The sequence below is a fragment of the Temnothorax nylanderi genome, unplaced genomic scaffold, assembly GCF_030848795.1.
Source record: "Temnothorax nylanderi isolate EJ_2023f unplaced genomic scaffold, tnyl_v1.0 TNYL_tig0036_pilon, whole genome shotgun sequence".
NCBI classification, from domain to species: domain Eukaryota; kingdom Metazoa; phylum Arthropoda; class Insecta; order Hymenoptera; family Formicidae; genus Temnothorax; species Temnothorax nylanderi.
Genome location: NW_027249098.1, coordinates 188,128 through 669,406, shown reverse-complemented (window position 1 = coordinate 669,406; position 481,279 = coordinate 188,128). Strand labels below are relative to the sequence as shown.

General features: G+C 43.7%; 15 protein-coding genes and 3 long non-coding RNA genes across 40 annotated transcripts; 10 read left to right on the top strand and 8 right to left on the bottom strand.

The window, feature by feature from the left end:
• Positions 1 to 2,764: 2,764 nt before the first annotated feature.
• LOC139771190 (uncharacterized) lies at positions 2,765 to 11,737 on the bottom strand. Its single transcript, XR_011717884.1, has 9 exons — positions 11,665 to 11,737; positions 11,182 to 11,258; positions 10,674 to 10,733; positions 10,234 to 10,321; positions 8,997 to 9,121; positions 8,690 to 8,733; positions 5,146 to 5,202; positions 4,098 to 4,973; positions 2,765 to 3,819 (listed from the first exon to the last, which is right to left on the bottom strand). It is a non-coding gene; the product is annotated as an uncharacterized lncRNA (long non-coding RNA).
• An 828-nt stretch (positions 11,738 to 12,565) lies between these two features.
• Positions 12,566 to 14,406, top strand: Aptx (aprataxin). Of its 2 annotated transcripts, XM_071703712.1 has the most exons (5): positions 12,566 to 12,729; positions 12,813 to 13,342; positions 13,775 to 13,908; positions 13,975 to 14,157; positions 14,234 to 14,406. In XM_071703712.1, the coding sequence occupies exons 2-4, from the start codon at positions 13,044 to 13,046 to the stop codon at positions 14,133 to 14,135; spliced, it is 594 nt and encodes a 197-aa protein (XP_071559813.1). In that variant the 5' UTR covers positions 12,566 to 12,729; positions 12,813 to 13,043; the 3' UTR covers positions 14,136 to 14,157; positions 14,234 to 14,406. The 2 variants fall into 2 exon arrangements, with proteins under 2 accessions (XP_071559813.1, XP_071559812.1); XM_071703711.1 differs by lacking the exon at positions 14,234 to 14,406 and having other exon boundaries at positions 13,975 to 14,209.
• A 35-nt stretch (positions 14,407 to 14,441) lies between these two features.
• Pdk1 (Phosphoinositide-dependent kinase 1) lies at positions 14,442 to 30,288 on the bottom strand. The gene is made up of 4 exons (XM_071703710.1): positions 29,732 to 30,288; positions 19,987 to 20,226; positions 18,490 to 19,854; positions 14,442 to 18,301 (listed from the first exon to the last, which is right to left on the bottom strand). The coding sequence occupies exons 2-4, from the start codon at positions 20,155 to 20,157 to the stop codon at positions 18,188 to 18,190; spliced, it is 1,650 nt and encodes a 549-aa protein (XP_071559811.1). The 5' UTR covers positions 20,158 to 20,226; positions 29,732 to 30,288; the 3' UTR covers positions 14,442 to 18,187.
• A 7,174-nt stretch (positions 30,289 to 37,462) lies between these two features.
• Positions 37,463 to 303,105, bottom strand: LOC139771160 (uncharacterized). Its single transcript, XR_011717876.1, has 4 exons — positions 302,968 to 303,105; positions 211,904 to 211,945; positions 119,096 to 119,245; positions 37,463 to 37,864 (listed from the first exon to the last, which is right to left on the bottom strand). It is a non-coding gene; the product is annotated as an uncharacterized lncRNA (long non-coding RNA).
• Positions 201,456 to 203,790, top strand: LOC139771189 (uncharacterized). The gene is made up of 2 exons (XR_011717883.1): positions 201,456 to 202,777; positions 203,160 to 203,790. It is a non-coding gene; the product is annotated as an uncharacterized lncRNA (long non-coding RNA).
• On the top strand, positions 286,298 to 295,516 carry LOC139771188 (uncharacterized). 4 transcript variants are annotated; one of them, XR_011717881.1, is made up of 4 exons: positions 286,298 to 286,510; positions 286,796 to 286,895; positions 293,730 to 294,134; positions 294,550 to 294,573. XR_011717881.1 is itself a non-coding variant. In XM_071703769.1 (4 exons), exons 1-4 carry the CDS (start codon positions 293,507 to 293,509, stop codon positions 295,363 to 295,365), a joined length of 747 nt encoding a protein of 248 aa, XP_071559870.1. In that variant the 5' UTR covers positions 293,489 to 293,506; the 3' UTR covers positions 295,366 to 295,516. The 4 variants fall into 4 exon arrangements, 1 of the variants encoding a protein (XP_071559870.1); XM_071703769.1 differs by lacking the exons at positions 286,298 to 286,510; positions 286,796 to 286,895; positions 294,550 to 294,573 and adding exons at positions 293,489 to 293,628; positions 295,033 to 295,516 and having other exon boundaries at positions 293,730 to 293,931; positions 294,045 to 294,134; XR_011717880.1 differs by lacking the exon at positions 294,550 to 294,573 and having other exon boundaries at positions 293,730 to 294,540.
• Positions 303,106 to 304,953: 1,848 nt separating the features above from the next.
• On the top strand, positions 304,954 to 306,459 carry LOC139771157 (lysophospholipase-like protein 1). The gene is made up of 4 exons (XM_071703709.1): positions 304,954 to 305,205; positions 305,363 to 305,487; positions 305,691 to 305,951; positions 306,098 to 306,459. Exons 1-4 carry the CDS (start codon positions 305,118 to 305,120, stop codon positions 306,320 to 306,322), a joined length of 699 nt encoding a protein of 232 aa, XP_071559810.1. The 5' UTR covers positions 304,954 to 305,117; the 3' UTR covers positions 306,323 to 306,459.
• A 1,828-nt stretch (positions 306,460 to 308,287) lies between these two features.
• On the top strand, positions 308,288 to 316,560 carry LOC139771155 (uncharacterized). Of its 5 annotated transcripts, none has more exons than XM_071703705.1 (5): positions 308,288 to 308,491; positions 310,430 to 310,893; positions 312,191 to 312,532; positions 312,954 to 313,188; positions 313,251 to 316,560. In XM_071703705.1, exons 2-5 carry the CDS (start codon positions 310,815 to 310,817, stop codon positions 314,065 to 314,067), a joined length of 1,473 nt encoding a protein of 490 aa, XP_071559806.1. In that variant the 5' UTR covers positions 308,288 to 308,491; positions 310,430 to 310,814; the 3' UTR covers positions 314,068 to 316,560. The 5 variants fall into 5 exon arrangements, with proteins under 5 accessions (XP_071559806.1, XP_071559802.1, XP_071559805.1 ...); XM_071703701.1 differs by having other exon boundaries at positions 308,699 to 310,893; XM_071703704.1 differs by having other exon boundaries at positions 308,288 to 308,884.
• LOC139771156 (RRP15-like protein) lies at positions 316,154 to 318,381 on the bottom strand. Of its 2 annotated transcripts, none has more exons than XM_071703707.1 (4): positions 318,252 to 318,381; positions 316,972 to 317,443; positions 316,687 to 316,906; positions 316,154 to 316,458 (listed from the first exon to the last, which is right to left on the bottom strand). In XM_071703707.1, coding segments are annotated over exons 1-4 (825 nt in total). In that variant the 5' UTR covers positions 318,253 to 318,381; the 3' UTR covers positions 316,154 to 316,326. The 2 variants fall into 2 exon arrangements, with proteins under 2 accessions (XP_071559808.1, XP_071559807.1); XM_071703706.1 differs by lacking the exon at positions 318,252 to 318,381 and adding an exon at positions 318,082 to 318,211.
• Positions 318,382 to 320,228: 1,847 nt separating this feature from the next.
• LOC139771154 (uncharacterized) lies at positions 320,229 to 325,745 on the top strand. The gene is made up of 3 exons (XM_071703700.1): positions 320,229 to 320,614; positions 322,062 to 324,405; positions 324,789 to 325,745. The coding sequence occupies exons 1-3, from the start codon at positions 320,411 to 320,413 to the stop codon at positions 324,935 to 324,937; spliced, it is 2,697 nt and encodes an 898-aa protein (XP_071559801.1). The 5' UTR covers positions 320,229 to 320,410; the 3' UTR covers positions 324,938 to 325,745.
• Prp39 (pre-mRNA processing factor 39) lies at positions 324,488 to 333,785 on the bottom strand. 2 transcript variants are annotated; one of them, XM_071703697.1, is made up of 13 exons: positions 333,627 to 333,785; positions 333,315 to 333,439; positions 332,418 to 332,627; positions 331,797 to 332,315; positions 331,522 to 331,696; positions 331,196 to 331,443; positions 330,885 to 331,010; positions 329,924 to 330,072; positions 329,273 to 329,678; positions 328,755 to 328,919; positions 328,144 to 328,530; positions 327,760 to 328,046; positions 324,488 to 327,455 (listed from the first exon to the last, which is right to left on the bottom strand). In XM_071703697.1, the coding sequence occupies exons 1-13, from the start codon at positions 333,673 to 333,675 to the stop codon at positions 327,164 to 327,166; spliced, it is 3,138 nt and encodes a 1,045-aa protein (XP_071559798.1). In that variant the 5' UTR covers positions 333,676 to 333,785; the 3' UTR covers positions 324,488 to 327,163. The 2 variants fall into 2 exon arrangements, with proteins under 2 accessions (XP_071559798.1, XP_071559799.1); XM_071703698.1 differs by having other exon boundaries at positions 331,806 to 332,315.
• A 340-nt stretch (positions 333,786 to 334,125) lies between these two features.
• Cog4 (conserved oligomeric Golgi complex subunit 4) lies at positions 334,126 to 337,600 on the bottom strand. Its single transcript, XM_071703696.1, has 10 exons — positions 337,377 to 337,600; positions 336,952 to 337,149; positions 336,487 to 336,861; positions 336,201 to 336,409; positions 335,931 to 336,126; positions 335,619 to 335,866; positions 335,327 to 335,549; positions 334,949 to 335,215; positions 334,697 to 334,882; positions 334,126 to 334,523 (listed from the first exon to the last, which is right to left on the bottom strand). Exons 1-10 carry the CDS (start codon positions 337,437 to 337,439, stop codon positions 334,266 to 334,268), a joined length of 2,223 nt encoding a protein of 740 aa, XP_071559797.1. The 5' UTR covers positions 337,440 to 337,600; the 3' UTR covers positions 334,126 to 334,265.
• Positions 337,601 to 338,077: 477 nt separating this feature from the next.
• On the top strand, positions 338,078 to 375,408 carry LOC139771147 (uncharacterized). Of its 8 annotated transcripts, none has more exons than XM_071703690.1 (6): positions 338,078 to 338,715; positions 339,158 to 339,352; positions 339,436 to 339,630; positions 340,090 to 340,594; positions 340,719 to 340,778; positions 373,674 to 375,408. In XM_071703690.1, exons 2-6 carry the CDS (start codon positions 339,167 to 339,169, stop codon positions 373,886 to 373,888), a joined length of 1,161 nt encoding a protein of 386 aa, XP_071559791.1. In that variant the 5' UTR covers positions 338,078 to 338,715; positions 339,158 to 339,166; the 3' UTR covers positions 373,889 to 375,408. The 8 variants fall into 8 exon arrangements, with proteins under 8 accessions (XP_071559791.1, XP_071559789.1, XP_071559788.1 ...); XM_071703688.1 differs by lacking the exon at positions 373,674 to 375,408 and adding an exon at positions 371,890 to 373,082; XM_071703687.1 differs by lacking the exon at positions 373,674 to 375,408 and adding an exon at positions 365,370 to 370,930.
• Positions 373,073 to 375,207, bottom strand: Nedd8 (Nedd8 ubiquitin like modifier). Its single transcript, XM_071703695.1, has 4 exons — positions 375,072 to 375,207; positions 374,955 to 374,972; positions 374,384 to 374,496; positions 373,073 to 373,383 (listed from the first exon to the last, which is right to left on the bottom strand). Exons 1-4 carry the CDS (start codon positions 375,087 to 375,089, stop codon positions 373,278 to 373,280), a joined length of 255 nt encoding a protein of 84 aa, XP_071559796.1. The 5' UTR covers positions 375,090 to 375,207; the 3' UTR covers positions 373,073 to 373,277.
• E(y)2 (enhancer of yellow 2) lies at positions 375,345 to 376,359 on the bottom strand. Its single transcript, XM_071703694.1, has 2 exons — positions 376,149 to 376,359; positions 375,345 to 375,917 (listed from the first exon to the last, which is right to left on the bottom strand). Exons 1-2 carry the CDS (start codon positions 376,193 to 376,195, stop codon positions 375,677 to 375,679), a joined length of 288 nt encoding a protein of 95 aa, XP_071559795.1. The 5' UTR covers positions 376,196 to 376,359; the 3' UTR covers positions 375,345 to 375,676.
• A 38-nt stretch (positions 376,360 to 376,397) lies between these two features.
• On the top strand, positions 376,398 to 378,035 carry LOC139771148 (mitochondrial import inner membrane translocase subunit Tim21). Of its 3 annotated transcripts, none has more exons than XM_071703691.1 (5): positions 376,398 to 376,557; positions 376,783 to 376,972; positions 377,048 to 377,282; positions 377,475 to 377,574; positions 377,653 to 378,035. In XM_071703691.1, exons 2-5 carry the CDS (start codon positions 376,786 to 376,788, stop codon positions 377,800 to 377,802), a joined length of 672 nt encoding a protein of 223 aa, XP_071559792.1. In that variant the 5' UTR covers positions 376,398 to 376,557; positions 376,783 to 376,785; the 3' UTR covers positions 377,803 to 378,035. The 3 variants fall into 3 exon arrangements, with proteins under 3 accessions (XP_071559792.1, XP_071559793.1, XP_071559794.1); XM_071703692.1 differs by having other exon boundaries at positions 376,409 to 376,561; XM_071703693.1 differs by lacking the exon at positions 376,398 to 376,557 and adding an exon at positions 376,568 to 376,663.
• An 846-nt stretch (positions 378,036 to 378,881) lies between these two features.
• Positions 378,882 to 391,712, top strand: Tg (transglutaminase). 4 transcript variants are annotated; one of them, XM_071703679.1, is made up of 12 exons: positions 378,882 to 379,152; positions 379,903 to 379,942; positions 380,074 to 380,203; positions 387,115 to 387,464; positions 387,785 to 387,917; positions 388,342 to 388,571; positions 388,702 to 389,015; positions 389,221 to 389,490; positions 389,583 to 389,662; positions 389,930 to 390,074; positions 390,339 to 390,645; positions 390,750 to 391,712. In XM_071703679.1, the coding sequence occupies exons 2-12, from the start codon at positions 379,937 to 379,939 to the stop codon at positions 391,056 to 391,058; spliced, it is 2,274 nt and encodes a 757-aa protein (XP_071559780.1). In that variant the 5' UTR covers positions 378,882 to 379,152; positions 379,903 to 379,936; the 3' UTR covers positions 391,059 to 391,712. The 4 variants fall into 4 exon arrangements, with proteins under 4 accessions (XP_071559780.1, XP_071559782.1, XP_071559779.1 ...); XM_071703681.1 differs by lacking the exons at positions 378,882 to 379,152; positions 379,903 to 379,942; positions 380,074 to 380,203 and adding an exon at positions 380,240 to 382,751; XM_071703678.1 differs by lacking the exons at positions 378,882 to 379,152; positions 379,903 to 379,942; positions 380,074 to 380,203 and adding an exon at positions 385,808 to 386,305.
• A 19,333-nt stretch (positions 391,713 to 411,045) lies between these two features.
• LOC139771145 (uncharacterized) lies at positions 411,046 to 466,036 on the top strand. Its single transcript, XM_071703677.1, has 6 exons — positions 411,046 to 411,829; positions 423,433 to 423,835; positions 434,487 to 434,760; positions 446,284 to 446,451; positions 446,842 to 446,918; positions 463,002 to 466,036. Exons 1-6 carry the CDS (start codon positions 411,646 to 411,648, stop codon positions 463,495 to 463,497), a joined length of 1,602 nt encoding a protein of 533 aa, XP_071559778.1. The 5' UTR covers positions 411,046 to 411,645; the 3' UTR covers positions 463,498 to 466,036.
• Positions 466,037 to 481,279: the final 15,243 nt, after the last annotated feature.

The window sequence follows — 481,279 nt, the reverse complement described above, 5'->3', positions numbered from 1 at the left end:
AGGATTTACACTAGCTCTATTAGCGCTATAAAGCTTTATCTTTTAAAATCTTATAGATCTTAAAAGATTACGACAATGACCTCGTTATTGCCACGTTCAAGGGAGAATAACTGACTCAACAATTTGGATTTACATCAAAGCCTCTCCGCCGAGTGGCACCCTGGTTAGCAATCAACGTAGAGAAGAACGATCTTTATGATGACCGAGCGACCTGAGTCTTGCTTTTTATCAGGCTCTCTGTGATCGATCTGCAAAGAAAAGTTAAGCGATCCGTCAACTAACGGAGACCCCGCTGCAGGAGAAAGCGAATTCCGTATTTTCCAGACTGCTTCAGATAGTAGTGATTTCGGCAAAGAGTCAATAACATTTACTGTTTTTTAACAACACAATTACACAATATTTATTTTATTCGATATTCATCATTCTACAATGTGCGAAAGAAAAATTCGTCCGAGAAAATATGTTCTCCCATTATTACGAGATATATACATCACTTTCTATCAAAAAATGCATGGATAGAATAGTTATTACAAAAAAATGATTACAAACGAGTACATTTAAAAATAATAAAATACATGCGACCTTATCTTAACTTTAATATATGCGGGTACAAATAATTCTGGGGTACCAACTGAATTCGAGACGAGTCGAACCCAATAATAGATTCTGAAAAATTTTATATACAAATATTTTACAAAATAAATCTTATCATTTATAAATTTTTTTATATCGTTTAAATTTAAGTTATCAATATTTCATAATCTAATATCAGGGTACCCATTCGACTTGTATCGAATTTTTTGAGTATCCGCATATTTTTTATTACATTCATGGATGTGCGACAAAGAAGAACTTTAAATCTTTTTGATAAAAAAAAAGTAATAAAAATTAAAATTTATTAATTAAAATGTCTCCATGTATTTTATTATAGACATAGTATCTAAACTAATTAATTTAAAAATTAATATCTATGATTTAATGTCAGCTGACTCCCATGTATCTGGAAATGGTCTCTAAAAAGAGACCAAAAATTAAAAAGAGAAATATACACGTTTGTAATTACATTCTTAAGAATGATTCAAATATATCGACAAAATGTGCAAACTGATTCTTGATTTGAATTAATTTTCTTAATGTCTAAATTTATCGTTCTATCCATGCATATGTTACTTTTAATAAGTTTCATTATTGCAAAAATAATATTAATACTGCTGTTAACGAGAAAACATTTAATGAGAAGAATCTTCTCAAAATACAATAATTAATTCGTCGATTATAAAACATAATAGTCGTTATGGACTCATTGCCAAAACTACTGCTTCCGGAAACCGTCAGGAAAAAGCGGGCTTAATTTCGCCCCTGCAACGAAAGCCCCCAATTTTCAACGAGGCACCTAACTAGGCGTCGTGAATAGATCCCACAAAAACCGACAAGAAATAACTCTTCACGATAAAAATCATTTTGACTCTACGCTGATACGAACCACGCATTTGCTGGCGTTCACCTAACGCGAGAGACAGCGATAGGGCCTCATCGCCGAGACAGCGATCGTGACCAGGAATGTGGTAAAAACGCGATATTCGCAATAGCATTTCACAAATATTTACCGAAAGAAATTTAGGAAATTAATTTAAAACTATAAATTAGTTTCCTAAATTTAGAACTAAATTAATTTTAGAACTAAGTCGTTTTGTTTCGAATTTTTTATTTCTAACTAGCAATAATGCCTGACTCTCGGAACTATTTTCTCGAACAACATTCGCGATTCTGTAAAATATACAAGTCAAATCTCACGAGTGAGAAGTTAATATTCGATCACTAGCTTAGTATGAAATCTTTATATTTTTATTTTAAAAATTTCTTGAATTTATTAACGGAAAGAGATTTTTTGGTATATTAAAAGTTAAAACCTCGGAAAAAAAATGAAAGAATATAAAATAAGAAATTTCAAACGAAAATGTATATTAATATAGTTTTAATTTAAGAAATTTTATGTTATACGCATTTTCGATTTCGTGTAATCCAGTTTACACAAGTTAGGTATATACAATTTCATTACATATATTATACATATACAATTTTATACAATTAACAATATTTGCGACAGAATAAATATATATTTCGTACATAACTCTTAACGTTATATTAATACATTTTTACACAAATATATTTAAATTTCTTAAAATTATAAAAAAGTTAATTTTTGTTTATTGTTAAATTATACCCTCCCGCTTTATCCCTACCTGCCCGTATGTTTATTTATTTTTACCTAAACTTACAATTATTAATAAAGTTTCTTTCTATTGTCGAAAATCACACCCCCATATTCCTACCTACTCGTGTCCTTACTTATTTGTTTTCCTACCTACCCGATTTTTATCTAATTTTTATCCGTATTCCTACCTACCCTTATCTTTATCTAGTATACCTATAATTACGCTTGCGGTTACCCGCAAAAAGCGTGCGCGAATTTGGTTTTAAATTGAGATTGTTTAGAAGTTTTATTAGGAGTTTACGCGGGATAGAGATTTAATTAGATAAAATAGAGACGACATTTTTTCCGTCTAATTATGTGCACTGAAAAAAATTTATTATTTGCAAGAAAATAGATTTCTTTGAATTTAATTTCCTTAATTCAAAGAAGTATATTAGATAGATTCGAGAAAATGTTTTAAACTCAGAAAAATGTTTTTATAAATCTACCTAATAATTCTTTGAATTAAGGAAACTAAATTCAAAGAAATCTATTTTCTTACAAATAATAAATTCTTTTTTTCAATGTGGAATTGCACGTATACAAAAAAAAACTTTATAGGGTTACCGTTATGTATTTTTTAAACTTTGATTGGTGTTGCACACCAACCTACCTAGTACGATCCTCTTCGTCTTCTTTCTTCTAGCCAGAATGGACTCACCTTTTGTAGCATCTGGCTGTATCTTGGCTTTATACAGAAATCGACAACAAGGAGAAATACTCCTTTTGCTGCCGGCTAATCATCGCCGGCAATGAGCGTAAGATTTTACGCTTTTGTATGATGCGCGAAACACGAACGCGTCGCGAAGGGGCCATCACATTAATTAAATCAATAAAATACGAAATTAACAATTAACAATAATAATAATAATAATATTAGTATACAAATATTAATTGTGCATTTATACTTTATGCGCGTTTGTTCATATTAAAATATGAGTAATCCAGTAATTAAAAAACGTATCCGATTGGAAACAATTTGAAAGAAACTTCTATGTCGACTTGCGTTTCGATTCAAAGAAATTCTATCCATGATTATGAAATTTATGTTTAACTTTCAAATATAAACTTTACATAAACAATGAAACTGTAATTTAAAAATAAATAAATAAAAATTACTAGACACGCGCCATTCGTTAGAATCTAAGGCCCATATGCGTATTTTCATCGATTCGAACGGTTTGTTGCTGAATTCTCATCTCAAAAGCATGCAGAGATGAGAAATTCAGATGAATGACACAAGATCCGAAAGGGATAATAAATTTCCCACACAATTAGAATTAATAAAAATATCTCTTTGTACTTTGCATATTATTAAAATTATTTTTCATACAATACATTAATTTAAAATTAATTTTAAACGAAGTAAAACCGATTGATTCTAAAATAATTACTTAAGTAATTAACTTAAAAAAATCTTGTATTTTATAACAATAAATATGTTGGATCTCACGTCATATTATTACTTTAACTGGTAAAATCCAGTTATCAATTAGATATGTTTATCACTCACCGACCCCGATGCGCAAAAGCGGAATTATATCTGCCACGTAGCTACGTTGATTCTGTAATAAACAAATACAAAATTCATATTAAAACAGTGTTCAAAAAACCTAATGTTTTGAAACATAATTCTTATGCGCATTGAACGTTTATTCATTATTCAATTAAATATTTATTTAAATACTTATATATATTTTTTCCGAAAATAATCTTTACAAGAATCAATTTTTATAAAATACTACTTTTCTTCTAACTATTATTTCTAAATCACGGGGAAATAAAACGACTCGAGAATAAACAGAAAAAATTATTTTTATACAAAATAAAAAATAATATTTACCGCAAAGTTGTTCCGCTGACGCCCGATACCTCTCCCAGGCCCCCTCCTCCTCTCAGACTGTCCTCTCGGGTTGTCAGCTCCCTCGATGCCCGACACAACTCCACCGGCACCATGCGTAAACGCGGATAACAGTAATGGCGCGATAATTAATACATCACTCCCGAAAACGTCAAGTAACGCCCGATTTTGTCCGTGGAAAAATCGTCCGCGATAACCACGTTATCTCGACGCGTTCAGAGCCGGACAACTGATTCGATTTGCCCGATTAAGGACTTAGCCCCGCGTGGCCAGTTGAATAGTGTTCGACAGAGAGAAGAGAGATCCTCGAAAAGTAGAAAGCGAGCTCTCTACAATGAGGATCATCTCCCCTCGCCACCGACACGTCTGGTAGCCACCCTTCCACGCACAGTGAAGTCAAATGATCTGGGCAGTTCTTGTTATGCGATCCCGGCACCTTTCCGCTCAAGGACCACGCACGAGACAGCCGTCACGTCTGAGAACGTGGAAATTGACGCAGTTATATGCTAATTATTAAAAACCGATATTTTACGCGACGATCCCGAAACGCGAATTAACGCCCGATTATTTCCGCGATAACCGCGTTATCTCGACGCGTTCAGAGCCGGACAACTGACTCGATTTGCCCGATTAAGGACTTAGCCCCGCGTGGCCAGTTGAATAGTGTTCGACAGAGAGAAGAGAGATCCTCGAAAAGTAGAAAGCGAGCTCTCTACAATGAGGATCATCTCCCCTCGCCACCGACACGTCTGGTAGCCACCCTTCCACGCACAGTGAAGTCAAATGATCTGGGCAGTTCTTGTTATGCGATCCCGGCACCTTTCCGCTCAAGGACCACGCACGAGACAGCCGTCACGTCTGAGAACGTGGAAATTGACGCGGTTATATGCTAATTATTAAAATCGCGCAACGGAATTCCGGATAATCCGACGTTTTCAAACGGCACTCCCGAAAATGCGACGATTTTATTTGTCATATTCGAAAATGTAACAATTTCGAGCGGCACTCCCGAAAATGCGACGCAACGAACCGTTTATACAATCGGCGGCGATTGTGTTTAGTTGTACTTCGGTAAAAGCGGAACAGCCTGTAAAAGATAAGATTACGTCTACGTTTAGGTCGGTACTCTACTTTGAAATAGATAGGGATACAAGTATGCGAGAATAGAAATATGCGAGAATAATGCTATAGTTGAAAGGGTTATAGAAAACGGATGAAGTACGCGTCGCGTGTGATTAATTTCGAGAGTATCGTACAAGGTATGACAAAGCCGCACGATCATTATATCTAGTGATTACTTGTAATCACGTTTAATTGTAATTAATATTTTGTTTGTTTTAGGAAACATATGTGAGTGCCATGAAAAAAATAGCAATGCGGAAAGAAAAAAAAAGCCGAAGCCGAGGAAGCAGCCAGATGTAACAGATCGCGAGGTGAGCATTTCATAATCTATTTTATTAATTGTTACTAGAAATAATTATTCATTTGCGCAGTAGTATATCGTTTTCAGATCACTGTATAATGTAATAGTGTATTGAAAATTTAATACATTGTCTAATAAATAAAATATTTTTAGATTGTATTTTGAGACTTTTTAAATATTTAATAAATTATTTATGACATGATTAATATTAACAAATATACAGGGTATCCTATTGTAATCGATCACTCCCAAAAACTGTTTTATTTGTGATTCTAGAAGGAAATGCTTCAGACGAAAGTTGTTTGGTTTGAAGGAAGTCATATGATTCCAATGTGAGTCGTGTCATACACGTTAGGTATCTTCAAGAAATTTTATGGGGGTGGAATGAGAGAATATGCGGCAGTAGAAAGATGTCAGGATAAATATATAAAATGGTCGTTAGATTGGAATACACCGGGATATATAGTTAGGGAAGAAACAAAAACGAAGATACTGCGAATAGAGTCAGGGAAAAGAGCGGTAAAATTTGAGGAAAAGATCAGGGAAAGCATATCTAACAGAATATTTAAAGAATATATGATTGAAATAGAAAAGACCACGCAAAATAAGACCAGATGGGAGATAGACGGAGAAATGTACTTTCGTAGGAACGGTATGTCCGGGAAGGAAATAAAAAGAATAAGAGAAGGAGGAGATGTTACAGTTAGGTTAATCGAAAGAGATATAGAAATTCAGAAACAGATACAATTTAATAGAATACAAGAGTCTAGATTTGGGAAAAGATATAAAGAACTTTATTCAATAGAGATACCAGAGTATTTAAGAAAACCAGAAAAGAGAAGGACCATCAGAAAATTATAGCGAGGTTTAGATGCGGGAACAAAGAGCTAAGTAGTAATTTTTGGCGGGATCAGGAGGAAATACTTTGTAGAATATGCCAAAAGGAAGTTGAGACAATAGAGCATCTATCAAAGAGATGTAGGGAAGAGATATAAGAAGTAACATGAGCATGGTGCAATTACTGACGGGGAAGGGAAAAGGAATTAGCTGGATGAAAAAGATTATTAAAATAAGAACAGAAAATAGAACTAAAGACCAAAGAGCGTTTTAGAGTAAAAACCATATTAGGGAAGAAAAGAACAGGCGTAGTAACAGGCGTTAAAGTACGTATAATCTTTATATAATTCTGTGCATTCGCAGCGTCTTTTTTGTTTTTTTGTTAAATGCGGACTGTGATAGCGATATGGCATTATTGTAAAATTGTATTGTAATACCCTCTTTCACACACACACACAATGCCGAAAGGCAAGAAATAAACAGTTTATCTATCTTCAAGAAATTTTAAAAGAGATTAATTTTTTAAATGGGACTTAATTTTTTTCTTGAGATAAAAGTTATAGATCTCGTTGAGACGTTTTTACAACACTGTAATAAAACTCTCTTTTGTTAAGAATTTCCTGAGATATTTTAAATTTTGTCATATTTTTAATATAAAATATGAAATATCTCGTAAAGTATTAATTTACTTTTCAATGACTTTACCTTGATACTTTAATACGTAGAATAATGAAAGAAACCGATTGTTGCAAAAAAAAAGAACAGAAAAAATTATTCTAAAAATTTCGATTGCATTTTGTAAAAGCATTCAATTGTGTAAAATTGCAAATGTAAAAATTAATTTTATTGCTCGCTTTCTTTCATTATTTTATGTACAAAAGTGTCCAGGTAAAGTCATCAAAAAGAAAATATTTTACAAGATATTTCATATTTTATATTAAAAATATGACAAAATTTAAAATATCTCAGAAAATTCTTAACGAAAAAGAGCTTTATTATAGTGTAGAAAACGTCTTGGCGAAAGCTAAAAGAATATGCAATAAAAAATAGGGGGTCCATTTTAAAAAATTTAAAGTGATCCTGACTTGACCTAAAGTCAAACTGATAAGGCCAATAAATAGATCTTTTTAAGCCTTGCAACTTTTGTCTGAAACTTTTCTTTCTATTTTTCTCTATTTTTTAGATAATTAGGCTTCTTAATTTAAATGCCCCACCCTGTATATTGTATATATAAATTTATAATTTTAAATATATTTATTGACAGGGAAATTTTAATATGAACAATGATAATTATATTTGAAAAATTCCTTTGTTCCACGACAAATTATTTGTAAGATCTCACATTATATTATTTAGTTTTATTTGTTATAACCAGTTTTCCAATTATTAGATGGATAAGCTATAAAATATTATGTATAAATTGGTGCTTTGTAAAAATTGTTTTAATTATATATAATATTGTTATATATATATATATGTATATATTGTATATGTATATATTTATATAATAAATGCAATACACTGTGTTACTAAAATATATTTTTTGTTATTCTATGACAATACTTCTATTTTTTATAATATATATACATGTACATATTCGAAAAAATATTTATGGATATACGTACTACATATATATATATTGCTTGCTTGCACCAATTTATAAAATATTTAAACTCGGACAAATATTTGGGGGAGGGATTAAAGGAAACAAAGGCCTAACTCATTTAATAACTTATCCCTATCTAAAGACAATTTTTTATTTTTATTTTGCATATACGTATAAATATCCTGTACTAATTCTTTTTGCGAAAAAGAAATCTGAAGAAAAACTTTATATTTTTAAAATATCAATATTTTGTTCTCAATACGACTATTTTTTCTTATCTTCATATTTTAGCAACTTTAGTGCAACCAAGAATTAAGTGTTTCTATAATTGTTTCTTATATCTATGAAACTATTTATCTGTATTAAGATAAATCTGTATAGATCTATACAACTATATAGATATAAGTATTTTTTTATTTTTATTATCTAAGTTAATTTCTATTTATCGTATCCTCTGTGTACCTATGCGAGTGTAGCCTCGAGCATATTAGCACACCAAATTAATAAATAACGCAAAATGAGATAAAATATCTATCATAATTCTTTATAGCTCATCCATTCTAAGATAACGGATCCATGAGGTTCTATATTTATTTTTAACATAATTATAATGATACGTAAATATATTGTATAATACGTAAATATATATCTCATTCAATTTTCAGATCCGTTACCTCATTAATATGTATAATGCTTTTTGTCACTCACCGATCAACAGTGGAGTTGTCAGACACGTATCAACTACGATGATTCTGTAATGTACAAATATAAGATTCAAATTAAAATGGCGTTCAAAATAATCAATAATTCAAAAGATAATTCTTACATGTATAGAATTTCTTAATGACTTTTTATTAAATATCTAAAAATAATTATACATTTTTCAAAAAGGATCTGCATAAGAATAAATTTTTATAATTTCGTATTAATTTTTTTCTGTAAATATTATTTTTAAATCATCAAAATAAAATACTTAATCGAAAATTTTACGCAAGTAATAAGCAATAATGCTTACCGCAAAATTGCTCCAACGGCGCCCGATACCTTTCCTAGGCCTTCTCATCCTCCTCGCGGATTCTTCCATTTAAATCCTTTCTTTTATTCACATCACATAACTGAGGAGTTATATACAAGATTGATCTGTAACATGCGAAAATATTCAAATAAAAATAATGCTTCTATTTTACTATATATCTATAAACATATTCGAAAAATATTTATAGATATACATAAATACATATTGCTTGCTTGCACCAATTTATAAAATATTTAAAAGAAAACACATGCCTAAAATAAAAATGGAAGAATAACTTTTGCACACAAATAAGTACCATTTTATTTGTAATTTTAACAAATATTTAATAAAAGAATAACGTCTTAATAAAAATGCTTTTTTAGATATCAACTATATAGATTTTATTATCAAATTGTATAATCAAATTGTATAAAATTTTGATTAAAAAATCTAATCCTGATATAATTTGAACTATTATAAATTTTAATTATTTAGAAATTTAATTATTTATATTATCTATATATTAATGAGCAATATTTTATATATATCTGCTAATATTAATCAAATCATAAATAATTTATTAAACACACTTAAAAAATCTTAAAATATAATCTAAAATATTTTAAACAATAAGTAAGTGCAATAAATTAGTGGATACGACCGTATCAGATATACACACAGAAAAATAATCATTCTACAGCCAAGAAAAGCACTTACTTATTTTATTTTTTCTTTTAAGTAAGTTTTCTTTTAACCAAAAATATTTTCTTACTAATAGTTTTCAAATATCTTGACACAAGTCAAGAATATTGTTTTGAGTAAATGTAATTCTTACAATAATTTTATAATAGATTTGCGGATATACAAGCTGACCATTTACTTAATCCGCAAATCTACCATAAATAAGTCATTGTAAGAATTATATTTACTCAAAACAATATTCTTGACTTGTGTGTCAAGATATTTAAAAATTATTAGTAAAAAAATATTTTTGGTTGAAAGAAAACTTACTTAAAAGAAGTAAAATAAAATAAATAAAGTGCTTTTCTTGGCCGTAGAATGATTATTTTTCTGTGTGTACAATCAAATTACGAAAAAGTCGTTAAAATATTGTATTTATTAGACAATAATGTATTAAATATTCAACTATCACATTATACGGTGAAAACGATATATTGCGCAAATGAATAATTATTTCCATCGGTAACAATTAAGAAATAGATTATGAAATGCTCACCTCATCTGTCACACCTGGCCGCCTCATCGGCTTCTCCTTGTTTCATCTTTCTCCGTTACTGTTTCTTCGTAGCACTCATATCTGTTTCCTAAAACAAACAAAATATTGATTACAATTAAACGCAATTACAAGCAATCACTAGAATACAATGATCGTGTGGCTTTATCATACTTTGTTACAGTTATGGCACGTTTGATATCAACGATATTTCACAAAAATGCAACGTATCTAAGATGACGGTAAAAAGTTTCTCGCGCGATCACGTAAAAAGCAACGCGACGTCACTACATTCATACTTAATTCATGCGATAGATCTTCCCGAACAAGGCTTTCGAAAAATGCGTCCGAACGAATTATTAATATTCGAGCGTCGAATCTATACTTCGCGATAGGTACCGTAGTAAATATATTAAATGCAAAGTTAATACATGTATACTCACCAATTAAGTAAGTTGCGACGCCAGTCGTTCCTCAGCCGATCGTCCCATGTCCGTCGCGTTCTGGAAAAGGAAGAAGAACGTATTAACGTAATTGACATGGCGAAGGTGCTTCGTCTCGCACGATCAACTTCTCGCGTTAAAAGCGACGCGGCGCGGCGCGACGGCGGCGGGCGACGTCACTACGCATCTCGCTCTGGACTTCGCGATTATGCATTTGTCGTACTTCGAATAGGATATACTATGTCCGCCTATTACTACGATTATTATTTTGCATTCGAGCGAATAGGCGTATCAATCTTGGCAGACATCCGCGATTTCGCGACATTAGAAAATACGATCGTTACACACCACTCTCGCGCGACTGCCCGCGCGACACACCATCGGCCGAACAAGCGCCACGAAACACGTATTTTCCAGAATTATTAAGACCCGAGCGCCGAATCTCCATACCACGCGACAGATACCGCAATAAATATTAAACGAAAATATTAATACATGTTATACTCACCAATTAAATAAGTCGCGACGCCAGTCGTTCCGCAGCCGATCCGTCCCGTGTCCGCCGGCCGCCCGGTCCGCCGCGCTCTGAAAAGGGAAGGAAAACGTCATCAAGATGGCGGAGGCGTTTCGTTTCCCGCGCGGACAACTTCTCGCGCCAAGAGCGCCACTGCGTCGCTACGCGTCGCGCTCTCAACTCCGCGATCATGATTTTTCCGACTTCGAAAGTCAAATACTATATAAGCTCACCTATTATTACGATCGTTATTTTGCAGCGAATAGATGTACTAATATTTTTAACAGATCATATCCGCGATATTCGCGACACTGGAAAATGCAATCGTCACTTGCCCGCTCGACGTGCCTCCGACCGAACAAGTATCGCGAAATGTGTATTTTCCCAAATCATTATAATACCCGAACGTTAAATCGATACTACGCGATAGATACCGCAGTAAATAATGCATGCAAGATTAATGAAAGTTACTCTTACCTTAATTAAATGAGTCGCGACGCCACTCGTCCCGGAGCCGATCCGTACCGTGTCCGCCCGCCGCCGTGTAGCCTGCAGCCGTGTTCTGGAAATGATTGAAATGAACGCAGGAGAACGTCATCAATATGGCGGAAGCACTTCGTCTCCCGCGCGGTCAACTTCACGTTCGATAAGGGGTCCGTTCCGTTTCACGCATATGCGCGCATTTATCTATAGCATACGGAACGGACCCAAGAGCGGCATCGCTACGCGTCCCGTTCTTATATTCGCGTTCATGCATTTTTCTTATTCTAGCAATAAATGCTGTACTCTTGTCTTATATAGCGGTCGCTCTTCCGCATTAGGCCGGTTCTACAATCAGTCGTATGTCGAAGTCGGATGTCGGAACGTAATCGATGGTCCAATGAGAAAAATTCGTTTTCGAAAAAGAAGTTCTCTCATTGGACTATCGGCTGCGTTCCAACTACAACTACGACATACGACTTATTGTAGAACCGGCTTTATTATATATGATGCAAATTAAATATGCATGTTGAAATTGTAGATTGATATCCGCAATACTTTAATATTGAAAAATGTAATCATTTTATCGAATATTCGCGCGATACATTTTCGGCCAAATACTTAAATCTTACATGCGAACCATCCCGTGTCTATCACATTTCGTTATAATAATGACGAAATGTTCGAAGATGCATTTTCGCTCCGGTATCATGTGACTACGCGAGTCAAATGGTTAATAAAAGCGTTGATTAACCGAAAATACGCAATTAAATTTTAATATTGCACAGTATACAATAATTGAGTTTATTAATGTCGCAATAATAGATTATGTAAAATTACATTTTCAATAAATAATATATCATACTTTTCAGGTATAACATCGGGTATATTTGATACAGCTGGCAACACTGCAGTCAGCTGTTTTCGGAGCTGCCGTTTGTCGGCTAACTCATATATATATTGGTTTCTTAAATTCTTCATTGTACTTAATTCGGGTGTTGTGTTTTTATTAATATAATCCAAGGACACGCTAGGCATCGTTATCAGAAGTCAAAGTGCAAAGTATGTAATTTGTCAAACAATGATACGTATTGTAGGTTAGAAGAACTAACCTCGTAACTAACCTCGGTATTCTGACATTTCAGCTATCAGATATGACAAGTATTAATCATTTTCCGAGGCAATAACGTTTTTGTCATTAATTAGCGATGATTAGTCGCGCCGAGAACAAACTTTCTGAAACTGGGCTCATTGGTGTTCCAAGTACTGTACTATTATATATCTGTACATACAATATACGTATATAGTTAGATTCACAATAAGTTTAGATGGGTTTCTGACATTATTTAACAAGACAAAGACTTAGAATTGTGATAATGAAACGTAAAGCCACAAGTTTTACAAGTGAAACCAGCAAACCAGCAACTGCGGGAAAACATCATTGGTCGACTGGTTTACTTAAATCAATAGAGGATCCTGAATGTAAAGTCAAAGAAGACGATAAAATAATTGCCATCAAAGATAAGTACCCTAAAGCGCAATTTCACTACTTGGTTCTACCGAAAGAGGATATTCTCTCTATATGGCATGTCAAAAAGGATCACCAAGATTTGCTCACGCATATGCACAATATTGCATATGACCTGGTAAAAGTCCAAGCGGATCATGAATTCATGTGAGTCTCAAAATAGAACAGTATTAATAGTAATGATAATAAATAAATAAATAGCAACCAATTATATAGTGTACACACGTGATTATAAAATAAAATGTATACATGGAAAAAAAAATGATGTATCAACAGCATCAGTGTTGTCGAGATAAAATTTATTGATGCAACATCAATATTAATGAACAAAAAACATCAGATAATTGTTTCAATAATTTAAATATTTGGTCCAATAATATCCAATTGAATTAACTATTTATTGGCAGCCCGTGACGTTGATGTTTAATTGAAGCAACTTCATTTTTTTTCCGTGTAGGCTGTGCCTCAAATATATGAAAATAATACTATAATACTATAAAATAATACTATGTACATAGTATTATTTTTATATATTTGAGATAGTATACATAAATAACAGATAATTTTTAATTCTTGCAGCATAGGTTATCACGCGAGACCAACTATGCAGAGGCTGCATCTGCACGTAATAAGCACGGATTTTAATAGTCCTTGCCTTAAAACAAAGTACCATTGGAATTCTTTTACAACACCATTTTTCTTATATTCGTCAGGTTTGTATCAATATCTTTATTCAAATGTATAGTCCTAGATACAGAGGCAAATATATTGAATTTTAGATGTATGTCGTCAATTGCGCGAAGAGGGCGAAATCAAAAAGGTTTCTCCGCAGAAGTGTACAGACTATCTGCAGACAAAACTGAAGTGTCACAAATGCTCAACGCAGCCGAAAAATATGCCAGATTTGAAAAGGCATTTACTAACACACATCGATAAATGAAAACAAAATATAGAATGTACAGGTAATTTAAGACTTTTATGTAATAAATAATATGAATTATCTCTCAAAAATAATTCTTTCTCAATATCTTTAAACAGCTTGCAACCCTGAAATATTTAGTATAACGCAATCGACAAGCAAAAAAAGTATGTTACATTATTATACATATATATAAAACACGAAATTTTTACATTGCATAGGTAAAATAAATTGTTTCTCATAATTATAATGTAATATATGTATCGCATTAAAGAAACTTTTTGGAATAGGACATGTTTGGAATAGGACAAAATTAATACAGGCCCATTTATGCGATATTTCGGAAGATTTATTCTGAATAAATTTGATGTTATCCTTAATACATCTTGGCGCCTATAATATCAATTATATCCTAACTATTTACAAAGTCTTCTCGTAGGTTGCGCGAGTGTATATTGACGGTATTTGTATGTACGTGTATGTGTGTGTTGTGTATTAGAGTGTGTGTCACATTTAATCTGATACATTTAGTAATACTGCAATCAATAGTTTGAAACGTTTCTGCTGCATCGAAACAGTAGGCATCTGAACATTCGCAAGGCCCTGCTGTTATTTACTTGCGTGTTTCGCAGATCGTAAAAGATTTCGTAACGGTGTAAGAGTTTCGATTTAAGTATACGTCTCCTCTGACAAACTTCTAGCCTAGTTAAATTAGTTGTCTCTTCTCGTAGTGTCACGTAGCGCCTGGGCGTTTCTCCTTTACGAAGTCACGTCCAAATCCGATTATTTCGCTATGATATAGTATAGTGAGAGGGGAAGGTCCGAAGCGCACGGACCGAAGGGCGGCAGGAATCTCAAGAATAGTGCCGGACGAACGAACGAGCGTCCGACAACGCTCCTTTGCCCCTTTTTCGGAAAATCGAAACGCGCCGTTGTGTATCCCTAAGACGCGCGCACGTTTCCATCTGAAAGTTTGCAAAGCCTGCACAAAACATAGGGATCTGCAAAGTTTCTCCACGATGGAAACGACGCGCGCGATCCGTTCTCCCTATCTCGTATACAGAAAAAAAAAAACAAAGTCTTCGACGTGTGATACGAGATCGGCGATCGGAACTTGAAACGCGTACTCTCTCTCTCCCCGGAAATGAAGCACAACGTCGACGTATGATATATTTACACATGCACGGAAATATATTATTTGTTCCTATATCGAAAAATATATTTTTTTAATGTATGACTTCACGCGCGATTAATGATACGAGATATATGTATACATATATATACATATATATATATACATACATATATATATATATATACCAAAATTTCACGACACATGTGCTTCGTTCACGGTAGACAGATTACGTTGCGAAATTGAGGCGCGATTCGCCTGAAGCGGAACTTCGAACTAAGGGGGTAATTTTCGCTCTCTCTCTCTCCCGCGATCGGTTCTCACTAGAAAAAGAAAAAAGTGGAGTCTGGCCGGGACGCCGACGGTGGTTGCTCGCCCGCTCTTCGTTTCTCGTCCGCCCGCACCGTACGCGGCCCGCCAAAAGCGGTCATTTTGAGCAAAGCCACTGGGCAAGCGAGGAACAATGCCGATCCGTAAAAGAACGGATCACCATTTTTTCGAACATTGCACGACGAAACACGCGCCAACCACCGACTGCCGCGACCATCCCCCGAATACCCTGTTTATGTCTGCGCCATGCGAGAGAAAGAGAGAGAGAGAGAGAAATATATAAAGAGAACAATAAAGCTTTTCGTCGACGGAATCGCGAACGAGCCGTACCGAGAATCAACGAGAATTTAAACCTAAACGCGATTTTTACCCTATGAACATTTATACACAGTTTCTTTCCCCTAACTAACGCACTATTCACATTATATAAATATTTTATATATATATACCGCAGAATATACCTATATAAATATTCTCATATGTTTAGTAATGTACAGTTTTATATACAAGATCGGACTACGGCTCGGTCGCGGTATCACGGGTCGAATCGCGCCTCGATTCTTTCTTTTCCTCCCTTATCAACGCGGTAGTACGTATTCGCAGTAAACGTGTATACCTAAAAAACAGCTAAGTCTAACGACAATAGTTGACGTATAATATAGAATATATATAATATATATATATGTACGCAGTAACGTAGCAACAACGCAGTGGTGACGGTAGTAATAGTAATAGTAGTAATAGCCCTATACTCTCTAATAATATATAGTAAATACATAGTCGCAGAGCGGGTGTAGCGAGATAGTTAACTAGTCTGTAATCTCTATGTACGAACGTTGCGGTCCTCGACGCGCGATATTTAAAAAGAGAGAAAAAAAAACAAGAGAAAAAACGAAGAATAAATAATTCGAGAGGCAAGTAACAGTAGAAATAAATTAACGAAGCGCGAGGCCGTGTTTAATTAAATACCTAATTTATACATATGCGAGGAAAATAGAATACTCGTAGCCGCGTCGCCTGTCGCGGCAATAATTACGCGGGCGATAATAATTTTCGCTTGAACGCTATATAAATCATACCGTAAATAATAATAATCGCACTAATGACAACGACTTTAACGAATTGGCGAAAACGCTCTAAGCGAATTTTACTATAGCGCCTCTTAAAGCTATCAAACGAGTCTATATTAGTCTAGAGTCCTTTCTCAGGCGTGTAAAAGTCTTTTGTCAGAAGGGAAAACGAAGCTCTCCTCGTTTCCTATGCCCCTTTTCTCCACCGCTTCCTCTTCGTGTGAACGTGCGGGGATGGAGTGCGATCTCTCCCCTTTCCTTCGATATTTCCCACCTAATCACTGGATCGCACGCTCGAGTCCGCGAGGGCCAGATGACGAGAAGCGTTAATTAACGGCGAGACGAAAAACGCTGTGGTAAGACAACGGATACTTTCCTTTTACTTACGTATCTACTATGTTACAAAGTGTGCTTTTACGCGGCCTGCTCTTCGTAGAAACGCATTATGATATTTACAGAGAATATTTACGCGAAAGGGGAACGAGAATACGAACGCGGGGGGGAAGGGGGATCAACGACGTGACGAGGAATACTGTCTGTACACCGCGAAGAGGGCAAAGATCGCCCAGAATGTCGCGATATTCCGGGGATCCTTTACAGGCGACGTAAAACGGTTTCGTTAAAGCTGCGTAGTGTATCTCGTTATCCTCCACTGCATATTTCGTGTTCCTTTTTTTCCCTTTTATTTTTGGCTAACCACGGACTAAATTGACGTCTAAACTGGCGCGGCCACGTTACACGGCTGTGGCCGCGCGCGGCTTTTAATTTTAATTTCACCTAGATACGCATCGCGTTTTCATCGCGTGTGTAAATTGGACTATACTTAGAAATAAAGTACTATAATAGCGCCGTGCGAAGCGTGTTTTGCGCGACCAAGGGCGCCTCCGGACGGGAAGATCCTTCCTGGGACACGATCCGGTCTCTTATTTTTGTTTTGTTTTGTTTTCGTTTCTTTTTTTCCCCCAAAAGCCGATTCGTGTGAAAATTTGTGCTTGTGCGTGGGATCCGGATTATGCATATCGCGAGAATTGTAAACATCGAAATTTACGGGTGCGTGAACTTTGTTTTCCTTTGCTTCACAGAGGCGACCTCGATCTCACGCGAGTTACGTCACACGGCAACAGGCGCTGCGAATACACAGCCGAAGCCTTGGCTAAAAATTTTTCTAATCCTCCGTCTTTACTTTTTTTTTCGCGCACACATTGTGCGGTTGTCGCGCGGATGAATGCGATCTCTCTCCAAAGGATCGTCAATAAATAGCGAACGTAAGTGATAATGGAGACCGCGCGACCGTGATTCTCGCGACGACGGAGGTCGCGTTTCGGAATTTTTGCCTAATAAATTTCTGCCTATACTGTACAAGGCGCGCGATTCGGAGCGCGCGAATAAGTCTACTAGTCTACTTTTTACAATGGGCTAATACGTGAACAATCGATTTGCAATCTCTTCTCGTCGGGAATAGATTCGGCCTTAGCGATCGCCACTCGCGGACTTTACCACTCGTTACATGTTCTGTCTTTTGGATCTCTCCCATTGTCATTTTAAGCGGTGGTCATCTCCTGCAGGCCGTAACAGTGGACTCGCGTCTCTTCGATTGCTCTGCACCACTCCAACGCGAATCCCTCGGGATCTTCGAGGTAGTACGTCCTGTTTGGCTGTAAACAGAAATATAAAAACTTAGATATATGTATTTTTAATTTTTTCGTTCTTATATGTATATAGAAATTGAATAGAAACATAAAAGGATACTATTTTAATCCATCTATCCTTTTACTTGAGAAGCGTAAAAGTATCAAATGCCTAATAATTTATTTTGATTTAAAGGTATTCTAAAACCGCTTACCGTGTGGACGAAGAAGATTTTGAAATTCTTTGGCTCGACCCTCAGTTCTGGACTCCAGGGTATCTCGCCCTTGAGCACATTATTGAAAGGATCGACGTAGTATAGGTGTGGTCCGGTGGTAAGAAGGAGCATTCTCCGCCTGGCGAACAGGCCCTTCCTCTTATTAACAAATCCCTGTTTCAGTATGAGATTGCCCTCGACGAAAGGATGCCACTGATTCGTGGTGCGCTGCTTCTCTAGCCGCATCCTGATCTGTTCCGGGGTCAAATTGGCGATGTTGGTGCCGCTGTCGAGTCTGTTATTGGTACACCTCCTCAGTGGCTTGTCTGTGGCCGCGATGATCTCGTTGAAAAACGCGTTGACAGCGCGTTTCTCCGCGCCGGTGGTGTCGTTGTCGTCATCGATGTCTTCGGTGCCCAACCAGAGGAGCCTGGTGAGTTGTTTCTGGTCTAGACCGGGCTCGAGATTATCGGGCACCCTGTACTGCGACCTCAGCTCCTCGTGTTCCGACGTGCCGGGTAGATACGGATAAATCGGCGGCGGTGTCTGCTCGTGAAGGGTCTCGAAATCAACGCCCTCGAAGAAGGGATGCGCCCGGATGCTGGGGTAACCAGCGCCGTGCTCGTCCAGGGCGCCCAGTCGTTGCGTCGGCTCCAGAACGAGAAGCTGATTGACGAACGACCTGGCCAGCTCGCAGAAACCGTCCGGTATATCGTACTCGAGTTTCAGGATCTTCTGGAACATCAGATACTCGCTTCTCGAGCGGAAGGGCGGCAGGCCGGCGACCATCTGGTAGACGAGACAGCCCAGGGCCCAGAGATCGGACGCTCTGCTCACCCTGTTGTTGGTCAGTAGCTCCGGTGACACATACTGAGCGGTACCGACGAAGGAGCCGCTGCGATCCCTGAAACGCGGCTGCTGCTGAGCGTCCGCGGGCGTCTCCGGATCGTCCTTAAGGATCTTGGCGCAGCCGAAGTCGGTGATGAGCACGTGCATCTTCTCGTCCAGCAGGATGTTCTCCGGTTTGAGGTCACGGTGAATGATACCGAGCCCGTGCAAATACTCGAGACCGCGTAGGATCTCGGCCGAGTAGAACTTGGTGCATTCGATGTCGAAAGAGCCCACCTTGTTGATATGTGGCAGGAGCTCGCCGTTCTTAGCGTACGACATGACAAAGTATAGTCTCTCCGCGTCTTGGAAGGTGCAAAACAGGCGCACGAACGAGTGCTTGGCGTCCGCGAGCATGTTCAGCACCTCCTTCTCGCGCTTCACGTACTCGGTCTTCTTCTGCTTGATTATGTGACTCTTATCGCACACCTTGATCGCGTACTCCTTGCTGGTATGGATATCCTTGGCAAGGTAAACCTATCGGGGTCAAAAAATCAAGGGTTCGTTATTCTTTTCCCGCATTTATCGTATTGTTAAAATTTTGAAATTTATGCTCCTTATTTTCTTTTTAGTAAATTCGTAAAAAAAAACGAGGAGGAAGAGACTTACGGTGGAGAAGCTTCCTTCGCCGATCACTTTGCCGAAGATGAAGTCCTTCGGGGTACGCTTGTGCGTCGGTGGGTTGGTGAGGGACGGGTTCGTGGTCGGTGGAACCCGAGGCGCCAGGGTGCTGGGAGACGCTACCACACCGTTGTTCACGTCGTTCGTCGGTGGAGACATTTTGGACACCGGCCCCTCCACCGTTACTGCCGGCTGTGGCGAAACGGTAAGCGCCTGGTTCGCCACACGCTGCAAAAGAGAAGATGCACGACTTGTCAGGCACACTGTCCGTGATCGTCTGATCCATTTTATTACTCCTCCCGCCGATAACGAATATGCTAAACAGAATCTACAGCCTTGTCGCCTCACAATTTTCTACAGATAGCAGAATTGTAAACTTGATAAAGTGTCGAGTCAGAAGTCACGGGAGACCGAGAATAAATGTCGCCTCACATCTAACCGCGATATTAATCTGAAATTGAGGTAGGTCTAAAATTCCCCGATTATTTTCTAACTTAATTCTAACTTAATAATTAAAAAAAAAAGCAACCGCGGAGTTCGAGACGTTAGAATTGACCGCCGCCCTTCCGCTAGCGAAAATATTTGCGCTCGCGGGGCACTCATTATCCTTTCCGCTCCGGAAGACGCGAGAGACGCTCGCGCAGAGGAGGCGGAGGAGGAGGAGGCACGGAGCTCCCGTGTCCGGCACTTAACTCCTCTCATCCGCCAACGGTCGTCCGGTACCAGGAAATCACGTACCGGAAGCATGACGTCACCGACTGGCACGTGGTCATGTCGTGCGGGTCAGAGGATGACGACGACGACGGAGAGAAAGAGAGAGAGAGAGAGAGAAACAGACATCGGTTCACGCGCGTTCTCGCGCCACGCAGAAAAGCAGAAACGCATTCACGCGGGCACGAGCGACCCACACGCGCTGGAAGATCAAGGCTGCACGCGGCCGAAGTCCAAAGTTTACGGAGTTAATCACGCGCGCTTTCATAAGCCGCGCGCGTTTCGCCATTTACATTTACGATTTTATGGAAGCACATCCTCTTTCGATATGCAAATATATATATGTATACAAGAGAAAAAAAAAATATATATATATATGGAGCAATATTGTAGTCGCTAGTTAGACAAGTTGCTGCTTGACATCTCCTGAATACAGAACGGCCTTGATTGTGAGAATTCGAAGGGCCAGCGGGGCCCGAAGACGTATTCGTACGTCCGTTAACAAGGTTGCAATGCAAAACTGAGTTTTGCATTGCAACCTTGTTAACGGACGTACGAATACGAACAGGAACGACGATTCGGGTGAGAAGGGCAAGAACGTTTTTCCCGCCGGATTTCCCTCGTTACAACGGAAGAGATCATTGTTGGCTACCTCTCTACGAGATGTAGTGCTTAATTGCGACCCGTTTGTGAGATGCTTTTTATAATGCGCCAAACGACTGGGTGTGCTCTCTCACGCGCGCTCTGGTTCCTCCTATTCACGTAATAGAAAAAGAATCGCAAAGGGATCGGTACTGGAGCGTAAAAGGCATTATAGCCGCGATACAGGTTGAGCAACAGATGTTCCACCTCTGGTACCTGCTCGGTAATCTTGCCGGGGGGTTGAAGACGATTAAATACTGCGTTTAGAAAGAGGTATGAAATTCAATGGCCGAAGGGGTGAAGCCGAAAACCGGCCCGGCGAGAAAGTACCCGGAGGAGCACTCGGAGTATTTCCGCTCCGCGGAGAGGAAGATAATCATGATCACGCGGGGGTCCCCGTGAAGAAAGATAAATGTCTTTCTTTCGTGCGGTCCTAATCGTCCCTCGTTTCCGGCTCGAAAGACGATCGAGCTCTCTTCTTTCCGCCTGTCATTATCCTTGCACTTCCGTCAGAAAACGCAGAAGACGCTTTGTATACGAAGGATCGCAACAGGTTTCCCGCCGCCCGCGATCGACGGGATCCCTTCGTCGTATTCTCTTTCGAGAGTCTTCATTGAAGATATTGAAGATATTAAGACGACGAAGAGATAAGAAGATAAGATTTAAAAAAAATGTAAAATCTAATCTTCATGCTTTGAAGGCAAGATAGGCGAAGCCACTCCAGGAACCCCAAAGCGAATTTTAATCAGTCTCTTTAATTATTTTATAATCAGTTCTCACGATTTCTATTTAATAGCGTCCAAATTAATGTGTCGACAGTGAAATTTGCAATTATTAAAATTTCATTATTTAGTTGCGCGAGATTTTTATACCGGAAGTTTTTCAATTCAAAAGCCACTAGCTGCTCGACATATTAATTAAGGGAAAAATTCCATCAGCTCGGCTTCCGTCGTTACTCGACAAACATCTGTCGTACAATAAACATAAAAGACCCAAACATCACGCAAACTCGTGTACGTAATTCTTGGCTGTTGTTCATGTCATTAATCTTCGCGGATATCTTATCGGGACCAAATAATGATTGAATAATTATGTCTACTCTACTGGAAATCATGGCGTGATGGATGACGTAAAGCCGCGACTGGCGACAACGTTATGCGCGGCTCATTGAATCCAGCTTTACGATTATTTGCGACAGATGGTCGACAACTGAGAAACACTTTCCCCGCGGAATCTTCTTAAGCCCGTGGCGGCGACGTCGATGGGTCGATACGCAATAATAATAATCGCGGATGACCGGGACGACCGAGTCGCGCGGGAGGGAAGTGGTATAACGAGGCAGGATACGATCGGTAATTAACTGCTCGCGAGCGGAGATAATCTCGATATACCGTATGATGTTTTTGTAACTGTTTTCCCAAGCCGGGCCGGGGAATGATTTTAGGCGAGAATTGCATAAAGTCGACGGTGATAAACGCGGGCGGCCTCGAACGCGGACGGTTCCTCTTGTTTTATAGCGGGATTTTCTTGCGGCCCGTCGTAATTTCGGGCCGCCGCGCCTCCGCTGGCGCGGGTAACACTGCCAATAAAAAGGAACCCCCCGCCCCCATAAAATCCCCACAAAAATCGTAAAACCAGGACGGACGAACGGTCGTTTCGTGAAAAACACGAGCGAGCGTTGTTTGTACAACGGCCGTGCAGGCGAATTAAGTTTTATCACTTCATCGAGCATTCTCGGCTTTTATGATTTTCCCGAGCCGCGGTAATGAAGCGCTTCGCATTTGTTGGGGACGGAACGAGGACGACAATGACCAACGGCAACGAATACCGTATTATTCTGGTGTCAAATTTTTTCTCACAAGCAAGAGAAAAAGAGAGAGAGAGACGGTTCTTTAATTTTAAGCGTGTTAAAAGCTCCTCCTAAATATTAGGTTATAAATATATAGGATGTACAATATACAAAAGAGAAAAAAATGATGAGGTAAACTAAAGAGATAAATACTGTAATTAAAGAAATTGTAGAAGTAGACAAAAGAAGTAAAATTTATGTATTTTATTTTTTATAGAGTGAAACATTCGTGAACAATTAAAATATATGCTTAAAAATAAGAGCAAATAAATATGACAAATATCTGAAAGCTAAGATAAGAAAAACGGAGCTCTTGCTGATCGAGTTCAAATAAACGTGGCGCCACGCGCCTCTTAAAGGTATTAATTAATTCCCGTAGAATCAATAATAAAGGGAGTAAGAGTGAAACATTGAGGGAAGGATAAATTGCGACGCGAGGAAGCGTCGGATTAGCGGCGGCAAGCGAAAGAAATCTAATAAAAAATATCCGGTCGTGTTGTACAAGTTATAACGGTGTGTGAGCACGGGGAAAATAGAATGAGCGAACGATAAAAGCGGACCGGCGGCGAAAAGCCGCAGGTACGGTAAATAGCGGCGAGATAGGAGCAATAAATACGCAACGCCCCAATTTCGTGCCATTCGTCCCGTCTCTGTCGTCTATCGATCACACTTTTACCAGAGAAAAAAAGGGCACGGTGTAATCTGGGACACTCGCGGGGTACTCAATGGAGAACTAATAAGAGCTATCGACATCACGGAAAATCCACTCGAAATTGGTCGAAAACTTCACGCCCCCCTAAACGTCTTCGTTTTCATCTTCAAGACTACTTTATAGGCTCAAAGAGCGATCTATATGCTCTACTATTATTCCGATCCTTCTCCTATAATCTAGAAAGGGAGAATGAGTGCCGAGGTAGGGGAATTGCCGGCTGACCCAGACCGATCAGCGAGCCGGGGGGTACCAGCGATCTATCGTCTTCGCGGAGGGCGAAAACGCGTCGTTGCTCCACAGCGGTGGGCCCTTTCCTCTCTCTTTTCTCTCTTTATCTACCTTTTCTCGTTCTTCTTCCCAGGCCGGTTACGAGGCGGGCCCCACGGCGTCAACCATCCGTGTCAGGCCGTCGACCTCGCCGACGAACGTTCGCCCGAGTATCACCGGTCCTCCTCGGCCTCTCTTTCTCTCTCTGTCTCTCTTTCTCACACGTTCGCCTCGAACTCGCCTTGCCCCGCTAGTTTATTTATTTGCTTATCTATTTCTCGTCGTTCCCTATACCTCCGCGTGCCGCCGCCGACGACGACGACGACGGAGGTATAACTCAAGCAGCGGCACCAGATACCGGACACTTCGCAAACGCGAGGCGCCTCGGCTCGCCTCGATCCTCAGGTATCGAGAGACGAGGTGGGGAATTCCGCAGAAATAATCGATACGCGAGCGACAGTCCGCCGTGGAATGACCTGGGAAAGATTTGCTTAGATGGCAGATAGCGTGCGATCCCGCGCGGGGAAAGAGAGAGGAGGGTCTCGCTCTTGAAGTATTTGAAAAGCAATCGGTGGTATTTGAATTTCGGTCGTGAGCAAAGGCCTCCTCCCGGCCCCGAGAGAACGTGACCGGCGGCCCAGGGTCCCACAAAATTGGTGCCTGTTATTTATAGAACGAATTCGCAGGGAAACCGTCGGTGAAGGACTTAGAGCCCGGCCGCTCTAAGCAAGCTAACATTGAAATTCTACAATTAAAAAATTCGAACTCTTTAATTGTAGAGAATACAAATATTTTTCGTACTATTAATGAAAATCGGAGAAGTGTCACACTGATAATAATAAATTTCGAGCGTACGAGAGTGGAACGTCTGAATCTATAAATTTCAATAATTGAGTCGTTCGTAAGTACGAAAGCAGTACATGACGAAAATAATGTCCCATTTGAAAATAGCACCGTTGAATCACATGGTACTACTACTCCTGCTGCTACTACTACTATTCTTCTACTATCATCCGCCTCGTGAAATCTCGCGATGAAAAAAAGTTGAGGACTATTCTCGGAGCACGTCGATACGCGAATCTATTTCCGGCGACGCGAATATAAAAGGCGCGCGAGAAAGGAGCAGCGGGAGACAAGAGAGAGCGAAAGAGAAAAGAGAGGACCCCATAGCGCAAGATCGACCGCGCTTTCCGGTGTCCCTCGCACGCGAGTATTCGCGCGGGTATCCGCTACGCGTCCTTAGGGGCTTCGTCGCAGGACGGAATAAACTCCGCGCATATCTACTCTCCTCCGTCTCTATCCCCCCTCCCCTCTCTCTCTCTCTCTCTCTCTCTCTCTCTCTCTCTCTCTCTCTCTCTCTCTCATCTCTCTCTCTCTCTCTCTCTCTCTCTCTCTCTCTCTCTCTCTCTCTCTCTCTCTCTCTCTCTCTCTCTCTCTCTCTCTCTCTCTCTCTCTCGCTGAATCATCCTGTACACACCATCACTACCAGCGGCATTCCAACGGACATTCTAATTTTAGCCCCGCGCGCGTCTTCTCCCCCTCTCTCTCTCGTTCTCCCGCGCGCATTCTCCAGTCTTCTCTACCCTCTCTCTCTCTCTCTCTTTCTCTTTCTCTTTCTCCTCCATCTTATGGCGTTCCGCGTTCTCTCCCGGTACGCGGGCTTTACTCTTCCCTCCTTTCCCTTTCCCTCCGCGCGGACGGAGGACGAAGGGAGGCAAAGGAGAGTGCGACGCTCTCTATATACTCGCCGCCGCCGTCGTCGTCGCCGTCGTCTGCCTCCTTCCTTCTCTCCTCCCGCGTTTCTCGGACCTCTCTCTCTTACTCGCGCGCGCGCGCCACTACTCTTGTTTTTGCCGCTCTCGCAGGTAAGGGACTACGCCTATTGGCGCAGGCGGCCAGCACTTTTGCTCGTGAATGAGATGTTTTGCATTCGCAGACGCTGAGAAACATGTCGCGAGCGCGAGCGGGCGAGCCGAGCGAGCGTGGTTAAATTGGATCACGCGCCGCCAATGCCGACGAATAAAAGTGTTCGTTCGACGAGGAGAGAACGAGAGGCGAATGGAATTGAATAGAATACAGTTTGCCCGCGCGACATACCGTTCTAGCGCGGCATAAACCCCCGTGTCTCGTCGGAGGCTACGAGACGAAGGTAGTCTTAAAAATAAACATATCGATAGAACAGAAACGAATTATTAACAGGAGGGAAGGATATAAGCGTCGGGATATGTAATATTCCTCGCTCGCAAGGCTCGTTAATTAAAAACTCGATTACAAGCGAGCGAGAGAGAGAGCGAGAGAAAATACTTGTTAGACTGAGCGATAAATATTTTTCCAAGCGTGTAAACGAAAGTACGAAGTGCGCGAGTGGTGATATAATAGATAATAAAAAAAAAGCGAGGGAGCTGTTAAGCCGTCGAGTAAAAATTGCCGATAAGTACAGAGTATAGATCGGCAATATCACGTTCGTAGGAAGGAATGCGATAACGCCACGCGGCATTGTGTCAAGTGTTTGTATCGATCGTAACCTTTTTTTTATATTTATCCCGGAGGGGGGAACAGGGAAGAGGAAAGGTCTGTCTCCCGTGAAACGTTACTTGTGAAAACAAAGGTGGTGTTAAAGCTTTGCCCCCGATTCTCCTCAGGTAACGAAATCATTCTCCAATATACATTTCGTTCCGTCGGCTCTTCTTTTAATTAAGGGTCTACGAGGATGAGGAAAACATGTTTTCTGTTCAATGGATCTAAAGCGTGAGACTAGATGCTGCCAAGGGTAAGCGAGCTACAGTCTGTCTCACTCTTTCGCTGCATGGAAAAGCCGTGTGTATGTGCTGGAGCTTAGAATTCGGGGGATTCTTTGACAGGGCAACAGTCGACCTTAAACACATTTCGACTTTGTTGCGATCCACCTCGAGGGCGGACAATGGTTAGTCTGAGGGTGAGCTTTTCTGTCGAATCGAGGAATGTGCACGCACTCGGTCGGTGGCGTCCTCCGATTCGCAGGGGGAGGGTGGAGAAAGTCAAAAGGCGCGGCAATAACGTTTCTAATGCACTTATGTATCGTTATTGCCGTGGCTGCGTGCATCGTGTGTATAGCGTTGTGGATATTTACGTGTTAACGTAACTGCGACATGCGACACGATATGTGAAACAACAAAATATGTTACAAAACTAAACAGGGGTATATTAATTGATTTCTAATTGCGTTAATTCTATTTCTATCATTATGATACAGGAAGGATGAGAAGTATGATCAGAAATAAATATAACGTACATAATGACGTTGGCGAAAGCTAGTGGCGCTCGATAACGCGTGGTTCCGTTAGCTTACGCGAGTATACCCTGAATTGTTTTTCAATTAGCATATGCAGCACCCGACGTGAAGGCTGGCGCCCGGAGTTTCCCCGCGTTCCTTGCATCACGGAGCCGAGAGAGCAAAGTTCCGAGAATTATGCGCTATACCCAATAACACGGAGGCGAAGGCTGGGTGGTCTAATCCGAAGGTGCCACGGGCACGGATCATAATTTCGCCCCGCGTTGGTATTTGCGTTACGATACATTAGCGGGAGACTATTATCCGTAAACGCGCGGATATTTGTCACGCAGTCTTATTTGGATGTTTGCGCCGAGGCGTCCGAGGAGTTACGTAGCGGACAGGAATAATTACGAGAGACGCCAAATACGTTTCGCAAGTTCGATACCCCAGAGGGGAAAAAAATCTCTCCTTTAACCGCGCTTCCTTCTTCCTCTCTCTCGCCCCGTTCTCTATCTTTTTATTCGCCCCTTTTTATTCGCGCGCCGCGCGACCGTCACCGAAGATAACGCCGCCTCGCCGGGACGAAGATCGGAGCTCGCCCGCTTCGGAAACCTTTAAAGTGTTTGCTTTCATATGGTATATATCGTATAAACAGCCGGCCGCGGACCAAACATGTTTTTTCGATCGGGATACATCACCACGGACGCGCTTATACAGCGACATTCTCTCCTCGTATGCGGGCGTGACGGAATCTCGCTCGATCATCCACGGTTCACGTGTCACGATCGCCACGACCTTACGGCCTTCGGTCGGTTTCCATAATCGCGCTCCGGCCTCTCTTTTACCCTTTTTCTCCTTCACTTTTATTTTCGGCCACGAGAGAGAAAGAGAGAGAAAGAGGATGTCGCACGCGCGCCAACTGATACTCGGTCACGACATTCCGCTATCAGACTCGTCAAACGCGCCGAAAACAAGGACGGCGTTGCCGAGCAAAGTTAGAAGGCTCCCCGATCGATTATCGGTATCGGCAAACAACTCGAGAGCGTCCTGACGAATCTTTTTTCTTCTTTTTTTTTTCTTTTCTTTGATTCCTCGGACATCGAATAATGTTTTGCCAGCCGCGAATATTATCGTCTCGTTCGTCGTGTGCGTCCCTCGATATTTGCTGGTAATGCCGCGTTATGTCTCCCAGCTTACGTCACACGTGTTTACGACGCGCTGCATCGGTTGGAGACCTAATTGACGGGCTTCTAAGTAATTTCACGGAATAACATAAATAACCGGGCGATAACGAACGAGACGAGATACCAGGCGGTGATATCCGGCGAATTCGTTTAAAATTAACTGCGCGCAGCGCGCGACCGTAAACAACCTTCGGGGCCGAGTCGAGATTACGCGCTTACAGTTTTCCGAGCCGACGACGACGACAACGACGACGGTGGCGGTGGCAGGCGAATTTATTTAAATCCGAGCGAGTGTAAATTATTCATGCTGCGAGGCAGTATATAACAACCTCCTCTCTTTCTCTCCTTCTCGCGTCCTCGTCCCCCGTTATTTATTTCAGCCGCCCGTTCCCCTTTGTCCCGAAACGGACAAGTTTCCGCTTCTTCCTCGGACTCTCGCATACTTCACGAGCCTGCCATAATCCGCCGCGTAAACACCGCGGAGACGGTCTATACACATTTATCTGTCGATCGATCCGCGCGCATATACGGGTGTTATCCATCGTTCCGATTGTCGCGATAATTGACATTGTTATTTGTTCGCCGACGTTCGCGATGATTCTCGGTGGGCGTCGCGGACGCGCGTCTGTCTCCTCCCGATCGCGAGATATATATCTATCGCAGAGTTTTCCCGCCAATCTTCCGGAGTGCAGGAAGTCGCGGACACTGATCTTCGTGTACCCCCGCGCTTAGCTAAACAGCCTCGTCATCCTCGTCGCCTGCCAACTTATCACGCGCGTTCTCTCCCGCACTAGCTAAAGCGTCCGAGCCAAGTCGGAGGAGCGCCTCTTCTCCCTCGGCGCGTCGCGAGTGACAGACGAGCGAGTCTGTCGCGCGGAATCTATCGGGGCACAATTTACGTCGTTCACCACATATCCTTCGCTCTTCCGCCGAAAACACACTCGAGATCTCGCGCACTATCAACTACATCCCTCCGTTGTGTCGGATAGGCGCGCACGCGAAAATCTATCGCGCGGTCCCTTCGAGGAAAAAGAAAAAAAAAAGAGAGCGAAAGGGGTGGAAATCGAAGAGGTCGATTATACCCGATACTCGAGAAGGGAGATGGATTCTCTTACCTTGAATAATTTCTTAAGCCTCCGGTAGCCGCGAAGTAATCGCGACACGTACTGCTTGTTGGAATCCAGTTTGATTGATTGAAGCCACAGTTGCGGAAACGAAGATGAAGGACCGAAACCGAAAAGACGGGGGGGGGGTAGTTTTGTAGAGCGGGATGAAAGAACTTTTTTTTCCTTATTTTCTTTTTTATGCTGCTTTTTTTAGTCGCGGGGATGGATGCGATGTAGACGGATGTAGTTTAAATACTTCGAAAAGCGGATCTGTGTCGCGGTAGCTGATGTTGTCGCTACTGTTGTTGCTGCTGTTGTTGTTAACGATCTGACTACTGTTGGTCGTCACGTCGTCGCGGTCGCCGATCACCGACTGCGTACTCCCGACGACGAGTGTGTTGTTTCTCGCGGGTCAGTCTCGGATAGTTACATATATATATGTCGCCCGTATATTCTCACGTATATATATATGTATGCGCGGGAACCGAAGAACGAAAAACACGTTCGTGGCCGTTGAGAGCCGTTCGCTTACTGAATCCGACGGTTGGCGTGTCCGGGCTGCTAACCCGCGCTTTCTCCCCACCACGGGGATTCGCCCGAGTTGGCGGCAAGCTTCTCCGTCATGGCCCCCCCACCACTTCGTAGGGCACCGACGGCGAGGATCCCACCACCGACGCGAGGGTCTGCATCCGGGAACGATGGTGGGGCACGACGTGAGGGGTAACGCGCGCGCTCCCTCTGCTTCCCCTCTGCTCCTTCTCTGCCGCCGCCGCCGCCGCCGTCGCAACGCGTCGCGCCGCGCCGCGCCGCGCCGGTAATCTTACCGCGAATCGTAAAGCACACTTAGCCCTGCGGTCAAGTGCGAAAATTGCAACGAAAGCATCGAGAGCGCCCGTTTCTCCGACGAAGGGTCGGAATGCGCGTCGCCCCGGAGTTTCGGGAGAGCCCCGCTCGAATTTACAAGTGGTCTCGCGTTAGCGCGAGATTAATGACCCCGACGCGCGCGGCGCAGCTGCCGCGGATGGAAGCGCAGCGGCATCCCGAAACCAAACCCTCCCCCGTGCCCCGAATTTCGAGCCGCGACGACGGGCGAACGCCGTAGGGCGTTAAAAGCGAGGCCTCGCTCGCCCCGATACCTTCGCATTATCGATGGTAAACAGCGTCGACTGTTTGTCACCGTCGCCGTTTCGCTCGCGACGACTTTACGTTGCGATTTCGAACGGGCGAGCGCCGGAGGGGAAGCGCGTGTGTGCGCGCCTATCGTGGACGGTGGTGGGGCCCGCCGACGGTTTTCGCGCCCGGCGGATGCGGCGGGGAGGGGAGAAACCAGGGAAACCCCACGCACGGCGCATGCACCGGTCGCGCAATTGGCGAAGAAGAGGGGGAGGGCGAGCAGGGGGGGTTCCCTCAACCGACGGCGCCAGGATCAAGCTCCCCGTCCCCGCGTGTTCCCTTTTCCACCGCGTCCGGCAACGCGCGGCGGCTGCCTCCTCGTCGGTGCACTCTCCCGCGTTGGAAGGGAGTGCACTGATCACACGCGCGGCGGTACCCTCTCTCCCTGCCGCCCTCCTTCCTCTGCTCACCCCACCCTTCTTTCGCGCTATCTCTCTCTCTCTCTCTCCCTCTCTCTGTCTATCTCTCGCTCTCTCCTTATCCCGCCAACTCGATGTGTTTGTTTGTTTATAGTCGCGTTCTGGGAAATACCCGATACGCGAGTAACGGAGTCTCATACACGCGCCGCGCAGCGCGCGGCCGCCTGCATTCCCATTCTGGACTTGCATCCGGTCGGTTCTCGGATTCCTCCGAGACTTCGGAAAGCGGCCGGTTGGCGGTATACGCGCGTCTCCGGGTCGGAGACTCGAGTCTCGGGGAACGGACGCTTCCCTTTCTTTTCTCAGCTACCTGTGTGCCGGCGCCTTTCAACTTTTCCGCAGCGACGGAAAAGCTTTTGAATAATAAAAAGTGGAAATCGTAGTCCCTAGGGAAGCAGGTATATTCTCGCAATGACATTCCAGATTTTTTGACCGCGCCTAAGAATAGAAACGGTTCCGAAAGCAGCAGGGGGTAAACTTACGATACTTTACGCTTTTACCGCCGCATCCTGTGCTGCCTGACGTTCTACGGTTCCACACGGTTCCCCGATATCCCGTATTCCGATACCGCGCAGTCCAGTTACTCCGGATACGAGCGCGTCCGCTTATAATTTATTAATATAGACGGAGCGCGATCGGGCGCGCGGTCGCAATCGTCAATCATCGTCGATGCTGGCTGCCGCGCGCGCGTTCCCTTCCGTAAATCTTCCTGACGCGCCGATAGATAATCCTCTCGCAGCGGAGTCGTGCGGTCGACGCGCGCGGCGCGGGCGGGCGGGCGGGAGGAGTCGCGCGCGTACGAGATCGATAGCGGAGAACGCGCGCCGTGGCCGCTTATCGGCTGGCGTTTCTGAAAAGTAGTCCACCTATAATCTCAGGAATGCACTACGTCAACGGCAATCCACAATGTACATACGCGCGCGCGCGCCTGTCTCCGCAGATCGCACGGCAAATATTGTACAATGATGTTGCGTAATGATGCGTAATGGCGATGCCGCGTGACCTATACGAGAGTACATAGCGGGGCCCACATGACGCGACGATAACGTCGAAGATGACGGTTAATTAGGAGCCGCACGATGAGATGCCGAGAACACGGAAGCCTTACGGAAGGCACGCTTTGTGAGGAAAATCTCTCGGAATTCGTAAATAGGAGAATTCTTTCTATTTTTCAAGTTTTCTTTCATTTTTACGGATACTTATATATGTGTGAAAAACATAAAAATAAATAAATATTATTAAGATATTATATTGACATATATATAAAGATAATTTAGATATATATACAATTAGATTATAAATTATATATTTGTAAATGAACTTTGGAACGTAAAATCCTATTCCGAGATCCTACGTGTTCTTTTCGTAACGTCACACTCTCGTGCTCCTAAACAAATATGTACAAGTATGAAGGAGATTTTAGATAATGTCAAACAAAACTCTTGAACTGCGCAGCCGATCTATCGGTTTTCCTGCGGCCGTGGACGCCAGCTGTTCCTCGCTGTTTTTCCACTTTTTATCTAGTTTTTAGACCTGCGGGGAAGGTCCCGCTGTCAGGGGGAACGTCCACGCAACGCGATATATCGAGTCGAACGTTTCCACAGCGGGAAAAAGGGAGAGGGAGTGAGAAGGAGAGGGAAAAAAAGAGAAGAAATCTTCGGGATGCTGCGGCGCGTGCATAACAACGATATATAAACGGCCGGCAATTATTCACCGAACGGTATGATAATGCTTGGTGATTCGCGGAAGAGTCAACAACAACGCCGACGGATCCTCTCTTGGACTTTGTCGCGCGCTTGTTGCGTAAATAAGATATCGACGTGCAAATTCCACGTGCCGGGGCAATACTATTATTAAATGAGCGGGTCTCGACGACAGATATTAATAATCGTGAGAAATGCAAAGTCATTGAGAAACGCACATCAATCGACGGTTGCCGTAGCTGACAAACTCAGCGATTTCCCTACGTTCGCCATTCGTGCGGATGTAAACGCGTATTGCGCTTCCCTAGGTTCAAAGGGCCCGGAGCCCGCATAGCGTTCGCTTTCTGACCACTGACACGTGATAATGAGCGAAAAATATGTACGCCATGTGCCTCGGGTCTGCCTTAAAACCATTTAAGAAAGACCGGAAATAACAGAGCAAACACAAAAGAAGAAAGTCCTTTGGATGCTTTTCCTTTCCTTCTGGAATAATCTCTCGGGAGGTCTCTTTGCCAAAGGTATAAGGCTGTAACGCGGAGTAAAGCGGTCAAAAGTTTTCTAAAAATAGTTCCACTGTTTTTATTATGGAGTTGAGGCAAGCCAAGGAAATCAATGCTGACAAGGTCCGTCAGCACGATATCAAGATGTTTTGAAAACAAGAATACGATAAAATATGCTTTGCAAATAACACCATCATGATCTCTCTTTTTCTCTTCCTCTTTCTTTCTTTCTCTCTCTATAATATATATATATATTATAGATATATATTATAGATATAGATATAGATAGATATATATATATATATATATTAAAAAGATTTCGTGTTTGGGAAAATATTATTGATGATATAATAATATTTTCCCCCGCGTCGCCTTTAAATTCAAAATATTTTTACGTCGAGGGTGAAATTCCCATGTGCGAGGCGTCAACAACTAAATACACTCTCTCGGGAGGTTTCCGCAGAAATTTGTCGCGAAGTCATCGAACTTCACGCTATCGTCATCGTCGTATACTTTGGCCCGCGCCGTCGCGAGCCAGGAACAACCGCGGACTGTTGTCGTAGTCCCGTAAACGGGGACGGAGAATTATCTCTCCCTCTTTCTATCTTTCTCTCTCTCCGTACAAATTAGCGCGTGAAAATACACTTTTGCGAAATCGGCAATGGCCGGGGCCGCCGTTCTGGTATGTCAATGAACAGAAATCCTTGTTCCCCTTCGGACGATCCCCCGCGATCGCCGTCACATCTCATCCCTTCTCCCCGCCACCCTTTCTCTTTCTCTCGATCACGGCTCTCTCGCGACGACGAAGGCCGCTCGCGACTTTCAAATACGCGCTGTGCGCAGTGAGAACAGTCGAATCATTGTTTGCATGATCGCGTCATTATCGTCGTCGTCGTCGTCGTCGATCCCCACCTTAATGGGATGATGATAATGCAGACTCCGAAATTCGATCGCGGAATATTTTCAGATGGGGCGCGCGACGCGCGCGGCGGAGAGAGTCGGTGTCTCGAGATTGTTGCCCCGGCGACGACAATAGGCGGGATTAGCGAAAGGCGACAGTTCGTAATTATCTGATAAAAAAAGATGATGCCCGCGCGCACACACAAAACACACACACACACACAATAACGTAATATTCCTTCTTATTGTGTACCCGTGCATCGATGCAAGATGCTTCGCTGCAACGAATGCGAATGCAAGGCGCAAATAATTAGTGAATCATACAATATCAATCTTTTAATTAATAATATACTATTAATTAATATTGACAATACACATTCTAACAATATTTGATCGCTGGTTTTTTAATCAGATGTGATAATAACACGGGAAAAACGACAAGAGAGATCATCATGGAGAAATTTACGAGCAAGTAAAAAATAGGTCACGAAATTTCAGTCGTAGACGACTTTCCTTCGGTTCCGGAAAGAGAGAGAGAAAGAGACAGGCAAACTGTATACGCGAGCATCCGCTGGATATGACGCGTAATTAAGGATGTGCGGAATCGGGGTCGTGACTCTATCCTCGGCGGCATCACAATGCGGAAGCGCGTATTTAGCGCACCCGGTATACGCGCGAGCGGACGTCTTCTATAGCGGCTCACTCGTACTCGCGCGTATACATATATACGTCGGTGCCAGAAAATCTGCTGGAAAATCGGTCACGAGTGACTAATCCGGCCGGAATTCACGCTCGTGGGTTCGCGATTGTTCGGCGGCTCCGAGTCGTGGGAATCGAATCGTCATCGGCGGGGAAACGACGGGAGGCGAAAATGCATAGACGAGAAACGGCCGTGTTTCTTTCTTCCTTCCCTGATCTGCAATTTCTCTGGAATGGATTCCGCGTAAGACGCGCGGATAGATCGCGGAATAGAGTTTTTCGGGGCGGATCTAAAGAGATTCCGATATCCCGTTTTCTGTAGGATGAACAATTACGGGGCCGGCAATTAAGAGGAATAAATACCTTGACTTACCGAAGAGCGAAATTGGACGTTAATACTCTTTAAACATCGCACAGAGGATATTCCATATTTAAAAAGATAGCCCCCCCCCTCCCGCTCCCCCCTTAATTGCCACGAGCAACGCACGAAGGTAACTACAGCTCTTCGCGGAGGTCTAGTTGCATCGGTGATTTATTGATGATAATTGTACGGTAATTTAATTCAGATTTGTACGAATTCCCGACGAAACGGGCCAGAATTGAAGTGGTCGAAGAAGCGCCCATAATTCTTTCAACCCCCCACATTAAACTGCTACGCGGATGTACGCGCGGCCGCCGCGCTGTGCGTGAGCGCGTCATTATTCATTTATCAAGACTGTTTATTACGAGCGGGCGAGCGACTACCGCTTCGCGAAAGAGGAATAACGTGCCGCGCGCACTTTCTTGACCGCAACGTAATTCGAACGTGTAGCGGTCGATCGCCGTAAGGGAGACGTAGGCGAAGAAGGCGGCAAGGTGCACCGTCACACGACGCTCGTGTGTCACAAGTCATAATGATACGCGATAAAATTATCGTAACAATAACTACCTCGCCTTTGTTTGGATCGTCGGCCCCGAAAGAGCGCATTCGAATAGCGCTAAACAAATGCCCGGCTAATTAATGAATGCGCGCGCGCATGCGAGGGAACCTGCACACGCGGAAAAGAAAAGGGGGCCAACCGGCACGCGGCGCAAATAAAGGCGCGTCCGCAAACACACGGTCGTGCGCAATTGTCATAATAATCGAAATTACGCCGATTGCGACGCACACCGCGCGATCCCGTAGCGGCGATATCACTTCCGCTTCATTCCTCTCTTCCCCGCCAAGTTTACGACCGCCATTAACTCCCGCGGTAATTAAAGGGTAATCTCTTTCTTTCTCTCCCTCGCTCGGTCTCTTATAAAAAGTCCTCAAATTCTTCAAAAAACACATCAGATAACAGTCGATCTCTCGACTCTCCGTATATAATAAATTGTGTATACACAGTGCGAATGAAAGTTTGTATCAATTTGAATAAAGTGGCACTTTGGATTGTGCAAGAGAAAATGCCGCGCTTTTCTCTCGCGCGTAACAACGGGACTCGTCATCGACGCGGTTAATCCCGATGCTACGTTGCTGTTTTAGCGTTGGACGCTAAAATTTCACACGTTCGAGTGACATCTACGCGAATCGACATCCGCGGGCGTAAAATTCCGCCGTCCCAATCATCGAATTCCAGAGCGCCGATTGCTCCGGGCACGGTATCCAGGCGTTTACGTGACTAATTAATCGGGAATTCGAGGGAAATCGGTCGCGTTACCATGTGTCCTGATAAACATTCTCTCTCGGACTCGGGGACTCGGCGATTTATCGATCACAAATCGTGCAACGAAGGAGGAACAAAACCGGTCGCGGCTAATTACCGCGACCGCCGCGACGAGTACGGTACGGGTTCGTTGCGTGACCGCGTTAATTCGCGCGTTAATCGCGAGAGAAATGCGACGTGGGGTGGCCGTAGATCCTGATCCTCTTCGGACGATAGTGTCAAATTTGTGCAAGTGCGTCAGTATAAGCTAACATGAGGACCGCTAATCTAAAGTCCATATATTTCCATGGTCATGCACGTTGATGATCTCGTCGATCTTCTAATGTATTTATTTGACTAATGTCCATTTCTACCAACGTAGATTAACTTTAATCTCGGTTTAACTTGTTTTTTTATCTTTCTCTGGTTCTAAAAATTAGAAAAAGATAAAAGTAAGTTAAACCGAAATTAAACTTAATTTACGTTAGTAGATAAGGACATAATAGTTTTAAAGCAAATAGTTTTGGTACACTTCTAGAAAAACTCTCTTTCCTGATATTCGAAAATACACACCTTGGAAAACGTGATACAATGTAATAATTCTTTGCGATCGAAAAATACGACCATCAACCGTATCGAGACCGTCATGTCATGCGTGATCGGCGTGACCAAGGAGTGAGAACGACGTAAAACAGATCAATCGCCGGCAAAGCCGGTTGTTTGTGATAAACAAGCGGCTGTTTGCAGCCGGTCTATCGATTGTTTATGACGGGCGGGCGAACTCTCACTTACAGCAGCGTAGTAAATTGCGTAGGCAGCGTGAATCATTCTCGTGGGCAGGCGACGATCTTCGGACCTCATTCACTAGTCTCTGATACTCGACGGCGTTGATTACAGTGGCGGTGGTGGCGATGGCGATGGCGACGGGCGACGGGCGACGGTGGCAGCGGCACAGCGGCGACGTTGGCGGCGGTGGTGGCGGCGGCGGCGGCGTCGGAATTGCAGAAATCACGCTTCTTAATTAATCCCCCGAGCGAGCGAACTTCGTCCGGTCGATGGGTCCGATAAGGCGCACGTGAACGAGCTTGAGGGCAGAGAGGGGGGAAGCTGAATCGGCAACGAAATAACGTCTACCGAGTTTGCTGCGCGTTTGCTCGCGCATTACGGCACACACACGCCGGCTGCGGGGGAAATGTCTTCATCTCTCGTCTACCTTTCTCCCTCTTCCTCTCCTTCCTTCTCCCTCCCCGCGCGAATTAAAAATACGCCGTGCATGTATTTATAGCTGTTGCAATTAAACGTTGCAGCGTTGGCGCGCGCGTTACGTCACCGTGAAAATAATCGACACGCACGCACGCACGGTATGTCGATGTTATTTACAGGTGCACGTTGCGCGTGTGTGCGTGCCCATTTAAAAAAATCGCGGCGATTCACTCCATGGCGGATAAACATCAATTAGTAAACTGCGTCGAATTGACGCGCGCGGATCACGAAGGAGGAAAAGAAGAATATGGATTTTACGCCGGCGTAAAAATATACGTAGTGTGTTATTTGCGCGTTAATCGCGTTAAAAACAACTTGCCGGACTAAAATAAGCGCGATTATTGCGCGAACGGGTATCGAACGGGGAGAGAGAGAGGAAGAGAGCGAGAGAGAGACATGGCCGGGATTATCCGGGATCTTTCGCGGAATTAATCCGGTTGATCAATCACCCCTGAGATTTATCGCGACGGACGGGGCTCATCACTTCGCTTGGAACGCCATTTTGACGCGGAAACGCGACTTTGACGGTCGTAGATTGTGACGTTTCTCCCAAAGAGAAGTTGCCGCGAAACGGAACGGCCGCTAACGAAACCGTCACTGCGTGTCGACTGTAGTCTCGATCCTTGATTCGACCCTCCGCGGCGCCGACCCCTCAATGGCGCGACTATTTATTGCCGAATCGCCAACGGAAATTTGGCAGCAACTTACTGGGACAATGATGCCACGCCGCGTCGCGCTCGTAACGATCGGCAGGAGTGTGAATAAGAGCGGCAATTAGCTATGTAATTTTTCTAAGTAATTAGCGGGTCAATCTTCTTAAGGGATCAACAGAGTTATCACCGGGTTCGGTTAATCAATAGGTTCTCTTGAAGAACATACACTCTCCTACACTGCAAATCCAACTCTAGGTCTGAAGCTCTTCTTACACATTTCTTGCCGTTTTAAATCGCGTGATTTGACGTATTTATTTATGTAGTGTCATGAATTTCGGACAAGATTCGCACAACCAATTCGTATGGTGCACGTCGGTCTTAGCTTACCTCTTTCTTTTACCGCACGACGACGACTGACCTTTCCGCGATCGTTATGATTTAACTTTAACGTAATAAATAAAGAAGGGCATAGACAATAGATATCGCTAACTCGACAACTATACATGTAAACAGCTGGCATACGTTTAGCCAACCTCTGGTCTAGAATTAAATATCCTACATTTACGTCATTAACGTATCGTCATTTAAATCACGATTGAACGTATTAACTTTTAATTGAGTACGATTAAACGTTAAATGACGCAAGAAACATGTATAAAGAGCTTCGGTCAAATGTGTCATTTTTAGATGTAAAAATAACACACTTGGATTTGCAGAGCATTTTTATACGCCGGATGACATTTAGATTTGTAGCGGCTACGTATAGATTCATTAAGACGTCTCCTTGCTTATCAATTAAGATCTGTAACGGGATACGTTCGTTACTTCTGTTAATAATGGCAAGTTGTTAAGACCCTGACGAAGGGAGATCAAATTGGCGCCTTCTTATTGGCGGTTGCGACCTAATTTCCGCATCCGCGGATTCACGGGCCCTGAATCGCTTTAATGATGCAGGGGGTTTGAGCGAGATCAGGTCGCTCGAAATCCGGCCGAATCTTCCTCGCAATTAAGCCCGATAATTTGGCGGACGTGAAAGGCGGAGGAGAGACTCTGCGCGGCGATGGGGCAATTGCAGATCGTTATCGTCGTGACGGCAAAGACATATACGCAAGATACACGGGAGGGATAGATTCGTCGAAACTTGGGCTTGGAGCTTCCGAACACTTCTCGAGGGGAAAAGTATCGGTCTCGGTTTTTTCATAAAAAATGGACCACTGACGTTGTTTCTCGCGAAAGAGCGAAACGGAGTAAACGATCCCGTCGCGTCGAAGGAGATCCTCGATCGATCGTGGGTGGCCGCACATTCGTTGCGGTGACTTCCGGTACGTCGCGGTCGGTAGCGGGTGGACAGAAACGGACAGGTACACCGGGGCGAAGAGTGCAAGAGGGAAAGGCGGGTGGGAGGAAGCCGAGGTGTGTGTACGTACACATAGGTATACGGCGGCGGCCGCATATAGGATGACCTGATTTGTATTCGCCGGCGGAACGCCGCGTTCGCTAACTCCGACGAAAACCCACATCTTACGGAGTTCCGGCGCCTCTCGCTAGCTATTGGTCACGCTTTGAATGCGAAAGCGACTGAATTGTCTTGCATAGACAAAGGAGCGTGTAATTTTCTGCAAGTCCCCGCGGCCGCGCGGCGACGACGCCGAACCAGGCTGGAAATATCGCTCCGAGCTTTCGACTATCCGCCTCCGGGAGTCGGGGACAGACACGCGCGCATAAAAATAAAGGACGCCGAGTACTAGCCCCCGCGCTTCCGCTCGACGTTACGTCGACGAAATATTCGATGAGCTATCAGCGACACAAATAACGCGAATTATTCGGTACCCTACTTTTCGAAAGGTCTCGGGACGTCCCTTCCCGAACTAATTCGATTTAACCCTTTAAATATATCAAGACGTGAAACGAAAGACAAATAACTTTGGTTGCAGAACACACATGATGTACTCACAGTTTTATTTTAATCTTAACCCTCGATCTTATTCGATTTATCATAAAACAAAAATGTTATTTAAACATTAAGCGTTTGTATTTTGTATTATATTTTATCGAAATGAAAATATTGTAGGACAACAGGATGAGAAAATTTGGATTTAAGATATAAGTTTTGTAAGTTTTAAAATTCGAGGGATGTTATTTTTAGAGACAAAGCAAGGTATTTGTTCTTTTTGTGTTTAAAGGATAGAATTAAGAGGAAATATGGAAAAGTATGGAATGATGAACAGGATAATGTTAACATTCTTACATTGTAAGTAAGGAAGGTATGAGTGTGTTTAAGGTATATTTGTAAATCAAGTCCACTCCTTGGCTTTTGTTGCTGAAGTGGATTAGGCTTCGAGTTTAGCGCGCAAATAATAAGTTTCGTTGTATAAGGATTGTGTTATTTATTTGTATTTAAAGGATATAATTAAGAAGAAATATAGAAAAATAGCACGCAGTAAGTAAGGAAGGTATGAGTGTGTTTATATTTGTAAACCAAGCTCACTTAATGGCTTTTGTAGCTGAAGTTAAATAAAATCTATCTATCTACTAACAATGCTGACTTTGACACTTAGCGTATGACTCTTCGCGACGCAGTTTATTCATTTCATGCGCATGATTTTTATCAGGTATAACCCGATAACGTCGCGTTTCGCGTTCGTCTGGCGCGGCGATGTCGAAAATGCGAGTTTCGAGTTGGTTTATAGACCACTCGTCGGCCAGTATAACCGATGCGTTCAGCGCACCGGCGGGCCAGACGGCCTGGAAAGAGAGCGAGAAAATATTTTTTTTCTCCCCTCCCAACCCGCTCGCGATATATTTTCTTTCCTGGTCGTTCGGGATCACGCGCGCGACATGGGACTCGCGCGGTTTATTCGAGCACCGTGCGTCATCGCGCGCATCTTGTAGCAATAACACAGCCCGCGATCGAAGAATCGGCGGTGAACGATACTCCCAGTGGCAAACAATATGATTGAGCAACGAGTTACAAAGATCGATACGATACACGCGCTACATGCCACACGCGTGAATCGCAATTATTGATGATTTTTCGCGCGCGCCATCGATCACCGTGTCACCGATTCGGACAAACGCTTAATAAATATCTACCTTGACATATTTTGCGAATAAGTTGATTTTGAGGCGTTGATTTACAGTCTAAAACAGGAGATAAAGAAAAAAATGTAAATAAGAATGTAAAATAATGATACACAGGCGATTCGTTACTGCGCTCTCTCGAAATGAACCTCCTGGTGTCGTCTGAGCAATTAACTTGAGAAGAAAAATATATAAATCGGATAAATTCATATATCTAGTCATTGTCCTTTGTGTTTTCTATAGTCTTGTTGTTCGACGAACATCGGGGAAGAACAGAATGCATTTTCGAAGGTCGGGTATCGGGGAGCGAAGTGGAAGGTGCCGAGTAAACAGAGAAAAGAAAAATATTCGAAAAATGTTTTCAAAGAATCCGTCGTACTGCTCCTTCTAGTCAATATGTCCACTTTCGGACAGCAATTATCGGGGTCGCCACGCCTGCAAGGATATCCAACGGGACATACCTTTGGGCTTATGCGAGCGGGGCGTGCAAAGCCGATTGCCCTTGTCGCTTGTTTTCCATGAGCAGGTATAAAATTCGGGAGGTTGAATGTGTGCGCTCCGCTGGACGGAATTTTCGGACGGACGGCGAAAATATTTTTCAATGTAAATGCCGGTCAGGTGGGCGCCGTAAATCAAAAGGGAACAAATAGAGAAAAGTATCGCCTATGCGTCCTGGCGTCTCCGCCTCTTGGTAACGAAATTAAGTCGTAGGCGTGCAAACAAAGGGCAGCGAGGAACGGCTCGTGGACGAGGATTATCGTCGAAGGCTCAGATGCTCGAAGGTGCAAATAATCGTCGAGCGAATAACAGTACTAACCGTTTAAAATTTAATTTTACTGTCAACCAGTTTATCGTCGGACCGAAATGAACGAATCGAGCGCCGTTCTCGTCGTCCGCGCGATATATCTGAATGAATCCGCGTTTCAGCGGATTATCGTGAAAAGAAGTCCCTCCGCAGTTACTTATTATTAACGCCGTAAGAATTACGAGTAAGAACGCAAACAACAGGTTCAATGTTTAATCATTATCTATTTCCAAATTTGATATGCAATACCTGCCGGTATAATGAATAATAACTTATCTTTCTGAGTCACGCGCATTCGTATAAGGCATAACAACGCAGCTGACTCATACCTCTTCTGCAATAATCGATTTATTTATAAAGCCACTCGAAATTATTTAAGACTCCGCGAGAACCGTAGTTTCGGGAAAAGAAACTAGACGGTAACTTCATTATTAAAAAGCGAGGCGTGTACAAGATGCCTTTGGCTTGACTCTGATACCTTATTTATAATGCCGTTACATTAGCTGCAGGGTTGCCATTGCGTATTTACGCCGCTCAGCCTCGACGTTGCATCTTTAATGTGTGGCTGCGAGAGCGCGTAAATTCATAACGCTAATCGATGTTTAGAGATCTATATTTTCCGTTTGTTAAGGCGGCTCTCGCGCGGCGCCGCGCCGCCTCGACGCTGAGTGGCCCTTGAAATTTTCAGTCTAACACGTAGACACGCACTCGCGCACGTCGTAATACTTTAAAGCGAGATGGAGCGCGACGAGGTGCAAAGAGTGGATCTCGAATGCTGGAATCGCACAACCGCGTAGGAATCGTAATACCGGGCCAACGGTACGCGTCCACCGCCACCCGGCGCGGCGGCCGTCCGTATTATCCTTCATTTCTCCCCGGTCGGTCACGTATTATACATTCTTAGACGTTTAATACGCGGAATGACGTGTGCGGCGCGCGATCTTCATTAATTAAATTCGTCGCGCGTCATTCAGCGAGTGCGTCGAACGATAATGCGCGAGAGACGCGCGGCTTCCGCCCGTCCGCGTCCCGCTTTTCGATGCGCTCCGACTATTTCATCGGCGGACTTCTCTCCTTCGAGGAGCGCGCGTCCCGGGGGCTCTCCGTCCTCCCTCTTCCTTCCTTACCTTCCTTTCCCCCGCCTTCCCTCCCCGTCGCTTTAATAATACCATGTATGCAGTCGGCGGAATTATACGCCTGGGAATATAAAAAAATGCGGCATCGCGCTCCAAGTACCGCCAGACACTTTGCATACCGCCGAGAATTCAAGCTCTCGTTTCTAACGTTATATTATCCCATAAAGCATGGTGGTGCATTATGTGCACGCACATACGAAAGTCGCGCGCATGCAACTCGACGCCCCGGCTAAAGAGGCCCCGGCTAATGGCCAACCATAAACAATGACTTCGGTTGTACACGTCTTACAACGGCGCGGTGCGCGCGACGATTGGGTTAAAGGAGCGCATTTCCGGTGTTTGTATGTACGTCGCGTAGTGGCCAAGATTGGAGCTAGGCAGGGACCCGGGTATACAGGGTCGACCCGAGACACACAAGAACACTTGATATCGATCCTCTCGGCACACACACACGGTTCGTCTCTCTTCATAATAATATATTGCTTCGTCTGTCGAAACACGTACAGTTCTCGAGAAACGCCTTTTGAATGTTTCGCTGAATGTTTGTGCTCCGCCGAGTTTAATCGTAATGATAAGCAAATTGGCGGTTGAGCGCTTTCCGAAGGTATCGACAAAAAGCAACGGCTAGCTCGAACTACGAGAAATTTTATTCGAGAGATTGCCAAAGACATTTGTTTTATTTTTTTTTGCACGCTCAAAAGACTTAATTATACTACTACGTCAACGGAGGATCTTTTTACTCTGTAATAACACTCTATTCACCGTCGCGACACGCATAATCGCTCGGGCAGAATGAATCGATACGCTGCCGAGAGTCAATAAGAATCTAATTAACGAGGCGGCGATATGTCATGTCGACTTTTTCGACGTCGCGCCGCCCGAAAATGGACGTTTCTAAATTCCATTCGTTATCTCCAGAGTCGACCCAGGGTTTCTCACGAAAAAACGTGTTTGTTCCACTTAGGATTTTCGGTAAATACCGATTTGCGTTTCGTAACTCGCCGTCGCGCCGGTAGCCCGGCGGCCGATTAGTCCCCACTATACGGATGCAAATATTTACGTTTTTCTAATCGCGATGTCGCCATGACGCGCGCGATAACGAGCTTGTGTCGATCGACGGGGCCCACGGTGTCCAACGCGCACGCGGCCACGAAATCCGTTGTTGCTCGATAAAGCCGAATAATTTACGACGACGCGCGCACACACATGCGCCTTGCTGCCAACCGGGCAGTTTCCAATTCGTAATCCGAGAATTACCAGAAGAATGTTTAAGCAGCGCAGTTTCCGCCCAAGGATCTCTCGGGTTTCTTCCATTTCTCGGATGAAATCAGAAGCGTATCAGCCATAGCTCTCTGTCTTTCCCTCTCCAACTTTCTTCGCTTATCTGTATTTTTTGCCTGTTTTTCCTTAGGTATTTTTTTTTCCAGAAAGAAGATATATTACATAAGTCGTAGCACATTCATCAATATTAATTTTACGTAAATTTATATAACGTTTTCCAGCGGAGAAGAGCGTTATAATAAATAATAAATAATAATAATAATAATAATAATAATGTAAATTTATGGCTGTAAAAAATGATAAATTGGATATTAATAAAAATCAAGGAGGGCGAGAGTCTCTCATTAACGAATTTTGCATAAGAGGTCATGAATTCCCGACTACGTCGTCGGAACGAGGAAAAACGCTGTTTTTTCCATGAGTAAGCCGCGGCGAATCGGTACGCGCTTTATTTCCTGACGCGGTTTTACTTCGCGCTTCTTTCCGCCGCGCGCGATAATCTTCTCGGATCAACCGTGCGGCCACTTGCATCCGCGCGATTATACTTTGGCGGTCGGGGCATCTGGCGCGCGCGGACCAACATCCATCACTTCTAGCTTTCTGGCGCTTTCGAAGCAATTAATCACGCGGCCATTGTTCAGCGCGACCCTCACCCCTCCCTCCCCCACACGGATCGTCGCGCGCGGGGTCGTGATAACGCGTTATCGCGATCCAAGGGTGCGTCGCGGAGACGCGTGTATAAATATGTGTCGATAGTATCGCGTTAGAGTTCACTTTTCACGCGATCGATTGCTCTCTCTCTCTCTCTCTCTTTCCTCCCTTTCTCTCGTCCTCGTTGAAACTACCCTACCTACCCTACTACTGGGCTGATCCGAGTCCCGGTCCTGCCCGTTACTGAATTATTTATCGCGTTTTCGGGGCACGAATACGCAGCGATTCGCGCAGTTTCTCACTCGACGACGATGGCACTCGGTGCAGACTACAGGTGCATGCGGTCTGCAGCGTGCATCTTGCGACCGCGGATATTTAATGCGCTCACACACGGAACACACTTTAAGCGCACGATGCGCTGCGCGTTACCGTGTTACGTGCATCGTGAACCGGTGCATCGTTGTGCACGTGCAACTACCACGTGGGATTCGATATTGGCCTCTCGACCGCGCGGGGAGAGAAAGGGGAGAGGGTGGAGGAAAACGTTTCTCTCCTATCCACCGGCAGCCTGCATTCACGACGTTTACCCGGGGCAAACGTTCGACAGCCACGTGTAAACATGCAAATTGTGTAACTGCCCGCGCGCGTGCACGGCCGGGCTTATAAATTTATACGAGCCTACATAGAGGTCGAAGATGGTTAAATTATATTCGCGTCCATTGGCGCCACGACCCGGGAGCGTAAAGTCGGGTTTTGTTACAAAATCGCGCTGTTAATGATGCAAGCCGGCGCGATTAATGCGACGCGGAATATCAAATTATAACGCAATATTGAGTCATACTGCGACGCGAAATATCGAATTTTCCGTGAGAGAGAGAGAGAGAGAGAGAGAGAGAGAGAGAGAGAGAGAGAGAGAGAGAGAGAGAGAGAGAGAGAGAGAGAGAGAGAGAGAGACACAAACAAATATTTTTTAGAAGGTTATTGCCGCTAAAATATTCGGAACATTAAGAAATTCACTTTTTCATGATTGACATAAACCGAATAAGTAACATTTACTTCGCCAGTCAATAATTAACCTAATTAAGAGTAAAGACTTTAATAGACTCTACTGGCTATCATTATAATCGTCATGATAATACAATTTTCTAAATTGATGTCATTTCGATGCTTATAATTTGATGCTATAAATATTAAAATCCGTAATTTTTATTCCATACTGTCTTTCAGATAATAATATAGTTATTGATTTTATGTGTTCTCTGTATAAATTTGACCTATTACATTTCTTGTAACTTGATAATTTGCATAACACTTTTCATAAACATTTTGGTAGCACATTCATCGTAATAAATTACTGCTATCAGTAGATACTAATTTTGAAGTATTAATAAATGCTCGTGCGCGATTCTAGCTTCGCGATAATAAAATATCTCCAAAACTCTTCCACTGGTGAAAGATTTACTCACAAGTGTCCCGCGCGATTTACGTCAATCTTTCACGTAAACACGTTTATCGACTCGTGATTAATCGATCGCCGTATACTCAATTAACTTTAACGTTATCCGACCACCGGTTTTACGCGCCGCGACAAACGACGTTAACCAACCCGTTCCTCGATTCGACAATCTCGCTCTCGAGGGATCTGGCGCTAGGCGGCGATCTATATAGGTTCTCGATTTTGGAGTACGGAGCTTAACACGATTCGGCAATTATTTTATTTTTGGCCGATCGGTCTAAGTATAGAGATACACGTGAACTCGTAGTACAGATCCATAATACGACTGTACACGAGTGTGAGCGACAAGCCAAATGGGTTTCGAGCTCACCTGAGAACACACACCGGCATTCATGTTTACACCCGCGAGTTGTTGAGCGTTTTCATAAAAGTTTCGACTGGGCGAGAACGCGCGTCACTTCGAGCATATGGATTTAATGAAGCTTAATGAAACCGAGTGTTTGCAAAATATTATTGGGTCCTCTGGCTGATCGTCGCAAACATGCGCGCGCGCGCGCGTGTGCCTCTTATTAATGAGCGGAAAAGTGTTTATCGCACGTGTACACGACGAAAAGACGTCATCGCGCCGATATCTATCACGACGCAGGCCTGCACCTGTGGATTGCATAATTTTTGCTTATTCCGCCGAACAATTATCAGATACATTTATTTTTTTCCACACATGCGAGAGATAGCACATTGTGTTATCGTTCGCGTCGCGTCGTGCGCGAATGACTGACGCGATGGCTCGATAAGTAAACGCCGGTTAATATAATTTTTAACCGTCGAACTCGACGTTATCTCGAGCGCTATTATCTCGCGTTTTATTTTATCGCGCTCCTGATTTAATTCTAATTCGCCAATTCTCGGTCTTGTCTCAGCGAAATGAAATTTCACATCTACGTGGAGAAACGTTTCATTAAGTATACCGTGCGTCTCGCCCCCGACGTGACGTCGCGTGTCGTGTTGTCACATGAGCGCGTAAAATACTCGTGAATGTATATATTGGTAACCGGGCTGATCGCCAAAAAACCGAGCGCGTGCGAGTCTGACGGGTGATCTTTAGAAAAATCATATTTGTCAACAGAAAGTTAAAATTATCGTACCTCGTGATTATCCATCAATATAGTCATCATTTCGGGAATAAGTCTGGATCATTGACGATTCTCTGTTCATATGGTTTTCTAATTCGTAAGGATATACGTGAAATGACATAGATTTAACCCGATAACTACGAACACACAGTCACATACCTACTTTCATTCACAGCTGACGAAGACGTTCGAAGCGCGGCGCGAAAGAAACGCAATAACTTCGTGACTTTTATGACTCACCGAGAACAGTCTGCGCGACGTCTTCCTGAAGTACGAGGACACATTATGGCACTTCTTGCAGGCCATTGATGGAGCGACGAAGGATATTATACGGCGCGAAATTTTTTTCGTCGGAAACCGCGGATTCGCTGACTCTATGTCTCATCCATCGGTCCTTACGGGAGAGATCGCGTCGTCGTACGTTACACACTCACGATCAAGATGTAATCGCGGACACCTTTTTCTCGATGACCGACGATCGCACGTGGACGCGACGCGCGCCGGCGGGTATCTAGGACTCCGTCCGAGAGATTAAGAAATTTACGCGAGAGCATATACGGGATTTCGGTACACACTCTGGCCTAGTTCCAGGATCCAATTTACAAAACGGGACGAGCCAGGATGTCGCGAGGAACTACGTGACGGCGGCGGTCGGGATCTCGCGAGTTCGATTTCTCGGCGGCCGAGCCGAATTGCTCGGAGATTCGCGGTGCATCTAACGATACTCTTGCACTATCGTCAAACTAAGCGCCGCCGTCATCGACGGGGACTGATAGTCGTAGCGGCAAGCCGGGCAATTAAATATGCCGTTGGCATAGGAAGTTTCGGCGACGTCATCGCGCGCGAACTTACACGTCACACATTTCCGTCATATTTTTATCGCCCGCGATTGTCGCGGGTAACACAATGGGACGTAAAAGTCCCACAGTCGCCGCGACGTATACAGCCGCAAATTTATGATCCCAGGAACGTTCGTTCGAAGCTCGCCGTAACGATCCATAATCGATTATTTCAGTAACAACGGCGCGGCAACAATTTTTATGACAATAACAAATTTTCTACTCTGACAATAACGATAATAACAACAATCTCAGTAATAATAACAAATTTGGAGAGAATTGTACGCTCGCGAGAGGAAATATTTTAGATATCCCGCGGAGATCGATGTTACAGATCGCTTATCAATGAATCCGCCACTGGGCGTAGCATCGCGTTGCAAATTGCAATTCTGCGTGCGCGATTATGCACCGTGCGACTCACGGTCGTCCGTCCGTCGGTGACGATATCCGCGTCATGCGGTTGTCGTGACGAAAGAGCGGCGTCGCCGTTCACGTAAGCGAGAGCTTTGACGGCATCGGCTTCCTCCCACGTCGATTTCTCCTACGAGTGTGCAACGCGAGAGTCTCTTATCGCTTCTCGATTGGTGGCAGGCTGTCTTCCCGTGGGTGGATATAGGTGCCGATGGGTTCTGACAAGAAGGGCCGTGGCAAACGCGTCACAGGCTCCCCGCGATAAGGAGAATTAAGGATAGGGTGGGATCGATTTATTGCTCCGGAGCCTCGACGGTATGCAGGGCGTATAAAGCAACGCGCGAACGAAAAAGCAAAGCTGGTAGAACACTAGATTGTACAGTCTCGGATATAAAGATAATAAAGCGAGAAATAAACAAAAATAAGATAAATAGCGAAAATAATTTACAGTTATACCAGGGTAACCGAAAACTATATAATGCTCGGAATAATTGAGGGATTACGTCATTGAAAATTCTATATGACACGACTTGTTTACGAAAAATTAAGATTAGATATATTAGCGTTTCAAAATACCAGAGATATATCTGTTAGATAAGAGGTGGATCATTTCAAAAGGTGGACCCCAAATTGTTTCGGACAGCCATCTAATCGCGTGGGTAGAGAAAGAAAGAGCGTGTTTGTTATGCGCTGAAGTAACACCGAGAGCGTGTTTACTTTGACAACAGAAAATTCCATTAGCTTCCTGAATATTTCCGGCAGCGGAAATCGTGTAACGCAGATACGTCGTATTCACGAACAGCGCCGCTGAAATAAATTTGTGGGCGGATAGATAGGATTCGATTATTATGCCGCCAACGACGTCAACGGTGTCTACGGCGTATTGGATAATGTTGCGGAGAAAAAAATCTGTGACGTCAGTCGCCGTACAATCGATGAAACTTTGTTACTCCCTCACGAGTTAAACGACGATAACGGACCCTACGTGTATCTAATCTCGCGCGAGAATTAGAAAAATGTCGGATTTTTGTCTTCGGAGGAAAAACGTGCATGTGAAGCACAACGGAGTACCCTCTAACACGGGTTCTTGACTCTGCTCGGCCGCAATTCGCGATACGATTCGCGAATGAACGCGCGGCATCATTGTCAGGGCGAAGAGGCGATATCGCCTGCGAAAACAGGATGTTATTCGCCTTTGAAAGTGGAGAGACGTACCGAATCTCTCTCTCTCTTTCTCTTTCTCTCTCTCGGAAATCGCCAATTGAAAAATAAACAGCGTCTCGCGGCTCTCCAGCGCGGCAGGCACCTATCACGCGCGGCTATCTCCGCAGTGGAAAACTCCCTGCATTCTCCGTGCGTTATCACCCGATTCCGGTCGATTGGTACACTGGCCGGTCGGTCGCTCGGTTATAAGACGCTCCAATTAATTTTCTTGTTTGCCCCACGGACGAATTCGCGAATCGACATCGCGCAGATGCAGAGTAGATTAGATGTACTAGAAAACTTGTGAGTGTGCTCCGATACATCTTAATTAAGTCTTAATTTTTTCGTCCAAAGAAACAAGAGCAAATTAAAACTTGCCGTCTAATATGACGGTCGTTCTTATGAATTTCAAAACATCTAAAATATTCGAGGATACTTCTTTAATTAGATATTGAAATTCGAATGTTTAAATTTGAATAGTCAAATGGATTCAAATTTACCTTTAAATTTAATGAAATTGTTAATTTGAATAAAGTTGGGATATAAGTTATATATAATAATAATATAAAGTTACATATGCGACGATAATCGAATAATACGGCTATTGAAGTGTTCAGGTCGCATAATCAAACGTGAAAGTCGAGATTAAAATGCTAATTGGCGAGCACGTAGGTGTGCGTGAAGCAGGCTTACATATAATAGAATAAAAATTAAATTGTGCGGCGATATTATGAAATAGTATCGAGCGACGTGTTGCAACATTTAATCAACGCGCTGCATTATTTGCGCACGTACGTACATTGAATGCGGCTGAAAATTGCCGCGTTACGCTGCAAAATCCGGCAATCCCGGCAAAGTCGCACGATCGGAGTCGCGTAAAATTGAAAATTAATTAACAATCTTGCCGCGGTGCCGCGCGCCCGCTTAAGCGTGGCAAGAAGTCCGCCGGGGTCCGACGGAAAAAACCACCCGGTTACGGTGCATCATGCCGGTTTGCAATTTTGCTGGAAGGATAGAATAAAAAGGCGGGGTGCAGCGCTCGCGCAAGTATCTCGGGGCCCGTCCGTTCGGTGGACTTTCTTTTCCAGGGGGGGTTTCTTGCGCGCATAATTAAATTTCTCACGGACAGATCGACTGCGAACAAAGACTCCCCGAGTCTCGCGGGGATGCGGCGGAATATGGGAGGGAAAAATGAAAAACCGTATATAATACGCAGACGTTTGAGGGGGGAAAAAGTAGGAGGTGGAGGCGGACGGAAAAGCCCGCTGGCGTGTTGGTGCGACCGTTCGGCGGGAAATTATGTGTCACCGTGTAGGAACGCTCGGCACGGCTTAGACGACAGATAAAGAGATAAGGCCTACTGGAAAATCTATTTCGTGTACTCGGTCCCTAGTGAGTACGACTCGCTCTCGAAACGCCAGCCAGACAGCGATATTTCCTGGTCCATTTCGTATGAAAGCTAACCGAGAGAGAAAAAGGGAGAGAAAAAGAGAGAGGAAAATATTCGTTAAAGTAATAATTTCGTGTATCATCGATTGCGTACCATATTTCGTGTCAAAATATCAAAAGTACAAAAAGATTTAAAATTATAAAAATAAATATATATTTATATATAGTTAAAAAAATGTTAATTATATAATTAATATATAAAATATTTACAAAAAAAATTCGATAAGGTTAAAGGAGAAGATCGAATTTGAAAATGTGGAAGCAGAACCGATGCCGGAAACAATTCGGGTAAGAGGACGCGCGCGAAAGGAACACGAATGTATGATTTTCAATTTTCCTCGGTCGCGCACGAAATATGAAAGTTCTCGCCGATATGGAAATGTCAATCCTTTAAGGAGCAACCCCGCCGATTACTGTCCCCTTTCCCGCATATTAACGACGCCGTCGCGCCGCCGCCGCCGTCGTCGTGCGTGTGTGTTGGCATCGGCTGCCGAACGGCGTGAGTGTACCGCGGCGCGGTCGCTATATTTATCGTAGGAAAAGTCGTCTTGCCAAGTCGAGTAAAGTGTCGCGCGAGAGTATAGCAGCCGATGCACCACCAAGTCGAGAGTGCCGCCGGATAAATCCGGTTCGATGCCAGAGGACGACGACGCGGGGCATAAACATAGCCGAGACAAACGCGGAGAGGCGACCTCCACAACGGCGCGGAACAGTCGGCCCCGCGCGACGGATCGATTTCGATGATCTCCGCGAAGACCGGATTAGCCCTCGCGGATTAATAGACCCGCAAAATGTCGGGGCCGAAAATATCGGCGATTGATTCCGTGGAAGACGCGACCCGACGACGACGTCGACGACGATGACAACTCGCGTCGTCGCGCGCCTCGCCCGGGAATATTTCTGGCGCTTGCGATCGCTCACGATTGCGTCAATTCTCTCGTGTTATGTCTGGCGGACATAACACGGGAATTAATAACCATTAGTCAAGCCCGATGTCCCTCGTATACATATATCGCCGCGAGTGATACGGAATTGGAGTGGGCTCTTAAATTTTACGGTCAATGCGGCACGTGTGTGTATTCGTGTTATTGTGCCGTCGCGATAATATATATGAAGCGCGTTTCTAGCGGCGATCTGAAAATAGACGGCGACAATGCATTAGCGGGCTAACAGCGGATTCTATTCACCGATTTCCGGTCCGTTAATGCCCGAGCGGGTTTCGAATGATGCAAGCGAGCGAGCGCGCGATCAGAAAACACTCCGGTCTCCGGGTGTGGATGAGACCTTAAAACGCATTCGTAGACCCAGTGAGGGGAAAAAGAGTAAAGATAGCATCGCGGGGTACAACTCTAGAGTTAGTCCCTCGCGGTGCTAAGAGAGTTAGATCGGCTATTTCCGTCAGGTCTCTCTCTCGCGGGGTTCACAAAAGCTGCCCTAAGGCTCTCTCTCTCTCTCTCTCTCTCTCTCTCTCTCTCTCGTGACGTAATACGTCGCCGTGACAAGCAGGTGAAGTCGAGCTTGGAGAACGCCGGGGAATTGTGCTTGGCCAGATTTAAACGGATTCTAGCAGTTATAACAATTATAGATAGACAACTCCTTTCGGCGAGGAAGCCTCTCTCGCAAGAGCACCCCCTCCTCGAGCCGTTAATCTCCCAAATATATTCCGTCCGATTCGAGTTGGTCGAAAAAGGTCAAACGTTAAAAGTATTATCTCGTAATTAAATTATTCTTAAAGTGTTTATATAACTATCGAATGATTTATCGTTAAAGAATGTAAGCGCTTAATATATATATATATATACACCTTACCTTACACGTGCAGAAACGAAGAATGGATACACGGAGAGAATTTTTTGTTATATTTTACCCTTAAATTCACTACAAACTTGGGACAACTTGGCAACCAAGGAATTTTTAAAATATACAAAAGACATTTTACAAACAACGTGATAAAAATTACCAAGCAGATTGGTAAATTTTGAAAAATTATTGAAATTTCCTAGATATATTTTAGTAAAATTAATCAAACATATTTTATATTTTAATGTAATGGATATTAATATTTTTTATTATGGTAGATATTAATCAGAATAGCTCGCATAAAATTCTTGGTGGTACGTGTTGTCCTACAACTATGATGATTTCAGGGTAAATTTTAAGAGAAAATTCTCTCCGTGTAGAAATAAGTATAAAAGCTGCAGACGATATGGATGCCATAATTGTAAATCAAGTCCACTTCTTGGCAATGTGTGTAAGCTGAAGTTAATAAATTATTATTATTATATTACGTGCAGATATACTGCAAGAGAATATCGAAATCAAGAGAAAGGCTCGATAAAGCTCCGACGTCAACAAACTTGCGAGGAGCATTTCGTGAGCTGCAATTCGCGATTTCAACGAGATTAACAACACGGACGCGCGATAATTAACTGAGAAATCGGGCGAAAGTCGGGAAAGCGCATGCTAATCCGTCGTTCACCCAGGTATCGGGATAATTTCAAGCCGAGAGTCGAGAATATCTCGGCGCGATTTGTTTACTTCCGTTTGGGACGAGAGAGCGTCCGGATGTTCGAGCTGTCGTCACACACGAACCTTGCGATCTACACGGCGATGTATGTGTATGTGTGCCTGTGTGTCGCGTGTATGTTAAAATTATACGAGAGCGGATCCCTTCGTGTGAACGCGTCTTTTCGTTCCCGCGTAAGGAAGGGAAATTCGAGGACAGACAACGGCAGAGGATACGGCGAACCTTTCGGCGAAGAATTTCCGCATTTTCGATCTCCCTCCCCGCCGCCCCCCGTTCCTGAGGTCCATCCCAAGGTCTGAGACCTGTCGAATAAACGGTGTCTTCGAACGGCATTCCCGGGGGCCAAGTGGCGGTTAAATTAAACTTCGTCCCGTTGTCGCCGACCATTTCAAACGCGGGCGTACAGCAATTTTGCATCGTATCGTGATGTCATCGTGAAGTCACGGATAAATTCGAGAAGCAACATTCTTTCCTCAGCCTTCGAATTCGATTAACTTCGATTTAACAAATGTGCTAAGATCGAAAGTTATCGTTCTTCATGGACTTCACGGTTAACCTTTTGAGATCCCTTGACATTCTACATAGTTTACACGTGGCTTTATTAATTTTTCACCGTTCGTCAAGAGATATTTCGAAAATTGTGTCACCGATATCTCGCGATGCTACTTTTTAAGAATGTTTATTCCTTACCACTCGACAACTCTCGAAAAGCCAGCTCGATAACGAGATGCATCCGTGATCCTGACGAGGAAGCGCGCGCGAGGCAAATCGCCCGTTCAATTTCGCGCAACCATTACGCTGGAAACTACATCGGCGCGCGATCATTTAATAGCTCCGATACGTGAGCGCGCCCGCGTCGAGCTCTGCTCCCGCGAGAGACGACGCTGGATATTCGCGGGAAATCAGATCCCCCGGTCTTTCCAACGATTTAACGAGCGCCGCATCGCGCTTAGGAGATGCGGGCTAACGCCGCAGGAGTGAACGGACACAAACGCCGGTCGTAATAAATACGCTCGCTCTTTTTTCCTCCCCGGAATTCCCCTTCCACCCCCTTCTCTCTCTCTCTCTCTCTTTCTCTCTTTTTCTTTCTTTCTCGCTCTCTCGCTCTTTCTCCCGCGTGCGGGCGCGTTCGTCAACCTCGCAATTTCTACCACCTCTCGCTGCATGTGCTCGCTGCCGGGCTATTTTCCACTCGTCACGTCATCTGGCTGCTGCACACGTCAGGGGAGCGTGTGGTACAACCAACAATGTCCGCGAGCACAGGAACCAGTATACATACCGCCATACAGTCGGTGACAGTACAGTCAGATGGTCGTTCACCACGAGGACTCACTATGTAGTACGTTTATACGAGAGCCCGTAAGCCACATCCGGTACACGGTGCATTTCTGCCGCACCGCGCCGTCGCCGTCGCCGTCGTCGCCGCCACCGCCACCGCCGCTACCACCGCCGCTGCTGCTGCGTTCCAGATAAATAATATACCCGCATACGGTGGCCGCCATCGACGGTATCAGCGGTTTCTCGTACTACAACCAAATGCCCCGACAAATCAGCCTCGTTATACGCGACGTCTTTTATTGGAACCCTATCCGCGGTCGGCGGACGATGGGGCGGTCGGTTTTTCTCCCATGTCCTCATCGAGACGAGATCCCAGCGATGCGTTAAAACCGCCGCGGTTTATATCGATATCACTCGTAAGATCCGCGATGTGCGACGAGGCGCACGTACGAAGCGCGCTTTGACCGTGACGGCATTCGCGAAATTGTGCTCTCCGCAAGTCAATTTTCTCCCTCGCGGCGCAACGTCGCGCTCTTTGCCTCGCTTGGTAAATTTTGATGAGGTACGTGGATGAGTTCTCGATATCGTCAAGATACGGCAACTAGTTAGATACCCCGTTAAATCTGCGTATCGTTAACATTATTAATTTAAAATGCTACCTACGCCCGTGACGTTGTAGACGTAGCTTCGAATTTGCAGAGGTGCGCCGCTCGCATTCTTAGATAAGTATTCCTCATTGTGGCGCGATCACGGTTCGCACTTCTGACGACGCGGGGCCGAGGTGCTGAACGGTATCGGTTGTCGCCGGTGTCGTCGCGGAACGGCAAATAATTAGCCAGCAACGCCGGGAAGAGAGGAGCCCGGCTCTCTGCATCGCTTATAGCGCGCGTGGAATGCCTCGCGGGCCTTCTGCGGCATTCTCGGACAGTTATTCGAGGCCAACGTTCGAGAGCGCGGCTAGGGAGCCCCGTAGAGAGCGCCGGACGACATCGCCGTTTCCGCCGAGCGAGAAGTCGACGATGGCGACGACGACGACGGACGACGACGTGGTCGAGGATGAAGGAGAATAGGGTTCGTTCGCAACGGAGCCCGGTGTACTCGAGTCCGGTATGCGGCGGTATTCTGTAGTTTTCTGACGCGCGGCTAATATGCGCGCGCGCATCGATGCGTGCTCGCTAAATAACAAGGTGCTAGGGTAAACGCCAATCAGCAGCCGGGGTAATCGTGCCTTTCATGATACCGCAGGTCCACCTCCGGCCCGGAGTCCGCTCTCGTCACCCCCTCCTCATTCAGCCTGCCGTCAAAACGATCGCACCGGACGTGTAATCAAACGCGGTGCCGACGTTGTGGGAATACATTTTCGCAAGGGGGCCCTATCGCGGCGGCAAGGAGAGCACGCTGTGAGAGCACACTGTGCGATACGAGACTATACAATCTGAGAGAGACTAGTCGTTAACTCGCGAAATTTTAATCAACCTTCTAAGAGATTGCGCGGAATGGACGTTGGCAAAAAGTTGACCACTGCCTGATGCGATAACACGGACATAAAACAGCCTCTACTTTAAATTTAATTGATGCCAAGTTGAAAAATTGCAGATTAACTCGATATATGTCTTTAAAAAAATCCTGTGCAAAATTTTTTAATCAATTATATTAATAAAAAATATCCTGTATAAATTCTTAGAAATATTTGCTCTTTCAGAACAACTATGTACTTCTAATTTTTACTTAGCATTCCGTATTCGTCTTTTTAATGCGACGAGTCCTTAACGTTGGATTTAGAGTCCGATTTATGAATCAGCGTAAAAATGTCGAGATAAAATTCACCTTCTTTTTCTGAGCGTGATTCACCGTTCGCCTTATCCCACGGTGACCTCGATCCCTCGAAAGCGTTAGCGGGAGCGATCGGCCTCGTCGTAGTTAAATTCCGAGCAAACTCAAAGTGGCTTCGTTTGCATCGCGGTAATTAGTACGGGCCGCGCCGCGCCTCGGCCTTTGGCGCACACCGTTTCACACTCGCACGCGCGGCCCCGAGAACGCGGGTGCGCGTGCACCTGCGCTGTAACACGGCGCTAATTGACACGAATAGCACAGATTGTTCCCCGAGGATGTTTTTCGCGAGACACTTATTGAAATTATCCCCGTGCCGCCGTGGCCGCCGCCGCTGCCTCGCGCGTTCCGGCGGAGTAAACAGGAAAATTTCGAAGTTGCGAAAGATGCAGTCGGACGATTAAGCGAGCGCTTCGTTTTTAAGCACGTCACGTGCTTTTCGCGTATTACAATTATCCCCGCATCGCGTGTCGCTACGACGGAGTAAACAGGAAACTTTCGAGTGTTGCGAAAGATGTATGCGCGAGTGACAGGAGGAAGTACTCTCCATCCTTTGTGTTTGAGAAGGCGAGGAATCTGGAGCGGAAACGGAGAGCGTGGGCATCTGTTTTGCTCCAATTTGGACATATCTCGTTTAAATCTTATTAATCTTTATTAAGCATCTAATATCAAATTGTCCCATTTTTTCTCAAAAAGATCGATTTAGCTTCTTTGACAAATTGCCCCGCGTACATCCTGCAGGACGTACTCGATGCAAACGATATCGCATACACACACATTCGCCCGAGAGCATTATATAAATATCTTCGTTGCTCGCGCAGCGCAATGCCGTGCTGAGACAGCGATCTCTCGGAAGTCTCTCTTGCGAAAGATATGCCACGACCACGTTATCTTTTTTCTCCCTGAGTTTACACGTATCGCTTCCTATTCACGCTGCAACCGAAGCTACGAAACGGCACGCGATGCGTTCGACCTCCCCTCCACGCTTTACTCTTCCGGTTCTAATATTCAGTCGCGAAAGCGTAATATTTTTTTTTATCCTGGCGAAAGACGACTGACCGTTCGCTATCCGATTCGGATTCGAGAAGGAGCGAACGTTATATCGCGCAAAATCATACGATCATACGATAAACCGATTCCGTCTGCAATGTACCGCGCGAAGAAGCGGATTACGAGCCGGTTGTAGCATCGCGCGGCTGCAAATCGCGCATTCCAGCGAGGATGAAGGAGAAGAGAGATCCCGCGTCGAGCGTTCGCTCGCGCACTCAAATAGCGATCCCGATTCGCGCTGACTTCTATACGTCCTTAGTTCTCCGTTTCCGATGGCTCCGAGGGAGGAGAGCCAGCCGGGCGATTTCTCCTTCTTCTCCTCCTCCTCGTTCGGGATTAGAACGCGGATGACATCGGCTCCCCCGTTTGCTTTTGCGGATATTTAAATGCAGTTACGGCATTTACGTGCTTCCTCCGCGCGGCGCGTCTCCGATTGCATCGGTATTTTCTCGAGGCACATCCGCGCGCGCGCGCGGACGTCGAGGACGTTTCGCGTCACGACGATTTGCGCGACGTAAGCGATTCCGCCGTAAGCGAGCGGCGCGGCGCGCGGTTTCGCCTTCCGCATACGCCGTATTCTCGAATGCCGTCGCATTGCGGTGTTTTAGGTAGTGGATAAGGTCGGAATATTACGAGGTGCTCATTACGCGCGTTTTCTCTAATCCCAACAGTTTCCGCGACAATCATAACTTGGGCTCACGGCTACGGATAGGAATGTTACGTTCCGCATGAGCGGTACAAACACGAGTATCGGATGCTTTCGAAGGTTTTATACGGTACATTTTTTACGGAAGACGTGTAATTCAAATCACACGTCCGTACCACAACGTTTTCTCGAATCTTTCTATGATATTTTTACTTTTTCCCTGCACGTATAGCGTGCCTCGGAAGGAGAGAACTCTCCGTTTCCATTTGAGTGAAACTCACGTTTTAAGAGCGAGATTGAAAGTCGTGTACATTTACGAACAATAGCTTTTTGTACAGAAAACGTTTTACCTGTGTGACGCATCTGCGGCGCGTTACTTACATACATGTCCCATACGCGAGCGACTGCTTGACTTGATCGCCTTCACAGCCGCCGTGTTCTCGTACGTTTTCGCTGAGAATTCAGAGTCACTCGATATCACGCGCGTGGCTGACATTCAATCGCCGTCGCCGATTCTAGTCGCTGTCGCTCTCCGCTGTTTTCTCCGCGGGCATTTCGGAGAAGAAGCCGGCCCGAACTCGAACGTCCCATTTGATCGCGTCGCTCGTACACGGGACGTGACCTGCGCGAGTAATATGTGTCCGCCGCTCTTTCTCTCAATCTTTTTCTCTCTCCCATCCCCTTCTCTCTCTTTCTCTCTCTTTCTCTCTCTTTCTCTCTCTCTTGGAGAACGATTTTTCCTCGTTTCCCCGTTTTAATCGCACGAGGAAAACGCCGAGGCGCCACGCGCGCGGATTTAGCATCACCCGCTTGGCGCGCGCGGATGCGGTTTCGCATATCCGAATGCTGTTTTTCCTCGTGACGCCGCGGCGAATCTCGGTCAACGCTAACTCTCCAACGTTGGCGCGGGTGACACATGTCCCGCGCCATTAACCGCGTCATGGCCAACGCGGCTGTTATTCGTACTCGCTAATTTAAGGTTCCCCGAGAGGACCTTCTCTTACATCAGGAGGTTTATTTATATCCCTCGCGTAGAGTCTCTCGCGGAATCCCCGACCATTATTTCGTTATTTTCATAATTTCACGTAGATATATATATCCATATGTGCATTTTCATAATTATTAACCAACTGTAAACATATTTTTATCATACTTTCGCGTGTGAGGAATCATTCAAATACATGTTTGCTGAAATCTTGAAGTAAATACTGCACACCGTTAGAGTTAAAAATAGTGGCTTCGTCAACAGTTCCCCGATTTACCAAATTATTATTTACATCTCGCTCCCAACGCACGCACACACACACAGAAGGACACGTGTTTCGTTCCGAAAATGCATTCAAGATGCTCGGCAAGATGCTGCGCCGCTGTCTCTTCGGGAGGCAGGAACGCGAGGTTCGCTGCACTTGCCGCGCGCGAGCGCATATCTCGCGTGCACTTTCGTCATCGATGTGCCCCCACACGCGAAAGCCACGGTTTTGCTCGGAGCAAAAGCGAAGAAAACGCCTGGTATCCCGAGAATGCTGTCTAGGTAGGAGCGGCCCTTGCCAGCCAGGACACGCGAAGATCCTCTTAGCCGAGGAGTTAGTCGCTCCGAGCTAGATTCGAATTAAAGTTACACAGTCTGGGCGATCAACAAATTTCCCAGCAGCAAAATCGCGGTAATTATTTTAATTGTTATTTCATTTAAAAAAATATTAATCAATGGTCAATCAATCGTAGAAAATGTTAGGAGGCCTCTATTATGATGTCATCGATGTCATGACACAAGATTATGTCATCGACATAATATTAATATTTATAATCGCATTTGTATATCCTGAATATCTATGTTAATGTATTTTATGCTAAAATCACGATTCGTGATATATGTAAATTAATTTGAGAAGATAAAAAATGATTTTTTAGAGATATGTAAATCTGGTTTCTCAAAAAAATCGCAGATTTTCTCCAAAAAAGTCGTCTTGCAATATCTTTTTGAGGATAGAGATAAATAGAAACTGCGCCGAGAGAGAATATCAGTCTTTTCTTGAAATGATAATCCATAAATAATTCATAAATCGAGTATCTTAGATCTCCACGTGTTTCCTTAAACAACGTAAAATTCTACATTTGCGATTCCGATATGAGTGGACGATATGATCGATACCGCGCTGGCTGTCAAGCGGAATAAGTCAAAATGAGAATGATGAGGATATTGTTCACGCGAGCCGAGCGATAATGACCGTAAATCAAATTGGGACGGTAAAAAGGCAACTATTTCGAGTAGGCGGCCGTTATAATCGATACCGATAACATAATAAAATCGCTGAATTATCCTTTTCCCGCGATATAATGATTCATTAAACGTGCCCGATCGAGAGCTTAGTCACGCGTCGCTAAATACATCGTCGTGAGTGATTGTTTATCAGCGAAGGCAGTTGGTAGACGCGCGGCTGCCATCGATTGCCACACATTGATGGATGATGATGGCAATGAAGTCGTTAAAGGTGCATACTCGTCACGGAGGAACGTAAAGAGGAAGGACGAACGGCTCTCGGAGAAGTCGGGAAGTCTCTTTGCGAGAGGCGAAGTCGTTCGACTTCGGCCTTTGATCGGCGCGCCACGCGGGGTCGCGTCTTCGTTCCTCCGCGACCCCGGCACCTTTAACGGCGGCGGCGAAGTCGTTAAGCGCACTTACACTCACGGGCGAAACTTCGCGCCGTAAACTCCGCGATTTTTGCGGCCGCGTGCAAAACACGGCAACGGGACGCTAATCGACTTCGCGAGACTTCGCCGTGAGTTATCAATTAGCGGTCGGGAGAGCTTATTATTACTGAATACTGGCTTTCCTGTGTGTGTGTGTGTGTGTGAAAGTCGTCGGTTGGAAGCTCTTCGGAAGAGAAAAAAAAATTGCGCGCCAGATTCATCGCGGCGTTCATCAATTGAGCTATTAATCGATGATGATAGTAATAACGCCCGTTAAAAACGTTTTCTGCCGAGTTTATGATCGTCCGGACAAAGTGGCCTTAAAACGCCCTCGCCGGACCGTTCGTCCGTCGGTATCGCCGGCCATTACGGATGCACAATATCCAGCAATTTATATATTGATAGTTGATGATAGTAATAAAGTCGCTAGACTGCCCTAACCGTGCGCCTAGCGAGCGCCGATGAGAGAGACTGATCCGGGGAACGGGATTGCACGGAGGGGGAGGGGGGAGATCGCGCGTACTTTCGCGGGGCGCCCTTTGATCAACAATCATGGGCAACCACAATCTCGCGCAATATAGATTCACGGTTTCCACGAATTTCGCGCATTGATATATAGCGGTGGTGAAGGAAATTGCTAGGTTCTCCGTCCGGCTTTGAGTCTGCGGAACCGTCGAAGATGGAGGCGCCAGGTAAATTTCGCAGAAAATTAAGCGCCCCGGTCGAAAAGCGAAGCCTTTCGCCCGTGGTAGTAGGCAACGAGGCAAGGAGGCAAGGGTGCGGTGTCCGGATCGACTTGATCGATCCGATCAATAATGATAGTGATAAAGCGCCTTAGAATCCTCGTCGAGTTTAAGACGGCTAAGTGGCGTGCCGGACGAATCTAATATAAAATCGCGACGTTGTATCGATGATCGTCGTCAACCTATTCGGCACACAACGAAGGATAACAGTAGCGTTAAAATCCGAGGTATCAATTATCGCGGGGATTATCGTCATAAAGTCCTTCCCACCTGAGATTCAATATATCTGATGTGAATATCAGGGAATGGCCAGTTGTGGCCAGCATCAGTTAACTCCGACCGCACTTTAATCCGCAATCTAACTACAAATTCAAGACCGTAATTTAATTAAGCTTAAATTAATCGACATTGGCGAAACTGGCGTTTAACAATAACGAGGCTGTCGATAGCACGCTTCTGGGCGCATCCGAGGATTCACTCTGAAGACGGTGCGAAGACGCTCCGCGAGGGATCGCACGAGAAATTAAACTTCGCGGCGCAAAGTTTGAGACCCGCGGAATTTCCCTTCGGCCGCACAAAGTAGAGACACGATCGTCGCTGTTTGATGCATCGGCGGATAATAATAGTAATAAAGTTGCGCCGGGTCATCGCGTGGGATTCCTCCGGTCATCGCGATGAGTGGCACAAATCCTCGGCGATTGAAACGAGATTTTCACGCCTCAACCGTTGGAGAGCGTCTTTTCCGACAACAATACAAAGCGGTAGACCGTCGCTGCTGATATATTGATCGGTAATGATCAGTAATAAAGCAGTTAGGTCATCACTGAAGAAGAAGAACGTGTCTCCCTGTAGCAGTACTCAGTTTCCATATCGATCAGAAAAAGCAGAAAATCGACGATACTCGCGAATTTATTTCAGTCCCCTACTCTTAAATTTACGTTTATGTATTGATTGATAATTATAATTATTAATTATGACAGCTAGATGCTGCTGATCAATAACCCTTGAGAAGAGAAGAGATTGTTTGATGCTTAGAATTTATTTAAAATCTTTAAGGACGTAAATATATGAGTCTTGCAGCAGGAATGATAAGAGGCGATTAAACTATCTGAAGAAACTGAATTCAAATTGGCTCTGTGTAGGAACCGGTAGATAGAAGGCGGCCAACAGCTGTGCACAACAAGAATTTCGCTCGCGTTATCGGCAACAAATGCGAGTGTATCGCTTGAAAGCGCTGGAAGCGAGTAGATAAAAAAGAAAAATGCATCCGCGTTGCAATCACCTTTCACACCGGCTTACCTTGTACGTCCGACGAGAATGTACAACGGAATATTATTAAACAATCATTTCTAGAATGCGTTTCCTACACTTGCAAGGTCCGGCACGGCGCGGCGCGGGGCAATCCTTGCCGATAACAGGCGCATAAATTCCGATTAAACGTACGCTATGGTTTGCGCTCGCTCACTTTTACTTTCCGCTGGCCGCAGGAAGAGAAACCGAGTTGCGTGCGAGTTGCCAACGACGACGACGACGACGACGAGGATGAGGACGAGGACAACAACGACGAAGCGTGTCTCCCCTGCACGTTCGTTCCGTTCTGCGAGAGGAACGACGTACGCGTCCGCTCGCGGAATTCGTCGAATCATCGTCGGCTAAATATAGAATCTCCCGCCATCTCGGGTGTCACTCATAAAAAGAGCAGCGAAAAGCCATAAACGCGCGCGTCTCTCGCGCTGCTGACGGGTGATGCACCTTAAGCGAAGATCCATCTCGAGGACGATCGAGGAGCGCCTCTTTGAACTCGCTCGCTCGCTCGCTCGCGAAAAACCATCGCGGAAGATGCGGTTCTATCCTTCTCTTTCTCTCTCTCTCTCCCTTTCCGTCTATCCTTCGCAGAAGACTTCGCACAAGAGCGCGACGATACCTTTCATCGCCAACGAGGTAAGAAGTATCTGCGCTGCTGGAGGAGAAGTGAGGAGATCGGTACGGCGACGACGTCGGGGAAAGGTGTGACGGGAGGGGAAGGGAGGAGGGGGAGGTAGATAGATCGCAGATAGAGGCAGAAGTGAGTGGAAAAAGGTGAGGAGAGCGGCGAGCATTTGCTCGACGCGGCCTTAGAAGGTCGCTAGCTCGAGCTAGCCTTCTTTAGCATCCTGCATGGCGCGCGTTCTCTCTCCTCCCTCTTCTCTCCTTTTCTCTCTGTTTGCCTTCTCTCTCTCTCTCTCTTTCTCCTTTTCTCGTGATCGTCCGCTCTTCGCTCCTTCTCCGTTTTTCTCGGCGCGCACAGCCGCAAGATCAGACCGCCGCCTATGTATCTACATTGAACTGCAGCCGGCCGTGCATTCGATATACACATATACACGTGTGAACTGACCTCGAGGCTGCCACGGCCTGAACTCGCTCGGTCGTCTCCACTTCATGGAGATACGACCGCGAGCGAGCGAGTAAACGCCGGAGGAGGATGCACCTGCGCCCGAGTATCCGGATGCAAGGTGCACCGGTCGGTCAGAGGCTCCTTTCTTCTCCTTCTTCTTCTTCTTCTTCTACTTCGTGTGGCTTAGGCGTATCTAGCTTTACATGGGCCGTACCCGTGCCGGGGACCGGTCGCGAGAATCGCGCTCGATCAGCTTGGCGTCGCGCTAAGGAAAGGCACGCGTCTCATTCGAGATTAATTCATAGTTGGACCCCGGCTCCGCTGCTTCGCTAATCGATACGGATAACCATAATAAAAACATTTGTAAATAAATAAGAAAGGAGAAAAAAGGAAGAAGAGATCATAGCCAAGGGGCACAAAAGTAGAAGATTAATCTTCATAGGGTGGTTACACCCTCCGAATAAATAAATAAGGCAATTAGTTCGAGTAACAGCGCGGCGTTATCCTTCCGAGCGAAAATAGGCCACTATAAGTATATAGACGTGAGTTACGAAAATACATGGCGCAATATTTTACACTTAATTCCGTATTGCAGGGCTTAATTTAGCTAAGAGCAATTAGCGTGTCATAGACAGCGCGATAAGGACCAGATAAAGGTTAAATACAGCTTACCGTATGCAAAATTACATTCGCGTATACGTTAATTACGCTCGTGCCGCGCTAATTATGAACCGAACTCAACGAGCGATCCTTCGCGTGCGCGAATTAAGAGTGCAAATTAATTAAGAACATCGCGGCGAATGGCGTCGGTTAACGCGAGCGGGATAGACGCGTCGTCGCGAGAATTGCGTACAAAACCATTGGCTTCCTCAGCGATCTGTCCGACTCTAAGTCCTAAAAAGCCACCTCGACAAGTCGCGGAACATCGCAAAAGGTGGAAAAAATTGACAAAAGATATAACATGGAGAGCAGAAGCAAACGATAATTCGCATATGGTGCTAATATTACATAATAATTATCCAACGACACGCTTGGTGGGTCCAGCTGCTAGCATCAGTACGCTAAATCAGTAATGTCGGTCGTTGAACCGACCCTGGCATTAAAATTGAAACAGCCGCCAGTAGAATCCATCCGCATTTCCTTTACTTGCGCAATTTCGTCCATGATAATTCGAGATTGCGCAAGGCAGTGTTTGGCAGAGCGAAACAATTTTCTTTCAATAAGATAATTTTCCAACGATAGCAAATTTAGAATATTTAAATCATACAATTTCTATGTTTCCTTACAGACACAATGAATAAGTAATAAAATCTAATTAATAATATATAAGTGTAATCCAGGTTTCCGCATCTTTTCCGAGGACGGCGGATGTAGAGCAAGGAAGTGAAGATAAATAGATCAGGGAGAAAAGAAGGGACGGATTCCGAATCTGGCAATTAGGCAGGTGATCACTGCCGCAAGGTCGTCGAACTGTAGCAAACATACACACGCGGGGGATGATTCCGTGAATCACACCAGATTTCGCTGTGTGGAACCCATGCGTCACCGATTAACGGATCACGAAGAGGTAGAAAGAGAGAGAGAGAGGGAGAAAGAGACGGGGAGAGAATTTCGTGCGGCAGGGACGCCTGCCGGTTCTTTGATGGCCGCCCCGGGAACCCGAGGACCGCGCTTGATCCAATCGACGGAAGTGAATTAAGATATCGGGGATGACCGCACTTGCCTCAGCTTTCGGATACAGGATGAATCGGTCGACGCTTACCGTGCGCCTCGTAATTAAGAATCACGAGCTGGGAGCCGGGATAGGCCACGAGACACGGCTCAAAGTACATATGGGGTATCCCTGGGGACCATCGATAAGAGGACAAATTAAGAAAAATGAGACTGTTTCAATAGCAAAGCATAGGTAGTTACGGAATTATTCAACACTGAAGATTAAGACTAATTTCGATTAACTGACAATGAGCACACATTAGATAGAGAAATAAATCGTTTCTTTTCAGAAATAAAAAAATATTATAAATATATCTAATAATCTCAATGTGTTCAGGAATAAAAAAAATTTACAAAAATATGTATTGTCAATTATTGTCAATTATTTTATCGCAACGTTTTGTTACGGTTGTAAAAAGGGAAAAATATATAATCTTTTGTAATGTGCTAAGGTACGTAGCTATGCGTGAAAAGTGACGTATGTCTAGCGATTTTTACGGCGCTACTATCAGCATCGTATTTTAAAATACGATCTCGTTGATAGATCCGTCAGATATTGTCGATCGACAACGTTGTGTTGCGATCGCGCGAGTCGTCGGGCTTGTTTCTCTTATAAGAGAATAACATGGCGAAACCGGCGGGCGAAATAATACTACCGCGCTCAAAGGAAGCCGATGTTTGCCGATTCATCCACTTTCGCCGACCGGTGATTGGTCATCCGCGAGCGGCACGATCCAATTATCCGTCGATCAATACGGATTCGCGATCCGTATCGGCTCCGATAAGATCGTCTCTTTTCTTGCCTCTTTCCCGTGCGACCAGCAAACGGCCGCGGTCGCCGTTGTTTCCTCGCGCCTCGATCGCGCCTCGATACACATCCGATCCAGTTTCGTGGATCGTGCGAACCGCCTCCTATCGAGTTTCGCACAAATCGCGCACGTAAGCCAGCTTTATGCTCTATTACACGGTGGCCGACTGTGTGCTTTCTATTATAAACGCGGCTGCCTCTTACGGCGCGCGGCTCTTATCGCAAACTGCCAACGTGACTTCCTCCCGCGCAGGTAGATCTACCCGCTATCGCAACGGCGATTAACATCCCGGTGTTTGGCGTATTTTTAAAGGGACGCTGTGCTTTCGAGCGCCTCTTCGTATCGCTTCACCGGAATGAACTTTGGTATTAAATATGCAAGCAGCTTATGAATAAATGTAGATAACAAATAAACGGGGTAATGTAAGATATAAGTGGAATTTATATAATGTAAAATATAATAAGACGAGAAGAACCAGATTATTAAATATAATAAATGCTGCAATAAATCATATATTTAATGCCGGAAACTAATTCTTGAAATAATTGTAATTTTATCTTTTTGCGATATACCATTAGTATCGAATTCGATTTGAATCGCCAGAGTCAAATGAAAGAAGTCTCAGAGGAACGTGGGATTAATGGCCGCGCAAAAAGTACAATGGCCCTTTCGATGTTAACGAACGTGTGTGTGAAATCTCCGCGAATTCTTTGGATTATCGTTTTCGATGACGTGTCGCCGAGGTTTGATGACCCACGCCGGAATGCAACACGTGCCACAAAATCGTGCATTATCGCTGAACACGGCAGAACGATGAACGAGGTGAGGAGGAAGGGGCGATAAAACACAAAAGATGTCCACTAACTTGCCTCTGAATTCTCTTTTTGCCTCGTTACCGAGTGCCACTTTAATATGCACACACGGAAAGCCGCGGTCGGGCGTTTAAATGCGAATCGCAGTTGTAAATTCTCAGTTTATAGCGCTAAGAAAAGGATCCGTCGTCATTCACGGGATCAACCGAAATAATCGGACGTGACAAACATGCAAAAAAAGGCCAGAGGACAATAAATAAGCCGGCTCGAACATCAGTCATGAAATAATAATTGTCAAAGCGACACCTTTATAACACATGACCATTAACGACACTTGAATAATTTTACCATGGATCTTCGAATACATGAATAATGGCGTATCCATTATACGGAAATTCCGTGAGATTTATCGAAGTTTGTGCGAGAAAGCGTCATGTGTCGCATATCATGTGGCGATTAATCTTTGCATCGCGTTACGTTGTTAAACAGTCGAAATATTTTTCTCTATACATCATTATGTTTATACACCATTCCTCGGGATACGATTGCGACGTCTTAATTATCATTTCGCTGTGAGAAAGCTTTGTAAATATTTAAAAGGACAGACTTCGTGGTTGCAACAGACGGTCCAATGACAAATGTAAAATAAATAGGAAATTTAATACTTTCCTCTAGCATATACCGTTTTCTTAACGTGCACTGTCAGGTCATTTTTTTCCTACAGATTCTAGGACAGAAGAGGAGGTCGACGTATTTTATCTTTCGATATATTAGATATTTAAAATTTTAAGCTTCTGGTTAATCTTTAGTACATTTTATTCAAGTTCCATCAAATTTCTAGAAGAAAACAAATTATAGAAAGAAGAAAGTTCTGAAATCTATTGTAATCCCAATAATTAACTAGCCGAAATCCTTTAATGATCGGTTCAATGTAATAATTCTATAAACAATCTGTTTTTTTTTAAATAATTCTTACAAGATATCAAACTCTGGCAAATTTCGCTTTATCTGTAATGCAATTGTTACGAACAGCTCTGTGTTCAGGAACCGCGCATTGCCCGAGCTTTTAAGAGTCTCCTCGTGAAAGTCACCGTTCACCGTTCAAGGGAGGCGACTGACATCGCGATTGCACGCGTATACACACTTGTTTTCCGTCCGACTAAATGACCTTAACACGGCGACGAGTACTTTCCTCGGTAATCTTTCCCCGCCGTCCACACAGCCGCCCGTCATTTGGATCGGCATCGAGAAAGCCTCGAGAAAGTCACCCACGAGGCGAGCCGAGCCATCGCCGATCATATTTATTCTCGGGGGAGAAACGCCGTTTAGCTGCCGGGTACAGGATCTTTTTTTAGTCACCTAATGTCGCCTCCTTTTCCTGGTCATCGGCTCGACCAGAAAGTCGAAGGGAGAAGAAGAGTTCCACCACCGAGTCGCACTCGAGTCTAATGTTTAATCGCGAGCGCACTCGCTGCGGCTACCTTCTCCCAGCTACCATCGCATTGTCTACGTAGTGAAAGGAAGTCTGGGAGGTGTGTATTGCCGCGGCGCGCGGCGCCGTCTACGGATTTACATAGGAATGAAGCACTTCCTGCTTTTATTCTTGACTCCGGCGATTACGTTCCTGGCTATATATCCGCTTTTTCGAATGTATCTACGCGAGGCTGCGGCGCGGCGTCGCACACGCGCGCGATATTGCAATGCCGTAAATAGAACGGCGCGGTAATAAACCGTGCAGCGCGCTTAACGGGAGAAACGAGCTTCTTACGCGTCGAGTCATCGGACTCGGACTCGGCGGTTTTTGTTGGACCCTCGCGCGGACTTCGGGCGTCGGAACTGTCGTTAACTCGCCTCGACGCCCAACCCTTTCGGTAACGGCGAAAAGACGAGGAGGCGGCTCGCGAGCGACCGGTCGAGAAGTAACTGGTCGATCCGTTAGTCCGTCTCGGCGTGGAACCGCGAAGGACTAAGCCACGGCCTTCGGCAAAATACCCGCGAAAAGAGAACCGCGATGAACGAGAAAATAATTTCAGCGATATTAAAATTGGGTCGCGTCTATACCGGTTACACAAGCTCTTCGGCAATCTGTTCGGTCAATCGGTCCGATCCTAAGCGGTATCGTTAGCTATCGTCCGGGTTATCGTTAACATCGGGAGTGGCGCGTGCATGCAATCGGATAGATACGTAGCGTAGGTGCGTAGAATTTCCGCGGGACGTGCGATCGTATCTGCCGTGGTATTTAGATCGAGTCAGCCAGCCTCCGGACTCAGTCTGCCGCGCCAACGAGTCAAAGACCTTCTCTTCCACTCGTCCCTCGCCGCCGGAATCCGATCGGAGAAACAGTGGAGGCGTTCATGCGCTCATTCAGCCCTTTCCATTGTTCGACTCGCGCGCCAGGCCCAGCAGCTCCGGCCAGACCTGTCTGACGCGAATTATCGGGGGACCCGATTTAAGTCTGGTTAACGAACGCACCGACCGGGGTCGACCATCCCCCCGGCCTGTTGAGCCGGGCAGAGATGAATTTAGGGCATTCGCACTGAACTGTAACTTGATCCTACAGTCTATCAAAAATTTTAACGTATCGGAAATAAAAACGTATGTATATATAAGAGTATAAGTGCGAGATAAAAAATTATAATTTTGAATACGCATTTATGTTGTTCGATGAAATTCATCATCCTAGAAAACTACACGCGAATACGGCTGTACGGCGGAAGGTGCAGATGCGCGAAAGAGGCGATCGCTATTACACCATCGGACTCTATCGCGGTCGAAAAATCTCTTATCGGAGAGCAGTCCGGCCGAGACTGCGTTTGATCTCTTCGAAAAGCCGGTGTTTACGTCCTCGTTTAACCGTCCATTGTTCCCGTACCAGCGCGGTATAACTGTCTACCGAGAGAAGGCCCCCGTCTAACGGCCGATGTAGGTTATCGCGAAACAGGATTTAAATCTGACAATGTGCAACCCACTTTCGGGTACGTATGCAACAACGCCGTATTTCAGATTCGCGGGATGGAAATGCGCCCTGACTCCTTCACGCCGGCGAATAATAATCACGCGTAATCTCCGAACGAGATCATAACTTTTGTTTAATCTCCGAGCGAATAGCGGCCAGCTGGTTTGACCAAACGACCCGCTATGCCTACCCCCCCGTGTAACGCCGCCTAGAATTTTGTTTTATTTTGCGGCCGTATCTCGCGAAAACTGGTCGACGGCGGCGGTCTGTCGAACAACTGCAGCGGGCCTCCCGGCCGATGACCGAGCTGTGCCGGCATTATTTAACTAATGAATCGCAGTATAGGCTAGGATAGTTCTGCCCTGCCTTGCCCTGCCCTGCCGCCAGCTGACGTTGCTTAATGCCTTTACGATCGACGATCGCTTTTCGATTCAACTCCTTCGTTCGAAAAAATTCAAATAGTCCAAATTACCTCCTATTTACCTATGGGGTTTCCTCGTCTTTGTCGCCCGACCTTCGAGCATATTTCGTGTGCTTTCTCGGCGCGGCATGTCGTTAGTGCCGCACGAATAATTTTCGTCCAATCTTGCATAATATATAAGACATCGACAAACAAAGTAGATATATGTAGCTATAAATTATTAAAGGAAATGAATAGTCAAAGAGGAAAGTTTCTCAAATATCGTGCTGGCCTAAATTGCGTAGGCCATATGATTAGAACCTTTTAGAATTTAGAATAGAACTTTTATATACTATACATGAAATTTTTGAAATATTTTTTGTTGTAATTTAAGAGAGCGAGAGAGGGAGAGAAATCTTTTTATAAATTTTACCGTTAGCTAATGGTTAACTAACATTCTTTGATTTTTTATTATAACTTGACCTGACCACACGCCTTTGCTTCTTCGGATTTCACAAGTATCGAGCGGATTAAACAGAAAGATGCCATGTAACTTAGAAGAAAATATTGTTCGCATATTTTGTTGCAAAATGAGCTACGTCACGGCATGGGCGGCGTGGACAGCCACCTCTTTTGTGTCTGCAACGGAGTTGGCACTTTCCTCGTTGCACAGTCTGCGACTTCTCGGAACGCAGGGACGAGGGTCCAGTAGGAACCTGGGTCCGACCGGGCCGGTTGGCCGGCCGGCCGGGGCCATATCAAGGTGTACACGGTGTATTTTCTTCTCTCTCTTTCTCTCGTTCTTTCTCCTTCTTCCACACCGATGTATCCGTACGTACGTATGACCCGCCGCGGGGCCGGAGGGTGATGCGGGAAGGATGGGGACCAGTATAGGGTGAGACAGGAGGGGCCCACGGAGGCGAGACAGGCCTTATACGAGCGTGGTGGCCATCGGAGGCCCCCTCTAATGTTTGATAGTTGTGTGTGGGCCGCCGGCCCTGGCTGGCCGGCCGGCCGGCCACCGCCGCCGCCGCAGCGTGAGAGAGGAATGCGAGGATGCATAGCCGACTCGTGTTGCCGTTCCTCGAGTGCAACGCGCCCGAACGCGCGACCGTCGTCGCTCACCATTTCGGACAATCGACAGCGCTCTTCCAGAGCGCCGCGCCGGGTCTCAGAACCCGAGACGCGTGCTCACGAGATACACGCGTGCACGCAATGAGTCACACCTCGCTCTCTGCTGTTGACCTCGGGGCAGCGTTCATCGATTTCGTAATCCAGCGCGAATAAAGGATATATATACAGCCGTTCCGTCTTGTTTTTTCCTTTTTCCATTTTTTTTGTTCCACGAACGTATCGAAATCACTCGCGCGATCGCACGTGCGCGCGCGAATTTTTTTTCGCAATTTCTCACACGCCGAGAGAGAGAGAGAGAGAGAGAGAGAGAGAGAGAGAGAGAGAGAGAGAGAGAGAGAGAGAGAGAGAGAGCTTTGAGTAACGAAACAAATTGATTTTTGATACTGTAAAAGAAAGAGTCGTAATAGCGTGCCGTTTATCCTTCGAAGACGCTCGTTCGTGCGCAAACGGTAATATACGACCCTCGGTTTATTCGGTGGAAAAGGGAACAACACGCGATTTATCTCTCTATCGCACTCGTTAGCACGCCGATGATTTATTCGGACAATAGGGGGGAGCTCTAACGGAGCGTTCGGCGATTGAGAAGAATACATTTGGACCTCTCCCGGTCGATGACCGACATTTGGAAAGGGTATATATGATCGATCTCGCGCCTCAAAGGCAAACGAGGCGGACTCCGTGGGCACGATTGTGCTTCCTTACGTTGTCGGCGGTTGTTTCCCACTGGCCGCGTTCGGTTTCCTTTTCTTCATTTAACGAGCGATAAGATTATAAAGGCCGTTAAAGCCGTTCGATATACAGCATACGCGCCGCACCAAAGTGGCCTAATTGAGCGAGAGACTCTTGTAAAATCGTGGAAGCGGGTGGGCGCAGTTTGAAGCGCGCTACGTCGATGACTCACCGCGCACCGGGGCTTGCCGAGTCGAATTTATCGTCCACGCAGAAAATTCCCGGTTCACGTGAATCTATTTCGCGCATAATAACAACGGCTATCGACTTGCAGATAAGCTATTTCGGAATATTGATAGAGCATTCCCAACGAAAGAAACGCGCGCGTGTGCGTGTCGAACATCCAGATGTTAAATAAATCTGTTTTTCATTAGACAAGCGTGCTCACGGTTGTAGATCAGATAAAGTTATTTATCATATAAAGTATCACATTATATAGCATGTGTTGTTTACGAATTAATTTTTTCTTTCTTTTTTTGTTTGCAAAACACACACATATTAACATCCGGACACGTTCACTATCAAGGCCGATAGGAAATCGGTTTTTTCTGGCACAATCTTATATTTTTTTCTCAGACTTTATATATGTGTTGCACGTGACACTGATTTATTAGATGGGAAGCACACGCCACATGTACGAGACAGTTGGCAGCGCGAATGTGTTAATCAAAAAGTGCATGGAAATGTGATGATAATTAAGTACAATCAGCGGGAAAAAATTCCTATTGCGGACGATCGCGGATTTTTACATACCGTCGACTTCACCAAGGTAAATGGAGATAAGCGAGCGTGGATACTGGCGGCGCGCGGCGCGGCGCGACGTTTAACTCTCGGCGGTTATCATCGATCGGAAACGCGAAATTGATATACGGTCGCCCCTTCCGCATTCGTTAATAGCTCGATTAGCATAACCGCATAACGCAATTGAATTAGTTTGCGGGCGACTGTTTACTCCGGAGAGCTGCGTATCCGCATTCTCAATCGAGCCAAACGGGAATACCTGATGTCTCCCGCGGCCGTGCCAAGAGCGGGTTTTTTTTTCTCTCTCTCTTTCCTTACGCCGGATGTATTATTGCGTCCACGAGAGGAGCCGGGCTCCTTTCCATGGAGAGCAGCAATCTTGAAACGTTAGGAATTATGATATCGCTTCTCCCTCTCTGTCTTTCTCTTTCCTTCTTCTCCTCCTTTCTCTTTCTTTCTCTATCTCTCTTTTCCCTCCGCTGCGAGAAGAGGGCGATATCGTCCTGCTTCTTGAGCCCCGCACGACTCGGACTCTGCCAACTTGGCTTATCGGCACTCGGCTTTTTACTCTCACGCTACGACACCTTTGTGCACTGGTCCAAGAACGATAATTCTTCCTCATTCGCCAGAGGCGTCCTCGCTCTTTCCTTTCAGATCTTACGTAACCGGTGCGAGACGTCGCGGCGGCGCGGCGGTGGCGGTGGCGGTGGCGGCAGCGATGGCGACGGTTTCGCTGCCAATTCCATTATCGCTAAATATGTATGCTTCATTATTGTCCCGACGGATAAAATTTCAACGTCCACCGCGCACTGCCTCACCGGGACATCGTATTCCCGGTAGTAGGTGACGTAGATAGGATATTCATCTTAATTTCGTGCTTGAAAGTCGTGATTAAGAATTTGAGGGGTATCTCATTCCGTCGGGGGTAATAATTTGTCTCATTTCGGTGTAGAGTTATCATACTTACGCTAATTAAATCTAGATTATTAATTATCATGAGATTGAGAGACTAATTATTGGAAAAGCAATGAATAGTAAAATTAAAGCAATTTAACAAGTTAAATCTCCATTGTAACTGTTTTTATTTATATTAATATTTTCGTTTTTCTTTTAAATAAAAAATGTATCGGAGAATTCTCGGTCAATTAATCGTCCGTACGACCGTCGAATCGAATGAGTAAACAAACCTCTCGATCGGAGATTTTGATATATCTCTCTCTCCGTGAATAGAAAGCGTGATAGAAAGCTATGCCGCAAGCATAATAGGCGGTACAAGCAAACTAAGCGTTTCTTTATCCGGTTGTCATTATAATTAGTTGAGATCGTGAGATGCAGGTGACTATCGCCGACGCGATGTACAGAGGATCAGATCACTTGTGGCTCAAAGGAAACTCAACGGAAAGGACTATCGCAAAAGATCGACGCGATTGTAGACCACTTTTAGTATAACACGACATAATTAATACGACAGAAATTATATTAATTTAGATCCGTCTGTAAATATCAGAATTAACGTTCGCGCGATCGATAATTATTTACAGTATATATCGTTGCGCACGAGAAGTCTTCAAATATGGACTTCATTAGATCGACGATTCGATAAAGATCCATACGGCGGACAGGTCGAATCGTCATCGTCTCGTTTTGATATTTCTTGTCCCCGGTATTGGGAGAGATCAAGGATACGAAGATCCGCTAGCTCGACTTGGTAACAAACATAACGTGCTTCGCGGGACATAACGTCCCGATGCTTTTGAAGTCGTCCTTGGCGGACGGCATAATAACACGTGTCTTCGTTCATTAACAAAGCTGACTAAATGCCATCGAATTAACGACGGGTCCGCCTCATTCGAATTCCGCCCGAACTTCAACGTATACATAATCATTTTCGTGCACTCGCCGGTAGATAAATTATTCGAGTTAACGCATTCGGGGAATGTCGTTTCGGCATCTCCGTCGGCGCGGCGTCCCGTCACAGCCGTCCTTCCTCGTTCACGTTAAGTTTTCGATTCTGCAAACATAAACTACCTTGTGAACGCGGGCAGATGATCGGCCCGCAGGAATTCGGGACGATCTCGACTTCCATCGGCACGACAACTGGTTCCGCACATAATTATCGTGGGATAAATAACGCGAGAATAATGCGAGAAACCGGTTTCGCGATATACAAAGTTTCCATCACGTGCTACAAATGAATTATTTACGTCAATGTGTGATTTTTGCAATGCCATTTAAATCTGACTTCTTATTTTTTTTGTCCAGTTATCCCCAACAGGGTTGCTAATAATAGTCCTAGTACAAACACCGTAGATGAATTTGCAAAAATGCAACAAATTTTTTTTCTATATCGTTTTATGAATGAGTTTGCAAACCGAGTCTACGAATTTTTAGTCTCTAAAAAAATCAGATTTGCTAATTATCGGTCCGCGCACGTTTTCCCTTGTACATGTCTTCATTCGTGCATCGGCTACGAATATCGCGCGCTTCGATATTGATAAATTCACGGTGGTATCCTAATAATCCGCTTGGCCATTAGCTCCGCTAACGAACCGCTGCTGGAGATCAAGGCTGCCGGCAGTACCAAGGCTGATGCCTCCTCGTGCCGATGCACTTCGCGTATATATACGCGTATAAACGCGCGTGCCGCCCGCCGTCGCGGGCCCGCGCGTGTACGCCGTTCTGCGACGCAGGGCACGCATACGTAGGTGGCGATCGCACATGAAATATTTCAAGGCCAAGTGGTAGCGCGATTTTTCACAGCCGATGGTCTTTGACCGGCCGGCCCGCGAAAGATTAGCGGGTAGTAACTCAATTTCACTTCAACTTCGTTGCCACGTCGCGGATATTGTTGTTCTTTCCGCACAAAGAAATCTTCGTTCTTCTTCATTTACAAGACGACTTCGGCGAAGCCGTGTCGCGGCTAATTAGGAAATTCCCTGAACTATTTTTAAGACTCCCGGCGCGGCGCTAATTCCAAGCAACCTTGGGCGACGTATCTCGTTTCTCTCTCCTGTTACCCTGGCCTACGGGAGCTCTCTATGCATCGTAATCTTAATATATGCGGTTTAAATAAATTGTGAAAAATTTTACAACTTCCTCGCTTCACCCGCCTGGCATTGGCCAGGCGAATATAAATGTAATGGCGCATCTTTGCTTGTTGTTCAAGGAAATTTGTTTACTTCGATTTCACTTGCGTAAAAATTTCTTTATCTACTTCCTCGTGATATCTTTCGTGACGCGCGCACGTAAAACGGACGGCTTCGAAAATGCACCGATAAGCGTTTCCTCCTCGTCTCTTGTCCACCACGGGTGATATATGTATATGTCATTATCGCTATCGTATGTCGGTTATGACATTTCGATGCATGTGCCTATGTACGCGACCAAGGAAACTATTGACGTAAATGAAGATCGACAAGAATGGAATTCCCGTTAGTTATCACTGAGACTATTGACTTGTTCGTTTACACATAATAGACCACTCCTGTGTTGAAATTTGTTTTAGAAATGAATTATATGCTCTTTTGTTATAAATGAATCTTAAGATAATATTAAAAAACAATCAAATTTAATGATAAACGATTTAGAGATAATTTCATGCACGTTCAATTATTCGTTGCACTAATATATTCAAGATAAAATAGCCCGATAGGTAAATCTCCCTTTCTCAGCATTGCATTAAAACTCTGTTGTAAAAAATTAAATTCCTAGAACTTTGAAATAAAATTAAGTAAGACATTAATATTAATGGCCGTGTCATAGATTAATGGCTAATTAGGATGTTAATCTAGTAGATTAGCGAGACTAACGATTAGCAATCCAGAGTTAATTACCATTTAAAAGCTTAAGTGACTAAAGAGGAGTTTGCTTTCAACTGTTTTCGACTTGTAATTGTAACCTATGTACTATTTATGCCTCACGTTGGCTAAGAGGACATCCGCGCGAAATTACTCAGAGAATCTGTCGATAAAATGGAAAAGTGTTTGGAAAACTGAGATGCATCCTGACACAAAGCGGTAGTTTGCGGGCTTGCCCAAGCGGACAAGAGCGAATTCACGACGCTTCATCGCTTCATGAAGTCAATGCTCTTCTTTCTCCCCTTTCTTTTTCTTATTTCTTATTTTATCGCGACTCGACGCTGCTGACACCGCAGGCACAATCCGCACGTAGAGATAGCTCTAGCGTAGCGTACGATTCGCGACGCCGCGCCGGTAACAATACTCCGGGGGATAAGGTACGACCGCGCGTACCCGTGTTGCACTTGCAACACATACACACGTACATACGAACGCACGTCCGCATGTACGAGGTGACTCGCGGGTACCGCGAGTACGACACGTGTCACTGACATGATAAAGTTCCGCCGACTTGCCGACGAAGTCACGGGCGAGCCGTTGCGCGATTGAGAGAGTAAACTTATACTACAGAGAAAGAATGCTCGTTAGGATCAGCGAGAGGCTAACACCGTGGGAAATGCCAATTACTGGCTGATCGGAAGGAAGTCTTCGAGCTGGGGATGCTTAGGATCCGCCAGACGTCTTGATTACCGTAAATACGTATTCTTCCTTTGAAGTATCCTCGGATGTTTCCGCGGACTTTTGAAATTCCTTTTAATTTGTTGCAATTTTAGTATCTAATTCTTTCTGACTTATTCTCACAATACACATTAATCATAACAATCATAATCTAATTTTAGTTTCTATTTTTCTTGACTTATAATAACAATAATAATATATATATAAATATAAAAAATGTAATATGTATAGAAAAAATATCAAAACCACTTCTCAAACCACACATATTTATAAAAATTGATGCAAGCATAATTAATGCGTATTATAAAACCGTGTGTATATTTGGCTTGTGAGCTCTCAGAGACATACGAGCAATGTGCGCCGAAAGGACGGCAACGCACGAACAAATTACGGCGGTACTCGCGAAAACCTGCGTCGGACCAATGACCGGGAATGACGTCGCATACCCGAAAGACGACGCGTCTGGATCGTCGAGGTGGTCCCGCGAAGCGAAGCGAAGCCGATGACCGGCGCAGGCAAGCAAGCAAGCAAGCAGGCAGGCAGGCAGGCAGGCAGGTAGGCAAGGTAGGCAGGCAGGCAAGCAGGCAAGCAGACCGGCGGGCAGGCAGGCAGCGTGCGGATGTCGCGAAGAAGGAGCAATAGGGACCCCATAGGCCGTAGTGGATCCTTGGATTAATGGCCAAGGATCGTCTAAACTCTAGGTGAAAGATGCTGCGTAGCTTCGCGAAAGGAACGCGGAGAGAGAGAGAGAGGGGGGGGGGGAGAGACGCGAAGCAAAACGGCGAGACAGAGAGAAAAGAAGACAGATAGAGAGAAAGAGAGGGGGATGGGAAGGAGGAAGATGCTTGGAGTGGGCAAGACAGGAGAGCGAACGGAGGACATCGAACTGAAATGGCCTCTGGGAGCGCATTCCAGTATTCCACTCTCGCTACCTTAGGCCATCCCACCTCCTCTGTCTCCCCTCCTTCCTCTTCTTCTTGTTCTTCAGCATCCTCGGCGTTTCTCTCCTTCTTATACCCGCACCTCATCCTTTTGCGCTCTCTCATCTCTCTTTCTTTCTTCCTTTCTTTTCTGTCTCTCTACCTTTCCCCTTCTGTCTTTTCTCTCTGTCTCTCCTGCGCCGCTCTTTCTCTCGTCCCGATCGCCGTCCTCCTTCTCCGCCGCGATCTCATCCCTCTCGGACCGAAGCTCAGCATCCTCCTTTGGACTTAGAGTCCTTTTATTTCGCTCCTCCGCATTCTTGAGTTTCCGCTCGCTCGCCGACTCGAGCGACGAACTTTCCTCCTTACGGCGACACTGCGGACGAATCCATTCCGCGGACTTTATCGAACGTCCCTCTTTCTCTCTCTTCCTTTCTCTCCTCTTTCTCCCAGATTCCCCGCGTCCTCTTATGGATCTCTCGATCTTACGCTTACTTTTCGATTAAACCCGGAGATTAAAAATCTCCCGAGGAAAATCTTTTATAAATTTCATGTCGCGAGCGCGGCAGAAACCGGACGCTGAGCATCCGTAACGAGATTCGTGGCTGGCGATGTCGCGGAGATCCTCGTTGGATAACTCGGTTTAAATCGGTCTATTGTTTAAGTTGCCTCCTTTTTTTTTATTCACAGTTTCTTACGCATCCCGCCTACAAAGGATTCGCTTTTTCTCGGCCGCGATACGTTTTTAATTCGCGGTATTGTGGAGCCTCCTCGCGCGCGATTGTCCTGCTCTGTTTGCGTGGATTACTCTTTCGTTACCTGCGGATTCTTCAGGACGCGGCTTAGCACCGTTTGATAAGCTTCGAATTCTTTTGTCTGTGACTTCGCATACTCCGAATTCCGTTCTCTACATGTGCGAATTATCTAGCGATCTTTAATCAACATATTTTGGATTTATACATTTATTGAATAACATCTGTATAGTTTTTAACTATATCTGTCGCCCAAAAAACATGAATTTATAATTTATTTCTATTATATAATTGTAAATTTATCCATTTGTTATACATTATTCGTATATTGATTTAAATTCTCTTATCCTTTCCCTTTAATCATCAAATTATTATTTTTATTGACAACTAAATTAGCATTCGAGATATTTCTTTTATACCTTTTTTTATTACGGTCCTTCTCATCCTTGCCTTTTTCCCAGAAATCGAATTTTCGCTCCCGATGCCGTAGATAAACCTATTGCGTAACTTCTATCGAATAGAAGCCAAGTTTCTGCCTCCGACCTGACGATTCTAAATTTTCATTTTCGATTTCATTCTTCGCTCTCTTTCTCCATGCAGTTCAGCATATTATATTCCTTTGACGTCGAAATCGTCTTATTTCGTCCCCACATACTCCAGTGTCCTACCGCTGACGCCGACGATTCTTATCCCTCACCGTCCTCTTTCTCCAGTGATTTTCCGCGACTGTGTAATCCGCTGATCTCCTTTACAGAGTCGTTGTATTTCAACGAGGTACGATCCGCAAACATTTCTTACGATATGTTACAAATTGTTTCTCGTTCGCATCGATATCATCGTGCGCGAATATTTATCCTCGGAGTACTTCTGTTCTTGTAATTCGTAAAAAGTCAATATCATTCAGAATCGTCTTTCGAAATGCACTCGCTGACGTTCGTTACTTTAGCCTTAGAATGAGAATTGACGTTTGTTTTAGAATGGCAGTTTCCTGCCTTGTACGAGGAAAAAAAGGAAATTGATTTTCAATCAGTGAATAAATATTCATACTGTTTTCCTATCGCTGACATTAATTTATTAATGAGAGTCCTACTTGCTGCGGATAACTATTCTGCAATACAATGTATGGTTCGGATGCGTTAATACAAGGATGATTCGCACTTCTCGTATATTTTCTTTTATATAAATGAATTCTCTGCGAATCTCTCGTGATTAGTTAAACAAGAGGAAAATTTACAAAAATGTGCGGATTTCGCAGCTGATACAAAAAAGTGTTTAACAGTCAAAATGACCAAATCATCGGCCTGTTAAAAGATACATGCAGCGAACGCGTCGCTGATAGCATTCTAGCGACTCGCGCCTGGTTGACGCGGACGTAAAATAACTTTTATTACTCCGCCGTTAGTTCGTGAGTTACCGACAACCTTGGCACGTGGAGTAATACCCGCGTGGAGTGAGGAACTCCGAACAATGTTCCGTGCAGCGAAATTAAACTCGACGTCCCTGACTTGGCTAATGCGTGTCCAACTAATACTTCGCTCTGGGAAAACGTTCGCGCACGATCATATGCGCGACTTCGGCAGCTTGGCGACACCCTGTATATTTATCGTCCAATACAATCGTATGATTAACTGGTATTTCCGGTCTGAGATATTCCGAACTTTCAAACTCGCGCAACGATGAATTGAAAGCACATTTCACGCTGAAATTCGTTAGAAATACCGTTCCGTGTGGTTCGAGCTTAACGTGTTGCCTCGAGCCACGTTTCAAGCATCGTAAATTTGATTTAGGGGGGATAACCGGGAACAATGTCGATCGGGACGTCGATTAACAATAAAATATCATCCCGCGCTCCCCGCGCGTCAAAACGAAGATTCCGCGGCGGAGGTTGTTCCCAAGCTAATATCTTTACCGGGCACCGAGGGTGTGCGCGCGGAATTTAATGGTCCCGCCAGAAGTTCTCTCCTCGGCGAGATCCTCGCGCGACTTGGCCGGAAGATAAATCGAAGCCGGGACGCTTTTGTCCCCCCCCCCTTCCCGCCCCCCTCGCAACTTTCAACGGCAATGCCGCCTGAGCGTGGCTTCTGGCTTCGGTTGGCGTTATAAGCCGCGTATTGACCCGCGTGGAAACCCCTTAACAAAAGTCACGAAATAACACCTTCGAATCCGAATGGCGTCGGTGTTTCAACGGAGCTCACCGGATTTCGCAATAATTCCGCAAACAAAGCCTAAAAAACGTAGAACGCGTAAAGATCGAAACGTATTAAAACACTTTGCATAAACGCGAGATTATCTCTCGGCTTTATCTCATTTCGCGAATGAGATAATGGATCGCTTTTATCTCTAAATTTTGTCCGGGATATATATCCTTTGTCGTCTCTCATATAGGCAAATGTTGAATCAACAATGCGCAAATAAAACTAGACTCGGCGGCAATTGGCCGTTTGGTTTTTGTTGGTACATGGTGCCGCGCAACGTGACTTTGACGTCATTCCGTGACTGTTATTGCAAAGTCTCTTTGGACTCACGCGTACCAACGTGCCCTTTGCTCCCGTAATATTAAATCAATTTTTTCATTTTTTTTTTTATAAACAACACACCAATTGCCATCTGTCCAAAAATCGCCGATGCAATCTAGATAATGGATGGTTCAGTGATTACATCATAATTCGAAAACGATCGTTTAAAATTCAATTTTCCAAAATGTACTAAAACAGCGATGTGAAATGTGAGGGCGGTCGTTCCTGCGTTTCGTCGTAACGTGCGTTTTCTATCACGAGCGAAGACACAAAAATCGCGTCCCGGCTATGGCACACGGAGCGCAGATTGCCCGCAAAGTTTGTAATTAAATTTCGCGAGAGGCGCGTACCGAGGAAGGTTCGCGGCGTCGGTTCGACTATGGTCGTCGCGTTGGGAAATGGTGTTATATAATCATAGGCAATAATTCTCGGTACTTCAATTTAACGGAAACTTTGCGAGAGATAAACGCCGCGCGCGCGCGGAGTGAAACCTTCGGGCGAGCCGCGACATTTGCCCCGTTTCTTACGCGTATGCTCTTGTAATAGTTGCGATCTTATCTCCTCACCCTTTCATTTACCTCTGAAATATCTCCGAGTATTGAAGAAGAATGTTTTAATAATACTTGGCGTGTAGCAGAATTTGTTTGTTTCGTGTGCATACTAAAAAATTAATTCTGTCAAAAAGTATCAAAAATTCACGTAACTCTTGGATCGATAAATTTTCAACATTTTATTACATAGCTATTATTCAGCGAGACTAAAATGCTTCGAAGAAATTTAATTTCAATTATGTTATCTCAGCACTTAGAAATCTAATAAACTGCAGATACCGCGCATAAAGTAACGAATATACATTGACTTTCGCCTCGGGTTGAAGTTTTAACGCGCATTTTGACCCGGAGCAAAAATTTCTGAAGGAATACTCGAAGTAACACACGCGATTGACGTTGCTCGCACGTCATTTCGTGGGAAGTCGGGGAACGTCACGAACCCTTTTCCATCTCTCGTGAAAAGGGCCTCGTTCCGTGCGACTTTCGCGATACGTTCGAGGAGGAGCGGCATCTATCTCTCTTTCTCTCTCTCTCTCTCGAGCCAGCGGCGTGCACTTCGAAGAATTCCACCGTTAGTTCAGTCATTACCATTCGCTACATGTCGACGGCGGTCAGTCCGCGAGCGCATTTTAGCGTGTTTACGGCACTTTTCGAAGAAACGGTTAGCCTGCTCTGTCCCTCGCCAGCCCGATCGGGAACGGCAACGTGCAACATCGTTTCATTATTGCGATTACTTTGCGAGAGCGGGAAGACACGGTCGAGGATCGCCGCCGACGCGACACGGGGACGAAATACCGTTTCACTTAAAGGCCGAATAATCTGTTATCGTCAGAAAGACACGACCGGAATGTGTCACGCGTACCTTTTCAGCAAACTCGCGATATATACCCGATAATGAGCTCATTGAGTAAAAACAGTAATTAGGATAATGATATGCAGCTACTTAGATCCCAAGATTTCAAGACAATCTTGGAGTTGACAGATATATTTCCCACCCAATGCTGAAAAAGATATAGATATCTACGAAAAAATAGATACATTTTTAAGCTCTAAATTTTATAGAAGCGTATAAAAATTTTATAAAATGTCACGTTACTTTTATCTGTGATAAATAAATTAATTATCCTAGATACTATTTACATAATTAAAAGTATATAACATTTTATCATTGTAGATTTATGTATAGTAAATTATTAGGTGGATTTTAGCCCGAATGCAAAATGGAAGATAATACTGACTCGATATTAATCCTTTAATGTCGAGATCAAGTATCGTTTGAAACATGATTTCTTGTTATGGGTATCGAGACATATAAGCGATATTTACTCGAATGCACCGTATTGACTTGACAAGAGTGAAAGCGTGAAATCTGCAAGAATGTTCATGCTCCTTCACAAAGTTGATATCAACGGAAGTCATGAGAATAGAGGCGTCGATATTTACCTTCAAGCGAGACTGCAATTAGTCGATGAGCTAATCGCAATCAATATCCCTAATCGATAATTGCAATCTCTCGCGTTTTGGCGAAAAATGTATATTTATTTGTGGCTGGGAACAAACGCTCGATCGTGTCTGATAAATCGATCATAATTTTAATCATATTATAGTTTAACTCTCTGTGTACTTTCTGCTTGCAATTCTGAAGAGAGCCAATGAATCAGATTAAATTAAAGTTAATGTCGGCAAAAATGATTAATGTTCAACATGATTGTGGTAAAAAATACGACACACAGTTATTACACAAACCGATACGATTTCCCGTAACGTTGATGATCGCCGCGCGTCAAGTCGACGATATCGAGTTTCTCCGGCGTGTCACCATCGAAAATTTCAGCCCGGAGGAGCTAAAAGCACCGGGTTACGTTGCGAAACAGGAAATTCCGATTGCGAATCGCGACGCGATGCGTCAATGGTCCCAACGATCGAGAACCACTCTCGAGGGCCCCTCCCGTCGAAACACATGGCCTCGCAGCCGCGCCGTGTCGGCCATCGAGAAATTTATAACGAGCTCATTCGTATACATCTCGCGATGTGGAGTAAATAAGGAGAGACGGGGAACGTCGGCGAGTCTCGAGCCGGGTTTCTCGAAAAACACTCCGAGAGATCACCATCGATTCGCGGCTCCAATCGAGCGCGGCGAGAAGAGCCGGGCCCCCGATAATCCGACGGTGCCCCGGTGATGATGGGTTCGCATTCCTGCTGCTGATCCCCGAGTCAATTTGATAGCGACGCGATGTTTTTCGAGGCGATTCTATTGATGGGCTTCTTCAGAATACTTGGCAACTTCTGTCGACGGGACGATGCTTCTCCCCGATAAAATTCAACGCGCGCTGTATCGAAAAACACACGCTGATAAAACGCGACGCGACGTGCAAATATTCAACAGGTTACTTTGTACAGCGTCGGAGATGGGAATTCGGACTCTCGGAGAGAGAGAGAGAGAGAGAGAGAGAGAGAGAGAGAGAGAGAGAGAGAGAGAGAGAGAGAGAGAGAGAGAGAGAGAGAGAGAATCTCTGATAAAGGAACTCTTCGAGATATATGATAGCCGGTAAATGGATCGCGCGTATCCAATCCGCGGTTCCGCGTCGATCCTTTTATGTTAAGTGACGTCGGTCGCCAAGTCACTCCGTGAGAAGTATAATTATCATAACACGTTCCGTGCGACGTGTGAAACCGCGATTTTTTAAATTCAACCCCCTTCGAACCCGGTAGTGTACCCGGTTTAAGACTGCACGGAACGTCACGGAACATAAAATACCAACACAGTCACGGCCTCTCTTACATTTAAAAGGTCATTCATTCGCGCTTAAAATCGTCTAACGCTAAACCGTAAATTCCAGCCAAAATTAATGAGGAATGCAGATTGCGCGACGTGAAAAGGCATCGAAACGACTCTTCGCGAATTGTCCTTCTTGCCGGAGTTGTCCGACAGATCCGTGAAATTAAGCTCTTCGGCGAACATTTGGGAAGAAACGCAAACGGAAGAAACGGATCGGCAGCTGCGGCGCGGCGGCGAGTGACAATCATGCGACGGTGGGCATTGTGCGAGAGGCCCTTAAAACTTGTCGATGCACCGTCGGTCGGCGGGAGAGGCGGAGAGGCGGATTGCGCGCAATAAGGCCCCGCGTTTCGTGGCAGACGCCGTGGTTAACGGATGTGCCGTTACGGGGCCGCATTCCACGGAGCCACGCATGCGCGACGCGACACATTCCATTGTCTTTTACATTCTTCCCGGCCGTTTCTCTCCTCGTCGGTATTCTTAGCACGCTCGCAGCCGCCGTCAGCCGCCCCTAACGCAGAGGCATGCAGGGTCCCCCTGCATCACCCTCTCCCTTCCCCGTCCGGCCCTTATCGAGGTATCGGACCTGCATCGTCTCTTTGCATCGTCTGGCGGACTCTTTCTCTCGCGAGATTCGCGTCCAGAATCGTCTCGGGAGCGAGCGACACACGAGTTCGCGAAAGGGCGACTTTTTTCGAGACATGTTTCGGATTTAGCTCTTTCGCTGAGAAACGATAAATAACGACGACCGACAGCGAATAAATCGCGATTAAATTTTCACTAAGAAGAAGCAGATGATCTCATATTTGTCGAAAAATTTTAAAATATCGCTTATAATGACGCGTGACTCCAGCTCTCAACCCTTCCTATTCGATGTAGCATCGCGGCGCGAGTTATGGTCCTTCTCACTCGCCGGAAGTACGAACGAACGGTTTCCGTGGCCGCTGGGCAGGCGAGGGAAGGCGGCCTAGAAAGAAAGACGAGTCCTCCAGGATTCCGAAGGCGGCGGAATTCCGTTCGGCTACATTATGTGCGATTCGCAACAGTGCGTGCAGGTCTCTCCCGTGTTGCTCGCCTTCACGGTTATACAACGCATCCGGGATACGTAAACTTAACGTTACGTATAAGCGACGCGTTTGTATAATACAATAATATACGTATATAATAATCATAGTAGTTATATAATACAAAGTAAAAAAGTAAAGATGGTGAAAAAAAACGCAGCGGGGCAGTACCTACTCACAATGCGCAATCTTTGCGTAACTCGTCGGCGAGGCACTTTGATTGCTAATCGAAATAATCGGCTCGCTGAGAACCAGGATATGCTAATGGTCGACGTCGTGCGTGCGTGCGTTCGTGCGCGCCTTTGCCTGTGCGTGCTCGTACGTGCCTCTCGCATAACTGATACCGACGGATACCGCGCGGCAAAAACCGGAAATGGCTGAGATAGCTGGGTAACGCCGAGCCACGAAATCAAGAGATCCGCTCGATGACCTTAACGAAGCGAGCGAGCGAAACGCGCGTCGCTGCAATTTTCGGCCCTCCTTCGTTCATCCTCGATGAGAGGGAATATACACGATGAGAGGGCCGGGAATTGGGGAAGTCTTCGGCCTGCCAAACGAGGCTCTTAAGTTTTTAGTGCCTCCGGAGAATCGGGCAGTTCGCGAAATAACGCGAGCCGTTTCTTCTTCCTCCAGCGATTTCCTGATATTCAGGGTCGGAGGTACACACGAGAGAATATGGGGTTTCCACGTCGCTAAACGTACGCGAAAGAGGGGGACGAGGAAGACACGCTGTTAAAAGCAAATATAACCCTTATATCGACGGTACGGCGCGCAGAAAAGTCGGAGATAATTCCCCGCTTCGCTCGTTGCGTCGAATCGACTTCGGTTTATATAACAGAAGTTCGTTTATGTAACGTAAGTTGGACAGGAAGATACGCAGCGGTCGAGAAAAGTTAATAAGCAAACCCGTAAAAGTAATTCGCGCCAAGTGCTCGGGGGACCAACAACAACAAGGTGAGACGGAGGTTCCCACGAAGTGGACCACTCCTTTCGAGGATCACGATCTTTATCTCTCTTCTCTCGTACCTACGAAGGCGACCTTCGTGTTCTCACGTGTCGTCAACGTCGATATTCGGCGTCTCGCGCGGCTGATGCTTGATTTATAAGGGAAGATGTGTCAAAAGTCGAGGGACGAGTTTTGACAGCGATGGCCTTCTATGGCGACGATCGACCCCCGGGTGACTGTCCCTCGTATATTGCGGGACAAGGATTCGGTGATTCCCCCCTCCCACCCCGCTACAACATGCGGGTCATCGTATATGCCCGCTTTATTAGGCGTTATTTAAAAGACAACCTCTCTCTCTCTCCCGGTCGGGCTCCTTTTCTGAGTCAGCGTGATCTCGATTAGCCAAGCGATTGCGGGCGCGCGGCGCGGCGTGGCATGCCGCGCGCTTTACTTGGGGCACAGCACCACGTCCGGGGGCACCGTGTGTGACTCACGTCGGAATCCTGGAGTGGCACAATGGCCTTTGACTACGTAGCACGCGCGTGTACCGTGCCCGCGCGCGCGGAGAGGCCAACACACGGCCGCGCGGGTCCGAGACTACGTCCGAGGACTCCGTGCGCCGCGCCGTGCGGAACGGGGATTTCTCTCGAAAGTATGGGTAATATATCCTCCTTATGTAACGGATTTCGTTAAATATGTCAGTAATTTGCCGCGGCGGCGTACGTGGGCGTTCATACTTCGACCGCGAGTTTCTCAGGCGCATTGTTTCGCGGCGCTTCCGCTCTGCACATTGTTGCAAACGCCGAATTTTCGCGACGCGGCAGCGAGAGCGGGAGAACGCGGGACAGCCGCACGGTGATCCACATGCGCACCTACACAAAATACCGAGATCCAATGCGAGATCCCGTCCATCGCGGCATACGTGGACAGGTACACGGTACACGGACCGCGGTATACAAGTCCACGGAGTGCAGGATCTCCGTTCGCTGGAACGAGAAACTCCGGAGCGCGCGAGCGGCGCGGTGAAATGTTTTTGTTTTCTGCGTGCGAGTCGTGTCGCGGCCGCATAAGCGGCGTGCTCCTTTCTAGAGAAACGGCTGGCCCGAATACCACCGTTGAAACGGCCTTGCGCGACTCGCGGTAAGAGCTCGGCAAGGCTCTCCGGATTTCTGCAAAGGCAGCGCGTCGCCGCGACTATCTCCCTCCCCTCCCGGCTCCCCTCCCCCCCGCGCGAATTTCAGAGCCGAATACCGATCCGCTAGGAATTGCGCGGCACAGGCTCGGGGACGCGATCGTTTCACTTCGTCGACGGGGTATTGTCGAAAGTAGGAGCAATCACCGATAATTTAAAACTGAAATTAGTAATGATATTTTTCTTTTAACATATTTTATGTGTAAATATGCATTTATGCCACGATTTTTATTGATAAATAATATTCTGGTATTAAACACAGATCTTTTTACTGTTTTAAATTAAATATTGACTTAAAATTGTAAATAAGCGTATAAATAAATAAATAAATATAAACATAAACAGTGTCGGCTTAGCCCCGGTCTCCCCTATCGTTTATTTATTTTTTTTTCTGCCTCCTGAAATACGTTGTTAATTTGTACAATGAACTTTCCATGTTTTTATTAGTTAAGATATTAAGTATAATTAGAACATAATTGTTCTTTTTTCATATTATATGATATTACAATAATATAAAAAAAAATAGCTGCACCTTTTATCCCAATTCATTTTTATTCCTACTCGGTCATAACAGCGAGACATTTAATAAATATTTCCTCGGAGCAAGAGTGGAATATTTGACCATACACTATCGATATTTCGATGAATAAAGTGATATCTATTTTAAAATAGCTATATTAGTTCTTTTCCAATAATGTTCAACAAAATTCAAACTAACACAATCTGTCCCACTTTCGGCAGATCAAATTTCAAAATATTTTCGTCAAAATGTTCTCCGACAAACTTTAAAAAAGAAACTGATTCGTATCCCGGTAACATGCTTGTGGACAATGTGATTTTACATGTAATATCGTATCCTCTCCGATCTTATTATCTATCGATTCTGCAGGCGCAATTGCGGCGAAAGAGGAAGAATGAAATTCTCCACGATTTCGTCATTCTCGCTTCGATCGTCACCTAATCTCGGGAGGACCGTTATCCTCCGCCGCTCCGGAAAATACCGGGAGAGTAAACGCGATATTTTTCACCGACTAAAGATCCGTCGAGAAATTTGACGGAAAATTTCGCGATCGCGTTGCACGGCCATTTGGCTGTCGCGCCCCGGCGAGCACGAACTCGCTGGGAATTCAGAAACGTCAAAGGATTACAGCGACTGGCAGAATCCTGGGGGATTCTCTTCCTCTCTGCCGTAAGCACAATTATCCTCGGATATTAAACGCCATATCCTCGCGATACGGAGATCTAGGTCAGTTGGGGCAAACGTGCGTGACTTGGATCTTAGATCACTTTTTACGACGAACGACCGGCCGGATTGTGATGTCTTTCATGTTTCCAAGTTGCAAGAAAACTCGCTGGAAGGATTTCCCGGGGAGCTGAGCGGAATATTCGCGCGCGTGAATAATCGATAGAGACCGAAAGACACCTCTCGGTGGAAAAGAGGCACTATTCGAGATTTAGGTCAGCTGGAGTATGTGATGCATCGCTTTGAAACATTTTCGGACCGCGAAGATGCTGCCGAGTTTATCGCCGCAAAACAACGCGGCGATCTGTCGAATCCCTCGTGCGAGACACGTGCCGTCGTGGAATCGACTCTCGAAATAAAATGATAGCTCGATCGAACGATAATCCGCCCGTAGCTGCTTTTTGATTGCTTTTTCGCGCTTTCAAGTTGCTGCATGTCGAGATCTATCTCTGCGGCAACATTTCGCTAATAAAATCACGTGATTAAGAGCTACCTGTCACGCGTTTCGCGTTCGGGTTTTCAACTCTTTCCGATCCATTAATTTTAATAAATTTGCAACGACATTTGCAAACGCATCCGTATACACGAAGAATTCAAAAAGTTGTCCTCAATTTCTACAAGATCTCATTTCTGTTTTAAGAGTCTCTCATAGTAAATAGAAGTAAAAAGCACTTAAAGTTTTCTCCGTTTTACGTAAACTCAATACTAAATTAATTTTATGTTTTCATTGAAAAAGCAATAAAAGCAATTGATTATTATAAAAATTGAAGCTAAAATATTAATAGAAAATATACGAATCGAAAGAAAATATTTTAATTATTTATGGATAATATATTTTGTATAAAAACACATATTTTAATGCGTCGACCGGAAGAAATCCAGATCCAATTATCACTGGCCGCGCGGTGGCGCATTTTAAAATCCGGCGCTGCAATTACGCGCAAGATATTTATCTCGCTTAGAGAAGAAAGTGTATCATATACAGCGCAACGTGTGGCGGCGAATAGATTTCTGTAGTTTCATAACTTAGCGGCCGACATTCCGCGGAATTGCACCACTAATAATGGCTATGACATCATCGCGCCCCCCCCCTCTCTCTCTCTCTCTCTCCCCTCTTCCCCATAATTGGCTTCATAAATTAGAAATATTAGATTTCCCTCCGAGCATAGATCCCCTTTGTCATCCGCCGATCTAATGGCCCGTCGATTTACGCCGGTCGGTGTGCTTTCTAAATTGCGTAAAAACCCGACAAACGGTATCATTACGCTCGCGAATTTATTACGGGCGCAGGAATTCTCGCGAGAGTTTCTGTCGCGAGCCAGGAAGATCTATTCGCCGAGATTCACCTCGCAGACACTCCGCGGTGTGCGCAGTAGGATTTATCCCGCATCTAGCACATGAGATTGCGAAGTGGGTTGAATTTATTTATCTCTATCCGTAGAAATTGCCGCGGATCCTGCACGTATATCGCCGCCGTCGACTCATCATTCATCGCAGATATGATAAACGCATTATTCTGAAATACGTTACTTTAGGTTTTGTCGCTTTAAAATAATTTATCGCATAATCGTTTACTTCTCAAACCGGATTCTAGCGCTCCTTATCCAGTATCGTCTCTGTTGAACTTTTACAAGTTAATTTCTTTGGTATAATTATTGAATTTTACATTACACGTGTTCAATTATACATGCTTTCCATTAATCGAGTGGACTCGGATAATAATGTTAATAGCACGAATTCTATCGCTTCTCCTTAGGGCTTAGGGCTACTAATTTTCACGTGTATCGCACGGGAAACGATCACGTCGTGATGGACAGGTACCGTTAGAATTTCGAGGGTAACGAGTCCGCGCTGCTAGCGCGATAGATACGAATCTGGCCGCGATGGACCAATCTGTACTATTAGAGGTCGCCTAATAGCCTTTCTATCCCGCGTCTCGCCGATCGCTATTGGAAGGGGAAAAAAAAGAAACTGAAAAAGAAAAAAAGAACGGCGCAGTACCGAAGACGTTTGATCGACGCGGTATGGAACGGTCTCGGTGCCCCCGGGGCTGATTTCTTTCGACAATGCCGCGCAATAAATCGCGCACGTACGTACGTACGCGCGTGCGTGCGCGAGAGGCGCACAAGGTGAGCTGTCTGTCGCTCTTTTGAAAGTCGAAACTGAGACGGAATTCACTTTCGCCGCGTCGGTTCGCACGCTCGACGCCCTCTTTTTGTCAACCGCGTCGTATCTCGTTCTCGAAACTCGAACGGAGACCCGCCGCGGACGCGGCGTGGCCGCGCGAGGCCTCCGGCGTTTGAATTCCGCCAAGTCTCAACCGCCGGCTTATTTAGGACTTCGGGAAATTGAGGAGATCCCGGCTGCACACGCCGGTCGTCGCGAGATCAGGGAAGAAGACGACAACGCGGCGCGTCTCGTCGCTGACCTCGTAAACAACCGGGGGCCTTAAGTGAGCATCGCCCGTAGTCGATAAGTCGGGGGATTTAGCTTCTCTTTCTCCTCCTAAATTTACACGCGGCTGTTTACAACGCGTTTCTAAATGCGGCCTCCGCTCGCGACGACCCTCGCAAATCGTAGACGGTTTTACTCTCCGGCTGGAAGTCGACCTACCCGTTCCGGGATTGGGACACGTCCCCTTGACCCGCGGCGCTCTCTCGCGTCACGGGAACGAGGGTAAATTAGGAAGGCTCGAAATAGAGCGGCGCGGCATGAATATCTAGCGTATATCCCGGGACACTCCCGTTTGAATATTCAAAAATGACGTCGTTGGCAGGTATTTTTCAACAGCGTCGTTATTCGTTACTCTCACCATTATGGTAATGTTAAAAAAAGACCTTCGCGATCTATTTAAAATTTTATCGTCAACTTTGTAATAACGAAGGCATATTTGTCGAAGGCATTATTACTGGTTCGAAAATTTGTTTTACATGGAAAACGAGAGATGTTTTTCTACAATTCGTTGTTCTTAAAATAATCGCGGCATCCTACGAATAGTGGATTAACTAACGTTTTCTAACAATTGTCCGTTAAAGCATTTATTCGAAATAATCAGTTTCACAAATTACACCGTTAAGACGTTTTTGTAATTGTATTCTTCAAATGAAATTAAAGATCCACACTTCAAATCAGCGATAAAAAGGAGAAATGCAAATTTTATAACTTTGCGAATCGAAGTTGCCCTTTAATTTTTGCTGAAGAGTGTATTTGTACAGACGACAAATATATTACATTACGTGACACCTCAAACTTGTCACGAAAGTCTAGACGCTAGACGGTCACTCCCGCGTCTGTTTCCTTAAGAATTAGCGCGTGTCCATAAATAAGTCGGAGTTTCCTGTTATTTGAGTCTTGTTATTCACGTATATGTATGCCGACGCAGTGGCTCTCAATAGCGATCATAACTCGTTTTAATGATGATTTTAGGATTTTTTACGAGCTTCTACTAGATTGTAAATAACTTTCTGCAATGTCGGAGATAACGCGCTTGTCCCTCCACTGCGAATCTTCAATTCCGCAAGACGCTAAATCAGACGATATCGGGAATTCGGATAAACACGTCCGTCGCTCGACGCGTTTCCGCAAAGTAGCAGCGGCGCAGAACCGCACCGTCGTCGGGGGATCTCTCGCCGATTTCGACGGCGATCGTAAATCTCGATATCGCGTCGCGGGCGCGAGCGACACGTGGTCCCGCATGAGCGGCGACGAAACATGCACTTTCCCGGGGTGCAGGTTTGCGTGAGGGCTTGGGCCGATGCGACGGGCGCTACCAAGCAACCCAACTGGTAAGATTAATGATCCAATATGGGTACCGCGGCGGGGTTACAGACGGCGCACGGCGCACGGCGCGGCGCGGTGCGGCGCGGCCGTTCGTGGAAGAGATGAGCCTCGGCCTTGCATCTTGCGCGAAGATCTGCCTCCGCTAATTGACTGCGACCTCTTTCACCGCGCCTCTTCCATCCGAATGGACCGAGAGTCGAATAGCGTGACGCGTGTGTAACCGCAAAAATCGCGCGTGCACGCGAAGCCGATCAACGACGGTGGAACGTCGATCTCCACAGGGAGTATACGCGTACGGAATACGCTTCCCAAGCTCGGCATCGAAATCCGGAATCGAATCGCGAAATTTAAGATTTCTCCACGTAACGCTGCTGCCAGTCGCAAACCTTGTTGCACGTCGCGCGATAGTTTCGATATGAGCGATCCAATCGTACAATCTAATACGAGATTGCAATCTGTTTGTTCGGTTCGAGTTCTGATGAGATTCGAAAAGCGAAAGATGAACGATAAGGTGGCCTCGAATAAATTTAAGAGATTACTTTTACATTAGTTCATTCTCGTTGAATAATATTCGCGTGACTGCTGCTATTATTGAACCATGTAAAACACGAAAATAACTCTACATTTCGTCGCGATATTATTTTCGGTCGTTCCTCAGTTCACGCCAACTGTCTAAAATTACTTTTATCGTGTTTTCTTGAATTATTAAAAATAAATTTAATATAGAGTATCTACGTGTAAGGTGAAAATATATCGCGATCATTTAACGGGATCGAGAAAAATATTACTCTCAAGAAAATCTCGTCGATTTAAAGATATTCTATTTTTAATAGACATATAGAAAATGTAATAAATGTATATTTAATTGTTACTATTCGAGAAATGTTGAAAAATATAAAGTCTTTAAAAGTGTTTATAATTAACTGCACCAAAATATAAAAAAAAAATAGATATTTCTCACACATCATCATTTTTCAGAAACATTATCATGCACAATCTATAGTAGTGATAAAGTCGTTGTCTTTTAATTGGCTAATACTACGAGAAGCGCGACTGGCATCAACTTTTAAAAATAACAAATCGGAGTACGAAGGAGCGTAGCTAGATTTTCTCTAATTGTCACATTTCCTCGCTCCTCGTCCAAGAACGAGTTGCGAAAGGCTGGTGCCAGGCAGTCAAGCCTGGCCAGACAATCGCCTGGTATGCGTGAAAAGAAAAAGAGCCGAGTACTCGGTGGCGGCAATCTATTTATGTAACGCGCAAATCCTGATCTGCATAAATAGCCGGACGTATTATGCAACGTCATATGTAGCGCAGAATTGCCTGGCGCTATACGATGGCTCGTATATAATCGCGGCGTGCAACCCCTCAATAAACCTTTGAGCGCGCTGCGGAAGAAAAACGCCGTCTCGTTTCTCGTCGTCGACCCATTCGCATCCGTCCGCTCCGCGAGATGTTATAAATTTATCCGCGTACGACACCTCCGCAATAAAACCCGGCAATATTTAACGCAACGGCGGGGCGTCGTTGCCGCCGATCGTAAAATCATTGTGAATCATCGTAAATGACGTGTCTGCCGATTCGAGCATTCCTCATCATTCGAAGCGATTGAGGCATTTTCAAGCGCGGTCTTTATATTTACGTATTGTGTTGTTTGAAATCGATGAGAATGCAAATTAAATGCTTACCTAATGAACTGTAAATTAAAAATTGTACATGTAATGTTTCTCGTTCGTTATACAATTGGTTAAACAAAATTTATGTACTTCTTTACGTACGAAGGTTATGTACTTTCTTACGTACATTACATCTAATAGGTGAATTATCTTATCTTTAGGTGAATTACCATATTGTATTACGTTATACCGTTTATATCGGTCTATTTCAATGGACAGGACGAGAGACAATTATTGTTATTAAAAACATTGAAAACGAATTCATTATTTATTTTTTATATTATTTCGGCACACGGGTGATTAAGTGCACATTTATGCGCTCGTCATAAATATTGTCCCGTCATCGCGAAGCCAACGCATGAGTCATCGTCACTGACACACTAACTGACTAGATTGTTATTCACCGTTTACCACGCATGTTTCCGCAGAATGCGGAGAGTATGACTCTTTCGCAGAGATCATCCTCGAGAGATACCCTCGTGATGAATCGTCAGTCTAAATTGTCACATAACGATAATTGCTCAGGAAAAAACATGTCTAAAAAAAAGCGATTAATAATAAATCATCGGCGGTTCCGATAAGATTTTTTAATAAGGCCGATTAAATCCGGCACGGCGTAATACGGCGAGGAAAAACTCGCGTGCGACTCCGTAATTTGTCGTTGCCGCGTAAGTCGCATCTTAAGGCGCACCTGCGTCCTAATTAGGATATTTCGGAAGTCGTGGTCGGCCGACGGCTGCGTTATAAAAGGGGGCTCGAAGGGCGGGAGGGGGAGCAGTACCTACCGCAGAACTGCCAGGAGACAAATGGCTCGTTCATTAGTGCGTGCCTGCAATAACGATAAACGGGATGTGTACGGTGAACCTTTGACTTCGAAGTGGCTTCGCGGCGAGCGAAGTCCGTGGAATGCTTCCCCGGACTGGCTCTTTATTGGTGAGAACGACGCGCGTTCGCCAAGTATTTCCAGGTATCTGCAGGTACTGCTGCTTGACCGAGTACACGCGCGTGCAGAACACCGGTAATACTTCGACGAGCGTGTTTCGAGGGATGGACGTTTGCCTTTTCGAATACGAGAGATACTTGGCTCGCATACCTTTCATGTTTCCAGCGCATGATATACGTGCATCTAGACGTATCTTATATTTATGTTGAAATTCGCCATTAAAGACAGATAACATTAATTAACAGTAATGCGAAAATGAAAGGTTAATTTTAATTGAGATCCTTTTAGATTCTTCTTCTTTTTTTCCCCTTCAAGCCGATTCCTGCTTTTAAAACTCGTAGTCTAACAGAATAAATTCCTATAAGTTTTACCCAGTAACTAAAAATCGTCTCTTTCTCGCAGCGTGTAATTAGAGGTGAGAATATGAGTCTATTCCTTCGCCGGATCTCACGGGCGTGAGAGGAAGCTCATTAAGGAATTCATTAACATAATTCATTCGCGGCTTTCGGTGCACGCGAGAACACGGTCCGCGTGTTCCATCGCCCTTACGTGTTCCGTCGCAGTTGGAAAGAAAAAAAAAACCGCGAGCGCGCTTCGTCACACTTGGCGCGCGGCGCTCGTTATCGGCGCGCACACACAATATCGAACTCTCGCGCGTCTCGAAAAATAGAAACGCCGTGCGCGCACACATACGAGCGCGCGCATACGATACAACCGCCGTCCGTCGTTTCCATGAATGAAACGCGCGCCGGATACGCGCGGTTCACATGCACGCACACGCCGGCCTTTTATCAATCGTAACGAATTCGCACACGCCTCGGCCGCGATGTGACGACGCGGCGCCGATAACGCCGACACGGTTATCGCTGCGACCCGATGTCGCGTCCTCGGCACCGGTTGGCTTAGTTTTATACAATTCCCGGACAGTCCCTATATAGTCTTCTCCCTTATTCCAGCCGAATGCGAAGTAAAGGGAGCCGGCGCGGTCGCGCAAATTAGATTGCTCTCCCGGCGCGCCACGTGCGCGAGCGGAACGAGACACGCGACGATACCGAAGGCGGTGGGATCCTATAAATCCTTATAAAAATAAACAAGGGGAAAAAATGTAATTTTTACTCGAGAAGAAGTAGATACGGAAGTAAAAAATTTAAAAGTAATTCTGAAAGTGTCTGAGCGAAAAAAAAAATCGAACCTCCATCCTCTCTTTCGTAAGGGGTATACGCGACGTTTGCATAAGAGTCTTCACCGAACGCGTTTGTCATGGCAAAAAGATTACAAGGGTTACATCGCCGTCATCGTTATCCGGCTGCGGTCTCGTGTTACACAACGGACGAGATGCTCAAAACGGCTTCCCCTGCGCACAAATGCTTCTCTCCCGCGTGGAAAGAAGATCTATTAAAAGCGGAGCGTGACTGGAAGGCGCGCGCGCTATATTTTTGGCGGGCAAACCCATTGACGGACGCGCGCGTGCTTTAGTCACACGACTTGGTACGCTGCCCGCGGGCGCATGCCTGCGCAATTAATGTATCACCGAAAATCGTGAAATGTCAGAGTGCCCTCTGTCTTCCTCCACCGAGCGAACGTGTCGTAAAAATCACGGCGCCCACGATTTTGTTCGCGGAATTTTCGAAGTCAAGGTCGTGTCGGGATAATCGCGCCACGTGGCGCTCGATCGTGGGTGGACTTTGACTTCGTCCAACAAAATTCTATTAGTTTTTTGTAATTTTCAGCGCGACCTTTCGAGAGAGAGAGAAAGACGGATTGTAATATAGGTATCGGTTGGGATTGAACGGAACCGAAAAGTAATCTTTTGTTGGAAACGACATTCATCGTCTACGTTTTGCAGAATGGGCGGGACTACTCTCGAGTGGACTTAACTAATCCTGCTGCTCGTCGCAAAACGGTCGATATCTTCCCGCTTCATTCCCGGAAGGCTATCTGGCCTGCGATTGGCGTTGTACGTGCGTAACGTGTGAAACGAGTTTGCACCTTTTGCACGCATTTTCACGTTCATCGATTCCAGGTATATCCATTCAACTGAGAGCCGTGCAAATCGCGCGCGCGAAGATACGTGGAAGTTCGCGCGTGGAGCGGCCCTCTCTCATTCTCTTTTTTTTTTCACTCTCTATCTCCCTCGCGAGCGCAATGCGCTATCGATTCCGCTCCCGTTTCCGGGAAGCGTTTGCACAGCCTCGATCAATATTTACAACGAGACTCGGAGTTCCGATTGCACGCCCCTTCCGATTTGGCCGGAGTCTCTCGCGAGCGCGCCCGTGATTCTTGGCCGACTTCCGGTGATATTCACAAAGCGCGGACATTGAGCGAGCATCCGGATGCGTAAAGTCGCGTTTATGGCCCCAATGTACTTTATGGGGTTGTTAATGCGATCTCGTCTGTTACCCACCCGTCTGAGGGGACACCGAGCGTTTGCGTCTCGGTATTTAGTGGGCGCTCTTATGCAACTCAAGTCCAGTATATGACAATTAAATAAAAAATAAAATTAATGAATATATTATTATTATATGTGAAATAAGCCTGTTAAAATATTTAAATAAATCGGGCTCATTCTAATTTATCGCTGCTTTTACAAATACATGTCTGATATAATGCGACTACGCATGTGTATCGTTCTTCTCTTCGATATTATTTAACTCCTGATCTAACTTCTCTTTTGTGTTTAAAGATTGACGGAGCGCAGTGTCGATAAAAACTGCGAAGCTCCTTCTTCATCGTCTTTTTCTGCCGCCTTGTCTTCGCGCTGGCCTTTTATCCGATGTCTGTTGTACTTCGTTGCCGCGGAACGTCAATATTGGCGGGAAGTAGGTATCTGTTTTTATCGAGTACACGCCGGTTGCGCTCGATAAGATGTCAGTTTCCTTTCTCGGGAGTTTCCGAGCGCAGGGGCTTGTCTCGCTACGTAAAAAACGATACGATGGCCTCGCCACGTGCATTAATTACTGGCACGTGGTACGCGCGCGAGCGCGCGACCCGACGTAATGGAAAATGGTAATAATAGCAAGCGGCGCCGATAATTAGATGCATGCGCAGGCAAGGTAAGGAAAAAAAAGGGCAAGGCCGCGGCTTGCAACGTGCGATTGCGGTAAATAATCGTGTTATGACATCGCGATTAGAGAAGTAGGAGAATCGACGCGCGCGCTTCCTTTTCTTTCCACGGAATGCCGGCCCGCGCGATCCGTTTCGAAAATGCGCTATATGGCGCTAACTGTTAACAGCCTCGACATAAATCAACCGGACGACGAAGGCGCTCGTTATTGAATACAGTCATTAAAATGCTATTATACCGACTCCTTTATTTAAATGTCACCTCGGCGAAATCTAATTAATCACGCGTGTCCCGCACTATGCGCCGCGCGCGAGAAGGAATTGCACGCCGCGATCGCGATAAGGAGCATTGATCGTGACATCCGAGGTTAGTAAAAGAAAAAGGTAAGTATCCCTTCTCCCCTTTTCACGAGCGCGGCTCTTACTTTCCTCTAAATCATATGCGCGTCGATATTTACTCGGTAACCACGTTTAATGCACGAGCATCAAACGCTAATTTAACCCATGAATTTAATGCTTGGATTGTTGACTGTAATATAAAAAGGACACCTGTCGATCTTATAATAGTTTAAGTATCACTAACCTTTTGTCAGTCGGGTCAAAGTCTTATTAATAAAGATAATATTTTCACATTTTGCTCCGGAAATGTCTCGTAGGGTCAGCAAATGTTCGATGATCCGGCAGAGCTCGGTAGAAATCTCATCGAGTTTTGGTGACATTAATAATTTATGGGTGACCTAAACGCGCGGGACGTGAATACGACGTGACTTATCGGTGAATGCGAATAAAGTAGAAGTGCATCCGAATCTTTCGCTCGAGAAGCCTGCGAGGGCGGGTGGCAATTTTGGGCGAAAGGACGGCTCTAAAAATGCGCTCTGCGACGCGCGTGTAGAACGCGGCCGCGGCGGCACTCTCTCTCCACGGAGGAGAATTGATTGTTATAGTTCCATAAAATCTGGTACACCGCTCGTTAGTTGATGACCTAGACGGTGGCCTCGCGAGCACGGAATGTGAATCAGCTGCGCGCGGGGCTCCCACGGGCGTTGTTTACAATGCACCGCGCCGTGCCGCGCGACTGAAATGCACGTACATACATGCGCGTGTGCACGCACTCATTATCGGAGCGCGGTCAGGTGTATGTACGTGCGTGCGTAGTCAGCGGCCGTGCGGCCACTTGTACGCAGAAAGGTAAATATAGAAAAGTTGTTTACGGCGGATGGAATGACAGTTAACAATAGTCGATGATAAAAAGGGATATTAATAGACGCGGATGTATCGGCGAGTAATGCCGCGTAAGCCGGGCGATACTATTCTCGTTGTGATTATGCTGCATGAAATCTGCGAGAACGAGGCGAGGATATTAATTCCGCGATATGTCGAGCGCGAAATACTGAAGGATGTGTATTTGAGAATATGTCTATACAATAAAGCGCATTAAATATTTTTATAAAGTAATGTACCTCAATATACCTGTGCTTTTATTGAAATTATTTCAAATCCCGTTTTGTAAAATACAATACTAAATTTTTCCTTTAATAAAATCCTTACACGACGATATACAGAACAATTTTGGTTTCGTAAAAAACAAAGATAGGGCTGAAAGATTATAAGAGAATCGAGTCTTCTCGAATAAAACGTGCAATCGCCGTACAAAAAAGATAAGACGGCGAAACATTATGAATTTCAAATAAACCGATATATGCAAATGCGATATTTATAGGTGCGCGCACGAGCAATCTTCGAACATTACCGATAATATTAATCAGATGCAAACGCGATGAGGCATTGCATTGTTATTTATGTGCGGCCGCCGTTATCCTTGCCGAGTCTCCGTGTCTCTCCGCAATATCTCACGCTTTTCCAAGCGGAAAAGATTACGTCTCGGGTCTAGCGCGGGTTTACGGTTGACCCAGGTCAAGGCGAGGACGTCTATTGTCGCAGCGGAGGTCACGACGCGCACAGGAAGCATCTGACAAGTGAGGACGGTTCTGCAAATATGGAAGTATGGCCCGGGCAGGATCGTGAGAAATGCCGATGCGCGAGGTCGCGCCAGGGTACACGAAACGCCCAGGTGCGATGTGAGACTTCCCGAGAGCGCGATTTCCGATTTTTCGAGTACAAATCTTCCTTCGTGTCGTAACTGGACGATGCTTGCGCGATTTCTTTCTTATCCGAAGATTTCTCTGAAATACGCGATAATACGAATTACAAGGAAGAAAACAGGACGCAGGAACGAGAACGTCCCTTCTTCGTACGCAGTCCGTATCGCACGTACGTACGTGTTTTTCACGATTATCGGATTCGTCCATTTCCGTTGTAACGTGAGAATCCATCGTGGATAAGCGGGATTCGTTTCACCGTTCGAGCGGAGCGGATGTTCCACGAAATGGACGCGCGAGTGAGAAGTCCGGCGCAGTTTACTTTGACATGATTGGCGCCTCGGTCTTCACGGCGTCAATCGAACAGTCACGGTAGGCTTCGAATCGCCGTCATAGGGGCGTGACACGATTCCTCCCACAGATTCCGAGAATGTTATTACTAGCGTTGGGCGTCTACACGTAGTTACGCAAAATGTCTAGACTGTGTGTGTCATGTCGTCATGTCGTCATGTCGCACATCGTCCAAGCGGAGAAGTGACTCATTTGTTGTGAAAGTGACGTTTTGCGCGCAATTGTAATATTGCCTCTAAAATTGCCTTTCCAACTAGATGGATATAAACGGAAAATGGCTGTTTCTTACTCCTTGCCCGTTGCTTGCAAATCAGCGGTCTAAGGTATCTAGATGTCCGTCACTCAAAATAACAGAGTTAATTAGGGGTAAAATAGGGGTTTAAGCGTGGATCTAGGTATACACAACACGGCCAGATATGCATCGCTGATTACACCGCAGAATGCGATCCGATCGGAGCAATTCCACGTGGCGACGCTTAAGGGCAGTAGGTCAGCCCCCGAAATGGTCAGACGTCCTATTGATCCAGGAGAGAGCGCGAGAGAGAAAGAGAGAGAGAGAGAGAGAGCGGTCACGCTTAAGTACCGCCACTGCCGATTACTATTATTTAAATTGGTAGGTCGTTAGCGGGGCGCGATCGCGAGCATAATGATGACGGTTACACGCTCGCTGCTGGAAAATTATTACGTGGATTATTATGGAATATTTCAGGACTGTATCTCGACGACATTAATATGTGCAACACGCTATTAGGTGAACCGCCGCTAGTTGATTTATACAGCGACATTTGTCAAAGGGAGGCAAACATACCTCGCATAATAATAATCTCGCTCAGGACGCGTGCAATATTCATGAAAGTGAGGTGGCGCGGTGTATTTTGCGCGAGGGAAACGATACAAGGGTGGAAGAGAGAGGGGGGGAGAGAGAGAGAAAGAGCGTACCTACGTAAAATAGAGCCGTTAACATTGGCATATGCAGCCGGCGTTCGCGTTCGCGTGTTTGCGCGGTCGTATTTAATTGCCGAAACCGCGAGTTAGCGAGCTCGCGCTCGCATTTATCTATGACGACCGAGCGTCACGTACCGTGACGCCAGATCGTAAGTCAAATCACACGGTGCACGCGCCGGGAAGGAATTACAAGCCGAGATATTGAGCGCAGCCGGAGGAAAGGAAAAAAAATCGTTTCAAGACCGCGGCGCGTACAGGCGCCGCCGCTCAATTTACGACGGCCTCTCGCGCCAATTATCCCGCCGCAATTTTTCCGCCGCTCGGATGACAGGCGACTCGCGTGCGCGCGCGCGCGCGCGCGTGCCGTACGATAGTAATTACCAGTTGACAATATCGCCGCGCGCGTAATATTGCCGCTAATAACATACCGCGTGAACCCGATACCGCGCCGATTTTCGTAATGCGGCGCGATCGAGCGATATATTTAGCAACACGGGAATGGATACTTTCCTTCACGGCGATTATCACGAAGGTACACGAGCTAGTAGCACCGTAGCAACTACAGCGTAGCTCCATCGGGAATACCTCCCGAGTCGCATAGCACAGTGAGTTTGGTGACTATGACCGTCTATTTGCGGAGTGCGGCATCAGACCGGACGCGACTCATTCCCCCGTGTCTGGGTCGAGTGCAGACGTTCGGCGACAACCGAAGAAGCCTCGAGCCGACACCGACGGCGCGCGTCGAGTAGGTCAGTCCGGAAATAGTCAAGACAATCGAGTTTTCCTATTAGTCAAGCGCGTCGGCTCTTCCTCGAGACGTAAAGGAAAAGCGCGACCGGCTTGCTAATGATCGCCGTTGCGCCCGATAGCGCCATTATAATTGCGACGCGCGTTTATCAACCGCGAGAGACTGCGGTATTATGTTATATCGTGCCGCTATGAGTTCCCGTTAAGCACATTCGTTTACGGTACGACGGAATTCGTTCCGGCCTCCCAGTAAGTCGAGCGCAGTCGGTCGTTACAAAGCGGTCATCGGTTTGTTCTAACGGATGATAGATTATCGCGAAGTAAAAATAGCATAATAATATTTTGCCTGTATACATCCGACGCAATACGAGTCTTCATATCTGCGTAGGATTTTATGTCCCAGTATCTTTAACAACAGAACTAAATATATCATCGATTATTATTATTAAACGCTATATCATATATCAGATTCTCTAAAAATTAAATATATATTCTCTAATAAAATAAAGTATTATTTCAGTTATTTTCATTTCAAATTCGTAGACGATACTTCCTCGTCGACCTAGATTTCTCGCCGTCTCGTGCGTACCGATCTCTAAAACAATTGCTTAAGCTAAATGATCGCAACAGTTACACGTCTTAAATGTCACCACAGAGAATTATTACCCTTGCACATCTCCCGCTCCACTCCGGCGCCAAAACACGGCGCCTCGTGTGCGGAGACGAGGACAACAACGGATTTCGTCGGAATTCGCTGGCGACCTACTCCTCATTCGCGAATTAGCGAAACGGACGTGGCGCGTGGACATTCCGGTGTCGGAGCTGAGCGGTGTCGAGTGCGCCGCGTACGACGCTACGAACGATACGCCTTGGATACCGAGGTTTGTCGACGGGGCGACCTGGTCTCGGTGCCGCGTCGCGGCTTAGGGACAGTGGGTCAAGTAGGTCGTTCCCGCAACGCTCAGACGGCCCGACAAGCGCGCAAGCGGAGATTACGTAACCCTCGGAGGGAGAAAGTCTGCGCTCTCCTTCTCCTCTCTCCTACCACCAACGCCGCCACCACCGCTATCGCGATCTCCCTCCTCTCCTCCTCCTCCTCCTTCGCCACCACCTCGCACCTTCACCAACGATCGTCTCCTCACCTCAGCCACGGATTGTTTACAAACAAATCCTCCCACCTTTCTCAACGGCTTTTACGATCGCGTACGCTATAGCCTGGGCCTGGCCTGCCTCCCTGGATCGACCTGATCCGTACCGAAGGAACGGTCGACCGAAGCGTGGCGGCAATGTCGCTGCAGCTGGTGGAACTCACCGAGCAGACTGCATTGCGCAAAATTGCAGAGAGTCAGGAAAGCGACCGGCCAAAGAAAACGACTCCCGCGTCTGAACGCGTCCTTAAGAAACTGTCCAACTTCTCTCCCGCGCCCGCCACACTTCCGTCGTCCCACCATGTCTAACTCGATTCCCGTTCCATTCTACGTTACGTACAGTTCCTTCCCTCGCCTCCTCGCCACCGTTATTTCTCTCGCCGATACTTCTCTTTACCGCCGCCGTCTCCATCCCTCATCTTTCTTGCGCGCATCTCTCTCTCTCTCTCTCTTTTCCCCCATCTCACTTAACGCCGCCGCCATCGCGAGCGTTGTCGTTTCAACCTGGAATCAACTGCGAAACTCCTTCGAGAGTGAGATAGGATGAAAAGAAAGGAGGAAGGGAAGGAGGTGGTCGATGTAGAGAAGAGAGACCCGGGGACGAGCGAACGCGCAACTCCGCTTACTTTGCTTTTTACAGTCGCGTTCCAGATTCCCCGGAATCCGGTGCGCGTTCATAACTGTAGTTAATTGTTGTTTAGGTCGCCGGTGCCTCTCCGTGGCAATGAGCGGCGGATAAAGACGGAACGGTCGAACGGAACGCTGCTGGCTGTTTCCGGATCGACGGGCTTTTCGCGAATCGATGGACAGAATAAAAATACAATTCAAGTTTTATATCGAAAAAGCTTCGAGACACAATGATCTATCTTCAAATATATTTCTATCATTATATTATTGATTCTAAATTGAAAGATTTTGACAAAAAATTTATCTGACGGTTAACAAATTCTTTAAAAAAATATGAGAAACCCTTTGCGTAAACACTTTGCGTTTCCTTCTGAATCATAATATAAAAATCTCAACGAATAGTTTTATCGCGTATGATTTATATCTCAACATGTTAAGTCGTATAAATCATATAGAAACATATTCACAAATTTATGAATCGCGATGTAAAAATTCTTTCAGTAATTTGTTCCGTCGTTTGCGTATGATTTATCTCTTTATATTAAAAGTCAAACGTCGTACAAATGTAACGCATCATATAAATCTTACTTTAATCTTTATAGCTTCTCAAATCATTGAGGAAGTTAGCAACTGTCTCTTCCATTCGGATTAGATGCCCGTCCGTTCTCACAGCGAGAGAGAAGTCCGCGATCGATCGTTGCATAATTTACTGCGCCGCGAGCGCATGCAGTGTACACGATCGCGCGTCGCGAGGAGAGCGCAGTTAGCTCTCGGAAGAAGGGAAGAAGAATGATAAAAAGGCTGAGAAGAAGGAAAGAGAAAAACAAGCGCGCGATCGATACTCGATTACATGCTGACAAACGGAGAAGGCGAGCGGCGGCGAGCGAGCATATCGGGCAGAAGAGGCCAGCCTCGTTAACATCGCAATTATTCGCCGCGGCGCATCCGTTTTACCGAGGATTGTGTCGATTCCTCGCTCGGAATCTCCTCTGCACGAAAGTCGGCTGTAAACGTTGTCGATTGCGCGAGATTCGCGAAGAGGCGCGCGATTCCACGTGATCGTCGTTCGTCCTGCACGCAGGAGTCGGACGGACGGACGAATGAACGGATGGCCGGACGGGAATTTCACACACAAAACATAACCCGCATATAGAAACGCAGACACAGTGGCCTAGACAAGTAGGTCGCGGCGCAGTTCTCCCTGCTCGAGCTCGCGTGCGCGAGTTATATCCACGTGTGCGCGCGTATGTCTATGAAGTGCTTACGTATAGAGACGTGCGCGTGGCGAGAGAAAGAGCGAAAGAGCGAAGGAAAGAGATGGCTATCGTGCATATGTGTATGCACATGCACGTACACACGGCGGAGCGATGTACCTACGATATTACGTAAACTAGATGCTCACTACTGCACCACACGGTTACATAGGTAGGCGCGTACGGAGAAGCAGAGCGAGGGGTTGAAGCCGATGTGGGACGACAGTGGCGCAATTTTTTTTTTCCGGATCATCCCCCGCGCGATTTTTCTTCGAGCGTGTGCTGTTATCGATCCTCCGATGCAGTCAGGAGGAAAAGCTACGATTATTATTATCAAGTACTGTTACATATTAGTTTCTCCAATAAAAATATACTATTAGAGATTTTTAATAACGATTTCTACTTGTCTTTAAAAAATTTCTTAACTTAAATTTAGAAATAGTCACGAAAAAATTGTGGCTCAGGAAATCGGCTGTATACGTGTAAAATAAAAAATAGGTACAATAAAAGTACATATCGGTCATACTTCAGGGTTTTTTTTATAGTTCTTGCTCCTAACAACGAGATAGATTTGAACCGATTTGTCTTTCCAAGTATCTCGATTAATTTAATTTCAATTATGTGGATAATATACTATTTGTATGTATTAATTGTCGCCAATCGTATGTATTATTTATCGTCCACGCGGGAAAGCGATATGTTGCACCAATGACAATTACCGATCGCGCAATATTAGCGTTCGGCAAATCTAATTCTATCGCAACAGCGAGTTACGACACAGCAGCGTCAAGCTAAGTTCAGTGTTAGAGATTTTCGCTGTTCAAGTAGACGGCAATCGAAATTGCAACAGAGCGAAGTTATAATGTTCATGCATACTTCTTAATGCTGCAACATGTATGTGTCGTATTAGCATAACTTCGCCGTTGCGTAGCAATTGAAATTCCTCGTTTGTGCAACAGAGTAGTTCCGGCATAAAGTCCATCGTAGCCTTACTATCGTAGATACGCGAGACGGTGATGTTGGGCTGCGACATAGTTGAATCGATTCTTTCTTCCTTTTTAGCGTCGAAAGGAGCGCCTTCTCTCTCTCTCTCTCCCGGACGAAAGTTCCGTTCAAGCGCACGTTTGTTCGCGCTCGAAGATGGCATCGAGCCGTCGTTCGCTCGCATCTACTGCACGTAGGTGCATCGTTAGAGTACACACGCACACACACGCGCGCGCAGGTGAGACGGTCGCGCGGGGGGAAAAGGAAGAAGAAGAAGATGCGTATAACGAAGCGGCGCGAGCGGGAAGAGAGACAGCCGGTTGGTCGGTCGGTCGTTCGACGCAAATTGTCCCTGTGTGTCGAAAGTTTATGGCGAATTATTGCGTCGCAATATCTAGACGGAGGCCCCGGTTCGCTGACTATCTGGCCTACTTCCATGTTTTTACCAGCGCGCCGATTCGCGAGCGAGCGCACGTATACTCGCCGCGTAAATAGCCGCTCGCGTATACAGGTGCGCTCCTCATTCTACGGCGCCGTTAGGCCAATGAGAGCGCGTTGGTCGTATTGAAATGCAGGTGAGGCCTTTACGGGAGACCCTGCGCGCGCTCGCGCGCGCGGTTTTCTTGGTCGCGGCGATTCCTATAGACGCAAGCCCGACGATGACAGATGTCAGTTAATCCCTTAAAATATCGCCGATTTCACCCCGGTCGTGAACCTATTGATCGGCGACCATTAATCAAGCTTTAAGCTGGTCTCTAATATTTTAGAATATATATTTCTAGAAAAAAAAAGCAACGCGGCATAATCGAGTATCGTTACAATAGGCGTCGTAAGTACGCAGGATGTTTCGTAATCACGGGTTTCAAATTTAAAAAAGAAATCAGGCCACTTCTGTCACTTCTCTTTGAAAGACTAAATCTGTCGTTTGAGAACCGAAAGTAATACAGAGCGCGACAATTCGTTTATAGATTAAGTGATCCTCATTGTTTTCACTTACATTGGCCGATACTAATAATAAACCGTTGGAAAATTGTATCAGGCTAGCGTAATGGTTTCTGGAACGGCAGGACGTACGACGACGTAAGCGGTGACCTTTTCAACGATTCGTTAGATTTTAGAGAATCGACGACGGTACGAGAGAAGAGGATCGGCCTCGGCTCACCATCCGACACAGACAGAAGAGAAAGGGTGAAGAAGGAGATGATTGTGAACGACGTATATACCTGGGTGATTGATCGCGTAACCGGTCGTCGCGACGCTTCATGGGAACCGTAGTCGCGTTTTCTGTTATTTTAGCCAGCGATGTTGACGGAGAACATCACTTAGAATAACTTTTCAAAGGTCGGAAAGCAGTACGGCACGTGGGTATCGCGTAAATGTTTTCGTTAATGTGCCGTCAATACGCGAACGTCATTCTCTAAAGCCAAAGCTGAGGTTGCGAATCTTCGAAAAAACCGATCAGTAATAAGTTCAAGTTTATCAAAACTCCAAGATTATGAAATTAAAAACAAAGAGAATAAAATTTTATCTAAATCTATATTTAGCTTATTTTCAATCGCTTGTAATTAAAAACTTATAAATTTTAATATTTCCGTCAAGGGGAAATTCACTTGAGTAGAAATTCAGAGTAAATCGGACAAAGAATTCGTGAGTGAAGTAAGTCAAGTACGCGCCGTGGAATGTCTCGTACGTAAAATTACCATAAGAGCTATTGCGTTCCGAGCCGACGTAAAAGAGTTAAGAGCCGGTGTTCGCGGTCAACGTCGACGATTGCGAAGAAGAAATCGTGGAATGTCGTATCTCTGCGTATCGCGTATAGCTTTAGGATCCCGCGGCGACGGCGACGGCGGCGGCGGCGGCGGCGGCGGCTAATACTGCAAATAGTTTCGCTAAAGGGCGAGAACGTGTGCGCGCGGGGATGTGCCAATGTAGCATTGTGTAACTATCAACGTTGCAATGTTGCAAGTTATGAGCGGCCGCCGGTCATGGTTAAAGGATATGATTACGCCGTTATATTCCACGGACGAATCGGTTGAATTTGAAACACACGCGGAATGCCGAGAATAGCTCGGCGTCCCGAAGGATAAGGACGATCGTGGCACGCGAGTAGTCGGCCTGACATTACGTAATTGCCATCGATATTGCCGTAGCGGCGAACAATAATATGTCGCGAGGAGCCGCGCTCGACGCCTTCGCCTGAGTGTCCGCGTCCGCATTCACGTCGTTTCATAAATCGAATCGCCGGAGAAGAAGAGATACACGTGCGGTGCACACGAACAAAAGAGACCGTCGCCGTTTAATCGCGTAAGACGGCGCGAAAGACGAGGGACAAAGAGTTGGAAGCAGAATTCAATTCACGACGACGCCGGCGCGCATTATTGTTGCGCGTTGTGCAAACGTCGGGCTACGTTGTTGCTACGTTACGCATTGTCGAAACAATCGTCGGAATGTTGGCTTCTCCGATGCCGGGTATTCGCGACGTTATCTAGAAAATGCGAGCGAGAATTTCTCGCTTAAGGGTGCCCGCGGAAGGTACCGATGCTTGCGCAACATTGCGCAATGTTCGTTCGTCAGTGATTGACGCAACACCAAGCCGCGTTGCCGAATCAATAGCCGCGCGTAAACAAAACAAACTGATACCGCGACGAAAATGAAAATGAGATCCTTTCGCGCGAACATTATACGTTCAGAATTTTATTTCGCACCCTAGTTTAAAAAGATACGTGATCAAACGCCGCGACCATAGATTTCTTCCCGTTGGACTACTTGTATTACTTTATACCGCGGTATTTCTAATAGTCTATGCGCGTTATTATTGTCATGCGATATCGACTCTCACCCAACAATGTTGCGTAACACCCGGCGGTATCGTAATAAACCGCGAACCGTTACTCACATAAAATCGCAGCAGACACCAGGGGGGTCACTATGGATTTTCTACCTACGTGTTTTTTGCCACGTACGACGCTATCCGATGAACGGGAGCATCTCGCTTAGGTTTCATTCAACGGGACCCGTGGCGATTACGCAATATCGTGTAACTCGGCCGCTCGACCAGTGTATGGCGGTATGTAAACGCCGGCCGTTACAGCTGGCACAATTATCGCCCGCTATCGATTCTCAATATTGGCAATCGCCGCAATCGGCGGCCGCTTGATTGTGCTCAACCGCTGTCGTCGTTATCGAGACGCGCTCGAGAACGTCTCTCCTCTCGGTCCGGAACGGCAGAATTACGTAACTTTGCGCATCACCATACGTAGATCTAGGTTGTGCAAGGTTGCGTAATCTACTATGGGACGGAAAGAGAGGAGAGACCGACGAGCACGTACGTAATTATACGAGCGTACTTATCTGTCGATATCAATCGTCATGTGCAAAGCTCTCGGGAATGTGCATTGTAACACGGGATATTCCTGAACGGAACTTTTCAATATTTCTCTTGAATCTTTGGAAACCGTTTTAGAAAGATAAAAATCTACGGAATAAAATATCGTAAATCAAAGTTAGAGAAATCTGAAGTTTGAAAAAATAATCTTAAGAAAAAAAGATAGTTTTTACATATTGCTAGCTCTACTTGTTATCTCTCCAAATTTGAGGTGCATATTTAAAGGGTTTGCTTTTAACAGATCACTCCTGTATTTTCAGAACGATTATATCATGCAGCGAGCATGTTGCAAAAATATTAGTCGCGAAGCGTGTTAGAGACGCTCGGTGCCTCACCAAACCGCGCGTCTCTAATACACGTTGCCTAATACGATTACGCGACATATTTTTACGCGACGCGGAAGAAGGAGAAGAAAAACACCCCCGCACTTATACCAGGGCGCGCGCAATGTTTCACGGCCGTGCGTAGCGGCGCGGTATTAAGGATTAACGTGTGAGTTACGCACGCCGAGTCGCCGCTACTTCTGGGAAAAAAACACGTGTTTAACACAGTTATTTCGCGCGTACTTAGCCGTATGTTTGTATTACGTTTTCATTATGGTCCGCGAGAGACGTAATTCTTGCGCGCGCCGTTCGCGCTGGGCTGTTGTTCTCGCGAGAGAACCTCCGGCGCGGACGAGGGGGAAAAAAAAGGAAGAAAAGTCCCGTCCGCGCGCGAGGCATAAATTATCCCGGAAGTGATTATCGCGTTGCGCGACGCAGATTACGCGGATGCGCGATAATAGAGCGAGCGTGTTGCATTTCGGATAATAATAGTGCGCCGTCCTCCCGTCTCTCTCTCTCTCTCTCTCTTCCCCCCTGCCCCTTTTTTCTCTCCTATGCGCCATCCTCGATCGGCGCCTCGATGCGCGTTGCATCGCGCCGTTCTCGGAAGAAAGCCGCTCTCGCATCTCATTACCGACGCCGTTGTAAATAACGGCGATGACGCGCAGGAAATTCCGCGGAGTCCGGCTATTTATAGACGCCGCGATATCGCACGCATTGCGGATGCGGACGATCGTTAGATATCCGCCGCGCCGGGGGATACCCGGCGCAGAGGGAATTACCTTTCCCTGAAAACGTACCATCGACAGGAATATTTTCCCTGTTCGTTTTAAATGTTTGCAAATTAACGTATATCATTCGGCTTTATCTTCGCGTAATTATCTTTTAATGGATACGGGGTTTTTAATTGATGGTTAATGGAGATAAAGTGAGCCCCCTGGGGTATTATACGCCAACAATAAGTATGATTTAATAGAGCGTCTTTGCAATATTAAATTCGCGCCTTTAGTTGCACACTGCGTTTTGTTCCTCTTGATATGCACAACTGACGTGACGCATTTGTCCGCAGTCTTTCTTCATCTGACGCGACGGAATATTATTTCGCTCTTCTCATCCTCATGGACATCGAAGCGAGGACGCGCGAGGACTCGGCATATACATCACTCACGGCGTAACAACAATAGCGATATAACCGGCTAATCGTAATTACATAAGTGTGTCACGTAACAGTTTCAGCATGCGGCCTACCACTTTCCGCGAAGCACGTCAATGGCTTTCTTTTTACGTCGCGCGTGTTTACTTGCGCGAGGTAAACACGCGTGACGCCGCGTGGTTTCGCCACGCGTTCAAGAAACTCTTTCCATTCGATGCACAATAGCTGTAATTTGCGGAAGAGGTCCCTGGTCGCCGATTTAGTCTTTGTCGACATTTTACAGTCGTTAGAACAATTACTTTGCCATCAAGAGGATTGGAGTTTGAATTATGATGTTACATGATGCACGTATAATTTATCTACCTTTTCGAAAAAGCTATTCGACCAAACACAAAATATTAAATATATTAGAAAAGAAAGAAAATATATCCCTATTGTTTGTGATGTTCTTTCGAGCGATCGGTAGTTACGATTTCTCGATTTTCACCGACGCATCTCGGCACGCATTTAGCGCTGTATTTAGTGCTGTATCCGCGATTCGCGACTTCGAAATCTCACCGGATTTACAACCTCTGTAACTCGCGTATCATGATTATCTCGCATATCGAGGTAATCCGCGTTCTCGAGTGCACGTAAAACTTCGTCGGCCAATCACCATGAAAGATATACAGACAAGAGAGAAGAGAGAAGAGAGAAGAGAGAAGATAGACGCGCATCATTCAGAACGCGATGTACGCGTTCACTCGTATTTATAGCGATGAATGAAAAGCCGGATGGAAGCACACGGGTCGCTTTTACCATTGCACACACGTCGTCGCATGCATCCTGTCCCCGTTCGCGTCTCTCTCTCTCTCTCTACGGACTCCGCCGCGGCGGCGCATCCCCGGCGTTTTCGTCGCGCCGATTTCGGAAAAATGTCAGCCCCGAGCTCCCTGACACCCCGATCGGGCTGACGCTTCGACTCGGCGAACCGCAACACGTGCACGGAATATCGAAACGAGAAAATGATTTCATCATATGGCGCACTGTGTCGTGTTCCAATGGCCCACGGCCACGTGGCGGTACACGAGTCCGCGAATGCTCTGCGTTCTATTTTTTGTTTTATACTGCGCCTCGACGTTCCTCTCGATTGACGTTTTCATTGTGATTTTTCCGGCGCATCGCGAGATCTACGCGTATGCGAGACAGAGACATTGTTAAACTTTTCGAAGCCTTGAAAACGTGGCAATGTATTTAAATTTGTTTAAGTCGCAAAAAAAGGGAGTCTATTAAGATAATATTAAATTATAATTGAATAAACAGCAATAATTTATGTTACATACTTATAATTGTTATCAATTAATACTATAAATATTAATTGAAACAATTAGTAATTAATGCAGAAATAACTCGCGGTTTCCCATATAATATTCATTTCGAGTCCGATGAGATAATTTTCATACATTGCACCGTGCGCGCGCGCGCGCGCGAGAAAATTCAATTAAATTTTGCCCCGAGAGCACTTTTTAATCGTATAATGGAAAATAGTCCGCTTATGATGCCCATATGTCAGGCATTGGCGCATAGTTTACTTCCTGAAGATAATGCACGCACAGCAGGCGAAATAAGGTCAACTATCTGCGCAACAGCTCTCTCAATGGAAACGAGTACGTGGCCGTCTGAATGACACGCATCGCGTGTCAAGGCTTTTTTTTTTTAACTTGCCGAGTTGCGCTATCCAGTTCTTCCTGAAATAGCGACGAATTCGTTCTAACGTAACTTGTACGAAACCTCCGACCGAATTACGCAATTCCGTCGCAATCCTACATTTTTCCCCCTTTTCTCTTTATTCAAGCGAGAAAGACACGACGTGATTCTTGCTTTCGATCACATCTACGCGCAATTGCTGCAATTTAGCTTAAATGGTAAAAAAAGGTAATTAAAAGAATGAGTCTGCTGTCCGTTAATAAGACATATTTAGCGGCGTCACGTGCAGCCTTTCGCGCGGATAAAGCGTGTAAATTAGCAAGCTGTTACGTGATGTAAAACGTAACGAGGCATAATGCGTATCTGTCGCCGCGTGTTTGTCGATTTTCAATCAAGAAAATCTTCCGTATATTTTCCAGACTGTTACATGCCGCTCATCTATTACAAGCACTCTCGATGACTAGGAAAAATCTCTCGCGGACGGAGAAACTGCGCGCGCGCGCGAGGGGAGGAGATTTATGCTCCCCAGTCGCGCGGCAGGCGCGATGCAATAGCATCTCGAATAAAACACAATCATTACCGCGCCGATGTAATCCGCCCGGCGTTTACGACGAAATAAACATTGCTCGCTGCAGACGGCGCCTCGGTAATCGTGATGATCGACGTCTCCTTGCGCGCCGAGAGAGAAGTCTTCTCTCGCGCTGCGGGCGTTTGCGCCTCTATTTTTCACGCGGCGTTAATGCAACGTGTAATGGCCGAACGGATAAAGATTTTTTCGCAAGCTTCGAAATGATACGCGGCCCCTCGCTCTTATAATCTGTTTTCTTTATCGCCGTCTATCTTGCCTGTGGATTTGAGTAAATATCGGACTCCGAGCGTAAAAATAGACAGATGCGGAAACGACCTTTTAAATAACGTCATTAACTTACTGCTCGACTTATTGCCTCTTTTTATTGCCTATTATTATTGGAATAAGAAACGTAGCTATGCACGGAATATAATTAAATAAAATATGTAACAATTGTAAGGAAAATATAAGAGAGAATTAAAATAGATAAAAAAATATTTTTTTTAACTCATGCATTTTTTTACGAAATATAAGGGATCTAAACGAGGCTCGTAAGTTTATCGACAAGTTTGCTGTTAGATTCGTCACGTGCTAGCGGCTAACTCGGATCGTTGTCGCAAACAAGAAAAACAAAGGGTTGGTTAGATGATCATCCCTTACAGATGAGGTTTCTTCGCGAGCGGCACACCCCAAGGGACCGACTCCGAAGACTGGTCTGGTACCGGTAATTACAACGGGGTTGCCCTACTCCTTTTTGAAGTTGGCACGTCCGTAGAATAAGTTTACCGGCTCAAATGTCAGCGCAGCTTTCTTGGCCTTCCTCGCTGATTAAGCCCCCCGAGATTAACTCCCCTGGACGGAGGTGGAATTATTTCATCTCGAGTTAGTAGCCGGCACGCGAAGCCGTTCCCATTATCTCTCGCGCCAAGTGTGTCCGGGGTTAATATCGAGGATGGACTCCTCATCGTCTGTTAACCGTGACGAAATCAGACATTCTTAGGATATCGAGCGAAGTACGTTATGAAATTCTAGGGGATTTCGTAAACGCGGCTTGTGTGCAGCATTCAATAATATTGTGTATAGCATTATGGCTACGTAATCCTATTTTTTACTGATAAGGTCTTAAAAAAGATATCGACATGATACGAAAGCTTACAGAGTCATATTTAGTGCTGAACACAATTTTCTTTATTATTGAATGCGGCGACAATAGACGAATTTATGCGCTTTTATCGATTGCAATTCTGGCTATTCTGCGCATATTTGATAAGAAGCGATGTTTTGGTATTAATCTCTCGCGAAGACCAGATAAAGAACGGATACATGGCGCGTGTGTGGCAACGTTATCGTACGCCCGATAACATTACTACAATAATACGCGAGGAAAGACCGATAATATTGATGAAAATAAATTACTTGGTATGTGGAACAATCCGTACTTCTTGCATTTTCGTTATCTTTTTGGAGCGTATGACGTTATCCCAGTAATTCTCCTACGTTCTATTTTATTCCTCGTTTCTGCGAGAATCATGAGTTTTTCGTCTCTCCGGGATCCATCGGGGATATGAAAACCAATATTGCAGCACCGAGTGATTTTAATTTTACACTTAGGGGAATCGACGTTATCGGGTTTGCTCAAGAGGTACAGGATTTGAGGATTGCCCTCATCTCTACACCCCCTGTTTTCGCACTTCTCTCTTCCAATCTTTATATAAGAAATGTATCTAATAATAAAAAAATTGTACAAGTTCTTTGCGTTTTTTTTTTATCTCGACCTTCTCTCTTTCAGGATTCTCGGCTCTACATAATAATGTTACGTAATAATACAGCATGCAGTAAGAGAGTTATATGAATTTTTCTCCCCATTTTTCTTCCCTCGTTCCCTAATATTTAATCTTGTCGTACTAGAGCAGACGAACTAAAAATATTCAACACAAAAATCGGGATAATTTGATTATCGTGGCTCCATTCGCAAATTAGAATTTCAAATGTCCCAAGAATGCAAGTGACGTGATCGATATCCACAACTATTGCAAAATTAGACTAGTTTAGTCAGAGTTGTGTGCTCGGTGGCGTTATCATTTAGAATTTTCCCCGCGGTGATAAATTTTACTAAATAATGCTAGTATGTTAATGAGACGGAAATGTTTGCGAAGAAAGCGGTTCCGGTGGAAAGCTGTGGAATTCCATTGTTTAGTATCGATAACGCGTAAAACAGCAAATCGATGTAGTACGACAAATATTGGTCTGTTTGCATAATTTGAACGTCGTCATGAAATTTCGCCGCGGACATCCTCGCTATTTCCTTCACGAGGAAACACTCGTCACTTTTCGTCGATAGAGAGTATACAGCTCTGAACAGCGGTATATTTAACGAATAACGTTCGATGTAAACAACGTGGATAGCGAAATTATCGTGATTTCATCGTATTCCGTTTTGCGCGTTAAATACACGCCGATCGTCGCGCAATTAAAACGTTAATCACAACCAAACGGAATTGCATTAAACGTTAGCAAAGCGAACGTAACAAAAAAACCACACTTATCCGATGCAATTTGTTAAATATTTTACTTTGATTTTTGCATGTGCGTTTATTCCCGAAAAAATATTTACAAGATCAAACGAAAGAGATTGAATTATCGTTGTTGTGTCACTCTTTCCTTTCATCATTTATTCATACAACATGTTTCAAACGCAGATTGGCAAAATATTTTCGAGATAAATCACAATGAGAATAAATTATAAAGTATAAATATTCGTTGATTAAATTACGTTATTTTCAGGGGATGATTTTAAAGTTAGATTTTTGTGGAAATACGTTTATTTATAAAAAAAAATGCGCTATTTTAGGTCAAAATGTTTTAAAATATTGATTACTTTTTCATGTTTTCTATCTCTCCAAGACAAATAGAGGTTTCAGAGTGACATTCTGCCTGCAAAATAATTGATCCAAAATAAAAACGACGATTGCCTTTATCGTCCACGCAATTTCGTGCACGCCTCGCGCTTGTGTCACGTAACGCTGTTTGTGCGTGCCCTTTCCGTTTGATATTAGTCGCGGGGAGGAAGAAGACGGAGCACGACCGGAGGAAAAGGTAAACTAGACGATTTACACGAGTAAACGCACGCGTGCCGCCTGCGTGTCGCAGATAAGTTACGCTCGCGGAGTCATTACTCTCTCGCGCGGCTTTCTCTCTTATTCTTCTACGTGCCCTCCCTATCGCGCCTCTTTTTGCCCCTGCACCCACGTGCCCCCAACGCGCAGTGTTGCTCAACCTGGATGTATACACATACCGACAAGACGATTCTTAGAAATAGCTCGGTGAACGGAATTTTCCTCCTGCGTCTACCATGCACGCTCTTCGGTCTGTGTGATTAAAAGTCAGCCTCCTAATTCCAAACTTGCCAACGTACTCTATAAAACAGATCTCTGCCTTTCGTCGCCTGGAACAACAATTTATGATTTAAAATGTAGATGTGTGTCTTGTACAAATTGCATTTATGTGCCTCTTTTAATTGACATGTAGTTATTTTCAATATCATAAATACTTTACATGATGGAGGCCAGGTTAAGAAAACATCATTGATAAATTTTGTGATACAAGTGTAAGTGTAAGTTTCCTAGTTATTTATTTTATTAATTGTAAGCTTAAAGTTAAAATTGCAGTATAAATATTTCGCATGAAATAGACGGCGGTGTAACAAATCTTGCAAAGTCGCAGCGTACCTACAATTGCAACGACAGTTTATCAGATTAACGTCAGTAAAACAGCCTCCACGGTTTTATTGAACGGTTCAATAATCTCGCTGGAGATTCCAGAAAATGGCTTTCTACGTACACACAATGCGTTCGGAAATTGAAAAGATTCGCCACATGTCGCTAAGCTGGAGAAGCAGCGCTATTACGTCGTCCCATTCGAATCCTATTTTCTAGTAACTGGTTTTCCGCGGTCGCAGCCCCGTACACGAGTATAGAGGGCATCACGCGGGGCGGCGGACGCGAGCGCCGAGGGTTGAAATATGAGAGACCTATCGCACGCCTGCACCCCTCGTGGATATCACTGCGCGAATTCTAATTTCTAGCTTTCTGCACTCCGTCGTCCCGAGGGGAATTTCCCGGGCGACACCCGGGACCTTCGTCCGTGACATATGCGTTTAAAACGCGAAAGTGGCCCCGTGTTCCCTCGACGCGCGTGAGAGTCGCCGTGAGCGGTATCAATATGTCGAAAGAAGAAAAAAGAAGAGTCGAAGGTATTCGTGACGAGTTATCGCCGCGCGGTGTTGAGTTCGGTGTTCCGTCGAACACACGAGCGCGCCCCGAACGCGCGAAGGCTTAATGCATGTGGAACGCTTTGTGCACTTCCGTGTACTCCTACGCGGCGGCGATAAAAGGCCCGTGAATGGCCCCGACTGAATGCGGAACGGTCAAGCTAGATCTTAATTCACAACTTCCGCCAGTGCGAATGGGCGCGTTAAAATATTTAGAACGATACTTATGGCCAGCTATAGGTTCATGAATAATCAAAGTCTCGAAGGTGAAAAGTGGGGCGCATTGTCACCTACCGACTCACAGCGAGAAATATCCGTTCTTCGTCAATGTAATTTATAGGCGCTTTTTCAATTGCGTCGAATCTTTTTATGGAACAATAGCTCAAGAAGAAATGAGATCTTCCTTTGGATCTACTATTCGACGAATTTGGCGAACGTTCCGCAGCGCTTCGCGGATTAAATCCATTCAAACCGTAACCGAGCAAGCCATCTCTCTCTTTCTCTCTCTCTTCTCTCGTCGCCATGAAACCTCGTACAACCTAATTCAGAACTATCCTCGCGCGAGAAACTCTCTCAGAGATGAGGCCTCTTCCGTTGCGTGAAATCCTATTTTCTAGTTTTCTGCGGCGGGGACTATTTCAGGCGCGAGTGCTTCTCGCGGGCCGTCGACGAACGGAAGACGGCTTGAAATATGAGAAACGTATCGCGTCCCCGTATTCCGCGCACTTTCACGCTGAACGAGCTACGACGGAGCCGTCGTAACCGCGTCGCCGCGAGCAAAGAGCCTGCAGCAGCAGCAGCAGCAGCAGCGCCTAGTGCAACAAGTAACATAATTCAAGGAAAGTTGCGCCGCGTCGATAAGGCAATTATTCGGGCCGCGTAGTGCGCTTCGATGGAACAATGGCTTTTGTTGAATACGGCGAGAGAAGGGCTTACGGTATAGACGGTGGTCTGGAAGATAAACGTCTTAGGACTAACGCAGGACACGTGTAAAACTCGGATGTGCTCGCGAATGCAGTCGGCGCTAGAAGTTTGAAGTTTCGCGAGTTGATCTCGAAACGGGTGCCGTGACGCGTAAAGTAGAACTCAGCTCCCGACACAAAGGGATGGAGCGTATCATTGTGAAATTGACGTTTAAATCCCATGACGTGAGCTGCTTATATATATAGTTATAGGTTTTGGAGCGTCAATTAATCAGTTAGCCTCCAAGTGAAATAAATTTAATCTATATTTCTAAGGTCATCAAAGCAATTTGATTCTGATATGTGCAAATGCAACTGTCCAAGTTAAGCTTGTAAGATAATTAAATAAAGAAACTGTTATTTTCGTCATTGGTGTTTTGCTATCGCATGTTTTCCTCAACTCAGCTTTCCACGTTCCTCGGATCTGTTGGTCCAACTGCCGGTCCGAAACTGTCCATGACCTCGTTGCGAGACGCGAGAGCGATGCAGCGCGATGCAGAGGTCCGCGGACCGAGAGATGTATTTCGGTGTACGACGCCGCGCCGGTGTGCGGCGCAACGCGACGCCGCGCCGCGCGGATAATAAGGCGCAGCGGCGCGCAATAAACGGCTTTACGACGGTTCGAGGAAGATGAGGATTTTATCTCGGCGCCGGCGGCGGGGGCGACGGCGCGGGCAGCAGCGCGACGGCGCACCGGAATTGATTCGGCCGCTCATATTCGTGAACGAAATTTCGCGGAGCGCTGAGAGCGCGCGGTTGGGTGTTTATTAGCCGCGAGAATGCGCGGAAGAGAGCTAAATCGCGCCTGGCACGATGTAATCTCGAAATGAAATCCGTCGTTTATTACGCTAGACACTCGCGAATATATAAGATCTCTCTCTTTTTCTCTTTTTGCGCGAAAATTCGGCGCGTACGCGAGAAATAATGACAGAGAAAAGAAACACGAAAGAAATGATTCGCGAGCGACACGCAAGGAGCGCAAATCGCCATTCGAATTTCTCGCTGCCTGGGGACGGCAGCGATGGAGAAATTCCCGACGATCTTTGAGACACGCGTCACTCGAGGGTAGAAAGTTCTTACGTGAGAACCGTTTCCTAGGAGAGCGCTAGTCGGAGATTTGTTTTTGTCGGATTAATATTCACGCTCGCGCGCAGGATTAATAGCACCGTGCGATACGCGTGCAAGGAGCGATAAATTATCGGGTACGTAGCCGCTTGCCCAAGCGAGGAGAATTCCTCTCCACGGACTTGTTTAATCTCCTTCTCGCCTCGCCGACCGTCGCTCTTTCGGACTTCATTCCTAAGTAATTGTTACGACGAGGAAATGAGAGAAGCGAAGCGACGTTCAAAAACGAGCAGCGAGAGGGAAGAGGAGCGTCGAATACCTCGATACGGTGCCGACAAATGATCCGTACGATGATATCCGAAGTAATCGGACAATCACGTTCGTCAACGAGCGTGATGTTAATAACGATGATTGTGACGAAAGTGCCAACTCGGGGGGGGGGGGGGGGCACTTGGATCGCGGCGCGGCGATCACGTTTGAACCGGATGAAGTCGTTCGGAATCTCTGGCAGCGGGTCGCGTCGCGGCGCGGCGGACGCGTGATGGATGAAGGTGTTCCAGTTATGTGGATTTCGCCGTGAAGGGGATGATGAATGAATCGCGGCGCGGAGGCGTCCGAGTTTCAACGTTGCGCTCGCAGAGAGAGAAACAGAGAGGGGGCGGAGCGAGGAGCGCACGAGGGAGCGCACGAGCGAGCGCACGAGCGAAGCCCCGTATACGCGAGGAGATGAAACGAAGTCGTTCGTATACGGCGGTTAATTGGACGACGAGCCGAATCCCCATGACGGATGACTGTCGCCCGTTAACGAAACCGCACGGTTGAAGTGGAGAACACGCGCGGAGAGTACACGAGACGTCGGTTCCCTATAGCGCCATCAAAGCGCACAGTTCCGTCGACGTGACGACTATGTTCTCCGTTGCGATATTTCGAAGGCTGGCTGATGTTTATTTACTGGAGAAATCGCGCAGCTGTCTTGTAGCACGTCTCAATTTTTTACAATAATCATTTAGAGAATGTTGAAATTGTTCAGAGATTCTAAAAAGAGAAAAGGCTTTTCGATATATAACTGCGGTATAGAAAAAAGGTGAACGAAATTCAATTATTGGCATACAAATAAGTAAATAAATATATAATATATAATATATATTATATATTAGATATTTGTTTCGGATCATTAACTAAACAATTATTAGTAATATGTATTATATATTATATATTGTATGTATATTATTAATAATTGTTTAATTGTGTTTAATGGTTGTAAGTAAATGTCTAATTATTTACGTCACTAATGATAAACTGACGATTAAAAAGACGGACATATAGCGGCCAGAGATAATGATAACGGCACAAAAATGTCAAACATATCAGTTAGCTTAGGATCAATGCAACGGTATATTATTGAATCTCATAAATTCTTAGCCCTCCATTGATCTAGGCGATTCCGACGTTCTGACATTTTAAGTGGGAAACTTTAACACGTGGCGACATTAACACGTCGAGGTACACCGGAAATTGGGAATCGCCTGAGTCAGACATTAATGCAGCGCATCGAATAGGATTTGTTGACATGCTTGACGTATTCCGCACAATGCGTAAGACCGGCCGCTAAGGTTTCGCTATTATTGGCTGACCGATAGGTTACCGTGTCAATCTGTCTAGACTGGCACGTGTCACGTAATCAATAACTATATATGTCGCTATATGTCCATCTTTTTGATTACTGGCCGCTATATGTCCATCTCTTTGATTACTAGCCTTTTCTAAACACAACAGAAAGTAGAGTAGTTGTGAGAGATAATGCCTGTGGAATTTACAATGAACAATGCTACGTCGTTAGACCGATGCGTCACCGAATAGACAAACTGATCTAGTAAGATAACGTTACGATGTTTGAGCGTAGTTGATAAATCGTCGGTTTAATGCAAGATTAAATATTATACTAAAAGACAATTCTAAAGAACGAATACTTTGTTTCAATAATCCCTAAATTATTGTTATTGGAATGAAAATAATTTATTTCGACATCGCTATTAATACTACAGCACACAAAATAGAATAATGAATGGAAAATATGTATGTAATCATTAGTAAAAGAAAAAAAGAAGAAGAGGATAAAAACATAATTCGTGATAAACGTTAATATGCCAAGATGAAAATCGACGATATATGTGAATATATCATTGCCGACAAAGGGAAATAATCAAATAATGTGTCATGCTACACCTTATTACGCCATTAATAAATAACATTGGTATTTCTTGCAAAAAAAAAAAAACGGAGGAATTCTTTGAAAGCCGCCGCGGTGAAGCATTAATGGGCAAACTGAATTTAAATTTAGCACTGCGAATATTTAAATATTCGATTAAGATCGGCGGAAGTATCGACAGGCGGGCTGGCCACCAGGGAGACACGAAGGTCTCACATATTTCGTCCGTTCTCCAAATCTTTCTATATTTAAACTGGGCACGAGTGACCAGTACAGACGCCGAAAAGGATTTCGGAGATCGACCAGTTCCCTTCAGAGAAAACACAATATTAATGGAACATCGTGATTCGTGTTTTCCGAATTCCACGAAAGGCCAAACGGACCATAAACTCCTGCGGTGTTGAAACCACGGATCGGTATCCGGATAAAAGCACATTGTCGGGGTCTACGTGTGTCGAGGTAATTCATAAATATTCCCCAGAATCGACGGGAGGAGGGGGAGGGGGGAGGGGGAGGGGGAAGGGGGAAAGGAAAGGAGAGAGGAAGGGGAAACGAGCGAGAGCCTCGGATTTCTTCCTTCTTCCTCTCGCGCGAGCGGCACGGCGGTCCGGGAAGCGCTTAAGAGATTAAACCGGACGGTTCAAAGTTCTTGTCTCCCATGTAAACACCTTAATGGACCGTAGGAGCGGCTGCACCTGTTGCTCGCGCGCTAAGACCGAAAAATATTTTCGAGATTCCAACAGCCCGGCGACAGGAATTCGCCGTTTCGTACGTTGGATATTGACGGAGGGTATCTTTTAAACGGCCTCTCATCTTCGCGCGGCCAAACTAACGTGAGCCAAACGGCGGATGTGTTAATTAAAATCGATCAGCTTGAAAGTCACCGAAGTCCACAGTTTCCGAAAATAAAAAACAAATTATGTAACATGACGGCATTTAAACGTCATCTTGAAAAGAATTGAGTAATGGTAATATGATATTTTTCTACGCTAGAAATAGCATAGTTGTTATTCTTGCCTGTGAGTAACTTCAATTCTTGGACTTCTATAGACTTCGCAGTTATATACGTCGTTAAGCGTTAGCAATGTAGAAATGTACGTAAACGAACGAGCGGAATCTTTCGCGAATGTATGATTCACTAATTGAATCATGCCGACTCGTATAGGATCAACTGCGAGCTTTTTTCTTTCCGCGTCTGATTGACGAAGCGCGGAATTAAATGGGTTTGGGAACACATCGCTATTCGACAATGCTTTCCAGATTGGGAGATCAATGACGAGCGATCAGTATATACCGTCGAAGTCGTCGTACTACGATTACGGCCCTGCCGCTCGTAACTTCCACGTGATAATTGCGTTGTTGTCGCCGAAAGATGTCTTGTCAGCGTCAACAAGGTGAACGAGGTGACGGATCTAACAATCGTTTTGAAACCGTGAATCATCGTCAGGCCAAGTGGAACCGGTTCCAGTCGGATGATGACGGCAATTCGTCGCTCCTGATGGCTGAATTTCACGTTCCCCTTGGCGTCATACGCGAATCTCTTCGTGTGTACACAAAATGCAGGCGAGAGGCGCCGGTTTTCCGCAACTTAGCTGGAAATGCGTCGCGTAAAAATGTCATCGAATCTGACGTGTCAACGTTAGAACATCTCAGAGGTGAGATACGCGCCACGCCGAAGATCAACAACTTGCTTTCGACGAAACTCGTTGATCTTTGGATTTACACTTGTCGTGAGTCGAGAGATCGAGTATCACAATATAAATGCTTGTGCCACTTACGGTTTTAAGTTAGCGTAAAATTACTGTTTTAGCAATGCGTATTAATGTCTATTTTAGCAAATCGACTAATATGTGTTAAATTTGTTTCATTTAAATTTGATTTCATCAGCAATAGGCTGAGATATATGAATTGTATAAAAAAGACAAATAAATAATTAAAGCAATGTCTACAAATTTCTGTATGTAGAATTATAATAAAAGCATATTATTGCCAGACATCGTCCTTCACAAAAGAAATCCAATCATTTTGTTCTACTTTGCTTATTTATAAATAAAAACAGATTAATAAACTTCGTCAAGAAACTCTTCAGGGTTAAAAGCTAAGTGGACATGGTCAACCCTGTTCTCTCCGCTCGCGCGGACTTCTTTCTCTCTTTCTTTACCGTTACAATAATGACGACGAGCTATTTCAGGATCAAGTTCACGACTCGTTGGTATACAAACGATCTACTGAAACAACGACACAACGGAAGTTCTCGATTGTGCGACCAGTCCGCGAATATTCTCCGGTATCCTATAAACTAACACGACTTTCTCTCTCTCTCTCTATCTCTCTCTCGCTCTCTTTCTTTTTCCATCGCGTTGGGATTTCAGCGTGTTGCCCGTTTTCCTCTCGTTTCTTTTTCCCCTCGTCCTTTTTTTGCGGTTTCGCAATTACCGCCGAGGCCGCTCGAAGCGTCAATTGCGCTAGAGAGTAAATTAGTTTCGCGATTATTTGACTACGTAGGTGGCCGCTCTCTCAGGCGAGACGATGGACATCGGTTAGGCAAAAAAGGCGAATTTAAAAGCGCGCGTTAAACTTTAAACATTGCTTCTTTCTAAACGTAAACCGATGCCGGAAGTTGACTTTCGGGATTGTCAGTTCTATCCCCGGGGAAAAAAAAGGACGGATCTCCAACCAAAGAAAATACATAATTTGTCCGTCAAGAGATTTGATAAGAGAGATAACAAAAGTGATGAGCATTAAGATGTAACAATAACAATTTATAAACTCTAAGTGTTTGTTAGCACTTATAATATTAATTCTAAATGTTCTATTGTGCTATTCAATAATAATATCGAAATATGGATAAAAGCTAATATAGAGTATTTTTCATCGTTAGCATTAATAAATCTCATAATATCGAATGTTCTCTCGTTTGTACGGAATAATGATTATAATTACACGATTAATGTCAATTTCGATAAAGGCTAAACGGAATATTATTTAAACTGTTAATATCTACCGCTTCTTTACATATTCACACGTACAGATAATGACACACACATATTATTAATAAATGATACCTTCTTAAATCAATAAACGTATTTGAATCTCAGTACCGTTATCAGTTGCAGTTCTCTCAAAGTTCCTACGACAAGCACGACTAATTTTTTCAAGACACTCGGCCGGCATTTACGTTGTTAATAAAGTAAACGCGCTTGCGGTGAGAACCGGTTCGCATGACTAGGCAGGAAAGAGAGCTGATTAAGTTCGCGGGCATACGCTCGGGTGTAGATAAGCACGCTCGCTAAATTTTGGGAAACGTCGAGCTTTATCGGCGACAGGAAGTCAATATTTTGATAGATACTCGCTGACGCGCGATCGATCGCTGATCACGTTCGTCTTAAATATTTGCGATACGTCAAGTTCTTATAGCTTACGAGTTCCAATGAATTTATTTTGTAATTAATTGCTTTTTATTTATGGTCACAAGAGATAAGATAAATATAAAGTAACAAAGTTGATATGTATTGATTTAATTGCTTGATTTTTAAGGAATTTGACACAATCTCTTAGATATGAGATAAGTACTTCTCGCGAGAAACTTTTCAGGCCGTGAGGAGATTACGACGAAACCTGTGACAAGGTCTTCTATACGGTAACGTAACAAAGTTACGGTAAACTGTAGAAAAAAGTTACAAAACAGAAACGTGAGCTTATGGCGTGCGGAAGCGTTCGCGCGACTATTAAAGAAACACACTGAATTCCTACGTAGCGTATTCCCATCGACTTTCAATGCCATCATACACCGCGACTCGCGCGAGAGGTAGAACGAGTTTAAATGCCCCTCGCAGTATCGTCGTCGTCGTGCGTCTATTATGAGATAATCTAGTCGACCGGTGGTCGGCGGTGCCGTGTGTAATTCTGGCTCAAAATGCCATGAAAAATGAGCTGGAAAAATTGACAGGAAAATTGTGCAAGCCCGTAATTATGTAAATACACGAACGGCGGGACGCCTGGATACCCCACGTAGTGCCCCCCCCCTCTCTCTCTCTCTCTCTCTCTCTCACTTCCTCTTTACGTGCTTGTTGCGCGCCTACTCGCGATATAACGTGGTCGTACATCGTTCTCTCGCGCGCGCGAGTATGCACGCCCACGAGGTACAACGGAGAGACACGCCGTGGCGTAAAACCAACAACCGCGCTAATCCGTAGACCGTAGAAGGCTGAAAGGCCTATTGCGAGGCAATAAGGCCGGTTATGAGTACGTGGGTACATACGGTCGCGGTGTGGGCGCATACTACGCTCGCGCTCGCAAGGACGTTCTTAACTATTGCGGTTTCCTCGACACGGGCGCGCACACGCCGCCCGTACATATACGTCCACGCTCTGCTCTGTCGCGTCGCACGTCACTCCTTCGCTCCTTTTTCACCGGCAGATCGGAGTCGATTTGAGACCCTTCGCGAGCACCTTTCGCTTTTCTCTGTCTGGTTTTTATTTTATCCCGTATAGCGTGACAAATATCGAATGAAATTCCAATTCAAGCAATTCTGGACTATAATTTTTATGATTAGGGAGATCAATGATCTTAATAAAAATTAGGAGGATCGTAATAATTTCCAATAAAATATTAGAAGAATCTAATAAAATGCTGATTATAAAAAATACACAAGATGTTTCGCAAATAATAATTTTCCTCGCACATATTACTTCGCAAGGTCCTCGACGCTGTTTCCCTTCAACGCGTTATATGGGGATCTGCCTGTAAACAGACGACGAAACCGACGATAACGATAAGCCGAATATCGGGCCTCCGAATTTGGCGGTATCGACGACATCCGGCTTCGGACGGACTGCACACGAAAAGCGATCCGGATCCGATCGGATCTGCCGCCAGAATCCGATCGTATTTACATACAATTGGGCGTTATCCGACCGGAATGCGCAGCTAATTTGCATGGTACTATCATCGTCGGCCCGTGACGCGAGGATGGGTCACTTCTTACGTCAGGGAAAGATGCATCGGCACTTAATCAGCTCGTTAGTCCAGACAGAGTCTGATGATGGGATGTCTAGCTGCTCGTAAGAAGCTCGGATATGACGTTTAAGGAAACCCGACTTTATGTGTTCCAATATGCAAACATTATTCACTATACACTAATATAAAATTAATAACTCTAAATAATTCTCATTAGTTGTAACTGATAATGTATATTTTTTCTCTCTGTGTCAATAATTTAATAAAGAGATATAAATAAAGAGAAGAATGCAAGTGTTAAATCTACCCAAGATTAAATTCTAAGATCAAATGCGATTAAGATCGGTAATTCGTATGAAAAATAATTATATCCGCGGGGACCTTAGTCAAAAATCATGCATTAGATTCAATCTTATCTAAGATCTGTCATTTTGCTGAACGTTTACATTGATAGCCTATCGCACGTTATGTACCTTTGCACGTAGTCGATATATATAAATAAATTCCTATTACTATACTATCGATAGCAGATTAAGTAAGCCACTCCTTTCGAGCGTGCCTGAAAATGATCATGTTCCTCGAACGGCCGCTATTTGCAACATGGAACAAACACGACACACAAATATTCCTGCAGAACGCTATCGGGTATTCACGATTACGTGCAGTTTATGTGTAATTTTTTTTTACAATTGATTAGCGCGAAGAAATTCCTTCTAGGATCATCGACTTACTTCTCTCAGGATCTCAGGGCGTCTGAATTTGCGATCCGGCACGCGACCTTTGCGAAAGAAGCTGCCCGTACAGAGAAAGAAATCGGATTCGTGGGAAAATACGATCGCTATCAAGAGATCGCTGCAGAAACCCCGGCAACAATCTTGCGAATTTACTGGCGCCTCGATATTCCCCCGAATACGCGGCAGTTACACTCCAACAATTGCACCATAAGCACATCAAGTGGTTAACCTTTCTGTTGTCGCAAACATCTGTTAATTTTACATTATATTACCGCGAAAACCGGTTTGTATCTGTTGCAGCTTTATTTCCTAATCGATCTTATTGCCTTATTGAAAAAATGTCTAATTATGTAACTAAATTGATCGTAATCTCGCGTACACGTGATCAGGCGCCAGGAATATATAAAAAATAACGCAGATATAATTTTTCTCAATTGGTATGCATTATCTCGAAAACGATAAGTGAATATAAGTGGCGTACATTACGTCATGGCGCGTCATTGCATTTCTTTTTTCGGCGCGGCCACTCGAGGGGCTAAACATCGATAACGATCGAAAGCTTTTGCTTTCTCCGAAAGCGCGCAAACACTCATCGCCCATCGGATTCCTAATTGCCGAGATAATAGCGCCCGCGGGGCAAGAGAAACTAACGGTGCGAAAAATATTATTGCACCGATAGCGGTTTTCTTCGATCTGACATCAGCGCGATTTTCTAAAGAAATACCGCAAAGCTGTGTACCGTGGCGCGTGATTCATTGAATGAGAGTTTCGTAAAGTATATGCACTGTTAAAAGCGAGTCCTTGAAGCGTTCTCGAAGCCGCCCGAAGAATGCGCGCAATCGACCAACAAAACTTTTGCCGGTAGTTCCGTTAGGCCGCGTTTTGCGCAAGCAAGAACGACGAACAGAGCTCCTTTTACATGCATATATATGTATATATATTATATATGTGTATATAAACATCCTGCAAAGGTCGACCGTCAGGACCAAGCCAAAGCGAGGTCCTAGAAGCGGAGTAACGGTAAATGCTTTCGTTCCCCCCTGGCATCAACGACGGCGACTTTGCTTACAGAATTAAAACCTGTTGTAGCTTACACTTCGAGTGTATCCAGAATTGAAGACGAGAAGTCTCAAAGAATGTTAACCGCCTATTTTCTACAACTTTCGATATATAAGAAAGCTTCAATCGTTTGTAACTACTATTAGCAACTGATAATTTTTAATTAGTAATATTAGCAAAAATAATTGGGGAAAGTTTAATAGGGAAACATTTTTTCCTTCTTTAAATAAATCTAAGAATATACAGTTAAAATTAAAATTTCCGGAATTTTTCAAGGATTCAGAAATATTTTCCTCGCATTTTAATGACCATCGATTTTTCTGACACCCGACGAACGTCTTGGTAAACAAATCTCGCTTCGTGCACGACCAAGCGGCGATCGTGCATCGAATATGCATCGTTCGCGTTTATTTATCCTGGACTCTGTTTTTCCGCGGTTTCGTTGGAAAGACACGGACTTCAAAACATTTCTCGCGAAACGCGCGCTTTTAGAGCGAAGCGCGCATAAAACCACAATCGTAACTTTTCCTATGCACCTTCCGCGAAACAGTTTCGCACCTCTTTCCTGTGAAACTATGTTTATGAAAAAGTCGATAATGTACGACGTCATCGTGTTTGTATAGAAAGCGCCTAGTGCGTGCGTGAGTCATTAAGTCGCTTCAGTTTTGCGACCAATGAAGTTTCCTTGAAGATGCAATCATGATATTAATAGAATGGCTAAGACAAACACACAACTCTTAAAAGAAAATAACTTTTCACTTTACCTATACACAAAATAAAATACGACTTTTTTAATAGTATTAAATCGATCCTCTCATCAAATCTTCACATTTACAATTGTATAAAAATATAATAGTGAGGAATAGTCTTTGCAATTATATAACAAATAATTCTACTAATAAAAACATATTAGCTAAAAATTTGTAGGAATCGATCTGACGGTTAGCAAAGAACAGAAGCACTTGTTTCAGAATTACAGGGTCCGCCGTGATACACGTGATGCGATTTTCTTGAAGCACGATAAACGTACCACTCTTGGTCTTGTCTCTCCCTCGAATCAGTTGATCGGTCGTGCGCTTATTTCCGCCGTCTGCTCCGAGCAATAAAAATCATTGATTTTCCGTGTGTATTGAGAAGTCTTAGCAGCGACGTATAACTCGCATTGATCGGATTTGCCGATGGCTTTCTACGGATGTCTCCCCGACCTCACCCTCTATTCACGAATCGATTACTGACCGGTCTTAGAGGAAAGCTTCACGGTGGCAATTACACGGCGGGTTTATCAAGCTCGGAAGAGCACTGAGTACGTGGAAGATTTTCTCTCTTATTCGCGGACTTTATCCACGAAAACGAAAACGAAAGAGAAAGAGAAAGAGAAAGAGAGAGAAAAACTGAAGTAAAAAATGAAGATATTCGTAATTCAAAGAAGAAAGAAGTGTTATTGTAAACTGTGAAATTTTATTCATTCTAATTGATGTTTTTATACATTCAGTAATTTGAAGATTAAGAAAGTATCTAATTTTAAATGTATTTATTGATTAATCTATTAATTAACTCTAAAGATCTTTAGCTTTGATTTCTAGAGTCATTTAGTAAAATCATATTCTTGTCAAGTTTAAATTAGATAAACAGAAAACTAAAGAGGACGAATAATGTTCTTTATAAAAAAAATATTACAACTTTTCTTTAAGATAGACGAAAGAATATGAAACGCAAATAAACGCTTATCTAATCTAAAATAACACCTTTATGCAAATATATATAAATATATAACAAACGTAATTATAGAAAAATTTTACTAAGATAAAAAAATTAGTAAAAAAAAAGAGTGTAATAGATAAGTGATTCGCACTACTCGCGATAAAAAGCTCCGCAGTCCATTATTAACAATGTTTAATCTACTTTACGAGGGAAAAATTTATACTGCGCTCTGCGCGATTGTTTGCTTGTCTCAGTTAACTACGTTCCTTTAAGCCACTTCTCTCAGGCGCAGTCGAGAAACTAATCAACGGCACGACTGCGTGCATTATTAAAAATCAAATCACGGAGTGGCGTAAAATAATCTCCACTATGACCCGGTCGCGAATTATCGGTCATCGATGCTCTCGGATCGATTTTTTGCGTCGGCCGATTCTTTTAATGAGAAAGCAATTTGTTCTTGGACTTTGTAGCCTAATAAATCGTAGTTTCACGATGACGTCGCACGATCAGTGAAATAAAGTTACGTTAGATAGATAAATAGATAGATATAAATATTTGTTCAGCACTCTGGAATAAAGCCAACTCCTTCAGCGCTCGACAGAAATGTGTAAAGTGTCCCAGATGATAAATATTTGAAGGACAAGAACGAAATGCGCGACAATAAAATTCTAACGAAACCTTATGTTAAAATTTAACTAAAATATTGTTTCTGCTTGAAATATATTTTACAAATGTATGTCTTGCAATGAAAATAATAAAAGATAAAAAAAATGGTAATTATTATCATTTTAAACGGTGACATCATTCTCTGTCAGCAAATTGATGATCACTTTTTTTTCTCTCGTTCAGAAAGTTTTGCATATATTTATAAATAAAATAAATATCTAGAAATGAGTAATGACATATCCTTCGCTTCTCTCGACATCTCTCATAAACTTCGGCCCATCTGCTCTACATCGAAAACTAGCAGTATCATTTTATGACCGGAGGGAAGACGTACCCTCGAATCGACATCGGTGTTCCCGATTAGTTTCGATTTCAACGAAATTTTGGGGAGTCACGGGCAAGGAGGAGGGTAAACGCGACGACGAGTCGCGACCATCGTGGAGGCATTCGGGGAATTTTGCCAATTAAAATCGACGGACGACACGACGGCGCGCGCGATAAAAAGTTCCGACGCGGGGAGGGGGCGGGGGGGGATGGGTGGGAGGGAAGCTAGAAGTGGGGCCTTCCAGGGCCCTTCAGTGCAAAAGGTACTTGCGAGGAATGTTCTCCGGTACGGCAGTTTCGCTAATTGAAATCGATTATCCGGAACCGTTTTTCCGCAAAGACACGTCTCCGCTACTACCACCGTCTTCCGACCGAGGCGAGGGGGTGAAAACGCCTCATTATTATCGGGAGCGTTCGCTCTCGCTTCGCCGCTCTTCGGATATTCGTACAACTTCGAAATCGAAAAGTTTCTCCCCGTCGGAGCATACGTGTACTCTCTCAAGGCTTGGATGCGAATATTGGAGCTTTCGGCGCAACGATTGTATACCGTCGTTTATTCGTTCCGAACGAATACGAAGATCAGCGTTCATATTGAAAAGTGTGACTCTTACCTAACGTGTAATATTTTATATTATTATTATTATTATTATTATCTTTCTATAATTTTTCTTCATAAAATAAGCAGTTTCGGAAAATATATTTTAGAATATAGATTTGTGATTTTTATTTTAGGGATAAGTATCTACTTGTGTTTTTTCTTCTCTTTGTCCTTCTCTTTCTTTCTGCCCTCGCTTGTTTCGAGCAAAATGGTATCATATAATTAATTAAAGTAGGACCTGCATACATCGAATCCTTTTGAAGGATAAAAGCATTTTCTCATGCGAAAGAGAATTTCGCGCGGACGCGACGCGACGGTGCGGTCTCTCGACAACGACATTTCACGCGACGTGACACCGCGGCGTCCTATCTCACCAAATTTTCTCGCCGTATTCAGCGATCGTTACTGTCACGCGGTCGTTTCCAACAACGCGGTTGACGCCGCAGCAACGTTTCGCGCAACTGGTGTCCAATGACGCGGCGAAAAGGCGAGGACCTCTTGAATGCACTTACATTCTGAACCTAACATATGCTCACCTCCTCCGCACCGCATGCACAACACTGTGCTCACTGCTCCTCTCCGCCCGCTTCTACTCCCTTTTCGCCTCCTACGTACGGCGCGCTCACGCGAGCGCTGACGTACGTAAGCGTATGTGTCGACACTCACGCGATCGCGGGCACACTAGAAAACAAGAGAGGAAGAAGAAGAAGAGAAAGAGAGAGAGAAAGAGAAAGGAGGTGGTTAATCCGCACATGTGTGATGACAATCGCGAACCACCTGTTGAACGGCGCCGATACCTACCGGTGCGCCACTCTCTACTTGCTAGCCATCGCGAAAGGAAGCTTTAAATCCGAACCGTAGTGCCCCGACCACATCATCGTGTACTTCGTTAATCTTTCTCGATCCTGACAACGATACCTCAAACCTCTCGTCACTCGCCGCCCCGATTGACTGTTTAATTCATGCGTACTCCAATTATTGATTACCTAATTGAGAAGAACTCTCGATTTTGCACGTATGTAGAAATTATCTTTGCATGTTTCTGAAATCAGCATTAGGCAAGTGAATTACTATTTCGGTATTATACTCGACAACCTTGCTAGAATTTCTTATGACAATTTCGAGCGACAGTTGAACAAAATTTGGAAGATTTTCGTTAAAAACCAACAACAGTCAATATTAAATTGATTTTAATCAATACCCCGCTGATTATATCTTTATATTCTGAGATTATTATTTTAAAAACATATTGACATAGATAATAATATAAAATTATACATGAAAAACATTAACATCATATTGATTTTAATAATTCCGCGGATAATTCCCAGTTGCGCGATGCCTTCGAGATTGTTGTCTGCGAAGATGTATCGACGTAAACAATATGAAGTGGAAAATAACATTTTCGATTTATCGATCACGCAGCTCGGTTGTGATTGACCCACGCCAAGCGTGTCTATGACGCGAGATAGTCGAGGCGCCGTGTGGCGCTGATTTCTGCGAAACGCGACGAAGGATGGAGATAATATTTTCAACCTCGAGTTTTTCTACTGCTCACGCGGCAAATTAAATCTTTCGCTACGGCACGTTAAGCCTCTTATAACTCGGTGTAGCAATAATCTTTACCTGATAAAAACACAACGCGTGCGAAGTCTGTTTTAGAGTTGCGTTAAACTTTGATGCAGAAGACCTCGATTACATTTCAATTGGCAACAAATCCAGATTGATCAAGCAGGCCACAGACGATAGGTAACGCGATATCGGAGTGTCGTGTATACGAGTCGTTCAATTAGAGATCGATATCGCATCGGTCGGATTCTGACGGAACGGAAGCGTCGGGGTGGTGATCGTGCGGCAACACGCATAATCGGCGACACTTAAGGTCGATTTCCCGGTGACCACGAAAACGGCATTAACATGCTGGGATCCCTCGATCGGGCTTATGCATATGCATGGCGCATATAACAGGCTTGTGTGCTTCCACAGTGAATTGACGCACGTACGACGCGCGAATGAGAGACGAATGCGGCGCGCGACAATGGCCGGCTTTACGGAAGAGAGGCCATGGAAAATTTCGAGCGTCGCGAAACAATCGGGGAAATAACTGTGAAGTACTGTTTCGCGTATGTGTGTGGAGCGATAAAAATCGTCGAGTTAGCTTTCCTAAATTTAACGAAGGGTAAACGTGAATTCTTGTGCTTTCCGCGATTTGTCGCGTGAGATTAAACTGCCACTTGGAAAAATAGTCTAACACTAGCAACATGTACTTACAAGCGAGTTAAATTTGAAGAGAACCGAGTTGTAATCGATAAATTAAATTCAGAAAATTGATTCATCATCAGCGAACTTTTTTGATCTTTAATTTTCAGGTTGTGAATGACATGAATCTTTTCCAATCAAAAATCTCACAAAAAAGAAATTACGTATCGTAACTCTTAAAAATTTCTAAGCAAACATTACGATAATTAACAATCAGCCCTCTTGAAAAAAATTTTTGCTAATAGCAAAGAAATAGGTACGGCGTAAAAGTTTTAGCGACTTCTGCGAGGTATCCTGAAATAACGCGAGAAATTTATAATCACGCTAAAAATAGTATCATAAATATACAATCTCTAAAAATAAATCAGACAGCGCTTATCCTCGATAGCCATCGCAACCGATCTTTTATTGCTTATTTGAGCTGGCGTTCGAGAATCATGTTAAACCGGTCGTCGATGAGATCGTAGAGGGAACGTTTATCCTTATCACTACGTGTTTATCCCTATCATACTATATTATAATGCTCTCTCCGTACGCAACTTAGGAAACTTTAATCTTAAAACATTTGAGCAGGATTACAATATATATCTATTCCTCTTCCCCAATTGATTTACTTTCTCTCCTTTGCACAATTTTAAAATTAAATACTTAAGATATGATTAGATAGTGTGCTAGCTATCACCGCGGGAGACTTGGCATCGACACGATGCCTATTTTAGCAAATTATTTACAATCGAAAAAGCTAACAAAAATAATACATAATTTAGATAAATAATGAGGTCACGTGGGTACCTTGTTTACGAATAAAATGCACTTCTGTTTTGTAAACATTAAGCAGGTAAACATTGCATCAGGACGACACGACGTACACGCATATGCAATAACGCGCTGTTATCAGGGGACGTCCCACGCGTACGATCGCTTATCAGGACTATTGCGCATCACCTGCGGCTTGCCGTCTTTTATGTTATCGAAACGAGCCGGCACGGATTTTCGACGTCCGCGTCCATCTCTGATGACAACGACGACGATGCTTGATCGTAAAACGATATATCGAGAATTTCCCAGTCGCGCCGCAAAATCGCCTCGTAGTATCACCACAAAGCCCTCATCAAAGTTTCTCCACTCTGCCGAAGCTTGTACCCGGGAACGGAAACGTGCCGCGATGAAGTATCCTAAAAATCCAACGAAAACGCCCGCCGTCTTACAGCCGGCGTAAAACGCGACGGTGACTTTGTGAACCGCTCGTTTCGCCGCTGCATCCTTATGCCGTAAACGCGCGGTCGATGCAACTTTTTACTTCGCCGTGAAATTCGAGTGTTTCTACGCGCCCGAAGGGAATAAGTCTTTATAAGACATATAATTCTTTAAGCGATAAAACTTTGTGATGGATCGGACACTTTTATGAGACATTCGATACGTTTTTAGATATCCAAAAGTCATTGTATATCACAAATTAAACCACAAATATTCAAGCATTATAAAGTTTCTTGCGGAATAAGATTAAATAGTTCTATGACGCATATATCTTGAAGAAATTTTCGATAAATATTAGAAGAAACTAAAAAAAAAGTCTTACAGTCTCATTTTCTATTAATTCTGAAAGAATTTTTAACTTTGCGGGGGGAAAGAAAGATAGAGAGAGAGAGAGAGAGAGAGAGAGAGAGAGAGAGAGAGAGAGAGAGAACATTAGTCAATTAGTACATAAAAAAAGAAAACAATATTACGATGGTTTGTGTATGGAGCGTGTACAGGCATGCGAGTGGCGTAATCGGACCCTTAAAAGGGTCGAGGTGTGTCAATATTGGAGCAACCTGGATTTTTCCAGATGCCTTGGAATGTCTCATGCATCATCATATCAGACGCGTATAGATTGCATTTGTTTGCTCGTTAACTATATTTACATAACGTACAACGTATATAATTAAAAAATATATAAATACATATTTCTAGAAATTTTCAACATTGTCGATTATTCACCGCGATTTAAATGGATAAGAAAAAGCCAGGAAAATACGAAATACTATATACCAAGAATTCAGTAACTTGTCTTAAACAAGCTGCCGTAGCGCGTTCTTTTTTCATTCGTTAGCTCGGTCGTCTTACGGCACAGTAATTCCTTCACGACGTTACGACGGTCTTAAATTATAATGTTATACGTAGGTGGAGTTTTGAAGTCGCCGTATATCGACGGTATGAACGAATATCCCCCGCGACTTAACAACGGGCCCTCGTATGTTCGGTATAATCTGAAATCTGGAGGTTTCGGGGCGCACGGACGGCTCGTGATCTGAAATTTAAATGTCGCGGGAATGAGTATAGGGCGCTGATTCATAGAGCTCTCTAAAGGAACACGAAACGCACGCAGCCCGCAGCACGCTGGGTGAACGCCGGAAATCTGGTTTTCGAAAGCGGCCGTCCACTTTCGGAAGGTGGACAAAGCGGACGACAGGTAGAGATAGAGATAGATAGGCGGCTATATAGAATTTATTGGAATGTGGGCGAGCCTCTTTATGTACGGTTAATGATCACGTTTCGTAATCGTGATGATGATGATAATAATAATAACAACATTCACGATAGCATGAATTAAACATGATAAGATTAGAACTAGAATGATTTGGCTGTTAATAAGATTAGCTGTGATATTACTAAGTAATGAGAATGTGACCGTTGAATAAGATAAATTGCGTTATCTTAACGGTAATTAAATTACGGTGGCAATGAAAAAATCGGGACCGGGAGAAAGAAAAATCCCCTCAAATTGATAATATAAAAATACTCGGCCGAACTTGGCGACTTTTTTTTTTAGCGAAGCGACAAACAATCAAGTGTTTACGAGAGATTGTCATCTCGTCGCTGTTACATTCCTACGTGCTGCGTAAGCGAGAACGTGTAAAACAACGCTCGTTCTTATCTGTTTACGTTAGATTGCGCGAGATTAAGCAATCTAGATCAGTGGCGTCGGCGTCGGCTTCTGAGAAACTGCAAGAGAACATCCTAAAAGCGTTGAGAGGTTGGAAAACAGTCATGTACGAGTACGACGCATTAACTTGGCCGGCAGGCTAAAAAAAATCGATATTTCTCTCGATACGATTTCCGGCATATTTTTTTACTAATCAGTAAAAAGTACGTATCTTAGATAGTTAAGTAGGAAATAATTATCTATATCGCAACTATATCTCTCAATAGCAGAATTATCTCTGTAGTAACTATATCTCAACAGCAGAAATCAAGCTGAGAAATATCTCGAGAACGGTAATCGAGAACGTGACATTTGTGAAGATGGTGCGTTAATGCAAGATCGATTATTTGATTTTGATTGGTCGGGCTGTCGGTCTATAAACATGAAAGCGGAAGTAGATTTCAACATGATAGCGAAGATTAATTTGAAGTAGCCGCGCTCCGCGCTATGCTTTTGCTCTTAACCCTTTCGAAGTTTTGTTTTTAAGTGGCCGGAAGACACGCTTGCGCAGTTTCTCGTTTTCGGGTATCGTGCACTAATGACACGCTAATGGCACTCTAATGACACGCTAATGGTGGTGTCTAACATAGCTTCTATTATTGCGCGACACCCTCGCTACACGCGTGTGTTCCTTCGAATGTTCGCTTTCTTCTCACGCCGTTTTCTCTGTCTTCACCATGTCCGCAGGGCAAATTCTTCGACGGGTGACGATGAATGTGAAGAAACGATTGCCGTGACTTTGTAGTAAATTGCCAAAAATGAGATGCTCAATAGCATCAAATTAGCCGCTAGACGAAGATGTTTGTCTTTAGCGAAGATTATTTTTCTTTGCTCGCAAAAACTAGAATTTTACTCACGCGAAATAAATCTATGTATAAGCGCTAGTATAATATAATAAAAAATAAAATATAAAAAATATAATAATAAAGTAATAATAACATAAGTACTAAAAATAAATTTATAAATATTAGCATCATTCCTATTATATTCACATACGAGCTATTATATATACATACGAGAAGATCATACAAAAAATTATTTTCTGAAGAATGTATATTATAGTTTGACCTTTCAAATCTATAATCTAATAGCATTATACAAGCTATAAATATACTTCAGTTACATAATTTATCAATTTGTATCGAGCATTATATTATATAATATTGATTTTCATTATTATATAAAAGTAGCCTTAGTTAAGAAAACGAGAAAGAGGAGATAAAATATCTTTCATTTAATAATGGACTCAGAAAAATATTAAAGCAAAAGAAATGATGAATGCATCTAGATCACAATAGGCATAAAAGAAATAATTTTTATCGAAAAATTAAGAAGTTAGAAGAGTAATTCATATTTTTAAAAAATCAAGTTTAATCCTCGTTTCTACTAACTTACGATAACTGGAGGATCTAAACGCGTTATTTTTCCTCTTTCATCGATTGAACGACTAAGGTATATGCGCGCGCGTTTGGGAGATCTGGAGATCCGGAAAAATCTATCTCTGGAAATTCCAGCGGGACCAGAAATCCGGCCAATACGTTCTTCTGCTATCAGACGCGCTTATCGCGAGACCACACAGAGCGCGCGCAAGCTTTGCACCGGACGGAGAGAAGGACGAAAAACGAGAGGCTTATCGTGCTGAGAGAAACCGCAGATTCATTCAAAATTCCCCGATGACCGTGTCGAGCGTTTTGCAAGGCCACATCCTGTGGTCACAAATGTACGGCCGTACGTATGGTCCAGATAAACTTTCGGTTTTAGCGGCTCACAAAGTCACTTCTAGAATACCCGAGCCGGAAATGAGTCGAAATCGCACACCTGAAGAAAGAGTACCTCCTTCCCTGGACCCCATCATGTCCATGAAAGGAAAGATCTATTACTCTATGGCTAGATATATAAGTCCTAAATAAAATCCTGTAAATATAAATCCTTACTGCATATTCATAAAATTCAATTGTTTCATAAATTTTTAAAAATTATTTAGAAACATTTTATCTTGGAAAAATATGTTATTGCTGTTTCTTCCTCTCCTCTTCTGTATCGTGTTAGAAAGTCTAATAAAATTTTTGAAACATTTAATCGCACGCATGATTTAAATGGAACTATCACGTCGGTCAATATAAATATTAATTATTACATTATAATTTATAATGCGGCAAATGTATAAATAATGACATTAACATAGTATGAATCTCAACATATTTAGATTTCAGCTCAGATTCCAGCGATTCCAGCGATACCTAAGTGTGCTATGTCGACGGCAGATTAGAACATGCGCTCGTTACAGCGTATGTAGTCGCTATCTAAGCCCTAACCGGCTTCGGTGGTTTTCTCCGCTAAAAAATGCGCCCGTTCCTGTATATATCTCTTAACGCACCGATAACTTTGATTTCCTCGTTTTCTTTCGAGCGGGCCGCGCCGCGCCGGTTGCGTAAGTGCGCGCGAGTACGAGCGTGAAGGAATCCGCGAGCTATTTCGAGCCGCGACTCTCGCGAGAACGCGCACGAGACTTTAACGAGCGGCCGGCGCTCGGCGCTGGGTCGTTAGTTAATTCGAAATACCGGCTAATCGCACGTACCAGCGCGCCGCGCCGCGGCGCGCACAGCTTTATCGCCGCTCTGTTTCACGAGAGTAGGAAATCCGCGCGCGCTCGCTCGCTTTACTGCCGAGAACGTACGCGGCGAGCCGGATTCCTCGCGTGCCTTTCAAGGTCTCTCCCGCGATCGGAGTCCTCCGGAGCGAACGCCGCGCGCCGTGTCGCGCGTTACATCGTCGAAGGATCCTCGTGAGATCGCATATTGACTGTAGCACGACTATCGAATGCTCTCTCGTAACGCGTTAAATATCCAACGTCCCGGTATTCCGAAAGGATTCATTCCCTTTCTGTGTTCTCCATTAGTATATGAAAATCTGAGATTCGTGAATGGTATCTCGGCCGTTGATCTGTATTTTGTGCCGAGACGCGCCTACCAGCTCGGTGCCCATTTTCCGGCGACACGACAAACGGACAAACTTTTAAACAGGATGGATGGATGCGCCATTGTGCTGCGCGCGCGATAGACAAGATATTATATCTCGCGTTCCTAATCTCGCCGCTTTGGACACGCTAATGCAGCATACGCAGAAATATTCCGTTATTAAACTCGTAAACAAACGTTATATGAGAAACGCGGCTTTTAGCGTTATCTACGGGTCTTACTTAAGTAATCTGACGTACGGTAAGTGCCCGTTCCTTACGTAACGGTGCGCCCGTGCCGACACACAAATGCCGAAGTGTTTAAAATATTAAATGATATAAAGCTCGATAGTTATTTGCGTACGACGGAACCCGTAACGTACAAGTTGCGTGCGAGGAGCACCGAAATTTAGACTCACGAAGTGAGTCACAAACTGTAAACGCGTTTAGAGAAGCGATGGCGGAGAGAAAGCTGCCAGCTACTTCGTTTAACATGTATAGAATTAATTACGTAGAATATTTATGGAATACATTTCCCTTCTTTCTTCTTTTTCAACGTATTAAGAATGCATTACGAATGAAACGTATGTGAGAAGGAAATGTGTAAAAAAATGGTGCCGACGGTGATTTTTTTATACGGTGTCCCATGTTAATTTGATGTTTCCGCTTTTACTTCAAATTCTCTTAATTTATTTTTCATATTTATAACTAGGATAACCGAAATCATTAATTAAGCTTTTAATTTAGTAGTTTAGTGGAACCAATTATACATTCTCCCCGGGGTTTGGCGAAAATTTCCGGCGCCGTCGGCGGAACGTAACACGCTTTATCCTGTGAATTAACATTTTATATCTACGCTTCTCAATTCAAAAATAATTCTATATGAACTAAAAGATGTAAGAACGCTAATTAAATCTTCAATTTAGTAATTCAGTCGGGTCATTTACATTTTTCAGAATTGAGTTAACGGAAATTTCCAGTCAGACGTTCCGCGTCGGCGAAATGTAATATTCCTTTTATATCTCGTGAATTAACGCGCGAATTATCAAGTGCGGACAACCAGAAGGTATGGCGAAATACTTATCGGTGAACGGATGCGAACGGAACGCGAGCGATCAGGTCGCTTGATAAAACTCGTCGAAGGAGGAAAGAGAGAGAGAGAGAGGGACGCATGGGCGGAACGAAATTGAATTGTCCGAACGGCATCGAGTTTCTGCCAGGAATATTTATCGCGAACGCATTACGTGTCCGGTGACATTTTTACGAGACGCGCGCGCGGCGTCTCGTAATCGCATCGCGCATAATAGAGCCCGGAGGAAGATTTTTCCCAAGGCAGCGCCCGGGGGCGATGAAACGCGGCGCATCGAAATTAGGAGAGGAGCCGGCGAAGAATTCGACGAGAGCCGTTTTCCTTCGTGGGGATATCTTATCTAGGGAATATTTATTAGTTCCAAAAAGTACGAGCGCGCGCTCTCCCTCTTCGCATTCTCGGAAGGACTCGGCGCAGAGAGAAAAGAAGAAGAAGGAGGAAAGAGGAAGACGTGGGCTCTCTCACTCGTTTAAACCTCGACGACCAACGCTGTGCACGTAAACGCGCGTTTGTGCAAAAAAAAAAGCGCGCGCGCGCGCGCGGATTTGCATGGAATAGATATCGGCGCGTCGCGGAACGGAAAGTACGCAACGAGTGGTAAATATTCCTATGCTTCCCGGAATTACGTTATCCGCGACGTTAACTAATATTGAAATTGCAGAGCGCGGTTCCCTCTGCGCACGTCCGCGTCGGTTTCGTATTACGCAAAAAGCTTGACCAAATCCTCAAATAGATGCGCCTCTGCGGTCGTCATCGTGTTAGCGACGGGGAAAAAAAGGAGCAGCCATAAAAGGAGTATAGCCTTATTATCATGAATTAACATACTACGCGAGGTATTCCTTTCCTTTGAGGATAAATGCCAAATTTATTCGCGTGCGCATGCTATACGCTGGTTAAACATCACGATCGATTGCCTAATCTTCCCGTCTGGCATTCAAATCGTTTCTGAGCGTTAATCACGAGATCACGCAAGAACGAACGTGGTGTGCCGACGTTTCTTTAATTCTTTCCTCCTGCGCTTTCCTGTTTAACCGTACGATTTTCGCCGTGACAGCCAATATCTAGAAGTCGGGCGTTTAACGGCAATTAACGATGTCAGGTCAATTATACGAGACGATACTTTGCATCGCGAACTTAAGTGGCACATGATTGTACGAAGTACGACTCCGCGTATCGATTCAAGTTTGCGATACGTTCGGATACAATTACAGGAGCAATTATTTTCAGAAACCGCCGACGACGATCGCGAGCAATAGTGATTAACGTCCGTAGCGTTGTGTCCGTGTGACAAAGGCCAAATTAAAAATAAAAGAATAATAAAGACATGGTGATTACACTGATACGAGTCAACTGCACATTTTGTAATGTTTAACGAAGAAATTATGTTCGTTCTTTCCGCGAATAAAAATATATGAATGTAATAGTTGCGATAAATATAGATGTGTAACATATATTTAAAATAAAAAGCTAAAATAATTGCATTTTTTTAACACAAATAATTAAATAAAAATTTGAAAATTATAGTAAAAACTAAAAATAAATCTGAAATTAGACTACTAAAATTAGATTATTTGTAAAATTTGTAGAATTAGTTAATAAAAAGTATTTTATGCATATGGATAATTTCGCTTACTCTGTTAATGAACATGAAAACAAGAGAAGAAGTACGCGAAAAAGTTTATTTTTTCTTTTTACTAACGCATTAAATACTGTTGTTTGCAGACGACAGTCCTAATTTCCGGTGCCTTCGCATTGACGTAACACGCAACGCGCGAATTACCGAACAATATCTATTATAGCTACGCGAACAATCTCTTGTAACAACTGTCACGTCGGAATCGCGACGATTTGTCTTCATTTTTTTCTTTTTCGTTCACTCATTGCCAGCGACAGTCGATTTTGAAGCGAGCTCACGACAATTAACGTCGGTAACGGAAATTTCGGAGACGCTGCGAAAAACGACGCGCAAGACGACAATAGAATTTCGAAACAAAATAAGCTTTTCGACTATGGCGCTTGCATAGTCAGAGTTCCATTCATTTTCCGGACCGTTGGATATATAATTTTTTCTTAGGGATTTACAATGGCAGTAAAACTCTGACCACTATTCACGGCTTACAAGCATAAATTGACCTACCAAAAAAATTCTTAAGATTCTTAGACCCTTCCGGTCGTATGTGTCGATTCATAAAGCGAAGATTTCATTCTTTATTCTTTAGCGCCTCTTTTACGAGAGCGCTTCAAAGACCCACAAGGACAACGAGAATTTATAAAAATAACAATAAAGAAATACTATTGGAGGACTAAACCTACAGTCGAAAAGTGAGTCCGAAAAAATAAGTAGGTGGTCGATGGTGTCGAACGAAGAGGCAACAGGGGCGGTGGTTCTTTCTAATCTATTGGCACAAAGGATCCTCTGGCAATGTCCGGCGATCTTCTAAGAAGCCGGATCATTTCGGAAATTCGGAGCGAGAGGCACAGAACCTCCGCAGCGTGCAGTAAATTATCGGCCGAAAATGAGTTGTTGTTTTAGGTACCGGCCGGCCGGTCGGTCCATTTTTTCCCTGGAGAGATATCATTAGATAACACTCGCTCGTTGGAGATTGACATTGGAATGGAAAAAAACAACAAGAAACTCCGGATTTCTGAATTCTTTTCTTTTCATACGGGAGAGAAGGCTACAGCTTAAACGTTAGACCCTCTTAAGTTCCTTGAAATCTCGTGAATTTCTCATAATTTCGTAAATAAATATTGAACAACGATAACATTTCAAATTCAATAAAGAATATTATACAAATTACAAAGTGATTTTGAAAAACTTATGATTAAAAATTTGGCACAATATACAAAAAGCATCGAAATAAATATGAATTATAAACACAGAATAGAGAATGGTCTAGCAAACGTCAATATCTATGTAATGAAGTCACGAAATGTCCTAAGGAAACATGAAGATACTCCAAGTCGTAGAACGAGTCGTGTCAATTTCATAAAAGAAAATAGTACCGCGTACTTAAGCCTGACATAGACCGATATGTCATACATAAGAGTTAAGACCAACACCAGCTCGTGCACTAGAATAAACAGCTTCGTGCTCGAGCGGTCGATAGAGGAAACGAGCCTCTGGGCGGCATACACGTTTCAGCATTTAATTATCGCCCATCGCTTAATTATTTTCCTCTCATTGTCGGCCGCGCGCGCCACAGTGGGAATGCTAATCACTCGCGATTCTTACGCGGAAATTGCGGAAAGAGGCAAGCAGGAAGTGAGCGAGCGTCTTTCTTTCTTTCTTTCTTTCTTTCTTTCTCTCTTTTACGGTGGCATGCGTCGCCGGTACCGTTAGCCGTTGACAAGCCGATGCATCCTGTCGTGAATCACTCGAAAGAGAAAAGGAAGAAGGAAAAAGAAACACGAAGGTAACCATACGAAGGTAATACCGGAAATAATGGTACAATCGTTACGTCACGTCCTGTAAACAGCACTTACGATTTGACGATTCCGTCGGCGGAATAATAGAAATAATCATGATTCTCAGTTACACACGAGCGATGTAAGGTTACATCATGTTGTCGAACGAAACAGTCGGAAGGGAAATTTTAATTGCAAAAGTTTGCGTTATGTTGGCATTTTCTATTAATAAATAGATAACTGTAATACATACTAAAATATGTAATTCTCACGAGACTAATAAGAATAAATCGCTATCTATTTCTGTCTAAATTGGGATATTTAGTTACTCGACTATCCCAGAAATTGGTATATCTTATCTTAATCTATGCAAAATTCTAACAGTTAACACTTAATTATTTTTAAACTTTTACAATATATAAAAGTACGTTTTTAGCATACACTGATCGACCATTGGCATTATTATTGTTTAATTTGGATCTTTTGTTTTTAATTCGCAACGCTTTCGAATCGCTCGAAAGGTACGTGTCATATTCTGTGATGGGTAGTAAACAGGAAAGCATTACGATCTCAACCGTAAGAGAAAAAAGACCGGACGACATAGCACAGAGAGAGAAACCGAGTCTTGAGAAAAGGTTCTTACGTTGTTAAGACGTGTGGAACTGATAATTATTGAGCTGACCAATGCATATATACATGGTCGGTTGATCGTCCGGTGAAACGTGGTTGCTTGCATTTTAATGAGCCTTCAACTACAGCGTTGAAAATCCGTGATTGTAAAAGTACGCATAATTCCCAATACCGTTCGTGTATTTATATTTAACTATAGCGGAACATATATTCATCGAATAGGAGAGATGTATTCTAAATTTTTTCACCTTTTAATTAAAAAAGAATTAAATAATTTGCTTGTATATAATAGTTAAAATTTGTGAGTACTAATCAGTTTGTTAATATCAGCTGATTGTTATGGCATACGTATCTATACGTATGTAAGAAATCGAAAGACAAAATCAACTGAGCAATGAAAATCAATATTGCCTGAGTTATAAAGATCAACAGATGACAGAACGATACATAACTAAAAATAATATTATTACGAGTGTGAGTACGATAATGTTATTCAACACTTTTTATAAAAATTTTTATTATAATCAATATCGAGAATATGCCATTTAAATATGGTATGTGCATACAATGTTTCATTATAATGTTAAATGCAATATTAATTACAATATTAAATTTATTTTACGCAGGTTATTTCGGAGCACGTGATTTTTTTATTTCGCTATTATTGGATTATTTTTAAATATTATTAAATAACGAAAATACAAAAGAAGAGGCTACAGAGAGAAAACTAAAATTATTTTACCCTCTCTCCTCCTCCCTCCTCACCCTACCTTTCTCTCGTAAATTTGCTTGTCGTTTATCCTGGGATAAAGATATTTTCCGCACAAGCACGTCAACTATGCGTTTCGGTAATTTCAGCGCGCGTAACATCTCGTGACGAATTACTCGGGAAAACGGAGTTTACGGCTGGACGAATCGGGCGTTCATCCACGTCATTTTTTCTCGGGCGGAGTGTACTTTCCCGGAATAGTAGCATAGGAGACAACTGCTCTCTAGGAGGCGGTCGACGGGGAAAAAAGGGCGACGATTTCGAGGGGTCCATTGGATCTCCGTAATAACGATTCGTTCTCCTCGTTCCTCGATATAGCGGAAGAACGCGCTTGCTCGTAGGCAATTTTTCAAGTTCCTCGAGAGGTGGAAGCTCCTCGACTCTAGCTCCTCTCTTTCTCTCTGTCTCTTTTTCTCCTCTCGCCGCTAACACATTCGACTGGAAGAAACAATATTTCCCGAAGCCCGAGCATAAACTGGCCATAAATTTTCCAGCTTCGAGTAAAGCAGGCAGCTTTATATATTCCGCCACGTTTCTGCAAACGCAGTTGCGAACAAGGCTTAACGGGACGCGTCGCTGTGTGGGTATGGACAGCACGGAAACCCTTTGAGAAAGTATCCTGACGGGTAGGACGGTGACGGTGTTATAAGGATGCAAGAACGAAGTCGCAGTAATTTGAAGTCGAGCCCCGCAGAGTCCGTGACCGTGGTAGCAATTATCGAGAATTAAACGTCCGGAGTTCTTGGACGGACGACGAGTTGCCATCACCAGGTAGATGCAAGACGACCTCCCGGCGTCGGTCGGGAAATTTTAATAAGACTCAAAAGTTTGTTTAATAGGAGGTCCCCCTTGACTTTTCTCGCGCGAGAGAGGGATCGTTAGAATACTTTGCGACGAAAGTTCCGGTAGTCATTCTCGTAGTGGTGTCCACGGAAGAAAGGCGTATCGATTGGGAAATCGAGGGGCGGCCACAGTGAAGAGGTGAAGCTATGATTAAATTGGAATTCCGAGATTGGACGAGAGCGCGAATCGAAGGCGCGAATAGAGCGAACGACCATTATGGTTCAATCACGAAACTAGGTGTCGTAAAGGTGTTCTCTTATCCTATTAGCTATTTCACGTTGAGTTCTGTTCGGTCACAGAAATCAGAAGCAAGAATCATTGAAGTCTCGACTCTCGTGACTCGAGTGCGACACGCTTCACAGGAGTCCGCTTGTTCGTTCCTCGAAACAAAATCCTTGACTTCGGGATTATGCGACAGCTGTGCTCGTCCCAAGTCGACTTTCTGATTTTTTTCCCATTACCGGTTAAATGCACCTCCGTTTTCCAACGGTTCAACAAGTGGCAGGTGCCTCTTACACGGATCGAACACTGACATGGAAATGCCCCGAATGGAACGGGTAGGCGCGACCGAGGCCGGAGATAAATCGTCGTCGATTACCATTTAGTTAGGTTCGCCCGCGTGTACACACGGGCTTTACGTGCCAGTCCATAATTCACGATTTCGAAAGAGACACCGCCGGTAACACTGGGAAAATGGAGATTAGGTCGAGCGCCGTCGAGCGCGGCCAAAAGAAAAGAGAAGCGCCGCGGGGGGAGCTTGCCGAATGGATCTCGAGCTCTCGTTCTCACGCGTATCGCAAGAAATCAAAAGTAGATCCATACCTCAAATCTTATCATATAGTAAATTTGTAATCTCGTACGGTTACATCCGTCGATAAAGATCAGTTCCGAAATTTTAAATAACCATGTATGTACATCTCAGAATATATCAGAAAATTCATCTTTAATTATAATAGCAGATTCTTTTAAATCTTAGACTGAATGGTTTTAGAATGTGGTTTCTTCTAAAACCATGTTCTCTTAACTAAATGTCTTAATAAATCTTTATACGTATATGTATAGTTATACGTAACTTTATCGCAACTTATTGCAAATAAAAAGGTATATATAAAATCTGAAAGCTTATCGTGTTAAAGTTCAAATAAACTTTACATTTTCAAAATAGGATTAAATCAAGATTTAATCGAGTTAAAAATATCTAACATTAAGCATTAATAAGTTACATAAAATAATTTTTTTAACTAATCTAAAATATTTTCGAAAGAAAAGTTTCATATTCGTAAAAATATATCTTATTAAAATCAAGAGATTGGGGCAGCGTGTATATCGCGTACAACAATATACATTGTGAAGGGTTCATCGTCGAGAAATTTACGAGGTGAGGCGAGAGACGGTTTATCAACCAACAGGTGCTTTCTGTGATCTGCCTCTGGCTGCGTTCACACGTTCGTACTGACCCTATATCCACGCGGACTTCTCGGCCAGGACCCTTGCCCTTGATCGCTTCCACAACGGAATACCGAGAAGTCCGATACTTACTAAAAAAAAACGACAGGAGGAAAAGCAAAGCGGATAGAGGAGGATGCCAGTGTCTGAAATAGAAGCGTGCTCCAAAAGAGCCGCCGCGCTGCGAGGACCGACGGGGCAAAAAGGAAAGAGATGAGAAACGCATGGAGGGCACACGGGCAGGTATATTCATTCAGAAGAGCGCCGCATTAAATCCGAGGAGGGCACTCCTACTCAACTTCACCTTTTTAGTTAGGAAGAGAGGACCGTTTCACAGCACGAGCAAAAAGTCAATAATGCCTTGCGTGAGAATCGCACTGGATATAATACGCAGAAATATGAGTTCCCGCGATACAAAGTAATATAATTCATAAGCGAGTGCAATGTGCGGTGAAAGGTGAAATTTTCGGATTAAGAGTTTGTAAGTTGATGAATTTATCGATAAAAACCAACGAGTCGCGTTTTTAGGCAAAAACAGTATGCTGCGATGGTACTTAGGATAAAATATTCGTCGACGACTGTTGTAATCAATTGATTATGGAAATGTTAAGAAAATATTGTTGTGTCGGATAACAAAAACGTGTAGCGTGCCAAAGATTCGCATGGTTCTTCCCACGCGGGCGGTTTGTCTCATCTCCGTGACCCATCTTCGATCATCCTGCGAACGCAAAACCGAGAAGCGCCTGAGGAGGCGATGGAATGAAGGAAAGGGAGAAAAAGGAGAGCCGAAACGGGAAGAAAGCCGCGATGAAGGGAATGTTAGGCTAAGAGAGAGAGAAAGGGGGGGGGGAGAGGTCGAACGAGAGAGAGAGAGAGGAGGCGAAAGAATTCCAGTTTGAAATCGGAGTGCTCACCAAAAGCGCCGCTTCGTCTCGCTGCGGTCGGAGGGAGGGAAGGAGAAGTGAGAGAGGGGTCAGGTAGATTCATTCACAAGACCCCCACGGTTTCAACGCGAGTTGCCCCACTCTACAATCTATCCCCGACGTCGGGGCCCCGTCGGGTCCCGTTTTACCCCCTCTCGCCGGCGCGGGGGCCCGCGGCGGGCCCCACTCCTCGGGACCGTCGGAGACCACCGGTTCTCGCATACCACTCGTCTCCGCGGCGGGGACCACCAACCGACAACGAGTCGAGAAACTCTCCCGGCCTTCCAGCACGTCGTTTCTTATCCGTCTCTCCCTTGCGAAGCGTAGACCAAACAAAGGAATCCGAGAAGCGGCCGACGACGTAGGAATTTCAGGGGCCTCTCGCGCCATTCCCTCTTCCTCTCTCTCTCTTCGCAGTCTGTCTGCCCTCTCTGCCCCTCATCTCCTGTCCCCCCTTTACCCCCTCCGAAGACGCATCTCTCGTCTACAGTGTTTACGGTTACCTACGCGCAGCTCGTTCGCTTTCTCGCTTTCTCTCTGTCTCTCTGTCTCTCTCTCTTTCTCTCTCTCTCTCTCCCCCTTACCGTCGAGAATATCGATGTTGCCCCCCTCTGACTCGCGAATTGTACAGCGGAATCCCTGGCATCCGCCTCGATAATGCGCCTTGGCTCGCGCGTTATTCCGCTTTGTTTTATGCGGTAAGAGGCGCTCTCGCCGCCGCTCTCGAGCCGATAAAAATGACGTGCCGTAACGTTGCGTCGATTTATGTCGGAACCCTGCGCGGGAAAATAATGTCCAATTCGGCGCTTCCGCGGTATTTAAAAGCGACGTGCGGGACCCACGCGTGAGCGAGAGAATGTCGTTGAATTGCGAATTTAAGCGAAACATGACATATAGATGTGAAATACATTTATCTCGATTGTAATATACTCGTTTCGCTGTTTCGCAAAGCAAGAAATTCCACGAAAATTGCGCGATACAAGTACTTAAAGATTCACGTACTGCAAGAAATCGTTTTCCGAGGAAACACGTCCGACGTTCATTCTCCCCTAGTGAGTATACGCATTTACCTATTAGTATCGACTTTGTCGCTTTATAGTACATGACATTCCATTAAGCGGCACGCGCGTCGATACGTTGAAGAGTAATAACCATCCCAGGAGTTCCAACGATGCTGGACAAGCTTCGAAATGCCATTTATTCGTAATAATGAAAAAACTTCAATCATCTCGTAATTTATTTTTTCATTTTGTACAATATAATTTGTATTATGTGTCTAATGTATTTTTAACGAAATACATGTATATTTATTAATTTGATATCTGTATTTAATGTAAAAAATAAAAGCTTTCGACACACAAATAATTGTCTCATTAAATCTTCCTTAACGAGAAGTGGAAGCAGGGAAGAGATAAGCTCGTACATTTCGACGTTTCGAAGGAAGCAGAATGCCCGTCGCCAAAATCCATCGGTGGACAAAGTCCGGACGGTAGCGACGCGATTCGCCCCCCTTTTGTGAGACCGAATCCGACGTTTCGGCGTAACGTCGATTGCGAAGTTTTACGACGCATAAAGTCCCATTAAAATCCTTCCGGGGGCGCGGTGTAGAGAGATATTTAAGGACACACGCGCGGTCCGCGAGGCGTTCCAGGTGATTCCCGGCGCGAGGCCAGCCGCCGCCGCGCAATATACATAATGCGATACTCGTCTTCCAGTCGAAAGCGTTTACAGTATGTACATATTTGCCTTTTAGTATCAATTTCACGGTTTTATGGAACATGGAATTCCATTAAGCCGCCGAGCGCCATTGGTACACATCGCGCGCATTAGCCGAGAAGAGTGGCGGCCGTTAGTGGCCGTTGTACGTGTATACGTTATTACATCTCGAAAGCGCGATTCGATGGCCCGGAACGGGAGAAGGTTACGACTCAAAGGAGCCGATCTTCTCGACCGCCGTACAATGTATCTCGCGGTATAAATATCTCAAGAACCGCGATCGTCCACGAGTTGCGGTTCCCCCCCTCCCTCCCTCTCTTCCTCTCCCGATTCCGAGCTATCGAATTTTACGAGACTGGCACGATCGACGAGATTAAATTCGCGAGCATCGGTTAAGACTCGCGCGAGAGAGACCCACCTGATGGCGCGTTGTTTGGGCAAGCGCATCCACCACCTGTCGCTCACCTGTAATGCGAGATCGAGTCGATCGTATGCGTATGCACATTCCGAAATCCCATTAAGACAGACGCACGACGCGTGCTCGAGTGCACGTGTACCCATCGGGGGGGAAAAAGGAGCTGACTCCGGATGGTTCCCGGAAGCCAGGTACGAGATACGTGACCAGAATCTCGTAGGGCGGAAAACTGTACGCCTGCGTGTGTTACCATTTCTTTCACACATACGCAACGAATATACGCACGTACACACAGGCGACTGTTACACCGCGCGCATTCCAACGCGACTCCGCCACGCAGACGTTATTTATGTGTGAGCCTATCTTCACGGCTGGCTAGGTCTCAGAGATCCCCCTCAGAAATTTAGGCGCCAACATTATGAGCTGGCCAGCACCCTCGGAGCTATCGAATTATGCGTGAACGCGTCCGTTTCCTCTCTAATCAGCTCCTCAAATCGGTCGTCTTTTCTTATAGGACGATCATCGCACGTGTGGCCGCAGATTTGTGTAATTTCAAGATAATTTAACCGTAGAAAGAGGAGCTGATGCAATGAGGCAAAAAGGACATTCTAAGGTACATATATATTAAAACAGAAAAATGTTAAGTCGATAAATTTATGTATCTTAACAATTGGAATATTATATACCTTATCCGAAGCTTAATTTGTAAAATCGTAGCTTTACAGTTAAGGACTTCGCTAAAATACCAAATATTCACGTTTGTATTTTAAACCTATAGTACTTTATGTTAAAGAATATCGTGTCATTATTGTGAGAACATGTATCATAATATACATATAATGACACGGTATTCTCTAACATGAAATACTACGTCATTATGTCGTGAGAACGACGGATATTATTAACGACGGAAAACGATGAATGTCCCGTTATATTTCTTAACTTTCGCCGAAACATCCGTTTTCCTCCAAACACGCGATCCGATCGCGCCAACGATCATGTGCGAAATAAAAGATGTGCTCGCCGTTTTAAAGACTTAGGGTGGAAAGTCACGCCGGACGTCGTAAAGAGAGCGAGAGGGAGGGAGGGAGACAGAGAGAAATTACGCCGTTTCCTTGGCAGTTATAGCCCGGCGATGGAGCCTGACAGCCAGACGGCGGTGTCATCCGAGAGACTGCAAAGCGCCGAGAACGAGAGAACCCGAGAAGAAGTTAGACGTTCGCGAAGAGCGCGAACGGTGCATCTGCGGCCGTCAGGATGGAATCGCATTAAAGCCTTGGCGACCGCAGCTTCTTTACAATCTCGTCTAGACACCACACCACGCGACACGTAGTGTGTCCATGGCTTTTTTTATCATTAGGATATCGATTCAAGGCCAGACGCCGCCTCGCGAAGCCGACATGATCTTTCCGGGCGTGTAGCTCGCCGTTACACATCGCGGGACGTCGTATCACTTCCTCCTGCCCGCCCGCCTATTTCTTCCGGATCTCCACGCCTATCCTGCCTCGTTCAAAAACCAATGGGACGGACAAACGCGAAAGAAAACTGGCGCAGAGAGTCAGTGGACTTGGTGGATTAATTAAAGGCAGAATTTATTAGAAGCGATACACGTATAGCTGGCGCGTAGTCCAGGTTGCAATTATCGTTAACGCTCTACTCCTTTACGAGCCGCTAGCTCGTAAGTTACGAGTCGTAAATGTAAATGCGAGATTTGTAAAACGCCACAGCTGCCCCTGCTGCCGGCCGGCGGGGTTATTAGTGCACTTCGGGGGAAAGTACCTTGGATGTAATTAGAGGTGGTAAATTATTATTGCGGACCCGTGAGCCCGCATGTACGCGCGCGTCCGCGTGCATCGCCGGTGCAATTTCTCCTTTTTTTTCCCCTCTCTTTCCTCCTTCCTTTTTCCTTCTCGCGCACTGGCAACTCAACGCGTAAACTCACTTTACCTTCCCCCTTGACAACTTTATTGAGTGAAACCCCTTTCAATTGCGCATTACGACGATATACGGAGTGGATTAAATTGTAACCGCGATAAGCGTCCCCGTGAGGCGTCCAGTTATCGTTTTATACAAATCGAATTGGAATAAATCGTCGCTGCCAATCGTCCTTTTGATACGCGATCGCAGTGTGGTCCGGTTATCTTCTTCCGCGTTTACGTTTATTTCGCGTGTTTCAGCGTTCCCGCAATAACGCGTGGTCAGATATCAAACAGATGCACGGCAGCGTGTGCAAGGCACCGTGCCTCTTGCCGACAGTGCGGTCATCGTGGCGCGGAATGTCAACTCGATCCGATTAAAAGCTAGAAGAAACAGAAGCGCGGTGTCAGGATGGGACGAGTCGCGAGACGCGCGAGGCGTGAAACGTGAGGCGTGACGTGCGACTGCAGGAATCCAAAACGTTTCGACGTGTTCGTAAGTCGCCGAGAGCCGTTTGCTTCCGGCTCTCGATCGCGAATCAATCGTAAATCCGATATTCCAATGACGATCGCCGCGACGTCGTCGATCGATGTATGTTACTCCGATAACTACGATTTCTTCATTGATACCTCGTAAATCGCGTGGGCCTTATTTGTATCTGAAGGTAGTGAAATTAAAACTGTACAGACTCGTTTTAAACGATGAGAACTCGTCGGTGCAAAAATGGTATTTCAGTGATTGAGCAACGTGATCTTATTTTTCATCGATTAATTAACCAAAGTAAATTACTAATATAAAGTAGTTTTACTCGTACACGTTAATTTTTTCACTTATAATATTTTCAAGACATTTTATGACTCAATCTACCAAGAGGTCTTAATTATATTTCGTAAATAAGTCTTACTTCAATTTTTCTCTTCTCTCTTTCTGCCATTAGTTCTTCGTTCTGAAGAAACCACCGTCGTTTTCATCCACCTTTTCCGAATTTATCGTATGATGGAAAAAATACTAAAATAAAATAAATCAGTACACGATGAAATTTGATACAGCATCCATGTTGACGGCTGGAAAACCGATGCGCCGGTTGTCGCGAAATCGGATTCCGGTTACGAAGCGATCGAAATGTTGCTAATCCAAAGCCGATTACAGTCTATGGAATTCTTGCGTCAATATTCCGACAAACGAAGATGACGACCGCGCGTTGGAATGACGGACACCTGTGAATAGCTCGACGTAGAATGACGCCATCAATGTTGGACTTCAATCTTCAATCCTCTTTCCGATATATAATATCATTCGAGATTAGACAGAATTACCGGGCGATATTAGGACCGCGATTCTTCAGTTAATAACAGAATATCGATTGTCCATTTAATCGAAAACTTCAATCGCGCGCGCGCGTTGAAATTTTACGGTGATCACGGTAATTCACCGTAAGTAATTTAATTATATTTACAAGTGCCGAAGCTCTATATAGCGACGAAAGAGTCAAGGAGAATGAAGTCGACGCCTTCTTGCAGCTCACGTCGGGTAACGATTACTCTTTAAAGAAGCTCTTTGTAGCGGTTGTTTGTCTTTCGGCGCACCTCTCCACGCAATACCTCTGGCGCGCCGCAGGACAGAAAGGGAGAAACGGGAGACAAGGCGCGGCGGGGCGAAAGAACGGAGAGATTCTCGGATAATTCCGGATAACGGTTTTCGCGCCGCTAAACCGTCGTCGAATTACAAAGTAACCGACGCTCGTTAGCCGTATTAGCATTAATTAACGACGGATGGCGGGCGCACCTGTGTGCCGAGGATCACGTATTCCGTCGTGCTTTGTCGACGCCCGTCTTGTTGCGGATATACCCGATACCGACGTCGGGCAATTAGAAATCGCGACGACAATTTCGCGATCCGGCAGGTGGTTCGCGAAAATTCACCGGCGCCGATTCCCGCGTGCGAACCTACGTGACGCGAGATCCACCGTCTGAAATGTGCCGTGCGAACGCGAGCTGTTAACTTTCTTCCATTGGCGCCTAAGGCCAATTAGACCCCCTTCGTCGGTAATATCCTTGCGCCCGATCGCGCTCGATGGAATCTCAGTCTTCGTCGTTTTGAAACTGCGTCGTAAAGTCTCTGGGAAAACCTGTCCGCGATCCACGCGGAAACACTTGCGGATCTTTACACGAGGCACATCGTGCTCGACTCGTGACTATTAACTCGCCGATGTACCTATTCGGTCCCCCGGATACCTTACGAGATTATTATACGCGCACGGTGTAATTTAGAATGCTAATTAATTCCCCGGCCATTACACGACTAAATTCGAGCGGCGTAACGTAAGAAAAAAAAAAGGCAGCGCGATTTAGCCACCGGCAATCTTTTTATTCGTCGCTTTTTACGCCACGTAAAACGCGGCTTATGCATTATGTCCCGCATACATTACATTTTTACGGTTTTACGTCAGGGATTAGTATATCCGCGCTTAACGGAGAACACTTGTTCATACGTAGAACCGCTCGAAGCCGTCGATATATCGGCAGTGGGAACCGGGCCAAGATCATCGGTTGGCCGGCCCGTGACATCAATCTTTGCCACTGCAGGCTGCGACATACACGCACTCTCGCGCACGCATGTACGTACGTATGCACACACACGATACATAGCCGTACACGGTACCTACGTGCACGTACGCGACTGCTTATATACGCCGTGCAAATTGCGCAGCAGCTCGCCGATTGCACCATCTATGGCAACGGAATTGTCGCGACGTCATGGAATTGCGCGCAACTAGAGAAAGAAGGGCGACCCAGCTGGCGATGAGAAACTTTCCGCTCTAGTCGTAGAATTCTCAAAGCGCGCGATTGTTGTGTGACGTTATACGATTTCACCGCGCGTCGCGTCGCGTCTTCTACGTCGCAATTAATGTCACCGAGTATTTCAGATTGATTGAACGTCGTACTTTCGCGTTATTAGACTTAATCGATTGAAAAATTACGTGTGACGAAAATTATTTCTTCATGTTTAACCGTACACAGAAGGGCCTATTCAATAAATTATTTGTAAGAATTTTAATACAATAAACAATTATATAGGTTTTATTTCTGAAAGGAAACATTGTCATTCGTCAGAAGACTGCGATAAGAAACCTTTTAAGAAATGCTCGGCTCGTCAACGTCGGATGTTAATAACGTTTTCTTAGGGAATAAAAACGGAAAGAAAGCCGAGAAGGTGGAAAATTGGAACGGGAGGGAAGAGAAACAATGAAAAAGAGAGGCGAAGCAAACAGGTAGAAAAGAAGAAGTAGCGTGGCTTGATTAGACCAAGAATTACGGAAGCTCTTTGAGCACGGGGAGATTATGTAAGGCTGTGGTAGCGCCGTAAAAACTGGGCGCAATCGCAACGACTGGCGCCTCCTAATTGGCGTGCCTACGCCGCGTTATGGCGCGATAATAATTGTTTCTTGACGTTTCGTAATAGCGGCTTGCGCTTTTTTTCCCCCCGTTTTCTCCTTGAGACTCCCCTCCTGCCTCAACCTCGTCCACCTCATTCCTCCTCATAACTCTCCCCTTCTCTTCCACTCTCATCCGCGGGGAAGATTGGCGCGAAATATTTCACTACGGCGTGCCATAATTTAATTTCCATTAAATTTTATGATTGCGGCGAAAGAGGCCACGATCGTTCCCCAACGTTACCCGAAACTTTGGAGCAAAGTTTCGCGGGGGGGGGGATGGTTGGAATTATAATTAAACAGGCAAGGTGCCGTCGGTGCGTTAGTCGAGCGCAATTAGAATCAACGAAACCTTGTTCTCACTCACATATTTTTTTAGAAGAAAATCTTGAGCGTACACATATATAGATCTCCCAGATTCGTTGCTCTCTATGAACGTCTGGCGAATACGAAGCCGATTTTTTTTCTCCTCGAGAGTTTCATGGTAACTTTTATCTCATCGCTGCTTCTGAATTTTCAATAACGCACATTTCCCTACACATTTTTCCAATTAAAATCGAAAGTTTAAGCTATTCTCTGATATTTTTTTATTAATAAATCAATGTTATATATTTATGTTCCTGAAGCACAATTCTTCAAAATCCTTTAATTATTCAAGAGAATATGCAGTGAATCTAGGACACTCTTAATCCCGCATGCAAGAAAGCGGTGCATTTTAAAGAAAGAAGAGCAGATGTGCTCACGGTGAGGTTATTACAAATTTAATCCTCGTGAAAATTTAAATAGTCTATCTGGCACGATGTAAGAAGAGATCTCCTGTTAAACCCGGAAGAAAACTCGAAATGGATGAGCATTTGCAACGTGAAAAAAAACGGAAAGAACATACGGCGTAAATGTTTAATAAAGTTTTTCTCCCCCCGAGCAGCGGGCTAGCTATTTCATTTTTCTGTTCTGTGCAAATTAAACATTTAGATGTTTAATTGTTCAAATGGTAGATATTGATTCATTCGTTTTATAACTGATAACCACGTTTTCAGAAGTTTCTCTCTCTCTCTCTCTCTCTCTCTCTCTCTCTCTCTCTCTCTCTCTCTCTCTCTCTCAAAACTAATGGCTAATGAGTAATGAGAATGTTCGAGTTTACGAAACGGAGAAATAATCAATAATCTAAAGATTTTGCAAGTTATTCGAGATATAGATACTCGCTTTTTTATGACACGCACATTATCTCACACGCACATTTAGGAATGACATGGGTCAATCGGAAAATGTGTAACGGGAAAGTTAATTACTCGAAGGTACGTGTGACGTAACGCAGACAAGGCACCCGCATTCGCGTCCCCTGTACATCGTTCACAATATTCCTCACAATGCTAGGCATACATGTGACAGGCTTATTAGCAGCCACGTGTATGCCCGCACGTATCTAACGTACTTACAGCAGCAGCAAGGTGCCTCAAGGCACCGTGTCGCTGCCGCTGCCGCCGCCGCGCCGCGCCATTTCCACGAGGCTTTGTTTATCGCACGGCTTGTCGGGGCGAGGATAATGGACCGATCGAACGGATGGCGGGATTTAGGTTACGCAACTCATGATGCGTTCGATTTTTTCAAGGACGGCGAGCAAGGCGGCTTAGACGCCGCCTTGCGCCTTGAGCGAAACGACTTTTCGCTCTTCTTTTCATCTCATCGAGAAAATAACTAATTAGAACGCTAGCGCGTTCTTTTTCTCAAGAGAACATGGCACTTTTCAAGTCAGGCGACCGTAGCTGGACAATTTTTAATTAAATCTTTTGTAAAACCATATGAGATAAAAGCAGTTAATTTTAAGAAAAGTAGAAGTGCATAGTATAAAAAATGTTTCTCATTTGAATAAATCTTTTTTAAAAAAATTTAAGAAACTCCCGTTTTTTACTTATTATCTTATTCTCTTGTGTTAAAGAAATGTCTCTCAACCAAGGCTTTCAAATTAAATTTCTGCTACGATAACGTTGACGTGAAATTAAGCTAGAGTAAAGTGTTATTTATTTACACGACAATTTCTTTAACAACATATCCTATATATTGATACAGGAGAAGAGTCGTTAATTCCGCACGAGTACGTCGAAGAAAAGGGTTCGACTATATTTAGAATTAACCGATAATGGATAAAAATAATTCGTGCAACATGATACGCGTATAAATACGATAATAACACGTGCGCCAAGGCGAGCCGTGAGTCGGACTGAAAATGACGTCGTTACCGAAGATCTCCTTCGCTTTCATCGGTGATCGATGTATCGGGTTTTATCTGATGTTCGTGGGAGGAGACGCTATATCGACGAGGGACGCGTTTCTTTCAAGTCTCTCGCCATATGGCCCGCAAACTTCCAAAGAATAATCTAGGGACGCCGGTCGATTTGGGCAGGTCCGATAATCGGGCGCGATAAAATCGCCCGGGCCACAAGTTTAAATCAACAAGACAATTTCTCACTCGAAAAAATCCAAGCCGACGAGATGTCTACGAATCGCCCGGGTATATCTACTGACGGCTCATTAAAGGCGCGCTCTTCCAAGGGGACGCCTCCGGGGGTCGTTTCCACTCTTATCGCTATTGATAAGTCCCCCGTCGACGGACGTACGAATGGTTCGATAAGAGGAATTATCGAGCGGCAATTCGGCGTGCAACGGACACGTCGTCTGTAACTCGAGGAGATTCGGAGCTGTGTGTTTGATGCTAGGGAGATGTTTTCCTAGCGGAGCATTCCAGTCGAATTTCCAACAGTATCTTGTTCAAATTTGCATTATGTAACGTCCCGTTACCGATAGCTTTAATCTTTGAATTAATGACATAGGTCTAAAGTTTACTTTAGACTCAACGTTCCCTAAAATATCTTTGGCAGTGAAATACGTTACTTTGTTTATTCAAGATATTCTTTCTTCAATGATTAATATTAATTCATATTGATGCTTCGAAAATTAATGAAATTTTCTCTTTTTATATGTATATATGTATATAAAAGAAATTTCGAACGTGCATATTATCCGGCACATTTGATAGCGTCGCATCTCTGAAACTGTGTGAAAATCTCGCAGCTACGTACAAAGTCCCAGGTAAAATTTAGTCAGCCTTCATAATTAGGATAACAATGTTTGAAGTTGCAGGCGCGCAAATTAACTTTCGTATGTAACGATCTCCCTTGGCATCGCTACATACCTTGGAGAGGTAACGGCTAGCAATATTTAATATTATTAGTTTAAAAGTTTCGCACTTTGCGGAGGAAAGTTTGGAGCGACCAGAGCAAACGAGTCGGCCCGGCTCGACGCAAAAGATTTCATTTTTGCAATAACAGACTTTTATGCGAGCGTTAAGAAGTGTCGGAGTGAATAAAAAATGCGTCGAGTAATTTCAGATTATTTCGCTCTAGCCGGGAAAAGTCCTGGAATCGCGGAAGCTGAAGCACGGATTGAAGAGCGTAAGACCGGGATTGAAAGCCCCAACTATAGAGGGACTTTCCAGATTGGCTCGCCGAGATTATAAAGAAAAGAGAGACGGGGGACGCGTACAAAATTCCCCGGTGCACGGCCGCAGCTGCGGAATCAACGTTTGCACCTGCTCGGTACCGGAGATACAGGCGAGGAGGAGCCCTGGGGCTCCGAAACTCGATTGCGCAAGAAGACCTGACATTGTGCATTGTCCATTGAATATATTTGAAAGGTACTCTCAGATGCGAGCCCGCAATTCAAGAACTCCAAACATCGGCACACGTGTACTTGCAAATAATCTGATTTTCACTCAACAATTATTTATAACTACAAAAATAATTTGTTTTTATATTAACAGCAATTATATACGAATATAGAATTATATATATAATTTTAGATTGCTCTTAAAGTGAAAATTCATTAACTAATTTTGTATAAACTTATTAATTTTATATCAAACATTATAATATTGATCGAATTATATATATATATATATATATATATATATATATATATATATTCTATCGTATTATATCGTCTTCTATCGTTTCTTTTTATTTTGGATATTTAGATTAAACATGCAATTAACTGAAATCGGAACAGATGGTGCATCACGCGCGTCGTATCGAACGTAATTCTCTCCGCTGTCAGACTTGGAGAGCTTTTAAAGACCGGACGTGGTTATAGCTTTCCGAGAGTGCGCGTCGTATTCGAAAGATCTTGAATAAATATTGCTAAGCTACACGACAGTAAAGTTTGATATATTACGATTACGATTGTCGTGCTATTTCCGAGGGACATCATATTCTCATAAAATGACGGTTCAGTTTAATAGAGTTTCGAAACGCAAACGCAAGAAGTGTATACATGTTAAAAACAATAACCAATGTATTATACGCTGGTCAATGACTTCCTCTAATATTCTGTCTCGCTAGTATATTCGGTCTCAGACGGGGAACAGATGTCTGGAAAGTTGTCAAATGCGGTTCTTAAAGGATCAGCGACCGCAGAAGGCAGGTGCGACGACCACCGGCTGCCGATGTCCTGCACACAAGCATTCCCTTAATCCTAAACTAATTTCTTCTAAAATCACAAAGCTCGCAAGTACCTTCGCGACATTTCTAAAACTATTGAGCCACGCTGTACAGGTCACTAATTAAATTTTACATAATTAGTGGATATAAAATAAAAAATTTCAGTATACTTTGGCGACGTGATTATTTGAAAGAAGCAATTTTTAAATGCATAAAGATTAATAATAATCACTAGGAAACAATAGCCCCGAAATTTTTCTTACGATGTACACGTGAAAGAACCGCTGTTGTTTAACAGGGTACACGAATTCGTGGAATGACAGCCGACGTTTTATCAAGCGTTGCCAGATGCGGAGTGTGTCTCGTTTTACTCTTTGCCGGTCGAAGTCGCGCTACGCCTCGGCGCGGTGCGGCGCGGCGCAGCGGCCGGCGGGCCTCCGAAATCAACTCTTGCACCTGTGCGTGGCACGATCCCGGCGCGGCCGGCAGGTTGCTCACCGTCCGCGGAGTATGCAGGTAAATGCAACGCGCCCGGATGCACAAAGGTTACAAAGTGCCACCTGCCGAAAGCAACCCGGTGCGCGCCGCTGCAGGCGAGCAGCAGGCGGCCGGTGTGTAACTATATGTTCCTTTTTTCCCTTCCTACTTTTCGTCCCTCTTTTACTCTTCCTTCATTATCTCGCGACCACCGGCCCCGTACGTATACGTACGTAAGAGCCTCGGAACGAGCCGTGCCCGGCTAGCGATGGCTCCGCAACCGATACTTACGCGCAATTTTCAGGCGCATCACGCGGTACATACAGACGCGCGTCCGAGAGGGTGCCTGGTGCGGACGCGTCGCGCGGACACGTTAATACTGCCGCAGGTCCCGCGAGAGAATTTCAGCAGGCGAGCAAGGATCGATCCGGACACGGAGAGAAGAAACGGTACACGGGAAATTGCGATATCAGACCGCTCGAGACGACAGAGACCCATAAATCGTTGCGTTGAATATTCTAGAGCTCGACATAAAAAATTAAGCTCTCGTTCGCTGACTTCAGAATGGAATATTCATCGAGGGGTCGGAAGGGCAAGGGGAGTGGAAAAACGACAAAGATTTTTGTTCGCTATACGTGAATATTCCACGATGCACATCAAACGACGGGGCTGCCCTTTTTCGCTCGCGGAAGTCTATCAGGCGATCGACAGTAAAGTCGCTGCTGCTGCCACACTTCCTGCTTCTGCCCTTTCCCTTTTCCCTGTGTGGAAACGCTGGTCGTTCAACCCTCTCGCGCCGTTGATGCCCCCGGTGGTAGGTAAGGACCAATAAAAGTACAATAACTTATGTACCTTCATTTTTACTGCGAGGATCAAAGTGAAACCCCTCGCGGTTAAATCGCGGCCAAAGTAAATAACGAGCACTAAATTGGGCGTAAAACTTATCTTACGTGCGTTTATCCGTTAACTCTCGAGGGCGCCGGCCAGCCAGGCGGAAGTTTAATAACTTGGTTAACAAAGGCATCGGTATTGGCCCCTCGATATCGATCGCCGGAGATATCGCACGTTAAGCTGGAAGTTATAAGTCTCTCGTTCGTGCAGGTGCATCATTGCAATGTTGTTTACGATACGAACGGGGTTTAAAGGGCAAAAGGAATTTAATTATTATTCCCAGTTTTATTTAACGCAATCAGCAGCGAATAGGCGGTATGACCTGCATAAATACTTGTTCTCGGACGATCATACCCTTTCGTCGCCCGGCTTCCGCGATGGATGGTGGACTATTTGGTGCCTCGTCTGGCAAAGGATGGCCTTCTGCCAAATTGAAAAAGTTACGTACAAACTTACGGTCAAAGTGATAAATTAATAGAGAAACGACATGAGGAACGGTGTAAGGCCAAAAAGTAATTCCTGTTGCTTTATTTTAATCGCGGCAAAAGGTGTTTTCGGAAGAAAAAGATGATACGCGGAATTTATCTCTCGCGTAATTTCTTTGTAAATTTTTCCTAAATGTATACATTAAATAACGAATAATGAGATAGACAATATTGAATGTCAAATTTAATTTAACTTCAATATTACACAACTATACGGCAAAGTTTTTCAATTATTATTGATGTCGTATCGTTTCAGTGGCTAATAATAATTATTATTATTAAGAGACTAAAATAGGGCGTTCTAAACTAGAACGGCAGACACGATAATCCCGATACTTCCTTAAGTTATCAATAAGACTTTTTTTCTTTCGACATACTTTGGAAAATGCTCTAATAAGGCGGAATTAACTCCAGTTGAAGCAGTACCGATCGCGGTCTTCGCGGCGTCTTCGCTCAAACACGTTTATAACGTAATAATCAACGCCGGAGCCGGTAATATATAAACGAGGCAAAGTGGTTAATGCCAGGCCGTGCGGCGAAAGCCGGGGTGCATACGCGCGAGTTAGCGTACGTCGCCTAACCGCGAAGATTAGATCGCGGTTTCTTCTCGAGAGAGTTCGCGTCGTGGCTAACGGCATAGCAATTAAAGAAGGGAAACAGTGTTCCGTTAGGGAGCCATAATTCCGCGGGATTTTAACGATGGGCTGACTTATGAGCGACGTACGCGCGGCCTCCCATATCGGAACTCTTCGCAAGATTGCGCGAGAGAAGTGTTGGCGACGTTGGCGTGACAGCAAGAGGACACTCTTGCGCACAAACCGCACGAACGAACAAGTTGCGACGGTAATTTTCAGGAGGAGCACGGCGCGGGGTTTGCGTCGACGTTCTCGTCCCTTTATCGGATGATCTTGGGTTAAGGAACCAGCCGGCAGAAAGATGGTTGCAGCAATCAGCGGCGCGGCGGCTACATTCGGGGGGGTCACGTGCGTTGCGTGCGCGCCGGCCGCGCCGGGCTAGGGCGATGCACGCGGATGCACAAAGAGCTCAAGCCACGGAGCATGTCCGAAACGGGCCACCTGCCGACAGATGTTGAGTCTAGCGGCCGAGACCCTGGCGCTGCTACCCTCCAACCGGGGCCCTACCCCGCTCTCCCCCCTCCCCCCTCCTCGTTCTACCTGGCTCTCCTTTCTCTCTCTCTTTCTCCTCCTTGCTCCTGACGCGTCGGAACCTTCCGATTCTCCGCGCCGAGAACCTTTGTCCGCCACTCCGCCTTATGTGAATCGCATCCAGTACTCTCCACCTGCCTCTGGACCTCCTCCGGATCGCCGTGTTTTCTTCGAGTACAAGAGGCAACGCGTTCGAAGAGAGACGTTCGGATACAGACAGTATTTTAAAGTTTTTAATCCCTGAGAGATCGTACATTATCAAAAGCTTTACTGAATTAACGGGAAACATTTCAGGAATAAAGTTATTCGTTTAAAGAACAACTTGGTCGTGCAACATTCTGAAAACTCGAACACCTTTTTCTCTATGTCATATTTTTGGACTTTGCGCATGGCGTGCAATCGTGGAGGCAGACGTGAAGCATCCCGGCATAACAAACATCTAATTATTTTTCCGCGAAACGGTCGGAGGTTGGGTTAATTATTGGAAAAACAATAGAGCCTGATACACGGAGGTCGCGTGGAGGAAACACGGAGCAAGGACAGCCGAGCTTAAGTGGGCAAACGGAGGAGAAAATAACCTAGGGTACGCGACGACGCCGGCAGCCTTTGTGTTTACCAGGGCCATCGCGTGACGCCCGCGTTTCGCCTTCGCCCGTAGCCGTGGCGGTTCGCGGATCCCCCGAGTGTGACCCGTAGGTGGATTTCAGTGCGCGGAGAGCGAGCCACTCTAAATTAAATATTGCGTGCTCGAAAAAAATGGCAGTCGTCAACATCTGCAGACCTGCGTGGAAAGGACCTCGAGTCACGCGACGGACGATCTCTCTCTTTCTTTCTTTCTTTCTCCTCTACTTCGCCATGACGATCGTTCCTCCCTTTTCACGTTTCGCGAGGTGTCATTGAACGAATTTCAGACTTGGCGTGCCTGCTTTCTCTCTCTCTCTCTCTCTCTCTCTCCTTCTTCCTCCTTCTCTTCACGCTCCGCCATCGCACGAGCATCACAGAAAAACAAATTATTCCTGCACGAAGAATGTCGCAGATCTTCGCGATTTCTCTCGTTCGAAACGCCGTCGAATCCCCAACAACGGAAGAGGGTCGGTAAACGCGAAGAGGACAGGACAACAACATTGTAAAATGGCGCGGAGTCACGCGATGGACGCTTACTACACTCGTGTTCGGCTTGCTTTCTTTCCTTCTTTCGCCCGAAACTACCGCGAGTTGTTCGCAAGATGCCACCGTTTCCGGTGTGCGACAGCTGTCCTTCGCCCTGTCGCACGACGAGGTCGACAACATTGACGAAGATGTATCGACGCCGTGTAAGCCTCGGATTTCTCGTTTGTGGCCGAAATGAGAAAGTGTTCACGAGAACGCCTACATGCGTGCGATGGAAAATTGATCGACGATTTTACTGCGATTAAAGATATATTACACTGTCAAATATTAAAGGATAGAATTTAAATCAATACTTTCAGTTAATAACATTTTGTTATTTTTAACCATCATAGGTGTCTTTAAAATTTATTATTTTGACACAAAACAGTATTATTTTATCCTCTATTGGTTTAGTTAAATTAACATTGTTTCAGTTGTCCACGCGGAAATTTTATATCATGAAGTTTAACTTGAATTTTAACTCAACAGATAAACCTGTAAGATAATTTGCATCTATCTTAATATTAACATTACTGAAAAAATAGAACTATTAATTCCATTAAATCTGTCTTTCAAGTTCGGAATAAACATTGGTATCGTCACGTTTCCAAATTTTTATATTTTACACAGAAATATCTTCACAAATATCGAGACATTAATTAATCTAAAGTTCTTTATGTTCTATCTCATGATCGAACTAATATCTGATTAAAGGGACGTCCATCGCAATTTCCTAGACGACCAATTACGAAGCCGTTTAATGCTGTCCGAGATAGCCGCGTTTAAAAGCGCGTATATACTTCGGAATCGCGTTTCGCCTCGCTGATGGGAGGTAACGTCTAGAGGAGACAAGGAACGAGATCTTTTCCTCTCCGTTATACTTTCACTTTCTCTTACGGCAGCCTCCTCCGCCGTGTTTTCCATTCCCCCGTCCCTTTGCCTGCCCCCCCTCGGTCGAGATTCACCGGGTGTACGACGCAGTCTCTCCGCCGTCTAGCCTGAAACCTAGGTATTATTTAGACTTTCACCGGTCAAAATGCCCACCTCTCTGGCTTATATATTTGTTATTTCTGCGTCCTTTCGCCTCCCTCTATCTCTTCGAAATGCATCGGTCGCTGCAATTGTAAGAATGAAACCATTGACTTATAACCCGTATTTATAGGCCCAAAACACAAAAATGACGATCTCTCTCTATTTCGAATACCTATAAATTCTTTTTGTGATTATATAAAGAATAAATATGCACCGTAAGTATATATTATGAAGCAGGAGAAAGGAAATTTTTTTCAGAAAATAGAAAAAATCAGAATTTAAAGATCAGTCTACAATCTTAAGAACCACTTTCGTTTGTAGAGAAAACATTTAATTTTGAAGAGCACTTATCAACCCAATCGCGAACCGTTACATCGGGAATCGATTCCACGATACTTGCGAAATACTTGTATATCCTACGATTAATACGGTGCCATCTTCACCGCTGCCGCGTTCTCCAATCCGTTCGCGATTCACTCGGCCGGCTAGGAGATATTTCGAGATCGCGGAACCACTTTCCAATCTCGCTCGCGAGAAAGGCCGTCGGCTCGTCTAGATTAATAGAGCGTGATCGGAGGAAGAAGGATCGATCGAGAGTTTGCTCGTCGTCGCGTCGTGTCTGGGACAATACGAATCGCAGCGGTCACGCACGTAGAAAACAACGCTCCGGCGAGGAGGCGTCTCGCCGTCGAGGACGCGAGACGATGATGATATCTCGATATAAATTTTGCAGACGATGACTCGTACCGTCATTGTTCAATCAGTCTGGCGATCGCGAAAAAAAGTTAGCGCTTAATTTGATCTTGTACCGAAGTGAAAGGCCTAATGAGAAATCATTAAAATCTCTGCCTGGAGACGAGAGACGCGCGTCGTATGTAAAAAGCAGTTCGGATTCGGATGCGCGGGCTTAGTAGGCCGAGGGGTCGAAAGAGGAGGCGAGGGGAGAGACTTCTTCATAGTCGAAGAAGAGGATTCGTGAAATCCAACGAGCCGAGCGGCCGGAACATCCTCGGCCATTTCGACAAAGGGAGCAAGAGGAGACTGCGAGGCTCTCGCACACACAAGCGCCGGCCACGTGCCAGGCAGGTGCGAGAGTGCATGAGGTTTCTCGAATAACAGTCGGCATTTATCTCCTCCCTTTCTCCTTCGCGGCGCGTCTCGGCCGCGAGTGGAGCCTCTTCCCCTTTGTTCCCTCTGCCTTGTGCATTTCGGCTTTCCTCCAGGTAAAGAAAAGAGAAAAAAGATAGGAGTTTGGACAAATAGCGCGGAGTTGAATCGCTTAGAAAACTTCCAGCCGGGGTCCCGGGGATCTCCGGGCCACTTCGCTGAAAGAAAACTAACGAGGTGGATTCGTGTATCTATCAAAGGAGAGGGATCACCGCGCGGGGCTATAGATCGTCCGGAACGAGGGGGGGGGGCAGAAGGGGGTTTAGGGCTCTATGCTCGATTCTTCCTGAATCATCGAGCATGAATTCGAGATACGTCAAGGCTCCCTTGCGGCCATCGGCCGCGTCGTCGTCGTCGTCGTTGGCTCGTGCTCTCGATTCGATCGATCGTATCATTAGCTCTGGGGGCGACGACACGGTGGTCGATACGGTAATACGTCGTAGTAGAAATCCACGCGCTTTATCCGGACGTACACAGAAACGATATCGCGCGGAAATGCCTTTCACTTTCATGAAAGTCGACGAGTCTTTCCCCGCTGATAAAATGTTAGGTAACTAAATTAAGTCGTTACGGGTGTCTGGATCGGTTCGAGGAGCAACTCTAGTGAAAAAGAAGAGAGAGAGAGAGAAAGGAGGAGGAATGTAATTTGCTAAATGTTCTGTAACGTATATTCCCAATGGATACTTTGTCAAAAGATATGCGACGCAAAGATGTCGAAAATCCAAAAGTATTATACGGATAAAATTATAATTACAATAACATTTGCAAAAACGTCTAATTTTATATGTAGATATAGTATACACGAAATATAATACTAAATTTTCACACTCGTTAATGAAGTAAATGCATAGTCGCATGTTTTGAAAGAAGTTTAACAACAAAGAGTATAAATCTGTAGATTATAAAATTTTAAGTCAAATTTCTTCAAAAAAGAATTTTAATTTTACTAAATAATAATGTAATTAGATACTGCATCCATTCGTGCATATCAATTTTAATATTGAGACTCAGAACATATACATAATGTTAAAAATAGAATTAAAAATATCGAGATATTCATAAAAAATAAAATTAATATAATTTGAATGAAACAGGGATTAAAAACTAGAGGCAGATGGAGGGCTCTTCGAAAGGATGACCTGGCGGGATGCTGAGGCAACATATCGCAGGCACAATGAATTTATTTCTTCATCTGACTCGCGGTGGCTCGGTCACGAAAAGGGACGGGCGCGTCGAGAGAGAGGACCGGTAAAAGGGAACGAGGCGTAAGGGCACGTCGCGACGCGAACGTACAAGAAGAAAAGAAAGTGTGTGGAGCGCGCGCGGGAAAGGAGGTTGGGACGCGACGGGGCAACATCTGCCGGGTGCAACAATCTCGAACACCTGCCGTCTGGTAGTCGCGTGCTCTCGCACCCCGGGGAACAGGGTGGTGGAATAAGACGACGACCGGACCGATCCTTGCCCTCGTAACTTACTCGAACGAGCCCGGGCGGCGCGCGTTAGGGGGAACGAGACCAGGACCGGTGCTACGTCGCGCTACGCACAATGGATCTGGCCAGACCGAATCGATTTCCAGCCAGTGTCTGGCTGCGATTGTCGTCCGCGGGATACGAGACGATGCCGCCAGATCACTGACACTCGACTGCACTAATCGCTTTTAGCCTTATATAGACGCGAAATAAAAACAAACGAGAAGAGTGCACACTAATTTCGCATTATCCGAACATCAGAAGATAATTTCTAGTATATTTCTAATAATAATGTAAAGACATTCTCTGAATTACTACCGGTATTGCCGATATGGCTAATAAATTATTATTATTAATCGTAAATAAGTCCTATATCACATATTTGATCTAAGAGAGTCTATTAAAATTAAGGAGTACAAATAACTAGATGGCCTAACTAGTTATAGGCTAGTGTAAATAAATTATATCGTCTCATATTATATTAAATTTTATCCGGTACTTGGGTAATGATGAAATTAGTTCCTTCCGACAAATAAAATAGAATAATATAATAATATAAATTATTTTGTGTATGGTTGCTTAATGAATAAAAAAGAGCCATATATATAACACCATGAAGACATAATAATTATTTTACAAAACTAATAAGCTGAAATTAAACTTTACGTATTTCTTTTTTACCAAGTACCTGCGCGCTAAAGTCAGGTTTCATCTCAGGTAATTACAGGTCAAGAAGCTTATTAGAAGCCAGACTATAAGATTACAAGGCTCGCAAATAAAACATCGTGACAATTATCTGAAAGTATTCGATTGCCCCGGCGCTCATCGCCTGCAACTCTGCGCAAGAAACTAGATCAAGTGGACGATCGATCGCTCTACTTTTCCAGCGCGAGCAAACGGCGTAATAACCGCTAAACGTATTTAGATAACGCTTCACTCGTGACGAAGGTTATTAGTCTATTAGCGGCCCGTTGTAGGCCAGCGAAGCGTCGTCGTTAGGTATCCCAAGGCCGGTCTCGAAAGCACGTTTTATTAATCGATTAATCAACCGCCAGGAACCCATCGGGTCGCGGCCGAGTCGCTTTCCCGTATTGCGACGGTAATGCGGGGATGACTATAGCTAATGGACACCCGGGCCCGATCAATGATTGCAAAATTACGACGACGCATGGATAATTCCCACTTTTAATCGGCCGTTATCGCGCTGATTAATTGCGACGCTAACGCTCTCGTGTCTGATTCGACAATTTTCTAGGAATGAGTCGCGCGAAACTGCTGGCTTAAATTTTATGCATCGCGCGAGGCACGCGAGTAACAAAATCACTTTACCCCAGACCCGCGTAAAAAACGTCTGAAACGACCTTCTATCCTACGGAGAGGGAAAGAGAGAAAGAGAGAGAGAGAGGGGGGAAAGGGAGAGGGAAAGGGAGAACGGAAAGAATTCCAAAGAGTTTTGCCCGCAGTTATAACCTCGGAAAATTACTTCTCCCTTCTTTAGACGCCCGGCGCTTTTATTCGCGCGACCTCCTTCTCGGCTTAGGTAGCCTCGCCGTGTGGCAGAACTTAATCCTGACCCTCGTCCACTAGGCCGTCACACATAGAAAGGCCTATGTATAATTATTTCGGTACTCGGGTCTATTATTATCGCACCGGTGTACGGGCAAAGTAGCGGTCGACGGAAATTTCGTTGCTCGCCGGTGCACCGGTGGGCGGCCCCTCTCTCTGTCTCTCCTCCCCGATAGGGAGGGAGGACACACATCGGAGCATCGCATAAGGGAAACTCATTACCGTAATGGCATCTACTCGGCGCAATAATCAATTTTCAATTTCCACGAGAGATCACTGCTATTTCCCGGTCTTTGCCTGGTCGGATGGGTAGCCGTCGTCACGCGACGAATCGCAATGGTCACGGGAAGACAGCTTTTCGCGAGGAAAGCATACGCGAAGACGAAGAAGTACTGAAGTACAGCAAACGCGCTTCACGTGATCTTTCCGGGAAACGCGCACGTGATTTCGAGGCTCCTTCCTCCTGCGGTTAACATGATGTTCTTTCTCTCTCTTTCTCTCTCTCTCTCTCTCTCTCTCTCTCTCTCTCTCTCTCTTTCTTTCTAAAAATACTAGGGCGGCGGGCGCATAAGACACGAAAAGCGCGACGCAGAATCTCTGACATCATCGGCATGCGCTCGGGATCGGCGGCGAGGCCGGTCGGTCGGGCGAGCTTCCGAGACGCTTTTTAAAGGCGGGTTCACGTTATTTTTAGAGGCATTATTCAGGCCAGGTGGCACTGATTTAGCAGTTGTATTATTGGTGTACCATGCGCGCGCGAGCCACACAGCGCAACGATGATGGTGGAAGAAAAGGAAAAGGGAGAGAGAGAGATAGGCATCTCATATAGATCGGATCGCGACAACTTTTCATTTACTAGGATATTGAGCATAATTAATTTATAATTCGTGCGTCAATTGCTTTTTCTGACGGCGTGAATGTCAGCGACTAAAGTTGCCGAGAATGGAGAATGACATCTCGGCAAATGGAAAATAATGTCGAGTAATGAGTGTCAAACTTAACGACTAAACAATGTCCAAATACGATATATTTCTACTTTTATCACGGGTGCATTTCTATTGCTAAATGCGCAAACTGTTACGTACTAATTCAAGGAAATCGAATCGTCAAACTGACGAGATAAAACAAGAGCGCTTATTTTTCTTCGCGGTAATTTCGCTTCGACCTCGATTTAAGGCAAATTGGCTGGTAGTTATCTATGTTAAACCGTTGTTTTCGCAACCCCTTTAATTTACGTAGATGCACAGCGTGACTTGGAAGCGATACACCTTTCCGTGCGCTCCGGTATGTGTGCCATATCCTTGCACCACACTCGCCGTGAGAAACTAGTTCAGTGAAACCTCGGTTGTAAACATCGTTGGAATCGAAGGTTGCATCCATTACTTAGGCCCATATTCGCAATATCGTTAACTCGAATCTCGTCTGAGGAGCATATCGGTCGAGAACGGAATGTCATATCTTGAGAGACACACGGACAGTTCAATAGTCACATTTCAATTAGAGAATTACCGAGACTTCACTCAACTGAGAAGTGGGAACGATTACTCATACGTGAAACTTGATTTCATGCCACTAATTCTGGCTCAAAACTATGTTAGATATTAATTATAGCAATCATTAATTTTAGTTAATGCAACATGAACGCGTTATACATATATTACATCATTTTCGGTAGAATTAAAAAAAACTAATAATAAATCTTTAATAATATAACAAATCATAATATATATACGTTTAAAATAACAAAGAAATAAACCAAACATTAAAAAGGTTAATTGTAATGATGCAATCCTATATGCGAGAAGCTGGAGCTACACTGAAAAAAGAATTTGATTATATTTACCAGTATTTGTTAACTATAACGAAATGCTTTGATGAAATTACGCGGCATTATCACTTAGGAATATGTGTCTAGTTCAGAAAATTAAAATCAATTTACAAGTCAAATAATTTTGTCATTCTCTATGTAAATTTTCTAGATGTGTTCAAGTAAATGTTCATTGAGTCATTGTCTTATAGTTGTCTTAGGCTTTGAGAATGTTTAATGAATAGACATTTATTTCATCCTGTCAGGCAATTGATCAGAGCTTACCTCGTGACGTACACGTTCGGGTTCGTTCATGCCAGATGACAGGTTAATTCTGAAGTTTCGCACCGCGAGGGGATTCTCTTGGGCCTAAATGAGAATGAACCTGGTTTATTCTCAGATATTTCGGACCGCCAGGAGTGTCTCGAGAATCCCTCTATCGCGTTTATTCCCGCTGAGCGTTTTCGATGTTACTCAGTAACGGCACTCCGAGTTGGTCTCGACGATGAGTCCATGTGAACAGCGTCCGAAATTAAGTCTCGGACCACCCGCAAACTCACGGTAGGACAAGTATTAATGTAATGTCCACACAGGTGCGGACACACGTCGGTGTTGGACGTTCACGTAAAAATAACGCCCGCGCGCTTTCACGGCGACGGACACTGACAAATTGAAAGATGATCGCCGAACGGGAAAAAAAGCCGCCCCCGGTCTGTCTGCGGGAGTAAATTTTCTTGTACGAACTCGTGAGAAAGAGAAGAAAAAAAAATAAAGCGCACGAGCGAGCGATCGCGCGCGTGGATCCTCGCAAGCGAGGAGCGCGGAGTGATGCTTAAAAAAATAATATCCGATGTAATCCCTTTTGTTGCGCGACGTTGACGTACGGGGCATGCGAGAGGACAATATTTTTATCGCGCTTATACTAATATTTTAGGAGCGTTCTCTCCTTGAGATTTCGCCGTCGGCTTCTCTCGAGCTGTCTTTCAGAAAGTGTCATTAAGCGAACATCTTTCCTCTCACACATTTCCTGCTTTGCACGGCGCATCTCTCAACTTTAATTCCGTCTCGGTTGAATCAAACGATTTTTCGATAGGTTGTGAGTATATAAATTAATATACATGAATGTCATCTCTTCGCTTGATTATGTCAAGAAGACGAGAGTCAAAGCACGGATAAAATAATAATCTCTGCAATATATTTTACAATGACAGCAAATTTTTATAATCGGAATTATTTAAAAAGTTAGAGACTTAATGTAATCAACATTAATATTTCTATAGATAAACGATGTGATCTCTTATGCATTCAAAATCTGCGTTAAATGTCTTAATGCATTAGTCCTGAATCGAATTACCATCGTTTAGACACGAGAAACGCACTCCTATCCGTCTCGTTCAATTTCACGAGCCGAACCAGTCACGTTATCGCGGAGCGAGTTGATAGCCCGAACGAAGTCACGGACGCTCTCGCGATTTCGCTTAACACCTATCACCGGCGGCCGTATCCGAGACGAGTGGCTTCCCGCTCCGAAATTAGCATAGTGCTGGCGATAATGAATTCATGATACATAATTTTCACAAATGCGCGCTGTAACGTCGCGCGAACGCAACGGTTATCACTCTTATGCTGAACACCCATATATACCTGGGAATCCGATTAGTTCTCCTAATAAACACACGTATCGCGCCGTTTAATGAGCACTGACAACTCGTTCGATAAATCGCGGTAACGCGGCTCGCAAGCTGAAAGAATATATATTTTATTGCTAACACTATTGCAAATGCTTATTTCGAGCTTTCCTAATATATCTAATAAAGACAAAAAGAGATAACTTTTCATTATTATAATTTTCAAAATAGAAACTTTGATATCTTTTTTCCCGTCATTTTTTTATTAATATATACTACACATATACGAGTATCGTTTTTCTACGATATTTATTTTATATATATTCATAACATTTAAATATATGTACATAATAAACATTTATCAAAAAATGATACTCATGCTAATTTTATTTAGCAATAAAAAGAAAGTTACGATCGGCTCGGTGTTCGTTGTCTCTCGTTATTTTATGCGATCATCCGACACTAAATGTTTCTCACCCCCTTACCGTCGACTGATGCAACATCAAGATGTCCGTAATAAAACATGGGGCTCCTTCCTTTCGTCACCAAGTTGCGCTCGGACCGCGTGGAGGTATTAATTCCGTTTACACGAACGGTTGAGTCATGCCCCCATCGTTGCAGATAAGCCACTTTCTAAATGCATTGGTGCCGAGACCATAAATAGCCCACAATGACTCTATCCGCCATGCAATGGGAACGTACCAACTATACTCCGCTGTCCGACGATTTTTGTCCCAACGCCCGATAGACCCCGTTCAAGACACTTGGCTGCTTATGGCGTTATACGCGCGCGTATATATCCATTTCAATTCGCGACATATTAAGTGCTCGTTAAGCGGCGTAACATCGTCGTGCAGAAAGCTTCCCGCGCACGGAATCCAAAGTCCGCCGCTGAAGGCTTGTTTACATCGCGCTATTTTTGTCGTTCTATTTATGATTTGAGAAATCCGTGCCGGCGCGGAATAAGTATGCGAGAATGAAGGAGCGATTCATTAATCGATGAAATCATTTATTCGCCGCTAACATTGCGACACGGTGTAAAACTCGATATACTTAGTCGATCTTATATATTATCGTCAACAAAGTTTGTATTTTGTAAACAGGTTTCGAGATTAATGAGACGATTAACGGGCGACGCGCAAAACGTTCTCAGATAGCAATTATCGTCAGATGTTTTCGATGATACATCAAGCCCGTGAAACTGGATTTCAAAACGACTTCTCGTGTTTAGATCGGAGCAGCGTGGAGAGCGCGTTGTAAAAAATCGCATTAATAACGACAGGACATGGGACGATCGTTTGCCCGGCCCGTAATTTATTAGCGTATCGTTTCGAGAATGAATTTCTGAAAAATCACGTCCGCCTTTGACTCCGCGGATTATAAATAGCTCGCGTACATGTCGGCGTGTGCGTTATAATTCGCAGTTTATTTAAATACGCAGCCTTCGAGCTACAAACTAGTTGTGCCATTAATCTGAGCGCACAGATACGATAAATAGAACGGCAGAGAGATACCTCTCCGTTAATCGACACCGATAAATAATTCTATGTATCTTTACGGGTGTATTAGGAACCGTGTTAGTCACCAAACGGCGACGCACCGTCATAATTTCGGCGAGTTTCGGATTTCCTGCTGTTACAGTCGTGCGAAATTTCCAAGTCGGATCGCACGAGGCATCCTACACGTGGGATTTGCGATCGGGGTCAAGAGAGATGCTTTATCGCAAATGTTTGTCAAAGGACATATATCTCGCGTGTTTACGGAGGCACGCGCGATTCTTCCGCCAATACGTGCAAATTACGAAATACGTGTTATCGTCAGGCGTGTACGCGGCGGGAGATCGCGGGAACGGGGATATCAAAGATATTTCATCGAGGGAATATGTCCGTCGTGTAAGTCTCGCGCAACCAAGTGTCTCGAATTTTCCGCGTGGTGCAATATCGCCACGGCGCCAGCGATGGCGACCACGAGAGTCCCAGTGAACGCGTGTACTACGCGGAGCCTACTATAATTGCGGTACTTGTGTACTGTAATTTCGTCATGGCGCACTATGTAATTCCCCTCGTAAATTACGGTACGCCTGAAATCTGAATTATCATTTTTTTCGTATCGCCACTTCTTCCCCCGTCTCGAAAAATATTCACTCCACCTCCTCGCGCATACATGCCGATTATCGATCGGTTTATCGATTTCTTCGAGCAATTTCCGTTTTGTTATCTCGCTGCCTCGACTACGATTAATAATCGGCAAGGTTAGCCGCATCCCTTGTATTCTGCGTATCTCTGAGAAAGCTACCTCTCTCTCCCTCTGAGTAATTATTCAATATTAAGTTTGTTTGCATAATTCGAAATACCGTAATTTTCTACCTGTCGGGGTGTATAAGAATATCGTCGTCGTCGAGAGAGAGCATGCGTGTACGTCGTCTCCGACACCGCCGACGAGCGAGAACGGTACTCGAAAAACGATCACGCGTACACACGTGCGTCGTGTTCGTGGACGTATCGAGGTGCGGCGTGAGTCACTCATTCATGTCTGGGCGAGAGAGTTGGTGTGGTGACGGCGGCGACGGGACGTCACACGATTACGTAAGATAATGCGTGTACCGTACGGGGGAGTCAGTGGGGGATAGCAGCAACGAACAGAGAAAAAGAGAGCGAGACTCACGCTCTGGGAATGCAGGCCTTAAACAACCGACAATAAGCGCGAACGCGGGAATTCGCGGCCGTGTTTTAGAATTCGACCCTCCGGGAGGAAGTACCGAGTTAAAGAAACGGTAACCGCCGCCCTGAGTCTCTATTCGTCTCCCATTGAAGTACGGCGTATCTTCCTCCCTATTAAACATCACAAGAAGCGCGTAATTGTCCGTATCGTTCATTTCATGCAACGAAACTTACACAAAGCTTTCTTATCCTACAGTTAGCACTCTAATTGAAGCTAAAACCCTTTTTTTAGGAATGTTAATTCGACATTTAATCGTTTAATATGAAAATTTCGAGACCAGATGACTTCAATCTAACGAATAAATCATTTTTATTTAGAGAAGAAGAACAAATGCGATTATTATTAAATACGTGCATATAAAATATAAACGTATTCGCAATATGTAACTATGTATTTCAACTAAAAGCTGTCTCGAGCTCATTCAAATAACTTGCGTATGACTATCATAAAGTAGATATCAATGTAATTTCTTATGTAATTTCTCAAGGTATTCTTGAAATGACATACCACGCAAATGTTATGTACGCTTCGCTGCAGATAGAAAATTTTCCAAGTCATTAATTAAAGGCTTATGCATGCCATTATCATATACATATTTAAAGAAAAAGAAGAAAAATCACGCAGCAAAAAAGCTATCTGGAACACATAATATAACTATGTTACACAACAGTTCTACCGTGACCGTATGTTAATCAAGAAAATAGTTGTAATCTCGTCAGGAACAAGACAGCCGCTTAAAATATGGCTTCGGCAAAAACCAGTTCAAAGTTTGCAACTCTAACACTTGAGACCGTCGCGTTATGCGGTTCTCATCTTCGGCGCAGTTGAGTAACCGCTAAGTTCGCCTTGGATTGCATCAAGGGTCGACCGCCGTCGCCGCCACCAGCCAATTAATGCACTTTTAATGAAACGATTGCGTGCCCGTCGCCTCACGCGTTATTTTTAGATAGCGCCGGTACCAGAATAAATCTCATAGAATCTACGGGGCAAATTAAGAGCAATTAAAGCGACTCGTAGCCAGCCCGGCTCGATCCGTTCACGTCTTTGTCTTCCGTCAGTTCCTGCCTCATTTTCGCGGCGAATGAAACAAGACGCTCGGAGCTCGTGCTCTCTCCCGCGGTAATTCCTTACGTAATAAACGCGGGAACGCGTGCACGAGGTCAAAAGCATCGTTATAGCGTTGCATAGAAAGAGCGTGAGTCACGTAACATCTGAAAACTTGTAAACAGATCTTTGTGAAAGACCGCTACGATTTCTTTTAATCTGAAAATAGAGATTTAGATTCCGAGATTTCGCATTTGTATCTTTCCCACCCTTCCTAAATCCATCCCGTGTGCGATCGTCTATCAAAAATATTTAAGTTGAAGAATTATTCACACAATATCCGATAATAATATTCACTAAGATTTAATAAAGCTCCTGGAAAAATTATATGTCGTATTCTAATATCATTACGTGTGCTAGAATGTGACGGGTACAAGCGAATGTTTTGTTTCGTTGGTTTATCGTCTATCCGTGCACGAAATTTCATTGTCTCTGCGGTAATAACGGAACGGGGGGGAGCTTCGTGTTATCCATGTTACGAGGGGTAATATGAAAAATCGGCCCGCGACCCCTCACGGGTTACGGGAAACCGTACATGTCGCCGGATTCTAGGGGGTTGGCAGAACGCCTTCGTGAGAGGCCTAAACCTTTCGTGGCATGCGAGGGGCAGAGAGTAGAAAATGACGAGTCATTCGATTTTACGGCTTTACGGATAACGCGTCTGCTGGTTACGACTCGGAACGAAATATCACAAGAAGAGTTTTTTTTCCCTGATGTATGTGTTACGTCTTCCTTGCGATTCGATATCTCGAATTTCTTCACTTTGTATGTGCACAGCCATGTACACTAGATGTCATAAAGATAAGCATGTTGATGGATGGCGCCTTATGATACGTTGCTTGCCATTTAATTCTGTTAAAACGATAAATATTTTACATTTTCGTCTCAGCAACATATAAAATCGATATCTACCGGATATTTATTCCATCTACGCATCACTATATCGAAAAGTTCGTAAATTTTAAGTCAATTCTAACATACATAAAAACAGCGTTTGGAAAATAAATTCACTTCAAGTTATATGCTGTCACACAGATCTTATAGCACATATTATAATATTTATAATAGATTCATGTATCTAAATATTTGTGTTAATACCTCCGTATAAAAAAAAATTATTTATTTTATAACTGAAAAAGCTAAACTTTTAACTCTTCCATGGGACATCACGTCCAGTCGCAACTTTAATTAGATGAGGAGACTGCTTCTTGCCGTGAGAACACGAGTTTCTCGGTTGTGTTAGGCGCATCATGCATTCATACACGTTGTAGCGTTCGTAAGTACATTCATCCTTTATTTTCCGAATTATATGCATACACACGAGCGTTTCTTTGTGCTTTTGTGCTTCCGTTAGCTACGAATTTCGCGATAGAGAAAGCAACGAGTCAGCATAAAGCGAAGTAAGCGGTGGGCAAGATTCGCGTAGGCCGCAGCGAGGAAAGTTGTTCCTTATGTCGGAGTTTGTCTCGCCGTCGCGTAGAAACTTGGACTTCATAGCTAAGCGATGAATTGGCTCGGAGGCACTCGCGCGAGTAGACGCGTGATAAACGTCACTCTTGTTAGCGCGCTCGGTGCCGTTCTACTGTTACTCCCACGACCTCGTCTGCGACTCCACATGGAAAATTCTTCATTTCCCAACACCCGCTCGCGAGACTATTTCCCTAAGACAATGCAACTCTCTCTCGCCATTTCTCTTCTTATTTAGCACGCGCGTAATCAATTTTCTTTTAATCCTTCTCGTCATATGCGTCCCCGTCATTATACCTACGAGTTTATGTAGTTTTAATTGTCCCTATCCAATTACATATCTTCCCTATCGTATATCCCACTTTCCATTTTCTCTCTCTAACAAATTCTTTTCGCATTGCGATAAACGTGCCCTTCTCTTTTCCTCCCACGTTCGGTCCTCAAGGCCACTATCTATACCCGCCCCGGCGCGGCGGTCCCCGCGAAATCTCTAATGCAGGATCCGGATCGGAAATGCGAAAAAGTGCGCGCGCCCCGCGCTCGGTACAAATAAGGCAGCGTTGCATACCTACACACGGCGGCTCCCACATATCGCGGCGTCGTGCACGCCGCGGCGTGTACACGAAACTACACACCGACGACGACTTCCTCTCACGGATCCGCGAATCCATGAATGGTCCGTGGGCTATCAATGGGCCGCACGCTGCTACCCACACGCACTCGACAGGGCCCTCTCTCCCTCTCTCCTCCTCCGCCACTTCCTCCTCCTCCTCTTCCTCCCGCGTGCATGCTCGCGCTCTCACGCGATCGCTCGCGCGGCTACGACGTGTTGCGACGACCAAGGCGACGATGCGTATGCACGAAATTACACCGCGACCACGTTACTCTTTTCTAGTTTCCTCTGCTTCTTTTTTTCTCTCACGGACGAGCGCCGAGCAACTCGCCGAGAAGAGAAAATCGCACGCCGGGTTACGACCTCGTCGTTGCGCGACCGTGCGTGCGTGCGTGCGTACGATACATGCGTATTATTACACGAAGGGAGAGAGAGAGAGCCCGTCGTCCTGGGAAAGACTTTCTCGGGGACGTGCGAAAATCACCTAGATCGCGCTCCCGAATATAAAATAAAGCTCACCATGCGATGGCGTGCCGTGCTTCTTGTATCACTTCATCGTCGGTTGCACGTTTAATATGCATTATTCCGGTACCTGATTCTTTTTCATCCTCCCGCGCGTCTCGTCCCATCCTCCTTTAGATAATTGTACGCGATATTTGATTTTCGATAGCATCGTCGGACTGAATTTACATTAATTTTACTGTATCTCCATAGCAGTTACAATCTCTTAATTACAGAACGCCTCATATAAAATTTAATGCGTACGTCGTAATTACATTTCGATATATTATTTATATAAAAAGTAACTGTGCCGTAAAGTACAACCGAGCTGCATTCGTCGCGCATTTAATTGGAACTTGACGAATTCACACAAGACTTTCCACGATCTCGTATGGAACGCTCGGAAAGCGGCAGGCAGGCACCATCCGACGATTCTCCAATTTCATTCTCGCGAGATACTTTCGGGAGCGTGTTTCTCGCGCGGACGAAGCGACGACGATTAAAACGCCCGCGCGCAGTTTATACCGCAGCGAATATAAGCCCGTATACGGGCATATTCGAGAAAAGCGGCTACTCCCGAGGGAATTTATGGTTTCGACGTTTCTCACAGCGGCCACCGCGAACCCGACTCTAACTCACACCTGCACGTTTCCCGCTTCTCTCCTTCCTCTCTCCTTTCTCGCGTTCCTCGCGGTACTGCCGTACACACCGTGTGCGCGGGCGGCGCGGCGGTCAAATCGCACGAAAGGAGTAAACGAGAGCCATAAATAAAGTCGGCAATATTGTCCGCGCGCACGATGCCCGTCTGATACAATTTTCGGACGAAATAAGCGCTGCCGGCCACTGACGTTGTTGACGTAAATGACGTGCCGATGGAAATTCACTCCGCGTATTCACGGATTCCTTAAATATTGATGCCGGCACGGAGGTGGCCTCGATTATCGCATATAGCTCGGCCTAAGCATTTCGTACGCGCAACGTCGTCGTGAACGCGATGATGTCTGAACGACGATAATTTAACTATACATGACAACGGCGCGTTCAACGGCCCAACGATGGAAATTGCCTGCGTGTCAACACCTCAGGCGGAATAATAAAGTAACCTATTGCCGTAACGGAATCAATCAGGCTTATTCAAATGACGAATTATTTATGCAAATGACGTGGGTTATCGCCAAGTATTGACGTCAAAATAGACCTTAGACTCTCTCGAGGTATGTGAATGAAAGTCGTATTCCACAAATAATATATATTATACCTCTAACGTCGAGGGTTCTAATTATTTCCTCGGGGTATCCCTTTTCCGAGTCCCGGTAGCGTTTTACGAATGCATGAATCGAATTACGTATTTGCACATACGTTAAGCGTATTGTGCTTTCTAACGACGTCGTTGACAATTTCCTACAGTCCGAGCGGACGAGCTATTAATAGCGGCTTGTTATAGGTATCCGCGCTCGGTAATTCGGCGCCATTTGTTGCCGCATTAGCGTACTTTCTACTTGGCATTCGCCTTATAGTACGCGTTGTCCGGTGCGCGACTTCTTACTCTACCACGGGTTTCTCTACGGGGCAGGGCGTTTGTACGCACTGCGGTACGCCTTTATGGGAACCCCGCGGCACGCACATCGCTTGTCATTTCATGGGAATGACGCGACATGATAAATGACACCGTCGATGCCCACGAAGCGCGCCCTGCTCCGCACACGCGCATCCGGATTGCACGAGACAGTAGAGAGAAAGAGAGAGATCGCCTAGGCGCCGGACCTAAGGCACTCGTCTAAGGTCTAAGGTAATCTTCGGCACGACCCCAAGTCTTTTTATAGCCTCCCGCGACGCGGTATTCGTGAGGATCAAAGCCCGCCACGAGACGCCACGAGGAGGCCCCTGGAAGTACTTTATATGGTCGGATGTGTCATGCCGTGCCGCACACTGCGTAAGATAGCGCATCCAGCCGCGGAGGTTCTCAATCGTGGGCGCCCCTCGAATGCTTTACCGTACGATGTTATGATGAAACGGCATTCTATAAAATGATATATGTTACTATAGACACATAAATAACGATTTTCGAATTTGGATTACATTACACAGACGTAACGACACAAGTTATTAACCGATTGACAAATAATTACTAATAAAAAGTTAGGTAAATTTCCATAGAAAATTTTTGCCATGTTTTCCCTGTGTCTTATGCCTTTTCGTAGTCTCCAGAACTTTAGAGTGTAACTACAAGGGATCACGTTTCGGTATCTGATTTCTATTAATAAAATTCAACAAGATCGCTCTAATGGACCCCAAGAATGTCGTCGTCAGCGCGTTCACACGGCTCCGCGCGTCAAATCTCGGGCGGGCTGCGACTACGAAGATTTATCACCGGATAAGAAACGTCAAAAACGCGGAAAGGAGCGAGGAGGGAAAAAAAGGGAGGAGGAGAAGAAGAAAAAAAAAGAAAAGACGGAGGCGCGGGGGAGAGGCGAGAAGCGGACGCGCGCGACAGCTGCGCGTCGTCGACGGCAGCAGGGCGTTGATCCTTAATCCAGGTTGAGTGTATATTCGAAGATTTCGTCGCGGGATCCTACGCAAACAACCGGGGTCTTGCCGGTGCGATCGCGGGGAGAAAGGTGGGCCAGCCAACACTGCCGGATGATAAACTGTCGCGTTGAGTTCGCCGGGGACGAACGGGGGCGGACGAGGGCTGGTGCCATTATTGCCGTGAATGCTCGGCTGCGACGTCGATGTAGCCGCTGGTAGGCTAAAGGTTCTCCTCGGAGAGCCTCTCTTATAACTTCCAGGTTGCGACACGCGTAACGCGTCGGTCGAAGCCGCGAGACGACGCAGATGCAAAAACTCGACGCGGAAATAAGAAAGACGGAAACGGCAGATTGCTTTTGATTAGCCCAGAATGCCGGCTTGAGAAATCATCTCGCTCCTTGCGTTCGATACAGCAGCGGCCGTATTTTACCAGCTCTAAGGAAGAATTCGTGAAAGGTGAAATTCGGCTGTGTTTCGTTTCTTCACGGTTGCGCGAGGTAATTAACGAAAATTCAAGTTATACGCAAAGACCTTGTTCTTCTCTGACTCATCCTACGTCATCCAATTCCGCGTAAAACGTGAAAAGCAGATTGCGATCGACTGCAGCTGTCGGCGCCAAGTATCTGGCCGTAATATACGCCTGGAATATCTAAACCATCGCTTTGCTAGGCAAGTTTAAGTAAACAAAGCAATGAGAAGCAACGACTACTTACTGTTTGTCTACTTGGCTTGCGCATATAAAGTGATGATTTAGATAGGCTACGTGTAGACCGTACGTCGTTGCCTACACGTAGACGTCCGCCGGTAGACGCGAAGTTACCGTAGCAATTTGTATTCATTCATCGGACGAGGCTTCAACTGCGTCGTCGGTTTTGCGGACGACGATCGGGCGCGCGATGGCGCGTTTCGCCGTCGACGAAGGGAGCGTATCGTAGGTATCGTATCGTATCGCCGATACGCAAATTGCGGTGGAATGCGTCGTGCCGGACCGACGCGCATTAAAACGTGGGAGTATCCGGATCCCGGAGTTTTCCTACAAAAAAAAAGTCGCGGCCGCCAGCCCCGTTCCCGCCGCCGCCGCCGCCGCCGCCACGCCGCCGCTCGCCGCTCGCCGACGGGGGAATGCGGGAGACGCGCAGAAAGAGAGAAACAGATCGTCGCGACAATACCACCGGAAATTGACGTTTCCATTGCATAATGGCGGACTTCCGCTTCCCCGCTAGGAATGACTCCGTCCGGCTTGTCACTTTTGTAATGGCCTTTAAAAACCTGAATGGCGAGCTCTAGTCTACACGTCGTACGAGTTAGGTGGAGCCACACACTCACTGTTGGTCGCACCCATTCAAGCATGCGAGAGAGAGAGTTGAAGGGAGACAGAGGAACGTCGGGAGAGGAAGCAGAAAAGGAGGAGTTCTCGTGGTAATGGGATCGATCGATCCCGGGTAGCAGGAAGAAGATTTCGGTCGCGTCTCCTCGAAGTCGGAGATTCGCCGCGTTTTATTTCCGCGCGATTATGTCATTGCCCATTAACGTCGTCCTCCGTGCTGTGATGAGACTTTGGAAAAATAATATTCCATTTACTGGAAATTTCGTTCCTTTTTACATTAATTTTCTTTTCGGACAGAAGAAGAAACGTTAGATTGTTGATACATTACACAGAGGCTACATTACACAGAAATGTAATAAAATGATATTTTCAGAAATATTAAAGGATGCAATTTAAACCAGCACCTTGAGTTAAATAACATTTTGTCTATTTTTAACTACCACGTGCGCTGAAATTTATTATTTTAACACAAAACAGTATTATTTTAACTTCATTAGTTTAGTTAAATTAACGATATATTGAGTAGGAGCAGTGGCAACCTAGGAATTATTAAAAATGATTTAAATTGAGTATAATTTGACACTACGAATTTAACAGTGTACATTAACACATTGTACATATCTATATAAATCAATCAAATCGATGAAGCACAGCAGGGAATAAAGATTCGACGAAGATGTATGAATGTTCTACTTCGTCCGCCTCATTACAAAATCGCTATTGCGTAAAATGTAAGAAAAGAGCGGCGTACGTAAAGGCACGTTAATTAACACAGCTGGTTACCTACGTTTGACGAAACTATGTTAATTTACACGGCCCGTTCAGGATGTATTGAAAAGAAATAGAGAGAAATAATGAAGGGACAGCCTCGGTCTGGTCTTCGCGATTAATTAATAGTCCGCTACCAAGGCTCGTTAACCTTGTGACATCATTACGGCTGATTATTCGTGAGGTATTCGTGTCTGATTAAACTTCGAAGGGACCCACCGAGACTTGACAGTTCGAGCGTCGGCGATCCAAACTCGTTCGCGTGGGATTAAGAACGATCGATTCACGATCCGGTCGGCCGGCCGACGAAGGCGTAATATGTCTAACGAGTAAGTAACGACCAAGTAAGCCGGTGAAATTCGCGTGGTTGCGTGCTGCCGACGCGATGCATCCGGATACGTGCATGCGTTCGCCATTCGCCATTCGACCGAACCGTCCACCGAACCGAGACGGTTCGACGGGCACTTCCGCGTGGGTGACCGGTTCTGATCACGCGCGCGCGCAACGCTACTTTTGCTTTTTGGCGAAAACTCGAGAGTCGTGTGCGTCGCCCGAGATCGAGAATTTCTTCGCCTCGGGTGTTGGTTGGTGGACCAAGCCGCGCCGCGCCGTCGTTCCACCGAGGCCCAGGGTGTGTTGCCGGTCTATTCAGAGCCGGCGTGCCACCTAAAGTGACACACAAAGGCGACCGCGCGAGCTTGGACTACCGGTCAGGTCATAATAAGGAAGTACGGACAATGCGAGGAACTTCTTTTCGTCATACTGCGCGCCGGCGGTTCTCAATCGCGTGCATACCCGTACACGAATGCGAGAGATTTTTTAGCGAGCGAGGTAGCGAAATGGAAATCGTTTTCGTGCGGCGCGGCTCGGCGTGGCTCGGCGCGGCGCTCGAAGCGACGTAACGCAACCGCAACAATGTAGCGTGTCAAGTAGTCGGCAGTATAGCATTCGTGGGACACGATATGTTGTTTACGCGTAATTACGGAAATTGTGAAAGAATGCACTGGACTCTCGCGCGTACCCCAGTGGCTTAAGTCTCTGCTAATGTAGGATTAAAGCGAAATAATAATGCCGAGGGCTTCGGCGAGCCTCAAGAGCACGCGATGGAAATACGAGAAACGATCGCCGAAAGTGGCGAGTTCCGGTGCCGGCGAACAGTGTTCGGGAGAGGAAAGCGAGCGGATCCGGGCGCCTCCGCGCAACTCTGATGGAACTCGATCCAAAAATAAATAAGAGTTCATCAGTGAGCGGACTGAGCTAAATGAGCTTCTGCGAAATCCCTCGGAAGGGCGCGCACGCAATCGTGCGCCGCACGCGAAAAGTACAGACGTATGTGTGTGTATGTGTGTGAGTGTGCGGGTATATACTCGTGGATCCCGGTCTCTTATAGGTGGTGGAAAAACGGTGCGGAATGCAGCACCGCGAGACAGCGTAGGCGGTGGTGCTCCCTCGCGGGTCTCGTTTGTCGGAGTTCACTTCTGCTAAATCCTCGTAGGTGCGGGTGATATTAGAGCGCGAAAACCGATACCGGTCTGGTCGGAATTTGTAATCGGGAATCGTTACTTCTAGGCTTTCCCGTACCCACGCACGAGAAACACGAGCCGCACCATTTTTAGACTAATGACGTAAACGAGGCGTTTATTGGCGATTCGAACATTTCTAAATTTATAACTCGCTGAAATAAATAAAATGTATAAAATTGTTTATACGCTTTTTAAATTTTTATTCCTTTTCTCAATTTAGAACGATACCACAAAAACTTAAAAAGATATAATTTTATAATAAAATATTTGCGCAATTTGTAATATATTGTTTAAAAATACTGTATGATTTGTCGCACTTATGAATTAACCATCACAGAAACAAAATCAGTATAAAAGATCGACGGTAACTTTTATAGGTAGATTTTAAAAATCTTTTCGTGCGAGCAAGAACTCCAAAATGTATCCGAACCACGGCGAGATTATTTGCAAGGGGAGTTCTTTATTTGCATCGAGAATTCAGGGTATAAAAGTCGTAACATTTTCGCACACTCACTTTCGAGCTCCTCAGGCCAGAAACAGCCATAATTACTTAACAGACGAGAGTTCGTTTCGAGGCAACTGGTTGTGAATGGAGCTTTATGCGAGCCTCGAACGCAACGCCGTGTGTGGTGCGACGCATTCCTGTCCGCATTCTCTCCCGTCGTCTTCTCTTTCTCTCCTTTTCCCTGCCTTTCTCTCTTGATTCGGACATAACCGACGGCCCAATCTCTTTTCTTTCAGAGAAAGGGAGAGATAAAGGGCAGCATGGGAGCATGAAGAAGCGAGAGAGAAGGAACGAGATGGAAGGCCCTGTCCAAAGGCGTTTTTGTTCATCTCTTTCGATTCCTGGAACAAGCTGGTTCGCACCGGACCCCACGGGGTCCAGGCAATGTTTCAATTAGAGACGAGAGAGAGAGAGAGAGAGAGAGAAGAGGAGAGAGAGGAGAAAAGAAAGAGAGAAAGAGCGAGGTGTGTTCAGTGAACAGGCCCTTAAAGGAAGCTCAAGCCTTTAACCGTCGGCGTTAGACGGTTGGCCCGCCCAGTTAGGATTAAAAGGCTTTGACGAATTAAGAGGTTCAGAGCTTAAGAGATGTGACTTTTAAAATATAATCGCCCTACAAGGGCGATTTGAATACGTTGAAAGGTATGCGCTTCATTGCTGTGATACGTTAAGTCAATTAAAAAAATCGGTGAGAGATTGTAAACGCTGAATACTGCTTTCTATCATAAATCTGACGCTTTAACAATCTCCGGCGTTGCTCTCGGTTTTATTAGCGTCATGCACTGTTCAATTCATAATATTAAATTCTAAATTTGAGTTATTTTTAGCCATTCCTATAACCAGTCGCCTACTCCTACTCAGTATGTTAATTTAACTAAACTAATAGAGTTAAAATAATAAGTTTCAGCACACATGGTAATTAAAATTAATTGTTATTTAACTCAAGATATTCGTTTAAATTTCATCCTTTAATATTTAACAGTAGTGTAGGAAGTTCCGATTCGCACTCGAAAGACCAACGTGATTACTCGATAATTTCATCCGTCTCCGCAAGAAAATGCGAACTTTGTGTCTATGTGTCGCCGTCCAGTTTCCAGCCCTTGAATCTTTTTTCGTACACAAACACAGGATCGTATAACGAAGAATTCTCGACTCCGACTCCGACCGCGAGATTTGCGTTGCTCCACTTCATTCCAAGCTGTTTGCGCATTTACCAATGTCGCGGGTACACAAAGGTGTCGAGTGGCCTATACGGGAACTGTGAGATCAAAGCTCGTTACGATGGAAGCCAAACGGTGGCATCCGGAGGGAGATGCAGACGAGGGAGTGTACAGCCGGGTACAAGCAGCGGTTACAGGGAGATTGCATTCTGCCTGGCAGGAAGACATGGGACCTTCGTGCGGTGAATAATTCTCTAGCAAACCTGTACAGGTGCTCCAAATGCTACGATGATACATTTGATGCAAGAAATGTATCCCTCGTCTATTTACGTGCATATTGATATTACATTTACTAATGAAAGAGATTCTCTTGATGTTTTATAAAGAAAAATATCTAAATGGCATTAATAAATATAATATAAGTTTAGGTGTGTAAATTGCTTCTTTAGTTAAATTGGTCTCTTTAAATAATATGACCTTACTAAAAAATATATATATTATCTTTATATAAACTATAGATAATTTTATATAAAAAAATGTTCTATATATTTGTTGCTTAGAAGCAAATAACGTTTAGATGTTATCATTTAAATGCTTGCCTCATTTATTTTCGGAAAATATCTATTAATTATACTATAATAATTAATCTCATAATTATTAACATAAAAGCAGTTTCTGAAATATTAATCGTAATTTTTAACACACGTAATGTGTACATTATAACACGTATAACACGTAAAATATCTTTTAATACGCGTGAAATATATTTCTGATAAAAACGGCATAAAAACGGCACGTATTCCTTTTCCGCGCGAATTTCCGCGAAATTGTGCGTCGTTGCTTCTCATTGTACCTTATTTCTACGCTATGTTCTGACATTTCGCTACCGCATAACGGGAGAAAGTCGGATAAAGATGAGACGGGGAGGAGTTTAACGCGTGCAGGGCGAAGTAATTTTGGGGATTCGAGTTTCCACGGTCCGGCATTGCGAGATGGATAGGCTCTTTTCCGTTGGATTACCAGCATGGTTCGAGCTCTTTCCATTAACGTCCAGGCTCCGTGTCGTGCCGCGTCGGGACCCGGCGATTCTTACCGGGGGTTTTCGGGTGGGAAAATAAGGAACGAGGCAAAAAAGCGTTTCGTGATCCCCGGGAGCTAAGGGCGAGCGAGGGTGGCTGTTGGCGCGCGTATTCGTCGATTCAATTCAGATCAAAATCGCGGCACGTTGATACAGAGACGATCGGTCGGTCGGCCGGTCGTACGCTAGCTGCATCACGGTGAATGGCCCATTATTTCCTCGAGAAACGAGGGGTCTTTCGGATTTAGGACAAGATGGACGATAGGCACGATGATGCGAACTAAGACGGACTGTGGCTGGGCCGATGACGTCGTCGATAACAATCTTGTCGTCATACCGATCCGTTAACGCGACGTGACCGAGTTTCACGCTCGGCCATGAGTGTGAAGTTCTGCTTTGGGAATGCCGGCATATCTTTTCGTTGCCGAAAACGTTTCCCGAAGTTATATAAATCTCTATTTGCGAGAAATCGTAAATCAGTTTACGATTTTACATATTTCTGTCTCAATCATGACTTAAGTCTTTTTTTCGGGATATAACGTATATACGGACATGTCTGTGAACTGTGAAATTCGCTGTTACTGAAGCACTACTTGGACGCTTGCGACGAGCGTTTGTATCCGGCGAAAAGGCGATCGGCGACATTCTAAAAGCGATCAGGACGCATTGCTGCAAGGAAATCTCCCTCGTCTCGTCGCGCACCGTTTTCCATTTCGAGTCCGATAGTTGCGGAACGGAGAGACGCGACGCGGTCCGTATTGCGCGTTCCATTGAATGAAGATAGACCACAATGCATCCCGAGTTTCCAGACGTTCCAGGCCGGGCGAGCGGATGGAGATGGACGTCGATAAGTCGAGGGGGATTCGAGACTGCGATACCCTCGACGATCGGTGAACGGTCACGTTTTATTCCCAGAGATAGCGTCGCCTCGTGGGACCTTGAGGTGCCTCGAGGTTATCTGAGAGCGAAGAAATTTGTCAAAATCCGAGGATAGCGTGCGAGAATCGCGTCGAGAACAATACCGGTCGATGAACGCATGTATAAATGAATTTTGTTTCACTAGTTTCATTAGTTTTTTGACAAATGAGTATTTTTCAAGGGCCTCTAAACGAGATGTAGCTCATTTATAATTTGGCTAATTCGATTGGGAACCCCTCGAGGGGCAAGTCTCTCGAAAGTTTTGATATAGAAGATAATGGTATTACACGGTATGATAGAGAAATAAACCATTTCAAGATTATTTAATTAATACTAATTTCCTTTTAATACAAGGGAGTACTCAGTTCTCGGAATTGTTTTAAAAATAGCGTTTTTGTATTTTATATGTTTTTCGTAATGTTTTTTCTCAAGGCATTATCTTTAAAGACTTTCTCGATTCTGAGTCTCATCTGAACAAGTTTGAATAGGTTTATTAAAAAAAAAAAAAGATTTCACAAATACACGCTGTTTTCTATCAGTCACTTTCATCTTATAAGAAAATAGTCAAGTATTGCAGACAATACAAAAATAGCTTCTGAACAATTATCCTCGATGCTCTCGCGCAATGCCATGTGACAGACTGTTTCACGATATTCAACAGCACAATCCTGAAAATAAGTACCTTCAATTCGCACAAGAGATCTCAACTTCTGGAAACTTTTGTATATCCCCTCGTATCTACACTAATTCTGGCTTACAAAATACTGTTTTTAATTCTTCAATAAAAAAATTATCTATCATAATCAATGCACAATAATATCCTAAAAATCGCTTTGAATTCCCTTGGGTGATTTAATAGTTTATTACGTTCATTACTAATGAGAAATTAATGCATAATGACTAAGTAGACGCGCGCGGATTTAGGATATTTTCAATTAGCGGTTTAGCTGCCGTAGAATTCACATCGCGAGTATCGTATCTACACATGAACGTTTGACGAGATTCGCAACGCGTCATTATCCTTCAAGTAGTTTAACGGTACGGATCAGATACGAAACGCCGGAGATAACATTTCGAAACATCAAACGCTAGTCGCGCAATAACCGCGAATGACGCGGCGTTACTATAATGAATGTCGGGATAGGCGAAATTGTTCGCGTATAATAACAACAATTAGATGCGTTACGGGCTCGTTACACGCCGGCAAAGGAGATTAAACTAAATCGCGGGTCCTCTCGACGGCGAGAGGAGAGGCGGGCAACAACGAAGCCAAGTTGATTCGCGCACACAGAAGGCATCCACATGCCGGCGCTCGTTACCTAAGCACTAACAAATGGTTGCTTCCTTCCTTCGAAGCCCAAGGCTGTTCCAGGTCGGCGCTGCCGCCGCGTGTTCAACACGGTGCGAAAGAGCAACGCGCGTTTCTTTCTTCGTTTACACGGCTTTCGTTCTTCTTTAGGGACAATGGTCATTCAGAGGCATGGAAAGTCACCGGTCACGGCAGGACGAGCCACAGCGTAAATATTTTTCAACATTCCTTCGCGAACGCTTTCTAAAGCTTTCATGCCGCTGGCGGACCGTGAAAACTTCCCCGAGCAAAACGTCGCGAAATCTGACTGGCGCCTCGCCTCTGTACGACATCGTGGACTGATATTTGTCATTTCATTTAATAGTTGGGAAACTTTTTTACGAGCAATAGATTTAATGAAAGTTAGGTAACTTTGAAATTATACTATCTCAATATCAAAATTTGAGTATTTAAATAGATTATAAAAATACACGTGTGTGTGTGTGTGTGTGTGGGAGGGGGGGGGGAGAAATAAAGTATCTATAATATTTCTGTGGGTGATCAGCCGGAATAAAATTTTCCTTACACAAAAGAAAAATAAAACGTGAACTTATTAAAAAAGTTGTAGAAAGTATGTAGGTCTTAAATCATATAATTATTAAATTACATATATGTAAAAACGGAACGTTTCGACTTCACCGAGTCTTCTTCAGCCGTAGTATAAATAAAAATTACAAAAAATTATATAGAATTCTTAAACCTACAGAGCCACATCACCGTTCGAAAGCCTGACAAATACATACTGAGATCTTGTCGTTGCATCTATGAAGTCAAAGGTAAAACCGGAGATAAAATGTAGTCAGCGAATAAAATAACATAATTGATTCCTCGTTCGGAGGCGAGTCATTTGACATCCGTAACACGAGCAAAAGCAACAATTCTTATGGACTGGACCCGATTTATTCTCGCCTCCGAACGAGGGATCAATTATGTTATTTTATTCGCTGACTACATTTTATCTCCGGTTTTACCTTTGACTTCATAGATGCAACAACAAGATCTCAGTATGTATTTTTCAGGCTTTCGAACGGTGATGTGGCTCTGTAGGTTTAAGGATTCTATATAATTTTTTGTAATTTTTATTTATACTACGGCTGAAGAAGACTCGGTGAAGTCGAAACGTTCCGTTTTTACATATATGTAATTTAATAATTATATGATTTAACATCCGTTACTGCTCGATTATTGGCCTTTTTCCTTTTTATTTTTATGTAGGTCTTGATGTATTATGTATAGCCGGCCATATAGAATGGCGATAATAGATCGCCAATGTCGTAGACGCGTAGCATTCAATCCTTCATGACGAAACGAAAAATGATTTCCCGCGCGTGACAAGGAGTTCCTGTCGACGCACGGGGAGATCGAAGGTCGGCGCGAGTGACACTAAAAAATTAAACCTGCTCTCCCCCGTGGCGGACGTAACAAATTAAAAACGATAACGCTTATAAGGGAAAATTCGGATGGCGCGCGCGCGCCTTTTACAAATAATAAATACACGTACACAAAGGAAAGCGAACAAGTAAAATCTTTCCGGCTTACTTCACCGGCGTACACGTTAACGATTCGTCGGCACGCACGTCGTTAAACTTGATTGATTTTCTTATCTGGCTCTATTAATATTTATACGCTGTCGTTACGCGCTCTCGAGACCTTGGGTGCGTAGGTTTCCTTATTTTCTAAAAATATATACGTTTCCGGCAGGCATCCGTCATTGTGTAAAAGGCGATCGCAATCGCGCAACGCGATGTTTTTTATATAAACAGGAGTTTTACATTGTACGTGGCCATAATCTACATGTCGCATTTGCAATCAGATCTCTCCCATCGGGTAGCTGGGAGGCGTTTTATCGGCGCGATTTACGGACATTCGTATCGCGGACAACGCAGAATACATAGAGGACCTTCGGGATTTCGTTGTGGCGTGAAATATAGAATAAACGCAGTTTTTTCGAAAGAATTTTACGAAGTGCACAGCCTGAATCGATAAACGATACTAGTAACCTTCGTTATATCAGGCTGCGAAAAACACGGCAATATTTTATTTGTTTAGTTTGCTGATATTCTTGCCTGGCCGGTAAGATAAACGTTTGACATAGGGGACCTTCGGAATATCATTATGGCGCAAAAATCGTGCAGCAAAAGAAGCACGTTTTTTTTACTGGCCTTGTCTCGTAAAATCTCGCGGGACAATCGTTACGCGCGTAAGCGCTATTGAAAACGGCGATTTTATCCCGGATAACTCTCCAAAGGAACGGCTCGCTTGCATTTCGCGAAAATCTATACATAGATTTATGCACGTTGCGCTAAAAGTCGGAGTAGCGCGCGGAAATAGAATAGAATAGAATAGAATAGAATAACGCTTTATTATTAGAGCCATAGAGCCAAAGTTTTGCCAAGGCATACACGCGCGAATTTAGATCACGTATAATATTGTATAAATTAAATGACACGTTGCACGTGCGGTCTGAAATTCAAATATAAGCACTAGAGGGGCAATAAGTAAGAAACTAAAGCAAAATTGTCGTCAACTTTTTAACTTAAATCGATAGATCGTTTTTCATTCATGGGAGAAGATTCCCGGAAATACTTCACGCTGGTATGCGTCCGAATGTATTCTGCGTTCCGTATTTAACTGGAAAAAAAGTCAGGAGACTATATAAAAGACGTGGAGTATGAACGGAATGCGAGGTGAACGGTCTCGGACTGTCTAACGAGCCGGAAACCGGACGTGCCGCGTAAGAATCGCACAGAAATCGCGTTCAGCGGACGGTCCTGAACTTGTCGAAGCGGTTCGACTTCCGTTCCAACGTAAGAGCGAGACATTTGATTCCGTTTACTTCTTTCCCCCCTTCGTCTCTCTCTTCGTCTTCGCTCCTCCTCCTCCGTTCTTTTCTTTCATCGACGGAAACCGGAAGTCCGTGTATACGCATTCGCGATTAGCGCAGGCTTGCGTAAACCATTAATGTTTGCCTGATAAACCTACTTTCTTGTAAAATAAACAACACAGCTATATAAACCAAGCTGAATAAGTTGAAATTAAACTTGAATTAAAATGAAGCTTAATAATTTTTCTCTCTCTGAAGCTTTGAGGCATTAATAAGATGGAGCTATAAACGAAATGATATTCGTACGGCTAAAGTTTCATCGTAAGTTCACAGAACTGAAGAAAAATATAAATATTCTGCGAAGAGGCTTCTCTCGAGAGGATGTGGCGAAAAAATTAAAATGTCGTGAAAAAAAAAGAAAAGACATCTATTTGCCTTATCGTTCCAGCTACGATATAATCGCCATGTGTGGGAATAACGCGGCGCTTCAGGATGCAACTGCACGTCCAGGGTGTTACATGCATTGTACGGCCAGTTGATATCGCGGATGCCATCTCGGCACGTATACGTATACTTTCTAATTCCGTTGCGCGAGAGCCTTCTCGGGGCGCACTCGCGAAGAGAGAAAACAAATTGCCTCATTATGTAAGTCGTTAAAGCTACCTATATTAAAATGCATTGGATTGGTCGCATTGGCAACGACCGCGTGTCTCATGCGTAGGTACACGCGCGTGTGCCGTGTACACACGGCTTGCGGGCGAAGCACGCGCGTGTGCCCCGTGCGCCACGTAAGCGGTCATCTACATGCGAAACGTGGTCGCCAGTGCAACCGAAGAGAAAGAGAGAGAGGCACGAGGGTGAAGGAGAGAGAGAGAGAGAAAGAGAGAGAGAGAGAGGGGGGGCAAGGGAGGGTAAAGGAGAGCGCGAGTCGAGAGGATGCGTTCGCACGGCCGGAAGTTGTACGAATTTGTACATCCTGCGCGCGTATCGCGCGCCCCAAACAGTACGCTGCCTGCGAAGTAACATTTTTTTTTCTTGGAACAACATTACAGCCGTGCACCTATTCATGGCTGCATCGTTTCGCTAACTGGTGACCATTTGTATGCGCGCTACACTGCGAGAGGCCGGTCGGAAAGCCCAAACAATTTCAACGTAACGACGGCTGGAAAGTTCCTGGATCGGTGCACGCGCGTTAACGTCGTCGTTAGATCGTGACGCAGGGGTCTATTTTTACAGGAGCGATTTGTGAACAGTATCCTGTAAAAGCCGGTGTACCGTCACATAATTTACGGTCACCCTCGTGTCATATCTGTAGTGCTAAAATACAAAATTTACGTATTAATATTTGAAACTTTTACAACTTCTTCGTGACCGCTCCGCAAGCTTCGAATGCCGCGATAACAGAGTGGACAATTTTTCCTCTGCTTTATTTTCAGAATATCGCAAATATTGAACAGCAGTGATCTCCAGTATAAAAATGATTGAGCGAAATGCGTGAATATTTTATTACGCAGAGAATGACGACATATGTGGGCTGCGCAATATAAAATTACAACTGCGCGCGGTATAGATTCCATTTGAACAGTCCTAAAGTCACTGGGTATGTTTTCGCTTCATCGGCGAGTCCGATTCGAAACAATAACGCAGAACCCGGCGCGACCTCGCTCTCGCCTCGGTTTCATAAGTGCAATGCGGATAACGATGTTATTATTCCACCCCGTTTCTTATCGAGTAGGTCATCATCGTCATCGGCGCGAGCTCGTGCTCCATTCATGTCACTCTCCGTCTCATTTCACCCTCGTCGCATCGCGCCGATATTACGCACCGGGAATTTCAACGCGGCCGCTTCAATTTCCATTGAATCGAATTTCTTTCACGGGCAACAACGAGATCCGTACGGTCGAACGACAAAACGCGATCCCTTATTATTCGATACGTACTACGTACACCCGGGATAGCATGCGTACCGAGATGTTTACTGATCGCAGTTGTTTCAATTATCGTTCCCGTTCCTTGGCCTCGCGATGACGGCATCGCGCTTCGATCCGCGCGCTAGGATGGAACGCGCGATTCTTGCCGCGCGGCGTATCACGCGTGCTAATGAAATGCGATGTAAACAGCCGCGATGCAACAATTGCGCCTCGATCTACCGTTATGAATGCTCATCGAGAATCGAGATGAATAGCGCGCGGCCGTATGAAATTTTCTCACAACCGCTAGTTAAAATTTCAATGAGAGACTCCGTTCGAGCCCGTTTTCTCTCGGCGGGAATTTTAACGGCAACGTCGTTCGCAACATTTCAATTTTCAAATGCCTCTTGGCGATTAAGTCTCGAGTTTGCTCCGTTAGAATTACAAGTGATGAGATTTCCTTCAAAATTGACGTGGCGCAGGGAATGATGGTTCGAATATTGGCATTACAGTTCTCGTATTCGCGATAATCCAAGAAGATTGAAAGCTCGACGCGAGGAGGACGTGACAAGGACAACACGGTTCATCTCGGGCGCGCGCAATAGCGTTCTTTCCTGCTGCACTAATCCGCGCGACGAGCGCAAAGCCGGTCTCGTCTTATATGCAAGTCGTCCGCGCGCGTTACCGCGATAGTCGACTTACACCTTGACCCGCTTCCAAGGCGGACTTAAACCAGACACCCGGTATATACGTGCGTCACGAGCTTAAGCCCAATGAGCGTTTTGCACTTTCACGAGGCACTGTTTCGCAACAGTGACATTTCCGTTGGACCAAACAAATACCAATTAAACGTTTTGCTCACGAGACATGCAGCGAGACTGTCGCAAAACCGCCGGCGGTTCCAATGTCGTTCCGATTAAATTTATAGCACGGTTTAGTCTTCGAGACATTCGTACAAAAAAATTTCAGAGATTGTCCGTCAAACGATGGCGATGTTTAATTGCGGCGATTCAAAGCCCGGAATATTAACGTACAATTATTGTCAATTTGCATTGTTATGACTCTGTTTAAGACGAAATACGTCTTATAAACGACACAAATATGTAAAACATAATATTTACGACGCATCTTTAAAACTGTGCGGAATTGCCAATAATTACGGTTATGATAAGTACGATTACGATCAATCAATGTTACAAAGATGAAATATCAACGAAAGAAAAATCATGGAAGAAATTAGAAAAATTGGATGTTACGCAAGCCGCGGCTGTTATTGTCTGTCTCGCTTTATTTTTTATCTTTTTTCTTCATCTTTTTCTCGCCTCGAAAAAAGACGATCAATCCCGTATGACGTCGGTCGATCGGCCCGTTCAACAGACCAGACACTTTTCTCGACTCTTAATTGCCGTGTGCAATTACGATATTTGTCGTGCGTCTGCCTACGCACGCCGATCTCGGCCTCTCGGAGCACCGGGTCTCGTATGTCTCCCCGGCGCGGCGCGGCGGTGAAATGGAAACAGGGCCGTAGGTGTCTGGTTTCCACGTCGGCGACACAAACCTCATTAATCTCCCGTTCCACCATTTGCAAGCCGCGCCGTGCGCCGCGCCGTCACCCTGCCGCCGTCCGGACGACGAATGCCGCGGCCCCGGGGCCACTCTCGTCGTCGTCGTCGTCGTCGTCGTCGTTGTCGCCGTCGTACGCGCGCCGCGCCGTCCTCCGCTCCACCTCTCACCGCGAAGCGTAAAAGGCGCGATCTCGCGCGCGACAAAAACCTGCGTCTCGTTTGGTTTCTCCTCTCCTCTCCTCTCCACCCATCCCTCGTCCCATCCCGTCGTGTCGCGTGTCGTCTCGGCTCGTGCCGGCGCGGCGACGCGATGGAAATAGTTACCGGCGACGTCCGTAAAACGATTTTAAGTGCTATTCTCATCGCCTTCCTCTTCTCTTCCTCGATCCGACGTTCCTTCCGTTGTTGCAATCGCATCTGCGCCGCACGGCGACGGCGACGACGACGACGTTCACCGCGATAGTTTTATTCGCGAACGCGGCTCGAATATCACGGAGTTACCTCTCTCTTGTCATCTCCCGTCTCTCCCGGGCACGCTATACCGTTACATGTGAACATCTACGCACTATCTTTCCAGCGGGTTTTCCCCACTGCTATTCTCGTGCCTTATAATGCCGTAGTTTCCGGCGAAATGAGTACTTTCTGTAATGTTTGAATGAATACGGCAAGAGTAGTTGCAGATAAGCCAGAAGAATTTAGTACTCTAGAGAAATTTAGTATTCTACGTCGCATAAAATATTAAGCAGCGTAAAAAGATATGTAAAAAATAATTAATATCTGCGACGCACGGAAAAAAACTGGCTGACAGGGAATTTATTAGCCGTAAATATTAATAAGTGTTTGAATGAATATGCAGTAAATGCCTTGGATACAAGTATAACATAAAGATAATGTTACGAATGTTTTTGTAATATTGCCTTTTACGGTTCTCTAAGGTATGATAAATCATTATTCTATTTTCCGTCATTTTCCGTCGATTACCGGCTATCTAAATAAAGTACAGCGAGGAAAATGATTGATCTGGATTTTAATGATCGCTTCCCGCTTTCTTCGTGAGGCATGCAGCCTTGTTTTATCGGAACGAGATAGGATAATTATCCCCCGATGATTGGAAAATTATTCATTCGCGGTGTATGATGCTTGTCGTGAGCAGAGCCGACCACTCTTGGCGCCACGACGCGGTCGTTATTACTCTCCAGCGGTAACGGCCAATAACGACAGCGCCGTGGCGCCAAGCGTTGACGTTATTCCGCAGCACAGGGTGTTCAGAAACGGAATGTTCGGGAACGGGTCTCTCGATATACGTCGGCGATTCGTTACTCACTCGTCGGAAGAGATCGTAATCTGAGCCGGGCCCCGGCGCGGCAGAGCGGCGAGCGCGAGAACATGTCCCTACGGAAACGTCGGTGATTTTACTTAATTTTCGATGGCTGACGTAAACGAAATCGGAAATCAGTTATCCCGTTAATTGCACCGGGATTTACGCCCGTCGATAAAAAGCCGAAACGATAACGAGCGGAACGCACGCGTCCCGCCGCCGCGCCGCCGCTACCGCGCATTTTACTACGTCGACATATATAGGCAGTTGGTATAATATTTGTACCGGCTCCCTCGCCCCGCATTACTTTTTCAGCGCCACGTGGTACCGTTTTCACGGATGGCTCCCCCGAATTTGCATTTATCGCATGTCACGGAAGTCACGCATCGTTAATACGTATGCACTTGTCGTGCTTTTTCTCGTTCTCTTTCTCCCCCACGCTCGCGCTCGGTGCTCCCACGGTGCGGCGCACTCGCGATAAGGGCCCGGTATATTTATTATCAGCCGAGGACCGTCGAGGCGAATCGTCGACCGAAAGGGCGAAGCGTCGACATAAATCTAGCGGCACGCGAGAAAAAAAAGGGGGAGAGAAAGCGGAAGAGAAAGGGAGATGGAAGGAAGAGGAGGATACCGTTCTTTCTTCTTGAAGGAAGAGAGGCCACCCACCTACCTCTCAACGAACACGCGAAGTCATTTATTTTTCGCGGTCACTCCCGCCCTCCCCATAGTCCCTGACGTCACCTTTTGTACACCGGACCCCGGATAAACCGACGGTCTACAAAAGAAGAAGGTTAATCCCCGCCATAACAAATAAATTACCAGACCGAAAGTAAATCAAGACGGATGTTATCGCGGCCTGCATATGTATCGTTTGAAAATTGCAGCGCCGAGGTTTTCCGGTCACGACGCCGGTGGATGGACGTGACTTCGACTTTGCTCGTTAATTACGGTTGCCGTTTCATCCCTCGCATTTCTTATGCAGATGCGCGCGGTTAGCGCAGCTCATCTCTAATAGGGGGCTCATCGTGAATCGCTCGAATCAATAGAACCGATCATCAAACGTCAATAAAGAGATGCCGTTCGTTAAGACTTTGCTGCACGATGCTGAACTCGATTATTCGCTAACCAGACCAATTTTGGAGGAACAGCTTAACGTAAGTCTCATTTAAAGATATGTGAAAAGGCGTAAAATGCGACAGCAATCCTAAATAAATTATTTTATCTTTATAATTATTGATATTTATATATAAACTCATTTTTTCATTCGTGCGAGTAAAAATTTTACGTGTCATAATAAGATCGAGATTTATCTGTATTGAAAGCCTGAGGCAGCTTGTTAATAATAAGCTGGCAACAATAAATAATAAAGCGATTGCTCTCTCTCTCTCTCTCTCTCTCTCTCTTGTGTCCCTCTCAGGATTAAATTTCATTTATTATCAGAGGAAGAAACGAAAAATAAACTAAAGCCTCCTCCATTATTCTCAGTACTGAGCTATCTCTCGCTAACGTCATCACCGAATTAAGCTCTGATTTCAGGAGGTGTCGTGGCGCCAGAGAGCAGATACAAGCGGTCAAAGGCAGATAGTGTTAGTGCCAGGACGTGCTAGGCAGAGCTAAGCGCCGCCGATCCGTACCGAGTCCGCGAGACGGGCTAATGAATTAAGTGTTTGAGTGGCGTCCTAATGATGAAATCACGAGAAATATAACAACATCCTCCAAGAGGGTACCGCCTTGCCGACCCGTAAGTGACAATGATTTGCCTCGTGATTCGTTCCTTCGCGCCCAGTGCGGCGTTCTTCGGAGCACGTGATCGTGGTCTCGTCTCATCGAATAAATTGTGACAAATGAACGCCGGAATTTTCGAGCGAATCACCGAATCACCCACGGAGTCGAGGACGTCGAGGTTTCAACGAGGAATCCGGCACGCGATCTACCCATGACGTATTTCATGTGCGATTTTTTATTTGATCGCGCGATCGATCTAGAAGCGGAGGTATATATTAGCGCACGAAATCCTAATTTACGAGAGAGATCACGATATATGTATATTAAGTATATTCCACACGCTATTGTACATAACCATGCGTAAATAATAATAGCGCATACTACGTAAACTATTTTTACATGTAATAAATTCAGACAATACACATTCGTCTTTTTTAATGGTTATGCTTTCTCCTCCTTTTGTCTTTTTTTCCCCCTTTTTTGAACAAAACTCCTAATCGTGAAAACAAAGATCTATTCATAATTATTTCCTGTGCGTTAAGGCGTCGCCGTACTAGGCATACAAATCATTCTCCAGAGAGTAGCTGGAAAGAGAGAAGCTTCTCGATAGTCGAATAAATTCGCGCTTAACAGAGCCGGAACGTTCGCGGGGCGATTCATCTTGCGTCACGATCTCGGGCTGATTGTCTGCGAGCATTCTTGCATTCGAAAGTTCATCGATCGCGGTATTCACTAGCTGCGCGCGATACAATGTGTTGTTGCGGTACGGGGAAGCGCTCGCGTTTCAGCTGAAATTAGCGAGGCGTGCTGTGGGACGTCTTTCTGATCTTTGATATATCCCGGCTGGTTCTCTCCGTTCGGCGATAGATCCGCGCGCTCTCGCATGAACGGGCCCGTCGCGCGAAAGTTACGACTAGAAGGAAACCGGCATTTCAATATCTATACGAGGGGGTTTATCCAACAGGAATGGCACGTCTGACATTACGTGTCTCGCCAAAGCGAGCCGTGCCCAACTTCTTTTCGTCCTTCGCGACCAAATCTAAATTCCGTAAATTTCAATCACGCACACCTATGCAATAATTTGCATTTACAATGTCCGCGATATAATTTCATGTACAATATGTATATGAATAAACGAGTTTGTTCGTCCATTAAATGCATTAATTATGCACATTCAAATGAGTATCAAAAGTTGAACATTAATTATGATTAACGTCTAACGATAATCACAACGTTGATCCTAAACATCATCAAAATAGGAGATTTATGGGCGAATCAATAAAGATCGATAAGAGAACAATCTAGTTGCTAATTCGCGAAAAGATTAATTCTAACTTGCTAACGATTCGTTTTAATTATCTCGAGTTTGAGGGCAGATATATGGAACAAGCCGTAATCGGGTTCACTGTTTCGAAAAATGTTACAATATTAAATACCTTGTATTTGTTTTTTTTTTATTGCAACATTGCGTAATAACCAATTTCCGGCAAACGCAGTGTTTTGCACGCATTCGATTTGATAACGAAGTGCGGTTTAATCACTCAAAAATGTAGTTATTCACCCTTTCGGAATGCTCTTGTAAAAATATGTATGTCTATAAACCACACCAATTCATGTCGACGCGCAGAGATCGAGCGATGGCTGTGTTGCCATCGGTTGCAACCGGAATGCATTCACGCTAATTGAAGAGCACGCTTACGCCAGTGGGACGCATACGCCACGCTATAAATAGCCGTATTTTGCCACGAGTTTTGCACGTAATGCGTGCAGGCACGCGTGTCGCGATTGACCGTACCGCGCGAACACGTACGTGAAAGCGTAAATACACGTTGCGCGGATGCACGTTAAAGGAGCGGTGGCAGCGATGACGTCAGTGGTAGCGGATTGACGTCGTGCAATTGGAACTCGTCGATGCTAATGGGCCTGGTCAAAGGCAAGGCGGCGATAGAAGCGGGTTGCTTCGTCGAATCAGGCCGTGAAAATATTCGCGTATCCATTGTAGTTACTCTCATAAGTAACGATCTTTAATCAAGAAAGATGTGACAATATGATCTCAAGTAAACAGGTAATTAAATAAGTATTTAAATATCGCGTATAATTATTTTCTACATGTATATTGATGTATCGTAGTTTATTTCGAAACGTCCCGCATCAAAAAGACGATTTGTTGCTTGATTGTAGATATTTTCTTGGCAACGCATTACCAAACTTTTGTCTCTCTTAGACGGCTATTTATTACAACGAGCACAATAGGAAATACACGGGCGTTTCATTATTTAAATCCATGTCGTGATTTAGAACGGACCTAAATCGCAGCGTCGGACGCGAAAACACGGTTAATTTCGACAGGTGGTGGTACCCAAATACCGCATCGCGGCGATTTTCGATAGAGCCACTGACAAAGAGTCGAGTTAATCGTCGGCGAGTGCGCTGCGAGAGTACGGTCGATTGGTTTTCCAACGGGCAACGAGTAAATATTTTAAAAAGTGGGTTGTGCTCGGTAATTTGCGGCGTGGACGAGACGCGCACACACGTACGCGCGTCACGTGCACGTGTGTGTGTGTGTGTACCCGCGTTTTTCCGCCAGTATTTATCCGTGTACGTGTGCGCGGCGGCGCGCACTCGTGTTTCGTTCACGTGGAGGGTGGTAGATCGATTGTCCTTGCCTCTCAAGGCTGCTGCAACCCCCGGGGGGTTGGGTTGGAATAGAATTTATAGCATACGCCGCTGGCATATTAATAGAACCGACAACAACACGGGCGACACATACAGCGACGGAGCCGCTGCCAATCCAATTTACACGACGCGACGTGACGGTACGCGAATGACGAAAATAAGAGTCGCATGACGACGATGCGCCTCGTCGTTGATCGTTTATCGCGAAAAACGCGCGGATATCGTTTCGTCGGGTTTCCGCGACTCCACGTTTTACCTCGATTTAATCCCGTCGTCCCGGAAGAACGCGAGAGGGGGCGGCCGAAGGGAGGGGCCGAGAGAGGAGCGCAAACTGCATCTATCCGCGACGTATCGCACGCGCGTGTTGTACACGCGTGAGGAATTTGCTCGTTATCAACGATGCGCGCGTGTAATAGTTTGTACGCAGCGCGCGCGGTGCACGTTCCACGTGCGTGTGTGCCCGGGGGCCGAGGTCAGTCGTTAACGTGTAATTAAAACCTTAATCGTACAACCAATCTCGTAGTCACACGTGGCGGCACATCCTCGTGACCATCGACTAGAAATCAGTGATGACCGATGACGTCACGCGCGGCACACACACCGCGGGCCGCGGTTATACGACAGCGATTCCCATGGGGAAGCCACGACTCCGGCCTGGCTCCGCGATTAGCGTAATCGTTGCCCGGTCTCATGGTAAAACCCGTCGCGTCGGCCTGCGCCGCGTTGTACCGCGGGCTTCTCTTCCGGCGCGCGAGGAGTCGAAATGAGATATCATCCGGCCGTTGTCGACGAGGAAATATTAGACAACGCGCCGGGCGAGCTCGGTAATACTGTACCAGGATTTTCTTTACAGTATGGCTGCTTGCTTAGATAGAGCAAGCATAAATATCTCAAGCGTTTCTCGCGAGAGGTGACAAGCTGGATCAGTACTTAGGGGACTCTATAATGGGACTAACCTGAGGGAGGGGAGAGGGTAGAGGGGGGAGGGGGGCGTTAACATAGTATACGTACTGTGCTATGAATTTTCGTACAGTAATGCAGTATGCGCGCGCGATATATGCCGCGCGACGCATACAGGGAGAGCTGGCTACGTCCTATCGCGCCTCTCGTGTGTATTTGTACGTGCTAGTCTCGCCTCGCTACTACGACGTATACATCACGCCGGGGTCTGTGACACATACAAGAGAGAGTGCGGGAGGAGATTACTATGCGGGGACTATAAATCGCGCTCGATGCAACGTGCTCGCGCGCTCGCGAGCATTTAAAATGCACTTCATACATCCGTCGGAGCGCGTAACTCGCCGCCCGATGGATCTCGCGTGAATTCGCTTTGGAAATTACGAGTTAATTCGGGCGCGCGTCGACGGTAAAAACGCCCACGGTAAAAAGTCGGATAACTGTTTATAATCGGGTTAAATATCGCTCGTCCGTTTTCGCCCGATACAGCTTCCAATTAAAAACGGAATCGATAATTCGGTATACTTGGGGGAAAAAAAACTGACTGAGATAGAATATTTATACGACGTTCGCGAGCCACATGGCCATTTTTCGCGTCGCTCTCTGACGTGGCTGATCGTATAGTCGATAATTAGTAGTGCGGTTCGCCAAATGCAATTACTTTGCGGCGGTGAAATTGGCGGGAAATCGCGTTTAATAGTCGCGAGGAAATAAAGAAAACCCTAGCTCCTGGCGGAGAATCATTTTCGTGCATTATGGCGTACCATGACGCATTATGATGCATTATTATGCATCATGACGCATTAGGATGCGCTATTGCGCGTTGGTAGCGCGCTTTGTACAGTGCGGCGATGTTGGCCGGTAATGCCATAAGTCTTTCATAAATTGTATACGGGGTGCTGCGAAAGTATCGTTTTGCCATGACGCTATCGTAGAAAATTCGATAGCGCTTGGTTCTTGATTTTAATACTTATAATTAATCTTAAAACTTAGCTTGTATTTCTACCGGGGATATATTCAAATACAGTTTGATCAATAAAACAAATGTCGGAAAATTAGAGTCACGAGAAATCATCATTAAATCGACAACGCACGTGCGTTCCTTAGCGCATAATTCTTTGTCGATTTAATAAGCGATTGGAATTATTGACTTCCGACAAACTAGTTTCCAGGAAATGCTGCATATTATCGGATTGAAATAATTTCGCGAGTGATACTTGGTAATTGAGTGTAATGAAGTAATATTAAAATACCTTACAGCAGCAAAGTTAACAAAATTGGTGCCGGAGTGCCATGTAACGCGAAGAAATATCTAATTGTAAGATAATCACTTTTGTTTGACTACAACGCATTTCAGTGCATGAAAGCCGTCGATTATGCAAATTATACCTGATAATCTCGCGAAGTTAAACGCAAGGTGTCGAAATCTAAACGTATGTTATTCCGCGCGGATATATACTCAATTTCTGCAGGCTGATTCTGTAACTCTTAACGACAGTTTTATTATCGTTACATTTTATCGTTGCGCAGATATTATACATGGTAAAAAAAAAAGCTGCGCAATGCAATATAACGATAACGAAATTGTCGTTAAGAGTTACAGAATCAGCCTGCACCAATATCATGAGATGACGACAATGTCGAATGCGTAAAGACGCGAGTTCGCGGTGAGACAATGTCGTCAGAGAGAATGAATGAAAGAGAAAGAGGAAGGAAGAGGGAAAGAGAGGGAACAGCATCCTTTCTTTACTCCGACGCAACGCAACGTAGCGCGACGCTTACCCATGCATACATACAGGAAAAGGAGAACAAGATCGAGCCATACAAGGTGACTCGGAAAGAAGGGAAGTCGGTGCGCCCACCCTCCGGAAACGACGTCTAAAGCCTGATGTTAGTGCAGGCTTGCGTGCCGTTTCGAGCAGCGTGTACCGGCTGCATCAAACTGCACATTATTCCTCGCTACTATGTTACGCGGTGTTGCAGCGGAAAATCTCCCTAGATGCGCTGCTGATGCGGCAAGAAATTTTCTTTTTCTTTCATCGACTTTATAATACCGTTCGGTAATTTGAATAACACGGTCTCTGTAAGATCTGAATTAATTATCGAGATGTAAAGGTTATATCGAATTTCAAATAGGCTGTCGCGTTTTCAAGAAGTACACTGCATATGTGTCACATTTAAATTACCAACGATAGTAAAGCATCACACATTATTTGTAAGCAATTAATATTTTTCTTGTATTATATTTGACACCGACGAGAAAGAGCTACGATATTATTCTCTCGTGTTCACAACTCAAATTCCGACACCTTTATTTACTGAATTGTCCAAAAAATGCATTCGCGACGCGGCGGTGCACCATTTGTGCGCCATGTCAACGCACTCATGAATGCATCAAGTTTCGCATATACGACACTATTAATTAATGAATCTGCCAAGCAAGGAGCAACAAGAACCGAGAAAGCTCGTTTCCTCCGCGAGTCTCCATTTACTGCTGTTTTTTTCTTTTTTCTCTTTCTCTCTTTTTCTCTCTTTTTCTCCATTTATTTTATTTATACAGCGTGATTAACCTGTCAAAACTTGTGGCGATCGCGGTATCGGTGACAACATCGAGAATTAAGTATCTTTCGCTAATTACGACCAATTAACAACCGATTCGCGGGATCACTTCTCTTGCCGCAAAAGTAATATCCGCTTAACTGACGCTCCTTTAATTAATCACTAATTACCGACAATTTTAATCAAGAAGCGCACTGCTAATTAATAGAGCACTTTCCTTTCCTGCAGTATATTTTGGACAAAACTTGCAAAAGGGAAAAAAAAGGGAAAGGGATCATAGCTCGCGATCGTCGTCTAAGCGACCCCAAGGTTATTATTACTATCAAATTACGAATCGCGTGTTCGAATTCGTTATGTCGTTCGGCAATTAGTTAATAATTTATCACTAATTGCGGCAATCGTTATGGGTATTAACGGGAACGGGATCGCGTTCCTCACCGCATCTACGCGTATCGTCTAAAAATCGTCACGGTAGTCTAGTCGTTGTGTCACGTCACGGGGCCCTACGCGCAGGCCGTCACGGTCTCGGGACCATGCGGGTCGTTATATTAATTTAGGGCTAGTGCTCATTAAAACCTAACGATAGCGCTCGTTATGCCCATCCGATAACAGCGCGGCGGCACCGATTATTATTCGTCGATTATATCGTGCAACGTTTTGTTTCGCCTTCGTTACCGAACCCCGAAGCAGGACGGATTACAGGAGGAATTTAACGTCTTGCCTTCTCACCCTCTCCTTCTTTCCCCCTTTCTATTTCGTTTTTTCGACGATGGCTTTTTAATGCTCAGCATGCGTGGCTCTAATTACCGCTGTGTGAAATCGTATCCGAACACGACGTCGGCTTTTTTTCTCCTTTGGCCTTTGACGCGGTAAATGATTACTCCGACTGCGAATTCTTTTTTAGATTTGACTGATTCGCGAATTATCCATGGTGACAAAAAAATTCTCCGTTTTCGCGATATGGCATTTCTATTTGCTATCAGAATTGATGCTTATACGAAAGTATATATAGGCAAAACGCAGAATTTAGTTTATATTAATTAGGACTCTTTCTATTTTTATAACATGAACGATAATCGCGATGGTAGTCAGCACGAGATCTTCGATAGTAATCAAAAGCTATGATAGTAATTTCAAATAGCAGTCGCTACGCGAAGGTGTTCATCGGCGCACCGGCACCGCTACGTCTTTTACCCCTTCCGTCCCAGCTCCATCCAGCTGCATTCTGCTAGGATTAAGGCCGACGGCATTCCCGGGTTTAATAAGTGTCGCCTGAATGACGTGAATTAGTCCAATATGTCTGAGGTCCCCGAGGTAGCAACAATTCAGGGCCGCTGCATCGTGTAATTAAAATTACTCTGCGCGTCATACTTTACGCTTGGAAGACGCAGACGGGCATACGAAAAGGGTAGAAAATAGGGATGTCGCTGCTGCAGTAATTCAAAGACTATAGCGGTGGCTTCTCGATACGCCGCATTATTCAAAATCGAACGGAAAATATTATCGAAAAATACTTTTATATAAACTAAACAGAAATAAATTGTGCAAATATTAGGGAAAAAAGTCCAGCGAAGATTTTATGACTTAGAGTTTGATTTGATTCAGGTATTTAAATCCCGATTGTTATCACTAATATTGCGCTAAGTTGGTCGTAACGGAGTGAATAGTTTTTGAAATACTTTAGATAAGGCGATAAAGGAAATATATGTATAAAGTAATGATCTAGCTTTAAGTGACGATATTGCGGTCTCAAACACGATTAGTATTTTTAGCCGATTAGTGGATCCGGTAAAGCGAAAATAAGCGCATATACCTCGCGGATATTCTCTAACAAGTAGGAGAGACTCGAGCAGCACTCAGTCTCTCGGAGTGGGCCCTTCTTCAGAGAAGTACCGGGGCGTACAACTGACTGTATGAGCTTCTCTTTCACCGCGTCCTTTGGCCGTCCCAACCCCTTTCAACCCCTGAGGAGAGCGGCGCTCTTAAGGGATGGCCTACTTTCGCCGTCGATACGCCTGCGATTGCATTTCCCGGAGCCACTCGAAGACGATGCACGGCATGTATCGGTTATATTTAATATAAAGCGATCAAACGTATAGAACGTTATACGATATCGCATAGAACGAAGAGACGGTATTAAAATAAAAAGAAACGGCGCAAAACTGAAGAGATATTGTTTAAGATTGCTTTTGGCGTTGTAATCGAATAAAGAGACATGGAAACTGCGATGTTCTCCATTCACAAATATATTTTTTTAATTCTGAACGCATTAGTAGCGTTACTTTGGCACTCCGACACTGATAGTACTCGCGAAATTATCTCAATCTTAGGAAAGCTATCGCTGAATATTGATAAGGACTCACCACTTTAGCTGGAGAACTGCACGCCACGCTGCAATGCTCGAGCTGAAAACGAGAAAAATCAAGGTTAATAAAAAAGACTTTATACTTTATTACGTTTGTGATAATTATTGCTGCGAGAAATGATATACCAAGTAAAAGATTTTAAGAATGTAGATAAAACGCGGATCGCATAACTTATTTGCTAAGCGATAAAAAGAGCGCGTGCTGAAAATCTACTGATCATGGAAATAAGACGCAACATTCGCAAACGCGGGTCAACGAACCTCGAAATTGGATTCGACGCGAGCGCGAATTCGTGTCTTTTTTACTGATGCAGAACGGAAACGAGACGAGGAGGATCGACAGACGTCCACGTGTCGCGAAATTCCTTACGGATGGAATTTGACGATCGTTGACACTCGCGCGCGGACATACATATATCGCGCAAAAGAAGGACGTTTTTCTGCACGGTCAATCCCTGCCCCCTTCCTCCGCTGCCCTACCTACGTTCGCAGACCCTCGTATTCGACATCAGCGTGCAACGACCGTGGTCGTTGGCGCGTGGCGGTGCTAATGAACTTCGGCAGCATGTTACCCAAAATCACGTGGTAATTTCGCATGCGTGCGTGAAGGTTTGCGCGGTAATTCCGGAAGTCAAATGAACCAACTTCGGGAGTTTGAATTGAATAAATCATCGTTACAAAACAGCAAAGCGATTCTTTAACTCTTTCTCCCATTCCGAAAATCCAAATTTCTAAATACCATTTAACGTATTTTAATGTAAGTTTTGCATCCGGATTCAACATCTGTAATGTAATGCGTTAACCCTATAATTCTGAAAACAGGCCGGAACGACTGGTGCTCAGTTGAAATTCTTGAGCGAAGGACAGCGATAACAGTATTATTAATTAAATTCCGCGCGTTCGTGACGAAACCGCCAGATGCGTTCCTCAATCGATAAGCAATAAATTAAGCATGGACAGATGCAACGCCTCTAGCATCTACGTTATATTAGAGAAAACACATTGCGAGCTTCACACGGTCAAAATTCGAAAAGTCGCGCGTGTGCTCTAGCAAATACTACTCAATGGATTTCAATAATCAATGGTATCGTTACGCGAGTAAATTATCTAACAGTAGTAATTTGTGATAATAGACGTTAGAAAGAACGTGTTTGAAATATTGATAAGCATGCTCGTCATTCCCGTATTTAAATATCAATTTTCTTATATAAAATTTATTTCTGATAGTTTTAACGAATTTCGGTACTTTGGTGGATTATCTCAGTAAAAAGATGGAAATACTTGGCAATAAAAGAAGACAGTTTATAGCGAAGAAATCTTCAAGATTGTAAATTTATTATTCAAATAGCCATCTCGTGAAAAAGATGACTCTAATCACCAAGAAATCTGTCATCATACTTCTCCGTAATGGTCGAACGTTTTCTTTGTAGGAAAGCAACCGCGATGTCTGTGTGAGCGCCAGACAACAAAATATCGCATAAGACCGCAATTTCAAGCAATCCTTGTGTATGCGAGCATTTCGGGTTTCTTACGCCATATTTCAGTCGCATCGCCGGCAGAGACGTGACTCTCCTCAAAATCCCTCCGTAATCGAACGGGAATCCAAGAAGAGGACTCAAACAGTCGTCGGTACGTACCGGTGGGGAATAACAATGAAGAGAGACAATAGTAATGGAATTATCTTACGGATAGTCGTTCTCCCGTTGGCAGTACAATCGCCATCGAAACCGAATCTCAAGTGCGTTCTCTCTCTCTCTCTCTCTCTCTCTCTCACTCTCTCGAAACCGAACCGGTCCGACTCGAGCTCGTCGTTCATCCGATGGCGCGTAGCTAGGTGCTAATGAACTCTCCGTGAGTCACGTTTTAAAAAAGACAAAGACAGGCGAGAGGACACGACCGGCGCGGGCTGCGAAAACGCGAGAATCTCGAAACTCGAAGTGCCGAATACGCAAATCAGCGGCGTTCTCCGCAGCGCGTTCGTGTCTTTTCAAATTCTTTTCTCTTTTTCTACCTTTTTCTCTTTAACGGAATCCGCGCGCGCAGCAAGAAATTCTTCTTGCGCTCCGTGCGTTAATGCTTTTCAAGCGAAAATAGAAGAACTCCTCGAAAGTTCGCTAAAGTTTGCGAAAATCGTACTTATGAGCTAGGTTGTTGTTTACAGTTTGATCACGACTTCTTCAGAAAGGAAATATCCGACTCTCTCGCGATGTAGATATTGTAAATTTTAGGAGCAATATTTTTCGTTTAAATGGCGAACTTTGTAAACAAACTGCGATAACTTAGTTCGATGCAATCAAAAACGGAGTTGGAAATTCGAAACTCGTAATTATCAAGCCGAGAGAGAGAGAGAGAATTAAATTTCAAGTAAAATTATTTCACAGAAATGCTTGCATTTTTATACTTAAATGATCGCATCTTAAATGGCCGCTTAATCGGACCGAAGCGGAAGGATCAACCGCGAAACATTAAAATACCAATATATCGAAGATGGGCATGGGAAAAAGGGAACACGCCGTAAAAGAATGCGAAATAACGGAGGGGACGGCCGTGCGGACGTTGGAATGAAAAATAATCACTCGATCGACTCGAATTAAAGAGAATCCCTCCATCGAACATCGATCTCACTTTGGTTACCACCCGTGGGCAGCCGATAGTAATTAATCAGCCCGCGCGGTGCACACCGATAATTAGAGGTACCGATCGACGGGCAATTAATACGCCTCTTAACCGCGATCGGCGATCGATCATGGAAATGTTATTCCCGCGGGAGAGTAGCGGAGAGAGGAAGGGTTGAAAACTCGCGGATTACAGTGACAGCGGATTAGCATGCATTAAAGGCGATGGAAGTTCGGGGAAGTAGCTTCTAATGTCAGGCCACGGTAAAGCGAGCGGGCGGTCGGTCGGGCTGGCAATTTTCTGCGGAATTAAAAATTTAGAGCTTTCAATTTGCCGACAGCTCATAAGCCACGCGCCATAGTTGAACTTTCGCAAAGTGCTCGCGGAAAATCGAGCGTAGAGTTGATCTAAAAATAATGTCCACGTACAATTAATAGGTATACCTTACCACGTACTTCTCTCTCTCTCTCATTCGGACATAACTTTAATCACGGGCATTAATTTTTGACGCGCTTGCTCGTTCCGGGTATCTATCTATCGCGATTCATAGAACTCCATCCGTGCAATTAATTTTTAACGTCTTGATCGCGAGAACCAGCAGATTCCCTTCTCGCGAAGTTTAGTCACCGTCGAGATGACTCATGATAAATAAGAGGAAGGAGGAGGAGGAGGAGGAAAAATTCGATTTCGCTGATTATAAGAAGAATTTAGCAGTCGTGAAATTATAAATATTAAAAGCGGCGAATACGCGTCATTCCAGCAAAGCATAATTCCACTTTAAATCAAGTGTTACTTTAAAATCGTATCCCCGATTTTTTCACGACTATTTGTGTCATCCCCATTGGAGAGAAATAAAAATTCATCGAATATTAAAGTCGCCAGGGACGCCTCGTCCTCGAGTCTCTCGACTAGAGAAGCGCCATCGAAATTGACGGCAAAAAGTCTGTCGATCAAACTGTCGATCGAACCCTTTCGAGAGGGACTATTAGCGGCTATATTTTTCCATCGATCGCCCTGAACTCGTCGGAAAAGCTTCTTACCGGAAATAGAAAGTCAAAAAGATTCTACGCGACCGTGGCTGTCCGACATTGTTTTCTGAAAAAATAACGGAAGCGCAGACGTTTCTGGCCGCGTGTACGACGAAAGGAAATACCGAACATCTTTATCTCTTCCCTCCCGCTTTCTTTCTCTTGCCGTTCTTTCCGCCTCTTTTTCTGGGCATGCACCTTCCTCTCTCGTGCATAACGCATCCGCTGGATTCTTCGCTCGCCTTCGCGAGTTCAAAAACCTTTCTACGCGTGCGGCTTCCACGGAAATGGCTCCGGACCACCAATCGCAAGAAACGTCAAATTTCTAACTTGCAGGAAAAATCTGGCAGATCAACTCTTAACTTGGAGTAAATTCGTGGATGCATTTTGACGCAATTACATATAAATTTAATAAATAAACATAATTTATAGTTGACAGTTGTGCCCATAACTTTTTGTAATTATTATAACGTAAAGTTAAATCTTATATATCATAAATGGTAATAATTTACAGTTCCGTAAATTATTTATTTCTGTCACGCGTCGTATGATTTATGTTATGATACATAGGATGGACGCTTATGGCAAGTGCGCTTTATACATCAAACGCGAATAAATCGGATGTATTTTATAAGTCAAGGAATTCTTTTTGGGGCATCTGAAGTAGATCGCACACCTGATTCCACGGTAATTCGTTATCTTGACAGTTTAAGGGTGAGAGCTATTTCGATTTCGATATCACATCCGCATACGATATTTCTACCCAAAAGTCAATAGCGGCACATAGGTGGGAAGTGCCTTCGATTAAACGTGTCTCACATATACGTCAATCAACATTTTCGAAATGGAACGGTAAACGCTGTTTGCGACTCTATAGTTACGCTCGTTTAACGTTCTAAATTGTTTATCGTATTTGCATCGCTGCAAGTAAAACGCACACAATCTATATAAATTGATTTATAAACGTTTCATAATTTAGTGAATGCTACGGCTAATCGTAATTGTATAAGCTAATGTGGCTGTAAAAATATGAGGAGTCACTTTCAGGGTGAAATTAATGTCGACGTTATTTGTGACGTACGATTCCCGTACCCGGTGAAAGCGTATCGTCTTCCCGAGGAAGCAGTTGAACGCTTCGCAAAAATTCGCGTTTCATATTCGTCTCTCTCGGTATTTCCCATCGTAACAGTTAAATTACTTGAGTCTCGTGGCGGCGCAACTTTTCAATAAAGACGTCTTTCGCTCCACGTGTCTCGCGCAATGAATGCTGATCGAGACAAGCATCGTCTGTAAGTAGGAAATAAAGAACGGCAGAGGAGTCGGGAAGGAGGTGGAGAGGAGCGGGAAAGAAAGCTGAGAGATGTATAACGTCAGAAATGCCGGTTTACTCGAAACCCAGTACACGAACGCATCGCGTCAGACTTCGCGTAGTATTGAGAACTCGGCGGAGAAAGGTGGTCGCGAGGGGAGAAGGAAACCGTAGTGGTTAAACTCAGGCAATGAGAATCCAATGAGGGGATATAAGTCTGCCGTAAAACAGATGCCTTTGAAAATATCGGATACGGAAAACATAAAAGCAAAACAAACGAAACGTCCGCTAATTATTATCGAGATATTGTTATATCGTTTAATACCAAAATAATATTTCTCCTTATTCAGCGTTTTTGCTTTGTGGATTTCATATCGAATTACCGAGAGTTATTAAATAATATACATTTATCGTCACGGTAACTAAATATCGAAACGTTTTTGCGAGATCGTGGATCGGAAATAAATGGATAACGGAAGAAATAAAGCTGTAGAACGCGTCAGCGAGACCCCCGAATCATTCGAAACCCCGCGTCCGTGAACGTGTCCTCCGACTTCGCAGACGTATCTTGAGGACCCGGTGGAAAGGATGACCGTAACGGAGAAGGAGGAAACGGAGGGGACGAACAGAGGGTGGTTGACGGTGGCATCGGGCGGCTCGAAGCAGTTACCGATACGGCGGGTAGAGTAGGAGATGAAGAAGTAGGAGGACTTGCGCGGGTGGACTTGCGAGGGGACGGAGGGGGGTCAGTTTTTTCCGTTTTTATCGGAAGGAAAGAGTGGCTCCCCAAGCCCGTAATGGAGTCCAGGCACGTATCCGTCGTGCACACGCCAGCAGAGCCCGCGGCTTTTCCAGTCACCCGACCCACCCCCTTCGTGTCTCACCCTCGCGCTCGAATCCCGCGAATTTCCCTCCCTCTCTTTCTCTCTCTCTCTGTCACCCCGTTCTGTTCTGCTCTCACAAATGCCCCTCCCTCCCGCACCTGCACCTGCAAGTTGACAGACCGACATTGGATCCCCTCGTACACGAACACACCCTCGCGCAAGTTACACGACGAGTAAACGCGCTCGTTGAGGTATCTTATAGAATTTCCAGCGCTCGTCGTGCTCGATCATAATCGCCCTTGTAATCCTGCTGGCGATAGAGAGGAAAAAAGATACGCTGAGTGGACAGTACGCGACAGTATTACACGTGCGTCAGTGATACTAATGTTTCCCTGAGTCGACTGAAGGCAATTCAAAAATGCATGCATGAGATGGATTTGACATAAAAAAATCTAAGCGCTGAAATAAAAATAAAAAATCTCTCATTTACTTGGATAACATCTATCTTTTTTCTATTCATTTATCATTTATATTCATCAAAAATGCGTCGTTCTCATTACAAGTGTTTTTATAAATACCGCTCACTAATTTCTGTCATATAATTTGAAAGAGCATCGCAATCGTGAAGTGATGTGGCTTAACATTTGCAACCTACTTTTATGTCATGTCTCCGAGAGATCACCTAACAGTTTTTCTCCCATTTGCGTGCTCTTATTATGTTGGAACTAAAAAAAATTGTCGCTGCTTCGGCGGAGAGAAAGAAAGATCGCTCGAAATCGACCTGACGGTCCTCGCTCGTCGATCATCTTAACGTTTGCGAACGGACGACCAATCGGCCGCATGAAAACTCGATTTGTTCTAATAAACGACCTACGATAAATTTCTCCCACGGTCCGCCTAACAAGGGTCTCTTAACGACTTCATCTGACGACATTCTCCAGTCGTCGAGAAAGGAAAAATCGCGTCGCGCGGGAATGAGCGTAGCCTTAATCGGTAGCAAGCCCAATAGATACAAATAGCCTAACGTAGTTTATGGTAACGCGTATGTATATATATATATATATATATATCTATATATTGGAGACTCTTTAAAATATAGCACACAGAAAAGAGCCGTCGACTGTGAATTCCACGAGACTCCGCTTTAAGGTTTCAACTTTCCATTTTTGCGCGGTCCCATTCGGGCGAGTATCAATCACTGAAACTTTAATAACTCAATTCCCCAATCAGACTGATAAATTACGGATCGAGCCGCGGAGTCTTGCGATTTCGTTATAGGACGGCAATTTTCGATCGACAATCGCACGCCGAAAGTTCGATTCACGCGGCCGATATTCATTTTTCTTCCCCCGGTCGCACTTTTTTCTCTGTTTATACCAATCAAACTTGCTATTTGTCGTAGCTGACGTAGCTGATAAACTGTACAAGCCTGTCAGCAATATTCGCGCTGGTACGCGGAGTGTAAAGATCCGCTTTTTTATATTTTTTTTTCCGCTTGTCTCGTTGAATGTTTTCGACGCGCGGGACCAGCCGGATTCTATTTGGTGGCCGCTTAAAAAAAAGATAGAGAGAGAGAGAGAGGGAAAGAGAGAGAAAAAGGCAGAAAAATCGTCCGCACACGCGAAAACGAGGAGCGACCGGAAAAAGAGAGAAAAGTGCGAACGCCCACGCCGTGCGTCACGGTGAGCTTTTAATACTGCCTGACGAGTGCATGTTTAAAGGCTTACCCGCGCGCGTCATCGACGGATTGTCGTGAAACCGATCGGATACAATAAGCGCCGCATGCAGCGTGATTACGTGAAAATACAGGCGACCGTGCGCGCTCGCGTTTACGACTGTTTCCCAGCAATTTTTTCAGGAACGCTGTCGTGACATCGCGGATTTTATAGATTTTATAGACTATAAAACGTACATATACGCGCATTTAAGCGCGGAGATATACCGCGATTGATTAAGGCGAATGACGTCCGTTTCCGAAGTACGCGCGTAACACAAAAATTTTATAACGCCGTTACGCGATTTTACACGATCAGTGATCGCGAATGTCGTGACGTGTTTTATGCGGCTGCCAATTACGCTGATTTCTGTCAGAAGTATAAAATGTTTCTCGATTTTTATTTATAATTTAGATTTTTAGATATTTAACCTATTGGAATTTATTCGCGTAAATGAGTATCGGACAAAGTTTTAGGTATGAAACTAATATTACACGTCAAATAAATCTATTGAAATTTTATTCTATTGAAATTTTATCTCCATTTGGATTGCACAACAGTATGACTTTTTTCCAGCAATATACCCGTTCTGTGAGAGAAAGAATCCACTAAAGAAACGTTATGAGGTTCAAGCATGGATTCAGGTCGTGGTCGGCAATCTTCGCGATGTCAGATATGTCATAAAAATTCGCTTTGTCTCTGTTTTTTTCGCGCCGTTGCTCGCGCACGACTTTTATTCGCCGGTGGCGGGGAAGAAGAAAACCGGGTGGTTTGTAAGTCGTTAAAAAGGCGATCCCCGGCGCCGGTAACGTCATCTTGGGCCAACATTAATGTCGGTGAGCCGTGAGGAGTACATAATGTTGCGTTAACTCGGCGCCCGAGGGGAGATGGATGAGCGGTACGCGTCGCAACTTTAATTTTTTCCCCCGGGGCGGCGGGGCTGCTTTCGGGTTAACCCGGCCTGCCCACCCCTTCGCCAGCCAGAAGGGCCAGAAGAACTTTTTAAAACGCAAAGTCGGGCGGGGAGGGAAGGACGTTGTAGAGGCAGGAGGGTGGCGGTTCTAAGGATACCGACGACTCTTTCTTTCGGGGAGCGAAGGCGCGGGGTGAGAGAGGGTGCGCGGCAGATATACGTGCGCGACATCGTGAAGCTCGTTATAATGCTCCGCGAGACCACTTCATTTCTTCATTGCCGGGAACTGCAGCACGGGACTGCGGAACTTGACGTACGCGAACTTGCAGAGCAAACGGCGGAGAGAGCCTAATGGCCGCTAACGAAAATTGGACAGCGATGAGTACTTCAGCCGAGTCTCGACCGTGAGAAGCGAAATGGGGGGACTCGAGACAGGCTCCGCTCTGCTTTTCAAGATAGTTCGATGATTAAGGCGGCATACGAAAGTATTAATTCGCACGAGGATATTTAATCTACTAAAAGCAATGCCGGTTATATCGCGCGGCTGGTCCCTCGCGCATTTATCCCGCTTTCCACGCTTTTTCCGCACGGCGACACGGCCCCGAGGTCACCATTAATTTCGTTAATTGAATTAAAATTGAATTAAAATTAAATCGAGTTGAAATCAATCAGCGAAATTTCGATCAGCGACACGTTTTGGAGGTTATAAATCCCCGTTATAATACCCCAAAGTAAAATTAGCGATTTGCATAACTTGGCAAATGGCGCCAGATTACGCGATGAAATCCCCAAGGCGCGATGCTTGCGGCAGTGCCCTAACTTTCATCATCAGTCTTCCCTTCATTTTTCGCCCTCCCTATATGGAAGCTCATGGTTTGCGAAAAAAAGGAAAGAAAAAAAAATAAGAGAGCCGCGCCTGTTCCTTTGCCAATCAATCATTGTCAATCGATCGATCTATCTACGCCCAAAAATTCTTTCTGATCAAAGTGGTGAACGTTATGCTTTGATAACTTATCTAAGACGACCGGAATCTCGTTTCGCTAAAGTGATTAAATATCCTGCCTTATTTTTCGAAAAATAATTCACTATTCATATTTGCTAATACTAAGTAATGTATTTAATACTAACTAATGTATTTAATACAACACTAATTAAATCCAAAATTTACTTATGCTAGCCATTTTTTTATGCTTGTTAAGAAAATGCCGTACGACAAAAATATAATTTCAAATTTGATGTAACTTTCTTAGATATGTATCTCATACTCATAAAAATATCTGTCAATTATTACAGTCGTCTCTAATGAGATATGTTTAATTATGCAATAATAATCTATGTGTCGCGCGAGGTCAGAAGGACGGTTGGCGTTCGAATGTTCGCAACGTCTTTTCGTGATTTAATTTCTCTCTCCGGAAAGGATTTTAAAACCGGAAATACGTGCGTATACAACGTCGCCCGGACGGGGGCATCGCAACCGGCGACCGCGCCGTAAAAGCTCACAGGCGGCGATAAAAGCGGACGCGGAGGTCTTTCGCACGTTGCCAAAACCAACCAACGCGCCGAAACACGCGCATAATCGGCCGGTTCGATGCACTCGCGTGTCTACACGCGGCGGCTCGGGAGCGGGTGGCCGGGCATATGTTATGCGGCGCGAATAAAGACGTCGTCTGTCCATGGTGTACACACGTGATCGGGTTCAAGGTCTCCGAAGAAGATCGAACCGCGCGCACGAAACTCCTATGCGTAGTCGGCGGTTTGTTGCCCTATTTGGCGGCAGGACGGCAGACGGGCCAGGGGAATTGAGGGGGAAAGAAACGGGGAATGAGGGAGCAGAAGGGTACGGTAGTAGCGATCGTAGAAGCGGCCGACGTCGGTCGGAGGGACGTCGGAGGAACGGCACGGCAGCACGCATCTGCGCGCGCAACTTGGCGGGAAACAATAAGGGCCAACAACCAGCAGGAAGCACTCCTTGGCGGGAACGCGGAACGACGGTGGTACTCAACCTTGCTCTTCGCGGCAACAACAAAGCGGAGAGCCGCGAAGTGGTCATCGCCAGTGCCAGAGGCGTTTCCCGACCATTTAACTACACGATACGCACTGGCGAGCGAAATTATTCCTGATTAATAAAAATAGCATCAAAGAATACTATTTTTCTATCAATCTCTTCCTTCATTGCACATTCTCACTTATTTATTTTTATTTCCTACATCTCAAATATTTCATTGTTTAAGAAAACTATGGATCCTTCGCGAGTTTCCTTGGTCTGTCCAATAGTGTTCTACTACTAGATCAAATATTCTGTTCAATATCTACTTAGATTAGACTGTTCGATACTTAGTTTTAATTAATAAAGATCTAATTAATAATTAATTTCTAATTCTAAACCAATAATTCACGCTTCAGGCGTAAACGAAATAAATATCCGCATTTTAATAATAAAGTTTAGAGTTTAGCTCCGAACAAAAATTTCATTATCGATCTGCATTAATAATGGATGCGTTTTGAAAAGAACATCACGACATGTTTACATGGTCCATTATAGGATTCATCATTCAAGACGCTGCAAGAGAGTATCTATGCGCGTCGATATGCGAATGATTGGACAATACTCGCTGGACTACAAACGATAATTAAAACGGAGATCGAATGTCAGTCCATGTGTGACATCCTGTTGTTAATAAGTGAGCGTAGAAGCTTGGCGATGACATTTCGCGGAAGAATACGCGAATTGTATCGAACGAATGGCGTGCGAACGAAAACGACATTCTCGCGTAGAACGATAAAACGAAACGGCGACGGTGTTTGTAAATTGCGAGAACGATACGAAACCTGAAAGATTCTAACTGCGACGGGTCAGGATAAACCCTGAAGGATCGTAGAGGGCGAGCTGTGATGTCTAGACGTGTTTTTTGCCCCGGTCGGCCCCAGGCGGACTGGGAGCTCCGGAAACCTAACGTCCGATCGTCGCGATTCGCTCTTTGTTGTCTGCCTGCACTCGAACCTAACTCAGTTGAGGCAACAATCCCGGGTAAGTAACCCCAGCTTTTAACGATTCGACCTCTCTTTCTCTCCTCCTCACATTATAGTTCTAGTCGTGATACAGCAGAAAACGAAAACTTATTTAACTAATAAGGCTATAGAACGAGGGCTAGAAACGTTCAGGCCGCAAAACGTTCGGGCCCAGCAAAACGGGCGAGCGAGATGAGATGAGATGAGATGAGATCGAGCCTGCGCGAAGTACGCGGCTCAGGAATCCGACGATTAATTTTTCGCCGCGAACACAGAAGCGCGGGTACAAAGCAGATCTTCCGAACCCGTTCCCCGGGCGCGCTGCTCGCCGACGCGGGCACGCAGACGAGAAGCCCTCGAGTACGTTGCACCAGCAGCGTTGCACGGCGAGGGAACGAGGGGAGGGAAGTCATGCGGTCAGGCACGCCGGTTAGTTAGATCCTCTCTCTCGTCCCGCACCCGCGCGTCGGCCCTTCTCACCCGATTCTCTCTCTCCTCTACTCTCCGCGCCGACAACACGACGTACTACCAACCAGCCGACGCACCGTACATACACGTACCTACACGGTTTACGCACGCACACACCGGGCCGTCCGCTTCGCTCTTCCTTCGCTTTCCTCTCTCCGCCAACCCGTCGCACCGACCTCCCGGCGACTTGGCGGGAAACCAGACACGTGGTTCTCATGGCGTCCATTCTCGAACAAAGGATTCCCACCCGCGGCGTCGTAGTACTACGTCGTCCTACGCCGTGGGCCTCGTTCTCGCCTCGTCTCATCAAAACGAACGTCTCGAGGCGACCGACTAGCCGCTTCCCGTTCGAAAGCGACGGCTTCTTTGACCTGGCAGGGGTAAACGCGTATAACGGCCGTTTCGAATCAGAAGAAGATTCTGTGAGAGTCGGACGTACAGTGCCGAAAATAAAAGTCTGAATATATGCATCTTTTACCACTTACGTGCTGACTTTTTATTGCTAGATAATTTATTAAGTTTATAAACTTTAGAAGAGGTTTATGATAGATTTAAGATTAATAGCGCATGTGCCACAAGGCCATAGTATTATATATAAAACAAAATATAAAACAATAGTATTTTAGTAAATTATGATATAATAAATAAATTCGCAAACGAGTTAAAGATTAAGATTTTCTTTGTAATTTTTAATATTCGGAATATTTGTGACCTTTTAAAGATTAGTTGCATTCTATAAGTTGATTTCCTCTATTAAAAAGATTAATAAGAAGTTCTTTAAAAAACTTTAAAGCTTCCTCAGTATTTAGTGCATCGTTATTCCGTCAATAAATCTAGAGCTAATCATTGTTTTCAATTAGGAAACAAATAACGCGATCTTTAAGTCAAATTCTATAAAGTTACTAAAGGGTCTAATCGGGTCTAATACGTTTGGCTAAAAAGACCGCGACGACCGCGAGTTAGTGGAAAGGCCCAAAGAGAGAAGTCGCACGAATCCTATCGACCCGGCCGATCGGTTGAAGGGAAGACGATACTCGAGCACGGAAATCGAGGAGTCGAAACGATCGGCGGCGCGGCTGAGTTTCGATGGAGCGACCGCGCCGACAAGCGTTCCTTCGTTTCGTGGACGGTTAACGTCGGAGCCCGTCGTTTTCAACGGAAATTCAATTAAGGTATAAATAGCTCGGAAGAAAGAGAGAGAGAGAGAGAGAGGTCAGGCCATTAAAATGGCCGGCGTACGGCCAATAAGAAGGTATATAACTCGGCGCTTTGTCTGGTCGAGCCGCGCGCGCGATCGTCGTTCTCTCTTTCCGCGCCGCCACGCCACGCCATACCGCGCCACGCCATATACCGCGCCACGGTGTTACATTACGTTCCACTCTGTGTTCCAGACCTACCGCAATCCCGAACCTTCGGTCTAGACTCGTCGAGACCGAAGAGCGGCGGCGGTCACACGTCGGTCATTCACACGCGTGCGACTCGGCGCCGACCGAGGAGGTGCGACCGGCTCGGCTCCTCTCCCCGATCGCGCGCGCGCTGCCCTTCATCGACCGCCACCGCGACGACGAGACGCTCTTCGATCGCGTGACAAATACCCCACGACAAAGTGTCTCGTCCCGTCGTAGGTCGTCCCCGCGGGAACCTTGAACTCGTCGGCGATACGTCGCAGTAACGCGTGTCTGCCGGATGCACGCGGGCAGCCCGGATTCTCGGAACGGATTCTCTATCTCGCGCGCGAGGAGAATCGCCGAAAGTGGGCGCGCCCGATTCTGATTCTCCGCCGAAGGTCGTAGACGATTTTACATGGAAACGGGCCTCTTGACGGCGCCGGATCAGGTCAGGTGTGAATATTCGCTAATTTGCGCGGGATCAGTCAAAGCGCGCTCGGAAGAGGATATCTACTTCATTTTTGTCTAATAAATATAAACGTTGCATTAAAGTGGTTGAATATAATTTCCTACAATGATTACCTCTATACTTTAGAATACAAATACATTCTGCATTAATGTATAGTTATATAATTTGTAATAATAAAGAAAATATAATTAATGGTATGGACTTGAAAATACACGGAAGAAAATATTACACGTACAAAACACACACTCTTTCTCTTTTATCTTCATGATAAAAACCAACACTGACCATTATCGTTCCAAGATTGTTAACTCATATTAACTCATTAGCTAATAGTTTATTTGTCTACGTCTCGAGGATGCGGATCGAGTTGTCGCGACGGTGCCGCGCTTCTCAGACGGCCTAATAACATTACGTAATTCGAGATCGTAATCGCAAAGCCGAGCGCGCATAATTTGCAAGCGGCAACGACGTGCTCATAATGAAGGGATGATGGAAATCTTAGAAAGGCAATCGGTAGACGGGGGACAGCGGACAGCTTCCTCTCCATCGAAATAACCGGTTCTGGTTTCACGGTCCTCGTCACCTGCGACCTTCTGTCACCGGCGGGCCAACGACACTGCACCGTTTCAAAGGAAGTCTGGTGCCACTTTAACGACCTGCGCCATGTACTGAGGAGGCCTCAGGGTCAGAGGTCAGACGGGCTACCAATACGCATGCGAATACTTACGGGGTATGGGGACGAGGAGAGACGCAAACGCCTCGCTTTAACATTCGCGAACGCACGGCAGGACCGACCGAGCCGAGCAAAAAGACGAGCAGTCGCCACGTCTCGATTTATATCCTCGAACTTCGAACACGCGTCCCGCTTACAATCGACATCCGTTGTGCGGATATACGCGATGCGCATGCCGAGAGGCAATCGATGATCGCAGATTTATACCATTATTGTCAGTGTTGTACAAATTTTCGTATCAGACAAAGAGACTGATCGTTAATGGCAATTTATTCGAAGACAGTTAAATTACAGAGAGAAATTTCTGAGAGAGACATTCAAAATCAGAAGCTTCTCATAAATTCCTCAGGAACTTCAGGACATTAAATATATAATGAAATCCTGTCTCCCGATAATTTTTAAATGGATCCTAATATAAAGAGTTGAGTTTCCGTCCTTAATATGGTTTAAAAAAATACAAAAAAATAAAAACGAATAGGTAGATATAAGATCCTATATATTTTTCGTGAAGGAAAAATTGGGTTTCAAAAAAACTCGTTATTAAAATATGACATAAGGTGGTGTAAGGGCGGAATATTCCATACAGCGTTCCCGAGAGAGATTTAATACAAATTATATCGTGATTCGTCTTGAAAAAAGGATGAAGTGGACGATAAAGATCGTAACTGGGATTGTTACGGTACTGGTACGACTACGAATGAGTTATTTCTCCCTACGTCGGCTCCTCCATGCATTCTGCGAGCGAGCATTCTCGATCGCCCATGGGAAAGATTTTCGGCGTATAATGGGACCCCGTTGTCGTCCTCTGCGACGTACGAAGGGCTTTTATTAGGATTAGGGGTGCGCGGGAATTCCGGTGGCCATAATGGATTCGCGAATCTGTCTGTCTGGCCTTTACGTTTGTTCTATAAGGGTTCAACGAAACGAGCTCCGTGGCTGGGGCCATAGCAACGTCTACGCGAGCGAAATTCCGTCCGTACACACGTATACATAAATGCACATATGCAAGTAAAGGCTAATTAATGCCATTCGGCGCCACGTGTTAACGCGACGTGTATTGTATTTGCAAAGGCAACAGGAAATCGTCTGTCGGTGGGCAGGTACATAAACAATTGCCTTAGGGATTCGCGAAACGGGCTGTTTATGTGCAAATCGCCGCTTTGCTTATTAAACACTCCTACTTCACGTCCCAATTTAATAATCAATTCTCGTCCATCTGAAAAAGATAATATGTTATCGAAAGCTATGCCAGTAAAAATTAAACCGCTTATCTTTGTGCGAAGTTTGACGTAATAGCGATGTGAGGATAAGATTATACGCGAATTTTACTCGCGTCCATTTTTTTCGGTATCCTATGACCTAAGACATGGTAACATTGATTGCGGGACGGATTAACGGATAATAATAGAAGCGGCCGACACTCGAAGGCCTCCACTCGTCATCGACGACGTGGCAATTTATGTCTCTCGAGCGTGTACAACAAGCTCGCCCGGAGGTGCCTCGGCGAATAGACTGAGCCGCGGAGACCTTCGACGTCCGTTTCACCGTCCTTCTCCATTTCGCAATAGCGAAAGAGCTGGGTTGTTTACCGCTAGAAATAGATAGCCTAGTTAGGTAGTGTACGTTCCCGGCTCTATTCTTGGTACAGGCCAACTTTTTCCACGCGCTCGCGTTTGCAGTTAGGCTCGTGTCTAGGTCTCGCGTAACTACGCTACGATTGCCTCACTCGTTCCCGGTACTGGCGTTCCATTATATACGAAGTTACGCCGTATCAATTCCACGATAAATCATTCCGCCGCGCGCCGCCAAGGAATAGGACGAACCCGCCGCGACTCCGCAACCTCGTAAATTAGACGTTCCGCGAACGGCGCGCGACCATTGCAGGTATCGCTTAATCTTTGGACGAGGTTTGTATAACGGACATCTCATGGGTTCTAAGTGGAGTATTAAAAAGAGATAAGTGTAGTAATAAATAAAGAGAATTGGAATAAGTAAATTATGCCATGTTTATCGAGAGAAATCAGCTTACAGCATTGGGAATATGTTATTCAATTTAAGCAGAAAAACTCGTATAAAATTTTACTGAATCAAAACGTGTCTGTATATTACATAAAGAAATAAATTTTTATGTTAATTTTTATATACCAAAAAAAAGGACGAGTTTGCAACGCTGATTTCTAAAGAAGTGGGTCACGAGCAATATATTACTTTCGCTTTCACATCCTTCTACCTACTTCCCTCGCAGTCATCTAGGCCTGGCCGATTTCCGTCTTCGCATTCGGCTGCCGTGGCCTTGAGGAATTTTTTCTTTGGACCTAACCCACGGTCCCGCATGTTACGGTCTTTGTTCCGCAGGCCTGATCCGCCGACGGTTTCCGAGAACGCACTTCGCATCGGCCGAAATTAAGGATATTTATTGGTCTGGCGCTACTAAGCGGAATCTGAGAACCCAAAGCGGTCTAGAGAAAAAAGCCGGAATAACCTCCTCCGCCGGTCCTATCCGAGGTCTTTGTTCCATGGAAATGAGACAACCTTGATCATAAAGCGGGTCTAACCGATTGCGAAACAAGAGAGAGTACCGTGGGGAACGTGTTGTAAAGGCGTTCACGCACCGCGTTTAACGCCACGCATTTATATGTGACAAATAACAGACAGTAAGATTTTCACATTAAACGGGCCTCAGAGTGAAATGATGAGGACTAGTACTAAGCATGAAATGTAAAGACAGATTAAAATGCAACGTTCTCTCTTTTGCCTTCTTCTTGTTCACGTAGCGCGAGAATATTATTAAACGAAGAGAGGATCTTTACGATCGCGAATTTTTGCTTATACTTCTACACAGGCAACACACGCGGGGATGACGTCAAAAGTAATTGCATTTCTCTTTCGTTAATGGAAATGCAGTTAATTCTAGGCATACTTTCAAAGAATCCTTCAAGATAAGATCTTAATGGCGCTCCGTACTTCGCGGCAGAAGTAAGGACCTCTCAGACGAAGTCAGTTGATTTAATCACTTAACTTGTTCGTACCAACGCAGAGACACCTTTGAAGTGGAACGTGTCTGATGGTACATCACCGGAGGGACCCTCGCGGCGGCCAAAATCATTTTCTGAAAAGTACCCGGGACAGGCGGTATCAAAGACCGGGAGGAATGTCGCAAGGTCGACGTTATCGAGGAAGAGATGCAAGAAAGCCAGACTGATTCGCACCGTGTACAAGCCGTGTATATACCGAAATCTCAAAGTGATTAATGAATGTGCGATGACGAATAACTGGTAGGGTTCGCGTGATAAAGATTTCTATTCTCCGTGCAATTAGATGATTTTTCGCGATGGCGCCGCGCGGTGGCGGATAAACGGGGAGAAAGCGAGACAGAGAGAGACGGAAAGTGGAGCGGAACGACGAGCATTTATATAACGCGAGCGAACAAACGCCGCAATTAAAACAAAGCCTACGGCATTTGTCCGACGCCCCGTCGCGCGCGCGTTTCCCAACCACCGCCAAGTCCCACGGGGGCGGCAAACCACCCACGCCGCCGCCCGAGGTGACGGTGAGGGTGGTTTTTGTTGCAGAAAAAGTGAGCGGCAACTTTTTTCGGGGTAACAACGATTATTTCAGACTGGGCGGGGGAACAACGGCGTGGTCTACGATCGCGAAGGGTGACGAATTCGCCGATGTGCGAACGACCCTCTCGCCGTCCATTGTCTTCGACTGCGTCATAAAATAATTAGTTGATTACCATTCTTTCGGGATACGCACACTTTTTTTATTACTTGCGGTATACCGGCATAAAAGTCAGTCAACTCGACAGCGGTATTGTTATGGAAATTCAGGCCAACAATAAGAAACCTTAGCAATCCTTTTTTTTTTTCAATATATGTGAGACTCGCGTATGTAATATATCTTGATATAACCGCCGGTTCGAAGTTTACTTTCATAATTTAACTGCTGTCTCTTGAACGCGATTAAATTATAGCAAACATCGCGTGTTTTATTGAACGTTAAAAAGGAGAGAGGAGGGAGAGAGAGAGGTATAGGGTTAATCTAATATATTATCAATGCATGTAAATATTATACAAAATAACGTTCCCTTTTCCGGTATGAATTATTAGGTAAGCACGGTCGCATTCATTACAGCTAGATTGAGGGAAGACTTCCGCCCCTTTTCTCTAAGACGCTATCAATCACTCGGAGTCTCATTACAACAGTATTACAACTCCCGAGCATCAATTAAAATCATCACGGATCCTGCTAAGTGACTAACAGTAGGTTCTTCGGTCATTCGAATACAATGCACAGGATGTTCCGTAAAAATTGACTCATCGCAAACTCGAGTAAGGCTGGCAGATAAAAAAAAAGTAGAAGAGTTCAAGCAAGGCTGAATCCCCTCGATTAGTCATCCCTGGGTAAAATTAAACAGCCGCTATTAATTACCTTCCACGAAACGGATAGACCATCTGCAAAACCACGATATCTTGGAACTAATATAATAGCACAAGATAGCAAGATAGCAGCATATACGAATATATAATTAAGCACATTGCAATTTATTATATCAAAACATTTTTATAAATATTTTTAAAAAGAAGCGTTTTGCTTGTCATTCAACGCAGTGCAATATAATAGGACCATCTTCTGTTAAAAAATTAAAACTTTATAGAAATTTACTGGTCTAAAACCCTTTAATAAATTGATCTACATAATTACAAATCTATACAATTTGAATCAAACGTTACCTATGCACATAACATAAATTTTTCAAATTCTCTGTCAAGTTATTTAAAGTTAAATATTATTTGTGTCCTTAATTTTGTACAATATATTTTGGGATATTATTTAAAGCAACGTCTTTATTTATTTTTTATCGTATCTAAATAGCGCTGAGAAATTGTTGCTTATTAATTTTTCCCCTACATTTGCTGATCCACCCGGCACGATCGTCAAATGCGAATCGTATTAAATTCGCCTCGATTCCGCCGTTTTCCCCGCGAAGTAGCTCTCGCAGTGCGCGACAGGAGCCGGATCGAGTTAGCGCGGAGAGTTAGCGCGGGTTAAATCACCTTTGTGAAACTGCTCGCTCGCCGACGTGCCGCCCCGTCGGTCGGTCCCGACACCCCCCTTCAGCTCGCTTGTTGCTCTCTCCGCGTTCTCCCCATCCCTCTCTTTAACCCCCATTTCGCTACTCGTCGGTACACATGTACGACGCGCTCGGTGTGTTTAGGATAGGTAAATTATAGCGAGCTACCAGCAACTGCCAGCGAAGACGAGCGAGCCCTCGCTCGAGCGCTGAATGGGAGGTCGAGATGGCGAAGCTGCGGAGAGGGGGGAGGAGGGGAGAAGAAGGAAAGCAGGAGGGTGTTAATCCGGTTGCTTTATTGCTACGAGAATCCCTCCGGAGCGCGGCACCACGTCTGCCAGCCAGTTCTCCCCTTCTCGGGCTGCGTATCAGGGGGGTTAAGTTCGTTTCCACGTAGTTCGACGACCTACTACTCTACGGGGGTGGCAGCGGTGGCGGCGGTGGCGACGGCGGCGGTGGCGGTGAGAGAAGGAAGAGGGCCAACGGAGTCTCGAATCCCACCGGGGCCACCCTCCCCCCCCCCCTTTGGAAACACCACGTCCGTTCGTATGTCCGTCTGACCTCGGCTGACCGACCCGGCTTATTACTGCACACCGACATTATTACCGCGCCCCGTCGCATTTCTCGGGTCCGGAGATTCCGGGAAGCGTCGGGGACGCGCGCGACGCGGTCGCCGATTTCGATGTATGAGGTATCCGAGGCGGATTGCTGCCAGCATGCAGTTTCGTGCCTTGCATACGAAGCTGCGGAGGCGCGGCGATGCAGATCGCTCCGGGGAAGGAACGCCGCCGCGGTATGGATTTTATCCCGCGGAACGTTCGACCGGACACAGCCCCCTTTGCTCATGAAACGTTCCCCTGCGTTAACGCCGGAGGATCAGGAGGGATCGATTTGATCCCTTAACTGCGTTTAAATTTGGTCGACGATTCCGATCAATGGATCCGCATTTACTATGCGCAAGTTCTTTTCGTACATTTACGTGCGATGAAATTCGTGGACGAAGCATCGCAACGAAATTTCTATTTCGTAACGTGTTATTTTCCACTTACGTTATTTCATTATTTTTTTATGCTAATGATACGATATTAATCATGAGTCCTGTCGTCATCCATCATTAATTTGACTATAATATAATTACACATGCGCAGCCCCACGATAAACTCGGGTAACGGCGAATTCTGAGCTTCCTTCGTATCCTCTCCCAATTCAGCTCCTAAGTACCATCTGTCGCTGTCCTAATTAGACGGCTTATCAAGTCCCGGCAAATTGCCGCGTGTGCACGACACATTTGTTCGTAGACGCGGAAGGCGCCAAAACAAGAAACATTAGCATATACGCGGCACGCAACTTTCTGTAAAAAAAAAATTATCGCTATACTAACAACGCGATAACGTTGGCGTCATTTCCTCTCTTTGCGATCAATCTGTCGGTTTGTTTTTCTCCGTTCTTCAAGAAAATCGACTTCCGTAAAATATTAACAAGTCAAATGTCGACTCGGCGGCCCGGCGATAAAGCGCAGGGATAGCCGCGCGTTTCTCTTTTTTTTCGTGCGGTAATATTTTTATATGAAACGTAATGCACGCACTTCGCGAGAGCGCGGGCGGTGTTCATCCGCAGGGACCGGCATATTTATTTCCGCCGTGTTTAACCCGCGCGCGCATCACACACATTCCCGCACCGCAAATGTCGAGTTATGAATATACATTATTTTTCAGTAACATTTTCGCGCATCGCAGACGGCCCGGGCTCCTCCTCGAGGGAGAGCCTCGCGCGTAACCGGCGGTGCGGTAATTCTTTCTCATCCCGTAATTAGGAAACGGACCCTTTTTTCACGGGGGATATAAATCACGCGAGGGCCGCGAAACGACAAAAAATACGTCGGGTAGGGAGGAAAGGGAGGTCGAGGAGGGACGCGATGTCGGGTCGAGATGGAAAAGCCAGGGCTAAGGTGCGAGCTTGACGGTCCAGCGAGCGAATAACGGACACGACGATTCCGTTGGAAACGCTTGTAAAAATATACCGCGATAAACTCTCCGCCACGCAGTCGTTCCGTCCGGTGCAATCGCAAAATGCCGGGAAATTACTGGTGTAATCTTTTTTTTAGCCCTCAAACCGAGATGTGAAAAAAGTATTTAATTAGAAATATGCAGTCTCTGAGATTTACCGATGCTTTTACATTATCTTTTAAAATAATGGCGCAAAACTAATCTTGGTTCTCACAATTTGTGGCTTATAAAGATAAATATATATTTATTCTGTAATTAAAAGACTCTTTTCTTAGCGATTAATATTCCTAATATAATAATTGTCAGTTAAGCAATCGTAAAGAAGGAAATATTCTGCGAGGAATACAACCGAATCAATAGCCAGTACTATTAACTCCTCGTTTTCGCCAATTTCTCTCCTCTTCGCTACTTCCGCAAAGCTTACCACCCTACTTCCGTGTTTGATTATAGCAAATGAATTCCAAGAATCGCTTTGCGCGCCCCAACGGTCATGCTTGTTGCGAACCTCTTCTTACATCACTTATGTCGTGCGAGAGAGTACGGGTTCGAGAATTGCCTTCGTCGCAGGTGAGGGCTGCGAATGGCAGGAATATCGGTAGCGCGTACATGCTACCCAGATGACTGCGAGCGATTCCGAGAACGTATGTGGTCGTCGTATGGTCAGCGTGTACAAATATAGCCGGTGTCTTGCGGGAGTAAATAATACTCCTGGCGACGCGCGCGCGATTTTTGTCGCTCGATCGTGTGGAGTGCGTACACACGCGTTTGAGTTACGCGTGCACGCCTCACTTGACGTTCGCGCGCATGTCTCATGCGCGTAAATCAAGTAACGAAGTCATGATTCCGTTAAACTGTGTTAGTCTCCGTCTACCTGTAGCCGTAAAAGATTTGAGATGCTAATTCACATCCCGTATGTAATTGAGTAAATAAAAGAAAAAAAGAAAAGGGGGGGAATTGAAGTTGTTGACCGATTAAGTAAACCGTGCTAATCATTTAAATTCAACTTTCGTCTGTCTTACGCACAACTAGGTGACTGTATTTGCAATGTCTAACCGGCGAGCGGTCAACGATCGTCACCGTGTAAAAGTCACGGGGATGCATGTGAGTCATTGTTGCGCCAGACAGGGCGGCTATGAACCGACCAGTCCCCGCACTCGTCAGGGGATGTTTTAATGGGGCGCCGCTTTGGATTTGCCGGTGTTTAATTACAGGGACTCTCAACTCGCATCTATGTCGCGTCAGCGATGATTTGTCCGAGAAACAACCCGAAACGCGTCGCGCTTATACGAGAAGAAACGGATGCTAGCAATGAATATAGCAGAATGTGACAGTTGTAAATATTTGGATCGCCACGTTTCTCGTGAATTCAGAAATAACGAAAAATCAGCGCGAAATGACGGCCGTTAAGAAGTTTTCTAAGCAGTGAGAAGGGTGGAGCACGACACGCTTTTTGCGCTTGTGCCACGCACCGAAACGCAATAACGCATAGCGCAACGTAAACGCGAGTACTCCACCCTTCTGGAAGAGATGAAGTAAGTGGGCGAGAAGAGAGAGGAGAGAGCGGAGGGTAGACGCGGAGAAGAAGGGACACAGTCAGCGAGGGGAGAGCACGGAAGAGAGAGAGAGAGAGAGGAGTGAGAGAGAAAGAGAAGGATGGCGAAGCAAGAGAGACACGATAAGAGAGAGAGGAAGATAGGTACTTTACCACCCCATAAAACGGGGGTGTGAGTGTTGTGTCTGGCGCTGGACCCACCCTAGGGTGAACGCCCTAGAACCCCTGCGCACAGACGATTTTTCGTCTCGTTCCCGTCAAGGCACTTCGGTGCCGTCTACATCCGCTCTCTCTCCGCCGCCGATCTCTCCCTCTCGTCTTGTTCTCTCTCTCTCTCTCTCTCACTCTTTCCTCCGGAGCTCCGGCAGACTCCGCAAGGTGTCTACACTCTTGGACATAAATGAAACGACAGGAAGGGGGTCGACGGCGGGCTGAGGGGTGTAGGCCCGTTCCATCGGGGATTTTCTATTCCCACAAGCGCGTCTGCGATGTGGCTTAGAGCGCGCCCAGCCGATTCTTCCTCCGCTCCGCCATCGTGCTTCTTTCTCCCTCACAATATGTTTAGATTTATTCGCGCGTGGCCGACACGTTTCTCGCGACTATCGACTGTGTACTCATCGATAACGCCGTCGGTAAATTTCCCCATAAACGGGATCGCGACGAGAAAAGTTGAAACTTTTCTCAGCTTGGAGTTCGCTCGGAGATACAGGGCGCACGATGCTCCGAAGCCAGCGATAGAGACACAAAAATTTTAATAATCTTTCAATTTTTCATAGTTGATATTTGCCAAAATGTTTAATTTTCGAGGCACAACTCGTAATAAATAATTAGGGCTTAAAGCTTAAGTATAAATTTTGATAAGCTTTGAATTTTTCGAACTTATATTTTATTGAAATTAAATCTGTTCTCGTCTTATTGCTTTCTGACGCACCATCTTTACTCGTAATTAGACTTAGATATTTTCGTTTTCAAAAAAGACAGAGACCGAAAATAAGTGTGAAAAAAACGAATTTTATCCTTCGCTCTTCTGGGAGACAGACTTCCAACCGTGATTCAAGAATTTGAAAGTGTAATCGATTCCGTCGGAAAGCTGGCGGCGGACTAATTAACAGCAGGTATAAGGCGTGAAATTTAGGCGACAATATACCGGGTGGGAGCTCGTGGAATAAGCGCAAAGTTTTCCCGTAAACGAGGCGATTTATGAAAGCGGTCCTAATAATGTAAACGCGAATGCAAAGTAACGCGGTTCCACGCGTGTAAGACTTCTCTCGGCAAGTTTCGCCGGTGTGTAAGCTAAACGAATAACCGCCATAAATATCGCGGAATTTCAACAAGGCCCGCGCGCGAAGAGCTTCGATTTATGACCGGCCGTTTTTCCCGTATCATCGTCTACGTCTACGCGCGCACTTCCTATCCTCTAATCGTTATCTATCGCGCTTTAATTATGGAAAATCGAAAAAATACGGTCCGTTATGCGGAGAAGCGCCGCGCGTCACGCGTTTAGATTTATTCGGCTTCGCCGTGGGAATTATATATCGTCGCGTCGCGTCGCGTCGCGTCGTCGTCGTCACCCGCGAGGGACGCAGCCATTTTCGTTTGCCCAAAACGCGAATGTTATGATAACGAAGTGGAGTGCCGCTGCTGGGTCGCAGAAGGTCAGAAATTGAGCAAACTGGGGATGCGATATAGAACATGGGCAGGGAGCGAGACAGATCGGTGGTCGAGGAGGGTTGATGGGGAAGGGTCCGAGGACAATCACCCCTTGCGACAATGTGAGCGAGTTGAAAACCGAGTCGGTGCTATATATATACACGCGTCCGCGGTATGAACCTTCCCATTAGTTCCCGATGCGCACATATATAGCGGAAAGTTTTCAACTTTCACGCAACTAAATGTTTTACATGGCCGTGAACGCTGATGTTAAAGTTACCTCTCGGAACGGAGAAGAGATATTCCAATCGAATTATGACTCGCACGCGCCATTGCGTAAATGCGTATTCCAAGGGTCCGCACAGCGTGCAGATATTACATACACAGTATACACACAGACACACGCGTCCGCGTGCATACACTGTACACAGTTCGATTAAATTCCTTAAAAATTTTTGCGGATCGGACAAACCGTCGCGAGATTACATTTACGAGGAACGCTATATTGAAATTCCGCGTAGCGCGAACTTCTGTCCTGCTTACGACTGTCCACTGCAAAATATACGCATAAGAGATCGCTTTATCTTCCATTCCGCCGCGATTCTATCCTTACGCCTGGCGATAGGTAATCCACAGCACAGGTGCATCGCGAGTGCCGGCGATAAATCGCGCGATTAGCTCACGTACGGCCAAACTGGTTTTCTATGTACATCTAATCCGAACGAGGCAAGGTCGTAAGTCCTTTTAATATTTTTAATGTACCGCTCGGCGGACGTTTATGCGCCTGGAATCCAGCATTTACGCGCAACCGCAATGACAAATGTTATATATAGGCAATCTGTGATCCTCGCGAATTAACTACAAGAATCGTAATGCGTGCTAATTATCGTATAAAATTTTTTAAGCGGCCGGCGATTGAAGAGGGAAAGAGAAAGCGGGAGAGAAAGAGGGAGTATAATTTATTAATATTCCAGAACACAGATAAGAGCGTATATAAAAGAGAAATTTTAGAATGTGTGTACCATACACTATATTAACATAATGAAAGTTAGAAACTATCGTAATTATATCAGTAGATCGTTAATAACATCACTAGATGTTCACTTAAATCATAATAGTAATTTAAAAAATAAGGTAATAAATAAATGCACCAAGAAATAAAATTTAAATTCCATTTTAGGCCCCGACTTTAATTAATTAAATTGTCAAATTTTCCTGGATATGCAATCATAAATCGTTAAGACCTTTTTAAACTTCATAAAAGGATTTGTAAAATTTTCGAAAATACTTCTCTAAATGTATCATAATTTTGTGATGTATATTTTTCGAGAATACTATGAAATATATATAGATCTTTTGAGGAATGCTGTTAGAAGTCCTTCGTCGGCCCTATTTTTAGGTCGAATTCATCGGTTTAAAATATCCGAAGCGGCTTCGAATAACCACTGCGGCGAAACGTGGTAGGAAAAGGTCTCTCCTGCACCGGTGTAACGTTCCACCAAAGGAAGGGACAATAAACGGCTGTGCGTAGGCCATAGACCTGGTTGGGCTTTTGCGCCCTGTTTCATCCCTCCCTCGCCCTCTCGCGCCCACGCCCGGCCTCTTTGCTGTTTGTAAACACAGCCGTGCTACTTTCGAATGCAGCTCCATTTCAGCGGCGATGGCCGGCCACGTCCAGGGTGCATATGACTTCAATATGACGCTCATGTGTGATGTACGTGTGTCCGGCACTTTGTGCCGGATGAAAATTTAGAGAATCGATTTTTAAGAGCAAAATCGAGGCGTTTGTACACGATGTGTCCACGGTAATTTATACAATATCCCATTGCGATAATTCCGCACGCCGTAGCGCCGAATTTCGCGCACTTCTGTACCGCGTTCTTGATAGCTACTCGGCGGTTAATGTGCCTGCTTACGGGCGAAAACAGCAATTAAAAAGTTTCGCTAATTTGAACGGCTGCTTACTTAAATTGTCGCGGCAACCTCGATAGCGACGACTCGGCGACGGGCTCGTCGAGAAGTGTCGAGAATCCCGTAATTTATATCACGTTTAACGGCGACAACTCATCGCAATTTAAGACAAAAACTTGGTATCTTTTGTCCGCGACTTCCCCGAGGGTGTCGCTAATGTATCAAGATTTCGACTGTATTATGCAAACTTAAATACCGACCCATTACCGGCGTAATTGCGCAATTACGCCCCGGTTCTCTTCTCTGCGCGATAATAAAATATATCATGGCGAGATTATATTTCAATATCAGCTACTAAAACTAAAACTCTATATATGTTACGGGTACGGCTCGGGGATTTGTGTTGCGTATCATTTTCCTTTCCCTCCCTCCCTGCCTCTATTTTCCTTCGCTTAGAATAAATATATAGTGATCGAGATTTTAATTTCAGGTAAAAAATAATGTCGCAGAGACATGCAACGTAATCGATTGATATAATTATCCGATAGGTCAAATATCCACGCGCGTAACGCGTCTTGCAAAATGCATAAACAAGGCGATTAAAGCGGCACACGGTTACGTGTACGTTTATTACGTAAGCGTCGACGCGTTGAAGTATTGACCTAAGTTTTCACACAAGACCCGTGCGTTCGCTAACTTTTTGCATGAAGTCAAGTCTTCGTACATGTGCACGCCTTTAATCCATGAACTTGCCTTGAACTTTATTACGAACGCGCGGCGAAGGCGCCTTGAACCGAGCAAAAACGAAAGGTTTCATCGTAGACGCGATGTAGAGGAGGAGATATCGTTCACCGGCGATCAATTCTACAATATTCGCGGTAACGCTATCGGCAGGAAAACTCTACGTAACAGGGGACGATCGATCGTTGCCACCGGACGCAGATAATCTCGTCTCCCGTCTCGCTTCGCGAGCATCGATACATTCTATTCTATCGGTTGTTTGATCTATCGCAAGAATATCATTGATGCTCGCGTCTAAAATCAATTGTGTCAAAAAGAAACAAACGTTCTATGTCATCTGCGCCTCTGAACAGGAAGTCGTGAGATATTTTGAATTGTCAGGAAATATAATCATTAAACAAAAAATTGATTATTATACGTAACATGTGCACAAAGTTGCGCAACACTCGTCAAACACTCGACAATAGCCTGAGAAATTATCTAGTAGAAAAATGAATATGCGATGATTTCTATCATGATGATGTGTGTGTGCACGCGGTAGTATATTTCGTATATCTAATTTCAATAAACGAAATTAAAATCGGGTCGCCGCCGCGCCGCAAAAATTTAACGCAATCGTCTTCTGGAAGGAAGCCAAAGTCCCATCTATGCGGTGCTTCTCCCTCGTTTCCAGCGGCCCGGCTTTGATCTCCATTCGAAGGGTTGCCGAGGGATCCAGCCCCGGATCCGCAAAAGTTCGTCGGATCCGTCTGACTCGGCGTGATTCGAGCTCAAGGCATCGGCCTCTATCGAACGACGAAGTAATGCCGCGCCGCGCCGCGCCGCCGTCGGGATGGTGGTGGCGATGGTGATGGTGGGGTTCGGCATCGCCGGAAGAGCGAAGTCGGCGGACGGTGTGGGAAGCCGGTGTGCGAGAGGCGCGGAGCAAGTGCGAGAGCGAGACGATAAAAAGGGAAGTAAACCAGGAAGGATGGTCAGGGCGTCGGAGGGGTACGCGACGCGGTACCGAGGACGAGGGGGGCACGGGGAAGAGACAGCAGGGGGAAGGGAGGAGAACGCGACGAGCGTGGTGGGGGCGACAGCAGCGCGGCGAGCGAGCCCGAGACCCGAGACGCGGTCGGCGGGGAAGTAGAGGGAAGTCCTGGGGATCAATGGACGCAACCCCGCGGGGCACTACACTCTCTTGGATACTACGTAGTAAGCCCGCCACTGCGTAGTAATACTATGCCCGCCGCTACGTACTACGCCCGCCGCTATTACACCGGCCGACCGTCCGTCCCCCTCGTCTCCCCGGTCTGTCCCTCTCTTCTTCTGCCCGCCGCTCGCCGACTGCGCACTTTCCCCTCTCGCATCCTCTTGCTGTATTCGCGCAACTTCGTTCTCTCTCTCTCCCTTTCGCCCCCTTCGTCGGCGCAACACGAGCACCCACGGCCTCCCGCGCTAACTTCGATCCGCCAATGGCGACGAGGCGTAGGTTGCCGCGCGCGGGAAAACTCATCTCTCCACGCATACACGCACCGTCGCGGTTCTCTCCCTCGTCCTGCGCGTCCCTCCCCGTGCTCTCGTGGATACGCGGGCGACGGGTGTCGGGTACACATCCCGAGGTGGTGGACGGACGCGCGGGCGTCGTCCCCCGTCTGGAGATGAGAATTCAGTCTCAAGTATATTCGCCGGTGGCTGCCGGATAATCCGATTATCCGACTACTTCCAGCGATATAAGCTTTTTCTAGCCTTATGGCGAAATGTAATTTCGTCAATTAGCCGGAACTTTATTTTGCCTTACTTCGTTATCGAGTGTGGTTTCGCTGGATCGAAAAGAGATCTGGCGTTTATGCCTCAAAACAATGCTGATGAGACACGATGTGCAATTACAGCGCATGTATCTTAAGCTTACTTGATCTAGGTCAAGCAAAGAACGCGAATAAATTTGCTTGAGAATTATGAACAACACCGCAAGTATGAACGAGCCCCAATTTGTTTCGAAATTGTATCGACGAATCATCTTTTTTTAATAATACATCAAAGGAAAAATAACGTTCGTTCATGACCGTTCATCTTTGCCAACTTGGTCTGGATCCACTTTCTAATGAAAGAACTTAATCTATCTTTTCGAATGTGAAAATTAAATCACGAATATATTCCTATTGCAAATCGAATTTGATCATATAATTCTTTTAATTAATCATCTCAGATTTTAAATAGCGATATCTGTATGTGTGTAATCATGTACTAAAAAAATTAAATCAAGAAATGAAATAAATTTTCGATCGATAATCTTTTAATATAGTTGTACAAAAAGAAGATTATCCCATTATCCCAATTCGTACTGTTGAATGTAGTACTATAATTTGAGCAAGTTTACACAATAGTTAAAAATATATATATTAAAACATATATATTGCTATTACACTCAAAATCGAACGAAAAAAATGGAAATTATTTAAAGATTAAAACAGATATTAAATGTGATGTAATTTTTAGTGGCGTGGTCTTAACCAGATTGTAAAAATGATTCGTATGACTATTTGTAGGCGATGTACGTGTGCATTAGTATTAGTTTCGTACACGCGAAAAACGATATGCTTCTCAAGTGTATTCGTGTAATAGGTCGTTAATCGGCTTATCGTATTATGCGGGTTGCATTCTTCTCCTGAAATGTAATTTCATCGATTATAAGAGGAGTGTTAATATCAACTCCTGTTTTATGAGAAAGATTATTTCCACGAGGGTCCGCGCATCCGCGTTTTTTTTTTGCACCGTCTGCGCAGCAGGAAACAAGCACAAACATACGGATAATTCACCGGATTATCCACCATGAGGTGCATCCATGTGCGTTTTCCAAGAGAACGACACATGATATTTTCGCCTTGCTATACCTCGATATAACGATTCCCGTTAAAATACTCAACTGTCACCTGTTCGCTGAAGATGATAAAATTACATCTCAATGAGCCAAGCACCGACATTAGTCGCCACGTGAAAAGTAATACAATCATGAAGCATTTTCTATTCAAAAGGTAAAAATTTAAAGAAAAAAAGATAATACATTGTGCTTGTGTTTTAAAAACCATAAATACGCTCTCATTTGTCCGAGATTATGCAAAAGAACTTACATACAAACATTTTCAAAATAGTTTATAGCTTGATCATAACGCTGGTTGAGCTTTAGGGAAGAAAGGAGAAAATCTAGAGAGAAAAAGAGAGAGAGAGAGAGAGAGTAAAGTGCTTTTACAGCGTTCTGCCCTTAATTCCGCAAGCCCAGCGTCCGGCTTCATCCTTTTCAGATCGGAGTCCTCTTACTTCTTCATCCCGTTCTTTCCGCACCAAGCTTGCGGTTTCTTCAAGAGGCAAGTTAAATCTCCGGGAATTTTTTATCCTATGACCTAACTTTCCGTAATCGCCTAGGTATGTATACCATGGTTTTCTTTACACGGAACATCAATTTCCGGTCCTTTATTTATCCGGAAGAAATCTGTTATAAATTAAACATGGTCTATACTTTGGATTTTCATGATTTTGGAATAACGGATATATACGCTGAAGCAAAACGTAATTGAGATTCTTGGAATAAATGAAACAATAAAAACACACAATTCCTTTGAGGTAAAGTTAATAGTTATTATTTTTTTCCAAAATTCTCTACAATAATTATTAAACAAAAGCAATTTTTATACCGATTTTATAACTCAATTTCATCGGATTTCTTCATTGGACAAATTGTATTATGCTCTTCGCCCGACAGTCTCAGTTACCCACTTGATCTCATCTTTTTTTACTACGAACATAGCCGTAATAATATATTCAGTCCAATCGCTTCTACCGTAAATCGAAAGCATCGCCAATTGTTTTCGAGCGGTACTCAGCGTTGATTAAATTTCCACGATAAATACGTGCGCGCTTGTTCGCCTTCGCTAAAACCGGGGTAATAGCGCGGTTCGATTACAACGGGACGATAAATATATCCGGCGAGTACTTTCGTCGCGAAAATAAACTTTCGATTTTTGCGAGTGTTCTGCATACGCGAGGCGCGAGCGATATCGCGACGATACTTTCTCCGGTGTCTCATAAAAGGGTGCTTCCACGAGAAGGTTTATTACTCATAGCCGAGCGATCCAAGTTTACGTTCCTCAACCCTTAATTCCGGCGTGGCCATTTACCTTCTAGCGTCGCCGCGTCCTCGCTCTCCGGTTTCTTCCCTATCTCGTCCCTTCCCCCAACCACCCTGTCGTCCTTTTTGCGGACTAACTCCGGCCGGAGCTCGCGGTATGACCCCGGCATAGGAATTAACGAAGCGACGATAATTAAGAAAAGAAACTTTATCCTCTCCGTGCGTCTGCCATTCTACAAAATTTTATTATGCGGGATATGGCGGGTTGGGGAAAGACTGCAAAAAGAGTGGATTTTTGTGGGGACTGCGCACGCTACATTCTCGAATTTCTCGCTATTTAAAGCCGTCTTTTTCACGAAGGAGCGTGTTCCTACCTCTGAGCAAGTCAGACTACAAGAAAATCTGTGTGAGATACGCGTCATTTACTACCGTATTAAAATTTACGCAGAAGGTTACACAAACTAGATAGATCTGTCAAAAGTTCGACGAATTATTCTAGAATCGGGAAACTCGAATCCGGTAATAATTTCGCTGCAAAAAGAGAACTACAAACGAACCCTCGTCTCTCTTCCTAGCCTCTACTTCTCGAATCTGGTTCTTCCCCATCACCTTTTATTCTCTCAACAACCACTTATCGAAACCAAACTCGAACCACTTCCGATTGATCGATTCTGTATATATATCTTGAGTAGTGATAAAATTTCCTTCCTTTTGTCTTTTCTGACATTCTCCTAGGACGAAGCATCGAACGACTATAACGTTGATATCGATGTTATCAATAAGAAAATTAATTGTTACAATTTTTATCATTATTATTCAAAGTAGAGAATTAATAATGCGACCTTTTTTGTTTAAAATATTAATTTATAATTAAAACAATCTGATATTTTTCCAAAGTTATCTTATCGTGAAAAGTAAATTTATTTAAATAATAGAAAATATTATACAGTTACGTCCTCTCGGTTATTATTCACTTTTCTACTCTCTCAACTCAGGAGTATATTCTTTTGCAATTCGTAGGTCATCACCTCGCAGTTATTGAATTTTACATGTTATATACATGCGAGTTTCTTTCACTGACTTCGTCGAAAAGACGAAGGGTGGGCCTATGCGGATGGGGATAAGAATTCGACGCGCATAAATTTCATTTCCATACCCTTAAAATTCCCAGATAAAAGGGGCAGCTCGAATGCGCGATCTGTGTTATGATAATGAGCAGCTTCTTTGGCGAAGTCTCCGTTTCTCGCTACCTGATGGAGTAGACGGCACCCTCTTAAGAGCAAAAATGGGATTCTCATCCAGGTATAACCTTCGATTGCTGCGGAAAAATTTATAGCGCCGCGAGCTATCTGATCTCGATTCGCATTAAGAGACATTGGTTTAATTACAAGCAATCGCGGCAATTATAATCTGTCAAGTCAAACAAATAAAAAGCATTGATATTTCCATTCTCATTTCATTATAAATTTTCGTAATTCTCTTAAAAAATGTGATTAACAAAAATCGTTACAACGATAAATGTGAAACAAATATTATTCATTTAAATGTACGTAAAACAATTGAAACAATCGCGATTCTCTCTTTGGTTGTCACATTTCATTATCATAAATCCGGTTATTTTATTTCCGGCGTGCATCAATTAACCGAGAAAATGGACAGGTACGATTCACACGAGCTTCTCTCTTTAAGATCGTGAGAAAACGGTCTTCGGAGGTGGTGGAGCGCGCTAAAGACGGGGGAGAAGGCACAAATTGTCTAGAGATAGGAGTCAGGCCGACCTCTTAGAAAATAAGAGAGCGACAGAGAAAGGGCGAACGAGAAAGGGGGCAAAGCGAGGGGGGCGAGGAGGTGAGAGATCTCGACTTCCTCTATTACCAATTCATGCCCCTCCATAGGCTACCGATATATTCAAACCTTGCCGAGAAAAGGCCAGTCATTGTGTCGGCCTCTTTGTCGTCCGCGTGCTTTCCTACTTCTCTCGTTATCCACCACCGCCGTTGCTGCTCCTCCGTCTCTCTGATCATTCTCTCTCGTGCTCTCTCGCCTCCTTCTTTTATATCTCCTTTCCTTCTCAGTCTCGTTTCTCTTCCGTGGAAAGGGGAGGACCGCATTCCTGTGCCGATGGAAGATGCGGCCCAGAGGCGGCGATGGAAGGAGAAGAGTGCCGAGAGTGGATAAGAGAAAAAGAGAGAGAGAGGAAAGCGGAGAACGAGCGAGAGAGGATAGGGGAAGAAAGATAGAATGAGTGAGGAGTCTGTTATGAGGTCTTTGAATACCGACGCGGGCAGAGTGAGGTATATAGTCGGGAAAGGTGAGACGAAAAAGACGAGGAGCCGGCCGAGAAGGAGGACGGAGAGAGAGAGAGGAAAAGGTGGAGGAGAAGGATGAGGCAGAGCAGTTCAATGAATTGGATGGAAAGGAGTTCCTCAACTCGGAAGGAATTAGTAATCGGGCCATCCCAACCGGTGATTCGTTTCCTGCGGCGCGAGATCCTGCAATTTCAAACTTCTCTCGCGTGGAACCACGCGTGGAACGACCGTCACGGTAAACCCGGTATACCTCTCGGAGCATCTTTTTGGCGAAAGAGAGCAATCGATCGTTCGATCGTTGCGCGCGAAATATGCGCGAAACGAAACACGGCGCCCGGTTTACAACGCATTTCAGAAGAGCATCGGGGCGTTTATAATAAATATAATCCGCGGTTCGTCGTTCCTCTAGTCTCGTAGTTCCGTCGTCCCGACGATGAAATCGCGACGCGACGAAGCACGCCTTCGCCGCTAACTTCGTCGACGATATTCTCCACCCGTGGCAGCAGCAAAAAAGAGGGGAGCACCACGTGAAATCATCGTCTGGCCTCTCAAAACGCGTGGCACGCCTGACAAAAGGAACGACAAGCGTATGTCTGCGTGAATCAGTGGGTCTAGACGTGCGGGGTCATGAACCCGATGCGATACAGCCGCAGCGTTTAAGAAGCTCTTCTCTTTCACCGTTAACGTGGGCTATGCCGAGGATAAATAAAGCAGAAGCGTTTCGCCGCGAGCTACAAATGATGAGAACGCCAGCACCGATATGCGAATGAGAAGCTTACACTTCTAACCCAAACCCACTCGAACTTTACCTTTTGAAATGAGACAAGATTGTAAACATTGATGCATTACGTAACTGCTAAAAATTTCCACGAACTTGTCTTTCTTGGTAATCCGCAAATATGTGAATTAATTTGCATTTGTATGTAATACAATATGATTTGGCTTTCAAAATGTAAAAGCGCGAATAAAGACGAGAGTATAATCTTCTTTATAGCACGCGAAATGACATTCAGGATTTCTAGCATTCATCAATACGTAAAATTATCATACACAAGTGTATCTCGCTGAAATCGCGCAACCGAACACACTCTACGTTACGTAGGAACTACTAAATCCTCGCGATATTATCAAAACAGTCCTCGCGACAAGCCCGGGCAATGAAACAATCGCATCGTAATTAAAACCGCATCTCGTTAAGCAACGTTCTCATATCCGCTCGCTAGTGTGTCCCGGCAAGGCAGCCGAGAAATCTCTCAGATGGTAAATTCGAGACGCCCTCCGTAACGGCCGTGAATTACGAGTGAGATAATTACGCGCCCTCGCACGAAGGGAGGATTCATCTCCAAACTGCGCTAATTTGCGTCGAACAAGCACGAAAGAAGACGAAGAAAGCCGCGAAACACTGGTCCCGAAACGGGCAGCTGAGCAGAGATGCGAACGGAGATGCGACTTGGCTAAGAAATTGTTAGCGTAGAAAACTTGCAGAAGATCTCTTGTCTAAATTTTTTATGAGAGGCAGAAGAAAGTCGTGGGTTAAAACTACTTTGAATAATTGTATTTCTTTCGCGACAGGTCCAAAGGTCAAATGACATCAAGAGATAAAATACATTTGCGACTTGTGCAATATTCAGATCACGCTGACCCCATGACCCTTCATCCCGAGGGCTTCTTCCGAGTCCCGATGACCGATCCCGCTCCTGAACACGGACGCATCACAGAAATTTATCGCGAAAGTATTCGCAGTCATAACACGGCTTAACGTCCGAGTCGATGGAAGAGAAAAAGAAAGAGAAAAAAGAAAAAGAAAGATACAGAGAAAGAGACGGAGAAAGAGGGCGACGAGCGAAGAGAGCGAGAAACTGCAACGATGTGGCGCATCTAAAGTTAGATCCCGCGTCACGGCGAGACGTCACGGCGAAGAGCGGCGTCCTGCATCGCGTCGGGGCCGGTCGGCTGGTGGCAGGGTGTATTCAGAAAAAGGGTCCGCAAGAGAGAGAACGCGGCGAGGAGCAACAAATCGGCTGGCAGGTTTTAATCGGGGCTCTTCATCTCGCGAGACGGACTAATTAAGCGGAATATGCCTGCAACAAGGTAACCAAACGTTGCCGCTTGGAACTGGTTGCCGGGTTGATCGATCGCGTCGATCCCGAGAGCACGGCTGAAGATCACGCCCGGATCCACGCCGTTTCCCCCCTTCCCACGCGGTCGAAGGGATTATGCTGACGCAGAAAAATGCCGACTAGAGCAATCGGTATAACACTTTCGTGCGCGTCCAGCCGTGTTGCCGGACATCGATAGTAACCGATAACAATTCGTCCCGTCCAGCATCCGTGAACGTTCCGTGATAAATGAGCTGCGGCGGAAGTCATCCGGCTCGACAGCCGTAAAATGTCAGTTGCGTGCAAAGCGGGCGAAGAGAAGAGGCGACAATCTCATTGCATTAAACACAAACATACACGTACGCGCGGCGCGAGAATTTGCAAAGTCGCGTCTCGGCAAAGAGAAACCGAAGGTGGAACACGGGAGGGTTGTTACTCCGGGATAAGGGAAGAAGCTACGACGAAGTAGGAAGAGAGAGAGAGAGAGAGAGAGAGAGAGAGATGGGAGGCAGGCCAGGATGGCCATTCGCAGACGCTGATGCCTGCCGGATCGTAATACTCGTGAAATAGTATCCTTCTTTCTTCCTTCCGTCCCACGAGGTATAAAGGGTAGCCGGCATAAAGGCGACGCGGCAGTAAAACGTGACACTTGAGGATTTTATCCCGCGGCCGGGATACACGCGTATGTATCCGCCTACCTACACACGCGCAAAATGCCTCCTCGCACACGGAAAAATCGTACGCGGGTGCGAACGTACGCGGGGCCGGTCGGTCGACCGATCGGGGCGATGCGCTGTTTTGCCGATGACTGCATACGCCCCTCTTTATGCGTTTACGCCTTTACTGCGCCGGCAATACATATCGCGACTATGAGCATAAACCACGCACCGCCGTGCTCGCAACTGGATCCCAATTTTACGGCAAAACATTAGCCGAAACTCTACCTCGGGCAAAACCATCTCTCTCTTTCGTCTCGCCGTTCTCCCTTACTACGACACACGAGCGTCTAATAGCATACGAGAAAAAGGGGAACAAATTATAGCGTTCTTCCATAATTCCCTCCTGTTCTTCGATTCGTCCCCGCGATCTGTTCCGAGACGTCATCTCGAAGCTGGAATCGATACCCGATCTCCGTCGAAACGTTCCGAAACGCAGCGTGACATTAGGTGCTTTATCGTGACACTCGAGAAGACAAGATCGATCGCCGCTCTGAACCCGCCCGCCTGCCCGCGCGCAAGTAACCTAAGAATATCGGCTGAAAAAAGATCTGTTCATCCCCGTAATGGATCCAGCGCGCGGCCGGGAGAGAGAGAGAGAGAGATGCATTTCCTGCAGGAGCATCTCTGCGCGAACAAGCGAGAGCGCATCTGTCACATCGAGAATTCCGGAGTGACGCGACCCAACGGCGCGCTTGAGTGACACTTCCTGGCTTTTCTGCCGCGCCGTTGGAAACGCGGCACGTGGAGCACGCGACCTATTTCCTATTATTAAGACACTGGCCGTCGCAGTATTCTTCGCGGTTACGACTTTGATCTCTCGCCTACGAATATATGAGCGACGCTCGTTTTCAAGCCGACCGCGTCAAATATGGCAGCGAGAAGAGACGAAACGTCGAAAGCGGGCGCGCTAGTCCCGCGAGGAAGAGAGGATTAGCTCGCGTCAATCTCCGATTCTGGCTCTACGTCCATAATTAAAAGCCTCCGAGAGTGTTAATTCGTTCCTTCTTATTCAGGGCCTTAAATCTAGTTCGCCGAGAAGGAGATCCCTCCTTCGGCGTTACCAGGTTGAATTAAAGGAGCGATCTCCCGCGCGGAAGGGTGCCAAATCCATTATTTCGTTTAAGTAAGTTATCACGATCATCCTCCAGTCTCGCCGTTTTCCTTCGTGGAATATACATTCGCGTCTCTTTTACAGATCTCACCAACATTCACGATTGTAAAGCTGCGAAACTCCTGATTCCATCGCTATTATTCTCTGATTTTTAGGCGTCATTTTTACGAGTAGAAACTTTTTTGACGATTAAAAGTTATGGTCAGCGCGCGAATGTTTCACAGAAGTGTCATAAAGGTAAAAATAATCGTGTGCGGCTACGGTTTTTGCGCCATAAATCGGGAATCGATTCGGAGATGCATAGACTTTTCTGAGGGAGTGATTTACAGTAAGTGTCAGTTTTGGTAGACGAGGCGGAAAGTTCCGTAAAAATTGCGCCGCAACAGGTTGCCCGTACGTACCTGCATGCACCGCCGGTGTATGCACACGTATGCAAAGGGTCTAGAACGTCGCTGTCTATACGCGTATACCATACGGTAAATGATATGCTTGCATAACCGTAAGGGGCATAAAAATGCAAGTACGCCCGACGCAACATTCGATCGTTTGCATAGCTCTCCACTGTCGGGGAAACGACGCTGATAATTTTACGAGGATACGAGCGGATCTTTTTATACGCCGGAGCATAAGAATATTCTAATTTCAAGTCCCCAAGGATTTACCGTCGATCAATTACACCCATCTCCCCGCGTTATTACGCGAACGCGTTAAAATCACGTCGTTGCGCCGCGGCGATAAAAACCGAAAGGCGACGAGACGCGCAAAAACGGCGCCATTGAAATTCAAGTGCGCTGTTTAACGCATCGTCGGGATAAACAAGCGGGCATTAATTCGCGATAAATGCAATACGCATTGAGAGAAAGCAATCGGACTCGCGATTAAGGGCGTATCAACTTCGCTGGAAAATTATGGGGACTGAAATTGAATTCGTCACCGTCCATCGGCGTGCGATCCGAGCGAAATCATGCTTGCTGCAGCCACGCCAAAAGCATGTGACTAATTCAGCGTTGCAACGTTCGTAATTGCGTGTTTCGCTGTGGTCACTCTGCGCGTATATCTACCAACGGCGCGCGCTAAGATGGACGGATGGACGGGCGGACGGGCGGATGGACGGCTGGACGGACGGAATACTTTTTTAAGCCAGTTAAATACAACGTTGCTACGATCTGATGCGTCCAGAAATAGTCTCCGTGTAATAACAGTCTTGCGCCGCAATGTATATGAGCTGACTCATCGAGAATGCCTACTTTATTGCAAATGCGGAGGTTGTTATCGATGCACTCGAAATAGAACGCGATTCATTACAGATACATCTACGCAATGATTTATTGCATTAGTTTTATAATACGCCAAATCTAATTTTGTATAGCCATATGTCACACAACTGTCACAAATCTATCGTCTCAGTTATATTCGTATATTTATCGATAAACTTGTGCTTGCATCACTTGCATGGCGATGCAAGTAAATATAAAAATGAGAGATATGAGATCTAAGGAGCTTGATTAATTTGTGTATCGCAGTTAAAATTTTCTAGCAATCGTTATCATTGTAAATATAACATATGCCTTGTCAAAGTTCACAACTCGAGGGGAAATTCGAGCGAACTATGTACATACACGCGCGCGCGCGTGTTATTTTCTTTTTCTCTTTTTTTTTCATCATACATGCAATTCACGTTTCACGCCGCCGCCGGCAGCCCCGATTCAATCTAGACAAGGTCGAAGGGTATATTCGAACGGACGGACAACACGTCAATGCGCGGTCATGGGTAGATGCATGTGTGTCAAGAGTTGGAAGGGAGAATCCGCGTTCCAAGACAGAGCGTCCAACTTCTCGAGCAGCCGAGGCTTTATGGCCAAAGTTGATGGCGCGATGCACGGATGGACGAGCAAAATGCTCGCCACGTGACATTCTTGCATCCCCACCGACCTCGAACTATGGCGGCTCATATCCGGTGGTGGTTCTTCTTAAACCGTCAGCTGCGAGCCAGAACCGCGTTCTTGTAATCTCATTCATAAGTACCGCGCTTCAAGGATCTAATTTCGTAATTAACGTTGTCACAGCAATTATGATAATTTAATCGACACGAGAAGCAATTTTCAAGTCCCCTAATTTTTTTCGGTGCTCATGTCGACAAGCTACCCAAAATCCGCGGATATTACGGGATTTTAGATAAATATTCTAAGAAATTTAGAATCAATTGTTTCTTTAACGAAAAGTAATATTCATCTTTTGTCGTAACTTTTGAATTTAAATAACTCTTTCCCTTTTTCTTACATCTATCTTTTCCATAAGCGATTAAGGTTAAGCTCCAATAAAAATTCTGTTAACTCTGATAGCGGCCCCGAGTGAAGAGCTCAATGGATAACGGTGCGGATTACTCGCGTCCCGAGGACGCACTTCTCTGTATCCGAGTTGATAGTGAGAACGTAAAAGGATACGACACTGTATTATTCTAAGAACGATCGCGCCCTTCTTTCTTTAATATCCAGTCGTTGTTCTCGTCGGTGCGTGTCGCGCCGTTGAAAATTTCATGGTGGAAGCGCCGGCAGCGTTCATCTGGGATTATTACGAATGAAGAAAGGGAGAATGGAGGCGCGCGCGCTCGTGTGTCCTGTCTATGTGAATGAAATCGCAACGGTCGAACACTTCGCGCCTGGCTCGTAAAAAGTGCAGCGCGTGTATGCACATATTACTACTCGCGGCGTACATGAATGGCGGCGATACCGACACGTGCTTTACCGAGACTCGCATATGCTCGCGTTGGCGAAACTGCTCTACGTGGACTGAAAACGTACAATATTGGTCTAATAAAGGCAAAATCCACGGTTACACCGGCGCTGCGTTATTGTTCCAGCGCAAAGAGATAATTTCTCGCATATACATACACGAATGTAAACTTGTTAGTCGGTCTTCTGACTAGATTACTGAAATGTATATTAAAAGTAACAGAATAATTGAGATATATTTTTTTTTCTATGATATCGCAGATTAAAACATTTGAAAAATACATAACTATAGCTTCATCCCTGGTTTTCTATCATAGTTCAAAAATTCAGGTTTCAAATGTTGCTAATGAAAAAGAAATCTTAAATTGATAACAAGAAGATGAAATACTTGGAACACGCTATATGTATAATAATATAAGCAATCAACACCTCTCGATATGAGCACACAGCAATGGAATTTTAGAACGTGCCGGTAAAAAATGTAGGATATATGTACGCTCGAGCGAATGCGAGAGGCCAACATGGAAATAGCAGCCGCGCAAATCCGCGAACTGGACAGCGTCGATTAACACAAGATCGTTTTGCTTTATTTGTTTTTCGTTTATCTGCTTTCGAGCACGATAAAAGCGCATCGGCGCGCGGATTCGTATGGCTACCCTTTGACAATGCCAGTCGAATCAATCGCAAATTGCTTTCTCTGTGCCGCACTACCGTCAATTCGACAGTACATGTCGCGCCGTATACACGTAGCGCATGTACGTATCAAAATTTTATAGAGCTCGTATTATTTGGCGGTATGAAAAAAAATATATTCGCCGCGCGCGAGAGCATACGTGTCTCAAATTTTGATAACGAAATTATTACGAACGACTCTCGGGTGTCCGCTGTATATCGAATTACAGAGACATAAACGCGGGACGAGAATTTGATAGACACTTTCGAGAGACTTCTCGCGCGGTTATCCTGCCGAGAGTGATCCTTCCTCGTATATCCGCGAGGCAGCAGCCACTTACGCGCATGTATATGTACGTGATATATTATGTATCATGCATACATGCATGATTCATGTACGTATGTTAAAGACGCGTGTGGCCGTGTAGCATGTACGCGTGTATCCCTGATCTCTCCGCGGACGACGTCGGCTTACAAATTGCCAAACTTCTTACGAGAGCTTGTTCAAAAGGTTGAGAAGGGAAAGCAGTGCCGCCGGCAGGATGAAAGGACGGAGAGAGGAGGCACTTGTACGATCCAATATCCGACAAATCTGGTCTCGCGCGCGGGTCAAATTTCTCTTACAATACAAACGAACGAAATAGTACGCTGCACTTGGTATTTCGTATCGACTCTACTCGAGGCGAATGAGATTAAGATTAAATTAGGTTAGACCGAAATAAACAGTGCCATATAATCGTTGAAAATTACATTTTCTCCTTGAACGATATTTAAAATTAGTTACTTTCACAAAAGAATATCAAATATTAATATTGTAGACAGTCTGTTCAATAAATATGATTTTGTCATTAACGTGTGTGACATGAATCAGTTATCAAGTTTTACGTAAATTAATTTTTAATTAAGAATACATATTTTATATTGATATATATATTATATATAAAATCCTAAAAGAATAAAAGGTAAAATTTATATTTTTATCGTATTACATGCCATATACGTACGTTAAATAAAATGTAGTAATGATCTTTTTCCATTTGCTTTGACATTTTCGTCTGTGCGAAATATGAATTTTAGTAGGCACAGTAGTCTCTTCTGCGTATTCTATGTAGACATAAAATGGCGGAGTAGGTATATACGAATAACATACATTCTTGCGCAATGTAACACGTAGCGCGAAAGAAAACAGCTTAAGGTTCCTTTCCGCGCCTTTAAGGGTAGAAGATCCTTCGTTAGGGGACTCTACGCTACCAGAGTCTCACCCTTATTCTACCTTATGACTTTATCCAATTCCCATGAATTCTCCCTCGTTCTCTACAAAACAGTCGCGTTTCTTCTCCGCGCGGACTTTGCTTAGATAAGATCCTCGGGCGCGCAAAAGTGCGTTACACGCGTTGAATAAGAAACAAGAGGATCGGTCGCGATTACAGGACGTGAGTAACGAAGACAAGCGATCGTATTGCTTGCTAGAACGTAGACGGGACGAAAAGTTGCAAATTGCGGTAAGTCGAAGGAAAATTTAAGGATCCGCGACCGATTTAGGATCAGCCGAGTCAAAGTTCGTCGCGTTACGCGAGTGACCTTCGCCTTCGTTTACGACTTTCGGACTTTTCCTCGGGAAGAGGGAGACCCTCCGCCTCATTTCCCCGGTCCTTTCCCTTCCCTTACCTTATCCTCCCGCAAGTTCGCTCATCGCGAACGTATAAATTTCGACGGCAAGACGCATAAATCAGACATGCGTGTGTGAACGTGCGTATATATGGCCGCGGGCGGTCGGCTGAGCGATTAGAATTCCGGACACGACGACGAGGGACCTTTCGCTGCAAATACAAGATAGATGTAATCATAATGCGGAAGGCCCAAAACCCCGGGAAGGTAGCAATCAACGCGTTCTCCGGACAAATAATCCATCAAGTCCTCCAATGACGTGTCCTTTCGTCGGCTCTTTCTCTCTCATCCTCTCTCTCTCTCTCTCTCTCCCTAGAATCTTGTGAAAAAAACCGAAGGGAGACACCGGTCAGTTTGATTGGCCCGAATATGCATCGCGCGTTCCACAGGGTGCCTCAAATCGCCTCAACTGTCCACCGATGGGAACTACTCGGAAATGATCGATGCTCGACCGATATTGGATAGCGACATATGGAGTGGCGTATCCCCGCCAGCTTGCGAGCCATAATAGGTGACGGCGAAAGGTTTTTTCGCGCGCTAGAAATATCACGCGGATCGGATGTTAGTTCAGGATCCCTACCTAATGATCCACCGGTAAAGAGAAACGTGCTCGCGAACATCTGTGCGAAATTTTCGAGTCACATTTTTAAATTAGATGAGCTCACAAGATATTCTCGACACATCCAGCAAAGGCTAATAAATTCACGTATTTACGACAAATATTAAGGAAGCTTTTTAGTATAGCTAAACAGATAAATGTTTTAAAAATAAAAATTGTTCAATCTTCACATGACATTTGACTGTATATGAAATTGTAAAATATAAAACGAAATTATAATTACAAGCTACATATATGATGAGAATAATAAAATGTTCAAACCGAATTGTGAATTAGAGTATTATGTGTTTTGTTCTTTTCGGAGAATGATACGAGAGTTATGGGTTTTATTATGTGTTATTCTTTTCGAAAAACGATACGAGAGTTAAAGCACGGTAAAGTACAGTATCAAGTTGCGTAAATAAAGATACAGCGTAGCAGTCACTTAAGAGCAGCAGATGGATCGAGCGGCAGAGTGAAGAACAAGCGAAACGGAAAACGGAGAGAGGGGGGGGGGCGCGAACAAAATAATGAGGGTAGTCTCGTGCCCTGTCTTCACCCTCGTGGCTCTTAATCAATTATTTTTCAAATCGACTATCCCCACGCGCGACTCGCGTCTTCATTCCGCTAGAAACGATCCTTTTAAAAATTGATCCAATGTCTTTGTTTAACGCACTCCTCGAGCGCCACTTTTTCCTCCCTCACTGAGAGAAGGTAAAGTAGGTCGACGATGCACAGGCGGGTAAGGGCTGCGAGGTCGACGAGTCGGAACTGTCGGAAGGCATGGGAGGGGAACAACAGGACGCGAGGGTGGACGGCAGAAGGAAAGGGCGTGGTGCGATTTAATTCGACGAAGGAAAATCGAACGACGCAATTTCGCGTGGATTAGGATCGAACAGCGCGACGTTCCCTCCGCCGCGATAGGCTTCATTAGACGCCAAGATTAAACAAATTGCGCACGAGAGCGTCGAAATGAAAAACCGGAATGATCTGTTTGATGGCGCTCTCGCACGACGAGGCCCCCCGTCCGTACGTCCTCATAAGTCTTTGCGACACGTATTAAGAAATTTCGCGTCGCGCGTTTAACGTCGTTAGGATAACTTCGTCGCCGTTAATCCCACGTATAAAATGAGCTCTGTCACGGGGACCCCGCGGCGCGGTAGATACCACGAAGCCGAACTCGTCGCGAATCCGCGAGCGCGTAAAATTCGTAGCGTGGGGAGAAAACGGGTCGGATGGGTTTATTACGCGCCGTGAATGTTTATTCCAAATAATCCCTGGCGATTGACTCGGACAAATATTTGCACGCCGCTCGGGCGTAACCGAGAAAGGGCGGCGGAACCCGAACAACAAATAACCGGGAAACAAATTAACGCTCGATGGAAAACGAAAGAGGATCGAACAGGATTGTTTCGCCGTTGTCGTCGCCATGCATCGTCGGGCGAAAGAGCTCTTCCTTTTCGCCTATCAATTCCCGCGCTCTCTCTCATCGAGCCGACGCACTCGTTGTCCGCCAGCGCGAGAGGAACGTAAGAGCTCCCCGGCACATCGGATTCTTCAGTCGTTAGGCGCAGAGGCTGTAATTGACGTGGTCGAATAATGGAGCTGCCGATGGGCACAAAGGGTGGCGAAAGAAGGGTGACTTAAAAACGAGAGAGAGAGAGAGAGAGAGAGAGAGAGAGAGACGCGGACGAAGCGTGTTGAAGGGTATGTTGGTCGGCCAAGAGCAAAGTTCCTTGCGATCCGAAAGGGAGGCAGAACGTTTTTATCCCGTTTCGAACCCCTCCGTCTGATCAGGAAAGCCTCTCACGACACGAGTGATTTATTCCCTCCATTTCTGGGGATTATTTTATATATCCAGAGCCCCTTTTCCTCTCTCGCCAGAGCACACACACCGCGGATTTCCCCGGTCGCCGTCGTCGCTCATGAGACGACTCCCGCCCGACGAAAATCACCCATCGATACGTCCAAGTTCCCTCGATCTATCCGCGGTTTTGTTCGGGCGGGGGAAAAAAAATTCCGCGAACTCCTGACGCAGTGAGTCGCGGTTCGTATTCGTGTCGGGGAAATGGGGACGCGTTTATTAACCCTTATCGGGTTGTCCATCACTGTGTCAGTGGACACGCCACGTAAGAAAACGAGCGTGTAACAGCGAAGTAAAGATCTTTCCCCAACGTCATAAGTTACATAAAAAGAAAACTAGTTCCACGCGATGACATAAAGATTTTTCAGGAAAGTCAATTTAATCCGTAAAGTATGAAGATCGCGTGGATAGTCGAACGACCCGAGGATTGTTAAAGCAGGATTTAACGTTAAACGCGCGAAATGGATACGAGTCTGCATCGATTGTAATACTACGCGGATTTCTTTCGGGAGGACTTGCGCTTTCGCGCTCGGCCGAGAAAGGATCGAAATTTTTCGCAGAAGAGGACGGGTGCGCCATGACGGTGCCATAAGTCCTGAGATTTGAGAGATACCGGCGGCGGGTATCCGGTAAATCACCGGCGATCACTCACGAGATTTCGCGAGATAAGAAGCGCGCGAGCGAGGCGTATCCTGTGCCGTCTCGCCGACGAGATTTCTTTCGCTTCATTTCTATCTTTGGCGCGGAGCCTCGACCGGAGCGATCAAGCGCGGCCGGGGATTATAAACGACGGAGCAAAAATAAGCGAGAGAGCGCAATGTCGCGGGATCTACTCGTTGAATTAACGATTGACGCACGTCTCTCGCCGGCGAGCCGTGTTTGATGGATTCTTGCCGGTCAAGGCGCGCACGTGCCGCAATACTATTTCGTTATGTCCCGGTTGTATCTGATTATCGCGTTCACCGACTTTCGCGACACGGCGCGTTCCGCGCAAACCATAAATCTTGCGGCGCGAAAAGGCCGCGCGCGCTGCATCGCCGGACAGAGGTGATATTGCGACGCTTGAACGTCCTCGTCCGCTTGAGAACGCGAGCTTTCTCGATGCGAGAGGACACTCGAATGAGACCCGAATGAAATACTGCGACTCGTAAATCAATCTTGCTAGTTCCATAATGTAACGTGTGACCGTGCGTATACCGTTAACCCATCTCGAGGACAGTTATCCTCTGTCGAGGTCGACAAAAACGCTGGCTCGAAAATAGATCAGTAATGTGAATTCGATTTCTAGCTCAATTCCGTTCTCCATCCTGTTCGGATCACATCTTTCAAATGAGTGACTACATCTGAGCAAGGTGACATTAAATTACGCGTGTGTATATAAATTTTAAATTTATAGTTGAATTCTCTATATATAATCTTTACCTGTTAATAATTTTGAGAAAATATTATACATAGCGTGATTATTATAGAACTTAAATTACGATATTATTGTTAATTCTTTCTTCGCCCATGTTCTCCGACAAATTCTAAAGAAACATTTCTCGTAATTTACAACGAGACGCAACAAAACGGCGTGGTTCCCGCCCCAATAATGTCTACGGCGACAAAAAGCGACAATGCGAGCTAAGTGACCGTTCCGACCATTATAGCGTTAAAGTGCCGGGAAATGACGTCGCCGTGCGCGCACGCAAGACATCGGTGTATTCATGGCGTTCGTAGGAAGGAAGCGACGCGTCCCGGATCGGGGCGAAAAAGAGGGCGACTCGCAACAAATCATCCGATATCTTGGAAGCCATGCGCGCTCTACGCCAGCTTCGAGCGAACCCTTCGAAGAGAGAGAGAGAGGGTGCCCGGGTGGTAAGAACTTTTCTTATTTACGAGCGAGCTTATTTCCTCGGGCTGCTGCATATGGATATCAGGCCAGCAATGCCTGCGCCGCGAGGATGCGAGGATGGCAACGGGCGAAGCGCGTGCAACTTTAATGGCGGAGCTTCCAGGCCCTTCCGCGTCACTGGTCGATTCGTTCCTCCTGGAGGGCCGCTTATTTGAAAACTCGCGAGGGAACGTACCCAGCGCATATACATGTATATGCAGCATTAAAAAATATATATTTTTTACACACACATGCATATATTGTATACATAAATGTTGAGAGAATAAGGTTCCACCGAAACGAAGCCGTGAACGTGAATTGCACAGGTGACAATTTGTTAAATTTATCACTCGGTTGCCTACCCCCCCCCCCTCCACACATACACACACACACACATACATACACAAAAAGCGAGTAAACGGTAATATTTCACACGGGAAGGTGCTTCTTGAAAATCGCAAAAAAAGCGCGCCCTGACATAATTTGCAAAGAGAGTTCGTGAAAAAGGGGCACGGCGACAACAATGTTCTATTTTTTACGGCCAGTTTCCCGCGGACAGTTTTCGGCGTTGTCGAGGAATTTTAACGCGACGTTGCCCGCTGCTTAAGACACTGTTAAACCACCTCACAGTACACTTATTTTTACGACTCAGACTTCCCCTTGCGTAACCGTGAAAACTTTGCGCTTCTTCGTCCGAAAGTCATCCAATAAAGTCGAGCTACATACTTTAAGGTACTTTAAGGTTTTCTCGTACGAGAGAGTGCACCGGCGAAATCGTGCTTAAGGAAATTAACCTCCGTGAAAAAGCCGACGAGTATTTTCGTCAAGCGTGCCATATTCACTTGCCGAAATGAAAATCGTATTTCGCAAGGCGACGACTCCCGCTGAATATCTACTTCCTAATTAGGAAGAAGGTTTTGACGTGGAGAGAACGACTCGAGAAAACACGAGGACACGGGAGTCAAAAATGTCTCGAGCCTGATTAAGATTCTCAAAGTTCGAGAAAAATATTGCCAGTAACTCTTACTGATCACTCGAGTCGTTAACTATTGTTGCTTCTTGATAAATCAACTACCGAAGTGAAAATGTTTTATTAGCAAACACGACCGGATACGTGTATCATTATCTGGATTTTTTTTTAAAGATTTACCGTTTATCGAGATAATTAGAAAGGAAGTTTTCAATCATTTATTTTTAATTCGTATACCTCTAATCGATTTATTTATAAATCGCAATCATCTAAGTTTCATTATCATATGCTTGTAAGATTTTTACATCTTATTTTCTGTAATTCTGTTTATGAGTTCTTCGAAAACAGAATTAAGCGCCACATCCTGCACGTTTACTTTCGATATTCCTGTCCCTCAATTAATTTCCATCAGCTGCTGTCGACGCGAAACGGAGCAACCATCAAATTGATCGAGTACAGACGTCGAGAACTACAGATTGATCTCCTTAGAAGGGCTAGAAATTCGTTTCACGGTTAGCGATGGACAAGATTTGTTTGACTTCTGGCAGAAATCCCCAATCGTTCTCGGACAGGAAAAGGACGGCCCCGTTCGTCGACCCGCCGAAATTGGATGCAGGATTTGCTCGTGAAATCAAAAGACATCGTCACGCGTTACGGACCGGAGCAAAGAGAGCAAAAAAAAAGGAGAAAGGATATCAAACTTTGGACGCGGCAAGAGAAAGAAGCAATCTGTATAACAGGCAAGATCCCTTCCCTCATTTTTTTCGATTCCGTAGACGGGCGCAACTCGTCATACATGGCGAATACGGGGGACAAACAAAGAGAAGGGGGCACCAAAACGGCTTTCGCCGACTCTTTATTATCATATAGATTGTGATCGATAACTCATTGCCTCGGTACGCACTGGTTATCGCTCTTTTCGACGTGAATAACGAGAGAAGCTTGCGACAAACTGCTTCGTAAAAATATCCTCTGTAGAAATATGTCCTGCAGAAGGAAATTTGCAGCGAACTTTATAGCGATGTTATTCGTGAAATATTAATTTAATAAACAAGTTGCCATTCGTGTCAGTTTTTTTTTTATCATAGGTAGATGTTTTTCGATAGATAGCAGAAATTTTATGATTATAGCGCCAGAAAAAAATTTAATCGTAACATAATTACTCAACAGTCGATAGGAAGTATTTAATTAATTGCGTGGATCGTAAATATTGACTCAGCGGTTATTAATTGAAACGCGGATTTCTCATGACGAAATGGCGATATTGGTGTCCATTATATTTATTGCTGAAATGTTAAAAAATCTCAACGAGATGTGTTAAAAGAGTATTATCATCACTAACATTTAAAGTATTAGACAAAATGTAGGTAACTAATCAAGGAGGACGAGGAATGAAGCGTAGGATATAAGCGCAAGATTAAATTCTTTTCCTACATAATTTTACATAAGTAGCTGGGTAAATCCCTACGCAATCCTCGAATAAAATTTCTGCAAGGTTGCATGCTAATCCTCTCATCCTCAAATTATTTCCAAATGCTGAAGATGTATTACGTGCTTTTAGCATATGTTAATCTAACAGTCTTTCTAATTTCCATTAAATTATTCCTTAATTTTTACACATCTGTATATCTTTCTTTACTGTTTAATATATAACAGTATATTAATATTTAATATATGCATAGCAATCGATCACTCTAGAGAAAAAATTAATTTTTTATCTAAGAGTTCTACATATGTGTACGTCGTAACGTCGTAAGCACAAGTTTATCGACAAGATAAAAGGCACAAACGACGTGGACTATTTTACGGGAGCTAATGTCGGTGCATCTTCGATATGGAAACAAATGCCTTTTAATCTCACGAACGTTGCTGCCGCTCGTTTGGTAACGCACTTACGTACGTTTACATGCGCGCTATCTAATGGCATTGCCATCCGCGGGCATGTTAGGGGAAGAAACGAACGGGGTGACCGGAGGGTAGCGACGGCAGGGCGGCGTGTAAGAGCGGCTCCCCCGACGTGTAAGGTACGAGTGTAAGGCTCTTAAATGGTTATTGGATTGAGACTCCGCACGAACGAGCGGGAAGTTACTTGGCGATATCCTGTCGCGGTAGGATAGGTCCTCGACGGACAGGGGAGAGGAACGTGAAGGGGTTACAAGCGGCGGGGAGGAAAGGCGAACGGGCATATAAAAGACCGACTCGCCGCGTCTTCAGGGTACACACGTTCGGGGACAGAGAGGACAGAGAGAGAGGCAGAGAAGACGGAGGGGTTGAGGGGAGAGCATCGAATGCGGCCGGTTATGTGAGAATTTGTATGCGCTGGATGCGCAGCCGCTACCGCGCTAAAGTCGGACGATCAAGTTTTCTTAGCGCTTTATTGCGTCGCGCTATCGCTTCATCGGCAAACAGTATGTTAAATATTTAGGCTCGTATTTTCATTCGGCACACTAAAAGTGGCTGTACAGTTCTGGCATCGACTCTGACTCCTTTATCGCGCGGCGGCCTACGCATTGAACGTAAAAAGATCGAGATCATACGAAACGCCATTTAAACGTAGAGCTCTACATAAATTTTAATAGCAGATATATTTGCACTTTACATCGGATAAATTTATACAGATATAACACAAATGGAATATATAAATATAGATTAATTTACAACACTCTCTTTTAATATATTTTATATCCATTACTTATAAATGCTTTGTAAATACATATTGCTCGAGTGATTTCATTTGATCATACTAGCGAAATGGTAGCTATGATACGATGAAAGCGAAACGCTTTTATAACGAAATTTCGGATATCTATCACAGTAAGTACTCTCATTCGACGTAACTACGTATCGTTGTCCTCCATTATTTCTCTTCGCGTCGTTTCCGTTATTTCCGTTCTTTGTGACGGATGCGTGCCGCTCATTAATGAGTTTTTTCATGCGGTCGTAATCGAGGAAGGTACCCCTTCAAAGTATACCGAAACGTCGCCGCAATCAGATACCGTTCTGTCAGAAAAGCAGGACGATCTCATTGTGCAGCTACATCGGTCGTCGTGTGTAGCACAACGGAAATATTCGCAACTCTGGGTAATATCTGCAAATGTATCTGCCAAGCCGGAATATCGCGAAAATATCGCGAAAGCCGGCGTACGTACGTTCACCGCGAAAATATAACAAGACAAATCGTTTTATTTTGCACGCGGAATCTGTTTTTTGTTTACGTATACGAGCACGCGATGACCTGATTATGTGAGTGATTAAATCGAAATCGCGAAATCGCGAAACAATGATTCGCAATGTGGCTCACGCGCCTACGATCATTATGTAAATCAACGAGAAAACAGTAAAAGCAATGATATGCAAAAACTAATGCATACGATCCGTCACTCAACGCGCGCAACGGCACGAATTCGCTACGCGCGTCGCTGCACTATATGGCGGCGTCGATTACCCGACGTAAACGCAATCGCGAACCGTTTCTAACGTAAACGCAGAGTCTCATGACGATCGTTAGTTAGTTACCGCTGACCCTCCCACTTTCTTCGGAACATCCGAGCGCGACGTGTGTTAGTACCTACATGCGCTCTAACAGCAGTAACAAGCTTCCGCAGCAAACTGTTACCGATATTACTCCAGCACTTAGTTAGCAATTTACTCGGTTCGAGACTAGTTGCGAAAGCAGTTTCGACGATCCACGTACGTTTACATGTAAATCCGGATGTAAACCGGAGGGTCATGCGCAGTTATTGCCGCGGCGATCTTGCAACCCCTCTTCTCCGGTCTCACGGTATTGTCGTTTCGGAGTACGTTTTTAGGACCTCATTGTTGTCTAAACTACCCAAATAACGGTGATTAACCGTCTGAAATTTACTTTGACCAAAAATATGCTCTCGTTACGAAAGATGGGCGGATTCGAGCTCCCGTTATACCCGTTTTATCAATTAAAATTCTTGGCTTTACCGCAGAAATTAATTCCAAAACTGCTGCTAGGGTCGAGTAACATTCCCCTAACATCATAAAGAGTTTATAAAAATTTATTGAAAAATTATTTGCGCTATCTCATTTTTATCTCAACAATAATAAAGTTGATAACGTATTTAATTCTTTATAATCCCATGGATCAGTAAATAACTAGCTGTAAACTGAGGAAATGTTACTCGGATAAAGTATTTTTTTATTTTACGAAATAAATATAAAGAAAAAAGATAGGATTATACAACGATCAAAAAATATATGAATATTTGTACTGCTTATGTGTATTAATATGCAGATCTCACGTGGATACTCCGTTGCAGCTATAAAAGTTAATGGAAAAATTTTCATTTCGTGATTCTAATCGTAGTTTACGCGTAGATACGCTCCGCATGCAAAACACACGAATAAACGTTGCTTCCTCTCAATTTCATCGTTTATTTAAATCGCAAACGCGTGCCGTCTTAACACGTTACAAATTACTCGGGATGGAGGGGGGCCATTCGCGCCATTGTACGACAAGCGGTCTCAATCCGCGGGGAATTGGAGAAAGACGCGGTAAACTTGCGTCGAAAGTTTCCGCCGAGAATCACGAGCTCGCCAATTAATTCGAGTGGCGTGGCGCAATTAATTTGTTTCGAGCTGCGGATGCTGCTCGTAAAACGTGCAGATAAAATTAATGAAACGGGAACGCGGGAGGGATAACCGCCGCTGCCGCCGCCGTCGCGGTTACTAAAGGGAAACCAGAGCGAAGAGATAGCGAGGAGGATAGAGAAAATTGTGAGTGTACGAAAAACGGTTGGAAGCGCGACGGGACGAAGCTGAACGGACTGGAAGTATACCGTAAATAATATGGAAGCATGGGCGAGAGAGGGATGAGTCTATATGCAATCGTTTTTTAACGGCCTTAGAAAACACGTTTTCCATTAAAACACGATTTATCGTGTATATTTTATACGTACAAATTAGATATCTCCATTGGAAGAATTATTTACTTATTGGATAAAATAGAAGATCGATTTCGATAAAAAAGAAAGACATTTTACTCTTTATACGGGCCGATCCTAATTAATACCCCTTGTACGAAATCACGAAATTGACGAAAAGTATGTCCTCGAGCCGAAAGAAGACGAACGGTCTCTCTCCTCTCTACGCCTGGTTTAAGAGGCATTCCCGAGATTTCCGAGGAAACTCGATGAAACCTCTTTTGTTTCTCGGCGACGAGAGGACAGGGATGGGTGAAAAAGAAGCGAAGTAGGGGGCAAGCAGAGCGGGCCGGGGCTCGCGTTTACTCTGATCGTACCTTGAGCGTAGCGAGTAAACGATCCAATTAAATTTCGCGCTATTGTAATCCGAATGGGCCAAGTTGTATTGCATAAATAAATTCATAACGTTATATCTCTCCGCCTTTCCGCCGCGAGTCTCGCTTCCTTTGTCTCCGGCGCGCAATTTGCCCTCCTTCTCCCCTTGACACAAGGGTGCTCGCCCCCGCAATTTATTTATCTCTGCACTTTCTCTCTCCCTCTCCCTCTCTCTCTTTCTCTTTCTCCCGTGGGGACGCGGGGACAGCGAAAGACCTCTTCGAATTTGTTTAGTTCTCGAGTGAAGGGTTGTCAGTCTGTCAGGAGACGCCGCCTGCCCGAGCGTGGAAGAAATATCGCGTCGGCGAGATAACGAGGATATTAAGATCCGGCAAGACGGATATAAATCGCACGGTGGGCCAATTAAAGGGAAAAATCAAACTGATATAGAAAAGGAATATACGGTATATTATGAAATTGCCATCGATCTAGAATTGTTATCCTAGGTATTCGATGATAGTTTTCTCATATACTTTTGAGAATTTAAATCTCTAAAAATTACATATAACATAATTTAATATAATAGAGCATTCATATATACATAGACACATACAAAGCATAATTCGATGAACATAAAATAAAATAAGTCTCAATATTTCTCAAGCCGCGTATGAACGACAAAGAAATTATAAAGAACATTCTAAACTCCGAAGTATATTGGAGAGTTATCACGTTTCTCGAAGGAGTACTTGAAAAATATACCTTTCCGAACGGCAATTCGTAACCCGTTGCCCCCGTGTTTTAAATACCGCCTGACCTCTTAAGAGCGCCTAGAGAAAATTGAATCTGCTCCCGGGACAGTTATTTATGCAAAACACCCGCTCTTTATGTGATACACCACGACAAGAGCAGGCCCGTATCCTGCGGGGAGATCGTTACTGGCTATCGTAATAGAAAAAATATATGTGTGCGCGTGTACGTGTATGTACGTGTGCGCGCGCGTATGCGGTTAAACCGCCGACGGTTGTTATTTTTTCGTCCAAGTACTGAGTAAAACCTCGCCGCGTTCAGCATGCAAATTTCATTTTAGCACCTTAAGTGCCTTCTCTTCTGGACTGAAAAAAAGGCGAAGAGGCGACGAGAAGAAAAACGCGGGAACGATCTCGCCGACATCTTGGCGACTTCGAAGCCTCCGGGGAGAGGCTGCCTGCCGACTGCCTACCGTGGCGCAAATTATTTCCATCCCTAAGAGACAAGGTGACGGAAAACGCGGGCGATGTTACGCAGATGTGTCTCTCTATCTCGCGTTAGAAAAACTGCCGGTATTCGTCGCGCCGAGGTTGTCGCGAGCGCAGCACGGCGTGCTCCTCGCGAAGGGTTACTCGCCCGAAACATTTTCCACGTTTCTCCCCCACAGCGTAGATCGACGTTTCAGACCGAGCCTATCCCACTAACGTGAGTTGGTAGGTGGATCCTGGTGGATCAATAGCCTCTGTCTGGCCTCACCCTCTGCCGCCAGCCTCAGTGCCCTCATTCGCCGACAACTCAACTCCAAACTCATCCCCTCCCGCACCCTCCCGCGCTTCCCACCTATCTGTCTCTCCTCTGGTGCTGTTCTCTCTGTTCCGCCGCCGCGAGACCGCTTTTACCACCCCTATACGCATCCCACAGATACCACACACATATACAACCAGGCACACGTACGAGCGGGGGTTGCGACGTTCGTGGCTTTATAACAGGGGTTGTACGCGGAGACGTATGCTCTCGCGCTCGAGACGAGTCCGTCTGTGTAGACGTAGGCGCGCGCGCGCGCGCGCGTAGTCACGTGTGTACGTGTGCACGGAAGGTACACGTGGACGCAAAGGGGTGGCCGCGCGCGGGGTGACCCATTTTTTAGCGTTTCACCTGTTTTGTCTTCTCACCCTTTTTACGCCAGAGCCCTACTTTGTTAATAGCCCCCACGCCGGTCGGCGTAGTAGACGCCAGACGGTTTCTCCGATGCGAGAGTAATGGCTGTCGTCGTTTTTCACGCGCGCACTCGCTCGTACCGCGCCGGGTCGCCTCGCGTCGCGTCGCCCCGCCTCGCGTCGCCGCCGGGCGTTTGTAGACGACGAAGGCCCTCCGTAGATGAAAGTAGATACGGCGCGTACGCGACAGAACTTTCGATTAACGATCCCCCAACGTCATCGGCCGGCTTCCGCCGGCGACACGCACCAGATGCGACGCGACGTAAAACGACATAGAACGATAATAATCAAGAGAAGGCGAGTTTTGCACGAGAGATACGTTCGGTAGAATAATTTCTCGACGAAGATACCATACGGATTAACGGCAAGTTTAGTAGTATTATTTCCTAGTACATACATCGCCTTAATTACATTATGATCCCCCTATTGCATCGTCGGGAACATATACCATATACCATATATGTACCTATAGGTGGTGCTTGTTGATAAATAGGTGCAGAGTATATCAGAAGTTCAGTACTTTCTCTTATAACAGATTCTTTGACGAAAGTTTGACGGAAGCCGCGATTGGGCACAAGTTCTTAAATATCTTATAATAATTAAACTACAAATTTTCAAATTCTGTTGAATTTAATATGAAAAAGAGAGAGAGAGAGAGCGAGTCGAAGAGTTATTTCGCTATCGATCTCTCAGCAGCCAAGTTTTCTTTCAGCTCGGCATCTAATAACTGTACTTAAGGTAAAACGCGCGATATCTGATACATCCCGTATATATGACGATCTTTCCCGATCGACGTTTCGCTCTACAGCGGGGCGAAATATCCCTCTATAAAGTTTTTAGTACGCGTACGAAAGGTTGCGCTCGAAATTGAGGCGGAACGGAAGAAGAGACTGACGGAGTGGAGACGGACGGAGTCAGCTCCCGACCACCTTTAAAGTTTTTTATCATGCGAATGCGAAGCCTTTCTGGACTGATCGTTCGCGCGTCGAACCCCGTGAGTCCGCAGCGACGATCAGATCGTAAAACTCAGTGTCGCGGTAATAACCACGGTAATAACTGGGCGCAATAACACGTACCGTCATACCGGGGGGGTACTCGAATGCATGGCGTGTCGAACAAAGTGGAGGAAGGAAGCGAGGATGCGGCGCGGGCCCCTACCCTGTCAGAAACATCCCGTTTCCACGTCCCGGTTTTCGCGTTTTCTCTCGTCGCTTACGTTTTCGCGTCAATGCTCGCGTAACCCTCCCTCCCTGCCGCCTTCCGACCCGCCGGCCGTACGTCGCGGCGTTACGAAGAGAGATGACAACGAAATACGCCCGAGTGTATCCAAGACAATGAGCGGCGTCGGGCGTGCACGTACAGTAATACGAGGTTTCGTACACGTGCGCCGGAAGTGGGCAGATATCGTGCCGTACCACGTTAAACCGCTCTTGAAACATTGTTGTAAGGTTCAGTCTTGGGTGCAACTTGCCGAGAAACACTCGAGTTTCCCGTTCGCTAATTCCACGAGGCTATTAGCCCCCCCCCCCTCTACTTCTATGTTATTTTTATTGACTACTATTTCTGTTAGCTCTATTTTTTAATCCTCTTTAGCAGATGGCTTCTTCTCGCGCAAGTTGAAAATTACCGACTAAATATCTTATTTTAAGATTGTTGGAAAACAAAATTATCAATTTCTTATTTTACCATGTATGTGGATTATTAAAAATGTCTAGAGAGTCAAGATCATTTTAATCAAAATTAAATTATTACCTAAATTAAAGGAAAAAAAAATATCAGAAAAGCAGCATACGCTTGTTTAGCTAAATGAATTCGTTGAAGACTCACCGAGAGAAATCCTGTATAATTTTTATAATTATCCCTTTAATAAAGAGAATATGCGATATAATGTGAAATTTGATATATATCTATACGCGGCTACGTGAGTCCGGGCCGAGGTTACGTTTTTGTCTTGATATTCTGGAATACAGTAGGACGGGATCTCCGAGTTCTCTATAACGTTACTCGGGTACCCATGGCGTTGCGTATTACGTATCACGTAGATACGCGGTATATGCACGCTTGGTATGCATTGGAAACCCAGCGCAACGGGTGCATTGTTACGAGGGGGCGCAAGACGAAGGGCACGGGGATCGGGGGCATCGGCGGCGACGACGGCGGCGGCGGCGGCGGCGGCGGCGGCGGCGGTGGCGGCGATGATGGTGGTGGCGGTTTAGGTCGGTTGTAACGGGTTAAAGCGAGAGTGTGGAAGGGTTTCGGCGGTGGAAGCGAGAAGGGAACGATCGGCTGGATTCCAATCAACATTTTACTGCCTGTAAAACTGCCCCATTTCGTAACATTGCTTCGTCGGTGCCGGCGCCCTTAAACTCGGCGCAAGTTCCAGTCTATTACCGTGCCAGCCAGGATTACGCTCGCCACTGCGTCGCGCTTTAAGTCGGCCCACCGGAAATAGAATCTACGAATGATTTTTCAAAAGGCGCCGGGAACTGTTGTCGCCGTCGACGCAACACGAAGTCATACGCGCCGATACCCTACGTACAATCGATTCTAACGAATAACACTACTAGTCCATATCTCGGATATCTTGTAGAGGCGTTTCTCTCGAAGTCGAGTACGGTACCCCTCGTTTGTTCGGCGAAACGATATGCAGACTCTACGTCCGGAAACGATCATCCTCATCTTATCGATCGTTAGACTATGAATTATGGCAGATTACTAACAGAAAGCAATTGAAAAAGAGAGGCACCATATAAAGAAAACGATTCAATAAAATTCTGATTCTGATAATCACGATTTTTAAAATAATATTACAATTTAATTTTATTAGTGGGAAAAAAATATTTGTATTACTACGTTATTATATAATATATTACGCTAATAATCTTTGTTAACCCCCCTCAATTTTGTTTTTTTTTTACTATCCATAATGTTTTATGTACATTGCGCGCGATAGCACGTACTATTCCACAAAGTATTTAACGTCACGCTTCTTTCAAAAAAACGACATACGTATCCTCGTGGGAGCCATGGTCCACCGCGAGGCGGATCTGCAAGTGGACGACGGCTCGTTTCACCCAGTGCTTTTGCGAAAGATCCGTGATGGCGAAACCATTCTCCCTCGGCAACACACATTGTTCCAGTTATTGTGCCATTATCTCCGAGTCTCCTCGCTCTCGCGTGCGAGCGGAGAAAAGCAGTGGGGTGGAGAGAAAAAAAAAGTCTCAACCCCGCCCAGAGGAACGCAATCGACGCGACACCATGGATCCCCGGCATAAATTTCTGGTCCCATGGGTGCGGAAAGAGAGATAGCGTCTACCCATCACCGCGGCACCGTCGTCTTCCTCTCGTCTCATCGACAGACATGAATAATTTCGAATCAACACCGAGTCCGCGTGTTCCGGCAATCGACGGTACGCCGAACACGAGATAAGTAACGGGCCAGGTAACGATTAAAATTTAATACGGAGCAATTAAGCCGCGTCCAGACTCCGTATCGACTATGCGAGTCGAAGGATTACAAGATGCTCCGAATATTTCATGAAGATCAAACGAGACGGCTTCGGGAAATGTATGTTCGGACTGAAGATGAGATTCAGACGTTCGGCCGTTTTGTTGTTGCCAAGAATTTGCAGTCGCGTAGGAAACGCGGTCGCACGACCCCCTATACTAAGTTCACGGCCCTCGTTACGGTCCCCTTTACGGGCCGTACGTGCTCGGCGGCCCTTCACGTAAAACCTATACGCCGACACGTACGCGAAAATGCGTCGGCGTTTACTATTTTAGATACACCGTAGGAGGCGAGAGAGACTCCACTAAACCGACGAAAGTAAGTCAGTCCGCGAGGGGTAATATATTTTTTATTGTTAATCTACGGTGATTTATGTCGGGGCGTCTCCGTAATGTGCTTTTACCGCGGATCTCTCTCACACCATGGCCGCACCTCGCTGTCGCTTCCCTCATCTTCTGTATTGACCTCGACAATAAGAGAGATACCTTGCGACCGTCACCTACGACCCATATACAGGAACTCCTAGATTTCCAGATAACTTTATCAGAAAAAAAACCACAAAAAACAGCAATTGCTTCACGTTTAGTGTCAGAAGTCCGAAGCGTAGATAGCAGTCTTTATTTTTTTTCTGTTAATTTTAAATGAAGTCTTCTGTCGTTTTACGTCAAAATGTATTATATTAAAAAAAAATAGGAAAATAATATTTTCATTGAAGAAAGAACGACCGCAAATTTATCGAGGATTCCGGGAATAAGAAGACATACAATAGCCTCGAAATATCCAATATACCGACCCTCGGATTAAGGATCGTTCAGAAGATATCTTCATGCCCAGACACGCGTAACGTAATCTTGTGGTTGCAATTTTCTATCATCGAGCGAAGATATGCGTGCTTGGTCAGTAAGTTAGAATTAGTTTGCTCGTAATGTATCTCGTTATGGGGTAAGCACGGTAAAAATACAGCCTGTCGCCGACCCACCCTTTCCGACGTGCGCCAACCCGCGATACCGTCCTCCCTTTCCGAGTTTAATAACTACGCGTGCTTTTTTTTACGATGATTACGCGCGGCTTTTTATCGAAATATACGTTTCTTGGCGTTAGCCCGGCTCTTTCTTTCTCATTTCTACGTTTCCGAAGAAAATCCGGGAAATCCAATCGGCGTCGCCGACTCCCGTTTTATGCGTCGCGACCTCGGGCAATGGGGAACGGGTAAGAGGTCGGTTGTTTGGAGGCAAAGGGGAGAAAACAGTAGGCAGCTTTACGAGACTCCGGGAGTGTAACTCCGGGCGTTTTGTACGTTTCTTACGTACCGCGTAAAGTTTACGCCACCGCCGGTCGCCAGCAGTACGGTGGAGATACGATTTTAATCCGCTAACAGCGACGGCGCGATTCGTTTGCGTTCACTTGATTTACAAGCCGAGCAGTACGAGCGTACGAAGCGAGAGTGGAGGGAGCGTAGTATATACGAGCCCGGTACATACACATAGGCGACCACTCGGAATAATAAGCCCGTCGCGCGAGTTATGTGAATGTTAAGTAAGCATCCGTCATAACGATCGAACCGGCCATCACCGTTCAACGACGATCGCCGAGCGGCGAGTAAGTACATCAGACGCTCTGTCTTTAAACGGCAAGCAGATGGGCCCAACGATGTAAAACCCGCAGCCGACGACAGGAATTCCGCGACGCAAGCGCTACTTCACCCGCGACATAAAGCCGAGTCATTCCGGTATTACGATGAATACGAAACTGCGATATTAGGAGTTATCCATCGCGCATTTTATGCCCCGGCGATGGATCGGCCGCATAAAAATGTAAACAAATTTGCATTTATATCTAAAAACTTTGAGCGGAATGATGCATAACGCGTTTGATGGCGCTTAGAATGTGATCCGTGATACTATAGGAATATATGTCGCGCGGCCGCTACAAGAAAATCGAAGATTGATCAGAGTAATTAAATCAAGCGGATAAAATGAGGAACGAGAAATGAAAATGTATCCTGCGGGTTTCTATCGGAAATACGCTCTATACAATGCTCTTTAGACTTTTATCGTTTTCTGATTTTATTAATACGAAATCAACGATCGAAATTTTCAGTAAACTATATAAAGATTCCTTTATAAATAAATTACTAGTCAGAGAGAAGTAGCGAATTATTCTGTTCTTAAAAATTCTAAAATATTTTATAATTGCAAAAAATGCTTATCGATTAAACATATCTAAATTCTTGAGAACAAACTGCGCTTCGATTTTTGTCAAGCCATCAAACAGAAAGCTATCGAATAACGAACGGACATGATCAGCATTCGCAAATGCGCGGGCGAAAATAGCGGGCGTTTCTTACATTTTAAGCGGGAGATCCTACCCGGCGGGTAATAAAGTTTTCTCCGATTGCGTCTTTGTGCATCGCATTACACGTTTCTTCGTAATGAGTGTCTCGCGTAAGGTTATTAGGGAGACAATTCCATCCAGGGAGGCATGACATTCTCCCGTTTGAGGCAACGTTGCAATAGTCTATGCAATTTCCTTCGCAAAATTGATCCGGCCCACGCAAAGGGAAGAAATACTGCGGGCATCGGAGGGGCTTCTTTCGCATCCTGCAACCCCGCGCGTGCCGGCGTCTAAAGGGTGTTGCACACGAGCCAGCGTGGGCGCGGGACTGTGGGCGGGCGAAGCTGATGACCTTCTGCAATCGCGTGGGTGTTAATGGTGCAGCCGCGAAAAGGACGTAGTCTTTAATCAGAAATGTGGAATAACGAGCACTCGGTTGCAACCAAAGCACTCCGTAGGCGTATGAAATTGACACGATCTGCAGATGTTTAATACAAACTTTTCCCGCATAAATATTCTCGCAATTTCAATTAAGCATCTTGACATCTCCTCTCACTCCCCGATATTTATGAAATATACGTTGCACTTGATAAGCGTATACAAGAAGAAAATTAATTGACACAGAATATACATAAAATTTACATAATACTTTATTATTAATTAAATACTGTTTGAAATTAAACTCATACAATATCCTGTATTTTTATAAAATTTTTATAGAATATGTTTTATTATTAATTTTTCATCATTTTAGGAGAAATCGAGTTATTATTTAAATTTAAATGAAAACTGGGGACAATTGTGTGCGCTGCTATTTGTGTTAGATAGAATATATTCACTTAGAAGGATTTAAATGATTTATGATTCTTTAGCCGCGTTAATATAAACGGACCGGATAAAAGGAGATTAACTGAATAGAAACATACGAAAATTTCCTTAATCTGCCGTTGAATCGAATAATATGGAAAATGTTTCGGCTTAGAAACCACGTTGCAATAATTTTCCATAGCTTATCGTTCTTTGAAAGGATCGTCAGCGGCCGCCCACGGTGAGATTATGACTATAGCATTCAATGTGAAAGACGCAGCGAATGCGCGTAAAATGTAAACATTTCCGATGCCGATGCTTAAAACGCAACGAAAAGAATATTGCAAAAGCATGCACTCGAGAGACTTCGAAAGAGAATCTGAAAATTCAATCGCGTTCAATGATCGATGCACGCGTTGTAACGCGCAACTCGTCACAACCTCGCCGTTCCCGTGAACTCTGAACTTCCATCGTGCTCACGTAACACCTTTCCCACTGACCCGTGAACTTTCAGGTTCGACGCACTCCTCCTGCGCCATTCGTTGTCCCCAGCTGTTTTCAATTATCGGAGAAATTCGTTTACAGCTAACCCTCGCGCTCGCCGGTGGAAACAGAGCCCCTTGCAGAATGCCATCGTACGTTCGCGTTCCCGCAACGTGTCGTGTCGTCGTTGTAAACATTCGCGAAGATATTCCTAGACGTACGGTTGATTTATGAGCACGTAATCCGAGAGAAATATACGTATGCGAATCCGACGTTAGGAAGGCGGGAAACATTGCAACGGTGAAAATAATAAAGCGACGTCGACCGAAGTCTATTTTTATCGCGGAGATATGGGTCGACCGACACGATATAGAATGCCTTATCGATAGTAACTTGGCGAAATAAATGAGCCGCGCCGGCGAAGATGCCATTAGGCGAGCACGCCACAATGACCGGACATTCAATCGACATAATCGTCGTAGTGCGAGATTTTCGGTTCACGGATTTTTCGACGTCCTTTAGTACACGTTGCTCGACTTCCCCCTATATCACAGGCGTCGAGAAGCCGCGGGGCTTAATGCGAGACGACAATAATGCGCCGCATTATTTCCACGTCGCGACGTATAACCTGCAACAGCGGCGGCGATCGCGGAAGGCACGCGATGACCCAGACAGAATGGCGACTTCGCGGACCCCCTTTACGTTTTGCCAGCAATCCGACCTGCCCAGAAACCCCTGCGAGATCAACGCCACCGCGTGTGACCGGTCTCGCACGTGTGTGTCCGTACGGACCTGGAGCTCCCGGAATTGCGCGACGGTATACGATCGTTCACGAACACATGTGATTCTCTATTTCTCTCTCGCTTCTCGAAATGAAGAAATCACCCTTCGCTGTCAACACGGGCACGCCTCGCGAACAATATGCAAGGATCTTACACGCTTGATTAATAATTAATCGAGATCACTTCTGGGTCCGGCTAGATAACCGCTATCTGGCACGTACCGCGTTCTTAATACGCGCCGAGAACGAAGTTCGCTATGAGTCACGCCTATGTTTGCCACGCAAATTGATACAATGGACGTTGATCTATATCGAGATGGGTGAATATTACCGATGATGCTTATTATTTTCTTATGCCATGCATCGTTCAACGCTTATGACGCTTATGGAAAGAATAGGCTCATCAACTTTCTACGAGGCAACTGCAAAAATTCTGGACATTGATGAATCGTCATTCATTAAGTCAATCGTGAATATCGTGTTTATTAAAAGATAACGCGTTGTAGAACGCTGCATCTTGATTTGCATCTAAACGGTTAATCAAACTATACTATCAACTCCGCTCGATCAGAATTGCCTGGCGTCACCGAAAGCTCGCGTGTCGTCGTACCAATGCAACGCGGAAAAACTACTGTTCGCTTCCAAATACGGGGTCTCGAAGTTCTTTGACAACTTCCAAGATTCCTATCTACCACCCGCGACGCGGCTCACAGGATGGAAACTCGCCTAACTTAGGCCATTAGCAGGCTATAGGGTGAATCGTTATTGCGAGTTCGATCAAAGAAGCCGCGACGCGTTATTCGCGACGGAACTCGTAGCTGTTACGGCAGTTACGCTCTTTTTATGCGACCGCTGAATTACACAAATTTCCCGATCGTCAAACCGACCCACTGACTCCGATACAGAGCGCCGTTAGGACGCTTCCGTTCGCGCGATCGTTTTGCCAGTATTACGAGTGCATTTTTATCAATCTGCCGTTTTAAACGAATTGCCCGAGGTCGAGAATTTAACCGGCGGCGCTCGCGCGCGCCAGTTCGTTCTATGGAAGTTTAATGGCATCACGGATTCGACAATAACATTTCGAACGAGCGAAAAATATAGGAAAATATACGTCCAGATGATGAGATATTTTAACGCGCGACGTCGAGAGATAAATCGTATTAGAGGCCCGCTGAAAATGTCCCAAAGGACAGACGCGACAGTTATCCCTCGATCCCCGGGTCGGCGACCCGCCTCAAAATCCCGTGGCTTCGCATGGGGGTATCGCAGACATTCGTAATTGGACACTTGCTCCCCTGCTCTCCTGGCTTACGCGAATGGGGGTCGATTTAATATAATTTGGGTTGCCCAAGGTTGTCCTAATTTCGGAGCGTTTATGCAAATCTCCACGAAGGACGGGGCCGCGTTTCTTAATCCCCCCCTGCGCGCTCCGCCATCTTCTGCACCCTCGACCTACCGATTTTTTCTCATGAGGCACAGTCTTCTCAAGCTTATGAGATTACCGCGATCAAGATCAACGATGGAAAGTTTCACAGGGGATGAACTAACAGATCATCCCTCGTATAATTAAGCTATGGAACATAATATATTCGAAGTTTATCGATGTAACCATTAACGCGGCGACGTAATTACTTTTGCGATAGCATTAACATTTAATATCCAGGGTAAACGAAAGTATATTTTAACATCTCGTGGATTTAAAAATACAAAAAATATGTAGAACGCAATTTAAGTTGTTCTACATATAATTAATAACTACAATGGAATATTTTTGACAGCGCGTATTTAATATAAAATAAGTAAAATAGTTTTTCTACGTTAAAGAATTATTATCGCAATGACCAGAGATTTATAACATTTTATATATAATTACGTATAATAAATTCGTAACATGTTAGATGTAACGGAACTTCCCGAGAAACGTAATTTGATTTTATAAATATTGATTTTCTCGCTCGTGGATGTTTTTTTACAAACCATCGATATCTCATCACAGTATGCGTTATGGGAGAGAGACGTGCCTCTCGTTTCCCGCAGGTCTCTGGGAATTAATCATGATTACGTTACAACGGGCGGAAGACGCGGAGTCGATTGAGATTTCACCGGCGCGGGCGCCGCGGTGCGAATTTGTTTTGGACAGCTGCGCTATACGCGAGGTAATTTCACAATGGCTCTATGAAAGCCAGCGGGAAACCACGGGCATCCGCATTCCCACAGGCGCGTAACGCGCGTGGCAGAGATGTCACGCAGCGAGTGAGCGAGCGAGCGAGCGAGCGAGCATGCACGCATGCACGCACGTATACGCACACGTGTTCACATATACACATATATCTACACACGTGTAGGATCGGCGAAGGCGTGCGAGGTCAGGGCGCTACACAGGACGTGCGTGCTGACGCGGTTGCTGTAGAATCGCGGGAAAAGCGCGGTGTCTTTCCGGCGCGATTGTGTCACCGATTGACCTCGAGACATAATAACTGTCGTGATCGGCGGCAGTATTGACCGAGATAATCTAGATAAAGGGCAATTGCCGTTTAACAAAAGCGTATATATCGGCGCTATCGATCGGGCTAATGTCCGAACGTTCGCGTGCGCAGCGAGCCGCCTCGCGCCGCCGCGGCCGCCGATGCGGATGCAGATGCATTTTGCCGAGACTACCAATTGGTAAATTCATTGCGAGCGCGCAACGAACGAGATCAAAAGCGCCACGAGGAAATAAAAGAGATCCCGCGTTCATTTAATAATGCCACGGCGAGAGAGCCGAACGTGCAATAATTATCTGGGTCAGTGGAAGCGCTACTTCCGCAGTATCGGATAGCCTCTCTTTGCGCCGGGAACTGAAAAGTGGATAATTCAAATAATGCACACGTACACCGGCGAGAGCGTATCTGCCGCGGGCGGCGATCAATGAAAACATTAAATGGTAAATTATCCGTTTATCCAAAAAAGCGAATGTATCTAAATATTTCAATCGAGCGTTCAATTAGCGTCAGTTATATGCAACGAGGAAATCGATGTCCTTTTAGAATTCGAAGTAGAGACTTTCTGCTCGCGTTTTCAGTACGATATAAATACAGAAAATTTGCATGTGCGATAACGAAGTATTATAATTATTATAATAATTCTGAATATAGGTTTTAGCGTTCATTACATCTGAAATTACAGCGATGCTTGATGTATCGTCTCTCGATTTTCGACGATTTCATATAGCATACACACTTCCGCCCGTAAAAATCGAATCGCGCGGCACGATATTTCTCCTACGGATTCCTATGTGATTGCAGAAGGGTTAAACCGTACGAAATGCCCCGCCTTGGCCGTGTATCAATTTACCGGGCAGTTTGGTCTCGTAAACACGAGACCCCGGGCCGTAACTATATACCATCCCTTGCGGTTACCCCCGCCGTGAGTCGCGTCGCGAGTCACGGTGCAATAAAATTCTAACAATATCGGGGCATCGATTTCTCGTTCGGACATTTCTCCAAGATGAGAATGCAGGCAGCGCCACTTTTACGATTGAAATTCATGCATATGCGTTCGGCACTTCCGTGCATATACACAGTTTCTCTCGCCTTCTCTCTCTCTCTCTCTCTCTTTCTCCTTACCTCTTTCTCTCTGTTTCCTTCTCTCTCAGCAGGAAAGTTAGCATCGGGGCCCACCCGTCGGAAAATACGCGCCCCGAATTTACGTGTCCTTACCGCGAGCTATACATATTATTCCAGTTCCGGGTTTCTCTCTCTCTTCTTCCTCACCCGGAAGAACACCCCGAGGAAATCTCATCCTCCGGGCCACCGTCTATCTTACGGAACGTGGCAAGTCCTCCGTTTTCCACGAAAGATGCGGATGTCATAAGCGAACGAGAATCGGGTCAAACGTAGCAACAACCGTGTAAAATGTCTCCTGTCACTTCCTCCGCGAAGACGAAGAGTCTCTCCCGCCCGTTCCGCGAAATCGCTCTTAAACTCTCGACGCGCGTCTCCTTTTCCTCGAAAACTTCTATAACGATAATTGCTCTTAAATTTCGACATACCGTTTTCTTAAAAAAAAAATACAGAAAATTTACGAGTGACGCGTTGAACGTTGATGAAGAAGTTTGCCGATCTTACACGAGAGATTTTATAAGAATGTATTTCGTGAAGACCATCACGCGTATCGGTTGAAGCGTAGGTACGAATCGAGCATTATTTCCGAAGACCGAACGGTGCCAACCGTGATATTACCTGCTACCGGATTTAATTAACACGCGCAGTCTGTAATTCTGTGAAGGGAAGTCCGGACTATCTATTTAATTGTTAACTGGCTGGTCGGGACACGGTAGTACAGCGCATTTCCCGGCAGGCAGGGCGCCTCGGCGCCCTGGTCACGACATGAGTTACAGCGTAATCCTTCAGGAGAAGCTCCGCGGGACCGGGTGTTTTTGGGGTGGACGCCAGGTGCGGCGTTAGACGGCGAGGGTAAGAAATGCCCGGGCACCTCCATCGCGCGGCAAGGCAGTGATTGGAACGGTCGGAGAGAAGACTGTAAGAGGGAACGGCGGTGCAAGGGGAACTCCGTTTGATGCGAAATTGCGTGACTGGCCTATTCGTCTCCGGCTTATCCTCTGCCACGTGCCCTCCTCGCCTTCCTTATCTGGGAGCACACGCACTTTATCCAATATCGTGGGATATCTTCAATCCGACGCTTGGCGTGCGAAACCGTGCAAGAAATAGCGACGACAAACGATCCATAACTGACAACGCAAATGTGACATTGTGTAATTAAGGTGTGATTTAATTTAGATTGAATTAAGCTCTGTACGAATTTTCAATATTTTTAACGCACGCATTACACATTACGTTTCTATATTTTTCTTTATATTCGAATTTCAGATATTATGTTTATATATGTAAAATATTAGAGAAATAAGAATTTAAATTGCATATTTTGCCGTGTTTATCGTGCTGCTAGATTAATATAAAAAAATATTTCTGTCAAACTTAGTCGTCAAGCCACATATCTATACCGATGTTTCAGGTTTATTCGACTGAATGAAGTAATATTTTGGATACAGTCATTTATCTTTTGGGTCAATGGCCAAAGCATGAAGCTCGAACGCGCCTTAAAGAAGAAATTGAGAAGGGGACCTACCGGGGCAAAATTGCGGGCGAGCACGGGGAAAATGAGGCGTGAAAGGGGGAGTTGGCCGAAAACATTAGGAATGCCCGACGACTAGAAAGGAAATCAAATTTGCTTATGAATGGCGGCGATTAGGACTAATGCTCCCTGATTTAGGCCACGGCATTGTCAAGTCCGCCCAGACGTGTCATTGTGATTGAATGGTGGGATGGACGTGGTGTTCCGAGGTCAAATCCGATATTCGCGAAAAGATCGGCGGGGGAAAAAACAATGAGGCTCGATATACTACGGGAAGATTACAGAAGATTACGGGATATATATTTAAGCGATCTCGAGATAACTTTTTAAAGTTTTACCCCGATCAACTTATTACGTATCGATCGCGCCTAACGTTGGGAAAAGGTATATAGCCACCGGGGTTGCCCGTGAAAACCAAACCGCAACCGGGGTGGATCGGAAGGGGACGATCCCGTAAGTACACACACCATATAATCGATCTATCGAGGACGGAAGACCCGACCGAAGGGGTCGCCCGCCAGCCTTATTTTTCTAAAGCACACACGTGGCCGCGTTACCCGGCGCATACGTCGCATTTGAATACTCAAATTTGTCGCCGATAAAAAAAACTGCACCGTTCGGGGGGTTGTACGGGGGAGCCTCAACTAAGTCTGAAATTACGATTCCGTGCGCATTCTCGCGTGCGCCGCCCTTTGAATAGCACGCGAGACACAAGTGTCGAGCGGATTACGCGCGCGTGTGCCACGTGTCATTTCTAAGAATACGGCTCTCGCACTTAGCCATCGTAAATCCATCCCTCTCCCCCCCCTCCCCCTGTACCGCACCTCCGACGCGTACTGTCTCTACCACGAAGGGGCACGCCGCGCTAATAATATTCGCACGACGGTAATAATAATTTCGCGAGATTTGCGACGATGATTGCGACGAGTTTACTGCCGGTTTCCGCGCGCGGGCCCGCACCTCGTGGGAGATAAATTTCGGTACGTGTCTGGGGAAAATGGACTTAACCCTTAATAAAATTGCATCTCGCGTGTTTTACCTCCCGCGATATTTCCGCCGTAGATCATCCGCCGTTTCGCCGGGCGAATTAGCACGCCCAAGCTGCCGTGCCCGCTGTTCGCGCATGAGTCTGTAAATCTATATAACACGGCACACACGAGCGGGAAGCATATAATCGGACCTGGAACACAATAGATCTCGTTCCGCCGCGCGCCCGGCATTTCATCTTCCTTTCTTCCGCGGCGAGGCATTATCATCATCGCGGTATCATTTTCCGTCACTCACGGTATCGCCGCGGCGGCGCGCAACCCTCCCGTCCGTCGCTCCTATGACCGATCCCCTACGGCTAAGCTAGAATTGTCGGGAATCCGAGACTATAATAACAGAGTAAACCCTATGATGATTTGATAACCCAGCGCGCCCGCTTCCGGATAATGATACACTTTACGTTCGTCGAATTTATCGTCGTGACGTTTCTGCTCGTATCTTTAACACCCTTAACGCTCTCGGAACGAGCCGAAGGAGGACACGTGTTCATCAAGGTCCGAGAAACGAAGCGTGTATTATCGGAGCGTCTCGTTGAATAGTCGTCATCAGTCTCCGGGTTGACGAAATCGACGAGGAAATCGGCGGTGAACCGATACCGAAATCTCAGCAGAGTATCTATCTTCGTGACCCTACGGGAAAGGGTCGACACTAGGGCTTGGAGGGGGCCTAATGACCCTTGGCCACGGGGAAAAAACTTAGGCATTATGCCTGGCGGGCCCTTCCATCTAACGACGAATTCACTTACACGATCGCGTCCAGGTGTTCTCGAAAATACGGTTTCGGGACCGTACATTACAGAGTGATGTTTTCATAACCGTGAATGACGGAGATGATGACTGTGCTCCGCTGAAATCGCTTAAGTGCTATCTAGGATAGAAAAATTTACTTTCAGAAGTTGGTTTTGATAATTATATGTGTTTTTTACTTGCTCTTTTCTGCGTTTCTTCACAATGGAGAAATATATACAGAATACGGAAAATGCAGCAGTCAGTAACCAAAAAGTTCATTTCGCAAATGATCATAGAAATATAATTCTTTTTTTATGTAACTACTGAAAGTTAAAGGAAAGAGAAAGAAAAAAAGAACAAGTGAGATAAAGTTATTGAATTTTTTTTTACTGAAAAATGTAGAATGCACTTACCTAAAAATGTTTCTTATACAATATAATCATTTGTTAGTGTATCTAGATTAAGTTAAGAAAGGCGTGATGCATTGTAGTTAAAAGTTGAAGGAGAAAGAAAAAAAAAGAAAAAATAGTGAGATAACGTTATTGAATTTTTTTTACTGGAAGATATATAGTTATCTAAAAATGTTTCTTATACAATATAATGATTTTGCATCTAAAGGCAAGTTAAGAAAAGCGTGACACACTGAAATGTAAGCAATACTAAAGTTGGAATTTCTTCGAGAATAATAATGTCTTGAAACCTCACGTTTCGTAGTTCGCAAGTACCCGAGCTGCGGGGATGTTCGCGATCAGAGCCGAGTCACCTAATTCTTTAGGAGATTCGAGAGATCGCGTGGTCGTTACCGTTGATTACCGTCGTTACCATCAAATTACCGGAGTCGAGCGCAACGAAATCGTCCGCCGGCATGTGGGTGCGAAGCAAGCAAAAAAAAGTCACTACAGCTGGATACGGGCGGTAGGGGAAGTGGGCGGTGGGAAGGTGCAGAATAGGAGGCAGGCGGGCATCGTAGTACGTGAGACCTCGTTAAAAGTGTCCTCTGGCTGCCGACCTTCTGCGCGCGTTTCCAGAGCGAGTCGGATAACGGCGATGTTCCGGCGAGGAGGAGAAAAAAGGGAGGAAAAGCGTAACGGCCGAGGGAAAAGGAATTAGAAGGGGGTTGATCGTTCATTAAGCGACTCGGCGAAACCTTAAAAGCTCGATTACCGGGCTTTATCGCCTCGTAGGCCGACCACGGCAATAACATCCAGTCAATCATGGAAAACAGATTTTATGTCCAATTATGAGGATGTTCGGTGGACGGCCGGTGGCTCCAGGCCTGAACGCGGCGGCAAATATGATCCAGCCCACCACCGGGGGGGCTGTATATGGATCATCGAGGATTTAGTGGGCCCTAAAAATTCCAATTTAGATTTTACGAACGTCTCGGCGCCGGGGTTCGCGATTTGCCAATTGCGCCGGTGCGGTGGTGACATTTCTATCCACTCCACGGAAAGTAGTCGAAATCATGATGCTTTTACGCGATGATTTTATGCTCCTATATCCCGTGCGTTTATGATCTATCGGTCCACGGGGTGTCGAGGATCACGCATGCGTTGGGATAATCCTAAGATTAACCACGGTTCCCATTAACTTTTACCGTGGATGTGTCATATCTATTATAAATTATCCTAGAAATATAAATCGTCGGGAGTGATATCTAAATGAAATTTACGCTCGGATTATTTCTCGTGTCCATGTTACAAATTTCAGCGAGTTCCTCGCGTGCGAAGGAGAGAACGAGAAAGTTAATCTCGGTGTAACCCCTCGGCGGGCAATGCGGCTCTCCTGCGGAATACGTAAAAGTGTTTTTCTTTTCGTTCGCAGCACTTGAGGCGCAATAATGAAGGCCGAGTCGCGAAAAAGTGTGAAATGCAAGTAACTCGGGCCATTCATAGACTCGTATTGCGGCGTGGAATAGACGGCACGGACGGCTTCGAAAGCGCGCCCCGTGCTAGGAGAGCGCGAACCTAACCAACCGACCGACCGACCAACCCCTCCGCCCACGTCAGGTCGGGGGTGGCGTAATACTCGAGGAGGAGAATCGCGTGTATCGACCACTGACGTCATTCATCCCCACTAAACTACGTCACGTATACCCTGCTGCTTCGCCGTCGGCGAGGCAGTGATGATAGTGGTGGTTGACGCAGTGCCGTAGCGAGTTTCTGGAACGGGGTTGAGCCCGGGATGGGGATTTAGGATCCTAAAACCGAGCGACGACCACCGCGCGCTTTTATTGCGGGCTCACGGCACGTTCACTATAAACCCGATTATCCGTGTGATTTGACAGACATCAATTTTTACTTATGCCGCAGGCGACGAGAGATAGAAAGCTCAGCGAAAATCCCCACGACGACGGTAGTCGTACGAAATCAGATGCGTTAACGCTTTTAGGGATAGCCGACGCGGTCGTACCGTGCGTCGTTTTATCGCGCCACCAGAGATTTCGCGGTTCGTTCCAATCCTTTTTAAAGACAGTAAACGCATGAAGAAGTGACGAGTCGTACGACAGTTTGCGCGTCGTTCGACGCTCCGCTGTTCGCTGCAACACGACGGTGATATAACCGCGGGACATATGCGCATGGAGCGAGAACACACTTACTTGCAGATGCAACGTTTCAGCATAAAGAGAGACGTATGTTCGCCTTAATAACTGCGCGAATACCTTGTGCCGTAATGGAGACGCCACAAGTGATATAGCGCACGTTCCAAGAGAGATCCAATTTACGGGAGCAATTGTTTTACCCACTTTTGCGAATTTCTAACGGGATGTGCGAAATAATAAAATGTTCCTTATATAGCGATGCGTGAAAAGTTTATGTAAATTGACAATGCGTGTACTTGACAATGCTTCGTGAAAAAATCTTCAGATAGATCATTTTGCGATCTCTCTGCAAAGTCTGCTTTGATAAATCGCGCGATCGTTCTCAAAGACGCTCGCGAATTTATTCATACTTAAGCGAATATATAAGCCTTGACAATAACAGAGATAATGATTAAGAATGTGTCGGGATCTGGGAGATGCGAGAGCGCCACGATACCACGGCCCTGAACCCGAGGGAGCTTGAGTGCAAAAGTATTGATCGGGCTTCGTCCCCACTCGCAGCTACCCCCACCCGCGTTCGTTCGTCGTCGTCGTACCTTCCCGCCGTAGTTTCTCTCCGCACTTTACCACCCTTCGTCGCCCTTTCCCGCCCTTTCTGGCGCACGCGGGAGGAAGAAGGACGAAGCACGAGGCGCAGCCGCGAGGGACCGGCGGGAGGAGAGGAGTGACTCCGACTTGACGAGGGGGCGAGCGCGGGAAAATTCGCCCTCCATTTTTCTCGCAGGACAGCAACACCGACGCGAACCCTTCTCCGATGCAAGGAAAGGGCCGGGTCTTTTGTTTCTCCTCGCTTCGTTTGTTTTGCTCATTATCCGTCTCTCAGATCGTCGATATTCCATTACGTCCGGCGGCTTCCGAGAGAAAACAATTAAGACGCGGCCGGTTGCATGAATCTTCGCGCTTTTTATCATCAAATCGAATCGAACGCCCGCGCCGATGAGAAGTGGCGAATATCTGGCTTAAACGTAGCAGAAACGAGGCATGGGAAAGACGCGTAGGCGGGATAATATTATATTTTTGCTCCTGTAGTCAAAATTCGCTACAATATCTTGTAAACTTTATATATAAAGCTATTTCTTAAGAAATTTAATCAATAATATTCTAATAATTCTTAATTCGTGGGAAACAGTTTATCTTCCAGAAGCATCAAATTATGACATCTTTAATGAGTAATTAACGCACTTTTAATCGTCATCATTTCATTATTCTCTAGTTTTCTTTCAAGTTATGTCCCTCAATAAACGAAGTGACGCTTATCAAAATGGTATTATATAGAATAAACAAATAGACGCTAGCAGATATTTCAGTGACAAGCGGCAACTCCATCATCGCGGACAGTGCCGTTATAAATCGCCGCAGAGTAACCTACAAAGCAATTGGTTTTGTATGTAGACCGCTCTTCCCGTTAGAGCTCATTAGTAATCGTTGAATCCACATAGTTCACCCTTATTACATTGTAAATGCACTACGCAGAACGGCACGTGAACCACATGCGACACGTGTCGCAATGCCGTGATGGCGCGGTTTCGCTTGATTTCCTCCACTTCTATCGTATGCTTTTTTCCCCCCTCCCGCCTCGTTCCTAATTACCGTGATTTAAGTGTCCTCACGTCACGCGACGCGCCGCTCAGTGCGTTTGCGCGAATGCACCTGGCTGCATCACGAAAGGGACGCGCGCGCACACACGCGCTTAACGAGTGAATTTTCTTTATTCTCGCTGTGCAAAAACTGAAATATCCGGCGTGCGATAAGCAGAAAATAAATAGGATATTGAAGCGCGGATCATCGCGATCGATCGCGCCGAGTCGAATAATGGGTAAGCTTCGCGAATAAAACGGGGAGGAGGGGGGGGGGGACGATTCCCGGGACTGCAGGAGCGAACTGTGTCGCTGCATATATTCGCGCAGAGTATATTACAACGTTTCTTGATCGCGATAATGTGACGCCGGCCGCTATCGCATCGGCGAGTGCATTATTCAAAAGTATCTGCGCACAAAGCTACGATGCATCCCGGCCTAGGGCGCCCCCCCCCCCTCCTCGCCGGTATACACCGTCGCTCTTTATAATGCGGCGTGTTATTATTTATTGTATTACATTACAGCGCGTTGTATCCCTTGTGCGTTATTAATACCTGGGTCGGCGAGCTGACCCGCCGCCATATTAGCGGGTAGAAGAAAAGGGAGAAAGACCCGGGGTCATAGGTGAATTGAAAACTGGAAAACTGGATATACATTTTGCAAACGCATATTCAATGAAATTTTGCATAACAATCCGTGCGAGGCGAAAGAATCGCGAAGGTGTTTTGTTACATTCGGACGTTGCTGCGAGACTACGTATTATTTTATCTCTAAAATGCAAACGTTAAACATTTCTCAAAATTGTAACAATGTTATCTAATGAGAAAACAATATAATTAATATGTGAAAACAATTAAAACAATGAATATTTTTCATTAATAAATCGTACACGTTATTTGTCCCGTATATCTACATTTTCCCGTGCGATAACTGTGATAATTCGTCGCGAGGAAAATCGCGTCACGTTATTTGTCATACGGAATGAGAAAAGAGCGAGGAGAAGAAGCAACGGGGCGGAGAAATGCTTTCGTCCCTTAGAGATGAAATATTTCCGATGACTCGTGCGAAAGCGGACAGTGCGGCACGAAGTAGAATGAAGTGGAATAGCACTTCATCCCGGGCGGATGGATCGGCGAAGCTATAACAGTAACCATAACAATGGAACCTGGAGGGTACCCGCGATTTCGGGTATCGTTTTTTCCGCGCGCGTAAGGACGGATAGAAAAGGGCCATCGTCGAGAAACAACCGTACACAACTACACGCCCATAAGGCGTGTCGAGCAACAGCTAATATTACCTGGTGACATCCTTAATGTCGGAATAAAACCAGAGTCGCGTTGGTCGCCCGAGAAATTCATTGTTAAGATTTGTTATCATCTCTCCCGCGAGAAGAACTCCTGCCATGCGATTAATTTCGAGCGTGCACGTGTTCATCGCGAGATGAACAGAGCCCAGTCATCGAAAACCATAACGCACGAATATGTCGAGAAGTTTCGCGGATGTAAATTTCATAAATTTCGTAAATTTTGTACATTTTCCCGCGTGAAATATGTCCTTTTTGCGGTATCCACGACTCTGAACAGCTTTAATTTCGTTAAGAGCACTCGTGAGGCACCTCCAATAAATTCCTGCGGCACCCTGTAAACTTTTAAAGAGAATTTTTTGGGGGGTCTGACCCTATCGTGGATCAGGCGGCAATTGATATAGAGCGACGCAAAAATAACACTCTCGCCGCGGTCGCCTGTTTCTTCCGAGCAAAAACTAGAGAAGGTCACGTGCGAAACGTCGATCAGCCGAAGGGGAACGAGAAATGAAAATTAGACCGTGTGACTAGATAGAAATGCTATGGCACACAATCCACTTTTAGAAAATACGTTGAACAAATATAATTTCGGCTTTGAACGCTAGAATCATACCTAAGAAAATCATGCCGAACCAGGAAGAAAAAGCTACGTTGCGCTAAACCGTTCGACAGAAACGACAAATCGTTTCGCGATGGAGCTCGGAAACGTCCCCACCTTCGCATTTACAAAACTGTAAAGCGGCGAGATGCAAAGTGAAGAGAGCGGAATGAAATGCGAGCGAAAATGAAGAGAGACAGGAGTGCGCGCCGCTGCCACTTCGATAGGATCGTTAAAATTAACGAGCATGTTCCAGCTCCTTGAAAGTGTCGCGTGCTTCTCTTTTTCTCGTACACCGAACGGCGATTCGTACGGCGAGTAAGTCATTTTCGGGGTCGCGGGGTACGTTTGAGCGAAGGCGAAGGCGAAAATAATGTCGCGTCGATGATATCGAGACCGTTAATCCGATATTTTCAAAGATAATAAATACAATGTATCTTCATGCCCGTGACACGCGACGTTATACAAGTAGGTAGACACGTGTGCGCGAATACCGTGACATCAAAACGCTGGATGTGCACCGTCATTGAGAATGTTAATTCGATGCAACGTCCAGGTATGCGTCAACATTGAATGCAACGCGGCACAGAGCGCGTTTCCTACAACAAAGTGTCGACTTCCCGCGGAATGCCTTGGAGCTAATCTTGCCGCGAGGTTTACGTAATAAACAGAGATCTATTAACAGAGTTATATGGTAGCGCCGAGGGGTTTAATAATCTGCACGCGACCACCTTGAAACGCAATTCGCATGCGTGAATACGTTTAGTCAAATTTTTCCATCCAACGCATACGAACGGTGCGTAACGCATAAAAAGCGATATAATTTATGTCGTTCGTTAAAAATTCCAGTACTCCGCTGAGACATTCTCATCACGCGTAATGCTTTCGCAATATCAATAAAAGCAGGAGTCTCGTGGCGCGTTTCGAAAACGCAAAATTGCGGTGAGGTACAGTAACTGATGATATAGTACAAGCACCATGAAAATTACAATAATTCACAATTATTTTACATATGAAATTCCGATACCTGCTTGTGGTACTCGAAGTAATTCACTGCAAGGAATTTCTAATACATCTATCTAATACATCTATCAAGAATAACGACATAAATCGCGTTTTCGAATTACGCTCTTGGGGCCAATACGAGCACCCTTTGCGTGGCCAACTGATTTTTATCACCGCGTACGTTACACCGTCAATTTCTTATAATACTTATAGACGGGGTTGGGCCCGCAAGGCTCTCTCGAAAACCTAACGACCCGTGCGCGTAAAACGAGACTGCCGTTGCCCATACGTCGGGCCGGGGGATCCCCGCGAATTAGGGTGCACGCGGCCGAGGAAAATGTATGTGCACGTGCGACGGTAGATATGTCAGGTCGCGCGGTGACGAATATGGTTGTATTACGGGAAAAGGTCCGCCTTTATCGCCGCATTACATGCTCGCATTTATCCGCGTACCCCTCCGTCCACGGAGTTCGGGTCGTCGATTCGAACGTTCGGGTCCGAGAACACCTGAACGGCTTAACATTTCTTTCCTTCGCCGGGCTTACGTTAAAGAATGACAAGGGAAATTATAGCGGCAAATGTCCCGCGACTGTCTGAAATGGCCCTTCACGGACTTAAGATATCTCGAGAAAAATGTAGGAGTCTCGCACACACAAATGTACGAATAAAGGACACGAAGAACGTGATATTTGTATTTAAAACGTGATATTTGCGTTAAAAAGCAAAATTGCACGTCAGAGAGAGAGAGAGAGAGAGAGCGTACCTGAAAAATTCCAGACACCTAGAAATCTAAGTTTCAGACTTTATATTCCATAATATAGATCTGCGACAAAATAAACGATAAATATCGATTCGAAGGCAATTTAATCGCGAAGATGGAAGAGGAGAGAGAATCGCGAAGATGGAAGAGGAGAGAGAATCGCGACGTTAAAGGCCGTCGGGGTCGTTTCTTTCAGTGATTCGACGCAAAAAGCACTCGGCATTGTACTCTCCATGCAGCTAAAAGCATTCCACGAGGGCGAAACGCGCGCGAAGGAAAGCGGCCAGTGTATGTAGGTTAAAATCTGTTGATGCACGGCTCATACGTGGGATCACCTTTTTCCTTTATCCACGTCGTCTTCCCTCTTTCTTTCTCTCGCGCGCGGTTTTTTTTCTGTTTCGTTTCTTTTTTTTTTCTCTCTTTTCGTCGTCGGCTTCTCGCGCTTCTGAAACGACGGGAACCAAATGGTGGGGTTAATGTGCGCACACGCCACGGGGTGTCGACCAATTTCCGGGTTCAACTAATGCACTTATCAGACGGCCAGAAAGGATCCCGAGAGAGGAAGGCCCGTGGGGAGGAAAAATAATTGAGACGTCCCTCTCTCGTCACGGCCGGAGAAAGCGACGCGGCGCGGCTGCGAGGAAGGAGCACGCGGCGCGGTAAGAAGCAAAACGAATTTTAACCTTCCATAATCACGAGCGTACGCATCCTAATTCGGCGATGAGGAACGCCCAACAGAGATTGCTGACGGATCAACAGAGTTGCGAACTCTCGTCCGGGTAATTGGAAAGTATCCAGTGGAGATGACACCCCCCCCCCCCCCGGTGGCACCCTTTGCTTTCGAACAACTTCAGCCGAGAATTAATCTTTCGTTCGTGCCGTAACGCGTTTGTAAACTTCGGCCTAGCTCTCCCCTTTTCTTTTTTTTTTACTTACGCGCTAAAAGTGTGCAACGCGAAAGGATAAAGCGCTCGTGGAACTCGCAGCGGGATCGAGAGCCACCGTCTAATGAATTAGTCTACTGAATTAGGCGGTCATAACCACGGGACATTTGACCGACGCACCTGTCATCATCGCGGCGACTCCTCAAAGACGCTCACGCTTAATTGGTCCTTGCTAAAGGGTTCAAAGAGGCGCGGCGCGAAGAAATTGGGAAGGGAATGCAGCTGTCGCGCGTGGGCGCGTTACGACGCGTGCATTTCTTTGAAACACCGTCGTAATTAGATTCCGTCGGAGGACCCAAAGAGCAAGGTCTCGATGAGACCAGCCGCGCTACGCGTTTAGCAACCCGAATCCTTAAATCTCGCTTTGATCGAGTTTCAGCGGGAGGAATTGGTTGAGGCGGGAGGCCGAGAACACGGGAGGCGTTGTGCGTCTTCAAAGAGTCGCGACACTTTCGACCACGAATATGTGCTAAATGGAAACTGAATGCGAGTGAGATATTTTAACGACACGACGACATGTACTTTCGCCGCTTCTCGCACTCGTTGAGTATCGACCACACTCGGTACGATCGGCCATGAAATACGACTTTGAATGCTCGCGACAGCGTTATCCGATACGGTCTCCGTCAATAATTATAAGAACGTGGATTGGTGCAATTTCCTTTCGGCGTCCCCGAAATATCGGGGGACAGCGTTAACGACGAACTGAAATTCCACTAACCAATTTACGAGAGGACTACGAGATTTCGCGAGATGCTTTTAGCGCCCGTCGTCGTCTCATCCTGCCGGCGCGGTGACTATTCGCCGAATCTATTCTGAGCGCGATCACGAAGGGTCGCCTCTCGTGCAAGTACCAAAGATGCAACATGATACCGTAAACTCCGGCGCGAGGCTCTCGACGGTGTTGAACGCCGAGGTGTGACGCAGTGACACCGAAAAGACGTCACCGGCGTCGCGGCGACGGTCGCCGCGCCGAATTTCTCAGATTACATAAACCTAAATAATCCTGTGAGTCATTCTAATTCTGTCCCGGTGGGGTTGCACCGCTTTCCACCGGTTCCGTCCCACCGCCCCTCTCTGTCTATCTATACCGCTCTTAACCCTCCCCTCCTTGCGCATTTTCAGCCTTCATCCCATCCGTTCCCTCCCCGCCGTCTGTCTGGCGCACAAATAGCCCCGACGCGTGTGTCGTCTCTCGCACACACGATGGCCCACTTTTCCACGTGGGTCCTGAAATTAGAGAGCGCCCGACGGAAGCGCCGTTTGCCTATTCATTTTCGTCGCAGCCAACGCGCTGATTTCCTGACATCCTTCCCAAATGGCATGTTTGGTAGTATCTAATTAAAAGCTCCCTAGATAGCAATGGAATGGAGAAACTTTCGCGCCTTTTGTCTCGCGGCAGAACGCGCGCGTGTGAGATATCACCATTCGCGCCCTCGCGTGCATTTTATGTGACGACGATATTAGATGCCATTCGAAAAAGAGTTTACGACTTAGATCGCGGATATTTCCGACCGTGGGAGAGAAAGAGAGGAAAAAAGAGGTAGCGTAAAACGTATCCGATTCACGATGTTCAACCTTTGAAACAGGTAAAATGCTGAATGAACCGGTTAATTGAGAAAGATTACCGTTCGTTACGCAACGGTGACACGAAGACCGCAACAATGTTACTCCGTCGTGTATTTTTGACCGTGGCCGACATGAGGCTACTTCCGGCGGGGAACAATCGTTGGAAAAAGGTGATTTCTTTTGGCTGCGCGAGAGACTCTCCGGCCGGAAAATAAATAAACGGCGAAACGTCCGCGCATGCCGGATGTGTCGCTGCAAAAATGTAGCGAACATGACTGAGCGACGCTGAATGCACGCCGCGATTTAGCGATAATGCGACCGGCCATATTTCGTCCGATATACAATTGCGTCGGTGGTAGCCGCGATCGTGGGATTCACTAACTGTCCCAGATATCCTATTCACGGTCCATTTTCACGAGACAACGACGATCAACCACGTGTCACGGCCTCGTGTGCGAGGTCGCGAGTAATGGGAATCGTTACGCTTTAGCTGCAACTCAGCGCAGCCAGGGCCGCAAGGCGGTCGTGAATATAAAAAAAAAATGGAGAAGCAGTCAAGATTGAAGACTCGTTTCAACGTCGATTGACTTTAACCTTACAGCCATCGAAATCGAGCTCTCCTTTTTTTTTTAACAAGTTGAAGGGGAGAAAAGGTAGAGCTATATGAGTCGAAACTAAACGAGGCTGATAAAATCGTGCAATAAATTGCACTATCAAACTCGAAATCGCCAAACTGCAATCTAAATCGTGATTTAGAGATTACAAGAGAAACAAAACTTAACTATTCAGACTTAGCATTAATTGAACTAAATTCATGTAAGCCGTTCTTAATTTTTAAGGTAGACAGATCGCTAAACAAATTTCTCAATATAAAATTATTTTGAAACAAACATAACGAAATGAACTGAATTATACTTTTAATACTTTTTATATATACTTTTTCAAACGAACGAGTGCAAATACATCCCTGGCGCGTTTTATCAGATTCACACATCGGTATAAAAGTACCGGTCCGACGCGATTCGTAGGGAAATCGCTAAACAGTGGCGTGCAACGATGACGAGAGTGGCATTAGTCGTGATTTTAGTACTCTTTTCGATCTCCAGCGTGAGCTTCGTCGATTCCATGATGCCAGAGAGCCTGGGAAAATTTCTGGGGACCTTCGGCCCGGTTAAACAGTACATTGTTCATATTGCTTAAACGCGCGAGAAAAAAAAAGGATAAATTTTCGTTGGGGTGCCTATCTCGCGTAGTGTAACGACGTGACTTTCCTTTTCAGAGTGAGGATACCTGATTTGCTGAATCAGTTGTGTAATCAGTCGCAGGGTCCTAACGCCTCGATGCAACGCGACGCTTGTTACGGTTGCTTCTACCGTGCCAGCATCTTACCGCAGGGTTACTCCATGCTAGCAGCCATGTCCACGTGCGCCGACACTTATCTCAACAACACCAACTACGGTCATTGTCAGGCCTATTTGCGAGTACGTGCACGAAACGACCGTTCATTCATCTTATTCTCCGATATACGTATCGTCATTTCCCGCGTACAAATTTTCCAATTCGTTGCGTCTCGATTTCTTGTTCTTCCCTCCAGAATGCGACCAGTATGCCAAATACACGAAGTCCTACGTTAATATACTGCTCGTTCTTAGAATGCATTCGTCAAGTCAATAAGAACAGTTTGGTAAGATTGAACTCTGAACCAATAGCTATTAGACGTGTTACTCGCTATTCTACGATTGCCTCTCTCTCTCTCTCTCTCTCTCTCTCTCTCTCTCTCTCTCTCTTTCTCTTTCTGCGCTTCACTGTTCTTACTACAACGCCTCCTCATTGAATGCTATAGTCTTATATTTTGGTTCACATTACGCACGTTATGCACCCACGTATATCTTTATTTCTTTAATATCTAGTTAATATTTAACAAATTAATGTATTTACTAATATATTATTTCTTAATAATTTTAAAATCTTGTTTATTAACAAATTTTCCACTTATCTATCTTTAATACTTAATTATATTAGAAAGTTTGATGTTAAATAGTAAATATTGTGAATATTTATTGTAAATATTGTAAATAGATATTGCAAATATTATCCAGGCTATAGACGTCAGAGGAGCCAGAGCATCATTGCGAGGAGTAGCATGGCAAGTTGAGGAGCGGAGTCTTTTTAAATTGTTGAAAGTTCTAGCGCGGAAAAGCGTCTGCATAATTAAAGAGACTAATGTACCTACAACGACTACAACGACTACAAGGACTACAACGACAGTTCGTCCCGGATCTATCGATCCGCGTAATCCTCTCCAGTAATCTCTACATTTTCGAGGCTGCCACCTTCTTCCTCGTTGGGAATGCACCGACGATATCTCCACGCGAGATGACGATCGCGCGGACACGGGGAGCGCGTCTAGCGCGCGATTCTCCGAATTCTGTAATCATCTGTATTATATTGTACAGTTTTCCCCTTCCGCACGACCCGAGTGTACTTTACCGGATTCAAAACCGCACCGCAAAATCTGAGGTGAAAGGTGAAAGTGCCTGACGGACGCAAACGAATCCTCCGCTGACGAGTACTTTCCGCAGCTTAGGGAATGCGTTGGCGAAGCCGCAAGAGTGTTCCCTAACGTCAACAACATCTACGTCAACCTCACGAACGCGCAGCTCTCGCAATTGTTCATCAACACCACCGCCTGCGTGCTGGCGAAGACCCGTTGCTCCTACCTGAATCCGGTTACCGGCGAGCTTCAGGACGGTGACGTCGCCAACAAGTTACACCTACCCTCGCTGAACGCCATCCTCGTCAACACCGATTACGACATCAACATCGTGCAGCTGCCGTTCCGTTACGGCAGCGTCGACGTGTGCGCCAAGTATAGAAACGTCGAGCAAGCGAGTTGGCCCAGTGTCGCGTGTTAATTTACAAACGGATATTATATCGAGCCAAGTGCCGGGCCGGTATCCACGACGTTAAATGACGCGCGGGATGATTTTACCAAGCGACCGTTGCAGAATGAGATTACCGAGTGTGCCGTTGTTCGTAATAAAGATTTGTTTCCGTTGGCGCCAACATTTCGATCATTTCTACCTCCTAGTTTCTCGCGGCTATTAATACGAGCGCATAGCGGTTATGCGGCACGTGCCAAGCAACAAACGCATCCGCATTCCACCTTTGCGATGTCTTTTCCGAGAGCTGCCTGATATTCTGGTTTGATGGAGGAAACAGAGATTGTACGAAGTCAGAAAAGGGGCCACCGATGATCGTAATCTCATTGTTCTCGATAGTGTCGCGGTGATTAGGTGACACGCGAACGGCGAAAATGCTAATAGCGACGAAAAAGTCGGACGAATCACCCGAGTTCGCGGGATACGCGCCATCGTTCGAAAGAAGCGACTTGATCTTGCAGAAACACTCTTCGCGTATTCGCGACAATAAAAGAATAATATATATGTTGAATACGCAGATAAGATGCGCGCACATAAAAGGCGCCGAGCGCGATGCATATTATTTTTTCGTGAGAGGAAAGTTTTCTTTTATATCCGCGCACGCGAGAGCGAGCAAGTTTCCATCTCAGGGATCACGCCGAGAGTATTTCCACGTAACTTTTTCGCATACGCAATCCGCCGAATCCCGCGGGCAAAAAAAAGGAACCGATACCGCTCGTAATCTCCCTGTCTCTCTCTCTCTCTCTCTCTCTCTCTCTCTCTCTCTCTCTCTTCCTCCCGTCTTGTCGTTTCTCCCGTCAAATCGCGTCCTCATCGTTCTCCCGTGACTGTGCCGATACGCGGAGGTAGAGACGGTGCCGATGCCTGACGAGAGCTCGGCGTGCAAACAACTTCATAACGACTTCGGCCGTCGAGCGTGAAAATTCGCAAATATAAACTCGCCCGGGGATGCAACGCCCGCCGGGCCGCCGTCACGTAATTTTTATTTATTTTCGTCGAAACGCACGGCGGATGCGAAAAACGCAAATAAACGCGCGGGAAGATGCGCGACAAGTCTCTCTCTCTCTCTCTCTCTCTCTCTCTCTCTCTCTCTCTCTCTCTCTCTCTCTCTCTCGACGGTCGAGCAAAATTTCCCCTCGACACATTTAGGTAAGCGAAAAGCTCACCTGCGAAACTTCTCTCGGCGCGCTCCCCGAGACTTCGCGAAATAGAATTCGCAGCGCAAAGCCGTGACGAGCAAATATTTAAATGACGCTAGTACGATTTCAAGAGTCGTCCATTACGTAGGCGCGCGAGAATGCTCTTTCGTTCAAAATTGTTCGCGCGTGGGCGTGCGGCGTTCGCGGTAGCTTTGCGGAGCAATGCGATGGGCTCCATTTGTGGTATCGATTACACGATGGGTCGCCCCGTGTGCATCTGCGTACTTACGCGAACGAGAGAAAAAGAGCGAGAAGAGAGAGAAACAAATTAAAAAAAAAGAAGCGGCGTAGATAAACGGGGGGGGGAGGGATCGCTCCATTGCGCGGAGGCGACGCTCCACTTAGCGTCTCTTCCTCGAAATAATTTGAAATATGCAAATACAATTGGTGCACGCATTTGCGTGCGACGCGAGAGTGCGTACGCTCCGGCGAATGTGTATGTATCGCGAAGGAAGGAGAAGCCGGAGGCCGGGAGAGAACGGCGAAGATCCCCGCGCGGGCGTATATTCGAGTGGCTCACGGTTCAGTTCTCTCGGAGTCAATCTAACTTAACATGCAGATGCAATACGTGGAATTGAGATGGTACAGCGGAGCGACGACGGGGGTTTCTGAGTCACTCCTGACATCGCCGTCCTTTCCATACCTTTCCCGCCCTTATCTGCGTCGCACTTTTCTGATCGATAGCCGCAGTTATTGATAGTAGACACCGAAACTAAATGCATTTGATATACTTCAGACAGAGAATTTTAGGTTCAGGATATAAAAAGCACAATTATGTATCCGATAGTAATACATGCGAGAGATTAGTTGCAATTTTGAACAAAAATGATGCTAGATTTGCAAAGGATGACACTAGCAATATCTAAAATGCACATTTATTGCTAGGATCTTGTTATTTCCATTTGACGAAATATTAAATACAATTAGTATACTCTCTACCTTCGAGAAGAATATGCCGAAACATATATTAATACCGAAGAGCTATCCGAGCTTTCTCTTGACAAAGCTCGATGCATACGAACGACACTCGTATATCAATTAAGAATACAAGAGAAATATATCGAGGAATATTCATCGAGAGATTAATTCAATAGCACTCGTGAGAGAGCTTAGCGAATTTCGCTTTCAGACGCAAATAGGATTCATTGAGAATTAAACGCGGGAACATCAAGGCGTATCTAGCCCACAATTTATACGAGTTCCCTTCTCAAATTTCACGTAAATCTTTCGCGAGGGGGGCGCGCCATATCTCGCGATACAATACATTAATCATCGTAATAAATGACGGGGGCTAAGCCGCGCGACTCTTTTCGTGGATATCGTCAGAGACCCCGGCGGCGGAAGGCTTCCTTTCAGAAGATAGCTCTCGAGCCGACATCCGCTTTCGAATTTGAAGTAGGTCAGGTCGATTACGTACACCCTGTATGCCGCGCCGCCGCGCCGGAGCGCCGTCGCTATTTCCAGCCGATCATCGCTAGGAATGCATCAGCCGCGGGGAATCATCGACAGATCCGTCCGGTGACAATCACCGTACGACCTCGTTTTCGCGAAACCCGACATCGATGACGCCGCCGACGTTTTACGAGAGTGAATCATGCGAAACGCAAACGGCGATTGCGCAAGCGGCGTCATCATTGAGCGCGGAGGCGTCGGTATACGTACGGGTTGTAAACAGCGTCTCGATATAGAGAGATAGATAAATAGATAGATACCGATAGATAGACAGATAGACAGATAGATAGATAGAAAAAGGAAAAGAGAGACAGGTAGGTGGAAAATGAGAGACAGGGGGAGAAGGAGAAACAAAAATCAACCGATAGAGAAGCACGAGCCACGTCATCGAAGCCACGATTCTCGTACGTGAAACCGTGCTGGACGGCTCATCGCGTTTCCATCTGCTCCAATTCGTCACCTCTTTCACCGTAAGATGCAAACATCCACGGGATACGAGGATTTGAAATCTTTATGGTTTCGACACGAGGGGAAAGAGGCAGAAGATTAAGAAAACTAGAGATTGATAAATTATCAGGTCGTAATTGAAAGAAAAAAATATAGTAAATCTGGTGGAAGTCGAGTCTGCGTCAGTGTTAAGGCAGCAGAGCTGGGTGAATTCGGGACTATTTCGCTGAAGGAAATTAACTAGCCGCGTCGGGAAGGGCATTAAAATGTAATTTAGTATTTCATAAAGCGAGTGATACTCCGATATAACGGAGATTCCGGCGCAACAATAAAAGAGAAATTGTCGGCTGTTAATCGAAAAGCATCCCGAGTTGGGCAAGTTCCAAGAACACAATTTTCCGTGATCTAAATTCTACATCACATAATCGCGATGTAATCTCTCATAACTTAGCGTGACTGCCTGAAATAACGTGCCGTTTCCGCCGCGCACTTTTATCCCATTCTTCTAACGTGTATCTGCTGTTCTTAAACGTAATACCGTCTCGTACAACAACCTAGACGAGTCGTTCGGATGAAATCAACGGAAAAATTGAAGATAACGCGCGGAAAATCATCTTCACGGATCGAAAATCGTTTCCACGCGATCTGGACGATCGTAAGTGATTCGAAACCGTGATTTTCCTTTCTACGTGACGTATTACCAAACGAAAAAGGATGACCTGTCCGAAATGCCACGGAAGGACGATTTCTTTGTCGATGAAGCTATACTCACAGTGAAATGACATCGGTGGAATATGCATGAGTGTAATAATGACAGGGTAGAACATCACCACCACGCGGGCAATGGCGATGACTATGTGCGAATGTGCCTTTATATCGGCTGATCTCTCGTCGGAAAACGCTGATGACGATCGCCAGTCCTGCACGCGATCCCAACGCGCGACCGACTATTTTCCCCGACCTTTACCTAAATCCGATTACCGCGCCCGTGCCTCACGTTCGTCAAACCTCGTGGATGTATCCTCTTATCGTTTCAAACGTTAAACGTTTAAAGAGACCTAACAACGCGTGCTCACAGCTCGAATAACGCTAAAAGAAATTAATTAAATTAAATGTATAAGTTCCCAAGTAAATTTTTGTAATGAAAATAATCTATTGAAAATAATTTTTACATCATGATTCAAATAATTACAGAATTGCAATCTGTTTTAGTTCTTTGAAACGCGCCACTCAATTTCTTTTAACTTAATCCCGTTTTATTTTACATTAATGTCCACTTCTAATAATTTAGATTAACTTTAATCTCGGTTTAACTTACTTTTTATCTCTTCCTAGTTAATATACAAATATACGTATATATAAAAATGATTATTGTTACATATAAATTTTAAATAAAAGTACTTAATTATAAAAGTATATAAATTTACATATAATAATAATGAATTATACATATTTTTATATATTAACTAGATAAAAATAAAAAGTAAGTTAAACCGAGATTAAAGTTAATCTGCATTGATAGAAATGGGCATAAATCGTTGTATCTAGTAAAGCATTCGTGTCGATCGCAATTTTTATCATAGATTTAGGTGATTTTAAGTTAATTTTGCAAAAGTTGGGCATTCGATAATCGTGGCGGCATCTACGAGGGGCTTCGCGAAGCGCGGTTCGCGCTGCGATTCCTCGCTAAAAATGTTCGCGCCTGTATTCGAATCGCTCGGATCGAACTGGTTTCGAGTGGAGCCCTCGGATAAACCGGAAATCTTGCGGGATAGCTCGCAGACATTTGTCTAACGTGGTCGCGCAATTTGTCTCTTAATGGCAAACCGGAAATCCCGTACGTTTCGCCGAAGTAAACTAACTGCAATTTCTAATCCAGCTGTACACCGGGGCCCCGGTGTTTTAAATCGACTGCGATAAATCACTCCATACCGATTTTCCTCCGTGCCGTATAACCATTGCGGCTCTGCGATGGCAAATGCATGCCGAGCGTTCTACGGCGTCTCCGAGGAAACTACGAAGGAATTTAATCACGATATTTGCTCGGGTAAGAAAAGCTTAAGAAACGGAGAGCCCTTCTAGACGGATCTCAGAAACTGATAAATTAAATTCACAGATTAAAATGGATCAACTCTGATTTACTGCCAATTTTACGTTCCGCGAAGAATCGGAGCCACGAAGATGCACATGTGTACGAAAACCTAGTCGCGTATGAATACAAAAAAATAAACACTACGTAGGCTCATAATTTGCTTCATCGTTATTTCCAATTTATTTTGCTAAACATCAATTTAATTGATAATTTGAGAGACATTTTAGCGATGGTCAAAGGAAAAAACGCAATTATATTTATTTTGTGTGGTTTCAGGCTACACAGTCGTCCCTCCTAATTATTCCCACAGTGGTCAATCGACCGTTACACTCCTATTAATTGATGGGTCAATTGATCCGAATTAAGGCGGCGCCCAGCGGATTCAAATTAAGATCAATATTTTAGACCGTGAATTGGAACTGCAACCGCGGCAGTAATCGTAAATTTCTTATGTCCAAACGATAAAAAACGTAATTTCGCACCTCTGTACGTTCTATACACCCATGATAGAACGCGTTGCTTCAGTATTCCCCAAGAAGAAACCCGCTATTTACATGTGTTTCACGCAAATCTAAATAAACGAAGTCCCATTGACTTTAAAACGGTACAGCAGGTATTGAATTTTGTATTATTATTTTATAAAATGTATTTTTCGTTTAATATTAAATATTGCTAATAATACAAAGTCCCATGCAATTTCAAATATCAAAATATCAAACGAGTCTACAACAATTAACGAGAATATGTACATTTGACGCTTCCGTTTTATAATTTCAATTTTGAAACTTTAAGGTATATTAGAAAGAAAATTCGCAACGTGTTTCACGCAAATCTAAATAAACAAAGCCCCATTGACTTTAAAACGGTACAGCAGGTATTGAATTTTGTATTATTATTTTGCAAAATGTATTTTACGTTTAATATAAAATATTGCTAATAAATACAAAGTTCCATTTGATTCCAAATATCAAAATATCAAGTCTGCAATAATCAAAGAATATGCCAATAAGCTTCCGTTTTAGAATTTAATTATGAAACTTCGGGGTATTGAAAGGAAATTGTTGGATAAAAGTTGTTTACAAGATGATTTCCAGACAAGGGTGTCGCGTCTCGACTTTCCGGCGCATGTGGCGAGCCACTTACAATTAATCCAGCATCTGCGCGTAACAGCCCTTATCAAGAATGTTGCTTCGCCTTGTGCAACATTATGACGCTGTGTGATGCAATCGCGTAGGTAGATCGCCATCTGACGTAAGCATCGCGTAATCCCAGCATCATCCGTATTATAGCTCTCGCCTACGTCATACCGCGGGTATGATGTCACAGCCCGGTAGAGAACTTCTGATTACATATTTCGTATAATGCGCAAGGCGCACCTAATCATCGGTAGTTATAACGGCCGAGGTGCCCTATCCTAGAAGACGTATTTCCCCGCCCTCGCACATTTTGTGCGACGTTCCTCGACAATTTCGTCATACTCTACATTAGTTGATCGTAGCGATTAGGCCGCGCGGTGGAAAGTATAGCGTGAAGATTCATGCAACATTTACGGAGAATTTCAATAACTCTAAATTAAAATCTTTTTCTTTCCGCGAGTTTTTCTTTCTTTACACGAAGAAACGAGTTCACCCTTCTTGTCGCGCCTAATGACATCGACGATGTGCTACATTTATCACACGCATTCGCGGCATTATTCATTAATCATAGCGACCGTACCTTATTCTTTAACCCTTTTCTTTAACTCTTGGAGCTCTTTAAATCTTTTTTTTTTTAGGCACTTTTAAGTTTGAGCCAATAAAATCGCAAGCGTTTGATAGCGTCGATTTTGCAATTGGGCTAAGAAAAATATTATAAACAATTAACGAAAATTGACGCTGTCCTCTGGCAATCTCTGGATAAATGTAGCGCGCCGACAATATTGACAGGCGCGGCAAAATCGGCGCGAAGTAGTCTGACAAAAGTAAGCATTAATAAGGCCGGGATCGGGACAACAGGGGAAACGGCGCTTGGCGCCCCGGGAGGCTGCTGGGACCGCTGGCGTCATCGTTGTCAGTGACGTCACCGGGGAACAGGTGACAGCCGCTGTCAGCGGAGTGACGTCAAGCGGACATCGAACCTCGGGGCCGGCGCGTTTGCGCAGAGCGGGGCGCGTTACGTGGGTACGGGAGATGCACGTACGTGATGTTCGCACGGATGGAGGCGATGCCACACGCGTGAGAAGATTTTTCACGACTGGCGAAGCCGGGGCGATTCGCGTGCGGCGTGACGGCGTGTCATCGCGACGGCGACCGGGGATCGCGATGACAGCCGATAAAAGCTCGCGCCGTGGGTAACCGCGGCGGTCACGTCGGCCAATTTCGTTTCGTATGAAATGTCATGACTCACCGGCGACGCAGAATTGTCGGCCGCGCCTCGGGACAGCTCCCCGCGTCGACGAGGCCCTTGCCAGGCGATGGTCCGCTCGTCGAAATGCACGCGCACTCACAACACTGCACTCGAATTCGCGGATACGGTCGCGGCCATTTTAGCAACACCGCGACGGAACCGTATGCGTATCACCACGGCCGCGTCGCGACGCGACGGACATAGTGGCGCAATCTCGCGCGACCGTCGAGAAGACAGACGCGCGCGCGCGAGCGTTCACGCGGCTTCGCTAGATATCGGCGGTCGACTCCGATTCGACTCTTCACGGTAATTGCGAAAATAAATTAATTTTACGAAAAGTACAACGCTTATAAATCGCGAAACGTTACGTAAATCGAGACACCGAAACGACAAAACACTCGCGAAAACGACGAACGCGCGAATACTCGCGGCCGATATCTGCGATGCGGAGAAAATATATTTACAATTGCGACACGGACGTTAATTACACCAATTTGAGGCGTGCAAGAACGCGTTAATGTACGAATCGCCGTTAATTAAGTTGATTTTGCGATTATCCCGACACTTCGCGGATGGATAACACCTCCTGTTATCATCGGTCCTCTTGTTACCATCCATCTTGGCCGTTTCGGGTAAGTGCTTCTTGAATCGCCGGGCGAGAGGTCGCTGGTGCGCGGCAAACTTCAAATCGAGCGATCGCGCCAAGCATTGGCGCCAAAGCGTCCAAGTGACGCTACGGTCGCGCGGACGTTTCACTTGACGAAACTGTCGCGCTATCGCATCTAATCAGTACAACATGTATCAAAACGGTGATTGTTGTTGACGACAACAATCGCGATCACTGTCAATTGTCACACGTATCACGTACATCTCGATAAACTCGTCCGCGCAATGGAGTTTACGGAAAGTCCGTTGGAGTAATGCTACGATCGCGCGAAGTCCACTTGACGAAACTGTCACTCGCTCGCAAATTACCGTATTATACCGTAATATATCGTGATGTATCACATCCCGCGACGATGCTACGGCGTACCTGATGATAATTATGCGCTCTGGATGCACCTCGACAAGAAAACCACCTGAAGCACCCGCGAGAGCGATCCCGGCCGGATCGCCGGTACCTCCGTTGACGGATTGACATACACTCGCGACGACATACGGTGTTTGATACACCACGACCAAGATATTACACTCTATACGACACTCGCGATAATCTCTCACGCGCGGGCTCACCTTGGAGCACATCAACTACGAAAATACGGACCGACCCGAACCCGAATCTGCAGCCGTCACTAGCCGTCACGGCGGAGGCGGGTTCGTCACTGACTGGTGAGTGACTGGAAAGCGACGTTCGAGAATCGCAATATCGAATCTCGCGACTCTCGAAGTGGTCCGACGCTCGAAGTAACAAAGCGCCGACCAATCACGTTGCGCCCCTGATACATATCTTTTATTTGAAATAACCCAGACGATACACATGTCCAAAAGCGGGACATAAGACGTCTTAAAAGACATCTTTTAGACAATATAGGGCCAGTTTCACCAACGTCGATTAACTGTAACCTTCGATTAAACTCACTCTTCATCTCTTTCTAACTGTCCCCCTAGAAAGAGACGAAGAGTGAGTTTAATCGAAGGTTACAGTTAATCGAAGATGGTGAAACCGGCCCATAAGTTAATATTTATCGATACATGTAAGATATAAATATTCTCGATTGTAATTGGTTGAGAATCAGTTTAATATTTATATCTTCTTATATGTATCGATAAATATTAACTTATTTTATATATTTATATTATATGTTAATGTTAAATATCTAATGGCCCTCTCTCCCTCTCTCACTTTTTCTCTTCCCGACACTGCCGATAAAACATCATTTTGGTGCGCGTCCGTGCAGTTTGCAGATGTAGCATGATGTTTTATCGGCGGTGTCGGAAAATGAACGTGGCTACGTAGTACCAATTTCGAAAATGGATGCACTGGCGGTAGTGCACTTTACGGGAGATAAACATGCATAAAGTGCAATCAAAAAACTAATTTGTCATTAGGCATTGATTAACACAGAATTTACTTCTGTACTTTTAAGGATCGTGATTGATGCTAAAATAAGCATACGAACAATAAGCAATAAATCAGCTCCTTCAAAAGAATGTCAGCGATTGTGAGAATCTCACAAGCGAAGGTTGTGCAAGCCACGAGGAAACATACAGCTACTGTATTTTTCTTCCATGGTTCCGGTAAAGTATAAAATAATCTTATACTTGTGTAATATAATAATCTTTCTAATTGTAATAATAAACAAAAGAATAATTAAACGTGTAAAATAAAATAATGCAGATTCTTTTGCTGTAATTGCTAATTTCATGTGTATTTACGTTTACTTTACTTTTGCAGGTGGCACAGCAGAGGATTTAAAAGAATGGGTTGATATTGTTAACAGAGAAAAGCTGCAGTTTCCACATATAAAGTTAATTTACCCTAGCGCGCCCAGCCAGCCTTACACACCTATCAACGGAATGGTAGGGTGATGCAATTATGATTAACTCTGGAACACTTTTGACAAAATTTTTTATTAATACAGATATAAAACATATAAAAATATATATATTTATAGAAATTGTTGAGGTATGTGTTGACAATCCATTAGCCAAAGTTCCAGAGTTAAATTATATCTTTTTTTATAATTTCTTGAGTTAATAAATAAAACCTTGTTGCATTATAGATGCAAAATGTATGGTTTGACCGTATAGCGATATCTAATCAAGTGCCAGAATGTCTAGAATCGACCAATTCCATGTGTCAAAACGTGTCAGAATTGATTGACAAAGAAGTAGCTGACGGAATTCCATTTAGCAGAATAGTTCTGGGTGGATTTTCGATGGGTGGCTGTCTAGCGTTACATTTAGCATACAGATTCCGACCTGCCATAGCTGGCTGTTTTGCTATGTCTTCCTTTTTGAACAAGGGATCTATAATCTATGAGGTAAATATATTTAATAAAATAGGAAGTATTTCACAATTAGAGCATTGATATAAATACTTGATTTTAGTTATAAAAGGTTTCCACAAAATTAAAACTCAATATTAAATACTAATACTTTATTAATTATTTATTAATTACAATTGCAGCATTTGAAAATGAATCCAGAAAATGGTAAAGTACCACTCGTTCAGTACCATGGTACAGTAGATGCTTTGGCTCCTATTGAATGGGGTGAGGAGAGCGCTAAGAATCTGAAAGGTCTTGGAGTGAACGTGAAGTTTATACCGCTGCAAAATGCTGAGCACGAGTTGACCCGTGCGGAGATTAAAAGTTGGAAAAATTGGCTCCTTGATATTTTGCCGGAGAAATAAATTGTTAAATAAAAATATTAAAATCATTGTTGGCGTACTATAATCAAGGCTGTAAAACAAGGTGCACAAGATGTTATATTTGTTTTTGTATCTGTTGTTATGTAATGGTAATAAATCGAGTTTTATTACTGTAACAATAGCCATATCAAATGTTGAAGGAGTAAATGTAAGGAGATAAATTTAAGAAAGACCCTGACTCCCACGGTGTGACAAGATGAATGCTGTCATTATGTCGTCGTTAAATGATTATATGGTACGTGCATGTCATGAATAATGTTAATTTACAAACTCGATAAATTGGCCCCGACCTTCAAAATATTTAAATCTTCCCACGTCTCATTAATTCATTTTGTCCCTTACGTAAATTTAATTTTTTTTCAAGCTGCAGGCAATACATTATTTTAAAATTATTTTAAATACACAAAAGGTACTATTTTGTAACTAGTTAAAAAATGTTAATATTGCGCCAAGCTTATAGAGTTAAGAGTTAAAAAGACCTATCGACAGATTTAAGATTTAAAGATTTAAAGATTTATTTGCTAGCAAAAATGATCGGAGAGTTCATCGTTAAGCGTAATTAAGTACGTATAATATTGCCAAAACCGTTTGGACATTGTCCTCTGCTGCAAATACCTTTATTATTAAATTTAGCTTTCATCATTAAGTAAAACCGGGAATTTGAATAAAATCGATGCTATCCACTTGACCTGCTTTTTACGTGAAACGAACTAGTCCATTGTTGACCACTCGCGTTTATTACGTGCTTTTATTACAGGCAGTCTTTCGCCCAGATCGATCCCTTTTTCGACTTTTACATTATTATTGAATTTATTACATATTATACATATTTTTTGAGTGATAAGTAACATGACGTTCCGTTAACTAAATCCTTAACTAGATTCTTAACTAGATTCTCGAATCCACGGAATTCGCGTATGATACATTTTATGCGAACAAATGTTGTTTGCGAATTGTTTTTTAAATTTTTCCTCGAAACTAGACAAATAAATTTCTTGAGTTTTAAATGTCCAAATTTAATATCCGCCAGTTACTCGGTGATTGAAATGCAATATGCCAGCAGTTTAACATATAAATCGTTTCATTTTTTTCAGAGCTGATGGGTAGATATATATAAATTGGCGTCAACTTCAATTTGCGTTTGAATGTAACGATCAGATTCTATTACATTAATTTCCCACAATTAAGAAAATAAACATACTCAGTAAGTAAATGCTTTTATAGTATGACAACACAACAGATTGACAGCAAATTTGCTCAGATATTGCAACAGATCTAGTATCACCTGTCCTCGTATTAAACTCGGTTTTGCTGGCAGAATAAACAGCTGATATAAGCAGATGGTCAGCTGAAACCGAACAGAATGTATCATTTCGTAAACATTTAAGTAAGTAAAATAAAATTTAAATGAATTAAATTTGATGGGATAAATTATTGCTAACTTTAGATACATTGTACTTTGTATTTATATGTATGAATATTGAGTTTAATTAATTGTTACATTGTTAACTTTGTAGGCACGTGTTTTACACGCGGCGTAGGTATATATATATATATGTATATACAAACATTACTGAGTTCAATCGATTGATGTTATTGTTAACTTAATAATTGCATTATACTTCGTTAATACTTTATTGGAGTTTCTAATTGATAAAATTGATAGATCGCGATTTTGAGGACCATCTGATCTTATCCAAGACGAGATCGCTCATATCAAAATCTTCAATTTGCAGTTACATCCCCTACATGGAAATCAAAACCGTGCACCTCTTCGACTTTCCTGCCTTCCAGCACCGACAAGCTAAACCGACGAGGGTGAGGAAGGTGGAATCGCGCCGAGACGAGTCCACCAGCGCGACGTGTGCGCAGTGAAACGAACGGGGCGAACTGCGACGGGACTGCTGCACCCCGTCGAATGGCTTGGCGGGGTGGTGGGTGGTAGGTAGCCCCACTGGCCTGGCGTCGTTCTCGCCATCGACGTCGCGTCGTGACACCGACGTTCATGTTTCGTCGTGCTATCGACTCGCGAGAGGGTAAAACGCGTGTTGTCAATCACGAAAACGCATCTCGCGACGTACTCCTGACGTCGGGATCGATGTTCAACGACGAGCGGCCTGTGGAGAACGGGCGTGAAAGGGGAACGAATCGGTGGGTCCCTTGAAGCTAAGAATATTACCGTAGGGTAGGAATCTTTAAAAAGAAAGAAGACACGATATATATACACACGTACGTATGTACGTACACACATTTACACATATAAACATAAACGGGGTGGTATAGCGTATTATAAAACGTGGAATCGATACTCGCGATGAGAAGTTCTGCAGAGTGAACGTGTGAACCATAACATTTCAGGAAGAGAAGGGAGTGCGGATGCTCGTGGACGTGCAAATAAAGTGATTATGTGGTGGATGTAGCTCAAACGTGTCGCCAAGGGGGTGAATCTGGGTCATCGCGAGTGGATTTCTTCGCGAATAGAACGAAATAGGAATTTTGCATTCTACCGAAGGAAACGGATGAGAGTTTTCCAGAGCGGATGCAGTTGAGTATATTACATCGAGTACATTGAAACTGCATTTAGGTCGTCGGAGGGTGTTTTTATCGTGGAGCGATATAGAAAAACTATTTCAGGCATTCAGAGAGCTTTATTACATCTCAAAATTAAATCCTCTCCAAAACAAATATAAATATAACACGGTGAGAGGCGTGATGTGTTAATTAATAATTTGTTAATAGTGACAATTACATTTACACGTAATAACATTAATTATCGCGTTCTAATCATGATATAGTATATAAAGAACGCGGGATAATTAGCGGAGAAATTAATGCAGCAAAAATTGGATCAAGAAGACATTTGTCGAGGAAGCAATTTCTCTGCATCGCGTTCTGAGTGCAGAGTCCTTTGAGGACGGTGAATAATATCAACGGTAAATAATATGGCGTGTGTTACTCCGCAGTCGATGACGTCAAGGAATGAAAGGCATGTAGACGGTTCGATGTAAAGAGGCTGGGCAACGAAAGTGGATACAACGAAATTTCCCAAAGGACGAGGAACGAATTTCCCAAAGGGAAGAAGCATCGGCAATCGCGTTACAGAGATAGAAAGTGAGAAATAGATTCTCGTAGCGATCATAATAAAGCTTTATCGACTAATCACTTCGGATTGGGTGCACGTATCTGTTTTTGAACAAGTCTTTTCCGAAAAGTGAGAAATGTGAGGCAAATTCTTCATTCATTATTTTATAAGATTGGAACGAGTCTTTCTCCCAGTTTTTGAAATATTTTCAACATTTATCTTACATGTAAAAAGCTTGAATAATAAATCACACTGTGATATTTTAAAGGATGTTAGCGAGGAGAAAAAGGAACGTGACGCGATCGAGTCTACATTTTTCGAGAAATTCTTAGTCGCTTTTCTTCTCAATTTTTATAGAAGTCTTCAAGATTCCTTTTTATACTTAGGTGACAAATGCGGAGATTTTTTCTTAAGAGAGAGGAGAATCTCCGAACCGATCGTATCGATTTTTCACTTGAAAGACTTTTAACTATCTCGACAAATAGGGCGGATGCCTAAGAAGGGATCCCTGAAGGGATAAATCAAAATAAATCTCAAAGAGAGAGAGAGAGAGAGAGAGGGGTGAACGTTCCAAGGGGTTGCAATATATCGAGTGCAGGGTTAACGAGAGGTGCAAGAGAGCCGAGAGAGAAGTCGAGACGAGTGGCGTTCCTCTCGATTGAGAAATAGAGATATCGTCGCAGAAGCAGGTTGATACACACAAAGTGGGGACGTTGTGGAAATGGGTCAAGAGTGTCTCGCCGATGGTAGTGTGGCAGCTTCTACTTAACTTGTCTCACGTTGAATTGTGCTATATCGAACGCTGTAGCGCGGATTAATTGAGACAGGTCCTCCAGGAAAACTGCAAATCCTGACAGTATTGTTAATGCAACATAAGTGAATCGAAATAAGTGTGCTATTATATGCGAATTTCAAGTCGCGTGATTGCTTTTGCAATCTAACGAAATTAAAGTAAAAGAATTAAATTAAATTTCAGAATTAAAGTAAATAATTAAATTAAATTTCAGCTTCCAAAGTGATGCGAATTTTTGCACTCGCTTCCTTATTGTTTCGCGATGGATAAAAAATCCGTATATGGATGTTAATTTCGTAATTAAAGAATTTGAAAGAAGTGCAACAATGCCAAAGAACTAAGTGGTCTGTGCGATTTAATGAACGCAAGATCACCGAAAATACAACGAGAATCACAACGAGGAACGCAAGCTCGATGCGTCGGCGGTGCATCGCACAAGAGATGCGTCGTTTATCGCGGCAGAAACGCATCCGGTCATCGTCCACGTGCTGAAATCCGCGAGTCGTCAATGTGATCGTGTCGTCGCTGTTGTTTCTCTCGAGGAGACATAGTCGTCTCCTCTCAGACTGGCGAATTCAACGAGGCTTCAATCATTTTTTATGGTCTACGGATCGCACAGAGCCACAGAGTCAGCTACCACCACGGGGATCGCTTGGCTCCACAATATCACCGCTCAAGGTAAATTATCTTTAACGTCTGTTTAATTTTATTTGTATAAAAATTGCTTGTGTAAGGAATTTTATATTAGCAAATTTCATAGATTTTTAACAGGCAATTTGTTTATTCCGTTTTATACATATTGAGAGTATTAAACACAGTTATATTAATTAGCTATTGAATTAATAATATACATATTTTTGATCAATTTCTTATCACTTCTATACGAAAACATGTAAAATAATGGTCGCGTTATAAATTTTGAAGTTGATGGATTAATTGTAGTAGCCATCGTATCATAGTTTAATAATAATAACAAGTTGCCTACACCATTGCTTTCTCGAGCTATGAGATCGGTCAATTTCTTATCAAGTTGTGTCTGTGTTTTTTTAGCGTTATCTTTAATCATACAGAGTGCCGGCCATGGAGATTAGGTGGTGTTGTAAAAACTTTACACGCGAGCGCGCATAAAGATTGATCGACTGTGTTCGATGCTTGCCCTACTCTCTCGGTGTCTATGTAATGTATTACGATGATCGCATAAAGCTTTACTTTCACCGTCGTTAAAGGGGAGAAGTATGAAATTCGGCCTATTAGCATAAGAGAGAGTTCACGCACGTAAAACGGTTTTTGTCCACGTTTATGTAATATTCATTGTTATTCATAAGGTACATAACAAACAGGAAGTAACTTGAATTTAAAATTTTAATATGTAATTATAGGTCAACAATAAATTATATAGTTTAGCTGAAGCATTCTTAATAATTTTATTTTAATAATTAATAAAATTATATTTCTATCTATATTATGCGGATAAAGAAAAAGATTTAAATTAAATGATTCAAGAAGTAAGAGAATTCATAGTCTATCAAAAAAATTACAACAAAATTATATAAATTTTTAATAAGTGTTAATTTGTTCAACATTTACTATGTTTACGCGAGAGTTACTTCTGTAGTAACTTACGATAATTCACTCGTTTACGCGGAGTAAATTATCGTAAGTTACTACAAAATCCCGTTTACGCGAAGGAATTATCGTAAGTTATTACAGAAGCTCGCGTAAACGTAATAATTATACGTAATTGAGAGGCAATAATGTATTTTAATTTTGATTCTTTCATCAAAAATATAAAATAATAGAAAGAATGAGAAGATATCCAATCAATCTTGCGTTAAGAAATAATCGATTGTTAAAGATTGTTAAAAAAGAATTCAAGAAATTTTAGATCTGTTAGGACATAATTTTATATATAAGTCTATCTATATTCATAAATAAGTATATATTACGATGTAATAGGGCAACTATTTAATTGCAGGTGAAATGAGCAACAACGCTGGATTCGGCATCGGCGTCGGCAACCCCGTTTCCAACGGGCCGACCCTTGCGGCCACCCAGCAGGGTCAAGGAGTGGCCGCCCTTATGGTGATGCTCGCCGTTCTGTGCTTCATCTTTGCGTATTGCTGTTGGGGTGCGCCCTTCTGTCGATCCCTATGCAGACGGCATTGTTGCTGTCGCTTGGAAGATCCCGATCCGGATCCACGGTTCGGGGGCAGTGACCAAGCCATGGTAGCGACGCCGACGATCATCCTCCTGCCGCATGGCAGAATGCTTGTCGTCGACGGCACGATTTTCACTCAGTTCCAAACTGATCCCACAGGTATAATTTGGAATTTTGTGCTTCTGGAATTAGAACAGTCACTACTAACAATAAGTAGAGTGAATTGAAGTAATGAAATCGGTCATTTAGAAAACAATATGGATGATTAAGTAAGAAACCAAATTAAAGAAATTAAAATAAGAGCCAAATTTATCTGCAAATGAAAGATGATAAAGAAATTTTTGATAATACGCATATAACAGATACGTTGAGTACAAAATATACAAGAAAAAGTAAACTTTTTAAAAAGAACTTTGCAGTTCTTTATAAAGTATCTGCAATGGAGAAAAACGATCTACATTGTTTTTTAAACGATTGGCAAAATTACCGAGAGTTATGTAGTAAATATATTTTGTATCCTTGCTACGAAATTTTGATAAATTCTTTAGGATAAATAAAATAAATACAAAATTTTTGGCAGGTTTAGACCTGGTGGAACTTGGCGATAGCGTGTTGCGCGCTCAGAGGAATCCGCGAAGCGTAAATCGTCATCAATTACAAAGCAGTCAAGGCAGTATCCTCGAAATGGACGCTGAAACACCTAGCAAGGACAGCTTAGGTTCCGTCGGATGTTTCCCACCGCCTACCTATGAGAGTATTTACGGCAAAGAGGAAACCGACATGCCTCCCTCTTATTCCGACATTCTCTTGCACAGGTACATCATTTTTATATAAACTGGAGAACCACTGATTATCTTAATCTCACCTCAATCCGTAGATTCGCCAATCTACCGCATGACATCGATATGCACGGCTACTGCCACGACGGCAAGGAGGAGATCGAGATGCAGAGTCTGGACAGTTGTCCGCATATCATTGGTAATCCGCTGAACTCGATGCCCGGATATCACCCTTACGCTACGGTGACAAGTCTGTCCAGTCTGCAGAGCTATCCCCGACGGAACGTTTCGCGCAATCCGTCCATTATCAGCAATCCGCTGGACAACTTTTACGTGGACAACGAGCTCAGCCTCTATCGTCTCAGTCGGGAGACAATGCCGCGGGTCTCCAGTAACGACGCAAATCTCGAAACCTTCCGCGCGTCTCACGATGAGATATCGTTCCGCGTTCCGCTCGACGAGAACGAGAATCATCGGCACGCAAGTCGCAACAATTATCAGGTCGCCGGCAACGAGCTGATGAATACGAGAAATCGCGCCCGCAGCGCTTCCAGGCTGAGCCAGGACAGCCGCAGGAGTTCGTTGAATCGCGACGGAGATCAACATCAGGTTTTCGTCAGGTTGCCCGATCCGGAAGAGATCGAGGCAGCGCGAGACAGACGTGCCGATGAAGATCAGCGACCTTCTCGAACGTACCGCGAGGATCAGAACGCCAGGAATCTACATCTGGATCATCCTCAATTGCAAGACGAGGTCAATCGCAACATCAGTGACGACGATCCCAGGTACTTCGCGAGAAACAGGCGACTGGAGAATGAGGACAGGAATCAAGACGATGCCGAGGAAGTTCAATATCCCGACGAGGAGGCTGGTAATTTCGGCGCGCTCGCCGATATTCGCGAGAGCAGAGTGTAATCCGAACTTTTAATTGTGCGTTCGCATTCTTTCGAGCGATTGCTAAAAAGGATATCGTCAGATCCGAAGTGCTTTAAAAGAAAAAAATGTTGATTCTTTCAAATAAGACATAGTTTAAATTTAATGAAATATTTATAATAAATAATTTTTATCTTCATCATCTTCATTAAGAACTTGTTGAGAAAGCCACAGCATTCTCATTTGTAATTAATGTTAACGTTCTTCTTTTAATTCCGTAGCAAAGAATTGGTTCTCTTTGCTCTTTATATCATGCGAATTTGCTTAAACGTTATATAATATTTCGTACGACAGACAAAGAAAGTTGTGCAGAAATTGCAAGACAAATTTCTGTGATGAGTTATTGTTTCAATTATATTTACACATGAACAAGTTGATATGATATCCGGGATTAAAAATTATGGAAATTGAGTTGAAAAGTTATGACATAGATATTGCATTGTGCAGAAAATATAAGACGATGTTATAATTGTATATGTATATATATATGTGACAATATAATTGTACGTGACAGTCTAGTAAAATTCGTCACACATACACGTACATACACATGGTACATACACACACACATGCAGTATTTCTGACAGACGATCGTACAGTATGAAATTGAACAACGATTTTTTCAACGGAATCTTGAAAGTATAGCTCTTACGTATGGTGACTAGAAAGGATTGGAAAGGAAAAAAAGAAAACGTAAACATAATTATAAGTTCTTTTGAGATATGCTGGACGAAAAATATCAAACGAAAATACCAAACAGTTTTTATTCTCTTACAAATCAATACAAATTGTCGATTATGCGATAAATTATGTTACGTAATCGAAATCCTTCTTGATCAAAAGAAAAACATCGATTAAAAGAAATTAGTGAAAGCTGAGCGATTTTCGATGTAAGTTTATGCGCGAAAAATTGTGTTTAAATCTAACAAACGAATCATAGCAAAGTTAGTTCAGTCCGTCCAGGCTTTAATAACCGCACTTAAGTTTCACGAGCATAACCGACAGCAATTTAATCATGATTAGCGATTTCCTCCCCCTCGATATTTTATAAGTAAGCTAAGCAGATGCCATGACCATTAAATAGTTGTACCATTAAAAAAATAGTATGCTTCTTATATTATTTATAAAATACACTCTCTTTCCTCACTATTTTTGAATGGTACTATCCATTGGATACATCGAACGATTTTAGTATTTGCGAGAAGTAATAAGACGAACATAAATCTATGGTAACTAAAAAGAAAATGATTAATGGAGGTTTCAGGAACCAAAGAAAGATCTGTATTGAAATTGGGTAATTAGGTACAGCAAAGTATCAAAACGTCAAATTGTACCAAGCATACTTTTCAGAAAGTGAACGTAACATAATGACGGTTGGCTTTAGATACACTTCTTACGTACACATATACGTGTAAGATAATTATAGAAAGAATTATAAAACGTTGTACACGTTATCACTGTTACCGTGTATCATAAGGACAAATCACTGGCCGAGCGGTACTGAGAATAAAAATTTTGCATGAAGCATATATAATACTGTGTGCCTTCCTAGTTTTTAGATTGCTAAATGAACAATATGGACAACAGGATTTTTGTTTTACAATAGCTGATCATTTCGACCAAGCTCTTTTTCTTCCTTCGTTTTAAATCTAATTATAATAAAACAATAAGAAACAATTTACTCTGTAAGATATAATGTTATTCTATGGAAAAGGAATATCTCCCTTCGAATACAAACGATATCAATAAATTAATAAACGATATCAATATAAATAAATGCTTCTCATAACGAGAAACATATCTAGAGTTTCATTGTACATACATATTGTTAATTATAACGAACGCCGGATAATAAAACACGGAAGGCCAATTATACGAATGCACAAATTAATAAATTGACAATTTTTTTTAATTCACAATATTTAAAGATAACGCGTCGTTCGATGTGAGAGCGGTCGACTTGTATTCAGCGGATTCTGATTCTCACCTCATGTATGCCTCGGTTTTATAAGATTAATTGGACAGTTGAAGGCTATGAGTAAAGGAATATGAAGTGAATAATAACCCGTTTCGAGGATCCATAGTTAATTTACAAGTCACAATATTTACATGCTTATTCCAAGAACTATCAGTGCAATTGACTATGTACACAAGCAATATCGACATTTTTATGACTAACTACAGTTATCTAAAGAAAGAAAATGTCATATAAAAAAGATTCACAGGAGAAAGATGTTATTTTCAATCCACGTCGCTGTCCATGTCCTCAGGAGCTGAAGAATCTTCTTCTTCTTCTATATTCTTCTTGTCCCAGTCTTTCAACTTAGCGCCCATGACAAAGTCATCTCGAAGAACACTCCACATTTTGTGATCCTTAAAACAAACGTATTTCTATTGTTATACACAATTATACATCGCAATGTAAAACAGAATGTACCAATATCAATAAATATAATTATATATGGCCTTGATAAATGCATTAAAATATTTAATGCTTATTAAAAAGGATAAAAAATGGTATTACTATTCCTTTTCTACATACTAATATAAAAATATTAATATCAAATCTAATTTACAAGGTAAATAAGAAGATTTACTCACTTTATCTCTATCGTTTGTCTGCCCAACAGGCTTCTCAGATTTAACTGCATTATCAACGGGTATGCTTTTAGTACCGCCCATAAGGACATCGAGGAAGGAATTTTTGTCAATACTCTTGAATACCTGTTCACGTTTTCTTTCTAACGGTCCCGCCTGCGATAATTTCTTTTTAATCTCCATTTGCTGCTGTCTTACCGCATTAAACAGTTGTACGACTCCTCTGCAAAATACATGTATGAAGGATTTATCAACGAACAAAAGACAGAAGATTTATAAATAACTTACTTTGTGGCTATCTTTTGCAACATTCTTTCATGCTCCCGATCTGTAATGGATGGTTTTAATCTGATACCATTCTTCTTCGTTATCCTTCTCGATTTACTCGATGCAGTATTCGCTGCGATATTTGTCTTATCAATAGCTTCTTCCGATTCTGTTTTGATCTCTTCTTTAATGCCATCAATCTCAAAAGAAATATCTTCTCTTTTCTCTTTTACTTTTACATCGCACAACTTCTTTGCCTTTGCCAGTACAAGTGTCTTTTTTCGCTTTGGTTTATTTGTCTTTAGAATCTTTTGCATAACATCAGCCCAGCCTGCATTCGAAGTAGATCCAGCATCATATGACGCCTCGCTCTCCATGTCACCCTCTATTTCTGAACCGTCCGACTCTTTTTCTTCGTAGTCACTGTCATCCTGATTATCGTTCTGTACCAATGCCGCACCAGCATTGTCTATCTCGTCTGTCTCCGGTTGCACTGCAACGAGATACAAATTCAACTCGGAATTGCATCGAGGTAATTCTCAGAATATTAAGATTGATAACAATTTTGCTAGAGATGATGTGTGGCACCGTGAGATAGCAGTCGACTCTTAGTTGGCGAGTCTCAGGTTTTATCCCGATCCCATGTATACCCCAGTTTCATACAAGCTTGATAGAATAATTATAAATAAAGGAGTATAATGTATATTCCTTAATCTATTTCAAGGATCCCTATGTCAATAAGATAAAAGAATAACAATTTGATGTATATAATCTGTGTGATACCAAGACACTCTTCTCCATTATCCTTAATTGTATATTAAAATCCTTGATATCAAGATATCATTCTTATCTTCAATTAAATATCGAAATCTCAACAATCTTCTTCATTATTTCCAATTACTTTCTGTGATTTCGTTAGCCAAGCTTTTTTTACATTATCCTCAATTATACATCCAAATCATTTCAGAAATAATCTTGACGGAACCGTCCACGAAACTTGGGGACATGTCAAAAAGGATGAGTATTGTAAAAATCACGTTTTGTACAAATCTAATTATTTTCGTCACACTTTATACACATCAAGTTGTTATTTTTTATCTTATTAAAATATAGATTCCCGAAATAAATTACCATTCATGTCGTACTCCTTCATTCTTCCAACCTCCTTTGTTCTCCAACCAATCCCTTATAAAATCAAAGGCATACATGGGACAAAAGTCGAAATCGAATGGATCGCTCTCGCATGGAGCCACGCGTCACGTCTGTATTTATTTAAACAATCTTCTTGTATAGTCGCTTACTTGTAGTCCTTTTCTAATACAAGTAAAAACGTGGTATTGTCCGACGCACTTGTTCCAGCGGCTCCAAACATAACCACGTGGTGGTGAACTGGAGCCACGAATCAGACGTGTGCTGCCATCCAGCAGAATATTTAACAAATATTTTATTGATTAACAACGGATAATTCAGTTAGTACGTTGGATAACAGAAAGATCGAGAGCTCACGAGATACTGAAGAGTTCTGTATTATATGGAAAAAATCAAGTGATTATCATAAATAAAATAATTGATCTCTCTCTCTTTCTTTTTTCAATTTTATAGCTAAAAATATTATATTTCTGTAAATAAACTGTTTGTGTACGTTGTTGTAATTCTATGTATATATAAAAGCATGCAACGTTGCCTCTATGGCAAAGGAAAATAATTGCTGATAACGAGATAAACAATTAGCGCGCGGCAGATATATCTGCCATCGACACCGTTTTGTTCTCCCGTATTATGCTACTCCCTCATGTTTTCGATATGACACACTCCAGATTCCAGATATTATTCTATTATATTGAACGCGTCACGCGGATTGACGACACGTGTCATTGAGAAACGACGAATCATTATTTTTAGCAGAGCGCACGCTAAGAACTCTGTCCTCCCACGCGATCATCATAATGTATTTGCTGGATAGAAAATATGATACCTATATGCGGCATGAAATATGCGCTTCTATTTCATAGAAAAATCCAATTAACACGCAATGGTCATAGTCGTAGAAAATTGAAATAAAAAGACGTAAAAAGATAAAATCTCAATCAAAATGATATCATCTCGATCCCTTGTCGTGACAATCGAGTGTTACTTGACTTACTTGGGAAAGAAAAGGAAAATGAAATTACCGTTACGCTTTCCCCCGAGGCATTTACTTTCGTTTACAGAGAATTTATTGCAGCAAGAGCTTTTATTACACTGCAGGGCATTATTAATCAAAGCAGTGATAAAAACTGTATTCGTAACACGTATACGGATCGAGACAGAATATGTCAATTTTTGAGCAAATATGATTTTAATCACGGCGTATTTGCATAGCAATTAAACACGGGAAATCCGCCGAGTTGTACATATGCAAACACAATTAAATCCGGTTTTAAATCCGCTGAGTTTTCCTTGCATTGTGCGCGTTCGTCAATTGTCTGATTGCGTTGAATCCGACTAAATTGGCTAAATGCACGTTCTCGTTTACCTTGGTATTGGCGACTTAGCGCGAACATACATATGTTACACACATGTCACTTTTTTAATCTCTTTAACTTCGTTGACTATCCTTAAAGAAACCGCAGTGGCGGGTCTGCGCGTCCGAGCCAAAGTGAATATTTTGCCCGTAACTGTAAAACTTGCAAGCCTGTCAGAAGATATTAAATAAACGATGTTTATCAAAATGACTGTAAAATCGTCAACTACAATGTAGACAGATGTTTCATGAATTTTTTAAAATTTTCTTTAATACTTTAAGGGCCGTAGTTATATGATTTTACTTTAGAAAACCTTACAGAAAATCAAAGAAAGCGCAACTAGAGCAATTCACATTTGTATCGTCTTAACTATATTCTAATTATATTTGCTTCATCTTGTCTCTTTTTTCTGCATGGAAAATTGGTTTGGAAAGGAAGAAGGAAAAAAAAAGAATACACATTGTGTTCTTTTCTCTCTTTCATCTCTTTAAAGCACATTTGTATGCAATAGGTGACGCAAGAACATGCAAGTTGAAGCAAACGGATTTATTCCAATCACTCTGTCATCGTTGTTATATATATACAATGTAGAAAAAAATCTGCTCCTGTCAGGTACACCTTCTGCACCTCCTTCTCTCCCCCTTTCTCTCTTTCTCTCCACAGGGCCCGATCGTCCGTCTCCTTCTGTCTCCTTCCGAGCGCTTGGGAGTTGGAACTGTTGGAAGGGTAATCCAGGGTAATCTCGCACAGCTGAGAGGAGTGAGAGAGGGACAGACTCGTGGAATTGGCGGCGCCGCGCGCCAGTCGCCAGTCAGTAGTCAGTCGCTGTCATCGCTGACAGTCCGTGGACCGTCGGTGACAGTATTGTTTGGATAGTCTCGATCCGTCATTCGAAAGGTACAGCGCGGTCGATCCGGAGCTGAGAGTCCGAGCGCGACGACGCGCGTCCTCGCAAAATGGCAGAACGAAGCCGCGCGGGTTACCTCGCGCTCCTTTATTTCGCCTGCCTACTCGCCCAGGCGGTGCGCTCGAACCCGGTGAACATCCCCCTGAGCCGAGTGTCCTCGCGGCTGTTGGAGAAGGCGTGGAGGGCCCTGAACGACCATTCGCCGACGCATCACCTGTACGCGCACGGCAATCTGATAAACGCGCAGGAATTGGTGAGTCCGCGCGACGCGACGTCGCGGAACTTCCACGGGGAAATCGAGGAAATTCCGATTGCGCGACCCTCGCAGCGCTTTTGTTTTACTTTCGACGCAGCCGTGTGGCTACTGTGGCCGCCACAGTCGATGAGCCAATCCCCCTTTGTTTGGTGACGATTGTTATTAGCAGCGAAAATGACTTTGCTTGCAGATATGCGTCGCAAAAGCTGCACGTAGCGTCGAGGGGTAAAGGATAATTTTATCGGTGGAGGGAGAGAAGACGAGATTTCTATCTATAATAAAAATACTGAGTCAGATTATTCTTTGTTTGCCATTGTTTGCCTTTGTTGATGTGACGAGAATTAAATTGTAAATTAAGTTAAATTGCTTAATCGTTATTATCAATGTTGTGAAAATTAAATTGTAAATATCACGGGCGATATACATTGACCAAGATATTAGCTTATGCTATCATTAATATGAAAGACCATAATTGCATAAATTTGTTTTCCTTAAAAATAATTATTTGACAATATTTTGAGCAATATTATGAAGAAATCTAATAAGATTCTAAAAGTATAAAGGTTCCTTTTGTCTCTTACTGCAATAAAGAATGAGTTATACGTATAGAATGCTGGATTCTATTTATAGATAATCTTTTTTTTCACGGCATGAGAAATATAAACAGCTAGAGGTATCAAGGATCGAGGGCGTCAGGTGATTGCATGATTGCAATGATTTTTTTTTATTCGTTTTCCTGGAAAGACACGTTTGATGAATGTTTTCTTTAACAATTACGACGCCGTTTCTGAGATCCTAAAGATAAAGATGTTATTTGCCGGATTCTTTCAAGAGTGCTGCAGTGTTGTGCGGTGACGTTCAGTTGATGTAGATAATTGGTAAATAATTGGTAATAGTTACGTAGTTATTAGTCAGAAGTGAAAAAGTTTGTTTTATTTAAAGTTAAATCAAAATGTAACTGTTCTGGATCCTTGTATACCTACCGTTTTATCTCCTTGAGGGTGATGTTTAAATGAAACTTTCTTCAAAAAACGTGGATAAGATAACATTTAATTTTATTTTTAATCACACGACGTATCAACATTGTAAACTGTAATGTACTGTGCTAATGCGTGTCAAGGTGTATATATTTCTGTGCGTGTGTTCGGCAATGATAAACCGAGATAATAATGTTCTGGGTTATCGGGCCAAGTTGGTACTCAGGCCAAGCTGTACTCGGCCGAACGGAACGTGGGAGATGTTACTGCGCAGCAGATTTCTGTTTTTAAGCATAAATATTATCCAGTTTCATGTTTCGCAACAGCGAAATAATCGCTGCAATGGCTGGAATTATAAACGAGGCTTATTGTTTCGATCGATAACGATTATATCAATAAGCCTGATTAACCGTAAGACGATTTACATTTAATTCCTCGTGTAAATAACTCCGTTATTATTATTGCAGGAGGAGCCGCCTTACAAAGTATACAAATTCACGTATGACCTGAGTCCAATATGCGGAACGGAGTCTTGTCCCAGAGAGGCCTGTACTATCGACGTAAAGCAAGACGAGCGCGGCGACATAGAGACGCTGAATGATTCCATTCAATGCATGTATTTCTATCCAGCCGATGCGCAAAATGACATGTCGCAGGAGCAGCAGAGTTATCAGGAGCAGGAGGACTCTCAGGTCACTCAGGAGAACTTGGCCGAACAGGTGAACAACAATCGAAGCGTGGAATTGGATCATGAGATCCAGGAGACCGGCGACGAGAACGTCAGACCGTTCATCGCCATGCGCGCTTCCGGCAACTACTGTCCAGGTTGTCCGTACGAACTGAATCCGAATCTGCCGGGTCTCCTCTCCTTCGGCGAGCAAGCGTTGAGATCGATGGACGAGCAGACCGCGAGCGATTACAAGCACAAGTTAATGAGCATTGTGAGGGTCACCCGCTCAGTACCGGTCTCGTCTAACGTGATAGAGTACCAGTTGCTGCTGCTGATAGGCGAGTCCGAATGTCTGAAGAATGCCCTGGAGCAAGAGCAGGAATGTCAGCTGCGAACGACCGTTCCGACCAGGTTGTGCCTGGTCACGTTCGAGCAACGACCGTGGCAACAGACGTCTCTCAGAATTACCAAGAACAATTGTACGGATCCCGAAAACACGTCCAGCGCCAACAGCCAGCCGCAGAGAGTTTCAAATTTGGAGAGCGAATCCTTGGTGACGGTCAAGTACGATGAAGGAAAACCGTCTGGCACCGAGATGGCCGACGTCTATGAAAGCTTGAAGGAAATGTTGGACAATTACACCCACGCGCCATCGATGCCCTCGAAGGGGCCCGAGGAAGCGGAGATGACGGAATCCGCTGTCGTAAAGGTAATGTTGAACAAGAGTCAGGACGACGAGAAGATTTCAGGCTTTACGGATAAGGCGAAGGAGTTCAGAGAATTCTTGGAAGGCTTTGATCTGCCTGTCAAGATGGAAGATGCTACAGCTGACACAGCTGGAGCTATGAAAGAAGTCAAAGAAGAGAAATTTCAGCGAAAGAAGGTGGAGGATTTCAAGCTCGAAAAGGTGAACAATAAAGAGGACGTTAATAACAGGCAGAAACGATCGCAGCGCTTGGTCGGTGCTCCCGCGACAACGTCCATAGACGATCCTGAGATCAAATTGTACGCTGATAAAGCGCTGCGCAAAATTTCTGCGGAATCGGACAGTGCGAACGAGCCGCTCATAGTGGAGATCACCGAGGCGAGCGTCCAAGTGGTCGCCGGTAAACTTTACAAGATCAAAGCCAAGCTGGGCACTAGTGATTGCCCAAAGGGCACCAAGGACAACTGCCAGTTGCAGGCAGGAAGCGACGTAAAAGAGTGTCTGATAAAGGTGTGGTCGCGACCGTGGATCGATCAGGATTCGCCCGAAATAACGGTGGAATGTCCCCCGTCAGAAAGTAAGAGGAGGAAACGGTCCCTGCGCGGCGCTAATTACAACAAGAATATGATGCAGATCGTAGAAGAAATGAGGATCGAGCGACTGTTCAACAAATTCGCGGAAACCTACAATCGGGCGTATTCCACGCCGGAGGAGAGAAATTCGCGACTTCAGATATTCCGCGAGAATCTCCACATCATAGACCTGCTACAGGAGACCGAGCAGGGAACCGGTCGCTACGGCATAAACATGTTCGCCGACATGTCGCGCGAGGAGTTCCGAAAGCGTTATCTCGGTTTGCGACCGGACCTGCGATCGGAGAACGAGATTCCTCTGCGTAAAGCCGAGATCCCGGACGTCGCTGTACCACCCAGCTTCGACTGGCGAAAGAAGGGCGTCGTGACTCCGGTGAAGGATCAGGGCGGCTGCGGTTCGTGCTGGGCTTTCTCAGTGACGGGCAACGTCGAGGGCCAATACGCGATCAAGCACGGTCAGCTGCTGTCGCTGTCCGAGCAGGAGCTGGTGGACTGTGACGATCTCGACGACGGCTGTGGCGGCGGCTTGCCGGACAACGCGTACAGGGCCATTGAGAAACTGGGCGGTCTCGAGCTGGAGTCCGACTATCCGTACGAGGCGGAGGACGAGAAGTGCCATTTCAAGAGCAATCTGGCCAAGGTACAGTTGAACTCCGCTGTCAACGTTACGTCGAACGAGACGCAAATGGCGCAATGGCTGGTGGAAAATGGTCCAATCTCCATCGGCATTAACGCTAACGCCATGCAGTTCTACGTCGGCGGCGTCTCGCATCCCTTCAAATTCCTGTGCAATCCCAATAATCTGGATCACGGCGTGCTGATCGTCGGATATGGCACAAGCAGTACGTATCACGCTGAAATAATTTTGAACAAGCGATTGAAAATAGATAGAAAGTATATATGAATAGGAAAAACACGGCAAAAGAAAGCAGAACTTACGTTGTATTTTCTTTTCCACAAAGATTCGGAGAAATTAATTTTAATCATCGCTCTTGATGATTGTGGTTTTACAACTTAATAATCTTATATTTTTATACCTACTGTTAATAAGTACACATATAATCCAATAATCAAGAATACGTATTTCACTAATTGTAAGGATCAACATTCTTTTTAAGACGTGCTACATTTTTAACTTATATCTCTTCGAAGATTTACAAGTAGCGTTAAACGATTATTCAGAGCGATAATAAAAACGATATTACATTCAATATTCTCTTTTCAGGCTATCCGCTTTTCCACAGAAAGCTACCGTATTGGATCGTCAAGAACAGCTGGGGAAAATCTTGGGGTGAACAGGGATACTATAGAGTTTACCGCGGGGATGGTACTTGCGGACTTAACACGATGGCCTCGAGCGCCGTGGTTATTTAATGCTGATACTACGTAAATAAGTTTTTCATGACAATTAACTTATAATCGTTCCGAACGAAGTTATACACTATACATGCATATAGAGATATCCTTTTCTACTAATTAATGTCGATTTTTAAAACTAAATCCATTCGTTTGCCACATATTTGACGAACGCGACCTCATTATCAATCTACACTATGTATTATAGTATCCACTCGATATGATATTCAGTTTAATTGTGCAAGTATCTGGCAAACGTATGAATCATCTGGAGCCAACTAAGTATATATTGTGCTGATCGAAGCTAAGTTTAATTCTTTGCATATCTATACCGGGATAAAAACGATGTAATCGTTTACGACAATCCTATGAGTTTGTTGAAAAGTTCAAAACTACATTATATATAGTAATTAGCTAATGTTTCGCAAGTCTCTTTATAAAATAATATAGATAATACATAAATATTTAAAGTGTGTTAAAATGTGCAATGATGTTGAAACTACAGCAATAGAAGATGTTAAATGTTAACTTCGCTAAATTTTAATTGCGTGTGTAAAAATCAGTAAGTAAAAAGTGAAAGTGTAACCCTCCCGCCCCGAGACGCTTTTATATTTTACAGTTTTTAAGTTTGTTGTAGACCGTCAGCATTTTTTAAAAAGTTTTACAACGAATTTCTGACTTTGCGTAGGTCCTGAAGAGTAGTTTTATATGCAATTTATTAACTTGAACAAAGAGCGAAAAAAATAATTTATAAGAAAGTAAACGAAACAAGGAAATAAATAGGAGTTCGATTTTTATTGAACGCAATAAAGATAACTATGCGAAACCATGTCAATTTAATATACCTGGAATTTTTAACATAGATAAATATATTCAAAACCTAAATTGATGTCGTTAAAATCCTTATAATAATATGTGTGTTGAAAATATTGAGAAACGTATCTAACAAAAACAAGTTAATAAAAATTAATAAAATTTTGTTCTCTTGACGTAACTATGTTGAATTGCAAAATTTATATGAAACAGGAATGATTAAAGTTATTTAATTTCACAGTTTTAATTGTGTCTAATTTTAATTATAAGTTGTTAAAGTTGTATACTGGTATATATTAGAAGAGAGAGAGAGAGAGAACGAAATACTCAACATCGGAATAATCGTAAACTTATAAAAGCAATTGTTATTTTATTGTTTCAAATAATCAAAAAGCATTTATTTTTATATTGAATTTTTCATTAAATCGCGTTGCGATACTTACCGAATATCATCGAAATGTAATCGTATATTCTACGTGTCAAATCTTCAACAAATCTTCAATAAAAAGAAATCATAGGTTCGAAGTAATACAGAATACTTATTTCAACATTAACGAAGGACATTTCTTAATATCCTTTGCTGAACAGAACTTGTTTAAAAAAGTAATTCTAAAGTGGAGCGAACAAATTTAACAAGGAATATAAAGGATTACAATATGCGACGATCACGATTTCTTCAAGAAAAGTAGGTAAGTCTGTCGATTTATATAAATCGACAATGACATATACAAATTTGGATGTGCTATATATCATAATATATCCAACATGATGTAGTGTGTCGTAACACAGCACATTTCTTAAACTTCATGTAACTTCGTTGATATTATGCAATAGTTTCGAAATCTATAATTTATTAAGAATTATGGATGTAATCTGTGAAATCCATTTCTTCACATTTAATGCTATAAAGCCGCAACGCTTTGAAGTTATGTGAACACACAAAGAGAAAGATTCTAGGAAAACTGTACACCAGTAGCAGGAATTTTACTCATTCATTTTCTCAGTGAATTATTTTATACCTTTAGCTGGCATTTTTTAAATATATTTTTCCTGATATAAAATATTCCAGTAAGAATGGATTTGAATTGTTTCTAAAATAAAAACTGCAATAGAATTATTAGTCGATTATTAATATTTTTTTAGTGCAACATAAAATAGCAATATAAACGAGTGCCAGGAGTAAAGTTCTGTGTTAATGATATACAGTTTATTCAATACATACAGTAAATATCCATGCAAGGTATCAATTGCTGATTTATATATAGAGAGAAACGCTTGGCATATAAGCTCTCACATGTCAAGATACCAAGATACTTAAACAATTAATAATTCTTTCGTCTGCTTCGAAATCGGTAGAATAAAACGCTAGAGAATGTACAGTAGGACACATTTAATGGTATGATAGTCTTAGAGGCGATTATGTGACCGATATTAATAATAATTGTAAGATCCCCACTGATTATAAGGTCCGTAAGCCTGTGGGCCGCCTTGTCCATACTGCCAATTTTGGTAGTTAGCATAATTGGGATCTGATGGAGGTGGGTATTGTTGGTAACCTTGTTGATAACCACCCTGATTGCCGTACTGCCCGCCCTGAAACTGCTGTGGCGACTGATAAGGCCCGCTTGGACCACTGCTGTACTGGTATGAAGACTGCGAGCCCACGGACGGTGATGGTGGCACATTTGATTGATCGGCTTTCTTCTTTGGAGGCGAAGAATCACTGTAACAACATCATACACGGCATTATAAGATAATTTTCTATCGCAAGCAATTTCAATATATGTCTATAAGCTCCATAAACATAAATATATGATATATTTGTCAATTTCAATTAGATAGAAACTATATATTAATTATATTTAGCAATATTTGTTTCACACATTAACCAACGCGTTTGTTGAACTTGTATATTCTATTAAAATATTTTAATCATATTTAATATGTGAGGCAATACAACGTTAAAATCACTTATGTTACTTTGTAAAACTAATTATCTTCATTTTAGATTTTCTATAAATACTTACGTTTTGTTGTCGTCACCCTTCGTCTTTTTCCTCTCTTTCGCTTGCTTGATGCATTTCTGGAACTGTTCGTGAGCCTTCAACACTTGCCGGATGTCGGGGCTGAAGTCTTCCAGGAATTCTACTTTGCGTTGCGCAAAAAGCACTCTCTGCTCAAGATCTGCGTGTTCTCTTTCTATGAACATGTCCATGTAGCCTACTATTTCTTGAGTGTCAACTGGCGTTCGTTGCATTGCCAAATCTATTAATTGCAGGTATAGCCTGGGATTGTCTTTATCTTTATCTGTGGCCTATATAAAAAAAATGTAATGCATGTGTTAATTTCGCCGAACACAAATCGTCATAATACGTAGTTGAGATCAAAATTAATTTTGTATTTAAACGTACCTTCATCAATACTTTAATTGCCCGCTCAACATCATCCTTGACTTTACACAGGAATCGCGCGTATTTTACAGCAATATTATTAGCGATCGTCCTGTTCTTGCTATTACTAATGTAATTCTCATATAAGGTACACGCCTTCTCCAAGTCTCCACGGCGGCGTTCTAAGTTTATTCGTCGATATGCTACTTGTAGCATATTTGGTAATACGTTATCAATATTCTCTAATATGGCGGCAGCTTTCTCGAAGTTATCCTGACCCTCCTCAAAGATGGCCCATTGCAAATGCAAGTTTGGTTTTTTTGGATGATGTACCATACAAGCCCTCGAATATACATCTCGGATCTTTTCTGTGTTATCTCCCTTCAGCGATTCCAAATAACGCACAAACTACGCGAATAAAAAAACAAAAATACTTATATTATACCACATGATTTTTAATTATACACTTATCAAATTGTAATATAATATAAAATATTATTAGATATTTTATAAATATTATTCAAAATAAAATGTGATACATAGGTGATTTTTAATTATATGTTTGAAATAGTGACAAGAGAGAATCAGCTTCTATGTAATAATAATATATTAAGATTGACACATTTACTTACTCGCATCCAAAATTCATCATAAAGTGCACAAGCTATAAGACACCTCTCGAATAAAATGATTATTCGATTCTGATCCTTTTGTTCAATCTCGAAATCTAGGTACTCCTTCCAGTTTTTCAACTGACACCGTTCCAATGGTTTTACATGGAAATATGGTCTCTTTATCTGTTAATTATACATCATACAGTTAGACCAATTTGCTCTAGACTGTAAACTAATTTGAATTTTGTTTCAATGTGAGATTAATTAATGCATCCAAATCTTTTAATTTGAAATATACTTTTCTACTTACAACATAAAACATTGTAAAAGATTGACTTCTGTACTACAACGAATCCACATTTACTGCGCGATTAGGTAGAGCTACGGTGAGGGATCGAAATGAGTGAGAACTTTTTTTTTCATTTACAGCAGTGAAACATTTCAACGTATTGAAATTAAGAAGTCTCATTTTTGCTAGTAATAATTTAAAGCGTGATCATAATGAACATATATAATTATAATCAAATGTCATGTACCCCTTCCTCATACGACCATCTCGCTGCCACCGCATTGACGTTCGCTTTGTGCATTTTACGCCTGCTGCTAATGATCTTCTCACGGATGGCACGGGTCTCCTCGTCAGTGGATGGTACCTCGTGGGGTGGCGGTTCTTCACCGGGCGGTGCGTCATCAGCAGCGGATGCCGCGGTGGCGTCATCTGATTTGAGTAGGGCCTTTACTTCGGCGCGTAGCGCGAGGAAGTCGTCCACACTTAGGATACGATTCGGCAAGTTGGATGATACGAATTCTTGGAAGGCTTCGAAGTGGGAGGTGTAACCAAGAGTAGGTGTCGACAGTAAACGATCGTACAGTGCTGTCACCCTGCTTAAGCGTTTTGCTTCTGACTCCCACTTAATGTAGCTCTCCCAGAGACGATCTGATCTGTTTTTACATTAAATTGTTTTACATTATATTATTGTATTATTATATTATATTTGTTCAATCCACGCTAATTGTTTATCAAAGTAAATCTTTATCAGCATACTAATCAGCTATGTTATATATTAACAGTTAAACTACTAAAGAAATAAATTGACTTTATTAAATCACTTTTCTGTCGACAAGTACATAGGAGCAACACCATATAAAGAAATACTATAAAAACTAGAAAGATCTAGATTCGTTACCTGAACTCAAGCCCGCAAGCTTGTATGGCTCGTTCGTACTGCTCACGGAGCTTGTCTTCATCTTTGTCGTAAACGGTTTTACAGTGGTTGATGTAATGGAGCCAGAGATCGACGCTTAGCGAAATAGCTTTCAGACCTTGGTCGAACACCTGCGGTAACGGATTCGTGGATCGTATTTAGAACAGTTTACAACTGGGTTGGGCTTATCGGCGGGTAGATCTTATACCTATTTTGCTTTTAGCTTTCGTTAAGCATTACGGTCTTTTTTTTTTTTTTTTTTAGCAACGTATACTCACATATCGTACGCGTACTGTAAATAAAGAGATTTAATTAACACAGAGATTGCAGAGCATTGTGCATTCACCTTAAGAGTCAGGGAGTGTTCCGATCTGGGCGCCACAGTCTCTTCCGCCACTCTTTCTTGCTCCCACTCTGGCACGTGCACGTGTCCTAAGTCTTTGTCTCTGACTTTGACTTAACACCCAACCCGACATATCTTACTTACATAAAGTAAGAGCGCATATATCTTATGCTTAAGTTTTACAATACTTTCTGTAGTAAGCTATGTGTACAAATGCTTACAGTAAATATAACACAGTTTTCTTTCTTTCTATCGCGATAAAGGCGCTTCGGAAACAACTAGCCATCTCGCTCGACTTACGTATCGTACGATAGAGTACTTGATGTATTCGATATATCGGTAAGATAGTAAAATATGTAATATAGCATTTTTGTAGATATCGCAGGATATTAATTAAATAAGTAACTATTTTGTAAACGAAGAAAGTCGAATAGGTGCCGCAAGACGTGCTATGCTGTTGGAAGGGAAAACCATATTTATGTGCGTGCACACTGCCCACGCGTCTTCCTAACTCGAGCTATTTTCATTAGATTGCGTTAATTATAATGATATCATATAATGAGAGATAGCCTAACGAACATAATATACGATCGGACTCACCGTTTGGACATTTTCGGGGTTGCCCTTCTTCTTCTCGTAATCGGCGAACTTTCTCCAGTAACCGTAGCAATATGGATAACGCTCCAAGAATTTGGTGTAAGCTTCGCGCGCAGCCTCCGCATCGTTCTGTGACAAAAACGACCAAAAATCGAATATTACTTCTAATTCATTAAAAAATGTCTGTACGTCTCAAATATGATGTCTTAAATTGGTTGAATATTTTCAATTAAATATTAAGGATAATTAAGAATGACTAACACAGACTGAATTTCAAGATAAAGTATAAAAACTTGAATAATTTTTTTACTTACTTCTTGATCCACGTATTGTAAGAGATATGTCCATCCCGTGAAATCAGATGGATCTTCATTAACGGCTTTCCAATATTTTTCTAGTTCGGGCAACGTTTTCTTTTTCGGCGATGCTGGCTTGATCTCTTGCTTATCTCCCACCTCCGCATCGCTCGACAAGGCGACCTTCTTTGCTGGTGCCTCGTCATTGTTCTCAGACGTCGGAGAACTGGGATCATATTCTCCTTCCGCGTTCAATTTACGTTTGGCTAAAAGTACAAGGAACATGTAAGAGGGTCAGTTTTAGACTGTAAAATTTTATAGAACAGTGTAAGAAATGCACTTACTTCCGGCTTCCGCTTTGGTTTTCTTCTCCGGTGTTTTGTTCAACTTCGCTGCACTTTTTTTCTTTTTGTCACTGTCCGGTGGCAATTCATCTTCGGACACGGATTCGGTTTCACCTAGGTCTGCTGGAGCAGCAACCGGCAGCTCTTCGTCGGAAACTGCTTCGGTCTCTGGTTCCTGTACATTTAAAGTTATTTATAGTATCAAGTTACGAATTAATTATTATACAGAATGCAGGGAGAATATTAACTATGTATATCAAAGATGTGAAACTAACGCTTCTGACCTTGGCGGCGGCTTCAGTCGGTAATTCATCCTCCGACACAGCTTCCGTATCAGGCTCGGTCTTTTTTGTGTCTTCTTCTTCTTCGTCATTTATGTATTCCTGCACGACTTCGTTTTCAGCTTCAGCTTCAGTTATTTCTATACGCGGCAGAGAATCACTCTGCAACTCTTCCATATCTGGCTCTTCCACCTTACCCATCACTGTCTCGACATCCTCAGACATTTCTTGCTGCAAATCGTCAATTTCCATAACCTGGATCCTGGTAGCGGTGTGCGCGGACATGTCCTCTGAATCTACCTCCTCCGCTTCTAAAATCTCTTGTGTCATCGTACTGCCATCTTCATTAATAACTTCTTGAAAGTCTATCAGCACGCGTTGCTGATTTGAATCGTCATTGCTGACATCCTGACCTTCCATCTCGATGTCCTCGCGTTCAGCCAGTATCTCTACCTTGTCCATGCTACTGTCTTCCATAATTATGCCCTCTGATCTTATTATATTGGAATGCCGCTAAAAAAATAAACCGAGTTTTAAATACAACACGATACAAAGTGGTAAAATAGTAGTGGTCTATTTCCCTAGATTAAACATGAAGAAAGCGATATTATTTACCATATCTTCTTCATCCTGCTCCATTTCTTCGCCTTCTTGATTCACATTTATTTCATGTATATTAGCATCTTCAGAGTCCTCCAATTCCAAGTGCAACATAGGAGTGTCTTCCTCGCTGCGCTGCTCGACAATAACGTCCGCTAGACGCTGAACTCCGTTCTCAGGCATACTTTCCATCATGCCTTCTTCCAACGTAGATGTAGTTTCTTCCTGTAATTAATTTAGTTACTTAAAAATTAATGTTTCCATATTATCTAAACTGTTTCCATATTATCTCCTAATTATGCAAATATCGTTATCATTTACATACATTAGTTGCTTTCCATTTACACTCAAGTGATCCGAGTCACTCAGTTATGTGAGTATTTTATACTCAGGTAAGATATGTCGTTTTGTATTTACCTGCTTATTTTGGTGATAAAGCTATCGCATAATAATACAGATGCATAGCCTCCCTTTTAATGTGAGTCTATTAGATTCATTAAAGCACATGGTCTCGATTGTGGATAAAAACTCAGTTGAATCTCACTTGCCAGCATGCAAAAAGAACGTGCATTCAACTGAGTTATGACGTCACAAGTGAGAATTATCTGAGTTTTATGTAAATGGAAAGCAACTATTATATGACATAAAGGATATTATTACAATTCAATATTTTAAAGTTGTATAAACATTATTATTTCATGCTGTCGTTGTTCTAACAAAATATATCTGATCGATGGATTGTTTGCTCCTCTTTGGATTGCAACACCAAATATTTACATTAAAGAAAAGTAAACAAAAGATCTAGCTGACGCTTCGCAATTTCGTTTGTCTTATCGCCAGACGATGAAAAGATCGTATCAGTCGCCGATGACGTTAATCTATGCAACCGGTTTCGAAAGGTCTGACCCTTACCTCAACCTCCTCGATCTCATGGATCTTCCTCGGGGAGCGCGTCGCCCGGGCGAGGAGCTTCTTCACCGGCGATTTCTTGGCCACGACCGCTGTCTTTCGGGTCCGACCCGACCTGGTGCGTCTCACTGAAAGAAATAATGAAATACTCGTAATGCTCCAAGCTGCGCCGAGACGCCGTCTCGTCGAAATGGCGGTCTCGTGGGCTGGGCGGCCGCGCCGGGCGGCACGTCCTTGGTGACGCGCGGTTTCTCGGCAACGACCCGACGATCGATCAGGGGTGATCGACACGTTTCTCGGAGCTTCGTTCTTTACCTGGCTCGGCCAGCTCGACCTCGGCCTCGTCACCGCTCGCTGAAGACATCGTGCTCTCGGTAAAATCTTCGGAATGTGAAGCGCAGAACCGCGGACGGATAATGGCGCAATGGCGGCGCAACACTTCGAAACAGGGTTGCCAATCGCAGAACCACGCAAAACACGCAGTTTCGTCAAAATCGGAGCAATTAATACACGTGCGCTCGTCCTGCCCGCTTTCAAAATCGCAAACATCGGCATCGCGAGACCTGCATTACCGGCGATCAATAGTAGACTACGTACCCGGTGTCTTTAAAATAAAAAGATCAATATTTTTTGCTAACGCAATTTGCAGTTTTACTATCTTCTACAAAAAAAATATTAAAAATACTTCTATAAAAAAGTTGAATCTTAAAGAGATTCGATTTGCCAAATTAACGTTGAATGGGAAGAAGACAAGCTTTAAAGTGAAGATATTCTAAGGTGATTGGAGAACATGAGCACATAGGTTTTCTGCATATTGTAATAAATAATATTTTATATAATCATTCTATGTACATATATAGTATAAAACGTAATATATGCGAATACTTGATCTAGTTGTGCAAGCACATGGTTCGACAGCGTTTCATATCGTAGCGCGACTCAAGGGACAACAAGTCATAGCTTCAGTCTCTTGATGTCTTCCGGTCGGAAGTCTATTCGAAGGGACGCGATACGCCGCACTTCCGACGGCGTTAATCGCCACGCTATCGCGTCCGCGCCGCAGTAGTCGGCCAATTCCTCTACCTTCTCTATACTCAGAATGGTGGCGATCTGCGTTAAACGCGCGAATTTATCTCTCACCGACCAAGACGTGGCAGCTGCTAAGTAACTGGCTAACGATCTTATTTCCTTGTCCAATATCAGACCCCCTGCCTGAAATGCACAGATTTCACTTATCAGCATTGTGTTACGAATAAAAATGCGAAGAAATTAAATTAGATTTACGCGAGCACAGATTTATCTGCAAGAAATTAGATGAAACTATTCACCACAGAATTGCTGATATAAAAGATTATAAGAGGATAGCATAAATTTAGTGCACGTACCCGATTAAAGGTCGATTTCAAGACAACTTTTTCTAAACGGGCTGTAACTTCCGCGGTCAGAAGTCCGATAAGCGCGTCGTAATTGGAGGTCGTCAAGCTATCTTTGAATCCTTGAAGTAGACCCTCTAGGTTCATGATTAACGTCTGCACAAATGGCTCATCCGTCTCGTATCTCAATAATTCGTCCTGTACATGAATCATTCGTTATATACTTAAAGACATACAAAATCTATTTATCTCTACGGAATATACCTCATTGATATGATGATCTATAGACAGAAACGCATCGAGCCACGGAGTTACTCTGGGCTTTACGGCGCTGACGCGTAACTGTTCCAGGCCGCAATCGATGATGCCACGTAATATCAGTATAACTCCCTTGAGACTGGATAAGCAGCTGTCAATTTTGCCTCTATCCTTCTTCTGCATGTTGGGGAACGTTGCATCTATCTCCGCGCCGAGACTCTTGCACAACGTTTCCACATACTCCGTGCTCACATCGGTGTTGTTTAGGTACGCCTAAACAACAAATGAACGCAAATAATAATTATAGAAATATAATAAAACTGCTTAATAATATATTAATACGTAACGAATAACATGTAAAACTATAGATTTTAAAAACTGTACCAAGAACGTGAGACGGGCGCATTCCGTGTCCGATGTTTGCAGACGACCATGCTGTATGCTTGTCTGGAGAGCGCTGTACGCTTGTGCCAGGTCCAGGTAGCCCGCTGGGTAACCCTGACGCAATCTGTTTCTTAATCTGTTCGCAAACTCGCCTTCCAAGATGCCGCAAGCCATATTGACGACAGCACAGACGCCGTCTATACTCCAACTCGACATAGCCCGTCTGCAGGGAAACTACATTGTGATTTTCAACGATACACATAAACAACTGCGCGAATCTGACGATATGTACCGTACGCATTTCTGCACTATGAAAAATACATCGTCAACCATGCTGGAAGTCTGCTGATCTGGATCTAGTGCATCCATTCCCAGAGCCTTATTCACACTCTCCTCGAGAAAGTATCTTTCTAATGCGAGATAGGCACCAAGCAGCTCTTGCATGCCGTGCGCCAATTCAGAGTTGTTTATTGTCGTTTCAAATTCGTTAAGCAATTCTGTACGTTGCGCCTCGTCTGTGGTACTGATCTCTATATCATTCTGCAAAACAAGCAACATTGCCAATGTAACAAATTGAAAGATTTACAATTAGTAGAGTTTGTACCTTAATCCTTCTCTTTAAGAAACGTATATAAAGTTCTGCCCTCGAATGCATTATAGTTATTTCTCCCAAGAGAAGATCGAGCTCCTTAGGATCGAGCCTTTCAGGACTCGGTTTTCGCAAATACTCATTTATCATTTGTACATTCTTGGATATACATCTATGTTTCGTAAATACTGTAACAATCTTCTTGACCTGTCTATTTGTTAAAAAAACAATTTTTTTTAATATGTAGCGTTTTAATATGCAATTTATTGTACGTGCTATTCTTACCTATCGCATTCCTTTTGTAAAATCGAAATTGTCATCAACAGTCGACCAGGGCCATAATAAGTCTCGATGATCGGTTGATGTACTTCCACGATACGTGCAATTCCTTCAAATAAGAGAGTCATGGTGTCGGCAAAAATAACAGCTGCTCTCTTGTCATTACTCTTAATCTCTAATGTCGCTTGTAGATTTTTCTGTGCGGTCTCATGTAGCTAATATAAAAAATGAAAGATCAGATAGTCTTCAGAACTTGACAAATATAATCTTATACAATTAATATCATACGTACTTTGGTGCACAAGTAACTGCAAAATTTCTTTAATCCCTCTAAGTGCATCCCTAACAATGGAAATATCTTGAAAAATCTTTCAACGGATGCCAGATCTTCAGATTTCACAGCCTCATCAAATTTATGCGTGACAACTGCTCTCAATTCCATCGCGGCCTGTTGCAAAGTGACCAGGGAACTGCTAATACTAGTATGATCACCCGATACATCTTTGGCTGTTCTCTCCAGCAACTGCTGGTCCATCGCTAAATAACGATGAACGTGCGCAGCACCTTGCTCGTAATCCTCATTGCGCAGCGCAGTCGCCACTCCTTCGCTACATAATTGCAAGTCTAGTATATCATTTATTCTACTTTGACACTCGCATACTCTGCTCTGTGAAACAAAATTGTGGCGTTTAAAGTAGGAAATTAGGAATTATTCGATAATGTATCTAGAAATGATATCTTGACTGTAATAACTTACTCTCGCTAGATCCAATTGCCTCACTTTAGCGCTGACATTCTCAGCTAACTCATTGGTACGAGCGATCATGTCGCAAAACTTCTCTCCCTCTGTCCGTATCACTACAACATTCGGCAGTACCTTGCCAATATTCTGCAGCTTTGCTTCCACGTGACATCGTCGGGCAAGGATCGTGTCCAGATTTTTCTTTATAGAAACCTGTTGTTAAAATTTACCTTCCATAAAATATATACAGTAGAATTTTTGCAAGAGAAATCACAACATATATAAGAGCTACTTCTTTAACAGTGCAACACATCTAGAGAAAATATGAGAGAATCTTCAGAGAATCAAGAAAATATCACAGAAATATAAAATCTAACTCGTAGAGATTTGTACCGCACGTAAAACGTTTATTAAAGATTAATATGCGATTGCATTCGAACCTCATCTTCAGACAACTTGTCCAATATTTGTTGCAGATTTTCCTCGTTCACTGGCAGATCCATTATTATCGGCAAGTCAATAAATTGACGATTCGACGGTTATTTTACTGCGTTCAGGCACTTGACATTTCCCACACGTCACGTATGTTATCGCGCCCACGTTGACACGTTTATCGCATTGTCAATAAGAATGAGGATACCATGGTAGACCTTAGGCTGAGTTTCCACTGAGCGCGTCATCCGTCGCGACCAATCAAAACATCCAATTTTATTACATTATTTGTGATGGGATGTTTGGATTGGTTAACGACGGACGACGCGACGCGTGACGCGCTCAGTGGAAACTCAGCCTAACGGATGACGCGCTGACGGGAGCAGCCATATTGCTTTTCTTGCAAAACGGGTCGCGCGCTGATTGGCTCAAAAACTGAACGAGTGCTCAGCGTCGGGAATGCTTCACCTGTCTATTTACACCATGTTTAGATCCTTACTACTCGCGTACAAAGTATTAATTAAAAATTAATAGGCAATTTTTTTCTTTTGATCGGACGAAGAAACGCAGAAATTTAATCATAATTCGCGCGCTCCAAGGCAGCGCAGCGAACGTTGCCGCGGTATCGTCCAATGAGCGCGTGTCTCGCGCGCCTGCCCGCGACCACGTGACGTCGCGCGAATCGCGCGCGACGCCGCGGTGGGGGACGGGTAGGAGGGCGGTCGGGCTTCCTCGCGCATCCCGTGCGCGTATCCCCCGTACTGAAAATGGCCGCCAGCTGTCACTCGCCTGCGAAGTGTGGCTTGTTGTGAAGGAACACGACGCGGATTCGTCGCGGAACGGCATCTCCGAGCGCGCAGCACGTCGCGGGGACGCGATGCACTTGCGTGACGACACGCGGCACGCTGGCTGAGATCGCACGGGACCGTCGCGAGTGAGAGAAAGAGAGAGAGAGGGAGCGAACGAGCGACGGTGGAGAGGAAAGAGAAGAACAAAAAAAAAACGAAGCAAAGAAAAGGGTGAAGCGGGGAACGCGAGTGTGCGAGTGTGCGGTACACGCCAGCGACGGTGTTTGCCTCCGCGGTGTCATGAGAGCGCGGCCGTTCGCACTGTTTACAGTTTAAGGTTTCCGCGTCAAGTGCGCGGCTAATCTCTGTTTGCCCACGCGACAAACGCGGTAACGCGGGCCGATTCGCGTCCGCCACCTCCATCTCCGCTTCGATCCGCTCGCGCGACACGGTCTCACATTCGCGAGACTATCCTGATACTCCTCGCCCCCGCGTGGCTGCCGCCCTTCCCCCTTGGGATTTCTCTCGTTTTGCACTCCTCCTTGAGGATACGGTCAAGGTAAATTTTCGTCGGGGTAGCGTCTGGGTTCTGGATAACCTTTCGGTTACTGCTGCCCGATTTGTGTGTTGACGCTCCGAGTTTTTTTTGCTTCATATGTAGCGATATCTGTGCCTCGTGTTACGTTTTTTTAAAGAAAATTGAACAGAATTCTAGTATATATGTATATATACACATGATTTTTGCAAGCATTTCTGTATGTAGGTAAAGTTCTCCGATGCAACACATAAATGTATTGCTTCAATGATTAATCGTAGAATGAACAATAATTGTGTTGTAAATGAGATAAAACAGACACGCGTATTGCTGATTATCTTTATTTTAATCTCATTTAATGATTTTAATTTTACATATTTTTGCAAAAATTAGTTGGGATATTACTTTATATATTACGAATATTGGTCCAGGTAGTCTAATAAACTATCCTTTTTTTTATTTTCAGGAAAGCAGAATGGGTTCCAGTCAACAGTTCTCTCTTAGATGGAACAATTATTTGAAACACATTACTTGCGCTTTCGACACGTTAAGGACGGACGAGGATCTCGTAGACGTCACTTTGAGCTGCGAAGGCAAAAGGATCAGAGCACATAAAATGCTCCTGTCAGCATGTAGTACATACTTTAGAGATTTATTTAAGGTAAATGCAATTTTGGTCGATTCGTTAGGTGTGCATTTAAATGTGGGAACAACTTTTTGTAACAGTTATTTGTTATGTTATAGGAAAATCCGTGCCAGCATCCCGTCATAATATTCCGTAATGTAAAATTCGATGACTTGGCTGCCTTGGTCGATTTCATGTACCAAGGTGAAGTAAATGTCGTTCAAGAGCAACTGGCGAGTTTTCTCACAACGGCAGAGCTCTTGGCGGTCCAGGGTCTCACAGACGGCACAGGAAAGGACGACAGTCTAGTGGAGGTGAGTTACTAACACGTAAAATGATTAAGGGATTATACAGATCAATATACATTTATTATATATTCACTACTATTTCACGCTGTTTGAAGAGCCATGTCTGGCTCTGATTTTGTTATAATTATAATAATAATTTTAATGGAAAGAGAATGTAAGTTCCTTTGCCCCAATCTACATTCTGGAGAACTGGATTTGTTTTATTTTAAGTTTATTTATTGTTAACATTATTTGGAGATTTCTGTCTTCCAAGGAGCAACGTAGTACTTCAACTTGCTCATTTCCAGTTAGCTTAGGATTGAGTTCATGTTTCGGGTATTTTATTTATATTTCGGTGGAATATTTTTCCACTAAAAAGTTCTAGTACACATGCAGGGTGACGAATCGAAAAATCGAACCTGGATCTTTGACAACTGCTTTAGCACCGAACTATGCCTCTTATTTATATATCATATTACCTTTTAGGATGACTTAGAAATTCCCAACGAGCCTGAAGTTCAACTGCAGAACACTTCCGGTAAATCCACGGGGGATAACAAGAGAAATAAGTCCCCATCGTCTCCGATGCCATACCACGCCGTCGAATTGCAACCCGAAGTGCCGCCAAACAAAAGAAGAAAAATTCGAGAAAGTACGAATGTGAACGCGGAGAAGAATTCGGCAGGGATGAACGCGAAGGATTGCGATGGGAAAACGTCGGAAAATCAGACGGGATCGGCCTCCGATCCGGTTGAAATAATTCCCCTCATGCCGAACTTAAAGCTGGAGATGCCGGAATATCTGGAGCAAGATGGTAGCAGTTGTAGTTATGAAGATCAGAGTATAGGTGACAGTACGCTGAATAAAATCACCATAGACGACACGTCGTCGACCACGCCTGATCACGAACAGAAGCCCGACATCAGTCAGACATTTTACTCGAGTCAGTCGACATCGGACGGTTTGGACGGCAAACATCAGTCAGATGTTGGTAGGTATCTTTTGTACGTTATTTAAATTTCTAGAATTTGCAGAAATATTTTTTACCTCATTTATTTTAATCAGTTCTCAACGTCAGTTTTCACGCAGGCTGATGATTTTGTTTTGTCTGTTAGGACACCTACTATCTAAACCAAGTACTTCGGGAGAAAGGGCAACACAGGATGCGGTACAGGGTAAGTGATTATCCATTCTCTTTTTATTACATACAAATTATATGATATAGTCTGTTGTTCTGCCATTACAATGTAATTACAACATGGAATTGCAACAAATTCGATGAATTAATAGTTATAGTTAATTATAGATTTATTTAAATTATTATTTATTTAAAGTTTGTGAAAATTAAGGCTATAATTTGAAACAAATTATTAAATCTCAAATTACAGATTGTAATATATAGGAATGACAAATTATTTAAATTCGGTATTTAATCATCCATTATCATTCATGAAATCATTTACAAGCAACATACAGTAGTATGTGACAGTAATGGCAGTGCGACAAACTTCAAAGTTTTGTATCCACATGATCCACATACTTAGTTATAAGTTAGCAATCTTTTAAAAATGTGCATCTATATATACCTGATTATAATATATTGGACATTAATATACATATAAGAGAATTTTATGCATTAATTTGAATTATAAACTGCTCTGTGATACACGAAACTGCACTCTAACTTCAGTGGTGATGGATTAATTGCATGTACTGTGGGTACAAAACCAGAACAATAGTATAAGCACCTTGATACATGAAGCGTCAGTATTACTTGGGAATTACTTGGTTTCATGGATTAAGGTTCGGTAACAATTATTTTTCATTGCAATAAGAAGGAAGACAGGATTCCTTCCTGTTGTGATATTGTGATCTTAAGTTTGAGGGGTAGTTAGTTGATTGATTTTTCACATCAAACTGTACGATGGTTTGGTAGCTATGCAGCTTTGCATTACTTATACACGCACACAAATGATAATTAGAAGAAGAGATTAGGTTTTGTGTATATGTATATATCCAAAGACACAGTAATGTGTAAGATTTACAGTGAAAACGTGTATTATTACTTTACAACGACGAATATTTCAAGAAGATATCTCGGGTCTTAATCACAATCTTTCTTTTACGTGGACCTGGTTCTCACTAACATGACAAAATATTTAAAGATAATGGAGAATCGATAACGCTTCTCACAATTTTACAAAAATGACATTATATTTTTACCCTGTAATATATAACGCTATTAAAAATTTATTAGTTTTTGCAATGCTCTGTGAAATACTGTCAATTGTTGTTTTCTTTTTTGACCTGATTACTCTTGCATTATTAAATGGAATCAGGTTTACAGTCTTATTGTAAGCAAATTTCTCAACATTAACGATAAACATATGTGTGATACATTCCCTGCTTTGTAACAGGGAAGACTACTTTTATTTCCACCGATCATATCGAGATTTACCTTTTAATGTACAGAGTGCATGGTGTTTTGGATGTAAATGTATGGTACAGGCACTCGGGTGTAGGTTGAACTGTAGATACTAGTAAGCATTGCCAAGTGCTGTATGTGTGCCGACAATCATCAACATTCCTTTTTTTAATAACTTTGATCAAAGCCACCACTATATTCCTTATGCGCACTAACTGTAAGCATATTTCTGTGTATATACTAAAATAAGAAATACCTTTCGATACTGGTTCAAGGCAACTTCTTCGTAAAAATATCTAATTCGTGTGTATGGCGCGAATCTTATTACATATACACTATTGTTTATTTGCATGTAACGTTAATCTTAAATACGGATATCGATTTTTAAACGTTAGAACAAAACACTGCGAGTCAAATTTATGGAATTAATATTTTCTGAAAGTTTTGGTGAAGCTTATTTTGGAAAACTTGATCAATATGGTCGAATGTAATAGGCTATAATTTAAACAAAAAAATTTTTTTTAAATAATACATATATAGTAATCTATTTTTTAATGAAAATACAATCATGCCCCAATTCTTTTAAATACAATTGTTTCGATAAATGAATATTTCAGACCAAAAATTTTTCCCCTTTACTATTCGATGAGAATAGCTTCGTCCAAATTATTTATTTACTTTTAATTGAAATTATAGACTTATGAGTGTACAATAATATAATCTCTAGTTGAAGATAATCCAAGATGATTTTAACGCAATCGTACGAAAAGAAGTTAATTAATAATTACATGTATAATATTTTATGAAAATTATCTCGGACACATAATTGCGAATTTCGTTCGAGTGCTTTTCGAAACAGCTTCCGGCGATCATGACGATCGCTGTATCCGGATCAGGATCGATTAATGTTGAGATTAACTTGCAGAATGTATCGTTAGTCTGTCGCGAGATATACATTCGTGCAAATACGAACTAATTCTGAAGTAGTCAGGTGGTGGTGGTGCTCTGGTGACAGTGGCATGCGCGTGCAATCTTTCCTTAATATTTGGTAATTTAAAAGCAATTCTTTCCCTCCTTGTACGATGCAAAACTCCATATAGTAAGCAGGAGCGTATGGGAAATACAGCGATCAGGATTGAATCGATACTCCTCTGGAATCCGTCATTTTCGGTATTCTCTAATATTCTTGATATTAGTATCCTATTAGGAAAATAGAGCTCTAAAAATATTAATATTGTGTACAATAGATTTCACATGATTAAACGGGAAATCCATGCAAGTTCAAAGCATAATAGGATAAGATTGCGTCTCAACAGTTGCACACAAAATTGTACCAAAGTAAACTGATGTTTTCGGATTATTTTGTATTTATGGCCTTGTTAAATGCATATTCGCGCAAAAGAAGGTAAATCTTCCGATGGAAAATAAATGTCTTATAAATGTTAAAATTTCTCTTGACGTTCTATTAATAAATATATTAATGTAAATATATAAGTAGAATTAGTTATATTCGTGCATTATTATACTTTCTCACTTTATTGGAACATTTTATGTTCATTGTCAGTTAATTACATAGACAAATTAGAATTAAAATCGAACGAAAACGAAATGCATAAATCGAAAAACCGAGACGGATTTCGGAAGAGACTATCGACATCCGGTATATTTTCCTCACGAGACGTTCACGAGTGTGGGGATTGTGAACGTATCTTGACTTGACCCGAAAATCTTTGATTGCAAATATGTATGGCCGGAGAAAGAACGACAAAAAAAAAGACAGAAAAGAAAAGAAAGAAATAAATGGGTGGTTTCGGCAGGTAGGTAATACAAGATCTCAGCAACGATCTAAAGCAGTAGCACGAGTTCTTCTAGTAGTCACGACGACATCAAAACGCTTGTTCCTTCATTTCAAGTGCTAACGTTATTATTCGTTCACGTAAACGTCGTTAACGTCTCCGCGTGATGTGACCCGTTGCGTTTCGCCTCGAAGTCGATTCGTCGCGTGGTCTTTCTCGTTTACCGAATCTCGACTGTGAATCTATATGAGCATGAAACTGCGGACCCCGTATTAATCGAATAATGCGATATCTTGGATACGGAATATTCAGTCAGTTAATGTGACTTGATTAAAGAAGATAAATTTCTAATATCTAATTTCTAATATACTGCCATATCTAAGTCGTAAGGTAACATTGGGTTTACTGATCTTTATCTCGCGAAGAGATAGAAACAGACGCCGTTGGATAAATTCTAGATCGAAATTGATTACAACGATTTTAGGCCAATTGTAGCTTGGGAGTAGGAGGACTAACGTGATTCTGTGATTGAATACACCGTTGCTTCCTACTTCCAAAAGGCACTGTTATTTCTCTATTTCCAAGATACTGAATTGTTCTTGAAAAACGTTTCGTCGACACGCGAGTGTTTCGCCGATAGTCCTGCGACTGTCGCGAGATTTGCGTTGTCGAAGTCACGATCCAAATTGAGGGGGAAAAAAAAATCAAACGAACACGAGACCGAGAACGGACGATGAGTGCTTGTGTGGAAGTTTGCGTTTCGCATTTGGAGAGGAGTGAGCAAAACTCGTAATTCATCCTATCGCAAGGCGAGCATACGACGATGAACTTACGATAATGGCGATCGACGCCGTCTCTTTGTTCGCGGGAAAAGCGGACCCCGCTTGGGGTATCGATCTCTCCCGAATTGCGCAGCAGGAGGTCGGCGAAGCTCACCGTCGAGAAGCACGGGAGGTTGGATACGCGAGCGTCCTGAGCAATTACGTGCAATCAGCGTCCTCGTTTCAGCGTCATCGACCGCATGAAAAAGAGATTTTCCTCTCGAACCGTAGAAGGTTTTCTCGTGATGGCCGATAGGCAGAGAAGGCAAGTCTTCTTCGGAAGTTTCCGTGACGAACAATGAAACTAGATAGACCTCTCGATCGACAAAAAAAAAGGCGATCTAAATTATTTTATGATTGTTTCCGCCGTTGTACAACAATCTTGATGATAGATCTATGAAAAGATTGAAAGATTATTCAAGGGAACGAAATCTGAGATGAATCGGAAGCGCTACTAATCCTCATGCGTCCACGTTTCTCCACATGGACTAATTTCTCCGCATGTTCTTGTATTAATCGAAGAAGAATTGATATCGCTTCACGATGAACTATTTAATGAACCGAGCAAATTTAAGATCGCCTGGGGGTCGTAAAAAAAAGAAGCATCGTACGAGTTCTCTTCCGGAAAGACACGAGGGAGAGATATTGGAATAATGCGGGAGCCCGCGCATTGAAATCTTAACACGTGGCGATACCACCGTACGCGCGAACGCGCACTCGTAACTCGCGCGTACAACGCATGTAGCAACGATGACCGCGATGAGAAAAGGCGTTCGGTGGTGTAGATCAGATCGCCGATGAGACACACACACTCTGTAGACACGGCTTTTTAGCGGCTACCGCTGCTGCGATTGTGGGATTGTTGTGGTTGGTGCTGGGGGTTGGTGCTGCTGCTGATGCTGTTGCCGCTGGTGCCGTCACGGTTTATTGTTGCCCGGTGGATGATGTACGGAGAGGTCTCTTTATTTATTTATTTTTGTTTCATTATTGTATAACTATATAACTAATGGTTGCCTGCATGCCCCTACCGCGCCTATTACTTCTTAAGAAAAACTGACTAACCCGACACAGCCCGACCAGGCGTTGTGTTTGTTGTTCTTGTTGTTGGCCACAACACTGTGTTTCTCTCCAGGAGGGTTTACGTACGTATCTGGTCAGCCGCATAGCCTCAGCAAAGCAAACGGCCACGGGAAAGTGTGCGTGCACTGCAAGCAACGCGGCATGGTAACGTCACGCGGCAAGCTCAGGCAGACCCGCTTCAAATGTTGGCCCTGCAATGCCTGTTTATGCCGCTGGCCATGCTTCGTCGACTATCACAAAATGCGTGCGATCCCGCACATCCCGCCCCCCTAGCACCAACCCCGTCTTAGCGCCCCGCCGGCAGCGAAAAAAGACTAACGTGTTCCGTCCGCCCCCCGCGATCGGACCGATCGTACGGGCTACGAGTGGAGATCGGTATCGGAAAGAGACACCCTCGATACATGCCCATTACATCGAAAGAGAAAGAGAGAGAGAGAGAGAGGAAGAAAGGAAGAGAGAAAGAGAGAGAGAGAGAGAGAAAGAGCTTTGATCAGCCTATATTTATGACCATGTCACAAGTATCTTTTTTTTTTGTTAGATCTTTTTGAACCGTGACAATATTCTTCTTTAAAGCAAGAATTCACCAGCAAGAAGTCAATCTTTATTCCTAAGTGAGATACTGGCGGAAATAAGCAGGGGCGAAATTCGACCTCCCATTCTTTTTTCCCCCAGAATTTCATTTAGGCGCAAGGCAACGTGTATCGTGTATTTCATACAAGATACGAGGATGGTTTGATAAGTTTGAGATGGCCTTACAATCCATTTGGTGACGTGATGCCAGGAAAGTTCCACTCTTCGAACCCCCTCGCCCCTCTCCCTCAGGCCAAATTTCAGCCAGAAGTGACGCGTCACCAAATGGATTGTAACGCCATCTCATATTGCCAAACTTATCAAACCACCCCCGTATTTATGCCAAACTAGTATTTATAACTTACGACGGTTGTATTTGTAATACTATGTATTAGAGTGCTATCTAGACGGAGATAAAACGTTGCGTGCATATTAATTACCTGACATCTCATGAACATCCCGTGCTTGTTAATAATGTATATTACTTATATGATTTATAGTTACGTTGATTGCGACTAATGATTGCGATCAACGATAGTATGATTTTTGACGAATCACGATATTCAGTATAATGCTGCGCCGTAAGTTACACGAGATTGCCGTTTCACTCATCGCTCAAGAGTGCAGTCGAAATTATTTTGACATTTATTTGACAATTCCGCGTAAAGTCCGTTTATTTAAGGAATTAGATACATAAAAGAATAACGTAAAAATATACGTAAGACAGATTAATAAAAGCACATTTTATTTCACGTGCACTTTGATAAAGATTGTCAAGTAAAATTAATAATAAAAAAAGCCAATTTAATTTCGACTCTTTCCGTAAGACTGTTACATATATAGCCTTATCGATACAAACGTATTCATCAGTTTTATCAGCAATCAGGTTTACGTGGATATATCCAGGATCTTCCTAGAATCTTAGTAACCGATTTGTTAAGAAAACGTTAAGTACAAAGAAAAGCAATTTCCTATTCGTTAATACAGATTAAGGCAGCTACCACGATTTAATTCGTTACATTTGTAAGATAGTTTCAAGCAACTCGTACGGCATACAACAAACGTAACTGTCGCCCAAATTAATCTGGTGCATTATCCGCTCTGCACACAGTCCCGAAGATCTCCCAGTAGAATTAAGTTCGGCTATTCTGCGAAGCAAGATTGTTTGGATTTTCGTGTTAGCATCGCGAATTTAACTGTAAGACAAATCAGGTATTGCAGTATTATCGCAAACTTCGCAACAAGTAACTGTGGACTGATTTTTATTAAGAATTTTATTCACACATCGATCATTTTCACCGTTTACACGCTGTTGAAAGAACGAAAAGATTAAATGTTTTCGATGGAACGATTCTCTTTCTGTCTCGTTTAAGGGTTAAAAATTCAAATCATACTAATTATGAATGAAGTTTTTTTTCCAATAACTCTTTTTACAAAATAATTATTACGACTTGTGAAATACAGCCGAGATATACGAAGCGCAACGTGTCAATAAAAGTTTTACAGGATTATTCTTAAGTACCCTTATGCCTTCCTTAAGAACTATATTAGCAACGTTTTTTAAAACGTTAAATTCACGAGAAACGAATCCTCTGATATTTTCGGACGCCTGGGGGCTTAACAAGCTTCTGAATCTCTCTTCAATGGTGTCGTGTGTCTTCTGTTTCCTCTGTCTGGTCTGATTAGGCTTGCTCTACTTAGCTTGCGCTTGTCACGCACGTAGGAAAAAGGCGTCAGGAACTGACGAGAGAGACGAGACATGATATCGTCGCTTTGCAAATATTTGGAAGCATTTTCTATCTCATATTTTCTTTTATTTTGTCTCCTTAAAAGTAGAAATAAAAAAATTATGTTCCACAGATTACGCAAGATATTTTTTTATTGCAATAAGTATCCGTTAAATATTGTAATGATGCAAATGTATGCATTTATATTAATGACAATTGCATTAATTTAATTTTACTTACGAGTAGACAACTTGGAAATTTATTATTTAATATATACGATAATCATTTTTTCACAAGAAAATGAGGGAAGAAGTATCATTCTTTAAAAAACAAATTGTAGATAGATAATTAGATTTTATTAATCGAAAAACTCAAATTATTTTTTGTAAAAGTTGTAGTACAAAAGAGTTACGTATATATAATTCTAAATAATTAGTTTTAAAAGATTAGCATCCGATGTCCACAGCTCGTCACTTCGTGAGCCTTGCCAAGAAGTGCTTCCAAGTCTTTGAAGCAGTCGTTGATGGCGTTGAAATCCTTCTCTCCGACGATCAGCCATGCAGTTTTTCACGGGATGGGTATTAGAATCTAGCTTCTCCGAGAGGGGGAGAGAGAAAACGACGCGCGAGATGGTTGTCGATGGGGGATTTTACGCGCGTTACCATTTTAGCCGTCGAGATTCGGCGTCGGACGGGGGAGAACACGCGCGCGCGCGCCGTTTTTACATTCGCCGTCGTTGCGTCAGCTAACAATGCGTGGTGACGTTGTGTGTTTGTTGTTTTCTTTGTAGAACGTGCCGCGGATGGCGACGACGACGACGCCGACGCCGTTTCTGCCAGCGGCGTCGCCGAGCTCGTCCCGGATGACGATTACGGTCAGTCCGACGCTGCGGCGGACGCCGGCCTCTTGTTTCGCTGTAGAATTTGTTGGAAGGGTTTCAAGCACCCGATGTCGTTGACACTGCACAAGGACTTGCACACGGGCCAGACCAGGTGCCCGATTTGCCAGCGCATCTTCAGTCGAAGTTACGACATGAAGGCACACTTGCTGCGCATCCACAAGCGTCAGCACACGTTCAGCGTGTTCGACGTCCAGTCAAACTTTCGAAAGTGATAACATTTTGAGACTCTCTCCTTCTCCCCCGGGCTTCTTTTCCGGGCTCTTCCACCGGCTCGCTCGCGACGGTTTTTCACGCAAGGTTGATCGTTACGCGGAATAGCTTATTGTCGCGAGAAGATATTTTAACGGCAGATTTCTCGTGGTGTTTATAGCCGAGTATATTTGTTAGCAGATATATATTATAAGAGGCTTAAGTACTTATATAACGAGAGATAAACGACCTAAGGTATAACTAAGCTTCAACAGAGTGCAAATAACGGGGATTTATTCCCCAGATAGTTTCAAGTTTTAGCAGAACGAGCTCTTAATGTTTAAGGTATTTGATATGTTCGCTGTCAAATAAATTTCGCGCCGACGATATTACGTAAAACTAGATTGCAACGTCGTGTAACGTTAGTATTTGAAAATGAAAGAACAAGCAAGATGTATACTCTTTATTGGCATTTGATGAACGAAGCTTGTGCTTAAAGAGAAAAAAAGAAATGAGCTATGTGGTAAGCTAAAAGTTCTTACAACGAATAGAAATTCTCTTAACATGTTGGGCCGAGTGACAGTAGTCCAGTTAAATTGTACGAAAATCTAACTTATTCTAAATTATTCTAAATTATTATATATAACATTCTAAATTATTATACATATAGTATAATGGTACGAAATTCGTATGTCTGTTGTAGAATCTCTAAAAGATTTGGTAATCTACCTGAGTAGATGTCTACCTACTAGATCCTACCTAGATACCTACTATGTAGAAGACGAGCATGATGGACCTTCAAGTCCTGTAACACGGAACATATCACGTCATAAGATTCAAAAAAAGAAGGGACGGGCTAGGCAGGTAAAGAAACCCTGTAAGAGATGTTGCGAGAACATCACGTTGTTTAAAAATCATAAGCCCGTCGAGGTAACAACGTTCTGTAACGAATGCATTGGCAAGCCCCACTTTTGTCTGCGTTGCTTCAACATAGTGCATCATATTAAAACGCCCGATTAAAAAGTTCCTTCAATTCCTCAAATCTCATTGAGCGAATAATATTCTTCTAGTTGCTCCAACGTATTTTTAAGATCGCACTCTTTGTTTCGATACATACATGATTAGAGTTTTATGTTTAGATATAATTTTTTTTTACAAAAAACGCAGATTTTTGTTATGTCCAAGCGTGAATACTTTAATTTTACTCGATGATATGATTACCATGGCAGCGAACATGTTAATATCGAAAGTTAGGATGTTTCAACGAATAAAATTTGTTATTGTAATAAAAAAGGTTCTCATCGATTATACATAAGGAAAGATTTATTTCAGACTGATAAAAAAATAGATAACACAAATATAGGTATATCAGTGAGACATATTTGTATTACCTATTTTTCTATCAGTCTGAAATAGATGCTCTTTATAAAAGATACTCCTCTTATAAAAAAGGAAATATAAAAATAAGCCGAAAATTAATACAGGCCAAGATTTAAAAAAGACTATATAGTGCATAAGTATTGAAACAAATAGAAATTTTAACAGATATTTACATCGCTTAATGTACACTGTTTATTTTTTGCAATAGTCTGAATATTAATTTCTAATAGCAAGAGAGGAAGATTAGATATATTTTATTATTTACAAATAAATAACTAGAATTTTTTATTTTTCTATTTTGACATAAACGCTTAAAAAATCTTGCCAAATTAGTTCTGTATCGATGAAGTGTTTTACATTACTTTTGAAACATTCTTTACGAACGAAAAAAATTTATATTGATTTAAACGACGTGCCATGAAATAGAAGCATAATATTAAGAGTGTTTAAGATTGTATAATAATGCATTATTCTTTTAATATTTAGGGAAGCATTAAAGCTACATATAACACTACAAGACTCTCATGTATGAAAGAATATTTTGTTCTCTGCCAGTATCGATTTTATTTTTGGTTCGTACTCTGTGTCATTGCACATTTAATTCTAAACATAATTATTTCTTAAATTTAATATGTAACTCATATTAAATTTATCTCGCAACAGAGTAATATTAATAGTATATTGATACAGCATATAGTTATGTTTAGTTCTAGATGTGTAATGAAAAGATGGACCATATTTAACCTTTAGAGGACAGGCAGGTTTTTTTTCATGACTTTTCATGATTTTTACTTATAACTTTCATATATGTGTTAAAGTGTTATACTACGAAAAATAACGGTAAATTTCACGTACACACCGTCGGTGTACAACGTACACAGAGGCATATCGCACTCACGACACAAACTTTGGTCTTCGACGAATACCTTTTTTTGATATATACCAGATACTACGCATTGGCCATTCACACTTGTTTGCCTTAGATTTTCAGAACCACAGAACTCAGCGACTCAAAAAACCCTTATATATGATATTTTAACGCATAAATAGTGTGAAGCCTAAAAATAGACTTTTCGTCCTCTAAAGGTTAATACAATGTTACAAAACAATTAGAGAAAAACGTCATTTTCGGTCAGGACTGACTGCTGGAAGCCTGATATTATTCGCGTGAATTTTGTGTACAATTCTTTGCCTTATAGCAAATCACGCGTTTCTTACGGTTTTGAAACGCAGTTTCAACTAAAGCTAGCATAGCATAATAGTCACATAATTAATTTAATGACATTAACACAAATGTTTGGAATATTAGAAATATACCTATTACACGGAGAGAATTTTCTCTTAAAATTTACCCTGAAATCATGATAGTTGTGGGACAACATGTACCACCAAGAATTTTATGTGAGCTATTCTGATTAATATCCACCATAATAAGAAATATTAATATCTATTTCATTAAAATATAAAATATATTTGATTAATTTTACTAAAATATATCTAGGAAATTTCAATAATTTTTCAAAATTTACCAATCTGCATGGTAATTTTTATCACGTTGTTTGTAAAATGTCTTTTGTATATTTTAAAAATTCCTTGGTTGCCAAGTTGTCCCAAGTTTGTAGTGAATTTAAGGGTAAAATATAACAAAAAATTCTCTCCGTGTAGAGATATCCTGTTTCACTTATTATTATTTTTATATACGTCGCCGTTAAAGACCTTCCTATTATTAACCGGTTGTTGCGATAAATATCACATGCCTCATGATCGAATTAGTTTAGACACCCACACGGAATGTGGGGAAATCCAGGTTCAAATCCTGGCTATGGTGTAATTTTTCGCAATATATCCTATATATTTCGTATTCTGTTCCATATTCCGGACATCTTCTATACTGTATATCTCTAATATTCTAAAGTTCTGACTGAGAATGACGTTTTTCTCTAATTGATTGTATATCATAGCGGTCCTATTTAATTTATTATTAATGTTACAAAATCTTCATGACTCAGAGGCATGAACTTCGGGTATTTTACGTTAGAACAGCTTGGAGTGGATATATGTTGTGTATATATGTTCGCCGGAATGTTGCTGTGTCATATATTATTATCTCACGTGTGTCTATAATGATCTTGCGTCGCGCGTTTCGCAGTTTTTTGTACGTTTCAGTAACAATACTTATATATGTTTAATAAATAATGTGTACACGATTTTGTATATTATCGGGAGTGAGCACTTCCGATGCCATCGAGTAATGCTACGAGTTTCTAATAAAAGGATTGTAAAAAAGAAACTGTACTTCTTGGGCCAACAACTAGCAAGACTATGCGCAATTTAATACATTAATTGGCTAATTGGAATAATAGCGCGCAGCGAGCGACGAATTAGGAATAAAAATAAATTAACGATAAGACTTCTGGTTGTTTAAGATGACGCTGGTTTTGTCGTTAGAATTTCATGAAGTTACAATTTCGGCGAAGAGTTGGTTTCTCTTCGTTAATGTACAGGAGATAGAACTTCGCATGTCTCGGTATCCGCAAGCTTTTTGACATTTTTCGGCACACTCCCAAAGAATTCTCCTTTTCGTTTCTGGCTGGAGGCTTCATTGAATATGCTTATGGGGACTGTACCTACTTACATTGGTTACGAGCTCTTAACACAGAATCCCGACAATTGTATCAATGTACGGTACACATACTCGACACGGAATGCGTTGGCGAGTACGACGTATGAAGGGCCGACCCGTCGATTAAAATTAACACAATAATAATTAGGAATATAAATTGCACATTAATGATTTCCTATTACTTATTAGAAATTATCGTTTGGTCAAAACACATACATATACACACATACACACATGCACACTTGTATGACAAATTATTAATTATAGCGGATCTTTATATGAAATACTTACATATTTTTAGAAAGATCAGTATCGAGTGAATGTATTTTATTATTAATTATTAAAATATGACAAATTAATTTGCTACAAAATATTGTTACACTCGAAGGTCCTTCTTGTAATATCGATTTTCTCAAGTTTACTTTGAGAATGCAGCTGTATTCCATAATTTATTTTGTGATAAATGTAGTGTATTTTTTACACGTTACATAAACTTTCAAATTTTCACGATGGGTCGTCCCCTCTCATTTTTTCAAATGTATTCCTGACGGCCTGAGACCAAACCTTCACTCATCTTATAAAAAAATGAAGCACGATTTAGTGCGATGCAGCGTAATTAAGTAACAATTAATCATTTAAATTCAACGTTTATATTTAGCCGTGCATTAATACCGCTTATATTATTTATATAAGCACACATCCCGTATACAATGTAAATGTTTCATTCAATGGTCTTTAGAATTTTGCTTTTTTGGGATTTTGCAATCTTTTAGTTTTTTATATACCTAGAAAAAATTCTCGAAGACCTTAACATCTCTCTTTTAGTTTCTTAGAGTTCTAAATATTAGTATCTTTTGATTTATTGCAATTACTTACTTTCGTTATCTCTTAAACGATATTTTAAACCGCTATACAAAACTTTATCAATGATTTCTCATTTTTGTTGTATTTTTAAAGCTAAATTAATTTAGTTCATATTATTATTCTCAGTCTTTAACGTTCTAATATTTTGAATCATGCATATCAGAGTCTCGACTTAGAGAAAATCTATCGGTATATCGATGTGTGCTTATCGGATATGTCTCATTGTCGTATTTTCTTCGAGAAAGAAACAACAACAATCAACACACCGAAACAACCGAAACCGCGAAACTGATGAGGCACAGAAAAAAAAAAGACAAGAAAAAAGACCAGAGAAAAAGCATCTCTTCGCGCACGACGAAATTATTACAATAAAAAGTATGAGACCGTGTGTGTATTGGAAACACTTTGGATTGTGTGCGCAGAATCAGAGCACAATTACGGGAAGCATCAACCGCAACCGCAACAACAACAACTACTACTACCACCACCTGTGCCACCTGTGCAGCAAATGAGCCTCGTTCTCGACGGGGTCAGGCGCAGATCTAAGCTGCACTACGTGGTGGAAAGCGGTCGTTGGGTGTGCGACGTCTGCGGCCGAACCTACAATCGTGGCGATTCCTTAGCTCATCATCGCAGTATACACAGGGGCGACACGGTCTGCCCGATCTGTCAGACCGTCTTCACGCGAAAGTACACCATGCGCTGCCACATGGTGAACGTGCACGGAGTCAAGTAATAGATAACGTATAACATACGAACGGCCGCGGATGTTGCGGGTACGGGAGGGGGGGGGGGGGGGCGCGCGATAGAGAAACTCGAGGAATGAAAGCGCGGACAGAATTCGGGCAGGATACCTTGGCGTCGTTCTAATTTTTAACGTCATTCGCGAAAAATTGGAGCGCCCAAAAAGGATTTTTTAGGATGCATCCTCTGCAAGGCGATAGATCCCATATAGATGTACTTATATCGTGCACGAGTGTATGATCGACGCCAGTAGACGTAGCATACGTTAATTTTCGACCTTGACGAAACACGACTAGTCTTTCGCGAATAGTAGCCGATTACGTAGACGTAGACAGTCTGGACACGACAGGGATTTGAGATTTTTGAATAATTGGAAATGTACAAGAAGATCTTGAGACTCTCGACATCTGAAATTCGCAAATTTTAGGATCTTGATTGTAAAAGCTTCTGGGTATTTAAGATCTAGCTTGAACGGATTTTATTGCATATTTGTTTAAATAGCAGTTTGGAATCATTTCAATAAGTTGAGCGTGATGAAATTAAGTCTTTTGAGTTTTTATTTGAGTCTTATAAAGTTTCTTCGAAAAGCGTAACGAAATTATCCTTAATCCAAATTCATATTGCCCTTAGGAATCAAACATTTCGATTGGTATACATTAAAATTTTATATATAATTTTATGTTTATATATATAATACCTTATATATATTTACATAATTTATTTTTATGCATTTATATATAAATATTATATATATACATTAAAATTATATATAAATCATATTTAATTTCATATATTTATTATAAATGTATATTTGTAAAAAAAAACAAATGTTCTGTCAGTGGCCACATAGTACTCGACGTGTTAAAAGTCTATATTTCATCGTAACGGCAGCACCAGCAATAAAAAAATTAAAATATACACTTAAATGTACGAAAGGATTATTTTCTCCTACAAGTCGATTGTACGCAAATCTTTTTCCACGTGAGTTATTTACTTTTTTTGATGCGTTTCGACGAATGCGTCCACGTATAATATTATTAATTCCGTACGTAACGTTCAATGACTTATAATAGCCTATTGTTTTGTACGTAATTAAATAATTAGCTGCTTTAATGCATATATCTGAAGTGATTTAGGATCTTGTTATTACTTTTACTAATTAAGGCACAAGATTACAATTTTATTTTCTTCGTGGATACAAAAGTCTTTTCATTTTCATGTTCATTTTCTTGTTCCTTTAATAATCGACATTCGATATAAATCGATCGCTTCCTGCAGGATTGTATCCATACACGCGGGAAGAATTCGAGACATGTGTATGTACATATGCATGTATAATAAATAATAAGTATAAAGATAGGATATATATATATATATATATATAAAAACGGCGAACGAAGTTTACGACGTACGGTACTTAAGTATGACAGGAGTTATACTCTACGCAACTAGACTGATCTTATTAAGTGTTATCGAGCGATCTCGATTTAACTGCACAAAGGGGGTTATCATGTTACTACACCACTACTTGGCGAAATCAGAACATCGCGAATATCCGTCGCGAATAAAACGCAAGTCAGCAGCAATGTCTTGTCCGAAGCTTCGTTAGTCCGTCAAACGTGCATAATTTATCTAGGGCGGCAGCTTCCTCCAAGCGGCACGAAATCCATCCGTCTCGTCCTTCCTTCAATATATTCATGTACACTTACGAGACGATTATATCCGCATTGGCATCATATACATATTTATATATATACTGAATATAAAACTGTTATTTATGTGGATGTCACGTTTTCCGTCTCAGCGCAAAACTTAGACAATCGTCGATCGCAGACGGATCGACCGATCTCATCGTTGCGTAATCTAATTGATGTAATTAGTTTATATCGGTGAAGAAATTGCGAAAACATCGATACAGAATAGACTCTCGGTGTACAGAATTGAATATCGATGATTACTCTTTCGGCAATCTACAAAATCATGTGACACACTCTTCTCAAATTATACGCAGTAGTAATCAATGACGTAAAGTTACACAGCGTATTAAACTTGAGGAGAAAATTATTCATTTTGTCATTTTTTATTACTCTTTATTTTATTGTTCTATATAGCTTCTAACGTAAAGTACTGTAATATAATTCGCAGAGATATAATGAAATTTGATTATTCTAGCGAAAATTGACGCCGGATGAATAATTTTTGTTTTTAATAGCATTTAATACAAAGAAATTTCGGAAACGTCAAAGTAGATAGGTAGCCTCTAAGCCGGGAATTTATTTAAGTTTATCTTTCTAAGAGAATTATTTACGACGTCTTTAAAATAGAATTTCACTAGTTTACGATGCGATCATTTCCGCTGTAACCGATACAACGCATTATGTGTAATTTATGACACGGTAGAATATACAAAAGATCGCCGGACTTATACATTTTTTTGTACTTCGCGTTCTAAAAATAAAAGCCATTATATCAAAACCGTACGCGTGCCGCGGAGTTATTTTCTCACTGCATGGAACGATCGAACATTTTCCGGGATTATTTTCCGAAAATCTTCGATCAGCGACACAAACGCAATAAGATTTCGATATAACGAATGAATACGATAGAACGTAATAGCGATAAATTTTAATTTAGATAAGATTAAGAATTTAATTTAACTCGAATATACGGACAAATATTTTAAATAAATTGATAATTATAAATTACGAGTCACGCGACGTTTCATTAAATAGAAGAAAAAAAGGTTTTAAAAGGATTTTATTTCATATCTGAGATGACCGAATCTTATGTTATCATAATTCGGACGTGGAATTCGTTATAACGAAATTTTGCAGCATTTCTAGCGGCAGAAATGTCTCTCATCACAGAACGTACTGAAGATACTTTCATATGGTGATTTCCTCCTGCGTTAGAAATTTCACGAACACGAATCTTTCTTTAGACGACGCGAATGTCATAATTCACGAAATCGTCGACTCCTCGCGCATGACACGTCGCTCCACGTGTGCTAAAGTACAAGCACACGAGCAACGCCCGATTAATAGCGAAATTCCAAAGGAATACATGATTGTCGGTCCACTACACTAAACAACATGCGATTGGCAGTATGTATCTCGTGTCACTTGAACCTTGAGCCTTGATTACTCGGCTTTCAATCACGACTCACGAACTTGGTCCCGCCCACGTTGTGCATGTTGAAACATTTTATACGTGTTATTCGTTCCTGTTTCCGTTTTTCTTTTCGCTGTTGTTCATATTTATGCCGTTGTATATTTATAGTTCACAGTAGCATGATGACCGCTCCGAGAGTATTACAATTACTGCCATTCTGTGTGTCGCCGTTCTCGTGATCACTGTCTCTCTTTCTCTCTCTTTCTCTCTCTCTCACACTCTCTTTTTCTCTTCCTCCTATTTGTAAGTCTCACCGTGTGCGTTGCCTTTTTTCTTTCTTTTTTTCTTTTTGTTATTGCTACTGCTGTTGTTCTCAGATCCGAGTGAACGAGTGGAAAAGTAGGTAGAGAAACGAGAGTGAGACGAGATTCTTCCGAGTGTACGAGTAGCTTGCTACTGATATGCGATTTTTCTCGATGTTCCTTCTATTCTCTTCTCAACGTCAAAAGGCACCTCTGTACTCGCAGCGTCGCGTGCCGTGATCCACGACGAGGCATTTGTCCTGATTCGTTTATTATATACAATGGGTCTGTTTTCTATTGCCTAGTTAACTGACTGCACTAGTTCAGAGTTTATCTTCTTCCTTCCCATGTGGAGATAAAAAAGGTAAACTCTGAACTAGTGCAACCAGTTCGGCAATAGAAAACAGACCCCATATATACATGAAACAATAGAACTGATAGGTTTAAAGCAAAGAAAAAGAATTTTTATCTGGCAAAGTGTCGAGATGTTTTTTTCTATTTTAATCTGTTTTAATTGAACATACAGGTAAATATATGTACAACGTACATTTTCGCATACAAAAATAATTTTTATTTAATATTTATATTAATATACGTATATTTAATGTTTTAATGTAGAGGAAAAAATATTATTTTCATAATAAAAATATAAAATATTCTAAAATTGTGTCACGTCGTCGATCGCGAGGTATCTCTCGCGTCTCGAGTACTCGGGTACGGGTGACGAGCGATCGGGGAGGGGGGGGGGAGGGGGGGTAAGCGCGTTTCCCGAACACGGAAATCCGGAAGTAGGGCAAATCCGCGAGAGAGCGAAAGCCGCGTAACCGGTGCGTGTGTGTATGTGTGTACGCGCGCGCGCGCGCGCGCGCGCGACCACGACGTAGCATGAACGTTTGTGTCTGATTTAGATTCACACACGGTGGTCATCGAACAGCCGTCGCACTCGTGCAAACTCTGCGGTAAATCGTTTTGGAATCGGGACTCGATGTATAAACACATGAATATGCACAAGGGCACGACCCAGTGCCCGGTGTGCCACAAAGTGCTCAGCCGCACCACGCACATGAAGCGTCACCTGAAGAACCGTCACGGCTGGCACAGCGGGGTCGGGACGACCGCAGCGGCCGCCGCCGCTGCCGCCGCCGCCGCCGCCGCTACCAGGGTGGCCGCCCCGGCCGGCGGCGTCGAGACGCCGGCGCCGATCTCCGTGTCGTCGACCGCCCCCCAGACGATCGCCCAGCAGAACGCCAGCAGTCCGGCGAGCATCGACGCGAACGCGACCTACACGACAATACGCATTAGGGAGAGCAGCGTGGAAAGAATCACCTCTAGTCCTATTCCTTAGTGCGAAGACTAATGCGAAGACCTCACCAAAGAAAGAATCCCGTCGACGCAAGGGAGGATAGACCCGTGATCCTTCGCTATTCGAATATCTGAGTCTTTAGCTGCGGTCCACTTGATGCTACAAATGCTTCGAAGCATTCCTCTTCTCCTTTCTTTCAATAAAGAAAGAAGGAGAAGAAGAACGCTTCAAAGCATTTGTAGCGTCAAGTGGACCACAGCCTTTTACCGTCGGGCGCGATCGGGTACGATTCTTAGAACGTGCCGCGTTTTCGCGCTAAATGTCCCGGTTCGGTTCCCTCGGTTGTGATCGTCAGCGTTCTCTCGAAAGCCGCTCGGTAATTCGCTGGGTTCGAAAATGAACGACAGATATTTATTTAATCTAAAAATATTAAGGTTGCTTAACGTTATAAAGTGATAAGATCAAAGTAACAGTAGATTAGACAGTTTTAAAGAGAAATAAAAATATTAAAATTGTTTTATTTAACAATTAAAAGTAATCTTTATTTATTGAAATATGAGAAAGTATCGTAATGCTTTTATCTGCACTTTCTGATTTTTATTAAATCAAGTTCCATGTCGCTTAATATTGTTTAACAACGCGCTTTAGTAGCCACGGCCGCAGCTAGTCAGACCGCCGCAGTGAAATAAACACGATTGGATGAAACAGCTTAAAAAGGGCAGGCGTACAGTCCGCCGCAGTGGAACGTTCGCGATTAGGTCAGGCAAGTGTAAAAGGAGAAGCTGCGGTCAGCCATAATGGAATCGTCGCGACTTGATTGCACGAAACGAAAGCGAATTGTAAGCCGAATTTTAATAAGAATTTAATAAGCATAAGTGCAATTTATACGCGTCGGATCAGTATTGTGCGAAAGAACCGATTTTTCGTGCAGCAGTTTGCTAGGGATAGCCAAAGATTTCATTTCCGTTTCTGGAGCAACGAATTCGGTCACTGTCGATAATTATCGATGCTAATCGTAATTGTCATGAGATTGAATATAAAACGGCGAGCGTGACGATCATTACACGAATTTTTAACGAATATGGCACGCGCGAACTCGGCTTGCGTGCCATATTTTTCGCGTTCCTCGAGTTTAACTGTTCCGCGGTGCGATCGATATTTGTTTTTTAATCGAAGAAGGGGACACGTGCAAGGACCGTAGCAATTATTATTTGCCGTTGAGCGTCGGGCCTATCCTGCTCTAGTCGTCGACGAGGAATTTATGTTATGCCTGTCTTGAACTTCACAACCTAGTCATTCGTACACATACATATATATGTATATATATGTATCTATATGTGTATAATGCACATAAGAAGGAACACGAAACATTTATACACGCATACATACACACATACACACATATAGGCCATGTGCGTACACATTTTTTGTAACCAAAGACACGAAGGGAGAACAGAAACGATTTATTTTATCTAGTCAAATTCGAAAGTTCAGTACTTAATAGCATAAGGAGGAATGTGCATTTTTTTTTCGTGCGATCGATGCGATTCAGCGATGTGGATTTGCTACCTTTGGATCGTCAATTCGATTTTCACCGAGGACTGGTGATCCACGCGATCGTGGTAAAATTGCTGAAACAGTGCTAAAGTATAATCTATTACTTCAGATTTTGTTACAAGAACTGAATCAACAAATTTAATTGAGAAAGCAGAAGCAAATTACTTCTATAGATTCGCTGACATTACAATTTCGTAATTATTATTACTTGTAAATTATTAATTTATTGTATATTATTATATCTTTTTAATTGACATACATTAATGTCAAGCAACAGCAACAATATACACATTTGCAGGTGCATTTTTACCATGATCGAAGAGCAACGCTTCAAGATAACATTCGATTAGCTGCCCCGTGTGCCATTACTTTAATAAGTTAAACGTGTCAATGTGTCGAATTTCGTGTTTCACGACGTCTCGACGACCGGCTGAATTTTTCGCCGTCAGTCGACGCGCCATAACGTTTCCTCGGGTTCTGTTATCGGTCCCAGACCGCGAATCTATGTTCATGATATTACGCATACTCACATGCACTATAGTATGTAAGGTCTCGGAGACTTGCCAAATATCTAATATATCTAATATGTACACGGTACATCCTGATTTTTTTAATTTTAGTTTCGCAGATGTAAAGTTAGTGTCTCGTACTATATTATATTTCGTTTGTTTATTTTGTTGTCGTTATTGTTTGTTTCTATTTTTTCTTATCAGCTCCGATTTCGCGATGGCATTATATGCAACGAACGGTGCAATGTGCTCATTTCATTTTGCCATTAGAGAGTCTCGGAGGCTCATCGATAGTCACGCCTGTGTATTTTCGCAATTTTTTAATTAATAAATCGATATTCTCGATATTTTCTATAATGATAGCTTTAAATTGTTATTTATTTATGCATTACTTTACTGTCCATAAGTTAAACAAATTGACTACCTAAGATTATTCGAAAAAAGCTATATATATAGCTATTTATATACAAGAGATATAGAAGATATATTCACAGCTTTAGAGAGATCTATTATTAAAATTATATTTAAATTAATAATATTAAATATATATAATATTATATATTGTATATAATATTACATATATATTAAAATATAATATAAGTATATATAACAATAATATTATATCTAATAAATTATATTTAAATTAATAATATATATCTAATATAAATTATTTTTATGAATTTGTGGACAGTATTGTATGTATAGGTGCAAATTATAATTTTACTTTTTACGTTAGAGGAGAGATCGAACGCGCAGTGCTCATTTTCGATCGCGAAGTGACTATCGATAAGTGACAAGAGATTCTTCCGTAGAGAGGCTATTTTTCGTTTTAGAATGGTGGTTATATCCATCCACACTATGATTTCCGTTTTCGAGAACAATATTTATCGATGACCAAAGGTCATCAGAATCTCTGAACGCGAAGTGGGAATGTACAAATTGACGCTAGTTTACAAATGGGGATGCAACTTAGTGCAATTATATCTAGTTCAAATGCTTATGGATTAGTTTTCTTCGTCTTTTTCACTTGCCTTGGTGCAATGTGACGAACGAGATGGATTTCGTGTTTCGCAATTGTCTAAGTTGGTTTAGGAAAACCTTTCGAATTATGCAGAATATTTTTAGATGCACTGAGTCGTTTTTCAGATTCCACGATGAATTTAAGATCGGATTTTCTTTAAGAAACATAGCATCGGAAAATTGTCTGTCGCAATCTTTTTATGTTTTTAATATCTGAAAGTTTTTATACTAATTAATTTCTAACAAATAGAGAAAATTAAGAAAAGGAGATTACGTGGAGTTTAAAGGAAATTAATTTTTATTGCGAATAATCTGCCTTAATATGTAATCTTATAAATTTATAAATCGGCTTTTTCGTCATTGATTGCGTAATTTTGATGTACGTTTTACAATAATCCGAACGGTGCGCCATGTACGCCACGAACAACGGTTCGGGTGCTGTTAATTTATGTAAACGTTATATTTTATGTTTTTATGTAAAATTTTTTTTTTATTTAAGTAATAAGTTGCCCCGCGCGGTGTCACTTGTTTTAAATCCATTCGAGAAGCTATATATGATTTATGTATACATGTATACATAATACATATATGTATATAACTATCCGCGTTTTATTTATACACTTATATACGCATACATATGACATAATCGCGCGCGCGTACATGTCAATCACTCGAGCGACCGGTCGTGTACGCGCGCGTACACGCAAGCACGAAATATTATTTTGTTATATATATATATATATACGGATGAGAAAGCGAATGTGCACATTCCTCGGAGAGCCACGAATGCGAAATAAGTACAACACACCGCCAATTAATATTGCCCTAGACGAATTGATATTTCCTTAGTTGATTATTTATAAAAGAAAGAGATGAGACATATATATGTATACATAAAGTATAAAAAAATATATATATATAATATATCATTACGTAATCCTATGTTTGGCTTATGCAGGCTAAATAATGTAAGTGGACATATGTGTGAATAAAGTTGGAAAAACTATCAACTCACATAAGCGAGACTCTCCTCTTTCCTTCTCGAGAAACGTCCGGCTTGCGACGTAACACGGTTGCGCGACGTTCGTTTCACCGCTTGAGAATTATCCTCTCGATTTAATTAGTTGATTTATTTCCCGAGCACACAAATTGCACGGACAATTGCGCGCGAGATATAAGTGACGATGACTGGAATGGACCGCTTTGCGCTTTCGTTCACGCAGCACACACGTGTCGAACGTGACACACGGTTGGCTAGACGACAAGCTGCGCCAGCACTGCACCCAAGACACCCTCTAATTTCCACCTAATCCGCTACAGCTGTGAATCTGAAGCGAGTTTAACTTACTTACACGTTGCTAACTTGTGTCGGCGGCGCTTCAGCCAGCAACGCATCGGCACATCGATCATGCCGATTGCTCACCGGCATGTGGAATATATATAATTATAATCGTATTTATTACAGTATGTCTGCGATGTATTATAACAATGTTAATTGTTAATATGTCTTAGGCGGTGTTGGTGTATTTGTGACGTATATGTTTCAAGCAAGGTTGGGCAGAAAGTAATCTGATTATGAGTCATACGTAACTAATCATTAATCGAATTAATGATTAGTTATTATGATAATTAAAGTGAAGTAATCATTATTAATGAAGTAAGTGCAGTCAATTCTACTATAATATAATCAAAAATTTTGAGATTAATCGTGTCACGTAAAAGTATTGTACAACTCTCCATACAATTCATATATCATTTATAAAAGAACATTTATATTCATCTAATTTTAAAAAGGGACAGTTTTTTCGAATTATATATATATCTTATCAATATTGATTACTTTAATCGTGATTACGTCATCAATTATCTGTGATAATAATCGCGAAAATAATTGGTTGTTTGCCCAAAACTGCTCTCAAGGATCGGAACCGAATGAGAGAAGTTGACGGGAAAGAGGATATTGTGCATGACAGTCTAACTGTTGTACTGATGTGTAACGTGATTGAATCCGACGCACGGGATTCGATCGGCAGTGGGCTCGATTAACTAAGCTCGGTGAGAGCGGATCGAAGGGAGTAATTTACACACACAAATACACACTTCGAGGAGGATCATCAGTCGATCGCGCGCTCTTCGGGGGCGTCCTACCCGGCGCCTGCTAACACATCGGCCAATACAGTGCACGTTGACCCCACACGTATATGGACCAAATGACTATTCAAACGCGCGTTCCTCGACACACTGGAGCGACCGATCGCGCGATTTTAACCCTTTACCTGCGAGAGCTATTTCACCCGATCCCCCACGAGGCCAGCAAACTGGGAAGAGTAAAATACGTTTACGTGGCTCTATTTAACGATTGAAGTATCGAAATATATTTGAAAATATTTAATCACTCTTATGTGATCATTGACAGAAAACTTCTCCCCCTTGTAGTAAAAAATTGGATGATAATTTCGTTATTTGAAAAACAGTCAAATTCTAGAAAAACTATTCGACGTTATGATTGGATTCCGCGATAGTGGTGGCTTATCAGAGAGAGAGAGAGAGAAAGAGAGAGAAGTACTATCTAGAGTCGCGAGATAAAGGGTTAAAGTTCACGCCCGAGGTCTCTACACGTTGTCATCCGAGTCTCACCAGTAATCGACTGACGATCCCCTCGCAATGGATGGCCTGTGTTAACGTGTCACCACCGTGTCCCCTCTTTCTCCTCCCCCGAATCGCCCACCGCTGTCCCCTTCCCGCCCTTTCCTCCGCCTGTGATCTCCCCAACTGACTGTTGATCCCGTTGATAATTGATGATGAGGAACCGGCGGGTCACGTGGCTGTGTTAATGTGTTGCAGGGGGGGTGGGACGCAATCGGAAGCACGTTGGCGATACAACTGGTCAGGTGGTGATGCAGGGCCCGGGACGTTTTCCGTGCCGACTCTGCGGAAACGTTTACAGGCACCTTGCCTCGCTGACCCAGCACCTCGAAGTGCATCGCAACCAGACTACCTGCATCGTCTGCCACACCACTCTCAGTCGTAGAACCGACCTGCGGCGTCACATGCGCCTGAAACACCAAATACCCTGGCAAAAAACGATCCACAGGCAGCGCAGCCCGAAAAGCGAATTGGACTCGTAGATCACACGCACGCCGCACCCTCTCTCTATCTCTCCTTCTCTCTGAGATAATAGACATCGATCGTCCTGGCGATTCGCTAATTATTATTGAACGTGCCCAGAGCGGCATCGCTTCTTGCTCCGCTCCCAGCCGCGGATACCTCGTGCGTTTGCCGATGCGAGAGCTCGCTCTCTATGCCGATCGTGGCGTCCGTCACCTTAACACTACGTTTCTCGAATCTCATCGCGATCGTAGTCTTGATTGATTCAAATTTAGACAGGAAGGATAGGTACCAGCGTCATAACTTGAAGTTAAAAATATTAATTTTCTTATAAATAGGGAAAGAAAAGATGCCTATATATTTTTTATTATAAACTGATGTATTTAGCTGCACTGCGAGGAAATTATGGGTAGTGTTAAGACGACGATCGTCCACATCCACAATTATTTAGAGACGTATCTCTTTGGAGAACGAGGCTCTCGCAGATAAAAACTTACGCGCCTCTTTTTGCTTGCTAATTTCTTCTCGCGATGCATGCGAGCGAGTATCGTTGAACCTTGGAGGTTCAACGCTCTCTTTGAAGATATATTAACTGATACGTTAATTTTATTTTTTATTGATTGATACAACTGTTATTGCTAAACAGCGTTTATTTCTCAAGAAAAGGAAGTTTACGGTCGAACGCGACGTGATAAATACAATGCGGGATATTGATCTCGCATCCTCTTCCTCTCGAAAGATAAAGTATTTTAAAGCCGAATTTTTTTTTATAATTTTTACATTGTTTAAGCGGCACTCGATTGTTGTTACGAGAGCAAGCTGAGTTCGATGAGTGGCAATGCGCTTTGTCTGAACGTGTACATCTTTAATTTAGTCTAAATGCAACGGATTTCTACAACGGAGTACTAAATATTTATATAGCCGTGCAAAAACTCTGCATCTTCGTTGACGCATTTAAACACGCTGAGAGCCGTAGAATCGTCGGCGCTTCGCGCATTCGTTATATCTTAACGAGTATTAAAAAAAAAAAAAAAAACGGCGGGTGAATGAAACGAGGGCGAGTCGGATCAAAATTAAAAATTCATGTCCTGGGAAAGGTATATACCTTGAATGAAACATAAAAGTAAATACTTTCGAGCGATATACATTAGCGAATAATTCGGCGAGCGAGTTTCTTGAATTTAAGCGATTTAATTTATAATTTGCCGATCCTGTTCATCCGCCGTCAAATATATGGAGCGTATCGGGCGTGTAGACAGCGATACTTTGGTGAGATATCCAAATATTTATGGAGCCTTTCCCTCGTGGGACGTCGCTCTAAGGTTTTGCTGTATATCTTAGATACGCTCCGTACGTGCCACGACTTACTGAAAAGGTAGCGGATAGTTGCGCTTTTCGATATTTGATTTTTTTTGCGAGAGGCGATCGCGAGACGCTCCGCGTCTCCCTCCGCCTCGGTAAATTATCCGCACGCGGGGCCGAACGGCCCCGACTTAGATGCGTTTTCCGCGCGAAAAATTGATGTGTCTAGCTTCGCTGTACGCGCGTATTTATCTTCGCTAAGTGTGCAGATTGGCGATTGTGTTTAACATTAGCGGACTTGCGCGATTTCGCGCCTTAGGCGCGTTAAGAGGCGAGAATTAAGTGATACGTGTTGTAAGGATCTGAGTATCGTATACGTCGCAGATGAACGGAGGCGGCTCTATCGGACGACAAGGACCTAAAAAGAAGATCTTATACGTGAAAGAAGAATTAAGTATACAATTAAGTACATTAAGACGCGCGGAAAATCCTCGCACGCGCGATAGGTCCTGGTAAAGGATTTACCGAACGTTCTTTTACGAGGATTTTTTTTACTACGAGAGAAGCCCGCGCGAAAGAGTCTTTTTTCGGAAAGGATTCATGTCCGTGAAGTCCTCGAGGATCCCGCCGGTATTTTCATGTAAAGCCCGTAGTTAGAGTCGCCTCCGAATTAACAAGAATCAGCGGTCTTGAAGGATTCTAGTCATTATTATACGGGACATTAGATTATCGAGATCTCTATCGCTCGTACACACAGGTATCTATAACGGATCGAAGTTATTTTTTTATACTCCTCGACGCACCCGGGGGCTCTCTCTTCGCGGCCGTTACATCTTCACAGGACATCGCTCCGCAACGTCGTAATCCTCTCTCTATCTTTCTCTTTCTCTAGCTCTATCTCTCTCTTTCTCTCTGCAGCCACAACCCCCGACACGTTACACGGACTCTGTTTACACGTTTACGTACACCACGTGCCGAAGTTTCTTTGCGAACGATTCTTGGGCTCGGTGTACACGTAAAAAAGCTCGTTTTCTTTATTGGACCTCTGATACTACTCCACGATCTTTCCCGAATGATTTTATTATCTCTAATTTTGCGATCGTGCACAAGACTGCCTTCTGCAAAATTGAAAAAGAATTTAAAACAAGATTTTAACGTGACAGCCTTATACGTCAAGTGTAGCTCTTGATAAGGAAGCTTTTGTGAATGTACATCGAGCCTCAGCTTCAGCTGTTGAGACAGCGCATAGACAGTGCCTTATACACAAATACCTGGTTTTACATTTTACGCATTGACTTCTCCAGATGTTTACCATAGACAAGATTATATCTAGCGGTGCGAAGCATCCAGAAAGTAGCCGTTAATTCTGTTACCGGCCTCGTGTAAACATTGTCTTTGTATTTAAAAAAAAAAGCGCGAAAACAGCGTTTCTCATAACTCCGCGAAAAATCCCGTACACGTTTGTGTCTCTCAAGAAGGAAGGAATCAAGTTTTTGAGAATGTGGGTCAAAAATTTATATTTACTAGACTCGCTGACCTGTGTTATAATTTAATTATAGTTTAAGCTTTAGAATCTCGTTTACTTTTGTTTTTTATTATTTCTTTACTTATTATCGATACTCTCGGAAAAAATCATATTATAATTCATACTTCAGTGTAAGGATATTTGAGAGCAAATTTCGAGCAATCAATTTAAATCTTAAGTATAGAGATGCGATCTTACCGAAAAGAACTGCATATATTATTTCAAAGATCGCGAGCAAAATATTGTTTATTTTTGTTTTTACCTTTATTTTGTTTTTATCTTTTATTTATTTGTGCGTCGTATTATCGTCGCATTATTTCCAGCCAGTATCTTATCTGCTCGTGCGATGCCATATAATAATCTCTAATCTATAAAAGATTAATTATAATCGTTTAATATTTAACATTCTCGGGGAAACGCTGATTTCGACCGTTCTGCGAAATGCGTCAATATATATCCAAAGACAGATCTGAATATAAGACGTCACCGTTACCGTTGTTGTTGTTATTAAATAAATGATCTACATACATCGGGAGCGACATCGCAAGCGGGGATACCTTATTTTAGCGAGCGCATTCAAGAGTATTATGCAACAAAAGTAGTACAATAACAGAATACAACGCGCGCGTGCGTGCGTGCGTCTGCATTTCGTTTCGTTTTTCGAGAGTGACATTGCACTTGTGCACCTAACTATTTACTCGTAGGTATAAGTGATCGTAATCATAGTTGTTGATCGTAGCACGAAAATCCGCGTCTAGAAACGGATTTGCCTCATTTTAACTCATTAATTGCCGTTTAGAGAATCGCACTGCGGGATGCAGTTAACTACATTTTTAACGCCCTGAACCAAACGCCATATAAAACGACGTGATAATGATTGGCACTTAATGGGTTAATACAAAAAGCTACGTATGTGAAAAACATATAAGTATCTATAAGGCCGTACGTGACTATCGCGGAAACTGTATCAGGGATCCTCAAATTCGAAATTAACTGAATTTATATATTCAGAGAGAGAAATATCGTTTAGAACATTTTTATATAACTAATTTATCTATTTTCTATTATTTTCTTGCGTTAAAAATTATTCTGTTAATTTTGATCTATGCCTTTTTTACGGAAGTCAGCATATACAAAAATATTTTTTTATATATATGTGTGTGTGTGCAGATGCTTTAATTTTTTAATACTCTTGGTAAGATAGCATTCTTTTTATAACAATAAGAGAAATATTGGAGAATATAAAAGAAAAATTAAAGTATGTATATTCTGACCATATCTCATAAAAATAAACTCAATTAAAAATAAAGATACTTTGTGCAATGAGATTTAAGTATCCCTGCAACAGATGAATCGCGATAGGTATTGCGATAAAGAAATTGTACAGGTTGACAAACGCATGAGAAAAATAAAAGAAACGTAAAGGATCAAGTCAAACGAATTTCGACAGAAAATCTTGGCCAACGCAGCGGAAAAGTGTCGTATACTATTGGTAAGACGAGCCGTGCGAAGATGAACGAAGGTAAAAATAAAATGATCGATAAGGGTAATAAAATTGCTGGGGGTACGTCAGGTACAATTCGCGCAAATCCCAGAAAAATGAACCTTATGGGAACCTTCGGTCTTATGAGGAACACTCGAAACGTGGCCCTTGTCTGCGCGGACATGTTCGTTAGTTAAGAGTTTTGATGCAAAGATTCAGGTAATTAGTTATCTTAGAAAGAGAGATGTAACAATTTGCAGAAATTTAGTACCGATAAAAAGTACATAGACATGGATATACTTATGCACGGCGTGCAGGATGCAACATTTTCTATCCGTAAATTTCTAGGATCGATAAAAATAATATAAGGACAAACAATCTTTCGAGCGACATTAATATCCATCAATACTGCATCGGACTCTTGTCGAAATTGATTCAAAAAATATGATATTTAAATTTTACGAATGAACGAATTTTACATTCTGCTCTTCTTACGACAAAGATCGTTCATACATCGCCTTTATCGATCCTAAAAAATTGTTGACAGAATATGCTACCATTCTGTATGCTGCGATATGAAATCGAGAACGCGCTATCGCAAAGAAAAAGCTGTTTAACCCTTCGAGGCGCAGTTTTAGCCAACAATTTCGGATTTTCCGGTCGAATCTACCGTGGTGTTCAAACGATGATCGTAAAAGAAGAAGTGGTTTCAGAATAGCGGGCAAAAAATTATTCGTCTCGGTCCGGAAGGGTTAATTCTTTCTGAGAAGAATACAGCGGATGTGTGTTGCAGCGAGAGTTTAGAAATTAACTGTAGATATCGTGAGACACTGTCGGTAGGACGAAAAAAAAATATTGCGTTCTCTATTCAGGTACGTGTTTACGTTCGGTATCATAATTGTGAGCTTGTAACTTAATTAAAAGATCGTGTAAGACTACGCTTTCAGATGTTATCGCAGTAATGTAAATAAAAGAATTTCTGATGGACACTCGTGTACCGAGAATTAGTGCTTGATAATTAATATTGCGCTGCGCCCCATCCCTAATGCGTTAATTATTTTTAGTGAAGAACATATTAACAATTATACTTTCAGAAAAAAAATTGGACTCCTCCTCCATTATTTTTTCTCCCAAACACTTCAATCAGTTTCACACATTCTAATTATTTAACTTTAATTTAATTTAATTATTTCATTAAATAAAGTCATTTTATGATCATAATAAGTCGTATCGTATCGCAATCATTGCCATTTCTTTCGACGCTGTCGAAAGAATTATAAATTTAGATCGGCGACAAGATAACGATGACCAGCCGGGACTTTTACGGAATCTTATTATGGCCAGCAGGTAATAGAAATTGCTTAACATTTTAGATTATCAGATTTCAGAAGTACGAATTGTTAAAACACTTGCAAGTGCACGATGAACGTTTTGGACGTCGTCGAGTGACGAGACGATACAACTTGGAAAAAAAAAAAAAAAACAGGCGTAGCCAGCGAGATTAAATGCAGATATTATCTCGTTAACGGAAGTGTGATTTAATCCTCGTGTATATTAATAATTATTTGTAACGTCTGTTGACGCTGTTGAGCGCCATTCTTTTTCGAGATCGCTATCGCCATTGAACCGCGTGTCTACTATGCAATTTTAATCGTCGGTGACGAAGAAACGACTTTCTAATTTTCCTGCATTATTTAACTGGATCGTGGATCTTTCTTTTTTTTTTTTTCAAATCTAAACTTAGCTCACTTGAAATTGACGAAGGAACAAGATTCTGCTGTCGGTGCGACACTTATCTAACTCGCCGGAACTCTAATCTTCTGCGAGCCACGGACGGCTCGTTCGTAGACGATCGTTAGCCGATATATTTTACAGTATCTCGCGGGACGGTAGCCTAGGACGTAGGGAGGCCAGAGACCTGGGTAAAGTGAGGAATACATTTGTAGAGTCGAAGACGGCGATGGTGAACGTGATGAGGAACGTCCACACGACGACGTACTGCGACAAGTGCGGCGTCACGTTCACGACGCAGCACGCGCTTCTGCGGCACATCACGTCCAAGCACGAGGAATCGCCCAACTCCGCGGTCTACTGCAACATCTGCCAGCGCGTCTTTAAGACCAAGTGGAGTCGGGCGACGCACAACAGCAGATACCACAGAAACTGATGACCGGGAGCACGCCGATCCCCGCGATGCCATATACGGTTGTAATGTCGCAACGCCTCGCCTCGCCTCGCGCGGTGCCCCTGCAACGTATAGTATTTTAGCGAATTGACGCAGCGCGCGATTTCATCGTTAATTAATCAAATGCTTTGTTTCCCCGTCCCCATTTACCCAGCTTTTTTCCCAAACCATTGACAAACCTCATTAGAAGGATTTAGAATTTTATTGTATTATTACCATTATATACATTATTATAATGTTAGAATGACTTTTCGATTTAAATAAATTGCGAAATTGCTTAAGTCCTGATTTGTTAAAAAGAAAAAAATATCGAGAAACAGAGCGCTTATCCTTACGTGACACAATCGTTGATTTATGTATTCCTCTTGTCTTTATTTCTTTATTATGATTAATGCTATTTATTTTCAAAATATATGAATAATAAAGTTCCAAACCAAAAGTGTATGACTGTGAGGAATTTAGATAGAAAACAATTACAATTGGCTAGAGAGTAGTATACTGATTATTTGTAGAAAGTAGTTCTTAATGCTATAGAATTCGGGTCGGGTCTCTCTCGCTCTTTTTCTTACCTAAATTATTTCCTAAAAATGTTGGTTTTTCTTTTCAGAAGAAAGAAAATTAATGTTTTAAATATTATATTATAATTTAACACTTCTTAGATTTTATTTATGTACTTGCTATAATTTGTATTTATTATTAAGACTAAATAATTTACTCTGTGTAATAGATTACATAGTTCGAACAATATAACGTTTTCTTTCTCTTAATATAAAACGTTTTTTTAATGCTGTATTCCACGTAAATAATTAAAATTTCACATTGCAGTATTTAATGTAAAAAAAATATATATAGCGTAACGCAGAACTAACAGAAAGGCAACGAGAAAAGTGGCATATATGTGCTTCTCCCCTACGTGAGAAATTATTTTAAATAAAAATACGCACTTTCATTTCATTTTCATGATTAAATTACTTTATTAAATATTTATTTAGGGTTGTAAAGATCACATGACTATGTTATTCTATTTAAAATAACATAGGGTTTGTTCTTCTTGAGCGCATATGCGTGATGATAAACATTCATTTCTTTTTTCGCTCTTTTCTTCCTTTCTGTGGCCCTCACAATTCTTTAATATCCCCTCGCTGCCGTTTATAAATGAGGAATGTTATATCTGCGGCCTCCTCTCAATGCAAGTACCAAGTGCAGCACCGAACCACCTTGGACTTTATAATCCTGTGCCGTCTTCTCATCGTTCCTGAAACAAAGATACAAACTTCCCTCACATTGCTGTCGATATTTTATATTTATTATTAATTGATCACGCATGTCTCGATATAATTCCTTAAATAAAATTGACCTTTTTTTTATTAATATGAAATACATTTATAGTTCTAATTTCGAATGTTATACATGATTTAGAAGAAAATTGATTGGTTAAATCAGACTTTTCTTATACGCAATTACTTATTTGTGTGTTTCCGTTTAACAAAAGCTCAGCCTTGAACGTGAAGTATGCATCGAGAATAATGTATATTGTTGTTAAAGGAACGCAAACGGAGGAATGGAGCATAATGCAGCACTACCCGGAGTATATACCTGCGACCGCTAAGAAGATCTGCGCCACAAGAAAGTGCAGAGTCTGTATGTCAAAGGGCTTTAGGAAAGAGTCGCGTTATTATTGCGTTACATGCAATGTCGGATTATGCGTAACGCCGTGCTTCAAAGAGTTTCACATGAAAGTAAACGTGCGGAAAAATTAGGACTATTAAAACTGCAGTCAGTGGCCTAGTTTACACCGTGCGACCTGATCGCGACCTGACCTATACCCTGACCTAAAATAGGCTTCTAAACAAAACGTTTACACCATGTAGACCTATGATACTTTTGGGTCAAATATAAGTAAAAATTATCTATTAGTATCTATTGGTACACTCTCTGCACTTTAGGCGATCTTTAGGTCACCTGCGTTTACACGCGTTACGTCCTACTTTAGGTCTACGCCTAATTTAGGTCAGGGCACGCGAAAAAGAGACCTGACCCAGGCGAGGTCGCAACTGTTTACATCGTCGCGACCTATCGTGTTTGGGTTGAATATAAGGTATAGGTCGCGGCCTAAACGCACGGTGTAAACTAGGCCATTAAGAGAAACTCGAGATCGCACATTCGACTCTTCGCTGAGTCTTCGCAAGTTATAGGAGTTTCGTCTCGCGCAACGCGACTAAGTGCGTCATAAAATCACGATAACTTATACATACATCTGCTTGCCGGAAAATATTAATCGCTGCTGTTGCGGTGGTATTCCCTCCTTCTCTTCCACTCTTTCTTTAATTCTCTCTACCTTGTCTGTGGGTTCTATATCTATTTCAATCTAAAGAAATCATACGTTATGTATTAGTTTAACTGACACAATATACTTTTACTTAGATAACATTAACATTAGGACCGATAAGGAAGACATTTACATGAACAGTAACATATAAATAAAGAAATACAGATGGAAAGAGAGACGTGACTTCCGATGATTCGAATGTAAGGACTTCCTTTTTGACTAATACAAATGAAAGCTGTCTTGACGCGGTAAAACGTCAATTTTGACTTTACTCGTTTTCATGCAACGTAGCTCTATAATTTTTCGCAATGTTTTAAATCTGGAAGTCCTCGAAATACAAATTGACGTTTTCAAAATGGGTTAAGATACGAGAGATGTCGTTTTCTTTTCTGTGACGCGAGCGAAGCCGGGCCTTTCGCCGATAAAGGACCGCTTTTGTATTCCGATCATCCGCGTCATTTGGATCTTGTAAAGCCGTTCGACTTCGGGATACTTGCCTCCTTCCCTGTGAGGGTCTGAAAAAAAGAGTCTGATTAAAATTGAGATCAGTATCGCGACGAGCCGGCGTGATTTTCAGCTCGAGGCTGAGATCGCTCGAGACCAGCATAAATTACCTTCACTTTTATCAACATCTTTCGACTCTATCAATCGGCTACGCTAAATTATCACCGGCTCGCCGACGCCGCAGAAAAATCAAATCGGGCGACGGATCTACGAGGATCACTGCCACCACCGCACGAACGATCTAACCTAATTCGGATGTACGGAATAATCGGAATTGCGGCGAGTCGCCATCTACCGGCGACGAGCGCTATTAACGGACGAAACTACTTGTTTTTATTTTACTTATTTATCTCTGATGTTTTGGAGCCGCAAATTAAACTTACTTACGAAATTAATCATATTTTATTCATATAATTTGTACATTTAAGAATATATATATATAAAACATTTTTGCAAGTTATACCCTCCTTGTTTCAGACACGCGATTAGATTCTAGTCTATTAGATGTATACTCTAATTACTTGTTAAATATCACATTTTGCGCTTCTTATGCATTAGATGCGACGTAACGTAACAGTTATATCTTGTCGCGTGGTGAATCGTTAGGAGAGGGTCATTTGCGGAGGAGACTTGTCGCGTTTTTAAGAAGCATATTTAACATAATCGCGTTGATGGAGAATTGTCCACGATCAGTGACGACTCTAACGAGCTATTCCTAACGGTCGGTCACAATTTTCAGCTTCTCCTCCTGAGCCAGCAGCTGATTCTTGATCTTCTGCAGCAGCTCCTTCTTCACCGAGTCCGGCACGAGCGTGCGAGCTTTGCTGGTCACCGTGGATAGCAGCATGTCGTAGGTGACATCGTGACCGTGCTCCTTTATTATCTCCTTCGAGATCAGCTTCACCTGATCCCGCCATCCGCACTCCACCAGTCTGCGTCTCAACAGTTCCTTCAGCCTGCGAACAAGTTTCACAGTCATGCAGACATTTCGTCTTCGGTCAACATAGACAATTGGGTCCAGAAATCTGGGAATGTCTCTCCTAAATCCGAAAATTCTAGCTAACACATAGCGCGCCATGCAATTCGTCTTGTAAGAATAATCTTGAAAGGCTCGAATGATCGTCTTGTAAGAGTTACTCGAGAGTTGACGATAATCTCGACGTAAAATGTACAAAATTTGTGTTTACCCGTCGCGATCGCCAACCATAACCAATCTCTGGTGCGGCGTCTTCATCAATAACCTTGTGTGCGCGGATTTAACTCAAAGAGCTTTGTTTATAATAATTATTCTTTTGCCGCTTAACCTCTCGAGTCGACAACAACAACGAGACGGTTGTTTTGATGCGCAAGCCACCGTCGTCCAATCAGCACATTTATGTATTCTTAAATTTCATAGAACGGTCTACCAATTTTAAGTCGGTAATGTCGGTATTTCAACCTCGAATTCCTTCGGGACGCTGAATGGTTGGGAAGTAGGGAATTTCTGGGACTCTCCACGTTTGGAACGAATCAGTACGCACTACGCACTGATTCTGCCTGTCGTTAGTTTCAACACTGCTCCGAATGCTCCGATAATATGCGGCGGTATCTGAACTAGTACGTAAGTTATATCGTATAAGTGTTAATAATGATAATGAGAATAATGTAATTTGAATAGACAAAAGATTATTGTATATATTTACATTGGCTTGCTGGTACTTTGGTAAAGAACCGGTTAACCTTAAATTAAGAGAGAAAAAAAAACAAAGTTTTTGTAAAATTTTAATTATATATATATTTTTTTTATTAAATGTGTTATTAAAATGTATATTTATATTTTAGAACATGGCGAGAGCGTTAAGTCATATTCTTCAGAGAAGACACCTGATCACCCATATGTCAAGTGTCTCCTACGGTCTTAGTATTGTTCCTAGCATTAAACACAGTGCTTGTTACTCGACAAAGAAATCTGTGACCAAGGCTGACGCCAATGAAACCAATAATCAGGTACAGATCGGCACTGCAGAAGTAGGTAAATTTCACACGACCTATGTTTACGTATTATTGTTACATAATGATTACATATCTGTTCCTTCTCCCCTTTCAGTTAAAGAAAACCTGAAATCTGTTGGATATCTTGGAGTAATAGTCGGTGGCGTTGGAGTTACGGCTCTAATACTGTATGCCCTATTTTCGGAGCTGTTCTCCAGCAAAAGTCCATATGCTATTTACAGCGAAGCTCGCGTCCGTTGTATGGAACATCCAAAGGTCATGGACATTCTCGGAGCACCTGTAAAGGCATATGGAGACGAGACTCGACGTGGACGTAGAAAACACATCTCGTACGTCCAGATAATTTTTTTACAGCATTTTTAATATAAAATATTGATATATATTTTGTACATATATGAATCCTGCTGCGAGAACGAATTATGACAATAATTCAAATTTCAAAACTTTCAAGAATACTTTCTTAACTGCTTTTTGAAAACAAATAAATAACATTTGGACTGTATTTGTTTTGTTTTTTTCAGTCATATGTATTACATTAAGCAAGGCGTCAAGTATATGAGATTGAGATTTTATGTACAAGGAACGAGAAGGCAGGGAACGGTGTATGCGGAAGTGAAGGAAGTAAGTTTGCAAGTTTGCGGGAATCGAGAATGATGTGTGCTTACACATATACGCTCATATGTTCAATTCTAATTACAGAACGCGTCTGGCAATTACGAATATTCATATCTGTACGTTACGGTGAATCATGTTGGAACGATCGTGATAGAGGACAACCAAGATACATCTAAATCGCTGCAAGATCACGAATCTACAATGGACTTTAACTTGCTACTGGATAATCAATAAATGTGCAATACATTGATATGTAAATAGGGTTATTAAAATGTGTATGCGATAAAGTTTGATATAGAATTGTAATTTTTTATTGTATATTCTTTATTGTATATTTTTATCTATATATTTGGTATAAATAAGATAGAAGATTGCTAAATGTCAATTAATTATTGTCTCTTAAGCAAGATATGAGAGCGCTGATTCAGTCTTCGCAAATAAAAGTTATTCCCCTTTTTTACCTCATATATTTGTGTATCAGCTTTTCTAATACGGAAGGTCTCTTTTTCTCGGTTCCTGTGAAACTGTTTATTTAGGAGCTTTCATCATTTTGCGCTTCTAGTCTAAATTTGATTGAAATAAGAGAGCGTCCTGGCACGTCTCCGCCACGGAAACTGAACTGACTTACGAAATTCAGAGAACAAATTCCTGCGTGGTGTGTTACGTGAGAGCTAAAAATATGTATTATCCTCGCTATCATTTACTCACGTCGTTGCGCGCGTCTGTATTAGTGTACGTCTTATCAGGTCAATAGTTATATTAACTAATATACGCGCGACACAGCAATTTATATATCAAATTATTTTTGCTTCTTCGTCACGCTTATCATTTATTACACTAATGTATATATTAAATTGTTAATTAATATGTATATTATTTTGAATAATAATTTTGCGTGCGCGAGTAATCTCTTATCCTGTAAAAAAGTTTACATCTGGGAATCGACTGTCCCAAATTTCCTGACTCAATTTAACTCAATTTTTTACTTAAATCATTTTGACTTAACTTTTTAATTCAACTTGACTTAAATTTCTTAATTTGAGTTTTTATGCCATTAATAAATAACATATTTGAATTAGTACTTCACTTTAACGTATAAATCACTATATATAATATCAATTTTTCATTAAGGATAAAGTCCTCTGTGTGATCCAATGTTTCTGGATGAAGATTGATATCTACGTGTACTTGTAACATAAATGATAGAAACACAGCGAGCAAAAAACACGTAGGAGCTAACGACAGTCATTAACGAGCGCAGCATCTACTTTACTATCTAAAGAGGCGTGTTTTGCAATGTTGCATAAAAAGTGCCTACGTTCGCATATCATTACTGTTAAATGTCTCTAAAAGTTAACTGAAGACTGGCGGGAGATACGTTTGCTCCGCTGCTGCATGGCAGCTGATTTTCACTGACAGTCGTTCGACAACTCGGCACGGAGACCGACACGCTGTTTCAATCATCTTGTATTTAACACACGCTCGGGATGTGCACAGTGATGTGATATCGTACAAAGTCTTATTTGTGAAAGAAAAATAAATTATTAAAATTAAATAGATTATTATTAGATTATTATACCGCAGGTACATAATTATTCCAAAACTATTTTTTAAAAAATTTTATTCTCATGCAGGAGAAAGAGAGAGAAAATAAAATAAATATTTATTAATATTTGTTTAATAAATATCGAAAATCTTATTATTACTTATTTCTGATAATACATTGGAAATTGTAAAATAGTGACTTACGATTTTCCAGGTTATTTAAGTGATAAAAACCTCAATGGTATCAACAATTTATAAAATTTATAATTAGAAACGGTCTGTAAATTTTATTGTTTATTAAGATAGTGATTTACATTAAAATAGATAATTTATTATATTACGTTATTAATTTATTATCTTTTAATTAAGATAGAATATAATTGCAGTAGCATAATTCTATTATGCAATAGAAAGATTATTAGAATAATATCGTAAAATAAAATGTTACGCGATAAGGTATCTTCAATTTATCAATTCTTTACTCTTTCGAAAATATCACGCGATAAAATTTTGCGACATATTTTGAATGAATTGACAATCGCGCAGCAATTTCTTTAATTACAGTTATGCTTACGAACGTCAATAAATCGTCTATGTCTCGCTTTGAACGATTCCGCTCGTCCTTGATTAAATGTACTCGATTATAGACTTAAAATTAATCGCAGCAACAACATTTTCTTCGAGTCTTATTTGAATCAACAGACGCTTTAGCTAAACTAAAAAAAAAATTATCCACGCAATTACACTACTTAATTATTTCTAATTTTATATCTGTCTAATTGTTTTTAGAGTTTTACGCCTGACGGATGCGGACTTTTTACAAATGCTGGTATTCGAAAGAAAGCTTATAAGATTTAGAAAATGATAAAAATTAATAAACATTTTATCAGGCATGATTTATAAAACGCTTGGATTTATGATCGACGAGTAATATCGAAGACATAACTTTTATACGAATAGCGTTCGCACTCGCAGCTAATTATGATGAAAAGGTGTTGCTCGTGCTCATGCCTCTCCGGATTTAGGGCCGTGTTCAGGCCCCAGCAAATCCGTCCTATCGAGAGACCGCGACCGCCTTCCACTTCCCATGGTAAGTTAATCCTGTATGTACTTTAATTATTATTAATTGCTAGTCGAGTAAAAAGAAATCAGATAAAAATTCTGGCATTTTAAAAAATATTAAAAATCCTACATAATATAATTTATGTTAATGTTGATGCCGTAATATCCATGTACTTGCACACTGAGGGTAGGAAGGAATCCTAATTATAATGCTATTATTAATGCTGATTAAAAAGTTCGTGGAAGGAGTAACTTTTCGAATAGATTACGTTCTTAATGTTTTCCCGGGGCGAACTAAATATTCTTGCGGGATTACGATTATCTGCATGTCTACCGAAAGTATGGATCGCATTAAGAGAGAGGAGCTTATAAAAAATCGCAAGAGAGATAAGAATATCATCTTTCTTGGGTCCGAATGGCTCTTGCGTGCTCTCGCTTCCGGTACGTGAGTCAATAAATTTTTACAAATCTCTCTCTGACCGACTCGTTTCATGTTACCGAGAAGTGATGAATGATATATTTATGGATATCAAAAGTGAAGTGATTACGCATCTACTATTATTAGCACGATGTCTAATTATTGAAAGCCATACAATTATTTGCTCAGTTTTAATTGTCTCTGTCGTATACGCAATTCGTGCGAGAATCGGAGTATAAAAGTGAATACCTCTATTATATACGGCATTATTTTTTCTTTTTTTGTCATTATTTTATTTTCATTTCTTCTTCTTTTCTTTGCGATTTTTCTTCATTTCGTATTAATTTTGTTTCAAAATGTTTTACAATATGCTGAAAGCATACATACATTGAAAGTTATAAAAGGATGCTATCTTAGAGCGCATAATAAATAGCGATATATCTGTCTATATTTATCTATTTGTTTAGTTTAGAACCAGCAGGATATTCATCAATATTCTCGCGAAAACACATTATTTTCTTTAATCAACAATCGGATTTGTCACGCTGAGCGGTTTTTTTTGCAATGTCTATGCAAAGTCCGCGATCAAGTAAATCCCGATAACGAGGAGTATTCCCAGACATATTTGATCTGACACCACGTAGGCAATTGACCCCTCTGAGGACAGAGTTCGCGTGCGCGGGCGGGGTGGAAATCAATTAATAAAACAGCTAAGATAGTCAAACGTCAGCGGTATGAATCACGCGAGCGCGTAAGATAATGCGGCCTGTATTGCACGGCCTAAAAGTAAATCGTCGTAAACGAGGGCACGTGCCCACCGAAATGCAAATAATGCAGCGAGGCGCAACGTTTAGCGAGAGCTCCTGATTTTCGCAAACGTAAACGAAAGATGTGAGAATTATCGCAAAATGATTTTATAACGCCTTTAACGCCGGAATTCTTCGAGTTTACGATTTTATTTACACAATGTTCAAGAATTTTGTTTTTTAAAAATAATTTTGAATTATCGATATAATAATGTTTTATTGTGACTCTTGAAAATATACCTTGTTTTGTGTTTAACACTAAGAAATTCGATCAAAATGCATAAATTAAGCGATGTTTTAAGCTTGCTGGAAAACTTAAAAAAAACTTGAATACAGTCGTAAAGAGTTGAACAGCTAAATCGTGCTGTCATTCTTGACATTCCAGAAGAAGCACAAAGTGCTTTTCCGGCATGCCCTATAAAATCTATTTTCAAAATATTGGTCAAGGACGATATGTTGCGGCTGTAAGTTTTATGCGACGCGTGCCGAGAAAACGTGTGTTTAGTCAACGATTTTTGGTGTGATAAAAATCACAGACGGTTTATGTTAGACTATATGTAACGTATGATGTCATCACGTCTCAAGAAGAAAAAATCGCAAGGCCGGCAGTTTGATATGTAGGCGGTGATTTTATTATTGTGATATAAGTACTATTGAACGACGAAAACGATTGATGAGTTGAACGGCGATATAAGAGCATAGGTAAAGATTCTTATTCGCTTATTCGCACGCTTGAATTAAGCAATCGTCAACTTGGCTATGAATTCTATTATGTAACACTGATTTTCAATTCGTCAAAAGTTAAAAAAAATGAAAAATACCTATCTATATTTATATATACATATGTACAAAAATAAAAAATATGGAAATTATGATATTATAAAGTGACGCGAAAAAAGTAGGATATTTAATGCAATATCTTCGTTATCTGCAAGTTTCCGTCTTCGCTTGATGAATTAGGGAAATTTCGCGCTCTTTCCAATACGTTCAATAAAATAATTTTGTCAAAAAACATGAAAGGAGGTATTGCATTATTTTCTCAGAGTAGAATCGGTTTCTATATTCCGACACGCGGCCGAGTGATTTGTAAATAAACGCGGATTCCGTCGATACAATGCGTGATTTGTTCATTCGAGCACGCACGATTTATCGCGCGTTCTTTCATTTGAGAAAATATACTTCAGATGGGAAGTGTCTGCTTCCGCCTCTCTCGCGAGGCGCCGGCCTTCATTATGATTATGTACATTTAAAACGGCATTATTCATTAGGTACTCGCGTTCGTCACACGGCGCCATTTATCACGTGCCGAAGATCTATGTAGATGCACAGAATCCGCTAACTATCTTAGGGAAGTAAGTATATTTGTGCGCATTATCATAAATCAATTCTTTGCGCGTTTTCTTGAAAGAAATTTTTATAGTTTACAACTTGATTTGTCAAAATCGTCAAAATTGTTTAAACCTGCGTGACTTTATTACATTAGAATGAAAGTGAGATTACGCAAGTGGCGCGGTGCCGTGACCGTTAAGCGGTGACGTCACTTTCGCCGATATGAGGCTGCGTTATTATCACCACTCTTCCTCGAAGTATTCATGAATGAGCTAAATATATTCGAATTATTGATTAAAAATTCAATAAAAGAAATTTACTTTATCACAGAATATTTTATATTTTACTAGTGCATGAAAATCTAAGTTTCTCCAAGTTCATCAAATAAAGCGGCGCATTTATTAACGCTGCTAATTCATTATTTTTCCTTAAAAAAAAAAAAAAAACCGCATTATTATTTATATTCTATTAAGTTCCGTGCGAAATACAATTCCACAAAATTCTTCGGTACTTTCCCTCGTGGGTCGCAAGCTGACCGGAAGATTAGTCACGAAAGCTTCGCCGAATGCAGTACTTTCGTGATTACCCATTGGAGACTGCTCATCAGGGATTCTCTTCGTTAAGTCACGCTCTCTCAGATAACTTTCTTTGTTGACTCAGCTTCCTCTACGTATAAATCGACACGACGTGTTTGTCGCGTGTTGTTTCACTTATATATCTTTCTGATTCTCATTTTTATATATACGGAGATTTACATATCATTATCGCATAGGAGGCAGCGCTTCTCTTCACTACGTACGCACATTGTAAGATATCCCGAGTCCCGACGTATATATCTGTAACCGGAGTGTCAAGTTTCTCGCGGACACGAGTATTATATTCAATGCAAAACACGTGATCCCGATAGGAATTCTAATTACAACACTCGGAAGGAATCGACGCAGAAAATGCATCGTAAAAACTGCAGAATCAAGCGTCCTTCCGAGTCTTAATTATTCATGTTTTGTGGTGTTTGTGGCGTAGAAAATATGTAATTTGCATTTTGCGGGTAGCATTTTGTAAAGAAATAAAAAAAGTTTTATTTTTTATTCAATTTTAAATTTAGCCTTAAAATTCCGTTATCTTAAAACGTTATTTAAAGGAGCCTAATTTTAAATTAACTAAAAAAAAAACGACCTGCAGCGAGAAATCTCAATTTGGAGCACCCAGCGTGATCGATCGATATCTTATTTTTGTAACAATACCTACGCACACGTCCGTGATATGTGTCTCGTGACTGAGTCATTTGTACACCATCATTTTCGTATTAAGACCGATGAAGTAAGCTTATTACAATGACAAATGGATCGCGTATTGTTATTTGCGGATTGAATAATGCGACAAGAGTGACTCCGCCTGACGTAGCCACTTGCCGTCTAATAATATCTATAATATTTATATTTAAAATATTCTATAATATTTCCATGCAATTAAAATATATTTCTACTGTCTTCCCTTTTTCATTAATATCTCGTTTCTCTTCAAATAACAATCTGCAGTAATATAATTCAAATTCTTGAGCAACACTTGGCTAACACAGGCATGACGCCGATCAGTTGCTTTTAATGACGATGTGTCGCGAGAAGCGTATGAATAAAAAATTATCACGCTGTCATATAAAAGCTGATTATATAAAATCTGAATGAAAGTTATTATATAATATGTCATGCATTGAAAACTATCAACGATGGGTACTGTTTTAAATTCCGCATAATTGTCGCAGATCCCTGACTAATATGGAGCACCACCTTGTCTTCCCTAAACGGTAAACCTCTCTCTAGTTGACCTGAAATCCTACAAACGGTCGTTTGTCCGATGTTAAGTGATGTTTGTAGAAGTCGGTTTCACCGAATTGAACCGTATCACGTCAACCGAAATGGAAATCGCAAGTAGGCGGTGATAAAGTGATTTCTTCTTACACATGTTCTTTTGAAGAAAAACAAGTTCGTTACATTGAAACGAATGAGTTGAACCAAGATCCGATAGCAAGAAATGGGTGATTTCACAGAGATAGCGAAGCTTAATCACCGCTTCTGTTATTGTGGCAATTTAAATGCGAGAATCTTGTACGACTGCATGTTTTAACACGCATTCCAGGGTAATGATCGACGTTTTTTTCTGATCATTAATTACTCATTACTAAGATACCATTCTAATTTGTGGGATATTTCTATCTAAGGAATCGATTGTTTGTAAATTCTGAAAATGGCCAACATCGCTTTCCTTTAAATTAATGGTTTTGATGACCTCTCTTTAATGAGTATAATTAATGAATGTAGGTTTACATGATTAAATTGATTACGTAGGTGTGCAAGTCCGTAAGTTACGAAATGCCATTCGCATCTTTGCAGATATCGGAATCAATTCGTTGAAGGTAATTTAAACAAAGACTTGCGAAATTTTATCTCAAGAGAAAATATTTATAAAATCTAAATAAAAAGTCAAGCTTGCAAAATTCAAAAGAGAAGACAATTCTTAAAATTTCACATTATAGAATAATAGGGAATTAAATAAAAAACTATGTTGCGATTGTTTAACATTTGAAGTTACATGTTGCTGAACCGAATCATCTAGTAATCTAGTTACTGTTATTGTAGAAGAAAATCATTGCTTTGGTATTTGCAACTCGTAAGTTACAAATATATCCTCGGACTAGTGTGAGAACAATAGATGTCAGTAATGACGACAGCATGATTTTTTAAAATTACGTCTCATGGCTCTGAGATATTAAAATCAAGGGTGTGTCACCTTTCTATTACAGTTCGTAAATCCCTACAATTATATCATTATAAGCTTTAAATAAACAATATACATCATAGTTCGAATAAAAGTTACATTTGTTATGTATTATTTGTTACGTGAATTATATAATAATATGTATTTTACTTTTATTCTTTTTATAGTCTGATTATAGCGATCAGAATCTTTAGTTTGTAAAATAAAATTTTACTTATCACTTTATTTTGTCATACATCTTAATAAATACTAGATACTAATAATAAATAATTCTTATCGTTAAATTTTAATATATTATGTAAACATTCCTGGTACTGTAGGGGATAGATTTGCAATCTCTAATTAAAATGTCTCCTAATTAGACGTTATTCAAGAAATTCAAGATAATGGGGCTTTAATCGAGGTGTATCGATAACTCGGCCGCGATTGTAAATCGCCGACTAATTTATGGGAACGAAAAGTGGGTGACTCCTACTGACAGCGGGTGTCACCGATGACGCCATGTATGGTCGCGCACGGCGTTGCAGCACGTGCGTCCTTGAGATTGCTCCTAGAATGCAGCGGCCCACCTTAGCTAGCACCTTAGCTAGTTCTTCCTTCCTCCTCGTCGTCGGCGGGTTCTTCAGTCATTCGGTGAACTCGCGTCCGACGCGTTCCTCGTCCATGTATCCAGGATTTCGTTCGCATCCGCAGCCGGGGCATCCGATGCACCCGGACCGCCGCGGGATGTTTTACAGATTCTACGATCGCTACCGGATATTCAACGATCGGCGTACCCGACCGTTTCCGTTCAGATTCTACTGTGAGTCCCTCGCGTTCTCCGCGGATTACAAAACGACAATACGATTACAGCCGTGTAGAAAAAAATGAGGCACGAACTGCAACCCGCATTCGACGTTCAATTTAATATATTTAGAAGAAGAGTTAAATTTAATTTACTTAACTCCCAGAAGGCGGACGTCGGGTCACTCGTAAGTCGTGACCCATGCCTTGACTCTGTTTTGTCTAGGGTCTAAACTGTGCGGCTCAAGGAGTTCTGTAACTTGAGTAACTTGGATAACTCCCCCATTCATAAGCGATAAGGCAACTTACATGCAAAGAAAGCACTCTATAGGCAGTATTCAGTATAGCAGCGATCAGGGAAGATGAACTTTATTCAGAGCTTCAGTGAAATAGTCGTAATGTCTGAAGGTACAGAAGTGACAAATCAACAAATTATATTAGGTATTGTTCCCATTTTTGAAAAGAGATAATAAAAAACAAATGAAATAAATAACATTCTCACGTAAAATTTGTTTTGCAACATATATAAGAGAAACTTTACTATGGGTCAGAATTGATCCGCCGTCCGCCTTCCAAGGGTTAAAAAAGAGCTTGATTTATGATTTGTCAAAATAGTCTAGCAAAAAGGAAACGATATAATCATTGAAGATGCTTCTGTCAACGGCGTAAATTTATTCCAAGACAAATATTTGTTATTTAATTATTGTCTAATGTTACTTCATCGGAATAGAATTAATAATAACTTCCAGCATTCTTTTTCGTGTTGGTAGTTTTCTTATCTTTTCGTATAGGAGAGTTCGTAATCCTCATGAACGCTGTCATTCGCAGGGGAGGATTTCGGCGTTCCAGTATTAACAATCCACAATGTAGATCCTTGCATCGAAGAGAACGGCGAGAATCATCGGACATCCAGATACGAGCTGATGACCCGTCAGGATGACGGAGCAAAACTCGTCGTTAGACGTGGTCAGGAATTTTATCTGCACCTCAGTCTATCTCGGGACTATAATTCTTCTATCGACGGCATTTCTATCGTTTTCACCCTGGACGACGTTCGGACGCCACAACATGGACACGGGACACTGGTGGCGACCGCCCTGCTCCATCCTGGAGAGATTTCCGAAGCTGCCTGGCAGACCACCATAGATGCCAGAGGACCAAATTTCTTGAGAATAAAGGCGAGTCGCAAGCATCGCTGAAATGCGAGATTTTCGCTACTGAGAATTTTATTTCAATTAAATTTTACACGCATGACAACGTAACTTTAATATGAAACAGTTTTATATAATTATGTTATAATTAAAAGTTCCTCTCTTAAAGTAAAATAGACTTGAAGTAAGTGAATTTGCATATTGAATCGGTGATTCTCGCGAATTGCAATATTAAAACCGTTGATATATGTCTTAATTAATTTGGGAACGTTAAGCATGCTCGTATGAAGTGAGAATAGAATTAAAATGGAAAAGACTTTTTGCTAAACAAAGTCTGTCGTCTTAAGGTTGTGACATCCGCGAACGCGATTATAGGCAGGTGGAAAATGGATATCGACACCAAGAACAAGGAGTCGGAAGGTGCTGTCAGTTACACGATGGATCATCCGTTTTACTTGATCTGCAATCCATGGTGCAAAGGTGTGTGTTCGCAGATATTCCTATACAATCTTCCGTTTTTCAATGCGCGAAACGTCGAGCAGCGTCACGATTTATCGAGTCTTTTTATTGCTGCTCTATGATATTTTTCGAAAGGACATTCTCGGTCCAAGCAGGTGAAAATTATATTTTAAAACACGTTCGCTCTACCACACGTCACATATGACGCATTAATTCTCGTGAGATATCGACGTCATGTGTGACATATTATGTAACTTGCTCACTTTGCCTATTCGCTACAGTCATGTGTGCATAAGTGAAAACGTGCAGTTTAGTAGTTACACATTGTGTGTAACTACTAAAAATAAAGCATGGTCTGTAGCGGCCGGTTTCCCAACCGCCCGACGATAGCGAACGTGTTAATATTGCCGATTCCAAAGTTTCGCAGAGTATGTCTCCCTTTCAGACGACGCGGTGTACCTGGACGGCGAGGCTGAACGTCAGGAGTACGTATTGGCAGAGGACGGTTTAATCTGGCGCGGCAGTCACAACCGCTTGCGGCCCAGCGTGTGGAAGTACGCGCAATTCGAACGAGACATTTTGGACTGCGCCCTGCACCTGATGAACCAGGTCGGCAAGGTCCGCGCCTCCGGCAGGAACGACCCGGTCGTCATAACGCGCTGTCTATCTGCCGCGGTAAGCCATTCGGGAGAGAAAGAACTTTCCCTGCAACACTAAATTATTTTGAAAAGTGTTATTTAAGATGGCGAGCGAAGTTACGGAAACTGATCGAAGTTCCGGGCTGCTAAATGGCATCGATTTCTAGGTAAACTCCCCCGACGATAACGGGGCGGTGATGGGAAATTGGTCGGACGATTACGGGGGCGGCACACCACCTACGAGGTGGATGGGCTCGCAGAAAATACTCCAGCAGTATTACAAGACGAAGAAACCGGTCAAGTACGGACAGTGCTGGGTCTTCTCCGGTGTGCTGGCGACGATCTGTCGCACTCTCGGTATACCCTGTCGAGTGGTGACCAACTATTCGAGCGCGCACGATACTCAGAGCAGCCTGACCGTGGACTACTTCGTGAACGCGGAAGGGAAGATCATGGAAGAGCTTAATAGCGATTCCATATGGTAATTTGAGGGCGGAAAAACGTTCAGCTTTTGTTTAAGTCACGATCAAATGTTGCAAAAATAATGAAAAGCGTGAAACACGCATGAAGCGATTAATCTCATTGCTTGTAATGATCAGTGATGCGATTTGGTTGGCGATTTTAAATAAAAATTAGGAAACGTCGATGGCAGTAGGTAATAGAACGATCGATTTTTATCGTGAAAGGAATTTCCACGTCTGGAACGAGGTGTGGATGACGCGATTGGATTTGTCGCCGGATTGCTCGGGATGGCAGGTAATCGATGCGACTCCTCAGGAACTGAGCGAAGGCGCGTATCGTTGCGGCCCGGCATCGGTGGCCGCCGTGAAGAAGGGGGAAGTTCTGCGTCCCTACGACAACGCGTTCCTCTTCGCCGAGGTCAACGCCGACAAAGTCTACTGGCGTTACAACGGGCCCACGCAGCCGTTGAAATTAGTTCGCAAGGATATGTACGGGTACGTATGATGAATTGTCAATGTATTGTCAATCGTCGTCGCGATTATTAGAACTGATCGTATTAAATAATGAGACAATGACGATTTCGCAGCATCGGCCAGCTGATCAGCACAAAAGCGGTTGGGAGATGGACAAGAGAGGACATTACGCACACTTACAAGTATCCAGAAAGTAAGTGGGATTTAACAGAGAATATTTCGCTGTTAGGTTGCTGCTTGCAAATCATTTAGATAACAAAATCTTTGATAACCAGCCTGTATCCGTAACGGAAGGTAAAATTATGTTATATTATCGATTACTATTTTATTTGAATTCTCGTAGCGTTGCGATCAACGTAATCGTTCATCTAATCCTGAAATATTTATTTAATATGGTATCTGATCAGCTACTAATGCTAATTATAAGGGTAATATTAATAATCATATTTAATGTTAATAGAGTCTGATGACGAACGTGCTGCCATGCTGAAGGCGCTGCGCCAGAGCGAGTCTTTATTTAGCCGTTATTATCTCAACGAGGAGTTCAACGACGTCATGTTCACCTTCGAACTGCGCGATGACATCATTATCGGGCAGCCATTCAGGTACTTTGATTGAATTATTTTATCATTCCTGCAAGTACTTTTTGAATAATGCAGCAATTACTTAATTCAATTTATACGCCAACATCCAATAATATTATAACATATAAAAATTACATAGAAATATATAGAATTCCTCAAACTTCTTTTATTTTCCTTTAAAATTTAGCTTAGACATCTCTAGTTTAGACATTTACTTTTAATGCTTTTCTTTGTTTTATCACACTGATTGTGAAATACTTACTCGGAACTTTTCTTTTCCGGCAGCGTCGTTTTACTAATAAAAAATCGGAATTCAACGATGGAATACCGTGTGTCTGTAATTCTGAGGGTGGAAACTGTACTGTACACCGGCCGAGTGGGCGATCCGGTGAAGAGATTGCACATTGACAGGCTAGTCCGACCAGGGGTGCTCGAGGAAATTCGCATGGACGTTTCCTGGGAGGAGTACGGTCCGAGATTGTTGGATCAATGCGCTTTCAACATCGCCTGTCTCGCCACCGTGAAGGACACGAACTTCGAGTACTTCGCGCAGGACGACTTCCGCGTTAGGAAACCCGACATTAAAATCATGGTAATTGTCCGAATACGCGTAACCAACGCGAAAGTGACAAAATCAAAATAGAGATACGACAAATAGGTGTTTCACTTTGTAAAAATTAAATTTTTTTGATTTAGTTGCATAACGACGCAGTCGTCGGTCAGACTCTCCACGCTTCAGCTAAGTTCCGCAATCCGCTGCCGATTCCTTTGAGGAAGGGTAGGTTCCTTATCGAAGGGCCCGGTCTGGATGAGCAATTGAAGTTGAAGCTATCAGAACCTGTCGAGGTGGATGCAGACGCGGAATGTAGCTTCTCCATGATGCCGAAGTTAGAAGGACGCGCCAGGATAGCGGCGAAGTTTTATTCGAGGGAATTAGAAGACGTCGATGGACATTCGTACAATTTTATAGTCAAATCGGCGAAAATAATTAATAATTCTGAGTGATCGCAATATTTTTTATGATACTTTAGCAAGTAATGTCGCGTGTCGTTTTTTTATATCTTTATCTTCAATTTATACTTACATTTAGATTTGTACATTTAGTAATAATGTAATAATAATTTTTCGCGATGTAGGAACAGCACAGTTACCGTAAAATCGTAATTGTAATTACGCAATTACTGACTGCCAAAAAGATTGAAATTAAGCATAATAGTTTACAAAGTTTTGAAGTTACAAAGATAATTTTTGAAAATAAATTAAGTTGATCTTTTCTTGGAAGGAAAAGAAAAAAAAACAAAAATGTATGTACAAGTTAAAAAATCAATATTATTTACTTCGTCAAAAATTTTGTTTCGTATCATAGAAAGTATCAAACTGTGAGAAGCACAAAATATTTATTTATTGCAAAGCATCGAGACTCCGAGTACGAACAGACTGTGTGTGTATGTGTGCCAATTAGTTAAGTATTGAATTAGCTAAACTGAGATACAATCAAAGTTATTTTTAATGTATATCACATCCTTTCTTCTATTTATCTTTCATGATAGTCATTATTACCTATGTTATCTACGTGTCCATAGAATGTAAAGTCGCAACATTTATAAACATACGTTATTTTGTACGTGAAGAAAATAATCTGTGACTCATTTTATCAAATTCACGTTTATCATTTCTACCTCGATTGCAACCTGACCTTCTCATTTACTGATCAACCTTGATGATAATTATGCATCCTTTCGGAACGGTTGACGTTCGGTCTACGATCGGTGTGTCAGAGATCGTTCGGGGACGCATTTATCTCCGTAAATTGCGAGCCGCTTAACGGACGCGGATATCATTGAAATAACGACGGGGAATATCGTCGAATGCTGCACATTTCGCGCGATCACGGAGAGAGAGGGATCCCGCCGCGGCCATACTGTCCTATTTCCTGTCGGATCGTATTGGCACCGCGGGTCCGATGACGAATGACGGACGTTTAAAGCGAACGTCAGTTACTCTTAAGAAGCAACTGTACGAAGGGGATACCGGTCCGAGTCGACGGCTTCCGCGGTGGGCATCAGTAAAAAATTCAATCGGCAGAGACTACCTGGCGGCCGATATTAACGGCCGGCAATCGAGAGGGTCGCTGTGGCGAGTGCGTGATTATTCAGAGAAGAAGAAGACGAAGAGTAAGGACAGGGACGGATACATGTAAAGCTTAATGGAATTTGACTTCGGGTCCTCTCGGGCCGACCCGAACAATTCTATTAAACGGAAGTACATATCGACTGTTTAAAGTTACGCAGCGCAGGTTACTTCATGCTCGAAACCTTTCAAAAATCTAAAAAATACAGAGAAAAAGAATGAGATAAAAAATAAACTTGATTATGCAATGATCACGAATTTAAAACATTTTTTTGAACTTATTCTGTGTCTCAAATAGATATTACAGTGCTTGATATTTCAAAACGCGATAAACAAGATATTTGTTCACATTTTATAAAGTGGTAAAGCAGTTGGTCCATTTAACTGCTCTCTGCTCGATTGTGCTTTTGTCGGAAGTCTTCTAAAGTTATTAGCTTCGGGCGTAAGAAAGAAGTCGCCATTCGCCCCTGAAGAAGTGGAAAAAAGAGGAGGAGAACCTTGCGGGCGCGCGCGCGACAGCGGGATAGAGCAAAAAGGGGATGCGGATGATGATGAGCTCCGGGCTGATACGAGGCCAGGCTGATGCGAACGATGTATCACCATCCGGGAAATTAATGTTGAAATATGGGCCTGGATGAACGATACGCGGCGCGGCGCCCAGGCGGGACCAATGGGGACCAACGAGGAAGCGCGCGGTGGCGAAGAAGAGGATTGCGCGAGGGCCAACGGCGCGGCGCGGCGGAGGGGAGACGAGATTGTTACGGGATCGATTAATGAATCGTCGGGCGAAATAGTGAGGGGACGGGAATACCGGCGCAGCAAATTGGACAGAGAGTTGAAGGGATGAGTGATGAAAGGAGGCAGGTTGAACGAGCGATTGGAAAGCAAATGTGAAACGCGTGCGCTGCGAGCTTTTGTGCCTCACAATTGATCGCGAATAAAGCTTTATTTATCTTCCACGGATCGTTCTCGAGTGGTTAAACGGCTACTAGATTGAAAATGCATCGAAATGCATCGGTCTTTCCCTGCGAATATTGTGATTTACGAAATTGTTCGCGCGTCTTTAAAATTCACGTACTGACTCTTAAATTATCGCGTTCAACGTTCTCCACGAAGGATATCCTAGCTCCAAACCCTGTCTTACTGACAAAACCGATTCTTCAAGGGTCGACGAATTCTCTCGGCAGGACAAAATCCTGATTAACATGCGACAGAACGGCCGTACGACGACGAAGCGTCGGGCGGAGGAATCGTGGGAGAGGGTTCAAGGATGCGGAGGATGCGCAGAGGTGACCGAGGGAGAAAGAGAAAGGAGATACGCAAGATGATAGTGAGATATGTCTAAATACATAACCGTGACATGTGATGGACGTGTTGCGGCCGCTGTCTACGGGGGTCTCGACGAGCGGGGGCCCGGCCGAGGCCCGCGGCACCCCCCGCTACGCGCTATGCATCAACACCCGGGATCCATCCTATTATACCTCATCAAAACAACAAACACGCCTTCCACGTTAAACCAACATCCTTTTGTTCCCATCGAATCCCGCGTATCCATCAGGATCGCCGCGCGAAGGGTACACGTCAGTGACGCGATCTCTTCGACGGGGGGTCCCCGCGGCCGTGAGGGAGAGGCAGGAGCAGGAGGAATTCGAGGAGATCTCGTGAAATGTTATTAATGCCGCGGGGTCAGAGGGATAAGCACGCTCGGGAAACGTCCTCCTGTAGATTTGTACCTGTCTTCGTTTCGTCTCGTCCCCCCCCCCCCCCCCGTGTACGAGAAACGAACGACGAAAGACGTTGATCCGTGGTAGAAAAGCGCATGCTGCGATATAAATAATCCGGGTGCTCTCCGGCATGCACCCGGCGAATAAGGGGGGGGGGAGGAGCCCCCGGACCGAACGACGGGTTTGGGAAAATTGGTCATCGACTCCGAAATTCTTCCGGATGAGTTATCTCGTCGGAGCGAAACCGTTCGGTCATTTCAATTTGTAGAGACAAAGAAATTTATGCCACTCAAGCGGAGTGTGGTAGTCACAAGGATATGGTACCAATTAATAAAAGGCTGTAAAAACCGGTAGATACGTCGGTGCAGTAAATGATATTGGTTTACACAAAAATAGAGCCTTATCTCGAATAGAGCAGTGATAATATAGATATTTATTAATTTTTACACATCGAGATTTAATAAATAAATAAATAAATTTTTGTAAAATATATTCGATCGCTTGGTGTATTTTAGTACCGTAGGTCATTTCTAGATGGCAGCACATGATACTTACAGGAAAGATTGTGACTCGTGCCAAATAGGCTTGTTCCTACTGGCTATACTTTGTATTTTTTTAATAAAAAAAAAAGATTGTAATTCAATGCTGTAACTTTGAAGATTTAATTCTCTGCTAGCAAATTAAAAATTATCACTGTATAAATTAATTTCAGATTGTGTTCATATAGATAGCTTGTATATGTGAAGCGTCGACGCTAGAGAATAGATTCGCGGCGTCTTTTCCGACGTTGCCTTTTAAAACAAAATAACGCATAAATGTTTATATTTGCCCGAGTCGCAAAGTCAATTCTTGATGGATAATCACGAGGCTGGATAATCGTGATTTTACGAGCTCTCCCGCGATTTCCTACGCACTTTCTCACGCTATCTCGCGTCTCCCGCGAATAAAAGAGAGAAGCGAGAAATGGCTTCCGAAAGTGTCCGAGCGGAGTCGATCGATCAGCGATGAGGCTCGGCTAGTACCGAGAGCGGCTGACAGTTTATTGCCAATCATATACAACCGTAATCGGGGATGGCATCAAACGCGCGTGACCCCAATAATCCATAATGGCTCACTCGTTATGGTCGACATGTCAATCCGGCCACGTATCTTTTGGCCACGTATCCTCCTTCCGTCATTTATTAGGCGATTAGACACTTCGCGTCGCAGTTCTCGCGCGGCAGCATTGCCACCTGGCTATCGAGTCCTAGCGCAATGATTCTGCCTTATCTTTCATTTCTAATGAATTGACTTAAATTATTTCAAATTATATTATGCAATGCGAAACTTCACATATTTTAATATATCAAGAGAATATATGAATTCTTTCATTATTCACATTAAAACTACATTTTTTGATAATTGTTCTTTCCTAAATCTTAGAATTATTTTCCTAAATACTTTTGATTACATAAAATGTTCGGCAAGTGTCCAGTTTAATGTAATTTTTTCTTAGCGGAAAGTTAGTGAAGTTCTATAGTTTTTTATAGAAATAAAGAATTAATTTTTATAATTAAAATTCGAGATGTAAGATCGCACGAAAAACAAGATTTTAGTCTAGTAGGTATTCAAGTGCAATATGTTAAAATAATTTTAGCTAAGTTTTAGAATTATTGATAGCAGAACCACCACTTCTTAACAATCAGGGAGATGAGCATGATTTGTAGGCAACACGGGTCTCATTAATATTCAAGGATTCTCTGAGAGAGATAACTCGTGGAACATCGATAATGCAAAAAAGTGCGTAATCGTGTAACTCAACGGGCGGCATGGAAATTAAGCGCAATTGCTTTGAAGAAATGAAAAAGAAAACGGAATAAGAATAACGCGAGATTGCGACCGGTCGTTTTTTTCTGCCAATCTATCGCGAGCATTAATCAAGTGGCATTGTCCATTTTATATTAATTAAAATATTAAATGCACGCGCGCGCGTGACACTTCACGACGAGATAGTTACCGCGGCGATCGCGCACGTGACTGATGCCTTCCCGTCATCAGGAAAACTCGTTGCAGTAAAACGTCGTGAAACGAAGACCATCCGTGCTTTTACGTTCCTTTCGTTTATTTTTTAGGTCGTCGCTACGCGAACTCGTTCCTTTGGATCGCAATAATGGCCGCAACGTTGATTACGTTTCACTTCTGGAATTATTTGTCTTAAAGGGAGCGGAAATCAAAAGGCGAATTCAAACGCGGCAGCTTAACGGTTCAATGCGGGATGTTAATCCGCGACTAGCAACGTATTAATATTAATCATGTACCATAATACATTATAATTTATGATAATGTATTCTGTAATAAATAGAATAATATTGTGCGACTATATATGTAGCAATTTGTAACATAATATTGTAATAATTGTGTATAGAGAATAATTTTTCATTTCACACGTGATTTTCTATCCCATTCTTTCAAAGGTACAAAATAACGATCTCTGAATGCCCCGCATATAATTATATCCGTATCGAGTACTTCGATCAGTTTGAAACGGCCCTCATGGGAGGTCGATTTGGTTCGCGTCCGTTTCCCGTCAATCTGTCCTTCGTTACTTCGGTCAGCGGCTGTGACGGCTGTCTGACAGTTTATTATTTGCACTTCTGCGCTCGCACGGTGACATCCTGCCGATCGCGATTGTTCAAACAAAGGGTGAGAGCGAGTCGACTGCATAATAACGAAGGGCGTAGTAATTTGACGGATTAGAAAATGATATCCCTCGATAAATCCTCCGGTGTCGAAGTTAATCTAGATAAACCTACGTATGTAACAGAGATTCTTAGTCCCGATTACAGCGGTCTACACATATCTAATTCACGACGTAATAGCTCGTGAATATTTTAACAAAAAGAATTATCCAACTGATGTCCATCTTGCAGCTTCGCTCTCCGATTTTTGGAGATGTAGTTAGGCGGCAGTCCGACCGCAAAGGGTGAAAAATTCATAACGCCCGAGCAACGATAATATTTCCTTCCGCGTATGGAAATTCGCAGTATCGAATTCGGAGGTCCAATTTCCATAGGCGCGTCCGGGAGAGGGAGGAAGGATGTTTACATAGGTAAAGCCGGCAGTTGCGAACGTATTTGCACGAGGATTTCCCCGGCGAGTCGGGGCCGCAGGGCGAATTGGATACTCCGTCGACTCGTCGACGAAGGGCGGCGGCGGGTCTGGATAAGGGTCGTAGGAGGGATCTTCTCCGTCCTCCGCGGCGGCCGGGGGAGAGGGAGCGAGAATAAAAAGGGGGCGAGAAATGGCGCGGATGCCTCATTACGCATGCACCCCGGGCGGAAGGGTCCGAGAGTGAGTGACTGACTGACGGTACCTCCTCGTCGCGCATACACTTACGCGCGCGAGCGTCCACGTGCGCGGACACGCCTATTTTGTCGAGTGTTAGGGGCTCGCATACAGAGGACCGGTGTGCGGTCGTGCACACGGTGTGTCCTGTGGCAGCGCCGCGTCGTCGGTTTTCATTCTCGCGCGGCGCCGAGGGGTGAGAGCGCGAAATTCCGGACTGGAAGCAGGTACGGGAAAATCTGGCGACGGAAGCGACGCGGACGGAAAGAACGCGACTCCGGGTATCTGATCGTAATTGAATGCCGTAAGTTAGAAAAGGATTTCGACACCGAATCCGACGGATATACGAAGCGATCGAAAAGAACGTCTTATTCGAGCGTCGACTGGCGTTGCTACGAAAGCGAAGTCACCCTCATGGTCGCATGGTCATCTTGCCTGTCACGTTTCGTACTATAGCATAAGTATCTCATCACTTAGATCTCATTACTTTTTTACCACGTTAATGTACCAGTCAAAGTTTTGAACTAAAACTAAATCCTTAATTGAGTATATAAAGTCACTGGAACCACACGAGCACCCAAAGAGGATCCCTCTTTCAATACACACGCGTATCAGCCTAAACCCCAACACAAAAATAGCGGCGGGTGTATACAGCAATTCCGACGAAACCGCCACTAAGGCGCGTCACGATCCGCCCTCTGTGTAAACCGTTTCCTCCCTCCCCCCCTCTTTTCTTCCCTACCACCCGCCGATCCTTCAACCCTCGACAGTCTTCCTCACCGTTTCCATCTCCACCCTCGTGGCGCCCTAATTGCACCACCCCTGGCAGCTAGTCACTTTACCATAATCTCCTGGGTAATGGGGTCCCGGTGTGCGCGAGCGCGCGCTCACCCCCTCGACAATCTCCCGTGAACGCGCGCGCGTACGTTCGCCCCGTTCGGGGTTGCGACGCGATCGAAGACTCGCTCTTTGTCGGCTCCGGGCAGATTCGCGCGGAAATTGCTTCACCGCGCGCGGACCTCTTCACCCCGAGGGGTGGAAGTCGCGGACGAGTATCGCGGATCTTTCTTAACGCCAATTACGCACGTTGAGAGACACTTTCTGACGTGAGGATAAAAGGTGAAGAGATGACTTTTTAGCCCAACAAGTCTCACGATAAAACGTATCTGCGACTCTTATTAAATCAAACGTTTACGTTCATGTCATCACATTTATGCTTTATTCTGGTTTGTTTTAATCGAAAATCTCTGTAAGAAAAACTTCTTTTGAAAATGTGTTTTTAATCTTCTTGTCTAGATGCTTTATGTTAAATATTCTAAATTAGAACGCTTAACATCTATAATTGGTTTATGATTATATTATTGATTGAGAGAGAGATATATATACAGGGTAAATATTAATAATGTATCAGATACTGGTAGTTATATACAGCATTTAGAATGACAATAGCAACAGCGTAATAAGTGCGACAATAATAATAGACTGTCTGGCGAGCGTCGACGAGATTAACAGGCCCTTAACAAAGTAGCTGATGGACCGCCAAATGTTCCTCCGTCGGCGTCTGGGCTTTTTTCGAAAGAGGATCACTTCCTGACTAGATACCCACAATTACGACCCAATTACGATGCATAATGGCGACACACGGTGCGCGATTCGAAATTGGCGGCAATTTGGGGCGACAAACGATTAGGACACGCGATCTATAACGGAAGCAGCCATCACGTCACGCCAATTATGCCCGCCATTTTCGAGCGAGCCGCGAAGGACCATTGTCGTCGGGTAGATAAAAGAAGAAATCGGGTGACTTTTTTGCGTGTCGCCCGAATGTGGCCGGCGGCCTGTCAAAACCTATCATTTCGCGTTCGCGAGCCTAACCGGCTTGGAAGCCGCCGTAATAGGGCCCCGATCGACACAAAGATGGCCGACACAATGGCCGCGAAGTAACCGGCCGCGCGCGGCCCTTTGCACGGCCGTTTAGCCGCGCTTAAACGGAAATCTTGCCCGCCTGTTAAACGCCGACACGCGATTCCGTGGCATCTGTCGATCGTCTCCCGCGATACCCGATGACTAGAAAAAGCCGCCCTTTGTTGGCGACGAAGCGCTCCGAGAAAACTATGCCACACGCGTTGGGATTCTGTCTTCTATCTCAAATTGAATCCTGTGAATTCGTAACACAGCCGAATCCTCGGAATCTTCAATGTTTCCGCGCTTCCGAGCCTTTCAACTCGGAAATTCTGAGAGCTCTGGATTTTTATGACCTATCGGTTCTGCATTTTGACAATTTTAATTTATTGGTATTCTCAGGAAAGAAATTTTAAATCTTTAGATTCTGTATTTTCAACAATTTGTAAGTGTTCATTACATTATTGGGAAAGCAAGTCGTATATATATATATATAGGTTTCATGAAACTATAAATTATTTATATATCATTCTTTAGTCTAGAGAATTTAAAATGCTGCAAAATTTTCATATCTCTATTGTATTAAATTATCAGATAATATTCGAAATACTTCCAAAATTAATGATATCTTAAAGAGACTATAATGAATACTTTGTATCTGCCAGTTGGTGCGTGGTCACGTTCGTTTCGCTCGACAGTTTCTATTGAACTTTTTTCACGACGCATTATACCTTTTGACAATAATTCACGGTAGCTTTCACGCGACTACTGAGTGCGCGGGGACTCGGGGATGTCCTGGACCGACCGGGGTCTCGGATTTTATTGCGACGATGAAGGAATGTAGTGGCGCATGTAAATCCACCGGTTGGAAACAGGTCTGAGGATCACGGACGACAGTAAAACGCGCAGATTGGATGCATTGTGATTGTTTGTTTTACGACACTCCATAATGATAATAGTGTATATACATATGAGTAATAAAGTCTTCACACATCATGTCGCAAAATCTGTGCATACTACTTTCTATCGAGTGACGATAGATGAAAGTTCGCGAATTAAAAAAATCGACAGTACGCTAATAATAGATTACATAAGATCTTAATTCTCAAAGCGTCAATACTTTGTCGCTGAAAGGGATTTCGGCTCCAAACTAATGTGAAATACGTCTAGGACATTTATTATTAACGCGAGAGGATTTGGCGATAATCTCTCTCTGTTCGTCATTCCTCCGCTTACGCATCGAGGACCCAATTGTGGAGCTAATTGCAACCCCTTCGCGCGTGATTACACACGTGGCGACCCATGAGCAGCGGCGAATTGATCGACGCGCGGCGGTAATAGACACGCGCGACCGCTAAATCCTCGTAAAGTTCGGCTTTTCGGGATCGTGGGGGGGGGGGGGCTTCGCAGAGGCGCGCGCGATGTACCCGGGCACGGGGGAGGGTATAGCTTTCAGGATCGCGTCCGCTCGTCGCTTCGTTCTCGAGGGATAACACGGAACGGCGAAGGTTTGCGGGCAAGGGGGACGGTTTGCACACTCGGTTGACATCGAGATCTAGCGACGTGTCTAATTGGAGCCACTTTAACCACGGGGGCGGGCAGGGTGGGATAAGCCGTGAGCCATCCACCGCCGCTGAGAGATCAGCCCTTCCCCTCTTGGGCTTATAACCGCCCGAGAGATCTTCCGCGGGCCTTCACCCCTCGGTGGTTACACACACGAAATGTCCCCTTTCCCCCTGCTGTAACATCCCTGCTTGTTTCCCCCGTGCTGCCGTTGTGTATCTTACGCTGAATCCGGCGTAAATAATGCCGATTATCCCCCCGGCAATTGTTTTATCGACCGGACTGTCCTGTTCAAAGAGGAATCTACGGGGAGAAGCAGGGTCGAAGCTGGTTGCCGCTTCTTCCCCCTCGGACAAGCCGTGGCACAGATTTACGAGTAATTCTAAACGGGGGCTGGCGAGGACTCGCAAAGTAAATTTCGCTTGTTTTCTCGTTGGTTCGAAAAAAGCCGGGAGGAAAGCGAGACCTCGAGAACGGTGGTAACTTTAATTTCGCTCGCGGGGGTGGAAATGCTCGAAATGGCGCGACTGGTCTTCCGCGAATTTATTACGAGAAAGATCCGTAAACAGCAGATACCCGCGGAACGTGACGCGCACTGTTTAGTAAGTATTTATTTAAAATTAAGATAGCTTTCCGTAATTTTTAAAATTATTCAATCAAGATAATTCCTCGTTTCGATACTTTCCCGAGGTCATTAAATAATTGCGGGTAAGAAAATTCTCTCTTCCTTTCTCTTTTTGACGGTTAATTTGATGTAAATCTCGCTCACATTTTTTTACAACCAATCAAAACGTCGCGTGTGAAGATCGCATTATTAATTTTTTAGATCCTCCGGTTTTAATAGTCCCAGTCCAATCGAGGCTGGAGATCGCTTGATGGAACTCGTCGAGCCCGCTCGCTTTTTGCCTCCCGCTAATTATGAAATTACCCATGGAACGTCCCGTACCATCAGGCCCGTTCTCCTTTTCCATCTTCCGGAGCGATATTTGAGCGCGAATTATGCCGGGTACTCTCTTCATCCTCCTCATTATTCCTCTCCCCGCCCCTCCGCCCCTTGTCGTCCTACCGACCGACCTCATCCTTCGTGACCTTTCTCTCCTCGTCGTCCTGGCGTCGAGAAACTTATCCGGTTAATGGCCCGGCCTTGTTCCGTAACATTCGTGAAATTCGCAGACTATTTCGGGCACGGCCCGGCGAGTTATGCTAATTGATTCGCGATTTAAGCCGTAAACAAGTCGCGCGTCGAAAAGAAGTAATTAATATCAACTGGCAATGTTTCAATGGGTGCTTTACAAAATTCTGTTTAAGATTAACGTGTACTTAATTTATGAATTTAAATAAAGAATCAAATCGCTCTTATAAAGTACTACTGTTATAAGTCACTGTCTATAAAAATATAAAATGCGATTTCTTCTTTAATCTTCAAAAGTAAACAAACTATCGAAGATAGAGACAAATGACAAAATTTTCAAATATTGAAAAATTTTCATATTTGCAATGTGATACCCAGTGCATTATTTTTTGCTTCGCAGATATACTTGATTTATATTCTATATATGTATTAGCTTACACTTTACTCACAAACATAAGGAATTTGATAATTACGCGATCGGACGTTCCTTGCCTCGTGATAAGCAGCCATAACGATACCACAATAATTATAGTCCAGCTGAGGTATCACGCGTAAAAAGAGGGGCGGCGGCGGCTTAAATAAAAAGCAGATTGAGCGGTTGAAGGAAAATGACCGGAGGAGAAAAGTCGAAGTTGGTCGAAGTGCTCGTCCTGCGTTCCTCTCCTCTCCCTGATTTCCTCGCCCTTCCCAGGCCTTAACGACTAAATAAGTCCCCTCAATTAAAAAACTAATTTCGATTAGAGTCCCCGGGCGGCCATTTGGCATCGTGTAACTACATCCCGCAGGATAGCAACAACGAAGGGTTGGTAGAGACGAAAGGGAAGTCGCGCTGAGCGCGATATGCCCCGGCACGACGAAGGGAGGAAAATGATCGGCGTTATTTTTTTATGCCGCGGCTTCTGTCCGTCGTTGTTGCGCTTTATCATCCGTCTGCGGTGGTATTGGTGGCATCCTAACAGCAGGGACACCTAAATTTGACATCTTGGAATATACATTGTATTTTATTATAAGATATTATTCAAGCGACACAAAAAGATACAGTCGAGCTTTATTCGCCAAGTGTATAAGAATTCTTTGACATTTGATATAAAAGGTATGTGAAATAAAAAATATCTCACACAGGAAGACAAAGGAAGAATATCTGCTATTTAAATGAGTAAAATCAATTTTACAATCCTATTTTACGATGGGCTAATTACTGAAATATCTTCGTAATTATTAATACATTTTTTCGACGACTTGTATCAAATTAAATAAAATCCGATTATACGAACGATTCATTAAATTAAACAATGTTGGAAATTATTTGGCTTGTATAACGAGCGTTATTCAAATGTTCAATCAAAGAAAGAAAAGGAAAGAGAAAATCTATACAATCTGATCTGTATGTTCGAGAATTTTGAAGCATTCCCGGAATTCTTTTCGGGAATGGATTTCCGTGAAGCTTTAAGAATTTAATCCCATCCTATAATGCAAGACAACTTCTCACAACTTTTCCTCCGCGTTTCCTCTTTATCGCGTTCCCCCCAGAGACTGCTCCACGCAGAATTTTTCTTCGAGCCACGAAGGAGGCGCGGTAAGCATGCACTTATTTATGTTCGTATTAGTATTTATGTTAGGTGTGCACCTACGGCACCCCGTGGCTCTCAAGCGTGGACGCCTCAGCCGCCATTTGTTATTCTAATGTCGCATTATATATTTGTTTGGGCGTGGGCGGGTGAAGCCCGAAGTGTGAAACACGTTGTAACGCCGGTTCCTCCTTGAATTCCATCTTCCCGTGGGGCTCACCCACGTGACCGTGGGCTTTGTGCCCATTGAAAAGATTTCCGTCGATTTCGGGTGGTATCTATCCGCTCAGCGCGTTTCACTCTCTTTCCTCCTCTTTCTGTCTTTTCAATAAAAAGGCGGATTTATCATTTCTCCTACCATTCTCCGAATATATATATTTTACTCTTTTACGATTTATTCTTCCAATTCGAAATATTTCGCTGGAAAATGTTTCGTGCCGATGGATGTCCCCGGATGCGTAATAAATTCTATCTTATTCGTTTTCCCCTTCTTCTCCCAAATTTCACGCGTACAAATTAACGTTTTAATCTCCATGCTATGTATTTAATTCTCTCTCTCGCTCTCTCTCTTTGAGTTTCTTACCGAGTTGACTTATTACATTAATTAAATTATCATTGTTATTTTTTACGCTTGTATTTCAATGTATTTCTTCTCCGATATTAATCTTAATTACGTAGTGACTCGCATCGTCGTTGATTTTCATTAGTCTGCACATTGGGATGTCAGAGAAAGACCGTGAAAATGAGCGAGTCTACCGCGGCGCGAGATTTTATCTTCGACTGGCTCATACAATGCGTGAAAAATTCAGCGTCGTGGTATTTCCGAGATTCCCGTCATTCAATTTTTACTGATTCAGTGCGAGCTACACGATGGAGATATGATAAGCAATAGCAGTGGTGCTATTTTTGGTGGTGTTGTCGTGGAACTTTAATTCGTTCTTATTGCGTTGAGATATCGCTCGTTCTAGGCAGAATCGAGAAGAATGATAAGAATACTGCTTGGGCAAAAATATATCCCCGCATATTAAGACACATATTATTTCGACTGACACAGTTGAGCTCCGATTTAACGTTCCTACACAACTCGTTTCTCCTATTTTTATTTTCAAACCTCTCTGAATTTAGATTAGGTTTGGTAGCGCTATTTAATTAACCTAATAATGTTTGACAATATTTTATAATATTGTTAGATACGTGTCGCTTTACAGCGTTTAATGTAAAGGATAATATCGACAGAATTAAAGTAATCAGTTGATAAAAGAACAGACGCGCGAATTAATAAACAGATTAAATAATCCGCTATACCTTCATGATATCTATTGCTCGTATATTTGCATATTTACGTGTGTGGGTTCATACGCGATTGGCGTGCACCAGCGGGCCTAGATAAGTATCGTGCGACGTTTAATACACTGGGCCCCGTGTGCGATCGCCGTGGCAGGTAGACGATTCTGAATGGGCCCAAGGCAATATACCTACCGGCGTGTGTTGCGCTTATGTAGCAGCAACAACGCCAGCAGGTAGATAGGTAGGTGTGCTATAGTGTACGACGCGGTCCACCGCAAACTTAGGCAGGTATTTAACCCTTTCCAGTCCAGTGACTTCTATAGAGGTAGCCTCATTTCTCCGAAATGGGAGAAACAAAATCACAGAGCACTAAAAAGGTTTTTGAGTCCCGAGTAATATTTTATCCCGAGTAATAATGCGTAGAAAAGCGTTTTCTAATTTTATATATAGGCATGCCACATTGTCGTCTTGTCATCCCCTTTACACTTCAATTTGTCACGCTATAACATTAGTTTTTTTTTCGTAGAACGAGCTTTTATTTTATTTCTGGATTTCATTTCATCGGAATAACAAATGCGGCGAGGTTCGATCATCAAGATTCATTGATTCACGGTACGTCGCGAGTCACAACGGAGGAGGTTTCGTCAGCGTTTCACCTCAGGTACTTCGGGGTCGGTCCTGTCTCAGCGTGGTGAACCTCTCACCCACCTAGGCCGAGTTATGGCAGAGCGTACGCCCCGATGGCTCCCATATATCCACATCGTTCGTCGCGGCGTCAATGCGAGGCGAGCACCAAGCGGGCGCGTATATAGTGCCACTATTCCCCGATATGATTATGGTTGCGGATATACGAAAGCGAGCATTCTGTATGCGCCCCGCCATGGGTTATTCATAGGATACATTCCTGCCCCTACACGTGTTCTTACGCCTCTTCTGCCCTATCTCCTTTTTCTTTCCTCCTCTCCCTCCCGGATTTACTTTCTTCTTGTTCTTTGTACTTTCTCCTCTTCGTCCTCTTCACGTTCGCTTTTTTGAACGTATTGTCATCATTTTTCCGCCTACATAATGCGACTTACGAATAAAGTAAGTATTCTCCCGTTCGAGGAGAATGTACTTTATGTGTATTTATTGGCTCTTTTATTTATTGTTAGAAAGTTTCTTCACAATGTGCAGAAATATATTTTATAAACAATGACAGGGAGAGAGAGAATTATTAGCAAAAAGGTATTTCAGCAAAACCTTTTTTTTTTTTAAATTTAATTTGCTTGGCACGGTATTTGATACTTTAAATTATGTGTTTGCGAATAGATTTAAATCCAGTTTCAGAAATGTAAACAATACACTAATGGAAATTCACTTATTAACACAAATTCCAGATGTGATTCAATTAGCATTTAATTAGCATATAATTTTCATTTCCCGGTCAGAATAAATTATAATTACTGCATTCGTATTTTTCGTATAATCGTATTTTACGTTAGAAATTAAGTAAAATGCCTTTCGAATTTATTTTTTCTGGAGCCACGGTTTTCTCACGGGAGACACATTCCCCAAGAATTATGTACACGAGTTCTCATTTTACACGGCGTTATGTTTTACTTTCCGGAGGCTCTCTGGAAAGGGCTGGCGCCACGACAGCTCTCGAGCAAAATCGAGTCCTCTTAGCAGCCCTCGAGTCGTCGGAAGCCCGTGTCTTTCCACGAGTCGCCGATGTCGTCCCTTTTCTACCCTCCCCGCTTCCGCTCGCTCTCGTCATCTCTTTCCCTCTTTTTGTCCCGACCGACAGGATACCCGATGACTTTCCTCCGACATCGTCTCCTCGTTATCGCTGTAAATGGCAATTTCGTCGTTATTATTAGGATTGAGGTTGGGCGGGGGTGACCTGAGTGGAAAGGAACCGTGTGTTTACCCTCTCTGAAAACCACTCGAAAGAGCAGCCGAGAAGCTCGTGCCACGAGAGCACGGAGTTTGTAACTCTGTGCCCGACTGGTTTCTAGCGTGCGGTCGTTTTGAGGGAAGAGGCTCAACCTAGGCCTGCGTTATAGGACTGATTTAAGCGCGCGACTGATAAAGTAAAGTCTCTTTATTGCCTAGGAAAACTCCAATGTCGGAAAACTCCAATTCTTAATTTTAATAGCACATTATTTTCGATTATTTGAACGACCGTGTGCGTATATATGTAGTTTTCTTATCATATATCTTCAACATCAGTTATATGGACATTCTACCGTTATATTCCTTAATCGCACAAACGTATTAACTATATAATAATTTTATTTCAGCCCACGCTGAATTCGGATTCGGCCAACATAGAGTCTCAGTTGTCGTCCTGAATTACGGTTCGTACACGGCTTGTACGATAACGCAAAAGTTGTTAAATAATTTATCAGAGGCCTAAAACGCGCGTCGCGTAACACGCCGATCACCTGGCCACGGCGCCAGCCGTACGTAGAGAGCCGGCGATAAGATCAGTCTCGCTGGTGTCGGTGTACTCGGCTTCAGGATCGCCACCGAACCCGATCGTTCCGCGTGGGTGGCCTGCCACCTCCTCCAACGCCGCAGCCTTCCACCACCATCGCGGCCGGTGTGGTGTGGCACGGTGGTGTGTTCGCGCAGGCCTCTCTTCTCCTCGGATGATGAATGATCCCCGCGTACCCCACGGCCCCCCTCCTCCTCGCGACTCGCACCCTGTCGTGGCCCTACCGGCTCTCCGCGTCCACCTTCGGCCAACGCGCTCGTCCGCCCTCTCCTCTCCACCCCTCCCACTCTTCAGGCCATTCCACCATGATATACCTTCCCCTCTCGCATCCCCCGGCCTCGTCATCGAGCAGCCTCACTCCGGTGGGTTTTCGCTCGCTTCCTCTCCAGCACGCTCGTTTTATTTCTCGTTTATTTTTCCCACCCGCGAACCGTCGAGATGCAATTTGCATCCGAGCTGCTGCTGTTGCCGCCGTCCCAGCCGGTTGCCGCGAGCAACAACCGGCGTAGAAGCGAGCGACTCACCACCGGGGAAATTGTTTGTCAGGAGAAAGGAAATTTTAGAAAATTCGATCGAGATTGCGAACGTCAATACGAATTGTCCTATTATCTTTACGCAATGAAGCGGGAGAAAAGGAAAATTGACGATATTTGCTGCATATTTCGCTAATAAGCGATCGCTATTGCAAAATTAGTACAAAGTAAATTTTATGCTAGTTTAACTCAATATCTCATCGGCGTATTTCAACATTGATAGTACCAATGTAATTTATTGTAATAATACTAATGTAATTTATTCCAATATTTGAGAAAAAAAAATAATAATGTCATTCGAATTTAAGGGGGGCGATTATATCTATGTTATATTTACATTCGATATTCACGCGTGACGAAATTCATGCTAATAATCCACGAAAGAATCTTTATGAACTCATATATTATAATCATACAGTTGTAATATTCGATTAACAGTGCGTTTCAAGTAAATCCACATAACTTTTGAGAGCGTAGTTAAGTGGATACAGTAGTCCGTTAGATAATGGCCGATTTCGCCACGGATGATGACTGTGAAAGACGACGGTGACACGTCTCGGCAACCGCTCCAAAAAACACTATAGAAGCTACTACGTGGCACGGGGAAGAAGCGAGGCAGGGAGAATTGTTCCGTAGAACTGGCTTGTTCCTGCGGTTGACAGGAGAGACTTGACGACTTGCGCGCGAGCTAGGCTTCTCTATCTATCCAGCTACCTGAAAGTATCCGGCACCCGAAAGATGAAGGAAGAGAGAGACTGAGGGTGAGTGTCCGGGGACTTCATGTTTTATGCTTTTAGGGGCCCTTTATGCGCTCGACTACGGGGGCACCCAGCATGTCGAATAGAATTCGGAAGGCTGGCTATATACGTGATAGGTATTTTGACATGCCCGAGAAATTAGTATGATAAAGGGACTGGGCAAAAGCGCCTAAGTACCTAAACACACACGCCGTAAATCTTCCCTTCTCTCTCCGCGCTTCTCTCTCTGCCCGTCTCGCCGGTCCTCTCGTCGATCTACGAACAAAATTGTCTCGTCGAGGCCCATTTTGTGGCATTTGATCGATCGAGATGCACCTCAGACGCAGACGCAGCCTCTAACGGTCCCCATCGCGTCTTCGACGGTTTTATTACCGTTCGTCGTAACGTCTATTTAACTTTCCCGTCCCTCCACCACCACCACCACCACCACCACCCCGTCTCGTCTCGCTTCTGACGATAATGCTCGCGAAACTCGATCGCGTTTTACGGTTCCCGGCGAATATCCGCGGTACGTGACTTGAGTAAAAATTTACCGCAAAACACTGAGGCGCATCAACTTCTGATGTTGCGAAATGTCGACGGTATCGTTAGTAACATGTTCGTCAACTTTTAGTACTTACAAATTAACGATTATTAACGGACGCTATTTTCGATTAATATTTTAAGAACCAATTAAGCTGCAAATGCTAATCAAGAGATTAATTTACTTTTGTGTAATAAATATGGTTCTTCTTCTTCTTTGCATATAACACTGTTAAATATCAGGGGATGAAATTTTAACCAATACCTTGAGTTAGATAGCATTTTGTTATTTTTAACTACTATGTGGATCGAAATTTATTATTTTAACATAAAATAGTATTATTTTAACTCCATTAGTCCAGTTAAATTAACATTGTTTCAGTCAAATTATGACCTATTGAGTAGAAGCAGTGGCGATCTATAGGAATGGTTAAAAATGACTCAAATTGAGTATAATTTGACACTAGGAATTTAACAGTAAATGTATTTAAAATACCTTAGTGTGTTGAGTTAACCCTAGAACTACTAAAGCAGTCAAAATGACTGATTTATAATTTTTTATCACATTTTAAAATGCATTTTCTGAGATTCTCCGTGACTTTTATTGCAATATATGTAAATGGTCAATTTACTTTCCCCCTTCATCTTTCTTTCTGAGATATATAAGTATACATATATATATTATAGTATATTTAAATAGTAGAAAAAGGTATACTTAATCATCGGTAGCTAAATAGCACATGAATAAGTATACCTTGTGTAGTAAGGAATAAGTTGGTCTCGTATCATTCTAGAAGATCGAAATCGCGATGAGGATTATCAATCACGTCGCGGATGATGGAAAGGTTGGCGCAAATCCTGGCGTAACGATGGAACACGTGAGTTAGCGTCAAACGAAAAGCTACGGAAGCTGGTCCAAGCGACTCTTTCCAAAGATACGATCTTTTTTCGCGCAAATTACGGCAAACAACTGGCGTAAACGGATTGTGCACTGTCGACGGTTATACCACCCGGCAGGTCTTCATGATTATTCTCGGCACAAACAACCCTCCTCATTCTCCAGAACCGCTCGCGAAAGCTTTTAGCTACGTATTACGTGCCGGCGCCGGCGTATCCCCGTCGTACTCCCGGTTTTCGGCTTAAATAAATTCTCTTCACGCTATCGCTGCCTTCTCCGGGAAAATCAACGCGAGAACACCTCCGTCAGAGATATATAACCGCGTACGTAACATCGCTTGAGTTATGATCGCCGAACGTCTTAATTTTCCTCAAATGAACTCTTATATCCGCTCCTATCTCACGCGAATCAATTTTCATGCTCGACAGAATAACGTTGAAGCACTTATCATACAACACAATGATCCAACGTCAAACGAAACGTTCTCCCGATCTTTGTCTTACGCCGGTAAGGTAAATTATGCAATTAGAGAGCATCTATTAACCCGTGCGCGGTGGTTTGGGTTGCTCGCGTTAATCAACAGACAGCGAATCATGCAATTCTTGCTCCTCGCAGCCACGTTCTACGCCACTGCGAGTGCGGCGGAGGTACATACGTAGATACGTATGAACGCCGGCCATCCGGCGCGAGAGGTCGATCGATCTCTCTTTCGTCGTTGCGCGGCCACCGTGTCGCTGCCACGCCACTCCGAGATACCCACGTCGCCGTGGGTCGCTAGCAGTGGGGAGGTCCGTGTCAGGTTTTGACGGTGGTGGTGGTGGTGCTGGGGGTAGTGGTGGTTGTTGTTGCCGGTCTACCAGGGTGTGGCGAGAGTGAGGAGAAGCGCCTTTCCCTCACGCACCGCCTTCGCCGGCGTCACATGACCCCGCGGTACGCTCGACGGTTCGACGGGAAGGGCAAGGAGAGAGAGAGAGGCCCGAATGGTTAAGCGTTGCTGTCAACCACCAAGGCTCCGCCTACGAAGCTGGTCGATACTGCGCGCGCAAGGCCTCTTCTCTCGCCGTCGGCTGCGCCACGCTGCGCGAAAACCACCGGGTGCCTCACGGTGCCCCGGTGGTGGGGTAGTCGGTGCGCGTGGGAGGAGGAACGGCGAGCCAGTGGAGTCCGGGAAGTCGAGCAGCGCAGACGCGTTGTGCGCTGTTACGTTCCTCGTGAAGGTCCAGCGGTCCAGTAATCGACAGCGACGATCAACCGCCGTGACGACGTAGCACGTTTCGTAGCCAGGGTGGATTAGTGGACAATTCGCGGGCAAATTGTATACTATCCGGATAGTCGTCCGCAATAATAAACGGATATCGCGCTCGAAGGGGAGAGGTGTGGAAGCGCCTCTCTCGCTGCCGCGAGCCGTCATGTCGCTACGAAGAAACGCCTGTACCCTGATTCTGTAACTCTTAACGACAGTGTCGTTATGTTGTCGTTGCGCAGGTATATTATATGGTAAAAAAAGCTGGACAGAAAGAGAACGAAGAGGAGAGGAAAAGACTCTAGAGGAGACCGAGATACTTAATATGCCTTGTCTCAAGTGAGGGTGGTGGTTCTCTCTCGACTTTCCTTAAGGAAGAGAGGAAAGTGGTGGACCTCGCGACGGTGAGATAAATCATCGAGGGGACGAGAAAGAGGGTAGAGCACCCGCGGATCGATCGGAGTAAGAAGATCGGAGTAACAAGAGACTGAACGCGTACGAGTAAGTGTCGTCGTGCGCGCGAGGAGGGATGCCTACGAAGGGGGAGAGGGGAAAAGCGACGGACTTCAGCATCGCGGCCATCATGGCGCCCAGGGGTCCGTCCTTCGGGCATTACCACCTGCAGGGCATCGGTAACGCTGCTGCCACCGCTAATACCAGCCTAGAATGTCCAACCGGCAAGGGATTCGTTGCTGAGTCAACGCTGGATAATCGTGAGTTCTTCTTCTTTTTTTTATGAATATAGGAATCGTCAGCAATTTCTTTGAAAATACCGCTTTCTTGTTATATAATCGAAATAGGTGCCTAATCTTCCGTCGCAGACAGCTAAACGCCGTTTCCTTAATCTTTACGATTACGTATCGTTCAACAAACATGCGGGATCGTAAAATTGAGTGTCGTGGGAGAGTGTGTGTACCTGTTTTATGACAGGTAGAGAGGATTTTTGGAAAGCGGAAGCAACAGTCATTTCGGAGTAGCCTGATTATCGCGCGATTAGGATTATTCCATTATCGATAATAGTTATCTGGATAACGTTAATCCTATACGAGTCGTCTGTTATTGACATAGTGAAGGCTGATATAATTCTAGCCAAACGATAAGATAAGAACGTTGACAAACAGGAAGTCTTTAATTGTTTGCAGATATTGGATCGCAAATATTACTTCAAGAGAAGTTGAGAGAGCACACTCTCTCTCTTTTGTTATTGATCGACATTTTGTGAATCTTTATGAAGACAAGGCTCTTCGATCCAAGATGGAGTCGTTGACATTGAAGCCTATTGCTTTCTTTCGTTCGCTTTGAGGCATTTAACGTGACATTTATACATTTGACATTTCCGAGGCGCGGCGCGACAATGGAAAGTGTGAGAAATAAAGTGTCACAAGCAGAACGCGGACGCGAAGAAGCAACGAAGCTGATGGAAATGTCAGACGTTGAAGTGATAAACGCGAACGCGGCTCGTTTTGCGCGTCGCTGCCGGCAGCGATGGTCGTAAACGGTGGAACGCACTTTGCAACATCGTCGTAAAACAATTTAATCGTATCTTCACGGTGTCGTAAGGCACCGTAATGTAGTCCGTCATGAAGACAGGTCCTAATTTCGTACAGTCGAGAACGAAAATGCGCTCAAGAAAATTCGTTTATCTTCATTTTCATTGCGGCTGCCTGCTTCCTTCGCAGTGAGTCAGCGTTTTCGTCTACGCTTGTCAATACATAGTCATGAAAGCCCTAATGGCAGTTTTGTGTAGAAGATTAACGAACTCTTTTGAGTACATTACATAATTCCGCGTGGAAAAGTTGAAGATAGCGCGAGAAGAATAACGATCTTCGAAGAAGTTCTTTACATTTTGTTAGAACATATTATATTATGTTATTTTTGTTACATAATATTGAGAAACGTTTAAGAAATATGTGGAATTAATTCATTTATAGTAAAAAGCGAGTTAAATGTTCGGTTGCCAAGGAAATTTGCTATTTGTATGAATCCTGTGTAATATTTTTTCTAAATTTTCATCTTCTCTCTCTCTCTCTCGGTTTTTATTTATCTACCTTATCAACTACTCTGTTGAAGATGATTATTATTCTTAATAATTTAATTCTAATAATTGTCCGTATGTCTAGTATTTTGAGAAACGACACGTACTTCATCATGTGTCATCACAGAAAATTCGATTTAGCTAATCAAATTATCTCGCGGTTATTAGTGCCGCAATAAAAGTCTTTTCGGGTTGCCAGAGGTTAAGTTACGGGTTCATCTTAGGGGTAACTGAGTTTACGATTTAACGAGCTTATTTAGAGCTTGTTGGTGTTAGAGTGTACAGCACACCTCCCGGCCTGTCTACATTACGACGCGCTTTTCTATCCGACGGCCCGCGATTCGTCCGAGAGCGAACGGGCTATTACATTTTCACATCTGTTAACTTCAACGTTTTAGCTATTAGCCTTAACTGTTGGCGAAATGTGCAGGCACATTCGAATCCATAATCATAGTTATCTCCGGTAATATTCGCAAACATTTTCACAAACACAATTTGTATATAATTATTATCTGCACTGATCTAAGAATATAGTAAGTTATTACTTTATTAGAAAGAACTTTCCTAATCAAGTTTTTATCAATAAATCAAATCAAATATCTTGGATGTGTGAGGTCCTATAGAATTTTCGAAGTCACGAAGCTTTTAAAACATTCCTATACCTCTTTAGATTTCTTGAATCCTTCAATAGCAATCTCGGATAATTATTTTTTGGAAGATATTCGAATTCGGAATAAGAACTAATTAAAACTGCGATGGTGAGGTCGGATAAGCAGTGGACTAGCCCAGTTCCAGTATTCCGCTACCATGGTCTAGAAGTGTTGATCGCTGTCTCATTAATTAGGAATACGCGATTCATCGAGCGAGTGCTCCGGAAGAAAAAAGCGTCGCTCGCTTGGCAGGCCGAGCGATAATTAGCGTCCGAAATAGAGGTCGTACTCATGCAACGGGAACGTCGGGTCACGGCTGTTACCGGCGAATCGCTGCCAACAAATTGCGCGTAAATTTTACCTGTTCGCACCAGAATTAACGAGCGTCTGCTGGACGCGTTAAGCAGATGGTGATCTAGCGAAATCGGATTCTCGAGTCCCCTTCGTAGATTTATAGTGTTTTTCGGTGACGAAAGAAACGCGATGCAAATTGGGCACGGGACTGGTAGCCAAGAAATGTACGTGCAGAATGAGCGTTTGCTGTGCTTCACATAAAAGCAACATTTTGCTGTTTTTTCTTACATAAACATGCGATTTAATAAATTTAGATAAATGTAATTTTTATATAAATTTATATAATATTATAATGTAGAAACACAAACAATATAATTTGGACATATGTGGACGTGTGTGTTGGAAAATATGTTTTTCTTAACAGTTACATAGTTATTTAATGGAAACTTTGTAGATAGAGGTTCTTTCTCAGTAGAATGCATATTTACTTTATTTGGTTTTAAATTATTATACCCAAATCATTTCATGTTGAGAGGTACGTAATCTTTCTCTCAACATTTATGAAATTTGAATTTACGTATTTATGAAATATTTTTATATTGTATACAGGGTGTTTCAGGTTTTTCCCGTCAAACTATGCCGGTATGTTCAATCAATTATAAATCAATCAATTACAAAATTAATTACAAATTCAGTAAAAAAATTTACCTTCGTATAGTTTGGGTAGAAAAATGGAATTACCTTGTGGCGATTATATCGGCATATACTTAACCGCCGAAACAGCTCGAATCGAAAGTAAGAAATAACGAGGTCGAAAAATAGGGAAAGACGTTAGATGGGAAAACATAAATAGAAATAACAATAAGCGGAAACGTTACAGGCAAGACACAAACAATAATTAATAACATTAAACCGATCGAAACGTGACGAGCGACTTCTCGAAGGACACGAAGTCCGGAGAGGAGAAAACGATCGCGAGATCCCGGGGACAGAGAGACAGGCATTCGACACTGCGACTCGCTAGAGTAAAGACGTATCCGCGGAATTGTACATACTCAGAAACTCTCATGATATTAAAGACAATATTAAGATACGAACTCGAATAAATTAATCAACTAAACCTTTCACGCACGACCTATTCCCAAAACCTTTTTTGTTATTCCTTTCTATATAATGTATTTCGTGCAAAAATTATACGACTGAGCTACAGAGGATTAAGATTACCATCTTAAAAATAATAAAAGTAATAATAAATAAAAATATGAGATTAAAAGACAAAAACGAGGACAAACAGTAAGAATAATAAGAGTCAAGATATACAGATATTGATGAAACTATATGAAAATACAATAAAATGATATTCATTTATTCAGTGTAGCTTCACTTCGCTGTATTGCTTAAAATATGCGAAAATGAAGAGACCTTGATTTTAAATCTTGATACATATTTCAGACATATAGAAGTTTAAATTCTTAGTCTCTCGAAGGCTTATGTTTCCACAAAACGTTTATAAACGTAGAAATGTGCCACACAAATAGAGGGAGATTAAAAATTCTTTAGAGAGCTAAATCAAACTTCTAATAGAACTTTTGAACGCGCACATTACTTCCAGTTCTAGAGTTGGTCAATGTCGAGAATGTCGAGAAAAACGGAAAAACCAAGTGTTTCGCACATTATAAGAATGCCAGTCTGTAAAAGTTTCTAACAGTATACCTAATACAGAAACTGCGTGTGACAAAATTCCGTGTGAGGAAAGATACCAGAATTGTAGAAATTCCGAAGTCTCTCCCTTTTTCTTTCTCTCTTTAAACGGGAAAATCAGTGGACAAAAGAGTATATTGTTGGAGTTATGCCTTTTAGAGATAAAGCGGCGTGAAAGAACTGAACAGTTTAAGAAGAAATTTGAAAAAAAATATTTTGTCAACTATTTAACTAAATAATGGATACTTGTAACATAAATAGGATACCTACTTGTAACATAAGTAGCTGAGAAAGCTAACAAAAATCATTCATTCATTCTCTCGCCCTCTCTTTCTCTCATAAACTTAGTATCTTGGAAAGACTCACAAGTTGAAGGGGGGGAGGGATTTCTCGGTGGACAGAAAAATTGCATTTAATTATAAAAATAATTCCTAGACTACCTGTTGCGAAACACGTGAAAAACAATCGGTCGCCGATCGGAAGACGCGCGCGTACACGAATATAAAAATCAAGTAATGCAGCCAGGCGTAGCATTTGTCATCCGCCATTGCGGGACTATCGCCGCGCTACACGTACCCATCAGCATTGCGGAATTATTGTCGCGTGTGTATTCCCTCATGCTTTGCGCCCGATGTGTATAACGATCGATGCACGGTGGCGTAATTATGAAATTACGAGATAAGAAACGTGTTAACGTATTCAAATGGAGATCTCGCGCGTTGATGCGCGTTATCACTTCATTCTCTTTTCAGCGTTCCTGAAAAATGTTTACAATTCACCGTGTTTTTTTTTTATCTCTAACACTCGCGAAAGAGTCACGCGAATACAATTTGCGCTAGTTCCACGTAGTATTCGAAAATTTCGCAAAAGAAATTACAGGGCAACGAGAAATATGATAAATACGGTATGCACGGAGCGTTATCGAGCTTAGGATAAGTTGGGACAAAAAAACTTGCGTTTCTTTCTCTCTCTTATTGTAGCCGCTCATAAGAGCGCTTTTTCCGGTTGATAATCTCGCGCTATCTGCAGGTAGCACGAGCTGGGAGATGCGTCCGAAAGAAGCGACGATAAGAAGAGACGAAACACGGAGGGACGAAAAATATAAACGTGCGCGGGCCCTTCACGTTTTTCCACGCGACCTGCATTTTTGTGCCGCTCGAACGTAAATCGCCCCGGCGTGTTTTTGTCACCGGGCAGAGACTCTCGTCCGCCGCCTTTCAGCCAGTAATCACATTAGCGCACTTAACGACGCCATTACGCTCGCCGCCGGCAATCCGAAGAATTCTTAATCGTCGCCTGCCCTCGCGTCCAGGGGTAGTGGGCGGGCATTAAATACCGGCCGCGCGCAATTAGAGATTCATGACGATCCGCGATACCGGCCCCACGAGAGATGTCCGTAATCGTTGTCTCCGGCGAGAATCCATTATTTCGCGCGCTCGCGAGAGTAACGCAAGAAGTCGCGGTCGCCGAGTAACGATCGCCGGTTTAACCCAGATTTGAATCGATTACGAGGCGAGCCAACAAGCCTGAGCGAGCTCCTCGCCTTTTCCTTCCTCTTTTTGTCTCTTCTCTCGATCCTTTCCTGTTCTCTGTCTCTCACCTCGCGCGGATCGAGGATCGTGTCCTTTTTTCGTTATATTTTCGTGATCGCGCCGGAGTGCGCGCTTCCTACGTGCGCGCGAGATCCGAAACCGGTTCGCGTATACGATGGGGTATGGGCATGTATCCCCGTGCTTCCTCGTCTAATTTCCCAGCTAGCGAAATCGGATTTCGCTCGTCCTTCTCGCGCCGCGAAGACCCTCGCATGCGCGAAATTAGCGGATCCGTTACAAACCGGTTTAAACCCTCTCCCGCCCTGTAAGCACGACCCCGGGCTCGGGAGAAGGGTATTCGGATTAAGGAATTACGTAAATTCGCGCGGGTCTCTGATAAGATTGCCCCATGCCCCCCCCCCCCCATGCCTGTTCGCGTATACAACGAACAAAGTGTTTTACGTAACAGTGCCCCTCGGACGTGAGATGACCAAGCTGTACTGTGAGGATTTTGACGAAACGTGGATGCGACGCGAATTGGATCCAGTCTCGTTCCGTCGTTTATTTTGTCATTTATTCCGGCAATTTAAATATTTATAAGGAAATCTCTTTTTTAAATATCCCGTACATAATTAGGTGTTTATGCCACGGAAAGAACGGTTTTGCTGAAGTATCTAAAAATTTAGCTAGATATAGATCTGAAAATAATTTTGTCGCACCATCAAAATAATTATATGTAGAACACTAAAACTGATTGCTAAAATGTCAAAATTTTTTACAGCATTATCATCATACTTCAGCGACCTACTATAGTTATTTTGATGGTGCAATAAAATTATTTTCAGATCTGTATCTATCCAAACCCCTAGACACTGTAGCAAAACCGTTTTTTTCCGTATGGAATTTATACGAGTAAAACAGAAAGATCGGTAGCTGTAATTAAACTAACGAAATTTAATTATCGACCTTTTCAAACTCTTTGCGGCAGTCGTTTCCATATGACGATTGATATTGCGAGAGATATGTGAGATGCGCTCTGGGTTAACTGGAGATCGAGTGAACTTGATGTGAAAATAACACGACGCGACGCAAAAATAACTCGCTCCAAGAATAGTTTGCGCGTAATTTAATTGTCATGCGGAATCTCTTAAAACTAATCCAATCCTGACAGAAGAACGCCACATATATACTCGAAACTCCATCTCCGGCCGGGGATTATAGCGATGTAATTAGCCGCGAGACGGAGCGGAGTCGCGTTCGCGTGATCGAGTAGCGGCGTGTTTCGCGATCTAAATGAAATGCAATTTATTTTTTAACGCGCTCCTCTTTCTAATCCGTCGGCGGTAATGGCGTCATGTTGACGGTTCGTTACGAAACTAGGTAATGCCGTCCGTTTTACACGCGCGCCGGCGTTTTTTGCGCCGTTTCCGTCGACACACGTCGATTATTCCCTTTTAAAGCACCCTAATTAAGAGCCATCACACTTCGCCACCGGATCACACCGGCGACGGACGTGAGATAATACGGTTTCCACGGTTATTCGAACTATAATTATCACGATTTTCCGTAGTGTAATCGTATATCACACGTTACGCGCTATATAATTTGAAAATCGTTTTCTCCCTGAGACAGCGATAATCCGCAAATAATCATGGCAGCTAGGTCGTAGCTCCAGTCATGCATGTATGTATAAATAGATGGAGATGGTTAATCGAATTCGCGCCATCGAAAGTCACCGAAATTAGAGCGACTTATCTTGCCCGAAATAGCTGTATGAAGTCCACCTGATTCACATAGACTATTCGAGTCTGAATGAGCCGATATACCCCTCCCGGAGTCAACTCTCCCGCGCGGAGCTGGAGCTTGATCCCGATCGCGTACCTGCGGGACGGGGATGTTCTTCTCTTTCCGTCCGGAATGAAACTGCGATTCCGGTAACGCGATCGTTCGCTGGATTGCGCCTCGATCCTCTCGAGCGAGTCCTTCGACGCGGGGTCCGGGGCCCGGGTGGTGACAGGATTCTGGGTGGTCTGGGCCGTCGGTCTGGGCAAAAGGAAGCTTACGTCAGTAGCTCGGTCATATTTCTTCTGGTCTTAAAAGATCACATGGAACATGGGACCACCTTTTCGCGCGCGCACGCGCGCTCACGCACACATTGTGTTACCGCTCCTCCCGCTTCCCCTCGCTCTCTCTCACTCTCGGTGCAACTCCTTCTGTATATTTGCCTGGTAAGCTTCCGGTCGAGCATTTATCCTGCCCCGTGGTGTTGCCTTATATCCGCCTATGTCGAATTCAGGCACACTTTAAGTCGCCATCGGACGTAACTATACCTGTTTTTCACGCTATATGCCTTTCCAGCGCCTTCACATTTGCCACGCTTTTCGTTTTTCTTAATGCTGGAGAAATGAATGAGTCGAAAGGGAAGACGAAATATGTAGGTCATTTGTAACAATAATAAAGCTAGCACCTATGCACAATTCATGGCTTAAAACAACTCGAGCTATTTATATGAGATTTACGAACAGTATGACTAGACACATTCGTCGAGTTCTTTGTTGTCGCCTTTAAAATTCGTGCGAATTTATGTGTCAATAATGCGATTTTTTTTGTACAAAATCAAAGAGCGTGAATCACAATGAATTGTACACATAGTCTGGCTAGCATCTTGCGAATAAAGCAGGGAGACAAGGGCTAGTATTTATTTGTTTTGAGTCATTTTTCTATTTATATTCTAGCGAGACACGAAAGTCACGTGAGCTCAAACGATTTGGAAAAAGGAGGAATATTGTTGTGAGAGAGAAAGAATCAAACGGTGTGACTAGAGAGATTGGCTAGTTTAACATATTTAGTTTGCATTTTTTACAAAATTGAATAAACTAAATTAGAATAAACTGCATTAATTTGTGCTGTATAAACTGGTGTTTTTTTGTAATTATGGAATTAGAAGCTTGCACAATATTTACATCTTAAAGACGACCATTAATAAAGTATTAATGTGCAAAGGAGAAAATATTGGATATATTTACATAATTTTAATGATACTTCTAAAAATTCTTTTGGGTATCCGGACGCTGCGTTTTCTCAAGAAATTTCTTTATCAATTATTACAACGTACCGCTGCTGTTTTCACGCAGTACTTTTTATATCTCTATCTATCTTATCTGTCTATGTATCTCTTTCCTGGAAAAACGGAGTTGGTGAACGTGTCGTCGCTGGAATAGCTAGATTTTCAGCCGGAAAGCCGATTGTTCGCAAATTAACGACGTCGCGGCAAGATGCCACGTCCGTGCAATTTCGCCGTGCGTGACGTCGCGGAAGGTCGACGACGACGACGTATTCGCGACTCACGCGAGAGACGCGCGTGTCGAGGTGTTAATTTTAACACACCGGGCTCCTTTTTTCCCCCTATCGAGCGCGCGCGTCCACCGGCTGTTCTCGCGCGCGAGAACTTCTTGCCCGAGAACTGAGCCGAGAACTCGGCAACGCGGCGATGGCTCAATGAGAAGAAACCGAGCGACTTCGAAACCCTGTGAGAAAAAGAAGAGGAAACGCGTAGATGAGCGCGTATGTGTATTCGTGTATACGCTCGCTCGCTCAGGCGCCTCTTTACACGTAACTCGCGAGGCGACGTGACACGCGTGCCGCCGTGCCGCGACGCGAACTACAGACGTGGCCTCCGCAGCGCATTATTATTAGCCGGCAACGTGTGTGCGTGAACGCGCGAGTGCGTGCATGCGTGCGTACACGCAGATGTGCGCGCACGCAACGCGCGAGCAGAGCACGCGATGCGCGTAACTACGGGGCGCGTTCAAGGCGCGCTTCGCCTCCTAGCGCTACCAGCAATTCGCGTCGCTCTCGAGGTCGAATTTCGCGCGTTTAACTCGGGCATATTCTGCAAAATATTCCACATACGCGAACCTAGTGCTCTGTTTAATTGCTCGGTAATCGTTTCTTCCTAGAAAAATAGATAATAATGGTTTACTCATATAAACTATTTAACACTAATTGTAAGATTACCAAAGCAGTCAAAATGACCAGTTTGTAATTCTTTTGAAATTTACATATAGCAGTACATTTTCTCAAGGTTCTTCATAATTGTGATTGCAATATGTAATTGATTAAATCGATCAATTTATTTTCCCCCTTTTTTTAAGACGTATATGTAGTAGATATATTTAAATAATAAAAATATGTATATGTTAAGCGTTAGTAGTTCTGACGAAAAAAACGCTTCCTCCACTTTTACGGATTAAATATGATTAACTGTTAACAGAAACTCCAATACCTTGAAGCGTTAAAAGCGTTCTTTAACATTGAGTTTTTTTCACGAATTTCGTTCTCTCTTTAAAACTGCCATATTTTTACTCGCCTAAACTGTCAAGAGTTGTCTTGAAAAAAATTGAAATTTAAACGATTCTCATATTTCGGAATTAAGATGATATATAAAGCTCTGTCAAATACATGGTTTTCTACGAATTTCAAGTAGCGAGGAAAGATCATCCTGAGGCGGATTAAGAAATCCGACAGTGGGCGATAAAGGCCGTAAGACAACTCGTTTCGCCTAAACGGAACGCAAATTGCTAAGTTTGCGCGCAACGCAATGTACGAAACGGCGAAAGTAATCGCATCGTTGAATGCGCGTCGTCGTCGTCGTCGTCGTCGCCATTATCATCGAGAATTTAACGGAACCGGTTTGAGCGCGACGAGGGGAGAAGCGATGAAGTGTCAACGTGGTGTGTGACCAGAAGCCAGAAAGAAAACGGGAAGCAACGCGTCGAATTAGTGTACGCCGCGATTGACGAGCGATCAACACCGCGTTTTCTGACTTTGACGAGCTATGCGGAGCAGAGGCTGTTGGATTATCCCACTGAAAAGCAGAGAAACTCGCCTCTCCGTTTCCCGTCTCAGCGAAGCGGGAAGAAGCGCGCCCGGTGATTCATTAAGTCGTTAGCGCGCGGAGTCGTTCTCCCCGGAAACGAAAGAGAGTCGGATATTCCCCGTTTTTTTTTTATCGGGGAACCATCTTCATAAACGATCACGGGGCATACCTGTATCGCGGGATAATTATCCACCTTCCCCCTTTCAAAAATATTTCAGAGATATTTATTGCGTCTTACTTCGCGTTAACATTGAATGCTATCTTGATACTAGGCGAGCAAGGTTCGGGTTCGCGAGTTCAGTACTAAATACGGCTGTCAGATCCTCCTCAACCCTCCGATACGCCATTTTCACATTAAGCGAATAAATTCCCCGTATCGGACAGTCGTATCTAGCGCGGTAGCTAAATGAAAATACGAATACGGGGCCCGTAATAGTCTTTTCAGGACAGGCAGGTTTGCGCGGAAGAGAGAAGAGCCGTGTGGCGATCAACGGTTCGTTTCTCGTCGACGACAACCGCGTCGATAAATTTTCCCGTGTACTACCGCACGTGCGTGTACGCACTCGCGAACAACGCGGCCGGGCGGCGGATCCAATTTGAGATAAACGCGCGCCGGAAGACGCATTGTTCGCGCGGAATAGTACAAATTAACAGATCGATATCGCGGGCCCGGCGCAATTAACATTGTGTACACACCGGCACGACCGGCGGATCGGCTTTCTTGAAAATCTGACGGTTTAATTAGGCGCCGGCCACCACCTTGTGGCAGATGCGGGGCCCGGTCGATTAATTAAACAGGCGGCGGCCCCCCGATATCGTTCGGGCTCATCTCGCTCATTTAAATCGACGCGGTTCGCGATAATCGCGCGCCTGCTTCGGGGATTTCCTTTCCGCGTCTTACGCGACGGTCGCGATGGTTGACGCCGTTATTTCGCGATAAATCTCGACTCAATAAGCTCCCATCGGAGCTCGACACGGCTCGAGACATAATCTTGCTGGAATCGTCCACTGGACGAAAGTTTTAATCAGAGACAGAGACGACTTATTATCAATATTATAATTACGATGGAAATTGAAATTGCTTGTGAACTATATTTTAATGACAAATGAATAATATTACTTAATTAATGCTAATAATAGGTTTCTCGTAAGCCGTAATTCTTATTACGAGATTGCACGTTGGTAACATGTTTAAACGCGATAAATAGGGGATCTTGTATCGCAGGTGTTCAAACCTCGCCGGTGAACATCGTCGCGACGGCGACAGTGGTGACGGAGGAGGCCCTCTTGGGCGACGAGGAGGCTGAAAACTGCGAGGGCGGGAGCGAGAGCACCGAGAAGTCCGCGAACGAGGAGGACGAGGATGGGGACGTCGACGTGGAGGAGTGCAGCAGCGTCGACGACGGGCCGGTCCACGGGGTGTTGGCCGACGATCTCGCCGGGGTTAGCACGCCCTCGCGGAAACGCAGCGCGGACGGCGCCCGCAATACGGACGAGAAGAAGCAACGTCTAAGGACCAGCTGCAACTCCGACGAGCTGCGTGACGTCGAGTGCCAACTCGAGACCAAGGATCTCTGGGACAAGTTCAACGAACTCGGCACGGAGATGATCATCACGAAGACCGGCCGGTAAGTGACGTATGTCGATCGAGAGATGCGAGAGTATCGGGAAAAGGTTCCGGTGCGCGTTCGAAGAACTTGATACGTGCCGTGCTAAGTGAGTAGAGCGAATTCGAGTCGTTGGATAGGACGAACAATCGTTAAAGGTAACAAGGATACTTTTCATAAAGTTTTTTGTTTGCATCTCTTTCCTAACTATTTCGAATAAAATCAGTAATTTGAGTACTTTACGTTTCATAGGGGGTCGTAGCAAATTCCACGAAAATATTGAGAATAATGTAATTTATCCATTTTAAAAAAATTTCCGTCTTTTTAATTTTACTATATAAATAAGTCTTATGTGTATTATTTATGACATAATTTTATCTGTACGAAGGCTTATCGATTATCTTGATACATACTCAGCAATTTACCTACAAATAAATATGTTATAATAAATCGCAAGTAACTTTTTTTGTAAATTAATGGGATCAGTCTCAGAGAGGCTGCAGACAAGACAGATCGTATTTTTGACGCGGACAGAACAGAAAGGTTCCCGGGGGGAAGGGGGAAGGTCTCGCTCCTTCAACTTCGCCATCCATCGGTAATTATCTTTACGATATCGTAACGCGACTCATATTCGCGCGCTCGTTAATCGGCCGTATTTAAAGACCGCGACGCCTTTAATTCGCGAGCAAATAGCGGGAAAAGACGCGGGCAAGAGCTCGCCGGACGCCGAGACGTTGTCGGTAGCACGCAGGGCAGCGACCAACTACCTCAGCGTACCTGAACTAATGGATTTCATTGACTGACGTTTTACGAGATATTTAAGGGAGTTTCAAATGTAATTTATCGCGCCCGTTTACGTGCGGACGCGCGCATTTTTATAGGTATGCTAATAAAGTTTCGGCCGGCGAGCCGCAGCTGCGGCCGGGATGCGTGACCACGGTCGGAATTATGAGATATTCGTGTGCGCACGGGCACAGGGTTAGTCGACACAGAGAGAGAGAGCTAACCATCGGCTGTCCCGACGGTGCGTGCAACGTGCGCGTACAACCTCGAGGCGCTACCGCGATGATCGATGCGCCGCATTATCGCCCGAAGTTCGCGATCGCGATCGAGGACCCGCGGAACGCCGGGACTCCGTTCTTTAGAAACAACCCCGGAGATGCTGCGATCGCGATAAGCTTCCCAGCTAATTGCGAAATACCGGACAGACCACATCTTTCGCTCGCCGGCGTCGAAGTGCTTGCGAAACGGACGCGCACTTCGATTATTATTATTAATAACAAGTGCCAGAAAGCGTTATTCTCAGTCGCGATGAAGAAACATTTCGAATGTTTGCGGGAGATTACCGTTCATTAATTTAGACGTTTAAGTATTGAGATATTAAATCAATATTAATTACTTATGCAGAAATTAATGTACTCTTTTAGTTGCAACTCCTAATATTATTTCTGGTAATCATCTTCGATTATCAGTATTCGATTCCAATATTCTCTTTCGCTAATATTCTAATAGAGAGTTAATTTAAAACCACCTGGGGGGATTTATGGAGACCTGACAAAATTTCTGCGCCAATCGCAATCTTTTTATAACTCGATTTTTCCGGAGCGTCTCGTTTAATTCACTTAGCCCGCGCATTTTAATTATAATTAAGCGTGTATTAATCATCCGCTCCGCTGGACACCACCGTTTTATTTTACGCAGCGTTTTGCTTCGCGTAGCGCGAGGTTTGTAACGCGACGTGTATGTACCAGCGACGCTATGGTATATATTTATGCGGTGCAGAAAGTAGACGATAATCCGATAAGCCACGCGGTTGTAACTGCGAATGTGATTGCGGTTAAGCCGCGCCGTGCGCAATTACGAGGCGCGCTTCAAGAATTGCGCAAACCAGGTGCCTTCCGATCGAGAATGGCTACGTGGAATCTACTTGCAACATCTTAGAGAGTCCACGGCTCTCGAAATATTTCATACATTTGAAATACCGAGGAAGAGGCCTCATTGATAAGATCCACCCAAATTCCTTTTTCATCCTTACGTTCATTTAAATCGCTCGTCAAGCAACAAATTACGTGATCGGAAGCCTGAAGCTCCGCGGCCTCGAGCGACCGCGTTCAGATTGCCGCCTTAATAAATCTACCATTGCGCTCTAAAGGCATCATATGAGTTAATTATTTCTATAAATGTATACTTTTTGCTTCTCCGCCGGCTCGCCGTACCGCGGGCTGTTTGTCGGATAGAAATGTAGCTGTTACCGAAGCGCAACCTTGAGGTGTTACCGACGTGATCAACGTACGGGTGTACCGCCGTATGTCGTGTTTGTCCAGAGCGCGCTCGGATATTAGATGTATTAGATAAGCTCTGCGACTCCGCTATTAACGCCTACGATTCCTCCTCCGCAATGCGCAACAATATGTGACACGTGACATGCGGTACTATTACGTTATCGATAGAGGAGAAAGCGACGTGTTAGATAATTTGCGCGCTGATTCGTTTGACTTCGTCATTGCGATCTCTTCGATCGCGGTCTTCGTCGAAGTACTCGCGCGATTATATCGATGTCTCACGGTTCCACAGTACGCGGCCAAGAGTTTCCCGGATCTTCAACATCATTGCGAAGTAACGAATGAGCCTCGAATCATATTCTCGAGTCACGACTGATTGACGTGACGTGCTTCTCGCTACCTTGGGGTTCGCAATAAAAGATACAACCGCGCGAGAAACAGCGAAATCGGGAAGGGTATGGTGTAGAAGATAAAAGTAAGCGGCTTCGCGCGCGCGCGCTATGCAGGAGGTAGAGATGATAATCGATAAGCCGCGCGAGCTTGTAATCGAGAGTGCGATTTCGGATAAGCCGGCAGGCCTCTAATTACGAAATACTTAGCGGCTCTTGGGGAGCCGGGTAATTATCGTTGAATGTAAAGGTGTCGGGGATGAGGGGCCACCTTCCAGCGGGCAGGAACTTCAGAACGCGATCGGCGGACTGCTACATTATAGCAGCGCCCGCGAAGCGTGTGTGTTTACGCCAGCGCGCGGAAAGCAGATGATAATTGGATAAGCCGCGTACGCACGGGATGATTTCGGATAAGACGGACGGCGGCGTAATTACAAAACGCGCCGCGAGAGAGCCCCGGGCGGGGAGGAGCGATGATCGCCTGAGAATATAACCCGCCGCAATCCGTGCAACCTTGAGACGTCGTCGTCGCGGGGAAACACGCCTGCCGTGTTATCGTCGTCGGGAAGTGGAAAGCGATGTCGAGTTTAGGATTTATTTACAATGTTACCTGAACTAATCGCGAGGAGCACGAGTGTGCAAACTACTGAGGGAAGAATGGCTCGTGATACGCAATATTTGGCAAATAAGGTTTCTAACACTTCAGTTTAATAACCGTGGAATTGACCGACGAGGAGAGACAAATTGTGGCATTGACGAAACGAAACTGTACGCTTTTGTCAATTCGAAGTGAATAGAATCAGCTGATGTTTGGATCCTTGGACATTAGGTATACGGGAGACGATTTCAAGGGTTCCCGGGGACACAATGAGCTACTGGAGCTTTATTTAAAAAATTCGGAGTAATCCCAGGGTGTGTCGCTGTTCTCCGTGTCCTCGGGCCGAGCGACGACGATCGATATATCAAGAACGCAGCAATGCACGAATAGCGTCGTTAGCACGAGGCAACTTGGCACGAAATCCCAGCTGAACGTCAGTCCGCCGAATGACAATACGAATTCGGATTCTACCAATCAGGTGGAATTGTCTGGGGCCCTACGGGGTGCCGAGACCGTAAACTCCTTCGGCTCTTCGTCCCGCGGGGTTTCTCCTTTCCCACGTTCGCACTCGCCACGTTTCGAAACCATCCCTCTCGCTCCTCTTTTCCTTTATTTATCGCTTCCTTTACGTCCTGTATTTTAACTGTTCTAGAAACGGAGGACACATGTACAAATTGTAAACGGTAAATATTGTCAAAGGTTTGCCGACAAGGGAATAAATCTTCCGACAGCTTAAAAAAAAAATAATGTACAAACAATCGATTTGCAATTGAAAAGAAAAAAAAGGAATGGTACGAAAAACAATCAAGTGGAACTTAGTACATTATCCTTGAACTGTAAAAACGGCCTTGTATTTCTTCGAATATCTCGTTCTTTGACGAGTTCAGTTTCGGCGAAAGAACAATGTTCTTCGTTTTATTATAAATAGGTGTTCACTCGTCAAACGAACCGCGCTATAATTTATCGATGGCGATCGGTTAAACTGCTTTTTGTAGAAACGCGGCGGAAAGCGAAATGGTCGCTCCGCTATCGAGGAGAACGCTATCGTTGCCGTCGTCATCGTCGTCGTCGCGACCATGCGTTTTTTTCAACGTTTAAGTGGGTAACCGTGGACTGTGAACCGCACGGAATAGGAGGTGCGGACGAGCAGGTCAGGAGAGAGACAGGATACCGGCGGATAGAGGGTACTCGTCACGCGAACCCTTCATCAAGGTGCCAGCAACCTACATTATACACTCACACGCGACCCGGCTTGGGACGATCGTGTGCACGTTACACCACGGAGAACATGCACAGAGAACAACATGTCGAGAGAAGGAGAAAAAGAGAGAAGGAATAAAAGATAGAGAAGTCGAGAGATGGTGGAGATAGAGGAGGGGGGGAAAGAGGTAGAGAGAGAGGAGGGAGTAGATAGACATCTCTTCATTTTAGACCCCGTTTTCGCGCGGTTACACGAAGTGCACATAATAAATACGCGGGGTAACAGCCTTAGAAGGCCTCCGACTGGACTAAACACACTAATGCACGTAACGAATACGAAAGATAACATCCTCGGGAGAATTCGCAATGGATTAAGGATGGAGACTGCGTCTGGCATCAAATATATCAAAGCGGCGTATACCAAGCGCGATCAAGACACATTCGCGTGTTTGATATAGCTCGCCAAAGTTTAATTAATAAATGCGGACTTCTTGCGAATTTATTATTATTATTAAAGTGCCAATCTTATACCAAAATGTTCTGAGACGAAGTATGAAATTATTACAATTTTTTTACAAAATATTAATTTAAAGAATTATAGAGATTGTCTGTTTCAAGCGATTAATTCGCGGTTTTTGTACTACATAATATATCAATACTTTCCAGACTTGTTGCCTGTATTAATATTTTAATTATATACTTCTTTCATTTTTGACTGGAGTAGAACACCTTTCGACTTTTATATATTGAACAGTCCAACTTCAGCGTATATCGTCTCGGCGAGTTGTCGCTTTCTCTCCGTTACTTTTTTTTTCATATAGGGACAGGAATATCCTGCCCGGCGGTGTCACGATCGTCAGGACGTGAAACGCGCGACAGCCGCGGTATAATTACAATAGGCAGCGATCCCACCTGGCGCACGGAGTCGTTAGCTCGGTAAACACATTTTAAGTTTGACTCAGACTCAGGTCGGATCGGTATAATATCCAGCGCGCTTCCGTAATCCATTTGTACTAACTTTGGCGCAACAGCCCTTTCCTCGGGGAGGAGAAAGGGAGGCAGTCGGGCTCTCTTGTATTCTCCTCTCCTCCCTCGTCGAGTGGAAAAGATATACGAGTGGTTCAAGGGGGGGTTCGGAGTGGCTCGGGGGTCGAGGTGTTTCTGCGATTATGGCCTCGTTAGCCACGGGCCATCGAGGGCTTGTTTGTTCCCGCCTAATTTGACGGGAAAATGCGCCGTAATGTCGGACGCGCGAGGCCTACCGACGAATTCGAGGTGGACGATCCGTTGGCGTCGGAATCAAAAATAAATTAGCCGCAGGTGAAATTAGGACGTCTGTTATCGCGATCGTGGAAAGTGATGGTGGAAAACACTTGGATCGGTTAAGTCGCGATGAATAATAAAGGCGGGCCATGTGGCGAGCGAAGGTTTCATTTTAATTATAGCTATTATTATGATCTTAATACTCGAGTTCCTATGATGGTGGCGTAATTGATTGCCGAAGAAATTAATGTAGAGGAACGAATGCACATTCAGATGGACGTCGCGAGTTAATTATAGAGGTGTTTAATATATATTGAAGTTAATGAAATTTAGGGCGTATTTTAACACGAATGAATTGAGGACATATAAAATCTCCATTTCATGTACAGCGTTAAATAAATTTTACATCATGAGATATTTAATTTTTAATAACATTTTCTTTCACAATTCATTTTTTAAATGTTATTTTTAATTTAAAAATCTCTTTTCCAACTTTAGCTTTACAAAGTTGTTGTTTTGGAGATAAAGCGAAGCGGGAGTGTCACTCCGACACGGTCGCGGCAATTTCGATAGCGATACGCGTTCCGCATTCGAAAGTGACACGCGCCGCACGAATTGACTCGTTCGCCGTGCGATCCTCGTAAAAACATGACTCACTAAGCACGGGATTCATGGGGTACAAGCGTAATGCGCGATAGGGATCGCAAGGGTGGCGGCGCCTCTCGAGGGAGAGGCGTCGATCGGTTCGCCATCGATACTTAAATAGTTGACGCGCTTATCCGGCAGGGTGGTCGCCCCTAATGGCAATTTTCCGGATGATTTATTGCGTTGTGAACGCAATAACGTTTACGGAAACGCGACGATCGCATAACGACAGAGACACCGGTGAGAATGGCAATGTTGCATGTATGCACGATTGCGAAACTTATTCTTAGCATAACGCGAACGCGCGCGCCCGTGCAGCAGGTGAAAGTCGAGCACCGAGCACCTCGGAGGAAACGTCGTCCACGTCAAGGCCGGCTTCGGGCGATAAGCGAGTTAGCTGCAGCTGCCTCGGGGTGCAGGGCTGAAGGAGGTGTAAACGACCCTGATGATTTTATAGAGTGTCAACTCGGGGTAATTACGATAGCGCAACCGCAATATTTTTCGATGGTGGGATTAATAACCCACATTGTAGCAGCGCGCGCGGTCACAGATGGCCGCTGCTCATTTCGTAATATATGCAAAATTGTGCGGAGCCTCGAGATATACGAGTACTTAACACTTGTTTTAAGTAAACAACAAAAATAGATTGTTATAATAATTTCTAAGCTCAAAGGGACTCCAGATTACTTCTATAATTGCTGATTAGATATTATTGTTATCGTGCGACGTGTAACATCGTAATGAATTAAAAAATGTTCAAATTGTCTTTTTATTATCCCTAAAATGGATTTTTTATCGCTCAAGGATACGTAATTCCCTAACGTTTTATGTATAGCAGTTAAACTTCACGACGTCGTCAGTCAATCGCGATAATTTAGAGTTTTACGTATCAAATGTCACGTCATCGTCGTCGTGAAATCGAGAGGCGAATCTAGATCTCGGGTACGACGGAATCGAATTACAAACGCGGAGAGATGAGGCGCGAGTCTCCGTCGTCGACTCCGCGAATAAAGAGCTTGCTTCTCTCGCGCGCGCAGAGATGTGTGCGCATTTCGAATGCACCGCTCGGCTAATTCCTCGCCTAAGGGCCGACAATCGTGTCGTTAAGGTGTGCCGGATCCCCGGGCGACGTAACAACGATACTATTCAACGCGCGGTTTGGACAATGCGCTTGTTAAAAACCGCACAAACCTAACCGAATGCGTACGTGCCGCGGAGTAAGGGAGGATCGTTTTCGAGGAGCTCGAAACCGCAAAACCGCTTTCCAAGGCGCAGCGAAGTCCGCGTCGCGGGGGACCGTCCTCCGGATACCTCCGGTATTTTTCGGGCCCTACGAATAGACGGCGGCGGGGCACTCGCGTGACGCAAGCCGGGGCCTCTCTTATCTGCGTTCCCTTAAGGATCCCAATCTCGTTTCGTCCTCGTGAACGAGTCCTGCGGCCTCGGGCCCCTCGGTGTACGAAAAGGAAAAGGACGCCTGTCATCGAATAAATAGATCTAGAAAACCGCGGCAATTACCCTTGCGGTCTTGTCCGAGAAGCCGACAGAAACGATAGGAGCGTTCGTGCGGGACAAGGATTCGGGGCGAACAAAAAAGCACGTGCCTTTTTAGCTCTTCCATACGATAGTAACGAATGTTTTGTTGAAAATTATCGATGTTTTAGTGGAAAACCTATTTTATATAGTTGAACGACAGTGAGATGCCTGCAGACTTGAAAATATATACGTGTACATTTCCGCGCGGATATATTTTTATACATTCCAACGTACCCCATCGGATGTCTTTCCAAGTACAGATATCAAAGAACGAACGAAAAAAAATGACAGTTATTTCAATAACATTATTAATGACAACGTTCTCCAATACAATTAAGACATATTGGCAAATCGATCCTTACAAACTTTTAGAGATTCTTGATATCTAGATATAATCTTGTTCCTTAGGATCTCAGATATTCGTGTCTCACGTTTTCTAGACACGTGGAACTCATCAATTTAGCACCGATCATCAATTAATTAATCCTCGCTTTAACGGAAGTACTTACGTAACTGTTTTACGTATGTATGTGAAATTATGATAAATTAGTATAAGACACGTCGATCAATTTCGATGTTTGTCTGGCAGCGTATTATCTCGATGTGTTATCTACTCGCGCGGCTCAGATTAATATCGTGCCGGTAAGTCGCCACATAAGAAGCGCGAGGACCCCGCAGATCTGACTGGACACAAAAAACTGGTACGCAGGTGCTCGCCACGCGATTACAGCCAGTAACACGTGAATTCCCGCGTAGATCAGCACGATCGTCAGACACAGAAAAAGAGGCGACGCTCTCTTCGTTAATCCGTTCAGTCTTGTCATAATCGCACATTTTACGTCATTCAGATACCTCGGTGCTCGATGTTCCGGTGCCCTCGCAGCTGTTTCCTCCGGCAAGGCTATCGTTCTCGTCGGAATCGGCGATTCAATTTTTCTGGGGAGTGCTGACACGCTCGGCTTCTCGGTTCTCGGTCTCGACGGCTCTCCGAGCATCTCCAGTCCTTCCGGCGACAGGATTTGCTGTATGATCGCAGGAACGTCGGTTTCTTTGGCTCGAGGGGTTTTCGGGATTCTGATCAGAGTGATCCTAGTGGAGGATGATGTTCCGGAGATCGACGTATCGTCCGTCGAAGTCGCGGATGTGACGGAAGTGTCCGTCATTAAAGATCTTAGCAGCGTTATTTGAGAAAACTCATCCGGCAAGGGTATGCCTTTTTCTGGCACGGCAGCCCCAGTCATATCGGGTTTCTGACGATGATGACGACGGTGATGATGGTGATGATGAGCCTTTAGTGGATTGCACGGTCCTGGGCATACCATTGGCCGACCTCGACAGGTATGTCGAGGCGGATCCATCATCCTCAATCTTCTCTGTTCGATCAGGCTTGCGTCTGACACAAGGATAATTAGAGCAGAATTATGGCGCACACGCGTGCATTGTTAAGTTATCAAGAATCACATATATACACATAACACAGTATTTTTTCAAATAAATTAACGAAGGATCTCATATGCACCGAGTAATCGTCATATCGCGTCTCACGTAGTTCGCAATTATGTAATAAATATTACGAAGCGAAATGGCGCGATTGCGTTTCAGAATAAACGCATTTCTCTATCCCGTACGGCCGGGCCAAGCAGATTTTAGCGATAAACCAGCTGGAACCCAGTTTCTCACCGTGAAAAAAATCGCTATTGACGTATCCGACGTATATCTGATCGTTCCCGGAGTTCTTCCACGAAACGCGTAAATCACAGGCACGAGTCCATTGCGTGCGGTCACAGAGAGAACATACATTGTGGGCCGGGTGAAAGCTCTCGGTCGGGAACCCTGGGACGAAGGTCGGGGCCACAGTTTTGCCTGCTACGCCGGCGGGAAATCTCCAGCGTGTCTCTACATCGTCAACGAGGGCGCGTGCGGCCCGACGTTTCTCGAGGTGTTGAAAGGTCAACTGCAGACGCGACCGGTTCAAAGCTGGAGTTCGGCTTTTGTGACGAAGCCCGAAGAGGAGAGGTGGACTTTTCCTTTGATCGGAACTACCTACAGTTAACCGTAAATTCGGGATGACCGAGTGAAACACATATTGACGAGAAATAGAAAGAAATATAATAAAGATCGCGAACAAAGAGATTTGATATTTTTCTTATTTTATGACGAATAAATGATCTATTTAGACCGCACTATTTAAAAAAAGAAGAAGGGCAAGATTATAAAAAAAGCATTTTAACTGTTAAACATAAAGTTATACTGCACGCGCGGTAAAACGTTTACGCTGCTGAGGAAAACTTGTTGCGGGCACTGTTCTATAATTAATAACTTGTACCGTTGCGAGACTGCAACGATCGTGAAAGCGGTCACGAAGTGCAAAGGTTTTACCTTGATTTTGCTACGTCATTTTGCGATTACTAGGTTACGTACACCAGACATCAGTCCGTCACGATAAAGATCCAGACTCGTTTTTGTTTGTCGCTTTGAAGTTTAGAATTCATGCTGACACATTTCACAAATTATATAATTAGTATAATTATCTAGGTTCAAATTAGGTCTTTTTTTTCATGCTGTTTCAAAACGATTCAACATCGTTTTGTGCAAATAAACTGTAATTAAAGCTAATTAAAAATAGAAGATTATTTGTACATCTTGTGAGATATAATTTATTTATCGAAATAAGCTCCCAATTACTCAGATTAAATTAATTTATCGTGATTATTATTCGCTTGTCATTACATTGTTTCTGTACGTGCATTCTTTCGCAGACGGATGTTCCCGACGTGCCGAGTATCCTTCACCGGACTCAAGTCCGAAGGTCGTTACGCAGTGTTGATGGACATCGTGCCGGTCGACAACAAGAGGTATCGATACGCCTATCATCGTAGCTGTTGGCTGGAAGCCGGCAAAGCCGATCCGCCGGCGCCCGCGCGACTTTACCTCCATCCCGATTCACCCTTCACCGGCGAGCAACTGCGGAAACAGGTTGTTTCCTTCGAGAAGGTGAAACTGACGAACAACGACATGGACAAGCACGGCCAGGTGAGAGGATTATCTAAATCTGCCGTTCCGTAATCAACTCAGGTGTCACCGAGTTCAATTCAAACGATAATTTCTTTTAGACATATCTTTTAGAGCCCTAAGATTGAATCGAAATTAACCATGAAAAACATTTGCCTTCTTATATTTATTTCTGCAGCGCCGATGCAGAGTTTTTTAAATACTGAGGCGATACATTATTATTCTCACTTGCAATTACTCATGTTTATAATGCAAATAGCTATTAATTAACTTCACGGCTATTTTTAATTAAATATTTATGTAATCTAAATACCCCCCTCAGCAATTTTTTAAATGATCTATCACGCGCTCAATGCAATTCTAGCAAGGATTTGACGTTAAAACAGTTAAAAACATTCAACGCGTCGCCAACGAAGCGTGCAAGATCGACCGCTGATCTCCATATAATCTTCGTGGAATAATTTCGCAAGATTTTCCTCCTCCGGCGACCCGCGCGCAGAAATTGTCGGCGATAAGGCGCTTCATGCACCCCGGCCATTACGCCGTTCTGTAATTTGCGCCTGCCTTTCAGCGGATGCGTAATTCCTGGGCCGCGGCGTATCTCCCCTTTATTTCGGAGTTTAGCGCACAATGGCCGCCGGACGCGAAATGTCGGAACCGTTGGACATGCTACCGCTATTACGTGACGCGGGGAACCCTCTTCCCTGGCGCGTTCGATTACGCCCCGGGGATATATAATCCACGAATATAACACCACCGATGATTATTCGGATTTTAAAGAAATATATATTCCTGGCTAGAAAAAAATATAAAAGAGACTCTAACTTAGAAGTGCTTTTCTTATAGAAAATTTTGATTACTTTCTTTACGATTCTTTGAAATGCTCAATTTAAAATCTGCCAAGCCTTAAATTAGAACATTGTTGAAATAAAAGTTATTTGGACGTTCGCGAATGGTGATACCGCGAAGGACCGTCGCCTCCGTAATTTTAATAAATTCGACGGCTGAACAAGCGACCTGCGGGTCAGTTTAACGTACGACGTTGGCGATGCTCGTAGTGTCGTTTTTCACGCCCTCATATCAATTCCCTCGGTCTCTCTTCTCGCTCGCGTGATCGTTGACGAGTCCTCGAGTGGCCGCGCGCGCCGAAAATGGCCTCGTAAAACGAATGCGTCGGGACATCACCCCATCAGGGTGGGAGCGTGGGCCCGTGGGTTATCATCGGCGCGGGTCGTTAATCGTGGGCGTCGATGTTGCCCACGGAACGTAATATTCCATCCACGCCGTTGTCACCGTCGTCATTGGCCGATTGATGACGAACCAATCTCTTGCTATATCCGCGGAAACGTTGTTCGTTCCATCCGGAACGAAAGTGTAATCGGCGGTGTAGGAAAAAGTTTACGTAAAATTAAGATAATCGGAAAGTGATTCGAGAGAGGCAAGGTCTGATAAATTTTTCAGCAACATGTAAATCGTGGGGAAGAAGGCGGGCGGAGCCATTTACACGGTGGGGATTAAGGGAACGAAAATTCCGCCGCGAAATCATGGTCGATCGACTATAATTTCGAGCATTTACGCCGCAAAGTCGCCGTGCCGATAAGCCGATATTGAGAAGAAAATTTCAGACCGCGCGAACGCCTGTGTACGGCGATAAAACGCCGTCTTCTTTCCCGATAAAGAGACGTCGCAGGCGCGAAGTCGCCGCGCGATAATGAAAAGCTGAAGTTCATGGGAAAGAGGCGGAGTAACGGCCGCAGAACGGCGGCAGAACGCCGGGTATTACAACGGGAAATATTGTTAATTGAATAATCTCAGCAGATAAACAGTTTTAGGTTATATCAAATCAAAAGTATTTTTTATAAACATATGCAGATTCTTTTACATTTTAAAAATATTTATATAAAAAACTAGATCCGGTATATATAACTTATGTAATAATCTAAAATGTAGTTAACAAATGTGCTTTCATCGATAAATATCATAAATATTGAGTTACCGAAATTTCAACACAAAGGACCGATTCTTGTCAGCTGGATTAGAATTTGCGTTATACTGCGAATTATTCCGATGGCAAAACATTGTCACATTTCTCTTTCGTGCATTTCACATCTTTCATACAGAAGCCTTCGTTGATACTCGCGTTATTATGCGATCGGATGTATGAAATAAACGCCTCGACGAATTTCGAGGCTGCAGGCGATGTTCCGTGGTTCAATTCGCGAATGAATGATACATCGATTCTTCGTCGACGTGTTTTCCTCCGCTTATTAACGTGGCAACTCGAAACCGCGTAGAATAAATGCGCGAATTTACGGCGCGATTCCCGCCTTTAACGCGAGATTGGCGATAAACCGCGCGAAACTTAATATTCCGCTATTTCTCCCGACGTCCCGTTGTAAACGTTCGATAAAAGTTAAGCCTCTGAAATATCTCTTTTATTCCTTAATTGGAAACACGTGTTTCACGCGTGTCCCGCATCGCACGGACAAGGACGAGGAACGATCGAGAGATTGCTAAATCCGAGACATATCGAGTTCCTTAAAAACAATGATGATTACGATACAAATAATGCTAACAAGATGATAAAATATTTTCGAGAGATAATTTTATACGTTTAAATTTTTTCGTCCACGAGATCTTAAAAACTTACCACATCAAATCGACTGAGGATTTCTGATGCTATAGCTTTATTGAAATTTTCGATTAATCCTAAAGCGTACAATAACATACTTTGACAATCGTGCGAATAATTAATAATTATAATAATCGCTAGAACTTCTCTTGTTTCTAAGTGTCTACAAGATCGTTTTGTAAAAGAAGATCGTTTTCTCTTTTCTTTACTACCCTATTTATCGCAAAGTTATCACTAAATATCGTCAGGGGGGTTAATCCTCGAAGGAGCGTAACAATCTCCCACCCCCGGGGTCCGGAAAATGTCACGGGTCCCTCGCGACCGTAAAAACTGGGACTCTATGGGGAGGACGGCATCGCATCGCCTCGGGAGGGTGCAGCGGGCCACCGGGCGACAAGAAGGGGGAGAAAAGGGGGGACCCCGCGCTAGCTTGGGAGCATGCCCATAATGTTGCGGGTATTATAGGCGGTTCGTGGCCGGTGTCGTAGGTGGTGTATAGTAGGTAGTACGAAGACGGCGTTGCCTATAAGCTAATAAATTGAACGGATGTTTGCCCCGAGCTTTTGTCATGATGATCACGGGTAGCCCACGCCTGGCCCCGTCGAGCACCTTTTGAATCTCTCTCGAGACGGCTCCGGTCGTTTCTGCCTCGCCTCGGCGTGTCTCTCCCTCCACGACGACGCGCGTGTAAACGCGCGCGTGAATGCTTTTCGGAGCTTTATCCGCGAGAGGAGGATAAATCGTAGAAATGATAATCACGATGGGCGATTTCCTGTCTCTTCGCCGCACAGTATTTCTTTTCTTTCTTTCCTCTCCTCTTTTACGCGGATTTACTCGGATGACTTGGTAACCGTTGCGATCGCGGTACTTCAACGCGAAACGCGCCTCCATATAATGCCTCGATTTAATGCCGCGTAGGCTTTTGTTAACTTTGCGAAGCCTAGCGAAAGATTGTGAGTCTAATGCTTTTTATGAATAGAAAGGCAACATAGAGAAAAGTCTTGAGATTTTCAAGGAATTTTCTATGTAATTCTTGACCCACTGTGGCATCTTCAGAATTATGCTTTTGTCGCGAAATAGTCAAAATTAATTACCCCTTGTATCTAACATTTATTCTTTCCTTCCTTTGAAGAACAGAGAACTCTTTAAGAGAATCGAAATTTTCCTCTCTCTGTAAATGTGACTTCCCGCAAACGCGTTTGTTTCGTTTAATCCGCTGAATATACATCGTATAATCTTCATGTAACTGAATACAGTTAGTGGCGTTCTATATATAAATCAATGTGACATTAGATACGTGAGGGGAAGATTATTAACAGTTCACGCTTGGATATTGCCGTATCAACTTAATGCCTTATACATGCGTTATCTTTAATGGCGATATATCGCTGCCCGGTATCGTAATGCTCGTCGCGATGTTCGCTCATTGATAAGGCTCGTAAAAGTAGTCATAATACACGTCAGTATATGAATTCTACGGTCTCTCCCCGCGTCGAGTGGGCGAATACGCAAATGTAAACTGTCAATAAGCATAAAATAACAGAGTAGATCCGAGAGCGGCCTGTCGGTCAAAAAAACCGAGTGCAATTCCCAACGAACCAACGCGCTTTTCGAGATGTTTGAGGTTCAATCGTTCTTGTAACAATCCTTTCAAAGACGTTTTGATTCCCCGTCACGGTCGATTTGCGTTAAACTGCGATCGGAAACAATTCGTAAGTGCAGTCGGCTCGGAAGGGAGAAAAAAAAAGAAGAAACAGAAACGAAAGGGGATTTCCTCTCGAGAGGAGGAAGGGAGATCGAGGGGAAGAGGATCGAGCTTCTCTCGTGACGGGGAACCCGGTACTCCTTCCCTGTTGTATCCGGCAATTGCCAAACACCCTGTACGCGCGGAGAGAAACACTGGCGAGGAACGGAGAACAGACACACCGGTTGAAAGCGGTCGGTCGAGCCGGGCGAACCACGCAACGCGCCAGTCAACTCAACTCGACGACTCGAGTGGTAGGGAACATTCCTTCGCTACGGCCACTATTTCATCGTTTCGTATGACGCGATATTATAAGACCCCCGCCTGCGCCGACTCGGCTACTACACGGTGGTCCAAAAGCGGCCATCCACTTGCGCGCGCGCGCGCGCTCGCGAGCGCGAGCGAGTTCTCTCCCGCGTCCCCCGCGTCGAACTCTCTTCGGAGATCTTTTTCCTCGCGCTTTCTTTCGCGATGGAACTCGCAGTCTGCGAACGCGTATAAAATTTACCTTCATCTCTCCACGGTTGCTCTTGCTTTTTACTCTGCTAGAGTTACCGCTACTTATTTCCGTTACCGCTGTTATTTCGTTAGCTGCTCCTTCATCTAGGAATTTATTCGCGCAGCTGTCAGTTCGACGCGTGTTTTTGCACCGTAGGAACGCGAGTATTAATCCTCCACTTCCGGTCATATTCGTAGCGCCTCCATTACCGAGCGTGGCGTGCGCCATGCTACGCTCGCGTTTTATGACAGAACAGATAAGTAAAAAGGCCCTCCATATCTCTCTTCACATTCTTCATATTAAAAATAAAGTTTCTAAAAAAAATGCAAACTCTGTTTCTTTACATAAATTTTGATTAAGACATATTACTGATTTAATTTTTTTTATCGATAAGAATATAAGCATTTTAAGGAGTACACAGTAAAGGTGTGTGTGAAAACAATACCGATGGTTCCTGTTCGTCGTACGCGGAAAATATCGGCCAGTTTTATCTCGCCGAACGGTGTGCCGTTTCACCGTTGAGTTTTGAAGAAACCGGTACTTCGCCGAGCGCGGAAAAGAAGTTACCGCCGGAGAGATGTAAAGTTAATCTCCTTGAAATATCGCGGACGAGAAGGATTTGCCGTAATTACCGGTTGCTCGGTAAACACGCGGATAAAGTGCGCGCGGTGCAACGCTGATCGACAGGTGGGAAAAGCAACGCGCGCGATTGTCCTACACTCGTTTCTCGAAACTGGCGTTGTTACCTCTCCGTGCCCCCGTCTCGTCTTTCCCCCCTTCTCTCGTTCTCGTTCCTTTTTTTTTTCGATCCCTTTCGCGGTCTTGCCACGGAGGAGAAAGTCATTTTCGAGCGACGGAATTTTTACGAGCCGACCGCGGAGAGCCGGGCATGGTGTGTATTCAAATCCGCAGTACATAAATAACAGCTAATAAATAAGTACCAACGATGTGCCTATCATATTATACACAATTTAGATAGTTCTGTTGACTGTTGCGAGCAGCGTATTATGGACAAGTTGATTTTGCAATGACGAATTGCAACCAAATTGCGAATATACGATGGTTCAAGATATTTAAGCCTGACTTTAAGAAATTGCGGATTTATGAATTTATAAATTTAAATCTCCAGCAATTTATGGGCTATTTGGCGATTTAGCAATGTATATGTCTATCTATAATCTTATAAATACATTGATATACAAATTTATAGATGAATATATGAATAATTAATATAATTCAATGCATCTAATAATCTATTTATGAAGTAAATATTATGTAGCTATTTGCTACGCACAAGTGTGGAAATTAATTTATCCTGATATATGTTCTGGCGTAATATAAAATTGTCAACGTCCTTGAACGAAAAAAAATTATCGCGCAGCAGCTCGTTAGTAGGAGCAATATCGTGTATTAATTCGTATTGTATATTTAATCGATACGAATATTTAATCTATCTTGAAAATATACAGGTGCGGTGTATAATTGCTCGATGATAGATCTAAAAATAAACGAAAAAAGAAAACAGCGTAGAGTAAACGCAGCAATCGATTTCTTATGCTCATAATTGACTCGGAGGGAAAAAAGCGATCGACCTCGCCGAGTAGGTATCCTAGCTCGGGAAAAGCGTTCTCACGATCTCGCGAGGAGTAAGTTCTCTGGCTTAAGGCACGATATTAGATTTCCTGCCCGCGGGAATGGCCGTGCGAGTGGCGGGATTGATTAAACGAAAAGTTACGCAAAAGAAAAAAGAGGAGAGAAACGCGCGTAACGTTTCGCGTGTGCGTATCTCGCTACTCGCGCTTGACCGGTGTACGCACCCGTTGCGCGCGCGGAGGGGCCAAACGGAGCGGAGCGGATTGTTGTCTCGACAGGTTGCGGCGGGTTGTCCCACACGCGGCGGCGCGGCGCGCAGAAAACGAATAGGGACACCCCGCGGGACACCGCAACGCGTTCGCCTCTCTCGCCATAAAGCTGCTACCTTCGGAAACGACTTCTCGGCGCCTTCCTCGCTGGGAGCCAGTTCCTCGCGGAATTAAATTCGGATCTTCATCGGCCGGAAACATTATTCCAGCCAACGCCTCGCGGCGCGAACGATATTCGCGATGATGCCCGGCGCTTCGCTCGATTATATTTGCTCGTTCGGTTCCTTTTTTTTTCTTATCTTCGGTTATTCAATCCGGAAACCGGCGAGAGCTTCTTACATTTATCCGACGCGAGACGAGATATTTTTAAATGTAATCAATACCTTCCCCAAATCCGCTGATTTCTGGAAATATTTTTTGCGGGATATTCTTGGTTGGTTTAAATGAGAAAAGAGAATCGTTGTTATGGAGTGCGACAAGGAGGAGAAAATCGACGGAGGATTCTGAAACGCGCGATAAGCTTACGCGGCGAGCACGATTCGCGAAACCGCGCGAATTTAACGCGCGTTATAATCAATGAAGTGGCACACCAGACACCTCTCCGCGAGGCGAGGCCTCGCTCAATTACGCCCCTAGGCCGTTTAATTAATACGCCTATAATTCGCGGTCTTTGCGTAATTATATACGCTCACATTGTGGGTACTCTGCGTGTAGATCCGCATAATCCACGGTCTGCTCCGAGTGTCCGGAGGAAGAAGGACAGCTAGAAGGAGAGGAAACGGGACGGAAAGGAAGAGCGAGATCTCGTGAGAAAGGAGGAAAAAGAAAACGAACGATTTCCTTCGTCACAACCGAGCTCGCTTTCGCGAGCATTCCAGGCACGCGTGTATGTGCACATGTTATGTGTGCGTGCGTATATATTCCGGACGTCGCGACGCGGCATTTGTTTTTCGCCTGGTCGCGAGATCACCGACGATATTTTTGAAACTGGTTTAATGCTCGCGACAGGTAGCCGAAGCGCGCGAGTTTGTTCCTGCCGGTATACGCCCGGTAGTGTGGGACTTGCACCACACGGCGAGTCGCGTGTGTGATATTAATACAAAGTTACCGAGGCGAGCACGCTCCACCGGTGATTCCACCGGTTGTACCCTAAAACGCGGACTTCCTCGCGAAACTTTCGTCCGTCATTTATTCCGCTCGTGACCGCGGCTCGGAAATTTTCGTCCCTACCGCGAGCTGCAGCACGTTTCAGCGCGTTGCATATTTTGCGACAATCCGGATTGCATAATCAGAAGCGTGAATATAGCATCGTTTTCAATTCCGTGTGTTAATAGTCTTACGTTTTTAAAATTTTCAAAACCTTCGATTAGAGACTCCGCGAAAGTTATTTTTTTTTATTCATTTTGTACGAAACTTCTGAAGTATTTGGATTCTAAAAATAACCGTGATCATTGGATTCTTTTCATTTGAATCCACAAATTCCCAAATTCTTAATTTGTCAGACTTTGGACCTTCTATCCTTGATTTTTATCGCATCCTGCCATGGTATTTATAATCTTTTAAATCATCGAGCGCCGCTGTAACTGATCTCTTCCTTTCATCCGCGGAGATATTTAAATTTTAATTTTTGCTACAAACGCTACCGGGATATTCCACTATCTACACTATCTACGGTATACATATCTAGAAACACGTTTGTATTAATTGAGACTCGGATTAACGATCGATCTGGCATTCCGTCGTGATTGCTATCTACCGCGGGCGTGGGGAGAAAAATGCCAATAAATCGCCCGTGTAATGCCGCTATCAACATGTATTACGTGGATGACGCGATCTTTGATAAATCGCCACATGCAAATCACGTCGGAGAGCGGATCGGTTTCTCGGTAGCCTTTCGTGGCTAATTATTACAAATGGACTCTAATCGATTGAACGGGGGAAAAAAGTATTTGCGTCGTTTACGGCACGCAAAGCGAGATTTTTATTTCCGGAAAACGTTTTTACGCGAGAAACGCGATGATGCGGAAAAACGGGAAACCTCGTGGAACAGCACGACACTTTTATATTAGGCTGTTTATCGCTTATGAATCGTTGTATTTAATACTAAATATCGTGTAACTTTTTAGCAATAAAATCTCAGAACATTTAAATCTTTTTTCTAATTCCGAATTTTTTAAGAGTCATGCAATTCTGGATCGTTTTGTCTTGAAATTTACTGATATTATTTTCACTTCCTCTTTTGTAATATATTAATTTTATTGGATCTTCGCATCTTTTTTTGATAATCAAACGCTTTGTGGAAATATTTTTCTTTTAAAATATGAAATAGTTTTGAACCATAATTATCGTTACCAGATCAGATGTTTTTATTTCCTAGTAGAAAATTGATTTTAATCAATAGACACTTTGATTTAGTGTTGTCAGCTGCACATTAAATTATCTCCCGTGTTCGACGCCGATACAATGTGACTATTTATGTATTTGTCTTGAACGCGAATGATCGTGGTGAGGACACGTCCCATCGACGAGGTGCGTCCTTACGATTGTAATCTACAATGTGTCGTAAACTCCTACGGACACAATTCGCCGGAATAAAACGTGCGCCCGCATCGAGCCATCATCCTCTTCCCGCATCCCGCGCGACGACGAACAAAATAAATACGTCGGAGGATGCAATTTGTACTCATGAAGATACTTCACATAAGGGTTAACAATCGGCCGGGTTATGAGTTATGAATCGATTATAGCCGAATTATAAGAACGATTAGAGAAACAACTGCTCTCATTTTCAGGACAGCTCGACGCGACAACGGGTGATCGCGGTTCAGGCGGAGCCGACGTTTTCCTTTCATCGCTCGTTGACGTATACCGATTTTCCTGACTGAGTAAAGCGATGTTCCCGGGGAAATCGAGATAATCGAGTTTCCAAACCGGCCGAGCTCGTCGGAATAAGTTATCCGATCGGACGTACGCACGACAGGTTTATCGGACGGCTGTGTCGCGCGCGGATACGCGTATCCTCGCGTGCGTGTGCAACCGATCACGTGTGTACATATATGCATAATACGTGACCGTCGGTCGCGTCCGTTTGCTGCTCGCGTGTATGCGTTAGCCGGGGATCGGAGCCGGTCCCGCGCGAACGGGACTTAAAAGTCAGGGCCGGCGAGAAGGGCCCGAAATGCCCAAAGACTCTCCCGGGCCACCTGCAGCCGTTAAGTCTCAACAGTTGCGGTACCGCAGCCGCCTCCATATTTCATATTAGCGATAATATATAAGTCCGGCTACCGTCGCACTCTCCCTTTCCCCTCACGTCTTTTTCTCACTCTCGCGCGCTCGGCCTTCCGTCCGTCCATCCGTTCGGGTTCGTCGCGAGAGGCCCCGCTTCTCGGTCTCTAGGATCATTCCCGATGTATGCTAACGAGCCCGTCCGACCGGCTCGATTTCGGTAATTAGCGGCCCCGCCGTCCGTCGTCTCGGGGTCTATTGAATTCACATCTGTTTCCGAAAGTGTATTTATACGAATGCGCGTACAAGCGATACGGTATACGAATCTCTTCTAATTTTATGATTCCTCTTTACGCCGCGTAATTTACTCGAGAGCGTAATTTGGATATTCTCACGGCTTACAAGATACGAGTATATCGCGTTTTATCTTCAATGTCTAATTAGACTCTCTCTCTCTCTCTCTCTCTCTCTCTCTCTCTCTCTCTCTCTCTCTCTCTCTCTCTCTCTCTCTCTCTCTCTCTCTCTCTCTCTCTCCCTCTCTCTCTCTCTCTCTCTCAGGAGTTAATTTTAATCCGAACCATTCCCCGATTCTAATCACCTTGTACGTCTCGTCGCGCGGATCGTCCCCGAGAAACGGCAAAGGCGGAGGCAAAGGCGGGACGCGATGCGCGTGCGGTTGCTCGCGCGTTACATGATACCGTCGCGGGGAATTTGTTTCGTCGCGCCACATTGTTTCGGACAGGAAATCGATACGGAACTTCGCCCCGGCCGTAGCGCCGCCCGTTACCTACGGTATCTACCTGCGACAAAGCGTCTCTCTGGGAAGTAGGATTCCCGCCTGAAACTTTAACCCACCTATCTGCGCGACTTCTCCAAGTGATAACACGTCATATGAGTCTCGAGGTATTCGGGGAAAAACTTGCGCAATAACGGAGACACCATCGCTATCCATTCTTATTTGTTTCATTTGAGAATTAAGGGATTCCGAATCGGGTTTTGCGATAACGAGACGGATAAAATGGTTGCTCTCGCTTAATTTGGAGTAGACCTTGCGGCAGAAACTTAGCCAAACGAATTTCCGTTAAGCCGAGCGAATCGGCTTAAAATTCGGTAGCGACTACTACGTTGCTATATGTTATTTTCTCTCGGCCTCTATATTTATTATCTTTCGTATCCATTAGGAAGATTACACTATGGACCGCTGTGACCCATTTCTAGAAACGTAAAAGTCAAGCGAGTAAGATAGAGGCGTTCTACCTTCAGCTGATAATCTACTTGCGATAACTGGAGCCAGCGTTCCATCTTGGAATATATTAACGCGCAATTAAGTATAGAGACACATAGGCTAAATAATTACCCAGTAACTTACGGATAAACGGCGACTTAAGGCGCGCGTTCGCACGGAGCGTCGTTGCCGATCGAGGTGATAATCGTATTTTATTGTTATTGGGGGGATATCGCGATACACACCGCGCAATCCCGCTCGTGGAATTCATTATGAGAAGGCGCGAAATCAATTTTTCGCGCTTAATCCCGTCGCGAGGAGCGATAATCGAACGGCGGATCTTGTTCGTTGTTGCAGATCGTACTGAACTCGATGCACAAGTATCAGCCGAGGATACACTTGGTCCGCTGTCGACACACCGACGACAGCGGCTCGCAAATCACCGACCTCCAGAAGGAGGAGCACAAGACGTTTATCTTTCCGGAGGCCATTTTCACCGCCGTCACGGCGTATCAGAATCAGCTGGTGAGTCCAGACGTCTCGTCGAATAACAGTCGATTATACAGTGTAGCCGGGTAGTGTTAACTCTCGACAAGCGGACGATTCGAGAAGACCGGTGAATATCCGCATCGTGAGATTGACGCCATGACTTTCAGCACGGGGAGTTATAGTTCTTCAGGCCTTCAATTTTTTTCATTAAGAAGCGAGATCTTCAAGTTCATCGCATTAGACAGAAGTACAATCTTCCTTTATTTTCTATTTATTAAAAAATTTTTAACGATTATTAGACGATGTTTAAATAATAAATGTTTTTTTTTCTTTTAATATAAAATCTTTTTCTCTCCGCAGTTGTACTATTTAAACAATTTATAAGAAAAATATATCAGACTTAATGGAATAATATGTTTCTTGCAGATAACGAGATTGAAGATCGATAGTAATCCGTTCGCCAAGGGTTTTAGAGACTCGTCAAGACTCACTGACTTCGACCGGTAAGTTAGCTCACGAGGAAAACGTGACAGTAATATTTTCTTGGATATCTACTTAAAATCGAGATCGAAAAGGTATTAAGGATTTTCGGCTTGAAATTCGCGCCCTCATATCAGTAACTAATCGAATAATAATTATAAAACTCGATTAAAATATGCCTCAGCTGGCTAGGAGCTAATCTATCTGCGCCGCTCCGTCTCTCCTCGCCGGGGAGTTCCAAACCGCTCGCGCTCGGTCCCGGCGAACGCTTTTCTGCATAGCGGTGTAACGAGCAATCATAGCGTCCATTTATAACGGCCGGACGTTGATCGAGCGGCCGCTAAATTAAAACCTATATTTTCGAATGAAATATCTATAACTCCCGTGTCGGCACGGCGCCGACGTCCTACTGGAAGGGGTTAATTAAAACGCGATTAGAGTGTCAGCGTATACGTCATCCGGCCGACGATTTCCTATGATTTCTTCTCACGCGAATCACCTCCCCGGGCCCAGGAACGGATTAATTGCCCTCGAAAAGAGCGCTCGGATGAAATTGCGAGATCGAATGACGATATGGTTCTCCGACATGCGATAAAGACTGATTATCGGACGGCTCTTAAAAATCGCTGTCCGATCGAAGTTTCTCCTTTTCATTTCCTTTGATATCTTCCTAACATTAAACGCCCGGCGTTTCAACTAGCATTCCGCCATTTTACATTTCCGGGACGGGTTTTTGCGCGACCATCCGGCTCGCTTCTTGCATCGCGCGCCGTTCGCATCGCGAGGATCCGACCTATCGACACGCGGCTCTCCTCTCGATCGTGGCGTCACGGACGATCATTACATCCCATTAGAACGTCGGCACCTTAATCGCGCGCCGCGCCAGCTAAATTATCGCTTAGATCTCTCACGTTCGAGGCGGAAATTTACAACAACGTTAAATGCCGAGGCATGCGAGATCAGCCGCCGAAATGGGCGCGCACACGCGGCCGATTTCGAATTATCCGCGATCATCTATCTGCATGAATGACGACGCACCTGCCCGGCCGTGCATTCCTTCTCTCTTTCTCCCCTTTCCGCGTTTACGGCTACGAGGTGGATACACGCATGACGGAGAAAAATATATATATTTATGTATATACGAATGTGTGTATATTCCTTATGTTCAACGCCGCCGTCATCGCGAGATCATCTTTGATGCCGACATTACGCCGCCGTTGTTAACCGGTGACTGTACGATTAATCGATTATCAATGTTGTTCGCCCGTCATATCGTGCCTGCATAATAAAGAACATTTTATTTTTTGTTTGATGTAATTTGTTCGTATTTCAACAAGATATTCGCCATTCGGACTTTTTGATGACAGAATTCAAACAGATGTGAGAAATCACTGATATTATTCACAAAGGAATCAATTTGGGCTTTATCGATCTTAAAAAGTGAGATTTATTGTTCTAAACTAAAGAGGTCCTACATCCAATGGATGTATGAATATAAATTGCAGAAAACATAAGACAAAGATAGATAAAACGTAACTTAGAAAGTCAAGGGATTCCAAAAATTTTTGAAACTAATTTCGACATACAATTTTAATTGGAAGTGTAACTTAGAGATAGAACGTTAAAACAAATTAGCATGGATAATCAATTAATTTTACGTATCTCTCTTCATATTGTTATAAACTACGCCATCGTATCAAGATCGAGAATTTTACGTTCGACTTTCAGGCTTTTCGCTGGCAGCCTCACCGTTTAAAAATTGATTAGCCCGCTCCGAAAGAAGGTAGGGGCTTCGGTCGCGGGATCTCGGATTCGGTACCATATTTTACGAAAAACCGTCTGGTGCTCTCGCACCGCCCACCGATCCTCAGAAATATATTAAGGAACGCGGCGCGCGTTAAGCGAGGCAGGACTCTCGTCACGCCTCTTCCAATTTGCACGTGATCGCAGCTGGGCCGCTCGGATGCCGCGCTTTCACGAAAAACTCCCGGTTCGGAAGAGGGCACCTATCTTCCCGCGCGCGAGATCGTTTCGCGATTAATTAAGCTCATATTTCAGAACGCCGCCGCTCGTAACTCGCGCAATTAATGCGACCGTGTTTTTTCGGTCCCCCGAAAAATCCGCGACATGAAACTCGGCCAGACACGACCGCGCTAATGACCCTCTCGATCGGCACCGAAAACCTTAACGGCGCATTTAAGTGTTGCGATTACCGCCTCATTACGATCGGATAAACAATTTAATTGCGTTTCGCCTCTCGCGGAGCAGGTGTCTCACGACAGGTACGCGAACGGTCTCGCGATCGCTAAAACGATGAGAGAAGAATAAACAAAAAAAATGAGAGCGCGCCCGAGAAAGGGTGGAGCAAGAAAAAAAGAAAGAAAAAAAGATACACAATTTATATTAAAGACCAACCAAGACCAACTTAATTCCCGGAGAACATGCACGATGCTTCGGATAACACAGATAAACTTAAATAGAATAATTTTGAATGTAAATTTCTCCGTACGTGAAGCCTTAATTTTCAGTTATTAATTCTCTCCTGTATCCTAAGGATACAGGATAACGTTTATTAAATCTTGGAGGCTTAATTCTGAATTTATGTATTCTGAACAAAGGACGAAACCTAAATTCTTGCGATTTTCAACCGTCAACTCTAAAACTGTAAACTCTGAAGTCTGAGGCTCCTATCTCTCGACTCTTACCTTGTCGCGTGAACGACGTACTTCCGTCACAAATGCATAGTCAAATAGACGCGACATTAAGCGAGCATTAACCTAACGCAGACAATCTCTCCAAGAATTGCGCGACAAAGTTTATTCGAGATTAAACAGCAGAAGGAGCGGAAGAGAGCGAGGTAACGGAGAAGGAGCCTGGAAACACGGGCGAGAAACGAGAAGCTCGCATTAGGGAGGGAAGAGACGACTTTATTGGGTGTCCGTTATCGATTCGCGGACACGCCGTATATACGGGTCGATTTGCATAAAAACCTTGCATCGCGAGGCTCCGAGAAATCGCCGCGAGTCGACGCCGTTAACAATTTAGTGGGCGTTGCTCGCGTCGATGCGCGCTCCGGCTACCGGCGTGTCGTTCTTACTTATTAAATGAAGCCGAACGGCCCGATAACCGCCTGACCACGAGGAGAAGTCAGTCCGCGGCGCGAAGAGGCGATCGACCGAGAAAAACCTACGAGCCGACGGCCAGCGGCGAGAGAAGAGGGGTCCAGGACGCGCGCGGGGTGCACCGGACGAGAGGGAACGACGATAAAAGTAACGCGGCTTTTAATTACGGACCGATTTCAGCACCGTCGTCCCGCTGCGCGCCCTTGGAGCGAATATTATTAAAGCGATGCCCTTCTCCCGGGTGCCGCGTTTATTGTCAAGTATGCGCATCGGATTATCGTCTCGCGCACATCCTTTTTGCTCGCGTCTCCCCGACCGATCCTGCGCGCTCCGCGCGCTTCTACTGCATCGCGCCCCGTCGCCGTCGCCGCGCCGCGCCGCGCCGGGCCGGCGAGGTCGGTCGTTAAAAAATTAAGTCGCGCGAGCGCGTCCGGCAAAAACACGCGAACTTCTCGTTTACGATTATTAATAGCCGAAGCGCGCGATCTTCCCACTCGCGAACCAGCGTGCTCGCCGCTCGGACGATCTGCGCGTGGCGCGCAGAAGGAAGTTCCCCGTGATGGATCGAGCCGTACGTGCGATATTTTCATGTACGAGTGCTACCGCCCTGGGCGTATATCAAAGCGAATTTATGCCGCTTCTCTATTAAAAGGAGTCGTGCGTGGGAAGTGCGGCGGAAAACGCGGGTCCAAGGATCGCAGGATGCAAACACCCGGAGGTCGCGATAAATTTATGATAATGGCCTTCGGACTCCGTGAATGCTAAAATCCTTGGTCTGTCTCTAAGATCTCTAGATCACGAGTGTTTAAGGGTCAGTATTTTTCTATCAGTTATTCTCGGGTTTTAAGGGGCTCGTGCTTTTGAACTTTGCGGACACAAAGGATCTGCTTTTCGCCATATCCTCGGATTGAAGCGATAGAAGTGTGATATTACTGTGTTTTTCGATATTTACATCCCCAAATTTTTTCATTTTCTAATACATAATCATCTAATTTTATTTAATAAAATTTATTATTCAAAAATCAGCAGTAATAGCAATAATTATATAATAATCTGCAGATGATGGACAATCGTGAGATTTTTGAACGGTTTTACAATTGATATGTTTGTGCACGCACGTAGCTTCGTTCCATCGGAGCGATTTCACGGCGAATCAAATAACAACGAGCAGCGTGTGCATTTTAATGACTCTGCATCTCGGTTGCACGGGCATGATCTCGCCCCGGAATCACTGCCACACCACGATCCTCCCCAAATCAGCACCTGCCTAACAGGCAGCCGCCTAAATCCCGCACCGTCATTCTAAGACTCGTCCGTTGACTCGTCCGTTATCTCGAGCTCTCGAAAAGTCGATCGGCTTGTCTCGCTTTGCATTCCGGCATCGGTGAAGAGAATACATCCGCCATCGGAGTCGTTAAGCTCCACCGCTATCGAAAATTATACGCCTCCTCCTTCCCCCCTTCGTTTTTCGAAATTGCTGCACGTGGAAACGTCCCCGTAAAACTCGCTCGAGATAGACTACCGTGGGACTCTGTTGCCGATAAAATCTTCTAGGGTCACCAACACTATCCGACGATAACGCCGTCGCTCTTGGCGCTGGGTGTGCCCGCTTGGGATCCTAACTTTGTTGGTTCAGCAATGCTTCGTAGCTGGTACTAGCATGCGCATAGCTGATCAGAAATTATCGATAGGCGAAAATCATTCCGGACGGTCGGGTTATCGCGGAACTAATTTGAGCCACGGTGGTTCGATGCGGGTTCTTTATCAGTTTCATACACCCTCGCCTTACTATTCTCCAGCAATGTTTGCTGATAAACATTTATTTGTGCAAAGACATAAGAGTTTAGAAATTCGAAATTAATTGTGCGATTCTGTTTAGCGACATATACATATTAAAAGAATAAAAACTATATTTGAAAAAGTAGTAATTTGTACGTATCAGCACGAAGCCTTTTAAACGCGGTAATTTATAAATGTATTTTTCAGCTTTGGGTATAAAGCAGGCCGTACGTGAATAAAGCCGTCGTCCAATAATCTATGAATCCCTCCTGGGATTATGTATATCTAGAAGATATACGAGTATTAGGAATATTTAGCGATCTATGGATCGAGGTGATTCAACTAAAGTGATTTACATTTCCCTAACTACACATTCGATGAATGTAAAAATTCCTGGGGCACACAAGCGATATTCTCATCAAATCGCGAGATGTAATGCGCCATATATTAACGCAATACAATAACGCGTTGCCAGGAACGTTAGCGATTTACAAATCTATAGGCGGATACAGTGAAAATAATTTCGATAGGCTTAACAGTTTCGCAGGTCGCGTTCGGAGTGTCGAAGGAAGAGGAATTACAAGGCCGAAAGTTACCGGAGTAATATTATGGAGTAATGAAGCTTGTACTGGAATACTAAAGTGTATTAAATTTTGCAGATAGTCTCACAGATAGACGACTGTCCGATCTTTCTATAGTCAAAGTCAATGACCATATAAAATACGAAGAATACTCCGAATTAAAAATTAATCAAATTTTAATAGTTATAGCCATGGATAATAGGTGGAAAATCATAAATGATTCTTTTGGAGTAACTACTAGTCACTAATTACTGGTCTCATTATCATCAACCTTTATACATCCACTCCTTGATCATAGGTCTCTCTTATAAGGTAGCATGGAGATATTCCTCTTTTATCATAACGTTATAAATTGGAGAAGATACACGTAGCAGTTGCCAGTTGCTATGTGTGGACCAACGGCTTAACGTCTCTTCCGAAAAACGGAGTCCAGTTTCTCCGGAGTCCTCTCCGTTGCTGTGATTCACACTCGCTTAAAGTTATCCGTGAATTTTGGCAGTCATGTTCTTAAGGGCAAGGCAATATTGACAATAGAGAAGAAAATGTCGACGTGTAACGAACTAGTTTTAGATAACTACAGACTTTAGACTTAATATAGGTGACGTGACAGACTATTCTACTGGAGAAAGCTTAAGAAAAACTATTGATAATCATAATAATAACTTTGGCAGTAAATTCACCATTACTCTACCAAGCGTGGATAGTGCATCTCGTTAATTTCTCGTGTGGGGGGTGCAGCTTGGAATTTTAATATTCCTGTGGTCAGGTGGACTCGCGCAAACCCGATTTCTCGCGGTTTCTGGCGCTCTTACCCAAGCGCAAAAGTTATCGAGAGATTCTCGCGTTCTCCATCAGCCGATGACACCGGCCGTTGCCGCGCTCGCTCCAGATAAGCACGTACGGCCGCGAAGATCGAGAAGGCCGGACCCCTCCGCCTCGACGAGGAACGCCGGCAGTCGCCTTCTACGTTAGCCGTACACGGATGCGCCGCTCCGGCGGCGTCCGGAGTTAATGAGAGAGCGGCCGTACGGAGCAATACGGCGCATGCACCCGCCCACTTCACGCCGGCGCTGATAGATAGATGCCCCTCCGGCTCCTCTTTCTTTCACTCCCTCTTTCCCTTTTCTCTGCCTTCCCTTCTCGCGCCGTGTGTTCGGCCTTCTCCTCGCGTACGTGTTCGCGGCACCGCCGTCAATGTCGTGAAAACATCAGCACGGGCAGCCGAGGATCGCGGAACCGCGGCTGCCCGTGCGAAAGCGCGATGGCGGCTGAGAGGCGCCGCTTCGCGGTACAGATTGATGGTCTGGGTCTAGGTAAAGTCGTTAAGGTCTGCGGCGAAAGTAAGCTCCAAAGTTGCGCAGTGTTGTACGGTGTTGCTTGGAATGATGATATTTAAATCGCTTCGATGTACTCACATTCGAAAAAACCCTAAATGCATTGTTCGATTCTTTTTCCTATTCATACTTTTTGGACAGAATTATTGTGGAAAATGTTATTTAGCATTCTAACAAAATACGTTTTCTTCAAAATAGGGAATCCTGCGTTAAGATATGCTGAATGTTGTGAAATTTTTGGCCAAACTCGGAAACCTAGCAGCTCTAAACATGAATGTAGATCAGTTAATATTTTTTATTTTTGATTATTTGTTATAGCTTGCTCATTGCATCTAGGAGATATGCCTTCGCCAGCGCATCTCGTATATTTCGATCGTTACTCACGCGCAGTTCCGCACCAGTCGCAGTCTCGGCCCGGTCGTTTGGGCTCGCGGCTCGTCGTGGAAGCGTCTCAAAGAAAGAAACGGGTGGTAACGTAGGAGAAAGAGAGCGATTCCACGTTCCTCCGGTTCCGGAGGGCAAGAGGAGGGACAGGGCATTCATCTATATTAGCTTCGAGAGCGGACGGCCTGTCATTACCGCTGCCGCTCTGGCCCTCTTCCCCCTCTTCCTCTCCTCTCGAAGTCTCTCTATCTTTTCCGTCTCGCTCGGCCTACCTCTTCTTCGTAGCTCGCACCTTCCCTCCGTCTTTCTTTCTTTTTCTCTCTCTCTCTCTTTCTTTCTCTCTTTCTCCTCCACTTGGACACAACTACCAGCATCAACCCTCAACGCAGACACCTCCGACCGATACCGCCAGTCTCCTTGCTGGCCCATTAGCGGGCCGCATTATCAAAGTGCCAGAGGGAGACGGACAGAGCAAGTCGCGGGGCACGGCGACGGACAAGGATGAAGAAGGCTCCGCAGAAGAAGAGGTAGAAGAACGAAGAGGAAGGAGTTGGAGGGGAGGAAGACACAGGAGATGGAGAGGCAGCATCAGTGGCCGTGGCTGCTACGGAGCTAATAACCGCCGTTTAAAACGCAAAAACAAAGGTCTCGCCGTGCATCATCGGGGCTTTAGGCCCCGACCGAGGATACCCGCGGGAAGAAGAAAGAGGGACGGCGGGAGGAGGCGGAGCAGAGAGAGAGAAGGTTCCGACTCGCACACATTCGCACACACACACACACACACACATACGCGCGCATGCATACACGCCGTATCGGCCGACTATCCGAGGCGTCAGGGTCATTACCGGATCATTACCTACCATACCTACTGTGCGACGACGATGATGGCCCGAGCTTGCGAGCACCACCGATAGACCCCCTCGCGCACATACACACGTACGTAGATCCCCGTAACACGTATCCACATTTCCACTCACATCTAGAGCTCCGACTCGTCGGGCGTTAACGTCTCGTACCTTTTCTGCGCGCGGGCTCGCTCGTGTACATGCGTATACGCGCGTGTGGGTGTGCGGCGCACTCGCGCACTCGCACACTCGCTCCTTCGACGGTGCGGCGGTGATCGCGCGTCGGCCCGCTCGGCGGCAGCCGGGTAAATTACAGGCTCGACCGTATTTTGTGTTGTCTTGTTGTTTTTCAACGCGCCGAAAGGAAATGAGCGAGCAAACGCGTCACGCCACCCCGAACCTGCTAATTTCTATTCATATTTTATGGCTATTAATTTCTTCGCTGTTACACTCGCTCTCTACCCGTTTGCTCCCCCCTTCGCCCGCTCTTCTCTACCGTTCTCTCTCTCTCTCTCTCTTTTTTATCTTCGACCCTCTCCGGTACCGTTCTCCTTTTCTGCAATTCTTTTCTTTGCCTCTCCCCAATTCGCGTTTGTGCCCTAACTCTCGCCTCCTCCTGCTCCTCCTCTTTAGTGTCTCTTTCTGCCGGCTTCTGTCCCCGCTTCTTCTTTCCTTTACACCTTTCTTCCCCTCTTTTTCATCTACCTTCTAATATTCTCCCTTAACAGCATTCCATGTCGAAGGAAGTATCCACGAGACTTCTTCGCACTTCTTTCTCCCCGTCGGTTTCTTCCTTCGTCGAAGTCTTCACGCGATATGTCGCTCGCAGAGACATCCAGTACGCCCGTGAGCCGTCCTTTTTCTTTTTCGTGGGTTTCACGGCTTTTCGTCTCTCTTCGTGTTCCGCCATCACGAAATCTCCGTCCTGAGCGACGACAGCTCGCTCGCTGTTGGTACTGTGAGAGGAGTTGTGTTAGCCATAAATCTCTCAATAATTCCAATGTAGCTTCCTCATTTCTTTTCTTTTTTTTTCTCTGAATTTAATCAACCTTCTTTTCGTAGACATCGACCCACGAGCTTAAATGATCTCCACACATATTATTAGGAAACTTTTTTAGACATTATAGATTATAGCCGCCTACTGATTGATATTTCCTCGCTTTAAAAAAACACCCTTAAAAAAGTTAATATTATGGTCAGAAAAATGAAATTTTGATTAATCTTCTTAAACTTTTAGATACATGGGTGTAAAATCGCTACCGAGTCTTGTAATTAAAAATATATTTATAAGAGAAGCAGCTACTTTTTATTAAATCATGCTAGGGCACTGGTGAAACTTTCAGTTTCGGATTAGAATGAACATTATCTATTCGATTATATTTGGAATATTGTCGTTTGTTCATCTTCAGCTGGTTTTTTGGAATCGTAGTATCACCAGAATGGCGAGGCATTCCACGAGAGAGTCTTGATAGTCCCTGTGCATGTGGGATGCGTGCGAGAGGAACCGAGATGAGCCAAACCGCAGCATTCGATGAATTACCTTCGGCCATCAGCGGGGTGTAACCTATTATTATCTACCACTTACCTAATGCCCTGTGTCAGCCCCGGGGTAGACGGAGAATAACAGGCTCTCTCCATTCGACGGAATTCCCCGCGCTTTAATATCGCAGGCTATTTCACGTCGCCTGAGCGCGCCGCGCGCGATTTTGGGGAATTTATCGACTAGGTGTCAAAAAGATGATCAATTAAGGGAAACCTTGAAATATCGAGCAGCACGAAGTACCGCGTAAGTTAATTTTGTCATCAAATTAAGATCAGATACGTTCTTATTATTGAACTTTAAGGAAGATTTGAAGAGATGTGTAGGTGATTCGCATTGCGTTATATAACCAGTGCCAAAAGCTAAGAATTAAATTTCATCGCACCGCGCATTTGAGTTCGTTGAAAATCGAGACCTGATTTTAATTCGACACTATACCTGCGTAACTAACCGAGGATCTTTTCGTGCGCGATATAATCACCGGTAGCGATTCCCGGCAATTAACATCGGCGGCGGTCACCAGTGCGTATAAGTGATTGCATTCTTATGCCGGCCGGCCATAATTTTATTATTTGCGCGCTCACGGAGCGAGCATGCAGATATTATGTGCGAATTATTAGTGTAAACGCGCAAACTCGCAGCCGAGACGAGGAGAGAGGCGCGGCCCGCGTGTGGATCGCTAATTAAATTACGTCGAGGCTCTATCACGCGATAGAGCGACGCAAAAGACGAGAAGTAAGGACGGCTTCTCGTCTATACCTAGACGTCGTTCTGCGCGATGATCAGAGACTTCGGAGACTAAGGAGGCTCGCGTGAGAAAGAACGGCGGATTTCGTTTCCCGAAAAGGGCCCCTCCGACGACGGTGCTGAAAAAAGGGCTCCGAGAAATTACGGGACATTAAGCCACGCGAGAATATACCATATTTCCTTGTCAGAGCGGCTTCGGGGAACGAGGAACAGATACATTCGAAAATTACGGATGTGGCTATTAACCGCTAAAAGCCGTCACGATGCCGTCAGTTTTACTCCAATTAACCCTCCACGGATCAATTCCTTTTTTTCTTTTCCCTCCCGATAAGAGAAGTGGACGCAACACACACGCGATTACACATAAAAAACTGTTCTTATTACTGGCTACGTCCAGGAAGTGTTTTTTTCCTCAATTATAGCTGTCGGCTAGCTTATCCAATTTTAATACTAGTGCGATTGTGCGAGCCAATTAAAGATGAGAGGAATCCACCAGGTATATTAACTTAATTATATAATTCGAAGTCTACATTTTCGAAGGAGTTCTTTGGAAATTAAAAATTTTATGTATCCAGTTTCGCCTGATTAAATTTTCTTAGCCAATAATTTTTCAATGAAAGACAAGAAATTTATATTTGATGATCATGGCGAAGATAGTTATTGTAAAATTCAGCTATCATGAAGAGAATAAAGATTTTACATTTTTCAAGCTAAGCAGTACAGTCTATAATCGTACACTTTTTGAAGAATAATTGGAGATTTATTTAATGCTTGTTTTGCCATCGAGTTTGCGAAAGGGCAAATGGTCTCTCTCTCTCACTCTTGTAATAGATTTAATTTGTCCGAACGCTGTGACGGCGCGGTTGGAAAAAAATTCGAGTCGACTATGCCGGATGATTTTTTTCTTATTTATAGACTGGTCTCTCTCTCTCTCTCTCTCTCTGTCCTGGACAGCGGCACTCGAGGGGTGTAGCCGCGAGAACGTCATGGACATTTTAATGGGTAACGGCGGTGGCCTCTAATTAGAACGTTTCGACCGTAACCGCGCCATTACGGGGGAAAACGCAGACTCGTCAGATCGATGAGGAATATTTATCGCGGTGTAACAATTACGGGAGCCCTGGCATAGCGCGAATAGTAATAGGCGGCCGGCCCCGGAGGCCGCTCTCTCGCCCGGCGAACGACTGTAATTAGGGCTTTTATTGTCTGTACATAAGGAAGCTTTATGAAAACATTAAGGATATAATTCAAGGCCGGGGAGAGGCGCAGCGCGCTAGCACACTCCGCCGTGAATTGCAGCCTGGGCCTTAATGCACAGGAGACCCGTGTTGCTAGCGCGCTGCGTCATTTCCGTTTTGCGTATGCCACGCACACGAACACGCGACGGCGTGAGCCCCCACTTGTGTGCGAGACGGTGACTGCCTACCTGTTCCTCTCCGCGTACGAACGATGTAATTTGATTCCTCGACTTTTCTGCGAGCTCCATGTGATTAAGCTATTTTCGAAGCTAAGAGAGATAGCGCGCCGCTGGCGAACGATGAGGATGGTAGCGCGCGTAACGTCTTCCGCGCCCTGGATTTACATCCCCTATCTTTACTCATCCGACACTTCTGAAACTGTAACTTTATTCTGAAACGAGCATCGCTAGTTTTTCCTTATTACAGTTACAACTATCAAGAAGTATTACTCATATATCAAGATACAGAACTTTCAAATGAGCCGTGATATTATGTACACATGTACATTGCACGTAATTTTTTAATACACATTTAAATCACGAGACTGTCGACTGCCTTGCGGAGTCCCTGACACTTACGTTTGAGATCTCCAAGCTGCGCTCGCGTAATCGCGATCGAGATCCACGTTCGGGATCCGCCTAAATCACCGGCTCGCTCGCCCCGCCCTACCCTCCTCCACGCGATCCTTGCTATCCGCGAGATCTCGGATCACGATCGATCCGGGCGGATCGATACACGAGGCAAGTACCCGGGCAAGTACCCGCGGAACTCGGCTAATAGAGTTCGGGCCCTTGACAGCGATATTTCACGAGAACGAGAAGAGGAATGGCCGCGGACGGACGCGCCGGTGTGTGGTCCGGCACGTCCGAGTGGACGGCGATTAGCCCCAGGCCCCCCCTAATCCCTCCCTCGCTCCCCCGTCGCCGGTTTCACCCTCCGGGGCCAAGCTCCTTCCTCTTCCACGCAGCCTCTTCCTCTTTCCCGCTCGAAGCTTACTCTCATGCATCCATGTACCATCGCGTGCATACGCGCGTGCGTTTGTGTGTATTGTGCGTGTACGTGTGCGTTATGTGGTGCGAGGGTGTGTGTGTATACGTACGCTCGTGCGCCTCCTCGGGTGTCGTGTTACGTGCTAAGCGGTACGGCCGAACGGTAACCGAGACGCGGACTGCACACCGGACCCATTGTTCCCGAGGCCTCCCTACCGTCCCTCCGCCTGCTCCTGCAGTCACCGCGTTCCCTTGTCCACCCCCGTTCACGTTCGTCAAGCTCCTCGGACTGGCTCGCGAATGGGTCTTTTGGCTCGAGTCGATTTGCCCTTCGTCGTCTCGATTCGATCGGGTATCAATACTGCACGCGATATAGAATATTACCGGCACCGGATATGAATGACTGTTACCGCTGCATTTTACGCACGGCGATTTTTTGGATCGACTTTTTGCAACATAACGTTAAGATAAAGGCGCTTTTGAATCATATGTAATGTAACTTTTGATAGTAATCGTTTTTGCTTAATTATTCACTCAAGAATTAAGTATGTGTTATAGTTCATAATATTTTAGCCACTTAATATCTTCAGAAAATTTCCGAGAAAGTTATTTCGAATTTTTTAACTTCGCCTCACACATCTAAATAATAGATACACACAGAGAATCCTAAGAAAGATACAGAATAGTTAAAGATCTTGCTGGAATCATTGCGATTGAGTCCCTCCTGGCAGATCTCATTTCTCGCAATTCTCTTTATTTTTCGAGTCTCGCGCAGTCACGGTGGTTTTGTCTCGCCCTCACACCACGCGGTTTTACGACTTTACGAGTCGGGGCTCTCGTCGTCGACGTGCCGGCTGGCAACTACCGAACGAAGGCTGACCCTTCTCTCCTTGACTGGGTGTCGCCCGGCCTGGTGACCCCCAGGGTAACTAGACCCGCGAGAGTCAGCCCCCCCCCCCCCGACTCTCTGGGTCCATGGAGACAAAATCATTACGGGTGCCGGTCGGGATTGAATTGTACGGTCCCGACGACGTCGGTCGCGCGAGATGATGAAGTGCTTTGTCGCGCCGAACGTTCCACGAACGACGATTATTCGACGTAACAGGTTAACCAACAATTTTCTACGAAAAACGCTAATCTTTCTTCTACTATTTTCTGCGATATAATGATTTTTCTGTCGAAATAATAATCTTTTTGTCGGGGTTTTTTTTTTTTGGCGCACGTTTGCAAATCGTAAATAGATTTTATGACTATTTCTTACAACGACAGAAAGCTTATATTTTTACGAGACCGCGGATTGAAGACACGGCCTGAAGTTCCAGGGGTGGGAAATAAATATGTTCTCCGGAACCTTTTTATTATGCACGCCCCTAAATTATTTCATGCACGAAATGCTGAGTTATCGAACGCCAGTTACGAAAGGCGTCTTCGGATATCTCGACGGCTGCCGGTTCGCGGAACTGCAGATGATCGATAAGAGGTATCATTCGTGGCCGGCCCATGCTCAAATTATCCGGCAGGATACTGGTATCAAGTTGTCTCTCAACCACTTGACTTCCGAGAAGCGCGAAGAACCGGCAGCCATCCATCGACGCTGCCTTCGTCTTGAGAGATCTGAAGATCTTAAGATCAAGTAGATAGCGAAACTCGGGGCAAATCATCAAATCTGGAAGGATGTTGAAAATACGCAGAACGAACATCCTTCCTTGCTGTTTAATAGACGTGGGTTTTAATTTTAACAGGAAGAAAACGACACGCTTTGTCTATATCTTCTCTAAATAAAATATTGGTTAAGTTAGATTGCTAGAAACTGACCTCCTCGACGTTAGACATTCATGGGAATTGGTTCACTCTCTTTTATAACTCTTCTAAAATTATTAAGATATATTACTGAATTATTCTTCATTCATAACCAGTGTCTGATCTCAATACTAAAAATTACGTGATCCGAGAGGAAAAATGTAGAAGAGTGCCTCCTTAAATTCTACGGATTTATACTAGCTGAAAAGAAGATAGTTAAAGAATGTCATAGTCAATTAAGAAATCAAACGAGTGTAAAATTAAAGTAACGAAGCGGATTATTGGTTTGAAATTTGCTAATCGAACAAAATGAACGTCTCGACCTACCTAGCGTCAAACCAATTCGACACGTTCGCTTTAAATGGCGGAAAACGACTGAGACACTCCTTCAGGCCACATCGAGAATCCATCAAGCATTCTGATTCGCTCCTACGGCCTTTGCGCAATCGGTCTTACCTCGCTGGGCTTGAAATCGAAAGCAATTACGAAGCGCCGCCTCGGATTCGCGATATCGTAATGAAGCCTTAATAATTGAGATAGACCGGCCGATAATCGGCGTGTCCCTACACGCCGCTCCCGCGCGTAATCACGAAAGTAGGAAGTGACTCGCCGTGATTCCGCGCAATGAGACTTGGTCGTTAATTATCGTCGGCGTGAAGGGAAAGAGAGAGAGAGAGAGAGAGGGAGAGAGAGCGGGAAAGAGGAAGAAAGAAATACAGAATGACCCTCTCGCCGTTCGCGACGCGTTTTCATCCGTGATCGGCCAATAATCCACTCGTTAGCGTTTCTGCCGCGCGATAGTAACGAAGCAACGAAGGCGCGTCCGCGCACAATCGCGCGTAATTAACCCTAATTAAGCCCGTGTCTAACGCACGAAATCATCCATCACGTTTGTTGCTTTGGGGGAGAAAGAGGTTCTTGCGAACGTCGTTCCCCGCTCTCTCCCCCTCCCACATCTCGCGCGTACGTCTCTCTATGAGAGAAAAGCTCGTCTTAATTACCCGCCATTCTCTCTCTGTCTTGTCTCTCTGTCGACTATGCGTCCGTAAAGGAATCTCATTGATTTACTCCCTTTTAAGTGCTATTAATGCCGATAACGTCGATCGATTAATCAGCCGGCGAGGGCCGGCCTCTCTCGCCTTAAGAACGGACGATTTTATCTCGCTCTGTCTCGCGTACCCGCGGCTTCAGACGATTTATTTGCTCGCCCGGCGCGATCTTTGCCGTTTCGGTCGATTCGCCGCGTGCAGGATCGCGACCTCTCGGTCGCACGATTGCGCGGCCCCTAGTTCGATTCCTCGTCTAATCCCAATGCCGAGCGGACGCCGATTCCCAGACGACTTGTGTGCCAGATTTAAAACAAGTCTTTTACCTGACTGTCTACTCGATTATTCCGTTAATATTATTAATGACACGAGGTGATTTCTCTCTCTTGCTTAATATCTTCGGCATCAAAATTACATTATTACGACTTGAACATTACATCCATAAGTACTGCGATTCGTAATGTATATTTTAAAAAGAGAGAGAGAGAGAGATAATATCTGACAATGAGTCCGATAATGCACATAATAGGCATACGTTATGAGACCTATACCAAACTAAAATAAATCTAAAGAAAATCTTCTCTACTTGCGATCCAAAATTAGGAAACGAAGACAGAATTAAGAGATCCGCCTTATATTTCGAATGCACTTGTCATCCATCTATTCCGTACGCTGACGATTCTTATCCTTTATTATTTCAGAGATCCTATGGAGCTTATGGAGCAGCAATTGGTGAGATGCGGGGTACCCTCGGTAAGAATCTACGAGCACCTCGCTATGCCGTCGCCGCTTATGGTGGCCGCGGCCGCGGCCGCGACGCTGGGCGCTCAGCAGCAACAGCAGCCGTCCGCGCAGCAGCAGCAACATCATCAGCAGTCCGCGCAACAGCAGCAACCGCACGAGAACGGCGGACACGCGTTACCACCCTGGTTGTCGCCGGCGTCAACGGCGCTCTTGTACGGCAGGGGTGCTGCCGGCTCGCCGTCGCCCTATTCCACCGCCGCCGTCGCGGCCACCTCCGCCGGCTTCTCGTATCCGACGACGCTGTCGTGGCACTGGACACCACCACCACCCCCCGTCACGATGATCTCGCGACGGTCCTCGCCCACCACCGCGACCAGCCTGAGGTACGTGCCCTATCCACCGACGGCCAGCACATCCCCGCCGCTACGGACACGCCCGTCCTCCCCCAATTAGCGATCCCCGCTAGCACCGACGACACCGCGACTGCGGCATCATCGTTCCTCCTCCCTCTCTCTGTGATCGCGGAACCAACACCGACATCGGAACTGGAACCGGAATTGTTCCAACACGTTTCTATATATCGCCAGGGGCATGACGGAGCGCGCACATGCATACAATTTATCGTCGTCGATAATCGCGTGTGGCGATATGGAAGTAAGTAGCATCTCGTTGCACTTTTGTTGTAGCGATAAACGAATAAGGAATTCGGGATGAAATCGGAAAATAATAATCAAATTATTCGCGGCCGTAAATAGGATACATAAACATTGAATTGTGCAATTGATAACAAACCGTTACAAATGTAGCTTTATGAGTCTTTATTATTGTTCTTCAAGTTGGCTGGAAAATCAAGTTTATTTGCCATCTCGAAGAAATTATTTTCCAAATATTATTCTTATAGAATAATATTTCTTTCTCTCTGAAAGACGTCAACCTTATTAATTTAATTAAATTATTTCATAACAACATACATCAGTGACAACTATATTATAACTATTTCAAAGTTCAATTTTTAATCTTTCAGAGTTTTGTTAATTATTGTATTATGCATGTAATTATTATATATTAAGACAAGAAATGTAGATTGAATATGTGTATTTATTACTTGAACATAATGTGTTTGGCATAAATGTACCTTTTTTGTTAATTAATAATTTTTAATTAATAATTTTGTTAATTAAAAATTATCACTATTAGTATTATTATGTTATAATATATTATTATAATTTTATTATGTTGTGTTTATTAATAATATATTAATAATTATATTAAAAATTTCGTTAATAATAAATGAATGAATATTATTTATACATTTTTAGACCAAACTCTTTTCTGGAGTAGAGCCAGGAATATTAGCTTCAAGCCCATGATTTTTCTCACATCTTCATGATATTACTTAGTTCCATATCGTATACGTACAAGAGAGCAACGGAGAACGATGAGTCGTAATGCGTCGCTTGCGACTGCGAGTTTAAGCGTGTTCTTAACATTCATGTTTCCCCTTAACATCCGGGTGCGACCAAAGAACTATCCCTAGCGCCCAGTGTGTTAATCGCGGACCGTCTGTGTGTATAACGCATAGATATTTATATAATATAATATATAAATGTAATTCTGTGTATACATGTCGTTCCATTAATATTATTCGCGGGGCGAACGTATTGGCAACGGCCGTTGAAACTCCGTACACGGATTATCCGAATACGCGAAATACCAGGTATCCTAAGAACTTACAGAACTGGACATGTGCGAGAGTTTGCATATATTCATTCATCTCAAATTTCTAAAGATCCGAAAAGTTATATCCGGATGTTTGAATATTCAGGATACAACGGAATCATACATTGATAGCGAATTCGGGCACTTGCACTGGTGCGCAAGGCTTGTTTATAATCTGTTCTTATATTTAAGATCGTTTAAATACGCGTTTAAAAACTTTGTAGCTAATAAAACAATCTGTATGGATACTGTATAGATCATTTTACTGAGAAGAAGCTAAGAAGTATTTCATAAAGTATTTAAGATGATCTGTAAATATAAGAATTGATTAAGAACAAGCCTTAGTACGCACTCAGTGTGCGCTAGTGCAAGCGCCCGAATTCGCTATGAGATACCCAAAGATCTAAAGGAGATGTATGGGATTCAAGCATTCAGATACTCGAGGTTGAGGTAACGAATTGTTGTGGTGATGTGATGTGATGGAGAGGAGTATGGTTGATGTAAGGTGATGAGATAGGGTAATGATTTATTGTGGTGGTGTGATGTGATGAAGAACGGTATGATTTATGTAAGGTGATGAGATGTATCCCCAAAAATACCATCTGCGACTCGTAGAGAGTCTCTCTACGAGTCGCAGATGGTATTTTTGGGGATACTTCTCTCGGATAATGACTCCACGAGTATGAGCCCAATTCGATTCTTGGTGGTAGCGTCGATCGGCCGATGAGGGCAATGAGTATTTTTCGGCTGGCGAGAAAGCGCGTTTGCCTAATTAGTATGGTGCCAGGCTGCCATCTTAGTAGGGGCACTATAGGAGAATCGAATTCCTTCGCAAGTCAATGTTATCGTAAATCTCGACGTCTCGCTGTGAACGGTTTAACGGTAGGACATGTCTCGCCCCGTGTCCGCGTAATATCTCATCGTAGAGATTTGCGAGTATCAGAGAGGATCAGGGAGTATCTTTGTATTTTAGTTATCGATCTCGATTTGTAAATAATTCCGCGCTCATTAGAACAAACAAGTATCTGTTGTAACGTGATGATTACGTGTATATGTATGTATGCATGCTAACTATGTAAATGCGAGCGAGTGTGAAATCGTGCGTGAAAGAGAAAATGATTCGACGTAACTGTATTATATACCGCGATAGTATTAATGCGCATCTTGTCACAGGATGGTGCAATTTGTACATAAAGGAACTTCTATGATAGCAAGTAGTTCAGCGCCATATTTCCTCGATGTAGCACGACGAAAATAAATGAATTTTCATTAATCTATCCGATTATTCAATCGCCTGTACCTTTTGCGTTTCCTTATTAACCTTCTTCCTTTATTATTTATATTCTTTGTATTTTCTCGTTTATAAATAAATTATTTATCGTTATTTGAAAAATGTCTAATTGAGATTATACACTTTCTTTTGACTCAAACCCTAATCAACATTATCCTTAAAATATCATTATAAAAAAATCGATATAAGAAATTCCTATTATCATGAAATTTGTTAGCATTAGTTGTTAATTAATTTCCAATTACGTATCAATTTAATGTGATGGATTTTACGAACTTGTTTGACAGATGACACGTTATATCGTATTAAAAAATTAATAATCGCACTGCAAGACACGAATTCTATCATATCAATACCGTCTTTCGATCATACGATCAAGGACTCGCGGAATTTTATACATTTTGCATTTTTTGGTTTCGCGGACGACTCGAGAGAAGAGCCACGCATCTCTCTCGTCACCCACTCTTTCTCCACCCGGTGTACGCCCTCGTCGCGCCACCCAGGCTTCATCGCACCTTCAACTGCCGTGTAATTCTGTTATACCTATCTGAAATTAAATAAATTCATTTCACGGCCTGTCAGCGAGCAATTATTCTCAGATGCGGCTGCTTTAAGGGCTCGGTTCGTTCCATGACTAACACCTTTTCTCACTTTCTCTCTTTCTCTCTCCCTCTCTCGTTCTCTTGCTCTTTCTTTCTGTCACTCGAACTCTCGGTTCAGTATCGGGAGCATGTCGCTATCGTTATATCGCATTGTACAGTCCTCCTCCCGTTGCTTCACGTCGCGTCGTTGGGCGCGTCGGGTCGCTGCACCGCAACTGTTTCGCGCGATCGAGCGCAGCCGCGGCGACACGAGACGCCCTTTAACCCTCATTCGAACGCGAAGCGAAATATGAAGCGTTAAACCAGATGCCAATAACGAGAACGCACATTGTTTTCTAATGTATACGATGACACTTCCGGCCGCAGCAGGTAACTTAATTAGAAAAGTAACATACGATCAAGTTGATAAAATTGAGCGATAAGCGACAATGTGCATTATATATTTTCTTACACCTTCTTAACGCTATATTACATTTTATTGCATAAGCAAGTGATATAAAATATTTAGAATCTTACTAAAATATCAAGGTTCAATGACGAAGGACTATTAAATAATAAATTTATTACCAAAAGAATTTCCAATCCATTTAAATTTATGTGAAGGTAATCATTTCGGTATATCCTTCTTGGAATTTGACAAACAGGCCAATCTAAAATTCTCATCAACTATGAAAAATAGCTTAATAATACTTTCTTTATTCACAAAAACAAGGAAACCAAGGTTGAACATCTAAATTGCACGTAGGGCGTTCACCAATTATTCCGAAGACATTCAACGAGTACTCGAGAGAGTCTTTTAAGGACCCGTTGAGTTAGCGATGGAGGACGCGGCGCGGCGGCCAGGTAGAAGGAATCCACGGTCGGAAGAAACGCGAAAGGAGCAGAGAACGGCGGAGAAGAAGAAGAAGAAGAAGAAGACAACGGTTTCACCGGGGCGCGAAAGCGATCGTGTGTTACGTCGTGATGGGTGGAGCGAGGTGAGAGAAACAGAGAGGCGGCTCCTGAGCTTGTAATTATGTTGATACGAATGATCTGCGGCGAGCCGCAGACCGACGAAGAACAACAGGAGAAGACGAGGAGAAGAAGAAAAAGAAGAATACGAGGCGCAGAAGGAGAAGAGAGGGTGAAGCCTCTAGCGATGCTCACCGGCTGCTCTATACATACCCCCCATTTTTTCTTCTTTCTCTTTCTCGCTTCCTGCCTTTCTCTCTCATCGATACTTTCCTCCCCTCGTTTTCTCCTCACCTTCTCCCTCTTCCTTAATATCGTGTGTAACGTTCCCTCCGTGCATCTACACATTGCTCATCCCTACACGCGACGAGAGAGAGCGGGAGAGAGAGAGAGAGAGAGGACCGAGAGCTTTAGGACCGTGGCGAAACCAGTTTAAGTGGTTAAGTGTAGATGTAATTGATTTCCATTTTACGAGGTTCTCTCGGGGAAGACGCTCCTCCACCCGCTGCGCTGTATCCACTCCTACCCCCGAGCAGTTGCAGCCTGTCCCGCATCCGAGCGTCTCTCCCTTCCTCACGCTCTTTCTCTCTCTCTCTCTATCGCATCTTCCGCCTCACGCTCTATCTCTTCCTCTCTCTCAGCTATATTTTCGTCTTTCCCTTTTTCTTGCGCCAGCCGAACACGCGTGCGACGCATACGTGCGCAACATCGAGCGCATAAATACGCATTATAATGTATCGGCGGGTGCCCCTCGACAAGAGAGCGGCTTTGCCGGGCATAATCGTTTTCTCACGCCTCGTTCCGCGATGATTTCGGCGGGAAGGATGGCGGTGAAGTATTAACCCTTGCCCACCTCGTCGTACTTTGCGCGGGAGAGACGCGTTTTCATCCTCCCGCGTTGCAAGTGCGGAAGGGTTAATCGTCGAGATTGCCGGTGATTAATCGCGATAAGATCGCGATGTGAAGTCGATACTGCACGAAGCCGTACGACGAAATTAACAGTCATTTCCTATTTATCATGCTGATAGAAATTTGATAAATTACGAGAAATATTTATATAACGTACAGATAGTCCCCTCTAAATGTCAGTAGTTGTAGATTTTAACATTTATAGTACTTAATTATTCACATTTTCTTTACTAACGAAATGATATACCTAAGATAAGATAATCTTTCATCAGAAATTAAGGAATTGAGAAAAGAAAGCCGACAAAAGTTAAGAGCGTTACCTTAAACAGGAAATAAACGCATATGCGTTGATGCAGGAAAGATTAGAAGCCACGGGATTGATCGATGAACATTGAAAGTGCTTAGGTTCGTAATGAAGGCCCGGCGGAGCGGCACGCAATTACGCGCGCAGTGATAAAAGTTGGTAACGAATTAGCAGTTTGTAAAAATAACTCTCGCTTCTGACAGCTCCGAGACGGAGAAAGTACGAGTGGGGGCGAGTTCTTACGAGCTGCTCGTTTCGCGTCGCTATACAAGTTGTTCTTCGGGGGCGAACGAATTTACGATCGATACCTTAATTGCAATCGAACGAGCTATTTTGAGGGCCGGCAAAGGTTAATGCACCATTAAGAGGCGCGTTACAAAAAGCGATGTCCACGCTCGTTGTCTTCGAACTCTTTCTTCCTCCGATCGTCCGATTTCTTTTTTTTTCTTTTTTTTAAATTAAATTCTGATACTCGTCATTTTCGGTGATTTGTGATTTCGACAAACGTCATTTATAGCCAGAAAAACAGGTTCTCTAAATAAATGTTTCTTTATTTCGCATGTTATCTCATTTATTTGTTTCAATTTCGGCAACCTTTCACGAACTAGCAAGTAAATCTTTCGTTTAATGTGAAATTATTGGGTTAGTGCCGGTGTCGGCACTGTCAGACAGGAAAAGCAGAAAATTCAAGAAGCTAGCGTCATAAGAAAACGATGCATCGCGCGTAGAAGGTGAGGGAGGGGTGCAGCAACGAGAAAAGAGAACGGGAATAAAGTCGCGGAGGAAGGAGAGGCGAGGGAAAGAGAATGAGAAAGAACGAGAGAAATAGAAGCACTCGACGGAGAATATGTAAATTAGGAACTCCGTGTGAATGCGGAGATTTATGGCGGCCCGTACACATTTCTGGGCGCAATAAATATCAGTAAGTAGCAACGCGCGGGACCGCGTCCGGATCGGGTCCTCCGCGCGTTTCTCCTCTCTTTCTCTCTCTGTAAGTATACACATATACATCTCACTAATACTAACGTCCCCGCTAATGTCGCCACCAACCGCGGTTGATCCGCGCGGTGCGCGATATCGCCAGAGAAATGTTGGAAAAAATGATTTACGGCCGACTACCGAGATCGGTGAAGACAAAGATGGAGAATTTTCGAGTACCTAAATTATATATTTAAACGATATTCGTAGTCTGACTACATTCCTTACGGATAAAAATTATCTTCTCGACATGATCTAACATAAGACACAAAAATATACTTAATGTTGGATATAAAAGTAAAGAAAAACAGTACACAATAAAATTTATTTCGAGAATTCGAAACATTTTCAAACATTCAAAGAAAGCCAACGAAATTTCATCAGTCAAAAATTTGATTATTTTAATTTTAGGTACTACAAGTTAATCTATTTTTAATTAAGGAACATGTAAATGAGATATTCATTACAAAAATAATCTTTATAATGAGCTAGTTAAAAATAGGTATCATTCTTGGGATTTGTTGGTTTTGGAAGTGACTTTGATAATAGCCTCAATCTAAGAATTCTAATTTCACATTGTCACAATCACCGTTGGTGGGACAAACAACGAGACGAAAGCACGCAGAACCTGAACGGAATGGGACACGAAAACGGAATGGTAGGACCGAGTAGGAAGAGAGCCGTCGCCGTCGGAGGCTCCGTGGGTGGCTGAGAGATCTCCCTTTCCTTCTCTCTTCCTTCCTTTCGCACGCACGCACGCATACGCTCGCGGAGTCGGCGACGTTTCTCTTAACGCATCCTGCTACTTCGGTAGGTGACGCCCCTGCATCTCGATATCCCCGTAGCTCTTTTTGTTCGAGCGCGAGCCGAACGCAGCTGCGGCAGGAACCGTGCAAACAACCGCAAACCGTGAAACGGACGCGTCGATACGATACGATAGTAGAACGAAAAATGCAAGGCTGCGAATTTTTAGGCCGTAATTCTATTCCGCTTATTTTTAAATAATGAAATGAAATAATACGGCAAAATAAATTTTTATATTATTTTATTTTATATATCCGACTCTCCAAATATCTTATCGCGCGTTCCATTTGTTAATTTTTGTGATAATTGTGCAAATCCATCGCGCATATATATATGTATATATATATATATATATATATATATATATAGTATAATATATATATATACGTACAAAATATTATATATATATATGTATTTTATATTTTATATATATCACATATATCATATATATATTGTATATGAGCCAGCAACGTTTCAGGAAGACTTTATTACTCTTATATTATTATACGTTTTACGAGCCACGATACTGAATTTATTCTCATCGACATCGTCAGGTGGTTACGACGCATTCTTTTGCGCTATAAAAGTAACCGTGAAACGCGATCAATTACAATCTGGTCATGCTCTAGCCACAGAAACTCATCGCCGACCGCGATTACGCGAAATCGAGACAAATTCGCGCGTCGTCTTTGTCTAGGGAGTTCCCCTAAAAAAATATTACTACATTTATAAAATAATTTTAATTCAATAGAAAATCAGTGCTTTGGAGAAACCGGCACTTTTAAATTTTATATAAAACTGTGTTGAAGAGAGAAAGAGACCGGGTGAGCAAGACCGGCAGACAGAAAGAGAATAATCCAGCAGAGTTTGCTAGCCAGTCGACGGATTATTAATTAGCTCGTTTAAGAGATTATGCCGCTCGAACGGCAACTTCGGAGGACCGATGGAAGATGAAGAAGAGAGAATAACGAGAGCGACGATTAACCTCGTCAGCTGGGTCGTTCTTCGCACCTGCTCATACGAGACGGAGAAGAATTAACTGTCCCCGAAGTCAGTCGACTATGATAATCGGACGAGCTATGACCTAGCCTACAGTTTAGAGACGATTGCATAAATAGACTTTTATCGTAGATCAAATTTCTCGAACCGAACGATATTATTCATCACGGAAATTGAATTTTCAGAATGAACGTTATGGTTGCAATAATTTTCGTTAACAGCTGCAGGCACAAAATAATAGATTGCACCTTAATTTTTTAGTACTTGAAAAATTGATGCGAGCATTTACGTGCATTATAAATGCATTGCAACAGACAATTAAGAATAAAAAGCAAATCTATTTTGCAAAATTCTACATAAAAAAATAATTACTTAAAAAATCTCGTTATTATATTAAATATTATACAACGAATCTCTTTTTGTTTTATCCTACTTATTTAATCCTATACTTCCTATAATGCTCTGAGTTTAGAATAGATTTATAATATTTGTAAATAAACGGTCGTAATTTTTTTTTATGGATGCAAAGAATATTCTGTCTGCGAATTTTGATGAAGATTTCTATTTTCGTGTAGAGATGCGAAGAATTATTGGATGCCTGTTCGCGCCAGTCACTGAAAGACAGTGTTAAGTAGACGCACTAAAATATACGTTAATGGTCAATTACGGATACTCTATCTAGATTTGCATTAGTTATATAGTTAGCGGTAAGAATGTCTTTCTCTCTTCAGCGGCCATCTGTCAGGATCAACGAGTCGTTGTTGCAAACCGTGTCGTAAATGCAGATTTTCTATGATGCAACTATGTGACAATAATGCGCTTAGCGCGGCCAGATTTATAGCCGCTTATGGGATTTAAACTCAACAGATTCGAACGGTTTCGAATTCGCATTCGCGTAACCCTCTTCCGCTCGATACTTCTCCGGCAAATTCGCACATTTATGCTTGGTACGGATATGCATAATTGCGCATTTCGATAATAAATAATGATAACTATAATGCGCTTGATTTCACGACCGAGATAAATTAGAATCTGCCGGATTTAAAGTACGTGTAAACATAATTTTTTCATGCATTATATCATAAATTAATTTTTAAAAATTATTTTAAATAATTATTTTTATAAAATTCACAATTACGTAAGAACCTAAAAAAGTTTGGAAGTACTAAAAAGATCTTCTGGGTGGCACAAACAGCTTTTTAAAAATCATCGACACGAAAAGTCAAAGCTTCCGACGGTCAGTATATTTTTTCGCTTCAAAAAAAAAAAAATTAGAATCGTAGTAACAAAAAATTAGAAATTGGCAAAAAAATAAGATGTACGTTACAGATACGTAAAACGGTACAAAAACGGAAAACTTTTTAAAACTTTTTTCCCGAAAGTCCTTTTCCCGTCGGTCTCTACGCGTTTAAAAAGTTAATCTCTTAAAAAGGTTGAAAGGTATGCAAATTTTTACGAATAATTCGCCTCGAACAAACTATGCGAGTCTAAAAAAAAATCTTTGCGGTAGTCGATGTTAAAAGGTGGAAAGAGAACTAAAAGAGTCAAATGTCTCGTAAAGAAATATATAATATCGAGATCGGAGATGAACATAGGAGTGACGAGGGTGGTTTATTATTTACAGCAGCCTATAAGGCGCGTCACAATAGCGGGTTTCCTCTTGAAAGTCCGACAATGTCTGTTAGGATTTACGACGCTAACTTTCAGCAAAATCATCAATGGCCCACACCTCCGCCTACGCGTCGTCTTACCCAACGCCAACGGCGTGAGAATACACGCACAAATATTTTCACTATAAATCCTCCTTTTTATCTGCCTGATCAGGTAATATTTACAATCTTCTGACCTAATCCGTACCCGCAAGCAGCGAAAATCCTAATCATGTCATGAATACCTTCTCTACCTGCTTCTACACCACGATTCTCTGCCTCAACCGTAGCCACTCTTCGTGTTAACTTTTATTTCCTCGCCTCTCTCAGCACGTTTTCCTTCCCGGAAATCGATGAACATCGGTATATTTATATCGAAAATTTGTCACACAATCGCTCTTTAATGTAATGATAAGAATTACGAATTTTGTAAAAATATTCAAATATAGTTGCTAATTATGTTTGCGATAATCGAAAATGAAATTGCATACAGATAGTACATGAACACTTCACAGCTGGCGACTTAAAACGCTTAAAACTGCGACAGCCACGTGCAATTTTGTTTCATTTTCGAATTATTTTTAATTCCGTTCAAACGCTCATTTTGAGATAAACTTGAAATCAATTATTATTAGATAACTGCAGTAATCATAAAGTTATCTGCCCTCCTATAAATGTAAAATTACGTCAGCGGCGACCAGCTACAAATCTTAAAATTACGTAAAATTACGTCAGCAGCTGCGAATGTGTTTGCAATATTTTATAATTATTAGTTTTGTGAACTACAAGGTTTCCTCCACTAGATTGATAAATATAATAAGTATGATTGATAAAGATAAAGTTCACCTCATGCTTATAAAATAAATTTAAGACAAGAAAGAATCACGAGACTAGTTTCAAGATAAAAATTCATCTTTCTTCTTACACGTTTTTCTTAAATTTACACGTTTATTGTTCAACACAATCGCCATTTACTACAACGTATTTTCTCAACGCCCATTTTTTCGTACAGGCCATAAAACACTTTCTAGGTTTCACTTGATTTAACTACGTACAACTTCAATACTAAATACCGAAAAAGACTAGACCTTTTAACACCTTTTTTACTTTGGAAACCTAAAGTTCGAGGTAGTGGGTACTAAATCTTGCCTGTTATACTTATAGGTGCAGAAAAATTTCAAGTCCATCATCGTTTTCGTCTTTTTTCGGCTGCAACGCAAGCTTGCGTTATAAGTAACTTTCATCAGCTTATAAATTGCGTGCAACCTTCTAAATTCTACTGCCGATCGTCGCTTTACATGCAATGCAGGGGCCCAATTCTGTACACGCTCACCGACAGTCGTCGGTGTCGTTAACGGTGTCGGCGCAGCTTTTATACGATATAAAAAACCTACGCAACGACGCTTATCGAACCGATAGTTGTCGGTAAGCGTGTACAGAATATGGGCCCAAAAGAGCTTATAATTAAACGCGACTATTACACAACGACGTAACACAACAAATTAAAACTTTGAACGCATAAACTAGACATTCAAGGTGCTTCGAATGCAGGTTACAATGTGCTTCTATCTTATGAAGCCATCTCATGATGTGCTAGAAACCTTATATTCATCAATCCACTCTCGTATAATGAGCTATACCTAAAGTAGAATTAATTCTTTCATTATAGAAACGCAATCAAAGTCAAATAGCCGAGAACTATTTGACGCTCGATAAATTTGTCTTGTAACAATATGAAGCTTAGCGGACTAATCACGACGGGCATCTCTTTCGTGAAGATAATCAGTGCTGTTCCCTTTTCGCGGACGATCCAGCGAACGGCGACGCTTTTACCCATCGGCCTCGTGGTGGTGGTCGAATAATTCGGGGCGGTCGTTAGTATTTGCGATTAGCTCGCTCCGGCGAACCGGAAGGGGCGATTCTCTTCTCCGTGGGATTTCGCGCCTAATCTAGGTTGGATCGGCAAAGCAAAGGCTCGTCGGTCCCCCGGCCAGGATCGCGAAGGTTGCGCAACGTAATTTAGATCGATGATTTAGATTCGCGCCCACGATCGATATCATTACGCGGCTCTCCTTCGCCCGGCGCTCTCTTCCGTCATTCGATGGGAAAGATATCGGCGAGATACCGGCGTAGATGCACAATGTGCTCTTTCTTTTGCCGGCCTCTCTATTTTATGCACTTAGGTCTCGTCAAACCATAAGTACAGCATAAACGTGCTGTATTACAAATCAACCTAGTGTCTATGTTAACAGCTGTTACCTTCTCAGCAATAAATTCCAAGCTTTTCATCATTATCCCTGTTTGAAGTTTTCAACTATTGTATTATATCCCATAAATTCAAGGATACAATAATGTCGACAGGTAAAATTTAGATCTTTATATATGCGATCCTTTCTTTTAGTTCTATAATAGGGAACATCCGTTATCTTACTTCAATATGGTAATTACTCCGCCATCAACTATGTGTGTACAAACAAGCACTGTGGTATCGAAATAAGTGAGAGAAACAATTATTTCAAGACAGAGGGAAAGAGAAAGAGAAAGGCAAAAGGAACACATTGTTATATGATTTAAACTTGGAAAAATTCTCGACAGAATTGTTGGGATAATTCATTGTGTCTCTCTGTTGACTCATGCTGTGATCAAGAAATAAATTATCCTGCACGATTTGACATAGATCGTTACATGTTCTGCTAATCCTCTAAGCAATCTCTGCGAATATATACGCCCATTACGTGACAAAAATGTTTTCAAATTTTTCGGCTGGCCGGCACAAAAAGGTTTTGGAATTTTTGCGTTGTATGGATGACTCACAGATATGCGAATCTTTTGATTCTTTGTGCTTATAATAAGACTGAAAACATTTGTAAAAATAAGTAGAATCAAAAAATTGGCTTATTTCCACGAAAATTTAAATAAGACTGAGCAAATCTCGAGCTCGTTATCTTAGATATCTATACAGGATAATAATAATAATACAATAAGGAAGTAGCGTGGAATGTTTCCTTTTTCTCAATTATTTTTCAGCTAAAATATAAATGTTGAGTGATGTACAATGTAAAGTAGAAATATTTCTTGCCACTTTAAATACAAGATATTAATATTAACATAATTACGCACGTAATATTATCTTTTTGTGTCCGTGGACAATTTTTATATTACAAAAAAATAAGTAGAAATATATTAAATTGCATGCAGACGTATGTATGAGATTTTCGAGTAAAATTTTCAACACGTTTGGCCCTTGGGTGTTCCTCAGTGGGGTTTCCTGGGTGTCCACGCGACACATGGAGAGCATCGCGGTCACATTTATCACGCCGATTTTTCGTGACGATACCTAAACTTTGGGCAGTGTGCCCAAGTCCCTAGCCTGCTCGAATTCATTCAAACTTCCGTACCGTTCTATCGACAAATAAAAGCGCGAAAATGTCTATTCACGAATTCATAATTCAACTTAAATCGCCCAGGGAGAATTCTCCTAGGAGGCATGTCTTGTTGTTGTCACACGGCTGACGAGATTTCTATGTTGAAGTTTACACGTTGAAAATTGTTCTTTCATGGCTAACTTCATAAATGTCTCCACGTTTTGACAATAGCCACGAGGATTTTACCTTTTTGTAGTCGAAGTAACAGAAGAAATGTTATTTTTAATAGAAATTCTTTCGACTTAATAATTGATTGAGCTTAATAGAAAAGTAATCAAAGCCCAAAAGATAGAGAAAAAGTTCCATTTTTAACTAATATTTTTTTATTGTTACCTTTGAGTAGTAAATTTCATTAAAATTTAGTTAGAGATTGTTTGTCAAAATGTTTCATTTCCAACATTAAATATTTCATTAATGGAACCTTAAATTAAGTTTCTGATGGAACAAAATTGACTTGAAATTAATCAATTAAACAAAGATTTAATAATATATTTGCATTTTCGGAGCTTTTAATTAAATAATATCGTATAGAGTATTATTTTATTAAATTAAATATTAAATTAAAATATAAAAGAACACAATTCTAGAACGCTCTATATATTAAACAGAGTCATAAGTTAATAAGAAATATCTACAGATGTGTAGGCACAAAAGTAATAATTTAGAAACATGCCGGATATAAAAAGCGACTTGGATTTAAATCATTCTTTTAAAAAATTCTTTGACTGCAAAATTTTGCGCAGAAAAACATTCGAAAAATTCACGAGCGAGGGCCTGTCAGAAAGTCCCGGAAAGATCTATCTGACTCCCCAAGGAGTTTCTTTGATCGCATGCTTCACGACACCAGTTGCAACGGACAATGTGATATCTAGGCAATGCAGAAGGCGTGTTTGAGCACAAACACTTTGCGATTTGATCCCTGCAGCGGGGGTCCTACAATACCTCGATGAATTCATGGCCACCATATTCAGTCAGTATTGTAAAGAGAAAAAGAATAAAATGGACGATCCTCTTTTGGAAACTGGAAACTCTTTCGGCTGCTTTCGAATCATTGCTTTTACACCTTCTGTGAACGGTGCAATGCGAAGAGAAAAATTACGTAGTGAATATATTCAGGTAGGTATACGAGACTAACAGCTATAAACATGTCTGTCAACAGGCGTGTTGAAAAGAATTTAGAAAGATTAGCTCTAGATATATTGGATTTCTATTTAATTCAGTTGATTAAACTTCGCTTTGTTTTGCGTGGTATTTGAAACAGCTGACATTAATCAAATTTTATCTCTCTAAACAGAATATTAATCAAACTTTATTTTTCTAAAGTTTCGAAAAACTAGCATCGAGAGTTTGACTTTTCGAATATAAGTAAAGAATTAATTTTAATAAATTTAATTTAGAATTCAACTTTTTTTGCTTTTTCTTAGATCGTGTAAAATGGCGTGGGAGAAAATTCTAGACATCACTTTTTGGAAAAAAACTTCTGAATGACTCATAGCGCACGCGACTCATTACTTCAGAAAGTGTTCAAAGGATATTCCATTGAGAGAATCCTATTTTGAAACCGATCTTTTCATGGAACAAAAAATGTATTAACAATGGAATCGGTGTGGTCTTTGTATGGTATATAACTTCAAAGTCAAAAGTATTTCAATAGATCAGCACGTGTCAAAGATACTGGTGGCAACAGTAGCAGACAATTTAAGCGGCAAATGTTTCCTAAAGAGTTTAGAAGAAGCGGCACTAAAAGGTTGCTACCTAGTAGGTAACGTTACACAGAGAAAAAAAATCGTCAATCCGAAAAAATATTCAGTCCGACACGTTCAACTAAACATTTTAGTAATTAACTAAACATCAGTTGCTTCAACAATTTATTTAGTTTCTTTAATCAAGAATTAATTAATTCAACTAATGTTTAGCTAACCAACTAAAATGCTTAGTCGAACGTATCGGACCAAATACTTTTTGGGACCAACAAATTTTTTTTCTCAGTGTACGTGCATATACACTACCGCTCAAAAGTATTTGCCTTAAAGAAATTTGACCAGGGATAAGTTCACATAAAAATTTTAATGAAAAAGTCAATAATTTGCTACATGTATTTATTGTATAGGTAGTTGTATATGTTATTTAAACAATGTTAAACAATGATTTTACAAGAAATTAACATTATTTTAAATTTTTAACATTATTTTAAATATTTGTTATTTGAGATTTTCCGTACGCAAAATAATTACATGAAATTAGGAAGTAAGGGATTTTGAGGGATAATAACATAACATTAATTTTGTATAAAATAATAATGAGTGCATGCCATGCAATAATCTCTACTTTAAATTAAGTTTCCTGCAAAAAACTCGAATTTTTTCCTATTTTTTCTGGAGTAGCAAATACTTTTGAGCGGTAGTGCATATGTCTGTGTGTGTGAGCTATGCATTTAAATTTCATTCATATCATACTTCATTTGACTCTTAATTTAACGTCTTCAGCATGTTATCCGTCAATGTCAGCGAAGAATTGAGAAATTCGTCGCGACCGTAACTTTAATAGAATAGAATAAAACGAAATGGAGGGAAAAAGAACGAGCGTCGGAGAGAAAGAGAGAAGGAGAAAAGTTTATTTTGCCTGAAAATAACGCGCGCGTTGTGAGATACCGCTGAGAATTCGAGATTACCCTGTCGTCCTTCGAAAGCCGTCCAATTTCGCGCAAGCAAGGATTCGAGAAAAAGCGCGGCGGTGGAGGATTTCCCGGCGTTCAAGGAATCGTCATAGGGGCGAATCGTAGAAACTCGCCCTCTTATACCGACGACGTTACATCGTGGAATACCGCGGAGCAATTGTGAACGTGCGTTCGTTGCACTTTTGCGCGAAAACGTCACGCCGATTTTTTCCTAGACATGCATTGCATATAGATATATCTCGGTTCTCTATTTATTTAAATAAAGTTTCTTTCATTCATACAGTATACCGCGGGAGAATTACGCGCGAGTAATAGACGGCTTTCTAACTCCCGTCGTGAATTTGGAACCGGCTTATCCGCCGTCTCGTCTCGGTGAAGCTAGCCAATTTCGCGAAACGGGACTTCGCGAAAGGATACGATCCTCGCAGATAAGCGCGCGTCCGTGACGGAGGAAACTGCGAATTTGATGGTGTGAAAACTTTGATCGTATTTTTTAGAAATTGATTTGAAGAAGTCCACGGCATTTCGCTGTGGACTTTCCAATAGCGATATATAATGATTATTCTTTATCTTCATTGAAAGATTCTTTTCGTCGATAAAACGAAACTGCAATCAATAAACGTAAGAATCAGTGTAATATACATTTAAGATATTAAATTTTGCTTTGTTTGAAATTGTAAATATTTGATATATATATTTATGAGTTTCTGGGACATTTAATTATTTTTGGCGCTGATAAATATTCTAAATGCTAACCCCTAATGTATTTTAGAGCAAGAATTTAAATTTTCGTCAACAGCAATAGTATTGTTGTATACACAACCACCTACATATATTTATTAATAAATTCAGCAACATGAAGTTCCACATAAAGTTCCACATAAAGTAGCAACTATCCTGAGCTGGTCCCACAAACCTTCGGTGCTCCGTTTTATGTCTCCTCACGGGGCGTTTTGAGGAAAAGTCCGCGCGCGAAATTATTTGCAAACTCTCCCGCGAGCGGCAAGCAGCCAGCAGATAAAGAACCCCCCCTCTCGCGAGAACCGCGTGATACGTCTGCAAATTATTCGAGGAGACGGTAGTAAAACGGGGGTTGGCGTTTACCGAGACGCGCGGCGAGGAGCCACGCCGAAGAAGCGGCAAGAACGAGGGAGGCGGAGGACAGAGCAGGGGGACATCGGGAGAAGGCAAGGAGGAGAGGAGGAGTGTTGCTGGCGTCGCTGCCTCGCGGTGGCGAGAACGCGCGCAAGAAGTGTAGTAATGTCCGCCGGCGGGCAGGCGGCAGACTATTACCACTGCATGAATATGAATGAGACGAGGAGGAGGACGAGAGGAGGCGGAGGTGGAGGAGGAGAAGGAGGATCAAGAACGGTGGCGGAGGAAGGACGTCGACGGAGAAGGACGTTCGCATGAGAGCGTAGTCGGATCCAACGGAGAACGTTGCTAGTGGCGGAGAGGGCGAGAACTCAGGAGGGAGACCGTGCGACAGGGGAAAGGGACGACGAAGCGCGAGAGAGAAGCTATCGGCACGGCGCGGCGGGCGGAGCGGAGGGCGAGAGGAAGGAAGGGAACGCGAGAAGAGGCAGCGAGCGGAGAGAGCGCGAAAGGAGCGGCATTCAATTAGTCTCCTAGTAATTAGCCGGGAAATCTTCGGCTTTGTCGGCAAGATCCTCTTCTGACCGATACCCAAGACCCGCCCGGCCGGCCGGCCGGCAAGAACTGCCGCGCGCGCGCGCACGCACGCACGCACGCACACAGACACGCACATATACGTATATACATGGATACATTTGCAAACGTTTGTGTGTGCGTGCGCGCGAATAATATATGTTCCTGCGTGTATGTAAGTCGCGACACATGCACTCGCGCGTGTGCGCGTTTCGCGTGCGTACGTGCATACGTGCCGTGGGGCCCATTCGCACACGAA

Coding starts and splice junctions, on each gene's coding strand:
- Aptx (XM_071703712.1), top strand. CDS start 13,044: ATGAAACGTAAAGCCACAAGTTTTACAAGTGAAACCAGCAAACCAGCA. Junction 13,343..13,774: donor CAAGCGGATCATGAATTCAT/GTGAGTCTCAAA, acceptor TAATTCTTGCAG/CATAGGTTATCACGCGAGAC. Junction 13,909..13,974: donor ATTTTTCTTATATTCGTCAG/GTTTGTATCAAT, acceptor ATTGAATTTTAG/ATGTATGTCGTCAATTGCGC.
- Pdk1 (XM_071703710.1), bottom strand. CDS start 20,157: ATGTCTCCACCGACGAACGACGTGAACAACGGTGTGGTAGCGTCTCCC. Junction 19,855..19,986: donor GCGAAGGAAGCTTCTCCACC/GTAAGTCTCTTC, acceptor TGACCCCGATAG/GTTTACCTTGCCAAGGATAT. Junction 18,302..18,489: donor AAATCTTCTTCGTCCACACG/GTAAGCGGTTTT, acceptor TTCTGTTTACAG/CCAAACAGGACGTACTACCT.
- LOC139771188 (XM_071703769.1), top strand. CDS start 293,507: ATGACGAGAGTGGCATTAGTCGTGATTTTAGTACTCTTTTCGATCTCC. Junction 293,629..293,729: donor ACCTTCGGCCCGGTTAAACA/GTACATTGTTCA, acceptor TTTCCTTTTCAG/AGTGAGGATACCTGATTTGC. Junction 294,135..295,032: donor AAGTCAATAAGAACAGTTTG/GTAAGATTGAAC, acceptor TACTTTCCGCAG/CTTAGGGAATGCGTTGGCGA.
- LOC139771157 (XM_071703709.1), top strand. CDS start 305,118: ATGTCAGCGATTGTGAGAATCTCACAAGCGAAGGTTGTGCAAGCCACG. Junction 305,206..305,362: donor ATTTTTCTTCCATGGTTCCG/GTAAAGTATAAA, acceptor TTACTTTTGCAG/GTGGCACAGCAGAGGATTTA. Junction 305,488..305,690: donor ACACACCTATCAACGGAATG/GTAGGGTGATGC, acceptor GTTGCATTATAG/ATGCAAAATGTATGGTTTGA.
- LOC139771155 (XM_071703705.1), top strand. CDS start 310,815: ATGGTCTACGGATCGCACAGAGCCACAGAGTCAGCTACCACCACGGGG. Junction 312,533..312,953: donor GTTCCAAACTGATCCCACAG/GTATAATTTGGA, acceptor AATTTTTGGCAG/GTTTAGACCTGGTGGAACTT. Junction 313,189..313,250: donor TCCGACATTCTCTTGCACAG/GTACATCATTTT, acceptor CTCAATCCGTAG/ATTCGCCAATCTACCGCATG.
- LOC139771156 (XM_071703706.1), bottom strand. CDS start 318,103: ATGAAGGAGTACGACATGAATG. Junction 317,444..318,081: donor GAAGGAGTACGACATGAATG/GTAATTTATTTC, acceptor ATCTCGTTGCAG/TGCAACCGGAGACAGACGAG. Junction 316,907..316,971: donor TTGCAAAAGATAGCCACAAA/GTAAGTTATTTA, acceptor TGTATTTTGCAG/AGGAGTCGTACAACTGTTTA.
- LOC139771154 (XM_071703700.1), top strand. CDS start 320,411: ATGGCAGAACGAAGCCGCGCGGGTTACCTCGCGCTCCTTTATTTCGCC. Junction 320,615..322,061: donor TGATAAACGCGCAGGAATTG/GTGAGTCCGCGC, acceptor TTATTATTGCAG/GAGGAGCCGCCTTACAAAGT. Junction 324,406..324,788: donor CGTCGGATATGGCACAAGCA/GTACGTATCACG, acceptor TTCTCTTTTCAG/GCTATCCGCTTTTCCACAGA.
- Prp39 (XM_071703697.1), bottom strand. CDS start 333,675: ATGTCTTCAGCGAGCGGTGACGAGGCCGAGGTCGAGCTGGCCGAGCCA. Junction 331,444..331,521: donor AACCAAAGCGGAAGCCGGAA/GTAAGTGCATTT, acceptor TTGTACTTTTAG/CCAAACGTAAATTGAACGCG. Junction 328,920..329,272: donor GATGGTCGTATGAGGAAGGG/GTACATGACATT, acceptor TATAATTAACAG/ATAAAGAGACCATATTTCCA.
- Cog4 (XM_071703696.1), bottom strand. CDS start 337,439: ATGGATCTGCCAGTGAACGAGGAAAATCTGCAACAAATATTGGACAAG. Junction 335,867..335,930: donor TCTTAAAGAGAAGGATTAAG/GTACAAACTCTA, acceptor CTTGTTTTGCAG/AATGATATAGAGATCAGTAC. Junction 334,883..334,948: donor TAGATCATCATATCAATGAG/GTATATTCCGTA, acceptor ATTCATGTACAG/GACGAATTATTGAGATACGA.
- LOC139771147 (XM_071703682.1), top strand. CDS start 339,167: ATGGGTTCCAGTCAACAGTTCTCTCTTAGATGGAACAATTATTTGAAA. Junction 339,353..339,435: donor ACTTTAGAGATTTATTTAAG/GTAAATGCAATT, acceptor GTTATGTTATAG/GAAAATCCGTGCCAGCATCC. Junction 339,631..340,089: donor AGGACGACAGTCTAGTGGAG/GTGAGTTACTAA, acceptor ATTACCTTTTAG/GATGACTTAGAAATTCCCAA.
- Nedd8 (XM_071703695.1), bottom strand. Junction 373,384..374,383: donor ATATTTTCCGGCAAGCAGAT/GTATGTATAAGT, acceptor TCTTTGTTTCAG/GAACGATGAGAAGACGGCAC.
- LOC139771148 (XM_071703691.1), top strand. CDS start 376,786: ATGGCGAGAGCGTTAAGTCATATTCTTCAGAGAAGACACCTGATCACC. Junction 376,973..377,047: donor GATCGGCACTGCAGAAGTAG/GTAAATTTCACA, acceptor CTCCCCTTTCAG/TTAAAGAAAACCTGAAATCT. Junction 377,283..377,474: donor GGACGTAGAAAACACATCTC/GTACGTCCAGAT, acceptor TGTTTTTTTCAG/TCATATGTATTACATTAAGC.
- Tg (XM_071703678.1), top strand. CDS start 386,005: ATGTATGGTCGCGCACGGCGTTGCAGCACGTGCGTCCTTGAGATTGCT. Junction 388,572..388,701: donor CGCGCTGTCTATCTGCCGCG/GTAAGCCATTCG, acceptor ATCGATTTCTAG/GTAAACTCCCCCGACGATAA. Junction 390,075..390,338: donor ATTATCGGGCAGCCATTCAG/GTACTTTGATTG, acceptor CTTTTCCGGCAG/CGTCGTTTTACTAATAAAAA.
- LOC139771145 (XM_071703677.1), top strand. CDS start 411,646: ATGCCTACGAAGGGGGAGAGGGGAAAAGCGACGGACTTCAGCATCGCG. Junction 411,830..423,432: donor TGAGTCAACGCTGGATAATC/GTGAGTTCTTCT, acceptor CTTGTATCGCAG/GTGTTCAAACCTCGCCGGTG. Junction 434,761..446,283: donor ACATGGACAAGCACGGCCAG/GTGAGAGGATTA, acceptor TCGTTGTTGCAG/ATCGTACTGAACTCGATGCA.